Raw genomic sequence first — 576716 nt, 5'->3', positions numbered from 1 at the left:
GACAGATCTTTTGTGCCTCCAGTTACGCAGCACATTCCCTGGGAATCTCTTAAGTACTAGATCTAAACAAAGGCTAATACTGTGACTGAAATACATTTTGAACAGGCAAGGAGTGTAAATAAATACACTATTGTTATAACATGGAAAAATACTTATAAGGTATTAAAATGAAAAACAGCATAATATAAAACTAAAAGCAGCATGAGCACAACCCAAGTTAAACCCGCACAATCACACTCCATCTACAGAAACGGAGACTAGGAGGAAATACTAAAGTAGCAGTGATGGTTGTGTTTGAGAAGGTTGAGACTAGAGGTGACTTTGTTACTGTTTTCTTTCACTTTTCCAAATCTTTAACGAACACATGCTACTCTTTTTTAATGAAACAAACAAGCAAATAGTAACACTTATTGACCACTTGCTGAATGAATAGATGCCACCTAACTCAATTACCCTAAAATTCCATCAAGGTGGAAACTGGGTTTGGGTTGGGCGCACAGGTAAGTACAGCAGGGCAGTGTGGATGGGCACAGGAGATGATTACTGGATTGGAGGAATCCCAGGCTGTGGATTAAATCCTGACTGTGTGTGACCTAGACCAAGCCTGGTTTCCTCAGTCTGTCAAGTGAGAGGTTAGACTAGAATAGTGTTTCCTAATCTTCACTGGGTTACTGACCACTGTAACTCAGGAACCCTTCTCTCCAGGAAAAAAAACAAAAAATGAACAAAAAACCCCATATATGCTCACAGAGCTTTTAAAAACAAGCCAGGAGGTTCATGGATTCTCTAGAGTCACAGACCAGGTTAAGAACAATGATGGGTTAGTATGTTATCTTCTGCAGCTCAGGATCCACTGCCACAGTCAGGTGTATTATAGTCCTACTTTCATTTCCTGTAGCTTTGCTGAGGGCCTGGTCTAGTAGCTACTGCCAAAATATGCCAAGGTCGTAAGTGTTCTGCCCTAACCAATAGCCACCTTCCAAAAGTGTGGCTTAACCCACTCAGCTCCACTCTTCTTTGCAGGTAACAAGGAATTCTGGCACCATACTAAAAAATATCAGACTAAATAGAACACTGGGCTGCTGAAACTGAAGCTCAGCAGAGGGTAACCAAAACACTAACAAAACAAAAAACGAAACTCCTTTTCCAGAGGCATGCCTGCTGAGCCCTGACATTCCAACTGGAAATGCGTTTTAAGAACACGGGTTACCTTGACCGCAGAATTCTCCTATGCTAACAGGTAAGCACAGAGGGGGTTTACAAAGGAACCCACAAAAGGCAGTATTTGATCAGCTACAACTTATCTGCTAATTGATGAGCATTTCTTAAGCAGCCTACTGCATGCACATAACTATCTCGCTCCATTACTTATTTCTATCATCAGAACCCATTCAAAACCAAGAAAATATTTTCCCCAACCCCAGGATTCAAACAGGATGGTCAGTTTTCAATTCTGAATATTCTTATATTAAAAAACAAAACAAAGTTCCATTTCAAATGTCATATACTAGTAAAATTGCTACAAGACAGTACTTTCAACAGGTTGGAGGTAGGGGTATGGCTTCATTCTGTTGTGTCTCAGTCACATCTGGGAGTTTTGCTTACCTAATTGTTTCTGAAATAAGTGTCATCAAAACAGACATGAGTCAGGAATGTGACGTTTCCAGGCGCTCCCATATCAGCCCTTCTTCTGGCATTACTAAGCTTTCTCTCCCTGACTCTCCCACCACCTACCATCAGTCCAGTTCTTTTCCTAGGACCGACACAGGGGTAATCAATCATATATATCCCAAGAAAGTCTTCAGTCTTCAGAGTGTCTCCAGAAGAGAGTACACAGCCTATCTGACCTGGCGTCCTGCCTCCATTTGGGGGATGAGAAAGCATGATGCTCTATGCAGTTATGACCCAGACCAGATTCCAAAAATAATCCTTTCAGCCTCAGAAGAAATCTAAAGCTAAGGCGATCAGTTTAAGTCAGGTTTAAATCCCTTTTGAGTTTTCTGATGGCTTTTTGTTGATGCTGATAACCACAATTTTCCCTCCTGAACTACCATACTACAATGCCCTGAAACTTAAAAAAAAAAAAAGTGGGGGTTAGAAAATGAATTTTTTTCTGTTTTTAAAGATAATGCCACATAATGGGACCTACCAACAGGCCAATGGAAGAATTCCTCTTGCCATTCCATAGGCTACTCCAAAACAAGTTGCTCTAGAACTTTCCCAACTGTGCTAGAAGTTTGGAGTTAGCTAGCAACAAGCCTGAAAATTTGGTTACGTATATAGGTACAAAGCTGGTTCATCAAATCCCTGTTCTGACCCTCAACCCAATGCATTTCAACTAAGGCATCATCTACCTCCTTCTTAACGTTTATCAAACACTTGAATAGGTACTGTCCAGCCACTCCTTGAAGATGGTTCCCTTTTTCAGACACCGGGTTGCTAAACTGCTCAGAAGCCTCTTGGTCCTGGGTTTCATTGCTAGAGCCTTTAGAACTTTCCAAACCCTCCATCTCTCCTTTTTCCTCACTCCTTTCATCCTCCATGGGTTCTAGGTTTTCTTCCAGGGGAAGTGAATCCTGGACTGGGCCATGGCCCTTAATAGGGGCTGACTCGCCTTCCTGTACAGCAGGCCCACACAGGGTACTCTCCCCAGGGCCCCGAGCCAAATCTTGGCTACTGCCAGACTCTTTGGGGGTAAACTTTTTTTCTTCCAAGGCTTGGATGACGTCCTCAGGAGCTCGAGGAACTTCTCTCAATTGTCTCACTCGTTCTCTTTTCTTTCTCCTTAAATGAATCCAGGAGTTTTCTATGGCTGTTAGGAAAAGGCTAACTTCCTCCTTTCCACAGGGAACTCGTTTATGCTGGACCTATTTGGAGAAAAAACAAAATTTTACAGGAAATCACTTTTCTACTCAAAAGTTTTTAAATAAAAGGAAAAGAGCCACACCTGGCTGGTGTGGCTCAGTGGACTGAGTGCCTGGCTTGCGAACCAAAGGGTCACAGGTTTGATTCCCAGTCAGGGCACATGCCTGGGGTGCAAGCCAGGTCCCTGACTGGGGGCGTGAGAGAGGCAACCAGTCGATGTATCTCTCATATCCATGTTTCTCTCCCGCTCTTTCTCCCACTCTTCCCATATCTCTAAAAATACATAAAATCTTAAAAAAGAAAATAAGAAAGAGACTATAAGTACTTCTTTAATGTGTTTAATCAGGTACCTTCAGATCGGTGAGAATTTTTTCAATCCATGTCGTTACAACTACTATGCCTTCCACTGTCTCAGAGCCCAAAGGCGACGCTTTGAGGGATAATTCTTTCATCACAGACTCCAACACTACAAATGTAATGGGTTTCCTTGGCTTCTCTAGTTTTCTTCGTTTACTTGGTGGTGACTGAAAAAAAAAAGAAGGCATGGGAGAAGAGGGGAAAGTTACCCAAATCATTTAATGCTTTCTAATGAACTCAGCTGGGAAAATGTCCATGACTTGTTACCAATCACAGAGCACTCAAAACACAAAGGCCTTTCTTTGCATGTTTGTTTATAATAGTTAACCCTGGAAAATAGGCTTATCACCTCCCCATTTTACAGAAGGGAAAAAACTAAAATACAGAGAGGCTGTGTAACCAGCTCAAGGTCACACGGGTAGTAACTGCGAAGTTAGGATGTGAACTCCAAACCCAGGTTCTTTCTGTCATACCATGCTTCTGGTGTTCTGGTTATCACGTGACAACTCCTCCAATAACTAAATATCCTTATCTACCTGTGATGCCCCAATGGACCTGTGTAATTATTTCCTTCATGGCAACTCAAAGACCCCCGAAGGCACTGCGCTCTTTTCTATAAAGAACTTTGTGGCTTAAAATCTCCAACTCATAGTTTGAGCTTATACTTGTGGAGGCTTGAAAGAAAACAGCTAGTGAGTCGCTGCTGTGAGATCACATGTTAAAAATGACCAGGGTGCCAGGGTCACGTGGGCGGAAGATTAGGACTGCTAGATCTTGCTTCACAGTAGAGCCGCTGGCTTAGCACTGCCCCTCCATTGTGGAGAGGGGGCACCAGAACCAATGGAAATAGTGAATTTGAAAGCTGGTTCCACATAATTCAAAACTGTCATCTTTCTTTCTATTTCAAGCTTGGAAAGTGAATTGGACTCTACCCACTAGAGGGACTCAAGTTCCATTTTATAAACCAAATGACACTGCTGTATATAAAATTTATTTCTTTAAAGTAAAAAGTTTCTAAATATTAAACAAACAAACCCCAAAAAACCTCGGCTAAGAACAGATATATTATGGACACTTTATTTTCAGAGACAGTCTCATACCTGTTGACAAAATTTATCAACACTTTAAAAAAACTGAGATAATTTTAAGGTCATGGTCAAAATGAACAGATGAAGATTATATGAAGAAAGCCTTATAAAGAGAAACACCTAGTTAGCTTTGCAGATATTTTCCTACAAAAACAAGTTCCTGATGAATTGTGTTGCTGTTAACTACAAATCTACCTGGAAAGTGTCAGGTGCAAACACACATACACAGAAAGGTCTAACTATTGGGTGAGGCCTTGTAAGAACTAACCAGCAACCCATACCCCATACATATATACACTAAATAGCCAGCTTAGTCTATGCTAGAAAACTTGATGAGACAAATTGACATTAAGCCAACAGTATTGTTATTACTCGACCACACAGCATAAGAAACATAATTTCTAGTCTACTGAGAGACTAACTATTTTGCACTAAGGAGATTCAGCTGGGGAGTATGAAAGATGGTGGTATATAGGAGGATGGGGCACAAGAATCAGATTCACTAACCAAATAAACAAAATTGAAACAGACTGATGGTTGCCAGAGGGGAGAAGGGTTGGGGACTGAGTAAAAAAGGAGAAGGAATTAGAAGTACAAATTGGTAGTCACAAAATAGTCACAGGGATATAAAGTACAGCATAGAAAATATAGTCAATGATACTGTAATAACTGTGTGGTGCCACGTGGGTACTGGAACTACTGGGGGGAACACTGTGTAAAGCATATGAGTGTCTAACTACTATGCTGCACACCTGAAACTCATACAAAATAACACCGAATGTAAACTGTCATTGAAAAATTAAATTAAAAAATGAAAATAAAAAAATCAGATTCCCCATTATACTTCCCAACATCCATCCAAGGCTGTCACCACAGAGAGGCCACTGTAACAGGGCCTTCCCTGACAGCCCTCCCAGCACACCAAAGGTTATCTTTGGTTATTTACAAAGGGTGAAAGGACAATGCTTTACATCCTTTCTGACAGAGGTGATAATCCTTTGTGCTCACAAATTCCAACCAGCAAAGTGAAGATAGTGCTGCTGTGTTTCTTATTTGTCTTGCTAGAGCCAGCCTGCAATTATCCTCTTTCTCCGAAAGAAAGAATGGACTTATCATCATTTCCTTAAAGGAGAGAACTTAAAGGAGAGAAATGCATACTCACCACACCTAACAAGAGTTCTATCAAGGATCCACTTTCCAAGTTCCAAGGGAGTCAGAAACAACAAGACAGACAATTGTATTGCCTGGTTATCCCTGGACTAAAACGAAACTTCTGTCTCAGATATGGCTTTTTTACCTTGCACTCTGGCCCCAGTTTTCCATACACAATGATAATTGACAAATCTGGATACACACATACACATACATAGTCTTAGGATTATTTTCGTTTTACTCTATTATACGATATAGGCACTCAAGAGATAATTTGTAGTCTCAAAACTCTCAAGCAAAGTTTTTAAATGATTAAAGATTAACTTAATTAAGCCTGGCTTATAGCAATCATTCCTCTGCCTCTCATGTTTGTACTGAAAATTCTTAGTAGGCAGGGCCAGAGTAAAATACAGGAGCAGGTCTTAAGAAATTAATAGTTAAATTCAACCCCACAGGTCCCTGGTAGTAGGTAATTTCATCACCTACCACAACACTAGTAAATAGAAGCTGTCTGTTTTCCCCCAATTGAGATGATCTTACTTTGTTAATATGCTTATAATCTCAAACCATAACTGTTTCATTTTTTTCTTAAGATTTTATTTATTGCTAGAGAGAGGGGAAGGGAGTGAGAAAGAGAGGGAGAGAAACATCAATGTGTGACTGGTTCTCATGCACCCCCCACTGGGGACCTGGTCCACAACCCAGGAATGTGCCCTGACTGAGAATGGAACAGAAGACCCTTTGGTAGGCAGACTGGCACTCAATCCACTGAGCCACACCAGCCAGGGCTCAAACCACACATGTTTTAAATGAAAAGTGCTATACTCAAACCGTCATAATCTAGTTTAGCAGGCAAGATAACATAAATAATTTGTCATTTTAAAATGTAATTTTAAAAAATCAATTATTTACAATGGCTAATTCAGTTTAATGCAAAGGACCGGAAGACAAATTTACAACTGATTTCGCATATTGGACAAAAAACAGTTCTTAAACTTGAAAATATGCTTTAACTAGCAGGGCTGTGTATAAATTTCTTAAATCCTCACTCTTAATTTCTAGATTTCACTGGTGCAATCAGTCAAGAGACTCTAAAATTAGGTGAAACTTGACATGAATCCATACTGCCAAGGCTCTGCTGTTAACCATAGCTAAGGCAACAACTCCCAAAGAAGCCACAAGCTGCACGACAATACTGTGTTCTTCCCCAGTACTGCAAGAGAGGAAGGGAGTCATTCACCACAGGTATGCTGAGCAGGAAGCCACAGCCTCCTTGTTTGGACAAAGTAGCTTCTAGAGTGGTACAGAGGAGAAAGAAGCACGTTTGGCACAGGGATCTTTGCCGCTCTGCTGCACTCTGAAGAGCTACTTCCCCAGGTCCCCCAGGAACAAGCAGAATAGCCTGTGAGCCAGGATTCAGCACAGACGCTCATTTTTTGGAGACACAGAGCCAGCAGGCGGACACTGACACCTGGATGGAATGCAGACAGGAGGTGAGCTGGGAAGGACAGCCAGACTACCTTGCCAACTACGCCGTATTCAGATGTGTACCACCTCTGCTGCCATGAAGTAAATTGAATATTTTGTTGTCTCAGGGTGTTAACTTGTTAACAGTCCAGTGGGTATTTCTATTATCTTAATCAGATGGGTCACTGTTCAGAATGTCCTGATCATTCCCGGTATACGGGTAATAACAGTGAAAAGTAAAACAGCAAAGGGGAAGAAAAATTTATGTAGAACGCTACCTATCTAAAAGGGGGTGGTTATAACTCTGTAGGTGCCTTTCCTTGTATGAAAAAGTAAACAGTAGAGCCCTGACCCGTGTGGCCCAGTTGGTTGGGCACTGTTCCACAAAGCAAAAGGTTGCCAGTCTGATCCCCTATCCGGGTGCATGTCTGGATTGTGGGTTCAGTGGGGGTGTGTACAAGAGGAAACCAGTGGTTGTTTCTCACACTGATGTTTCTCTCCACCTTTCTCCCTCCCTTCCTCTCTCTCTCTTAAAAAAAAAAAAAAAGTGGAAGGATAAATTATAAAATTGTTTAAACAGTAACCCATGGAGCAGTGAGGGATCAGAGTGAAAGACAAGAGAAAGCCAGACTTTTCACTACATCACCTTTTTTAAAGATCTGATATTGAAAACATGTAAATATATTTTGCAGTTACAAAACAAAATTAACACAGAAAGGCATTGTGAGATTGTCCCCAAAGGAAAAAAAAATGAAAAAGAAAAAATTTGCTATTTTCACAAATCTTTTTGTTACTGGTAATGTTGAGACCTGTGGTAACTGTGGGTTAAAACAGACGGCAGTTATATAGTTAGTGACTGGGCTTGCTGACATGGGATTTTTTCAATAGAAGATACAGATGGACAATGGTGATACTAAGTAGAAACTGAATGGAAAGTACAGCCTAAACTGAGAATGTATTTCATCTTTAAAAAGAAAATAAGTCCATCCTGACTGTTGTAGCTCAGTGGGTTGGGCATCATCCCCACAAACTGAAAGGTTGCCGGGATTGTGGGCTGGGTTCCTAGTTGGAGGTGCACGAGAGGCAACCAATCAATGTTTCTCTCCCTCCTTTACCCTCTTTCTAAAAATGAATGAATAAAATCTCAAAAAAAAAAAAAAAAAAAAAGAGAGAGAAGAATTCCTAGCTCTATCCACTGAAAAAGCCTAGAAACAATGACCAACTCAGTATGACCAACCCAGTGCTCAGACAAATACCTCTACATACCATTTCCCACTAAAATAAACTAGAGGCCCTTGGAGAAATGGTTGATTCCAGGTCTGGGACAGAAAAAGATACGAGCCAGGACAACCTGTCACACTACAAAGCAAGGAAGCTACCAAAGACTATAATGGTCACAGTAAGATGACTCCAGAATCAATGTGAGGAAACTCCCGGGGGCCAAAGGTGGACAACCTATGCACCATAAAGATAGCACATGTAATGATTGAAAAATATTCAAAGTGTAGCCCTGGCTGCTGTGGCTCAGTGGATTGAGTGCCAGCCTGAGAACCAAGGGGTTGCCAGTTTGGTTCCCAGTCAGGGCATATGCCTGGGTTGCGGGCCAGGGCCCCAGTGGGGGAGTATATGAGAAGCAACCACACATTGATGTTTTGTCTCCCTCTTTTTCTAAAAAGGAAAAAAAAAAATTCAAAGTGTAAATCCATGAGTTCATAATACTCTAAAAACAAAAACCAAACCACCCTCCTTGGTCACTTTTGGAGGACCAAAAGTGCTAGGGAACTACCAACTCATCATTCTTAAAAATAAAGCAAGATAATCAAGTGTTTATCCTGCCTTTACCAGATGAACTGTTGGGTAACAAAACAATTGCTAAGGGCAAATTTCTCTAACTCTGTCTTTTTTAAAGATTTTATTTATTTTTAGAGAGGGGAAGGGACCCTGAGGGAGGACCGAATCAAACTCAAGCATGTGCCCTGACTGGGAACTGAACCTTCCGCTTTGCAGGAAGATGCCCAACCAATTGAGACACACCGGTCAGGGCAGGTAAGTTTCTCCTTAGAGAAACTTTAGAAAAAGACGCAAGCAAACATTATGTGCCTCCCGAGGGAAGTATACCACATACCTAGAAAGCAGACTTGCCCTTTCATTCCCCAAAATCAAATCTGTATTCAATCAAGTCTCTAGATGTAAACACTAATTTACAGGAAAGACGGTCTGAGGAACACCATGCAAGTGCACTCCGAAAAATATAGATGTAAAAAACTCCATAGGACAAATATCCCGGTTTCTTCAACCAACAAGGGAGGGAGGGAGATAAGGGGGAAGGGAGAGAGGAAGAAAAGGGGAGGGGCACTTATACAGTAAAAGCAACTCAAAGGATATGTCAACCAACTACAGTGTGTACAACTCAAGATCCTAGTTTGACAAACTACAACATCTGATCCTCTACAGAGATGACATGAGGAATTATTGTAAATCATTTCAGTTGTGATTGTGGTTATTTTTTTTAAAGAATCTTTATCTTTAGAGATTAATATGAAAATAGTTATAGATGAAATAACACACTGAGATTTGCTTCAAAATTTCAGGGCAGAAGAAAAGGAGTACATGGGACTACAGATGCAACAAGAATGGGCACCAACCGTCAATAGTGGAGTGGGTGATAGATAAAATGGGTTCAATAAATGGGAGTTCTATCTTTTCATAATTTTGATATTTACCATAATCAAAAGTTTTCTTTGAAAGTTTCTTGAATGTGAAAGGTCAAATGATAAAGCCTTTAGAAAATAATATAGGAGAAAATATTCCTGACCTTGAAATAAGTAAAGACTTTACCTGGCACGCCACCCAGGCATGTGCCCTGATTGCGAATCGAACCAGCGACCCTTTGGTTTGCAGGCCTGCACTACTCAATCCACTGAGCCACACCAGCCAGAGCAGGAAAGATTTTTTTTAAACAAGACACAAAAGCACTAATCACCACAAAGGAAAAGACTGGTACGTTGGGTTAAATTAAAATTATGATTTGCTTTTTATCCAAAGGTGTTGACAAGCTAACACCTGGGAGAAAACATCAGCAACATACAGAGTGGGGCAAAAGTAGGTTTATAGTTGTTCATAAGGAAAATCATATAATAATAAATAAATAATAATAATACAAGAACTGTTTTACGTATTCACAACTATAAACCTACTTTGCACCACCCTGTACTAAAAGGAGGCCTACATCCAGAAAAATACTGAAAATGCCTACACTTCAAATTTTCCATTTTTTACATTATTTGTTATTGTATTTTTCCATTACCATTTATCCCCCCAATACCCTCTTCCACCTCTACCCCTTCCAGCAATCACCACACTGTTGTCCATGTCCATGAGTACTTTCTTTTTTGCTTAATCCCTCCACCCCCACCCCCTCCAGAACAATTCCATTTTTAAAAAATGTAGTAATAAAATAGGCAAGAAATGCAGACACTTGACATAAAGAGAATACCCAAACAATGGATAGGATACCTAAAAAGATGTTAAACTTCATGACCAGCAATTCCACTCCTAGATACATACTGAACTGAAATGTAAAATCATGTACAAGAATGTTCACAGAAACATTATTCGTAACACTTGCACACTGGAAACAACTCAAATGTCCCTAAATAGTAGAACGGATAAATTGTAGTATACTCATAAGATACAGTCATACTGTTTCAAAGGACAAACTCTTCCTCAAACCAATGCAGATAAATCCCACATACATGATTTGTATGCAAGAAACTAGATACTAAAAATCACCAACAGGAGGGAGGGGTTCGTAATTAGAAGTGAGCATGAGAGGAATTTGGGCTACTGGTAAATAAGCCATTAAGATTCAAATTTATAACCAATATGTTTTTATAAAAGCACATACCTTTCCATTTTTAAAAGTTTACAAAATTGTATCTGAACAGAAACAACCAAGGCAATTAAAGCAGTCTAAAGTTGATAAATGAAGAAGTAAAGGTAAAAGTATATATTTTTCTAGAGTGTTGCTATCCAGTAGAACTTTCTGTGATGACAGAAATGTACTGTATCTGTGCTGGCCAATATGGTAGCCTCTAGCAACATGTGACTATTGGAACACTTGAAATGTAGCTAGTGAGACTCAGAAAGTGAATTTCAATTTAATTTTAATTTAAAGAGTCAATGCACTGGTGACCAACATTTTGGACAGCACAGATCAAGAGCTATGGAGGTACCACCACCCTGGTCAGTGTGGCTCAACTGGTTGGAACAACATCCATCCTGTAAACCCAAAGGTCCGGGGGTTTGATTCCTGGTTAGGGCACATACTTATGTTGTAAGCTTGGTCCCCCATTGGGGAGCCTACAAGAGGCAACCAATCAATGTTTCTCTGTTACACTGATGCTTCTCCCCCTACCCCCCACCTAAAAGCAATGTGAAAAAATGTCCTCAGGCGAGGATTTAAAAAGAAAGGGGGCTCTATGGAGGCGCCATGGTAGGAAACAGAACCCACTACTGTATGTTCTTTCTGGGGAGTGTGATGGAACAAAAAGGTCGTGATGGGGCTAACTTACTTATGATAACTTCTGTACTATTTGATGTGTAAATTTCTGTGTGTGTAGAATTACATTTTAATTTTAAGAAAGAAACTACTCGCCCTGGCTGGATGAGTCAGTTGTGGAGTGTCATCCTATACACCAAAGGGTTGTGGGTCTGATTCCCAGTCAGGGCGCGTGCCTGGGTTGTGGGTTTGATCACCGGTTTGGGTGCATATAGAAAGTAACCAACCAATCATGCTTCTCTTTCGCATAGATGTTTTTCTCCCCCCGCAATCCAGCCTCCTTCCTTTTTCTCTAAAATCAATAAAAAAATATATCCTTGGAAGAGGATTAGGAAAAATGAAAAGAAGAAGAAGAAGAAAAAGCCATGTAATAGTCTTAAAAAAATACCTCCCAGCTATTAAAAAAAAAAAAATCAGGGGGGGGAATGCAGACAACTGTACTTGAACCACAATAAAATTAAAAAAAAAACCAAACAAACCCACTTTTAAAGCACAAAGGTATTCTATTTTGAATACTATTCCCAATTAGCTAAGTGGGCTTTGAAAGCAATTTTAACAAAATCCCAAACTCCAAAAGAGAGTTCCCTTAGGAATTAAAAATAATTAGAAACTGAAACCAAAATAAAATGTTTTGATAAACGGCAACAGAACAAATGTAAGACCTACTAACCCAGGAGGGAGTGTTTGGGGTGACTGGTGCCACTGAACCTGAACATCTCAACTTGTAGCTCAATAAAAAATGACAATCCAAACAAACAAACAAAAAAGACGCATCAAACTAGCATTGTAGTTAATTCTGTAAGCTGCATTTTGGGGCCAGAAAGGTAAAAGAAAATAAAAATAGAAATGATTCTATAAATAGAGTTAACCTTTTTTGTGATTTATAAAATTAACCTTATTATTTGTCATACTTTAAAAATAATAATGGAACCACATGATAAATATAGGATACCCTTAGATTGTCAATTTGACTCAATATTAAAATTACTTAATTTCTAAAAATGAAATAAACACATGTGTGGAACAGAATACAAACTTAAAGTGGATTTTAAAAGAGAAAAGTATAGGACACTTCATGGGCATAGCGTGCTTTATCGTCATACTGATGCACAGGGTTTTGTCAGTAACTGTTTTCTGCTGTAGTTGGCACTTCAGTGGAAAAGTCTGAGAATCACTGTCTTGCATCACTTGTTCCTTTATTTTCATTCATTTAACAATTACTATTTGAGGACCAGACATTTATGCTAGGTTGGGGCTACATAGAAGATACAATGATAGGAATATGGACAAAGTACTACAGTGAAGACAGGAGAAGGATCCCCAAAGTCAGTTCGGAAGAGTCAGGACAAGCTTCACAGAAGGTAGTATCTGAACTAACTTGATAGACGAGGAGTCTGATGGTCAGAGAGGACTCTCCTGGCCATTTTTAGTAATCTAGTGACTACTTGGGTATTCTCTTTAGGTCCAAAAAAAGGAATCTCAGCCATAACTCAACATTACTGTAGCATCAAACTGGAAAATGATAATACAATGTATTTTACTGAGCAGTTACTATATAGCAGGCACTGTGTTAAGTATATTTAATCCTCAAAACCCTATGTGGTAGGTGTTATTATTACCCCCCATTTTACAAATAAGGAAACTGAAGCTTAGAGAAGTTAAATAACCTGCTCGACATAAAACTAGGCAGGGGCCAGCTCACAAAAGGCATTTTCTATACACCATGCAATAGTTTTGGTGTTATCCACCGTGCCAGAGTTAAACAAATGACCAATTCAAAGTATATACAAATGACTGAAAAGGATAAGTACAAGTCCACAGATTTCTATGGGCTGAATGGCTAAGGCTTTACGCAGAAATTGGAACTGAGCTGGGTTGCAGTAGAGGGAAGTCTGAGAGAAGGACCAGACAGAGAACAGACTGTGAACAAAGACTTATGATGCCAAAGTCAAAGCTGACTGGGTGCCAATATGGTAGAAAACAGTACAGCCAGAAACAGAGGGAGTGACTAGGATGAAGTCAAAGAGATCTGGAAGACCCAATGAGCCAAACAAGGACACTGGCAGTAGGTAGCCACTCATGAATTTTTTGAGCAGAAAGGTGGGCTAAGGATGAGCCCCAGTGACTCTTACAAGAAAAGAGAGGTTGCTAAGGATGGTCTACACACAAGATGAGGCGGGCCTAATGAGCAGGTTATTACATGGCCACAGTGGAACAAAAGGCAGTACTGTGGAAAGCAGAGTATCAGAGTGACAAAGAGTACAGGCTATGAAATTAGACTAATCTGGTTTCCAACCTGACTTTTTAGAGCCTCAAGTTTACTCACTTAGTAAGTGGAAATAATACCATCTCATTCACTTGACTGTTGCAAGTTTATATGAAATGATAGATAATGTGTGTGAAGTGAACCATTCAAACAAGAAAGACAATATCCAGTTCTCCAAATCTACTAATGTTCTGCTTACAATGCGGCACCTTAGCTGTACTACATCATTCCTTTCCACAGTCAGAAAATAGCACCAACAATAACAACTCCTCCTCCGTGAAGTCACCTCTGACAGCCCAGCCTGAACCGCTGCCTTTTCTCAACTCTCTAACTCTCAACCATTCTGGTCCCTACCATCATTTCAGCACTCACTCATATACAATTTTTCATAAATGTTTCATGTGTTTTTCTCTCCCATAAAACTAATCATCATAAGGGACAGAAAATGGTGTCATTTCCCTGGGATCATCACAATGAAGATCATACTTAATAAGAAAAGTAAATAAAAAGAGGGTCCTTAGCTTTGGTTTTGCTCAATAGCTCAACTCCCTAATCATCACATCTGTTTTATAATGTATAAATTGGTATAGTACTGTTTTTCAAACCATCTTAACGGTGAATCCTTTAAACAAATAAAATCAATACATAACATTGCTAAAAGCAGATAGATCTGGTTAAAATTAGAGTGAGGCCTGAAGTACCACCTTGATGTCTGCCCCCAGCTGTCATCCCCTGGGACATTTACAAGGAATCCCTAATCTATCTGGAACTTGTTTGAAAACCTATGGAGTTCTAAGTACAGCCACTGTCTGGAGACCCCAAACCCTGACACTAACAAGGCGACCTAATTAATTTGACCCCTTCCCTCCCCCCGCTTTCCAATCCCAAAGGCCCTCTAGTAATTACTCTCTAGACAGGGAAGTCCTAGGAAATGCCTTGAATGCAGAGGACAAATTTTTTAAAACCAGAGTTCCTGGGCAAGGCTCACACCAAGACTGTACAACTTGCTGGAGACACATTATTTTTCTTTTTCTTTTAACAAGCATCAAACTTCTGAAAGCAAAGCTAAAATAATGCCTGGAGCAATTAGAAAGAAACTGGGACAAAGAGGCATTCTAAGTGGCTTGTTAAAATTCTGTAAAGAAACAGTCCTTACAAGATGCTTCCCTATATTCATCATCGATCAAAAACGATTGTACAAAAATTCTATCAACACTAAGACTCGACTTTTTGTTGCTAAAATAAATCCAGACAAGAGCAATGGGCTTAGTGTAGGCACTTGAATCAGGAGTGAATTAGAATTTTTCAGCACTCAGCACCAACAGAAAGGAGTCAGTTAGGTCTATGATAAGTAAAAACAGAAGTTGCCATAGTAACCTGCACATTTACCCTAAAAAGGCCAGACTGGGGATGAGAAGCGGGGAAGTAGGTCAATATTTCTGCCTAATGAGCTGTAGTCTTGGCCTCCTCTCCTCATCTAAAGCAGCATCCTCCTTCTTCTCCACCCGCAAAAGTAGCAAGAGGGGGAAAATCGGGTGACAGTCACTCCTTCAAAAAGCAAGGGGTGAGGGGTGGCCCAAGCAGAGGGAAGGAGAACCAAGAGAACAGCCCACTAAAAACCTCATGTGTGCCCTGGGACTACCCCTGGAAAAGCAGTTACTGATCAAGGGCACCAGTGCTAAGAAATTGTTGCTGGGTTACCACAAATCAGAAATTGCCATTTTCCCTGTGGCAGTTTAAGTGCACCTAATGGAACACTTGGGAATGCATTATTAACAGCTTTGTGTTGGGACAGTGATGGGGAGGGATGAGTACTCTGGCATGAAAGAAACCTGAGACTCTTTCAGCAAAAGGCACTCTTTGATGGTTGAAACTATGAAAAGGGCTCCCTAAAAGACAGACAGGGAGGGAGGGAAGCTTAGAAGATTCCTTTTCAAAATAAGCTGATTTTGCTAACACAGAAACATAGTGCTCGTTGATACTTTGATATGAAATAGCTACTAATCCAAGAGTGTGAGGGCAACTCTGGTCTCTGAGATGATGTGAAGAGTGCCAGAGCTCATTATGAGCTCTTCCACCTGCAGTGCCAACAAATGTGGGAAGCAAGTTAAACAGAAAATATTTGGAAACAGGTGCAGTTCCACTTTCCTGCAGCTGTTAGTGTCTGCATAGGAATAACCCAGGGCATTACTAATGATTTTAACAATCTGGTGTGAAAGCTGTAGTATTCTAGAACATGACAGAAAAAGGAGCAAGGTCCAAAAAGCAAAAACATCTTTTTAACCAGTGACTATTTCAAACTCTAACCTTTAGATACCCTGCAGCAGTCACTGTATAGAGAGGGGGGTCTAGGCTTCCACGGGACAGGCCGTTCAAGCTTGACTGTGAAACTTATTCTACTCAGCAGCACACCTAGTTGCAGAGTGTTAGGAAGGACAGGCTCAGTTTCAAATTCAAGCTCATGTACTCAGAAACATCTGCAAATTGTCCCCTTCTACATCTGCATGTGTCTCTTTTCCTCTGCCCTACGAGATAGGGGAAAGAAGCTCATAGACACAGCAATATTTAAGATGACTTTAGAGACAGAGAGCAGCCAAGACCTTTGGAGAGGAGCAGTGAGAATTACCCTATTCTATGCGCAAAGGTCTAGAGACCTGAAGGGTCAGGTACTAGGCCTCCATCAACACTATGGGCAGGAGGAGCACAGATGGAGCAAAGTGTGCCTCAACTTAAGGGGGGAGACTACAGACAACGAGAGTCAATCACTTTTACTAGGGAAATGTGAGAACAAACAGATGCTATTCTATTCTGACTTTTCAGTATACCCCAGAAAATACATTCAGTCTCACCAGTTCGTAAGTCTTTTTCCTTTACATATAGCAGCAGAGAGGACGTTTGGAGAAGTTTGTGGAACAAATCATTTTTTTAAAACGTTCTATTACAAAAAATGTTCAAGCTCAAGCATACACAAAGTAGAGAGAATAGGATAATGATCTATCACCCAGCTTCAAAAACTGATCAATATTCTAGTGCTAATCTTAAGTCAACATAGGGATCATTCTAGTGAAGTGTTCTAAGTGTTACATATCAAAAGCCTGCAAACCCAAATGGCAAATTTCTGTGTACAGCCAGGAGTCCCAGGAGATAGCTACTCTAGGAAAGCAGCAGCGGGCAAAGAAAAACAGACTTCCACTTCACTTCTTGAGGAATGCCCAACAGAATAACTGTACCCACAAAGTGTTTCTACAACTTGTATTATCTGAATTTTTAATTCCTAAAAGATGCATTTCCAATTCATTTATGCTTGCCAAACAAGAATCACTGTGTTGCACCAACTCACGAGAAAGGCCCCCCGTGACCACAGCTAGCCTTCCAGGACTCTGTCTCACAACCACTTTGCACTCTGATGCAAGCTTATGGAGCAAACTTCAAGGATATAGGACAGTACAAATTTAGTTCATTTTTGACCTACTAAAACCCACCACGTGCTAGCATTTGGAGAAACAGAAGCAAGGTCTCTACTTACTGGTACTCTTACATCATCATAAAAACTCCAAGCCAAGGCCCATCTCATTGTCCGCCCTTGACAGAATTCAGTGTAGGTGACTTTAGGAACCTGAAACCAACAAGCACAGCACACCTCATCAAACTGAAGTCATTCTAACAATATGTTTCTGGCTGTTGCCTCTCTCTTTTTATCAGTTAACAAACTACTATCCAAGAACAATTATGCACAGCTGCCTAAAATCAGTGAATAAATTATCTCAACAAAGTTAAGGTTGAGATAATTTATTATCTGTAATAAATTATCCCACTACTATAAAACATTAGAGAGAATTTATAGTTCTGGCTTGATATCCAAATAAATGAAACACCCAAAACACAGATCTTCAAAGAATCTTTGGTAAAATGATTTGAATGTTTTTTTGTTTTCTTTTTCTAAGAAGGAGAGCCACCAAATGGCTAAACACAGCTATGTAGTCTCCCTTTTGTCAGCTTTTATGAAGAAAAAGCTACTTTGTAGTTACTCTAATTTTAACAAAGAGAAGTATGGTAGGGAACATAAGATAAATAGGATGTCAGAGAGAAACCAGCAATCAGAAATCTGACTTCTACCACTGACCCCACATTTGATCTCTTTCTCTGAAAAGTCATCCTGCTCAGGCTTACTCAGGCAGAAACACATATGGGAGGGGCATCGGGAAGGGTGGGGGAAGTATTTATTTGCCACCTGCTTTGCAAAACAGAATCAAGGGGCTGAACCACAGTGGGAAACAAACTATACTGAGGTTTGTTCTGGTTATAGCTGTTCTTTGATAACTAGACACATAATCTAGAACAAGTCTCTTAACTTATGTAGCCCTGAGTTTCTACGATTATAAAGGAGTCAGATGTGAGGTCAGCAGGAGGTAGATACCAACCAAGTTTTTGATTTCTGGTTTCTCTGACATTCTATACATCCTGTTTTGCCACTTTTTCTTTGTTGTAAGTTATTGTCAAAAAGTCTCTTTTAACCCCAAATTACAAAATAAAAAAACAAGCAAAGATTAAAAAACCCACTTATAGATTTGAAGTATAAAGGAAAATTCTATATTCCAACTACCATCAAAAGTAGGGACACAAGAAAAGTGATGACAAAGGCTTACCCCTTGTATACGAAGTTCTTCCTTCAGAGGAGCAAGGCTGCATTTCTTTCCCAGCATACAGCTATACCACCTAGGAATAAAAAAAATCAAACAAGTAAAACACTGTTTACATGGTTACATTTTTAAAAAACTGATTTGACAGAGAGAGAGAGGCAAGGAGAAAGGGGGGGTGGAGAAACAGTAATTTTGTTGTTCCCTTATTTATGCATTCATTGGTTGCCTCTTGTATGTGCCCTGATCAAAGATCAAACGAACAACTTTGGCATAGGAGGCGACACTCCAACCAACTGACCTACTCGGCCAGGGATATGTGGTTACATTTTTAAACTAAGCACTATGCCAGTGAACAAGAACAGAACAGTAGCAAACAAATGCTAACTTAAGTTATAAGTGACAAAAATAAGAATTGTATATAAAGTATTTAGACGAAGAACAAATCTAACCAAGGAAAGTAAGCCCAAAGCAATTTAAAGAAGAAAAATTCACTTAGCCTCGCCAATCTTTCAGGGCTGTTATATATTTGTAAAGAGAGTGAAAGGGTGAGAGGTCTCACCTGTGATGCTCAGAATACAGGCCACTTAGCCTTAGGACAGGAAATAGTTAATAAATAAGAATAAAAACATATATACCTGAAACTAATATAATGTGTGTCAATTATACCTCAACAACAACAACAAACATGTATTGTATAAACACTCCCTCCCCATATTAAACAAAATTATAGCCCTGGCTGGTGTGGCTCAGTGGATTGAGTTCTGGCCTACAAACCAAAGGGTCACCGTTTCAATTCCCAGTCAGGGCACATGCCTGGGTTGTGGGCCAGGTCCCCAGTAGGGGGTGCACGAGAGGCAACCACACATTGATGTTTCTCTCTCTCCTTCTCCCTCCTTTCACCCTCTCTCTAAAAAATAAATAAAATCTTTAAAAAAATTAGAAAGTCTAGTATGAACCTGTATTTTCAGATGCCCTCACCTACAAATAATTTAAGGATATATATTACATTAGAGTTTCAACATGAAATCATTTTCTTCTGTAGTAAATACAAATCCAGAACAGGAAGTGAAGAGAAAATGGAGTGAACTGATTAAAAAATAAAAGAACAGAATTTATGTTTTCCAATTACTCTAAAAGTTTGAGAAGTATAAACATTATACAGGATTTCTCTTTAGCCTATTAAGGATTAACTACTATGGGAATTTCCCTTTCACTATAAACAACTAGGAACTGGACAAAATACATGAAAAACTTTTTTTTTCAGACATGGGACAACTAAGACCTATGATCTCAGAGAGAGTAACAAACAAGGTGAGTCCTACAAATGCCTGAAGGAAATTCCCAAGCTGCAATGCAGGGAAAGAAAACTCACTAATCTTGCTGAGTTGATAAACTAGATACTGTAGTTCTGAGAGGCCAAAGAAGTAAGGATTTAAATAGCAAAATACAAAAGAAGGAGCTGCATAAACAGAATTCCGGGCAACTGCAGAAGAGTTCCCTGGAATACTTTGCAGATCGATTATCCGCACAGGTGAGGCGGAATTCTGTGAGGCCAGGGAAAGTACTCCCAGACAGCAGTAAACTGAATAATTCCTGGAGTCCAGACACTGCTGGGATTAGTTTGTGGTTCCACTAGGGAGAGCAGACAGCCCTTGTTGATAACAGGAATATCTATCTAGTAGAGTTCTGGAAAGCATATTATTTTATAATGGGACTAGAAGCTATTCTGTATGTCCCCTACTGAAGCTTAAAAGCAAGACTTTTAAGGATCAAACTGATCACAAATAAGACAGCATCGGAACAAAATCCAACACTCTTTAAAAGAAACACACTGAATGACAGCATCACAAACGTAAGATCTGCATGTGTAAGATCCAATAAAAAATTACCAGACATTAAAAGAAGCAGGGAAATAACTCACAACCAGGATTTAAAAATCAATCTTGGTCAATTTGAAACAGACCAAGACTTCATTTAGCAAAATACCATTTAGGTTCACCCATGTTGTTGCCAGTGGCAAGACTTCAGTCTTTTTCATGACTGAGTACTATTCCATTATCTTTATCTATCTCTATATAGATGAGTGATTTACGAGCACACCTGCCCACACCACGTTGAGTGTTCAGCAGTTTTTGACCCAAAACACCATGACCCTTGTGCCCCATCTACCTATTCATGCGATCTTGCCTCAAGAGACTTTTTTTGTTTTCCCAGGCAAAAAAAGTCTTCAAAGGGAAACTTTTTGTCACTGTGGAAGAGGTGAAACAAAAAACGGTGGACACATTAATAGGCATCAAAATTGACAAGTTCAAAATCTGTTTTGAGTAGTGGGAAAAAAGTCTCAATAGGTGGATTGCATCAAATGGAGAACTCTGAAGGTGACTAAAGTTTAAGCATGCAAGAATAAATACGCAATTTTTTAAATAAATAAATTCCAGGTTTTGGGGGGTGGGTCCCCCCCCTCCTATGTGCTCTGACCAGGAATCAAACCCACAACCTTCTGGTGAACGGGGACAACGCTCCAACTGAGCCATCTGGCCAGGGTGTACATTACTTTTAAAGAGAAATTACAGATTAAGGAAATATACTATTATATTGCTTTAGAAATAGAGTTTACTAACAAATATTTTGTTTTCATTGTTTGTGGATTCAAGAACAGGTGACTGCCCCTATTGTTGTTTCATCAATCCCCTTTCCCTAGGAATAACTGTTCTACCTAAACCACTTTAAACAAACCTGGGTGAATTTACCTAGAGCACAATCAGTTTCATTTAGTGGTTTTAGAATGTTTGGAAGAAAAATAACATGCTTCCTTTAAGAAGACAGTGTATAAATGGAGAATTAAAAGGAATTTAAAAGCCTTTGGTATGTTAGGAACAAGATGAAGAAAAAAAATTAAGAGCAATTTGCCCTGACTGGTGTGGCTCAGTGTATTGAGCGCTGGCCTGCAAACCAAAAGGTTGCCAGTTTGATTCCCAGAGAGGGTACATGCCTGGGTTGTAGGTCAGGTCCCCTCTTGGGGGCATGGGAGAAGCAGCTGGTTGACGTTTTTTCCCCTCTTTTTCTCCCTCCCTCCCTTCCCCTTTCTCTAAAAATAAATAAAATTTAAAAAAAGAGAGAGCAATTAGTACTCACATAGTAACCTATAAAATAGGTTAATTAACACCTTTCCTTTAAAATTAACATTCCTGAAAAGATTAGATCATAGTCACCAGAAGCCACAGAAATAGCCCAGAAAAGAGACAAAAGAAAGATACTATAAATTCCCTCAGGAGATGAAGAAATGCAAATGTTTAGGTAAGTCAGTCTTGTAATGGTAAAATATGTCATTGGTACTTTATAGAAGCTTGGGAGAGTTCGAGTTTCCTTTAAACCCTTGCTGTAAGGTGAATACTGTATTATGAATCTTTTTAAGATTTAATCTCATCAATATACTTAACTGTTTTTTGCCAAATTATATTTCTTATAGAAAGAAAGCAAAGGTAAACTGGTTGCATTAAAAGTTCCGTGTTAACTTCATTTCTAATAGATCCTAGATACTATCAACAGGCATCCTGTGACAACTAATCAAAATGCAGGTAGAAAAAAATGATGAAAAAGAAGATCCAGTTATCCAAGAGACTTTGAACCCATTACAGTATTTTAATGATTACAGTATTAATAGCCCTCTTCTATTTACAGCATTTAGCAATTCCTCTGAAACAGGAGGTTTCAAGGAAAAGTATTCTGAAATAATTTCAAACATATAGGAGTTGCAAGGTTAGTACAAATGACCCCAGTATACTCTCTATCCAGGTTCACCAATTAACATTTTCCTCCATTTCCTTGCTCTGTGTGTTTTTTTTTTTTCCTAAACCATTTGATACCTAACTAAAGACATCATCATGCCCCTTTAATACTAAATATTTTGTACATTATAAAGATTTTATTTATTTATTTTCAGAGAGAGGGGAGGGAGAAAGAGAGGGAGAGAAACATCAATGTGTGGTTGCCTCTCATGTGTCCCCTGCTGGGGCATCTGGCCTGCAACCCAGGCCTGTGCCCTGACTGGGAACTGAACCAGTGACCCTTTGATTCACAGGCCGGCACTCAATCCACTGAGCCACACCAGCAAGGGTGCTTTTTTACTTTCATGACCTTAATATTTTTTAAGAACTGTCTTACAAAATCCTTCAAGTTGGTTCATTCAAAGCTTCTTCATAGTTCGATTCAAATTATACATTTTGGGCATAAAGAGATGAAAGGTGCTGCTGTGCCCTTCTAGGTGCCTCATTATCAGGAGGTGATCACCTGATTAAGGTGGTATTCCTCCAGGTTTCTCCACTATAAAGCTACCGTATTTCTTGTAATTATAAATAATCTGTGGGGAGATACTTTGAAACTATGTAAATATCCTGTTTCTTTCCAAATTTTCCATTGCTGATTCTTCCACAAATCAATTACTACTACAATGACTGCAAAATGATTTTTCTAACTTTATTATTCCCTCTACATTTAATTAGTTGGCATTGTACTGTAATGAACATTTCCTTTATCTTCCTTATGTATTTCACCGCTTATTTTACTTGGTGATTATAATCCATTATTGTCATTATTCATTCTGAACTCACATTGTCCTATCTTTGGCTTGAGCTGACTCCTATGTTCCTCTGACATTTAATTCCACAAAAGGCATTACACCAATCTTACAGGCTTACCCTTTTACAAAGGCAAGTCAAAGTTCACAGTAGACCTGGACAGTCTTTCAGCTGGGGAATTAACTAAAAGCTCAGTTATAAAATCTACACTTGGCCTGGCTGGTGTGGCTCAGTGGAATGAGTGTGGCCAGCGAACCAAAGGGCTGCCAGTTCGATTCCTAGTCAGGATGAATAAAAAAAGAAAGAAAAAAATGCCACTACAATTGTTCCCTACAACTAACACTTATAACACCACGCAACTATACTAGCACCTAGTTTAAAAACAGAAAGGGAGGGGAAACTCTACAGTAATATAAAATAACCAAGTACTTGTAACATTTCCTTTCATAACCATGGACCTTTGCATTTAAATTTACTGAATTCCTAAAATGATCCTATTTATTATTCATTATTATTATTCATTATATCAAGTATATATTCATTTAGTTCTATTACTACCCTATGAGGTAAATACTGTTATCCCATTCTACCAATGAGAGAACAAAATGTAAAAGATAAGTCATGAATCACATTTCCAAAGCCCAGATTATTAAATTTACTGCCCATCACCAAATATGTGGACTATATCCAAGTTCAAGAAGTATCCACTATCTACCATCTGGCCGGGGGTAGGTATTGAAAAGGAAAAAGCAAAATGAGGGAGACTGAGTGAAACCAATATTAAGGTGGAACTCTGTTAGATACAGAGGTTTAGTTCCTGGAAAAATAGTAATATCATTGCCATAAAGGGTATGAGCTATAGACCTACTAACCAAAGATGAGAGTGGAATTTAGGCCATGAGAAGTTTGATAAAGTGTCCTAATTTATTTAAAAGGTTAAGAGAGTGACTCTTGAAAAAATAAAATGCTAGTTAAGTAAACTCAAATCATAGGCACAAGAAACACCTGCAAATCACTGATAGAAGGGCTGTCTGATAATGTTATATGTCAATTATATCAATTTTTTTTTTAAAGGCTAACTAGAAGTCCAATTGCAGGTGGGGCCCCAGGGGCTACATGGGGTGGTGGGAAGATCCCTGGACCAGAATCAGGAGATATGGGTCCCAAGTCTCTAATCTGTAAACTAAGGCTGTACAACTTTTATCTCCCAAGGGGCTCCCAGCTGCAAAATTCCTTAAGATACAAAAGTGCAGTTGCTACAGCAGAGTTATCTTGAGTGTCATCACTGAGATTAGTCGATTTTTAGAGCTTCAAAACACGCATTTTCCACAGCATTCTAAAATTTGAGAATTGCATAGTGGCATAAACATTACGTTAACCATAAAAATATGCAGGAGGACACAAACAGGTAATACATGTATGTACAAATGGAAGTTGTCATACTACAATATGAAACTGTAAACAATATTTGCAAATAATACTTTCAAGAAGTTCATCTGTCTCACCTTGCTAGAGCAGCATGACTCCTGAACCCTGTTTTTTTTGTTTGTTTGTTTTAATCCTCATCCAAGGAAGTTTATTGATTTTCGAGACAGACATTGATGTGAGAGAGGAGTATCAATCAGTTGCCTCCCAATTGGGCATCAAACCTGCAACCTAGATATGTGCCCCGACCAGGGATCAAACCCACAACCCACTGGTGCATGGGATGATACTCCAATGAATGGAGCCACTGGGCCAGGGCTGAACCGTGGTTTTAAATCATAACTGGGTAAGGGGCCACCAACCTCAAAATAGTCAACTCTAGAGATATAAAAGGCTCTAGCAATTTATCCTTCCTAGCAAATGTATTCCTTTTATTCAATCTGTGGGCTACCACAGAGTCAGGTACAGCAAACTTGGAACATATTGACCGATTTCTCTCCCTTAGACTGGTGTTACTTTACAACTTATTTTTGTAGTTCAAAGGGACTTTGGAAATAATAGAAATTTACTGATTAAAAGCCTCCTGAAAACAACCTTCCCCATTTTCCTGGTTATCACCAGTCCCCTCAAAAGATGACAGGTACTGGAAATGGCCCTGATTACCTCTTTTTATGAGTTTCAGGTTCTTTAAGTTTATTTTACCTACTCAGGCTCTTCTCAGTGCTCAGTATCACTTAAGCCTCTTTTTTCTACATACCTAATGGATCTTTGAATGAATCAATTTAAAGCAGTAATTTATTAACCTCCAGCTTCAACAATGTGTAAATTTTCTATGACAGACCATCCAATAATCCAATTACTTCCCACAAATATTTTTTAAAAACTCATATTTAACAAATCAGGATATTTGATTTTGGAATTGGCTTTTTACTAAAATAAGCAGTTTTAAACACCTATAAATCCAAAAGAAAAAGGAAAAAAGTATACACTATCCAGCAATTCCACTTCTGGGAATATACCCAAAAGAACTAAAAGCAGAGTCTTAAGAGATACTTGCACCCATGTTCACAGCAACATTACCCGTAACAGCCAAAAGGTGGAAGCAACCCAAGTAACCATCAGCAGATGAATGGGATTAAAAAAATGTGGTATATACATACAATGGAATATTATTCAGCCTTAAAAGGAAATTCTGACACAAACACTGTAACATGGATGAACCCTAAGGACATGATGGTAAGTGAAAGAAGCCAGTCACAAAGGGACAAAAACTGTATGATTCCACTTATGTATGGTATCTAGAATGGTCAAATTCATAGAGATAAAAGGCAGAACGGTGACTGTCAGGGGTTGGGGGAAGAGGGGAATGGGAAGTTGTTGTCTAATGGGTACAGAGTTTTAGTTTCCCAAAAAGAAAAGAGTTCTGGAGATCAGCTGTACCATAATATGAATGTGCTTAACATTACCAAACTTTATGCTTTAAAAATGGTTAAGGTGGTAAATTTTGTCATGTATATTTTACCTCAACTTTAAAAAAATCTTCTCTAGCTCTGGCTGGTGTGGCTCAGTGCATTAAGTGCCAGCCTACAAACCAAAGGGTCACCAGTTCCATTCCCAGTGAGGACACATGCCTGGGTTATGGGCCATGTTCCCAGTAGGGGGCGCTAAAGAGGTAACCATACATTGATGTTTCCCTCTCTTTCCCCCTTCCTTCCCCCCTCTCTAAAATAAATAAATAAAAAAAATATTCTCTACGTCTCAAAGCTAAATTCTAGGGTAGAAAACCTTTCAGTTTTGAACTACCACGTTACCCATCATTTCAACAACACTGGGCAGGGTGAGAAGTCAAGTGAGGCAAACAGCTCTTTTTGAGTACCTTATGCTGCTTAATAATAGGTGTGTTGCTAGAAATAATTAGCTTTTAACTTAACTTTCCTCTGGAACTGGTTAGTGATTTCAGTTTCCCTTCATTAAGTTCTTGATAGTTCAATATCCTCACATCTGTCACTGTTTGGGAGACTGATGCCAAGAACACAAATTGCTTTGAGGACTGAGCATCAATTTTATTCTGGTTCACGGGACAGATTTGAACCCATCTATTTTCTAATCAAAAGCCATATTTGAATCAATTTTGTTCCATCACAGTACTGAAATAAAAGTAATACAATCATATGGTATTTTCCTTCTTTCTGTCCATGTAGTACAGATGATTACAGGAAACTCAAATCAATTAAAGGCATGCGCGCAGCCTCACAATCAGGGTCTTGGCGGACTGCAGGACCTGTCTGCTACCTTTCCCATTTTTATCTGTTTGTTTTTTAGATCACTGTGGCACATTTTTATTTTGGAATTACACAGGGGAAAATATTCCCATTTTGTAATAATCAACTTACCTTAATCTTTTTTTCAATTGTAAACTGTCATGGATGATCCTTTTAACAAACTCCAACTCGCCTCCTTCTGCCATGATCTCTGTGATACCCCCTGTATTCACAGAACTAGGTGGTGGCCTTCGAGGGTTTCGAGAGTTCACACCCTGAACGACAACAACAAAAGCCTGGTGAAAATTTACACCTTCAGATCGAGTCTTTGACTGTAATCTAGTTCTAAGTAAGAGTGATGAGACATAATTTTAGTTTCCAAATATCATGCTAGACTTAGGACTTAAAAATCATATAATCATTCCAACATTATACTTTAAAATCTGCATTCATACAAATATTCCTTCCTAGTATCTTTTACCTTCCATCTTTGTGGATAGAAATACAGAAATTTTACCTTTTTATGTACCCACTTCTGTCACTTTTTCTTTATGTTTTCTGTCTTGGTATAATGTACAGTAAATATTTCACCCAAAGATTGTATAAATATTTACTTATGTTTTCCACAAGCACTTTCATGGTTTTACTTTTAAAATTTACTCCATTCCTACCTCATACCACATTTAAAAAAATAACCCAAATGGATCAAAGATCTAAATATAAAAGTTAAAACTATAAAACTCTTAGAAAAAAATGTAACAGTAGATCTTCATGACCTTGGATCAAGCAATGGCTTCTTAAATATGACACCAAAAGCATAAGCAACAACCACCACCAAAAAACCCCCCTAAACTGGACTGCATAAAAATTTAAAACTTTTGTTTGCAAAGGACACCATCAAGAAAGTAACAAGACACTCCACAGAATGGGAGAATATGTTTGCAAATAATCTAATGAGAGGCCTGTATGTATAATACACAAAGAAATTCTTACAACAATAAAAAGAAAAATAACACAATTTTTAAAGGGGCAAAGGATCTGAATAGGCATTTCTGGAAAGAAGATATACAAATGGCCAATAGGCACAGGTAAAGATTTTCAATGCCGTCAGAGAAATGCACATCACAACTAAATGAGGTACTACCTCATCCCCACTAGGACAGCCATAACTAACAAGGATGTGAAGAAACTCAAACTCTAATACACTGCTGGTGGTGGGATGAAAAATGGTGCACACTCTTTGGGAAAGTCTGGCAGTTTCTCAAATAATTAAATATGACCCAGTAATTCTACTCTTCGGTATATACAAGGGGGCACCCAAAACCCACCAGATTTTAGATATAAAAATTGTGTATTTATTTTTACATGTTTAAACTTTGTTCACCTTTAAAGTACTCTCCATTTGATGCAATACACCTATCGAGACTTTTTTCCCCACTGTTTAGAACATTTTTTAAATTATATTTTATTGATTATGCTATTACAGTTGTCTAGATTTTTTCCCCCTTTGCCCCCCTCCACCCAGCACCCCCCACTCCCTCAGGCAATCCCCAAACCACTGTTCATGTCCACGGTCATGCATATAACCGTTCTCCGGTTACTCTACTACTCCACTTCCTATACTGTACTTTACATCCCCATGGCTATTCTGTTAACTACCCATTTGTACTTCTTAATCCCCTCACCTCTTCACGGGGAATACCCTGCCCCTTGTATATGGCAACCTTCTGGTAACTAAACTTCTTTTCTCTTGCTTTTAAGAGTCTCTCTTTATCTTCAACCTTTGGCTTTTTAATAATGATGTGTCTTAGAGTGGGCCTCTTTGCATCCATAATTGGGAGGCTCTGCACTTCCTGGACCTGCATGTCTATTTCCTTCACCAAATTAGGGAAATTCCAAACTGTTTTTTGAACTTACTGATTTTGGTGCCTTTTAGTGCTTCTGCTGTTTTTTGTTTCGCCTCTTCCACATTAGCAAAAATGTTTCCCTTTGAGGACTTTTTTTGTTTTGGGAAACAAAAAAAGTCTGTTGGGGCAAGATCTGGCAAACAGGGAGGGTGGGGTATGAGGGTCATGCTGTTTTTGGTCAAAAACAGATGAACACTCAGCACCATGTGGGCCGGTGCACTCATAAATCACCCATCATGAAATAGGTAAAATGCATTGAAACAGCTTTCAAAAAAAATTCACTGAAGCTGAACACAGCCTCTCATAACAATGCCAACTGGACCACTGAGAGAGATGGGTTCCCAAAACACTCACTAAGTGGGGGAAGCGTGTACTACAAGAGGCCCACCATTCAGAGGATAATTCTGGGTCTTTTTGGGTCCCCCCTTGTATATCCAAAAGAAATGAAAGCATGTCCATACAAACACTTGTACACAAATGCTTACAGCATCATTTTCGTAACAGCCAAAAATGGAAACAACCCAAATGTCCATCAACTAATAAATGGCTAAGTGAAATGTATTATTTCTATACAATAAAAAATTATTTGGCAATAAAAAATGAAGTACCAACAGATGCTACAATATGAATGAACTTTGAATATACATTATGCTTAGTGAAAAAAGTCGGCCAGAAAAGATCACATACTATATGATTCCATTTATATGAAATGTCCAAAACAAGCAAATCCATAGAAATAGTAAGTAAACTGAGACTAATTCGTTTTGGGTTTTTTTTTGGGGGGGTGATAGGGGTGGAAGAGGGGATGATGAAAATGTTCTAAAATTGATTGTGGTGATGGCTGTACAACTATGAATATACTAAAAATAATTAAATTCTACCTTTTAAGTGGGTGTATAATAAAAAGTTATTTAGTTCTGATGCTAGTAATACAGGATGGGGCAAAAGAAGTTTTACAGCGATTCATATGGAAAATAATATAATAATAAATCAATCAAGAATAAATTCTGTGTTTTGGGGACTCACAACTGTAAACCTACGTTTGCCCCAACCTGTATTGTATTTCTTATTTGGATGCTGATTCTGCAGGACTGTTCACTTTAGAAAATCCAGTTTACATTTATGGCATGTACTTTTACGCACATATGTTGTATCTCAATATTGAAAAAAATGTACTCCAGGATATGGCTATTTTAGTTCTATAATTTATCTGCACCAAAGACAAAAAGATTTCTTAAATTGTTTCACTTTATGGTCCAATCTAGAATGTTGGTATTGTTAATAAATTTCTGTCCTCCTCCCTCCTTCCCTCCCCTCCCAAATTTAATCCATCTGGAGTTTATTTTGTTATGAGTTATGTAAATGGTACATTTGGGGTACCTTACTGATTCTAAAAACAATTTATTCTCTCAAAGCTTTAAGTATATACTTCCTTAAGTATACACTCCCTTATTTCCTTCTGATTAACATTACTCACTTTTTATTAACGGAGAATTAACCAGATGAAGGAAAACAGTTTAAATCAGTATTTTATAGTACTGAGGGTTTTAATAGGTTCTTTGTTTTTAATCCAGTGTTACTCTTTCCATATTCATATACATTTTTCATTCGAAGTTGAAAAGACTAAACTGGACATTTGTTTACTATCAAATGATAGGTGGCAGTAAAAACAGTTAACCTCCTCCTTAAGCCAATAAACCCAGTGCAGGAGTACACTGGGACCTCAACTGCTCCAATCAGAAGAAACCTGAGAGTTGAATGGTTTAGGGAAGAAAAGTGCCCTGCTCTCACTCTCTCCCCCTTCTCAAATATTACTCTGCCACAAGTAAACTAGCCTGAGAACAAAACCAAAGAGGGGCTAGGTCAGAGCCAAGAGAAACCTGGAAAACCTGAGCCGCAGCTTTGATACAGCCATGAACCCCTTGATCAAACTGTTCCTGAAGTCAAACTACTGCTGGATTCTCAGCTACGTAAACCAATAAACATCCTTTCTTGTTAAGTCAATCTGAGTTGTGCTTGTGTTTTCATATGCTTGATTACAAAAGCAGCCACATTTAGATTCCAAAACAAAAGCTGTTCTTTGTTCTTATTTTTGCAAACAAGGTAAACTTAGATGAATATTCAATTACTTTAAAGGAGAAGATATTTTACCTTGGCTTCCAACTGATTGGCAAAAAAGGGAGGATTGCACATGCAAAAGTCATAGACTATCTCAGATTCTTCTTTAAGAGCATCCATCAGGAGTGTCTTCTGTGGTACTTTTACCACTAGGAGAAAACATAGGAACTGTTAACTACTATAAATATTGTGGTAGTTTTCAAATATGTCCACAAATTCTTTGACACTAGTCCCTTCAAATACTGGAGCCTGACTTCCCTCTCTTTAAGTGTAGGCTGCATTCACGGATTCGCTTTTATTGAATAGAACATGATGGAAATTAAAGAGTGTCACTTCTGAGGCTAGGCCATAAAAAGTAATATGGCTTCTTGCTTGTCCAATCTCTTGAATTACTTGCTCTAGGAGAAGCCAGCTGACATGCTGTAAGGATGGTCAGGCAGCCCTGAGAAGAGATCCACATGGCAATGAACTAAGGCTTCCTGCCAACAGCCACCTAAGTGAGCCATCTTGGAAGCAAATCTTTTTTAAAGATTTTAATTTATTTTTAGAGAGGGAGGAAGGGAGAGAGAAAGAGAGGGAGAGAAACATTGATCAGTTGCCTCTCGGATGCACCATGACCAGGGACCCAACCTGCTACCAGGCTTGTGCGCTGAACTGGCAACCTCCTGCTTTGCAGGATGACACCAAACCAACTGAGTCACACCAGTCAGGGCGGAAGCAAGTCTTTACCTCTGGTCAATCCTTCAGATGATGGCAAGCCCATGAAAAACTCTGAACCAGAACCACCTAGCTACACCATGCCAAAATTCCCGATTCATTAAAACTATGAGATAATAAATGTTCATTGTTTAAAGCCGCAAGATTTTAGAGTAATTTGTAATACAGAAATGGATAATTTAAAAAATGCATTAACATTATCACTATATCTCCTTACAATCATATGTTTAGCACTAGCAAGAAAAGCCTACTTCTTCCATAAAGAGACTTTTTGGAGTCTCCTTAAAGGAAAAAAACAAAAACAAAACCAAAAACCCAGCCCTTTATATATAAAATAAGCACACACACAAAAAAGTAACTGATTATTAAGGAAATTCAACTATTTGTAACACAGTTTCACGTACTGAAATAAAAAAAACCCAAAACACCCAGATGGTGTATTTTAATCAACAGTCGGGTTTTCTTCCTTTTAAAATCTTGGTGAATAGGTTACTTCATATACTGTTGATCCTCACTCTTTGCAGTACATGAACATTTATTTATGTTCTATCAAGTCATCACAACCACTGAATTAGTGAATACTGAACACTGGCTCTGAGGAGAAATATAAGGTGAGTTAGGTAACTGTAAGCCTCTGGTCCAACATTTTTATCAACCAATTTTTATGCATCTTTCTGTTTAAAGACACTTTATTTAATATACATTGTTGATTAATTAACACAACTCACAGTCAATGGCACTATAGCCCTTGTCTGAAAGAAGCCTATCTAACATATTTTCTCTGTAAGGCATATCATGGCCTTCATATTTAGGAACACTAGGTAGCACTTAAGCACTATATTTAGGGGCCATTTTAAACAGCAAAATCACCAAGAAAAAGCACAGAAGTGAAAAAAAAGTAGCACTAAACAGCCCATGAAAAAGATACTTGATTACACTATAAGAGCTGAAACAAGAAGGCAGAGCATCACTTTGTTGAACTGTATGTAGCTGGGAACATGCACGTTGGGTGACTCTGCCACTCTGCACATGTCTATGGATAACCACAAAAGTACCATGAGTATTTATTTTGGGGTTAAAAAATAACACCAAGTAGGAAAATCCATAAGTACAGAATCCACAAATTATGAGGATCGACTGTATTTACTATATTTCTTTCTGAATTAATTCTGATAACAAAACAGCAAATCCAATTACAATGTACCAGATTTTTTCAATTACCAAAGTTTGTATATTAAAGCAAAAGACAGTAAGATATGTTAAATTAGTAAAACAGGTTAATAAAGAAAGCTTAAAAGGGATATTTGTTCTGTAGAACTAACCTTTTATAAGATCAGATAAGTTATTCTGTTCCACATTTTTCTTTGCATAGTTGAAGCACATATCATCAACTTCTGTTGCAAGGAAATACCAGCCATTTAAGGTACTTCCAAGTAAAGGATAGATACAGGATGCCCCAGTACCTAGTAAAGTGAAAATTCAAATCACACTGCACATAGGTGAAGGACAGGTGAGAATAAAAAGCAAAAACACCATTCTTATCTTCTTAGAATTCTTATAGCCTGGACAGTTTAATACACAAGCTGGTACCTAATTATGTACATACTGTGGCTACTGGGTTCCCTCGTCATTTCATGTGTGTTAGTCTTGCCTCATAATTAGATTCAAATTTCTTAGAGGATACAAATCTTGCTGATCTCTTTTTCTTGTATGTTGTATGTAAAATGAAGTGTGCATAATTGGCTGGTGATCAAGGAATACATGACTGACTAACCGAAAATTGTTAAAAACAATTTAATTTGGCCTCGGCTGGTGTGACTCTGGACTGAGTGCCAGCCTGTGAACCAAAGGGTCGCTAGTTGAATTCCCAGTCAGGGCACATGCCTGGGTTGCAGGCCAGATACGCAGTAGGGGGCGCACGAGAGGCAACCACACATGAACATTTCCCCTTCTTTCTCCCTCCTTTCCCCTCTCTAAAAATAAATAAATAAAATCTTAAAAAAAAAAATTTAACTTGATTTACAAAATGCCTTCATTTTAAATTTCACACAAAACTTGATTTTCTTAAAAGAAATCAATGCTAATTGTTGAAATATCACAGTACTAAATTAGACACCCCATTCCCCAAAAGTAGAAAAAAAAATACATAAGGTGTAACATTTTTATAAGAAACCACTCAATTCCTCACATATCTGTGAGTTGTTACTTGAAGGAAACCATAATTATTTTTTTAAAGCTAAAACTAAAGAGAAAATTCATCTTAGATGTGGAGACATGGAAACACATCTGATCCAGACCCTAAACATCAATCACTGGCTTGCCTCACCAAAATTTCAAGGAAGACATTCAGAGGCAAATGCTCCAGGCAAAGCTCACTCTTTGACAACTAGGGTTTGGTCCTAAATTTGTATGTAGAACCCCTAACCATGGACTGGATGGACTATATACTAATATATACCTCAAATATTGTTTTTACAACCATTGACTAATCTTGGCCGGTAAGACTTTATTTTTTTTTTTAAGAATTTATTTACTAATTTTTAGAGAGGGGAAGGGAGAGAGAAAAAGAGGTGGAGAAACATCAGTGTGTGGTTGCCTCTCACGTATCCCCTAATGGGGATGTGGCCAGCAACCCAGGCGTGTGCCCTGACTGGGAATCAAACCCATGACCCTTTGGCTCGCAGGCCTGCACTCAATCCACTGATCCACACCAGCCAGGGTGGCCAGGAAGACTTTAAAGAGAAGAAAATCCAGTGTTTCTCCCAAGGGCCTAAGTAGTTAGCCCATACCAGTCACTCCAGGCCTGCTTTCCCCGGTCACATCTTGGTGCAGAAGAGTGGAAGCTGGAAGATACTCCTAACCCAGAGGAAATCCAGGTTCATTTTACTGCTTCTGCATTAAGTATTCTGAACAGTCTAGTAAAACACAGGACAACTGATGGCCAGAACTTTTAATTTTTAAGCTCTTTGACAGTCACAGCGACTGTTAACTTTCTATCATGTTTACATCCAGGCCCTGATGGTACTGAATACACACCTCTTTGAGGATGTGTGACACAGTGAGGGAAAGGATGGTAAAGGGTACTCAAGGTCCTCTCAGAGGCCAGTTATTTAGCTACCTGTTAGCCCTTCTGGTAAGCCACAGTCGCTCAGAGTAAGGAATTTCAAGTAGCACTTTCACCTTTGCAGGGAAAAAAAAATTCCAGACCACATCCCAGGCCCTTGATTCTCACATGATTGACTCTCTCTTCATATTTCAATTTTATTTAAAGCAAAACAAACACACACACACGTTTTCTTCAGTTGTCTAATGATAAACATAGGTAAAAGGCCTATCTTAAAAAAAAAAAAAATCCAGTTTCTCAATTCTTAAGACCAAAAGACTTACATTCTAACATCCTAATCCCCTCGGAAAGCTGAACATTTTTAAATGGGGGGGGGGGGGGGGGAGAAGAACTTGTAATGATAAATAAAAATAGAAAGTGTATAATCATAGAATTAGAGCAAACTGATGGGAGTCTGGGGGAAGAATTTATATAAAACCCTAATTAGAATGAATGTGATTTCAGCACCAGTGCCCCTTACGAAGAGCTAAAATCCATTAACCTCCTATATCCCCAAAGTGTTATTCTAGAAGGGTTAGGGCATAATTAAAATAAATTAGTACCAAATAGGCTCTCAAGCTTTTTAAGCTTTCTATAACCCATCAAGCCAATCTTCTGCCATGAACATGAAAGGGCAAAAACTTTTGTTAAACCCCATTATTTTTATATAGTGCTTAGCTTATATGGGGTATTCATATTTTTGAAATGTTGAAAGAATTACATATTTATTAATATCAAACAAATTATTTATTGGATACCTACTATGTGCCAGAACCTTTGTTAGGCCTTGTTAGTAAGCAAAAAAGTAACAGGCTCTGCACTTTGCAACCTAGTGGTAGAAAAAGACATTTAATCAATCAGACTAGTGAATGTGTAGTTAAAAACTAAAAAAAAAAAAAAAAAAAAAAAAAGCCAAGGAAGAAAGATGGTTTTCCAAAGCTCTTAATCAAGGAACTTATGCTGAAAGGTCAGAGAAGGCTTTCCGGATGAAGTAAGGCTTGAGTTTTAACAACTACTATAAATGAGACGCTTTTATAAGGTAAGGGTGGGAAGACCCACATAGAGGGAACTACGTGTACAAAGGCCTAGAGGTATGATGCCTTCACAGAAGAACTAGAGTGCAGAAAAAAGAAGAGAACCACATAAGATGAGGCTTTAGGGAGGCCTAGCCATTAAAGTGGTAAAGAAGTGATCAGATATGGGTTTTCCTTTCTGGAGAATGGAACAGAGAGGCACAGGAGTGGATGACAAGACAGTAGTTGAGAAGCTTATTCTGCAGACCAGGAGAGATGACGGCGACTTGAACTGGGATGGGGGCAGTGGAGATAGAGAAAAGTAGATGATTTAAGAAACATTTGAGAGAAAATCAACAGGAAATGGTGATAGACATTCTCAGTGAGGATAGGGAGAAGTAAATATCAAGGATAACAGGGTAGGATGTGGTGGATTCACTGAGATAAAAAACAAAGGAAGAGAGCCCTGGCTGGTGTGGCTCAGTGGATTGAGCATGGGCCTGTGAAACAAAGGGTTGCCAGTTTGATTCCCAATCAGGGCACAAGGCTGGGTTGCGGACCAGGTCCCCAGTAGGGGGTGCATGAGAGGCAACCACACATTAATGTCTCTCCCTCTCTTTCTCCTTCCCTTCCCCTTTAATTTTTTTTTTTTTAACATTAAAAACAAAACAAAACAAAAAACGAAGAGGACCAAGACTCAAAAGAAAGAATATGAGTCTGGTCTTGGACATCACAAAGTCTAAAATATTTTTGAGGTATTCAAGTTTCTCATGTATATGAGACTAGAAAAGGAATCTGAATTAGAGAAATACATAAATTTGCAGGTTATTTGCATGGAAGTGGAAAACAAAGTCCTAGATGTAGATGAATTTACCTAGTGGTAAAGTGCTAAATAAGAAAGGGGCTAAAGACTGAGCTTTAAGGATTTGATCACCTAATGGCCAGATACAGGAAGGTGAGCCTGAAAAGGGGAGAAGAGAGACTACGAATGAAAGAGGAAAACCCAGAATCTAGTGTCATGGATGCCAATGGAGGAAAGTGTATAAAGGAGAAAGGAGGGGTCAATAATGAATGCTGCTAAAAAGGCCGTGTGTGACAAGGACTGAAAATGCATGCAAATGTCAAAGTTAACATTTACTATCCAAAAATCGTGTTTGTTATTAACTATACTATATTTAAAAATAGAGCCACAAGGCTTTTAATTTTTCTCATAAAGGACTGGTAAAGGGCACAGAATTAAAAAGAAACTTAAATGGTATCAAATAGAAACATCAGCTATGACAAACATATAATGCATTTATAATTGCAAAACACACCCTGGCGTCACTTCATTTTGTGTATCCACTTACTCTTCTAAATGAATCAGATTGGACAGTCTCTCCATTGTAGAAGTTTACAATTACGAGGACATCTTATTTTAACTCAATGACTTTTCTTCACTCTTTAATTTTGGATTAAATACCCTCTGCAAATTCATTCAAGAGGTTCCTGAAAGTATTCAGGCCCACATGATCTTTTATCAAATGGCCATAACTACAAAAACACAATATGGAGACTACGTTACTAATGCTAAATAATTCAGAGTAAAAGTAATGCCCAATATACACAGATACCAACGTGGTAATATGAAAAGCTAAGAAACAAGAGCCTCACTTTCATTTTGCCTCTCGCCCATTTGCTCCCTATTTGGTGCTGACAACCCCTTCTTAAGAGAAATCAGTGGCAGAAAAGTGCTGGTGTAGGAAGTAACAGCAATAATATCGATAGTCAGATCCTTTCACGAATAATCAGAAAAGTTTACAAAGAATTTGACCTCGAAAAAACTATAAAACTTACAATTAGTAAAAAGAAGAATTTAAAACCACATACCTATGTCAATTCCTCTTCGGACAGTACTTTTATCAGAGTCCTGATGACCAATCAGATCTTCTACCCAATGAATATAGTTGAGCCTCAAGGGAACTGTGGGAATTAGTCTCTCCAATGGAATATCAATAGAAAGTCCAAAATCCTCCCTCAGGAGGGTGCAAGTCAGAGCTCTGACTGCTTCAGGGTCTTTAAAATTAAGACTGGGGTGGAGAAAAAGAAGTAAAACTGATTAGTAAGATTTGCTATGCTGTACAAGCTTCATGGCAGCCAGGCAACACCAAATACCCATTTGAATTTCCTAACAGATGACACACAAATAGCCAGGTAGAGTATTCAGCACAGTAGCATCCACACGAGGGTGTTGAACACACTGACAGTGTACAAACGGTACATAAATTTCCATCCCAGACACTGCATTTTCATACAAGAAAGATAGAGGACAGGAGTGTCTCTATGGCATTCCTGCCTTATTGACTCCTTACCTAGCTATGTGACTTAAGACAATTTGAGCATTATTTCCTCAGATGTAAAATGGGGATAACAGTACCAATATCATAGTGCTTCTGAGAGATAATCAGTGAAAAGTACTTAGCATAGTGCCCAGTACACAGTAACTATCTTAGAAATGCTGGCCATTTTTACTATTATCAGTTAACATGATTTAATATTAGCATTCTTTGAAAATTAAACTTGGAAAGAAAGCAGGAAAAATTTTAATAATGAAAATAAGATGTGACACTGAATATAACAAATATTACAGACATCAAATGCAAAATGCGACCATTTTTAGCAGCTTTACTGAGGTATAATTTACATACTATAAAATTCACCTATAGTATACAATTCAGTAGTTTTTAGTATATTCACAGAGTTGTGCAACCATCACCACAATCCAATTTTAGAACACTTCCATCAACCCAAAAAAGAAACCCCGTGCCTATCTGCAAGTCATTCCTCGTTTCTATTCTCGGCTCTAGGCCACCACTAATGTACCTTGTCTCCATAGATCTGCCTTTTGTCAATACTTCATATAAATGAAATCACACAATACGTGTTCTTTTTTCTGGATTTGTTCACTTAGCACAGTGATTTTCAACTTTTTTCATCCATACATAAACCAGTTACTAAAATTCTATGGCACTCCAAAAAATGTATTGGGTTGGCCAAAAAGTTCATTTAGTTTTTTCCGTAAGATGGCTTTAGTAGCACTTAGTTATCTTTATCTTCATTTGAAACAATTTTGTTAGATTATATTGTGATAGCTGTCATATCAGCATGCACTAAAAAAAATGATCAAAATTGGTGAATTTTTGTGCGGCCATTTTAATATTGAAGATGGAAGAAAATACACAACATTTTTGGCACATTATGCTTTATAATTTCAGGAAAGGTAAAAATGCAACTGAAACACACAAAAGATCTGTGCAGTATATGGAGAAGGTGCAGTGACTGATTAAATGTGCCAAAACAGGTTTGAGAAGTTTCTTGGTACTACTGACATTTTGGCCAAATAATCCTTTGCTGTGAGCTGTCTTATGTGTAGGAAGATGTTTAGCAGCATCCTTGGCCTCTACCCACTAGAAGCCAACAGCAGAGATAGCCAACATACTCAAAATATCCAAATCAATAGTTATTGGTGAAAATTAAAATGTCTTTTATTTTATGGAAAAAACTAAATAGACTTTTTGGCCAACCCAGTATTTATTTTTTGCCAATCTGACCAAAAAAAAAAAAAAAATTGGTGTAACTTTGATTTATTCACACTGGACAGCTATTGTTGTGTTGGCTGTTGTCATTTTTTTATTTGACAATCAAAGGGAAAAGAGGTCAGTGCCCCTGACTAAACAGTCAGGTATTGCATGTTTTAAAAATTCTTGTAAGACACCCGTGTGCCAGCTGCGGCAAACCAGTTGAAAATCACTGACTTGGCACAATGTTTATGAGGTTTATACATGGTGTAGCATGTATCAGTACTTCATTCCGTTTTATGGGCAAGTAATATTTCATTGTATGGATAACCACACTGTGGTTTATTAATATACAAATAATCACATTTGTGGTTTGTTTCTCCATTTACCACTTGATGGACATTTGGATTATTCCTACGTTTTGGCTATTGTGAACAATGCTGCTATAAATATTCACATTCAAGTCTTTATATGAATGCGTTTTCATTTCTCTGAGGTAGATGCCTAGGAATGGATCATATAATAAATTTAAATTTAACTTTTTAAGAAACTTGTGCCAATTTAAAATGCTGCTAAAGTGAAAACCTTAAAAAAGAAAACCAATAGATCTTACTTATAAATAAGGCAATGAAAAGAGAACAGAAATAGTCATGGGGATATAAAGAATAGCATAAAATACAGTCAGTAATATTGTACTATGTACAGTTCCAGGTGGGTACTGGAAATTCAGGGGAGGGGGAACACATTGTAATGTATGTGACTGTCTAACCAATACGCTGTACACCTGAAACTAATACAAAATAATATTGAATGTAAACTGTAATTGAAAATTAAAAAAAATAACATTATAAAAGAACTGCCCCATCTTCTTTTCTGTTCCATTTTTAGTCATCAAATGACCAATCATTTTGAAAAACTCAATGCCCTAATGCTTGAGTGCAAAGACAGAAGAATGTTCTAGCAACCTGGTTACCATGGAAACTTCAGATAGGTACCATGGATCCAAGGTCCTCCAATACCTGCAGGAAAAATGTTCTAGTATGGGAGTTCAGAAACCTATTGCAGAATCTAATCTTGGTTCTGCAACTGATTAGCCATGAACTTAAAGTCAATTCAGTTCTTAGACGTCAGTTTCTCCATTTGTAAAATTAAGGGATTGGACACAATAATTTAAGGGTCTTTCCAGGTAAAATTTTACGGCTCTATAAAGAACACTGTGAACTAGTACTAAGGTGGTCATTTAAATATTTATAGAGCAAATTATAGATATGAAACAATAGAAACAGTTACTGAAGATATATATAATAACCACACAACAGTAAACATTTCAATAATCCTCCACTTTGAGCCCATAAAAATTCTTTATTCTTCTACTACATGATATAACGACAAAGTAACACCACTGAATATATATTAAAAATATATAGTGGTTGTTAGATGACATGCCCTACTCTTAGAAAAACACAACTTTAATAATAAAAGAACTTGTGAAAAGAGTGATGATAGGCAGGATTAGATTTCAGGAATATATATTTGTTTATTGTATATACAAAAATTACACTCTATACTTGAATATAACGGTTTCTTGTGACCTTTAAGAATGCTTCAGGGTACTAACTTATAGGGAAAAAATATGAGAGATTAAGAACAAAAGTTTAATATAATCTACAGCAAATAGAAAGAAAATGGCCATAGTGAAATCTAAAGAGATACATTAAGAGCTTACAAGCAATGACACTCTCATAGTAATGAGCAAACCCAGGGTTCCAGAATTTTGTTTCCAAACAGCACGACCCACTAAAAGGAATCAGAGTTCTTTAGATAAATGGCTTTTTTAGGTTTGGAGTCATCAAAGTACAAAATTAGTCTGGAATATTTTCTTATATCAGAGAACAGAACATGCTCAAAGATGAGGACCAGTCAAAGGGACACAGGCCACCCTGAAAGGGCTTCCATTGGCCAAATGTGGAGCAATCTGAATGAAGAGCGCTAGCAAGGGATTATATTTCCCTCTCCCTCTGTTTCTCTCCTTCTCTTTCTCTCTCCCTTACCCTCTCTCTAAAAATAAATTTTTTAAAATATTTAAATAAATAAATAAAAGGGTGAATTTCATAGTATGTGAACTATACCTAAACAAACAAATAAAATGGAAATGAACAAGAAGTTTTTAAAAATCAGAGAAAAGTAGCCCTGGCTGGTGCAGCTCAGTGGATTGAGTGCTGACCTGCAAACTGAAAGGTTACCAGTTTAATTCCCAGTCAGGGCACATGCCTGGGTTGCAGGCCAGGTCTCCCCAGTTGGAGGTGTGAGAGAAGCAACTGATAGATGTATCTCTCATGCACTTTGATGTGTCTCTTCCTCTCTTTCTTCCTCCCTCCCCCCAAAAAACTAAATAAAATCTTTTAAAATATAAAAATAAAAATCAGAGAAAAATAATAAATATGGGAGAGGTAGATAATGGAGACTTCTCATACACAACTGGCGTTGCTGAGTAAGAGAACCAACGGAATAGAACAAAGCAATATTCTAGGATATGGTTCAAGATAATTTCCCCAAAACAAAAGACTCACTGTGTTCCGAGAAAAACTAATGCAGAATTAGCAACAAGAACACATACCTAGAAAAGTTACTAGACTTCCAGTGTTAAGAGAAAACAATTCTTTAGATATCTAAGGCAAAAAGGTTCGATCACCTGTTGTGGGGTGGAAGGGTAGGCAGCAAGGTAAAGAAAGCTGGCTTCAGATGTCCAGCAGGTACAAAGACAAAAGAACAGTGACTTTGGAGCCCTCTGGGGAAAAAAAGGATGTTACTCAACAATTTTATACTCAGCTAAATTATACTTTAATCACAATGACAACAAATTAACATTTTTGAGCATACAAGAACTCAAGGAATACAAAAGTTCTCTTGATCCCTTTGTGAAAAAATTCCCAATGGAAAAAGTTCAACCAATCAAGAGACAGATGAAAAAACTATGGCACAAGGACTAGCAGTGAGCATTGAAACTATTTTAAGCACAGAGCTAAAATTAAAACACCTGTGAACTGTAGCTACAAAATACAATGTAAATGTTTGTCAGCTATGATAATGTACACATAATTAAAATTCAGGAGGGGAAATGGGAAAAGAAAAGGTATTTAATGCATTATTTCCTTATCTTTTATACATGGGGTCAAGATTTCTTCTGGCATTGACAAAAGCAGCAGAGATAAAAGCTGACATTTAAGACTATAAACACTAGAAAAATTAAGAGAATTAATATAATCAGAAAAAAATCATGTGACAAAGAAAAAGGAGGTGAGCCCTAACTGGTGTGGCTCAGTTGTCTGGGTGTTGTCCCGCAGAGCAAAGGGTCATGGGTTCGATTAAGAGTCTGGGCACCCGCCTTGGGTGCAGGTTACGTGTCCCCAATCAGGGCACGCCAACAGGCAACCAATTGATGTATCTCTCCCTCCCTTTCCCTCTCTCTAAAAATATATAAATAGCCCTGGCTGGTGTGGCTCAGTGGACTGAGCACTGGCCTGCAAACCGAAAGGTCACTGGTCTGATTCCCAGTCAGGACACATGCCTAGGCTGCAGGCCAGGTCCTCAGTTGGTGGCAATGTGAGAGGCAACATCTCACACATGGATGTTTCTCTCCCTCTCTTTCTCCCTCCCTTTCCCCCTCTCTAAAAGTAAATAAATAAAATCTTTTAAAAAATTCCCTTGAGAGAAATTCAAATTAAATATATACATATATATATATATATATATATGTAAATAAAAGGGGAGGTGAAAACCAGATCAGTGTAAAGAAAAAAAAGGAAGCAATCAAAACCGCACAACGTAAAACAAGTGTGAATACATGTAAACAGTAAATCCGTAACTCAGATCATAAAGCCAAAACCAACTATGATAGATTATGCTGTAAACAAAAACTATGCCCAAATCAAAACCCACAGATTGAAAACTGACACTTAAGCAACAGTATTCCAGTCAACTTCTTTTAAGTAAAAAAGAAACAGCAGTCATGAACCTTACCATAGATAACCTTACATTTTGAGGGGGAAAAAGGATTAAATGAGATGAAGAAAAACCTGTGTAGGATCAAAAATACAAAATTCTGGAGCAAAGTCAGGAGAATAAAGTGAGTGAGTACATTTAGGTGGGAACTGGTGATGTTTTAAAGACCTATTTCTATAAAACAGTGAAAGTGTATTGTATAAATATATCCTAGCAATAAAGTCTCATTTAAATATATGACGTCTATTTAAAGGGATATTAAGTCTACTCTCAGACATTGGAGGTACAGACACATTAACTCTGTCATTTGTGGGGACTGATAAAAGAGAGTTAACCCATGGGCAAGCAACCATGAACCTATTTTTGCTTCACTCAATCACAGAGCAATTGCCTCAATTTTCAAATTAAAAAAACAAAAAAACAAAAAATTCACACTACCTTTATATTTCTTCCTCATTTAAAAGCAGTACAAACTCAGGTTCAACGAGATAAATAACGCAGCAATAAAAAGGTGTTAAATACAAGAATATTGTATTTTTATTCCTGTGAAAGCTATCAAGCGTGTAAAAAAGGTGAGCCAATTTCATTTCTTCAATGGCACAGCAATGAGTCAATTTTTACACATGGAAAGATGTTTGTATCTGAGTACCGTACTATGGCATTCAAGTAAATTCACATTCTTTATCCTATAACAGTAGCTCAGTCTATTTCTAAACTTCACTGCTAACCATACAAAAACATATATATCCCAATATGTCTATGTTCAATGCCTTAAAATCTGCAATGTAAAATTTTGGAACTTTTGTATTGAAGAACTTAACCTACATCCACTACAAAATAAACTTCAACAATATTCCTTAAGAGCAGTATCTATTGATTTAATTACTGTCCTACTACTTCTGAATGTTATTTTGTACTAGCGTTATTTTTTTAAAAATTTTTTTAAAAGATTTTATATTTATTTACTTAGAGAAAGGGGAAGGGAAGGAGAGAGGGAGAGAAATATTAATGTGTGGTTGCCCCTCATGTGTCCCCAAGTGGGGACCTGGCCCGCAACCCAGGCATGTGCCCTGACTGGGTATCGAACCAGCAACACTTTGGTTTGCAGGCCCGCCCGCGCTCAACCGACTGAGCTACACCAGCCAGGGCTGTACTAGCTTTTAAATAAAATTGTGAAACTTAGGAACTGTAAACTCAAATATGTATAAGGTGCTACTCAAAATTCCAGTGCCTGACAAGATATGGAGCCTTGTGCTAGAATGTAAATCAACACACTGAAGAAAGTCATGCAAAGAAACTGCTGAACTAAATGTGGTGAAGGTCCTTTATCTCTGTAGCTACTAACAAAAAGATTGTGGCCAAGCAGCGTTCAATGACCACACTTTTAGCAACTCTATGTCAAAAGACACCAGAGGACACAAATAACAATTGCAAAGGGTATGGCCACCACTCAGTTCTAGGTAATTAATGTCAAGGGGGTTTGCAGCTCAGTTTTGCCAAATCTCTAAAATTTTCAAATGAACCAGCAACCCATAATTTTATATTAAAATTTCCTGATTCTTAAAATCCACACAGGCAATAAACAACTGTAAGCCTTATACAACGCATAGGCTTATAGGTCGTACCCTCTACTGTAAGGGAATTATAAAAAAGTTGGGGTATCTGGCTACTCCACACTTTTAAAGATGAAATATAAAAATGGTTCACCCTCCTGGCTGGTGTGGCTCAGTGGATTGAGCACTGGTCTGTGGACCAAAGGGTCACCAGTTTGATTCCCAGTCAGGGCACATGCCTCAGCTGCGGGCCAGGTTCCCAGTGTGGGACACACAAGAGGCAACCACACACTGATGTTTCTCTCCTCTTTCTAAAAAAAAAAAATAATAAAAAGTTTCACCCTCTTTAAGCACTATTTTGTTCAACTGAGTTATATGGAATAGGTTAGATTTTTAAGAAGTTGTGATAGCTGGCATTCATTCCTTTATTTACTCAACAGATAGTTATTATGTGTCAACTATGTGCCAGGCATTTTGCAAAATGCTGGAGATACTGCAGTAAGCAAAAACAGATAGAATCTCTCCCTTCACGAAGCAGAGGGTCTGGGCAGAGGATAAGTATCAATCCAAGAATCACTCAAATACATGTAAAATTGTAACTGTGAAGAATGCTATAAAAGGTAGGTACAAGGTGCTATGAAACCTGCATAGTAAGTGGAACTGTCTTAGGAAGGTCAGAGAAGGTTTCCCTGAGGAGGTAGCTGAGCTAAGAAGGAGAGTAGAATAACAATTAACAATGGAAAGAACTAGGGGAAGGAAACATGCACTGCATTCTAGGGTCCCAGGTAAAGAGAATGGCAGGTACAAAGACCCTGAGGCAGGAGAAAATTTATGGGGAATTCCAGGTACTGAGAGGGCCACTGTGTCTAAAATGCAGAGGGCAAGGTAAGCATACATAGCTCAAGATGAGGCTGGAGAGAAAAACGGCCAGATTATGTAGAGCCTAATAATTAGGGTAAATATAAGTTTATCATCTAATCCAGGACTCTATGAAAGTGCAAGTAAAAGCTGTTGCAATCACACCAGAAAATTATAATCTATGTTAAGCATTTAGGTCCGGAATGAAATAAAGTCAGACCAGCAGACCAGCATGGAAGCACGGGCGCCAATTAGGAAACAATTGCTGTATATGAGTTTAGAGGCTGGGTAAAGGTGGCCATGGCAAAAATAGTGGGGGGGGGGAAAAAAAAAAGGAAAGAAAGGAATTAAGAGGTATTTAGGAGGGGAAATTTACAAGATTTGGTGATGGACTGATATGTGAGGTGCAGGAGGATGTACTTCCTATGAGTCTGCACTGTTCAAGAGGCCAGACAGTGCCATTCACTGAACGCAGGGAGTCTGGCAGAGACCCATTTTTGAGGAGCAATGCCATAAATCTGAGCTGCATCTGAGACATTCAAGTGGAGATACTGAGTAAGCAGTGATCTTAGGCTCAGAGCTCAGAAAACCAGTCCTGCAGAGACAAATGTGTAAGTGGTTCCCAAACAAACAAGTGAGGCCCTGGCAAGGAGAGTGCTTAAGGAGAAAACACAAACTGAAAAGAGCTTAACACTGCGCCTTGAAGAATCTTTTAATGGCTGAATATACAATCAATTCAGAGAAATCTACACAAGGAGACAGAAAGGGTGGAAGAAAGAAAGCCAGAAAGTGTGGTGTGGTGCCAAGGAAGCCAAGAGAAGAGGGTGTCCATGAAGGAGAACAGTGTGAGCCAAGTGACCTGCTTCTCAGAAGTCAACTGAGAACCGAAACTGGATTTAGTGACAAGATCACTGACGACCCTTTCAAAAGCTACTCTGGTAGTGGTAGAATTAAAAACGAGAGAAAGATTAAGAATGTGAAAAAAGTAGAGACAGTAAAAACAAACAATTCTTCAGGAGTGGAGCTGTGCAAGGGAGAAGAGAAATGTGGCCATGAAAGCCTGGAGGGGGTTTCATTAACAATGTTTGTAATGGAGAAGTTACACATGTTTAAAACTCAGTGGAAAAATCACAAAGGCCACATACATGAGATTTCTGTCGAGACAAAGCGCATTAGTGATTGCCAGGGGCTGAGGACGAAAAGTGGGGAGTAACTACTTAACAGGTGTGAGGTTCCTTTTGGGGTGATGAAAATGTTCAGGAATTAGCGGTGATGATGTCTGTACATCTTGTAAATATACTACTAAACTGTATACTTTAAAATGGTGATTTTACAGTATGTAAATTATATCTCTTTTTTAAAAAGTCAAAGGGGAGAAGCTGGTAGAGAGGGATTAAATATTTAAGAGGAGTATCAGACCGTGTAAATTTCCTGTGATAAAGAGAATATATGAGAGAAAGTACAGATGGAGTATTTAATTGAACTAGAATATACTACTAATAGTAGTAATAATATTTGGTTGTTGAACACAACCAAAGCCAAACCCGTGGCTTTCAATTGTGTTTTCCACTAACTCATTCCTCTTTACATGTGAGTCTAAAAAACTTTAACACTGCCCTAGCTGGTGTGACTCAGTCGATTGAGTGCCAGCCCATGAACCAAAGGGCTACCAGTTGGATTCCCAGTCAGGACACATACCTGAGTTGCACGCCAGGTCCCCAGTAGGGGGCGCACAAGAGACAACCACATATTGATGTTTCTCTCCCTCTTCCTTCCTCCTCCCTTCCCCTCTGTCTAAAAATAAATAAAATATTTTTTTTAAAAAAACCTTAATATCTCCATGGGTTAAATAAACAATTAGTAATACACAAAAGCAAAGATCCTAGAACAGTGAAAATGATTATTATTGATAATGCTAAATTAACCAAAGAACCCAAAAATCCTACTTGCAAAATATTAATAAACTACCTGGATTATCTCTTAAATACAGATCCCCATGCTAACTAAAGAGCAAACGATAAGAAAAACCTGGTCATCCAAATATCTCTTTACTCTTTCCAAGTACAGTTAAGAGTATTAGCAATTTTCTAGCAAAGCGCAGTGACTTATCCTAAATTCAACGAAACTTAAAAAAAAAAAGAAATCCAACAGTAAGAGAAGCAGTTAAGTAAATTTGTTTTAGTTAACAAAAAATTTAGGAATGACCCAAAAGTAAACAATAGGGAGTAGGGTGAAGAAGCTGTAATACATCCACACAAGAGAATACTCCATAGTCGTTAAAAGGAGTAAGACTGGACTGATCCACATATTCTTGTGTAAAGAGGGTTCCTTGATTAAAAAAAAAAAAAAGCCACAAGTTTGATAAAAGCATATATGTACAAAATGATCACATTCTTGTAAAAAGAAAACAAAAACAAAGCAAAAAAAGACCCTGTATGTATTACACATGCATAGGAAAAACAGTCTGGAAGGCTCTGGCTGGGTCCTTCAGTTGGTTAAGAGCATCGCCCAGAAAAGCCAAGGCTGCAGGTCTGATACTTGGTCAGGGTACATTCAAGAATCAACCAATGAATGCATAAATCAGGGGAACAACAAATCAATGTTTCTCTCTCTCAAATCAATTTTTAAAAAGTCTGGAAGGGTTAGAACCACTTCTGAACATGGAAATGTGTGGAAGATGAGTAGGAGTACAGATTTTCATACTCCTCATATTTTTGTATTATCTGAACACATTTTATATAGTATTACCTTCAAAAGTGTTTTGTAACAATATGAAAAATGTTTATAATTGTCATCAAGTGGTGGTAAAAACAAGATGTATGATTCTACCTCTATCAAAATACAACTGCAAAGCTCTGGCTGGGTGGGTCAGTTGGTTGGGGCATTGTCCTGTACATCAAAAGGTTCCGGGTTCAACTCCTGGTGAGGGCACATACCTAGGTTGCAGTTTCCATCCCCAACTGAGACACATTCAGGAGGCAACCAATCAATATTTCTCTCTCACACTAATGTTTCTCTTTCTCTCCCCCCCAATCAATAAACATATCCTTGGGTGAAGATTAAAAAAAAAAATAGTACTGCAGCTTCAATCATTACACAGCTTCATGAAACACTTGGAGCGAGAGAAATAGCAATATACTGTTTCCTTAGTGTCTTCGGAGTTATTTATAGAAACAGTTCTGTCATTCAAAAAATATATATATGTATTTACTTTGATGGACTAGAGCATACAACTTATTAATAAGGAACCACATCCTAATCACCAAAAAGTATAAGATGCATCAAGCAGAGGCTAGTCTAATTGAAGAAAGTAAGCTGAAAATTCAATGAAGAGTTGATTCTTACATTTTATTAGTAAAACAAGTGTTAATTTTCCTACTTCTAAGAAAAAAAAAACACTAATGTGAGGGTTGGAAATCTTTTTGTAGGACAAAGTCTAGTCGTCCGACTTTACTAGTTAAGTATTTAGGTCACTTTAGCACCCTGGGACATTCAATAATTCTGAGCACAGGCAAGATCTTTTTCATTTTCATTCCTTTTTTCTTTTTTTAGATTTTATTTATTTCTTTTTAGAGAGAGGGGAAGGGAGGGAGAAAAAGAGGAAGAGAAACACTGACAGGTATACCTCTTGCATGCTCCCAATCGGGGCACTGGCCATCAACCCAGGCATGTGCCCTGACTAGGGAATCCAAGCAGGAGACTTCGGTTTGCAGGCCTGCACTCAATCCACTGAGCTACACCAGCCAGGGCTCATTCTCATTTCTGAGATCACAGGAACTAAAATTAGCTCTCACATGGAAATTAGTAATTTATTCCATCAGTCTTGATGTTTGTTTAACACATCCAGCTTCACAAAACAGCCTATTGTCAATAGGCTCCTGTCAGATTTCCCTAAAATGACTCCTGCACTGCTACTGATGAATACAGTATTACCATTATAGATGGTATTTGGAAGGATACATTCTGTTACCCATGGTTAAAATATCAATCATTCTAACACTGATTCTCTAACACAACAAAGGCTGAGGCCTCCCGATTTTACTTCAACATTGGTTTCAATTTATTAGATCTGCACAGAGGTGGTAAAAATGGTACAGCCACAAGGTATCACAAAGCCCTTCAATGCTTGCCTTGCCTCTTCCCAAATGTTTTTTTCCTGAAAAAAAATTTTTTTTTAAGTCACATCAGCCTATCACAAAACAACCATTCTGAACATCACAGCTCACAACCTTTTAGTCCCTTTCTGTGCACAGCATATCAGTGCAGATATTTTGGTTTTAGTTTGAAACAAAATTATCATGTTTTATAATCTCCAACATCCATTCTATAGACTACATGCTATTCCGATGTACAGAACTTCATTCTAAGAACCTACCTACTGGGTATTTAAATTATTTCCAATTTTCCTTGTTATAAATAGCCTTGGGATAAACACCCTCAAATATATATATTTTTCATTTATGTATGCTTTTTAGAACTTTCAAGGTGCAATTCTACCAGCATTTTATCACAGTCACTTAACTACATTTCTGCCACTGATGAACACTGTAATATTTTATCTTTGTTAATTTAGTCCATTTCCCCCCTTTTTTGTGAATTACCCATTTTTATCCTTGACCTTATCTATTAAGGTTTTTTTTTTCTTGTTGTCTTATAAGAGTTCTATTTATAAGGTAGTTAATATTTTGTCATACACTGTACACATTTATATTGTTTCATCACCTTTTACTTTTAGTATTTCCTGGTATGTAAAAGTTTTTACTTCCTATGTAGTTAAATCCATCTTTTTTAAAAAATTAATTCTATCCTTGGAGCATTCTTAGAAAGACCATTCCTACACCCAAAGTTACAGACATTAACCTTTATTTTTTTTCTGGTACTTAAAAAAATAAATATATTGAAATTATTAAACTATCAGGAATTTCTTTCACATCACATGTAGGAAAGAGAATATAACAACACACCCCTCTCATGGCTCTCCCAACTGCATCTATTAAAAATCCATTATTGGGCCCTGGCTGGTGTGGCTGAGTGGATTGAGTATGGGCCTGTGAACCAAAGGGTCACGGGTTCAACTCCCAGTCAGGGCACATGCCTTGGTTGCAGGCCAGATTCCCCAGTAGGGGGTGTGCGAGAGACAACCACATATTGATGTTTCTCTCCCTCTCTTTCTCCCATCCTTCCCCTAAAAATCTAAATTTATCTAAAAATAAATAAATAAAATCTTTTTAAAAAAATTTCTGGCTTTAAAAAAAGAAAAAAAAATCCATTACTATCATTCCCACCCCTAATGACCTGAAATGCTACCCTTATTCTACACTACAGTCTTTACATGGTGGGGTGGTTTTACTTCAGAGTCAAATCCTAAAGTAAGCACATAAAGTAAAAATCCAATATGGTTAAAATTACACTGCAAATTCTCTTTAATCATTCAAAGCCCTGTGACATATTGAAATTCTGAGAAATACAGGAAAGGAAGATTCACCCTCCCACTTTGCACTCCCTCTGGGAGGTACACTATTGAGTACAATGACTGGCAAGAATCACCATCTGATTCAGTGTGCACATGCAAAGGTTCTGCTATTTAGAGAGGGACAAGTGTGTTACCAAAAGCCGTTCTGCGAGGGATAACTGATAGCCCATTCTTGCTCCCAAACTACTATACTAATATTTTAATGACTCTACCTTCACAATATATTTAAATTTCCACCTGGGAAAGTTCATACCCTTATGCATTTCTACCACTCATTCGGAAACACTGTATCACTTTTTCTCCCAAAAACTTTATAAGGATAGTGACTGGGGAAAATCGACATTTTCACTACAGTAAGTCTTCCCTTCAGAAACACACTATGTACCTAGATTGCTCATGTCTTCCCCTGGGCCCCTGATGGTAATTCTTTTATGTTACATAGATCTTCATACATCTTTGCTATTGTCGACAGAATCTTTTTGCAATTATAACTTCCAACTAGTATTTGGAAAACTATCAACTTTTTTTTATTTATTATGTTTTATACTTTTTAGTGTTATAAACCTGAAAAGTTATTTGAAAAAAAAGAATTGCATTCATTTTGTAGGTTAAAAAGTTGATTATATCACCTGGCCAGGTGGCTGGTTCACTCAGGTAGAGCACCCTGCTACACCAAGATTGTGGGTTCGATCCTTGCTCAGGGAACATACAAGAAAACAATGTTTGTCTCTCTCTCTCACTAAAATCAACAAATACATTTAAAAATTTTTTTAAGTCGATTATATAATTTAGACCCTGTAACAGTAGTACTTAACCTTGTTGGGGTCAATAACCCTTTTAAAAGTGAAGTTCTAAATTATAGGTTAAAGCTTTGAACTCCATCTCCCTAAGAAAAAGAACATATACAAAAAAGGTATTTTTATCTAATTCTCTTTGTAGCATTCATGGATCCTCTGGAAGTCTCTTAAGGCCATTGTTCTCTGTTTATTTTTAGTTACAGTATTAACCAAATACTGTTGGGTATTAACCAAAATATTGTTTTAGTTATTAACTAAACAATAGTAATATATATTGAACAATATACTGTTTGGTTAACAGTTAACAGTATTTCTACCCAAGTATTTCTATTTGGGTAGAAATACTAAGAAAAATGTCTCCAAATTACATCAAACACATCAAAAAATATGTTTCTGTTATACGAGTATTTTTCAAAATGCTAAAAGTCTTCATTTTTAAATCTTCAAAGTTATTTATCAATATGAACAGCACCTTTTCCAATTTCAAGTGTTTTTTTGCTTTTTCAGATTTGGAGGGAACTCTCATTTGCCTAGTATATTTCTGCCCATCGTTTTTTCATTTACCTGTAATTTTGTTTTAGGTATGCCATACATAAAGAGCAAATAAATTTTATAGAGAAATTATTCTCATGACTCAACAAATATTTATTTTAAAAATGTCTGCTCAGAAATGTTGTGATAACAGATCTGTTTGGTCTCTCTGGGTTATTATTATTTTTTTTTAATATAAATCTTTAACCTTAAAAATCCTCCGGTTCCTCAAAGTCTAAGCAACCAAGTCCGTTCTACTTGCCTGCTATGAAAGGCTCTTTGTGACTTGTTCTGTTTTCCTTTCAGTCTCATCTTCTTTTATTCCCCAATCCACTGTCCTATATCCACTTTAGTCCCATCTACATGCAGTTCTCCAAACTTACCATGCCTTTCACAAAATTCTGTTCTATGTCCTTGGAATTTTTCTCCCTGCTTCTCTTCATCCTTCAGTATTCATTTCAAAGACCCAGGGCTTTTACTAACAACACCCCTGTATCACCGATATGTCTCTCTTCAGACTTCTATTTTTAATAGCTTACAAAACACTCCACTTGAATATCCCAGACCTCTCTCTCTCTATATGCTGGAAACCGAGAACATCATCTACCCCAAACCAACGCATTTCCCCTTGGACCGTATTTCAGTAAATGGCACTACCACGTAGCCTCTTGCTAATTTGAAATCCAAAGAACCATACTTGGCTCCTACTTCTTAATTTCCAGTATGTCCTGCTAATTCTATCCACGAATTTCTCTCAGATTCATCCAGTGATCTCTATTCCTACTGTCTCTACTTAGTTAAACTACCAATGTATCTAATTTGGATTATTAAAACCATTTTCTACTTACTTCCCTATACCTCCAGCCTTAATTCCCCCTGCTATCCATCTTCCACAATGCTCCTAGAATACACTGACACAATTCTGAACATATTATTCCCCTACTTTAAAATTAGTGGAGCCCTGGCAGGGTGGCTGAGTTGGTTGGAGTGTTGTATGGTACACCAAAAGGTTGTGGGTTTGATTCCCAGTCAGGGGATATGTGGCAGGCAACCAATTGATGTTTCTCCTGGCCCTCCCCCCCAATTCCTCTATCCCTAATGTCAATAAATATATCCACAGGTATGAATTAAAAAAAAAAAAAAAAACCTTCAGTGGATAAGTACAGGGATAGATAACTCTGAAGACACAAGAACTCTCCACACCATGTCCTTAAGATAAATTCCAAACTCCTCACTGGGCCTTAGGAAGTACTGCAAGCATAATCCTCCCCAGCCCCATCTCCTGTCATTTGTCTACCACATCCTAGGCATGTTCAACTTTGCAGTTCTGCTACTATTCAGTGCTCTTTGCCCATGCTGCTCCCTCTGCCTGTAACACTGATCTTTCTACCTAGCTAACTCCTATTCATTCTTCAGAACTCAACCAAGATACCACTTGTGTTTCAAATGATTCTCTAAATCCTGAAGTCAGGGCCAGGTCTTCCTCCTCTGTGATTCCACTGCACACCCCTCAGATTCTACCACATTGAGGCAAACAAGGTTAACTGCTTGTTTATGTGCATACTTCCCCCACTAGTGTGTATACTCCAAAAACGGCAGTGACGATGCCTTTCTTCTTCTTCTTCTTCTGCCTTTCTTTTCCTACTGAAATCTTTAGGCAAAACATATACCAAAAAACTGGCCAGACTCAGGATAAGAAGTGAAAATTAGTTGAAGAAATATCAATAATTTAAGATATGCTGATAATACCATCTTACTGTCAGAAAGTAGCAATGATTTGAAACAACTTCTCATGAAAGTGAAAGAAGTACCAAAGGACTGCACTTGAACATCAAGACAAAAATCAAGACAGAAGAAATATACAACATTAACATTGACAATGAAGGCACTAAATATTAAAGATTTTGCTTACACTGGTTCAGTCATCAATTCAAATGGAGACTGCAGCCAAGAACCAAAGAGAAGGCTGAGACAGCAGAAGGGTGCAAATGGAAGAATTCGGAAAGATCACCAGGAGCAAACATGTGTCACTGGAGAACACCCACGTCCTCGTACTCCCAATTACTATGTACAGATGTGAATGCTGGACAGTGAAGAAGGCTGATAAGGAAAAAAACTGATTCACACGAAATACGGTGTTAGAGGAAAGCTCTAAGGGCCCTGGACCACCAGAACAATGAACAAATGGGTTCTAGAGCAAATTAAGACTGAAACATCGCTGGAGGCAAAAATGACAAAACTGAAGCTACTTTGGGCATATTGTGAGAAAGCAGGGTTCTTTGGAAAAGACAAATACTGCTGAGAAAAATAGAAGGCAGCAGGAAAAGAGGGAGACCAGATATGAGATAGACCGACTCCATAAAAGAAGCCAAAGGAATGAGTCCATGGAGCTGAGCAGGGCTGTTAGGAACAGGACACTATGGACATCACTCATTCACAGGGTCACCAGGAGTGGGAGCCAACTCAATGACATGTAACACATATCTAACATGTCTTTCTTGTTATAATGGTTTTCCCAGAACTTAGCACAAAATAGTTAATCAATAAATACTCAGTAGTACAAGCATTCACAATTGGAGCTGTGCTCAACTTTTTACTGAATGAAGTAGATAAACAAACTTAAAACCATGGTTCTGGGGCATGTGATCTTACCTTTTGGGGATGGAGGTAATGCCACAGATCACTTTGAGAATCCTATGAAAACTAAGGATTATTTCCCAGAAAAATGAATGTAAATATATTCTAGAAACACTTTTATATGATTTCTAAGGTATCTTGATCCTCAGGTGAAGTCCTGCCCTAAGGCCTCTATTTCTAAAGTCATAAGAAGACTGCTAGAAGGAAGGAAGAAGTCAGCCCTATAATTCTGTTATTACTTACCTTCCCTCTTCTCCACAAATCCTGTTCCTCCTTCTCCCCATAGCTAAATTAGCACACCTCTCCCTAGGCAAGCTTAGAACTGCCACCCCTCTGTAATTAGAAATGCAATCAAGCATTTCCTTCTCAAGGGTGTATCGCACACACCTGTTATTCCCATACCATTGTCATGTCGACCATTTCCTGAAGCACGCATACTATTATTTTAATTTTTAAAAAGTCAACTTTTTGCCTTAACTGTAGTAACATTCTAAGTAATAATATCAGTGCAATCAGTTTTGATGTCATAGTTATTATTTTCCTACCTCAAAATAACACTTGAAAAAAGGACTCTAGACCGTCACCAGCCACCAAGTTTTTGAACACAATCCTAAGGTCTCTGCAGTTGCTCTAAGATCTCTGCCAGGTAAGAAATAATTTGGACACTGAGAAGTTTTTTCTATTTTGTTTAAGCCAGAGGAAACTTCAAAATATTTGGTTCAATTCTCTCATTTTATAGATTAAAAAATTGAAGCCCGGAACCCTGCCAGGTGGTTCAGCTGGTTGAAGCGTCATCCCACACACCAAAAGGTTGAGGGTTCCATCCCTGGTTGGGGTATGTATGGGAGGTAGCCGATTGATGTTTCTCGCTCACATCAGTATTTCTCTCCCTTTCTCTCTCTCTCTAAAAAAATCAAAACATATCCTCAGGTGAGGATTAAAAAAAAATCTAAGAGAAAGAAACCCAGAGATGGTGACTTGTTCAAGGTCAGATGAGATGTTTAATGAAATGTCTAGGATTAGCATTCAGGTCTACTATCAGCCCAGTACATTTTCCACTACACTGAATCCATTCAGATTACACTAGAATAACACAGTATCAAGAATTCTTCATCTGTTACCTACCTCACTCTTCCATTCAGATTTATCTGAACATGCTGTTTAAAATCTGGATATTTGGATGCCAGATATGCAAAATCAGGAGGTTTGTCCTTGTATCTATTTCTTGCATGCATTGATTTACTCAGAGCCATCTTTAAAAAGAAAAAAAAAAAGGGAAAATCAGCATATTTGTTTTAAAAAAATCTTAATGAGGAAAAACTGTGGTTGCCAAGTCAACAGTTCCAGCCAACACATCCTTGCCAATCTAGTGAGAAAGTAGAAGTTATATTTTTAAATATATACAACAAATAAGAATATGAAAAGAGCCTCAACATCATCTGTCATTAGAGATATGCAAATCAAAACCACATAAGATATCACTTCTACTCATTAGGATGGCTACTATTAAAATTTTTTTAGAGGAAAATAAATGTTGGAAAGGCTGTGAAGAAATTAGAGCCCTCATGTATTGCAGGTGGAAAACAAAACAGTACAACTACTATGGAAAACGGTTTGGTGATTCTTCAAAAAGTTAAAACAGAATCACCATATGATCCAGTATTTCCACTCCAAAGTATAAGCAAAAGAACTGAACTCAGGGATTCGAACATATATTTGCCTACCAATGTTCCTAGTATCAATATTCACAATAGCCAAAAGGTAGAAACAACACCGAGTATCCACAAACCGATGAATGATAAACAATGTGGTATATACATACAATAAAATATTACTCAACCACAGAAAGGAATGAAGTTCTGATATGTGCTGTAACATGGACAAACCTTAAAAACATCATGCTAAGGAAAATAAGTCACACTCAAAAGGAATACTATATTATACTAATATTGTATAATCCCACTTATATGAGGTACCAAGACTAGGCAAATTCATGCAGGTAATGTACAGGTTACTAGGGATTGGGGGGAGAGAAGAATTATGAGTTATTCTTTAATAGGTACACAGTTTTTGTTTAGGATAAAAAAACCTTCTAGAAAGGGTTAGTGGTGATGCTTGCACAACATTATGAGTATACTTAATGGCAATGAATGTACACTTACAAATGGTTAAAATGGTCAATTTTATGTTAAATATATTTTGCCACAATAAAAAAATGTACACAACATATGACAAATTTTTTTTCTGAACCAAGAAAGAAAATTGGAAACCATTCCTTTAAAAGCATCAAAGTGGTAGAAGGTACTATAATCTATAGACAGAAATATTATAATCAGAGGTTAGTGTTTACAGTGGCCTTGCATGGATTGAATATTTTTAGGGTAACAAAGATCACTGAAGTTTCAAAAAATATGTTCTATTCCAACTTCCTTTATAAATTTCAGTCTGGTCATTCCTAGGGAGCTAAAACAAATATAACATAATTTTGTCTCCTACGAGATTACAAAGAGGGAAAAAAAGTTAATGCACTTATACCAAGAAATAAAAACCAGAAGACAGGCCACTGCAGTGGTTTAGTAAATCTGTAAGTAGTTGGTAAATTAACAATATTTTAGAGCCATGGCCGGTGCGGCTCAGTTGGTTGGGCGTCGTCCCAAATTCCTAGTGAGTTCAATTCCTAGTGAGGACACATGTCTGTCTCCGTTGCAGGTTCGGTCCCCAATCAGGGAGCCTACGAAAATCAACCAATTGTTTCTCTCTCTCTCTCTCTCTCTCTCTCTCCCTCCCTGCCCCTCTCTTTAAACCCTCTATAAAAGCAATTAAAAAAAATGTCTTCAAGTGAGGATCAAAAAGAATTTTTTTTTAGAATACTATGTATCTCTGGGGGAGTAGGTGATTTTTATTTTCTTCATACCATTCTACATTTGCTACTCTTTTTTATAATGAGCATTCATCTAAACAGTATTGTATGAGCCAGAAACCTAGGAATCATTTGATTGCTTTCTCTCTCACAGCCCAAGAAATCAAATTGTGGACTTAGTCTGCTGAATACCTCTCAAATCCATGTATCTTTCCCTATCTCCACCATTATGAGCCCAATACAAGATACCTACACTGCTTTAACAGTCTCTTAACTGGTTTCCGTGAATCCACTTTTATTCTCTCTATTCCTTTTTCCACCTCCGCATATACCCAACTACTCAAAGCATTACTCTTAGGATAAAATTTTAAAACCTGCCCTGGCTGGATAGTTCAGTTGGTTGAAACATCATCATCCCGGCTGCACCAAGGTTGTGGACATATGCAGAAGTCACCCAGTGAATGAATGCATGGACAGGTAGAGCAGCAAGTCAGTGTTTCTCTCTCTAAAATCAATAAATAGAAATGAATTAAGAACCTTACTTCAGCATACAAGTAAGGTCCAGCCTGGTGTGGGCTTGCCTATTGCTCCACTATTAGCTTGTTACACCCCGGCCTCATGTTTCTGTCCCTCCACTCTGGCAATAAGTTAACAGGCCACTCCTTTTACCTGCAACAGCAATTTTCAACCTTTTTCGTCTCATGGCACACATAAACTAATTACTAAAATTCTGCAGCACACCAAGAAATATACTGTTTTTTTTTTCTTCCAATCAGATGGGGAAAAAAAGGTATAATTTTGATTCATTCACACCAGATAGCCATTGTTGCTGGCTGTTGTCGTGTTTTTATTTGACAGTCTAAGGGAAAAGAGGCCAGTGCTGCAGGTACTGCATGTTTTAAACATTCTTTTCTTTTTTTTCTTAGAAAGAGGGGGATGGAGGCAGAAAGCGAGGGACAGAAACATCACCTGGTTGCCTTTCATACATGCCCAACCGGGGACTGAGCCCACAAACCAGGCACATGGCCCTAAACAGGTGCTCTGCCCTGTGTGGCTCAGTTGGTTCAAGTGTCATTCAGTAAGCTGAAAGATCATGGGTTTGGACTGCAGTCAGGTGACATGCCTGCGTTGCAGGTTTGGTCCCTGTTGGGGTGTATAGGAGAGGCAAACTGAGGATGTTTTTTGCCCTCTCCCTCCCTCTACTCTTTCTCTAAAATCAACCAGCATGTCCTTGGATGAGGATTTAAAAAAAACCCACAAAAAACAAAAACACCCCCACCCGAACCCCAGCTATTTGACCCCTATCTACAACTATTAATAAAAAACAAAATCTTGAGACATACCAGCGTGCCTCTTGCACACTGACTGAAAATCACTGGTCTATAATGTTCTTTCCTCCCCTATTCATCTGATGAATTCCTACTCATCCTTACTACCACAGCTCAAGCATCTCTTATTCGGGAATCTTTTCTTCCCTAATCTGCCCAGTTAAGTCCTATCCCCTATTATAAGGTTTCCTAGCAACAAGCACCTTTTGTTCGCAGGCTATGTTAGAAATGTAACTACACAGCAATAAATAACACTCTGTTTCTGAAGGTTTTTTGACAGCTTTCTACACTGGAAATTTAACAACCATTTTCAAAAATAATTGTCTTCACCTTTCCAAATCATATATCCAACTGCCCACTAGACTTCTCACTTGAATGCCTCAAATATTTCATGCACATGTCCAAAATTAAGTAATTTCTACCCACCCCAAAATGGTCCTCATCTATCTTCTCTATTTCACCAAATGACACCACTATCATTCTTGTGGCTCACAACCCAGAAATCTTTAGCATCTTCTCCACCCTACCTCCCCCATTCCAAACACACTATGTCCTGAATATTCTCTATCTGCTAATTATTTCTTGACCCTATCTATTTCTCACCCTCCACAACACATCTCTAGCCCAGATCATTATCATTTCTCTATAGTTCCTGCAATCCACTTTTTACACAGCAGACAAGAATTCCCTCCCCCATCCCACGCAAATCTATCTATTTTTGCTAAATCCCTTCAGTGGCTTCCTGAAGCTATTAGGCTGATAAAGTCCAAAACTATTACTATTAACAATGCATACATAATCTAGGCCTTGTCTATCCCTCCAGCCTCCTTTGTTACCACTTACCCCTTCCAACACTGTACTCCAGACATATTGGTCTTTTCATTTTTCTTCTTTTATTTACTGACAATTTAAAACTATGTTAACTTAGATGCATTAAGAACAATACACAGAGCTCCTAAAGTAAAGCCTGAGATTAACTACCCACTATGACCTGCCCAGTTGGAATTTGTGATCAGACCATCTTGTGTGGTTATTTTTGGTCACTGAGCTTGTCAGGTTTATTATAACACACAGACCCTTTTACGCTCATGTATGCCAGATTCAATTCATTTCCTACATTACTCAACCTTTTTGGTCAGAACAGATACAGAATGAGTCAATAAAGCCACTTCTTTGCTAACCAAGCTCCTCCTATAAGCAATGGGTTCTGAGCCAATCTATGAGATTCCTCAATTTAATTGAATGTCAACTTTAACCTGGCAACAGCATTGTCATTTCCTTCTCTCTAACCTAATCTACTTTTGTCTTCCTGGCTCATTCTACTCTAGCTGCACTGGCCTCCTTGTTTATCAATTCTGGTACATACCTACCTCAGGACTTTTGTATTTACTGGTGGTCTGCATGGATTTCTCTTTCCCTAGAAATACATACATACAAGATACCCTGGCCTTGTTCAGGTCCTCAAATCAAATGTCACCTTCTCACTGATGTCTTTCCTGAGTACCTCTACTTAAAGTGAACACACTCCTGGTCTCCCTTACTAGCTTCAATCTTCTACACGGAACTTACCCATTTGACATTCCATATATTTTACCTTTTTTTTTTTTCAATTTGCCCTGCCAATAAGTTTCATGAGGAAAAACCTCCTGTCTATCTTGTTCACTGTGATTTCCCAGCACCTAAATCAGGGCCTAGGAGAGTAGGCACTTAGTAAGTACTTGTTGACTGAAAACATGATGTGTAACTATTTTCATTGTCCAGACCACTGAAACACAGCACCCTCATTCTTGGTAAACAGTCCCCTACACCTCGACTCTCAAAAAGGTTCTGTCCTAGGGTTGGGGCTTTTTCTTCCGGGTTGCCCAAGTCCGCCCAAAAAGTCAAGTAGGTTTCTCTTGACCCTTAAATAATCTTCAACTACCACTTACCGCGGTCTGAATTCCACTTTCATAACTCCTAATTCCTTATTAACAGATTCCCCCCACTTCACCCCAATCTCCGTTTTTTCCTCGTTGACTTCCCTCATAAATCCGACTTTTTCTTCTAGTCCCGCCAGTCCCGCCACAACCAATTCTCCCTCTCTTCCATTCCTTCCACACCCTCATTTTACCCATTCAGTTTGTCTTCCCACTTCGGTTTCGAATCTCTCTCAACCACCTCAGCCCCTTGGGGTCTTCCCTAGTTCAATACTAGTCTTCGTTCAATTAGTGAATTCCCCGCCCCCCACCCCCACCCCCAGCCCCAGCTGGGTCTCTCTCCCTAAACCCAAAAGTAAGCGCCTCACAGGCCCAAAACCCGGGAATGAGGAACCTAGGTGATACATGGATTAAGTGAACTCGCAACCCGCATGAAAGATCGTAAGTGACTCACCTATGGAGTCCAAATTCCAGCCAAAACAGCAACTTGGAGTGGGCCTCTAACACGAGAATTTTAAGCCACCCGCAGCACGAAGCTCCTAGAAACGCACAACATACGCTCCCAGCGCGCCGCCATCTTGAGCAGCCATCCAGGCTCATGATTGGGCCATCAACACCTCGCGCGATTTGTAGTAGACGCTGGAGAAAGAAGAAACTGTCGCGAGATCTGGAGTTCGCGGTTCCTTCATACAGAAAAAGGGGCGTGGTAGCAAGCGGAGCCTTTTGCGTGAAAACCTACATTAGAACCTGCTAGGTAACTTGTTTTTTACAAATGTAAATTTTTTTTTACAGAGTTGATTTCTCGACCTCACAACAGACTTACTAAATCAGTCTCTGGGGTTGGTCAGAATATATAAGGGGGGACGAGGGGCAGGGGAAAATGCTTTTGGGTTTGAGGGCGGGCAATTAGCGCTTACTGTGCAACTAGTCTCCTGGATATCTCATTTAAACATAGATAAACGGTGAGATAAGAAAGAGTAGTCTGGTTTACAGAGGAAGAACTTAGGGTAGTTTGTTCAAGATCTTACATCCAGACGACATCAAATCCACGTTCTTTGTATTTCTTCACCTGCCTCTTGAGCTGAAAGCGCTGTTAAATGCGTTTCATTTTTCTTTTCAACTCGGTTACATGAACATTTTACCCTCTGTCAAATAGAGTGAGCATTAGTTTCCCCATTTTACAATTGAGATTAAAGGGTAATTACTTGCAAAAGGTATACAACTAGTAACAAAACTAGGACTACAGTCTGTGGATCTTCACCTAGTACCGGTTTCCATTTAAAAAAACAAACAAAAAAAAGATCTTGCCTAGGCCCATGTAATTAATGTGAAAGCTTCTGGCAAACTGAGAATTAGGGAGTAAGGAATGGCGATCTCAGCTTTACGCAGAACTGAGTGTATCAGTAGTCATCCAAGGAAAGTTAAAAGAGGTGGGTTTTTTTTTTTTTATCACCTATTGTGTAATAAACCACTCCAAAATGTATAGTTAAAAACATCCCAGTGTGAGCTGGGATTAGGACCCCCACCCCAAGCCATTCTTCAGTACTTGCTGTTGGTTCAGCTGGAATGATTGGGTCTCTCCTGTAGTCTCAAATCCTCTCCTTCTCCAAGTGACCTTTCCACATAATTTCTCCAGCAGAGTAGCCAGGCTTCTTAGGTGGTGGTTCAGGACTCCCCAAAAGGCAAAAGTGGAAGCTGAAAGGCCTTCTCAAGGCTTAGGCCCAGAACTGGTGCTTCCACCATATTCTATTTGTTAAAGCAAGTCGAAGGACCAGCCCATATTCAAGAAGAGGGGACAATGCCACTTTCTAGTACTAGAAGGTGTGGTTCACTGGGTCTACCATTGTAGCAAATACCACAGAAAGTTTTCTGTATTTAGTTGGTAGTGACTTTGGTGCTGGGTATTTTTACTATATTCAGTGCTTTTTTCTGGAAAGGTAAAAGAGAAAATACCTTTCTGACGAGTAGGGTTGAAAGTAGATTATATTTAAAATGTTGTTGAATTTCTCTGTTAGCTCTAGAGATCCAGCTCTCTTGTGGTACAAACCAGAGAGACCTGTAGCCAGGGAATTTGGGCTTTAATCTTGCCCCCACCACTTACTAACCCTGTGAGTATACAGTGCTTAAACTATTCAAGCCTTGGTTTCCTCAGTATCGCAAAACTGAATAGTAATCTCATAGAGTTGTGAGAATAAATCAGATAAAGCATATAAAATACTTAGCATAGTTTCTGATACACAGTAAGCTGCCACTACTACTATTATTATATTACTATCATTCCTTATAACATCTCTGGTCACTTTCCATTTAAAAAATTATTTCATAAAGATAAAATGTTCATTATAGTAAATTTTAAAAAAATTTAAATAATACAGGAAAGTATGAAAAAGAAAGCAAAATTTATCTAAATCACCACCTAGAGCCAATCATTATTAAATTTTGGTAACCTTATTTCTGGAACTCTATATATTCTTAAGGATATATAACTAAATAATTTTATACAAGTATTATATATTTTTCTACTCAAATACAAGTCTTGGAGATTCTCCTACTTCAATTATATAGTTCTATATAGTTCTTTGTGATGGGTGCATAGCATTATTCCATTGTATGGGCACAACACAATTTTTTCACTAATTTCCCTATTGGTGGACATAAGTTGGCCTGCTCCTAAAACTGTGGTAAAATGATAACTACATCTCCTATAAAATTGTTTACATAAAATGAAAATTGTCTAGAGGCTGCACAAAATAGATTAATAGTATACTCAATATCAGCTTCTTAGGTTTTATCTCCCTGATTTACCCTCAAATCACCAAGAATATAATCTGGTAGGAGAAGTCTGTCCAACTTCCACACACCAGCAAGGAAAAGTATAGGCATCTAATTAGTCAATTACACCTTTGCTTTATGCTGCCCCTTTGTAGTAGGAAACGGACTTTGCACATTGGTAGGTAATGCTGCTAATTCCGAAATGTTGGATAGCTGGTATCAGAACTGCTTTGAGCATCAGCCACTGCAGGGCTGAAATTAACCCCTGAGGGCATCAGTCTGGACTCCCACTGACAGAATTTAATTACTCAAAGACCTTTTTACTCTTCCCTGCCACTGTCCTTTGGCCAAGGCCAGCCAGTCAGCATCCACAGGGCTCTCTAACTTCTTGCTCTTCATTGCTCTTAGAGAGCAATGATTAAGTATCAACTCGTTCTAGCCCAGAAGACCCTGGTCTCCTTATATTAATTTATCCAGCTCCCTCTTGGGAACTAAGTTAATATATTAGAAACCTAATGGCCACCTTAATTTTAACTCAAAAAAGCTATGTCCTAATCCCAGAATAATGACTTTCTCTGCTTACATTCCCATAACAGAGTTATACTCGAGTTATACTTCACACTTAGGACATCATGTTTTTTATTCTTACAAAATAATGCCGAATTTTTTCAAGAACTTGGAAAGTAAGTTTCAAACTATTAATAGCTGATGGAAGAACTAGATCCAACTGTACACCTGACTACCGTCCCTCCTGTTCCAAGTCCCCAAAACAGAAGTTATTAATTAAAAGTAAGTAAATTCCAAATAGTACTGAAAATGCAGAAATAGTGCCATTGACAGACCAAAAAATTTGAAGGTACTCTGAAAAAATAGAATGCAAATAGGAATAACGAGTAAAAGGCCCAGAGGGTTTTAAGTGAACTGCACATGATTTTGAAATTTATCTGAAAAACAAAATGTGCAAGAATAGCTAATAATGTATTTTCACCTGGAAATAATAAAAATTATACCATACATAAATACCATATAGAAAATAAAGCCATTATAAAAACAAAGTTAACTATAGAAGTACTAGAAGAATTTATTAGAAGAAGCATTTGGAGAATGTTTATATACACTTAAAATAGGGAGGCCCTTCTAAAGACACATAACTAAAAAACCATAAAGGAAATGATTGCTAAAGTTGATTATATAAAAATTTTTAAATATACCCTGGCCAGGTGGCTCAGTTGGTTGGAGCATTGTCCTGTACACCAAAAGGTTGAGGGTTCGATCCCTGGTCTGGCCATATACCTAGGTTGCAGGTTTGATCCCTGGTTGGGGTGAGAATGGGAGGCAAGTGATCAAGGTTTCTCTCTCATATTGATGTTTCTCTGTTTCTCTCTCTCTCCCCCCTTCCCTTTCCTCTCTTTCTAAAATCAATAAACATGTCCTCAAGTGAGGATTAAAATTTTTTAAAATTCAATATAAAAAAGATAATACAAATAACAGACAACAAACAGGGAGAAAATATTTGCAATAGACATATAACAAACAAATGGTTAATATCCAAGACATGTTCTGAAACAATGACAAATCAATAAGAAAATAATCCAGTGTTAAAATGAGCAATGGATATGAAGAAGGAACTCATAAAAGAGCATATATAGTTGGCCGATTAATATATATGAAAAAAATGTTCAAACACATAAGTAATCATAGAAAGACGTAGTAAAATAACTATAATGTACCATTGTAATGCATTAGATTAATAAAAATTTAAAAATGTCGATAATATTCAATGATGGCAAAGGTTGGGGTATTGGTTAGCTTTTGCTGTGTAACAAACCAAAACTTGGTAGCCTAAAACGACAGACATTAATTATTACTCAAAATTCTGTGTATTAGCTGGATAGTTATTCTGATCTGGGCTTGTTCATCTGGTCTCTGAAGTTTGTTGGAGGCTACACTGGAGCTTGGGTGGTTCAGGATGACCTTACATGTCTGGCAGTCGGCAAGCTGCTTGGTCTAGGGCAGGGGTGTCAAACTCATTTTCATGGCCACATCAGCCTGTGGTTGCCTTCAAAGGGCCGAACGTAATTTCAACTCCTTAACAGTTAAGGAGTGGTTATATTTATACAGTCCTAAAATTATTTCGGTCCTTTGAAGGCAACTGCGAGGCTGATGTGGCCCCCCGGTGAAAATGAGTTTGACACCCCTGGTCTAGGGTAAGGATCAGCAAACTACTTCCAGTAGGCCAAATCTGGCCACCCCTATTTATCTACATGTTATTTATGGCTGATTTCACAATACAGCAGCAGAGTTCACTAGTTGCAAGAAAGACCATATAGCCCACAAAGCTGAAAATATTTAATTTCTAGCCCCCTACAGAGAATGTTTGCCAATCCCTGATCTAGGGAACCTAGACTGGACATATGTCTCTGCTTCACATTGTTTTGCACCCTCCAGGGGGATAGACTGGGTTTATTCACATTGCAGCAACATTCCAAGAAAATGAGAATGTAAGCTTCAGGACCTCTTAAGGCCTAGGCCAACCTAAATACAAGGATTGGGGAAATGGACTTCACCTCTGAGTGGGAGGAACAGCAAAGAATTTGTGATTAATTGCAGTCCACCATAGCAAATATAAATTGTCTAAAAAAAAAAAGATTTTTTAAATTTACTTTTACAGAGAGGAAGGGGAAGGAGAAAGAGAGGGAGAGAAACATCTACATTATTAGGTTGCCTCTTGCACGCCCTCAACTGGGGGCCTGACCCACAACCCAGACATGTGCCCCAGACATGGGGAATCGAACAGGCAATCTTTTTCAGTTTGCAAGCAGGCGCCCAATCCACTGAGCCACATTAGCCAGAGCCAAATTGCCCTTTTGAAGGCTAATTTAGCAATATGTATTTTAAAATCTAAAATGGCCTATTTTAGAACACCTGTGACAGGAAAAACTGATGACAGTGATTGCTTCAGGAGTAAAGAACTGGTCACTGGGAAACAGGAGTAAGAAGGAGACTTGCATTTCAATGTGATTGATTTAGGAACTTTTGAATTTTGTACTAAGGGTATATTGAAAATAAATAAATGTGTATATATTCTCCCAACCAGCAATTCTATTTTTAAGTCATATCCCAGAGAGACACATGTTTACAGTGAGGTTGAAGTAGGCATATTAATGTTCATTGTTACATTTTTTATAAAAGAAAAATGGAACAACATAAATATCCCTCAGTAAGAGACTAAGTAAATAAATTACGATACCTCACTGTTTTGGAAGGCTATATAGCTGTTAACAATAAATCTGTATCAGCTCTGGCTGGATAGCTCACTTGGTTAGAGCATCATCCCGATACACCACTGTTTCAGGCTCAATCCCCAGTCAGGGCACATACAATGCATAAGTACGTGGAACAACAAATTGATTTCTCTCTCTCTCTCTCTCTCTCCCCCCCTTCCTTTGTCTCTAAAATCAATAAGTAGCCCTGGCTGGTGAGACTGAATGGATTGAGCTCTGGCCTGCAAACCAAAGGGCTGCCTGTTCTACTCCATCAGGGCACGTGCCTGGGTTGCTGGCCAGGTCCCCAGCTGAGGGTATACAAAAGGCAACCAATCAATGTTCTTCTCATACATTCATGTTTCTCTCCTCTTTCTCCTTCCCTTCTCCTCTTTCTGAAAATAAATAAATAGATCTATACCTACAAACATGGAAAATCTCCAATATGGATAAGGTAAAAGGAAATTGTGAAGCAGCAGGTTCAATTTGATATGATTTATATAAAGCAGAAAACCCACCTATTTCAATATAAAAATCTAAACATATAAAAGTAGCCATAGGAAAAGATCTGGAAGGAAAAACCCTAAACTGATAACAGCAGTTACTTAGGGGAAACAGTTGGAATATTAGCGATGGAGCATGAGAGTTTTTAATGTTTTCTTTATAATGATAATGAATTAATACAATTTTATAATTTAAAGTAGACTTAAAATACTAAAAATTAAAAAAGAAAGAAAAGAAAATTAAGTTTGTCAAGAAACCACAGCCTGAAAATTCATGCAGGAAAAGATAATTTGGAAGGGAGACAAAGTTGGATAACATGAGATAAAGATTGAGAAGATATACCCAGAAGCTCCAACTCTATTTAGTACGAGGTCCAGAAGGTGAGAATAGAGTTTGAAAGAATGGAAGAACATTTCCTAAAGCTGAGCAAGATACAAGTCTTCAAATTAAAAGAGTTCACTGTGTACCACACTGAATGAATTTTAAAAGACCCACATCAAGTTAAGTTGTTAGAGTGGTCCCTAATCCATTATGACTAGTGTCTGTATAAGGAGAGGATTTTAGGTCACGGACAATGCAGAGGGACAACCATAAAAGGACACAGCAGGAAGGTACCCGTCTGGGAGCCCAGGAGAGGCCTCAGAAGAAACCAGTTCTGCTGACACGTTGATCTTGGACTTCCAGGCCTCCAGAATTGTGAGGAAATAAATCTTGTTTAAGCTACCTAGTCTGTGGTATTTTGTTGTGGAAGCCCTAGCAAACTAATATAGTTTCCTTAATTATGTTTATTCATAAGGATGTATTTTATACTTTTGATGCTGTTGTAAATGGAATTGCTTTCTTGGTTTCCTTTTTGGATTGTTCATTGTGAGTATGTGGAAATACAACTAATTTTTTGTTGATTTTGCATTCTGCAACTTTGCTGAATTTGTTTATTCTTTTTTTTTTTGGAATCCTTAAATCCTTAGGGTTTTCTGCATATAAGATTATGTCATCTGTGAACAAAGATCACTTTTTTCTTCCTTTCCAATTTCCATGCCTTTTCTTTCTTTTCCTTGCCTAGTTGATGTAGCTAAGACTTCCAGTACTAGGTTGAACAGAAGCGGCATGAGTAGGCACCCTTGTCTTACTGCTCATCTTAAAGGAAAAGCTTTTGGTCTTTCACCATTGAGTATGCCATTTGCTGGGGCTTTTCATATATAGCCTTTATTATGTTGGGGTAGTTTTCTTCTGTTCCTAGTTTGTTGAGTGTTTTTATCAAGAAATGGTGCTAAACTTTGTCAAATATTTTTTTCCACATCAATTGAGATAATCATTTGTTTTTTTCCTTTCATTCGGTTTATGTGGTATATTAATAGATTGAGTTTCATATATTAAACTTTCCTTGCATTCCAAGAGTAGACCCACTTGGTCATGGTATATTTTAATATGGTATTGGATTCAGTTTGCTAGTATTTTGTTGAGGATTAATGTTTTATTTAATTTTGCATTAATGATAATAAGGGATATTGAGGTAGTTTTCTTTTTTAATAGCATCATTGTCTGATTTTTGGTATCAGGATAATCTTGGCTTCATAGAATGAGTGTGGAAGTGTTTCTTCCTCTTCAGTTTTTTGGAACAGTTTGAGGAGGACTGGTGTTCATTCTTTAAATATTCACCATTGTTATATCTATCCTATCTGGAATCTAGCGAGGTATGGACCTTTTCCAAATGGCTAGCTGAATGTTGGAATACTGTTAAAAAAATTTTAATTCTGGTAAAATACACATAACATAAAGTTTACCATCTTAACCATTTTTAACCGTACAGTTCAGTAATGTTAATTTGAACATTGCTGTAAAACAGACCTCCAGAACTTTTTCAACTTGCAAAACTAAAACTTTCTATCAATTAAAAAACAACTTCCTTCTTCCCTTTCCTCCTAGGCCCTGGTAACCAAAGTTCTACTTTGTATCGCTATGAATTTGACTATTTTAGATAGCTTATATAAGTGGGATCATACAGTATTTATCTTTTTGTGACTGGCTTATTTTATTTGAATACCATATTTGACCCATGAGTTTGAATTGTCCTCTTAGTAATTTATGTAGTTCCCATATATACTTAGGTTTATTTCTAGACTTGTTTCATTGATCTGTCTGCCTATTTCTATACATGTACACATGTGTTTTAATTATCATAGTTTTTTATTGTCTAACTCTTCTCCCAAGTTTATGCTTCCAGATAAACTCTGAAACCATTTTATTAAGTTTTCTATAAAAATCCTTTCAGGATTTTTTTGTTGTTATTACATTAAATATACAGGTCAATTCTGAGAGAACCAGCATCTCTACAATATATGCTCTTCCATTTATATTTAATAAGACTTCACTGTGGCCTACAAGACCATTCACAACAGAGCCCCACTAATTTCTCTTTTTTCTTTTTTATTATATTTTATTGATTATGCTATTAGTTGTCCTAATTTTTCCTTCTTTGCCCCCATGCACCCAGCATCCCCCACTCCCTCAGCCAATCCCCACACCATTGTTCATGTCCATGGGTCATGCATATAAATTCTTTGACTTCTCCATTTCCTATACTGTACTTTACACTCCCATGGTTGTTCTGTAACTACCTATTTGTACTTTGTAATCCCCTCACCTCTTCACCCATTCTCTCCCTCTGCCCTCCCATCTTGCAACGGTCAAAATGTTCTCCATGATTTTGTCTCTGTTCTTGTTTGCTTAGTTCATTTTTTAGATTCAATTGTTGATAGATATGTATTTATTGCCATTTTATAGTTCATAGTTTTGTTTAAAGGGAACTGCTTGGGATTCCAGCAGTTTCTCCCACCAACTCAATTCCCTCTGGTTTTTGCAGACAGAAGTTATGGGGACTTATTTTCCTGGTACTAGAACACTGGGTTGGGGTTGTGGTATGGGACTGGGACTCCTCACTCCTGAGATATCCCACCCAAATTTTTATCTACCACACGTGGGTGTGATACCAACCCATTCCACATCTCTGCCTCTCCTACCACGTTGGATGAGTATGGTTTCTTCAATTTCATAGTTGTTAGACTTCCATTCAACTAGATTTCTGATGGTTGTGAGTGATGGTTGTTCTATAATTTAGTTGTAATTTTGATGTGGTTCTGCAAGGAGGTGAGCCATGTATACCTATGCTGACATCTTCACTGAAAGTCCCCACTCATTTCTTCCCATGTTTAGCCACCCTCCAGCCAAACTCACTATAGTCTGGTCCCTGTACATACTTTGTATTCTTTCCTGCTTCTCTCTCTCTCTCTCTCACTCTCTCTGTCTGCTTAAGCTGGTCTGTCTTACTGAAATGGCCTCTTCTCTTCCTTCCCACAATTTCAACTGGTCCATTATCTATACATACTTTATATTCCCTCACAAATTGCCACTTTACTCATATTTCCTGATTCCTTCATCCAGATGTGACTTCTGCCTCCTTTGAAAGTCCATAGTACTTGGAGAAAGAAGGAACTTATACCCTTTGCAACAGCATGGATGGAACTGGAGAGCATTATGCTAAGTGAAATAAGCCAGGCGGTGAGGGACAAATACCATATGATCTCACCTTTAACTGGAACATAATCAACAAGAGAAAAAAGCAAATAAAATATAATCAGAGACATTGAAGTTAAGAACAATCTAACAATAGCCAGAGGGGAGTGGGGAGGGACAGTGGGGGAGAGGGGTTTACAGGAACTACTATAAAGGACACATGGACAAAACCAAGGGGGAGGGTGGAGGTGGGGGAGGGAGGTGGGTTTGGCTGGGGTGGAGTGGAGGGATGGGGAGAAAACGCAGACAACTGTAATTGAATAACAATAAAAATTAAAAAAAAATTTTAAAAAGCCCATAGTACTTGGTTTGTCACTACATTAATGTGCCTACCCCAGTTTGTTCTTTCTTGTTATTTGTGTGCTTCTCTTCTTGGTCTACAATCAACAATTTTGCATTAGAACAATAGGAGTGCACATCAGAATCCAGGGAAAGCTTCTTTTTTATTAATTTTTAAATGTATTTATTGATTTGAGAGAGAGAGAGAGAGAGGGAGGGAGAGAAAGAAACATCAATTTGTTGTTCTACGTATTTATGCATTTATTGGTTGATTCTTGTATGCGCCCTGACCAAGAACCAAGAATCAAATTCTCAACCTTGTTGTATTGGAGCAACAATCTAATCAAATGAGCTACCAGGCCAGGGCCATGGAAAGCATTTTTTAAAAAAATCCACATGATTTGATCCATTCCAGGAAATTATGAGGTTGGACTCTAACATCAGTATTTTGCATGTATATACTTAGTATTCTTTACAGGTATTCTGTGAACTCTAGTTATAAATTACTGTTTTTAGATAAACTTCATGAACTCCTGATTTTATATATATATATATGTATGTATGTATGTATATTGAAGGAGACCAGAGTTTTCCACCCCAAAATATACCTTTTTTTGGATATTGATTATTTTAAGCTGGTTATTTTTAAGAAATAAACAACTCAAGGAAAAACTTTTACACCCCTCCACCCCCACCTTACCTGCCTAAAGAAATTCAGATAGAAAAGGATTGCGTCTTGGCCTTTTGGCTAAGATAAAGTGAAAACATGCTTAATGAAGGTTAACTATCACCTTGGCATAATATGACCAAATATGAACAAATGTTAGACCCCCCCTCTGTGTCCCATTGCTTCTGGGTGGCTGGGCTAGAATTTGCTTACCAAACGTTCACACTTTCTCATCTACCTGTGAAGTGTCTACCTTCCCTTTGAAATCCAAACCATTACCTTGCCCTCTTTCTCCCTGGGTCGACTTTCAATTTGTCCTTGGCCCCCTATTCTTATGGAACCCCCATAGGTATACAAGTAATTAAATTTGGTTCCTGTTAACCTCTCTTATATCAACTTGAGTATTGGACCAGCCATAAGAAGTATAAGGGTCTGGCTGGTATAGCTCAGTGGATTGAGTGCCAGCCAGAAAGCCAAAGGGTCACCAGTTTGATTCCCAGTCAGGGCACATGCCTGGGTTACAGGCCAGGTCCCCAGTAGGGGGCATGTGAGAGGCAACCACACATTGATGTTTTTCTTCCTCTCTTTTTCCCTCCCTTCCCCTCTCTCTAAAAATAAATAAAATCTTTTTAAAAAAGTATAAGGGAAAAGAGGAAACATTTCCCCTCCCCCACAATATATATGACGACTGTCCTACAAAGTTTTGGCTCCCTGAGCTCAAGGCCTGCTGTATCTCTTCCATCATTGTACTCCTCCCCACGTTAAGTGCATAGCTCAGTAAAGGTTTGGTAAGTATACCTGTGTTGCCTCAAACCTGGACTGGCATTAAACGACAGTGTTGCTCTCCCTATTTCAATGTCCTTACAACCACACCACCTAATATTAGCCACTGTCACCAGCCCAGGGCCCTCCCTTTGTACCCTACAGTCCTGCAGTGGGCAAAGGACAAAGCAGGAGAAATGCCAACTGTATGGGCATCTAGAGCTGCAAACCTGATGCAGGAGCTCCAGGAGGCCTGATCCCCAGAAAGCAGGCAAGAATGGGTTCTACACAGTATCTAGCCAGGTTACTCCCTCTGAATCTCAGTTTCCTCACCTGTAGAATGAGAATGACAGCATTAGCCACATTACTTCCCAAGGATAATGTGAGGCTCAGAAGAGAAAAGAGTAATGAGTGTGCTTTGACATTGTCCATCAGTATGTACATGTAAGGGGTTATAGTAACTGCCGGTTCGTAGGTCTGGGCCAGGGCTCCTATCATAGCCCTCCACCTCTGCTTCTGGAGTGCCAAGGGTGAGATCTGGGTCCCAAGAGAGGCAGTTCAGTCACATAGCCATTCATTATGTATTCAACCACCACCACTGAGAGTCTACGAAATGTTAGGCACTGGGGTTACAAGGATGAAAGACCAGCTCTGCCTTCGTGGAGCCCAGAGGTCTGCTGGAGCTCATGAGAGGCACACAGTTTGGATCCTTGGCCTACTGTTTAAAAATGATAAAATGTAACTTTGCAAACAATTCCAGACTAGCAGAGTGAGTAAACTGAGCCCTGTGAATAGGAAGGGTTAGCGGGCAGCCTAGAGTAAGAGGGCTCTAGGGAAGGGGCAGGGCTCAGTCGGGGGAGGTTTCCTGGGGGGCAGGGCCTGGCCACTCTGTACAGTGGAATTCAAAGCCCCTTTGGTTCCTGTGGCCCAACCCCACCCCTGTACGCCTCACTGTCCTGTCCGGGGACCTTCTGCAGGTGTCTAGTACAGAAGTCCCTACAGGCCTTCCTTGAGGGTTGTACTGCATCCTGCTCCTGCCTAGGTCCACCCCGACCGGACCCGACCGGACCTCTGGGTCCTGGCTGAGGCTGCCGACCACTGCCCCAAAATTCTCTGATCGGCGCCAGCCTCCTTTCTGCTGCTCGGTCTTAATCATAAACCCCAGCATATTTGGCCCCAAGGACTCGTCTCCCTGAGACAGGTCTTGGCAGGCAGGTCAGGTGGGTGAGGGGGACTGAGCTCTGATACTCAGCTGGTTGGAGCATCATCCTGTATGCCAAAAGGTTGTGGGTTCAATCCCTGGTCTGGGTGCATATGGGAAGCAACCTGTCAATGTTTCTCACATAGGTTTTTCCTCTCTCTTTCTCTTTCTCTCTTTCTCTCTCCCCTGCCCCTTCCTCTCTCTCTCTAATCAATAAAACATATGCTGGGGTGAGGATTTAAATAAATAAATATAAAGTTAAACACAGAGTTACCATATAACCAGACAATTCCACTCCTAGGAATATAATCAAGAGAATTGAAAACAAGTGTTCAAACAAAAACTTATACAGGAATAGTTCAGCATTATCCACAATAGCCAAAAAATGGAAACATCCCAAGTGTCCATCAACTGGTGAACGGATAAGTAAAATGTATATATCATATAGTGGAATATTATTCAGCCATACAAAGAAATGAAGGATTGATACATGAATGAGTCTTGAAATAATTACTCTAAGTGAAAGAAGCCAGGCACAAAAGGTCACATATTATGTAATTACATTCAGAATAGGTAAATTCATAGAGACAGAAAGTCAATGACTAGTTGGCTAGGGCTAGGGGGAGGGGGTGATGAGGAGTGACTGTTTAATGAGTACAAGGTTTCTTTTGGGGATGATGACAATGTTCTGATGATGGTTGCACAACAACTACTGAATTGTACACTTAAAAATGGTCAAACGGTGGATTTTGTTATGTAACTTTTATCTCAATAAGGAATACCCAATTCGAACTGCCTTAAACAACAAAAGAGATATTTTGAGTTTAAAGTATTACAACACACACACACACTCCAATATGCATTTTTTCCCTCCATTCTTCCCGGACCTAAATCTACTGTGCTTCGAGATCCCGGCACACTGAACCTGCAAGAGGGGTTGAGCTGGACAGGGCATTGTAGTGGTAAATAGATGCCTGAGAGCCAACCAGGGTTACAGCTCTGCCACTAACTTGCTGTAAGACATGCAGAATTCTTAATCTAATTTTTAGTGTCTTCACCACTAAAATGGAGGAATAACAGTTCTTATCGGTATGATGGTGAAGATTAGAAGAGATAACATTTTTTAAAATCCTCACCCATGTTTGAGACATCCATGTGACAGAAACTTTCATCAGTTGCCTCCCATACCCAACCCAACCCACAACCCTTCTGTGTATGGGAAGACACTCCAACCAACTGAACCACCAGGACAGGGTGAGATAACATTTTCAAAGTCCCAGGCACAGTGCCTGGCCCATAATAAACAATCTCACTTAGTGGACTCTTAGTTTAATATTAATATTACACAACCCCTAAACATGAACGTTTCGAAATGATCCTCCTGCTCCCAGAATGAGCGGTGTAAATAAGCATAATGGAGCAGAGCAGGTAGGAGAGGATTTCCGGAAAATGCAATATTATATTTGAGTGCTTACTCAGTAACAGGCCCTGTCCTAAGGCCTTTTCCTATGTACCTGGCCTATAACCCAGGTATGTGCCCTGGCTGGGAATCAAACCAGTGATCCTTTGGTTCCCAGTCTGGGGATTAATCCACTGAACCACACCAGCCAGGGATGCTTGTGTTAGCCTTTTGGTGAGCTCTTTAATCTGGAAACTCAGGCCCCTCAGATCTGGAAAAATTTTCCTGTAGTATTTCCTTTGATAATTTAAAGATGTTTGTTATCAGGGCTCGTTGAATAATCTAAGCCAGCTCCTTTAAAAATACCCAGCAAATGCTTCTGGATGTTTTTGTATTTTGTGTTTCATTGTATTTTTCTGATTATAAAGATAATGCCTACATATTGCAGGAAACTCAAACAAAAGTGGAAACTATAATTTAATATTTTTGTATTTAAATTTTAAAAAATTTGTTTATTTATTTTTTAGAGAGAGGGGAAGGGAGGGAGAAAGAGGGAGAATTTAGCTTTGAAGAATGATGCCCAACCAGTTGAGCCACCCCGGGCTCACCGAATCTTTTTTTTTTTTTTTAACAGTTTTTAAAATTGTTGTTCAAGTACAGTTTTCTGCCTTTTCTCCCCACCCCTCCCCACCACTCCAGCCCTCCCCACCTCCTTCCCCTGTTTCCACCCCCCTCCCCCCGTTATTGTCCATGTGTCCTTTATAATTGTTCCTGTAAACCCTTCACCCTTTTCTCCCATTATCCCCTCCCCTCTCCCCTCTGGTCACTGTCAGCCTGTTCTCAATTTCAATGTCTTTGGTTATATTTTGCTTGTTCATTTGTTTTGTTGAGTAGGTTCCAGTTAAAGGTGAGATCATATGGTATTTGTCTTTCACTGCCTGGCTTATTTCACTTAGCATAATGCTCTCCAGTTCCATCCGTGCTGTCACAAAGGGTATGAGCTCTTTCTTTCTTTTTGCTGTATAGAATTCCATCATGTAAATATACCATAGTTTTTTGATCCATTCATTTACTGGTGGGCACGTAGGTTGCTTCCAGCACTTGGCTATTGTAAATTTGCTGCTATGAACATTGGGATGCATAGGTTTAAAAATCATGATAAATTGCCCTGACTTGTCACTAGTTCCATCCCAGGTCAGAGCACATTCCTGGGTGCGGGTTCAGTCCCTGGTTGGGGTGTGCATGAGAGGCAACCAATCCATGTTTCTCTCTCATATCGATATTTCTCTCCCTTTCTTTCTTTCTCCCTTCCCTTCTCTCTAAAAACCAATAAATAAAATATTTTAATTTTTTTTAATAAAAAGATTCAATGAAAATGGAGATGCAATAATCAAAATATAAAGTCACTTTTAATAGTTGCACAGGATTCCATTGGAAAGATACATCATTATATTAGTTGACCAGAAATCAGTTTCTCTTTACTATAAAAAAAATGCTGGGCTGCACATCTTGTACACACAGATGCTACAATTTCAGTGGTCCTCTTATCCCCGCTGTCCTGGGGAACAGTGGAAGTAGAGGAAGGGTCATGAGAAGGTAGGATTTGACTTGCTCCTTTTGGAGGAGCTGTAGGGAGAGTGTCTGAATGTCCCTGGAGATGACCTTGGCATTACCTCCCATATGGCAGTGCTTAGAGCAGCAGCTCTGAAACCTCAGTGTGCACACAGATCACCTGGGGAACTTGTTGCAGGCTCCAGAGCTGCACCCAGAGAGTCGGATTCGGTCTGAGGAAGAGTCTGAGAATCTGCATTTTTAACAAGCACCCTAGCTGCTTGTCATGTGGGTGGGTACAAAATAGTATTGAATGTAAACTGTGATTGAAAAATAAAAATTAGCCCTGGCTGCTGTGGCTCAGGGGATTGAGTGCTCACCTGCAAACTAAAAGGTGGCTGGTTTGATTCCCAGTCAGGGCACATGTCTGGGTTGTGGGCCAGGTCCCCAATTGGGGGTGTGGGAGAGACAACCTCTTGCACATCAATGTTTCTCTCCCTCTCTTCCTCCCTTCCCCTCTCTTTAAAAGTAAATAAATGAAATCTTTTAAAAAAAGTAAAATAGACTTGGCAGCGGTCACTGAACAGATTGGACTCCTCTCATCCCACACCTCGCTCCACTTCCTCAGCAACCATGTCTGATAAACCTGATATCAGAGACTGAGGCCGAGAAATTCAGTAAGTCAAAATTGAAGAAGACAGAAACTCAAGAGAAGAATCCACTGCCTCCCAAAGAAACGATTGAACAGGAGAAGCAGGCAGGCAAATCATAATGAGGCCCGCACCTCCAATATGCACTGTACACTCCACAAGCATTGCCTTCTTATTTTACTTCTTTTAGCTGTTTAACTTTGTAAGATGCAAAGAGGTAGGGTCAGTTTAAATAACTGTCCTGCCCCTTTTCACACCAGAGAACTACTGACAACGAAGGCCGCACCTTCCTCTCCCAACTGCCTGGCTGGCTGGCAGGGAAGGAAAAGAACTTGCATGTTGGTGAAGGAAGAAGTTCGGTGGGAGGACAGTGAAGTCCAGAGTAAAAACCAAGCTGGTCCAAGGCACCCTGCAGGCTGTAAAATGCAGTTTAATCAGAGTGCCATTTTTTTGTTCAAATTATTTTAACAAATGGAGTGCTCAATTTTTTAATATGCAAATAAAAAGTTTTCAAACCTGCTTTGTTTAACTGGTTCAAGAAGAAGTGGCAATTCTCAGATGAAATCTGTACAAAGGGTCCTGCCTGCCTCATGGTCTCATTAGAGACCGATAAATGACACATATCTGGTGATTTTAGTAAATTCTGTTACACCAAAAAAGTTGGTTTCACCAAAGTTTGTGAAATGCATTATCTAGACTAGCCAACAGTGAGCTCATTTTCTTAGGCTGACAATTACTATGAGCTGTATGAAAAGTTTTAGGTATTTGTAATCATAGGTTTTGATAAGCCAACAAAATTTTTATATGATTAAGATGGCAATATTTAGGGGAAAATTAAATTAAAAATTTTAATTTAAAAATTAAAAAAAATTTAAATCTATTTTCATTCTCTGAAAGGATCCAGTGATCACCTTGGCCGGTGTGGCCCAGTTGATTGGGTGTCATCCTGAAAACCGAAAGTTCTCAGATTTGATTCCTGGTCAAGGCATGTGTCTGGGTTGTGTGTGGGTCCCTGGTCGGGGTGGATTTCAGCACATACTAAAAGGCAACCAGTCAATGTTTCCCTCTCTTTCTCTGCCTCTTTCCCTCTCTCTAAGTCCTCCCTCCCTGCCTTCCTCTCTAAAAAAGCAGCTTAAACAATGTCCTCGTGTGAGAAATAAGTAAATAAATGAAAGGATCCAATGATTCTGATAGTCACATGGAAAGACCTAAACTGTCTACCCCCAAACTATCTAGTCTATCCCTAAACTGTCACGTGCTCCTCTCCCTGGCGCTTCATGTTATTCAGTTATGAATGTGGGTACCTAGAGCTCAGCATGTTCGCTGGGGCATTTAAAATCCATGGGCTCTGGCTGGGAAAGGTGGGCGCCTAATTCAGGGTCCCCAGCAAGATACCCAAGTTAGGGATACTGCTGGAAAGTGGGAGAATAATCCCATTTTGGAGAGGATGTGGTACAACAGGAATTCTGATAGGTGGAACATAAATTGGTCCATCCACTCTGAAAAACAATTTGACCCAATAATTCTACTCCAGGGCATATACCCCAGAGAAGCTCTTATACTTGGGCTCCCGGAAACATAGACACCAAAACAGCAAAAAATTGGAAAGAATCCAAATGCTCTTAGACAAAAGAATGGATAAATTATTTGTGGTATATTCATACAATAAAATACTATACCTAGTACAAATTAATAAACTATATACACACCAGCATGGATGAATTTGAGAAATATGAGTGAAAAAAGTAATTTATAAAATATATTCTTGTTGAATTTAAAAGTAAGCAAAACTAAACAATTTATTGCTTGGGGCTTTATGTGTGGGAAAATATAACGAAAAGCAAAAGATTGTGGGACAAATTCTGAAGAGCCGTCACCACTGGTCAAGGCAGGGTGAGATCTTCGAGCGCAGGCAGTGATGTTCTAGCTCTTACCTGGGGTGGGGTTTACAAGTGTTTGTTTTACTGTGCGTATGACTACATATACACACCATATGTTCTTTTGGCTATATCAAATATTCCAAATGTAAAAAGTAAAGAGAAAGATGATAACTCCTAGCCACTACTGGGGTCTCTCAAGGTTATTTATCCTCTGAACCCCATGTCTCCTCCAATAGGCCTGTAGACCAGGAAGCAAAATGTCAAGCCCAAAGAGGCCAACAGAAGCTTACAAAAATCTGCCCTGGCTGGTGTGGCTTGGTGGATTGAGCGCCGGCCTGGGAACTGAAAGGTTGTGGGTCTGATTCCTGGTCAGGGGACGTGCCTGGGTTGTGGGCCAGGTCCCCAGTTGGGGGTATGTGAGAGGCAACCAATCACATGCTCCTCTTCTGCCCCTTTCCAACCTGTTTCTCGTAGACTGTTTGTGTCACTAAGTAATGGCCTCTTTTCCCAGCCAAGCTGATTGCATATTTAGGTAAGATGCCACTTTTCTCTGACAACAACATATGCTTGGGAACATTGTTTTCTGAACAAGCAAGCCATTCTAGCACCTACTTTTCCTTATCCTAATGCATCATTAGCACTCATTCTTTTTCATCGGCCAGTGTCACATCTGGCAGGGCCTCCAGGCTTCCTTTTGCATCCCTGGTCATGAGTTTCTTTGGCTTCCTTCATGATTGTGAGCTCAGCAGGACGGGAGCTCTCCTAGGCCTTGAATGTTCTCCCTCATGCATGTATATTAATTGAAAGACCACCCAACCTTTAGAAGAGGGGCAGAGCTCCTGAGTGAGGTTGAGCCTTGAACAATATGGTTGAGGATTAGGATTCTAAATAGGTGAGTTCCAATCCCCTCTCCCCCCTGCCTGACTGTGTGGCTTGCATTAGGCCCTTCATTGCCATGGAGCCTATTGGTTTGCCCTAGAGAGAGAGTTGTTTTTTGGGACGTAGATAATGTGCAAGAACCATTAAAGGATGAAAAAGGTGTTAAAGTTCATCTAGTTTCACCCATTTATATTAAAGATGGAACAACTAAGGCTAAAGTGGGAAGGAGACTTGGATAGGCTAGGGATACTTTAGTGGCAGATTCTGGACTAGAACCCAGGTCTCCAGTCTCTCCATCTCTTTGCCTCCCTGTTGTTACTGAGGGGTAGAGGAGAGGGAGGAGGACCTATAGCCACTAGCTTAGCTCTGCCTGAGCTTCATCCAAGAGCAAGACATTGAACCTTAGAAGATGTTGCCTTTGAAACTGCTGACGTTATCTGGGGGAGGGAGAGGCCTGCCTCACCTGTCAGCTGGTCCACTGCACAATCTGGCAAGCTGAGGCCGGAGGCTCTTCTTCCCACACTAGGCCCAGCTATAGAAGGGCGAAGTGAGGGTTCAGGAAATAAAAAAAATCTGGTACCCCTACCTCTCCCTGCAGGGGTTGGGGTACATTGGGGGTAAGAAAGGCCTGAGGAGGGGATGTAGGGATGGGAAAGCAAGCTCTCCATAAGAGTTGAAGGGGAGCAGGGCTAGGTCTCCTCCTCACCCCAAATGGGTATTTAATTTTGGGGATGGAGTTTGCGGACATAGTAGAAAGGAGGAGGAAGAAGCTTTGGCCTGGTTCTTCCTTCAGCCCTTGAGTTGAGCATTTATCTTTGAAATGAAGAAGTAGGAGAAAGTGAGACAGAGGGCTGAGTTGATCCGTGAGGCTGCCATTCTAATGGAGGCAGTGGAGACTGGACTCAGTACAAAGATGTCTGGGGTCCCATTTTTGTCCCCTGGCTGGTGAGGCAGCAAATGGAGAGACCAGAACTGCACATGCCTCTCCCAGCACTGGCACACACAGACTGCCATATGTCAGCCCCCGTCCAAATCATAGCCATTACTCTGGATTCCATCAAAGGCCCCTGAGCAACCTGATTAGAGCTTGTGTTGTTTTGTTTTATTTTTTATTATTATTCAACTCTCATATCTGAGGCTGTCCGTAACACAAAGGGGGGTCTTTGTTCATTTAACTTTACAATAGGCACAGCACGTCCGGGCTAGATCATACAATCTGGGCACAGATGTTTAACCTTTTCCATGCTGTTCATGTTTACAATGCACAGAAATCCTCTCATTGAAGCTGTGCCTTTTAGTGACTAGAGGAGACTTTACAGTGGCCACAAACTTCAGCCCTCAAACTCAGTTGTATGAAAAACAGAACTTAGCTTTTGGGAGGGTTCCAAAGTTTTGCACAGTTTTGAGAGGGCTTTTGTTGGGAGAGGCCACTCAGACCTCAGGCATTTATCCCTACAGGGCACAGTGGCTCTGAGGGCCATTCTCGTTCCCAACTTGGTGGCATGGGACACAGTCCCTGGACGCAGTGAGTAGCCATGCCCTCCGTAGGGACCTGTGCTCCTGCTCTCAGTCTCAGCCCTCTCTGCTCTTTCCTTGTTTCCTTCCTCCAGCCTGGGGAGAAATATTGATGTGTATACAATTATCATGGTATTTTAAAAACAGACACAATATGGTAATGTATGGTTTTTTAATTGAATATGAAGATCTAGTGATGGATCTAATAACTTCATACTTTTGAAGTACTGATAGATGTTAACAATATTTTAACATATCATAACACCCATAATAGGATATGAAAAGAGCTGATTTCTGCTGATGAAAAAGTCCTGGGCACTGTTAATACAACAGTGGTTTATTGCCTACATTCTTAATGGAAGGAAATGCTACATTTTGGATTCAGATTAATGAAAAGAAAAATGCGATTTTTTTCCCCATCCAAGTTCAAGGGCCTAAGTCATAAGAAACCCTGGTCACAGGAAATTCATCTCCCTCAATCCCAATTTCATTAATAGCAGCAACAAATTCTCCCTGAGACTAGCAGCATACGACCTATTATCTGCTTGAATGAAGAAGGAGATAGTGTGTACATAGATTAATATCTAAATAAATTTTTTTATCTCCAATGTGGTTTATTTACTCCTAGTTTACACACAGAATTCACATGCCTGATGATCTCCTTTTTTTTTTTTAACTCACAGAAAAATTGAGGCAGCAGAGTAGAAAAGAGATCTGCAGCTGCTAAGAAAACACATTTATAATTCCTAAAGTGGTTGCAAACAGCTTAACATGTAGGGAGAAAAATTGTTTTAAGGCAGACAAGAATTCACAAATCATAGAAAATTGGAAAGATTTAGTTTGTGCAGGAGCCAATAACTATATTTCGCTTCACTGAGATTACAATAACTAATATTCATCACTATGACCCTATAGTCTGAAGGAAGAACTAAAGAATGTAGGCTTGTTAACTTATACTTAGGAAGAAGTATTGGATGTAACAGACTTAGCACAATCTCCAAGCAAGATGGTTAAAATAAAGTTTTGATGCTTAAAAGGGTAAGTCTGCAGGTTTTGAAATAAGTATTGCACTCATGACCCTATGTTCCCTTATTCCTGAGGTTCTTCTTATAGGACACTTTGAAGTTTCCTATGGTCCCCTGGGAGTACAGGACAGTGGTGGGGGTTACGGGACCATGGGAAGAGGACCTGAGTTCAAATGGCAACCTCCATAGAGAATGATAGAGCATAGAGAACAGGACCCCGGTGACTCCCATTCATCCAATGATGGTCAAGTAGGTCCTAACCCACAGAATTAGGGAATCTTTTCCCATTAAAGCCCAAAGTCCTCAACTTTGCCCCGAGACTAGGGCCTGGCAGAAGGGGAGCCAAGAGAGATATCAAGGGCACACACAAGCTTGGCTGGTCCAAACCTGTCTTTTACAGGTGAGGAAACTGAGGCCCAGAGATGAAGTTAGTGTAAAATTAGCATTGTTTCTTCTTTAAATATTTTGGTAGAATGCAATGATAAAGCTATTTGGGCCTAGAGTTACTTGTAAGTATAGAATGAGCTAGGTTTTCTGTTTGTTCTTGTATTCATTTTGGGAAGTTTTATATTTATATTGAATATTTGCCCATTTCAACAAAATGCAAAAATTATTGGGATGAAGTTGTGTGTAATCAAATTTAAAATATCTGTAGACTCTGTAGTACTATCCCTTTTTTTACTCCCTGATAATGGTTATTTAAACCTTTTCTTTTTTTCTTGATCAGTTGTGCCAAAGTTTTAGCAGTCTCTTCAAAAAAAACAACATTTATCTTTATTAATATTCTCTATTATATGTTTGCTTTCTACTTCCTTAAGTTCTGCTCTTATGTTTTTAAAAAAGATTTTATTTGTTTATTTTTAGAGAGAGAAGAAGAGAGGGAGAAAGAGAGAGAGAGAAACATCAATGTGTGAGAGAAATATCAATCAGTTGCCTCTCGCACACGGCCCAGCCAGGGACCAGGCCACAACCCAGACATGTGCCCTGACCAGGAATAAAACTGGAGACCTTCTGCATTGCTGGACAATGCTCAACCAACTGAGTGACACTGGTCAGGGCTGCTTTTACGTTAATTATTTATTCTTCCATGTTCTTTGGGTTTAATCTGTCATTTAAAAGAATTTCTTGACATGGATGCTTCAAACATTGATTCTTAGCTTTTCTTCTTTTCTGGTATACATATTTAAAATTATAAAGTTTCTTTTAGCACAGTTACATCCCACAAACAACAGACCAAAACTGCAAGTCTTGCAGTTGAAGCATGTGCAGAGGAGAGAACTTTGACATCCAGCTGCACCCAGAAACAAGGTCTTGCCACTCTCCCCCCAGCAGAACAAAAGTCCAGGACATAATTGGAATTTGAACGTCTGAATCCCTTCAAAAGCCAAGGGTCCATATTGTCCAGGAAGATCTGGTGTTGATGCATCTTTACCATAAATGGCCAAGTTCCAAGGGCCTCCAATTAAAACTTGACCAACCAGCACTTCTGCATAATTGTTTCCCCAACCCCCTTAAAATTCCTTAACCTTCTCCAGTGAGCAAGATGGATTTGAGACATTATTAGGTCTCCCATCTTCTCAGTTGGTGCCTTCTTGATCAATAAACTTTCCTTTACTCCAAACTCTGGCATGTTGAGTTTTGGCCTTTTGAAGTGTCGGACTAATGAACAAGGCTGCTGTCTTCATGTCTGACACAGAAGCTTGAAGTCCACAGAGCAGGCAGATGGGAATAGAAAACAGATGAAGTGGAGGAGCACAAAAATAAGCTGGAACTCACAGGCTTGAGCTGGAGCCCATGAGGATTGACTGAAGTCAGTGTCAGTTCCTATGGCCTCTAGAGTTGGTGGTGTGGGTATCCTGCAGAGGCCAGGGCTCTTTGCACAGCTAAACACCCATACCTGGCCCAGAAGTCAGAGAGGCTGAAGGAAGGTTCAAGGGAAGGTGAAGCAGTTACATGCACAGCTGCCACCCCATGTCAATGAGGTGAGGCAGCAGATAATCAACACCATATGTCAGCTACACAATAGCTGCTGCTTCATTTCCACCCTCCAAAGCTCCCACAAAAAACTTGTGGCTCATGCTAACTGGAAACATACAGAAAAGGGAACTCTAGCAAGTGTAATTTAGTCTAGCCAAGCTGAAACATTTCAAAGGCATTATACATCCTATATAGCTCAATAGTTATGAACACCTGACCTAGAATCAGACTTCCCAAGTTTCAATTGCAGTTCCTTTATTTAAATCTGCGAGTCCAGCTGAAACTAATGCAAAATAATATTGAATATAGATTAAAAAAACCCACTATTTGAACCTCCTTTTTAAAAAGTTGTATGTTCAAAAGTATATTACTTAGTCTCCTGTGCTTCAGTTTTCTTGTCTATAAAGTGAAGATGTAACAAGATATGGTACTTACCTTACAAAATTTATGTGAGGTTTAAATGAGATAATATATATTTACTGTTGATATATTATTGATATATATATCAATAAGAGTTGGCCTATTGGAAAAGTTAAATAAGTATTAGTTGTGTGATCTTGGGCAAATCATTTAATTTTTCTGATCTTCAGTTTTTTTCATCTGTGAAGTGGAGATAAATTCCTTGGCCTATTTCAAAGGCATCTACTGAGGATAAAATGAAATAAACCATCTTAAAGTCTTAGTCAAATATGAACAGACATAATGCTGATCATAAGCACCTTTCTTAGCTCCTTCCAGCCTGAGGACTGATACTTACCCAAGTGACTAATCTAAAGTGAGCTCCTCAGTGATTATTCATTAGAAGAGTGGTTGTCCAAATTTACCATATTAATGTAAGATATGAACAGTAGGAAAGGCTGGGTGGAGGGGTATATGGACTTCTCTGTAGTACCTTTGAAATTATTCTTTTCTTTTTTTCCAATATATTTTATCGATTATGCTATTACAGTTGTCCCATCTTTTTCTCTGCTTTATTCCCCTCCACCCTGTATCCCCCTTCCCACTATCATTCCCCCACCTTAGTTCATGTCCATGGGTCATACATATAAGTTTTTGGCTTCTCCATTCCCCATACTATTCTTAACCTCCCCCTGTCTATTTTGTACCTACCATTTATGCTTCTTATTCCCTGTACCTTTTCCCCCATTCTCCCCCTCCCCCTCCCTGCTGATAAGCCTCCATGTGATCTCTATTTCTGTGAATCTGTTCCTGTTCTAGTTGTTTGCTTAGTTCGTTTTTGTTTTTAGGTTCAGTTGTTGATAGTTGTGAGTATGTTGTCATTTTACTGTTCATATTTTTTATCTTCTTTTTCTTAGATAAGTCCCTTTAACATTTCATATAATAAGGACTTGGTGATGATGAACTCCTTTAATTTGACCTTATCTGGGAAGCACTTTATCTGTCCTTCCATTCTGAATGATAGCTTTGCTGGATAGAGTAATCTTGGATGTAGGTCCTTGCCTTTCATGACTTTGAATACTTCTTTCCAGCCCCTTCTTGCCTGCAAGGTTTCTTTTGAGGAATCAGCTGATAGTCTTATGGAAACTCCTTTGTAGGTAACTCTCTCTTTTTCTCTTGCTGCTTTTAAGATTCTCTCTTTATCTTTAGTCTTGGGTAATATAATTATGATGTGCCTTGTGTCTGCTTCCTTGGGTCCAGCTTCTTTGGGACTCTCTGAGCTTCCTGGACTTCCTGGAAGTCTATTTCCTTTGCCAGATTGGGGAAGTTCTCCTTCACTATTTTTTCAAAAATGTTTTCAATTTCTTGCTCTTCCTCTTCTCCTTCTGGCACCCCTAGGATTTGGATGTTGGAACATTTAAAGTCGCCCCGTAGGTTCCTGAGCCTCCCTTCATATTTTTGAATTCTTGCTTCTTCATTCTGTTCTGGTTGGATGTTTATTTCTTCCTTCTGCTCCAAACTGTTGATTTGAGTCCCAGTTTCCTTCCCTTCACTGTTGGTTTCCTGTATTTCACTTTGCATAGCCTTCACTTTTTCCTCTATTTTGTGACTGTACCCAACCATTTCTGTGAGCATCGTTATTACCAGTGTTTTGAACTCTTCATATGATAGGTTGGCTATCTCTTCATTACTTAGTTGCATTTTTTCTGGAGCTTTGATCTGTCCTTTCATTTGGGCCACATTTTTTGTCTCAAGTGCCTGTTACATAGTAAGAGGTGGAGCCTTAGGTATTTGCTATGGAGGGGAAACCCATGTTGCTGTGTTGTGGCACTGTATGTGGGGGAGGGGTCTGAGAGGGAACAATGCTGCTTGCTCAGCTCTCATAGGGCTTTCAGTCACTTACTCTGTTACCCACTAGCAAATTGGGCCCTTCTGGTGCTGATTCCCGAAGAGGGGTGGTCCTGTGTACGTTCCAGGACCCTGTGGGTCTTTCCAGTGAATTCTCTTGTGAGGCTGGGAGTTTCTCCTGCTGCCTTATCCCCCACAGGTTTTTTCAGTCAGAGATTTTGAGGTTTTATTTCTCAGCCCTGGAACCCTAGGTTGAGCGGTCTGTCTCACTCCCCGGTTGTTCCTCCCAGTTTTGCCGCACACATAATTGTGGGACTGTCTGCTCTGCCAGGTGTAGCCTTGCTCACCCCAGTCCCCCAGCCGATGCCTTGCTGTGAGTCCTCTCCACCCCAGCTGCCCGTCTCCATCCCTCCTACCAGTCTGGATGAATGTTTCTTGTTTAACTCCTTGGTTGTCAGACTTCCATACAGTTCGATTTTCTGGAAGTTCTGGTTATTTTTTTGTTTTTAAATTTGTTGTCGTCCTCCTTTTGGTTGTGCGAGGAAACAAAGTGTATCTGTGTATACCTCCATCTTGGCCAGAAGTCCTGAAATTTTTCTATAAATCTAAAACTATTAAAAACAAAAAATTTATTTTTAAAAACTTAATCAATATAAATTAAAATAAAACTTAGAAAAAGAAAATGGTTCTCAAACTTTAGCAGGCATCAGACTCCCCTACAGGGCTTGTTAGAATATCCCTTGCTGGGTCCCAGTCCACAAGCTGTGACTTAGTAAGTCTGGGAATGGGCCAGAGAAGTTGCTTTTCTAATAAGCAATGCTGAGACTGCTGACCTGAGAATCACACTTTGAGAACCACTGACATAAAATTGAAACTATACGAGTTTTCCTGTATTTCTCATGAACAGAGGCTCCCATTCATCATAGCCTATCATTTCGTGGCTCATTCTGTCCATGAGATCACCCAACATTTACTTACCAGGCAGGAAGAAGGAGATAACTGATGACCAGCTCCGTCATTGAGCCGATCAGAGTTAAACAGGGCCTGGAAAAATCCCTTTTACCTTCCTCCCTCTTTTCTCCAACCTCTTCAAAGCTCTAGGCCATGAATCAAGCCATGCTTAAAATAATGCACACACATAAATATTTATATACATAAATTTAATTGTAACGAAAAGTGTGCTCATGAGAAGAATTAAGAAAAACTAAAAAGAAGAAAAAAATTACCCACAGCTTTCCCTTCCAAAGACAACCACTTAATGTTTTTGTACATTTATTTCCCAAATTTTATTTCAACTGTAATTTTTAAATTTTTCTTTTAAACATTGTTGTAATTAAAAAGGACATACATTTTTATATTCTGATTTTCACTTAACAGTACATCATAAACATTTTTATATTATTAGATAGTATTTGTAAACAGTAAATGATTGTATAACACTGCAACTGTTCCCCTCTTATTGGATGCTTCAGTTTTTCCAGTGTTTTCCCTACTGTAAAAGAAGGTTCAGCCCTGACTGCTGTGGCACAGTGGGTTGGGCATCGTGCTGCAAAACAAAAGGTCGCAGGTTCAATTCCTGGTTGGGGCACATGCCTGGGTTGTGGGCCAGGTCCCTGGTTGGGGAGTGCGAGAGGCAGCCAATCAATATTTCTCTCACACATTGATTCCCTCTCCCTCTCTCTCTCTAACTTCCCCTCTCTCTAAAAATAAATAAATAAAATATTTAAAAAAAGGAGATTCAATCTTCACAGTTGCATGAATTCATGTGTGGATAAAATAACTTTCTTTATTTTTCTATAACTGAATACATTTCTTTCTTAAACCCCAGATTTCTAGAAGTAAAAAACATAATCAAGTCCTTCTAGGTAAACTCAGTTATAATCAGAATCTTCCTGCTCTTCCTCTCTGTTGCTGACGGAGTCAATGGAGAGGCGACAACCACCCCTTGAGCTTCCTCTTCGTTGCTTCAGGGTAGCCTCCTGTTCCAGTATAACAGGTGAGTAGTCCCTGTCTGGCTCCTAGAAAGGCAGCAGTGGCAGTGTGAGTGGGAGTTGAGAAGGGTCCCTCCTCTATGCTGGCAATCTGCTGATGTGTAGCCACGTTCTCATCTGTCCATGTGGCATCCTCCTAACTCAGCCAGGAGATTCCCATGCCTCTCACCCCCCAGAGGCTGGGAGAATCTTCTGTTACTTGTCTCAAGCCTAGATATGCCAAGCTGTCATTTCTACTACATAGAATCTGCACCATAAAGGTGGGAGATTTGCCTATGAGGATTGCTGCCTGCCTAGGCCTTTCCTAGGAATCAAGGTCTTTTCAACCCCCAGTTAATTGAATTGGGAGGTTTATTGAACTTCAGATGGGGCCAGGTGCACAGTCCCTGCTGTTTTGTTTTCTCTTCACACTCTCCACCTGTCTTCTCTCTCTAATAAGTTTTATCTTTTTTTTAGAGTAGAGGTGGGGAAAATTGTTTTTGACTATTGTTTGACAAGTTTTTTAAAATTCTTTTTTAAAGATTTTATTTATTTATTTTTAGAGAGAGGGGAAGGGAGGGAGAAAGAGAGGGAGAGAAACATTGGCCCGCAACCTAGGCATGCACCCTGACTGGGAACTGAACCTTCGACCTTTTGATGTGCAGGCCATGGCTCAATCCACTGAGCCACACCAGCCAGGGCTGTTTGACATGTTTTGACAGGTCTCTTCATATGTCATTCACTCTTATACTTGAATACATAGTTTATGAGTTTAAAAACTGAGATTTTGTTGACTTTCTTTTGCGGTTCTATACAAACAACTTCTCCAGGTGGCCTCTAGTCTCACAACCCAAAGGGAGGGGAAAGAACACACTGGTTATCATCCCATTATCCTGCCTCATAACTAATGCTGCAAAAATACTTGGGCACATGTCAACAGTGACCTTTGACAGACAGGGTAGGGCTGACAACCATGTATGAGCCGAGGTCTGATGTCATTAAGGAAGGTGAGGGGAGGTTCTAGAGGCTAGAGAGCATGGTATAAGCAGGTGATTCACCCTATGTACAACCTGGCACTGTCCAAGGAACTAGGAGTAATTGCCTGCCCCTTCTCCTTCAATGGTCAAAGATGGACAAGGCCCAGATACAACGAAGGGTGCCCTTTCTGGTCCACAGGAACAACGATTGTCCAAAACATTTGGCTTCCTCAGTCACAGCCCCTGCACCCCCTAAATCAATCTATCTATCTATTTATCTATCTATCTTCCTATCTATCTGTACCCTTTATGTTTGTATAATTTAGATATTTTCTTTAAACATCTTCCCAGAAGTGGAATTACTGAATCAAAGAATAAAATCTGTAAAATGTTGATGTTAAAGAAGAGATATACAGCCATGGTCTTAATACATAAAGTGCCAAAGCTGTTAACTCAGGATAATCAAGCATCAGAGACACTGGTGGTAGAGAATAAACTGGTACAATCTTTCTGCAGGGAAATTTGTCAGTATGTCAATATGTATAATACACTTTGACCTACCACCTCCACTTTGGGAATTTATCTGAATGAAATAATTGGACAGATGTACAAGGGTATGTATGTGTGCTAAGAGGTTCAAAGAAGCATGATTGTAATGGTTAAAAATAGACATTATTTAAATATCTAGTGATAAAATATTGTTAAATAAAAAATAGTATATCCACATGATCTAATATTATGCAGCCATTTTAAATGATGACAAGAATCAATATTGACATAGAAGAAAAAATATGCAATGGAAAGAGGAAATTAGAAAAAAAGTACACACAGTATTATCTCTTTCAGAATCATATTGTGTGCCCTGGCCAGTGTGGCTCCGTTGGTTGTGTGTTGTCCTGTGAGGAAAAGAGTTGCTGGTTTAATTCTGGGTCTGGGCACATGCCTGGGTTGCAGGTTTGGTCCCTGGTCAGGATGTGTTCGAGAGGCAACCAATTGATATTTCTCTCCCTCTCTTTCTCTCTCTCTCCCCCTCTCTCTAAAAAATGAATAAATAAATTCTTTTTAAAAAATTACATTGTGTACATATGTATAAAAGACCAGGCTCTGACTGGTGTGGCTCAATTGGTTGAGCATCACCCCACAAAGCAAAAGGTCGCCAGTTCAATTCCTGGTCAGGGCACATGCCTGGAATGTGGGTTTGGCCTGTGGACAAGGTGCATATGAGAGGCAACTGATAGATGTTTCTCTCCCTTTCTTTCTCCTCTCCTCTCTCTAAAAATAAATAAAATCTTTTTTTAAAAAAAGACCAGAAGAAAACAGGCCAACATATTAATAGTGGTTATTACTAGGTAGTGGAATTACAGATGCTTTCTCTTTTTTTAGTTATTCTTTTCCATATATATATTTTACTTTTAAAATCAGAGAGGAAATTACTGGAAGGTAGCAGTAGCATATGTAATTAGGCTGTTTGGAATGTTATCTTATATACATTTTAATCTGTTATTCACATGAAGGTCTAGCTGAAATAGATTTCTTGGACTCCTTGCATCTTTTCACTTCACTCATCTCAAGCCTTGCTCTTCCTTGTGCATACCTTCAGAACTCCCCATTCTGTACCTCCTCCCACAAGCCCCTATTCTATTCCCACTAGGCTTCCTTAGTCCACATTCTTTTCAAAAGTGAATCTCGCCCTGTGACACTTCTCTGAAGTGTCTCAGTCTGGAAAATCTCCAAGGGCAATTTCCCTTTACTAACTTTCTTCTTCTTCTTTTTTTTTTAAGTAAGATTTTATTTGTTTATTTTTAGAGAGAGAAGGGAGGGAGAAATAGAGGGAGAGAAACATCAGTGTGTGGTTGCCTCTCGCGCGCTCCCAACTAGGGACCTGGCCCGCAACCCTGGCATGTGCCCTGACTAGGAATCAAACCAGTGACCCATTGGTTCGCAGACAAGGACTCAAGCCACTGAGCCACACCAGCCAGGGCCCGGTACTGACTTTCATTTTATTGAGACTTAGAGGTCACAAGTCCCATGCAGCATGGGGCCTGATGGGTGAGGGTGCCAGCCAAAGTGGCACTTCTGGGGCACTTAATAGATCAAACAAAGTCCACTGCCAAGAAGTCACCTGGGATGGGCAGGTGACGTACCCTGATTAGCTTTGTGGAAAGTCTGGTCTTCAACCCTTGAACTCCAGCCACAGGAGGACTCAGCAGAACTGAAGGTCCTGCTCATTCAGCTGGTCTAGGCCTCAGATGTGCCAGCTCCTTAACCCTGGCCATTAGAAGTGAGAGAGACACTAAGGGCAGGGAAGACTCCCATGAATTCGGGAGGCGGACAAACCTAGCTCCTCCACCCACAGAGGGTGTTCACTTTCCCCGCTGATTTACTTCCCCAGCAGTGGGCTTACGCAGGATCTCACAACTAGAAAGGCCATTAGACACCATCTGCTCCAAGCCTCTCCCTTTAAATCAGAGAGAAGCCACGCTCTTGCTCACTGATGCAGAGTTTATGATGTAGCAAGTACCAGAGCACAGGTTTCCTGGCTCCTGGCTCAGAGCTCTTTAATATAATTCTGTTTATCTTCTTCACAAATGGGGCATTTCAAAAGTAAACTGTTTCATGTATTATGTCATCTTACTCTCAAATCAACACTGACCTGATGTATGACTGTAAACCATCAAAACTGGAAATGAGAAACCAAGGCCCAGAGAGATTGCCCAGGGCCACTTGGCTGTCCAGGTTCAGAGCCAGCCCTCTGGTCTCATTCACAGCTACTTTCATTATAGGTGGTCCAGGCCCTCCACCATATAAGACTAAACACCATGGAAAGCAGGTTTGTGTCTCTAGGCACACTCAGTCACCAGGAACTTCCTAAGCAGGTAGCTATCTCTACCTCTCTTTCCTCCTGCTTTTTAGTTTAGTGTTCTTTTCCACTTCCTGGAGAGATGAGTGACCAGCATCTGTGGATGTTGGTACTGAGGAGTAAAATTCCCAACCTAGAAAGAATAGATTAAGAGAAGGTGAGAGGTAGAGGTAGAATGTGTGTGTGTGTGTGTGTCGTGGAAAAGTTTAGGCTGAGTGTGAAGATGTTATATTGAGACTGGGGTCTAGTGCTTCATTTAATTAAAGGGAAGAACATTTCAAATCAGGGTTGTCTTTTTGGTAGATAGTTTAAAATTCTGAAAGTTACCCACGAATGACTTGCTCATCTGCCTCACACAAGCCAGGCGATTGCCAAGTCTTACAGCAGAAAGTGACGGCGAATCATAGTGTTCTGCCCCCAGGTTCTAAGTTGGTAAGTTCTCAACGGTCCAAGATGAATGGCTGTCCCTTCTGTTACTCATGCCTCCAGGGGGATGATATCCACCTCTTTACATATCCTCTGAGGGATGACACACTGAGCAAGAATAGATGGAGTGTACTAGTTGCCCGGGCTGGGACATGTGCCTTCCCCTGGGACGGGTCTGGGGTCAGCTTAGCCAATGCAGTGGTTGCAAGTGGGAAGAGTGGTTCTCAAAAGGAAAATCAGGGGACTATTATTAGAAAAAGGGGGTTTGGGTAGCAGGGAGGAAAAAATAGCTCTGCGTATAGCAGAGACAGTGATATCCTAGAGGTGACATACTAGAATCTCTGTAAAGGATATGGTCGAATCAGCATTGATTCCAGGGGTCTTCCTGTGCTACAGAGGCTGAAAAGATGAAGCTACATTCCATGCACCTAGGATTCTGGGTGCAGATTAGGTTCTGCAAGATTTGAAAAGTGGAAGTGGGGTAGAGGTTATGCCATATTCTTGAGATGAGATCACCAGTGTGCCATCTCCAGGTTCAAAGATGTTGAGAGGACATTCTGGGGGCAGCAGTGGCAGAATTCCAAATTCCAATGTCCAGGTTGGGCTGGTGACAGCAGCCTCCTGGTCCCAGCATTCTGGTACCTGGATTGTAGCTAGAGCAGCATATCCTGGAACTCAACTTCCTGAAGGTAGAAAAGGGAATGGCTCCCTGGGAGTGTCCTGGGAGTCATTTGTGAAAGCAAGCCTTGAGCCTACTCCTCCCGCCCTTCCAGGGGTTCGATCATCACTTAATCTTTGTGTTGAATTCATTCTGTTTTTAAACACCGGAAGTGATTTTGTTCTCTCACCTGATTCCTGACTGTCCCATCTGTGTGGCATGAAGAAGCACCTGGTGGTTTGATACTGATATGACCTCTCCCCTCCTTGAGAATCACTGATGTAAAAGAAGAATGACATGAAAAGATATTCATGATATACTAAGAAATAAAAGGGAATTACGAAGTTGTAAATTGTCTGATTCTCTGCTCCCTCTCCTCAAGATGTATGAGTCTATCACCCAGATATCTGCCTCGGGAGATTGCCAATATTTCCAGCTTTAGAGAGTCATGCTTTTCTAATTATTCAAACACAAGGATTCTAGCCTCTATTCCACGTACTCTGGTGCCCACCCCCAAATAAGCTCCTACGATTTTTCAAGGGGCTCACTGTTGTAGAGACTACAAAATTTTCAGTCCTTGCTGTTTTCATCATCTTTGTTCTTTGCTGGACAACCTCATTCCTTCCTTTCACCAAAAATGCTGTACTACTAACCTCAAACTTTGTGTGCATCAGACTTCATTAAAGTTGTAAAATACAGAATCACAACACTTTACAGCTTGGATTACAGCTTAAAATTGAACATTAGTTATCAGTACCCTGGATAACCACCTGACATTCCTCCTCCCTAAGACATTGCTTGATGTCCCTGTGCTGCCAACCTTTGCCAGGGCTGCCCACTAGCCTACACTCTGTCTTTGTGCAAATTAGTAAAAGATGCCTGCTCTGAGTGGGACTGATGCAACACCTGCCCCAAAAGAATATGTATGTGGGCAGCTGAAGAGTTTATGCTCCGTCTTAACTGGGCAGCTGCCACTCTGTTCTGGCCAGGCATGGCATATCCGGAATGATGCGAGCCCCAGTTGCCAGGCCTTGCAAAAGGGAGAAAAGAAGCCAGAAGCCTAGATTTTAATTTTGATTTCAATTTCATTTATTGGTAACTAATAGGCAAATCAAAGTATTTAATAGTACTTATTATGTGTCAGGTACTTTCCTAAGTACTTTATAAGTATCAATTATTTTGTCTGTATAACGACTTGTAAAGTTGTTACTATCATTGCCTCCACTTTACAGATGAGAAAACTAAGGCACAGAAATTAAGTTATCCAAAGTCATATGATTAATAAGTTGCAGAGGAGAATTTGAACTCAGGCATCTGGCTCTAGAGACTACTCTTAATCATCATGCTTTACTGCTATGAACTAAATTTGGCCCACGCATTGCAATTTTTGATCTGCATTAGAGACCAGTGCAATCCAAAAGAGCTTTCTGTGATGATAGAAATGTTTCATTCTGTGCTGTCCATTCTCCCCTTCTTTATGAGTAACATAAGTAAGTGTCCACAACCAGGTGTATATATGTTTACCTACAATAACAAACACATTTATCAGCCTTCTTGCAACTAGATGTGGTCATATGGCTAAATTCTGGTATGTAAGTAAAAATGGTATGTACAACATCCAGAAAATGTCTTTAAAGGGAGGAGGTTTGCCCTTTTTTCCTCCTTCTTCTTCTTGCTTGTGGGAATGTGGACATAATGGCTGGAGCCCCAGCTGCTGTATGGGATCGTAGAGCGACTTTGAGAATGAAAGCCATGTGTAATGCAACAAAATTATAGATCAAACCTGAGTTCCAGGCACCAGAGAGCAGCCCAGGACTTCTGAACATGACAGAGAAATGAGCTTTAGTTTTGTTTAAGCACCTGTTATTTGGAGTTTTTCTGTGATTTGCATTTACAACAAGAAGATATGTGGTTTTATCAGCATATATAACATGGAATCTGAACCATACTGGGGGCTCTCTGAGGACGTGAGGCTTGGACTGAGTTAGCCAAGGATGGAGTGGGGTGTAAAATGTTTTCAAGCAAAGGGAAAAAGTCCCTTTGCAGTGGCCCTGAAGTGGAAAGGAGTTTTGCATGTTGAAAGGAAGAGAAGAAAGGCCAGGGTGGCTGGGACAGAAAAAGCAAGGGGAGAAGTGGCAGATCAGAAAGATGACCACATAGGGCCTCAGAAGCTGTTAAGGCTTTTGGTCTTTATCCCAAGAGTAATGGGGAGCAACTGAAGGGATTTCAGTGAGAGGTTACAGGATTAGATTTGCTCTCCCCTTGGTTAATAGTTCCATCCATCTGGAACAGTTACCATTCCCCGATCCCAGAATATTCGTGAGGCCCAGACCAAATATTGTTTGTCTGTGGACAAATTTGGTGTGTTTTTTTTTTTTTACCATTTTATTGCTGTGGTAAAACATGTAACATAAAATTTGCCACTTTAACTGTTTTTAAGTGTAGAATTCAGTGGCTTTAATTACATTCACAATGGTGTGCAACCATTACCACTACCTATTTCCCATTTTTTTCCTTTGTGGATGAACTTTTGCACTTACTAAACCTACAGCTGTGTTGGATTGAACTGTATCATAGCAGCAGTCACTGTGTGTGAATTCCTAGAAAGTGGGCTGTGAACTCTAAGGAACAGTTGACCAAGTCAGAGTCAGCTGGGGCCAGCCTGAGGAATGTCACACCCTGGCCAGCAGGTCCGCCAATCTGTCAGCTGTCACCAGACAGGTCATTTGGTGTGCTTTACTAATAGGAAGAATATATCCCCTGAACTGGAACTGGAGTAGAGACCAGAGTTAACTGATGTCTGATCTCTTTCAGGATCTTAGGAAAACATTCTGACCTAGCCGATCTGTCAGAGAAGGCCAGAAGGAACATAGAGCTGATTTTGTCTGTGTTTCTCAACCTGGGGCAAACAGTTCTTTGGACATAAACAGTGGTGTGTCCAGGACACATGAAGCCACAGGATAGACATGGGGCATCTTCCTGGACCTTTCATCTGACTTGATGGCAAATAACTTGCATGCTTTTATTTTCAAACAAATGTACTTGCATTATGAGACAGAAAGTAATTTATAATGAAGCTTAAGGGTAAAACATGAGCTTTAAAGAAATTACACCTGCTGCCTTGGGCCTCACTCTCAGATTTCCAGGAATATTTGTCCCTTCCCCGAGATGATAGCAGTATTTTGGTATACTGCAGTGATTATGAATAGGCTCTCTAGCCAAATGACCCAGAGTCAGACTCTCACTCTGACATTTGTTAGCTGTGTCGCCTTGGACAAATTATACAACCTAGCTGAGTTTCAGTTTCCTAATCTGTAAGTAAGAAAAATGATTATACCTAACTGAGTTAGTGATGTGTTAAATACTTACAAAATGCTTAGTACATACCAACTAAACACGAAGACTTACTTTTATTGGTGGTAGTAGTAGTATCAGATGGTAAGGTTTCAGACCTTTGGCTCTCTTTTCAAAGTCTTTAAACTTACAATGCTAGCAGTACTATCTGCTGACTCTTAAATATTCAAATGATATAGCAGTAAATATAAAAAATCATGAAAGTTCCTGCTTCCCCTAAATTCCAGTGACCACACCAGAGGTAAATACACAAACAACTGTTGGCTGTGCATCCTTCCGTCCAAACATTTTTTTTTAATCAGTATTTATTAAGCATCATGTACTTTGTACCACTGTGACGTTTTCCTCCTCATTCTTCTGCTCTGCTTTATGGCATTTGGCTGTGATGCTGATCATAGCCTTCTTCCAGTAACTTGTGCTGGGTGGCATCTCTGAGAATAAGTGAAAAAGACTGCGCTCCAGACCCGATGCTGTAAGCAGTAGCCACTCTGTCCACAACCCTTCTCTAGGAAAATTGCTTTGACAAAGGGGCTTTTAAGGAAAAGCTGATGGAACTGAGACACTGACAAACTTCAGGAAAAATGGTTTCAACATTTTTTGTTCTTGTTCTGCTTAACTTTTGGCTTCCATCTTAATTTTGTGACTTCACACTTAATAGTGAAAGGAGGATAGTTGAAGGTTGAAGGCTGATAGAAGCTGCTACGTCTTTCACTTCATTTCTCAATGTTTCCCCCTTCCTTCCCCTCCCTCTCTACCCACTGAGGAGGCAAATTAAGATGGTCTCAAGACTCTCCTCTGCAGCACTTCCTCCAGGCAGCCTTCCTGTGTCCCTGACCCAGTGTGAAACATGTGCCCTCCCACCTCCTAGCACAGTATCCTCTAAATTTTGTTGTAGCTCCAATTGCACTGCATTGTGACGTTAGCTTAGTTGTCTATGTTCTTTACTAAATCAGATCTTCAGCACAGATCATGTGTCTGTTTTCTCTTTAGACCTAGAACCTAATATATGGTCCATAACATTTACTAAATAAATATATATTAAATAGGTGGTAGGAGAACTCATTAGTTTACAAACATGGCTACAAGGATTTTACCCACATTTATGTGCAAGTCCCTTTGCACCTCCCATCAAGGGGTAGGGATTATTCCTTTACTCCTTGGGTCTGGGCTTAGCCAATGAAACATTAGCAAATGTGATGCAAATAGAGGCTTAAATGTGCTTGTACATAAGGGCCGGCCCCCTTTTGTCTGTGGCTGAGATATGAACAAGCCCAAAATAGCCCAACACAAAGCTCAAAAGATAACAAAATATGCCCAACGAGCAGCCTGCCTATGTCCAACTGGCCAATGGCCAGACGAGTGAGTGATGAAGCCCTTTTAGACCATTCAGTCACAGTTTAGACCTCAGATGACTGAAGACAGATGAATGACTCCAGGTTAACACAGGCAGACGAACCACCCAGGCTACACCAACCCAAATTGCTGACCCACAGAATCATGAACAAGGCAGTAATTTTAGGGATGGTTTATAATGCAGCAATGGATAATTGATATGGAAGCTGCTTTATAAATGATAGTTTCTTCAGGCAGTTTCTCTTCCTACCTTACCTTTAGTGTCTGTCTTTTGTTTGTGCCTGTCTAGAATTTATTCACTTTTTTCTTGTAGCAGCAAATAGATATTTTCAGTAGAAAAAAATTCTTAGAGACAAAAATTCTGAATCAAAGAACAGTGGAGATTGGCCCTGGCCAGACAGCTCAGTTGGTTAGAGTGGCACCCTGATACGCCAAGGTTGCGGGTTTGATCCCCTGTCAGGCCTCATACAAGAATCGTCCAATGAATGCATAAATAAGTAGAACAACAAATTGATGTTTCTCTCTTTCACTCTCTCTCTCAGATCAACAAAACCCAAAAATTTAGTAGACATAATGGTTTACTTTCCAGCTTAAAATGTTGATAAGTTCGATAGTGGTAATATTTTCACAAATATATATATATATATATATATATATATATATATATATATATATATATATATATAAAATCATAAAACTTTATTTAAAACAATTTTAAAGCATACATTGTCATTAAAATCTTGATTTTATAACACATAAAACATTTAAAATTATATTTTATTATGTCCCAGTTTTCCCCTCTTTGCCCCTCTATACCCAGCATCATCACACCTTCAGGCCATCCCCACACCATTGTTCATGTCCATGGGTCCTGTGTATAAGCTCTGTGGCTTCTCCATTTCCTATACTGCACTTTACATCCCCATGGCTATGCTGTGACTACCTATTTGTACTTCTCAATCCCCTCACCTCTTTACCCATTCCCCTACATTCCCCTCCCATCTGGCAACCATGATTCTATCTCTGTTCTTCTTGTTTGCTTACTTTGTTTTTTATATTTAGTTGTTGATAGATATGTATTTATTGCTATTTTATTTTTCATAGTTTGATTTTTTTCTTTTTCTTAAATAAGTCCCTTTAACATTTCATATAATAATGGTTTGGTGATGATGAACTCTAGTTTTCTCTTCTCTGGGAAGCTCTTTCTCTGCCATTTGATTCTAAATGATATCTTTGTTGGGTAGAACAATCTTGGCTGTAAGTCTCTGCTTTTCATTCAGTATTTCTTGCCAATCCCTTCTAGCCTGAGAGTTTCTTTTGAGAAATCAGCTGACAGTCTTATGGGAATTCTCTTGTAGGTAACTAACTGCTTTTTCTCTTGCTGCTTTTAAGACTCTTCTTTATATTTACCCTTTGGCTTTTTAATTATGATGTGCCTTGGAGTGGGTCTCTTTGCATCCATCTAGTTTGGGACTCTGTGCTTCCTGGACTTGCATGTCTATTTCCTTCACCAAATTAGGGAAGTTTTCTTTCATTATTTCTTAAAACAGATTTCCAATTTCTTGTTCTTTCTCTTCTCCTTCTGGAACCCCTATGATGCAAATGTTGGATTTCTTGAAGTTGTCCCAGAGGCTGCTTACACTATCCTCATTTTGGGGGATTCCTTTTACTTTTTGTTGTTCTGATTGGTTGTTTTTTTCTTCCTTATGTTCCAAATCATTATTTTGATTCTAGGCTTCATCCATTCTACTGTTGTTCCCTGTAAATTGTTCTTTATTTCAATTAGTGACTCCTTCGTTTCTGACTGGATCTTTTTTATGTTGTTGATGTCCTCACTAGGTTCCTTGAGCATCCTTATAACCAGTGTTTTGAACTCTGCATCTGATAGATTGCTTAGCTCCCTTGTGTTTAGTTCTTTTTCTGGAGTCTTGATCTGTTCCTTCATTTTGGCCATGTTTTTTTGTCTCCTTATTTAGACAGCTTCCCTGTGTTTGTTTCTATGTTTCCCCGTCTTGGTAGCATCACCTAATGTAGTAAGTAGGTAGGTATCCTGAAGGGTCCAGTGGCACAGTCTCCCCTTTCACCCAAGCTGGGTACTTGAGGTGCACCCTTCGTATGGGCTGAAAATTTTATTTAAAAAAAATCTTTTAAAAGCATACATTGTCACTTAAAGCTTTATTTTATGACAAACTAAAAACATTTTTTATTATATCTTATTGATTATGCTGTTAGAGTTGTCCCAAATTTTCTTGTAATTGAGACTTGCTATTGTGAGATCAATGGGAGGGATTTACTCAGGCCAGTCAGCTGTAGGGACTGGCTGTGACCACTGACTACTACCCTCCAACCTCTATGGAGGATCTGCTGTACGGGGGCAGGGTGGTTGTGCTCTGACATGGTCTGTAGCTGCCCACTGGGTGTGCAGACTCTCAGGTTTCCTGGATGGTGCAGGCCAAGGTCAGCCCCCACCTGAGTTTTACCTGGAGCCACCCTGCCTGAGCTATAAAGCAATCTGAGATGGCTGCTACTTGTACTGGGCTGGGAGATTCTCAGGCAAAGTGAAGCTGTGAATCTAGGTTGGCTGCTGCTAGTGCTGAGCCTGGCGCTCCCTATGCCAGCTGTTGCTTGTTTGATGGTATTTAGGAAGTTTTGAAGCATGAGCCAATACCAGCCATTCATATGGAAAAGTAAATTGGGTGGGGCAGAGTCTCAGGGCATCTGCAGGGAGGGTCAAACAGTGTTAGCCATGTGATGGAGTCTCAGATGGCACCAGCTTGCTGGCTCTCTCAGGGGAGAGTTCAGAAAAGGGACAATGGCCTCTGCTTGCCTTGATGTCAGACACTTCAGTTTCTCCCTGTATACCACTGGTGCCTTTCAAGCTGCTACTCCACTGCTGGAGCTCAGAGGGAGTGAGTCTGAGTAGGTGAGTATGTGTGTGGGTTCTTTAAAAGGAACTGCTTGGGGCTCCAGCAGTTTCTTCCACTGACTCTATACATGGTGATTGGGCAGCCAGAAGTTGTGAGGACTTATATTCTTGGCACTGAAACCCTGGACTGGGGGGCTTGGTGTGAGGCTGGGACTCTTTGCTCCCAAGATATCCCTCCTGAATTTTTATTCACCACATGTGAATGTGGGACCAGCCTGTTCTGCATCTGTGTCCCTCCTACCAGTCTGGATGAATGTGGTTTGTTTAATTTCATAGTTGTCAGACTTCCATTCAACTTGATTTCTGACAGTTCTTAGTATAGGTTGTTCTATATTTTAGTTGTAATTTTGATGTGGTTGTGGGAGGAGGTGAGCCATGTCTGCCTACGCTGCCATCTTGACCAGAAGTCCCAAGCATTACATTATTGTTCTCAGCTCATCTTCAGTCATAGGCCGGGGTTTTGTAGGCTTTGTGGATTGTAGTAGTGAAGGAACCCAACAGACTTGCTCAGAATTGGTAAGAAACTGGTCCTGACTCTTCTCACTTCAGGTACAGCCAAATCTTTGTATCAATCAGAAGACTGAATGAACAAGAAAGTTCCAACAGTGGCAGAAGTTTAACTATTGCTGTGATCTGTCTGATCAGATTTCACCTTGGATAGCTTTCTGAGACTTTTCACCTGTGTGTTGTCATCTTTGGCAGTCTTGTCACACTCAATATCAAATTGCTGTTTTTCAAAGACCCCACCACTTTCAATATTATAGATGATGACCACCAGTTTCTGAACTGAATACTTGTATAACCAATCTTTTAGTTGTTCCACCACATTATTTAGGTATTGCATAATCTCAGGATCGGTAGTTACTAGCAAGGTGAATCTGTATTACTGCTGTCCAGTTAAATTCCAGATGGATATATGCCATACTGTTTATCTAATATATAATGCTGCTGATGCCAAATGAGAAGAATTCAGCCATGATTTCAGCTCCCCCAGGAGTGCTGCCCTGCCATTGCCAGGTGCCCACCACAGACATCAACCACAGGGCTCCTCAGCAGTTCCCTGCATCTGGTTTCAAAAGTCTAAACATACAATTTAATACTTTTGCCCTGTCTGGTGTGGTTCAATTGGTTGGAGCATCATCCTGTAATCAAGGGTTTCGGTTCAGTTCCTGGTCAGGGCACATACCTAGGTTGATGGTTCGGTGCCCAGTCCAGGTGCCTATGATCCCCAGACCCAGTGCATGTAGCGAAGGCAACCAACTGATGCTTCTCTCTCTCATTGATGTTTTTCTTTCTCCCTTCCTCCTTCTCTAAAAGCAATGAAAGAATGTCCTCAGATGAGGATAAAAATAAAATAAAATAAAATTTAATACTTTAAGCATGTGACATCTTATTGTATGTCAACTATACCTCAATAAATGGTCAAAAATTTTATAGGAAAAATAAATACAAGCTTGGATTTTACTAATACAGGGCAGTGGTGTGCTGGAACTGGCTTGTCCAGCTTGTGAGAACTGATAGTTAAATTTGAGCAAACAATTGTTAACTGTAGCCATCATTAAAACATAATTTATGCACACTTATAATTAAAACTACTTTTATATATATATAGTAAGATATTATTTATTTATTTTTAGAGAGAAGGGAAGGAAGGGAGAAAGAGAGGGAGAGAAACATCAATGTGCAAGAGAAACATTGATCAGTTGCCTCTTGCACACCCCCAGCTGGGGACCTGGCCTGCAACCCAGGCATGTGCCCTGACTGGGAATTGAACCAGTGAACTTTGGGTTCACAGGCCAGCACTCAATCCACTGAGCCATCAGCCAGGGCTAACCTAATTATAGTTTTTAAAAAGTAATACTCAAAATTCATTGTAAATATATTTTACTCATCTCTGTTTGTGATGTTATTTACATCTGCTATGTATGCATGACAGAAATATCATGTAATGGTGTGCTGCTGCGCCTCTCTTTCCGTCTCCATGTTCTGTGATATTACCTTGGAAGTTTGAGATTGGCCACGATGGGAGTATTTATACCATGGAAGATGGCAAACCCTACAAATCAGGGCTTTTTTGTTTCCCTCACAGAACCAATTGGCAAACATTTGTCAGCATTGTATTATTTAGGAATAACCACAAGAAGAATAAAAAATAGGTGTACCATTTAAATCAACAATAGAGAATTTGGCCTATTCAATACAAGGCACTAAAGGAGAAAAAGGAATGTATGTGATAAACAGAAAACATAATGGCTGTCTAGTTAATCATGCCAATTAAATCTAAATTTTTTTTTGGTCCCTCCTGTTACCCTATTAAAGTCACAGGAAAGAACTAAAACTATGGTAAGCCCCATAGGCCAAAGAGAACAGTAGCAGAGGAAACATATAAGTGATGCCAACTACATTTTGGAAGATGGAAAGAGAATGAATTAGTAATAACTGATTTAGGTGTCAGCTGTCTCTGGTCTGATAAGTCCTCCCGAGAAATAAGGCCACAAGAAGGAAGCAGCAGCATATTCATTCTGAAGAAAAAAGCCTCAGAAGTTGGAAGTATTGAATACCCTCAAGGCGGGAGTGGAGGTTAGAGCTAAGCACAGAAGCATTAGCAGACAGTCTGTATAAAGTAGTTTATTCTCCAAGGCTGCAAATGCAGGTAACTTCTTCTCCCAACAGAAGATGGGAGGTACTCTACCTGGAAAGATTAAAGAAGTTCTGGACTGGGGACACCAGGCATAGCTAAGAGTAGGGCAGAGGTATTGTACTTTACTGAAAAGAGGAAGATCGAGTGGAAGTCTACATACCTTAACAGCCTCCTTCCTTCTCCCTGGTGTCAGGAACATTGACTGCTGAGATTATTACTACTTCCCACCAACTCCCACTCTGGAATTGGAGGGTTTCTCTCTGGAGAAATTGACTACATGGTAGACAAGTTCTACAGATACTGGTATGTGTGGGTCATTCAAACAAACGGTGGGCCCCTCAGCCACGGTGAAGCGACCAGATATCAAGCTCACCTATGCAGAGTTTCTAATCACCTTCCTGTGCCTCACTCAGAAAAATGAATGGATGGATAGGGGTCAGACTTTTGATGTCCCTCGGGTGAAATAGAAACAACGGAGAGAAGAGAACAGGACTTAAAAAAAAAGTATGATTAATATTCCCAGAGTGCTTAGAGAGGCATCAATTTATGAAATAAGAACAGGATGCTTTGTTAAAGGAACATTCAACAAGAAGTACCTCTTTGAAAATAAAAATATATAGACAGAAAAAGTTGGGAGATAAGGTTAAGGGAATCTAAGATATAGAAAGAGAAGAGGGAGGGTGAGAAAAGAGAATTAAGAAAGGGTTGTTTGTTTAGAAGGCCCAAGAACTAAAGAATAGGAATTTTAGCAAATAAGAGAACAGAAAAAATAATTGGGGGGAAAGTATTAAAGCACAAGATAACTCCCCAGAATTAAAGAATGAGTTTTCAAAGGGAGAGAACCTACGAATTATCCAGCATGTTTGTTGCGGAAAGACCCACACCAAGCCAATCTTCATGAAATTTCAGGACACTGGAAGCAACAGAAATCTTAAGTAAAATAAAGCATGTCACACACAAAGAGTCAGGAATCAAAGTCACACTTTGATTTCTCATCATGAATATCAGCTTATATTTATGCCATGTGGTTAATATACAAACACCAAATCATCAATTGTACACCTGAAATAATATAATGTTGCATGTCAATTATACCTAAATAAATAATTTTTAAAAATCTATATAAGAACAAGATGAAAACATATATATACATACATATACATACACACATACATGTATATGTACATGCATATACATATATATGCAGCTAGAAGACAATGGAGAAAAGTCTTCAAAATTCTAAGGAGAAGTTTGTTTCCAACCTAAAAGTCTAGGCAATGTTACCAAGATAGCTGTGTTTGACTACATTCAGAGCAGTTTTAGAGAGAGATTCTGAAGACTTTGAGCAAGTGATAGGTACATAGGAAACCAACCAACCAACAAAGCAAAGTCATTTTTTTAAATATATATTTTTTAATTGTAAAATTGATTTTAGAGAGAGATAGGAAGAGAGAGAGAGAGAGGCATCAATTTGTCATTCCACTTACTTATGCATTTATTGCTTGATGCCTGTCTGTGCCCTCACTGGGGATTGAACCTGCAACCTTGGTGTATTGGCACAGTGCTCTCACCAACAGAGTTACCTGGGCAAGGCAATACTTTTTTTTATTACAGTTGACATACAATATTATATTAGTATATTAGTTTCAGGTGTACAACATAGTGATTACACATTTACATAACTTATGAAGTGATCACCCCAATAAATCTAGTACCCATCTGACACCATACATAGTTATTACAATTCCATAGTTATTGACTACATTCCTTATGTTGTACTTGACATCCCTGTGACTATTTTTATAACTGGCAATTTTCACATCTTAATCCCTTTCTTTTTCACTACCCCTCCAAACCCCCTAATCAAAATGTTCTCTGCATCTATGAGTTTGTTTTATTCATTCATTTTATGTTTTATGTTTATTATATGAGTGAAATCATGTGGTATTTGTCTTTTTCTGTCTGACTTATTTCACTCAGCGTAATGCTCTGTAGGTCCATCCATGTTGCTACAGACGGCAGGGTTTCTTTTGTTTGTTTGTTTGTTTGTTTGGCTAAGTCATATTCCATTGCACATATGTGCCACTTCGTCATGTAGTCATCATCTGACGGACACTTAGCTTTCTTCCATATCTCAGTACGTAATGTTGAAATGATGATAGGGATGCACATGTCTTTTTGAATTAGTGTTTTGAGTTTCTTTATGTAAACATCCAGAAGTGGAATTGCTGGTTCCTTCATTGTTTCTTATTATAGCCTTTGCTTTAAGATTTATTTTGTCTGACACAAGTATTGCTACCCCAGCTTTTTTTTAATTTCCATTTCCATGAAATATATTTTTCCACCCTTTTACTTTTACTGTGTGTGTCTTTCAACCTGAGGTGGATCTCTTATAAGCAGGGCATGTGTGGTTATTGTTTCTTTTATCCATTCAGCCACCTATGTGTTTTGACTGGAGCATTTAATCCATTTACATTTAAAGTAATTTTTGATAGGTATGTAGTTACTGCCATTCTATTATTCATATTTTTATCTTTTCTTCTTCTTAAAGGAGTCACTTTATCATTTCTTGTAATATTGGTTTGGTGGTGATGAATTCTTTTAGCTTTTTCTTGTCTGGGAAAAGCAAGGTCATTTTTAATCCCAGGGAAAACAAAAAGTTGTCAACCCGCCCCCCCCCCCCAAAAAAAAAACCCAGACATACATTCAAGGCATACTATATGGTTTAGCTGTGAACAATTTTACATGGTTATAAGAAGTTAAGCACTGAGTGTCTATTTTTAAAGAGTGTAATAGTAATAAAACTAATACTGGGAGGATGAAGGAGTATGTGTAGGTGAATACATGTCTGCTGCAAAATAGAGAAAAATCCTGTTCTATTGTAAGAAATCAATAGATAATATTTAAAATAGGAATGTTTAAAATGACAGTGTAAGTACCTTGTTTAGAGGTGTGGAGAGAAATACCAGAAGAAAGAGCTAAGACACTAAGTGGCGGGCCCTAAGGAGTGGGGTTTAGGGATGAGAAGGCACAGAGCAGGAGACTGCTGAACTCTGTTATAACTTTATAATTCTATTTTATTTTTAAATGTATGTACTTGTACTACTTTAACAAGTCAATTTCCCCAAAATTTATCTACAAATTAAATGCAATACCATCAGGATTGTTTGGGAAATCCGACAAACTTAATCTTGTTAGAGTAACTAAACGAATTTTGGAAACAAAGAGCAGAGTGGGGAGGGGTGGAGGTGTTACAGAACAGACGGGGGGTTATGATATACTATTACTGAAAGGGCCCCCCCTTTCTCTTTGGGGGTCCCCCCCCCCGACCTACTAGGTTCACCTTGCCCGCCGCCAGAGGAAAGACACCTCTCAATGCCAGAGATTGGTGAAAAGGAAAGGAATTATTTATTTAAAAGTTATACAGATTTAGATTAATGACTTAATATCTCCATTAAAATACTAAAGTCATTTAGAAAACCCACAGACGCACACAGTCCTTCCTTCTCCCTCTGCCATGTCTGGGGTGCTGTGTCTCAGGAAAAGAAGTAGAAGTTCATGATTCAGGCTCCTGGCACCATCAGGTGTGTCGCCACCACAGGGTCCCCACTCTGCCAAAGCCGCATGGTTCTCTCCCTCTTCTGCCCCAAAACTGCGTGGTCCTCTCTCTGGTATGGCTGCTGCACCTGGGTTTAAATCCCAGTACCAGTCTTCCTCTGCAGCCCCATTTCTGACTCCTCCCACAATCAGTTACACCTACCAGCATTCCCGTATTCTTCCATCTTTACTGGGCTGCCATAGTAAGTCTGGGCAGGTGTGACCCCATGGCATGGAGCCAATCCTCTCCAAGCTCTCATGCAGCTGCTGTAACCAGGGGGAGTTGCTTCCCAGTTACATCTTGGGTGGAAGTCACTTCCAATCCCCTGGCTCAAAGCATGGCCACAGCTATTTAACATATCTGTGAAACCAGTTAAAGGTTATAGATATGTTAAATGACCATGCCAGAGGTTAGCTGCACAGCTGTTGCTATACAAAACAGCTCTGAATGGCCCTGCTCCATGTGTCCCATTCCCCAGCTCAGACTTGTGGGGGTAAGGACATCCTATATATATTTTTCTAATATTTCCTGGACACCTTGAGTTCTGGACCCCATTACAAATCCCTATTTGCCCCCCTCCTTGGCTGCACCCTGTTACAGGGGGACTACCTCAGTCAGATTTTATGATATAATATGAAGCCATAGTCATAAAACAAGAATGATGCACTACAGGAATAGATACAGAAACCAAAAGAACAGAATGGAGAGCTCAGAAATGGAGCCATACATCTTTGGGAATTTGATATAAGATGAAATGACATTGTAAGTCAACATGAAGAGGACAAATTATTCAGTAGATAATATCAGGAAAACTGCCTAACTATTTGGAGAAAAATAAAGTATGATTCCTACTACATACTATACACTAATCTGCACTCCAGAGGAATTAAATACCTATATGTAAAAGACAAAGGAATATACACACACAATACAGGAAGCCCATTGGAGAAATGGGCAAAGGCTATCAATAGGTAACTCACAGAAGGGGAAATGGAAATGACTCACTAGCATAAGAAGCAATGTTCAGATTCACAGGTAATGCAAATTAAAACAATGAGATACCATTTTATACCTATCAAAGGGGCATAAATTACAGAATGGAAAATAGCCAGTGACAGTGAGAATTAGAGAAATGAAAATCCTCTTGTATTATTATGGTAGCGCAAACTGGTACAGATGTTTTAGAAAGAAATCTAGCAGAATCGAGGATGTCAAGGATGTCAAGACCCAACAACCAGCAATCTCAATCAGGAGTATGTACTCTGGAGAGTTCTCAGTTCCATAAGGGATCATACAAGGATGTTCACTGCAACTCTGCTGTAGAAATAAGGAGTTGGGGGCATCCTAGTGTCCGTCACTAGTGGATATTTGGGAATATCCTTTATAATGCTCCTCAGCGGTAGAACCTATTGTTACCGAAAGGAACCCATGGTGTGGGGGGAGAGCCCAGATACTGTTACCAAAACAAGCCCCCTCCCCTGGGATCTTTCTGGGCAGGTTTGTCTTGCCCACCACCAGATGTTAGGAATTGTGGCTCTAAATTCCAGAGTTTGGTAAAAAGGAAAGGAACTGTTTATTCAAAAGTTATACAGGTTTAGAGTAATGGGGGAATGTCACCGTTAAAATCCCAAAGATCCTTTAAAATACCCCCCCCACACACAGTCCTGTCTTCCCCCCTTTGCCCAACCAGGGGTACCCACCCAATCTTAGGAAAAAGAAATAGAAGTCCATAGCTCAGCTAGACTCCCGATTCCTCCCAGTAATCCGTGCTCAGCTGGGCAGGTCTCCCAAAGTCCCCAGCACCATCAGCTGTGTCACCGCCACTATCTCCAGTTCTTAATCCAAACCCACATGGCACCTCCTCATGGCACACCAGCAGGAGTCCTTTCACCCCTCTTCTTCCCACATGGTGTCACATTGTCCTTCCTGCATAGTCCTCCATTGTCTCTCATATCTGGTGGTGGCCCACCTTTAGCTTAAATCACAGCCTGGAACCTCCTCCTAACCCCATTTCTGACTCCTCCCATAATCAGCTACACCAGCCAGCACTCCTGTATTTTCAGCCTTTTTTGGCTGCCATAGATAGTCTGGGCAGGCATGGCCCTGTGGCACGGATTGAACCATCTCCAAGCTCTGGTGCAGCAATGGTAAGGGGAACTGCCTCTCAGTTACATAATGGGTCAAAGTTATGCATTACTTTCTGGTTCCATTCAGCCTAGAAGACTAGTCTGCTGTTATTGATATGCAAAATAACGCTCAGTGGCCCTGGTCCTTGTCTCCCTTCCTCCAGCCAGGCCTGGAGGGGGATATCCTATATTCCTGGACACCCCTAGTTCTGGACCCTGTTACAAATCCCCGCTTTGGGGGTCCCTAGGCCCTCCCAGCCTACATACCCTTACACTATGAGCTAGATTTTTACATGCAGCAATATAAATAGGTCATAAAAACAAAGTGTTGAATTTTAAAAAAAGAGACATAAAAAGATCCTTAGACCAATTTATATAAGTTTAAAGCACAGGTGGAAAACAGCAGTATGTATTTTACAGGAATACATACATATCCAAGGGCACAGGTCAAACACATAATGGTGGGTACTTACGAGGGCGTGGGGGAATGAGAATGTAGACCAAGAATAAGGGAGGAGTTAAGATAAGTGAAGGGCCTTACACAGACCATATATGCTATGAGCTGAGGAATCTGATAAACTCAATTCTCAGCAGGCAACGTATCCCCAGCCTCCCCACACACTCCTATTTTTCAGCAAAAATCTCAGTGGAATTTCTTGGGGACTTTGCAGCAAAGTTCTAAAGTTTTTCTGGAAGAATAAATGACGAAGAAAGATCAGAAAACTTTGAAACAGAGGAGAATCTAGGGATGACTTGGCATTCCAGATAATAGAATGTATAAATAATTCAGCAGTCACTAGAACGGTGTGTTACTGGCACACGAATAGACAGAAGAATCAATAGAACAGAAAAAGGCAGAAATAGACCCAAGAACTTAGCAAAAGCTACCAGATGATAAGGGTGGCATTTTGATCAGTGAGGGAAATGCTGGGTTTTACAACAAATGATACTTGAAAAATTGACTAATGAATTTTGGAGGTGGGTAGAAAATATATACAGCAGGAATTAAGATCTCTCAGGGTAAACAGACTTACGGTTTGAATGCCAGTTTGGTCATTGATTAGCTATATAACTACAGGCCAGCTACTTAACCTCCCTAAACCTCATTTCTCCCATATTTATAAACAAGATAGTAAAAGTAACTACCTCATTGGTTGTGAAAACTAAAAAAGATATGTTAAAAAAAAGAACATGGTATATATCACATGAACTATGCCCTAAAGTATTAGCCATTATTATTTCTACCCTATAGCACGTGCAAGGTAATGTGCAAAATGAAAACATAAATGTTCCAGAAAGAAAATAAATTGAGTATTATTATAATCTTGGGGAACAGAAGGACTTTCTAAATATGACCCTAAGGATAGAAAACATGAAGAAAAACAGTTCTGATTGAAAAAACAACAACGAAAAACTTCTTTATGCCAAATCCCACCACAGACAAAGTTAAAAATGGCAAACTGGGGAAAATATGTGCAATACGTGCAACAGACAAACAGTTAATATTGCTTACTGATCAGAAGGGAAAAGATGCATTCAACAGTAGAAAAATGCACCAAGAACATTACTGAATAAACGAATAAGCAAAAAAGTGATTACAAATACATAGAGGGGGAAATGTTCAACCTCCCTAATAAAGAACGCAAATTAGAATGACATCCCATTTATCATATATCAAATCAGCACAGCAGACTTTTATAATATTTAATATACAATAATATAATATTCCTTTTGTGTGTGGCTTATTTCACTTAGCATAATGTATTCAAGGTCTATACATGTTGTAGCAGGTATCAGAATTTTACTTTTTTATGATTGAATGACATTCCATTGCATGTATATACCACATTTTTTTATTCATTCATCTTTTGATTTGATGGACTTTTGGCTGTTGTGAATAATGCTGCTATATCTCTTTGTGTCCCTGCCTTCACTTTTTTTTTAACCCTCACCCTTGCCTCCCAGATGTGCTTGGATGGTGGGGGAGAAGAAGAAGGGGATCGAACCTGCAACCTTTCGGTACTGGACAATGCTCCAACCAACTGAGCCACACCGACCAGGGCCCCTGCTTTCATTCTTTTTGAGTGTATATCTAGGAGTGGAATTGTTGGATCATATGCTAATTCTTTGTTTAACTTTTTGAGGTCCTGCCAAACTGTTCCTTTTTTAAAGTCAGGTTTGTTAAGGAATAATTTACACACAGTAAAATTCACTCTTTAGGTGCACTGTCCTATGACTTTTGTCCAACAGATGCAGTCACGTAACTACCACCACAACCAAGAAACCACCCCAGAAAGTCCCTGCATGCTCTTTGTAGTCCCTTCCTAACTCTTACCCCTAGGCCCTGGCACTGCTGATCTGATTTCTGTTCCCACAGTTCGACTTCTCCAGAATGTCCAATAATGCAATCATTGGAACCTGGCTTCTTTCATTCAACACAATTAATTTGAGATTCATCCATGGCAGTGTATCAATAATTTGCTCCTTGTTATTGCTGGATAGCATTTCACTGTATTCATCCATGCACCAGTTAATGGATATTGGTTTGTTTCCAGTTCTGACAATTATAAATTATGCTGATTAAGCATTTGCATACAGATCTTTGTGCAGACATGTATTTTTATTCATCTGGGTAAATACCTAGGAGTGGGATTTCTGGCTCATACGGTAAATGTATGTTTAACTATTCTAAACTGCCTATTTGTTTTCCAAAGCAGCTGTACATTTTTGCATTCCTACCAACATGCATGAGAGTTCCAGTCATTCTGTATCCTCTATAGCATTTGATATTGTCAATTTGTTTACTTTTATTTTAACCATTTTGATATGTATGTGGTGTGGTATCTCATTATAATTTTAATTTTTCACATACCTAATGGCTAATGATGTTGAACCTTTTTTTCCATATGCTTACTTACCATCTTTTCCTCTTACCTGGTGAAGTATCTGTTCAAATCTTTTCCCCATTCTCAAACTGGGCTGTTTATTTATTATTGAGTGTGAGAGTATATATAGCAGAGAGTATTTGTGTATTGTGTTTATAAGTGTGTCATGCATACACACCAAAATGGAAGATTTTAAAATGCTAATAGTGCTTTAATATTTTTAAAGATTTTATTTATTTATTTTTAAAGAGAGGGGAAGGGAGGGAGAGAGGGAGAGAAACATCAATGTGTGGCTGCCTCCCGTGCACCCCCCACTGGGGACCCACTGACAACCCAGGCATGTGTCCGGACTGCGAGTCGAACCAGATGCCCTCTGGTTCACAGGCTGGCACTTAATTCACTGAGCCACACCAGGCAGGGCTTAATTTTTTTTCTTACTCATATTTAAATATATTTTTTATGTCATCTGGATACAAATCTTTTATCAGATGTGTTTTGCAGTATTTTCTTCCAGTCTGTCTTGTTTTTTCATTTTCTTAACAGTGTCTCTTCAAGAACAGAAGTTTTATATTAATGAGTCTAATTTATCATTTTTTTCTTTTATGGTTCATGCTTATGTGTGTCTTATTTATGAAATTTTTGTCTAACCTTAAGTTTCAAATATTTTCTCCTAAATTTTATTCTAGAAGAGTTATAGTTTGAGGTTTGTATTTAGGTCTATGATTCATTTCAAGTTCATTTCTATACATGGTACATGGCATGGATCATTGTACCACCACAATTTGTTGAAACAAGACTGTTCTTAACTGACATTGTATTGTATAAAATACTTCTTTGTGCCAAAATCTGGTGAAGCATGGGATATACAGGTGACATACTTGTACTATTCTTTATAGTTTAAAAGTACTTTTGATTATATAATATCATTTGACCCACAATCAACCCTGTGAAGTAGCAATAAAAATGATACTCCTCCTATTTTACAGATGAAGAGGCCCAGGTAAGCTGGCACTTGGCCAAGGGACAAAGCTTTCAGTGCTATTGTCAATATATTATTGACCTTCAATAAACATTGAGCTGACTTTTCCAAGATCCAAGTTATTTACATAAATATGTCCAGTACCTAGGATCACTGGAAGTACAAGTCAATACTCACTACTTAATTTTGAACTTACTGGTCTCTGAGAACTGGAAAGGCTGAGAGATTTGGTGCAACTGGCATCCAGGAGGATGGTCATTTGGACTAAACGTGAGAAGTGGTCACATGTCTCAACTCTGCTGTGTGAACTGGCTGTGGACATGCAAACTTTATCCAATAAAAGAGTAATTAGAAATCTTTTCTTTAGACTATTCCTGAGCTTCAACAAGAAAAATTCTATTACTAAATAGTCCCAATAACAAAGCAATAAACTGATTTGGTTTATGTGCTTGGTCATTTCTTCAGCCCATTTGCCACCCCCCTTTCTCTGGGAAGCACACCCACATGTCACACCATTGGAGTGGGCTCTTGGGAGCCATTCTGCTACCACCTGGCTGCCGTCCTGGCCATGGCTGTTTGTAGCAGAAGTGGACATGTTGTCCAGGTTGACGATTAGATTGTTTCTTTGGGGAGTTTAGGATTGGAATGAAACAGACAATCGATCTGCGGTTGACTGGAATTTTAACATGTGAATTGGGAGTTATACAGCAGTCATATTCTGCCTGTCAAGTGGATCAGAGGAGAAAAGAAGCAGATTTGAAGAGAGAAAAGAAATGAAGCAGGGAGGGAGAAGCAGGGACTCAAGGCTGCTTCCCTATTCTTGGTTCCAGACCTTTTCAGTGGCCTTGCTTCATACCTGGCCTGTGGAGCTGTGCAAGCACTTTTCTCTTCTTTAAAACTTGTACCTTCCCTTCCCCCTTTTTAAGCTAGCTCAGGTGAGTTTCTGTTACAACCCAACAGTCCTCACTAATACAATAGAGGTAAATTGACTTATTGTGGCGTAGAAAAACATGGCCTTGAACTGCCTTATGGGGATTTCAAAAGAGAGCTGACTTTTTGGTTCTGTAACTGGGAGGCAAAAATTTCTCCCCTTTCGTTTTTTGTAAAATAAATTGCATGAAAGCTTTAGGTCAGCTGAGTGAACATCAGCTTGGACAATGAGAACAAGGGAGAGTATTGTCCAGGTTAGACTACCATTTCTTTCCAACTGGGAAGGAGCAGGAAGGAAGAAGATGGAGAAAAGAAACTTGGGTGAAAGGGAAGTCAGTGGAGGATGAAAGGATAAGTCTGACATGGACTAGTGCCCAGAAAAATATTACACATTCACATTTGGAGACTCCTTCACTTTTGGATTTAAAAAATACTGATCAACTGCCAAGTATTACTTTGTTAATTAGATAATCTCTGTGAAATTAGCCTTCTGACACATTTCCAGCCATTTCTCTGGAGCAGCCCTGTGAAATTTCAACTCTTTCTTTACAAGCAGAATTAAATACTATGGTCTGTGTTCTCCTCCTCACCCAGTCTGTTTCTTTGCCATTCGCTGTGATGAGCAGAATAAATGATGCACAAAGGCTGGTAGGACAATGGGGCTGATTCATGGTTTGGGAAAACAGGGAATTGTCTCAGAACAAACACTGGCCCTCCTTTTTGCTGGGGGCACTACAGTGTTTAGCTGAAAGCATCTTGTTTGGATTTGTCCAACCGGTGGATAAACATCTAAATGACAGGAGCACTATGGGGTTCACTAGGTCCCTGGGGTGCTTAAAAGAATCCTGAGATATGCTGGCAGACCTTGTGCTCTTTATAAACAGAGAGGTTATTCAAACAGCTGTTAATTTCATTAAGAAGCCTCATTTTAAGGTCCCAGAGCAGGCATTTCTTTTTACTGTCAGGATTATCTCTGAGTTTTATATTTGCATCTACTCCTGGTAGCTTAGCTGAGATGTTAGGTGCTAAGCTTACGTTTGGGTGGGTATTTTGGCTTGGCCTTCAAAAAAGAATTTATCTTTAGAGCAGACTAAATTTGACCAAAATAAATCTGATGGGTAATTTAGGACTAATTATATATATTTTTATTGGGATCATATTGTACATACTATTTTGTGATCTTTTGAATTGAGCGCTATAATATGAGAACACTAATTTGTCACCAAATTTTAACCTACAATATCACTTCTGATGAGTGTGTTGTGTGTAACTATGAATGAACCATCATTAAACCAGTCCCTTGTTAGATACTTAGGTTGTTTTTAATTTTTCATAGCTATAAACCATGCTTCATTAAAAATTGTTGTAGTTAAATCTGCGTGTTTCCTTATTTCCCTAGAAAAATCCTGGGTTTTGATTTCTGGGTCAGAAGAGATGCATATTTTTAATGTTTTTGACTTTTGCTGAGAAACTGCCATCCAGAGTACAATTTATACTTCCTGTAGGTATGAAAGTGCTTTCCTTCACACACACCTGGCTTTTCAATCAAAACTTAATTTTCTTGGTTTCTTAAGTTAATTTTCCTGGTTTTCCCAGGTAAGTGATCATTTAATCTACAAATAATGACTTTTCAGTTTTTGCTTCATTTACCAGATGAGCAAAAGTTGCAAGAACTTATAATATTTCATTGTTGGCGTGACTATGGATAAATGGATGTTATCAAATCCTGTGAGTGTAAATTGGTAAGTATTTTTGAAGGATAATTTGAGAGTATCTGTGACAAATTTTAAATTGCATAACCTTTGACCTAGCTATTTCAATTCTAAAAGACTCCTTTACAGGTGAACAAAGGTATACGAATAAAAGTATTTATTGAAGCACTTTGTTTTAATAGCAAAACAAAATTTAAAACAACTTAAAATTCATCAGTAGAGTATAGTTAACTAAATTATGGTACATTTATGCTATGAAATACTGTGTGGCCATTGAAGAGAACAAAGTAGATCTCTAGTACCAGTGTGGAAATTGGTCTATGCTGGTCTATTTTATAAATTTTAGAAAATGTTTTGCAGGATAATAATATATTACGATCCCAATTTTATTTGTTCAAAATCCAAGCATATATGCTCAGAAATATATATGCCTGAATATACATAGAGTATATATCTGAGTAATATACATAGAGAATATCTCTGAGTAATAAATAGAATTGAGATAATAATGGGAAATACTTCCTTTTTATTTTATATATGTTTAAATATTTTAATAAGCATTTATTCTTTTCAAAAAAAGATTATAGTTCTTTTTAGGGGGGAGGGAAAGGAGAAAGAAAGATTTTTTTTTTTTTTACAGGGAGGTGAGGGGAGGAAGGAAGAGGGAGAGGAACATCGATCTGTTGCCTCACACATGCCCCCAACTGGGCACCTAGCCCACAGCCCAGTCATGTGTCCTTACTGGGAATTGAACCACTGACCTTTCACTTCATAGGCCATTGATCAATCCCCTGAGTCATGCCAGCCAGGTGGCATTTATTCTTCTAAAAATGGGAAAATAATTTGTTTTTTCTTCCATATTTTTAAATATACTTTATTTAGTTTTATTATCTTATTCATTAGCTTAGAATTTTAAAAACAGTTGTAACTAAGATAGCAATAGATGATATCCTTGTCTTGGCCCTGACTTTAATAATAATGTCTTTAATATTTTACAATTAGTATTGGCTTTTGGTTCTTCCCTATCTTTATTTCTTGTCTCTGCCATTTTTCCTGCATGAGGCTCACTTCTAATATTGGCATTTGTATGGACTAGAGTCACAGGGAGCTCTGACATCAACTGACATGGAGAGCACAAGAATACATTTTACTTTTGGCAATATTTAGATGACATAGGGATTCAAAAGTAAATAATGTAAGATGACAGTGTAGGCCGACATGGCTTGCCTCTTCACACAACCACATCAAAATTACAACTAAAATATAGAATAACCATCACTCAGAACCATCAGCAATCAAATTGAGTGGAAGTCTGACAACTATGGAATTAAAGAAACCACCTACGTCCAGATGTGGAATGGGCTGGACCCTCACCCGTGTGTTGTGGATAAAAATTCAGGAGAGTATCTCAGGAGTGAGCAGGCCCCACCCTACACCAGGCCCCAGAGCCCAGGATTCCAGTGCCAGGAAGATATGTTGCCATAACTTCTGCCTGCAAACACCAGCGTGGATTGAGTCGGTGGAAGAAACTGCTGGAGCCCCAAGCAGTTCCTCTTAAAGAACCCACACACATACTCACCTTCTCAGACTCACTCCCTCTGAGCTCCAGAAGTGGGGTAGAAAGGCACCAGTGGTATACAGGGAGAAACTGAAGTGTCTGGCATCAAGGCAAGCAGAGGCCATTGTCGCTTTTCTGAACCCTCCCCTGAGAGAGCCGGCAAGCTGGTGCCATATCTGAGACTCCATCACCTGGCTAACACTGTTTGACCCTCCCTGCAGAGGCCCTGAGACTCTGTCCCACCTAATTTACAGGCCCACCCAAGCTTCTTTTCCATATGAATGGCTGGTATTGGCGCATGCTTCAAAACTTCCTAAATACCATCAAACAAGCAACAGCTGGCATAGTGAGCCCCAGGCTCAGCACTAGCAGCAGCCAGCCTAGATTCACAGCTTCACTTTGCCTGGGAATCTCCCAGCCCAGTAGAAGTAGCAGCCATCTCAGATTGCTTTATAGCTCATGCAACGGGGCCCATAGAGTGGGGCTGACTTTGGCCTGCACCACCCAGGAAACCCAAGAGCCTACACACCCAGTGGGCAGCTACATACCATGCCAGAGAACAACCACCTTGCCCCTGCACAGCAGATCCTCCATGGAGGGCGGAGGGTAGTGGGCAGTGGTCACAGCCAGTTCCTGCAGAGCTAACTGGCCTGGTTAAATCCCTTCCATTGATCTGCTTACAGCAACCAAGTCTAAACTACAAGAGAAGGGTGTACTAAGCCCACACAAAGGGCACACCTCCAGTACCCAGCTTGGGTGACTGCTGAGGCTGTGCCACTGGACCCTATAGGACGCCTATTATATTGGGCCACACTACCAAGACACGGAGTCAAAGCAGCTCTACATAATACACAAAAACAAACACAGGGAGGCTGCCAAAATGAGGAGACAAAGAAACATGGCCAAAATGAAAACTCCAGAAAAAGAGCTAAATGAAATGGAAATAAACAATCTATCAGATGCAGAGCTCAAAACACTGGTTATAAGGATGCTCAAGGAACCTAGTAAGGACCTCAGCAGCATAAAAAAGATCCAGTCAAAAATGAAGGAGTTCACTAATTGAAATAAAGAACAATTTACAGGGAAACAACAGTAGAGTGGTGGAGCTGAGAATCAAATCAATGATATAGAACATAAGGAAGCAAAAAACAACCAATCAAAACAAGAAAAAAAAGGAATCCAAAAAAATGAGGATAGTATAGGCAGCCTCTGGGACAATTTCAAGAGGTGCAATATTTGCATTGTAGGGGTGCTAAAAGGAGAAGAAAACGAGCAAGAAATTGGAAATTTATTTGAAAAAATAATGAAATAAAACTTCCCTAATTTGGTGAAGGAAATAGACATGCAAGTCCAAGAAGCACAGGGAGTCCCGAACTAGATGGATGCAAAGAGGCCCACTCCAAGACACATCATAATTAAAATGCCAAAGGTTAAAAATAAAGAGAAAATATTTTTTTAAACTATATTTTATTATGCTATTACAGTTGTCCCATTCTTTTTTCCCCTTCATTTCCCTCTGTCCTGCACCCCTCCACCCACCAGCATTCCCCTCTTAGTTCATGTCCATGGGTTGTATATATAAGTTCTTTGGCTTCTCCATTTCCCATACTATTCTTAACCTCCTCCTGTCTATTTTGTACCTACCATTTATGCTTCTTTTTCCCTGCACCTTTTCCCCTATTCTCCCCCTTCCTTCTCCCCACTGCTAACCCTCCATGTGATCTCCATTTCTATGATTCTGTTCCTGTTCTAGTTGTTTGCTTAGTTCATTTTTGTTTTTAGGTTCAGTTGTTGATAGTGGTGAGTTTGTTGTCATTTTACAGTTCGTATTTTTGATCATTTTCTTTTTCTTAGATAAGTCCCTTTAACATTTCATATAATAAGGGCTTGGTGATGATGAACTCCTTGAACTTGACCTTATCTGGGAAGCATTTTATCTGTCTTTCTATTCTAAATGATAGCTTTGTTGAATAGAGTAAACTTGGATGTAGGTCCGTGCCTTTCATAACTTGGAATACTTCTTTCCAGCCCCTTCTTGCCTATGAGGTTTCTTTTGAGAAATCAACTGACAGTCTTATGGAAACTCCTTTGTAAGTAACTCTCTCTTTTTCTCTTGCTGCTTTTAAGATTCTCTCCTTCTCTTTAATGGAATTATGATGTGCCTTGTGTGTGCTTCCTTGGACCCAACTTCTGTGGGACTCTCTGAGCTTCCTGGACTTCCTGGAAGTCTATATCCTTTGCCAGATTGGGGAAGTTTTCCTTCATTATTTGTTCAAATACATTTTCCATTTCTTGCTCTTCCTCTTCTCCTTCTGGCACCCCTATGATTTGGATGTTGGAATGTTTAAAGCTGTACCAGTGGTTCCTAAGCCTCTCCGGTTTTTGAATTCTTGTTTCTTCATTTCTTTCAGGTTGAATGTTTACTTCTTCCTTCTGGTCCAAATAGTTGATTTGAGTTCCAGTTTCCTTCCCGTCACTGTTGGTTCCCTATACATTTTCCTTTATTTCACTTTGCATAGCCTTTACTTTTTCCTCTATTTTGGGACCATACTCAACCATTTCTGTGAGCATCCTGATTACCGGTATTTTGAACTCTGCATCTGATAGTTTGGCTATCTCCTCATTGCCTCATTCTTTTTCTGGAGGTTTTAATCTGTTCTTTCATTTGGGCCATATCTCTTTATCTCAACACACCTGTTCCATTGTCAGGGGCAGAGCATTAGGTATTCACCAGGGTGGTGCAACCTACCTTGCTGAGTTGTGGTCCTGTATGCGTGGGAGGGGTCGGAGAGGAAACAATGCCACCTGCTTGGCTCTCAGCTGGCTTTCAGTCACTTCCCCCACTACACACAAGCAAATTGGGCCCCTCTGGTGCTGATTCCAGGTGGGTAGGTTTGTGTACATTCTCTGACCCCATGGGTCTATCCAACAAACTTTCCTGTGAGGCTGGGAGTTTTTCCCGCTGCCACAACTGCCACAGGTTTTTACATCCAGAGGTTCTGAGGCTTTAGTTTCTGCTGCTGGAACCCTGGGTTGTGTTGTCTGTCTCGTTCCCCAGTAGTTCCTCCCAGCTTATCCACACTTAAATGCAAGAGCCACCACCTCACCTGGTCCCGTCTGCACATCCTCTCTGACCTGGCAGCCATCTCCACCCCTCCTACCAGTCTGAATGAATGTTTCTTAACTCCTCAGTTGTTGGACTTCCATACAGTTTGATTTTCTGGCAGTTCTGGTTATTTTTTGTTTTCAAATTTGTTATTGTCCTTCCTTTGGTTGTGTGAGGAGGCAACATGTATCTACCTATGCCTCCATCCTGGCCATAAGTCTAAAGATAGAATGGTAAAAGCATCAAGAGGAAAGAAGCTAGTTACCTGTAGGGGAGTTCCCATAAGACTGTCAGCTGATTTTTCAAAAGAAACTTTGCAGGCTAGAAGGGATTGGCAAGAAATACTCAAAGTCATGAAAAGCAGGGACCTACAGCCAAGATTGCTCTACCCATTTAGAAAAGCTGTCATTTAGAATGTAAATGCAGATAAAGAACTTCCCAGACAAGAAAAAGCTAAAGGAGTTCATCATCACCAAACCATTATTATATGAAATGTTAAAGGGACTTATTTTAGAAAAAGATCAAAACTATGAACAATAAAATGGCAAAAAATGCTAATCTATCAACAGAATGTAAAAAACAAACTGAGCAAACAAGAACAGCAGAGACAGAATCATGGATACAGAGAAGGTTTTGATGGTTGCCAGATGGGAGGGAGGTGTGCAGGAATGGGTGAAGAGGCGAGGGGATTAAGAAGCACAAATAGGTAGTTGCTGGATAGCCATGGGGATGTAAAGTACAATATAGGGAATGGAGTAGCTATACACATGACACGGACATGAACAATCATGGGGGAATTGCCAGAGGGACAGGGGGTTGCTGTGTGGAGGGGGCGCATGGGGTGAAAATCAGGACAACTGTAATAACATAATAAAATATAATTTAAAAAAGAGTAAATAGTGTAAATCTCCTTCCCACAGCAGCCAAAATGCACAAATCTAGGGGGCCCCATTTCATCATAAACCAAGGAGATCATTTCTTATTTTTGTGTGCACAAATAGTCCTCTAATTTTACCACCCATATTAGAGAAACTTTCTTTCTTGGGTTGTTATGAAAGGGTGGGCACATGCATGACCCAAGGTAAGACACTGAAAATCTTCCTTCTGGCAATTTGAATATGGAATTGGAAAATGAACAAAAAAACTATTGGAGTGTGTTCATTCTACCAGTGGTACCACAAAGAGCCTACCATTCGTTGCTTTTCTGAAGCTTCCTAGGGCTGCATGATTTGTATTCTTTCTAAGACCTGATTCCTCACATTTTCCTTAATTCCCCAAGGGACCCCTAATCACGAATAAACTCCTCCTGTTGTTGTTTTTCATTTTCCTTAAATTAGCCAGTCACACTGTGTTCCTTGCCACCAAACAGCCGTGAACACAAAAGTGCAAGTCTATTCGCAATACGTATTTTTTGTTTTTGTTTTGCCACCATGCATACCATATGCATGTTTCTGCAACTTGATTTTTTTCACTTAATTATACATCTTGGAGACTCCTCCATGTCAATACATCTATTGATCTACCTTATCCTTTCAGATATCTTTCTTGATGTGTGTGTGTGTGTGTGCGCATCTTTGGAAACTGGGGTCACTCTACACATACGATATGTTACTTGTTTTTTAAATGTGATATACTATCTTATCATCTTTCTATGCTCATGCATGAATCTAAATGTTACCAGCTGACTCCTATTCCATTTTCTGAATATAATTTAATCTTCCTTAACGGTGGATATTTAGGTTTTTTACAACTATTTTTGATATTATAAAAGTGCGACAATGAACATATTTGTACAGACACATATTTGTGCATTTGTCCAATATTTTTTCTTAGGATAAAGGCCCAGAAATGGCCCTGCTCATTTATTGGTGTATATGTTAAAATTTTTTAAGTAATTATTTTTTATTAAATATATGTGTACATGGTACAAAGTTCAAATAAAAAAAGTAGAATACCATATGGAATTTATACCAGGAATGCAAGTTTGGTTTACCATTCAACACCAATCAATGTAACTCACCTCATTAATAGAATAAAGGAGAAAAATCATATGATCATCTCAATAGATGAAAAAAAGCACTGACAAAATTCAAAGCCATTTATGATTAGAACAAACCTCAGCAAATAGAAAGGGAAGGGAAATTCTTCAATCTGATAGAGGGCATCTAAAACAAACCTTAGCTGACATTGTAGTGAATGGTGAACCACTACCCACTAAGAATGAAAACGAAGGAAGAATGTCTGTTTTTCCCTCTTCTAGACAACATTGTATGGGAAAGTCCTAGCCAGAGTAATAAGGCAAGGCAAAAAAAAAGGCCTTATGATTGGAACAGAAGAAATAAAACTATTGTTATTTGCAGATGACATGACTGTGCATGTAGCAAACTCTGTGGAACATATTCCCAAAAGCCTTACTAGAATTAATAAGTGAATGAAGCTAGGTCACAACACACAAAGTCAATGTACAGAAATTAATTGTATTTCTATATACTAGCAATAAGCAATTGCAAAAACAAATAAAAATAGTGCGTATATAGCATCAAGAAACATTGTCCAGAGGAATAAATCTAATGAAAGATATGTAATATTTTCTAACTGCAAACTACTGACTGAAATTAAAGAAGACAAACAAAGAAATATACCATTTTTATAGATTGGAAGCCAAAAATGAAGATGTCAATTTTATGTATATTTGATGCATCCTCAGTCAAAATTCAGCTAAGTTTTATTTTAAATATGAATCTGCTCTATATAATTCTATGCTGAAAACTTGAAAATCTTGATGAGGAAAGAAAAATATTATTTATTTTTTAAAGTGCCTCAGGGAAAAGATGAAAACCTAAAATACCAATGATCACAACAGCAACTGAAAACATTATCAAAGAACTATTCAAAAAAGTGGTAATATACAGATACCTTCATTAAAAATTCTAACTTTGAAGGAATTGATCATTTCTATGCTATTCTTTTAAGAATATTCACATATAAAAATGTACAAATTGGGTTGTCTTTTTATTGCTGATTTCTAGTTCTTAATATATTATGAATATCCATCCACATACTAAGGTACAACCAGGTAGTAGAATGCTTTTCAGCTTCAGTGGGTGTGAGCTTAGGCACTCTGGGTTTACATTTTTCTAAATATTTGAAAGAAGTCCATGTGAGAAAATGGGTTAGACACAAAGGAAGAAGCACTGCCAAGAGGCTGAAAGAGTGTCTCCTGGAGAAATTCATTTCTCTGGTTCTAGTCCTTCCCTCCTACCCTTTCTATAGTTGGTTATGTGAGCCAATACATTCCTCTTTTTGCCTCAGCTACTTCAATTTGTATTTGTTCCTTGTAACCAGAAGAGTACTAGTACAACGGTTATTAAAAATGATACTGTAAAATCTCTGCTCTGGCTGGTGTGGCTCAGTGGATTGAGTGCTGGGCTGCAAACAAAAGGGTCACCAGTTCTATTCCCAGTCGGAGCACATGCCTGGGTTGCAGGCCAGGTCCCCAGTGGGGGGCAGGAGAGAGGCAACCACACATTGATGTTTCTCTCTCTCTTTCTCCCTCCCTTCCCCTCTGTCTAAAAAGAAATAAACAAATAATCTTTGGGAAAAAAACCCACAAAAAAACAAAAAAAAATGATACTGTAAAATCTCAGGTGATATCTTGACTTCAGCTTCTTGGGAGACTGCAAGCCAGAAGTGCCCAGGCTAACTGCTTTCAAGTTCCGGATTCACATTATTATAAGATAATAATGTTTGTTGTTTTTAAACAATGATGTTGTAGGCCCTGGTCAGGTAGCTCAGTTGGTTAGAGTGTTGCCCCCACATGCTGTGGTTGCCAGTTTGATCCCTGGTCAGGGCACATAGAAGAATCAACCAATGGATGCACAGATAAGCGGAATGACAAATTAATGTCTCTCTCTCACTCTTTCACTCTTCCCCCCTTCCTCTCTCTCTAAAAAAAAACTGCTGAAAGAAATTAAAAAGGACCCAAGTAAATGGAGAGACATTCAGTGTTCATGGATTGAAAGATTTAATTTTTTCTAATGACAATAGTACCCGAAGCAATCTACAAATTCAATACAATTCTTATCAAAATTTTAATGGCATTTTTTGAAGAAAGAGAAAAACCCATCCTGAAATTCATGTGGAATCTTAAGGAACCCCAAGTAGCTGAAAATAGAAGAATGAAGTTGGAGGACTTACACATCTTAATTTTCATACTTACTACAAAGCCTCAGTAGTCAACATCCTGTGCTACTGGCATAGGACAGACATAGAGCAATGGAGCAGAGGGAAGAGCCCAGAAATAAACCTTTGCATATATGGTCAATTGATTTTCAATGTGGTTCCAAAATAATTTGATGAGGAAAGGACAGTCTTTTCAATAAATGGTTTTAGGAAAATTGCAAAAGAATGAAGTTGGAGACTTACCTTATATCATATACAAAAACCAACTCAAAATAGATCAAAGGCTGTTTTGGATTGAGAACTTTTAAGTTATAAATTCAATACCCTTAATACCTATAGGGTTATTTGAATTACCTATTTCATATTGGGTGAACTGGAATTTTGGTTCTTGAGTTACCGGTTAATTTCATGTAAGCTGTCAAATTTATGTGTGTGGAGTCTTTCATATTATTCCCTTATTATCTTTTTGATTTCTGCAAGGTCTGTAGTTGTATCCCCTTTTTCATTCTTGATACAGATAAATTATGTCTTCACTTGCCAGTTAATTTTATGAAACTAGTATTTTCCTGATATTAAAACCAGGAAAGATAGTATACAAAAAAAAAAAAAAAGAAAATTACAGGCCAATATTCCTCATGAATACATACACAAAAATCCTCAACAAAATATGAGCAATTAGAATTCAGCATATAAAAATAATTATATATCATGACCCTAGTGGGATTTATTCCAAGGATGCAAGGCTGTTTCATATGTGAAAATCAATCAGTACAATCTAACATATTAACAGGTTAAAGAAGAAAAATCACACGATCATAACAGTTGCTGTAGAAAAATCATTTTACAAAATCCAGTACCCTTTCATAATTGAAAAAAACTCATAAAAATAGGAATACAGAATGTTCTCAACTTGATAAAAAATACCTGCTAAAACCCTAGGGCTTCACATGGAAAGTATGAATGCTTTCTTCCACTGATTGGAAACAAGATAAAGGGAAACATCAATTTGTTGTCCCACTTACTCATGCATTTATTGGTTGATTCTTGTATGTGCACTAATGGGAATGACAGTGGAGGGGGTTGAACCTGCAACCTTGGCTTGTTGGGATGATGCTCAAACCAACTGAGATACCCAGCCAGAGATACTCTAATCACTTTTACTCAACATAGTGCTGGAAGTGCAACAGGCAAGAAAAAGAAAGAAAAGCCATATAGACTATAAAAGAAAAAATAAAAATGTCCCTATTTCAGATGACATGATTGTCTACACTGAAAATCCCAAGGACTTTCCAAAAAACTATCCTGGAATCAATCAGTGACTTTAGCAAAATTGCAGGATATAAAATAAACATACAAAAATGAGTTGCATTTCTATACATAAGTAATGAAAAAAACATGTGGTCACCAATGTTAAAAATACAATTCATTTCTAGTCACTCAAAAAAACCAGAAAATACTTAGGTATAAATTTAACAAAATGTGTATAGAACCTTAATATACTGAAATCTACAAACTTCTGTTGGAGAAAAGATCTAAAGAAAAGGAGAGACATATGGGGTTCATTAACTGGAAGTCTCAATATAGTAAAGATGTCAATTTGATGTACAGGCTTATTGCAACTAGTATTAAAATCCCACCAAGGTTTTTTTTTTGTAGATATAGACAAGATTTTTTTGGCAATTTATATGGGAAGGCAAAGGAATTAGAAGAGCTAAATCAATGTTAAAAAAGTAGATAAAGGTAGGAGGAATCACTCCTTTTCAATGTTAAGTTTTATCATATAACTACAAGAATCAAGACTGTAGTATTGATGCATTGAAGAGAAGGGACTGGGGTGGGAGAGAAGTAGGTGTGACTGGCTATGAAAGGGCACTAGGAGGGATCCTGTTGATGGAAATGTTTTGTATGTTAGTTGTGTCATTGTCAATATCTCAGTTTGGATATGGTACTATAGTTTTTTTAAAGATTTTACTTATTAATTTTTTTAGAGAGGGGGAAGAGAGGGAGAAAGAGAGGGAGAGAAACATCAATGTGTGTTTGCATCTCATGAGGGTACCACCTGGTCCACAATCCAGACACGTGCCCTGACTAGGAATCGAACCGGCAACCCTTTGGTTCAAAGGCTGGCACTCAATCCACTGAGCCACCCCGGCTGGGCCGGGGAGGCTAAGGTACTATAGTTTTTTTTTAAGATGTTACTATTGGGGTAGAGTGTAAGGATATAAAGAATCTATTATTTCTCACAATCAACTGTATGTCAATCTACAATTATCTCAAAATAAAAAGTTCAACTCAAAAATAAAAAAAGATTGTCCCATCCAAAATACCTATAGTGGCCCTGTGAAAAACACAAGTACAGTGAGCTATTTGGCAACCTTTAAAAGATTCTGCTTTTGAAGATCATTTAGTGGCATGGGAAAATGTTGACTTTTAACCTTCAGTTAAAAGCTGTTAAGATTCAAAACTGCATTTAAACTAAGATCCTGATTTTGTAAAAATAATTATTTATATATAAGCCAAAAATTGAAAGGACGTATATAATTTTTTCCACTGTGGTTATATCTGAGTTATGGAATTAATTGGGATTTTCACTTTTTATTATGTTCTGCATTTTCCAAATTTTTTGCTGTGGTATAAATCATCAATATATGAAACGAATATGTAGTGAGAAGGAAGAAGCAGTCTTACAGATAAGCAGGCTGTGGGTTGTGAGGTAGACGGGCCTTCTGTTTCAAATTATTTCCCATCTCAGCTGTCAATGCTCCCACTAACCTGTTTTCAGTCCTAGTAAATTCACGTGTTTAAAACAAGGCCCAAATTTATGAGGAAGATATTTGGAACAAAATTTTCCATATTTTAAGAATATATGTATGTATCAAAGGTGATTTGGGGGAAATAATATTATTTTGTTTAAGTACTATATACTGAAATCCAGGAGGAAATTATAAATTCTAAGTATGCAGCCATCACTGACTCACTTTTAAAAAAGTATGGAGTTAGTGTTCCAATTTCTTTACATGAAGAAATGAACCTGGTATTTGTGAAAGCTGTCAAAGAGGTACAGTGAGATGATAGCAGTTTTCTCCTATAGGTGTAATAGGGTGGAGGGAGTGTCAGTTGTGCCCCCGGGCTGCTGCTTCAAACAGGGAAGCTCTGTTTATGTTTGCTTGCTTTTCTAAGTTATGTGTGGGCATTCTGTACAATATTTTGTTTGGAAAAAATAAGCTTTGGAGAAAAAGGAAGTCTGAAAACCATGATTTAGGGTATGTCTTGATATAACTTAGCATTAGTGGTTTTCTGGACCATCATTTGGAGATCTGGAATTCAGTCCTTCCTTTCTCTGAGCAGTCAATGCTGGAAGGAGGGACAGTAGAATTAGCAACTGGGAGGGGATAAGAGTATGTTATTGAAGGGAGTAAGGAAAGTTCTCTTTGGAAGACGAAGGTTATTAGTTTATGGTGTCACACAAAACAATATAAGCAGTTCTACTGCATACAGGACAGACTAGCTTCAAGATATTCAAATCCAGTCCAGATGATCTTCCTAGGCTTAGAGCCCAAACATTTCTCCCTTCACCTCTCCACAACCCTCCATCTACCTCCACTCCTCTTTCACATACAAATACTCCTTTTTAGCTGTGCTGGAACCATTTTTTGTTCCCAGAACTTGCCTTCCACATTTTTAACTCCATACATTTGCTCAAACCATTCTTTCTACCTGCATTGCCTTTCCCTCCAACCTGTACTATCCAGTCCAGTAGCTGCTAGCCACAAGGGCTATTAAGTACTTGAAATGTGGCTACCGTGGATTCAGATATGCTATAAGTATAAAATATGTATACATTGGATTTCAAAGAGTATGAAAAAAGATTAAAAAATAAGTTTATCTTTTTAAAATGTGACTACCACAAAATTTCAAATTGTAGTACATTCCTGTTTCATAATATATGTCGATTGGACAGTGCTGCTGTAGATCCAGGAAGTTTTACTGTTATGTATTGACTTTAAGTTGACTCAGCAGTTGTGAATCCAAGTGTTTTAAACAGAAATATACTAACTTCAGTGAATTTTTAGGGAAAGATGTATTTATTAGCAGAATTAAACCACTTCTACTGTTTTTATTTTCTTTTTGATTTTAATTAAATTATCTTCATGGGAATTGTTTTTTCCTCTAATAATTTTACAAAGGGCATTTGACATGTTTATCAGGGGGTTTTGTTTTTGTTTTTCACTTTAGTCCCTTTTTTGTGGTTTCTGTTACTGTGAGTACCCTTTTGTGATCATGATCTTGACTACATGCAATTTTCCTGGGTCAAGTTTTGTAGGTCAAACATTCACTGTGTGAAGTTTCAACCATTGCCACTTATATACAGTACAAATCATTTCTACTAGTAATATTCACTTTAATTGGGTAAAAGACCAGTTGTCCTATTAATTTTTAAACAATAAGAAAATTGTGGGCAAATCTCAAATAAACCAGATAGTTCTATTATCCAAGATTGCTTAATTGTATTGCTTGTCCAATTTCCCCCTAACTTACTGTCACTCAATGTCTTTGCCCAGAGGCAAAGATCTGGGTCAAAATATCCTTTTTTTATATATATTTATTGATTATGCTATTACAGTTGTCCCATTTCCGCCCCTTCATTCAACTCCGTCCTGCCCACCCCCTCCCTCCCACATTCCCCCCCTATAGTTCATGTCCATGGGTCATACTTATAAGTTCTTTGGCTTCTACATTTCCTACACTATTCTTACCCTCCCCCTGTCTATTTTCCACCTATCATTTATGCTATTTATTCTCTGTGCCTTTTCCCCCTCTCTCTCCCCTCCCAATCCCCTATTGATAACCCTCCATGTGATTTCCATTTCTGTGGTTCTGTTTCTGTTCTAGTTGTTTGCTTAGTTTTCTTTTGTTTTGGTTTTAGGTGTGGTTGTTAATAACTGTGAGTTTGCTGTCATTTTTACTGTTCATATTTTTTATCTTCTTTTTCTTAGATAAGTTCCTTTAACATTTCATATAATAATGGCTTGGTGATGATGAACTCCTTTAACTTGACCTTATCTGAGAAGCACTTTATCTTCCCTTCCATTCTAAATGATAGCTTTGCTGCATACAGTAATGTTGGATGTAGGCCCTTGCCTTTCATGACTTGGAATACTTCTTTCCAGCCCCTTCTTGCCTGGAAGGTCTCTTTTGAGAAATCAGCTGACAGTCTTATGGGAACCCCTTTGTAGGTAAATGTGTCCTTTTCTCTTGCTGCTTCTAAGATTCTCTCCTCTTTAATCTTGGGGAATGTAATTATGATGTGCCTTGGTGTGTTCCTCCTTGGGTCTAGCTTCTTTGGGACTCTCTGAGCTTCCTGGACTTCCTGGAAGTCTATTTCCTTTGCCAGATGAGGAAAGTTCTCCTTCATTATTTGTTCAAATAAGTTTTCAATTTTTTGTTCTTCCTCTTCTCCTTCTGGCACCCCTATAATTCAGATGTTGGAACGTTTCAAGATGTCTGGAGGTTCCTAAGCCTCTCCTCATTTTTCCGAATTCTTGGTTTTTCATTCTTTTCTGGTTGGATGTTTCTTTCTTCCTTCTGGTCCACACCATTGATTTGAGTCCCAGTTTCCTTCGCATCACTATTGGTTCCCTGTAAATTTTCCTGTGTTTCTCTTAGCATAGGCTTCATTTTTTCATCTAGTTTTCAAACAAATTCAACCAATTCTGTGAGCGTCTTAATAACCAGTGTATTGAACTGTGCATCCGATAGGTTGGCTATCTCTTCCTCGCTTAGTTGTATTTTTTCTGGAGCTTTGAAGTGTTTGGGCCATTTTTTTTTTTTTTTTTTTGTCTTGGCGCGTGTTACTTAAAGGGGCGGAGCCTTAGGTGTTCCCGGGCAGGGCGGGGTAACGCTGGTCGCTGCGCTGTGACGCTGTACGTGGGGGAGGGGCCGAGAGGGAGCAATGTTGCCCGCTCCACTCTCCACCGGATTTTGTCGCTCCCTCCGCTACCCACAATCAAATTGGGCCCCTCTGGTGCTGGTTCCCGAGTGGGTGGGCTTGTGCACACTCTAGGCCCCTGTGGGTCTCTCCAGCGACCTCTCCTGTGAGGCTGGGAGTCTCTCCTGCTGCCACCCCAACCCCCACGGGCGTTTTCAATCAGAGGTCTGAGGCTTTGTTTCCCCGGGCTGGAGCCATGGGTTAAGCAGTCTGCTTCGCTCCCCACTGTTCATCCCGGTTTATCTTTGCACGAGTGTAGGGCCGCTCTGCCTGCCCCATTCTCCGCCACTCTGAGTCCGGCCCTCTCGGTTTATCTGTGCGCGAATGTGGGGTTGCAGGGTCTGCTACTGGTCTGACTGCCTGCCCCGTTGGTCCCACACTGCCAGTCTCAGTCCCGCCATGGCAACTCGAGTCCTCTCTGCCCTGGCTGCCCATCTCCGCCCCTCCTACTGGTCTGGATGAATGTTTATTTTTTATTTCCTTGGTGTCGGACTTCCTTGCCGTTCGATTTTCTGTCAGTTCTGGTTGTGCAAGGAGGCGCAGTGTGTCTACCTATGCCACCATCTTGGTTCGACTTCCCAAAATATCCTTAAGAAATTATTGTTATTCTTTTAGGTGTAATTATGGTATTGTGATTGTTTTTAAAACTTTTTTTAAAGAGAGATACATACAAAGCTATTAATGAGTGAAATAATGTGCTATGTGGCACACCCTTCAAAATAATGAGAGGGAAATGAGTGGGAATATAGGTGAAACAAGATTAGCCATGAGTTTATAACTGTGAAACCTGATGGTGGGCATATGAGACTTTATTATATCATTCTGTCTACTTTTATATATATTTGAAATTTCCCATATTAAAAAGGTAAAATAATAGAATTGTTATCTGTTAAAAGTCCTTAAGATCAAAGTCAGGGGTCAAAATGTGCTTTTTTTTTTTTTTTGTCCTTACCTTTATCCACGACTGCAAAAATTAAATCCAAACTCCCTGCTATGTTCTCAAGGCCCTGCATTATCTGATTCCTACCTGTCTCTCTGATCTTGTCTCCTGCTACATTTTTCTCTGCTGGGGTTTTCAGGAAGTGGAATATGAATGGTGTCCCTAGACCAGTGCAGTCAAGAGGTCTTCTTCCTCACCATCATTTCACTCCATCTGCCTGGACATTCTTTCATTTCCTGCCTTTGTACTTGTTTCTTAATCTGGAATCCCTTGGCTACTCAAGTCTCAGCTTAAATGTCACTCCTCAGAAATGTCTTCTCTTACCACACTCACTAGGGCAGTCCCTTGTTTTTCTCCACCTCATTACTGTATTGCCTTTACAGCTTTGTCACCTTTTTTTGCCTATCTTCTGCCAGAATATAAACCCCATGAGCTCAGGGATTCTATCTGTTTTGTTCACTAGCACCTAGCACAGGGTCTGGTATATAGAAGGTATTCAATAAATATTTGTTGAATGAATTAATTAAAACTCTAGCCATTTTTAAAGGTCTGCTTTAAATCACTTCCTTCATAAAATCTTCTTTAAGTCCTCTAAATGAGAATTAATGTTTTACTCTACTAGGTGTACAGACACAAAAGGGAAGAAAGTTTGTCTGACCCCTTCACCTGTTCTGCTGTGGTGAAACCCAGAATGCATTTGATACATCTTTTTTGTATTGTTTAAGTTAGCACTTTAAAATTATTTTTCTATATATATTTTAAAGGTTTTAGATTACAAAGTGCTGGTTCTAAATACTACTTCTATGTCCAGCTGAGAGTTTCAATTTTTTAATAGCCTTTAATTTACTTCTATGGCTTCCCAATGCCCATGACACATGTGGATGTCATGATGCTGAGATGAAGAATGACTGGTTTAGTTGGACTTGCCCTCATTGACATGTCCGTGCTTTGGGGAAACGCAGGCACACAAATTGAGCTAACATCTCCTGGAGCGACTCTGTTACCAGTTGGGTCATGGTTCTCTTGCAAATGATACATGTAACTTGTAGGCCTAAAAGCGACCTTCTCACCATTTGCAAATTTCTATCAAATATACACACAGAGCAATGGGTTTGTCTATAAACAGAGGACAGTTTAATTCCCAAAATAATATTTTAACATTTGTGCTCATTGTAAAGAGATTTTTGCTCTGGAGCTACTTTTAGAAGACATTTTGTCCTCTCCCCAATAGCAATATTTTTAGAGTGTTTCTTCCAATTTGCTTATTTGCAGAATTGTTTACAGTAACATTCATTTTACGACAGCAATTGAAACAAATGTTTCCATTTTGAAAATGTCTGCTGGAAAAATAAAGATCTGCAATTCAGATGAATGGGAAGATTGTTAGATTGTTGTAAGTAAAATGGATGTTTATACTTAATTTTTTTTAGAAACATCACCCCAAATATTCATTATTAAATGCTTCCTGGATGGATGTAGTAGGTTCTGTGTAAGGCCTTATGAATTATGATTGACAGTATAGATGTCCTAATTTTCCATTCTCAATAGACAAGTGTTGATTAAGATGGATCTATCACGTTAGCAACTGAAAAGTGCTTGCACAGAACCAGAGCGCATTGCTCCATATCAGATTAAACACGTGACAGTTTTATTTCTGTTCAGAAAAATTATTATCGAGGAAGAAAGTTTTCATACATTCCTCCCAACTGAGTCTACTGGGTTTTGTTTTTTTTTTGAAGGATTGCTATAGAAATATAAACTGATCTCAACTTAGTACCTAATTACATAATAACATATTTTAAAATATTCTAAATACATGAGTCTATGAGCTCAAGGTTCATAGGGGTTAGTGTTACCTACTTGTATTAAATCAGTGTTTATCAATGTGATTCTGATTCCTTTCTGGGCAATTTTGTTGGCTTTTAGAACATTTGTTTTAAAAAATAAAGAACTGATTTACTCAGCTGATTACATATTAAGTAGTGTGATATCAGGCAATAATAAATATTTTAAAAGGCAGAAATGAACCGAAGGTAGATTCTTAGAACAAGAGATGTTAATTTATTTTATGTTTATTGACTGTTACTGGATGAAGCACAGACCAAACCTGTGCCTCATCTTGTTCTCATCTAACTAGAGAATGCCGTAACTGTAAACTTGGAAAAGACCTTCCAAAGATCATTTGACTTTCTTCTCTGCCTCAACGAGGGAGAAAACCCAACCCTTCTAGGCAATTTGCTCATGTTCCTCTTGAACTCCTCCAGGGATAGACAACCTTTCTTGATAAAAGGAAATTTGTTTTGGTATCAAGCTAAGGTAATAGCTACAGGAGTTACCCATGATTCCCCACTAAGGCAAAATATACTTTACATATGCAACATCCCCTCTCTAATTCTCACAAAAGCCTACAAATTAGTTATTTAAGTCTATTTTATAGAGAAGCCCAGGCCAGAGAGAGTCATTTAGCCAAGGTGTTATTCCTGGTTTAGTGGCTGATCCAGGATTCACACCCAAGTTATCTCTTTCATTAACTGAGCTACTTCTTAAAGGCAGTGTATGTATTTATCTACATAAATGGAAGTAATAAAATAAACGAACGTAACCCTAAACTTATGTTTCAGGAAAACTTTCCTTGGACAATGCAAATTAATGTTGAAGTATTCACACTTGATACCTGTTATTAACAGAATATCCTGTACTGAATGATTCAGGACCTCCAATCTGGCCTCTTTGAAATCGAATGTCTCTGTGTGAATAAATTGGCTACAAATCCCCCAGACTTGTCATCAGTATTTCAACCCATAATTTAGCTACACACACACACACACACACACACACACACAGCGCCTTGTAGGGAAAAAGTTCCAGATCTTTCTTTGGGCTTCAGTTTTTAGACTTCCAGAGTTTCAGATGTGTGTGTGACTAAGAAAAAGAATAGCTGAATCACATTTAAAAGCGAATCCTCCCAATTAAAAATCTATCATAAAAGCGAAGACAATTGCACGTTCCATCAGCCTTTCAACCTCAACAACTCTTCTCAATCGAACGCAACCTACTTCCAACCCCCAACCCCAAACTGGGTAATAAACCCGAAGGCTGGAGGTAGAAGAATCGACAGCTTGGCCCAGGCTCGGCTTTATTCTGAAGCCAATCGGGGCCCCGGAATCCAAGGATGCCCACGGGTCCGGCTGTTGGCCGGGGTGGGGAGCGGGATAACGTCGCATATAGGCAAGAGCTGGGCGGGGAGGCGAACAGAGCCGGAGTTCGTGAGGTGCCAGAACAGTCAAACGAGGGTCTAGGGAAAGGGAATCAAGAGACTATTTCCAAGGTTACCGAAGTGTGCAGCGCGCCAGAAGAAGAGCCTAGTGCGCAAACTCGCTCACCGGCTTTTGGGTACCGCCAAGCCGCGCCGCCCGGCCACTCGCCCGCTAAGCAGAAAACAGCAAGCCTCAAGCCGGGCTCAAGCTGGCGCATGCGCTGCAGCCCCTCCTCCGCTCACGGCCCTCTCCCCTCCCTCTTCTCGACGGGTCTGGGGCGGCGGCGGCGGCGGCGCGGTGACGTCAGGGCGTTGGGGCAGCTCCTGTGACAGACGAAGCCGGAGCGGCGGGGCGGCGGCGGAGTCTGGCGGCCGAGATAGCGAGTGAGCTAGCGAACGAGCAGCGACCCCGGAGTCTAGGGATCAAGAAAGAGGAGGGGAGCGCCCGGGCGCGAGCGAGAGAAACCGCGAGCGCCGGGCTTGGGTTCGAGCCCCGGAACGGCTGAGGAGCCCGTCCGCTCCCCTCCCCTCCCCCTCCCCGGGCCCGGGCCCAGCGCGCCATCCTCCCCCTCCCTCCTTCCCTCCCTCCCTCCTTTCTCCCTTCCCTCTCCCTCTCCCCCTCCCCCGCCGGTGGATGGGAGTGAAGGACGGAAGAGGCCCTGCGGAAGCGGCTGTGCAGCGCTCCGGTAAGGCGACAAGGGTCTACGCCCTTTTCTCTGTTTTCTCCACCGCGCTCGGGCGGCTGCGGGCCGAGCCCGGCGGCCTGACGATGTGGCTGCGCCGGTCCCCTCCCTCCCATTCTCCCCTCCCCCTGCCGCCGCCTCCTTCTTCTTCTCTCCTCGCTCTCAAAATGGCGGCCGCGACGGCCGTTGAGTGAGACACCCGAGAGGAGGGGGACCAGGCCGCTGAGGGCGCTGCCCTCACTCTCCTGCTTCCCGGCCCGGGTTCTGGGGTGCCAGGGCGCCGCAGCTCCCCCCGCGGCCCTCCCCGGGAAGGGATCGCCCTCCTCCCTCGGTGACTTAGCAAGAAAAGTATTCCTCGGTAGGAAGGGCGTGGAGAGCAGGTCGCTCTCTGATCTTGGAGAAAGGGTTCGGCCCTCCTTTCCCCGGCCACGGGAAGCGAGCTCGGCTTTCCCCACCCTACCCACTGTTGGCGGCTCGCGGACCGGGCCCAGCCTAGCGCCGCCGCGGCATCCACAGGCCTTCCCGGAGTCCCGTCCCCTGCCTGTCCTTAGGATGGGGTTGACCTGAGGAGGATGGCCAACCCTTCCCTGGCCTTCCTGTGCGGTGGTCCAGCCTTCACATCCTCTAAAAAGAGCGGCCGGGCCCGCCGAACCATCTGCGGCATCCACCCACCAAATGAGGCAGGATTTTTTTTTTCTGCCACTGGCTTCTCGAACGGGAGTTGCCTTTTGACGTTGTAACACTGAGCTTCGAGGCCCTCAGCTATTCCCCTTCATCTAATCTCCCCACTCCTTGAAGAAACGCGGTGCCGCCTTCCTTAGTCTCCCAGGTGAGAAGTGCTTTTGAGGTGGTGGGCAAATTTTAACCCTACCTCTAAGCATACGAGTGGACAGGAGGAGGAGGTTTTTAATATGTGAGATGAGAGAGCGCAAGGTGCCTTGGCTTTGTTATTCTTTCTTCAGTGACTTGGCAAGAAACTCCTTGGGAGGAGGGCAGGAGATTTTCTGTTTGGCTCTGGGTCCAATTTATATCAACCCGTTGGTTGGGAAATTGTGATTTTGAAGAGAAGAATAAGATTTGTGATTCTCAATGGGCGATGTCACGCCAAGGTTCCCCTTCCCCCTTTCCTTAAGAGGCAATCTGGAGGGAGTGAAGATATTACTGATATTCCGACCGCTACTTAAACACACAGTCCTTGAGATTCATAACATTTCAAAGGCTAAACAAAAAATTTGTGCCATTTTTGGTAATTCTATTTTTGATGGAGAGTGGATTGTTTAGTGTGATTTTCATTTTGAGGCTAGGGTGGAGGAGAGTGCTTGGGCCTTTCGTATGTCATCCCTCCCCTTTTGCTACAGAAGTATTTGCTTAAATTTTTATTTATTTTTACAGCAGGGTGTGATTGCTGTGGGGTCTGGTCTCTTAATCAGGACAATTTCCTGCTTGTGTATGTTGGTAGTGACATAATGTTGAACATATAAAAAGCTTTTACTTAAATTTTGATTTGGATCTATGGCATTAGCTAGCTTTTAATCTCATGGGGATCTTTCAGGACACAGTTTTGCAAAAATAATTGGCAGTTGCAAATTGCACTTTTTATTAAAGCAGAAGAGTGATTTGTATTTAGACTGATTTATTTTTTCATATTCTATTATAAATGATCGTTGGTTTGTTCAGAAGGGGGAAATCTAAAACAAATTTGAAGCTTAAAAAAAAGATGAACCCAATATTTCACAAAATATTTCTGTATATATTGATTTTGATAGAGCTAGCCCTGTTTTGGTACCCCTGCGACCCCCTTTTTAAAAATGGGCTAATATTTGTGGATGCTGTGAACAGCCATTGAGCCTGGGTGGAGTAAGAGAGCAGAAGCTGTGAAATGCTAGGTTTAGATTGCCCTTTCATAGCATTTTTTTCTCTTATGTTTTGTAAGGTTATTTGGTGCTAATTGATTCTACTACAAAGGCATCTTTCTATAGTGAATCTTAAAATCTCATGTTTTTAGTTTCCACCTTTTTTGCAGGTGGGTATTGAATTGAGGTAGAAAGCAATGTTCCTGTTCTAAAGCACACTTATTGTCTATATGAATCTGTATATATACGCACACCCACACACGTATACCTGCCCTTCTTAATGTTTTTTATTTTAAGTAAGTGTACATTAATGAATGCCAGAAATTTTTGGCAAGAAAGAGTAGGAATATTGCAGAAATCTAGTAAGAGTACTACAAATATTTTCTTTTACTTTAGTTTACATTAAAACAGTAAAGCTATGATTTAAAAAAAATATCAAAGATGAGTAAAAAGGACAAGATAATTTGTGTTCAAGGCTCTTGTGTTGTCCCTTGAAATGGTTTTTTTGTAAGGTCCTAACATAAGAGAGGGGAGGTTACTTTAATGTTTTGTATCAAGCATTCATATGAATAGACATCTTCAAAAGAATGTTGAATTCATATGGTAACTGTCATTTCGATGAGCCTTATAACTCTCAGTGTGTGTTACATTTTTATGCTTTTGTTATTTTTAATGTGATTAGAAAGTAGAGTTCATATACTAAGGAATGAGTAAGGTTAGGAATGGCAAATCACTGTTATGTGTCTGACATATCCCCATTCCTAGTATTTGTAGCTATAAAATGCACTAAGAGTAGTGATTTTTTATTTTCAGTAGATTATTAGTTGATTGGGAGCTTAAAATAATTTGACTTAAGTAAAAGCTTTAGTTTCAAGTGTGTATCTGTGTATGTTTCTGATAGTTATGGAAGAATCTTCTGCTTAATTTGGAGATCCATTTTTAAAATTCTTCATAATCCTATATTCATGAAACTTTTAATGAGATTGGGATACGTTTCATTTTTTAGTAGAATTACTTGGTATCTTTTTCCAGATAAATAACTCTAGTACACAAGAGATTTGAATGTTTCTGGAACAGAAAAATCAGTATCGTAATTTTTAGTTTTCTAGCTAGAAAAACATCCATGTTTCATAGTCTATACATTTTTCAATGTAAATATTTCCTATGTACTGAATTATATGCATATAAAATATGCAAGAATGTATATCAAATATATATGACTACTTTTTGTTTATATGTAGTTCATTTTAATTCACAACTTATTTTAATAAACAAGCCATGGAAACTGTGGAAGTTGTCACCATTGGGATGGAGATGTCTTAAAAAAACAAACCCAAAACAAAATATTAAGGCAGTCAAACTGAATTTTCCAATTCTTCCCAGTGAGTTCTAAAGCAGTGAATCATGCACTCTTTTGCCAAAGGGACTTGAGACTTGATTTTAAACTGAGCTGGCCATGTCTGCAGTGCTTCTAAAAGGTTATTTTACTTGCCTCTAAGTCTCTTCTGTGAAAATATTTCATAGTGACAGTTAACCTGTTTCATATACATTGAATAAAGAAAAATAGTTAAGTTTGAAGTGGAAATTCTTTGCCACTGTTCTGTTGTCTACAATGCAGCTATAATTGTTTTTTACTTAAAAAAGTTGCTCTATTTAAAATAAAACTCATGGTATACAAGTTGTGGGGAAAAAATACTCTTCTGAAGATGATTAGTTGTAGAGTAAATCCTTGTTACTGAAGGACAAATATTTTGAGAATGTTTCTTCATGAAGAAAGATACTGTATTACATAAGCCTAATATTTAACTGCAGTGAAGGGGTTTTGCTTTGTTTTGGCGTTGTTGCTGGTTTGGTATGACACTTTGGGCTAGTCATTTCAGTGGAACCTTAGTTTAGCTTCTGCCATGGGTATAATCTTTAAACCTGCCATGGCAGTTATAGCCTTAATTGATACTTGTGAAATGTTTTTATACTAATTGGATAGAGACATCCTGAGTGCTCATTATTTTGTTTTACTGTTTTTCTCTTTAAAAGATAGTGGCTCTTGGTTAAAACTTACCTAGTTAGGATTGATATGTGCATTTGCCCAAGGATATTTCTGGAAATGTATCCTCTGAAGTTGTCGTTTAACACTGTCATAAACATTTCCCTAGAGCTTTGTAAATATATGTGGTACTCGTTTTCATTTTTTTCCTGTCAACTACTTTTTGAGGTAGGTTGGTATTTTTATGGATCAGAAAACTCAAACTCAGAATTTCTTTTCTTAAGGTCACATGTTCAGTTAGTAGCTAGAATGAGGTAAATATTACAGGCACTGAACCACTGGATTTTGCCTTGTGTGAGCAAGGAAACACTCTTATTTTTTATGACCATTATGTTTGTTAATTTTTTTCTAAAATGGTGAAAATCAGTGGCATTTATTGCCTGCATTATTTAAATTGACATTTTTTAAACATATATTCTTGTATTAACTATTTTGCCTGCAGAAAGCCTTAAGACATTTAAGTGCCCAGAATGTACCCAACATTGCTTTACAGTAGTAATAAGTAAATAAAGTCTTGTTGCACGCGTATAGTGGTGTACAGGTAGTAAGAATAATTAAATACCAAATTAATATTTAGGTAAACAAAAGTAGTGTTAATAAGTAGATGCTTGTTGCATTTGATTGAATGCAGGGTTATGTGAAAGGAAATGTGCTATTCTCTAGTTCTTTGTAATAGCTAACCTCCAGTGATCTCTTGGGAATTAAGGTGAAGGAGGGAAAAGAGTTTATATTTCCTTTACAGAGACTTTACGTTGTCCCAGAGAACAGCATCACATTTGTGATACAGTTATCAGGGCCACAAAATTCTCAACTATAAGAAGTGAATTAAGCCAACTGGACAGTTGCATTTTATAATTGCTCTTTGCATTTTGATTATTTGCTCTTGAGCTCTTTGGTGTTGACAAGAATTATTGTCAGTTAAGTAAGGCTGTTAAAATTTTTTCTAAGAGGTGGTCTTTTGATAGGAGTGAAAGAGATAAGAATCAAAATTTTTAAGAAATTTAATTTTTGAAGGCATTATACAAAGATTTACGTTTGTTAAGATTTTGTACATTGTTGATTAATCCACTTTTAGTCTGTGGCAAAGATAGAAGGATGTTTAAGGGTGAGACAAAGCCATACATTTACCATCATCAGAGAAAATTAAAGCTGTTGACTAAAACCATTATGAATAGCTTAGATTCTAATCCTAACTACACAACTTACCAACTATATGCCTTGAGGAGAAGCCTCAGTTTCTTTTATCTGTAAATGGATAATTTGGCAGTATCTAACTCATACAGTGGTTACTACTATTGAATGATAAAAGTCCTGTAAATCTTTCAGTAAATGTTTTTTATTGGCTCTGACCAGTGTGGCTTCTTTGGTTGGGCGTCATCTGGCAAAGCCAAAGGTTGCTAGTTCAGTTCCAGGTCAGGGCACATGCCTGGGTTGTGGGTTTGGTCCTGATCTGGCCGTCTACAAGGCACACTTAATCACTGTTTTTCTCTCACATCGGTATTTCTCTCCGTCTTTCTCCTTCCTTTCCTCTCACTCTAAAAAATAAATAAAATCTTTAAAAAAATGTCTTTTTTATTGTTAGAGACTTTTTAAGGGAGATACTATAACATAGTTAAGCTTATGAATATGCATATAAATATAGTTCTTAAACTTTTGAGTATATTTCTTAAGAATTAGTATTGAGGATTTTTTGCCCTTTGGTATCCATTATGTGTATCTGAAACCAGTGATGGCGTCATAGTTTCTTTGTAGGCAATAAGTGCTATGTAAATCAATGCCAAATGGAAAAATTCAGTTTTTTATAAAAATACACTGCAAATAAGCATTTTTTAACTGCGAAGTACAACTTTATTTTAGCAATCAGAAAGTTTTTGTGCTTTCAAGTATTAATTTAATAAGCACATTTTTCCTTTTTTAATGTTTTATATTGGCATAATTTTTGGTTTACAGACAGGCTGTAAAGATAGTGCAGTGTTATAAATACTCTGCACCCAGTTTTCCCCATTGTTCACATCTTATCTTTCTGTGGTACATTTGTCAGTCTTAGTATTTACTATTAGCTAAACTCCAAACTTGTTTTGGAAATCACTAGTTTTTCCAATAATGTCCTCTTTTTATTCTAGATCCAATCCAGGGTACCACATTGCATGTCTCCCGAGTCTCTTCTGGTCTGTGACAGTTTCTGTCTTTTCATTACTACAACAGTCTTGAGCAGTATTGGTCAGGTATCCTGTAAAATGCCCCTAAAGTGGATTTGCCCATTCATTCATTCATTCATTCAGTTATTTATTTATTTATTTATTATGATTCGACTAGGATTATGAACTTTTGGGAAAACTGCCACAGAGATGAACTGTACTTCTCATATGTCAGGGGCTATATGATACCCACAGAACATCACTGGTGGTGTTAACCTTCATCACTTGGTTAATGTAGCGTGTGCCATTTTCTCTATTGTAAAGTTACTATTTTTCCTTTCTCCTACTTTATCCTTTGGTGAATAAAGTTCCATGTCCCAGAGCGGGGAGTGTTTACATACATTGTTTGAAATTCTTTTGTAAGGCTGACTCACCTCCTCTCCCCCTTTTTACTAATACAATTTACATCTTTATTATCAGAAAAATTTCGCTTAGAATTTTAAATATTATTAATTTAAATACCCTCCCCCAAATTTTCTAGTTTTTTAATAGCTTGGAAAATAAAGAACAGAGAAAGTCTGTCTTTTTAAAATTCTCACTCAAGAACGTGCTTTGACTTTTAGAGAGAGGGGCCAGGAGGGAGAGACAGAGGGAGAGAGATGTCAATGTGAGGTAGAAATATTGATCGGTTGCCTTTTCATATGTGTCCCAACCGAGGACTGAACCCACAACCTAGGCGTGTGCCCTGGCCAGAAATTGAACCCATGACCTTTTTGGTTTATGGGACAGTGGTCCAACCAACTAAGCCACTTTGGCCAGGTCTTGGAGAAAGTCTTTGAAGAAGCTTATTTAAGTGAATTTATATCCCTCTAGAAATTAGTCAAAGTGAGTTTAGTGTTGGGATTTTAGAGAAAAGCTCCCTACATTGGGGCTTGTTTAGAGGGAGACTACTGTGATCTGAGAAGCAGATTAAGTAGGGTATCTTACTCATTGGTTCAGATCTAGTATTTGAACATACTTTGTTCTGCTCCTTCCTTCAAAAAGTTTTAGGTACGACAACAGAGAAGACAAAATATTTTGATTGATTAGACTCTTAGACTCTTACTTTAGAAACAGAACTGGTAGACCCATGTCCTGAATGATACTTATTTTACATTAAGGGAAATTTATTATTTGAGAGTAAGATTGAAGAGTACAGTTATTACAGTTCTTGTAGTTGTTTTTTACCTTGCCCTTCCGTTATAATACTTGTATAGAGAATCTCATTGGGTTTCTACTTTTTATTTTAATTTTTTAAAAAGATTTTATTTATTTACTTTTTAGAGAGAGGGGAAGAGAAGGAGAAAGAGAGGGAGAGAATCATTGGTGTGTGAGAGATACATTGATCAGTTGCCTCCCGCACGCCCCCAACTGGGGACCTGGCCCACAACCCAGGAATTTGCCCTGACTGGGAATCGAACTGGTGATCTTTAAGTTCACAGGCTGGAGTTCAATCCAGTGAACCACACCAGCCAGGGCTATTTTTTAATTTATTGGTTTTGAGAGAGAGAGACATCAACTTGTTGTCCCACTTATTTCTGTATTGGTTGGTTGATTTTTGTATGTGCCCTAACCGGAGATCGAACCTATAACCTTGACATGTCAGGATGGTGCTCAAACCAACTGAATTACCCAGCCAGGACAGGGTCTCCACTTTTTAAAAAATTATCTGTTTTTAAAAACTATTAAATGTTTTTGTTTCTCTTCTAAATTTTCATCAATTTTTCTGTGCAGCAAACATTTATTTAGGAATATCCCAAGTATTGAGGATTCAAACATGATTGTCAACTCCTGCCCTCAAAGATCTTAAAGTTTGTAAACACATACTTAATCTACATAAGTAGCATAATAGTACTGTAATAACAATATTTACTTGGTGAGATGAGGGCCCAGAATTTTCAAGGAGGTCTCCACAGAGATGTTGGTTGAACAGTTTTGAAAAAATCTTGTTACATTGGGGTTCTGGCACATTTGTAGAGTCTCATAAGTACGTATTGGTTGATGAGGGAAGTTCCATGTAGTTCAGGGTAGCTAGAGTGATGGGTGAGTATAGAGGAAAGTGAGTGAGTACATTACTCTGATCTGGCATGTAAAACAGGGTAGTACAAGTACATGGACTATCTTCATCACATGTGGATTTTTAACTTGTTAAAAAGTGTAAATTTCTAGTCTCCATCTTAGGCTTACACAGTAGAAGTTCCATTGGGGGTGCACCTAGTATATCTGCATTTTTCATTTCTTGTTATTTGAAATGAGAGAGCAAGGGGTCACTGTTAGAATTGCCATAGAAATGATCCTACTCCAAATATTTACCATGTGTCAATACACATGTCATCAACAACAAAAACTTTCCAAAAAGATTGTTAGTGGCAAAATGGCATCACGTGTTACTAATGGAATTAGACCTCAGGACTTGAGTTGGGCAAAGAAGAATTCAGAGCCAAGGAACTCAAATCAAAGGAGAAAGTTTATTTAGGACAGGGTTGTCAAACTCACTTTCACAGGGGGACGCATCAGCCTCATGGTTGTTTTCAAAGGGCCTGATATAATTTCAGCTCCTTAACAGTTAAGGAGTAGTTACATTTATACAGTCCTAAAGTTACATTCGGCCCTTTGAAGGCAACCACGAGGCTGATGTGGCCCCTGGTGAAAGTGAGTTTGAGACCCCTGGTTTAGGAAGTCACAGAAGTAGAAAGAAGTGAGCCAGCTGGGTTGCATAAGCTCGGGTAACAAGTTACAGGGCAAAAGAAGGGCCTTTGGAGCTTAGGAAAGGCAATAGTAGTGCGTGGGCTTGCTCCATATTTAATAAGCTCCCTAGTTGATTGTTTTTGAGAACCACTGCTTTTGCCCTTTGAGGTGCCAGTGGAGGATTTTAAGTTACGGTGATGTCATTAGATTTCCCTTTTAGAAAGGCACTACTAGCGTTGTGGAAGATGCAACTGTGGAGTGTATGGAAGCAGATAGACCTGTGAGACTATTTAAATGGCACTGCAGGTTGAAAGAATGAATTTGAGAGAGAGGACGTATGTATAAAATTAGTAACCAGTTGGATATGGCAGGGGTCCCCAAACCCCTGGGCCACGGACTGGTGGCCTGGTAGGAATGGGGCTGCACAGAAGGAGGTCAGCGGTGGTGAGCCAAGCTTCATGTGTATTTACAGCTTCTCCCATTGCTCACATCACTGCCTGAGTTCTGCCTCCTGTCAGGTCATTAGATTCTCATAGAAGCATGAATCCTGCTGTTAACTGTGCATGTGAGGGATTAGGTCGTACACTCCTTCTGCCTGATGATCTGATCTGAGATGGAGCTGAGGCGGTGATGCTAGCTAGCATTGGGGAGAGGTTGCAAATACAGATTATCATTAGTAGAGAGGTTTGATTACACAGAGACCATGATAAATCAATTGCTTGCAGACTTATATCAAAACCCTATCAGTGAGGGGCAAGTGACAATTAAGCTGTATCTGGTGGCAGGCTCTAAAGCCACCCCCCACCCCCCAGTCTGTGGAACAATTGTCTTCCACGAAACTGGTCCCTGGTGCCAAAAAGGTTGGGATATGGGAACTGAGGGAGACAAGGAATGAAGAAAGTGAGGAATTGAGATGTGGTTTTTTGTTTGTTTTCTTGTTTGGGCTGTTAAGTAGATGTGGATGTTATGAAGGAACAAGAGTGAGTTGAGAGAGGACCAAACTTGTTAAAAGTTTTTTTGGTTATTGTTTGTATATATTTTAACAGGATAACCATTAGGTGTATTGAAGACATGAGTTCTAAAACATTTGGTGTTTTTTTTGGTGTGTGTGTATTTTTTTTTAAATGCTGTATTTTAAAAAAATCTTTACCCAAGGATATATTTGTTGGTGTGTGTGTGAGAGAGAGACAGACAGACAGACATTGATCAGTTGCCTCCTGCACACACCTCGATTGGGAATTGTACCCCCAACCTGACCGGGAATCAAACCCACAACCTTTTTTGGTGTATGGGATGATGCTTAAATCAGTTGACCCACCCAGCCAGGGTATTTTTGTGTTTTATATGTCCATCAATGTAATAAATAATAGAACATTTTTGTTCATTATTGCTCACTAACCTTGTGAGGAATTTTATAATTCATTCTTTCATTGGAATGTATTCAGTGCACTCTGTTGTAGGAGCTGTCCTGAGTACTAGAAGGTGCTACAGATGGGACAGATAGCAGTAGAATAATAAAGGTCATAAAGCGGGGAGAGGAAAGGCACACAAGGTTCTCAGTGTTACTGGAGTGTGAGCAAAGTGGAGCTTGATTAGAAATGAGAGTTGAAATGTGGGCAGGAACCTAATCAGAGTTTATAAATTGTGTTAAAGCGTGTGGTCTTAAGAAACAGGGAGAAGGCAGCATAGTGTAGTGATTAGAGTCCTGACTGTGAAAGAGCCCTGATGCCTGGATTTAGCTTCCATTTCTGCTGCATAGATAGCTGTGTTATATAACTATATATATGTAAATATATAGAAATATAAAATTGACCCTTGAACAACAGGGGTTTGAGCTGCTTGGATCCATTAATATGTGGGCTTTTTTCAATAAATATTCAATATATAGTCAGCCCTCCATATCGAGGTTTCTCCTCTGCCATTGGGAATCCTCAGGTGTGGAGCGCCAACTATATCCATTGTTCTATGCCATTTTGTATTAGGGACTTGGAGGGTGCTAGAATCAGTCCCCTGGGACAAGGGACAACTGTAGTCGAGTTTTGAGATAGTGAAGAGTTACACATGAATTTTTGAGTGTGTGTGGAGGGTGTCAGCAGCCCTAAACCCTCCTGTTTTTCAGGGGTCAACTTTATAAAGACTAGTAGTTTAAATTCTCATAGGTAGTTGTGAGCAGTAAATGAGCACTTGTAAAACACTTAAAGCAGAGACTACTATATAGTAAGTGCTATATAAATATTAAATAAATAAGGGGCCAGTGAAGGGTTGTTTTTAAGTGGAGAAGTGATATGGTTAGATTGTATTTTGAGTAGATGACTCTGAGAGCTGTTTAGAGAGTAGATGCTAACATTAGGCCAAGACTGGGTTTAGGGAGTCTTAATTGAAATTAGTCCAGGTAAGAGATGATGGTGTAAACTGTGGTAGGTAGTGGTAAGAACAGAATAATTGAACAAATACTGAGAAGGTAAACCTGGCAGGTAAAATTGATTGGATATAGAGGAAAAAAGAAAAGGGTCAAGGTTGACTCCCACATAAAGTATTATTTCTAACATTTAAAAGTGGTATTTTTAAAGTACTTTGGATCTTAGAGTCTTCTGTGCTGGTGATATTTGAGGCTTTGGGGGCATATTGTGATGGGTTTATAAAAATGAAAACAGCCTGTATAGTTTTTAATTTCTCTAAATTTATAGGCCTTTGCTATTTTTTTCCAGTAGGTGGAGATAAATTTTTCTTTCACAATATACTGTTATGCAGGAAAGTCTCATTTAGCCCAAATCCAAAGAGCCAGAAAGCTTGAATAACGATTTTACGTTGTTTTTATATTATATCTTTATGTTAATATTGTAATCATAAATAACATCATGGTAACTGTAAAAATTTGAAGTGACTCCTGACTCATTAAAAAATTAAAAATTGTTAATTCCATTATATCCAGTTTCTCATTTTTATTCATATAATAAATAAGCTTTGATAGCCAGAATATTTCATCACTGCTTCATTCCTTAGATAAATCCTAGCTCCCCTCCCTGTTTCTAGATTTGTCCAATTTTAATTTTTTTGTCTGTTTTACAAAAGTGGGAAGAAAAACTTGGTTGAAATTAGAATTTGCTTGATTTTGAATTTTTCTAGATTTTTAAAAAGATTTTGTTTATTTATTTATTTTTAGAGAGAAGGGAAGGGAGGGAGAAAGAGGGAGAGAAATATCAAGTTGTTGCCTCTCGTCAGACTGGGGACCGAACCCACAACCCAGGCATGTGCCCTGACCCATAATCAAACCTGAAACCTTTCGTTTTGTGGAACATTGCCCAACCAACTGAGCTACCAGTTAGATCTGATTTTTTTCTAGATTCTTAATGAAATAATTAAATGGGTAGGAAATTCAGTGTAGTTATAAAATCTGGGTCCTGGATTATATGGTGTACATTGTATATGATACCTGTCACTTAGGCTTTTGCAGTACCTGCAAATATCCCCACTAAAGAGGATTGGGAAAGATGATATTTAAACTGAACCTTGAATGAATGGGAGTGGACGTGACAGGAAATCTGGAAGGTAGTTTGGTAGAGGGATTGTAGTGTAGGGTACGTATGGATCTGAGCATGAAAAGGTACAGATGAGCCAGACTGATAGAATTTGTAAATTATATTCTATCTAGTTCGTAGGCAATTTGGAAATAAGGCAATTTCAAGCAAAGGTGAGCATTATGATCAGATGTGTACTTTAGATAGTTAACGTGGGAGCCAGTGAGTTATATGAATTGGAGTTTGAAAGTCATTTAGGAGTCTTTTTAAGGAAAGAATGATTAGTACTTAAATTTCAGTAGTGACAGAGTTGTTGGCTGGAGAAAGATTGGTGAGGTAGAATTGTGAATGAGTAGTTTGATGGGGTGAGGGAGATATTAGAAGACATCTCAGATTTGTAGCTTGGATGACTGGGTGGAATTGGGAAACTGGGTATTTCTAGCCATAGTAAAGAACGGGGGAGGAATTAGGTGGGATATTACATAAAGCAATCAGATTAATTTTCCTGAACCACAGTTCTCAAGTCACTTTCTTTTCCTTCTTTTTTCTTTAAAGATTATATTATTTATTTTTTATTGTTAGAGAGGGGGGAAGGAAGGGAGAAAGAGAAGGAGAAAAACATTGAGGTGAGAGAAAAACATGAATCGGTTGCCTCTCATAGGTGCTCTGACTGGGGACCAAACCTGCAACCCAGGCATGTGCCCTGACCCTGGTTCAAACCGGCAACCTTTTGTTTTGTGGGATGATGCCCAGCCAAGTGAGCCACACCTGTCAGGACTCAAGTCACTTTATTGTTAAAAATCTATTGTCAGCTTTTTACTATCTTTAGGGAACTATGTATATGAAAATGCAAAGGGTATGTTAGTCTGATCCTAAATGGCCACTCAAGGACTTACTGTGTCCTGGCTTACATTTTCATCCTTTTTCATATATACCTGCCATGTATACTGTGATTCACCCTTATGAAAATACATTCTGTTCTTGTCTCTCAGTGTTTACTGCTCCCTCTCTTCTCTTCTCTGTGTATCCTCTGGCCTATCCTTTGAATCTGCATACCAGATTCTTTTTCCTGGCAACCTTCCCTAATTTTTTTCACCTGAAAGAAATTTTCTTTTTCTACAAATTGGTAATCTACAAGTTTTTCTTATGTGGCTTGTATAAATTTTTTCCTGATGTATCAAATGAGTTACTGCATTTAAAGAATCTAGAACAGTACTTAGTACACAGTAAATACTCAGTCAATGTTGGTAGATAATTATTGTGACGATGATTAAGGTGATTGATGATAATAGTAATAGTGCAGCCTACCTTTACTTTCTGTGTCTTTGTGATGGCAAAACTGATTTGTTCTCTCTCCTTGGACACTAGGATAACAGTCTTTTACTTTGCTTATGTATGTACCTGGTGCAGAAGGTACTATGCTGTCTTGTAGCTTTCAAAGTGAAATTATCATCTTTACACATCTTCACTATTCCTGAGCTCTATTGAGAGAGGTAAAATGGTAGACAAGCCCTGAACATTGATTATCTTGTTAAGCTTCACCACTGCTGTTTCAGGTAGGTGATAATGTTAGCCCTTTTATAGGGTTGTAGGCTTAGGAAGTTTGAAAATTTGCCCCAAATCACATAATTTGTAAGTGACCAAGGTGATATTTGAACCTCCATGTACATATTCAACTTGCTGTCAGAGGGCCTATCATGGGATTTTTTTTTTCTCTTGTTTTTTTTTTTTTTTAATTTTTATTGTTATTCAATTACAGTTGTATGCCTTTTCTCCCCATCCCTCCACCCCACCCCAGCTGAACCCACCTCCCTCCCCCACCTCCACCCTCCCCCTTGATTTTGTCCATGTGTCCTTTATAGTAGTTCCTGTATTATCATGGTATTTTTAAAAATATATTTTATTGATTATGCTATTACAATTGTCCCATTCCCCCCCCCCACTTTCTACCCTCCTGCCCTGCACACCCCCTCCTACCCACATTCTCCCTTTTTTAGTTTATGCCCATGGGTTGTACATGTAAGTTCTTTGGCTTCTACATTTCCTATAATATTTTTAACCTCCCCCTGTCTATTTTCTACTTACTATTTATGCTACTTATTCTCTGTACCTTTTCCCCCTCTCTCTTCCTCCCAGTCCCCTGCTGATAACCCTCCATGTGATCTCCATTTCTGTGATTCTGTTCCTGTTCTAGTTGTTGGCTTAGTTTGTGGGGTTTTTTTGTTTTGTTTTGTTTTTGTTTTTAGGTTTGGTTGTTAATAGCTGTGAGTTTGTTGTCATTCTCTCATGGGATTTATATTCAGACAGGTTCTTTCCGTTTTTTTCTTTTTTCTTTTAAACATTTTAAAACAGTTTAGCAGCTGACTTGGTCAGTCCTCAGCTTGTGTTACATTCTTTTTGTTACCTTCTTTCCAGTTCCTGTACCTCCACTTCACTCTAACTAGATTGTACCTTCCCTTAGAGGTGGATTACATTTTATTCATGTTTGTTTATTTTAAAACCTTATAGACAGAGCCTAGCATAATAGTCAATGAATGAATGAAAAACGATTTGTGTAGCTTACATCTTGCACTATAATGTAAGTTTCTTATGGGGCGGGACTAAACATTGCTTTTATGTCACATGTAGCTTTCCATAGATGAGGCACATAGGTTAACTATGTGTTGAGTTATATGGCCCACAGATATGTATTGTTTGGTTTGAATACTGGGTACCTGGTACATTCTCAGTAAATAAATTGAATAATTGACACTGAGAATATAGTTACTTCTCAGTTATTTGTTTCATTGGAGGCAGACATTGGTGTGGGTAATAATATAAACTAAGATAATATAAACTCAATAATATAAACTATAAAATTTATAATATAATATAAAGTTCAGGTTTTCCAGTTGGGTTGTCATACAACACCTGGGCAACAAGAGATCTGCCTTTAGGACCAAGATCATATCCTAGAGAAAGCCATCCTCCAAGGGCAACTAGTGAACTGTGTCCCCCCCCTCAAAATTCCACTTTTGCCTAATTGCAATTTAACCATAAAGCTCTTTTTTCAAATAATTCTAATTGCTTCCATCCTAGTCCAAGCCTCTCTCATCTTCTACTTCCAGCTTCCTCCTGATTTAATACCTCATTTGTTATCTCCAAAACAATCACCATGAAATAACCAGTTCTAGAACATTATACCCTTTCTTAAGAACTGCAGTGATTTTTGCCTTTGTTGTAATTCCTTTGGGCTAACTGCATTAGTATTCATCATACCTTATGCTTAAAAAAATACACAGAGAACAATAATATGTCTTCTATTATTGTTTGTATGCTTAGAAATATTAGCAAGCTTTTTTCTTCTTTTAAGGCAATGTATTTGTGTGTGTATGTATATGTGGCTTACTTTTGACTTAAAAAAAATCAGATCTACAGGGCTGTTGGAGCTATGTTTAGCTAATTGTCACTTGAAAATGTAGCATTTGTAAGCAGAAACCAGAAGAGTAGTATGAATAAAGGTCTTTAATTTTTAAAGTTTCACTATAAAGTTAAGATAGTCAATTGGTTTTTCTACAGAATTTTAAAATTGGTGTACTTTTTCTGATATGTTAATGTTTAATCTTTAAAAAAAAACAAAAAACATGACATCAAAACCAGCCCCAAGCAACTGGACTTAGATATTTGCCCATATTTCAGATTCTGATTTTTCTGAATTTTTAAGAAGAGAGGATGAGAATAAAGTTATACATCTTTAGTTCTGAGAATACAATGAATTTTTCTTTTAGTTTTACTGTGATGCCTATAGTAGTCATATAAAAACACTAAATACTGCCCTAGCAGTATCTCGCTCAGTTGTTAGGAGCATCTTCCCGTACACCAGAAGGTTGCAGGTTCCATCCTCAGTTGGGGATGCAACTGAGGATGCATACAGGAGGCAACCAGTTGATGTTTGTCTCTCAACATTGATCTCTCTCTGCACCCCTTTCTCTCTAAAGTCAATAAATATATTGTTGGGTGAGGATTTAAAAAACCAACTAGATACCTATTGTTAATTACCATGATATTTGTTAGAGATACAATGAGGAATAAATTTGTTGCAGTTTTGGAGGATAGTTGTTGAGGAGACAATATCAAGGCAGATCATTACGGTGAAGTGTGAGAAGTGTTAAATATGTGTATGTACAAAAAACTGTGGTATCAGAGGAGGGAGTTGCTCTGTTTGCTTAGTGTTTCATCAGAACTATGTAAAAGCCCTGGTTGGTGTGGCCTAGTGGATTGAGTGCTGGCCTGCGACGACCTGCGAACCAAGAGGTTGCCAGTTCAGTTCCCAGTCAGGGTACATCCCTGGGTTGCCAGGGTACATCCCAGTTGGGGGCAAGTGAGAGGCAACAGATCCCATGTATCTCTTGCACATTGATGTTTGTCTCCCTCCTTCCCTTCCCCTCTCTCTAAAAATTAAACCCCCCCCACAAAACACTACGTAAATAAATTCCTGTTCTGGTATTTATGCTAGCTGCTAAGAACTTTGCTAATGTTGTTAGAATACCATTGGTAAGTATTAGATTGAACCTGTGTAATTGCCATTATTGGCAGTTTTATATGGTTTAACCCCATTATTATTTCAGTATGGCAATTAAAACAAGAAAATGAAACATCATTGATTTCTTTTGCCAATACTGTGTTAACAGTTGGATAATATTTTATTAAAATAAAGCTTTGAATATTAAATAAAGGAAGTCTTACATTCACAACATTGTTGGAACTGTAACTTTCACCTTAGAATAGAAATGTACAGGTTCTAAATAAAAAATTTGTCTAATTCTCATGAACTTTACTATAACTCTACCTCAGTATTCTATTACATGATATCGCAATCTGATTCTTTTTTGAGTGTCTAAGAAACAGATTATTAGATAGGAACATTAAGACAGGTGATATGACTAACCTTTTTGTTGGATACTGATTACCTGTGCCTTTTAAACCTTGATCTAATTCTTTTAAAACACTATGTATAGCCAGCATAACTAAGAAAGTAGTCTAACTCCAATCAAAATCTTAAATTGTTAAATTATAGACAAATATTTTTCTGTAGAAAAATGTTTTAAGAAAAGGTTAGCTTTTGTTTTCTTCATTGGATTATTGTGTACAGAATCTATGTAAGGATAATGGGTAAGATAGTAAAAAATATTTGGAAACATCAAGAGAGATATGTCTGTAATATGAATAGTCATACAGGTTAATAAAATATCTTTTGTGCCATTAGCGACTTTGAGAAACATTTTGTTTTTTGAAACTAATTTTTAAAAATTCTGATTTGCAGAGTATCATGAAGCATACAGTTGGTTTGAAAACAACAGACTTTATTTAATTCTTGAAAATTAGCTAGTCTGAAAAGGTGCTCAATAAATCTTTTCCTTTTTTTTTAGATTTTATTAATTTTATTTTTAGACAGGGGAAGGGAGGGAGAAAGAGAGGCAGAGAAACGTTAATGTGTGGTTGCCACTATTGTGCCCCCTACTGGGGACCTGTCCTGCAACCCAGGCATGTGCCCTGACGGGGAATCAAATTGAAGACCCTTTGATTTTCAGGCTAGCACTCAATCCACTGAGCCACACCTGCCAGAGCCAGTAAATCTTGATTGATAGTAGCTTCTGCCTTGCCTCATTGCTGTATCTGAATATTTGGAATGGGATTTTGAGCTATAAAATGTGCTGTTCAAGCAAGGTAGATAATCTGTTGACCCTCTTTAAATAAAGCATTGTCAAGTGCCAGTTTCTTAAGAGCTAGAGCTATCGGTAATCATCCAATTACTAGTGGCTCTCTTAAATGTCTACTTTACATCTAATGATAAGTAAATCTCGTGATTTCCATTTTTTATGTTAATACTCCTCTACTGTTTGTGTTCTCTTGCACACATCCTTTATTTTCTGGGTTATTTCCCCCTATTACATAAACTCCTAGTTGGCAAAGGCCAACGTATGAAATAGATTATTAATGAAATAATATTTTTTCTTTAAAAAATACAGAACACTTCACAAATTTGTGTGTTATTCTTGCACAAGGGCCATGCTCATCTTTAGAATTCCAGTTTTAGTTTATGTACTGCCAAAGAGAGCACTGAAATAATATTTTATAAAGTTTGTTTTTATAAGTGTGAAACCTGTGTCACCACATTGAAACTTAAAATGAGATTTAAATTAAGTCACTCACCATTCTATTATGAGATTATTTTTAATGTGATATTATTTTTTAATTTTTATTGTTATTCAGTTATTAATGTGATATTATTTTCTTTATCTTTTCTTTTTTACTCTTTCCCTTTCTCTTTCTGTGGTGAGATACTTACCCAGGTAGTAAAACATTGCTGAGAGAGCTGCATTGGTGTGGCAGATAAGAGAATATATTAGGGTATATAGAATGCTAAAGAATTATGCACTCCAAAAAGCATACTGAAGCCTCCGTTTCTATGGCTCAGGCAACACAGATCTGATCTCTAAAATTAATGTCTGGATATTGACGTGCAAATGAGTAAATGAGACTTCTTTGCAATATGTTTGTAATATATACAGGTAGCTTAGAAGGGATTACTGAAGGACTGCCAAAATATTTTTTAAAAATGTTAAGTCTTTTCATTCGTTCTGTTGACTTTAGGAGGATTTCTGAACCCTCTTAAAATGCATGTAATATTTTGTTTGTAAGTGCTTCGTTGAGTGAAAAAATCCAGGCTTTCATCACATTCTCAAAGGAATCCAATGGACTTCAGCCCTCCCCCCTCCAAAAAAAAAAAAAAAATTAAGAACTCCTTAACCAGGTGGTAAGACAGTATTACCTGGTTGATTTGTATGGTTGCTTATATATTGTTAATTGCAAAATACCAAGCTATATCCTTTATTCCATTTGAGAATCATTTTTTTCTGTTGTCATGTGGTATTTTGCAATTACGTGTTAATATATTAAGTTAAAAGGTAACTGGAAAGGTACATTATATTTTCAAGTATGATAACTCAATCACATACTTTCTGATAGCAAAAAAAAATTATATACTAAAGGTAGGAAATTGATAGAGGATGAAATAATCTGAGTTATTAAAAGGAACCTTGGATGTTATCTCCTTTCTAGAAAAGTTAGATAATTATTCAAGGTTATAGAGTTGATGACAGACTTAAGCCCACATTTTCTTCATCTGCATTTAGTACTCATCATACCCATTGTCTTTCTTTACCGTGTATTCTCAATACTTAGCTAGTTGTATAAAACATTATTAACATATAGTTAACAGCAAATTAGGAAGTCTTAAATTTAATCATTCTATCCTCTAACTGTTCTCAGAAAAACTGTTCCCTGAAAGCAGGTTATAGAGACCTGCTTTCTTGATCCCTAGGACTCTCAATTTTCCTTCCGTTTTCACTTCTCTTTGAACCATTATTTCATCTCTCATTATACATTAATCACACTAAACTTTGGAAACCCTCAGCCTAACCCTAGATCTCTAAACCTGCAGCTCTTCTGTGTCTGCAGCCAGACTGTAGCTGCAGACACAATTACAGCTAAATAACTTGCTAAAGAAAAAAAAAAAATCACATCTTTGTACATTGGTACCACTAAAAATTCAGTCTTCCATCTAAAAAATGTTCTTCCTGTTCTATTTGTTCTCCATAGCAGCTATTTCAAGCCTCTTAATGCCTTCTTCCTTTCCCTGCCTATTCAGCAAATGACCTTACTTCCTATTTTCCTGATTATAAAAAACATATTTGCAATCTTCTTTCTAACGTGGTGGAAGAGGTGACCCATCTTTATGTGTTAAGACTTACGTGTGGATTGCATTCCTCCCTCTTTGTCCTTAGCTCCTTGTTTCATAGTTCCTTATGATTAAAACCTATAAACAAAATTAGGGCATAGTGTGATGAACCCTCCATTTAACAGATTTTATTTATTTCTTTTGAGAGGGAGGGGTAGAGAGGGAGAGAAAGAAACATCAGTGTGTGGTTGACTCTTGCATGCCCCCAACTGGGGACCTGATCTGCAACCCAAGCATTTGCCCTGACTGGGAATTGAACCAGCGACCGTTTTGGTTCGCAGGCCTGCACTGAATCCACTGAGCCACACTAGCCAGGGCTAACTGATAACATTTTTTATTATGTATTTCTAAAAGACTTAAAAATAACCACAATACTATTAATACTCTTGAAAAAGTCACAGTTATTCTTTAATATCATCAGATACCCAGTCAGTGTTCAAACCTCTTCAGTTGTTTTTTCACTGGTTCACTTTATGAGTATGTAATTTTTAAAATCCAGATCAAAATAAGATTTGTCAGCTGCAGTTGTTTGATATATCCCTTGTCTCATTTAAATTTCCCTTTCTAACTTTTTCTCTTCTTGGAATTTATTTTAAGAAATTGGGTCATTTATTTTATAGGGCTTTTCACAGTCTGGATATTGCTGGTTATCCCATGGTTTCTTAAGCATATTCTTCTGCCATGTATACCTTTTGCAAATTGATAATTGGAGACAGACATTTGAACAGATTCAGATTTGATTTTTGGCAAAAATACATTATAGGTTTGTGTTGTGTTACTCTGTCATGTCTAGTTGCCTTCGATTGATTACAGGGTGAAAATGGTGATATTAAAATTCTTAATTCATTTCTCCACTTTCCCTGTCTTTTTTGTTTGTTTGTTTGTTTACTTTTAGCATTTAAGCATTTCACTTAGTTGGAATAGAAAGCAACCAGAAAAATGGCTTTTCAACATTTCCATTTCTTCCTAAGATACTTATTTATGGTACCGTCTTTACTTCATCTCCTTGTACTCAGCAGTCTATTTAAATATGGTTTTTGCTATGCTAAACCATGTCCCTACCATTTTACTGAAATCATTCTTATCAAGGTTATCAGTGAGCTCTATACTTAAATACTTAATGGAGCAGACCTATTTAAGACCGTACTTTGCTCAGTGGTTGGATGTCTTTGGATACTGTTGATTGCCTCTCCTTGAAATACTTTCCTCTCTCTTCTGTTTTTACTTTTACCTCTTTAACTGCTTTCCCTCAGCCTCAATTGTTAGATTCGGCTGGTGGTGGTGGGGGTGTGTTTTAATTGTTGGCATTTCTGTGCCTGGCTCTGCTTATGTTGCTCTACACATTCTCCTATGGGTCAGCCTCATCCGTTGTAATGGCTTCAATTGTATCATCTCTGAGCTGGTATCTTCGTTTTTGCAGGTTGGTTCTCTTCAGAGCTGACTTGTTTGTACAACTTCGTACTAGAAATCTCACAGGCATTTTAGAGTTAACATATCTGAAATGGAATGATCTACACTTTCCTCATCCCCTCACACATTTCCTGTTCAATTAAGTTCAGAGCCAGAAATCTCTGGAAGTTGTCTTTGACTCCTTGGCTGACCTTTCTCACTTTCTTGCTGCCATATCTAGTCACCCGCACAAAAATTTTCCCCTTAAATAAGTTAAATTCATCTAATTCTCTTCATTTACTGCTGCTATGCTAGTATGAATCACCATCATCCATCTGTCACCTTCATTACGGCAAGCCTCCTCTCTGGCCTCTTCCTTTCCAGTCTTTCTAGTCTATTCTTCATTATAGAAGTAAGAATGTTTTTCCCTAAAAGCTTATCTAAGGGCTCCCATTGTTCCTAGGACAAATTGTAAAGACCCAAGTGTGTTTGTGATCAAGCTCCCTACTAACCTACTCAGCTTCATCCTGAGTCATCATCCCCTATGTGGTAATACTTGTCACAGTTTTCACACTTTAAATTGACCATTCCTTGGACGACTCTTCCAGTAGACTGCAACTTCTTGAGTGTAAAGACCAAGTTATTTTCCTCATTATATGTGGTGCCTGGCACATACATAGTGTTTTGTAAATGCTTGTTGAATGAATAAGTTAACTTATGCAGTACTCCAACATACATTCAATGATTTGGTTGGTTATTAGATCATCCTTGTATTCCAGTATTGTTATTCTTGTACATTGATTTGCTTTTTTTTGGCGAGAAACAGCCTCTCCATAATTAAATAAGACCTTGCAATGTACATAATATAGTGGATTTTTTTCCTGATTAAAACACAGATTTTTGCCGTGTTTCTTTTTCACTTTGATTTATATGATTAATTCTGTCAGTGGATTGCAATTGTTTCAGTTAATAGAAACCTGTAGACAATTCAGATAGTCACCACCATCAAGTAATCCTTACCCTACTGTGACCTTTGTCAAAGTGTATGAGACCCTAGATGCTTTACTTTGATGATAAGTGAGGCTTACATAAGCAGGAGTTTCTAAATACCAAAGAGGGATGGTTTTCCGAGTTGTCCATTGTGTTTGGTTCTCAATCTCCTATTTATTATTGACAGTCATGTATCTCTGATTTAGACATAGTGGTAGTGATGTTCTTCAGCTATCATTTTGAGCTAGCTGGCCTCCAGGTTGGAAGTGTAGTTAAAGAGCATAAATCCCAGATTATATTTACTAGAATTGCTCAATAGAGAAGGATTTCCATTAAAATGGCAGCTGCTCCTGGGAACATCTGGGCGCTCACTTTTTCATTCAGGGCTCACATTTAAAACCAGGGTTTGCTCTTTCATTTTTCCTGGACTAGCTTATTCATCACTATATCCTCAGTGTCTGGAATAGTGCCTGCTGAGGCATGAAAAGGGTACTAAAGAAATACTTTCTGTCTTCTCTGCCCATGTTTTGTCTTTTGATGTATCGGTGGTCCCACAGGCCCTTCATTAGATGTTAATTTCATTTCATTTGGAGGATGATTTTCTATTTCTTTAACGTGTCCCTTTCAATTTAATTTTGTATGTATCAGTCTGCATTTTAAGTGAGAATATCTCAGATACATTTCCTAAATACAGTAGAAATTCTCTCGTTTTTGTACAATGTCATAGGACTACTTTTTTGTGTGTGTAAAATGGGAGATTTGAAGAATGATTCTTTAAGAAAGCTTGATTTTTTTCTTTTATCTTTTATCTATACCATGATACTTTTTGGATATTGTATAGAAATTGATTTTATAGTGTTGTAAGTGTAAAGAAGGGGCTCTGAAATCTGAAATATTAAGTAACATTGTCTAAAAACTAGGTTAGAGAATTGGCTTACTGTGTGAGTACATAAAATCTAGGGCAGTTCATTCCATGTTTTTTTAAACACATGATTCTGAAGGACACAAAATAAAGTGAAATAACATTAAATTCTTTCTTTTTATTTTTAAGATTGTATTTATTTATTTTTAGAGAGAGGGGAAGGGAGAAAGAGGGAGAGAAGCAGCAAGGTGTAGCTACCTCTTGCATGCCCCCCACTGGGGACCTGGCCTGCAACCCAGGCATGTGCCCTGACTGGGAATTGAACAAGTGACTCTTTGGTTTGCCGGCCAACACTCAATCCACAGAGCCACACCAGCCAGGGCTTACGTTATTTCTTGATTTTTTAAAAAAAGATGTTTATTTATTTTCATAGAGAGGGGAAGGGAGGGAGAAAGAGAGGGAGAGAAACAGCACGCCCCCAGCTGGGGACTTGGCCTGCAACCCTGGCATGTACCGTGACTGGGAATCGAATCAGCCACCTTTTGGTTTGCAGGCCTGCATTTCAAGCCACTGAGCCACACCAGCTGTGGCAAATTATTTCTTGATTAAATGCATTAGTTAAGAGGGCATTCGATTACTAGTTTATTTACATTGTAAATATTGGGTTGACCAAAAAGTCCATATGGTTTTTTCTGTAAAATAAAAGACATGTTTTTATTTTTACTTGGGTAATTTGTATACTTTGAGTATGTTTGATTGATTTGGATATTTTGAGTATGTTGGCTATCTCCTGCTATTGGCTTCTAGTAGGTAGAGGCCAAGGGTGCTGCTAAACATCTTCCAAATGACAGCTCCACAGCAAAGAATTATTTGGATGGCCCCTGGTGGGGAGGGGGATAGCCGAAAAAAAAGAGAATTATTTGGCCAAAATGTCAAAAGTAACCAAGAAACCTCACAGGCCACTTCTGAATGTTTGATCAGTCATAGCACCTTCTCTATACACTGTACAAATCTTTTTTGTTTCAATTGTCTTTTTACCTTTCTTGAAATAACAAAGCATAATACACTGAAATGTTGTATATTTTATTCTATCTTTAATATTTAAATGGCTGCACAAAAATTCACCAATTTTGCCCTGGGTGGTGTGGCTTAGTGGATTGAGCATCAGCCTGTGAACTGCAAGGTTGCTGGTTCAACTCCCAGTCAGGGCACATGCCTGGGTTGTGGGCCTAGTCCCTCATAGGGGGCGGGTGAGAGGCAACCACTTGATGTTTCTCCTACACACTGATGTTTCTCTCCCTTTCTTTCTCCCTCCCTTACCTGCTCTGTGAAAATAAATAATAAAATCTTTTTCAAAAATTTACCAATTTTGATTTTTTTTTTAATGCATGCTGTTATGACAGTTGTCACAATACAATCTAACAATTGTTTTGAATGAAGTTAAAGACAACTAAGCACTACTAGAGCCATCTTATGGAAAAAATGTAACAGGCATTTTAGCCAACCCAATATTAGCTATTCTAAGATTATTGGTGACTAATATTTAATCTTGAAGGTTACTTCAGTTACGGTTGTCAACCTTTTGGCTTGTGGACAGTTTATGAAATGATCTGTCATGCCTATTTCAGTTATACCTTTTTGGTAAATTAGAATTTTTATTTGTTATCTTTAAAGGGAGTATCATAGTCTTCTTAGAGAGGTTATATGTTAATATTTGAAATTTAATAAAATTAGTATCAATATCTCTGTTGGGTGACACGGTAGGGAGAGGGTAAGTTATTTTATTTTTCCAGTTTTTTAGTTTGTGTTTTTTATTTTTTGTTGTTATTGAATTTATCGAGGTGACACTGGTTAATAAAGTTATACAGATTGGGAGTGGGGAAATTAAAAATAGTGTTGTAAACTATTAAAGATAATTTAAAATACATAAAATACTATATATTTTGGTATTGATTTTCAAAGTAGGTTGAAAGATCAGCTAATATTCATATTAGCATCACAGTAAATCTTATCTTTGAAAGTGTGTACTACAGTAATAATTTAGATGTAATTTAAATTCTAAGTGAAAGAAATAATCTTTTCTCTCTTTTTTCTCAGGTGGAATGAATCTTACTTGTTGACTATCTCCTGGTTACTTGTTGAATTCACTTGTGAAAGAATCATCTTCTCCTGTGTGGAAGCCACTTAGTGGCATATTTAATTATAAATCCAGGGATCACAAAGCTTTTTGATTTCCCAAAGGAGGGAACATACCACTATATCAAATAAGCTTGACATTACAGCCAAAATGGTGCTGTCCCAGAGACAACGAGATGAACTGTAAGTTTGGTGTTTTTTTTTTTAATATTCTCTTATAAAGGACAAAGTAGTAAATTAAAATACAGCTTTGGTAGATCTGTTCTCAGATTAAAACTATTGTTAGGAGTATTTAAATATTGATGTGGGCAGTTTGGTCTATTTTAAAACTGGGTCTTACTTTGACATAGCACTGTGTACCCTTGTGACCTTACTGTGTATAAGTTTAAAGCAAAACAAACAAATTGTTTGGGATAAGTTTTATCTTAAGTTTGTCTTAAATATATTATCACGTTCATTTGGAAGATAGGTGCTTCAGAGCACTTCTAAATTATTTTATGTGGATCTATGTATTAGAAAAATGAAAGCTTTTTTGATATTACTGCTAAGGCTTTTCCTTTGCCTTACTGTATTTTTTTATCATCCTTTGGCTGTTAGAAGATTTGAACTTTTATGTAATGGCTAACATAATAGTTAATGTGCAAATGCATTAATTAGATAGGCATGAAAATTATTTAACCACTGCTATTATATAGGATTTTATAGCATTCTATTTTTGTAGGTGAAGAATATAGTGGAAAAAATTTAGCTTTGTATTCTAGTTTTTGAAAATTTCCTGTTTTTTTTTTTTTACAGAAAACTGTATTTAGAAATAATTTAAAATTTCTAGATTTGTAAGATAAGTACAAAGAATATATACATACATTTTATCTAAATTCACCTATTGTGTTAACATTTTGTACCATTTGCTTTATCATTTGCACTCTGTAGCTGTATATACACACAAATATATTTTTCCTAAACCATTTGAAAGTATGTTGCATACATCAAGGACCTTTCTCCCAGATGCTTTTAGTGTGCAGTTCCTAAGAATAAAGATTCTTCTATAAAACCACAGTACAGTTTTCAATTTCAGTAACTTTAATATTGAAACAATACTTTTATTTATAAATCTACCTTTTATATCTCAATTTTGTCAGTTGACCCAGTAATGTCCTTTATGGTAATATTTTAGTCCTCTCTAGTACACCATCCAGTCCAGGAGTAGGTATTGTATTCAGTTGTCGTATGTGTCATTTAATCTGGAACATTCCTAACCTTTCTTTGTCTTTTATGGCATTGACATTTTTGAAACCCCCCTCCCTCTGTAAGAGAATGTTCTCTATTTTGCATTGGTCTGATGTTTCCTCATGATTAGATTCAGTGTGTGCATTCTTGGCCAGAGTACTGCATAAGTAATTTTGTGTTCTTAAGAAACCCATAATGTTCATCCATGCCTCAGTGATGTTGATTGTGATCCTTCAGTGAAGATCCCTGATTTCTCCGCTGTATAGTTACTGTTCCTTCCTTTTTAACAAATAATGGGGGTGACACTTTAAGACCATGCAAACATTCTTATTTTCCACCAATATTTCACCTCGAGCCACGCCCCCCCCCCATGGTTACACAGTAATAGTTTTTCACCACTCTACATTTGCTAATCAGCACTAAGCATTTTACTGTAACCAAGAAAGCTTCTTTTTCTCCATTTTATTTACTTGTCTTTTCATTATTGGTATGAACTCATTGATTCTCATATTTTTATAGCTTCATCATTCACTATGAGTTTTACTGCTTTGGTGTGTGAATTGTTCTAGATTGTCCCATAGGAGACAGTTGGCTTTTATATATACCATTATCATTTTTTATGTGCACTTCCTTACTTTCTGTTATAACAAGATGTTCCAGGCTTATTGTGTACCAATCCTGCCTTAACCCTAGAATCAACATTGCTATAACAAGCCTTGGTTCCCGAAGTGGAGACATCAAGTATTAGACATCAAGATATAAGATGCTAAGTGTACTTATTGCTACTGGGTTGTCTTTGCTTCTGGGCCCTTTAAAGAGACAAAACTAGGAAATATATATATATATATATATATATAAACACATATACAGACACCTGGTATAATACACGTGTACTAAGGTTTCTCAGTCTTGACAGTGTTGACATTTTGGGCTAAGTAAGTCTTTGCTATGGGGGCTGTCCTGTACACTGTTGTTTATTTAGCAACATGCCTGACCTCTAACCCCTAAATGCCATAATTAACAGTGTCTCTGGATGTTGCCACTGTCCTCTGGGGGGCAGAATGTCCAGTTGAGAACTACTGATACATACATACACCCATACTTATTTTAGAAATTATCAGACTACACTGATATTTCTAATTCCACTAGTTTCTTTCTTGTCTTTCCTTCTACGGTATTTGACTCTCTCCTTTTAATACACTGACTCTCGAGTCATTTGTTCAATCTTGTAATACTTCTAAAATAGTTTCAGAATTATGTTCATACCACTTCAAAAAGAAAAAAATCCTGGAAAAGGTTTAGAATTTGTATGCAGTTTTCCACCCATCCATCCTGCCCAAGACAATATATAATCAAATACAGCAAGTCCCCAAATAATGTCATTTGCTTCAGAGGCATCTCATTTCATTACAACATTGATGAAATGCCATAGGAACTTAACTCTTTGTTTTATATCAGTTAGCCTTATGGTAAAATTCATCTCATTATCTGTCATTTCATTAAACCTGTTACTGATGATGTGAAGTGAGACTTTACTGTACTGGGCTTGCAAGTTACTTGACTAGCTTTGTTTTGTTTTGTTTTCCTCTTTGGTTTATATTACTTTAAATAAGTTGGGTTTATCTGTTCTAAGTCAATTCAGATCTTTTTCCTAGATGCCTTGTGTCAGCTGACTTCAAGTCATGCTTTTTACTCTCATTTTCAGATGAATATTTAAACATTATGGCCAAAAATAGAGCTTTTCATTTAGACAAAAATTAACTGAGAAAGGTAGAACCTAATTTTAGTGGCTAAGTTTGTAGAGACTTTTAGATGAGAATTGACTTAATGGTGCTCAAGTAAAGAAAATTTGTCTTAACAGATGTAAATGTAAATTTAGGAAATAAGTGCAGACTCTTCCAGTTCTTAGTAAGGAAATAATGAAGGTTTTTTTCTTATATTTTTGAAAATAATGGAAACAGATAAATTTTGGCACCTAAATTTGCCCTTTTTTAAAAAAGATTTTATTAATTTCTTTTTAGAGAGAGGAAGAGAAACATCAATGCTAAGAGAGAAACATTGACCAATTGCCTCTAGCACACCCCTAACCAGGGACCTGGCATGCAACTGAGCATGTGCCCTGACTGGGAATCGAACCAGCAAACTTTTGTTTTGCAAGGTGACACCCAAACCACCTGTGCCACACTGGTCAGGGCTCAATTTGCCTTTATAACAATTTAGCAGGATTTTTTCCTGTATTTTGAGACCATTTTTACTTTTCAGCTACTGTTGACATACATTATTATATTAGTAATATAATAGTTTCAAGTATACACCCCAGTTATTAGACACTATATAACTTACTAAGTGATTGTCCCGATAAATCTCACACCCGTCTGACACTGTACATAATTATTATAATATTATTGACTATATTCCCTTTGCTGACTTTACATTGCTATGACTATTCTGTAGCAACTAATTTGTACTTCTTAATCCCTTCACCTTTTTCACCCATTCCCCCAATCCCCACCCTTCCCAATCTGGCAACCATCAAAATGTTCTCTGTATTTATGAGTCTGTTTCTGTTCTGCTTGTTCCTTTATTTTATTTTTTGGATTCTGTTATTGATAGATAAGCGTTTATTGCCACTTTATTCTTCATATTTTTTTATCTTTTTCTTCCATATCTTCTTAAAGAAGACCCTTGACGTTTCATACAATACTAGTTTGGTGGTGATGAACTGTTTTAGGTTTTTTTTTGTCTGGGAAGCTCTTTATCTGTCCTTTGACTCTAAATGATAGCTTTGCTGGGCGGAGTAACCTTGGCTACAGGTGTTTGCTTTCTATCACTTTGAGTATTTCTTGCTAACTCCTTCAGCCAGCAAAGTTTCTGTTGAGAAATCAGCTGACAAGTCTTATGGGAGCTCCCTTGTAGGTAACTAGCTGCTTTTCTCTTGGTACTTTTAAAATTCTCTTTTTATCTTTAACCTTTTCTGTTTTTTAAAAATCTTCACCTGAGGATACGTGTATTGATTTGAGAGAGAGAGGAGGGAAGAGAGAGAGAAACATTGATGCGTATGTGCCCTGACTGGGGATTGAACCCACAACATTTTGGTGTAAGGGATAATGCTCCAACCTACTGAGCAACCTGGTCACGGCTAACTTTTTGCATTTTATGATGTGTCTTAGCGTGGGCCTCTTTGGATTCATCTTATTTGGAATTCTGTACCCTTCCTGGGCCTGTATGTCTTTTGCATTAACCAAATGAGGGAAGTTTTCTGTCATCATTTTTTCAAATATGTTTTCACTTTCTTGTGCTCTCTCTCCTCCTACCAGTGCTGCCATGATGAGAATGTTGATGTGCTTGAAGTTGACCCAGTGGCTCCTTACACTATCTTCATTTTTTTTTATGCTTTTTATTTTTTGGTGGTCTGATTGGAGGTTTTAGGCTTCCTTATTGTTCAAATTGCTGATTTAATTCTCAGCTTCACCTACTCTACTCTTGATTCCCTGTAAATTATTCTTTATTTAGAGTTCGTGTATCCTTCATTTTTTAAAGAAGATTTTTAAAATTTATTTTTAGAGAGGGGAATGGCTTTATTTATTTATTTTTAGAGAGGGGAAGGGAGGGAGGGAGAGGGAGAGAAACATCAATGTGTGGTTGTTTCTCATGTGCCCCCCTACTGGGGACTTGGTCTGCAACCCAGGCATGTACCTTAGACTGGGAATTGAACCAGCCACCCTTTAGTTTGCAGACTGGCACTCAGTCCACTGAGCCACACCAGCCAGGGCAGTATCCTTCATTTTTAACTAGTCCTTTTTTAATGCAGTTGAGGTTCTCACTAAATGCATTGATCATCCTTATAACCAGTGCTTTGAACTCTGCATCTGATAGATTGCTTTTCTCCATCTTGTTTAGTTCTTTTTCATGCGTTTTGGTTTTTTTTCTTTTATTTGGGACATGTTTCTCATTTTGGAAGCCTCCCTGTGTTTGTTTCTATGTATTAGGTAGAGCTGCTACATCTGTCTCCCAGGCTTGGTAGAGTGGCCTAATGTAATACGTCTTCTGTAGGATCCAGTGGCACAGCGTCCCTGATCACCCAAGCTGGGCACTCAAGGTGCGCCCCCCATATTTTAGCACTTCTAATAGGTTAGATGGCATTTAACCTATAAAATTCTTTGAGATATTGTTTGGGTAGAAATGAAACAAATTTTTAAATACTTGAAAACGGTAATTTTGAGCAGTGATACTAAATGTGATTCAACTGAACAAATGTATATTTGCCTGCCTTCTGTGTTCTTTCTACTTTTATGTATATAAACTTGAATACTATAAAAAACATTTATGTGGGTATGACAAATATATTTTATAGATAAATTTAAGATTGTAGAAAATAAAATTATTTAGCTTCATGAGTAGTATTAGAGACAAAACCAGTTTTTTGATTTCTAGTTCATTATTCATTGAACAGAATTCTGTTACCAAAAATAATAAGTCAAAATGTAAACATTATCCCCCCACCTCAGTTTCTGAGTCTCACTTCCCAGAGGTGGCCACCATTACCTCTGTATTTTATAATCTTTTCAGATATTTTTCCTATGTTTAAAATTCATGAATTTTTTTTTCTTATGATTTATAAGATAGAATTGTACTTTACAACCTGTTTTTGTCTCCCTTTCTGTGAATTTGGAAATGGTAATATCTGTTGTTAGTTCATCTAATAGTTACTTTTAACAAAGTTTAGACCTTTATTTATCACATTTTATTCCCTTTCCCCCATGAAAGATGAGTAAAGTCTTATTTTTATGTTATCCTGGTTGATAATTGCATTCTGCTTGATTTGTTGCTTATCTGTAATTCTGTTCTGCTATAACTTTCCCATTTTTGCATATTTTTTGTAACAGCTTTGTCGAAGTATGATTGACATACAAAAAGCACTGCACATATTTCATGTGTACAGTTTGATGAGTTTGGACCCCTCTTGTGTTCTGATTTTGATCACTCTGTTGGGTAGATTCTGTCATTACGTACTTTTCTCAAGATGGGCTCATAAATGGACCTCCCTGAGTCTTTGCATGTTAGGGAATAATGCTTTTCTTGCTCCCATAAATGAATAACAAGTACAAAGTTAGGTGACCAATTCTTAGATTACACATTTTTCCCACTTAGATTTATATATATATTAAGGGGAAAAATTGTCACTTAAAATAGGCTAGAAAGAAAAATCTCCAATTCCAAAAAACCAGAAGTCACATAGGCCTTATTACTAACCATAATGAAATAAAAATAAAAATTAATAGCAAAAGGAGAGCTAAGAGAAACCTTGGATATTTGAAAGTGTACTTCTAAAACTGGTGATAGGAGGTCAAAATCAAACTTAGGAAGTTGAAGAAATCAATAATAATGAGAGTTTAAAGAAACCTGTGGATTGTAGCCAACATAGCATACAGAAAATTAGATAGTCTGTAATGAATCTTTTTTAAAAAAACAGATCAGAGATGAACTATATTCAATTCAAAAATAAGAATAACAAGCCCATAGGAAGCAGAGGAAAGGAATTATTAATAAGTAAAAGCAAGAGTTAATAAAATAGAGAATATTAAAAAAGTTTTTAGTTGTAAAAAACTAGCTTTTTAAAAAGACCATAAAATACACAAAACTGATTAATAGAGAGAACATACACAAATGAATAATATAATAACAAGAAAGGCAACATAAAATGAACAGATGTGATTTTTAAATTATGGATATGTTCTGTCTTATTAAATATCATAATATATATGACCTGGGTGATTTTCTAAGGAAAAAAAAAGGTATGATAAAGTTGGTTAAGGAAGAAGTAGCAAATTCGTATAGATCATTAAGTATAAAGGAAATTGTAACATAGTTACAGACTTCAAGTCTAGACAGTTTTCAAGCCTAGACTCTAATTCTTTTGAGTCTTTAAGGACCAGTAAATTCCCAGATTATATTGTCTCTTCCAGAATAGAAAGAGGTGGAAAGTTGGATCTCATTTCATGAGTCTAGAATAACCCTGATAGAAATACTGTGCAAGAGGAAAATAATAAAACATTATAATCTAATTTTTTTAATATGAACTCAGACATAAAGATACTGAATAGTATAACAAATTGAAAAGAATCAACAGTTAGAATTATTGGATGTAGTATGGTTGTCAGAAACAAGATGGCATACAAAATAAATTATTTTTGTTTTTGGATAATGTAGTAGAAAATATGTAGTAGAAAATTTGCTGTGGCTGTGCTTATGGTGAAAAAAGTGAATAAATAGAAAGATTTCAGAACTCCCAAGTTATTAAGCAAATTAAATACAACCCCAGTCAAAATTTAAATAAAGTTTTCTGTGAGTTTGACAATCTTAATTCTAAAATCTGGAAGAGAAAAATAATTGAGAAAAAAATTTTAAGGATTAATAAGAAAGGAACTAATTGTATAGATATTCAGACATTACTGTAAAGCTAGTAAGTAAAATATTGTGGCATAGGCAAGTAGGTTAGGAGACATTAAAGTTCAGAGGCAGGCCCATTTATCTATGGAAATGCAGCATCTGATAAAGATGGCATTTCACATCAATAGGGAAAAGATGTGCTACTTAGCTAATGATGTTAGTACAATGTTGTACTAAATAAACTTGAATACAGATGAAGTGAAAGCCCAAATGTTAAACACAAACAAAATAACAATGTAAAAGTGGTAAAAGAAAAATACTGCCTTTGGCCTTGGCTGGGTAGTTCAGTTGGTTAGAGCATCATCTGGATGTGTCACGCTTGCAGGTTCAATCTCCAGTCGGGGCACATACAAGAATCAACCAGTGAATGCATGAATAAGTGAAAGAACAAACTGATGTTTCCCTCTCTCCCTCTCCCTCTCTCTGTCTCTCTCTCAAATCAATAAATAAAAATTTAAAAGAAAATACTGCCTTTTGGTAGAAAAGGACTTCTTAAAGATATTAAACATGGAAACCAAAATAAAAATTGGTTAATTTGTAGCAGAATATAAAATATCTAAAATATCCATATGAAGAAAAACCTCAAACAAAATTAAAATATAAAGGAGTAAGTGGCTGGGGAAAATATTTGTAACCCATATAACAAAGAAATGGCATTTTGAATAATATAAAGGAGTTTTAAAAATTGCCACAAGCCCTGGCTGGTGTAGCTCAGTTGATTGAGCGTGGGTCTGCACACCAAAAGGTCGCCAGTTCGATTCCCAGTCAGGGCACATGTGTGGGTTGCAGGCCAGGTCCTCAGTTGGGGGAGCATGAGAGGCAACTACACATTGATGTTTCTCTCCCTCTTTCACTCTCCCTTCCCCACTCTCTAAAAATAAATAAAACCTTAAAGAAAAGATTTACTTAAAAAAAATTGCTGCAAATTACTACAACCAGTAGAAGGAGAAAAAGATAGTACTAAGACCATCTGCAAACAAAACAAATAAAAAATTAGCTAATAAATATTAAATAATGTTTAACATCTGTAAACAAAACAATATGTGATTTGTTCTCCAAGCAATATCCAAAGTGAAAAAAATTCCTATGATAGCCTTTGCTAGCAAGGGTGTGGAGAAATGGGTTCTTTCCTGCTGGTGGTGGGAATATGCATTGTTAGATTTTTTTTCCAAGTCAGTTTGATAATATCTTTGTAAAAATATTGGTTTATTTGCTCTAACAGTCCATATTTGTAAAGAACTTTTTTTTAGCATATATGCAAACATTTCTCTAGGAATATTTATGGAAAAGGATGTTTGTTCCATTGTTTTCAGTGGTAAGAAACTGGTAACAACCAAAAACCTACACCCATTCTATGAGATATACTATATAGGAGTTTAAAAATGTGGTATATTTAAGTGTATCTACATGGAAAGAGCTCTAAGACCTATTAAGTGAATTACTCAGGTTGCTAAATAAGATGGTATGATATATTTATATTAAACACCCTCCACAACTGTATTTATATATTTCTTTTGTTGTTGTATCTTATAGTTGCACAGACAGAAGCTTGAAAGGATATACTAAATTGTTAACAGTGGTTGTCTGCAGAGAATGAGATTGAGTAAAGATGGGATAAAGATTTATGACAGTATTGTTTCAGTACTTATAAGGCAAATGTATTTGTTAATAAAAGTAAAACTTTAATGGATTTTTAAAACAAATAAACTGTAGATAATCTTTGACATCGTGGGTTGCAGTGGAGAAATTTTAGGTCAGCCTGGTGTTTCTCCCTGCTTTTTACCGAGGTATTCATTGTAATTTACCTTTATGTTCACCAAACTAGACTTTGGATATTTTTTATTTGAGGAACATTTTCTTTTAATATGTATATTTTGGTCAATTATAGTTGACATGATTTTCTATTCAAGTGGATGGCACAGTGGTTAGACAGTTACATAATTCACAAAGTGATCTCCTGATAAGCCCAGTACCCCCACCTGGCACTATACAGTTACTGCAGTGTTATTGACTGTATTTCCTATTTTTTATCATTGGTTTTTTCATATCATGTCTTTTGGATTCCTTTCATTTTATCTTTTGTTTTGTTTTGTTTTTTGTTTTCTGTTATTTTCTGTTACCTTAGATTTCTTTGAGAGTATAGAGTATTCATCTATAATTTTCCGCTTCTTCCTGGGGTGGTTTTTCCTCTTTAATACATACTTTCTTCTCTGTTATTTGCATTATTGCTTTTCTCCTTTCCTCTTAAAAAAATCTCCTTGGGTCCTGTATTACATCCTTCCTCTTTATTAATATCTTTGAAGATAGCTCTATTTGTGGGAAAGAATAGTTTGAAATTGAGTGTGCTGTCTTATAATACCTTTCTTCCATATTAGTACCGTCGTTTGCCCTAAGACACGTTGCCTTTCAGCATTCCACATCTTCCTCAGCTGAGCCTACTACCTTCCTAAAGGATCTCAAGCCATTTTGGATAATTTATCGTTTATCTCTGTTAGCTAATTCTGACCAGCACATGTAAAGCTGAATTTTCTGTAACTTTCTCTTAAATCCTGTTTTACCTATAGACAGCTTCATTGACTTAAAAATCCCATGTTCCACATATTTGTTCATTCTTCCCTCTCTTCAAACCACTGATCTTTTTTACTGTCTCTACAGTGTTGCCATTTCCAGGAAGTTGGAATCATACTCAGTATGTAGCCTTTTTAGAATGGCTTTTTTCATTTAGCAATATGCATTTAAAATTTCTTCCATGTCTTTTCATGATTGTATTTTTAAGATGTTTTACTTTAATAAACTAACCTTTGCAGTTGAGATATTCAGGTTTTTCTTGTGTGTATATTTGAACATTATATATATTTAGCATTGATTGTTAAGTGGTTCTACCCTGGTGTTTAAAAAAATAAAGATCTGCACTTAACTACTACACTCTTAAAGTTGTATTTGAGAATATACTACAGCAACACATGTTTATGGAGTTGAGCTAGATGTCAGGTAGGGCCTCTGGCACATATACAGATTGTCATCATATTGTGAATAATTATAAAGACAAGTGTAGGACAATATCTTGCATCATGGTAGTATTCTATTACAAATACAGTGGAACCTCAGCTCCTGAACTTAATTCGTTCTGGAAAACTTTTCAAGAAGTGAACTGTTCAAAAACAGATTCTCCTTTGTCACCTGAGAGATGCATGACTGATCATACAGGTGTTGGCATGAAAGGGCTGTCTGATAGAGAATTGAGATCTGAAGTTTTGTTTAACAGCTGAGACAATTTTTCCATGAATAACTTGGCAAGGACCTAATTGTTTGAGAACCAAGGTTTCACTTGTTTTAGCGCTTAAATTTTGGGACACCTCTTGTCTGGCTTTAGGATCTATATAATAGGAATAAGAGCAGTGTTTTGATCTTGTTAGTGATTCAGCTTTCAAACAGGTATTTTCCACTCCTTTTTAAATCTTATGGCTCAATGCTGGCCAGGTAGTTCACTTGGTTAGAGCATCATCCTTATACACTAAGGTTGCGAGTTCGATCCCTGGTCAGGGAACATACAAGAAGCAATCAGTGGATGCACAAATAATTGGGACAACAAACTGATACCTCTCTGTCTCTCTTTAAATGTTATGGCTCTCTTTAATTGAAGAATCCTCTGACACTGTAAGTTGAGCTGTTGGTACTACTTACCTGTATGGTTTAGATTTTTTTTTTTTTAAGATTTTACTTATTTATTTTTAGAGAGAGGGGAAGGGAGGGAGAAACAGAGGGAGAACATCAATGTGTGGTTACCTGTTGAACGCCCCCACCCCCCACTGGGACCTGGCTCACAACCCAGGCACATTCCCTCACGGGGGATTGAACCAGTGACCCTTTGGTTCATAGGCTGGCACTCAATCCACTGAGCCACACCAGCTGGGGCTAAAATTCTTCGTACTGGGGAACAGAAGCAGAATTCATGAATGAATTGGATGCAGGGGCTGAATTGAGACTTAACTGTAATTCATAGTCTCGCAATTTCAGGTTTTTATTTTATATTGACTATAAAAGTAAGTATGTATTTAAACAAACTTCTTAATATACTACTTTTATCTAGCTTAGGTTTTGAGGTTCTGCTATTTTTTAAACTTTAAGAAGTTGATAATCATGGAACCTTTAACCAGATTGCCTATATTATCACTTCACATACAATGATCATTAAAGTTCCAGATTACTGCTTTGAGGCTGTCTGAGTTTTCAAAGGGAGATTAAGATATTCTTAGTTTGTGTTATATTTAATCCTTTTATTCTTTGAGGATTTTTTAATAGACATATTTCACTTAGTACAATGCATTATATTCTGATTATTCCAGGTAACAAGTAATGACATCTTATACTGTAGGAGTACTGGTGTTTTTTCCTCTTTTTAATGCTTGACTTGTCAAAAACAATAAGCCACTAAATAAAAATAAATGCTTTATTTGTGAATATGAACCAAAATCACAAAATTGCTGATTGTCTCAAAAATGTATATCAGCGTTTGTTAACAAGGGTGGAATGTAGGCATTCCTAAAGATAATCAAGATGTTGTCCTCAAGGTCAAAATTGACATTCTCTAGAACTCATACAAAGCCCTTATATTGTGTCACATCACATTTCATTTTATTGAAGGATTTGACCGTATTCTAGAGGATTATATTAGAAGAAAAGACACGTATAGAAGGGAAGGCGGTACCACAAATTCCAATAAGGAAGTTTAGAAATTTATATATGCTAAGTTGCTCCTGTTTCCCATATGAGGTTGAAGGTCAGCTGAAGGCTGGGATGCATTTAGGTATTTGAGAGCAGTGAAAGGGGATGAGGGACAAGTAAATGATTCAGCAGACAGCAGTGGAAAAACCACATATTAATGACTTGATCCATACTAATTCTAAAGATACAAATCCATTATTAGCAGTATTGTAGATTATGGACTATCCTGGTGTTCAATGAAGGCAAGGGACCGTAACCTAATCCTTTTTTATATTCCCTGTTATGAAGCTGGGAACGTAACACCCTCATCTTTTCCCTCTTCCTTGTTTTATAGTGCAAATTTGCTTTACATTTAAGAAATGTAAATGTTTCCATGTTCTTAATACATGATAGTATATTTACTACTCTTACTATTAAACAGCCTGACTTTTCCTTATAGGTTTTTTAGGTATGCAGAATAATATTTTACTGTATTCTAAGTGGATCTCACAGTTAAGTAAATGTCTTATAATTACTGTACACTTTTATTAAAGTAAGAGGAAAGGGGAGAATATGTTTTAGAAGTTGCAGGTTGTACTGAGTAACTGAAACAGAGTCTCTCTCTCTCTGGAGACATTGCTGACCTTTAACTAAAACTACGCCATGGATCATTAACTTGAAACAACATTAATTGGGAGTCTAGCCCAGTTAAAGTCATATAATCATATCTTCACTTATCTTAGTTTTCAGTATGGTTATTTTTAGTAACAAGTCTAAAAAAGTAAAGAAGAAAACATAACTAAGTGGTGTATCAAAACTGAACTGTTCAATGGTAACCTCTGCTTTGTGGTTTTATTACGCAGATTTTTTTTCTTTAAATATGAGAATGAACAACAATAATGCTTTTTTTTTCTTTTTGCTTTAAAAATACAATGTGAAGATTGGACTAGAATATCTTCTTGGCATCAAAGAGACAAGCTTATTACACTTTTTTCCTCCTGACGTATGATATATGGAAAAGGATGAAAAGCAGTAGAAAAGAAGCATCTAATAGAAAACATGGGAAGCATATTAAAGCTTGGACTAAAAATACAATGTGGTATCCTTAGTTGGTAGATAGGGTGTTTTTTTAAAAGATTTAATTTATTTTCAGACAGAGGGGAAGGGAAGAGAAAGAGGGAGAGAAACATCAGTGTGAGGTTGCCTCTTGAGTGCCCCCTACTGGGCACCTGGCCTGCAACCCAGGCATGTGCCCTGACTGAGAATCGAACCAATGACCCTTTGATTCACAGGGCAGCCCTCAGTACACTGAGTCACACTAGCCAGGGTGGTAGATAGGTCTCAGATCTCTGCTGAAGGTAAATGGTAACTGGTAGGTTAGGATACCAGGCATGTGTTCTTTTGCTTAATGGTGAAGATGAAGGTCCACTCACCCTGACTTGTCCAAATTTCATTCTCCTTTTGCTAGGATGGTCTTCTTGTGACCTCTTGCTATGCTAGTCCCCAAACAGGTAGTAGTTGAATCCCGGACTACCCTTTTGAAGTAGGTACCTTCAAGTGTGATGGTGAAGGAAGGTCATTGTCACCCTTTTTAGGGCACATGAGGTTAGAAAGGTATAAGACCTATGGCCAGGAACTCATCACATCTGTGCTCTCCTTTCCCCAAAGACTCAGTTGGCAATTGTCTCATATATAAGACATCGTTACCTGCTTGAGCCTTGGTTGATGTCCTGTGACAACCCTCAGTTGTGTGTCCGTGCTTAAAGTGAATTTTATTCACATCTTCCTCAGGACTATGGAGATCATCTTGGTGTTTATCTAAAATAGGGTAGCCTTTGATGGTGTGAGGATTGTCTTCAGGAACAGGGCACTAAAGATAACAGTATGTTCCTCGTGATGTGAATTTATATACTTGATCCTGCCCGGTCTCTGTTATCTTAATGTGTGCCTGCATAACCCTGCAGGCATCCCTGATTCATGGGGCCACTGCAGCCTTTTAGAACAATACACCTTAACTCCATTGCTTTCCTAATTCCAATATGTAAGGTCAGCCTTTTTCTGTGTGTCTCTTTTAATTGGCCCAGTAAGAAAACATGTTAGTCTGTCAGCTTTTGACTTAACTTTGTTTCTCCTCATATAAACAATGAAATTAAAAGTATTTATAGAATTCTCACATTATTTATTCAATCTTAGGATGCTAGAGTACATAGTTAAAAAAAAAACAAACACTGCTATCATCATTTTGGCTTCAAAAGACCCAAATTTGATTCCCAGCTGCATCACTTGCTACCAAAAAGTCCATTGAATTCTGTGAGCCTGTTTCTTTATCTCTGAAAAACAGATTCTATCTTAGTCTCCTCTAATGCATGTTCTGTGATTCCCTGTGCTTCAATTTAAATTTTAAAGGGATGTTGTGGACACTGAAGTAGTCTGCTTTTATTGATGATGTTACCCAGTCTTTTTTAGAGTTATTTTTTAACTAGCAGTTCATAGCATTTAGAGTAATTTTAAAAAATCTTATCTCCATTTATTCAACTGTGAGTGTGTGTGGGTTGGTAGTGGTGTAGTGTTATGACTGATATTATAGCTACAAAATTGTCCTGGGGAATAAAAGACAATGAACAGAGTGTAGGAAGTCAGATAAATGCTTAAAACCTAATCCTGACATTTTAATAAACTTGGAGTAGTGTGGAAAACAAACACAATCTCATTTGTTATTGTAATATTTTTTAAAAAAAACAGTGATAGAATATTTCCAGTGTGGTGTTACTCCATATGTAAGCTTAAGCTCTGTCTAGTCAGTTCCTGGGTAAAAGTCCTTGATCTCAGTTCTTTGGATTTTAACCATTTTTTCTGATTCTGTAAAAGATTGCTGGTTTTGGTGTACTCAAAATGACCTGTTAACTTCTACATGAATTTTTCCTTTATTCTAGTGATTGGTTACTTTTCTGTCTCTCCTGAGGCTTAATAGATTAATTTAAAGCCTTGAGAGATGATTATAAACTTGTGCCTTGATGTCCATTTGTTTCAAAAGAGATAAGTCTTTCATCTTTAATAAAAAACTGATGAAAATCAACTAAAGGTCAACAACTGAAATTAGTAGCAAACCCTAAAAGCATCTTTTAGGTGGTTAAAACCAAGGGATTATTTAGTTTTACTTCTTCCGTTAAGTGATGGTGGTACTCCTGCATTGGGTCAGTAGTTGGCTTACATACTGAGTGCTGAGGCAGTGAGAGTGATGGTGCCAAAATTATCTGCCCATGGGAACCTGACTTCTGTTTCTTGACTCTTTCAACATCACTAACCTGACATGTGACTAAGAAGTCTTGACTAAATTGTATTTGATATGAAAATAGAATTGACTAGACTCTTCTGGGTCTGGGTGGTAGACTTCATACATTAGTATGTTGTACAACTATCCCTAATGGTATCAGACTTATTTAAAGTCCGATTTATTTGCTGTATCTTTCTATATGTATCTTGCTTTGTGAGGGATTCAGTATTGTGTTCATGATGCCATGTGCTGTCTTTTTCTAAACTCTTATATGTCATAGTGTTATTAACTAAACATTTTGCCTTCATTTTATAGAAAGAAGTCCCATTACTGATATTTAAAAAAAAAATTACGTTATAGGTGACATACGATACTATATTAGTTTCAAGTGTACAGCCCTGTGATTATACATTTATAAAACTTAGGAAGTGATCACACTGATAAATTGAATACCCATCTGACACCATATATACTTACTACAATATTATTGACTATATTCCCTATGCTGTACTTGCATCCCTATGACTGTTCTGTAACTACCATTTTGTACTTCTAAATCTCTTCACTTTTCTCATCCATTTCCTCAAACCCTCTCCCATCTGGCAACTGTCAAAATGTTCTCTTGCCCTGGTTGGTGTGGCTCAGTGGATTGAGTGCCGGCCTGCGAACCAAAGGGCCACCGGTTCAATTCCCAGTCAGGGTACATACCTGGACTGCAGGCCAGGTCCCCAGTAGGGGGCGCGCAAGAGGCAACCACACATTGATGTTTCTCTCCCTTTCTCCCTTCCTTCCCCTCTCTCAAAACAAATAAATAAATGTGTTCTCTGTATTTACAAGTTTGTTTCTGTTCTGTGTGTTCATGTATTTTGTTTTTTAGATTCCACATATAAGTGAAGTCATGTGGCATTTGTCTTTCTCTGACTTATTTCTCTTAGTATAATACCCTCTAGGTGAATCCATGTTGTTGTAGATGGCAAGATTTCATTCTTTTTTGTGGCTGAATCATATTCCATTGTATATATGTACCACTTCTGCTTTATCCATTCATCTGTTGGACACTTAGGTTGCTTCCATATCTTGGCTATTGTAAATAATGCTGCAATAAACATATGGACTTACATGTCTTTTTGATTTAGTGATTTGGGTTTCTTTGTATAAATATACGAAAGTGGAATTGCTGGGTCCTTCTTTGTTTCTTGTTATAGTTTTTGTTTTAAAGACTATTTTGTCTGGTATAAATATTGCTACCCCAGCTTTTTTTGTTTGTTTATTCATTTCCATTTTCATAAAATCTCTTTTTCTATCCCTTTACTTTCTTCTTTTGATCTGAAGTGAGTCTCTTGTAGCCAGCATACGTAAGGGTCTTGTTTTGTTATCCATTCAGCATGCTACCTTATGTCTTCTGATTGGAGCATGTAATGCACAGGTGGCAAACAAGGCCTGTGGGCCGAATCCAGCCTGGCACCTTTTTTCTGCCCTATGGCAGTGCTGAACTCTCATTTAACTGTTAAGGAGTAGTTAGATTTATATAGTCCTAAAATTACATTTGGCCCTTTGAAGGCAACATCGAGGCTGATGTAGTGGCCCCCTGTGAAGATGAGTTTGACACCCCTGAGTTATTTCATTTATATTTAAAGTAATTGTTGATATTATTTATTGCTGTATTATTTTTTATCTTTTTTTTCTTTTTCTTAAAGGAGATCCTTCAACATTTTTTTTGTGATGTTGGTTTGGTACTGATAAGCTCTAGCTTTTTTTTTCCCCTTGTCTGGGAAGCTCTCTTTGTTGATTCTAAATAATAGCCTTGCTGAGTAGAGTAATCTTGATTGTAGGCCCTAGCTTTTAATCACTTTGACTTTCATGCCAATCCCTTCTGGCCTACAAACTTTCTGTTGAGAAATCAGCTGACAGTCTTATGGGAGCTCCCTTGTTGGTACCTCCCCATGTGTCCCTGGTGCCTTTCCATCTGCTGCCCCAGTGCTGGAGCTCAGAGTCTGTCCAAGTCAGTGTGCAGGCCCTTTAATAGGGATTCTTGAGGTACCAGGAGCCCTGATCGACCAGCTACAATTTCTGCTGATTTTTACAGCCAGAAGTTATGGGGACTTCTCTTCCTGGCACTGGAATCCTTGGCTGAGGGTTCTGATGTAGGACTGGGACCCCTTAGGGGTGACCTCTGAACTGAAGATATCCTGCCCTCCCCCCTTTTAAAGATTTTTATTTATTTTTAGAGAGAGGGGAAGGAAGAGAGAAAGAGAGGGAGAGAAACATCAGTGTGTGGTTGCCTCCCATGCCCCGCCCCTTCCCCCGCCCCCCCATACTGGGGACCTGGCCTGCAACCTAGGCATGTGCCCTGACTGGGAATTGAACTGGAGACCCTCTGGTGTGCAGACCCACGCTCAGTCCACTGAGCTGCACCGGCCAGGGTGATATCCTCCCTCTACATGTGGATGTGAGACCAGCCTTTCGAGTCTCGCCCCTTCTTCCAGTCTCCACCAGTCTTGATGTGGCATTTATATTCTTGGTTATAGGACAGGCCTTCTGAATGACGGCTGTTCTGTAATTTAGTTGTAATTTTGATGTGGTTGTAGAGGTTCCAAGTACCACGTTTACCTACGCCATCTTAACTGGAGCTTCCCATTACTGATATTTTCAAAATTCACTGCTTCTTCCCATCTCCAATATTTTGCAGCACTCATTTGAAACCTTATTGTGGAATGGAATGCTGAGGCTTCTTCAAGTCTGAAAATGTACTTGCTAAAGTCAACAGGGACCTTTTAGTAGCCAGATTGCTTGGATACTTTTTAGACTTACTTTGACCTTTCTCAGGTATTTGTCACTGTTACCCATTTTCATTTCTTTGCTGAAACCCTCTTCTCCATTGGTTTGCTGTCATCTCTCTTAATTCCCTTACTAGGCTCCTTCACTCCCTGATAGCTTCTTTTTTTTTTTTTTAATTAATTTTTTATTAAAGTATAGTTGGCATACAACCTGAAGCTTCTTATAGTATTGGTATCTGACAAGTTTTCATTATTTACATTTTAGTCTCCTTTTTTCCTTCTCATTATATTCCCTTTCTGAAGATTGTTTCACCACTTACATAGTTAGAGTCACTACTACCTGTTTGCTAATTTTCCCAAATCGTTTTCTTATGTCAGATTTCTTATGAGCTTCTCATCTTGTATATTCAGTTACCTCTTCTAGCATATAGCATTACTTAAATATCTTTTGGCTACTTTAAGACAAAAGGTTTAAAACTGAGCTATATATATTCTTACCTCTTTTTCTTTTTCCTTTTGTGTTTCCTGTCCAAGTAAATGTTACTATTATCCACTCAAAACTTGGAAATTAACTATTTTCTCCCATCTTTCACATCTAGTCAGTTGCCAAACCCAAAAGCCTAGTAGTTAAAAGTGTGAGTCATTCTTGGTTTCAAGGATTTATATGTAGGGCTTTTTATGAGCAGTGTAAGTCCACTTTGAAAACATTTATGAAGAAATAAAATACGTAGAAATATTAACAATAGAACGATTCTATTTAAAAGAAGGAGGTGCAGAACTCTACCTGCTTAGCCAGTTTCACCCCCACTCAATAAATGTTGATTGGAATTATCTTCCTAAATATTTCACTACTTGCTAGTTTCGTGACCTTAGATAAATCAGTCTGCCAATATACAATACAAGGATGATAGACTTTTCTACCTATTTTAACAGGATGGTTTTAGGGTCTAAAGAAATAGTGAATGTTGTTTTAGGTTGATTTTATTTTATAAAAAGTATAATATACAACTATTTTGAGGTGATGCTTTATGTACATTTGGAATTAATTATGTCTTTCTGGTTGATTGTATTTCTCACACATCTTTTAAAAATATAGATGTTGGGTTAAGCCACAGAATTTGGACATACAGTAAGTACTCACTTAACATCATTGATAGGTTTTGGAACTGAAGAGAACTATTAGTATATAAACGAGCTAAGTTCCTACGGCACTCACCAATGTTATGATGAAATCATGTTATTTGAGGACCTGCTGTATTGCAGAAATTCTAAAAATTGAACACCTAGTCCATGTTAATAAAAGTTACATAACCAAAATGAAAAGCTACCAACTGTTTAGTCAGTAAATGTTAACCCAAGTGTTTGAAAAGTAAAGATTGTAAAGGGATAACAATTATAACTGCTGGTAAGAGTATAAATGGTACAATTCTGGGGAGCAGTTTGACAATAACTATCAGAATGTCCGAAAATGTATACAACTTTTACCTCAGTCTGTTCAGGCTGCTACAACAAAATACCATAACCTCAGTGGCTTATAAATAAGGAAGACTTTTTCCTGACATTTTTAGAGGCTAGGAAGTTCAAGATCAAGGCACTAGAAGATTCTGTGTCTAGTGAGGATCAGTTCCTGGTTTATAGTCTATTAAAAGGATATTAATCCCATTTGTAAGGGCTGCTCTCATGGTCTAATCACCTCCGGAAGGCCCCACCTTTAAATACTATCACACTGGGGATTAGGTTTCAACATAAGAATTTGGGGTGGAAGGGGATAACAAACATTCAGTCTGTAGTATCTTTTGATTCAGATGTAGAGATGTGAAAAGGGCTTTAGCTCTATGAATATTTATTTGCAACATTGTTTAAACTGGTAAAAAATTAGAAACACCATGACCATCTAGCAGTAGATGATTGGGTAAATAAAAGTTGGTACATCTCTGTAATGGAATATTGTTTGAGTGTAACTATGTAACTTGTTTTAACATGGAGTAGGTGTTACATTTTTTAAATTTCTGCAATACAGCAGGTCCTTGAACAACATCTTTTTGTTATAACATTGATGAGATGCTGTAGGAACTTAACAGAATATTTACTGCAAAATTAGCTGATTAAATTACTTGATTAAAAGCCATGCATACACATACATGGTGATTTGAACATATGGGCAAAGATCATGGTATGGGAAGACTATGCTGAAAGAGGTTATTGGTAATGTCAAAGTTTTGGAATTTTTTTTTTAATAAGGAAAACAAAGTGGTCATTTTGCATTTTTCACCTTTCAATAGTTTTACCAGGAAAAGTATCACCATTTGTCTTTTAAAGTCCATTAAGATTATAATCGTTATAATTTGTGCATATGTAATATACACATACCATCTGTTGTATGAGCTTCAGAATTAGAAAGTGTGTGCAAAGTTTCAGGCATTAGGGCTTGATTGACCCTGAAGTAGGAGTGGAACTAAGTAGGAACATTAAATATTTACAAGTACTATATAAGATTTGTTTACTCTTGACATTTTGCCCATTGTTTGCTTGCTGTTGGCTTTTTGGAGTAAAAGAAGAAAATCTAAGAAGTAGATGTTGCTTGTTTCCCATTCTGTGGTGTTTTGGAAGGCCCAAGTAGAACGACTTGGTTGGAATTAAGAAGTAGATTTCAGCTCTGTGTAGAGAGAATACTCCTTAATGAATGAAGTTATCATTAGGAGAGCAGGCCAGAAGGTTGTGATATGAGCAGCACATAGACACAGACTCACAGTAATAGTAAGAACTGACATTTCCTCAACTTCCTTATCCAGGAATGTGATGTTTTTTAACATGCTGTGAATTAAAAAGTAATGTCACCAGTTATATACTACTGGTGGTGTTTTTATTTCCTAAAGCGTTACGTGGGCTGTGGCATTGATATTTACACAAGGAGTCACAGCAGCATTGTTTGTAGTAGTAAAAGCATGTTTCCATAGTGGAATAAAATATACAGGAAAAGGCAGATTTACATCTGATAAAGAATGATTGTTAAAGAGTGAGTGAGTTTATGTGACATTATAAGACATATGTAATGTACTACAGTTTGTTTTAAAAACAAGTATTATCCCTAGAAGGTTATGCAAAGATGGTTGTTAATAGATAGGTTATCTCTTAAAGAAAACATAAAATACCAGTAAAGTGATTGCCTCAGGGATGGAATATTGGGGGTCAGTGGTGGAAAGGACACTTTATTGTGTACCTATACATGTAAAATTTGTTTAACCTTTTGTATATGTTAACTTCTAGATTGTTTTAAAGAAAATCCCACGCAAATGACTGTTTGTATCACAGTGGATTTATGGCTCAAAAAAAACTGAGATAGAGGAATAAGGTTGGCTTAAGAGGTAGATAGCTGATTTTCTCTTTGAAGAAAGAATATAAGGAGAGAATGAAAAGAAATCTGTTAATTCAGCTTCATTTTTTTTGTCATTCTAACTGAAATGTCTTATTCTATAATAGTATACTAACTTGGTATATAGCTTGTGCTCTTTTTCACCCACTCTACTGGTTTAAAGATGTCTATAATATTAAAATACTAATTATATCTTTATCAGAACAAATCTTTGTGCAAATTTCAGTTACTAGCCCTTGAGTGTCTATTAGCATAAGAAGTAGTAAGGAAAGACTAAATGTAAACAAGAACAAAATTAATGATTGCTACTACAAATTGATACCTAATTATATAAGCCATTTCTTGACCTATATAGAGTGCCCACAGTTTGTAAAGTAATCATCACATTAGGAACTTAAAGCTAAAAGCTCAAGAATAATGTAATATATGGATGTTCTATGACAGGGCTAAACGTTTTAGAGGCTTGGTGGGGTCCTTGTTTTGTAAAACACTTCTAATTTTTGGAAGAGAATAGAGTCATGAGATTTTTAATACAATATTACTTCTTCAAAGTAGAAATGAGATTTTGTTTAGCAGTCATTTGAATTTGTTTTCTTTCAGAAATCGAGCGATAGCAGATTATCTTCGTTCAAATGGCTATGAAGAGGCGTATTCAGTTTTTAAAAAGGAAGCGGAATTAGATATGGTATGTTTGACTTTTAAAAATATAAGTGGATTTGCTTAAGTATCAGTAGTTAATAGTCACCTCAGTTATTCACAGATCTTATCATTTGTTATTTACTTGGCACTAAACTTAATTTTCACCCTTTTTTTGGCGTAACAAGATTTTTAGTAATGTTTGGTTAGACTCAAATATCAGTGGTCTGTGTAGCTTGAAATATCGTACTTGAGCCATTTCTTTTTGAACGTTCTCATTTTTTTCCCTCTAGAATGAAGAATTAGATAAGAAATATGCTGGTCTTTTGGAAAAAAAGTGGACATCTGTTATTAGATTACAAAAGAAGGTAACGGTTTTTTCTTTGAAGTTAGTTGTATTTGGGGTGTTCTCAAAAACTTTCTGAAATATTAACATTATTTTTCTGCATGAATTAATAATTATATTTAATCTTTTTTTTTAAAGATGTGTGTGTTTATTTATTTTGGGGGGGGAGAAGGGAAGGAGAAAGAGAGGGAGAGAAACATCTGTGTGTGAGAGATACACGTATTGGTTGCCTCTCACATGTCCCCCAACCGGCAACCTGGCCCCGCAAGCCAGGTGTGTGCCCTGACTGGGAATCAAACCTGCGACCTTGCTTTGCAGGACAATGCCCAACCCACTGAAGCACACGAGTCAGGGCTAATTATATATCATTTTGAAAAGGCAAATAAGAATACATTTCTATTCATTATAAAAAACTTTGACTCAGATCAGTGCTGATGCCTGCTAACTTGTACGATCTGGGTACCGGCTGGATTCAATCTACGTAAACCAGACTTTAGGGAATTCATAGTAAAGAAGTTATTTGTGGTCCTGGCTGGTGTGGCTCAGTGGATTGAGTGCCAGCCTACAAACTAAAAGGTCAGGGCACATGCCTGGGTTGCGGTTCAGGTCCCCAGTAGGGGGTGCACGAGAGGCAACCACACATTGATGTTTCTTTCTCCCTCCTTTCTCCTCTCTCTAAAAATAAACAAATAAAATCTTAAAAAAAAAACCCTTTCTGTAAGAACTTATTTGTGTACTTGTTTGGATGGGAAGAATGCATGGAGTCAATATGATGCTGAGAAAAGAACATTAAAGTGTGCCCTTAAGTCATTTTTATCTCTGAGCTTTTATTTTTATTCATAAAGTGAAGGCAATAAATAATACTCGGGTCCTAAAATTTATACTTCTTGTAGCCAAAGCTAGAATAAATAAATAACATTGTTACAACATGAATTAATGCATAAAGCATTCTATAAAAGTACCTAATACATAGATGTTAAATAAATACTGGCTTTTATTATAAATATTACTGTTATTATTAGCGTGTATAATGTATACTTCCTTTGGGAAGAATTTACTAAGAGTAGCAGACTTACAGGGACCAACACTGGTGCACTGCTGTTCCTCTAAATAGTAGATATAAATTGAAATTTTTCTTTCAGTTAAAGTCATACTCATACTGAATATTTCTCAATTTTCAATTTTATCACACAGTGAAAATTTTGATTATAGATCATTTTTAATAAATGATGAATGCTCTGTAAATTACTGAAATTTTTCAACTATCCTGCATATATATATATATATATACATGTATATACAGATAGATACATACATACATACATACAAAATAAAAGCAGGTTTTTTTAATGTCAAATATGATTTTATTGGAGTCTATCTGTGCACATAACGACATATTCATTCTCCAGGTTATGGAATTAGAATCAAAACTAAATGAAGCAAAAGAAGAATTTACGTCGGGTGGACCTCTTGGTCAGAAACGAGACCCAAAAGAATGGATTCCTCGTCCACCAGAAAAATATGCATTGAGTGGTCATAGGAGTCCAGTCACTCGAGTCATTTTCCACCCCGTATTCAGTGTTATGGTCTCTGCTTCAGAGGATGCTACAATTAAGGTAATTTCCCCCCCCCCCCAAAAAAAAATGAAAGATGTGCAATAAGATAATTTTAGAAAGATTTAAGTTTAATTGGGTGAAACAAATTTTATTATTGAAGACCTAAGAAGAGGGAAAGTAGAGACTCTTTGAAACTCTGTGATTTGTTCTAAACCTTAAAATACAAAATTAGATGGGGTTAGCATTTTTTTAAAAAAACAGAATTAGAATAACATTAGAATAAAATTGTAGTTCCCATATGGCAAGCTGCCAAATAAGTTCACTGATGAATTTGAGAGAATTGGCTAATTTAGTGTTGCACAGTAGGTCTGTCACCTGGTGCTTGAATAATTTTTGTTCTTAAATAATGAATACGTGATAGATGAAAATACAGGATTACAGCACTAGTAATTTAGCTGATCAGTGTATTCTGCAAAAGAATTTCAGTAAAGGATTTATTTAAATTGGACTCTCCTTGATGTATTTAGTATTGGCTTTGATTCCAAACTAAACAGTAGTTCTCTCCCAGGTGTAAGAACAGACGCATATCACTTATAAGTTACGTATTTCATCAGAAAAAAAGGTGGTACTTACAATTCTCTCTGATCCAGACAGTGACAGTTGTATAAACCACCTGCAGAAAGACAAATAAACTACAGTTAAGAGGTTTAGGTAGGTTTCTCTCTTCTAAGGCTTATTTCAGTTTAAGTTATATTTGTAGAGGTTTAAGAAAATGTAGATAGATTGTTAAGATTGTATATATTACACAACATCAGTCTAACATAAAATTCAGGAAATAATTGTGATTATATTTAGCCTGTTCTTCATATTAAACATCGTTTTATGTTCTCCTTATGTGATTTCTTTAGTTTCTTAGCGGCTTCCTTCTATCCTATAGGGTGGCGATCCATGGGGTGGGCTGCAGAGTCATTGGAGGAGAGTCTTAAATTCACATGTGCATCACGTATTTCTGTAGGCTGAGATGATTACATACCTAATACCTTAATTAATATATTGCTGTTTTTCAGTGTATGTAGACATGTATTTAAATTATTGATTTCATGCTAATCTACTGAAAAACTGCCCTTCTATCATGAGGTATAGGGGTAAAGGTAGACATTCTTGAATAGGTTGAAAATCCAGTCTTAACTATTGACTTTGCAGTGGTGGTTGAAAAGCATAAACAAAACTGTAAATGTCTTAAAATATATCTGTGGAGTCAACTTTAAAATATTACAAATGGTACATACTCATTTCCTTTCTCTTAACAGATAATTTTGTGTGTCTTGTTATTTTTTAGAGTGCCAAGGTGTATATTCTTTACATCTGTTTTATAACTGTGAATAAGTTTTCTGTGTTCCTATTATAAAAATAGAGAATAAACATCATTTATCCCATGAGAAAAAAATTAAATGTTACAAATGGAAGTTTTAAAATGATCTATAATCGTACCACATATTCAGCAACTACTCAGTTTCCCTTCTGTTTAGTCTTCATTTAGTGTGTACACATGGTTGGTGGTTTCATTAATAAAAAGCATTTGTATTTAGTTTCATTTCCTTTTTAGACTAAACTTATTCTAGAAACACCATTTTTTTTCCTAATGAATCATGATTTTTAATGAATTAAAACTGACTGTTTTATTTGTATGTGGAGGCTTTATAGAATCTTTACAGATTCTGTGTTCAAGGACTGACTCAGCTGTTTGATAAAATTTTTATTTATTTTTTAAAAGATTTTTATTTATTTACAGAGAGGGGAGAAGGGAGAGAGAAAGGGGGGCGGGGAGAAACATCAGTTGGTTGCCTCTCACACACCCCCAGCTGGCCTGCAACCCAAGCACCTGTCCTGACCAGGAATCAAACATCTACCTTTTGGTCTATGGGACTATGCCCAACCCACTGAGCCACACCAGTCAGGGCCCATTTAATAATTAATGTCATCATGGGCAAATTAAGTTTTTATGCTTCCCTTTCCTTATCTGTGAAATGAAGATAATTAATACTTACCTCAGGGCTTTTGGGAGGATTAAATGAGTTATACAGGGAAACTGCTTAACACAGTGTTGATCAGATACTATAAAGGAGTACTTAGTGTCATCAGTGTTTCGGCACTATTAACATATTTTCCTTTGGATTTTAAGTTTTTAGCCATCTACTAATGTTCTTTTCATTTTTATACATAAAGCCTTTTTCTCATAAATTCCTTCAATATTTTGTGGAAGGAAAAAAATCCTTTCTACTCCCCTTTCATGTTTTCTTTATTCAGTTATGTTAAATTAGGTGATTTCTAAGTGATGGTTGTGGTACAATTACTGTCCAGAAAACTCAAAGGAGAACACATGAGTTTTTTGTAATTTTGTGACTAAGTTGGATAAAGTGATTAAGTTTAAGGCTCAATTCTCTTATTTGTTGGGAAAGAGGATTAAAAATATGTCATAAGATTCTCTTGGAATGAAGTCAAGTATATGTAATGTATATAACAGTATAGTGCCTGGCAGATTTAGACAGATGGTAAGGACTCAAAAAACTGTAGCTAATGTGCCCTGGCTGGTGTGGCTCAGTAGATTGAGTGCCAGAATATGAACCAAAGGGTCGCCATCTAGATTCCCAGTCAGGGCACATGCCTCAGTTGCTGGCCAGGTTCCCAGTAGCGGGTGCCTGAGAGGCAACCACATTGATGCCTCTCTACCTCTCTTTCTCCCTCTCTTTCCCTCTCTCTAAAAATAAATGCATAAAATCTTTAAAGAAAAATAAGATAAAACTGTAGCCAGTATTACAGTTATCAAGACAAAATTAAATTTTTTACTATATTAAATAATTGTTTTGTGCATCTGGTAAATACTGCAGGTTTGTGTTAGTTCGTGAATGGGAATTTCCTTTTAGAGTCATTGATTGACATCATCAACATTTGAACTTTAATATAGGAAAACTGATAGAGGGTAGGTATTTGGAGTAGTTCATGACAGTATTTTTAAATACATGATTTAAATTTTTGAACTATCGTTGGTTGTCATTTAGAATTCTTAAATATTTGTCAAACAAAACTGAAAAAATACATTTAATAAAGCAGATTAAGGATTGCCAACTTTAATATATAAAGAGTTCAAACAAATATGAAAAACAAAGATCTCAATTTAAAAAAAGTACTAGAACATGAACAGATAATTCATAGAAGAAAAATGGCTAATCAACAATAACAGGTTTTGGTCTTACTACTAATAGTGGAAGAAATGCACATTAAAATTACAATATATATCAAATTTGCTAGGATACTTTACTTTTTAAATGAGAATTCCCAGTGGTAATAAGAATTTGATGAAGCAGGCACTCTCATTACTTTGATACAATCTAATGGGAGAACAATTTAGCAGAAAATATGAAGGGCTAGAAAAATTTATACTTTTTGACCCAAATTTTCTTTTTTCTATCACTGTGACCTCAGTATTGCAAAATGAGGACAGTTACTTTTCAGTATTCAGAGATTTTTCACATATATGTTTTCTGTAATAATGAAAAATCTTAGCCAGCAATAGGGATACTTTTAAAAAATAATGCTAAATTTTTAACAGCATGGAAAAATTCTTACTGTAAGAAGCAACAGGAAAACAGGGTAATGAAGTATATGCAATTACTATACTTAAAGGGCATAGAAAAAGATGGAAAAAAACCCCATGCCATTGTTACAGTTACAGATATTTCTTATTTCCTTTATATCAGTACATTATAGTTTTTTTTATCGTGAGCATTTACTACTTTTATAATCACCCAAAAGATAAATATAAAGAAAAGTGAAATTCCTACTAATTCTTGACAATTATAAATTAACTGAAATACCTTGCTTGCTCACCTTTTATGAAGAGATACACAGTTCATTTTCTGGTTATATCTCAGAGAAAACATTTAGTAGTATTTAATGAATACAGGGAAAGGAAATTAACTGAAACTGAAGTGAACTTCAAGATCACCTTACTTATTTTCACTATGTGAAATAGTCGTCTGAACTCTTTAATTGTAAGAATTAAACACTGAGATAACAAAATAAGACAAAGATATTACAAAAGAAATAGGCCAATACAATACCATTTACTATGAACATAGACGCAAGATCCTTAACATATTACAAGCAAATTGAATCCAACAGTTCATTAAAATGTTAATTAATATATGATAACCCAGTAGGGTTTATCCTATAATTCAATATTGGTTCCACATCTGAAAAATACTAAATGTGATATATCAGCAGTGAAACATGGTAGGTTCAGGAAAAACATTTGACAAAATTTCAATATCCATTCATGAGAAAAAGTGAACAAGCTAGGAAGGGAGCTTCTTTAACCTGATAAAATGTAAAGGTATCTGAAAAAACCCACAGTGAACATAATACTTAATTGTTGGAAAACTGAGTGCTTTCCCTGAGATCAGGAACCAGGGCCAGGCAGGATGTCCAGTCTCTTCCACTTATATTCACCTTTGTCCTGGAGTCCCTAGCCAGTGCAGTAAGAACAAAAAGAAATACAAGGCATACAGATTTAAGAGAAAAAAATGAAACTGTCTTTATTTGCAGACATGATCTAGGTAGAAAATCCCAAAGAATCTGCAAAAAAAGCTACTAGAACTACAGATTTAACAGTCAAAGGATACAAGGTCAATATACAAAGTGTAATTATATTTCTGTAAACTAGCGATGAATAATTGAAATTTTAAAATGCCACTGATAGTACAATAGCATCAAGAAACCACAAAATACTTAAGGCCAAATCTAACAAAATTATACAAAATTAACTTCCATGTAGAAGTATCGAACACTGAAGTGGGAAAAAAAAAAACTTTGTTTATATTGGGAGGGGCATGGAAGTTTTCTATTAAATATTTTTATAAGATAGTTTTATTTCTTCCTAGGTTCATTTTTTTATGTCATTATGATCACGTGTAATTTTGTGGTTTTTTAAAAATATAACATTGTATGTTTGTCATAAATTCCTTACAGTTGTAAATTTTCTATCTTAGCCATTCCCCAATGTTGAATATTTAGATCAATTTCCAAGTTTTCAAAATGCATTTTGTAAGTTTCCCTAAATTGGTTGACATATATATCCTGCTATAGATAAGTTTGAACTTACGGGAAGAATGGAATCAATCATTTGATTTTAGAACAGTATAATTGCTGTTGGTTAAAGATTAAACTTCAGACTTGCATTTGACCATCAAAATGTTCTTGAGATCTGTTTCTAATAATATTTACTCTTGATAGCTCATTATATCTGTTCCCTTAGAAAAGTCATCTTTAAAATACGTGACTGTGACTTTGTTTTTACATCAGAATGACATTCTTTTGTTAATTTACTTACTGTTCATGGAGTTATGTCATGTGAACTCTCTTCTTGGCCTTTTAGATATCTGAGCTCTGCTTGTCTAGTAGAATTGAAAATTCCTTACTCCTTTATTTTCCTTTCATTCTATGTATAGCCCTCCACCCTCAAACTTTTTTTGTATTTAAATTTACTTATTTGCATGTCTGTTGCCTGCTATCAGACTGGGAAGGGACTTTGTCTTGTGGCTTTATATACCTAATCACTAGCATAATTAGGTGTATGGTAGATAAGGTGGTACTGGAGGTCCACTTTAATAATTGCACCATCAATTTTCTCTATAGAGGAAAGACCAATTTATACTTGAGGATGTGCTAATTTCTAAGACAGTTACCCTTTGTCACTTTCTCAGTTAATTAGTAAAGTGCCAGACTGGCCTGCTGAGTGCAAATGTGAATCGAGAAAGTGATGGGTTGATAATAACCAATTTTCTGTTCACGTGACAGGTGTGGGATTATGAGACTGGAGATTTTGAACGAACTCTTAAGGGGCATACAGACTCTGTACAGGATATTTCATTTGACCACAGTGGCAAGCTTCTGGCTTCCTGTTCTGCAGATATGACCATTAAACTATGGGATTTTCAGGGCTTTGAATGCATCAGAACCATGCACGGTAAGGAGCAGAGGACAGTATTTTGATATTGATTTCTAATATGGCATTCCAGAGAGAAGAATATTGTTTCTAACAGTGTGCAGGTTCCCTTCACTCAGTTCTTAATTGTCTGTGTCGGTGGAGGACCATATGCTAGATAGTCCATGGATAAGCCACAGTAGTTGAGAGTTGTTTTTGTTATGAAGTTTTAAGTATCTTAGTGGTTTACATAAAGTATTTGTTTTCACAAATACTTTTGGGTAAGAAAAACTGCTAGGACATCTATCTGCGTATCTTTGAGAAAATGCAATTACTGGGTTTCTTCACTTTTCTCAATTTGGAAACCGAAGTTCAGAGAGAGGGGGTATAGTAAAAGCTGGAATCCAGATTTCCTTGCTCACTTTTTAATGTTCCACATATACTGTAGTCACATTGTTAGATGGTTGTCCCAGGTTTTGTCATGGGGACTCTTCTCTGAGGCAGTTTGGCTTTGTGGAAAGAGCTTTGGAATCAGATATCTGGGTTCAAATTCCTACTTGTTTACTTACGGCATTAGGAAATTTTAACCTCTTTCATCTGCAAGATAGAGGTAATAATACCTAAGTCATATGCGTGTTATGAGGATAAAATAACATAATAGGCATACCTTGGAGTTATCAAGGGTTCAAGTCAGGACTACCACAATAAGTAAATGCCACAATGAAGTGAGTCACGAATATTTTCCAGTGCATATAAAAGTCGTGTTTATATTGTACTATAGTTTGTTGGGTGTACAGTAGTAGTATGTGTAAAAAAAGTACATGCCTTAATTTAAAAAATGTTAATATTGCTAAAAAAATTCTTACTATCATCTGTGCTTTCAGTGAGTAATAATCTTGTTGCTGGTGGAGGGTCTTTTCTCTATGTTGATGAAAAAGCAGTATCTGTGAAGTGCAATGTAGCAAAGCTTTTGTATAGCAAAGTGCAATGAAACAGTGGGATGCCTGCTCTTAATTATCTTGGTTTAGTACCTGGCACATAGAAGGTGCTCAGTAAATAAGGGTTTTTGTTTCTTTAAAGGTGATGGGATTTGAGTGTTTGGATTTTATATACATAACACATAGTGTGTTAGTAATAAAACTTTTTTCTAAATAGACTATCCAGTGATGTTAGCACATGAGTAAGCTGTGTGATTGCTTAGTGGGTGTAATTTGAAGGGTGTGTTTTCTTCCCTAAGTAAATGCATTGAAGAAGCTTACCAAGTGAAGGAGTTGTGGTGAATCCTTTTGTAAAATCTGATATGTGTTTTTAAGTAGTCTATATCTTGTTTTTCTAACTTAAGAAGAAAGGAGTTCTTTCCAGCCATTGTATTTTCTTTAAAATAATGTTAGTTTTGAGGACTCTTTGAAGCTTTTTCCTTCAGAGGTAGTTGATTAGGATTATGAATAATGTATATGGAATAATGCATTTTTTACCTCCATGAACATCACCAAGAAAAGATAATTTTCAACCACTATTTTAAATATAGTGGTTGTCTTTCTTACCTAATTTTTTTTAGCTTTGCAGATTTTATTTCTATTTTATATCCTAGAATATCAACAATGGAAAAAATGTGTTTTTTCTAGTGTTCCTACATAAACATTTAGCGTATTAATACAAGGGTGGGCAAAAGTAGATTAATTTACCAACCATCATTACCTAAAAGATAATCATAAGAAGGTATACAAAATAATAAGAAAAGTAATAAATAATAATACAAGAATAAACTCTGTTTTGCATGCTTACAGTTACAAACCTACTTTTGTCTACCCCTGTATATTCAGATGCTGATGATACTGATGCCTTGTGGTCTTAAAACAGTTGTATAGGTTGAAATTTAATCATAAATTGAATTGGCTACTTACTTCATTGTGGATTTTTTTATTGTCACTAGTTCCTTTTTTTGTGTAAAAATTTAAAATTTTCTTTTTTTCCCCCACATTTGTATAAAGCCCAGTATATTTGAAGTTGCTGTATTATTTGAAATCCCATGGTGAAATCAAGTGGTAAAGTGAGGTTTAATCTCTCTCGGTGGTGTATCACTCAGTATGTTGCCGTGTTGTGTGTTTTAGGCCATGACCACAATGTTTCTTCAGTAGCCATCATGCCCAATGGAGATCATATAGTGTCTGCTTCAAGGGATAAAACTATAAAAATGTGGGAAGTGCAAACTGGGTAAGTAGATTTAGTTGCATGTCTACTAAAGCGATTGAACAGAAGTGTGTTCTGAATGTTCCAGTGATTTTGGCTCTCACCCATAATGATCACCATGACAGTTGTATTATACACTTTAAAACCTAAGTTTTGATCTCCAACTATATCCCCAAAAAGAACAGAGAAATTACAAAAGAAACTCGTGTCTTTGGGAGCCATTTTCTGTGTAATGGCTTATTTTTTCTATGGTCTTCTTTTAGGTGATCTCTCTTTGGGTTGAAATAAAATGTAAATAACATTTGTGCAGGTATGCCCCTATTAGGTTTAATTTGATTGTGCTTAGAATTACACAGTTGTGGCACACAACTGTAATTGAATAACAATACAAAATTAAAATTAAAAAAAAAAAGAATTACACAATTGTTAAAATAGAACCTTAACCAACCAGTTTTACTCAGATTAGTAGAGCATGCCTTTTTCCCAACATGGCTAAAAATATTTTTAAGTTTATTGTGTGTGTTAGTTTTGAAAAGATTTTCTCTGTATATTTTACATTCTATATTTTATTGATTTGGTTAGTTCCTTAATGATACTCCCATCAGCTTATTTTAACTGATGTTTGACTTTCCAGCCTGTCCCCATCTTATATTAACCAGGAATGTACATTTATTCTGCTGACTTGCATACAGTTGCACTAACTTGTTGCCATTCTCTTTATTCCAGTACACATAGCAGGTTCTGTATTGCTTCTGGGAAGTGTTTCCAGTGGATTGCCATTCACAGTGTAAATTGTTGCTTATTTTGACAGCTACTGTGTGAAGACATTCACAGGACACAGAGAATGGGTACGTATGGTGCGACCGAATCAGGACGGCACTCTGATAGCCAGCTGTTCCAATGACCAGACTGTACGCGTATGGGTTGTAGCCACAAAGGAATGCAAGGCTGAACTTCGAGAACATGAGCATGTGGTAGAGTGCATTTCCTGGGCTCCAGAAAGCTCATATTCTTCCATCTCTGAAGCAACAGGATCTGAGGTATTGTGATTGTGTGTCATTTCATGATTTTATTGCTGATATCTCAGAATTTTCTGATTCTCAAATTCGGGCCAATTAATGCATTTGAAAATCTGTATTTCACCATTCTGAATCTTGAACTTATTTACTGTTTTCAACTTGCAGATGTGTTTATATTTTTTAACCAGTGACAATTATTGCTGTCAGCTGGCCTGTGATGGTGGTGGGGGTTCTCCTAAAGTAAAAGTGGTCGTTCAAATTTATCAGAAATACTATTGTTTTAAGAGTATACCAGTGCAAAATAAAACTTACGGGAGAGGTTAAAGTTATCTTTAAGAAGAAATCACCTCCTTTAATGAACATAATTATTTATAAAATAATTTTTGGTGGGATGCAGTTTGCTATTTAAATACTTGTTCTAAATGAAGAATACTTCATATGGAGGCCTCTGATACCCTTGATCATTAGAAACACTAAGTCTTGAGTTTTAGTCTATTTCTTCATTATTCTTGTGTTCTTCATGACTTCATTCTTTATGATTAATACTCTAAAAATAAATTATAGAGTATTATCTCTGTGAATAAGTTGTTAGGAGCCAAAATTAACCACTTTTTTAATAGAGACTTTTCTATTATGGATTTTTAAAAATTACATTTTAACAAATGAAGGAGGAGCATCTCCTTTGCCAACTCTCACAGAGTCCCGTGCGCGCGCGCGCCCCCCCCCCCCCCCCCCCCCCCCCCCCCGCAATATTTTTCTAAATGAAGGTTCTGTTGTAATCTATTTTGGCTGGCTGTTTGCATTTTCAGATTCTTTTTACTGCCCTCTGGTGGTAGTTACTTACTATATGTCATAAATTTGATGGCTGAATTAGTTTTTAAATCCTTTTTTAAAAAAAATATTTTTTTAATTTTTAGATGGGGGAAGGGAGGGAGAAAGAGAGGGAGAGAAACATCAATGTGTGGTTGCCTCTCGAGTGCCCCCTGCTGAGGATCTAGCCCACAACCCAGGCATGTGCCCTGACTGGGAATCAGCAGGTGGCCCTTTGGTTCGCAGGCCGGCACTCAGTCCATTGAGCCAAACCAGCCAGGGCAAAATCCTTCTTGATTACAGACACTTGAGCAGCAAGTTTATCATTCTTGGTATTGTAGAAACTCATTCTTAACCCAAAGTGGAGATTTTCTGTTTTTATATTACCTGGGTCCTGGGTGTAGCCTGTGTATGTTAAAAGAAGTTGCCCATTTTGATACAGTGAAACAAGATGAGTAAGTACTGGAGATGTAATGGGCAGTGTACTGGAAATTTGCTAAAGAGCTAGTTCTTAAGTGTCCTCATCACTAAAAAGAGGGAGGTTATGTGAGGTGATAAATGTGTTAATTAGCTAGATTGTAGTGATCGTTTTACAATGTATACGTATTTCAAAACATCAAGTTGTATGCTTAAATAGATAAAATTTTTGTCAAAAATTGCATTTTTATAAAATTAAAAGTACAGATCACTGATAGAAGTAATTTAAAGTTCTTACGTAACTTCTTGCATGGGAAACTTAACTTTTATGTTTTCTGTAGACTAAAAAAAGTGGCAAGCCTGGGCCATTCTTGCTGTCTGGATCCAGGGACAAAACTATCAAGATGTGGGATGTCAGTACTGGCATGTGCCTTATGACTCTTGTAAGTTTGAATAATCTCACTGCTTCTATTGTTATCTGCTTCTGTGTGTATACCTTCTTGGGTTTGATGCCTTGGAATATCTATTTAATCTAAATTCTTCCAGGCTTTAAAATACCTTCTTTATAAAGATAGGTTTTCTTAAACTTTGATCATTCCATTGTTTCAGTGACATGAAAGTTATTCCTAATCAAGGTCATCTCAGGAAGAGATCCTAACCCACTGTATTTTTTAAAGTGATACAGCTTCTGTATAGGAGAGCTTTGTATAGACTCGCTTATTTTTGAAGCTGTTTGCTTCTCTTATTTCATTTTAATATGAATCCTTTATTTACCTGCTTTTTACATGTTCCCGTTTATTTGGTTTATTTTACTATTCTGAAATGAATGGTGCTTGTTTTATGACTTGGAAGTACTTATTTCATTTTAGGGTCACCTAGATTTCAGTATGAGGATATATAACTTGTGGGCATTCTTGTTTGCCTAAGAGATTTCCAAGGGGGTCTGTGGACATTAATCCAGTAGCAGTTTTTGTAATTTGACATTCATGTTTTAGAGATTCTTTAGGTGCTAACTATACTTTGAAGTGATTATCTCTCTGTAGAATATGATAGACACATATGATAGTACCATCAGTAATTGATTAGAAAATTAACTCACCTCTAGTAGTAGTCTGAGCAAAGTTCAGATATACTATATTGCTGTTAAGAATGATGGTTCACATTTAAAATCAGAAAGCATATGCTCTCCTCTTCTGTAACAACACAGGGCACCATCAATTTCCCTGGAGGTTTCTGGCTCCTATTTTTCAGTTGAAGGCAGGTGTGTGTGGGGCGGGGGGTGCTTTTTTCTGCTTTATTGTAGTGTGACCACACGAAATGTGATTTGACTTTTTTTTTTTTTAAGATTTATTTATTTATTTATTTTTAGAGAGAGGGGAAGGGAGGGAGAAAAAGAAGGAAAGGAACATTGATGTGCCAGCAAAACATTGATTGGTTGCCTCTCATACACCCCTAACCCAGGCACGTGCCCCGACTGGGAATGGAACAGGCCACCTTTCCGTTTGTGGTACGACGCCCATCTCACTGAGCCACACTAGTCAGGGCTGATTTGACTTTTGTAGAGACTTCCACATCTAGTGATTGGTGACTTTTATAGGTCACTTTAAAGAACAAAGTTTTGTAAATAAGAGCAAAGGCAGAGTAAACCAAGGCAAAGGATATGTTGCTTTGGTTTTTATTTTTAATTTGCACTATTCAGTATTGTAGCTACTAGGCACATGCAGCTAGCTATGGAGCTCTTGAAATGTGGCTAGTGAGACTGAAGAACTGAATTGTTGATTGTTTTTAATCTTAGTTAGTTTCTATTTAAGTAGCCACATCTGATGGCTACCCCTGTTGTACTGTGCAGTTCTAAACCTCTTGTGTTCCTATGTAGGTGAATATGATAGGTCTTTTTTCCCCCATAAATGTTATACTTTACATATTACTTTGTAGTGAACTTTTAATTTAGAGGTTATATGACACTTGCTCGTCATTAGATACTCAACATTGATTACATGCAGTGCTTTTTTTTTTTTTAAGATTATTTATTTATTTTATTTATAGAGAGGGGGAAAGGAGGGACAAAGGAAGAGAAGATTGATTGGTTGTGTCTTCACACACCCCCAGCTGGGGACTGGTCCTTAACCCAGACGTGCCCTGACTCGTAATTGAACCGGTGACCTTTTGGTTGGCTGGCCATCACTCAATCCACTGAGCCACACCAGCCAGGGCTGATTACATGCAGCGTTTGATGAATGTCGTTGTTCACTAAATCTCTGAGTACCTTCTTAATTATTTCTTAGGCTAAATTGCAAGAAATGGAAATGCTGGGACAGGGCTTAGATGGATGGATGAATAGATATGGAGTGAATGCTTGTATGTCCTTTACCTAGGACCCTGAGTTGTTAACATTTTCTCGTATGTGTTTATGTATATTTTTCTGAACAATTTGAGTTACTTGTAGACTTTATGACAACATGTGTCTCATAAGAACAAGGGTATTCTGCCATCAACCAGAATAAAATTATCACACTCAAGAAATTAACATACTACATAATTTCTCCAGTTATCCCAGTAGTGTTCTTCATAACTTTATTTGCCTCTAACCAGGAGTCAGTCAAGCATTACTCCATTGCATTTACTTGTTAGTTTTGAGTTTTCTTTAATCTGGAATTCCCTAGACTTTTTTTTTTTGTCTGTTTTGGTATTAATGTTTCGGTGCATGCAGTTTAGTGTGCTTCGAGTTATGACTTAATGTTTTCATAGATGTTATTTAAATTTATCTTTTCACTAAGTCACATACTTTTTTGTTTTTAAGGTGGGTCATGATAACTGGGTACGTGGAGTTCTTTTCCATTCTGGGGGGAAATTTATTTTGAGTTGTGCTGATGACAAGACCCTACGTGTATGGGATTATAAGAACAAGCGATGCATGAAGACCCTCAATGCGCATGAACACTTTGTTACCTCCTTGGGTATGTATTAGTTACAAGATTTCTGATCAGTTAGATTTTTGGAGTGCCAGATATAGCAAGTTTTATGTAACCATGTGGACTTTTCTGGGTAAGAAATGATGATGGCTTTTAGGGCAGAATAGAAAAGACAGATTAAAAAGTTTGTAAATCCTTATCATTTGTTTTAAATTCACCTTTCCTTAACTTTCTCTCGCCACTCATCAAGCCTTATAATAAAAAAAAATACTTTCTCCATTGTACAACTTTGGTTTTGGAAAATAGAATTATGAAGAGGATGCTTATTGATGACTCTAATGGATAATTTTTCTCCCCATTAGTTTGTAAGTTTCTCAAAAGAAATCTTACTCAGCATTTTCCCTCTGGCAGGTATATGTGATCATATACTAGAAACTCAGGGAATTCTGTTTACATTTCATAAGCATGCTTACTATCATCTGGACCTGAATCTAGAATTGAAGATAGTGAATATAGTAAGATATGATACACTAGGGAATGATGGATCTAATTATGAAGGTAAAGCCCCAGCAGAATAGGACTGATGCCCACCTCATAGATGGTTATAAGGATTTAACATGAGTATAAAGCATTAGTATGTAGCTTGGAACATAGTAAGTGTTCATTAAATGGATACATTGAGACTACTATCCTTGTTAGATTTGAGTGTTTATTCAGCCTCATTTGGAATGGTGATAGTGGAAGTAGGGGTTTTGGGGGGTTTTTTGAGGTGTTAATACTGGACTTAATCCTTAAGTCTGTTTCCCTAACCTAGCTTGGTATATTCTAAGGGCGGATATGTGGGTGTGTATAGGGAAAAAAATGGGTATTCCTGGCCCTTGGACTTGCTTGTTTTGCAACTTATTAAAAATTGTGTCTGGCTCAACCTGATTTTAAAATAAGCCTTTTCTTTTTCTTTCAGATTTCCATAAGACGGCACCATATGTGGTTACTGGCAGTGTAGATCAAACAGTAAAGGTGTGGGAGTGCCGTTGATTGAGTCTCATTTGGCCCCTCCTCCCTTTTTTCCTCTGGATGCACTCTGATGATACCATGGTTACCCTATTGAGCTCTGTTTAAATAAATATTGTCCTTTCATGTAAATTATTCTGGATGTAGATTGAGCTTATTAAATGTTACACACAAAGTATTCATGCATGGTGAATCCAAATTGTATACTGTAAATTTATATACGTTGTCTAGAAGTACCATAGGGTTTAAAAACCTGGGCTGGCATTGGTCACACCAGGCCTAAGAAGGCAGAAATTGAATAAATTGAACTAGGGCACTAAACTGAATAATTGACAGTGTCATTTTATGTTGGATTATTAATTCCTGTTTTTCTTTCTGCTCTCTGTTGGTGCCTGATTTGATGGCCTCATTTGGGGGAAAGTGGTGGTTATTAGGGCTCTTTTCTGAAATGTGTATCTATGTAACATCACTTAAGTGTGCTTAATAAATCTTCTTCAAGGATGTTAGATAATAAGGCTACAATTCAAAATCTTCTGAACCATCTATGTAATTATTGAGGATTACACATTGGAATTTTTGTCATGACACATTTGCCAAATCAATAGGATACATTTGTTTTGGCAGCCTAGGCTAGTGGTATATTTATGTAAGAAAATGACTGTAAATCTCAAGAAAAATCTCAGCGGCTAATAGCAAATCATTTATTTCATTTGAGTCTTAATGCTTTGTAAGGTTGGGGAAAAAAACACTGTAATACTGTAAGCTTCTATTTTCCACACTAGACACACTTCTAGTTGTATTCTCCATCCTGTTAGACTGTATAGTGATGTGACTTCCAAGTTACAAGTAGAACTTAATCTTCCCATTGAGTGTGTCATGATACAAATCACTATTTGGTTTTGATGGTTTTTAGAGATGTGCAATGTGCATTACATAATGACAGAGAAATACTGAAAAGCTTATGTATGCTCATTTTAAGGGAGTGGGAAAAATATGGCAGTTTGTTTTTCTACGTGAATCTGGTACCAATTTGAACTGTTTAGCTTACACGTTATAAAAAGACAGGGTTTGATGGAGTGTGCATAAAAATGTACTGTTTTTCACCTTTTGTTTATATATAAATGTTTATAAGTATATGGACCTATCTGTTAAGTGGATAAGTCTGTATATGTATATCACACACATACAACCTCTATGTCCTTGGGTCCTGGGTTTTAGAGGAAGTAATAAAACCTACAAATAGGATAAATCTTGCTATGGAATACCATGCTTTAGAATAAACCCTTTTTGATCTTAGTGCTTCTGAAAACTAGGTCTCAGTCTGTGGGAATTTTTCCCACTTAAAGGGAAATCATATCCATTATCCGTCCCCACCCCCAATCTGGCTGTTCAGCATTTTACACATCCCTGATATATTGTATATTGTGATCCAAAGTTACTGCAAGTAGATTTAAGAGAATATTTGTCTATGACTTTGGAAACAATATTCCATTACAGATTATTAATAAATAATTCCATTGCTTAGCTAACCAACAGTTGTTTTTTGTTTGTTTGGGTTTTTTAGGTCATTGGAAAAGTTAACAAATGAAATAACAAAAGACAATTTAACAAAGAAATTTATTCTGAATTTCATTTTATTCATTTGTGTAATATGTGGTTTTTAAAATGTTCCTTTTAGTATTTAATGGAAATTTGGTTTCTGGAAAAGACAAAGGGTTAGAGTTAACGTCCTGTAGCTGCACAGAGAATAGACTGTATATTCGCTAGAAGCAGCTTTATGTCTAGCTTGTGTCTTCTATTTGTTTGCGTGCTTGTTTTTAATTCCTGAGAAACGTCTCTGGAAGGAGAGGTGTTTTGAGAACTGATGGCTATTTTTGAGGACAAAAATGATACCTTAAGCTAATTGCTTAAATACAGTAGAGTAACTTTCAGGACAATACTGCCTCACAACCCTGCTCACCTTGAGAAGCCTTTTTTGTTTCCCCTTAGCTGTTCCGACTGGATTTTTCTACAAAAGCTATGGAAAATATCTTTGTTCTTGTTTGCTGCTATTTCCTGTACTGTTTTAAGAAATATACATAGAAATGGTGCATCTTAACATTTGTTTGTACACGTATAAATGTCTTGTATTTTAATTCATTTTTAGCATGTAGCAACACAAATTGTTTAAGGGTAAGCCACAACATCTAGATATCACTCACAGATATGAACAACAAAGGGAAAAAATGGTACCAATTTAGGGGGAAACAAAGCTGCTGTCCGCTGGGTTTTTTACCCACAGCATACAGTGACTTTTGTTGACAAAGAAGGAGAAACATTATTACTCGGTAAACACAGTTATCCTTACTTGGGAGATTGCCACAGCCTGCTGCTTAGTTGAGTTACCAGACATCCTCCATTTAAGAAGCAGCGAACATTGAATCTCAGGGATGGTCCTCAACTGGATCCAAATGTAAGGAGCCCTGTTTGAATAATGAAGGGGGGGAGTGGTCCATCCACAGTCCAGAATCAGATTTTCAAAGGTTTCCTGCACTGTTGTTTGAAATTGCCCTGTTGATGCCCTTTCTTCCTATTTCCTCTGTTTTCTCTGTCTGCTGTCTAACCCTGTGCCTTGCCTGGGATAAGTACAATGATGAGGTTACTGGTTTGGATTGTAAGTAGAGGAATTTATTAATTGGTTTAGAGGTTCACTGCTGCTTTGTCACTTTCTCAATCAAATTGGCCATTTATTTAAGAAATAAAAAGCTGGTAGAATTGCATCCTCAGATGATTATTGACTTTGTGTGTGTGAAAAGACATTCCAGTGCCACCCTAATACAGCGTGCCCAAGAAGTCCTAGCTGCACTCTTGAAAGTGCAAGCCATGGAAACTGTGGTTTCCACATTGCTTGGACAATAGTTGCTTTTTAACATGGCATCTTGCACTTTAGGAGACCAAGACCGTCCAGTTTTGTCCATGTGCGGTGTGACCAGTGGTGTGCCCAGAGTGCTGCTCTGAAGTCGCTAGTGTTAGCAAGTCATCTGGGCTGCGGGGCGCTTGCTATGGTGTTTGGGAGCGTTGGCTCTAGGTCACCAAGCCCAGTCTCCTTACTGTCAGTGCCCTGCTCTCCTGTTTGCCTCTTTCTGTTTCTGTGTGAACTTCCAGGTAATATCACTCATTAAATAGTTTTTTGTAAATTTATTTAAAGAAAAACTATTTAAAAAGTAAAGGATATTTTGTTTTGTTGACAGTGGTGGCTTGATAATCCTTAAGCAACTGACGTTAAAATTGTTGGATTGAAGGACAAGGCACTTAAAATGGTTACTCTTTCTGTCCAGCTGTATATAAGTCCAATGTGTTAATCTAGATGATGCAAAGAAGAATCTCCTGGTAGAGAAATGACATGTACAAAATTGGTGGAAAAGGTTTTTGGTTTTTTGGGTTATTTCCCAGTGGGGTGGGGGGAGGGCAAGCTGGATTTACAAGTCACGACTGGACTGAACTGGCCTTTTTATCTTTCCACTATATCATGTAAGTAGCTGCTTTCTTGTCCTGCCTATCCTTCAGGCATCCCTAAAGCTCACTCTGAAGATGACAGAGACACAAACTCTTCCGAGTTAGACGTTGATTCTGACACTGACATGAAGGCAAGCATTGATCTCATAGGAACATTGCAGAGGTGGTGATTGGAGGAAACAGTTCCCCAGATTGTAAGAGTTAACTGAGGATATTGACACAATTTTAAAAAATCAGTAAAGGAATGTATATAATATTGCTCTTGTGTTTTACAGTAAGATTTGTTGCTCAGACTGTGTAAAACAAAATTTATTCATGTTTTCTGCATATTAAAAAATCTTATTGTACCAATTGGTAAACTATTAAATGCCTATAAAACTAGATGTGATTTTTTTTTTTTTTTTTTTTTTTGGTCTCCTTGTGCACAGATTTAAAACCTTTGAGTCCTAATAGGAAATGAGACTGTGTTAAGCAGCAGTCTTGGAGTAAGATGCAAATTGGCAGCAGGGCCTTGTTTTTCCTTAAGGGCAGTGTCAGCACTGCCTTTGCCATCTGCTTCCTTCTGTCCCTTGGGAGCTGCAGACTGTTCTCCAAGGACCCTCCCTACTCTCCAGCAGCCCTTTCTGACAGTCTCTACAGCCGAGGCCAGAGAGCTGAAGCCAGGGGTGACTTTAATTACAGCTCCTCTTTTAAGAGATTTGGCCTTCTTGTGGTGGTCAGGGCTTGGGGTAGGGTTTTTTTTTTTTAATTTTTGGTTGAAATGTGCCAGTGTGTTAACCCTTGCCCCAGAAACCCACAGCTTTCTCTGTGCTTTAAATGTGTTGGATGTCCTACTTTTCATCCCCCAAGTACTGCTCAGCTGTAATCCAAAGTGCCTTTAGGACACCCTAGAAGTCTACAGCCAAGTATTTTCATGCATAAAGGACATGTTGAATGATGTGGCTCTCACAAGCCAGTTCTGCCTCCTCCTGAGAATGGCCTCTCCCCCGAAATGGGAAGCTGTGTCAAGGGCAGCAAAGTAATTTGCTTGAGGTTACACTTGCCTGCATTTTGAAGCTTTTCCACTTCCTTGCAGGGCCTCTCTCCCCTAGACTGAAATCCAGATGTGGAGTTCTTGCTTTGTGATCACTGTCCTGACATGAGTGAGCTGCTCAAAATCTGTTGAGTAACTCACTGGTATTAAACACACATCAAGCTTCCTTCCAAGATTTGTGGGTCTGTCCCCGACAATGAATGAGGGTGGGAACATGGAACACTTGATGGGGAAATGGTGTTGCAACCTTGTACATACACCATGTGACAGTTCTGTCCTTGTTTAGTCTTGCATGAACCTTCACTTTCATACAGACAGTTCCCAACTGCTGGTGTACCAGAACACTCAACAAAATTAGTGTGATTCCCAGGCCAGCAGTATCAACATCACCTGGGAACGTGTTAGAAATGCAAGTTCTTGGGCTCCATCTCAAACCTGTATCCAAGCAAATCTATTTTCACAAGCCATCCAGGCAATGCTGATGCGGGCTCAAGTTTGAGAACCACTTGTCTAAATTATTCAGCTAATTTCTTACTGAAGAAGAGATTTGGACCAAAGTCACTGGTACCTAGGGTTTGAACTCACATCTCCCTCCTCTTTTTCGCCATCATTTTGAACACGTGGAGTGTTTTCCTTTGTGAATATTTAGCTGGCCATCATTCCCACTTAGTCACCAATACTCTTTAATTTAAAGTGGAGGTGGAGGTAAATTACCTGGTAGTTGAATGTCAGACACCAACTCACTTCATTCTCAATGTACATCCTTATTCTCACATACTTCCTGCTGGCAGATGTTAGCTCTTTCCTATGGACTAGAAAATGGGCTCACTTGTAAAGTCATACACCAAGGGCTTATTAGAGTGAGCTGGGGTGAACCCAAACACAGTTGTTCTTTGCCTTATCTGGTTCTGCCTGCATAAAGCATCTTACTAGCTATTCTAAGTGTTAGAAGGACCTTATGACATCTTTTAAGCAATTTTTAAACTTAGTAATGCAGGAATGGCCCTCCCATCCCTTAGCACCTCTCTCTCACATTACACCCCACTGCTAAGGCCACTGTGGGATGGCCATCAAGAGTGGGGTGGAGGCTGGGAATGGATAAGCAAAAATTAGGTCATGCAGCTTAGGAAGGCTCCTCAGTCCTTCTACATGAGATGACTTTATCCCCAGGTTTCTTGTGTTTTGAGTGGCCTGCACCTCTCTCTCTCAATCAATAGACTTGCCAACTTATTTGGGGATATTTCACTTTCAGTTGAGGAGGACCACCTGCCCTCTGTGGGTGTCCCGATTGTGCATGCCTTCCTTGGTTTGGTAGTTTAGACTGTTGGTGGTGAGGAAACACGTTATTCTCAGCTTCAGGATATGTGAGAATTCCCCAGTGAAGTCTTAACAGTTCTCAATACTTGTATTTAACAATGACAGTTGGAGGTGCAGGAGTGCAGCCAGATGATACCTTTAAAAATATTTTCAAGTTATAAAAGTACTATGTAAAAAACCCAAACAGAAGTCAATTTACAGTGGAAATTGAAAGGCCAGCGCAGAGGACATGAGGTGCGCTTGAGTGTGTGGTTCACAGCACTTGGACTGAATTTCAGTCCGCACAGACGCTTCCCAGTTCTCACACCAACCCATCTTGTGGATGCCACCACTCACTTTTTTTCTTTTTCAAATTTCAACAAAGTTTATTTAGAAAGTTACAGAGGTAGTGGAAGTGAGCCAGCTGGACTGCGTAGGCTCAAGAAACAAGTTAGGGAAGCAGAAGGGCCCTTGGAGCTTAGGGGAGGTAACAGCAGCACAGGAAAGGCAGGGTGTGCTCCCAGCGAGGGGTGCCCCCACTCACCAGTTTTTAAAAATTGAAGTGTGTCAGCCAAGAAAAGGGAAAGACAAAAGATTCATTTTACACCTAGAGCCTTGTTTCCTTGGTGAAACAGCCCCTTGTCATGTGGGTTGTCAAGGTATCTGACACCACTAATACGCTTAAGGGATCAACCATGAAAAACGGGCCTTCCCAGTACAACAGCAATTAAACCTGATCCATTCTCAACTCCCATCAGCTCTACCAGGTGATGCCCCCAGAAATGCTGTGATGCACGTGACCAATGTTCACAGGATGCGGAGCACAGCCACAAGACTGTAGAGGAAACTGGTGGGGGGTGGGGCGGTGATGAGGAGCACGTGTCAAGGTACCCAAGGCAGTTCTTTGGCAACAGTCGAAAGAAAACCTCAAGGCCAGGGATGTAAAACACATTAGGGTTGGAATTTTTATAGAACGTCAGACACGAACTCCAAGTATTCCAAAGGGCATTCAAGCGCGCCTGAGTCTAAGGACTTGCATGCTAAAGCAGCAGCCACTAGGCGGGCTCTCTCCTCCCCAAACCCCACTTCCACCTCACAGGCACTGCCCCTCCAGCCAGCTCAGGTGGGCTCTCCTCCCCCATCTCATTGGATTACCAGGAGTCTTGCTACACTACCTTAGTGTGGCACGTTAGCCTTCTATTCTAGCATTCCTGGCTTTCCGGGAGTGCTACTCAAGCAAAGGGACAAGGACAGATGCCCAGAGTTCAGTGATCAGAGTGATCCATTGGAGCTAGCACGCCCAGGGCCTGGGCCCTCACCTTGCAGCACCCTTCACTCCAGCCTGTGCCACACAGAGCCCCGCACAGGAGCAATACTCAGCCTCTCCTCGCCTGTAACCCGCAGGTAACATTCACCTCCGCACAGCTCTCATGGGTCTGGTGACTGGCAGCCAGGTAAACCCCAGCCAGGCGTCTGTGACTCCGCTCATCCACATAAATGACATTGAAGCAATAACCTTGAATTTGACTTAATTTATACACCTCCACATGCTTTAACCTTTCACTAATAACCTTTCTGACAACAGCCCTCACAATCAAGAAAGACTGGTACAGAACACACAGGAGAGGCTGGGGCAGTAGGTTTCAAAAACTCACTTTATTCCAATGTGAAATGAAGACGTGATGGTTTAAAAACAAGAAAAAGTTCTTGATCAGCTGTGGGGATGCCTCGATTGCTAGCTCACGCCCACTCCCTTTGAAACAAGGTGTTTGGACAGACCATACCCATAAGCAGCTACCCCCGGGCAGAGGCCTCCCCTGCAACAGCTCCCTCAAGCTCACAAGGGTGGCATCTCCAGGCCCCCCAGGGCTCCAACAGCAGGCACAGAAGCAGCACAGGCAGGCGAGAGAGGGAGCAGCCGGGGCCTGTGGGGGCCACCACCTTCCATGCTGTCCCCACTTGCCACACCAAGAGGTGCTCTCTGTTGAAGGTGCTTGTGTGGCAAGAATGAGGTAGGGGGCCGGGCTCCACAAACAAACGACAATCACTCCTGTACCTGGTAACTTACCCCCAGAATCCATGATTCAAGTCTGGATCCCCCAGGCCCTTGCCCTACCCACTCCCACTGTGCGTTAGGCAGCTCAGGTTAAAATGGTGAGAAGGATACATTCATACTGCAGCCCCCAAGGTATCCCCAGCTTAGGACCAGGGAGCAGGAGGCAGACAGGTGGGGGTTGGGCACAGGGGCCCACCCTGCCTCCCCCCACCCCAAGCACAGCCAGGCCAGACCCAACCACGATTAATAAAGCCACTGCAGCTCTCATCTTGCCACAGAGCTAAAGTGCACCCCCGCTCTCCAGCCCCCTGCCCCAGGGTTGACTCCCCATCCCAGGACACAGGAAAGCTCCCCTTTTTTTGGCTTCAAACCTGGGCTGCAAGCCAGGTTGGGCCCAGGGGTAGTGGCAGCAGAAGCAGCAGCCATGTCAAACATACAAATGACCTGAGAAATTGCATCTGCACGTCACCCATTCGGAACTGACTCGGGCTATGTACAGGTTAGGAAGGACGGATCAAGACGCTAACGGGCATGGACACACTCGCACACACCTGCTTGAGGATGGGGGTGCCTGAGGGGCACCCGCCCCCCAGCTGGGAACTGATGCCCACACACTCCATTCACGTGTCTTCAATTAGGCCTCTGCATCGGTATATTCATTGAACCAGTGCAAAAACATCTCTCGGGGGGGGGGGGGGGGGGCAGGCAGGCCAGGCCAGGGTCCCAGGAGGATGCTGGGGGTGGGGTTGGGGTTGGAAATGCGGAAGAAGAGGGACTTGCTTCCTCTCCCGATCTGCAGGGCGCGCCCCCCTCTCCTGGAGTCTGGATCATTGGGTAACGGGGCAGCTGACTGACTGTCCGTGTCTCTCTCTACCCCTGCAAGCTTAGGGAAGGAGGGTCCTTGGCCCCCTGGGGCTGGGAGGCCGCATCCTCTGGGGCCCCCGCTGGGTCAGGCTCGGTGGCCATGGGCTCTTCAGCCTTATCCCTGTTTTTGCTGGCTTCCTGGAGCTGGTGCCGCCGCGCCACCTCGGCTTTCAGATTCTCCAAGTCTTTTTGGCTGAGTAGAAGGATGGGGGTGAGGGTGGGTGTCAGAGCAGGCCTGCGCCCTCCGTCACCTCACTGGCTTTGCTTAAACTTAAACATGGGATGAGACCAGGCTCTGTGCTTTGTTCAGTGAGAGGCACGCACGGAACAAGTGCTTCCTTCCCTCCCGAGAGCAGAAAAGGCCCCTATGTGCTGGAAAAGTAAGAACTCCAAGCACTTGCTGGAGCCCTGAGTTAAGGCCTGGCTCCCTCTCAGCCTTTACACCCAGCCCAAACCTGCTGTCTCCTGTGCTTGTTCCCACAGCAGATCATGCACAGAAAACGAGAGCCAAAAGGCTGGGCAGCACACGGAAGGGCCGCTATGAACTCCCTAACTGCTGGCTGTCCAAACCCGTGCCCCAACCTGTGGGAGGGAGACAGGACCGAGGGGCTCACAAAGGCAGCACTGTTTGTAAGAGCCACACCAGAGCTCTGGGGGTTGGTTATAAGTCACAGACCTACACTGGGATAGCAGGAAGTCAGAGAAGGAAGGAAGCCACTTTTTACATACTGATCTGGAAGGAGTGCCAAGATACATTAAGTGAAGAAAAAACTACCAATATCTATGTATGTTTGCTACAATTTTGTATAAAAGGAAAAAAAAAAAAAAAAAAAAGGGAAAAAAAAGATTATAGCCCTGGCTGGTGTGGCTCAGCAGATTGAGCTCCGGCCTGCGAACTAAAGGGTCACTGGTTCGATTCCCAGTCAGGGCACATGCCTGGGTTGCAGGCCAGGTCCCCAGTGGGGGGGGGGGGGGGGGCGCGTGAGAGGCAACCACATATTGATGTTTCTCTCCCAATCTTTAAGATACAAAAGATTACAGTTATTTGCTCAATGATGCAGAGTATTTCCATAAGGATCCATCAGGAAGTTCTCATCTGTGGCTGTATTTCCCAATTTTGAGCCATGTCAATATATTAAATGTTTTAAAAACCAAAAAACTAAGGGCCAACTTCCAACTGGGAGTGGGGGACAGGTGGAGGAGGGGCCTCACCTGAGCGGAATGAAGAGGATGCCATTGATGACATTGAGCTGTTCCAAGACACTGGCCATGCTGGGGGCTGTGAACTGAGGGGTGGCAAGAAAGATAAGCCACAGTGTAAGGTCTGGGAGGTTAGGGAGGGGGGCGCCCAGCTCCATCCCAGACACACCTTAAGGGGCGGGATGTTGGCGCTGGGGCCGTTGCGGTAGATCTCGTTCATGGTGCGCTGCAGGGCCACAGCCTGCTGGGTCAGGCACTTGAGGTACTCGGAGCTCTCCTTGGTCTTCTCGTGGTCCTCGCCCAGCTGCCGGGGGTGAGAGCAGCACAGGCAGGAAGGGATCAGGGCTGCCCGCGTGCCCAGACCCAGGGGCAGCCCCCCACCCCCACCCCCCCGATCCCTGCCGCAGCTCACCTGGGTCTTGTAGATGGTGTAGCCTTCTTTCTCGTGCTGTAGGGCTGACCGGAACTCCGCTTTGCTCTCATAGACCCGGGCGACAAGGTGGTGGCTACAGGAAGTGTGGTGCAGGGGCGAAGGAAGGACATGAATAGACAGGGGCAGTGGGGGCCTGATGGGGCGGGTATGGGGGCTAATCTAGACCCTGCTCTGGAATCTACCCGAGAGGAACAAACAAGCCCAGGACTCAGAGAAGGAATGGAAAGTGACAGAAATTTCCTCAGCAGTCAGACCAAAGACAGAGCACTGGGTCCCGTGCCCACGCTCAATCCAAGTGCTTCCTGGGCCCTGTCCCTGTGGCCCTGGCTATTTGGGCCTAGGCCCCCCAGCTCCCTAGCCCAATGCAGCCTCACCTGAGGGCCACTTTGAGGGACTTGGGCCCGTGGTACTTGGTGCTGACAGCCAGCGCATTCTCCAGGAAGCGCAGCGAGAGGTCATACTCCATCACCCCATGCAGCACCAGCCCGATGTTGTTCTGGGGGCAGTCGGGAGGGCCCTGGTCAGCTCCCGCGCCCCTGGGGCTGAGGCTCGCCCCGCCACCCCTCCTCAGCACTCACGTCCAACAATGCCATCTCAGGGTGGTCTTCCCCAAACACGAGCAGCATGAGGTAGCGAGCGCGGTACAGCAGGCTCAGGGCCGTGGACAGCTGGCTGCTGGCGAAGCAGTACAGGGCCAGGTGCATCTGCAGGGGCAGCTGTGTTAGGCCAGAGCGGCCATGGGTTCACCCAGCTGTACAGCCCCCACCCCAACAGCCACTCACATATTCCTGGATGGTGTTGGGGTGCTCGATGCCCATCACTCGCTCACTCATCAGTACAGCCTTCTGTTGGTTACTGAGGGCCTGGAGAGGAGGGGGGCTGTCACCCTGGGGTGGGAGCCACCCTGCACCCAGCCTGCCTGACTCCAGACCCTCGAGTCCCCACAGTAGCTTGGCCTCAGTCCCCTCTGGCTGCACTTTCTGATTTTGCTTTACACAAAGGCAGCAGAGAAGGGGTCAGAGTTCAGCTGTGCGATGGTAGCAGTCTGTGCCCCACTGTGAGACTGCCCCACCCTTTAAAAGTGTGTCTGAAATCTTGTTGCCTCCTAACAAAATCTATGTAAATACACGCATACAAATCTAAAATTGTGCTGAAATTTAAAAACTAAAAGCAAAAGAAACCCGTACGCAAACAAAAGTCTCTATGACTGCAGGCAACCAGGGAGCCTCCTGCAGGCCCCAAACCTGCAACAGCCCCCTAGAGCCGGGGGCCGACCAGCAGGCCACAGACTAGCCAAGGACAACAGCAGGGGCGCTCCAAGCGGCTTCACAGAGTGTTTCCGAGGTACTGGGCACGGTGAGTCTGAGAACTTATCCCCCCAATGGCCCCATGAAGGGAGGCCCAGCCCTCACCCCACTCCATAGCAGCCCCCTGGGATGTCACTACCTAGTGGCGGAGATGGGGGAAGCCCAGGCAGAACAAGGGACTCCTGGGCCCCCTGGTCTCTCCATGTGCCCCTTGCCCCCCCCAACCCTGGGGAAGCAGCCTCTCCAGCCCCTCGGAGACAGAGGCTCCACTTCCTGCTGTGGGGCGGGGGCGGGGGAGACGGGGGAGAGAACGCTGCCCTGGCTCTCTCACTTGCCAGCTCCCAATGCCAGGCCAGGCCCAAGGCCTCTGCTGACACAGCCCCGCGGGTGCTCAAGGCCCACCTCGGCGTAGTCGCCCATGATGTAGTGGAGACGGGCCAGGAGGCGCAGGCAGGCACAGATCTCCACGTGCATGGCTCCATACACGTTGTTGAACAGGTTCAGGGCCTCATTGATGAGCTCGCAGCCCTCCTTCAGGAAGCCTGCAGGGCACCCCCAAGGGTGGCAAAGTCAGGGCCGGGCCAGGGAATCCCCCTCCCCCTGGCCACACCTAGCCACGCACCCTGCTGTACTTTGGCCTGTCCGCTCTGGAAAAAGTGGAAGGCGTCCGAGGCCTTGGGGTTGACGTGCTTGACCACGGGGAAGATGTTCAGCACATCCTCCTCAGTGAAGGCGGGTTTGTGGCGGCTGTCAAAGCTGTACTCCTTTAGTAGGACCTGGGGGATACCCAGAGGCTGCCTCAGCCCCAGGCTCCAATGGCCAGCACCTCCCAACCCGCCACCATGTGTGGAGAGTGAGCGCCCCAACACCGGCCCTGTGGACCTTGTGGGAGCCTGGGCACGGGAGGGACAGTCTGCCCCGTGCCTACCTGGACCCCGGTTTTGAGGGAGATCTCCCGCAGCAGTGTGATCTTCTGCAGGCCATACGTTTCCACAGCCTGGTCCACGGACTCACTGGGGAGAAGTGGCAGATGGGCCTCAGCAGCGCCTCTCTCATCTCTGCCCCTTCTCAACAACTGCCCCTCCACCCGAGTAGAGCCCAGGTGCCTTCTAGGCCACCTGCACCCTCTAGCCAGGACTTAACAACCCTCACCCCCACTTCCCCCAGAGAGCTCCACCACAGGTCTCCTCTCCCCTGGCTCCTGCCTGCCCCGTGGGCTGTCGGAGGTCCCCAGTGCCTGCCATGCCCCTCAAGTACCACTCGAGGCTGAAGTCAAAGTAGTTCTTGGCCTCCTGGCAGATGTTCTTCCACAGCTCCTGGGGGGTCATGACAGCCCAGGCGGTGTTATCTGCCGCTCCTGGAGGCCGGTTTCTCCTCCTCCTGTTCCTCTTCTTAGAGATTAGCTCATCGGCGGGTAGGTGGGCCACAGGGTTGGGGTAGGAGCTCAGGAAGCAGTTCAGGAAGTGACTGATGGCAGCCGAGAGGCCTGAGAGCTCAACTCCCTACGAGGGACGTTTGGACCAAAGTCACGAGGGCCCCTGGGCCCCAACCCAGGGCTCTCCCCTGGGTCCCTATGCTACCCGGCAGGGGAGGAGGCGGTGCTACCTGCAAGTACGTCTTGAAGATGTGCTTGGCAGAGCGGGTGATAAGCTCTCCGATGCCAATTTTCTACAACGATTCAAAGAGGGAAGTTGTGGTCAACCCAGGCCTCTGCCAGGCCCCACCGTTCACAGCCCACCTTGAGCACCACTCACGTAGATGTGGTCCAGCTGGTCTCGCGCCGGGCTCCGGAGCACCAGATCCAGCACCTTGCCCAGGTAGCGCATGTTGATGCCACGCTGGCGCATCACCTCGGACAGTGTGGCCCCGTCCATGGGCAGCACCACGTGGTCTGTGCAGTCCTTCACCTGTAGGCTGCAGCAGGTCAGGGCCCCCGCCCAGGCCCTCTGCCTCCTCCCACCCCAGGTCTCCCTTGGGGAGCTCACACTACCACGAGGCCCATCCAAGGGGAAGCAGGGGACAAAGACTGCAGCTCCCAGTCAGGAAGAGGGAAGGAGACAAAGGAGCAGCAAGGACATGACAATTTGTCCCCCAACCTTCTACACAAGCCAAGGAAACTGGGGGACTTCCAGGCCCACTTGATGGGGAAGCAGGGACGAGGGCACCTCACTGGTGATGAACCAGGAGAGCCCAACAGGCAGCACAGGCTCCCTTCTGACCAAGAGGGCCGGGCAGCCAGCACAGCAGGTTTGGCTCAAAGGGCGGAGAGGGGCGTACCACCTGACCATGGAGCTGTCTTAATAGGGAGCAAGCACCCGGCACCCATGGGGTCTAAGTATAAAGCTTGTGAGGGTGCAGAGGACAGAACCTCTCCCCTTTTCTCCCAGATGCCCCCCACCCCAGCACCTCTATCACACAGGGGCTCAGAGGACCAGCCCCCAGCCCACATGGAGGGCACAAGACAACAGAGCCTATGTCTGCGGCCTCCCTTGGTCTCTCCAGGTCAGTGGTCCCTCTGTACAACCAGGACAAGCACCCTGCCCTGTCCGCCTTGCAAGTCAGCAGGTCTAAGGAAGTCACTCCTGTGAAGGTCCCACAAGCCTCCGAGGTCCAGCCTGTACCAGTGCCCTCTGCGCAGCCCCCTCGGTGCAGCCCCGCCCCTGTGGCCCTGCCCTCACCAAGCCAGGGATTTGGCAGGAGAGCAGGAAGGCAGCAGCATCTTTCAGCAGCTGCTTCTGGTCCCGCACTTCCTCCTGGCAGGACTCAGGAAAGCGAACACCTGCGGGAGGGAGAGCAGAGGCTTGAGCCATGTGAAGAGGTGGAGGTAACAAGACAGATGGCATTGCTTAGGTGGGGGACCAGGCCCACCAGCATCGAGCCCCAAGATGACCCCACAGTGCTCTGCCCGCCCTGCTCTACCACCTGCCTGGTGAGAAGATGTCAGGGTTGAAGCGAACGTCGAAGGCCGTACTGCTGATGGAGCCCACTGCCTTGCACGCATTGCGAATCACCTCCCGGCTCCGTGGGTCTGCTGTGGAGACATGGCCCGCTGGGAGGCAGCCCCATTCCACTATTGGTGGGCCCACTGTCCTAAGTCTCCCCCCAGCTCCTTGCCAAGACGTCCATCTGCCTCTCTTCAACTGGGTCTTGAGCCACCAGTGGCAAGCACCAGCTGCCAGGACAGACCTGGGGCTCCCCCAGCACCCACAGCAGCCCCACCTGTCCCGTCATCTGAGGCGATGGTCTCTGCCAGCTCCTTCACTTTGGCCAGGCCACTGGCACCGCTGCCCTCCTCCTCACTTCCTGCCTCGGGTCCCAGAGGGTCTTCAGACTTGGACTCCAAAGAGGGTGGGCTGCCGTTTTCCAGTGAGGTGGGGGTTTCCACCTTGCTGGCTTTCTGCTGCATCAGCTGCAGGGCTGCTAACTTCATGAAGAGGAGGTACCTAGAGTGCAGCAGACGGGACCAGGACAGAGACAGGGACAAGAAAGGGCTGGCGGCAGCCTCGCTGGCATTCCTGCTGGTTACAAGGCCCAGAGCCTGACCCCAGGTTCCTGGCTGGCCAGGGTTAACAAACGTTGGGACTGGACACCCCGACAGCACAGGCCACATCCTACTCTATGTGCAAACATCGGTGCCCACGTGCACGTGCCAGCCTAGCACCTCTACCAGGGGGCAGCAGGTCCCAGCAAAAAGCGAGATCTTCCCAGATGGGAAGAGGACAACTGGGGTGGGGTGAGGGTCAGGGAGTGGGTCACCAAGCAGGCCAGGGCTCTGAAAATTGACAGGAACCCACTGGTACGGTGAGAAGAAGAACTATTTGTGGGGTGGGACATTTGATGTACCTGATCCTTAGGCACTAAATGCCAACAGCCTCGAAGCCCCATTCCCCCTCCCAGTCCCTGACACTGGAACCTTCAAAAACATCCTTGCAGATTTCTACACGCTCCTTAGGGGGCAGCACTGCTTCGGCTGAGAGCCACGGGTCTGAGCCCGATGTGGGCATGGGCAGGGCTAGAGCTGAGTCTGTAACGCCTGTGGCCAGGGCCAGCTCTTCTCCACTCCCAAAGCTACTCCATCAGGATCAGGCCCAGAAGCACCTTCCAGCAGGGGCAGCCTGGCCATGCTCCTCACCTATGCTCCACGAAGGCGTCCACCAGCTCCTGGCGCAGGCAGCACAGCTTGTGCCGGTGGTTGCGGGGGAAGCCGGCCCGGGTGCACTCCTCGGGCAGCTGCTCACCAGGCACAGGGAGGAAGTTGAGGTCAGGCGGGAAAGTGCGCAGCAGGTCAAGGATGTAGTGGCGCCCGTCGTTTCCGATGATGCCCTTGCACTCCACAGAGGAGCAAAGGTCCACCTCTTCATTGCGGTCATTGAGCACCCGGTGCCTCAGGATCTTGAGGGGCCGGCTCGTGCGTTCCAGCAGCTCCAGGTATCGCGGGTGCGACACCACTGTCTTGCCAAAGTCAATGGAACCATAGATGACACTCTGCTCCTGGTCCCGCTCCAGGATGCCAGGGATGATGGACTGGGCCGTGACACGGTAACCGCGGTAATCCACGACCACCGTTCCCAGCGTGTACAGCCCCTCCACGTCCACCGCATTATACGTGCGCACACCGTTCAGGTCATTGGCAGGTGCCACGTAGGCCGCCACATCCCCGCCGAAGTCCTTGTAGTGGTCGCGGACGTCAAAGCCCAGGCTGAAGAAGATGTTGTTCCAGATGAACATCTGCATCTTGGTCTCCTCGCTGGGGTTGATGGCCATCACGTTGCCATCGATGACCGCCATGGCTCCCCGCGTGGCTGCTGCCGTGAAGTCACTGTGTACCTGGGGGGAAAGGGGCCGAGGCTGGGAGGGCCAGGGAGGCCCCATCCACAAGCACGCCAGCTTTTGTCCCACTTGGCCAAGCTCACCCACATGGCAGAGGCAAGCAGGCTACCTCGGGGACTGAGGGCTCTGGCATCAGCTTCCTTATGTTCGGAAAAGGGCAAGAAAGCTTTTTTTTGAAAAAAAAAAAAAACACATCACTTAGAGAGAAGAGAGCTTAGTGACTAGCAAGCAGTGGAAGGGCTGGAACAGCTTTGGGACCCACCAATTCTGTGCCAGGTGAGCCCACACAGGTCCCCTCTTGGGCCTGTTTTCTCATCTGTAGAGTAGCAGCAACAGACAAGGTGCAGAGAGAGCAGAGGGCAGTGACTGGAGCCCCTGCACAGCCCCTGGCAAAGCCAGCAGCACCCGAAGCACTTAGATCTAACTCTTACCATTGCCATCTCTAGGCTGTAAGATTTTTAACTTAAATTTTTTTTTTGAAAGCACTATTTTTCCCTCAGGTCTCTTATCTTAGCAAAAGTACTAATAACATCACAGTTGGGGATTTGTGCCCAGGCGAGGACCCAATGGTAGTTAGTGAAGGACCGGCTTTCTGCCCTTCACCCACCCACACTGGAGGCAGGTCCCACTCCTGCCCATGGACCCCAGGCTCAGAGAGGCCAGAAAAAGGAGTCAGGGCAGTCTGCCAGGAGGCAGGGGCTAGCAGAACACACTGCAGGGCACCCTGTCAGCCTGTCCCGCTTTCCCGCCTGTCACCACAAAACCAGCCGATGGTGGCAGGCAGGTCTGAGGCTGCCAGTCAGGCATGAGGGGACAGGGGTACCTTGAATATGGCTCTTTCTCGAAGTAGCCGCTCCGGCAGATTCTTGCGGGGCAGTTCCCTCGTGGTCTGTAGCTCCTCGTTCCAGTCCCGGGTCTGCAAAGGGAACAACGGGGAGGGAGACACTGGCTCAGCCCATGCCCCACAACCTGCTCTGGGCAGCCCCTTCCTCCACCTCCCCACAGATGGCCCCAAAGGCTCTCAAGTGAACAAGACAGATGAGCAGACAGAGCTTCCAGGGAGGCACACAGAACCCAACCTGGCACCCACCAGGGGAGGGGAAGGGAGGTGACCAGAGAGGGCAAGGCCAGGCCGCAGGCACCTGTCCAGGAATGTGCTCCTCGTAGCCCAGCCTGGAGGTGTAGGCGTCCTCGGCGCGCACGCAGTCCATGGCATGCTCTGCCTGGGGGGCCGTCCAGCTGTACACCTGGAATGGGGTGGCAATCCTCTCGAACGGGTGGCGCTGGACCCTATGGCACCAGAGGAGGGGAGATGGGGCAGTCCGCCCAGCTCAGAACCCTGCCCTCCCCACAAGCTCCAGTGTCTCCCCGCCCCAGGACCTGCTGCTGGTGGGTCCCACAAAGCGTGCGGGCAGCTCTCCTAGAACTGCTATCTTAGGGCCTGGCTGACAGCTAGCTCCCTGAGGGAGGCTCTGGGGTGCTGGGCACAGCTTCTTAGGGCAGAAACACTCGAGTTCAGCCCTGGCTGCTGAGGCTCAGGAATGAGCGCTGGCCTGTGAACTAAAAGGTCGCCTGTTGGATTCCCAGTCAGAGCACATGCCTGGGTTGTGGGCCAGGTCCCCAGTTGGGGGTGTGTGAGAGGCAACCAATAGAAGTATCTCTCACACATCAATGTTTCTCTCCCTCTCTTTTCTCTTTCCCTTCCCCTCTCTAAAAATAAGTAGATAAAATCTTTTAAAAAAAGGAAAAAAGAAAGAAATGCTAGACTTCGGGCTGGCTGGTTCACCCCACCTCCTGGTGGCACATGAGACAAGGGGCAGAGATGAGGCAGAGGCGCTACCTTTTCTTCTGCAGCGCAGCGAAGTTTTTTTTGAAGGTCGGGCTGATCTGGTTGAGCAGCTCCACCAGGGAATGGCTGAGGAAGCGGGGGCTGGCAGGCTTGGGGTTGAAGTGATACGCTGTAGACCTGCAGAGAGGGTGGTCACTGGGCAGGGCACCCCAAGGGGCTGCCCACAGGCCCAGAAAGGGCTCGCACAAGGACTCACTGGTTCAGGTAAAAGCCCCGCGTGGACGCCGTGATGCTGACTTGCCGGTCCTCGGCTGTGATCACAAACAGGTACATGAGGTCCCCGTGCATCTTGCGGTTCCCAGGGGGTGGGTTCCAGCCACTCATGGTGAGCACTTTCAGGCACTGCAAGGGCTGCAGGAATGGCCCAGCGTGAGTGGATCAGGCCTCCTGGTACGGCGGTTCCAACCCCACCAGAGACCTATTCCCGGCTTTATTCAGGAATCCCACCTTCCAGTCGCGGTTCTGGGGCTGCAGGGGACACAATGGTCGCTCCCGGCTCCCTGGCAGAATGTACTCAGGCGGCGTGCAGTCAATGGGGTCCATCTCCAAGCCCTTCTTCCGCTTCCCGCTGTCTGAGGGACCCGAGGCTGGTGGTCAGCACAGGGCCACCCAGGGGCCACCATTTCCCCACCTAAACTGGCCCCGGGATGCGTGCCTCTGGTCCCACCCCCTACAGGTGAGATAGCCAGGCCCTTGGTGCTTTTGCTGGCCCCTGGCTAACTCGCTCCTGGCCCCTCTGCCCAGTCCTGGCCCCAATGCCTCCTTCACCTCCCAGGTCGCCATCGGTAAAGACGCTGAGGAAGGACAAGGAGTTGCAGTCCACCCCATTGAAGGCATCGGACGGGTCTAGGCTCTTGAGCAGGTCTCGGACATGGCGCACATGGATCCGGGCCTCGCGTACCGTGTACGGCTCTGGTGGGAGGGAATTGGCAGAGTGTTGCCAGGGCTCTGCTCCCTGCAACCACCCACCCGGAGTAGAGAAGTCTGGCATGGTACCACCATGGGTGGTCTTCATTTTTCCAGTGTAGGCTTCCATTTACAAATTCCATTATAAACACATGAGCTGGAGTTCTGGTTTTAACACACACACCTGCCTGCTGGTCAGCAGGGATCCTTGTTTGCAAAGAACCTTTTGCCAAAAGGCACAAGAAATGCCCATGGAAGTGCACACAGGCCCAGGGGAGCCCACACGGCCCCTGCTCTGTTCACGAGTGCCATGGGTGAGCAGGCCTGCCGGAACCGTGTGCTCTGGGCAGCCCTCGCCCAGGGTCGCCCGGAACCTATAAGACCACAATGCTGGGCCCCCAGGGTGTGTTCTGTGAAATGTTAATGAGGGCTCTGGTCAGGGAGGAGAGAGGTTCCATGATCAATCAACTTTGGACACAGTTGGATTACATTTTTTCCACATTTCTTCTTAATAAGCTGCCACCCCTGAAACCTTTGAGCCACTTCTCCCCAGGAGACCCAAGTTCACAGGTTTTGTTTTGCAACCAAACCAGCCTTACCACACCAGCTGATCAGTCCACACTGGGCCTGACTTCCCTACTCAAGGGTTGTGAAAGTTTAACTTCCTTAAGTGATGTAACTTTTTCTCTACAGAATTTCACTGGACCAATTTCAAGCCCCTGCCTGGTATTGTCTGTTTTAAGCCACTCTGATATTTAACCCATGAAGGGGCAAGGTGCGCAGGTGATAGCCTGAGAAGCAGACCCGTGCTCCCATGCTGCCTCTACAAGTCTGCCGCCACCCTGAGCCTCCACATGCTCATCGATGGCCAGCCAGGGTGGCGTGCCACCTGGCCCTGCCTCTCTGTGCCCTCCCTCAGCAGGCAGCCTGACTTCCAGACAAACCTTCCACCACACGTAGTGCTGAGCCCTCCTGCAGCCCCTCAACGCTGCGCAGCTCGGAAAAGTGGTCCAGCATGTTGCCGTCCAGGTGCAGAGAGAAGCAGGTGCGATGACATGTGTCTTCACGGTCCATGAGCACCTGGTGGATCTCCTGTACCATCTCCTGGGGGGATACCTGCCGGAGAGAAGGTCCCAACCACCCTGGTGAGGACACACTTCCCCCAGTCCAACGATGTGGGTTCTTAGAATCAATGCCCCAAATAACCAGTTTCCCACTTTCTGGCTTTTCAGTTCTAGGCCCTGTCCACACACACAAGCCCATGTGCAGCTGTGTGTGCGTGCGCAGTATACACACATCTGCAGGGCAGAGTCTGGCCCCGTTACCCTCAGGCCTAAACTATGAGCCAGGCCTGAGCACAGCAGCAGGAAACATAACAATGGTGGAAAGAAAACAGCAATTTTGCCTTCTCCCTTGCCCAATGTCAAGGTCCCCAGGGCACAAATGGCCTCCCCACTTCAAGAAGAGTTGCTCTGGGACCAAACCTGTGGGTACAGAAGACATAGGAAGGCACTGCCTGGTTCCCCTACGAGTTGCCAGTCTGCACGACCTCTGGGTGGGTTCTCCTCTCCCAATACCGCTCTCCTCTCAGGCAAATGGTAGCAACACAGCCAGAGAAACGCGACCTCCCTGAGTACACAGCAGAGGGCTGGGAGCCCTGGGACCCCAACACCACCCAGACGCTACCATACATTCCCAACAGGGCTGGCAATCCCTGCTGCCAGCTGTCCAATAGCAATGGGACAACGGCCTGAACCTGGACACACACACCCACCAGGCTGGCTGAGTGAGACTGGGCAAGGCAAAGGTAGGTTTCCAGCCTGTGATAAAGGGCCAGGATGAGCAAGGGCAAGGCTTGGCTTTCCACCCTCATCTTCCCAGAGCAGCCTGGACCTTGGGCCCCGCACTTCTCTCCCATCTCACCTGTAGGGAAAAGGGCTCAATCCCTGGGGCCAGGATCTTCACAGAAAAGCCCGTGTCCTGAATGACAATGACTTCCTGTCCAGTGGTCTCCTCTCCCGGCTCCGCCTCATCCAGCCCATTTTCCCGGGGTGGTTCGGTGGGCCCCTCTTCCTTCCTCAGGCTCTCTGGGCAGTCCCCATTCAGTAGCATGACTGCCGGCAGCTCTGTGGGCAACAAGGAAGGAACTCAGTAAGATGGACCTAGTTGGTCAGGTGGGGCATCCACCTCACCCACCAGGGTGGGCACATGCCCTGTAGGATAGCGCCTGCCTATTCCCCAGACTCCTCAGTCCCACCTCAGCCTGGGTACGCAACTTCCACTGCAGGCCACTGCCGGCCACTGCCAGAAGCCTTCCACATCCCAGGCCCGCCCGTCCCCCTCGCTCCTCAGTCTACCAGTCCGGCTTTCAGCTGAGCATAGTGTCCAAAACACTCTTCCCCAGAGTCACCAAAGCCTCCTTTTTTATTTTATTTTTTTTTATGCTCATCCGTGGATTTTTTTCCCCCATTGCTTTTAAAGAGATAGGAAAGGAGAGACAGAAACATAATAAATGCAAGAGAGAAGCATCAGTTGGTTGCCTTGTGTATGCACCTGGACTGGGGATCGAACCCACAACCTGGGTACATGCCCTGACTGGGAATCAAATCCACAACCCCTCAGTTACAGGACAACGCTTCAACCAACTGAGCCACGCCAGTCAGGGCACCAAAGCCACTCTGAGGGCCCAATCCAAGGATCTTCTCTGACCTTAACATGTCCAGTGTCTTGGCAACATCCCTCCCAGCATCACCAAAGACTCATCTTGTCAGCATGGAATTCATCTTCCTCCGCAAACCAGCCCTGCTTAATGAATACCAACACCCCAATCTAGCCACCCAACCTAAACTCCACTGGTCACAGGACTGGGGCTCTGTGGCCATGGCTCTAGTACAGGCCTCTTCCCCTGGTTCAAGAGCACTACTCAGAACCTTCTAATACTCCCTAATACTTCTAATGCTCACAAGGTCCAAGCTTCACAGGCCAGCACCCTTCGGCACCAGCCTTAAGTCCATTTCAGCTCCTACCAGCTCTCCCTGACAAAGAGTAGTTACACCAAACTACTCCAAAGCCTGAGAACAGGCCACACGTCTTCCTTCCCACCTGTGCTTTTGTTTACTCTGCCCCTGATATCACAGAATTCCATGCAGATTCTGGATTCCATCCAGAAACTTCTACTCATTCAACAAGACCTAAACGAAATAAACTCTCCTCTCTAAAGAATCACTGCCTCCCGGTGTCCCCAGAGCCAGGCTCGCCACCTCCGGAGCCTGTTCTGCAGCACTCCGGGTGGCATTCACACCAGCGCTCCATCTTCCTTCTTCCATCTCGCCCAGGCACAAAGGAAGACACTAAGTTAATGAATTAATTACTGTAAACACGTCATTAAGTCTAATATTTGTGGAAAGCACCCAACTCACATGCTTGGGGGGGGGGAGGTGACAAAACCTTCCAACCTTACCCAGGCACTAGGGGGACAAAGGAGAGCCTTGCCACCTGGGGAGAGGGGACCTCCCCGCAGAAACCCTCCAGCAAAACTCAGGCTGCCTGGATGCTCACTTGGCCCACTCCTTCCCACCCAGGGTCTGCCTGGCAGCCAGACTGGCCCCTTGCATGCCTGGGAGCTCCGGACAGGTCAGCTCACCCAGCTCTGACCATACAGCTATCCATACAGCTCATCCCCGTCCTGACCCCACCTCCTCTTCCTCACCCAACTGTTAGCAGTGGGGCTGCGGTGCACTTCCCCAGTGCTGTATGGGCCCTACCCCGACCCACAGAAACGGGGGGCAGGGCCCTTGGGAAAACAGATAAGCCCAGCACAGAAGGGCAAACCAGGGAGGCCACTCCCTCCTCCCTGGGTCCCCTTAACATAGTGATAAACAGGACTGCTAGGAACTCAGATACAGTCCCCTCCTCCTTCCTCCAAATTAGGATGTATGAGGCCCAGATAAGTTCAGAGCCCTGTCCAAGGTCAAGAGACAAGAGTGAACCCTGGATTCCTACACCACCATGCCACCACACTGCCCTCCACCCTGGCCACCATGAACCTTCAGTGACCATCATCATCCCGGTCCCCACCCCCAGCACATCTCTCCAGGCCAGAAGTGAAACTCCCGAGAACCACAAGGATGCACAAGGACCGCTCCTTCCAGGGCGTGCACAGTGCAGCCAGACCCAGGCCCCTAGTAAGTGAGCAGCCAGACCAAGCGGAGAACTTGGCTGACTCTGATGAAGCAGACAGGGACAGAAGGGCAGGGAGAAGGGCGGTGATTGGTTGTTTTCAAAAGGCAGAAAGAGGGATGGCAGAAGATATGAGGCACTTCCCCTAACTGGGTTTCTGAGAAATGCCTTGCAGGCTGGCAAGACCTGGGATGAGAAAAGACACAGGAAAGGGTCCCCACCCAATACAGAGCAGCACCTCTGAAGCCTGAGACCTCACAAGTGGGAAATCAGGGACCCGATCCAGACAGGTGGCCTGCACTCCCTGAGGGTGGGCTGGGGAGGACAGGGAGGAGGGCAGGGAAGACAAGGCAAGGGTGGCCACAGCTCCCACTCCCCTTCTGCAGCCCAGGGAGCCTGCCCAGAAGGCACCTGGCACCCGGTTCCCACCCCAGGGGGGTACCCAATCCCCTATCAGATTTCAAAGGAATCTGGCTGGTCCCAGGGGCTCCACTCCCCAGGACAGCCAGACCTACCCTTCCTCCTTTCTCTAAGGGCCCCTAAAAGTCTCTCTACCACTGCATTAAGGCCAAGTGATCTCCCTACAAGAGGCCGGCCACCTGGCTCACTGCCCCCACAGCCCACCTGGTATGGTCAGCAGCTGACCTCTCCCGGGCTCTGGAGTCTCTTGACCGCCATTGCAGCGAGGCAACCGGCTCTCCAGCTCAGGCCCAGTGCTGTCTGTGTCCCTCATTCCGGCCTCTGCCACTACCCTTGCCCCCATGCAGCTGGTCGGCCCAGGGCTGGAGCTCTGGCTGGCTTCGGGTTTCAGTGGGGCCAGGCCTGCCGGGGCGGCCACTGGAAGGGCACACTCCCCCTGCCTCGAATCCTGCTCAAGGTCGGCCAGAAGGACAGCTGTGGGCCAGGAGGCCCTGGTGGCTCCAGGACTCCAGGTAGACTTGCTACCAGCACTCACACCCGCCTCCCTGTGCCCCCCAGAAAGGGGGTCACTACTAACAAAGCTGTTAGGGGGGCAGGAGAACCCAGAGTTTGGGGTACCTGGGCACCTCAGGATCGAGGGCCCTGGGAACTGGCTGGCAGAGGCAGGGCCCAGCAAGGGGGTCCTCTCCTCAGCCCCAACCCCAGCGGGGGTGGGCAGGACCGCTTCAGCCAGCTGCCGGCAACAGCTGGTGCAGACCCAGACCCAGGCCATGAGGTGGCCACCCCTGTCTACCAGTTGCAGACGCTGAGCACCCTGTCTGCCTCCTGGGTCAAAGGGCTGGCTGGGACCTCTTCATGCTGTCCCCTGCAGGTGACCCTTCCTGAGAAGCCACTGGTTCTGATGGGAGGAGGGATGGGTCCCCAGTCTCCCAGAGAACAACTGCACCCGTGCCCCAGGCCTCCAGCTCCACCAAGAAGCTGGCAGGCTCTGCCTTCCCTTCCCAGCAGCCCCTGCTCTGCCAGGAGAACACCAAGTCTCTCCCCCGGGAGGGAAACAGAACTGGCAGCAAGAAGCCAAAGGCTGTTCAGCTGTGAAGAAGAAACATGTGGAGAAAGAACATGCCCAGCCTCGCCAGGGCGCCTTCCCAGGGCCTCTGACTTGTTGCCACGGCCCAGCCAGCGCCTCTCCGGCATCCATACTAACCAGGGTGGAGGCAGGGAGCCAGGCTCACTCCAGCCCCCTCCCCTCCAGTCCGGTCCTGTCCCAAGTGGCCCTGATGGCCCTGCATGGGCCAGGCCCTCAGCCTCTCCATAGCGCCCACCAAGGGTTCAGCCTGCATTCCCCAGACGTGGTGCTAAGGGCCAGGCCCTGGCAGAGCCCCTCTTGTCCTCCCCTCCTTGCCAAATACACCTTAGCCCTCTGGAGAAGGGAGTGGGGCAGGCGGCTGTCTCTGAGTGGTGGGGACACTCACCTCCATTCAGGGCACCACAAAGCTAATGCTCGTTCCAGGCCCAGCCCACAGCCATTTCCTCCATCAGCTGGGCCAGCCCATCTCACTTGATAAAACTGAGGTTCCAGATAGCTAGTAAGCAAGCTGCCCAAGGTCACAGAGGCAACAGGCAGCCAAGCCAAGTCAAAAACAAAAAGCAAAACAAAACAAAACAATCCCCAGGTCCGTGAGACGCCCAAGCTCCAGCATCTGAGGGCAACTCCCCCAGGGTGCGGCACCCACAGGGACATCCTTCCCCCTCCAGGTTCCAGGACTCTGCCTGGGAGGCAAATCTCTCTCCAGCCATAAGATCTCCCCCCCCCCAAGCTTCTGCACCCCTGGGCCTGCACCCCATCTTCTCATCACAGGGAGCATTCCTGAGTATGTGGGCATTAGGGAAAGAGAAAAAGGTGGTCTTCTGCAGAATGGGAAGGGGTCACCCAAACAGCACTGCATACATACACCCCTAGTCTTCACCAGCCAGATCAGAATGAAGAGATAAAGCACAGCCCTGCCCTGGGCTGGGAGCGCAGGGACCCCATGAACAGCAGAAAGCAGAGGGCAGAAAAGAAACTAGGCCATCTCAGGTGGCCTCTGTGTGCCTTCCCCAGCCTGGCATGGCCTCACTTGGTAGACGGTGCCAGGGCTGGGCCAGGCCCCGCCCCAGCCACGGCTTCCTAGCACGTGAGGCTCCAGCAGGAAGTAAGGCCTCAAAAGACACATCACCCATCCCAGGAGCTCGGGGCTTCAAGGGAAAGAGGTGGGGGCAGGCAAGCAGCCTATGGAAGACCCCAAGGATATGGGCACTTCTCTTCCCTCCTTCCAGTTCCCCCAGGCCAGAAGCAGGTCTGCAGGGCCTGGGGACAGTCCAAGGCTCCTCAAGCTACTCTACTCTGACCTACCAAGAGAAGAGCTGTGGGATCCTGCCAGGGAGCTCCTTTGAGCCCCCAAGCACCTCTCCAGTCTGCCAGCCCCTTCTCAGCTCTGGGCCCCAACTCCAAGGAGCCCTCCCCTAAGCAGAAGGAACTAGACACACCAACTGCGAACTTGAAAAACCTGCCTGTTCTCTTAACCCCTAAAAGCAGTTTTATTCCCAAGAAGGTATAACTCCTCTTCCCCCACCAAAGGCCCTGGTCACCTCCTCAAGGGAACCAGGGAGCCTTCCAAAGCTGGGTCCTGAAGCCAGAAGCCTGGGTAAGAGTCTGTGGTGGGTCTCCATTAATGCTGCCTCCTTCTCCGAATAGTCAGGCAGGCTGGAATTCAAGTCCTACCTATCTATACTAGCTTCCCAGAAACAGAAGGAGCCAATCAGTACTCCACCAATAGTATGTTCCCAGTTTCCCAAGGCGAACAGCTGTGCCTTTTCCCTGATGCAGGTTGTCCCAGACAGAGCCTCTCAGCATGTAGCTGAGGAGTCTCACTCAGACCCTCAGAGGAACCCTCCAACAGACTCCCCCTCCTCAGCCCTCACATCGGTGTATGATCCCAGCCAATGTGCCTGTCCCAGCTTCTTCCGGGATACGCAGAGCAGCCTTGGCATACTGGCCTTGAGCCGGAGATCCAAATACTCTCACAGCCAAATCACTGTGTGACCTTGGGCAAGTCGCTTCATCTCTTCAGGTCTCTTTGCTAGAGGGGAAGTCAGTCAGCCCCTCTTATCTGCCCCTCCATTCAGAGCCACCTGAGGGCAAAGCCTGCAAGGTTGGCGTCATCAGCATCTGTCCTTTAGCCCAAACTCTGCCTTGTCCAGGCAATCAGCAAAGCTGCCACGGTACCCATCCCCATCCCTTACCACAAGGTAAACTGGCTGTGACAAGTGGCAGGGTCAGAGAGCCTACCTGACACTGTTCTCATCCCAACTCACCACCAGAGACTGGGAAAGGAAACGAAGACAAGTCCTCCTGAGGAGAGTTGGGGGGGGAGTGGGAAACGTAGGTAGTTCTGCCCTCCCGCCACTACTCGGGGCAGAAAAGGACCACAGCCAATGCCTGAGGCTCTGAGTAAGCCCTGGAGCTGACAACTGACAGGCTGGGAAGAAGCTTCAACCTCAAAGCTGGACTCTGAGACATGATGGAAGGGAACAGAAGGCCCAGGAGAAGCGGAGAGAAGCAGGCCCCACCAGAGAGAGCGGCGGCCACTCCCAAAGCCAGGGCTACACAGTCCTCATGGGAGAGAGTCTCCACTCCACACTGACGACCTTTGCCTTAAAAGCTGCCATTGTGAGCCGACTCTCTTTTCGCAATAAGGCGGGTTAATGATCAAGTTCTGGCACAAACACCTCTTCCTGCCAAGGAGTTTGGCTTTGGCCCCACACACAGGCAGACCCTCTGGTCTGCCCAGCAAGCCAACCCCTAACCTGGCAGAGAGATCGGAGCCTGAAGACCTGGAGTTAAAGCCTTAACTCTGAGAATAAACCAGAGAAACCCCCTGACAATACTCATCCTAACTAGCGCTCTTCCCACAGACCAAGCCTGGAAGGTCCCAAGTGGAGCCTCGCTTGCAGGGCTGCAGTCGGGCACCGTAACGCTTGGGATCCTGACGTGAAGGAGCAAGTGTCAGTGACCCCAGCCCAGAGGGCTCCCCAGGACCCGGGCACAGAGGGGGTGGGGCCGCCGATTCTATCCATCTACGGCAGCGGCGCACCCCGAAACCGCGTGTGCACGCACGTGTCCCCGCGATCTGGCGCGCGTGTGCCTGCCGCCGCTGCCCTTCCCGGGACCCCACGTGCGAAGCCCCGGCCGGCCGCAGCCGGGGGCGACAGTGAAGGTGACCTTCAGGGTGGGGGCGGCCCGGTGGAAGGCCCAGCGAGATGCAACCCAGACCGGCGCGGAGAGAAGGCGGCGGTTCCCGCGGAACCCCGACCCAGCTCCCCCCTCTCGGCCCGGTACAGCCTACACCGCCAGACTCCCCGCTGCTCCCGGCCCAACTCACCGGCTGAGCCCGGCCGCCCCTTGCCACCAGCCTGTGAGCTAGGCTCCCGGGCGCTGTCGGCCGGGGCGGCCGCCGGCAACTCGTCCGTTTTGATGACCATGGCGGCGGGATCCGGCGTCCGGCTCAACTGTCCGTGCCGCCCGCCGCGCCACTAACCCAAGTGCCCTGCTCTCCGCGGCCGCTGCGGGAAGGACGGAGTCACCGGCCCACGTGGTGCGCGCTGTAACCTTTGACCTCACCGCCGCTCCCCTGCCCCGCCTCCGCGCCCGACCCGGCCCACGGTGGCCCGCGAGGGACAAAACGCGTCGCTCCTGCTTGGCCCGTCACCAATGCGGTGACTTTCCCCGAATGTCTTAAAGGGAACGTACACTGACTCAGAGAAGAGACAGGCTTCGGGCCCCCTGGAAGGGCGGGGCTTCAAGGAGACGTCCAGGCAGTTCCCTCCCAGTAGGGCGGGCACCTTGACCTTGAGTGAAGACTCTTCTAACACTGCCATTGCCAACCATCCCCTCCCCCAAAGGTTCTCTGCTACCAATTGCAAAACTGCCAAGTGACCACGCTGTCTCTAATCTGCGATGTTAGCGTGACCCGAAGCGCCTTCCTCTCCAAACTTGCCTTTTGCCGCCGAAGCGGTGGGGCTGGGATGCCCGGCTTTTTGAGGAGAGGGTGGAGGGCAGCCGAGGGTTTGGTCACTAGAGGCAGGTGGAGAATGGCAATTGGTATTGAAGTGTCAGAAATGGACCACTAAACTTTGTCCTGAGCTACAAAGGGATTCTTCCTGCCAGCGGCCTCGACAGCCCCACCAGATGATTTCTCATTTCCAGACTGGTACAGTCTCCCCATTTTCCAGTGGAGGAAGCAGGGACCAAGGTGGCACAGAGAGCAAGAAGTAGAGCTTGGTCCAACCAAATCCACAGCCTGGACACTAACAGTAGTTCATATTTTCAGATGTTTGAGGCTTGGTGCGGACTAAGATGTGAGGTCAGAGAACGATGCCTAGGTGACATTTACTTGGTCTTGCCAGTGAACTGACGCATTCCAGAAGCAGAGAGTGGGGAGGGTCTTTCATGCACAGGCCCAGGAAACCATTGGGAAGCACTTAAAGCATATTCCTGACATTTTCCAGGATCTAATGGGAAGTGGGGGGCTGAAGCTGCAGAGATGGACTGCGACAGGCCCTAGGGCCTCATAAAAACTGCAAAGAAAGGTGGACTTTGTCCTGGAGTACAGGTGGTGGGAAGGGGAGCTGGTGAAAAGCTTTGAACATTTAAGCAGGAGGAAGAAAAGGGAGAAATGCTCTGGTTGCTTGCTGTGTGGCATGTAAGGCAGACTGAGCTCCACTAGCAAGAGATGAATTAGGACTATTGCACAAGAAGCCTGGAAATAAGAGCAAGACCAAACTGCTGGGTGTTCATAAGAGGCAGGCAGCCAGGGTACTGCACGAACCTAACGCTGGATTTGATTGGAAATCTGCACCCTGCCACCTTTTCTCTTTTTGTAAACCTAAGCAAGTCTCTTGACTTTCACCCTGCTGAATCTCAGGTGCTTCCTCTGTCATAAAAAAAAAAAAAAATCCCTAGCTGCCTAGCCTCACTTAGCTATCGGGAAGAGATGGTGGTAGCTCTTGGAAGAGCTCAGTGCTACAGGAAGATCAGAGATAAACTGGATCCAGTCCCTGCCAGGAAAAGTTTCAATCTGGTGGATGCAGTGAGATGCACACAGCAACTTCATGTACAAGGCTGCAGAATAAAGGCCTTTAGAAAAGGCTGTAACGAATGGGCAGAGGAGGCAGTCTGGGAGGGCTTTTTAGAAGAGGCTGCTCTGAACTGAGCTTTGAAGGGTAAAAAAGATTCTAATGAGCAAGTCAGTGGAATCACATGAGCAGACACAGAAGGAGGGACAATAGGAACTTGTTCATTCATTTAGTTATTTATTTTTAAAAAGCATTTTAATTTTACTTATAATTTTGTAATAAATTCACATGGGTCAAACTTCATGAAGGATAAAATGTTATACGGTGCAATTTCACACCTGCCCCAGCCACCTAGTTTCCTTCCCCACACCACCAAGTTTATCAAGTTTTTAATATTCTTATAGAAATATTCTTTGCATACAAAAGTGTATGCGTGTGGCCCTGGCTGGGCAGCTCAGTTGGTTAGAGCATCATCCCAATACTCCAAGGCTGCAGGTTCCATTCCTGGTCAGGGCACACACAGGAATTGACCAGTGAGTGCATAAAGGAGGGAAACAACAAATCGATGTTTCTCTCTCTCTCTCTCTCGCTCCTTTCGTCCTTCCTCTCTCTCTTTCAAATCAATAAGAAAAGTGTATTTTCATATGCGTGTGTGTGTATATACATGTATGTATATCCCTTGAGTTACACTATGGTTACATACTGTATCTGCACTTCTTCACCCTGATTTGTTTTGTTAAAATTTTTTAATTGATTTTAGAGAGAAAGAAAAAGAGAGAAAGAGAGAGAGAGAGAGAGAGATCAATTTGTTGTTCCACTTATTTATGTATTCATTGATTTTTTTATGTGCCCTGACCAGGGATTGAACCCACAACATTAGCATAAGGGGATGATGCTCTAACCAACTGAGGTACCTGGCCAGGGGTCTACCTTGACTTTTTTTAATTTAATATATTCTGGAGATTGTTCCATATCAGTACACAAAGAGCTTTCTCATTCCATTTTTAAAAGTTTTTAAAAAAGACTTTTTAAATGATTTTATTTATTTATTTTTAGAGAGAGGGAAAGGGAGAGAGAAGACAGGGAGAGAAACATCAGTGTGTGGTTGCCTCTTGTGTGTCCCCAACTGGGGACCTGGCCCGCAACCCAGGCATGTGCCCTGACTGGGAATCGAACCAGCGACTTCTCGATTTGCAGGCTGACACTCAATCCACTGAGCCACACCAGCCCGGGCTTAATCAGTTTCTTGACTGACAGGCACTTAGTTTGTATTCATGAAACTCAAGGAATCTGGAAAATTGTACCAAGTCCAGTGTCGCTGAAATTGAAATGGGAAGCCTCCTCCATGTTGCTAACAGTACTCATAACCAGAAGCACAACAGAGTTTTAACACTGGGGGCAACAGGCTTGGGGATGGGGAGAAAGATACACATAAAAAGTCATCATCTGACCACTTTCTGTATGGGCAGGTGGTCCGACCTCTGATCACATGTTAAACAGGTTGTTTCTTGCTTTCAAGCTGCCTTCATCAATGTATTTTCATAATAGCAACTACTCCCACCACTTTCCCTGACTATTTCTACCATTGCCTATATATTGTGCTATGGTTAAGGTGACTATATAATTTATCATCCAAACCAGGACACTTTTGAGAGTGAAAGTGGCTACTATTAACAATGACATTGAATCAACAGGCACAAACTGAGACTGTCTTGGCCAAACTGGGATGTTTGGTTCTCAAGTGATGAGTCCAGCTGATAGACCCGGGAACTTCCTGAAGACAAGGACCACACCCTCTTTATCTGGGTATCCCCAGCATCTTCTCAGATGTACTATAGGTGTTTAATGCTCATTTGCTGATTGAATGGATGAGCGGGGTGTAGGGAGTGCCAAGCAATCCTTTTGAGGGCTCCACAGGATGCTGAGCTGGGTGGGGGCGCGTTTCTAGCAGCCCAGCCTTTCACCTTTGATCCCCATCGTTATTTATAATTATTGGGCTTTCTGCGCAGATATCCCCTTTGTGTACTGTATGCTTTGACCTTTGAATCCTAAGCTTCAGACCATTTTTATGACACCTGGCTGAGACCCACGAAGCTGAATTCTGGAAAGACACTGGCCTTCTTCCCCTGTCCTCCTTATGGTCAGGGACTGTGAGTGTCCACTGGTCAGCATGGGTACTGGTGACTAAGGGGTCCCAGAAGCCTTAGAACCTGTAACTTGACTTCCATGGGTCCTCTTCCCTTCCCTAGCAGGCTATTGTTACATAGTCCCCATCTGCAGGGCTGCCTGGGTGGTACTCCTGAGCTCCTCAGTTTCCCATCTTTAGGGCCCCTGGGTAAAGATGCTAAGAGGGAGGTTTATCGAGGCTTAGATCTAGCCTACATAATTAGCTTGCTTAAAGCCTCCCACCTCCCTAATTATTGTTATGATGAATGTACATGCTCAGCTGGGCATTCCTATTTCCCTCCACCTTTTCAGAATTCCCAACCATCTGGATAGCGGGAGGGAGCCCCCTACCTCACTGGCCTTACTCTAGGGACCTATAAGGAAGGAAATGCTCTACCTCCCTCACCCCCAAACCTGTGTGGGCAGAGCTGCCAGGAGGGGAGGGGTAAAAATCAGCAAGATGCCCTGGGCCTCAGTCTCCCCATCTGTGCAATGAGGTGGTTGTGTAGATGATCTCTGAGTTATCTGACGCTGACTTCGCACATCTTCACCACACACTGTGATACCGGCTGGGTGCCTCAGAGCACCTCCAGGGGTCTGTGGGGGCACCCGAAGGGCAATCCCTTCTCTCCCTTCCCTGTCTTCTCCCTTTTTAAAAAATTATACATGGGACCCCAAAGTCCTGGGCCAATGCTTATTATCCAGGGCTGGGCCTTCCCTGTTCTAGTTGCCCCAGGAGATAAAAGGCCAAGGACAAGTAGAGGCCTGGGCCTTACTTCCTGGGCTTGCTGCAGGTCTGGTTCCAGCCCATCCTGGGTTCACACCTGATCCCCAGAGGCTGGAGCAAGGAACTGAACTGAGAGCGGACAGGCCTGCCTGCCTGCCTGCTCCACCTGAACACACTGGGTATGTGACTTGAAGTCTAACCCCATCTCTGACTTCTTCACTATGTGACCTTGAGCAAGCGCCTTACCTTTTCTGTATGCCAGCTTCCCTGAGAGAATTGACTGGGGACAGATGTGGAAGCCATCCCATGTCCATGAAGTCAAATTTAGATACCATCGTGCCTATTAAATCCTTCTTAGTCCTGGCAGCTGGACGTGGTCACTGCCTCCCCAGAGCTTTGTGAATATTTTATTCAATGGATTTTATTGTTGGTGTCTTCTTGTTTTTCTTCCACTGATTGTTCTCACAGGACTCTTGAGGTTGGCAGGGTACTAAAACTCAACTCAAAATGGCTTTAAAAAGTGTGTCACAGCATGAGGAAACCAAGAGCAAATTACTAAATGCAATAGGATCCTGGGTAAGATACTGGAACAGAGAGAGGACCCTAGTGCAGAAACTGATGAAATTCAGATAAGGTCTGTGGTTTAGTTGTCGTGTACCAATGTTAACATCTCGGTTTTGATAATTTTACTATGATAAAGTAAGATGTTAATATTAAGAGAAAGTTGGATGAGGGATATATAGGAACTCTGTATTATTATTGCAATTTCCCCCTAATTCTAAAATTATTTAAAATAAAAAGCAGGGAAACACCACAAATTAATGCTGACTATTTCAATACAAAAGTGGGGGAGGGAACTGATTGGTCTATATAACTGAAAATGGCAGGGGTATATGGGCTGCAGGCATAGCTGGATCCAGGTGGCTTAATTCTTAGGAAATGTCTCCATCTCAACTGATTCTGCTTCTTTTGTGTAGCCCTATACTCAGGAAGCCCTATGTTTTGTGGTGGCAAACAGCCTGCCAGACCTCCAGGCTGATATTCTGCCATTTTTGCCTCCCAAGAGTTTGACCTTCTCAATAGATTTGTTCCCTGCTGGGTCCCTAGCTCTTAACTTGGCATGTTGAATGGATGGTTCCAGTAAAAGTTTTGAGATCATCAGACTGAGTCATGAGTCAATCCCATCAGTGTGATTTGCCTGACTTCAGTCGCATGTGGTGTCAAGCCCCCCAACACATGGCCTGAGATGGGAGAAGGGCAGTTGCCCAAAAGGAAGCAATGGGTCCTGTTATCAGAAGGGTTACAGGCAAAACTGGTATGTCCCCTGCAGCCTCAGAGCTGCTGCTTTTTCTCCTGGAGCAGTGATTTTCAACCTTTTTCATCTCACGGCACACATAAGCTAATTCCTAAAATTCTGTGGCACACCAAAAATATATATATTTATGCTGATCTGACAAAAAATAGGTATAATTTTGCCCTGGCTGGTGTGGCTCAGTGGATTGAGTGCCCGCCAGAGAATCAAAGGGTTGCTGGTTTGATTCCCACTCAGGGCACATGCGTGGGTTGCGGGCCAAGTCCCTAGTATGGAATGCGCGAGAAGCAACCACACATTGATGTTTCTCTCCCTCTCTGTCTCCCTCCCTTCCCCCCTCTAAAAATAAATAAATAAAATCTTTAAAAAATAGGTATAATTTTGATTAATTCACATGGGACAGCTATTATTGTGTGGGCTGTTGTCATTTTTTAATTTGACAAACTAAGGAAAAAGAGGTCAGTGCCCCTTACTAAATAGTCAGGTAGTGCATGTTTTCAAAATTCTTGAGGTGCAGTGGTTGAAAATTGCTGCCCCAAAGCCATCCACAACATAGGCCGAGACTGAATGAGCAGGCTGGCGTTCCTGTGGGCGCTGGGTGTGGCGAGCTGCCCAGCCGCAGTCCTGGGGTAGCCGCTGTCAGTGGAGAATAAGAACAGGGCTGCTCCGTGGGGTGCTGGGCTTCTTTCCACTGGATCAGAGGGGGGTGGGTGGGTGTCAGGGAAGGGGACCACCATGGCCAAAGATGCCAGAATACCTGGATTCCTTCCAGGCCAGGACAATGGTCACTTCCAGTCTATCTTTCCCAACCCTGGCCAGGAGCCTCTGACGTAAGGTCTCATTTGTTCACTTGAATTGGGGTAGCATGGAGAGAGGGACAGGGCTGGCCCGAGCATTGGGACATCTTAGATGAGTGCCTTCCTCCCTATGGGAGACATATCCACTGAGTGTACTCTATAGTCTCAGCTTCCAATCTCACCCAACCCACTGGCTGACTCCCCAAACCACTATCTCCTCCATATCCTCCCGGACACCTGTGGGAACAGGGGTGGGGTGCCCACAAAGAGGTCTGGCTTGTGTGTTTTTCAGATATTTTATTAAGAATAAGGCATATGACAATCACCCCTAAAGCAAAGGGCTCTATGTCTGTGGGTGAGTGAATACACTCTGAAAAGCATTGGATTAAAAAGCATAGCCAACGGAGAATTTGGAGCAGGATGCCTCCGCCCTGCCCTGCACGCCTCCCATTCAAGGCTGGCACCTCCACGAGCAAGTGCTTAGAGATCCCTGGCTCTCTGCACTGAGGAGGTGCTCCACGCCCCTAGGCCTCCTTCCTCTCCACAAAGGCGGTCTCAATTCTGCAGCTTATGTGGGGAAGAGCCACCCCTATCAGCCCTGGACTGGTTTCCCAAACTGCAGGCCACTGTGGGTGGGATATGGGGAGGCAGGGGCACAGACCCTCACACTGTATTGCCCACTGGTCCCTACCTGCAGCTCTCCGTCCTGGGTCTGTCCACACTCGGGGTGTGGCTGGAGTTCCAACTAGGGTCCCTGATCATCATGTCAACACGCCCCTTCCCCAATGGGATCTATGCAGCAGAGAAGAGGGACGGAGAAACAGTTCATTCCCTTCTTATCACCTAATAAGCATTCTAAGCTTAGTTTGGGGGGAGTCTTCTTTTGGCAGGGTGGGTCCCCCAGGCTAGGGGAGGGGGAGGACCAGAAGCTGAGGGCAGGCCACTGTCTCCACTCCCATTCTGCTCCCTGAGGGTTTTGTTCCAAACCTGGGGCAGGGCAGAGGGGTGGAAGGGAGTCTCTAGTCCAGGAGAGGGACGGGAAAAGGGAATGTCTGTTAAAATTGGATCCTGTATCTGCCTCAGCTTCTGCCCCAGCTTGCTGAGTGGGGTGGGAAGGGTTGTCTTATTTCCTTTCCCAGGCGGAGAGTTGAGTCAGCCGCCCCAGCACTCAGAGCCTTTCATCTGGGGATCTCCAAGCACCCCACAGACAATGGACTGTCATTACCTCTGGTTGTTGGAAGAGGGACAGGAGTTGGGAGGTTCCAATCGGGGTCACTTAGGGAGAGGCAAGCGGGTCACCTGAGGACCCCGGGGGTGGGGGTTTGGTAGGGATCCTCAGATGGACACCTTGGGTTCAGGAGGGAAGGGGAAGAGGGCTATTGCTATAGAGCTGGGGGGAGGCCAGGTGGGGGTAGCTATGGCTTTTAGTGGGCAGGTGGCTAAAGTACTTCACCATCTCTGTAGAAGAATCAACATAACAAAGTCACCCTGTTCAACCCAAAAGTATGGTTGTAAAGAGGAGGGTTTGGGTGGGCACCTCCAGAAAGGCACTCTTTCCCTCCTTTCCAGTCATCTGGGCCCTTCAAGTGAGTGCAGCCAAGAGAGAGGCCTCCTCACCCAGTCACGCTGTGAAAGGGGGGTGACAGGGTACACTGAGTTACACACACTGGAGGGGAGACACAGAGGACTGAGGCACAACCACAGAGACTGGGGAGGGTAGGGACAGGGGTGGGCAGAGCAAGGACCCTAGGCCACTACTGTGGCCCAAGTTAGACTGGAGAGCACTGTCTGTCCCAAGGGTGCCAACACCTTGGCCTCTGCATCCCAGTGGCTGGACATTTGACCAGGCTGGTTACTGCTCAGCGGTCTCAGCAGTCCTGAGTGTGGCAGGCTGGGGCGGGCACTGTGTGTGTGGGCTGGGCGTGTGCGCCTGGGCTTTGCTTCTGGGCGATTTCCCACTCCCTCTAACATACAGAGTGAGAAAGGGTATGATTGGGGATTTCCTCCTCTTCTTCATGGGGGCTGTGATGGGAGAAGGGCTTATCTCACCTAGAGGTTGGCTCTGTCCTCGTGGACCCCTGGGTGATGCGGAGAATGCTCAGCCTCAGCCAGGGTCGGGACCTGCCAGGATGGGGTGTTTGCGAGTGAGGTAAAGAGAGACAGACCCCTCTCTGCCCCATGCCTGCCCTCTGCAGTCCCTGGAAGACCTCACAGGCACTTAGGACTCAATGCAGGACCTGCAGGACTGACAGAGAAGGATGGCTTGGGGGTGGGGTTTGTCTTTCTTTCTAGGCTGGACTTGGGGTGAGGGCAGAGCTGAACCAGAAACTGCCTTTGGTCCTGACAGCCAAGCAGGGGAGAAAGGCAGTTAGCAGGTGGGACATTCCACTTCCCATTTTGCCGCTCCTCAACCTAGACAGAAGGGCTCTGGCATCCCCCCATTATCAGGTCTGACAGCACCGGGACATCCCTGGAGAGGGCCAGGCTGGGGACTTCCTCCCCAGCAAACTCAAATCTCTATCAATGGTCACTTCCAGGAAGCCAGGCCCTTTCTCCAGCCTCTGGGTGCATCCAGCTAATGAGGAAGCTGGGCAAAATTAACACCAAAACACCAGACTAGGATAACTCCCAGGGTGCCTTCAGACTCCCAGCTACCTCCTGAAGGCAGTTTTTGCCTCTCAGTAGGCCTGAGTGTCCTTCACTTCCCCAGCACGGCTCCCAGTCTAAATTCCTCAGCTGGCATCCTGTGGGGAACTGCGTTGGAGACAGCTCTAGACTAGGCTCGGCCACCAAGCCCACCCGTAATGCTAAGGGTCTGTGGCGCTACCTTCCACAAGTTCAAACTTCCATCAGGCTATACTTTCCCCACCAGAGGCTCTGGGAAGAGGTGTCTTCTAAAGTGTTAGGTGCTCACCTGTAAGGACCTATCAGCGGGGTAGGGCGAGGAGAAGCGGCTCCGAGGAGAAAGGTCCAGCCTCTAGCCCCTGAACCCGAGCCTCTCCTAGGAGGAAGGCTTGGAGGGAACGGCAGCCGTGCGGGGCTGTGGAAGGCCGAGGGGGGCTGGGGTGGGGGTGGGGAGGGGTACAGCTGGAAGGCCTAGGGGTGCTAAGTGCCACTCCGATTCCTTTCCGTAGGCCAGCCCAGCCTTCCCCTTCCTGCCTAACGATTGTCAGTTTTCCTGGGACAGGGCGTGAACCCCGCCCCTCCCCTCCCAGTGGCAGGGTGGGAATCAGTTAACGATCAGTATTGCGAGTCCTCTACCAAAAAGGTGCACTCGCGGAGCCCCGCAGAGGAGCTCCTTCGCGTGAGGGGAGAGCTCAAAGCTTCAGAAACGTTGGGAAATACAAAAGGCGAGGGGCGGTTGGAAGGGGTGGAGGAGCCAGGGCCGCCTCGGTCCGCTGCCTGGAGGAGGAACCGGCTCCCTCGGCCCCCAGGACCTGTCTGCAAGGGTCGGGCTGCATCCCTAGTCGGGCCGGCCTCTCCCACTCCCCGCCGCCCCGCCAGCGCCGCGCCTACTCCGAGGCCCCGGGCGCACAGGGCGAACTGGGCGCAGGCGGTGGGGCGGCTTGGTCCGGGGGCTCCTGGGGTGGCGGCTGGCGCGGGCTGCGGCCGCTGGGCCGTGGGGGCCTCCGGGCGTAGAGGAAGAGCGCGGGGTCGGGCATAGGATCGGTGTCGTCCAAGGCGCAGGCCGCGCGGTCCCAGGAAGCCCAGTCCCGGCCGGGAGGGCCCTTGGCGGCGGCCTCCGTAGCGGGCGGGCGGCGAGCCCGTTGTGCGCGCCGGCGGGGTCGGGGTTCAGCTGCGGCGCCGGGGCCCGGGCGCGGCGTCTGCAGTCTCTGGCGTGCGGCGTGCAGCTGGCAGGAGAGGTAGGCGGCCGCCTCGGTGTGCTTCTGCAGCTCCGTGCCCAGCACGGTAGCGCGGTGGCTGCGACGACGCAGCTCCTCCAGGAAGCGGCGCTCTTCCGCTCGCAGGCTGCAGCGCAGCGCGGAAACGAGCGCCTCGCGTTGCGCCACCTCCCGCCGCAGCTCGGAGTTGGCCGCCGCCCGCTCCGCCAGCTGCGACTCCAGCTCCCGGCACCTGCTCTCTAGCTCCCGCGACGCCGCCTCTGGAAACGGGAGATAGAGAGGTAATGGTGAGGACAGTTCACCCATCTCCCCAACAAAGCCTTGCGACTCCCTAGCTCTCTCACTCCCCACGGGCACATCAGCCTCACTTTTCCCTCCTCAGGCGCTTTGCATCTATCCTACTCTCTGCTTGCCCTCTCCTCTAATTCTTGGGATTTCAGGGGTGTCCAACCGGCAGCCCAGGAGGGTTGTGAATGTGGCCCAACACAAAATCGTAAATTTACTTAAAACATTATGTATTTTTTGTGATAACCTGTGTTGCAACATATTTAACGTGTGGCCCAAGACAACAACTCTTCTTCCAGTGTGGTGCAGAGAGGCCAAAAGGTCGGACACCCCTGGAACCCTCCCTGACCATTTTATTTACCGCACAAATATTTGTTGAGACCTTACCTTGTGCACTGTGTTAGGCCCTGGGGCTATGGTGGATAAGAAAATATTCTTCATGGAGCTTACAGCGGGCGTAGTGGGAAAAGTATAGGGCGTGATTACAAATGCAGGTGAGATCCGTATGTGACATGTGACAGGTACCAATGCCATGACTAAAGGAGAATGTGGCCTAATCAGAGAAGGCTTCCCAGCAGAGGAGCGACTTGGGCTAGGCTCCGAAGGATGAATAAAAGTAGTGAAGAGGGGAGAGGACAGTGCTTGGGACAGAGGGAACAAGTTGTGCAAAAGCCCTGTGGCGGGAGAGACGTGCAAGAGCAAGGGACGGAAAAAACTGGGAGGGTGGGCAGGGAAGGGGAGTGAGTGTGCCGGAACCTTGTCTCATAGAGAGAGAGAGAGTTACTGCATTTTGTACTTTTTTGTTTACTTGTTTGCCTTTGCCCCCGGTACTGGGTTTCAGAACCCAGGATATATACTGGAACCATCCAGACAGCTTTAAAAAAGTGTCCCCGGGCCCTACCAAGGACAGGTTGAATCAGAATCTCTGGGACTGAAAATAGGAAGTGGCGCTTCTTAAATCTTCCCGGATGACCCTAATGGACCCTCAGAGTTGAAGACCCCGCTCCTGGATCGTTAGCTCCATTCCAGCAGGAACAGTGTCCCGAGATTGGCACGTGTGAGTGGGTAAGTGTAGGGACATAGGTAGCTGAAAGGTAGCAAAAGCTAGGTAAAAGGTTGCCCATAGTTGCCGCTTGAAGAAGTGAGCAGAATTCCTTCAAGTCGTTAAGTGTTTAGATCTTTATACACACACACCCAAATCCATCTGTGGGCTCCTAACATTTTCACCTTAAAATTCCAGCTGTCTCGCCCCTAACTCTTGATCTGTAGCTCTTGAACTCTAAGCAGCACATCAGGATGGCAGGGAGTCCAAATCTAAGAAACATTGTTTTGTGGTTCATTCTCAGTGAGGCACTTACAGAATCCCTCCCATGCCAGGTAATGTGTCTTGTACTTTGAGACAACAGGTACCTCGCAGTTCTGGTATGTAGAGATTGTATAATCTGGTGATTAAGATCTCAACAATGCAACCCTTTTTCTTAAAAAAAAAAGTTTTATTTCTGGTAAAAATAACAAAATTTACCACCGTATGTTTTTGAGTGCACAGTTCAGTAGTGTTACGTATACTGACAGTGTTGTACACCAGATCTCTAGCACTTTATCTTGCAAAACCGAAGGCCAGTGGATACACATTATCTTGTGTATCCACTAGCTATCATCTCCCCACCTCACCTGCCATTTTATGGGTGAAGCAATGATTTGTAAAAACAAAAAAATCTTTCAGTGGAATTGTTACACTGGCCAGAAGTCATGCTTTTGCAAAGTAAAGGATTTGCTAATGTGCTCGTGCCTCTTTTCTCTTGTGGGCTTAGTTCCTTGAAGTCAAGGACCTCATATTGTCATTGTGTTGCATCTTGACACTCAGCGTCCTGGAGGATAGGGACACCAGTCATAGGAACCCCTTGTGCCCGGGTGGGAGAGCCTGGTAAGGTAGGTGAGGAATGACTCCAGCCGAGTGGGCCTCCCGGACACCTTCTCCTCCATGTTTTCATTCTCCTCCTTTCTCCAGGAGCATGGATTGGGTACCATGCACGGTGGTGCGGGCTGTTCACCGTATGAGGTCACGCAGCACAATGGGCAGGTGGGGCTACATCCTACACTGTGCTCAACACGCTGAGGAGTGGCTGTCCCCACGTCTGGACTGGGGACAGAGAAAGCTTGGGTCCTACTAAGTGGTGGGGAAAGGTGACCTTTTGGGCCCCCATGACACATCCCCATCAGTCATCCTCCTCTTACCTTGCTGGTGAGATTGGGCCTCCCGCACCTCCAGGTCGTGGGTCAGTTCTGGGGGGAGAAGAGAGAAAAGGAAGTTGTGTGTGTGATGCAGACCCAGGGTCCGGCAGAAGTAACGCCCGCTGGAGAGTGTTGGTAGGGTAATAAATGGGTGTGATAATTTATAGTTTTAATTTGAACATTTCACCTAAAATGTCATATGGTGTGCTTAAGTGTGACAGTGTCATGTTACAGAATTACAGTCTTATGATTTTGCAATCAAAGCTTTTGTTATAAAAAAGGGATGTTATCTGTGCTGGACCCTGTATATGCCAGCACGCACACCAGGGAATCACGGCTCAGGAAAAGCGGCAATAAGGGCCCTTAGAAAGCATCCAGATCAGCCCCCTTACCCACCTTACTACAGCCCAGCGAGGGGAAGAGAGGAAGAAAGGCGCCAAGGCACAGCCAGAGCCTGACCTGCCTGATTCTGAGCCCGGAGATCTTTCCAGTGCAAGCTTTGTGGCCCAGATTTGGGGGGTTAGTTCAACCCTGGTGGAATTGAGGAGCCTGGCTTGCTTTTGGGGCTGGGTGAGTGTTGCTCCTTCTCGGGGGTGATGTACAAATATTTAACATGCCAGCCAATGAGAGTTGGTCTGAAGGACCCTGTACTGCACAGGGCATAGATGCTTTAGTGTTTAATTGGTGGGCCTGGGATGGCTGGAGTGTCCCGGGATGCCTGGGGCCACTGGAGGGGGCTCAGGGTAGAAGCTATGTACCAACAGGATACATGTGTCCCACTGTTTTCACAGCCAGTACTGCTGCGCCAATGTTATTTTCTGAACATCAGCTCTGCCCCTTTCCCAGCTGGGGGTCCTCCAAGCTTCACCACGATAGCGCCACCTGGTGATGAAAAGCCTGCAGGGCTCTTGGCACCATGTGTGTGGCTTCGCACTGGGGGCGCAGGGCAGCCAAGGAGCCTGCCAAGCGTGCTAGTGCCTGAGCAGTTTCCTCCTGGGCACTGGCAGCCAGTCCACACCTCTCTGCCTGCCTGTCTTCTCAGCCCCATTCCTTACAGGCCAGAAAGCCCCGTCCCGCAGACGGTCGAGTTTGCTCACTCCCCCATTCCCCCAACTCCCCCAGGAGCTGGGAAAGGGCACTAGGGAGCTGGGGAGCCCAGCTGCCTGGGTGAGGGCACCTACTCAGGAGCACCTTTGGTACCTGCAGGCGCTCAGTCGGGTGCCCAGAGGGAGAAGGTGTGAACGTGGGGTGGGAGAAGGTAATGCATCTCGGGCACCGCCCCTGCAGCAGCACCTGCAAAGACAGCCTGTGGGCCCTCTGCCAGCCCCTCCTCTCTGCCCTCACCCAGCTCTTCTAGAGACCAGGGTCTTTGCCAAGGTGCCTTCCCAGGGGAGGCCAGCTGTTGCCAGGAGACAGAGAGGTGGGGTACCTGGGGCTTTTGCTGTGACCGGAGCCTGAACCTCCTTCCTAGAGCCCCTGGAGAACACTGATGCCTCTATCCTCAGGGCTTCCTGGGGCCAAGTTAGCCCCTCCTCCAAGGCCCTGCACTGTAGCTCAAGGGAACTTGGAGCAGGTTCAGGGACGTATCCCTGGGACTTTGGCTCTGCCATTAACTCCCTGTGGGCTGGTTTCTCCTGGCCCTTAATCATGGGAGCTGGGGGAGGGGCGATGACTCTCAGCTGGCCCCCACTCTCCCATCCATCAAATCTCTCTGCTCATCTCCTGGTCAGAGTTCTCTCATTTTAGAAGAGCATTCTGTGAGGTCAGATGCACTTGACCTTGGGCCAGCACCTCTCTGAACCGCTTTTTTCTCTTCTGCAAAATGGGGACAGAACTGCTCCTGCCTCATACAGGACTGTTGCTGGGATTAAACAAGAGACAGAAACAGAGGGTTCAGCCCAGGCCTGAGTCAGTGCTGAACACACGGGGGTAGTTCTTGTTGTCATCCAGCTGCCGCACCACCCAGAACACACTCGCCCACCTCCAAGCCCTTCATTCTGAGTCTTCACCTCTTTTCGGCAGCTTCTCCCAGCACCCTGCCCCTTGGCTACAACACCGGCCCCTTCTCTCTCCCATCCCCTTCCTAGCCTCCTGAGCCCCCTTGCATCTCTCTCTGTCTCTCTCTTTTTTAAAATCTCTTTTGTTCTGGCTCTCTTCTCACTCCCCCACCCCTTGCAGGGAGGGTCATGTTCAATCATTTCGGCCCCAAGAGTGGCTGCCCTAGGCCAGCCCAGAGTTATTTTTTAAAAAATTTTACTTTCTATTTTCAGAGAGAAGGGAAGGAAGGGAGAAAGAGAGGAAGAGAAACATTGATGTGTGAAAGATAAATTGATTGGTTGCCTCTCGCACACTCCCATCTGCCCCTATCTGGGGACCTGGCCCGAAACCCAGGGATGCGCCCTGACTGGGAATCAAACCGGCGACCTTTGTCTTTGCAGGCTGGCACTCAATCCGCTGAGCCACGTCAGCCAGTTATTTTTATCTCCTTAATCAATAACGTAGAGACCGCAGGCCCACACCCATCTGAGAAGGACGATGGGGGCTGAGGGCCCTCCGTTCCTATTATACTTTCTTGGGATCCTCACCTGTGTCCTGAATGGAAGGACCCAGGTCTTTAGAATCAGGGCAAAATAAAAAGAAATTAGAGGAAGAGCTATAGGCTCTTAGGGTTAGCTTGCTTCAATTTTCCTTTAATGTTACTGCAGTGAAAAAGTGGCGCCCGGCAGGGGAGAGTCGGCGTGGGCTGGCTCTGCAGCCGTGCAGGCTTTGGGGAGACTGCGGGGAGCCTGGCCTTGGCGATTGGCAGCTGAACCTGCACGTGGAGTGGGAGGAGTCTGTGGGGGCTAAGAGTCAGGACAACCGGATTTTCACACCAAAGTGAGAAGCCAGGCAGGTCGCTCAAACATTCTGGGCCTCAGTTGCCCTCTGGAGAATGGAGAGCCTCCCATGAGGAGAGGTTGGAGAGGCGATAGAAACCTGACTATCTTGGGGAAAGAATGTGTCGAAAACTGCAGAGGCACGCAAGGCTGGAAGTCTGGAGATCTGGGTTCTAATCTTAATTCTGCCGTTAACATATTGTGTGACTCTCTCTCTGGGCCTGAATTTACCTACTTTTACAATGAGGAGGTTGGGCTGTTCCAGCTGAGACGCACTTCGAGTCGCTGGCCTGAAGCCTGCACTGCGAGACTTGGCCTGGGTGAGCCCTTGGGCCAGGGCCAGGGCCAGACCTTGGGGAGGGCCAGGCAGTTGAGGCCTGAGGTCCAACAGGGACATTGGGCCTGGGATTTAGCTTCGGTGCCTTCTTCTGTCCTGCTCACAGACCTAGCTGGTTGCCAAGTCCTTTCCTTCCATCTGCTTCCCACTGGTCCTCCTCCTTCCATGCCCCTTCATCTCTCCTTCGCACCATTTCATCAGCCCGGCCACGAGTCTCCCTGCTTCCCTCTCCCGCCAACTCACCTTCCATACAACTGCCAGGCCGAGTTTCCTAAGGCAGCACGATGCTGCTCAAAAACCTTCTGTGGCTCCCTGCTACCCAAGAAGACAGGCCAAACTTCTTAGCTGTCTTGGTATTTGTTAAGATCTTCCACGATACGGTTCCAGCCATATTTCCAGTCAGTCTCCTTCAAGCTCAGCTTTATCCATCAAATTCAACTTTTCCTAAGCTTTTGGTTTCCTTCCTAAGGATGTTGCCATGCTGTTCCTTTCATTTGTAATGCTTGCTCCACCCCCATTCCTCCCTAACATCTCAGCATGTCTAAATCTTACTCAGCCTGGAGGGAGTGGAAATGCTTCACCGCCCCCCCCCCCCCCCCCCCCCCCCGCCGCCACCGGGGAGCCTGGTCCCCTCCTTCATCACCTGCACCTTGAGCTGGACGTGACCCTGCCAATGCACTCCTGTTGTCGGCCCTGTTTATTTTCCATATATCTTAATATTTTCCCTGTGTGTGTGTCTCCCCACCTAGGTGGAGGGCTTCTTAGGGCTGGGAGGCACTTGATGAACATTGATTAGAAAGAGACAGGAAATTCTCAGGAATGGTCCCCCAGGTTTCCCTCTGCCACCGAACCAAAACCCTTTGCCCTGAAACTCATCCCTCACCTCCCCGAGACTCAGTTTCCTCATTCAGATAATGGGTGATGAACACTCACCTGGCAAGAATGTTGTGAGGCTTGAAAGGCTCATGGTGGACCATCCCCCCACCAGAGACAATGCTTGTGAGGATGACAGTCGCCCCTGCCCCCCTGCCCCCAACCACTCAGCCACCCCTCCTGGCCTCACCTGAGCAGCGTTTCTGCAGCCTCAGGATTTCCAGGTGCAGGTCTCGCAGCAGGGCCATCTGCTCTTTCTTCAGGAAGCTGATGTGGCGTTGCACGCTCTGGATCTGATGCTCTAGGGACACGGTATCCATGGCAACCCAGGCCTGGGCCCCACCTGGGGAGGATGACAAGGTGAACCCACATCTTCTGGGCCCATGTGCCCTGCCCACCCTCAGTTTCCTCACGGTCTCCTCCAGTCTGGGGGCATGTTGCTGCCAGGTAGATGGTTCTGCCGTCGTGGTCATTTCCCCGGTATTTACTCACCAAAGCTTCATGAACAAGTGGGCGTGTTGGCAGGGACGCATAGTTATTCCCATTTAACAGATGAAGAACAAGAGGCCCAGAGAGAAATGGCTTCACTCCCCTGCCCCATGGTCTCTTCTGCTTCTCAGAGAGGAAAACCAGTGGAGCAGCAAAGTCAATAAAGAGAAACAGAGACGGGTTCTATCTAGCCTGTTTCTTAACCAGCTGCGTGACTTTGGGCAAGCCCTCCCCCTCTCTCTGGGCTCTTGGTTTTCTCATGGCCAAACTGAGTCATTCAGTAGAAGAACCCTGAGGTCTCTTCCAGCTCCTCCACCTTGCAAGCATCCCAGCTTAGGGGTGCATCTCGAGGCAGGGCCCCAGCACGGTTCTGAGCATACCCTGTCCCAGTTCAACTCCATTTGAGTGAGCCTCCAGCCAGGGCTCTGGGCTCTTCCAGATCTGAGAATGTTTTACTAACACTGACTTTGTGGGCTGAAGGCAGTGGTAGAGGGGAGGGTGTTAAGGAGACCCATGCAGTGAACCCAAGGTGGAACTTAAGACACTGATGGGAGGTGACATTTGCACCCCTGGATCATGATGATGGCCTGGCCTTTCAGCTCTCTCTCTTCTGGCTCTACCCCTTTCCCATGAGTCTCTCCTGTGGTGATGAGTGTCCTGGAAAAGCAGAGGCAGAGGGCGGTGGAGTCCAAGACCCCTCAAGCCCAGGATCCAGAGCTCATGCCTTCCCTGCCAGGGACTCCCTAAGCTTTTGAAGGACCTGCTCCCACCTGTCCCAGAAATGCCCTGGGCTTCGGAGAGGGAGGCCAGTTGATGGATGGCTCCATTCAGTAAATGGTACCCTCCAGCTGGCTTCCATGTAAGTCTCAGCAAATCCAGATTTTCGTTTGTGGGGTTACACCAAGCAGGTCCACCTGAGACCCTCGATCATAGGCTCCTCTTTCTGGACTCCCTTCCCTCGTGTCCTCCTGACCCCCCTGGGCCAACCAACTAGGCCTTTCTTTTCAGCAGAGGGTAGCCCTTTGGCTGGTAAGAATTGCTACATTTACGGACCATCTGCTTTGTTTAAACAACTTCATACACATTATCTTACTTCTGCCAATCATTCTTTAGTAGGTATGACCACCCCCATTTCACAAACAAACTTAGACTCAGAACTGAAGTGACTTATGCCAGTTCACACGGTCAGCGAGTGGTAGCAGATCCAATTCTCCAACCAAGTCTTTGGAATCCAAAGAAGGTTCCCAATATTTACACTGAGGACAATCTTGGGTTTGAATCCTGGGCCTTCCAGTTACCTGCTGTGTGACTTTGGGCAAGAAGGTTAACCTCTCTGAGTCTTTTCCCCCCTCTGTAAAACGGGGTTACTAATAGTAACGGTGAGGATTAAATAAGATTAAGGACAGTGGAGCACTTATCCCAGGACCTGGCTCAACCAGTCCTACATCCCTTCTCATTTCCATTGAATATGTGGTAGGTTAGTCCCTGTCTTGATCTGCTCCCCTCTTCACCATTCACTCACTCAATGAGTTACTGCCGCCGACTGCTGTGCTGGGTACGGGAAGACTGATGAACAAAACAAAAGCCTTGCTCTCGTGGAGCTAAGGGGAGAGAATCAAACAAACAAAAAATGCATCTCACAAAGAATAATACAAATAAGTTTACAATTCCAATTTGTGACAGGTGCCACAAAAGAAACCTACAGTATAATATGGAAGAATAGAAAGTGGGACCTGTTTTATTTTAATTTTTTGATTTGTTTTAATATTTGATTTTAGAGAGAGGAGAAGGGAGGGAAAATGAGAGGGAGAGAAGCATCGATTGGCAGCCCTCCTTACATGCCCCGACCATGGGCCAAACCCACAACCCAGGCAGGTGCCCTGACCTGGAATCCAACTGGCGACCCTTCACCCTGCCAGACAACACCCAACTAAGCCACACTGGCCAGGGCTACAATGGGACCTATTTTAGATCTAAGGTCGGAGAAGGTCTCTTGGAGGAAGTGATTTTAGGCCGAGACCTCATGGCAGACAGAATTCTAAGAGGATCCCCAGGATTCCCAGCTCCTGGTGGTGATGCCCTCCTACGTTACCCCTCCCCTTGGGTGTGGGTGGGGCCAGGAATATGACAGTTTTCACTCCTGTGATTAGGTTTATGACAGGGGTGCAGAGATTGTGTGGGTGTAATTAAGTTCTCCAATCAGTTGCTTTGAGTTAATCAAAAGGGAGATTATCCCGGGCAGGCCAGTTCAAAGGGCCCTTACTGAAGGAAGAGATCTGAAGCCTGAGAGAGATCCTGCAGGTGGCCTGGCAGAGCTAAACTGCCGTGCTAGGGAGCCTACGGAGGGAGCTGCATGCAAGGACCCGAGAGAGAGGCTCCAGTTTAGTAGCTGGAGGTGGTGCCTGGCTAACAGCGAGCAAGACGGTGGGGCTTCGGTCCCACAACCACAAGGAAGTAAATTCTACCAACAACCTAAGGGATCCTGGAAGTGGATCTCTCCCTAGGTAAGCTTTCAGATGAAGATGCAGCTAGTCTTGATTTCAGCCTTGTGCAGAGGACCCAGGAAAAAGTGCCAGACTCCTGATTCTTGGAGACTGTGAGAAAATACATTTATCTTGTTTTGAGCTACTTAAATTTGTGGTAATTTGTTATATAGCAGCAGGAAAAAAGTAATACAGACTCGAAGGAAGGGCAGCAGTTAGTGAGAAGAGTACTGGGAAGAGCATCCCAAACAGGAACAGCATTTGTGAAGGCCCAGAGGTAGGATAACAATGGTAGCTGACATTTATTGAGTGCCTACTAAGTGCCAAGCCCTATGTGGTAAGTGCTTCACGTGGTCTTTTTGAGAAACAGTGGCACTGCCAACTGCTGATGAAGGTTGATGTGTAAGGTATTGGGAGAGGGTTGCAGGAAGTGAGGTTAGCAAGGAAAGGACCACACAGGGTCTTGTAAACTATGTTAAGAATTTTGGATTAATACTAAAAGAATTGGGAAGTTATTAAAGGATTTTAGGCAGTGAGGGACATGATTTATATTTTTACAAGATCACTGTGGGCCCTGGCTGGTGTAGCTCAGTGGACTGAGTACCAGCCTGCGAACCAAAATGTCACCTGTTCGATTCCCAGTCGGGGTACATGCCTGGGTTGCAGGCCAGGTCTCCAGTAGGGGGCGTGTGAGAGGCAACCACACATTGATGCTTCTCTCCCTCTTTCTCCCTCTCTTCCCCTCTCTCTAAAACTAAATAAATAAAATCTTTTTTAAAAAAAAGATCACCGTGGTTGCCATGGGGAGGGCAGATTAGAGGGAGCAAAGTGGATATGGGGATGCCAAGGAGAATGTAGCAGCGGTCCAGGTGAGAGATGATGGTGGCCTGGACCACTCGATAGAAGGAGAGATGGAGAGGAGTTGAGTTCCAGGTGTGTTCTGGGGGTAGAATTGGCAAGACATGGGGATAGATTGGATTAGGTCAGTGATTCTCAACCTTTTCATTTCAAGGCACACAAACTAATTACTAAAATTCTGCAGCACAGCAAAAAATATATTTTTTGCCACTCTGATAAAAAAAAGTTGTTATAATTTTGATTCATTGACACCGGACAGCAATTGTTATGTTGGCTGTTGTCATTTTTTTTATTTGACAATCTAAAGAAAAAGAGGTCTGTGCCCCTGACTGAATAGTCAGGTAGTACATGTTTTAAAAATTCGTACGGCACACTGGTTGAAAATCGCTGAACTAGGCCATGATGGGAAGGGGGCTGACTAGGAGTTGAACAGTTTTCTGGCTTGGGCAACTCAAGTATGGAGGCACATTTGCTGGACTTTCCCCACTTCCTCCTCTTTCACATTGGACCTCTTCTCTAAGTACTCCTAAGGTGATCTCGTCCTGTGCTCGTAAATTCTATTTATACGTTGCCCCATGAGCTAACTCTCCCCTGAACACTAGACTGACCACCCAGTACATCTGTTTGGATGCCTAATGGGTCCCTCAGACTTGTAAGTCCTAGTGCCCTGTGATCTCTCCTACACATCTGCTCTCGCCTGCAGTTTGCCATCTGGGTGGACGGCCCTGTGATTGGCTTCTTCACTCAGCTGCTCAGGACAAATGATCAGGAGTCATCTTTTAGCCAGCTTTGTACCCATCGGCAAATCCTGTTGGCTCTATCTTCAGAAAACATCCTAAATCCAATCAGTTGACACCATATCCATGGTGTTTCTCTAGTCCCTGTCACTGCTGTCCCTCCACTGCAGTAGTCTCCTAACTGGTTTCTTGCTTCCCCCTGGCCCTTGCTTCCACGCAGCAGCCAGAGTTCCTTTAGCAAATCTGACCGGGTCACCTGTCCCTCACTGAAAACCCTTCAATGGCTTCCTGTCACACTCAGAGCCAAGTCTACAGTTCTCACCACACCTCACACATCATCCCTGGCTGTTTACCCTCGTCTCCTACTGTTCTCCCACTGTTGGCTCCTTCCCAGCCCCTCTGGCCTCCTTGCTGTTTCCTGAACATGCCAAGCACGCCGTTGCCTCAGGGACTTTGTTGTGCTGTCCCCTGTTGCAGGAATGCCCTGTGCCAAGATACCCTCATGGCCCGTCTCTCCCTTCATTCAGGACTCTGTTCAAATGTCACGTAATTAGGGTCCGTCTCTGATTATCCGATTTAACAAAGGCTTCTCTGCCACTCTTCACTCCCTTAATCGGCATTTTCTTCCAGGACTTGACCACCACATGCATATGTTACATTTTTGTTTACTGTCTGTTTCCCCCGCCAGATTGTTGGCAACATAAGATGAAGGACTGTTTTGTTCCCTAGTACCTAAAACAGAATCTGGCAAATAGGAGGTACTCTGTAAATATCTGCAGAGTGCACGAGTGAGGGATTTTGTGGAGCCGGGGAGAACTGATGTGGAAGGGCAGATTTACAGAGAAGGGAAGATACAGCCTGAGACATGTTACGTTTGACGTGCTCAGGAGACCTCAGACAAGGAGAAATAGATGTCAAGTGAGCAGACAGATATACTGGGGCATTACTCGGGAGACACAGGTGAGCTCTGTCTGTGCTCTTGCCTGTCTATGTGGGGATGTGTGTGCCCGTGTGTCTGGGCATGTACCTGAGCCCACGTATGTGTATGCATGTGTGCAGGGGGTGCTGGTCTGTTGAATCTATCTGTCTGCTGTGTGTGCAGCTGGAGGGTGAAGGTGTGTGGGCCGGCAGTGCCTGCGATGAAGAGAGAAAAGTCTGTCCCCAGCTGCTGAAATGCAAATCTTTCGGAAGAGTCAAAGCCCTTTCCACACAGCCCTGGAGACTGGACCCTGGCCACAGTGACAGACTGAGCCAACCAGCTGTTTCCGTGCCTTCCCAGAAGGACCTGAGTATTTGCTTCCAACTAGGCAGGCTGCTCTTCTCCGAGCAGAAATTTGGGTCACAAACGATCTTGGCAAATATTCTTTCTTAGACATTATTGTTTAGTTTGTTTGGGGGAGCGCGGGAGATGGAGTGGGGAAGGGGGAACCAGGGACAGGGCAGATCTCCTGTGTGTGGCTGGGGAGTCATATGTACTTTGGAAGACCCAACCCGGAAAGCATGTCAGGTTTTCACATAGAAATGCAGTCCTAGAATCTCCCGGCTTCAGTACCTCGAGTCTGAGGACAAGGTCCTGGCAAGTAACAGCAGCAGAGGGGTAAGAGCTACCAGGTCCATCTTCTCCCCCTACCCAGCCTCAGATGCCAGAGTCACAGTGAGAAGGGTCCCCACCTCTGTCCACTGCCCTGACTACCTCAGCAACTGCACTGTTTCTGCCGTCCACCTTTGCCCAGTGCTCCTACTTCTGTTTTAATTTTCCAGCCTGACGAAAACATTCATTTTAAAGAACTGTCATCAAGGATAAAAAAGGACCTGTAACACAGGGTTCACAATTTGTAGAGTTAATTCCAAGTACGTATGACACATCTCAGATCTGGGAAAGTTTCAGGAGCATTTGAGGTCTTGCTTCCCTGGAGGTCATCTTTTGGCTCAAATAAATTCAACTCAACTCATTAAAAAAAAAAAAGGAAAGTTACCAATATTTTTCCCCTTGGGGAAGTTGATGAGAGGAGCCTGCTGTGTTCAAGTCCCCAGCTATGGACAAGGTGTCAGGTGCAGGAACACTCTGACCCTGGCACAGTTCTGACTCTCTAAGGCCTGAGCTTCTGATCCCTGGAAAAGACTTCACCTCCTGCTTGTCTCTTTGGAGCTTCCGGGTGCCCACTTTCCTCCCCAGCCATCTGCCCACAACTGACTTGGCAAGTAGGAAATTGTGGTTCTCTCCCCTTGCCACTTCCTATAGTTCTTTGGGTTGGAAGGACCGCAGAAAGTACAGACGCGCAGCACTCATGGGTCTGAAGGGCCTTCAGAATCATCTCAATCAGTGGTTTTCAAACTTGCTCCATAGAGCCCCAGAGTTCTGCAGAGGGGTCTCAGATGTTGCCAAAATGTTTGGGGCAAAGGGCAGGGCTCGAGGCCTTGTTTTAGTTTATTTTATTTTTACCCCTCTTTTATATGATGGGCTTGTGTATACAGATTCACTGGAGAAAAGGCTTCTGCTAACCAAACGTTTGAAAGCCACTTTTATAGTCCAATCTTTCTTTGGGTGGCTAACTATTCCCCTCTCTTAATCTTCTCAGTGTGTCTGAGCCCCTGGAGCCCCGATCTCTCCCTCAGGCAGATGCAGTGGCTGAGAGAGGAACCAGAGCTGAAGGCTCTTGCTTTCTGCTTGCATGGAGTTTGCAATGTCTGTCTCCCCTCACCCCTGACTGTTCTCTTGTCCCAGTTCCTATTTCATTCTTTGTATTTCTTTCCCTATGGGACTGAAAATATTTATTCAGTCAACAAATGTTCTTGCGCTGTTCTGAACACTCAATACCCACATTTTGTTAAAATTATTTAAGTATGCCTTCTTGTTGCAAGGAAAATGTTAAACTTATTTTTATCATTCTAATTGCCAGGGGAGGTATGTTAGACAGGACAGTCAAGGTAATAAATGAATAAATAAATGAGTTAAAATGTTCTTTACTTTTCTTAGTTGTTATTCCTCTTAACTATCTGCCTCTGAGGGCTGGGGTAGGAGGGAAAAGCAGGAACTTGAAAAGTCAGTCTCAGACATGGATGCACAGGTAATACTACTTATCATAATAACAAATGGTACTGTTCTTAGCATTTTCCACAGATGAACTTATTTATCTTCATAATAGCCCTACAGTGAAGGTTCTATTAGTACAGCTATCCACTCCAAAGATGAGGAGACACAGGCTCAGAGGGGGTAAGTAGCTGGCCCAATATACACAACAGGCAGTGCCTGGTAACTTGCAGCCCCACACGCCACTCGCGCTGGCGTTTAAGGCCCTGCACCAGGTTAGCGCAGTCCGAGTTTGCAGGCGATCCCTCCTCTTCGGACTCTACCTCCTGCTGCTCTCAGGCAAACCCTCTTCGTTCCTGTGGACATCCGTCATTTCCTGCTCCCCACCCTATCACTGCCTCCCCAAATGCTTCCCTGACCTTCACCGCACCGACAGACTTTTTTCTGCTGTTCTGTTCCCCACCCATCCCACCATGTATCACGTGTGTGTGTGTGTGTGTGTGTGTGTGTGTGTGTGTGGCTTCTGCTCTAAGCAGGAAGCTTCCTGAGGGCAGGGCTCTGTCTCCGGGAACTCCTTGCATGAAACAGGAGCACAAAGAATGAGTTGAGCGTTACTGGCAATCACCAGGGCAAGTAAGTGTGTGTATTGAAAAATAATTACTCGCCTCATCCCCAAGTCCTTGGGCCTCCTGGGGATTTGCATTGGGAACAAGAAGTCAGCTTTTGACAAATGTCTGAAACTGTGCGTAAGGTGGGGTCCCTTGGCTAGTGGTGGAACCAACATTCTCTAGGGGTCCTCTCCACTCCAGGGCCCCAGGTTATCACCCCCTTCCCCCAATGAACATCCAGGACCCCCAACCTCAGAAGAGCAGAGGATCCAGGAGCAGTGGAGTGGGATGTATGGGGAAACTGGAGCTTCCAACCCCTTCAGTCTTGATGTTCTGCCCTGATTTCGCCTCCAATATGACTCCCAGGGAAGGGGGGGGGCATGGGGAGACTAAGGAGGACGGAGATGAGAGGTACCAGGGAGGACAGGGAAAAGCAGGCAGCAAGAAAGACGTGTGTAGTGGGAGGTGGCAGTGGCTTGACCTCGACTACTCCGGACTCTGCCAGGGCCGGGAAGGGCCGGAGTCTGGGCGGTGGAGGACAACTTCTGCTAGTAGCCTGCGGGTCCCGTCCGCCTTCCGCGCTCTGCTGTGCCCAGCCCCACGCCGGCCCTCCCGGGGAGCCGAAGCTCAGGCCGCGCTGCTCTCACTGGGGCCACCGCGGCGCCCACCCCCCAGGCCCACGGGCCTCCTCACCTTCAGGACCGGAGGGAGCGACAGGCCAGAGGAGCCCTGGGTCCGCGGGCCGGGCTGGGGGAGGAGCTCTCCTTCCCCGCGCTAGCTGCGCCCGGGGTTCCGCAGCGCCCGCCCCGGCTGCCGCGCCATCAGCTGCTCCGAGGCTGCAGGGCCGTGGCGCCGGGGCTCCGGGGGAGCTCCGGGGCGCCGAAGGGGGTCTGGGGCAGCCTCCAGGCGTAAACACCCAGCAACGTGACCGGAACTGGCGAACGAGCCGTAGGGGGGAGCTGAGGGGGCGGGAAAGATAAGGGGGGAGGGGAGGGACCTGGGACTGGCGGGGAGGGACCGTGGGCGGGGCGGGTGGGGGGAAGGGAGGCTGCTGGCGCGCGGTCGGGGGAGGGGAGAGGGAACCCCGGGAGCCCTGGGAGCTGGGTCTAAGGACCCCGGCTGCCCACCGAAACTCTCCGAGCTGGCTTCGACTGGGAGCTGGAAGGGAAACCTGGGGAACCCGCCAGCCACTTGGCGAGCAGGAGCCGGCGTGTGGGTCAGCACCGCGGACAGCGCCCGGGCCGTCAGGCCGCGATCTGCGCGGCGCCTCCGCCAGTCCCCGGCATAGGAACCACAGACGGTGCCCCCACTGTTCAGGGGACAGTTGGGTGGGGGTGAGCTGACCAGGGATTAGGAAGCCTGCCCTGTGCCTAGTTGGCAGCAAAGCTGCCCCAGACCGTTCACTAGCTGTATGACCTTGGGTGAATCTCATTACCTCTCCAGGCCCCAGTTGATAAGACACCTTTCCCTCTATGTGAAGGTCTCAAGAGCCAAGAGATGATACTTTAAAAACTCTAAAGTCCAGATCACTCATGTTGATTTTTTTTCAGTGCACAAGGAAGGCTTCTGAAGCCAGGCTGCTTGGCTTCTAATCCTGACTCTATCAATACCTTCCTTCTTTCTGGGCCTCAGTCTCCTTATCCATAAAATGGGATAACGATGGTTTATGCAACATAAGATCTTTGCATTGTTGTGAGGATTAAATAAATTTATATCTATAAAGTTCTTGAAACAGTGTTGAGTTGTCATTAGGCATTTATGCTCACGATGGCAAGGGACCAGGTGACATTGTGTGAGTGGCTGGTGGCTCACAGCTCCCTCTGGGTAAGTCCTTTCCATCCCACCTTCCAGGGAAAGCACCATCCACTTCGCCGACAGGACCTCTGTGACATTGTCATGAGGTCAGAATGAAAGGGGTTTTTGTACAGTGCGTGCAAATGGGATTGTTATGACCAAGCCCTGTATGTTATTTTCCTTGATCTGTTATCAAGATGAGTCCTGGAGCTCTGGCTTTTCACCACCTGATGCAAAGAATTCCAGATGCCTGTCTGAGGGGTGGCCCTGCCTGTTCGTGGGGGGGGCAGCCTTGCCCCAAGAAGTGCTTCCCGTCAGACATGAGAGGCGTGACTACTAAGGCTGTCCTCAGGACTCTTGCAACGTCTTTGGCTGAAAAACATCCACAGGAGAAATGACAAAAGATGTGCACAAAGCACCCATACAACAACTGCGAGTGATGAGCTGGCAGAGCTGAGAGACAGCCAGGTGAAGGCAGAGCTGGGGAATGAACTCGGGGGTCAGGGAACTTAAGGGCACATCCTTGGAGGAGTTAATCAGTCAGTCAATACACAGAGTAATATCAAACAAGGCTGGTTGCATGGAGTTGTGGGGAGCCCCAGGGACACATTATAAAGTACGGAGATGATGACGATAGTAATCAACATTTATTATGTACTTTCTATGTACCAGGCAATCTTTTAACTACTGTTTAGAAATCATTTTTCTATTTTCAACATTAAACTTGTAACAAAGTCAATGCAAACTTAAGTGTATAAAAAGTATATGAGTACATCTTGCCTCAGACATAACCATTGTTTTGAGCTGAGCACTTTACCCACTTAATCTCATTGAAACTTCAGAGAAATCCTACTGGAAATTTAACACCACCCAGTTTGTAAGTAGTGGGGCCAGGATTCAAATCCCAGTCCAGTCAAAGCCAGAGGTGAGTTTCCTCCTGCTCCTCAGTGGAGAGATGGACCCACTTGTGCAGAAAGTTTTAGGGGGAGGTAAGAGCCTTGAATGCCAGCTAAAAGGGTGAGTTTGGGAAACAGGGAAGGTCTGCAGGCTTCCTCCATCTCTTCATGACAGCTTGGAATACTGACTTTTTGAGTTCTGTCTGGGTAACAACCCTGCATGGGTCAGTGTGCTGGCAGGGAATAGACGGTGCATTTGAAATAGATCACTTGTTTAAAAAAAATGAAGAAACGTAAAAAAAGGATCATTTTGGGGGCAGAGTTTAAGGACAGGGATAGGCAGAGCTGTTATCAACCCTGGGCCTGGAGGGACAACAGAAGTAGTTATTGGACCTGAGAGAGGATGGATTTGGGGGGAGAGCTGTGGCTTTCCCTCAGGGAAGTAACTGATCCACAGGGAGCTGAGGAATCAATAGCCAGACCTCGCTCTCCTCCTGTCTCCCAATTTTCTACAGGTGCCTCCTCCAGTCAATCTCTAGCAGAACCAGAAGTGATGGGAGCCCGTTGACATTGTTTGTATGGGTTGATTTCCCAGGACACGGCCGAGTGGACCAAGGTGAGGAAAGTTTCTGGAGGGACAAGGTATCTGGTGCAACCTTCCTCGCCAGCTTGGGCTCAACTTGCTGCTCTCTCCCGGACTCCAGCATCGATGCTCCGATGCACTGATGCCATCGGTGGCCGCCAAGGCCCCTTCTCGATGCAACAGAGAGGCAGGTGACAGTGTTACCGTGGTAGCCTCTTTTCGTCAGAGATTCTGGTCATGCTGTCCTGGCCTCTCAAGTCTAGCTTGGGCCCCCAGAAGACCACCCAGTCTTGGTTCCTTGGGATTCTGAGGTTAGAGGGATGGTGTGTTGGGGGCTCTGGGACTGGAGAGCCAACCGGAGGTTACTGTGGATAAGCTTCTTAGCCAGTGTACCTTCTGTGTCTGATTTAGACAAAAGGGTCCCTAAAATCTCAGCTCTGACTTTCAGAGTTTCTGATTACTCCTAAACCACTGGTATGGCAACAGGAATGAGCTGTTGTGTGGCGTGTGTGTGTGAGCGTGTGTGCTGGGTCACAGTTTGACCTCAGACACATCCCCTGTGCCTCAACCTCGCCCACATCCTCCTCCATCTACCCATCTAGGGGACAGCTCAGGGGCTCACCTGACAGGCACTGTTGAAGGCAGCACTGCATGTGCCCTAAATCCCTCCGTGTCAGATCACTTTCCATGGTCTTGGGCAACCAACTTCCACAGTCTTTGGTGATCTGCTGTGACTGTGGCTCCCTTTTTTCCTTTATTTTCCCCTTAGCTTTGCCAGGCGTGATGCTCCACATTTTACCTTAAATGCACCACTTTCTGCAGCCAGTTCTTGTTAACATTATGTTTTATTAGAGAAATGTTAGAATTGCTCTTTAGTAAGGCTGAGAAATGCAATAAAAGATATATCTATAATCCTACAGCCCTAATGTGACTAGTATTATTTCTGTGAATTGTTTTCTAACTCACGATGACTTACATAGTTGTTTCCATGGCATAACTATCTGATTTTGTTCACCCACATTGTATCATAACTTTTTTTCATGTTTCTATATAGTCTTCACCATTCTTGCAACCTCTTAAAGATAATTGGATATTTGTGACTGGTTTTTGCCATTTATTGTTTGAAATACATTATTATTTTAAAATACTCTGAAATGTTTCTAATGAAGAAAATGAAGAGTCTGCAATCTCACCATCCAGGTAATATGGATTTATATACATTATTATCCAGGGAATTCTTTAAAATACCTTATGAAATAGGAATGCTGATGCTTAAAAGTTAAACCCTACTCATCCTCCATCCTCAACTTTGCTGCCCACAGTTTTCTGCCATGAACAGATTCTGTGCACACAGGCACGCACACACACAGTTGTTCATTTCTAGGGCGCTGGCTGGATCGCACAGCACCACGGCCTGCTCTGCCTTGTGCTTTTCCCACTTGTATCTTGGAGACCTCCTAAAGACCATTTTGTGTTCTCATCTGCTAATCAATATCTATGTCTTAAAAATTACTTTTTCTCCTTATTTAGTGTAGAAAAATTAGGAATTCTAGACAAGTAAAGATATGAAAACGAAATTGCCCGTTTATACCTCCCAGTCATAACAACTCCCAACATTTTGTAAAGAGCCCCTTTTTCTTGTACACGTAACATCATACATATTTTGGACACCTTACTTTGCAGTCCTCCTTTAACTCAGCAGTGCAGTGTGAACCTCTGTCTGGTGTGCACGGTGCTGTTCTGCGTGTGGGCGGACCCCAGCACGCCCTGTCTGTCTGTCCCCTGTGGTTTAAACGCCCGGTCATTTCTACGTTTTAGTGTTATAGTGACATGATGATCATCCTGGTAGCTGAATTATTTAAAGTGACTTTGATTGTGTTTTTTCTTAGTGCACATGTTTATTTAGAAAAAGTAGACTATATATATAAGAAAAAGAATAAAATAGAAATCACTGTAACTTTATCCACCCGGAGATAAATCACTTTTTTTATATATTCCTGTAGTTCTTCCAGATTTTTCAATGAATATATTAATATGCTAGTTCTGTTCGTTAACATTTTTTTAGTTTGAAATATATATTTTTTAAAAAGTTGAGATATAGTTCCCATATAACGCTATTTGTTTCAAGTGTATAACATAATGGCTCAATACATGTATACACTGTGAAGTGACCACCACAGTAAGTCTAGTCAACACCCATCGCCACACATAGTTAGTTTTTTCTTGTGATCTACTCTCTTAACAACTTTCAAATATACCATATGGTATTATTAACTAGAGTCGCCATGCACCAGGATTGGACCAATTTGTACTTCAGCCTCAGTCAAGGTCAGGAGTGTCCACTTTCCTTCTCTATACAAACCCTGTGTGGGGCAATTAAAAATCAATCAACAGTTCCAAATTTGACAAGTAAAAAAAACCAGTATCACATTTAACTTTTCAAGTGCTTAATTTCTAGCAAGATTGAATTTATAAAGTGTGTGCATTTGCCACTTATATTTCTTTTGTAAATTGTTCATGTCTGCTCATTTCTTTATTGGAGTGTTCATCATTTTTTATTCCTTTACAAGAAAACTTTCAATATTTTAATTTTTACAGGCAAATACACATGTCATAAAACTTACTGTTTTTACTATTTTTAAAATAAATTTATTGGTGAGAGAGAGAGAAACATTGGTTTATCATTCCACTTAGTTATTCATTCATGGGTTGCTTCTTATATGTGCCCTGACTGGGGATCAGACCCACTACCTTGGTGTATTGGAACGATGCCCTTTTTTCAGATGCTGGTAGCCACCATTCTACTTTCTGTCTCTATAAATCTGACTATTGTAGGTACCTTATATGCGTGGAATCATACCTTGTCCTTTTGTGTGTGGCTTCTTTCACTTAGCATAATATCCTCAAGGTTCATCCATGTTGTAGCGTGTGCCAGAATTTCCCTCTGAATAAATTTCCACTGGGTGCTGATACCAGATTTTCTTTATTCACTCATCTGTCTGTGGACACTTGGGTTGCTTCCATCCCTCAGCTATTGTGAATAATGCTGCTACGAACATGGATGTATAAATGCCGACATACATTTTTAGAAACTAGTCTGACATTTGCCTTTTAATTTTGCTTGTTGTGTTTTTGTGATGTAGTAAGGTTAAATATTTTTATTTTTAGTCAATCCATTAATTTCTTCTTTATGGCTTCTGCCTTTGATGTCAAGCTTTAAAAAATCTATCTCCACTTTAATATAATGTCAATACTTACCTATATGGTTTTCTAGTCTTTAATATATGCACGCACTTATATTTATAATTCATCTGAAATATATTTTGTGATGTGAAATAGAGACCTTGCTTCCCTCCCATAAATGGTTAACTAATTGTCCCATTATCATTCCCCCACTAATTGGAAACACAGGACACACACACAGACCTTGGGGGATGATTTTGGCCCTTTTATTCTGTTTTCTTGGTCCCCATGTTAATTATTATCTGGGGGAGGCTTAAAGCAAAGATGCTAAAAACAAAAAGCAAAAAACGGAGGCTCAAAGGCAATTGCTAGCCTCCTGCTAGACACTACACTCAGAGGTTGAAGGCAAGCCGACAATCTCCCTCCTCCCTATCTCCTTCCCGCCTTCCTTTTACAGGATGCCTCTGTGTGGGTCACATTCTTCACGACCCTGTTGCGTTCTGTCGCTTCTTTAGTTGGGACATAGTGGCAAGCCCAGGGGAGGATTCTTAGGGTTTATGCAGTCTTGATTTTTGTTGAACACTGGGGAAGGTACCTACGGATATAATGACAAATGTCATTTGGATTCTCTGCACACTTTCCTGGTTCTCCTGGGGATGGCCCACAGTCCCTAGGTAGAAGGTAAGCCCCCAGGTCTTCATATTGGAGCCATGTTCTTTTTCTCTCCGCATAAGTTTCCTCTTGGAAAGGACGTGTGTTGTCCTTTTATTGGAAGCAGGTGAATTGGAAGGGCAACGTGAAGGCAAACGTTTGTGCTTAAGCAACATTTCTAAAACTCAGCTCCTTCAAACCTGGCTTGCCACGCATGGTCCCATGATGCTGCGGGCCAGGCTGGTCTCTGCTAAGCTGCAGAAGTGAACCGATTCCTGGGGTGAAGTGGGTTGAAGTCTTGGGAAGAGCTAGTCCTAGGGCTGGGCAGTGTGCCTGGCCAATGCCTTTCTGTTTCAATTATTGTAGCCTTAAAATATTTTTAATAATCTGTCGAGCACATTAGTATTTATTTTAAGCATCCAGAGTTTAATTTTTATGCATAACTTTCTTGGTAGGTAGAACAGGTGTCATAGGGAGTAAGGCACAGATGGAGCAAGTAGATCGCCTCTGGTCACGGAGCAAGTCCGGTTTCCCTCCCAGTGGAACTTGGAGAACCTGACTCCTCGCCCAGTGCTCCAAAGGCACCGGCTCTTGTGCGCTGCTCCACGAGTGGGTGAGGGAAGAAGGCGGTGAGGGGACAGGGTGTGGTCCTTCCGGCTGCAGCAGAGCAGCGGGGGGACCCAGCCAGGCTCCAGGGACGCGGCGCGAGGCCCACCGGGGCAGTGGGGAGGAGAGCGCGGCTCGAACACATTGCCGGGGCTCCCGGCGCAGTACCTCGTGCCCGCCCCGCCCCGCCCGCCGGTGCCGGCGCCTCACCTCGGACTGCGAGCGCACCCTCGGCTCCGGTCTGCGGCAGCAGGGACAAGGCGGCCGGCCGGCCAGGCATGGCGGGCCGCGGGGCGCCGGGGGAGAAGCGCTGGCAGCTGGTGCGCTGGTGAGTGGGCGCCGGGGGTCGGGGGCTTGGACGGGCGCGGAAAGGAGCGGGGCCATTGGCCCAAAGTTTCTTTTCGAGCTGAGGCTTCGGGGCCGGGTTTAAGGAGAGGCGCCGGGCTGCCTGTTCGCCACCATCCCGCATCCCCGCGCCCGCTCTTCGGGCTCTCCAGGGAAAGAGGCGCTGGCACCCGGGACCCAGTCCTTGACTTCAAGCTTTGGAGGGACTCGGGTGCTCCTTCTACAAGCTAATCGGCAGGACTTCCCTCCTTTCCTCCCCCTCCCCTCCACTTCTCTTTTCTATTTTTACAGTGGGGGTCCCCTGCCTAAACTCCACTCCTGCTGCTCGGGGTCGGGCCAAGGACTTGGGCCTGGAGAAGGCACAACCGCAGCCCTCGGCTCCCCTGTTGAAGGAGACGCCCTCGTCCACCTAAACAGGGACCCCTGGGGGTGGGCACTTTGGGGATGGGGGCTTGGAGAAGGAGGCCTCAGAGGCGAGGGAAGAGGTTTCACTGTGGGGGTCGGGGAAACTGTGGGGGCTGTTTGCCCCGACCCCCACCGCAGCCCGGCCAGGCTGGGAAATCAGAGTCTGCGGGTGTCGGGTTACGGGACTGCTGGCTGAGAGGTTTCAGACGCATCACGCAGCCCAGTCACCTGGGTTGGGCTCCTGTCCCTGGTGTCCGAATGTCGAGGCTGCATCAGCCAGAGACTTGATCTCTGCTGGGCGGGGCCTAGAATGCAGGACAGTCCGCTCAGCTCACCCCGGCCCTGGGAGGCCTCCAGGCGTCCAAGGAGGAAATCTGGCCCGGACCTCTCCCCATCCCACATCATCCCACCCACACCAGGGCCAGGGGACATCTCTGAAGTAGCGTATCAGATACACGTCACCAGGTACATCTGTAGCCCAAATGCAAATAACAACAGCAACATTATCGGCAATGGAGGCTACCAGGGCTTCCCGAGCACTTCCTACTGCTTCCACCATAATCAGGGGCCAGGCGTCGACCCAGTTACTCTTCACGGTGATACTCAGAGGAAGAAGGTATTAGCTAGCACCCCTGTTTTACAGAAGGGGAAACTGAGGCTCAGAGAAGGAAAGGGTTAGTCAAGGTCACCCAGCAAGCAAGTGGTAGCGTCAGAGTTTGAACCCAGGTCTTGCATAACTGATCTTCTGTTCTGCTGCATCCCACCCAGCCTGGCCACACATCCAAGTTTGCTGTCAGAAAGTCCCAGCATGTCAGAGCAGGAGGGGCCATGGGGTTTGGAGCCTGCCCACCCACCCGCATCCTGGGAGGATTCCAAGGATCAAAGTCCAAATATTCAAAATTATTATTTAGCAGTTGAACCACTCTCCAAATGAAGCCCCAGATGCACAAGTCAGATAAAAGTGGAGATAATCTCTTTGAAGGGCTGGCAGGGAACTGGCAGTTACTTAGTGTCCTCTCCCTGAAAAGGAAGTATCACCCCAGGACCCCAGGACTTCCCAGATGAAACGAAGTTTGCTTAGTTTAATTCCTTCCTTCTTCACCTTCGCCGCTTCACGGAGGAGGACACAGGCGGTTTTAAAGGGACAGAGCTTGGGTTTCTGCTCTGACTCTCTCTCTCTACCCTGGTGCTGCCCAGCTGGGCTGGATCTTGGGGTGGACCTGTTGATGCATGAATCATTGTTAGGGTCTCTAATTATGTTTTGGGTCACCTTTCACCCCCAGGTTAAAGCATATTGCTTTGAGAAGGCCCTGAAGATGTGACTTGAGCAGGGAGGCAGCCTGGCAGGGAGCTCTCCTCAGGGCAAGAAACCCTCTGATCCCCACCGCGTGCTCCCAACAGGGCCAGCTTTGGCCCCTTGTTCCAGGATTTCAGATCGAGTCAGTTTGCTCAACTCAAACTGGCTTAAGAGAAAAAGGGAATTTACTGGTTTATAGAACTGAAAACTCCAGTTCTCTCCATGTTTCAGGCACAACTGCATTCAGATGCTCAAATAATATCACCAAATAATAGTCTGCTCTCTCCCTCTACTTCCTTCTGTTCCTCTTTCATTCCCTTGTGGAGGCAAGGTGGCTGTCGATTGCAGGCAGCTCCCCAGATTAGCGACCTTCAACCATGGTGGAAAGATAGCTTTTCTTCTCAGTGGTTCCAGCCAAAGTCTCAGGATGCCATTTCATTGGCATCATTTGGGTCACATGGACATCCCTGAGCCAATCACTGTGGTCAGGGAGATGGACTGCTTAGATTGGCCAGGCTGGGTCCTGTGCCCACCCATGGAGCTGGGCTGGGGTCAGCTCCATCCAAAACCATAGATCTTCCTGGTGGGAGAGGGTGATGAATGGTGGCTTATTGGGCAACAAAAACAGTCATGAAAACCTTTAATAAGGTTAAAAGATAACAGTATTTCCACATAGTAGGTTAAATGTTAATATGGCAAATGTAAGAAGCACTCTTATAAGTAAATTAAAAAAAAAAATACCTCAGACTGAGTGGCTTAAACAACAGAAATTGATTTTCTCATAGTTCTGGAGGCTGGAAGTCCAAGATCAGGGTGCCAGCATGGTTGGGTTCTGGTGAGAACCAGAGGCAGGTTGAAGTTTTCTCTGAGGTTTTGGAGAATTCAAAAGCAAGATATTAAGCTTTATAATAATAGACTTTGAGGGGGAGAGAGCATTCAAGCTATTAATTAGAAAAAAAAGAGATGACTAGATTCACACCATAAGCTGTGGCAGGGCACACTAGTTTTACAGGAAATGAATTCGTGTGCATAGCTATGAAGCTCCTTGGTATTAAAAGTTCTTCAGCTGTTCAGATTGGCTAACCGTATTCACAGTGCATAAGGCCACTGGCACACCTAAGTGGCCACAGAATATGGGGCAAGACGTCAGCGGTTCTCTCATAAAACAAAATGCTTCATATGCTTTTTAAAAGTGAAAACCCAAGGCAGAACCTTTGCTTAAGGTCTAAGTGTGGTAAATTAGCATGTTTGAATTTGTGGGAGAATTGGGATCTTTTAAAAGACATGTCAATAATCTGTTGAACTGTATGCTTTTAAAAAAAGTAGTGGTTTAAAACAACAGTGAGATACCACTGCACACCTTTGGGATGACCAACTCCTGGAACACTGATGACGCCAGGTGTTGGTGAGAATGGGGAGCAACAGGAAGTCTCTAATATTGTTGGTGGGAACGCAAACTGGTACTATCACTTTGGAAGACAGGTTGATGATTTCTTACAAAACTAAATATACTCTTACCATACGACCCTGCAATTATTTACCCAAGGGAGTTAAAAACTTACATCCACACACACACAAAATGGCACATGGATGTTAACAGAATCTTAATTCATAATTGCCCAGCCTTGGAAGCAACCAAGGCATCCTTCAGGAGGTGAATGGACAAGTAAATTAGTGCATCCAAACAATGGAATATTAATCAGCACTAAAAAGAAATGAGCTCTTAAGCTATAAAAAACATGGAGGACCTTAAATGCGTATCGCTAAGTGAAAAAATGCCAATCTGGAAAACCTATGTGCTGTATGATTCCAACTATATGACGTTCTGGATCAGGCAAAACTAAGAAGACTGAAAAGATCAGGGGTTGCCAGGCTTTTGTGTGGCGGTGGGGGGGAGGGGAGTGTGAGGGGAGAGATGAACAGACAGACCACAGAGGATTTTTAGGGCAGTGAAAATATGCAATTATAATGATGGACACATTAAGAAAACCCCGAAAACAAACAGCAACTCATGTCTACTTGTCCTTCCAGAATAGCCCTCTTCCTTCAGACTCTCCTTCTCTAAAACATTAAATTAGAATCTTATTGGGTTCATCAGTTCAAGACATTAAATCGTATGGTTTTCAGCATTCTTACTGACCCTGAGGCCTGTGCTGAGCCCTGCCCAGTTTCTGATGGTTGGCCTTAGAGTCCGGGACAGGGAGCTGACAGCGACTAGGAGCCAAGGCTGTGTGAGTGGTTCAAACACAGTATAGAGCCCTGGCTCAGTCGGTTAGAGCATTGTCCCATACACCAAGGGCGTGGGTTTGATTCCCAGTCAGGGCATTTACAAAAAGCAACCAATGAGTGCATGAATAAGTGGAACGGCATATTGGTGTTTCTCCTTAATAATAATAATAATTAAACAGTATAGAGTGCTCTGGAAGTTTTTTTTTTAACTGGCTGCACAGTATTCCATTGTAAGTTGGACTGTAATTTCTTCTCTTGGCCTCTATTGATGACCTTTTAGGGCATTTTAAATATTTCGATATTACGAACATTGTTGCAGTGAACATCTCTGAACCTGTTGCATGCAAACATGCAGAGAGATAGTGGTTGGATATGGTCTTCAAAATGACGAGGCAGAGAAAAGGCATGAGCACGTTGTAAAAGATGCTGCCAACCTGATGTCCAAAGAAACTGTTCCATTTTCTGTTATCTCTGATGATGTGTGAGGTGCCACTCTCCGCCAATTTGCTCACACTGGGAATTAACAAACGTAAATCTTGGCCAGTCTCACCAGTGAAAAATGGTCTGTCATTGTTTTAATTTTCATTTAGTTACTTGAAGAAAGTTGCATTTTTTAATGTTTCTTGGTTATTTGTGTTTCTATTTTTGTAAACTACTCATTAATTTCCTTTGCCCTTTTTTCCTTATTGGTTTGCTCATTACATATTTGTTTTATATTCATTTGTGAAAGCTCTTTGTTTATCATGGGAATTAGTCTTTTTCATTTTTATTTTTTTAATTATTATTTTTTAATCCTCACGCGAGGATATGTTTATTGATTTTAGAGGGAGAGAAAGGGAGAGAGGAAGACAGAGAGAGAGAGAGAGAGAGAGAGGGAGGGAGAAACATCATTGTGAGAGCGAGACATTGATGGGCCACCTTCCCTATGTGCTCCCCCGCCCCCGCCCTCATCGGGGATCAAACCCACAACCTTTTGGTTCACCAACCAACTGAGCCACCTGGCCAGGACAGTCTTAAAATTTCTTTTTAGTAAATTTTTTATTTCAGAACAGTTTTAGATTTACAGAACAATGAGATGATAGTACAGAGAGTCCCCTATGCCCCACCCCTGTGTCCCCCTTATTCGCATCCTAGAGTATGGTGCATATGTCACATTAATGAGCCAACAGTGTCATATTGTTAACTGAAGTCCACGGCTTATTCAGATTCCTTAGTTTTTCCCTAATGTCTTTTTTTTTTTTTGGTTCTGGGGTCCTATCTGGATTCTGCAACCCATTTACTTGTCATGCCTCCTGAGTATCCTCTCGGCTGTGACAGTTTCTCAGACTTTCCATGGTTTTGGTGACCTTGCCAGTTTGAGGAGTGCTGGTCCTATTTTGTAGAATGTCCCTTAATTGGAATGTTTTTCTCATAATCAGACTGGAACTATGGGTTTGGGGAAGAGGACCACAGGGAGAGAGTGCCACTTTCATCACATCACATCAAAGGTACATGCTGTCAATCTGACTTGTCACCTTGGCTGAGGTGACACTTTGTCATGTTGACCTTGGTCACCTGGCTGAGGTGTCTGTCAGGCTCCTGGAATTCTTCTGGTGAGAGGTTTGTCCCTTTTCCATCATTCATGTATTTTTCAGTCATTTGTTTCAGTACACACTCATGGATATTTATTTATTTTTTATAACAGCATATATCACACAACTCACCTATTTAAAGTGCAAAATTAAATGGTTCATGGTACATCTGCCAAATCGTGCAACCATTAAAAAAAATCGTACTATCACCGTAATCAATTTTAGAACATTTCATCACCCTCAGAAGAAACCCCATGGCCTTTAGCTGTCCTGCTTCTCCACTGCCTTCCTAACCCCCCTCCCCGCAGCCTGAAGCAACCTCTAATCCACTTTCTGTCTCTATGGATCTGCTAATTCTGGACATTTCCTATCGATGGAATCATAGAGTATGTGGTCTTTTGTGACTGGCTTCTTCCACTTAGCATTACGTTGTCAAGGTTCAGGTTTCAGTGACTGCCTGACCTTCCCCAGTATTCAACCTAAAAAACAGGTGCAGCCTGTGAAGGGCCAGACCTTTCTCTCCATGGCGATGGGTTGCATCCTCCTGGCGGTGTCGCCCAGCCCTACACCTAGGACCTGTCTCTATTACAAGCTCCTGCCCTTCCTTTTCTCTCCTCATTCCCTTCAGTGTGTTCCTGCCAATGCCCAGGACTCTGGACTCCTACTCTCTCAAGGAGAATCTGAGAAGCTGGTTTTTGCTAAAGTTTTAATAGCTGATAATTGGTTTCCAAGGCTGACCTTCTGCTGTATTTAATCTTCAATGTACTGGTCAACAGAATTTCAAGGATGTGGCAGGTTAATAAGGGAAATATTTGGGGATGGGAGGTGTTCTGTTTTTCCTTATATTCAATGTGGTCCAATTCAGCAGATACACTTTGTCAATTAAACTGGACTCATTAATGGAGATAATTTGAGCTTCCCAAGGATGTTATGAGTCGATGATCACTCATTGACTGTTGTGATTTCTATGGAAGGTTGGCTTGGTTGGCCAGAGGGCTTCGTGAGGATGTTGCATTGTTTTCAGAGATGATCAGACATAGTTTCACACTCTAGCAGGGAGACAGGCTCATAAATAACTCACAGGCGAGCAGAGAGCAACGTTGTGAACAAGGTTAAGCAAAGCATCTTGGGAACCTTGGAGCCGACCTGGATTCTGGCTGGGGTTTGGGCTTAGTGGGTTGAGCCACTGGGGTAGGGTCGGCAGGTCTGGGGCAGAGATGGAGGGCGAGCAGTTCAGGTCAGAGCACAGGCTGAGTAAAGGCTCCAAGATAAGAAAAGGCAGAGCACATTTCAAGAAGGGCAGGCAGCCAGGGATGCTGGGGTTTTTCTGTGTCAATGTGGAGGGGTGGCATGTAATGGCGGGATAGTCTGGAAGGGAGCAAAGTGGGGGAGGATGTCTCAGGTGAGCAGTTTGGGTGATACTTGATATGCAGTGGGAGGACACTAACCCTCTGGGTCAGGGGAGGAGCTGGACAAGATGGTTCAGAAGAGGGGCTGGTGCGGAGGAAGGAAAGGATGTGTGTGTGGAGCAGACTGGTCAGGAGAAAACTGGATGCCACGGGCAAAAGGTGCAAGAAAGGCAGGCCTCTGCTGCTTCCTGTGTGAGTGACCTTGGACAAATTCATTTCCTTCCCCTGAGTCTCTTCTTCCTCATCTCCAAAATGGGACCCGCAAGTTCCAAGGAGTGTGATGTGAGGCTTAGAGGAAAGAATTTAGGGAGTGGGTTTGTCTGTCACTGGTGGAGCATGTGAGGCCCGTGGACTGGCGAAGGGCTGGGGAGGATGGTGGGGAGGGAAGGTGACAATGATGACCATGTGGCAAAGAGCATCCCTCACATCATCTCATTTAATCCTTGCAATAACCCTTCAAAGTGGCCATTATTGTTACTCCCATTTGACAGATGAGGAATCTGGGGCTCACAATGGAAAAAGCACTCACCTACAGCTAATATGAGTAAGTGGAACCAGGTCAGGGTGCCTGCAAATAGTGGGGGACAGTCCCTTCCACCTGTCTCTGGGAGGGGGGAGGGGAAGGGTGGCCGGGTGCTGGCTGGGGCGAGGAGGTAGAGGTGGTGCTTGTGTCAGGCTGTTTGCACTCCCCTATTGGCAGGGGTGGGTGGTGGGTGTGGAGGGGGTTTGGGTGGGGATGGTTCCTGAGTGGTCATATTCCTCTCTCAGCCTAGGCACCTGTGGGTGCCTTGTGGGGTCAAGGTCTGTCAGCCTGTGAGTGAGGGGTACCACTGTTTGGTCTTGGCTCTTGCTTGTTTGTCCTCATCTGTAAAATAAAGCTGTTGGACTGATAAGTGACCTGTTTTGTTTTTTTTTTTCCTAATGACCTAAGACTCCATGATCAACAGAGTTCTCAAATTAAAAAAACATTGAAAACATATTATACTCCCATAGTTCAAATTCAAAAAGCATTAAAGCAGTTACAATGCTCCCCAGCCACTCAGTTCTCTTCTTCGGAGGCAGTTGGTGTTATTAGTTGCTCCCATGGAGATGGCAAGAGTGAGTCATTCAAGGCTGAGTCCCGAGGAGCCCAAGGACAGGAAAAGGCGTGGAAACCTCATCAGATAGGATGGCATTAGTCAGGGTGGGCTTCCTGGAGGAGCCTAGTTTTGAGCCAGGTTTTGCGAGAGGAGTGTCAATTTGGGGCAAGAAACAGGCCACAGAGGAGGGTCAATTCTCAAATTAAAATCAGGATGGTCCCCCCAATCCTGTCCTTGCGCAGCCACCTGGAACTTGGGAACAACTTTGTGCCTGTCTCCTCCTCACCCGTGTCCAACCCACCACTGGGTCTAGCCAGCACCACCTCCTTAGCTCACTTGAGAGTCCTCCTATTTCACTCCATCTCCAGCGCTGGCCCCCTTCACAAGCCACCACTGTCCCACCTGACACCTGCAACAGCATCTAACCTGGCTGCCTCGCTCTTTTCCACCCAGCAGCCCGGATGATCTCCCCCAAATGCCCATCAGATCGTGTGAAGGAGAGTGAAGGGAAAGGGGCGGGGCGGATGCTCTGATATGGGAGGCCAGGGGAGCAAGGAAAGCCCTCTCTTCTCCAGCAAGCCTGCCCCCGGGGAACCTCCCGCCCCAGCAAGTAGGCTGAGCCCACGGGGCAGTGTCAGGGCATCTTCACGATTCGTTTGCGTAGCAATTTATGCAGTTTGTAACCACACACACACACACACACACACACACAGAGCAAACGTTTGGAATAGGCGATACCTCTCCTGTGTGAAAAGATTCATTGTTAAAAAGTCACTCTCCTGCACTCTCAGTCACCCAGTCCCCCCTTCTCCCCACCCAGATAACTATATTACCTCTTGTGTCTCTAGAGTTTCGTCTATAAAGATAAGAAACTATGAATTTGTACTTTATTCCTGTCCCCTTTTTGGCATAAATTACACATACTGCTCTTTCTGCATCTGATTTTTTTTTATTATCTTAAGAATGTATCTAGGAGAGCACTGCATGAAGCACACAGGAAGGCTCTCATTGGAAGCATGTGTTGTAAAGCAATGGCTGCTCGCTGCCTTACTATACGGATGCACCTACTGATGGGTCCTGTTCCAGCCTTTCGTTGTTATAAACAACACCACAGATCACCTAGTCCACGTGCTAGAGTCTGTAGATTAATTCTCCAAAAGGGGGTCGTCGGGCTACTGGGAAGTGTGATTGTAACTCAGACAGGCATGGTCCGGTTGTCCCACAGAAGGGTTGTACCGCTGATACTCCCACTGGTAACAAAGGGGCCTCTTTGTAGTGATGTTTGTTCTTGTTGTTCCCACAAAACTGTGAACTCCAGGAGGGCTGGGATTAAGTCTCTGGTTCATCATAATAGGCACCCAGTTAAATGTTGAATTAGTTAATGGAGGCACAGTTCTGCCAGCAGGAGGTGGCCAGTAGGAGAGATCCTTCTGTGTTCACCTTGCCCAGCCCAGCTTCCCCCATCCTTGCTGTAGGCTGTCTGTCTGTCTGGAAGGTGGCTGGGACTCTTGAACTGCTGAAGACCTAACTAAGCCTGATATTTGACCCGTGACCCACCCCTCCTTGTCCTGCTGTAAAACCAAGGAGTCTGGTGTCTCATTACTGTAGGGGACTTGGAGAATGGACTCTTATCTGGTGCTTGAATTCCCCTGCCCACCCTCTGCTTACATACCTCCAGTGACAAAGGACTCACTCCTTCCAAGTGCCTCCTTTCAACTTCAGACGATTAACTTTTAAAAAGCTTTTCCAAAAAAGAGCAGCGATCCCTTCCACCGAGAACGTGCTTTTTTCCAAGGAGCCGCAGTTGTGTGGATGCGGGTATACTTTTTACACGGGGACAAGTACTTCCAGCATTTTTACCTGCACGTTCGGAGACAGTCGGGCGCATCGGTCTTTTCAGCAGAACCTGCCTTAGGCACTTAACCTTTCATGGCTCAGGCACCCCAAGACAAAAAAAAATGACCCAAATGAAAGAACAGCTCAAAGTTCCAGAAAAAATACAACTAAGCGATGAAGAGATAGCCATCCTATCAGATGCACAGTTCAAAACACTGGTTATCAAGATGCTCACAGAATTGGTTGAATCTGTTCGAAAACCAGATGAAAAAATGAAGCCTATGCTAAGAGAAACAAAGGAAAATGTACAGGGAACCAATAGTGATGGGAAGGAAACTGGAACTCAAATCAACGGTGTGGACCAGAAGGAAGAAAGAAACATCCAACTAGAAAAGAATGAAGAAACAAGAATTCAAAAAAAATGAGAAGAGGCTTAGGAACCTCCAGGACATCTTTAAACATTCCAACATCCTCATCATAGGGGTACCAGAAGGAGAAGAGGAAGAGCAACACATTGAAAAGTTATTTGAACAAATAATGAAGGAGAACTTTCCCAATCTGGCAAAGGAAATAGACTTCCAGGAAGTCCAGGAAGCTCAGAGAGTCCCAAAGAAGCTGGACCCAAGGAGGAACACACCAAGACACATCATAATTACATTAGCCAAGATTAAAGATAAGGAGAGAATCTTAAAAGCCACAAGAGACAAGGGGACAGTTACCTACAAAGGAGTTCCCATAGGACTGTCAGCTGCTTTCTTAAAAGAAACTTTGCAGGCAAGAAGGGGCAGGAAAGAAGTATTCCAAGTCATGAAAGGCAAGGACCTACATCCAAGATTACTGTATCCAGCAAAGCTATCATTTAGAATGAAAGGGCAGATAAAGTGCTTCCCAGATAAGGCCAAGTTCAAGGAGTTCATCATCACCAAGCCCTTATTATATGAAATGTTGAAGGGATTTATCTAAGAAAAAGAAGATAAAAAATATGAACAGTAAAAATGACAGCAAACTCACAGTTATTAACAACCACACCTAAAACAAAAACAAAAGCAAACAACTAGAACAGGAAAGAATCACAGAAATGGAGATCACATGGAGGGTTATCAGCAGGGGAGTGAGAGGGGAGAGAGGGGGGAAAGGTACAGGGGGAGGTTAAGAATAGTATAGGAAATGTAGAAGCCAAAGAACTTATCTGTATGACCCATGGACATGAACTACAGGGGGGGAATGTGGGTGGGAGGGGGTATGCAGAGCGGAGGGGAATAGAGGGAGGAAAATGGGGCAACTAATAGCATAATCAATAAAATATATTATTTAAAAAAAAAAGTTTTTCCATCGATTGATACCTGCCCTGTGTCGCTTCCTCCTCTTCAGGGAATTTTCACTGTGGCCCTCTGGAACAAGGTCCTCTGGCAGATGAGCAGGGGGTGTCTGGGACAGGTACCTCACATCCATCTTTTAGCGGCAAGCCAGGCCAGTTCCCCAGAAGAGCTCTGCAGCACTCTGCCTCCCTCCCTCCTCACTCTCTCCTGTCCCACAGGTATGTACAGGAAGGGCGTTTCCGCATCGAGGAGAGGACGCTGACAGCCTTCCAGTGGCTCTACAGCCCACAGCACCATCGCATCCTCAGCCGTGCTGACCTTGAGTCTCCCTCCAGGTAAACTGATCTACAGCTCTAAATCTCACTTTTTGGCCAGACTCCAGGCCCCCACAAGTGGCACTTATGCAGCCACATTGGTCCCTAAAGCCACATTGGGGAACACTTGGCCTCATTCGTGGAGAGGCCTCCCCGGGGTTCTGGAAAGAGTTTGTCCAGCCTAGAATGCACTGAATGATCAGAGGCAGCTCACTGCCTCTGCGTTCTTCTCTGTAAAATGGGTAAGACCATATTTTCCCTTCTATGAAGAAGATCACGAGTCTTGAGTGAAGTGATGCCTGCAGAGATTCCCAAATCCAGGAAATCCACCGATTCCTCTTAAAGTAGGAAAATAGCGGCCAGATTTGCTGGGCAGCCCCTGCTTTGACCTGGGTGGAGGCAGTCCCGCCTTTCCTGTGATGGGCTTGGAGATGAGGGCTTTTCCTGGCCTAGATTCCTGTTCCCAGGCTCCTGCCCACTGTTTTTTTTTTTTTTTTTTAATCCTTACCTGAGGATATGTTTATTGATTTTAGAGAGAGGAAGGGACAGAGAGAGAGACAGAGAGACAGAGAGAAAGAGAAACATTGGTGTGAGAGAGAAACATTGATTGGTTGCTTCCCATAGGTGCCATGACCAGGAATCAAACCCCCAACCTTTTGGTGTATGCTTCAACCAACTGAGCCACCCGGCCAGGGCCCTGCCCACTCCCTGTTCATACTGTGGACAGGTGTGACCAGTGTTAGCGGTCCCTACAGAGATCTCTTGGGTGGCCCTGCAGCCGCCACATCACTTCCCAAGGCTTCGGCCAGACCTGATCCTGGACCTTTCTTACCACTTTCCTCTTCAAACTTCTTTGCATTAGATTCTAAATGAGCAGAACTCTTAAAGCCAAGGACGAACAGGTCTCTCCTCCACGGGTGGTGGAAGGGACGAGGATGGACATGATGTCACTGGGGGTGCACCGTGGCACTGTGGGCTGGTCCACCAGAGAGCAGGGACGGTGCTCGTACTGCGGCTCCCTACACTCGCCGCAGGAATGCAGTGGAGATGTGACGGAAGCCTTCACCTCGCCAGACATCTGCCGGGAATCCCAGTTGCCTGAGAGCAGTGCATCTGCTCCCTGTGATCTCACTGATGATTTCAGAAGGTCCAGGAAGCAGGGAGGTGGGTGGATACTCTGGATCCAGCTCTGACCGAAGAGGAAAAAATCATTAGATGGTGATATGGAGATGACAGGAACCCTGGGAAATGTGACTCAGGCCACCTGAGGACACTTGGTGTTTAGGGAACGGGTGCCCTGGACTCCAGAGGTGGACTTCAAATAATGTAGAGAAAAGACAGGTGTTGGAGCAGAAGTTGTGCGTTCCAGCAATAAATGGTTCTTTTCTTCCCATAAAGCCTTGCAGGTGACACAGGAACGTGAGATGGGAGATGGCATGGCCAGGGAGGTTGACGAGTGAGCTGCCATTGGCCGAGTCCTGCTCAGCATGTCTGTGAGTGGCGTGGTGAGGAAGGATGTGGACAGCATGCTGGTGCCACTGCTGATGGCAGGAGCCGCGCACCATCACGACAGTTGAGATGTCAGAATTGGGACCCACACTGCCCTGGGGGCTAGACTCCATGTCCTGTCAGGTGTAGGAGGTGCCATTTAGCAGGGAGAAGGGAGAAGCCCGTTTTGGCCTCTAATCCTGTCTGCGCCTGGGCAGCAGGGTGAGGGATCAGAGCTGCCTGAGGGGCTCCAGTAGACCAGAAGCTTGGGAATGGCCCCATGACTTAGGTTTCAAGAAAATGCTCGCATGTGGAGCTGCAAGAGCTCAGGGCAGAGTCCAGAGTGAGGGCGGGAAGGACCTGCTATTCTATTCTGAGTCTCAGACTTTCAGCAGAATGTTCCTTTGATTTCCGTTCATTTACTGGTGGATGGTAATTGTACACATTTCCTCTGCTACCACTGTGCCAGATGTTACCCTTGAACAGCTGAGCAGATTGCCTTTTGGGGCCATGGACAAGGCTGCTGAAGGGACTCAGACCGTGGGCTGGCCACTCCATCTCCCTTCTTCCTCCGCCTGCTGTGGGTCAGGCCCCAGGGCTACAGTGCCTTTATTTTCAAGGCAGATAAGGACCTGCCTTTATGGGGCACACTTTCTAGTGGGAGAGGCAGACTGTAGCCACATAGACAAGGACATTGCAGAGCGAACTTTTCAAAGTGCGGAAGAAACTAAAACAGGGCACCAAGATAAAGAATGACCAGTGGGTGTGTGGAACTTTGGGAGAGGTGGAAGTTCTCCCTGAGGAAGTGACATTTGAGCTGAGTCCTGAAGGACATGGGGGCAGGGGGCGGGTAGCCCCGTGGAGAAGGTGCTGGTGAAGGGTGTTGAGTGGATGGAGGGGAAAGGGCTCAGGAGATGGGGTGGAAGAGTATCCCTGCAGGAGGAACAGCTAGTACAAGGCCCTAAGCATATTCTAGAAGCAGAACGCCATTGTGGCCAGAGCAGAGTGAGGCCGGCGGACAGACAGAAGCAAGGCCGACTTGCCGGTGATGAAAGGCAAGGCTTTCTAGCACCGAGAGCTGCCTGAGGACAGCGTAGGTAGCGGCCTGAGGGAGTGAGTGTCCCATCACTGGGGCGTGCACCCCGTATTCAGAGGCCGCCCTCCCTGGAGGTTACGCGGAGGAAGATACTTGGGTATCACAAAGGCTGCCTAGAAGGTTCTTCGTCCCTTCAGCCCCTTCAAGTTCATGAGTATCCTTGGTTTGCACGAGGCTGAGAAGATCTGTGTGGACTGAGTGAATGAAAGCTCCAGGCTGCCAGGTCCAAGGCAGGGGCAGTTTCAGGAGTTCTGGCATCCTTGACGCCTCCCGTTTCCAAGTGCAGACAGCATCGTCCCCCCCCCCGCCCCCCCGCCCCCGTCCCACCCTTTTCAGAGCTGGGGATGGCTCTAGAGTGTCTTCAATAGTCCAGGAACCCACGGATGTGCCTGCACCTCGGTTGTCCACTTGCCTCGGGGCTCTGTCCTCCGTGAACTTCCCTGGGCAGGTGGGCCATTCCCGCCTTTCTCCCTCGGGTCCCTTGGGCGCGCCTGCCGCGGCCGCGCCTTTGTTCCCGAGGAGGCGTTCGGTCGCGGCGCTCAGGATCCGCGGTATCCCCCCTCCCATCCCGGGCGTCCTCATCTGCCCCCGTGCCCGCCCTCCCACTCCCTCCCCGGCAGTTGCGCGGCGGCGGCGCTTGGCGAGCATTGTGGGCACCAGCGAGACCAGGGCCGGCCCTGGGCGGCGGTGTCTCCGGGACTGGAGAGCGGGGTGGGCGCGGCCCGCAGTAAGCCCGGCGGCAGCTGGAGGGACCCAGCCTGGGGCCCGGAGCCGACTTGCGGGCGGCTGGCCCTCCAGGTGTGCAGCAGCTGCAGGCGGGAGCAGCTTGGGGCGTGCTGAGCCGCAGCCGGCTGTGCGCGTGTGCGCGCCGCGGTGACGGGGCACGCGCTGGGCGGGCGGCGAGAGCAGCCCGCCGCGGGGGAGGAGGAGGGGGCCTGGGTCCGGATGGAGACGGTGGACGTCGCTGTGGCTGGCGCACAGGCGGAGACGGCCGCCGCGACTGACTGTTGACATTCCGTCCACATCGCGGAGTGAACCTGGGCGCCAGCGTCGCAGGTCAGTAGGTCCAGGGCTGGGTGCGAATCCCATAGTCAGCTTGGAGCAGGACTCGAGTCCCGGGTGTGACTGAACGTGGGATCGGGGTGTATGTTGTGAGTGTAAATGCATGTGTTTGCAAAGAGAAATCCAGTCCGTAGTGGCGTGTGGGAGCTCCGTGCTGCGATTCCACGCAGCGCTTCCGCGTAACGGGCTGTCTGGGAGGTGGGGTGGCTGCCCTCAGAAATGCACCCCGGCGGGGCATTGCGCACGCACGCCGTGTATGGGGGGAGCGTGCCTGAGTGAAATGTTGCTCAGTCCCCGTCAAAGTCTCTGGCTAGAGAAGCTGACTGAGGTGGACGTCAGAGGTGGGTGTTTACAGGTGGTGGTAGAAGGGAAAAGCCGGGAACCTCCGGAGGTCCCTGTGGCGAGGCTGGGTTGTTTTGTCCCCCACTCTTCCCTGCCCAAAGGTCATAAATGCCACCCCATCTTCTTTCCAACTTGTGCCTGTCACAGGGAGGGGAGCCGGGGGGGGGGTGGGATGCTGACTGAGAGGCCTTCGTGGATCTTGGGGCAGGGCCAGCCTCCAGTCCCATGCTCAGTCCTAGGGAGAGCCTGGGTGGGTGGGTGTGGGGGAGCCAGCTGGGGTGGGGTCCAGGGCAGACCTGTGTTCAGGGGATCTCAGAACTGGGTAGAATCCACTTGTCTTTGCCACCGCCAGACGCTGAATGTCTGTCTGGACCTGGGAGCTGGTAGTGGGAACGTCTTGCTTTCTCCTGTTTTCTGTAGCTCCCTCTGCACCCTTCTTAACAAGCTGAAGGGCATTGACATGCAAGTGGGGTTTGGGCTCCGAATGCTGGGTTCTGCCTCTGAGTGGCCTCCGTCAGAGCAGCTTCACAGGGAATAATGGGGTTGTCCCGGGCTGGGCGCCAGGACTCCCTAGTTCTTTTCCTGCTTTGTGACCCTGGGGCTGCTCCTTTAGCCCCACGGGCCTCAGTTTCCCATTGGGGGGCAGGTCCCCTCCCCCGCTTTTCCTGTGGCAGTGAGGAGTGAACAGAAAGCTCACACAGCCGGGGTTGTGAGGGCGCCAGCCGTGGTCTCCCCGGCAAAGTCCCATCTTTGCAACTTGGGCAGGAGTCCAGGGAGGCTCTGCCCTCTCCTCCAAACCGGCCCTGAGTTTTCTGAGTCCAAAGGTGGGTCAGGGTGGGTGGCTGCTAGAGGTGGCCACTCAGGTTTTAAAAAGCTACTTCAAGTCCCCCCTCCCTTCCAAGATGTTGAGGAGTGGGGGTGGGGTGGGGCTTGGGGGGCTTGGTTGGGTCTGCGATGGGGACCGGAGGTGAAGAGCCACAGAAGTTTCTGGCAGAGGCAGATGCTAAACTTGGGTAGGGCCGGGCTCCATCTAGCTGGGACTGCCGCTCAGCCCAGGGTGGTGAAGCAGTTTGGCGGGAGGTGACCTCAGTTCCAGAGAAGAGGACCCTTCTGCTGCAGGCACCCCTACACCTTCTGCTCCCTCTTTCCCACGACCCTGTCTGGATCAAGTGTGGCTGAACCCCGGTGGTTCAGAATGACTTGAACTTGAGGGGAAGGGACCCCGGCCAGATGGTGGTGGCAGCTGCACGGCACCGTGGTTGAGCATAACGGCTGTTGTCGCTCAGACCTGGGTTTACATCTCAGCGCCTCCCCCACCCCCACGCCCCCGTGCTGTATCTCACCTGTGTTCCCCCAAAGCAGAACCTGAGCGGTAGACTTGGGAAGCAGTCTCAGGGAGTAAGGTGGGGGCGAGAGGTATGGAGGAGAGAGAGGGAAAGCAGCATGGGGACGCATTCATTTTATTATCGCCACCACCCTGTCCCGAGCCGATCTCTCGGGGAGCCTATGGAATGTGTTTCCTGTTGGAGAGAAAAACAGGGGAGCAGTCATCCATTAGCTCTGTCCCTCGATGGAAAAGGCCACCCCCATGGACATGAACTCCCATGAGACTCCAGGCACACACGTGTGGGCCCAAGGGTCCTGTGGGTGCTGCCCCACACTGCGGCTTCAGAGAAGGCCTGGCGTGGCCCTAGACGGAGCTTTGCTGTGTGGCAGCAGAAGCTGTGGCTGGAAGCCTGCAGGGAACGCAGTGGTAGTTGCCGAAGAGGCTGGAGTAAGAGATGGGGCCGAGGGGGTTTGAAATGGCGTGCTGCGGTGTCCAGCATGCTGCATGACCTTGGGCAAATCACCTGATTTCTCTGAACCTCTGTTCCCTTATCTGGGGGTTGTGAGTGTTGAAACAAGATATTTGTTAAATTTTGAACACGATGATGAGTCCCTAGCAAGAGCTCCATGAACATAGCCTTTCTGTATACTCGGGAAGACAACACATTATGGGTGGCTCAGGTACCCGTTTGTTCAAGTGGCGGAGGAGGCTGACTGAGGTGACCACTGAAGGCCTTGCTCCTGCTGATAGCATCTGGGGCTCCAGGCCCAGATAGCTGACCTGGTCAGTTCCTCCTGGGGCTGTGGCCTAGTCTCCCAGGCCCCCTGAAAAGGTCCGTTTAACAGTCTGTGAATTGGAGCTAGCAGTGCCCTGCCCCTGGGCAGGCTCCTCAGACACGCATCTCGCTGGGGTCTGTCCCAGGAGGACATGGAGCCCGGGAGTAGGCCGAAGGGACTAGCAGGCAGCTCGGAAGCAGGTGCTTGAAGGAGGAGTGGAGGAAGGGTGGATGCTGGCGTTTGGAGCTGGCAGATGGCCGTGGGCACTGGTCTGGGCCCCAGTCAGTGGGAGGACAGGGCAGGGGGATGGGACAGAGGGTGAGAGAAGATGGAAGGCAGGAAGGGAGGGGAGAATCGACTGGCGGCGGGTGACCAAGAATGATGGAGGAAACAGGGCTGTGGGGTGGGTTGGGCAGCCTTGGGGCAAGGGGACTAGGGGTGTCTGGGGCGGTGGGGACAGGCTGGGACTGTGGGGGGGTGATGATGGGGTGGCATGAGGGAGGGGAGGCAGTGGCTGAGGATTAGTTGGGGGGTTGCTAGGGCGTAAGCCAGAGTAGACTTCATATTTCAGGGTACAGTACCTGTAAGCCTCCTCATTCTCCTTCTCCCTAATGTGTCTACTTGTCCCCCCAAGGCCACCACCCACTTTGGCAGGGGAAGTGCTGTCTGCAAACACTTAGGTTCTGTTGTGAGAGGTGATTGGAGAAGGTGTGGACGTGTCTCTGCCGAGGCCTGTTGCCATGGTACCACAGTGGCCCTTGTCTCCCTACCCTCTCCCATCTCTGAGCAACGTGCCACCCCCTTGGGGAGAGGTCGCACAGCGGGGAAGGTGTCCAGCTGCCTCTTGCTCCTGCACAGGCGGCTCAGGCTGGCATACAAAGGCCACTGCGTCCATCCTCGGCCTACAGGCAAGATCGCACCTAGGCTAGGAGGTGTGGCAGCCAGTGCGTTTATTGTCGTTTAAAGACTCCTCTTGACCCCTGCAATTTGGGCCTCACTTTGTTCTTAGTAAGTTTAGTAAAAAACAAAAACAGCAATCTACCCATCCCCCCTCTCCCCTTTTCAAGAGGGCATCTTTATGGAGCCAGATGGCATGCTCTTCTTGCCCACACCTCCCTCAGTGCTTTGGTGTTTCTCTAGTGGGAAGTTCTGCCTCGTGTCTGACCTCAGCCTGCCATGCTGCACTTACCCCCCACTGTCTGTCACAACCCTTTGGGGCTTCCCAATAGTCATAAGGGGATTCCTCTCCATCTGCTCAAGATGTGAGGCAGTGCCCTGGCCAGGTAGCTCAGTTGGTTGGAGTGTTGTTCCATACACCAAAATGTTGCAGGTTCAATTCCTGGTCAGGGCACAGACCTAGGTTGCGGGTTTGATCCCTGCTCTGGACATGTACGGGAGGCAAACGATCGATGTTTTTCTCACATCAATGTCTCTCTCTCTCTCCCTTCCTCTCTCTCTAAAATCAATAAAAACATATCCTTGAGTGAGGATTAAAATAATTAAAAACAAAGATGTGGCAGTTGTAGGGGCCTCCCAAGGCAAGGCCTGTGCTCTGGGGGACCTGGCCTGAGACAAGGCTATGCTGAGCACCCCCTACCCCCACTCACGGGTTCTGGACTTGCACCTTGCTCTCAGGGCTGGCTGGTGTCCCACCCTCTTCCTAGGTCAGGTCCAAGGCTGTCAGACTCCTTCCTGGACCCTGCTGGGCATGCTGGCTGGGCCCTGCCAGGTCTGGGTCAGCAGATGGCATCAGGCATGGGCACTGGGGGACCTGCCGATCAGATGACTGGTAGTGAGCAATAGCAGAAGGGAGTGACGGACCGTCAGGCGCAGTGGGGTGTGCCTGTGTGTGCACATCTGTACACCCGTGTCCCTGGAGGACGTGCTGCTGGGCGGCTCTGTGTGGGTCCCTGAGCGTGTCTCTGTGTGCACTGTTGGATGCTCCGGGTTGTTCTTGTTCTTTTCTCTGGGTATGTGTGTTGGCCACCCACCAGGCGCTCTCCAGGGTCCTCGAGGGTGTGCCTGTTTGGTGGCAGGTGCTACTTTAACCCAGAGGGATTTCCTGGCCCCCTAGACACCCTGAGTCTTATGCCCTGCCCAGTTCTACCCTCTCTCCAGGCTTCCTGTCCCTGTCCCCGCTTCTGCCTTGAGGAAGCTGCTTCTTCCCCAGTGGCTGCGTGGGTGCCCACTGCTCTTGGGGCAGGGCATAGGAGGGACAACCAGTCCAACCTCCAGCCGCATCCTTTGAGCTCTGAGCTCAGGGGGCGGGTGGGTGAGCCCTGGGTTGAGGAGATGAGTCAGGATGGCTGCAGGGGTGGGTGGAAGCTGGGCTGTGTGTCAGCATGCTCCAGGAAACGTGCACCCTCCCCCTGCAACCCACTCTCAGAAGCTTGGGCACCAGTGTAGCAGTGCAGTGCGAAGGCTCCCCCACCCCTGCTGTCCATGGCCTCTGCCCCTGGGGCTGGCAGAGCATCTGGCAGGGGCAGAGTGGTCTCTGGGGCTCTGGGCATCCCCCTGGGGGCTGGGCCTCTGCATACTTCCTGTCGCCACAGTCATGGGTATTTATGGGGCTCTTCCTGTGCCAGGCCCTGGACTGCACATGGCATGTGTATTAGCTCACTGGCTCCTCAGAACAATCCTGTGAGATGGGTTCTGAAAGCACCTCCATCCTATGAGGAAGGGGGGGCTCAGAGAGGCTGGGTTACTTCTACAAGGTCACAGAGCTAGTGAGTGAACCCGGGTCTATCCTTGACATTCACTGCTGTTCCCTCCACTCTCTGTCTCTTTTAAATCTTCACTGGAGGATATGTTTGTTGACTTTTAGAAAGAGAGGAAGGGGCAGGGGGAGAGAGAGATTGAGGCCAGAGGGAAACATCGATGTGAGAGCGAAACGCTGATGGGTTGGCTCCCATCCTCGCCCCGACCTTTCGGTGTACAGGACGACGCTCCAGCTGACTGAGCCAGGGCTCTTCCCTCCACTCTTCACAAAGTCGGATCCGTCTCAGCCTTGCATTCTCCCCTTCAGAGAGGCCGTCCCAGCTCCTCCCATCTAAACAGGGCTCCTCGCCCGCCCAGTCCCCTTTGATGATGTCACAATATGGTGAACACCTGTGTAAAGTTATCCCTCTTTTATTCCCCACCTCCCCACCCCCTACATCCCTCAGGGCAGGGATCTGTCTGTCTGGTTCACCAAAATAGCCTCTGCCTCAGCAGAGAGCCTGGAACGCAGTAGGGATGCAACAGACATTTGATGACAGAATGAATGAACACGTGAAGCTGCGTCTGACCCCTCCCCTGCACTGTCCCTCACACGGCAGGGACCACTGCAGAGTGGCAGCACAGGCTCTGCGGCCAGGCGGTTGGATTTAAATTTTGACTCTTCCACTGTTCTGGTATCTAATGCTGCACAATAGCCACATTTGGCCTAAAATGATGGTGACATTTACTCAGCTCAGGAATCCACAACTTGGGCAGGGCTAGGTGGGCCTACGTGTTTCTGCTCGGCCACTGTCATCGGCGGCTCCCAGTCTCGGTGCTGGAGTCGTCTGCGGGCTCAGTCACTCTCGTGTCTGGCGTTTGACACTGGCTGCTGGCTTCAGGCCTCAGTTCGCTGCCACACGGGCCTCTCCCTGGGTTCTTCTGGGAGCTCTCACGGCACAGTGGCTGGTGAAGAAGCAAGAATTCCAAGAAAGAGCCAGGCAGAAGCTACTTTACCTTTTCTTACCTCATGTAGGAATGAGGCGGCACCGCTTCTGCCCTAGTCTGAGGTCCACACAGATCCACACCGCACCTCTGGTTTTTTAATCTTCACCTGAGGATATGTTTTATTGGTTTTAGAGAGAGAGGATGAAGGTGGGGGGAGGGAAAGAGAGAGGGACAGAGAGACATCGATGTGTGAGAGAGAGACATTGGTTGCTTCCTGTATACGCCCCAACCAGGGAATCAAACCCACAACCTAGGTATGTGCCTCGACCAGGGATCAAGCCCACAGCTTTTTGGTGTATGGGATGACACTCCAGCCAACTGAGCCCCCTGGCCAGGGCAACCCCCCACCTCTTAACAGAGGGGTGTCAGTGTCACGTGGTGAGAAGAGCATGTGAGATGGGGGACATATGGTGGGATGGTGTGGCCACTTGGGGAAATGCAATCCACCACAGCTACTTACTAGGAGTGTGACCTTGAGCAAATTACTTAGTCTCTTTGTGCGCCAATTTCCCCATCTCTGAAGTGGGGGACACCATCAGTATGTACCGCATGGGTATTCCTTTAGTAGTGCTCACACTTCCACCCACGGATGCGGCGGCACAGGGGAGGGCTTGGTCCGGGTTTTCACCAAAGGACAGATCCAGCCCCAGTTCCCCACCTGCTCTCATGTCACACAGGAGGTGCCTTATTGTGCAGAGCCCTTTAGGGGGGGCAGTAATGGGGAGAAACGAGGGCACCTTGAGTAGAAAAGACCTTTTGTGTCTCAGCTTACTGTATCATTTGGAATCACCCCTTCTGAGGGACAAGGGACAAGTGTTGATAGAGACCCCATGACGCTGGGGCCCCAGCAGGATTTCTCTGGGCCTGGGTGGGCGGGGCATAGACCCCACCAGAACCCCCGTCTTTATCCAGGGAGATCTGGATAAATGAATCACGAACATGCTGTGTTTGAGCTGCAGGCCTTTTAAAAAATCATGTCTGAGGGATCTCCCTGCCTTTCCTGTGTGCCCCCCACCTGCCTTCGCCCGAGTCACTGTTCGTCTGCCAGAAGTATGACTCCCCAACCCAGGCTGCGAGCGTGGGGGAGGAATCTCAGGGTCTGTTCATCCTGGTTGGGGCTGCTCCTTAGCTGGCATTGGCAGGGGGCCCGGGAAGAATCACGGGTTTGCGCCAGCCCAGCCTGGTGCTGCCTCACGTCTAGCACTGCCCTCTTCGGGGCCTGCCCTGCACTGCACCTCCCCTGTAAGAATGGCAATATGGTTGAAAGCAGGGATTCTGGGTTTCAATTCTGTCACCACCACCTACCAGCTCTGTGACATTGGGTGGGTCTCTTCACTTCTCTGAGGCTCCATTTTCTCTCCAGGAAGAAGGACATGGTTGTGGTAAAGACTAAATGAAATAAAAAGTATAGAATATCTGGGTTATGGGAGGTTCTGATGAAATGACCACAGTTGCTCTTTACAGATGAAACAACTGAGGCAGAGGGAGTTTAAGTGGTTTCCCCACAACTACGTTAAGTGTCACACCCCGAGCTGGAACCCAGGTGTTCTGACACCAAGTGGTTGTTACTCATCTCCTGCAACACAGAGAATTACATCCCTCAACCCCTTTTGCCAGAGGGCAGTGTGTCTGCCATCCTAAGAAATACCAGCAGGAGCACTCCCCCTCTTCCTCTCTGCATTACCAAACTTGCCTGTAGAGGGCGCCGATGTCCACCCTGTGGCCCATCCTGGTGATGGAAGTACTCAGATGAGACTGCAGTGATAGGGGAGGGTTGGAGCTATCTAGTTGCATGCAGGGAAAGTGAAGAGCTGGCTTTGTGGTTGCTTTTAGTAAGAATCCCCTTTAGACAGCAACCAGTGCCCAAGCCTTCCTACAGAATACTCCAGGGCTACCAGTGATAGTGGCAGTATTGCAGTAGACTTCATTCCAGTATTTCTCCCTGGACCAGAATCATCTGGGGAGTTTGTTAAAGATGCAGGTTTCCTGGCCCCACCTCAGGGTAATGGAATCAGAACTGTAGCGGTCACACTAGCTAACACAGCTATAGGTCTGTGCCAGGCCCAGCTCTGAAGGCTTAACATGTATTTACTCATTGACCCCTCCTGCCCCATGAGGTAGGTACTGTTAGCATACCCATTTATAGATGGGGAGTCTGGTGAGGCACAGAGACATTAAGTAACTTGCCTGAGGTCACCCTGCTGGCAAGCAGCAGGGCTGGGGTTTGAGCCCATGCTGTTTAAGACTCAGATGGTTCTCGTGCCCAGTGCATTTTAGAATCACACATTTTTTCCTTTTAATCCTCATCTGAGGACATGTTTATTGATTTTAGAGAGAGGGGAAGGTAGAGAAAGAGGGAGAGAAACAATGTGAGAGAGAAATATCAATCGGTTGCTTCTCATATGTGCCCCAACTGGGGACCGAACCTGCTGCCCAGGCATGTGACTTGTCGATCGAGGATCAAACCCGCCTCCTTTCGGTTTATGGGACAACACGCCAACCTAGTGAGCCACACTGGCCAGGGTAGAGCCACTATTTTAGAACACCAGGCCCACCCCCTTTCTTGTCTCTTTTTGTTTCCTTTTATTTGTCATTTTGAATAGTGTCTGTGGTTGTTTTTAAAAGAAAACTTATAAAATTCAGAAGAGCAGAAAGAAGAAAAAAAAACATGATCCTTAATGTCATGCCTTGAACAATATGGCCCTGAGCGTATTAGCTAGCCTGTTTCATTTCATTCGGAGATTTTCTGTAAGTCCTTCCCCACTACCTATGCTTCCACACCCACTTTGTACTGGCTGAGAGGTGCTCTGTGGTTGGGAGATGCTATCTTTCTTTGACCTGCCCCCTCCTGTTGGGAATGTGGGTGGTCCCCAGTGTTTCATAATTATCACAATAGTGTGGTAGAGACCCTTGAAAGCACAGCTTGGCCCACATCTGTGAATTTTTCCCTGTGGGATGGCATGGAGTTGGAAATGGAATTGCCAGGTCAAAACACATGCATATGAAAATAACCCTTTTGAAGCATACTATACATATGGAGAAGTGCACAGATTATGAGCATTCAGGTTGATGAATTTCCACAAACTTGACACACCCATGTAAAACCACCACTCACATCTGGAAATGGGCCAAGATCTGTATTCTAGGAGCCCCACTGGCATGCATGTAAGGATTCTGTTTTGTATTGCCAAATTTCCTCCAGCAAACTTGTCTATTACTCTCCTTTCTTAAGATTGAAGCACAAGCTTTGCTTAAAAGCAGGATGGATGGCAAAAGCACTTGGAGTCAGACAGTGAGGGAGAGATGCTGGTCCTCCTTTTCTGTGGTGAAACAGGCTTCCCCTTGGGGTAGAAGAGGTGGTCCCAGGACTGCGATCGGGGGTCAGTTTGAGCTCCAAATTGGTTAAGAAGTGTTTAAAGAAATGAGCCTTTGTAGTTTCTTCTCCTCCTCTTCCTCCTCCTCCTCCTTTTGGAGCAAACCATCCATATAATTAATGCTTTTAAAAAATATTTTTATTTATTTATTAACTTAATTTTAGAGAGAGAAGAAAAAGGAGGGAGAAAGAGAGGGAGAGAAACATCAAGATGTGGTTGCCTCCCATGCGCCCCCTACTGGGGGCCTGGACTGCAACCTAGGCATGTGCCCTGACTGGGAATCTAACTGGTGACCCTTTGGTTCGCAGGCTGGCACTCAATCCACTGAGCCACACCAGCCAGGGCATAATTAACACTTTTTAATCTTTAAATTATAACATGTTCATGGTAAAAAACAATTAAGTAGCACAGAAGGACGTAGAGTGAAAAGTCCCTCCCCTCAGGTTTCCAGTTCCAGCCCCATCTTCAGAGGTGACCAGCATCTCGGACCATCGCTTATGTTTCCTTCCAGAAATTGTCTAGGCAAGTATGAGAATTTAGATACTTATCTAAACTCATAGGATTCTACTTTATGAGCTGTTCTATATCTTTTTTCATGAGTTTCTAGGGTATCTTCATGTGGTAACATATATGAATTCTACTTCCCTCTTCAGTGGCTGCGTATGTTCCATTGCACTCGCGTGCTTGTTCCACAGGAGGGTTAAATGGCAGTCGCTCAGGTTACCTTTTTGTACTTTGCTGCTATAAACAGTGATATAGTCAACACCCGTGTGCAGAGATCTTATCACCTTGTATGAGTTAACCTGTGGAATAAGTTTCTAAAAACAAAAATGTTGGTGTGACGTGTACGTGCACTGAAATTTTTGACAGGTGTTGCCGAATGTCTGCACACGAGTGGTGGCGGCACCGGTTTCCTGACAGCTTCTCGCCATTGTCACTTTTTGTAACCTTCACTGGCTGATGGGCAAAAGTGGTACCTTATTGTTACGTAACATTTACAAAATCACGGTGCATTTTGTAGCTTCTTTCGTCCACCGCCGTGCATTGCTAGTAGCCCTGCGGCAGGCCGGCGCTGCCAGACGGGTCGGAGTGCGTTGTGCGACCCCATGTGGGGTCCTGCTCCAGACACCCAGTTTCCACAAGCACTGGTCTTGCAGGGTTTTTTGTTTGTTTGTTTGTTTTGGTCGGCGTCTTGCCTTTTAGAACTTGTGCAGTAAGAAAGTCGGCCTAGCCGTTGAGATAGTGAGCATGGGGAAGCAATCTGTCGTTTTATCTCCATCCCGAGGTGTGAATTCCTAATTTCTGTGGGTTTGCTGGCTTTAAATGCCACTGCCCTGTTTTGCTGGTGATCAGAGTGTCCTTCTCTGCCATTGTCCTCAGTCCTCACCTGGCTTGTAAAGGAAGCAGAGGCTCATCTAGCCTCTCCTTTGAGGAAAGCTCACCTGAAACCTGCCCAAGAGTACAGGACCTGCTCAAGGTGATTCAGGGGTCGAGCTGTGAGGAGAGCCGAGCCCCACCTGGGTGGCACTGGTGCCAACTCACGCTGTCGGGAGTGGGGAGGACCTAGGCCAGATGATAGAGTGTCCGCCTCTCTCGGGGCATCTGTTTCCTGAGTTCCAGTAACTGCCTCAGTCCCCTGCCTGGGAAGGGAGCTTGTCTGTCTCATCTTTCAGCTCCCTCGGGTGGCTGTGAGGACAGAGCTGCCCAAATAGAGGAAATTACACCGTCTTCCCCTTCCCTCCTGCCCCCAAAGGCCCGCAGACACGATGGAGGGGCTCCTGGCAGGGGCCTGGCTGCCTTGCCACCTCTGATCCCAGCCAGCTTTCTTGGCTGTACGTTCCTCTAAAGCCCATAGAGCCAGGTGGGTCTCCTGGAGCTATGCCCTGGGGTTGGGACTCTGGCTGGGACTTGCCCCTTCAGGTGGCACCAGGAACACCCACAGGCCTCCACCAGAGAAGCCAGGGCTTTGTGACTTGGTGGTTCAGAGTAGGTTCCGCGGAAGCGTCGAGGAGCAACCTCGGGGGTGAAGGAGCCCGTCTGGCCAGGTGTTGGGAGGTCTTGGCACTTGCTCTTTGCCACTTCTCTTCCAGTGGCTGAGCTGAACTTTGCCCTTTCAGGGCCTCAGTTCTTCCATCTGTGCATGGGCACTGCGTCCGCTGTGCATTTCTGTAGGTTTCAGAATCAGTGGGGCAGGTCTGACCTGCTGTTGGCACCTGCTGGCGCTGCTCATCGTATAGAACAGTGGCTGAGAACCCGGGCTCGAGCGTCAGACCTAGCTGTGTCACCATTGTGCCAGGTAAATTTTGTCAAGGTCCTTACCCTCTCTGAGCCACAGTGTCCCCCTTTGTAAAATGGGGTAGCAGTGCTAGCATCTCAGAGGGGTTGGGAGATTATAATGAGCTAGGCTATTAGCTTGGGGCTGCTCCACAGTAAACTCCCAGAGACAGGCACTGCCCCTGGCTCCCCTGTTCCCACAGCTTGTCCTCACGTCCACTCTGCCCTCCGGCCTCGCTGAGTCAGCAGAGGTCTGGGAGGAAGCTGGGCTGTGCTGGGCGGGAGGGCCTGGCTCAGAGTGCTTCTCTTTTCTCTTGACTCGCAAGCTCTCCCAGAGATACCGTGGACCCCTTGCCGTCCACTCCACAGAGAAGAGGGTCAGAGCAGGGGTGGCAGGAAGCTGAGCAGGACCGAGGGAGGGGTGGGATCATAACAGGTAGTAATTATAATGGCTCCCATAGCAGTGTGGGAGCCCTGTGCGAAGTGTTTATGCTCGTTTATGACCTTGTGAGGTCCATGGCAGCCACCCTACATTACGCAGGACACGGTGAGTAACCTGCTGGAGGTCATGCGGCTCTAAAGCTTGGGGAACTGAGTGCCGAGGAGAGGAGAGGAGGTCCCAGAGTGGCTCTAACCTCCCTCCAGAATTTACAGAACAAAACTTAAAAGCTGTTTGGGTCTCTCCCTTCTCTCTCCAGGCCCTAACTCTGGGGAGCTAGGAGGGCACGGGCACTTCTGGCTTCTCGAAAGTTTCCAAATTGCAGTGGCCTCAGGGAAGTCCAAGGTGCTGTGAATTCTGTGCCCTTCCCTGACAACGCAGCCAGGCCACTGCCACTCTTCAGCCAGGTGGCTGAGTCCCAAGGCTCGGTGTCTTCTGTGGCTGCCATGCAAGGGACCAGAGCCCCAGGCAGGAGACTCAGGCCTTGGTGGCAGCAGCTGAAGCCTTGCCACACCCCTCCCTGCCTGGTCCCTGGGCCTGGGCCTGCATCCTCCCTGGTGTGCGAGCACTGGATCTCTGTAGACTGGGAGGGCTTCTACAAGAGCGTCTCTCGATTGTGTCTTCCCCTAGAACACACGTGATGGGCACTGTGCATGCATGGTCACATGTGCGTAGAGATAAGATAGGAGTCCAGAAGTGCCCAAGCTTGGTGTAACTGTCACCCTACCTCTTTCTCTCATGCAAAAGCGCATCAAAATACACTCCAATAATGGGCTTTCCATGAATGCTCTCAATTGATAAAAAGGAATGTGATTTGCAAAAGGAACTTTGTTATTAGTAGCCCACGCGGTCCCTGGGTGGAGGCTGAGAGTTGTGTCTGGCTCACCCGGGCGCCTGGGCGTGTGATGCAGTGCTCGGCCTGTGGTCAGTGTCGGCCTCTGCAAGGGAGCTGGCTGAGCCGCTGCTGGGCTGTTTGTTCTCACCCTCCTTCTTTCATGCATCAAGCTTCTTACCTGTCGGGACTTTCTCAGTGGAGAGGGAGAGAAATCCAGCTCCTGCTGGTGTTAGGAACAGAGGGACCCAGGGGTCCGCCCTGGCTTTCAGCACAGCTGGATCCGGCAGCTCAGATGCTGTCCTCAAACCCTGACCTTTCTCACGTTCCCGCCTCCGTCAGTCCTTCCCCCACCTGCCTCCCCTGTGCCCTCCACCCTGTGGTTTAGCAGCCCTCGGGGAGAGAGTGGGGGAGTGTGCTGGGAGTGAGTCCTGCTGGGTCTGCCTAGGTCTCCCGCCCACTCCTGAACCAGTCTCTGGGGCCAGGAGGGTGGATGTCCTGGTTGGCCAGGCCTGGCCAGGTGCCCCCCACACCCCCGGGCGGATGGAGTACAGAGCCGTTTTGCTCATGGAGAGGCAAGTGGCTGTAGGGCAGGCAGGACCCAAGGTGTCCAAGGTGCCTGTTAAGCATCCCCTGGGTGTGGGCGGCAGTGGGGGTGAGAGGTCTGGGTGTAGAGGGAGCTGGGGGTCTGATGCAAGCCCAGAGGGTGAACCACATGATCCTTCCCTTCCTGGTGGGTGGGGTCAGAGGGTGTGGCCTGAGCTGAGAACCACCAGGCTCCTGCTGAGAGGCCAGCTGTCTTGGAGGAAAGGACCCCACACTTGCCACCCACAGCCCTGAACTGGGTCAGGACCCTGAAGCTGCTCCCACAGCCCACAGAGCTCCCCACTGTAGAGGAGTCAAGAAAACAGAAATGTCTGTGCCATTTGTCTGCAATCTGGGGGTGGCCCTCGGGCACCACCGCAAGGATATGACTCCCTGAGTGGCAGTGGGCCCCAAACAGGAAACTGCAGGGAGGGTGGGCCTGGGAGAGAGGCCACTGTGGTAGCCACAGCAGCTTTATTTCCTTTTCCCACTGCCTGGGGGTGGGACATGCCCTAGTCTGCCGCAGCATGTGTGCCATGGCCCTCTGTGGGCTGTTTTAGTAAGCGCCTGCTGTGCACCTGGCGTGGCCAGCACTGGTGCACGCAGAGGTGAGTGCTCGCCTATGGTTGCCGCTGGAAAGAGGAACACACACACGCAGGTGCCACCTCGCACGCACACTGCTGAAGTGTCGCTGCTGACTTCGGTCTAGACTCTCGGGGCTCTGAGCAGTGCAGTCTGCGCCTGTGTCTGGTACACGAGAATGTACATTGTAGGCATGCATGCAGACTGAGTGTGCACCTGGGTTGCACACGTATGTCGATTTGTGTACGCGAGCACATGTGTCTGTGTCCATGTGTGGGCCCGTGTCTGATGGGGAGTTGTATGTGTGTATGAGATGTACGTGCAGGTGTCTGAGGTGTCTGCTAATGTGTACATGAACCTGCATGTGAGTGTGCAGCGCCTGTGCACGTGGGCCACCAATGACACACAGGTGAGCACACACACACATACGTGCACCTGTGAATCCTGTGTGTGGGTGTGTGCACATGTATGTGCCCCTGTGCCACACACGTGCAGGTGTCATTGCATGTGTGGGGCTGGTTTTCCTGGTGTGTGCTGAGCCATGTGGAGCAGGAAGGCAGAGGTCCCATCTTGGGCAGTGGGTGCGAGGGGCCCAGTCTGCAGGACTCCCTGTCTCCCAGCCAGGCCCAGTGTAGGAATCCTCAGCCCTCCTCTGGGTTCTCTGTGGGGCTGAGCTGCCAACTTGGGCTGTGGTGTAATCTGCTGGCAGATCCCCTTCCGGAGCTGCGGGTTCCTCTGGGCGTGGGGAAGCTGCCCTCTTTAACCTCCCCTGCCTGCCTTGGTGCCTCCCAGAACACAGGACACACCTCCTAGCCCTGTGGCCTCACGCACAGGAAGTATAGTTTGGGGGGGCAGGCCTTGGGGGAGGTGCCATGCTGGGCGCCCCGCCCTACATCGATGGCCCGCTGACCCCGCTGCACCGAGGCCCCTTTGCCAACAGCCCCAGGGACATCGCTGGGACCTGGGGCCCTGCAGCCACAACCATGTTTGGCAGGAAGCGCAGCGTGTCTTTTGGGGGCTTCGGATGGTGGGTGACAGGTCGGGGGATGGTTGTAGGGGTGGGGGCGACTTAGGTGTGCAGTCTTGCTAAGCATTGCTGGTGCCTTGGGAAGAGGGAGCTCAGGTTGTGCCTGAACCCTGGGTCAGCGGGGGCACTTTCAGATGCCTGGCTGATGGAGAGGGAGGGTCCTGGCAAGGGCATCAGACACTGTAAGCTTTCCCTCACTGTCCGTTCAGTACAGCCTTCTAGGGAATTCAGAAGGTCAGAGCTGGAGCAGTGTGAGTGTGGCTGTGGGTGATGGGTTGAGTGTGTGTGTCTATTACTTGCTCCCACACATGTGTAGGCACCTCTGCGATGACCGTGCCCATGTGTGTCCGAGATTGTGTGGTGTGCATGCCTACAGCTACTAGTAAGTGGGACTGGGGGGGAGGCGTGGGTCTGGCCGGGTAGGTGTTCCTCTGCGTGTGACCACATGTGCACGCTCTGTTTCTGAGCAGGTGCCAGTCTCTACCTCTGGTCTTCTGTCCCCATGTGTGCTCTTCTCTGTGCAGGTGTGTTGTACTCCTGTCTGTGTCATCTTTGTGACTTGGTGGCAGGAGGAGTCTGTGGCCTGAGGACCTTTGGGGCTGCCTCCTCTCTGCAGGGGGTGAGCTGTGAGAGGAGAGGGCAGACCTGTCCCTAGAGGTCCCTCCCCTCCATCCCCCACCCTGGGCAGCCAGTCCTACCTCTGTCCCAGCCTGAGCCGCAGGGTCTGTGCTACAGTCTCTTGCCTGGCCCCCTGGATCACCTTTTGACACTAAGCTACTGTCTGGGATGAGAAACAAATTTTTTCCTCTCCAGGGGGCCAGAACCCTGGGAGACTGAGGTCAAAGCTTGTCTCTGGTTACCAGCTGCTGACAGCTTCTCCTCAGCTGGGGCACGGGGTCTAGTGGTTTTCATTATCGGTTTCCTTTCAGCTTCTGGGCCTGGGGCGTTGTCAAGTGTAGGTTCACACTTTTGCAGAGAGGGTGGCTGGGGGCTGTCCTGGTGTAGGAGCTGGTGGGCTAATGGGCGGCACAAGAAGCGAGGGAGACAGGGAAGGAGGCACAGGGGGCTGGGAAGAGGCAGGCTCTGTTCCTTTGGATGATTCCTCCATCCCTGTGTATGCAACTTTCCATTTCCCCTTTTCTCCTCTCTGAAAGCACTTTGCCACCCAACCTCTGGTAGGAAGGGCCTCTGGGTGCCCCATATCTGGCGGATGAGACGATGCCAGGAGTGGAACAGTGTGGCCTTGTGCTGGCCTGCTCATGGGCCCTTCCTGACGCTCGGACCTGAGGGTGGGGTTTGGATTCGAGTCACCTAGTCTGCTTCCTGGTTGGGGACAGTGTGTGAGGCTGGGCTGGGATGCATGTAGGGCAGGGCCCAATAGGTGACATGGTGTCCTCTGAGGCCCACCCTTCTGTGGGGGGTGTGGAGCAGAGAAAGGGGGGCTGTGCTTGGCATATTGTACATGCTCGGTAGGTGCTTATGGAATGACTGAGGGGTTTTGTTCACGGCAGGCATGTAGGTGGGGGCTCAGTGAGCTTGAGAGAATGGCAGGGCTTCCTGGAAGCATTGGAGGGTTATGAAGGGGGTCATTTGGGGATGACTGTCAGCTGGCATGGCATATCAGTTGGTTGGGGACTAAATTACAGCTTCCTGGAGCCCCGGTCCACTCCAGGCAGTGAGCAGAAGCTCGTGCGTAGTTATTTTAAATCCCCATTGGATGCCAGGGAGACACAAGGTGACGGGATGGGGAGGAGAGGAAAGGGAGGAGAGGAGGCACCAGGGAGAACCTGGGGACTTTGGACCACAGAAAGGGAAAGGTTCAGTGTCACAGCCACTGCCCTATCTTCTGTCCTCAGCCCGGAGAAGGCCATAGGCTCTGCCCTCCCAGGGCCACACCCCCATGTGGGTGCCCTGTGTGGGACAGGCTGCAGGGCAGGTGTGGATGTGGGCACTCGGGTGGGTTGCTGTGACCCAGAGTGCTGGGGAGTGCCGTGGGGGTGGGGTCAAGAGGGGGCCACACCAGGAGTCTGGGTTCCAGTGCTGACTCCGCCCTGACTCACTGAGGAACTCAGATGGGACACTTCCCCTCTCTGGGTCTCAGTTTCTCCGTGTGTAAGTGGGGGATTTCTGCCTTTTTCACAACACAGGGATGCTGTAAGAATTAAAAGAGATCCCTTGAGAAAATATAAAATGTAAGGGCTTATTGTTCGGGGTTACAATTAGGTTGCTCTGGGTTGCAAATATTGCAGCAGAATGTGAGGCTCTGACTCTTGGGTCCAACCCACCCTCCTCGGGAGGGTGAAATGAGAGAGGAGGAGGGTCTGCATCCCAGAGGGGGTTGGGGCCAATGTGGCCCTCAGGGAGCAGCTGTGGAAGCCCCAAGGATGGGATCCAGGAAGCATGAGGAGAAGAAGCTGGGAGGGCCCCGGGCTGGGAGCCTTGGGGTGTGGGCCATTTTGCTGTTGGGAACTGAATTCCAAAGGTGCTGGGAAACAGATGCTTTGAGGTGTTCAGGGATCCTTATGGGACACCCCAAAGTTGTTCCCAGGTCAAGACTCTTATTTATAATTTAAATTTTGGGAAGTTCGTCAAACTATAGCAAGAGGTTTGGACATTTGACTAAATAGGATCCTAAGTCATTATGAAGCAATACTTAATTATCCATTTAACCAAAGTGGCAGGGAAAGATTTCAAAGAAAATACAGAAGTTTACATAACTGTTAGCAAAACTTAATTCTTCTATTGCGATTCTGTTTTCTTAAATAATCAAGGACCTGATTAAGATGACATAAAACAAATTATTTTGATAAAACAAAAATTTTTGCTCTTTGGGCAGAAAACTTTTTCACGGTATCAGTAGCAGACCAGTAGTCCTTTTAGCAGAGAGAGAAAACCAAACTTTGCTTCAGCTTAGTTTTGATACCTTGCTAACCTGAGTTCACAGTATTCTTTTCAGGTAAAGGACAAAGATTGCTTACTGGGAAATGCAAAGAAAGAACCTCAGGATAGACTGCGGACCTTGAGGAGGGAGGAATTAGCCCCAACTCTATAGTTATTGCAGCAAAGTCTCATGGCAAGTACGCAGTGTGGCTCCTTAGCCTCGAGAAGACTTTTAAATTTCAATCTGGACATTCCTTATGAAAAATTCCAACAAAGCAGATTTTAAAGAGCCTGTGTGGTTGATTACTTATTCTTGCTGGACTTATACAAATAATCAGGCCAAGTTTATTGAAACTAGACTTATTTTGCAAATAATTTAGTTCTATTTGGCTATCTTTGATAAAAATGAGGGACACTTTAGAGAGAAGGTTGTTTCAATAGGAGCTATGATACTCCTTTGTGCATATTAGGTTCTAGTGCTGTTCATTGTCTTTTCAGTTACATTTTTTCCTACCTATAAACTGGACTGGAGCCCGAATTTTTCTAGTTGGCTAAAATATTGTATTTGGCTGTGGCTCTCGCAACTGATATTTTCATCTTTCCAGCCATTGACTTGGAGTCATTGGGAACTAAAACTGCCTGTTTCCCAAGGCTATGCAGCCAAAGTGGGGCAACTTGATGTAGACTTCAGAGAAGTCACCACAGCAGCTCCTCTGGGACAGTCTTCGTTCCTGCTGCAGACAGATCACCGGGGACATCGAACTGCAGACCGGGAGAAGCTGCCAGGCTGCCGCTGCCTGCCTTCACTCCACAGGAAGATGGTTAGAGACAGACATCTAGAAATCTTGACTGCCTGTCTTCAGAACCTCGGAACCGAGATTATAGTCTGCTCTCATCATTAACCTTTGTTTTTTTGTTCCCATAGAAGTGCTTCTTATTAAATACCTGATTGCTTGCAAAAAAAAAATCTGCTGGGAGTTGACTCAGAGTGGACTGAGTGGACTCAGAGTGGGGAAGGATCCCACCTTCCAGCTCAAGGGCCTGGTGCTGACTTGTGATTGCCGGAGCAGCTCCACATTTTCACCACGTGGCTCCTGATACCACTCCCCTACCCCTGCTGGCCCCAGCGGTCAGGTGTAAGGGAGAGGTGCTTGTGGCAGGTCTGAGCTGAATGGACCAAGGTGGCTGAAAGAACTTTTCAGGGTTTCAAGCATCCTGGAGGTGGTAGTGATTTTGGTGGCACTGATGGTGATGCTGACAAAGGGATGGTGGTGACATTGATGGGTGGTAAAACTTGTAGTGACACTGGTGGTGATGGTGACATGGGATTGTGGTGACACTGATGGTGATAGTGACATTGGTGATGGTGACATTGATGGTGGTGGTGACACTGTTAGTGGTGACACTGACAACAGTGGTGACGCTGGTGGTAATTATGACACTGGTGGTGATGGTCATAACGGTGGTAGTAGTGATACTGATGGTAATGGTGACACTGGTGGTGACATTGGTGGTTGTGACCCCTGCACAAGAGGAGACACCAACAGTGGGAATCTTGCCTACCTTTCTGTCTCTGGAGAGAGAGCGGCGCCTCTTTTACCAGCCATAAGGGCTGACATATGCAAAGAGTAAAAATAGAAGCTTGGCAGAGCTGCCTTGTCTTCCAGTGAGGTGCAGGCTGAGGCGGGGGAGCTGGCTGCCAGGACAGTCTGCCGCAAACGTGATCTCCCCTGTTCTGAGCTCCTGGGCCTGACAGACCTCCACCCCCTGCCTGGGCACCCTAGAGCCTGCTGTCAGATTCTGTCCCAGGAGTGAGGTCTGCCTCCTTGGCTAGACCGTCTGCTCACAGAACAGGAGGGTCTTTGGTGCTGGGAGTGCTGGGGGTGCTGGCATCTCTTCAGAGCAGAATCTCTGGGAGTATTGATGTGTTGAATGTCCAGCTGCCAGTGACTGATGAATCTAAGTTTCCCAGTCTTCTCATGGAACGGGGGCAATGAAAGGAGATACATACAAAGTGCTTAAGATCTCCGGGTCTGGAGTCAGATACCTAGATCCAGACTGGGCCAGGGACTTCACCCTTCTGAACCTCAGTTTCCTCATTTCTGAAATGTGGAGAATCCCCCTGACCAGTGTGGCCCAGTTGGTTGGGTGTTGTTCTGCAAAGCGAAAGGCCACCAGTTCAATTCCCGGTCAGGGCACATGCCTGGGTTGTGGGTTGGTCCCCAGCTGGAGCGTGAACAAGAGGCAACTGATTGATTTTTCTCTCTCACATCGATATTTCTCTCCCTCTCTTTCTCCCCTTTTCCTCTCTCTCTAAAAATAAATAAATAAAATCTTAAAAAATAAAATTAAATTAATAAAAGGGGGAGAATAACTGTACCCACCTCATAGGGTTAGCTGTGGCTCCAGCCCTCCCAGAGCTCACTGCCCTCCCTTCCTGGGCTGGAGGAGAACTCCCCCTGGGCAGCAGCTGTCCCCTGCAGCACCCGGTCGTTCTGGTGGTCTGGACTGGCCCAGGGACCTCTCCCCTGCAGATGCTGGTTGGGTGCCTTCAGCCCTGGCACTGACCGTAGCCCTTGCTTTTCTCTTGGCAGGATCGACAAGACCATGCTGGCAAGCCTGAAGGTCAAGTAAGTAGCCACTTCCTGTTATGTAGAGGTCAGAGATGATGGCAGACTAGAGTTCTTCTGGTGCCCCCCGCCCCCGTTTCCCCTTGAAGTTCTGGGAAACATGGGTGGGGCTGTTGTATTTGTCATTCTCCTTCTGGATTGGAGAAGGCTGGATCAGGCTCTTGATTCTTGGGGTAAGTGGGGAAAGCAGATGCTGGGATGGAAGCAGCAGGCACCAGAATGGTGGGAAAGTGGTGTGACTTTTAGGCTACAACTTAGGGGTGTAAGAAAGATAAATATATTTTCTATCTCCTTCATTTTTATATGAAGCCTTAGTCCTATAGGCTGTCTTTCTGATATTCTCACCTACTTAAAAATTGTGCTACATAGTCCTAGGGCATGACAAAACACTCCATATGTGTGCGTGATCAGTAGGTTATTGAGTCATCTGTTACCAGACATATGTCTTGCTGGTCGGCCTGGCCCTGGGCTCTTCCAACAGCAGATTCAGGGACTGGGAATTATCTGCTCGGTTTACCAAGTGTCTTCTTGTCTGTCTGGGAAGCCCTGAGCGGACACACCTCTCTCCTACAACCTCCGGCTTTTCTTCTCTCACCACCCTTCCCTTTCCCCTCTGTAATTTTGGCCAAACAATCTTGTCTGCATCCTGATGTCCTTTCCCTCTTGAACTTAACGGAAGTCAACTTCCATCTGCATCCCTCCTTTGGGCAATGAGTACTGACCAGTTGTCTATGCCAATGGAGTGAATTGAAAATGAGGAAAGTTCTAGGAGAGAAAAATAGCATTGGTCACTAGTTCAAAAATATTATCCTGCCACATGTAAATTAGCTTGTGCATGAAAAATTCCTCCTTCAGAGTTGGCTTCTTCTGCCTCTAACTTCCCCCATCTCAGCCAAAAGGTTGTCCAGGCCAGTCTCCCTCTGCCATACCATTCAGTTACCAGGACTGACTGAATTTCCCCTGGGTACAGGTCACTGGGCAAAACACACCGGTCTTGAGAGTTGGCGTATAAGGCAGTCAAAATAAGAGCCTCCCCACTCTGGTTTGTTTTGCTCAGAAGGGTCAGGGTGGGCAGTTGGCCAGGTAGGGATGGATGGCAAACTGTTCCTGCCCTCAGAGCTTTCAGTCCCTTTGTACAGTTGCTATCAGAGGTGCCATGGGAACAGTCTTGGAGGACTGATAGAAAGAGGTGGCTTCTAAAGCAGCTCTTAGAGACAGGGCAGGACAATGGTCCCACCTGTGCCTGTACATGGGGTGTGCATCAGCACAGCCCACCGTCAGGGGGAATCACGACTGGGCATGGCACTTAACTTCTGTGGGCTTCAGTTTCTATGCTTTTGTCCAGCATGCGCGGCAGTGTTTGGCCTTCCTAGAGCTTCTTATCTGCGTGCTGAACGAGGCATGGAGCAGCGATACCAAGGGGTGTAGAGAGGTGCAAGTCTGCCTTGTGGTGGTGTCTTGGGACATCTTGTTCAGTTTAATATAACGAGGGCCTGTTTGTTTGCACTGGTAAAGAGGGCATATGTAACCTGGAAAGGAACTAGTCACACAATGCAGTGAGGGCTAGGGTCATGGGGCGATGGGTCATGGGGCGATGGTGAGATTTGGGACTGCGGTGGGGTCTTTGGGTGCTCGGGGGACGGTCTGAGGGTGTAGGCCCTGGGGAGAGGGCGCTGAGGTAGTTGTTTGAGACAGTGTGTGGGACCATGTTTCTACTCTATTCAGTTAGGATTCTTTTGATTGCAAGAAACAAAGCCCAGTTTATATGTTAAACAAAAGACAGAGTTTATGGGAAAAATCCCACACTGCCTAAGGGAACCCAAGTTGGGGAGGTGGAGTAGAGCTCAGGAAGGGGAGAGCAGGAAATGGAAACCCATTCCCATTAAAATCCCAGCTGGCTGCTTTGCAGAAGCTGATAAACTGATCCTAAAATTCATTTGGAAATTCAAGGATAATCTTGAAAAAGAAGAATGTGATTTCAAAATTTGCTGCAAAGCTACACAGTACACAAGACAGTTTGGTACCAGCATAAGGATAGACATGCAGATCAATGGAATAGAATTTCAAGTCCAGAAATAAACCCTCGCACTTGTGGCCAGTTGGTTTCCATGAGTGTGCCGTGACGGTTCGATGGGGAGAAATAGTCTCTCAACAAAGCGTGGTGGGATAACGGACAGCACACGCAATCGTATGGAGTCTAACCCCTCCCTCACACCACACACAAAAATTAATGCGAGTGTAAGAGCTAGCTTTAAAAGCTCTCAGAAGACACATAGATAGAAATCTCCGTGACCTTAGATAAGGCAGAGGTTTTTCAGGTGTGACTTCCAAAGCTCAGCAACAACAACAATAACACACTGATAAGTTGAACTTCTTCAAAATAAAAAACCTCTTGTGTTACATAGGACACCACTAAGCAAGTGAGAAGACAACTACAGAATGAGAGAAAATACTTGCATGTAACCTATAGGAACTCGTGTCTAAAAATATAAAGAACTCGTAACCCAATAACACAAAGACGTAGCACAATTAAAAAATGGGCAAAGGGATCTGAGCAGACATTGTCCCAAAGAAGATGCACAGATAGACAACAGGCACATGGAAAGATGTGCAACATCAGTGCCATCAGGGACGCGCACATCAGAGCTCCAGGGAGATGCCGCTTCACTCCCCTCAAATGACTGTAATCAAGGAGACATAATCACAAGGGTTGGTGAGGAAGTGGAGAAATTGGAACCCGCGTACATTCACTGCTGGTGGGAATATAAAACGGTGCAGCTGTTTTGGAAAACAAGAAGACAGTTTCTCAAAAGGTTAAACGTAGAAGTATCACAAGACCAGCAATTCTGTTTTTACATATTTATCCAAGAGAAATGAAAATGGATGTTCATGCAGAAATTTGTACGTGAATGTTCATAGCAGAATTCTTAATAGTGGCCAAAAGTGAAAATCACCCAAATGTGTATCAGCAGGCGAATGGATAAACATAACGTGGCATATCTGTGCAATGGCATCATATTCGGCCATAAACAGGAGTGAGTTACTGGTACGTGTTATAACATAGATGAACCCTGAAGATATTATGCTGAATGAAGGTCAGTCACAGAAAAATACCTGTGTGATTCCATTTACAGAAAATGTCTAGAATAAGCAAATCCACAGTGACAGAGAATAGATTAGCGGTTTCCTAGGGCTGGGGAGGTTGTTGGGGACACAAGGGGAGTGAATGCCAAGGGTTACAGTTTTCTTCTGGGGGTGACGAGAATGTTCTGGAACTAGGTAGTGGTACAATGTTTGCACAACCTTATGACTATACTCAAAACTGTTAAAATGGTGTGATTTGTATGGTATAAGCAAAAAAATCTGTTTGAAAAAAGAAAGAGAATCTGATTGTCCCAGCTTGGGTGAGTCGTGTATCGCTGGGTCACTCAGCTTAGATGGAGGGATGGAGTTTTATGGATAAAATATGGCTGCTGAGGCCACCTCTCTATGTGGGAGGGGTTAGTTCTCAGAGAGGAAAGGTGGATTATGGGCTGGGCAGATACCGTAGGAGGTTTTATTCAGCCATCTCCACTATACTTGGGACGGAAGGGAAGATCCATGCCTGCTCCCCCTTCTCTCCCCTCCCCCACTGGCAGTACCTAATAAGAAATTGTCTCTTGGTGCCCAGGACACGTCTCTGCTCACTGACAGGTCCATGCGGTGGCCAACTGCTCACGCTAGGGCTCTCCCTGGCACTGCGGTGCCTCCTTCTTTCTGCCTCTGCCAGGTGAGACATCTTCCTCTTTGCTAATGCCCCCTTGACTACTCCACTGAGCACCAGATAGCCCTGGGCTGCGGCCCGTGCTCCCAGTGGCCTCCACTCCTTCTGCAAGGACCTGGTGTCCTTGACATGAAGTCAGCTGTGCAGCTCCTGGAGGTGTCGCTGAGCCACACAGCTCTGAAGAAGGGGGTTCCAGCCCCACTGTTACTGAGCACTTGCTATGTGCTAAGTTTTCGTTGCACAGTTCCCCTGAGGTTTCACAACCGCCTCATGAAGCAGCTACCACTGCTCCCCGCAGCTTACAGATTAGAAAGTGGAGGCTCAGAGAGCCCAGGAAACTTGATCACAGTCATCAGTGAGCAAGTCATGGGGTTAGGATTGGAATCCAGGTGGGTTTTTCATGGCTGGCTTAGTCCAGGCTGGAGCTGACTAGTTCTCAGCACCTACCCCGCCCTCCTTTCCGACCTTTTTTTACCTGCTGTATATGGAAACTCTGTGTGACTTGGTCACAGAATGCACCTGCCTCCGCAGCGCTGTGGGTGAGAGGGCCTGTCCCTCTGTGGGAGGCCCGGGTTCAGAGGGGTCTTTGGTGCCTGAATGACGGCACCCTCAGAGGTGGGGGTGCAGAGGGGTGGAGCCCCGCAGGAACACTGGAGAGTGTGGTGGCAGCACAGTCCAGTATGTGCAGGAGGAAGAGCTGGGAGGGTCAGGTCAAACCCCCAGGCTAACAAACGCCCAGATCATCCCCATCTGTAAAATGGGAGGGTTGGGCTAGTGTCTAACCTGCTGTCTTCTAGCTTTGATATTCTAGGAGTTGACCTTGATGACTTGGGTCCTTTTGCATTTCTCTCAGGACCTTGATAATGGTAGGTGCTCACTGTTGAGTAAGCGAGGGCATGCGTGCGCGAATGCCCTTGAGAACAGGGGCTCTGCACCCCTCATCTCTGGCTCCCAAGGATCTGACACCATGGCACATAGCTGGCTCTCCGTCTATATTCGCTGAATGAATCATGGGTCATGTAGTTGGCCCATTACATGCAGGTGGAGGGTTGGAGAGAAAGAGGCAAGGTCAGCAGGTAGGGCTCCCCTTTCTCCAGCCTGCTCTGGGATCAGCTTGGGATAAGGTCCCTGTCTGCAGCAGTTGAGCTGTAGTCAAACTAGATGCCCCCAGGTGAGGGCCCAGGTTGGCAAGACTAGGTGTCTGGGGTTTGCTCAGGGAGCAACATCCAGAAGGTGAGGACCTGGGCTGGGAGCTTCAGGTACTTTCCTCCACCTGCTTTTTGCCGTCCCCAGCTCTTCCTTTCAGGGACCTTGCTTCTTTGCTGAAGAAAGAAATAAGTGTGTGTCTGTCTGTCTACTGCAGAGGCTGGTAAACTGTGCCCCAGCCGACTGAGATGACTGTCACCCAGGGACTAGCCATCATGGGGCGGGGTGAGCATGGGGTCAGTTCAGTGCAGCCTGTCCCTGCTGCTGGGGGCACAGTGTCGTGCACGCCCCCGATGATGGGAAATCTAGAACCTATGGCCTTGTAGAAAAAAGAATCCAACTTTCAGTCATTAGAAATGACATCTCTGAATAGAGGGAAAGCTTGTGATAGAGCCTGGAGGAGACTGTGTCCTCTTATTCCTTCCTCAGGAGAGGGGTGAGGGAGCCTGGCGGAGCCGTCTGCCCAGCAGCGTGGCCGGACAGCATTCAGCTGTCCTGTGGTTTGGCCAGAAGACACTACACAGTCACCCCTCCTCTAGGTTTCAGATTTCACCAGCTAAGAATTCAAAATCCTATTAGAAGTGAGGTGACCACACAGGCAGGAGCAGACACAGTGTGTCTCAGCTTAGCCTCCCTTGGCCCCTGGGGTCCCTGATGGCAGGTGCTGGGGCCATTGCCCATGCAGGATGGGGGTGGGGGCTTGTTGCATCTAGAAGGCTCAAATTTCATGCCCTCCCGTGGTGGTCGTTTCACACTCAGGGCTCCCATTCCCGTTCTATGAGAGTCATGCACAGAATCTGTATGATTACCCTGACGAACATCTGCTTCCCCTGGCACTTGGTGTTGTTAGCAAGGCCACATGCTCTTCTCAGCGGGAGACAGCAGAGTCGGCACCCAGGTATCGGTGCACTGTGTCTCTGCATCCAGCTTTCCAGTCTTCCCCCCGGAAAGCCCGCCCCTCTGCCGTCAACCCCTTGATTCCGACTTAGTGGCTTTTTTCACGTGTTGCTTGCGGGCAGTGATCACCGGTCCACTCCCTCAGCTTCCACCAGGTCTTTGTTTACTGTGGGTTACAAAAATCCTTGTGGCACCTCCAAGACGTTCTAGAACTTTCTTTGGCTGCTCCATCTTACTCAACTCCTCTTTCACATACCTGGGACATCTGCTGAGAGTTTGCTGGGGTTGTTAAGAATGGGGGAACTTGATTTTTGGGGGGGCAATGAGAAGGCTGAATCAGTTCAGCTCCCATTTACTGGGCACTTTCATTCCAAGCCCCGTGGTAGATCCCAGGGGTGGTGGGGAAGCAAAGATGGAAGCACAGTCTCTGCTCTGGAAGCTCGCAGCTCCACAGGGAGACAGACATACAGACAATCGCAATGGAATGTGACAGGTGCTAAAGGAGATGTTCTCCGAGAGGAGGGAGGTGGGCTTCCTGGAGCCACCTCCAAGGGTGAGTGAGGTCAGGCCTTCGAGGAGAGAGGCACGCACCCTGCACTGGGGCAGCAGCCATGCACACAGGCAGGGAGGTGGGCGGGACCTGGGTGCGGTTGTTATTACCCAGCAGAAAACCGGGTGGGAGTCCCGGGAACAGCTGGGCTATGTCTGGGAGTGTAGGGGGGCTGTGTGGAGGGCTGGGCTGGCTTCTGTGGGTGACCGGGGGCTTTTGAAGGGGTTTGAACTGGAGAATGATGTGGCCGGATTGGAGTCTGAGGGCTGCCTGAGTGCCCTTCGCCAACTCATCGGAGCGGTTGGAGGCCGGGGCAGTGGGTGAGGGGCTAGGGTGAGTGGATTGACTGGGGAGCTGTTGGGGCAGTGGACTCCCCAGCTTAGAGCTGATTTGGATCTTGGAGGTGAGGGCAAGGGAGGAGTCAAGGTGAAAACCGTCAGGTTTCCAGGTGAGCCCTGGGTCCCATCTATGGAGACTGAATATACAATCTCTGCTGCCTTTGTGACACTATCCCTTCCTGTGTGGCTGGCTTAGATCCTCACCCTGACGCCTACCTCCTCGCCACCGCCCCCTCCCCCAAAGAAGGGTACAGTGGAGGGGAGCAGCAGCAGCTCAAGGGCTGCAAGAGCATCTCTGTGGCCAGGGACCAGGCCAGGCAGCGCTCTCTCCCTGTCCTGGCAGGCAGAGCTGGGGGTGGTCCTGGGCTCCTGCCCCGACCCTGCTTGGCTCTGGAGTGCCTTTGGCAGGTGAGCTCCAGGTACGTAATGGTTGTCCTTGTAACCAACAGCTGGCCAGGCTGGATGCTCAGGACCCACTTTCAGACATGTTCCAGGTGGGGCCAAGGGGAAAGTCGCTGTTTCTCTCTCAAGTAGCAGGCCCCGGTTCATTGATTTTCTAGGATGGGCCTTGAGCCCGAGTGCGGCGTTGGCAAGTGTAGGCGTGTGTAGGCCTGTGGTGTGTTTGCCTGTGCAGGTGGACATGAGCTTTGAGGGCTCATGTGGGTGACTGTGTGGTGCCTTTTTTTGGCTTTAGTGAGTTCCTATGGTAACCACGAACATGTCTGTTTTGGGATCTGGAGTCGCGGGGCGTGAGTGGCTACAGGGAGAAGCAAGGCGGGTGGGTGCTTAGCTGGCAATTGGGCTGTGGCCTGATTTCATTGCCGGGCACCTGGAGGTACCATTGCCAGACAGCAAGCTCCAAACTCCAGGGACTTGTGTGCTCCTGGCTCGAATCCCAGCCAGTCCCTGACATGCCCAGGAAGCCCTGGTGAGTCCCTGTTCTGATTTCTTAAAGGACAACAGCTCCCTGGGTCTTGACCAGGTCTGGCGGGCATCTGCTGATGGGCAGGCAGGGAGCCAGCTGGCAGCTCGCCAGTAGGTGCTGGGCATAGCCCTGAGATGGGTGTGGGAATGCGGGCAGGAGGGGCTCTGTTTGTCCTGGGGCCCTGTGGGAGTGCCTCCATGTGGCCTGTGCGCTGAATGGTACTTGTTGACCCTGGTGGACAGGGCTGGCTGTGTTACTGTGGGAGACGAAGGTGAGCAGAATGCAGATGGGGCAGCCTGTGGCCTGCCAGCCTGGGGTCAACTACCCCTCACCTCATTCAGCTCCCTGCGTGACAGAGTCCTTGTGGACCCCAGGTCCCTGGCTGTGGAATCTGCTTCTTCACAGGTCTCCCTAAGCCCAGGGCCCTGCTGGGCTCGTCTGTGTGGGAAGACTCAGGGTCCCAGGGGGAAGAGGCCAGCAGGCCTAGCCTAGCTCACGGGAGCTGGATTTGGCCAGGGCTGGGAAGGAGTGCTCCCGCCGGGCTGTGGGGAGAGGCTCTGGCTCCCCACACGTGCATCCTTTGTGCTCCTGTTCACACAGTGGGGACCTCTGGGTGTGTTGGGACCCCTGGTCCCTTTGGGGAGGCTCATGATGGACAGGAACCCAGGCAGCACTCAGAGGTGTCCGGGAGTGTGTGTGGGGGGTGCTGGCTTTTATCCCCTTCCTCCTGCTGGGTCCTCTGGGGCTCTGAGCAGGGAGTGGGGAGAGGAGTGTCAGGAGGGAGTGTAGATAGCCCCCTACCTCTGCCCAGGAGTGAGCTGGTCCATCTGCCTCTGGGGCCCTGGGTAAGGCTGTGCTGGGACCGGAAGGGGGGTTGTGGGGAGAGAGGGACAGCAGGGCTTGCTGGGTCTGGCAAGCCCAGTGGACGTGAGGATGGGCAGCTAGAGGTCATGGGCCTCAACCTCCTTGTGTGCAGATCAGTCCACTGAGAGCCCAGGAGGGGATTTCCTAACTTGAGGTGGCCCCGTGCGAAGGTGCTTGGTGTGGGATCAGGACACAAGAGGTTGGTGCTCGGTCTCGGTGCCCCACCTGGCCCCATCCTGCTCCTCCATTAAGCCCTCCGTCTTCGCAGCTTTGTGGCCGAGGACCTCATCTCTTCTTCTGAAGACGGGCCTGATGTCTGCAGGGATCTGTCAGGCCGGGGTGCCACCCCAGTGAGGGGCCTGGGGGCCTGGGCGAGCAGCATCTGCACTCTGCCCGGACGTTGCCTGTCTCACCGGATCCCCCATTTACAAGGGAAGTGGAAAGTTTGGGGTGCTAGGCTACATCTTGACAATTAACTCAAGAATTAAAAAACAAAGCCGTATGTGTCCTGTCCTGCAGGCCAGATTCAGCCCACGGGGTCCCCAGTGTGCCACCTTGGCTCCGGGGGGTCGTGCTCTCGGTTTCGGCTCCTGTCTCCCCCACGGACACCCCTTCCCGCAGCGGCTGACTGGTCATTTCCTGCTCTGTCCCCAGATTGGACTCACTCTCAATTAACCTGTTCTCTCTTCCACATCCGGTTCTTCCTCTGTCCGTGGGTGGTGATGGGGTTTGGTCCTCTCCCACCCTCCTCCCGGTTCAGGCCCATTATCTCCTGCCCAGATGGTGACAGAGGCTGTCTAATTAACCTCCTCCTCTGGGCTCTGCCAGCTTGGACTAATCCGTCATCCCCAAAGCTGGCTCTGGCTCTGCCCTCCCTGCTCCGAGGAGGCCGGGGCGGCCGTGCGGTTGGCAGACCTCATTAGGGCTGACACCACACAGGCTTGTCCCTCAGGCCCTGGCGGGCGGACGGCCCACTCCCTGTCGGTGGGGGGCTGGGCAGTCTTCAGTGGTGTCAACTCCCTGGTGACTCCTCTTTCTGGCATTAGCACCCACTCACGGTCTTTGGTCCACACCAGGCAGTGCGAACCTCTTGCTCTCCCCCAAGCAGTGACTTCCAGACCTTTCTGCATCTTGCTATCACCCAGGAGGCTTTGTAAAAGTTCTGATGTCCAGACTGCACCCAGTTCCAGGACCAGAAAGCAGACTTTCTGGGGTAGGACCTGGTGTCAGTGCTGTTCAGAGATCCCATCTGCCCATGAGATTAGCTACCTCCCCGCAGTAGTGATAATCAAAACTGTCTCCAGACACTGCTGAGTTCCTGGGGCAAGTGTAAAGCTTCCCCACCCCACTGAGAACTAGTGTTGCAAGCCCAGCCGGGCCCCACCTTGACAGCATTCTCAAACATGCACGGAAGAAAAGTCTACGCACTGTGAACCCTGTCTGAGCAGTCAGTTCATGGGCTTTGGAGTCAGGCAGCCTATGTTTAAATCCTGAGTCTATCAGCTGGGTGACCTGTGGCAAGTTGCTTGACCTCTCTGTGCCTCTGTCCATCTCTAGCCTTTTCTCTCTCTTTTTTTCAAGGTTTTATTTATTTATTTTTAGAGAGAGGGCTAGGGAGGGAGAAAAGGAGTGAGAGAAACATGGGTGCAAGAGATAAACACCAATCAGCTGGCCCCCTGGTGGGGTGACACCCAACCCACTGAGCCACAGCGGCCAGGGCTCTCTCTCTCGCATTCTCTTTCTCTTTCTCTTGTAAGTGTGTCTCCTCTTGACCTCCAGCTCCAGCTAGATGAGGTGACTGCTTTCTGGCACTTTTCAGTCTGGATGTCTTTGCTTATGCTATCCCCCGGCATGAAATGCCTTGACTTCTTCCTCCTCTGCCAGCACCATTGTACACGCACGACCTTCCAGTGCCGGCTTAGCAGCTGTGTCCCCTGTGAACACCTCCTTCCCCATAGGAACCAAGCGCTTTCTCCCTCCTGCTCCTGGAGCAGCTCCAACCTCAGGGGTCCCATCAGCTCTTCCTGCCACATGGTGGTGGTGGTTTCTGCTTGTGACCTCCTCCCCTTGAGGTCAGAGAGTCAGCCGGAGCCTCTCAGGTGCCCAGTCCAGGCTGCAGCTCTGTTTTGTCGTTAGGGGAGGTGGCTGACCACTCCCTGCCTCTGGCTGCGCTGTGCACCAGCAGGTTACCGCAGCGTCACCTTCACCCCACACCCAGCTCCTGCTGAGAGGGTGGAGGGGCGGAAATCCGCGCCTGGCAGGCCACAAAGCCACACAACTGACGTTTGGAGCCCTGCCCTGGATGGGGCGGGGGTGTGTGACATGGCAGCCATTGCCACTTCTTTGTTGTCTTGCCACAAGCAGATGCCATCTGGAATCGAGGACCTCTGGGCTCTAGACTCTCCAGGCCCAGTTCTGGGCCCAGGAACAGGACTCCTGGGGACAGCCCCTGTGCACACCCTGCCACACCCTGTCAGCCAGCTCAACCTAGGCTGGCCTGGTGACTGACCAGCCGGTGGCTGCAGTGCGGACCCAAGCTGGTGACTCGGCTTCCTGAGGTCTGGCTGGGGCCAGGAAGCCTGTGTGTTACCAGGGCCAGAGATGGTACCTCCGAGGCAGCTGGGTTTGCAGCTGGTTGGAAACCAGTGACATTTAAAGCTCTCACTCCCCACAGTAGAGATTCAGTGGTTAGGTTTATGTGGTCTGGGTGACCTTGGGCAAGTTACACAACCTCTCTGAGCCTCCGTTTTTCTGTCTGAGGGTAACAATAGCACCTACACGTAGATTGTTGTGAGGTTTAGAGGAGGGAGTCCAGGTGAAGCGTGGGGCACAGTGCCTGGTACGTAGGACTGGGTAAATGTCACCTGCTGTAATGTTTCTGGTATTAGCAATAATGGTCTTGGGCCGTGTAGACACATGTGACCATGTGACACGGCCACTGGCACACGGGAGTGAAGTGCACCCAGACCCAGGCCTGCTCCTGAGGACAGACGTGTGCAGGTGGTGGTCAGGTCCTAGGCACACCCGTGAACACACGGTCGCTCCAGAAATGTATCAGCGGGGCAGGTGTGTGTATGTACAAGAAGCCTGGATGATAGGGGCTTTTATTTCATTCACACTCTGACGTTATTCCTGGAGTTAGCAGCACCTGGCCTGAGCTCTGGGAGCCCAAGATGCCCCTTGTTTCTATAGCAACCACAATGCAGTAGAAATAGGAGGCAGAGGGAAGAGATGAAAAGGCCTGGGCTGGATGGGAGGGGCGCCCCGGCTGCCTGTTTCTGTGCCCTTGGCTGCGCTGGGGCTCTCCTTCTGTTTGTTTGATTTTTACACTTTTACACTAAGTGATGCGGCAAACCTCTGAGCGCTAATGACTCAGGATTGACATTGTTAACATTCGGTTGCGTTTCCTTCAAACCTTTTAAAAACTTCTGGTAAAATATACATAACATAAAATTTTCTGTTTTAACCATTTTTCATAATGCGCACCATTCAGTGGCATCGAGTGTGTTTGTAACGCTGCACACCTGTCACCACTGCTCATTTCTAGAACTTCTTATTCCTGGGTCTGTCCCCGTTGAACGCCAACTCCCCGGGCAGCCAGCATTCTGCTTTCTGTTTCTGTGAACGCGATGACCCCAGGAGCCTCCGATAAGTGGGATCGTGCAGTATCTGCCCGTTTGTGACCAGCTGGTTTCTCTTGGCATTGTGTCAAGGTTCATCTGTGTTATAGCTTGTGTCAGAATGTCCTTCCTTTTACTTTGTTTTATTTTTAAATCCTCACTTGAGGACATGCTTATTGATTTTAGAGAAAGAGAGAGAGAGAGAAACATCGATGTATTGTCTCCCGTATGCGCACCAACCAGGGATTGAACCCACAACCTAGGCATGTGCCCCGACTGGGGATCAAACCCTCAACCTTTTGGTACACGGGACGACGCTCCAAGCGACTGAGCCACCCGGCCAGGGCAGAGTGCACTTTCTTTTTAAGGCTAAATATTGTTCCACTGCATGGATATGCCGTGTTTGGTTTGTTCATTCCTCTGCGGTGGACAGTTGGTTTGCTTCCACTTCGGCTGCTGTGAACATGAGCACACAGGTACCAGTTCGAGCCCCTGCTTCCTGTCCTTTTGGGTGTCTACCCAGAAGCCGAATTACTGGGTCATAAGGGAATTCTAGGTTTAACTTTTTGAGCTTTGTTTTTAAATGAAAAGAAATAAAACATCATAAATTTAAGTTCCTGCAATCACTCCTTTTTTGGCCCCATTACCCTGTTACCTCTGTAGAGGTGCAGAGGAACTTGGTATGTTTTCTCAGTCTGTGTTCTTAATACTTTCTCATCTACAGAGGTATCTAGAAACACTCTTAGCGGTTGGTGTGCTTTTAAAATCCTCATGCTGCCCTGGCCGGGTGGCTCAGTTGGTTGGCACGTCGTCCCGTGCACCAAAAGGTTGCGGGTTTGATCCCTGGTCAGGGCTTTTATAGGAGGCAACCGATCGATGTTTCTCTCTCATATCAATGTTCCTCTCCCTCTCTCTTTCTCCCTCCCTTCCCCTCTCTAAAATCAACAAATAGCCGTGGCTGGAGGAGCTCAGTGGGTTGAGCATCAGCGGAGAACCGAAAGGCCGCTGGTTTGATTCTCAGTCAGGGCACATGCCTGGGTTGTGGGCCAGGTCCCCAGTTGGGGACGTGCAAGAGGCAACCAGTCAATGTTTCTCTCACAAATCAATGTTTCTCTCCCTCCTTCCCCTTTCTAAAAATAAATAAATAAAATCTTTAAAATCAATAAACATATCCTCAGGTGAGGATTTAAAAAAAAAATTGTGTGCATGGTGTCCTGTTGAATCTGTGTGAGTGTCTTAGTGGTGTTCTGGCGTCAGCCTGGCAGGGTTCATGCCTGGGTTCTTCCACTCACTAGCTGTGAGGTCTCAGGCAGGTTACTTAATTTCTCCATGCCTCAGTTTAGTCATCTGTAAAGCGGGAATACTGGTGAAGCCTGAAACCTTCTCGCAGGGTTACTTTGGAGCTTAGGTAAGCTTGCGTACGTCAGGGGTTCGGAGCAGATGGGGCGGAGAGCGCGCCGCAAGAGATAGTCGGCGCCCTTACAGCTCTGCCTTTGTGCCCCGCTGCTTGGATCTTGGAATCCATCCTAGGTGTTGAGTTCCTACTGTTTAATTGCCATGTATTATGTATACAAACATATCACATTTGATCACATATTTTCCCATTATTCTGTCTCTTGTTGACGGAATCTTAGGTTGTTCCCATTTTCTTAAATTGCAAACAGTGCTGTAGTGTGTCCCCTCCTGTGACCCTGTGCTCATTTGCCTGAGAGGTCACATGAGGAGGGACCAGGAGGGGGGGCTCTTGGGTGGCAGCTCTGCCAGATGCAGCCAGATTGCCCTCAAAGGACACTTGACCATTTTCATTGCTCCCTGGGGTGTGTGAGGGTTCTGCTGGAGTCCTGGTCCTCCTGTCTTCACTGATACTTAGTCTTTACGCTGATTTGACTGACCACAGCACATGCTGTCTTATTTTTTACTCTTGTCAATAACGTAACTCTGAGTAAGCGAATTCAAGTCATAGTGACCTTTGGGAGTCTCTCCCCCCAGGCCCGGGGGATGTGCCTGTTCTCCTTTTCTCTGCGCATATCACCAGCAGTTCCCCATATTGGTGCAGTCTTCTTTCCCCTTTTAAATCATAGCTTTTCACCCTGATTATAAAAACAGTGCATGGTCTCCGTGGAAGACTTAGAAAATACGTACAAATAGTGAGATGAAAAATAAAGACTCACCACCCAAACTATCATCATTTTGATGTTTCTTTATAAGTCTTCTTGCACTTTTTAGTTTCTGCTTAAAATTTATTAGGTAATGACATGTTCAACACCATCAAATATTCTTTAAAAATGTGATTAAAAATATTGCACACCGTCTTATCATTACGATGTCCCATTATTTGTGTACCCACTGCTTTTTAAAAAAAAATAGTAAGGTTGTTTTCAGTTTTAAACTATTAATAAATAATGCTGCAAAAACACCCTTGAATACAAATCTTGGTATTCATCTTTGATTATTCCCTTTGGCTACCAGTAAAGATAAAACATTTTCACACATTTATTTTTAAATGTTTTGGGGAAAATATTTCTTAATGACTCTTGCCTTTTTTTCTGTTGGGATGTTCATATTTTTCTTTTTGATTCATTAGAACTCTGAATCAAAGCTGCGATCCCTTTGTCATCTTTTTATTTCCAAATAATCTTTTTCTTTATCCTTTGCCAATAAAATGGACCTGTTGTTTTGTAGTGTAAAAATCTTAAATTTTAAGGGAGTAAAATCTGTCAGTCTTTTCATTTGTGACTTTTGTTACTTTGATGTTTAGAAAAGTCCTTTTCTGCCCAGGAAGTTGGTGGTTTCCTGCATATTCTTTAATTTTTTGAACAGTTTCATTTCCTTTTCACATTTAGCTGTTTAATCCATTTGGAATTTTTGGTTTGAAGTAAGATGAGAGATGGAATTATCATTTTTAAAAAAGATTTTATTTATTTATTTTGAGAGAGAGAGGAAGGGAGGGAGAAAGAGAGGGAGAGAAACATTGACGAGCGAGAGAAACACTTACTGGTTGCCTATCATACTCCCCTAACTGGGGACCTGGCCCACAACCCAGGCTTGTGCCCTGACTGGGAATCGAACTGGCGACCTTTTGGTCCACAGGCCGGCACTCAATCCACTGTGTGAAATGCTCTTATGCACACTATCTTGACCCTCACCCAGTCCCGGTGAAATATGCACTCTGATTCCTATTTCACAGATGTGGAACATTAGCCTCAGAGAGTTGTGGCAATTGTCCATCTGGGAACTGCCCCAGGTTTATCTGTCTCTAAACCCATGCTTGTGCCCGCAGGACAGAGACACAGAAAGGCCCTGGATAGCTCTTCAGTCACGTGGCACCCCAGCTCTTCTCTCTCTCTCACCAGGTTTGGGGTGTGCAGCATCCTAGAAGCGTGCCTGGGACCCCCTAGCAACTCCAGGGTCCTGGCGTCTCTCCTCTGTGTGGCAGGCGTGCATTGCTCCCTAGCGCCTCCTCTGAGTGAGTTTTGTGTTCAGATGCCCTGGAAGGGGATCCGATGAGCCAGTTGGTCATCACCTGTCAGGGCTCTGTGGAAGTGGCCACGACCCAGGTCAAACCAGCGGGTGTGATAAGTGTCTTGGTTCTTTAACTGACAGGCCCAGAGAGTTGGTCTGTCTGGCTGAGGCATAGCTGGATCCCAGGACTCAAACAGTCCTTCACACCAGTGCTGTCCAATACGCTCATGGGTGTGAACTTAAGTAGAAATTAATTAAAATTAAGTACAATTTAAAATTCCATTCCCCATTCGCTGTAGCTACATTTCAAGTGCTCCATAGTCACATGTGGCTAGTGGCTACTGTGTTGGATAGCACAGATACAGAACATTTTCATCACCAGAGAAAATTCTGGTGGACAGTCCTGGTCAAGATCGAAGGCCAGACACTCCTGGTGATCTTCTAAGGGCCAAACAAGCCCAGAGATGCTTCCTAGTCTGACTGCAGAGACCTTCTAGGTCAGAAGACGTCTGAGCTGCACAAATCCGGCGCCACTAGGTGGCGCTGAGGAGGCAGCCACGAGCAGTATCTGGCAGCTGGGTGCTCACACACAGCAACGTGGGCCTGTGAACAGGGGCAGAGAGAACTGGTGGACATCTGGTTTAAGTGTACGAAGTTGTGGGCTCCGGCTTCTCCTGCATCCACATTGAGACACCCACACTCAGGTACATGCGTTCAGACATGACCCCATACACCCCTGCCACTCAGGGTCACACACAGTCACATCCACTCTCAGAAACACAGTCCCCCAAACAGCACAAGCATGGCCGATGCCACATTCCGTTCTGACAGCAACAAAAATAGCACTGGCTCTGTCACTTACTTCCATCCTCCCAACTGTCCCGTGAAGTGGCTTCCGGTGGTCTTCCCATTTCAAAAAGGAAAAAACCAAGGCTCAGGGTGGGTAAGTGACCTCCTGGCCACATGGCCAGTGTGAGTTGGAGCAGGGTTCTGGTCATGTGGGACCAGGAGGCTGAGTGCAGAGAGGACACGTAAGGCACCTATGCCTGAGGTATTTTGGTCTCCTTCCCTGGGGCCTAAATTTCTTGGAGTGAACTGGGACCCGTTCACTGGTGTGGGCCCAGGAATTTTGTATGTGTCTGAGAAAGAAAAACTTAGGATTATAATTCGGTTAAAAAACCCATCTGTTTCTTGGTGTTTCACAACCCACCCCTATTCAAAGGCAGGTAGTGAGCATGTACTACTGTGTCTGCTATGGAGGGGCCTTGAGCATGAAGAGCAGTGTGGGCTGACTGACTGCAACCTCCCAGGGAGCGGTGCACCCCACACTCCCCTCTGGGTTAGCAGTCCAGAACGCACAGCTCACACACCCATTGGGTCAAGGTCAAAAGAGATGGCTGTGTTCCTCAATGGTTGTGTAATATCTAAAGCAGCTAGAAAGAGTGCAAAGACAATGCTAGAACAATTACCAGTTAAACTGAATGGGGAAACAAGAAAATTAATGGGAAATAGTGTATTTGGTCACAAGTTGTTGACTGAGCAGAAGTAAGGGGGTTTGGCTATGAAGAAAGAGAGGAGGTGGGTGGAGATGCCTGTGTCCATTCTGAAAGGAACATCTGAAATCTTTGAAGGATGCCTCTGTCTAGTGTCCAGTTTCACCTAAAAACTTATCATGCCCTGCCCCATTTATTTGTTTATTTATTATCCTTACTTGAAGACATTTTTTCATTGCTTCAAGGGAGGGAGGGGGTGGGGAGAGAGAGAGAGAGAGAGAGAGAGAGAGAGAGAGCACCGTCAATGTGACAGAGAAACATCCCTGCGAGTGAGAAACATCGATCGGTTGCCTTCTTGTAAGCGCCCCAACCAGGGATCAGACTCATAACCTGGGTACGTGCCCTGACCTAGGATCAAACCCAAGACCTTTCCGTCTGCGGGACGACACTCCAACCAGCTGAGCCTCACTGGCAGGGTGCCCCACCCCTTTTAAACACAGGTTATCGCTAGTGTTTCTCTCACCTCTCAGAGCAGGGCCATTTTGAACTCACAGTTGGGATGGGAGGGAGAGGAAGAGAGAAGACACTTTGCAGATATAACTGGGTCAGAACTGGAATAAAGCAAGGACACAGGATGTTCATCTCTTTGAGCTCCGATGCAAGAGAAATGAAGGTGTTTGTTTAACTAATGAATATTCATTGGGCCCCTACCTTTGCCAGGCACCCTTGCAGGTGTTGGGAATCCTGGCTCTGCCACTCACTACTGTTCCCTGGACAAACCCCTGAACCTCTCTGAGCCACCATCAGGAAAGGGAAGACGATGTGAGTCCTCACCTTGTAGGGATGTTTGAGGGTTACGTGAGCTCACACACGAAACACACTCAGCACAGTCCGCAGTGCTCACTGCGGCCGTTACTGCAGACACTGAGGGTCATGAGGTGGCTCAGGGCCTGGTGCCTGTGCGCAGAGAGCTGAGTCTCTGGAGGAGACAGACATTTAATAGGCAATTCCAGCAGAGATATGGGGTGAGCAGTGAATTCTTCCTGTTGCAATCAGGGAAGGCTTCCTGAGAGAGACTTTTGAAGGCTGGAAAGAAATTTCCTAGGAGGGGAGGGCTGTAGGTGGCATCTCAGCCTCAAGGAATGGCAAGGGCAAAGGCACGGGGTCAGAAAAACGTGTGGAGCTGTTTGGGGAACAGTGAGTCAGGTACTGAGGCAAGCGTGGAGTCTGCTCCGGGAGTCTCGAATGCGGTGCCGAGCAGGCGAGGAGTGCCGCGGGAGAGTGGGGCGGGGACCCTCCGTCTCCAGGGGACTTTGGGAGTTCTGGGGGTGGATTAGGGAGGTGAAGAAACTGTTGCTGCTGAGGAACCCGAAGGTGGGCACGGGGCTGGAGCGGGGGCCGGCCAGGGCTGTGTGAGGGTGGAATCCTCAGATGCGGTGTCTGATCCACGGGGAGCGTGACAGGAGTCCTGTAGAAACTGGCTTTTGTGCCCAGATGTGAAAAGTTGTCATGTGGGTCACTGGGGGGTGCGGGAGGAAAACCCGGTCTGCAGGCGAAGATAATGACTGGCCTTGAACGAGGTGAGTTTGAAGGGCTTGTGGGTTGTCCCTGTGGAGTCTGAAGTTGGATTCTTGAGCTCAGAGGAGCTCAACTGAATGCATATGGAACAATTAATTTATTCACCGGTGCTCATTGCCAATGCCTGTTCCGAGTGCAGGTCATACCGAAGTGGACCACTCAGGCCTGGTGGGGCCTCGTGGCACTTTCTAATGGGGGAGGTAAACAGGAACAGAATGAAGAACCCAGGTGATCTCAGATAATGCCCACTCCTATGAAGGAAACAGACCAGTGAGGTGATGGGGGCAGGGCACTGGCGGCACTTTATGTGGGTGGTCAGGAACAGCCTCTTCATAGAGGTGACATTTGAAAGGATACCTGAAGGAAGAGAAGGAGCTAACCATGAGGCTACAAAGGCCTAGAGGCAGGAACAGGCTTGGTAGGTGTGAAGATGAGGAAGACATACCGGGCAGGAGATGGGATGGGAGGTTGGTGGCACGTCCCAGGTAATGGCAAGATGGGAACATGGACAGTTCTCACATTTGCCGGCAGGTGGCGCTCTTAGCCCAGAATTGCCCGCTCTGGGGCTCTGGGGTTTCTGGATGTGGCCAGGTGGGTGGTGGGAGAGCAGGTGTCTTGACTTGAGATTTGTAACTTGGGGATGTGTGCTCCTGCCCTCTGGAGAGATGGGATCAAGGCACATGGGAGAAGACAAGGTGGCTCCCTCTGCTCAGTCGTTTTGAGTTTCTTTGCTCATCTCCCCTCTAGTGGTGATTCTTCCCTCCCCTGTTACAGGGTATATGCATCTTTCCCCTCTGCTGCTCCGTCTTGCTCTTTCTCAGACTCCGTCCCTTCCCTCTCCCCTTGCTCCCTGGTGCAGCTGCTTCCTGTCTCAAAGATTAATTACTTGCTTTCCTGATGAAGCTCAGATGGAGGTCAGGGTGAGTTAGGGTCAGGAAGATACTGTTTCTTATCTCTGTTGCCTACTCCTTCTTCCTGGGGCTTCTCCCTGAAAGGCCAGTGTTCTAGTAGTGACCCCTCACTCCGTGGCCCCTTGGGTCTGCCACCCAGTGCCACGCCCTGCTCACCTCCAGCCCCTCCTAGCTTCTTGTCATCCCTGACAGTGGGGACTCGGGCTTTAACTGTGAATGCAGAGCTGGACAGCAACGCACATGGCAGGAAACAGCAGAAGAGCTCACTGTAGGGAAAGTTATGAAAGGGTGATTTTTGTTGTCATAGAGAAAGCCTCTCCCCCACCCCACATCTAGGACATGCCTTTGAGTGATTTCTCCGTGGAGACTGAACTGGCCACAGCCTGGTGTCGACCTCCCGGCTGTCACCTGGCAGGGGAAAGGCTGTTGGTTGAGCACACCAGTTAAGAGCTTGGTCTCTTAAATCCTCCTGCCAGGTGGGAAGTCTGCTGTTGCCAGCCATGCTTCCTGTCCTCCCCAGAGTGGCCACAGTGTAGTGTTGGGTACATATTTTTCAAGATATTTAAAAAATATTTTTACATGCATCTTAAGTAACCAGAGATGTCCATACATATAGACTCAGCTCATTCCTTCCCACTGTTATATAGTATCTAGCTTATGAATGTATCCCATCTACTTATCTGTTTCCCGTCTAAATGTTTGTTTCTAGTATTTTTTCACTCTTAAAAAATAGAATGGCACGTAGAATGTGCCTCCATGAACATCCTCATACTTGTCTTGACACATGCGTGCGTCTCTCTAGACTTGAGTAAATCTTAGAAGTGACATTGCTGGGTGATAGGGTAGGTGACTTTTTATTTTAATGACACTGTGAAATTGCCCTCCAGTTTCTACACCCACCACTGGCAGGGTGGACACTTTGCCAGTCTGTTGGGGGAAACATCCTGTCTCTTTGCTGTGATTTCACCTCCCTGGTTTCTCAGCCTCTGGTTTCTGCATCTGTTCCCTGCCTGCACAGCCTCTACCCATTCCAGCGCAGTCCCCTGATGTCAGTGGCCTGCTGCTCTCTGAAGTTCTGCACTCGCCTGGGACCTCGGCAGGGTGGCCTTTTCCCGAGAACATCCTCCGCCTCTCCCTGTGCAGGAGCCCCAGGAGTCCAGAGAGCTGTACTGACTGGAGGGCTGGCCAGTGAGTTGATTATGAGACTGAACGCACTGACTTCTCCAGCCAAGTTCAGAGCGGCTGACCTTGGGTTTTCATCCTTTCACAGTTACTAAGTCACAGGCTCTGCCCTGAGAGTCCCTCGGGGGAAGCCACAGCTTAGAGCCCAGATGCATTTCATTTGCTGGTTGAACGAGAGGCTGATTCTCATTGGGCTAATCCAGGAGTGCTGCCTTCCAATTTCAAACCCAAGGTCAACTTCTAAGGACTTGGTCCCCTGAGAGGCTTAGAACTGGGCAGTTAGGTAGGTAGGGAGTGATCTTGGAGACAGTTTCTGTCACTTAAACCCACCTCCTCAGAAAGGACCTTAAGATAGAAAGGGCCATGTCTTCTAAGCTGCTGCCTTAAGTTCTTAACCCCTTCACTGTGCTGCTCCAGCCACCTAAATGCCCATAGTGCACCTCACGGTGCACATAGATGCTTCAGCCTTCATTTCACAGCCGAGGAAACAGCCTCGGAAAGGGATGTACAGATAGTGAGGACAGATCTGCTCCCGAGCTCGTTCTGCTGACTCTGGCCCAGTGCTGTTTGCACACCAGTCCACTGTGGTGCAGAATGCATGCCTTCACGTGCGTACACACATGCTCACGGCACGTGCGCGCACACACAGAAGCTCACTGCACACACAAACACACACCGCACATGCAAACACACTCACCGCACAGGCACACACTCACTGCACAGGCACACACCTGCTCAGTGCACATGTGAACACATGCTCACCGCACATGTGCACACACGCCCATTGCACAGGTACACACACATACTCATACGTGCAGACTTGAGGGCGCATACAGCCAAGGGTGATGTGTTCTTTCTTTTCAATTTTTTGTTTTGAAAATTACAAAACCTATGCAAAAATGGGAAGAATAATACAATGAGCATCTGTATTCACCCAGATTCTCCACTTAGGAATATTTGCCACAGCCGTTCTCGCTGTTCCCCCGTGCACTGACAGTAAATAGAGAAGGTGCGTTGCAGACATCATGAGACTTCATACCTAAGTACTTCAGCAGGCGCCTGTCGAAATATTTATTTATTTATTTTTAGCAAGAGGGGAAGGGAGGGAGAAAGAAAGGGAGAGAAACATCAATGTGTGGTTGCCTCTTACACGCCCCCAACTGGGGACCTGGCCCACAACCCCAGGCATGTGCCCTGACTGGGAATCGAATCAGCAACCTTCTGGTTCACAGGCCAGCACAGGCTAGCTACGCCAGCCAGGGCTCTTTAGTCTCGTTTTATGTAAGATTTTATTTATTTATTTTTAGAGAGAGGGGAGGGTGGGGAGAAAGAGAGGCAGAGAAACATCGATGCATGGAAAACATTGGTTGGTTGCCTCTTGCATGTGCCCCAGCCGGAGACCAGGCCTGCAACCCAGGCATGTGCCCTGACCAGGAGTCTAACTGGCGACCTTTTGGTTTGCGGGATGACGACCAATCAACTGAGCCAAGTCGGCCAGAGCTCTTTAGACTCTTAGAATACAGAACAGCAGACCTGGCAAAACTGTTGTGTAGAACGCCCCACATTTGGGATTGTGTGAATGGTCCTTTTCTTTTCAGCATTTTCCTCGAATAGCTCTTGATTTTACTGAAGAAAGATGAAATGAGTGACCCACATGCTGCAGCAGAAAGGAAGGGAGAAATCCCTGCTCTATCTGGAGGGTCAGAGTTATGCCACCCTGCCTGCCTCTGGAGCAGGGTCGAGAGGACTGGCCCCGAGCCTGTCGCTCACGGGGTGAGCTGATGCAGCTGAGTCCTTTCAGTGTTGGGGAAGCAGCTCCAGGTGCTCTTCCTGGGAAGCCTTTTCCTAGTCCCCTTTGGGGATGCCCCCTCAGGTGAAAGAGCAAGCGGTATGGCCTTTTGACTCGCCTCAAGTTGCTATTTTGTTCTTTCATGTGTTTTCTAGCCCACTGGGTAGAAATCTGGTGTGTTCATTAACTGGACTATTTGTGACAGAAATCTAACTCAAAAGGGCTTAAGAAATAAAAGACCCCACAAGAAAAAACAAATCCAAGAAAACATTGATTCATTTAACAAATGTGGCTTCAGGAATAGCTGGATCAAGGTGGGTAAGAAAATATCACCAGACAGTGTTTGTCCCGACCTTTTGGCTCTACTTTCCTCTGCATTCACTTCATTCCCATGCAGCTCTCCTCTCATAAGACAGCCACTGACTCTGGAAACCCCAGAAAGAGGAAGCTTCTTTCAGGGTTGCCAACAAAAATTCAGGTGTTCATTCTTTTTGGACTAACTAGGTTTATGTGCCCATCCCTGAAGCAATCACTGTACCCACCCTAGAGCTCAGATGGGTAGGCTGAGAGAGGGACAGTCCCACCTGAACCACAAAACCCAGCAGTCATGTCAGGGTATTCCCCGAGGGAGAATCAAGCTCTGTCAACCAGAAGAAGGGGCCTGAGTACTGAGAAAAGTAGACTCCACCTCGTCCGGTGACAGGCACGGCCAGTCTCTGACTGGGCGAGTCATCTCCGCATGCCCTGGGGTCTCCAGCCCTCTTCATTTTGGATTTTGTGAGAGTGGGGGTCTACGGGGACCATTTGTGTCTGGGTCCCGGCTCTGCTTCTTGGTAGCTGTGTGATCCTCGGCAGAAGAGTTAACCTCTTTGGGTCTCAGTTTACTCATCTAGCAAATGGGAATGCTGTTTACATTCCTTCCTTACAGAGATGTGAGTTTCCGGTGGAGTAATAGGTATGAAGGTGCTTGCAACTGTAAAATGTCGTACTAGGGGTGGTTCTTATTGCCCTGTGAGTGGTTCTTCCACCCTTGGAGCTGCTCCTCCAACAGGTGGGATGGCGACCTACACCAGTCCATGGACCCCTGAGAAAGGGGATGTTGGTTCCTCCACAGGTGACCGTTGAGTGGGGCAGAGCACTCCCACAAGGGGACTGTCTGAGCTCTTGCTCATTCTCTGGGCTTCAGATGAGGAAGGAAAGAAGATGGAAGTACATGGGCTGGCACAGTCATCCCCAAATTGGAACTGGGAAGGTGACGTTACATGGTACAAGGACACCACATTGCCTGACACTGATCACCAGAGAAAAAGCCATTCCCTTCTCAGTTCTCTTTCAATGCTCCTCACAGCCTTAGGGAGCCCATCCTAGTTAGGCGGTCCTATGTCTTCATTACCTCTGTAACAGTGGCTAATAGTCCTTAGTAATAGAGAGAGGGTCCCAGGCTGCGGGCCTCGGGCAAGCAAGTGTCTAGGTAGCTGGAATGTAATATCATTGTTTCATTTTCATTGTATTTACTTTTATTTATTTTTAGACAGAGGGGAAGGGAGGGAGAACAAGAGGGAGAGAAACATCAATGTGTGGTTGCCTTTCACACACCCCCTACTGGGGACCTGGCCCACAACCCAGGCATGTGCCCTGACTGGGCATTGAACCGGTGACCCTGTGGTTTGCAGGCCAGCACTCAACCCACTGAGCCACACCAGCCAGGGCTCATTATATTTCCTTTTACAAAGTAGACAGTTTTTTAGGGAGTTTTAGACCTGTAGAAAAATTGAGACGATAGTAACAGGAAGTTCCCAGGTACCCCGTAACTCAGTTTCCCCTATTAGTAACACCTTGGATTAGTGGTGCATTGGCTGGAACTGATGAGCCAATATTGATATTATTAACTACAGTTTGTGGGGTTTTTAGGTTTTAGTTTCCCCCTAATCGCCTTCTCCTGTTCTAATATCACTTCTGGACACCACACATTTAGTTTTCACATCTCCCTAGGTTTCTCTCGGCCCCGGTAGTTGCTCAGACTTGGCTTGATGTTGGTGACAGTGACAGTTTTGGGGTGTGCTTGTTGGGAGATGAGAGGATGCCTCTCAAGTGGGATTTGTCTGATGTTTCCTCCACGAGTACACGGGGGTTACGGGGCTTGGGGAAGAAGGCCACAGAGGTGAAGTGCCATTGTCAGCACGCAGCATCAACAGCACACGCCATCCGTATGAGTTACCGCTGTCCGTGTGACTTACCGCTGTCCGTGTTGGTGGTGACAGCCTGGCTGGGGCAGTGCTGGCCTAGGTTCTCCACCGTAAAGCCATTCTGTATGCCCCCGGTTCATGCGGTGCTCATTGGAAGGAAGCTATGATGCCCGGCCCACACCCAGGGAATACGGCATTCATTATGTTTAGCTTTACGGTTACCTTATTTCTGGGAAACAGTGATGTCCATTCATGGTATTAACACAAAGTATTTTAAAAAGTAAGTTGATTTGTAGAAAAATCTTAAGTAGCTAAAGGTTAGTGCTGTTCAGCAGGTAAGTAAATTAAGGACGTAAATAAAGCAGACATGTCATTTGCCCTGGCCGGTGTGGCGCACTTGGTTGGAGCACTGTCCCACCATCGAAAGGTGGTGCCCTCCCTGGTCCTGGCACGTGTGATCCCCCGTCCCAGCGCGTGTGGCAGGCAGCCAGTTGATGCTTCTCTCTCACATTGTGTTTCTCCCTCTCCCTTCCTCTCTCTCTGAAAGCAATGAAATCATGTCCTCAGGTGAAGATAAAAAAGTTAAAAAATGGACATTTCAAAAATCATGAGAGCCGTCCTTGAATGGCAGGTGTTAGAGAAACGCTGGAGGCAGTCGATACTGAGAATGGGCTGGGAAAACGCAGAGTCCTCGGGCCCACTTCTGGCTTGTCCCCGAAGTCCCCTTAAGACAGAGAACGGGTAGCAGGTGTATATTCATAGGCAGTGACAGATGTGGCCCCTGGGAAGTTCCAAACAGCCTGGAAGAGCTGTGGCCACCCCAGGGTTGGGCCTGACGACTCCCTGGGCATGACCTTTCCCCTCCCCACCCCCGGCCCCCCCAACCCCAGAGCATTTCTAATGGGCCAGCTTGGGGGCCTGGGGTGGGCAGGCACCTGTGGCAGCGGCCCAGTGCAGATGGCCTCTGAATAGGTCCCTACCAGCTCAAGGTCAGAAAGGTCCTTCACAAATGGTTACTCCACAACCCAGGGGGTCTTAGTATCCCTGTCCTGGTTATAGATGGGGGCAGGGACCTATCTAGGTCAGCTGCTGGTCAGATCCAGCCTGACTCTGGCGTCCATGCTTTAGTAACAGGTAGGGATTGCCCACCCACCCCTGGGAGCAAAATAAGTTACACTCCTTCATTGTTCTCAAAATACTTTAAAAACATCCTCTAGGATTGGCAAGAAATACAGTTGTTTTGGAGTTCGCCCTCCCTAGGGTTGTCTCACAGCTGGGGGTACTTCCGGGTGGGGGTCCCTGAAAGAGACCTTGGAGCTGGAGATGCTGCTTTGCAGTTTCTCCTGGACAGGCTCACAGGGCTGTGCCAGCTTGGTGTGGGGCTTCCTTTAGCCACCCTGTCTGCATGCTGGCCCCTGTGGGAGGGTGGGAGGGTGGGCTTCCATCCTCAGGGCAGGGATGCCTTCCTGCCAACCCAATTCTGTCAAGTCAGGAGCCTGGGAAGGATTTTCTGGAGCCAAGTAAGCTCAGACCCCAGGACATATGATCCTCCTGGGGGCAGGAGGTTCCCTTCCTCCGGCCTTCTTTCTCCCTCTCCACCTCGGTCCTCACTTCCAGCAATGTTTATTGAGGACCCGAGTGTGTCAGATGCCATACTTCTAACACACACGTGGTGTCGGCCCCCAGGAGGTTTACATTCCCCTGGGGCAAACAGACCACAAAGCCCAAGCAAACACAAATCAATAAACAACAAACCAACCCTCCTTACCCCCGCCCCCCAAACTAGAATAGTCGTCATGAAGGAGGCAAACCAAGGGCTAGGTATAGAATAACCAAGGGGAGACTCTCTAGGTGAGTGGTCAAGGAAGGCCTCTCTGGGGAGGGGACATTCTTCAAGGACAGGTCAACAGCTGAGAAAGCAGCTCGGCTAATTTCCCCGTGGGACATTGATTCCCTGTCTGTACTTCTGTCCAGCATCCCACTGCCCTTTGGGGCGGGTGGGCCCAGCACTGTAAGAAAGCATTCTTGTAACTAACACAGGGCTGCTTGAAGGTCACCGCTGGCTGGCCTTGCCTGGACACCTTCTCCATACGTCCTCTGCCATGACAGGCTTGATGGATGGTGTTCACACACAGCCAGCTGCTGAGCCCAGATCCCCATAATCTGGAAACTTCCCTCGTGCATTAAGAAGAAGGAAATAATCGGGAAACTGGTCCTCTGGTTATTGGCTGTGACCCATGCCGCTCCTCCTATCCTGCTTTGTGGCTGTGAGTGAGGGGAGCTGGGCAGGACAGAGAAGGGGTGGAAGAAAAGCGTTTGGAGCCTTAGGCAGTTTCTGAAGCTGCTTTGGGACTTGGGGTTCTGAGTTGCTGGCCCAAAGAGAGCTTACTCAGATTACAACAAGACTTATGCAGGCTGGACAGCTGGAAGAAGTTTCCTGATTGAAGGGGTGGAAAGGCCCCAGAAAGCAGACCTGGTGAAAAGCTTGCAAATTGCAGACACACAGCTGCTCAGCAGGAGGCTCAGAGCTGGGAGCCTGGTGTCCACACGGTAGATAAGCTTTGTGTTGGCCTTGGAGTCTGAAAGGACTTAATGTCAGGGTGGGAAAGAGCCATTAATACATCAATGAGTCCAGTCCATTGTGAAGGAAACTCCGAGTGGCTAAGCAGAAAGGCCTTGATTCCGCCCACCAACAGCGGCAATTTCCTCTGGAAAGGAGTATCCAACCCAGAGTTCTTCAGGGACCCAGAGAAGCAAGAGATTAATTCCCACAAGTGGGGGTGGGGTGGGAGGGGGAGAGAATGGATCAGGAACCAGGTAGATAGGGCTCTAGCTTTTGGATGTTCTGGTTGACTAGGCTTGTGAGTGCTGTGCCCGGCTTGGTCAGACAGACAGACAGACACACACACACACACACACACACACACCCGAGGATGTGGGAAGGAGACCGCGCTGCACTGGCCACTGAAACCAGAGGTCACACCGTGTGTGTCGGGGTGTCAGTAAGCAGTTCATGCACAGCAGCCACTCAGTCTTTCTCAACACTCTTAAAAAATCTTTTAAAGGAGAATATGGAATGTATTAGATATAGCATACAAAATAAAACCCACCCAGAGCTCCCTTTATTCCTACGGGCTATCCCACCCAAAACCTCCTAAAATCATTTCACACCATAAAATGGCTAGCAAAGAAGAAAAAGACGCAAGCTCCCGAAGTGACGGGGGCTCCGCTTGAGGGTGATGCCTGTGTGAGCTGAGCCCACTTGCGGAGGAGCCCGCTGTTGGCTCTGCTACTGCAGCGGGTCAACGCTACAGCCTTGTGGACTGAGGCTGAGGGCAGGGCCCCCTGCGCATGCGACTGGCTGGAGCTGCTGGCCAGGCAGACTGCTTACTGCTTCTCTGCATCCTTCCCGTGCTTCTCTGTCAGATCCTGCTTCTGCTGCCCTAGCGCCTGAGAGAACCCACGCAGGGCGACTTTCAGGCGGAGGGGTTTATCCGGAAAGGTGAGGCGGGACCAGCCGGGCTCCTTACACGTGTGGGACTTGCGCGCCCAGGAAGCGGCGCCTCCTCAAATGTGCGTGGGTCCAGGTACTCCTCCACGCTGATCCGGACACAGCGGCCGGAGCCACGATGCCTCCCACTTGTTAGTGATGGACCCGTGAGCTGCCTGCCCAGAACTCTTGGATGCAGCACACGGATGCAAGTCAGAAGGAAGGATGGAGAGCCAAAGGGTGGTTCTGAGGTTGGGGTCAGAAAGCCCCTGAGCTGCTCCTCGTTTTTGTCAAGCTCCCTTATTTGGTTTCCAGCGAACTGTCACTGTGAGCAAGGACTGCAAACAGCACAGTGAGAAAGGCCACTTAAAGGGGACCTGCCGGGTGTCTTCACAGGCATTCCCATTTACTTAATGACATTGTGCCCCTTTTTACTTGTTTATAAAGCTAATAGGTAGTCCTTACAAATCTGTAAATAGAAGAGAAACACAAAGAACAATAGAAATTGTAGTTCCGGAGAAAATCCCTATGAACTTTTCCCCCCTGCGAACACTTTCCTTCATTTTTCATTATGGGAAATGTCCAGCATGCACAAAACACCAGAGCAGCGTAGCGAACCCCCCCTCCCCGCCCTGCACCCCACCCCTCCGCAAGGACCAACATCCTGTCTCTCGTCTCCTCTGTGCCCCTGCCCCTCCACATCCCATTCTATCATCGCTACTACTGGTAAGTCCAGTTCTTCTCTCAGGCAAAATTTACATTTGCTGAAATGCACAAATGTTAATCATACATTTTGGACAAATGGATGGCATCGCCCTACCCTGATACGGAACATTTCCACCCATTTTTCTAGAAAGCCTCCCCCCCGCCCCCCGAGACTACCATTGTTCTCACTTTTTGTACCTTAGGTGGTCTGTTTTAGAACTTGGTGTAAATAGAATCGTACAGTAAGTATATTTCTCATCCGGCTTCTTTCACTCAGCCTAATGTTTTTGAAATTTAGCCATGTCATTGCAAGCGTCAGTATTTTGTCCCTTTTTATTGCAAAGTGGCAGTCCCCGGTGTGGCCATACCCCCGTTTGTTGATGGGCTGTCTCTTGGATACGTCTACAAATATTTTCCTACAAGTCTGTGTGGCCCATGCAGGCTCACTTAATCCTCCCAAGAACCCTGCAAGGTGGCACTGTGGTCACCCCTGTTTTATAGATGACAAAACTGAGGCTCAGAGAGGTTAAATTTCTAGCCTAAGGCCACACAGGTAGGAGCAGCTGGAGATGGAATACCCGCCTAGGTTGGTCTGACTGAGAGTCTTTTAGTTTTTATTCTCTCACTAGTATCGTTGTACCACAGCTGATGGAGGCCATTAAGCGTAGGGACAAATGGGTCCTCACCTTAATGGCCTGCTAGTGCATAACTGAGTTTTAGCTCACTCATACGGTAGATGGTATTGCTAATAATGGCTCGGAATCACGAGGAACAGGTTACATTAAACCTGTCTTTATAAAGGACAAAAATATAGAGGGCATTTTAGGGAAACATGTAGCCAAGGTCACTGCAATAAAAGCAAGCAAGCAAACAAGCAGAAGTTTTCTACTTAAAACTCTGTTGTCTGGAACTATTGCTTAGGTGTGGTACATCATCCTTCCAGGAAGCCAGGCACGCAGGCGCAGAAGGCGTTACTGGGTATATAAAATAGTGTATCAATAATACATGTATAAGAAACCTCTCCGTGTTTCTGGTAGAGCCACACAGAATGGATTTTTGGAGAGTCTGCTGGTTCTTGCTTTGAAAGATGTTGCTAAGCAATGTTGCTAATATTATGGAAAGACAGTTTCCCTCCCCACTTTTCCAGTCAGCCCCAGAAACCGTAGAGCTGGAAGCGACTTCAGTGGCAGCAGTAGCTGGGGAGGTTTGGGAAGGTTCAGTGAGGTGGGGGCCAGGGGACCCTGGGTATGAGAGGCCTGCTTTTGGTCACCCAGCCCTGCGCCTCATTGGGTCCTGATTCCCTGCAGTGACCCCTGGGCAGCCTCCATGCAAAACTCACTTCTTCATGTTCATCAGAAATTTCTCACTCAGAAAAATCCTTTTGAATATTCCCCCATGGTAAAAATTATAGTCAGGCTGCTTAGATTCATGGATTCAACATTCCATAAATTAACCAAAAAGAAATACTTTAAATACCTTCAGTAACCCAAGAAATACATGGCAAACTCCCTTCTTCCTCCTTCAGCCTGCTGTTTGTAACCCAGCTTCGAACCGACATGCAGGCTCAGGGTACCAAAGCAAACGCAGGCCACAGGCTGGATGCCTGCCATCGAGTGGGGCCTGTGGGTTTCCTCGGGGCATGGCTTCCTTTCCCCAGAGCTCGGAAATGCCACGCAAGTCACCAAGATCTGTTTCCAAAATCTGAGCCAGTTTCTTGCCAGAACTTAGTCCAGTGTGATGTGTGTGGCTCCAGGAGAGCACAGCTGAGCTGTGGTTCCCAGGCTTGGCTGTCAGGCCTCCCAGCCGGGCCTGGCCATGGCCTGTTGTCATCATTGAAGGACCCTGTTGTCATTGAAGGACCCTGTTGTGATGGGATGCACCCCTTGGCGGGTGGTCATGGGCTCTGAGAGAGGAGGCTGGGAGGAGAGTCAACATGTTGGCAAAGACTCCTGTCTCTCTCTCTCCTTCCAAAATAGAAACTGCTTCCCTACCTCAAATGACCTTCTCAGTCTTTCCCTTACCCACCCCCTTCCTGTCTCTCTCTGTCCCTCCCTCCTCTTTCCCTCTCTCCCCTCCCTCTCCTTCTCCCCCTTTCCTTTCTCCTTTCCCTCTTATGGTGGTACTCCAGAAGTGCAACTGTAATATGGCCCGGCAGGGGGCGCTGATGTACCAGCCAAGCACGAAGGGCAGTCTTAACTAGCACAGGTGTGCGTGCTCTGCAGAAGTGAGAGGTGAGGGCGATTTCTGAGTGATTTCTCCCAGTTGGTGTGTGTATGGGTGGGCCTCCAAAGGCATTAGAGAGCCGGGGTGGCAGCCTGACCTGAGCAGGTCTAATGTGTGTTTATAACTCTTGAATTGCTCTAAAGTTTGTGTGATTCATGTATGGCTGCAGGCTCTCTCCCTGCGGAAGGGGAGGGGAAAGGCTTCTGAAGATACCTGGTTTCCTAAAAGGCCCACCCCATGGCTCCAAAGCCCCGCTTGACCCACCTCTACTCCCAATTCATTTTGTGGGGTGGTAGAGGCCCTGGGAGTGAGAGGTGGTGTGGGGCAGGGAGGGAGCACTGGCCCCAGCTCTGTCTGAGACTTAGGCTCCAGCACTGGGGCTGATTCCCGGTTTCACACGAATGTGTCTCCTGGAGCCAGCTCCCAGGCACAGAAGGCCCTTTTCTTCAGGCCCAAGCATGCGTGTCTGCCTGCCTCACCCCACTGGCCCCTTAGGACAAGGCTGTGCAGCTGGGCCCAGTGTTCATGATTAACTTCCCTGTCCCCTCCACCTCCCTCCTAGTCCAGGCACCCTGAGCCTTTGGGTTTCCCCAGATCAGGGCAGAGACCCAGGCTGGCAGCTGCCTGGCACTTTGTTCTCGGGGACTGTGGACTTGGGGGAGGAGGACTCGCTTGGGCCTTTGAAGTCCGGTGATCTGGGACACTGGTGGGGACAAGCTGTGCCCGGTGGATTGGGATCCGGGAGAAGACCTCTTCTCGGGCTACTACAGTCCTCACCGACCTGTGACTCACAGTCCCTATGGCCTGGATGTGCCCAGCCTTCTCGGTCCACCCCAAAGTGACCCATGGACAGTGTTTTTGTTTGGTGGCAAGTGTGTGGCTAACACCTAACACTTGGCTTTTTTTCTTTTTTAATGAAGGTACTTCGGGCTCAGAGCTGTCAGTATTGAGCTAAAATTTAAGATATTTGCACTTGTTTTCATGGTGTGAATAACAAGTGATAATGGAGTTTTCATTTAGGGTAATAACAATGTTTTCTTTTAAAACTAAGTAAGGAATGAGTTGATTTAATTAAATAAAAAGAATGAGTGTGCCCTGGCTGGTGTGGCTCCGTGGGCTGAGCACAGGGTTGGATTCCCAGTCAGGGCACAGGCCTGGTGGGGTTGTGGGCCAGGTCCCCATTCAGGGGTGTGAGAGAGGCAACCGATTGATGTTTCTCTCACACATCAATGTTTCTCTCCCTCCCTTCCCCTCTCTTTAGAAATGAATAAATAAAATCCTAAAAAAAGGGTGATTAAACAACTAAGTTGTATGGTGGGAAGGTGGTATGTGAATGGCCTAGATCTGGGGAACAGTGGTCGGGTCCCATCGAGCAAGCAAGTGGGAATGGGATGGTTTGTGGTTTCGCATGTTGGGCCCTGTTTATTCTGGGCAAGGGTGGTCTTCCATTTTCTCTCCTACCCTGGTCTCTTGTGCAAAGCGGGATACATCCTGATTGTTCAATGAACGCTGGTGGAATGGGCATGTCTAGCATAGATGGCACCACTTCCTCGGCTGTGCATGGGTTCCCTTAGGCTGTGGGGTGTGGGCAGAAGGAAGGGTTCCCCCACCCCCACGAAACCTCTCAGGAATAAGATCAGGTTATGGTTTTCTTGGGACAACCTTATGATTTTAGCCTCACTAGGGCTGGAAACAATTGTGGTTGTAGAGGAGCTGAGAGGGCCTTGGGACCCCAGGACCACAATGAATCAAGTTACCTGCTTGGTGGAAAACTTTTTCACCTCCATCCCACGGTCCTGTTGTCCACTGATACACTTGACCTAAAATATCTCCCAGACAGTGGGGAATGGGTGGGGGCTACCCACACTCCCCCACCTGGGAGGGAGTCAGGTCTTGCCCTGAGACAAGCAGCCTACCCTTGTGTGTGACTAAAATATAGCACTTGCTGGGGCTAGACCTATGGCCAGTGCCCCCAGCGTCCTCCCTGCTGTCTGGCTGAAGCGGCCAGTCACTAACCTGTCAGTTCTGTGTACCGCTGGAGGCAGGACAAGCCCTGGGCTGCCTGTGCTGGGCTCGCCCTCTTCCCCACTGAGGACATTCATTTCCCCATTCTTTTTTCCAGACTGATTCTCAGGTCGCTACTGGTGTAGTCCTGGCAGCTAGTCTAGCTGCAGTCCCAGGGGTGGGGCCTGGGTCACTCACTCTCCGGCTATAAATAGATGTCCATGGCAATATCTGTGATCCCCACCACCCAGGCAGGCTCGGAGGGGCTGAGGCCATTGTTAATGGATGCTTCATAAATAAACCAGGCACATTTGGGCACCAGCCTGGTGCTCCCTCTCCTCCACTCCAACTCCCATGCCAGCAAGAAGCTGTGCCCACAGGAGAGGTGGGGATGAGGCCTCAGGCCCTTGGATTTTTCTGTGGTCCTGGTCTGCATTTTCTGTGCTTGCTTGAACACCAGACTATTAAAAAAAAAAAAAAAAAAGGCAAATTGCCTCAGGGACCTCTTTGGCCCCAACAGGGCTATTGTGAAAGATGGACTAGTTGGTTTGTTTCAATTCCCTCCAGCCCTCTTGCTGATGGTCTTTCCGAGGGGCCTGGAGGGAGAAGCCCTCAGGGTGCTTGGTGAGAGGGGGTTAGACTTCCTGGCAGGAACTGGAAGTGGCGCTTAGGAGTACCCTGAGCCCCCTAGCAGGGACCAGGCCAGGGCCCCTTTCCCCACGAGCTGGCACGCCTTTTGTGAGGATGAAGCTTGCACGCGGTGCGCAAGGGCACGAGAAAACCGGCGAGCGGTCTGTGGGGCGGCCAGCACTAGAGCCCGGATACGCGTGGGGTGGGACGTTTCCCTCTCCCGCCACCTGCGTCTCCCTGGCAACGTGGGACCCGGGGCCAAATTGAAGCCGCGGGGTAAAGGACCGTTGACCTTAGGTTGTGTCTAACTCCTGGTCCAGGAAAATAAATGTTAACCGGGGCACTGACCTCAGCCCACCCAGGCGCCCACGCTGGAGTGAACCACTCTCACCCCACCCCACAATCCCTTCCTGGACTTGGAGAGAGGAGAGAAGTAGCCTACGACTGAGTCAAAACGCCAGGGAGCCTCCGGCGGGGAGGGCAGGCGCTTGGCGCCGGGTGTCCCTCTCACCACCCGGCAGCGTGGGTCTGGGGCGGCGAGGCCCGCGGCGGTGCCCGCGCGCAAAGGCAGTTTCACTTGGACTGAGGACACGCGTTTCCTCTCCGTGCACGTTTTTTCACCCTGTTTTTAAAGACAGTGACAGCATCGGAGAAGTATCCCGGAGGGCCGGGCTGGGAAAGCGCGTCAGCCGCCTTTGCCTGGGGAGGGAGCCCGGCTGGGCCAGTGGGGGCGGAGGACCGGGGGCGCAGAGGCGGGGACGGAGAGGGAGAGGCGAGAGAAGGGCGGGAGCCCAGGCGCGGGGGCAGTGGGCGAACGCGGGCGCCGAGCCCCCGGAGAGCGCCGAGCGCGAGCGGACCGCCTGTCTCCCCGTGCTGGCGGCCGGGCCGCTGGATCCGCTCGCAGCCCGGGCGCCTCGGCCAAGCACGGGGGGCGGGGCCAGGGCGGGCTCCCTGCAAGGGCGGGCGCGTCTGAGCCTGAGCCCCAGAGCCACCCCACCGGGCCGCGCCCCGAGCGAGCCTTAGAAATGCCCGCGCTGGAGGCGCGGGCGCCTGCCGCTCCGCGGGCCCGGAGGAGACGCTGAAGGTCGCCGGGAAGTGAGAGCCCAGTCACCTGACCCCCGGGGCGCACCTAGGCGGGGCGGGATCCATGCGAGGCTGGCGGCCCGGGGCCGGGAGCAAGCGGTGCGGAGCGCGCGGAGCCGGGCCGGCGGGGGCGCGCGGCGGGCGGGCGAGGGCGCGGCCGGGCACCCGCGGCGGCCTCGCCATGTCCCAGCCGGCGGGGAGGATGCATTGCCGAAAGGCGGGGATCCGCGCCGCTGTGGTGCTCATCGGACTCCTGCACAAATCCCGAAAACAGAATAAAGAGAAAAGGTAAAGCCTGGCATTGCTACCTCCCCCTTCCCTCCGCTCTCATGCCAAAATCCTGTTTTCTCTGGGGCCGACTTTTCCAAAAGGGCACTAGGCTCCGAGTTGGATGGGAAATGCCTCTACTCCCGGCGCCGTCGGGGGAGCGAGTTCGGAGCTTGGCCCCGGAGACTGGCTGTTAGGAGAAAGCCCAGGCAGGGCATTGGCTGGGTCGGTGGGCACCTGGAAGGCCCCTTAGGGCTTCATCCTCGGCAGACCGGCACCAAGTCCACCAAGTCCTAAGCCCTCACTCCCGGCATTTGCCTATCGCGGCGCCCTTGCTGGAACCTGCAGCGCGGGTAGCATTGATCCGACCCGGGTAACACAGTCTCCGGCTCAGCCCTAGTGACTCAGTGCGCTGGGGATACCATTTGCTTCTCTGCAACTTGGCTGAACCCGCGAGGTGCCCGCCAGGCCATGATCTGCTTGCTTTGAGTTTGGTTCCTGCAGCCAAGGAGCAAGTTTAGAGGTTACTTCAACCCCTCCCTCCACGCAACCCTCTCACCCTCCCCTCCCCATTCCTCTGTCTTTGGGTTTTTCTGGCTTTAACTCTTCACTTTTCTTGGGGTTACTCTCCTAATAGTTTGCTCCTGGGTATTGAAAGTCGTGCTCCCAGGTTATTTAAGAGAGATAGCTGGACGACCTATGGGATGAGGTGTGGGTTTCCGGTGGGCATAGGAGCTTCTGGGGGCAGCTTTCTGGGTTCCAGCACCCCCAGCTGCAGGCTTGATGTTCACAAGACCCCAGGGAGCTGCCCACACAGGCTGGCATAGCCTCCCTCCCCTGCTTAGGTACAGGAGCCCCTAGCCCCCCAGCAACCAGTGGCATGAGAGCTGGCTGGTCACAGATATGTCTTGTGGAGCTGGGGTAACCTCCCGTGGCCTTGCTGTACCCTAATTTACAGAGTTTTGGAGTGCTCTGCATTAGACAAGGACTAAGGCAAGGACAGAGGAGTCAGAGACACTTGGGTGGTGACTGGTGGCCCTTGGACTTGTCCAGAAGCTGTGTGTGCCTGGGGGGGTGGCAGACAGTGGACTGGAGCACTCAGAGAAGCGGGCATGGGTGGCCCTGTGGTTGTCTCCTACCCCTCCCCTACTGTATCCCTCCTGTGTGCAGTCTCACGCGATGTTTCCCACAGCACAGATGACTCTCCAGTAAAACGACTTCAGGTGATTAAGCATGAAATAACATTGAGTCACTTAGTGAGAAAGTTCTTCCCTTTTCAGTTCTCTATGAATCCTTGTGATTTCTTCAAGGGGAAAGCTTCTGGTTGGTGCTAGTCTTGGCTTTAACACTTTTTAAACACTTGCTTATCTCCCTTTTATAACAAAGAGCAGACCTCTGGCTCAGGGCCTTTAAATGGGGAACAGTGCCTCCTTACAACTTAGGCTGTTCTTGCACTATTTATTTTTAGGATTTCCCCCTAGTTATGCCCAGAGGTGCTGATTTCCCCCTTTGTGGTGGTGGTAGAAAGCATCACCCTAAGTCAAATGTGTTTGTCGCAAGAATGAGTCTCTTTCATAGAAATGGTAGTAATAGTACGAATGGTATCGAAAATGGCAGAAATCCTGCAGGTGACCTAGGAATGGCTGCTGTTGGGGACACACTTGTCAAGCAGAAAAAGCTGCCAGCAAGACTCCGGAGCCCAGTGCTCCAGGTCTGGGCCCCATTCTTCCCTAGACTTTGATTCTTTTCCATTCCCTGCCCTTCAGCTTTTTATCTGCAGAGGTGGGGTGAGCCAGCCAACCCTCTGAAGTCAGGAGGGTACGGGATGGCTGTTCTGAGACTGCCGGGCCCTGCTCTGAGGAATGAGGAGGAGGATGCACTGGAGGCAGAAGGCAGATGCACCGGATCAGCACCTATCTCTGAGTATAGGATGTGTGGTTGGGGGTGGAGAGGTAGGGGGCCGTCCCTGAACTGGGAGCTAGAAGTTCTAGTCCTGAGATGTGATGAATAGATTTCACCTTCCCAAGCCTGAGTTTCTGCATCCACACAAAGGGCTTTGGAGGCTCAGGTGAGATGACAGGGGGAACATGCAGCTGAAGGGTGGAAAGTGCTGCGTGAGGATGGAGGGGTTCCATCAGAGCTGCTTCCATTCTCCTCTCCCTGGGCCTGAGCCTTAGAGGCCAAGTTAGGATGTCTGATGGTGGCAGCCCCGCTAGTAGCCAGGACCAACCAGCCGTGGCTCAGGAAGCAGCCGGGCAGGCATGGCCTGGGTGGGAAGAGCAGCGAGGCACTGGGAAGGGCCTGGACAGGGGACAGGAAGGGATTGGGCTGAGTGAGGATGCCCCAGGCTCATGGCATCTTGTCCTTCCTCCTGGATGCACCGGGCTCTTTCCTGCAATGCAGCAGACGTTGATGACCCTCCCAGCCCTTGCCTTCATCCCGTTCTGCTGCTGCTTCTGTCAGTCTGACAGGTTTGGCCATGGACTTAACCTACCCAAGGAGAGAGTGATTGATTGCGTGTTGATGTTAAATGATCTTTGCTTCCCTTGCTGTAATCTGCAGTTTCTGTTTCTTTAAGCACCTGAAATCAGTTCAGTGCCCACTAGGGACCCTTCCTCTGCTGGCACTGGCCATGGGGGGCTTGGAGCAGGCTGCAGCTGCCAACCTCTCTTAAGCACTCCCCAAACTCCAGGCTGGGTGTGAAGTTTGCTGAGTTCCTCCTTCTTCCCCTCCTGTCCTTGCAGGGTCAGGCCAGACTCAGGCCCCTTCTTCATTTTTCCCAGCAGGCTTGATCATCCATCGATCCTCCCAGTGCCTCTGACTGACAGGCTTGTGCAGATAACACTGTGGGTCAGAAGGGATGACTTGCAGGGATGGCCCCAGTCCTTGCCCTCTTCCTGCTCTCTCCAGGCCACCTAGAAATATTATATGTTGGAGCAGGTAGTGGTGCCAGGGGGGACGGTAATGACACAGGTATCCCGTATGGGCCCAGGACCAGGGCACTCCCAGGCACCGTTGATCCGTAGGTCCGGAGAACTGTGCTCCAGGCTCCGGCCTCAGTTTGCCTCCTGGAGAAGTGGGTGTGGTGTGAATCAGCCTTGGCATGCGGACTCTCCACGGGCCTTGTGGCACAGCCTGGAGGTTCTGCTTCTTTCTTTCCTCCTGGGATGCTGGCACCTGGGATCCTGCCAAAGCAATGGTGTGTTTGAGAGGGGACTGAGTTTGAGCCTGGTTCCGAGGTGGCACCTGAGTAGAGAGCTCCTATGAAGCTTTGTTTTCCGGAGTGTGCTTCCTTATGGACAGGGCAGATCAGACCACAGCACCACATGAGGAATGACAGAAGTGGGTGGTGGGCATGTGGTGCCCTCTGCGGGGGAGGTGGGCACTCGTGGCAGGAAAGACCGAGGTGGGAACACAGTGAAATGTGTATGTTCTGAACGGTGTGGATAAAGTCAGTGTGGCCTCGGGCGTGGCATTCTGGACTGGAGAGAGGTCGGTAGCATAAATGAAAGAGAACTCCGGTTCTTGCTGGTGGGTATTTGGAACAACTGCTGTCACCACGGGGTTTGTGAGGAGGGAAAGATGAATTCATCGATCAGTCAGCAAATCACTAATGGCAGGCCCTGGAGGGCAGAGCAGTGCGTCCGATGAGTCCGACTCCGTCGTGGGGTATCGCGTCCAGTGGCTTTTTCCGGGTAGGTCATCAGAAAAAGCCCATTCCTAGATTTAAAAAAAAAACAAAAACTTTTACTGCAGAAATTTTCAAGTGCACAGAGGAGAGGGAATAGTGTAATACAATACCCAGTTTGAAGTGCATCCCAGACATTATATCATTTTATTCTGAAATATTTCAGTATGCATTTCAAAGATAAAGTTCTTCTAAAAAATATAACACGGCCATTGCCATACACCCTAAATTAACCCTGGTTTCTTACTGTCATATTCAGTGTTCAGATTTCCAGCTGTGTCACAGAAGTTTAATTGGTGCTCTCTCTCTAAGTTTCCTCCCCCAACTCTTTTTTTTTCCCCTTATAATTGTTGAAGTAACTGAGTTGTTTATCTTAGGGAGTTTCCCACAGTCAGGATTTTGTGGATGGTGACTCCTGGTGTCATTTAACATGTTCTGCCGTCCCTTAAGTTACCTTAAATTGGTGTTTAATTTTAGAGGTTCTATCAGAGTCATCGCTCCCACCCACGCCTGTGTTGCTGGAGGTGGTCTAGTTGTCTGTTTTTGTGATGTTGGCAGCTGTTGCTTGTTTTGTCCTTAGGGTTTGAAGGCTGGTGTCAGGGAGGATACTTGCGTTCTCCCACTGGGAGAGCCAGAGACAGCCCTGTGAGCTGGTTGGAGAGGGGGTCTGAGCCGGCTGAGTGTCCAGGAGCCCTGGCCTTGTAGTCCCAGAGTCCCAGGGCTGGAAGGGACACAAGGCGGGAGGTGCTCCACTCTCTGGCCCCAGAACAGATGGCTGCTTGTTCTCTTCCTAGGAGGTGGCTGGGTCCTGCCCTGTGTGGAAGGACCTGTCACTCACCCTCTTTTGTGTGCCATTTGAATGCCACCTGGTTGGCTGTTGTTGCTTTAAAGAACAAACATCTCCCTTTGACCAACTTCCCATTTTTGACCTCACAGAGCATCTGAGGAGGTAGACTCTTAGAGGTGAGGGACACAGTCTATTTGACTCCCTTTGAGCCACTATTTTAGTCCACTGTTTGGTGTCTTTGCTTTTTGTCCCGCTTATCTGTTTTCCTTACGGTGGCCAGAGCGGGGTTTTAAAAATTCAAGTAAGGTCAAGTCTCTCTGCTGCAGGACGCTCAGCATAGGCTTTCCATTGTACTGAACCCCTGCCCGGTTCTCTGACCTTGTCTCCCAGCGCGTCCTCTCACTCCCCACCATCGCTGTACTCCTGAAGCTGCGGAGGCCTTCTTTCTGTTTCTGGAACATGGCAAGCTTGTTCCTGCCCCAGGCCCTTTACACATGCTATTTACAGTGACTTACCTGACTGCTTCCTCATCATTTGGCTTTCAAGTCAAATATCATCTCCTCCAAGAGGGCTGCTCTGACCGTCCAATCTGAGCAGCTCTCTCCAGCCATTATTACCTCCCCCTGATTTCCTTCCAACATGGCACTTATTAACTGGTTTATCTAGCTTACATAGCAAACAATGTATTGACTGTTCTACCCCCTAGAATGTGAGCTTTCTGAGAGCAGAGACTTTGCCTTTTCACTTCTGGGTTCCCGTTGCCCAGAATGGAAAGTGCTCAGTAAATATTTGCTGGATGAATGAATGGGTGCTCACGAGACACACTGACTCCCCAGGTGAGCTGTGCCCACTGCCTGTTACCCCGAGGTAATCATCTTTAATAGTGCAGTGTCCTCTGACATCGGTTTCAAGGTGCCCTTTTCTTGTCTGAGACTGGAGAGATTTTCCCTTCCCTCTCCTTCCTTTCTGGAAGGGATTTTGGAAAGAAATGCAACTGATCACTTGCACGTATGTTGTTCCATTGTTATTCCTCTAGCTCCTTCCCTGCCTCTGTGTGGTTTGGGGACCCATAGATGTGAGGGTCTAGGCTCAGTCCTAACCATCCTGAAGCAGGGCCTGGGCACCTGACTCTGGGTTCCTGGATCTCGGCTCCTCGAGCTGCTGTCAAATAGGCAGAGGCAGAGTCCCATCTTTCGTGCCAAACAGGGACCAGTGCGTGTCTGAATTAGTGAACAGTTGCCATTAGTGAATGAATATACATATCTTTTTTGTAATAATTTTTTTTTTAGATTTATTTATTTTTAGAGAGAGGGGAAGGGAGGGAGAAAGAGAGGGAGAGAGACATCCATGTGTGAGAGAAACATTGATCAGTTGCCTCTCTCATGCCCCCAACTGGGGACCAGGGCTATATATTTTTCTAAATGCAGCTTTGTCTTCCCCTGGCTGGTGTGGCTCAGTGAATTGAGTGCTGGTCTGGGAACAAAAAGGTCTACGGTTCAATTCCAGATCTGGATCGCGGACCAGATCCTCGGTTAGGGGCGTGCGATAGGCAACCGATTGATGTTTCTCTTCCTCTGTTACTCTTTCCCTTCTCCTCTTTCTAAAAATAAATAAATAAAATCTAAAAAAAAATAAATGCAGCTTTATCTCTGTAGAGCCCGTGTGGCGCACAGATGGCTGGTTACCAGGATGTTGCCAAATAGAGGGCTTGCCAGGCCTGCTTGGTTCACCTCTGTGCAAACAGGCTTGCTGCAGGGGCTCAGGGAGTTTCTTAGTCACTCTAAGCAGACGATGCCCCCCACCCCACAAACGGAGTTTCATTGCCCCCCAAATCCATAAAAAGTAAACGAGGCAGGCAAGCTGCTTTCAGGTGGGTAAGTGCTTTATATGTTAATAGCTATTTTAAAAAATGATTTCTGGCAAGTGATACTGATTTCCCATGTATGACAGTTACATAACATTTTTAAAAAGTAAATTTGTTTAAGGCAAAGATTGCGAGTCAGTTTAAAGAAAAGTGTTAAGAAAAGTAATAGGTGGTACGTGGATTTGGGGAAAATTGGGAAGAAGGTGTGTAGATGCTTGTGGTTTAGGAAGCTTGGCTGGCACGAAGGGGGCACATTTCTCACCTGTGAAAATGGACCCGGTAACACTAATGTCCTAGGGTTGTTGGTGAATGGTTGTAACAAGCTAACAGCTTTCGAGGCTTATTCTCTGCTGGGCCCTGTGCTAAGGGTTTGCATGCACATGCGTCTTAATTCTGCCAGTTGTTATCTTTGTTTTCCAGCTGAGGGACAGAAGCTTGAAGGCCGAGGAGTGGGCTGGGGGCAGAATCAGAAGTAGAGGGCCAGATATTTTTAACCTGGTCTGTTGAGCCCCAGGTCATGCCCTGAACTGTTATATTATTCGGATATGCAGTGCCTGGCTTCCGAGAAGCGCTTGACACATGCTGCTGCTTCTGTTTTTATGAATGTATTGAAGTGCAACTTACATAGAGTTAAGTGTGCAAGGAAGGGGACAGCTGGTGCATTTCTATACACGCATCCACCTGGCAGACACCACCCAGCTCAGGACAGAACTCTGCAGCACCCAGCAGGCTCCCTCACGCCTCCCCACAGACCGGCTGCAATCACGGTGGAGTCCGGTCCATCGCCTTGTATCTGGGTGGCACCTGGTAGCCTTGACACCCGTGATAAAGGGAAGAGCATGTCTGGGACTTCTGAGGGGAACGTTCCGGTTCAGCCCCGATGAGGCTGGTGTCAAAGGGTCCACACCAGATTCTAGGGATGAGTGAGCTCGGTTTCACCTTCCCTTCTCCTTCCACACACGCTCAGTGGGAACCTGGAGCCGACGCTGTGTTTGTTCACTGCCCTTGGAGCAAGGGTGGGTTGAAAAATTGTCACTTGCTTTTAAGCTTATCAGTTATGAGCACTCTGTTTTTGTGCAGGCTGGAACTCCAGCCAAGTCCTTCCCAGAGCCTTCGGGGGGTGGGCTGACCCCGCCGGGGCTCCCTGTTAGTCTGCTTCTCCAAAAGCGGGAGCGAGCAGGCCCACTGATTAGAGCTGCCCCCTCTGCTGTCCTTCCCTTCTCCCCTTTTTTCTGTTTCTTTCCTGAGAAGATTTTTACCAACCACATTGAATCACACTGAATGTGAGAGGCAGAATAGGGGCGTTGTGGTTGTCCTAAGTGCTTACAACTCATACTCATAACAGGGCCCTCCCTTCCCCTGCCCAGCAAAGCACAACTCGCACCTGGTTTACGGGACAGACCCCTAGCAGGGGTGGAGGCAGGACCTCCCCTCCCCATTTTCACCATCATGGGCTACAATGCCACACTGTCCTGTCTACAGAGAGTGCGGACAGCAGCACCCCTGGCGCCTGGGAGTTTGCAGTTGGAAATGGGCCCCTGCAGATTCTTCAGATCTTCCTGAAGCTTCTTCTCTGCGCCCGACACCATTCCAGGCCCCAGGGATACAGCAGGGAACAGCCCAGAAACAAAGCCCTGCCCACCCTCCGGAGCTCTGCTAGATCCACATCCAGTGTTTTCCGGTTACACTGATACTTTAAAAGTAAAAGGTTCCATGTTATGAATCTGTATTTCAGTCTTCTGTTGGGAAACCAGAAGCTGTGGCAACACTGACTGGCTTGCCTTGCGGCAGGAGGCGGGTGCCCCCCTGCCCACCTCGGCATCCATACCTGGCCACACCTGTGCCACCTGCCCCGCCCCTGAGGCATCGGATGTACAGTGTGAGAGGCAGGAGTCTTGGGGCTGGGGAGCTCTAGGTGTAACTCACTGAACAGGGAGGCTGGAGGTCAGGCCCCAGCCCCACATGCCCTCTGGGTTTCCTTGGTTAGGGGCAGGTCTGTTGCGACTGGAAACAGGGAGTCTGGGCGTCTGGCTGGGGTCCTTGCAGGATCTGGGGTGTGGAAGGGCCACTGTTAATTTGCCTTTATTTATTTTTAAAAAATATTTTATTTATTTATTTTTTGGAGAAGGGGAAGAGAGTGGAAAAGAGGGGGAGAGAAACATAGACACGCAAGAGATATATCCAGCGTTTGCCTCTCACACTCCCCCAACCAGGGACCTGGCCCCACAACCCAGGCATGTGCCCTGACTGGGAATCGAACTGGCGACTCTTTGGTTTGCAGGCTGGCACTCAATCCACTGAGCCACACCAGCCAGGGCTAATTTGTCTTTAGATGTTCCTCCTTCCACATTCTCCCTAATTACCCACAAATGACAGCAATTATGGGAGGCTGGATATTACAATACAAAAAGTCAGGAATCCCAACTGAAGGGGCAGGGGTGGAACTTTCACTGAGCTCCACTCCTGTACTATACTGGGCTGGCACTTAAACCTCACTTACCTCATTTCATTCTCTGCAGGAGGCTTATTATTGTCCTCTTCATCTTTCAAAGAGGAGGAAGCCGAGATTCAAAAGGGGTGTCATATCCAATGTCATTCAGCTGGTACAGCAGAGCTGGGATTCAAACCCAAATCTGTCTCTTCTTGTTTATCTTGATGCCCGATTTTATGCCTTTTCTCCCGTTGCCTATTCCATGGGGACCCTGGCTGAGTTACTTGACCCCTCTGCCCTTGATGTTCAGTATCTGTGAAGTGGGCTGTCGTGCAGATCCGGAGTATGAAATCTGTACCAGGTGTATGAAAAGCTTCAAAACATTAAGAACCATGGCATCTTAGCATATTCTCATTATTTTTTAAAGAGGGGACTGGATGGGTCTCTTGGGTTCTTTTGGGCACTAGGCCTGAGCTGCAGGGTTGGGGGGGAGACGGTGGAGCCTGGACTGGGGGGAAGGGTCTGCCCTACTGGCCGCACATGAGCTGAAAGGCCTCCCGGCTGTGGTACTCACTAATTAGAACAGAAGTTCCTGCTTCTCAATGAGAATGGGGAGCTCCGGGCTGGGGCCTGGGTTACCCGTGCCATCTGTATTTTAATAGAGCATTTATTTTAATAAGATATCTCATCTGAGATGCACAGGCAGAAACAGTGTGTAAATCAAGAGGTCACAGAAACGGGCTGTGTGAAAACTAGATCCGCAAATGTGCCAGGGAGGACTTTCAGTGTGACAGCAGCGGAGGCCAGTTACCGGTAGCTGAGAAGGTCCCCCAAGGGCACAGCCAATGGTGCAGGCGCTGGCGCGAGTAATGGGAACAGGGACACCTGGCTTCCCCATCTCGGTTCCTCTGGCCTCCCCACCCCCCAGCTTCTGGAAGTGGCCTCTCTTTCTCCTCTATAAATGCAAATGCAGGCAGCAGTTGTGTTCCAAATGCTCCTTCGTGCTGTTTCAATTCGCTCCCGTCAATGTTTGTGGAGTGCCAGATGTGTACCGGGCAGCCGGTGGCGGGGTCCGGGAGGAGAATACGTGCTCTCTGCCCCACGCAGCCTGTGCTCCAGAAGGGGTGACCAGACAGAAGACGGTAGGTACTGGAGAAGAGGGGCCAGGGGCCCTGGATACCAAAGAGAGGAGGGACCACTCAAGGCCCCCCCTTTCCCAAGTCCATCCTGAACGTTTGAGGTAGTCAGACAGGTGACTGCGCTGGGCTTCATCTGGGAGGACAGGCTGGCCCTGCTCAGGATTGGCCCTCAGCCCTGGGGCTGGAGGATGCTTCCCCATCCTCTTCTGTTGATGCTCAGGGGAGCCCAGTTGCCCGTAACCCTGAAAGTCTGGATTTCTTGCTACAGGTTATCGGCCATCCAGACACAAGGCCCTGGCTGAGAGCGGGGCTGGCTCTCGGTGGTCATCCCCTGCTAGAGGCCCGGGCCCCTCAGGGATCTCAGAGGTATGACAGGTAGGGATCCCTGGATAGCAAGAATGTAACTGCAGAAGGGCAGCCTGAAGCCTCAGGGTAAAACCCAGGGAAGCAACACCATACGTGGCCTTGAATGTTTATGGTGTTCAAATTGTGGCCCGCAGTTTCCCTGTCTGTGAAATGGGACTAGGACTAATGGATGATTTTCACTTGTTCTTTAATTGAATCTTTGTGTAAACGGAAATCTTATTCAGCAGTTTCACTCCCAGGAATGTACCCCAAAGAATTGAAAGCAGGGACTTGAACGGGCATCTGCACACCCATGTCCATAGCAGCACGATTCCCAACAGCCCAAAGTGGAAGCAACCCAAGCGCTCCTTGGCAGATGAATGGTTAACCAAAATGTGGTGTGCGTACAATGGGATGTTACTCAGCCATAAAATGGAATAGAATTCTGGTACAACACGGACGAACCTTGAAAACATTGTGCTTACGTGAACTGAGCCAGACATGAAGGACAGATACGGTACGATTCCACGTAAATTAAGGTGCCTAGAATATGTAAAGCAGATAAGAGTTTTTCTCTGGTTGAGCACGGGATGGGCAGGTGGGGATGGCTCTAGCCTGGTCCCCATGAAAAATGAGGTGTTTTTGAAGCCAGAGTACCTTGGATTCCAGGGAAGCCCATGTCCTCCCTAACAGCCCATGTGCTGAAGTTGAAGGTCCCCAAGGCCTCAATCCTGCCCAAATTCACCTCCCCCACCGATCGTCTCGTGCTGCTGGTGAGGTCAGCCTAGGGAGCAGTGCTGGAGGACTGAGCCACCTTGGGTGAGCTCCCCTTTTATGCTGACCTTTTCCTTTCCCGCAGTGTGCCAAGGCCTAATGGGGCTTTTCTAGGAGGCCCAGGGGACTGCGGGTGGGGGGAGAATTTGGTGGGTGGAGATTCCGGAAGCCCTGCGTGGGTTCCAGGAGGAGTGTGTAGAGAAGCCTTGGCTCTGTGCCAATCTGGGGACATAGATGGGAGCCCATGGCCACGTGATGGAGGGCTTGCGTTTAGCGTGGATGCACCAGCGACCTGCCAGCTGTCCCTGGGACGAGCGGCAGCCACCCCAGGGTGCACGGACCATGCAGAGCAGGTTTCAGGGGGAGACATCTCTGTTGTCCTTGACCATGGCCTGGGCTCTGAACCTTCCTCTGAGCACTCTCTGGTCTGCTTCTTGCCAATCTGATTTTTAAAAGACATGTTTATTATATTAAAAAAAATCTGTGTTCCTTGCAGAAAATTTGGAAAACACAGAAAAGTACAAAGACTAAAATAAAAATCATCTGCAATCCCAGATGGGGGATTGCAGAGATAATCATTATTAACATTTAATATATTTTCTTCTGGATTTTTTTCCCTACCCAAATACATACTTTCCCACACAATATATTTACATCTGTTTCTCTATAACAAAATTGGGATTATCTTATATACATACATACACACACACATACACACACAGTGTATTAGTCAGACTCTTGGGGACAAGTGACAGAAGCCCAGGCGAATTAGCCAAATGAAACAGGGGGACCTACTTATTGACTGGCGTGACGCATCTGTGGAGAGGGCCAGGCCTCAGGCACAGCCGGCTCCGGACCGGGAGCAGTCTCTCTTCCTCCCTGTCTGCTCTATCTGCCTCTGTTCCTATTGTCTTCATTGTCTTGGGTCCTCTCTCCCCATGATGTTGCAATCCTGGTTGTACCATTTTAACCCCCTTTTCTCCGGAGAGGGTGAAAAAAGCTCCTTTCCACCAGCTCTTGTGAGAGAGCAAGGAGGAGTTCTGATTGGCCTGGATCACACGCTCATCTCTGTGTGAAGCCCTGTATGGGGTGGGGGTAGGGAACTGGGTTGGCCCAGCCTGAGTCAGGGGCTCATTCTGGTGGCCACTGTAGCGATGGTGACTGCAAGATTCCTTTCCAGTGGGAGAGGACAGATCCCTAAAGTAAAGGTGGGGAGTATTATTACCAGAGGAAGGGGTGAAAGTGAGTTGGGCAGGAAAAAAACACAGACAAAAGCTGCTTTGGTGTTGTGTCCAGCCATGGGGGCCTAGCACAGAGTGTCGGGTGGGCACGTGGGTCCTCATTCTTGTACCAATTTAGTGGGAGATCAGTGGGTCCCGCCCCACAAACAGTACACTCTGGCCACACCTGTCACCATTATGCATACCCCCTCTGACCCAGTGAACCACTTTAGGGAATTTATCGAGCATATATACGTATTTCTACACATGTGGGATGGTGTAGGTCAAGGTCATTCACCGCAATATTATTTGAAATAGCAAAACATTGGATGCAACCAAATGCCTACAACAAAGAACTGGTCACCTACATTATTTCACAGGCATGCCCTGGACTATGTACTATGTTACTAAAGGAAGGGAGGTGAACGTTCTAAGTACTGGAAGAAAATTCTCCCAAGATATTTTGGATAAAGAAAGCTAGGTGCAGAATAGAATGTACAATCTACTATTAAAAAAGGGAAAAAAGGACTCCATCTTTGTGTTGCCTAATATTTGCGATAAGAAGTTGCAGAAGGATGTGTAAAAACCATTTCACGGTCAGCTGGGAACTGGACAGGTTGGGACAAGGATAGGACGAAGCCTGTCACTGTATACCTTCTGATAACTTTTGATTTTTGAAACACACTAATGTATTACTCATTAAAAAAACAACTGATCCATTTCTTTCGGGGGTGATGAAAAAGTTCTGGAATTGGAACTTTGGTGGTGGTTGTACAGCATTAAAAAGTTAGTTTTTCAATTAGTTCACATTTTATACTATTTTGTACTAGTTTCAGGTGTACATCATAGTGGTTAGACAGTCATGTACTTTACGAAGTGTTTCCCCTGCTATTTCTAGTACCCACCCAGCGCCATACAGAGTTATTACAATATTGTTGACTATATTCCCTGTGCTGTACTTCACCTCCCCATGATTATTCTGTAACTACCAATTTGTACTTCTTAATCCCTTCACCTTTTTAAAAAGTATATTTTATTGATTATGCTATTACAGTTGTCCTAATTTTTTCCCCTTTGTCCCCCTCCGCTCGGTAACCCCATCCCCCCAGCAATTGCCTCCCTTAGTTCATGTCCATGGGTCGTGCACATAGGTTCTTTGGCTTCTCCTTTTCCTGCACTGTTCTTACCATCGCCCTGTCTATTTTGTACCTACCAATGAAGCTTCGTAATCCCTGTACCTTTCCCCCGCCTCCCGCCTTCCCCCACCCCACTGACAACCCTCCAAATGATCTCCATACCTATGATTCTGTTCCTGTTCTGGTTGTTTGCTTGGTTTGTTTTTTTTTTTAGGTTCAGTTGTTTAAAATTATGAGTTTGTTGTCATTTTAATGTTCAGAGTTTTGATCTTCTTTTTCTTAAAAAAGTGCCTTTTACATTTCATATAATGGCTTGGTGATGATGAACTCCTTTAGCTTTACCTTGTTGGGGGAAACACTTTATCTGCCCTTCAAATCTGGATGAAAGCTTTGTTGAATAGAGTAATCATGGTTGCAGGTCCTTGCCTTTCATGGCTTTGAATCCTTGCTAGTCCCTTCTTGCCTGCAGTTTCTTTTGAGAAATCAGCTGACAGTCTTATGGGAACTCCTTTGTAGGTAACTCTGCTTTCCTTTTACTGCTTTTAAGATTCTCTCTTTATCCTTAACTTATGGCATTTTAATTATGATGGGTCTTGGTGTGGTTCTCTTTGGGTCCAACTTGTTTGGGATTCTCTGTGCTTCTTGTATTTGTATGTCTATTTCCTTTGCCAAATTAGGAAAGTTTTCTTTCATTATTTTCTCAAATAAGCTTTCAATTTCTTGCTCTTCCTCTTTTCCTTCTGGCATCCCTGTGATTTGGATGTTGGCACTTTTGGAGATGTCCCAGAGTCTTCTTATTCTCTTCTCGTTGCTTTGAATTCTTGTTTCTTCATTCTTTTCTGGTTGATTGTTTATTCCTTCCTTTTGTTCCAGATCGTTTATTTGAACCCTGGTTTCCTTAGCTTCACAGTTGGTTCCCTGTGGATGTTTCTTCATTTCACTTAGTGTAGCCTTCATTTCTTCCCTTATTCTTTTGCTGTATTCGGTGAGTTCTCTGAGCATCCTGATCACCAGTGTTTTGAACTGTGCATCTGATAGGTTGGCTATCTCTGTTTCACTTAGTTCTTTTTCTGGGGTTTTGTTCTTTCATTTGGGCCATGGTTTTTTATTTATTTATTTAATTAATTTATTTTTAGGGAGAGGGGAAGGGAAGGAGAAAGAGAGGGAGAAAAACATCGAGGTGTGGTTGCACTCGTGTGCCCCCTATTGGGGACCTGGCCTGCAACCCAGGCATGTGCCCTGACTAGGAATCGAACCAGCAATGCTTTGGTTTGCAGGCTGGCACTCAATCCACTGAGCCACACCATCCAGGGTTGGGCCCTGTTTTTTTTTTTTTTTTTTTGTCCCCTTGATTTGGCAGTTTCTCTGTGTTTATTTCTGTATATTAGGTACAGCTGCTTTGACTTCCTGCCTTGATGTACCTGTTAAGTTGTATGGGGCGGAGCCTTAGGTATTTGCCAGGGTGGAGCTACCCACTTCATTGCTTTGTGGTCTGTATGTGGGGGAGGGGTCGGAGAGGGGACAATGCCACTGAGGCTTGCTCAGCACTTGCCCTGTTTCCCGTCACTTCAGTGCCTTTGCATATGCGACTGGAGTCCCTTTAGCTGCTGCCCCAGTGGTGGTTCCCAGGATGGGTGGATTTGCATTCATTCCAGGACCTTGTGAGCCCTTTAAATATCCTCTCTCAAGAGACTGGCAGTTTCTTCCTCTGCCCCAACCCCACTGGTTTTTACAGTCAGAAGTTATGAGGCTTTATTTTCCTGGTACTGGAACCCTGGGTTGTGTGATCTGGCCTGGGACTGGGATCGCTCGTTCCCAAGGTATCCATCCTGATTTTTATCTATCACATATGAATGTGGGACTGCCCATTCAGCCAGCTGGTTGCCACCACTGCCTTGCCACCCCTCTACGGTGTCCTCTCTGCCCCAGCTCCCCATCTCTGCCCCTTCTACCGTCTGGATGAATATCTCTTCTTTAAATTCTTGGCTGTCGGACTTCCATACAGTTTGATTTTCTGGCAGTTCTGGGTGTTTTTTGTTTTGAGGTTAGTTGTGATCCTTCTTATGGTTGTGTAAGGAGGTGAAGCATGTCTACCTATGCCTCCATCTTGACCGGAAGTCCTCAAATAGGTTTTAATCCTTTGCTCTCTCTCTTCTGGTAACCCTGTGATACAGATGTTGTTATGCTTGATATTTTCTCAGAGGTCCCTTAAACTATCCTCATTTTTAAAATACTGTTTTCTTTTTTGTTGCTCTGATTGGCTGTTTTTTGCTATCTTGTATTCCAAATTGTTGATTTGATTCTCTGCTTTATCTAGTCCACTGTTGATTCTTTCCAGTATCAACAGTATCTTCATTTCAGATACTCTATTCTTCATCTGAATGTTTTGTTTTTATGGTTTCTATGTCCTTTTTTTGCTCACTGTCTCTTTGTTTAAGTTCTCATTGAGTTCATCCATTCTTCCTCTAACTTCCTTAAGCATTCTTATAACCATTGTTTAAATTTAAAAAAATATCCTTATCTAAAGATATGTTCCTTAATTGATTTTAGAGAGAGAGAAAGGGAGGGAGAGAGAGACATCGATGTCAGAGAGAAACTGATTGGCTGCCTCCTATATGTGCCTCGACTGGGGATTGAACCTGCAACCTAAGTATGTGTCCTGGCGGGGAATTGAACCCACAACCTTTTGGGTTCAGTGCAGTGCTCCAACCAACCGAGCCACACAGCCAGGGCTATAACCATTGTTTTGAACTCTATATCTGGTAGGCTGCATTTCATTTAGTTCTTTTTCTGGGGATTTCTCCTGTTCTTTCATTTGGGGGCACATTCCTCTGTCTTCCTACTTGGCTGACTCTCTGTATTTGCTTTTGTTTATTAGGAAGATCTGCTGTGTCTGTTAGTGTTGGTAGAGTCGCTTTATGCAGTAGGTGTCTTGTGAGGCTCAGTTGGCGAAGTCTCTCTGATCAGCTGAGCTAGGTGCTCCAGGAATGTCCTCTGTGTGGGCTATGTGAGCCCTTCTGTTGTAGTTGAGTCTTGATTGCTATTGGCCCATCCGTGGGTGGTCTTGACCCTGAAGCTGGCTGACTGTGAGGACTGACCAGACCATAGTGTATAAGATGCTATGCAGGGGCTGATCCCACGAAGTGGTATTTGCCGCAGAAGGGTCTGGTGCCTGCCGAGATCTCCTTTTGGGTATGCTGCTTGTGGAGCTAATTAGGTTGTGTTCTGATGTGGTCTGAAGCCTGCCACCAGGTATGTTGGTTTTGGGGCTCTTGGGAGGGACTCAGGTGCAGATCAATGTCGGACACTGTGACCAGCCCTGAGGTACCCGTTTGGAGCTAGAAAGTGATCCACAGTTTGTCTGCCTCTGTTGAGGCTGGGTGTATGTGGGAACGGCCAAGCTGCACACCAAGGGTGTCTTCCCCCAGCACTGAGCCTAAGGCAGGTCAGCAAAAGGCCCAAGGTACCCTTGCCTGCCCGCTGCCTGTTAGGCTCAGTCACTGAAAGAGCCTCTGGCAGTATGCAAGTTCCTTGAGGTGGGTTCTCAGTGAGTCCCCAGGCTGGCGTGAGTAGTGTTCACCAGGTTGATACAGATTCAAACTTGACTCCAGTGCTGGGTCCGAGGCCAGGCAGTAAAAGCCTTAGGATACACCAAATCCAGCTGCAACCTGCCGGGTGCCTGCAGACCTTTGTGGTGGGGCGGGGTCTCCGGGAATCATCAGGGTGAGGCCAGCAGATTTATCAGGGCTGAACAGACTGAAATTTGGCCTTGTGAAGGGAGGGCTCTGCACAGTGCTGGTCGTGTGTGCGAGAGAAAAATGGCACCTGTGCAGAGCTGTACCACTCAGTCTCTCTCCGAGTCTGCTTGGACCTCCTTGAGAGCATTCCAGAAAGTCTGCACTGTGGGCCCAGGCTGATGGTGGGCAGCTGACTCCTCCACAGGGTGTGAGCTCAGCAGGATGGGGCAACAGGAAGTTGGGAGAGGGGGCTAGTGCATTCCCCCAGGCTGCACTATGCTCTATGGAAGGGACTTTCCAACCCACAAAAGATGGCATATGAAGGTAGTGTGGGAGAAGGACTCAGCACAGGGACCCTGGTGGCTGTTGCTTCATCTCTCTCCCTAGAGCCACACAACCCAGCCTTTCCTTGCATGACCCCAGTCTGCTCCGAGCTGCCCGCCCTCATGGGGAGCCCAGGGTGAGTGGTCATATTGAGATTTTTGTCTACTGGCCCTTTAAGAGGACACCTTGGTTTCTAGCAGACTCCTTTCTCTCCCTGGTGGACAGCATCCCTGCTGATTTTCACAGTCAGATGTTATGTGGGCTCTTCTTCCTGGCTGTGGTGCTCTGGTCTGGGAAGCTCAGCATGGGGTTGAGACCCCCACACCCTTCAGGGGGACCTTTACAGCTGAGATATCCCCTCAAATTCTCAACCACTGCACGTGGGTGCAGGGTCAGCCCCTTTTGTATCTCTGTTCTTCCTACCAGTCTCATCAGCGTGGCTTCTGTAAACCCTTGGTTATGAGACTTCTGTGCAGCCAGTCTTCAGTTGGCTATTCAGGTTGATGTTTCTGTGTTTTAGTTGCGACTCCGGTTTGGTTTTGGGGGGAGGTGAGTGTAGGTTCCACCTACTCCACCACTGTCTTGGATCCTTGTACAACACTTTGAATGTGCTTAAAACCACTGAATTTTATACCTTAAAATGGTCAAGATGGTAAATTTTGTTATGTACGTTTACCACAATTTTTAAACAGTGAAAAAAGTTAATAGACACCTCCATCTCCCCCCTCCAAAAAAGTAAAACAAATGGACACAAACATGGTGTGTGAGCCTTGGAGTCAGATGGCCTGGTTTCAAATGCTGGCTTTGCCACATTCTAGCTCTAGGATGGTGGACAAATTACTTAATGTCTTGGAGAATCAGTTTAGTTAAAGTATGGATAATAAAACAACCATGTGTTGAAGATTGAATGGAAGGTAAAGGGTTCAGCATGGAGCCTGGGGTGTCGTGGGCCTCCCTGTGGGTCAGCCGTGGAGGGATATGAGGATTACGAGATGAGGATTATCAGTCTGTTGTCTGCCTCTATGAGTTTTTTGTTCATTTTTTAAATATTCAATATATGAATGAAATTGTGTGGTATTTCTCTCTTTCCATTTGACTTATTTCGCTTAGCACAATACCCTCAAGCTCCATCCATGTTGTTGCAAATGGCAGGATTTCACCTACTTTCGGGCCGAGTAGTATTCCATTGTGTACTATATATGCCACATCTTCTTTATCAAATCTTACCCCCATGGACTCTTACGTTGTTTCCACATCTTGGCTGTCACAAATAATGCTGCAGTGAACATAGGTGCGCATCTATCTTTATTATTTATTTATTTTTAGAGAGGGGGGAGGGAGGGGGAGAGAGAGGGACAGAGATATCGATGTGAGAGAGACATCTATTTGTTGCCTGTCATACACACCCTTTCTGGAGACGGAACCCAAACCTAGGCATGTGCCCCGACCGGGAATCGGACCAGTGACCTTTCTCTTCGCGGGACGAAGCCCTGCTAACTGAACCACACCGGCCAGGGCTGGTGTGCATGTATGTTTTCCAACTAGTGTTTTTGTATTCTTTGGGTGTCAGTGGTTACCAGAGAGGAAGGAGGGAGGGTGAAACGGTTAAATTTATCGAGGTGACATTGGCCAATAAGATTTCAATTGTACTGATGGATAGAAACTAGACTTGGTGGTGAGCATGCTATAGTATATACAAATGTTGAATTACTTCATAATGCTATAAACCAATGTTTTCTCAATTTAGAAAAGATGAGGATTCCCAAGGCTGCCCAAGTCAGGCTCTCTCCCCTCTGGCTGGCTGGGACATTTGCATTTTAATGGAAAGTCTTGAAGACTAAAAACATTCAAGACTCAAAGGAGGAATGGTTGGAATTTCAGAAAAATTTATAACTCCACCTGGGGAAAATGAGGTCTTTACTTTTCTTGGGAAAAGTTAAACTTTTACCTTGTCTTCACCTGTGGCTCTAGATGGTTGCATTGCAGGCATAAGAATGAATGACCTGCTAACAGGATGGGGTGGACTAGGAGGAGAGAGGGGTCCTCATCCAAAGGTTTGAATCTAGAGAAAATGAGACATCCCTTGAAAACAAACAAGCTGTTGACCAGCCAAGAAACCACCCGACCCACCTACCCCAGCTTCCCTCAACCTCATATCCACCTCCAGCCACTGCCCTCTCTGCCCCCCTTTACAGCGGAACTTCTAGAATACTGCCCCAGCTTTGCTCCCCTCCATGCCACAGTGGTGCCTGGTTACCAGATCCAGTGGTTACCTTTTTTACCTGCAGCTTAGAGTCCTTTGACACAGCTTAATACTCCCTCCTTCCTAAAGCACTTTTTTATTTTGCTCATGAAGACTCATCATCACGCCAGCTTTTCCTCCATCTCCTGGCTAGTCCGTCTCCCTCTTACCTCCTCCTTTGATTTCGATGAGTTGTATCTGGTTGCTTCCTCTTCTCTATCTCCCTCAGTGATCTCTGCTTGGCTGTCTGAAAGGCATTCTACAGTGAACTGGTCCCAGGTGGAATTCTTGGGCTCTATTCCCCTCCCCCTCACACTCCCTCCTCAACCCTCCTGTAGTTTTCCCCATCTCAGTTGTTTAAGTCTAAATTCTTAGGGTCATCCTTAACTTCTTTATTTCTTACTGCCTGCATCCAATCCATCAGCAAAGCCTGTTGGCTCGACCTTCATACTGCATCTGGAGTTGGACCACTTCTCACCATCCCCACAACTGTCAATCAAGTCCATTCTGTCTTCACCTCTCATCTGGGTCATTATAACCTTTTAAATAGCCTCCCTGTTGCCACTCTTTGCCTCCTTACAATCTGTCCTCAATACTGCATCTGGAACCATCCTCTGAATCCATAATCACATCTGTGTTCTGCTTACAATCCTCCCTGCCATGGCTTCCCGTTTCCTGCAGGAAAAGACGACGTTCTTACCGTGACCCTAGACCCTACATGATCTGCGCCCTCCCTGTGATTTCTCTGCCTTCAGCTCCTATTCTTTACCTTTTGCTCACTTTGCACCAGCCACACCTTTGCTATTTGTTGCCCAGCTGAGCTGTGCTCCTACGTCAGGACCTTAGCACTTGCAGTTCCTTCTACCTGGAATGCTTTCCCCCCAAGAAACCCACATCACTTGCCTCTTTGCTGCCTTCAGTTCTTCCCTCAAATGTCACTTTCTCATTGAGGTTTTCTCAGATGACCCTCTTTAAATTTGCAACTTTTCTCTATTTTATTTTTCTTCATAGCATTTGTTACTGCTTGATATACCTTTAAATATACCAAGTTTTAATATTATTTTAAAAATATTATTTAAAGTTTTTTATTTAAAATTTTTATATTATCAAGTGTTAACTATCTCTTTTCCCCATTGGAATACAAGCTCCACGAGGATCGGGGTTTTTGTTTGTTTCGTTCCCTGTACCCCCATGGTCTACAACAGTGCCTGGCATGGAGGTGACACTTAGTAAAAATGCCCTGAATGAGTATGTGAAATTCGGTCTTTATAGTGAAGGTGATGGGAGGTCACTGCAAGGCCTTATGTAGGGGGCTCATATGGTCAGATCTGCATTTTGAAGGGTCACTTAGCTCCTGGGGGAGAAGGTACTGGAGTGGGACAAGAGTGGGATTATGGCGATTGGTTAGGAAGATGTCGGGGGGTGGGGGGAGGTGGTTGAGGGGGGTGGGGGTGGAGGGGGGACCTGAGAGAAATGTAGGAGGCGGGGGAAAGCATTGCTGAGTATTAGAGCTGCCCTTCTCACACATGACTGTGCGCACCGGTCACCCGGGCATCTTGTCCAAAGGTGGGGTCCCATGGGCAGGTCTGGGGCAGGCTGCGAATTGCATCTTAAGAGAGCTTCCAGGTGACATCCCTGCTGCTAGGCCACGAACACACCTTGGGGCTGGCTGTCAATCATGAGGCAGGAGGAAGGGCCAGGAGAGCTTGGTGCCTTTAACCGAGGGGCAGGATCTGGGAGGAGGAACAGGGTGGAGGAAACGATGAGGTTACCTTTGGACACACTGAGTTTGAGGTGCGGTATGAGCTCACATGGCGATGTCTAGTTGGCAGGGGAGTCTGAGGCTCAGAGGAGAGGCCTGAGCTGAAGAGAGAAACTGGGGAGCCATCATGGGATGGCAAGTGCAGCTCTGGCATGGGTGGGGCTGAGTGAGGAGAGGTGCATCAAGGGAAGCCCAGGCTTTGAGGGCCGCCTGCCCCTCCGGAAGCTGCATTACTGCCATGACAGAGCCACTGCCAGGACGGGGTGTTTGTTCAGGTCCTCGGCAGGACTTGGGGCAGGTCTTTTCCTCACCAGGCTCACTCAGTGTGGCTATGGCCTTGCAGGTTTGACAGCCTGGAGAGTAGATGGAGGGGAGCAATGGATGGATGTGGGTTGGCATGGTGGCGCCATTGGCCAGGTGAGGGGATGGGGTCATGGTCGCCGTGGGGTGGAGAGAACAGAGTCGGTTTGGGAGGAGGTGAGGACTCAGTGATGCACTGGAGGCCTGTGTGAGGGAGGAGGGGCTTGGGCACCACTTATTCCCATCAGATCCCTAGTGGCTGGCATTGTGAGGGCACGTAGTGAGAGCTTCATGAATGCTCACTGGGTGAATGTCAGATCCTGTTGAGGGGAAGGGGAGGCTTTGCAGCTCTTTAGATTCTAACTGAGGGCCCCTCCTGTGACTGCTCCCTAATAGTGCCCTTGGTCTTAGAGGGGCGGGGTAAGGAGAGGCTTTGGCAGCCCCGCTTCTGAGGGAGGCTGCAGTTACTCAGTGGGAGTATGGTACGGTGGGGGCCTCCTGCTCTGGACCACCTCCTCCAGCCTCTCCATTTCAAGGTCACCATGTGGATGGGACTGGGGAGCTGGGGAGAATGGCATTTGGGTGAGGGTCTGAACCTGGGTGGGGAGGGGGAGAGGGAGGGGGATAGTCAGTACCTCAGGCCTGGGGTAAAAGCACTTCCCGTCTCAGGGTTGTGCTGGGAAGCCTCTGGGGATGCTCAGGGAGCACTCAGAGGTTTCCTCCACTCTGGACATTTCTGGCAGAATTCAGAAGGACCCAGAAAGACCTGGCTCAGCCTTTTGTGTGATTCCACTGCTGTTTCTGCCCCAGGCCTTGGTGCTGGGGCTTCTCCAGCTCATTAACCTTTTAACTGATGGATTTTGGCTTTGATGGGGAGCAAATTGTCTTCGATCTAAAAGCTTCCAAAAGCTTCCATTTTCTCTCTTCTCTCCACCCTGTCTGTCTTTTCTTTCCCTTTTCCTCCTCTGCCCCTCTGCCCCTGTTTTCTCCCCTGTCCTTTCCTTTCTGTAAATCTGTAAAACAAACATATTAAAAAATCTCATTTACCTATTCCATCTGCAGCTGGGAGCAGGATAAAGTGGCTGCCTCCCTTGGGAGCCGGCTTTGAGCTTTGGGCTTCAGTCAGCTCTGTTTCCTGTGCCAAGTGGCTGAGAGTCCCAAGGCACTGCCGTGTGGCCTGCAGCCTCGACAGCCAGGCCTCAGAGGCTCTGACCCAGATAGGCAGGTGGTAGCTCTTGTTCTCTACTTCCGGCTTACCTTTTCATCTGGGGAGGGACCCAGAAAGGACAGGCAGGAGACTGGGGGACTTCACCCAGTCTTTGAGCAATAACAAAGCTAGATAGGCCGTCGAAGTCATCGCTGTCTCTGTGGACCGTGGGCTTCAGGGCAGACTCGACCTCTGCCTCCTCTCCTCTCCCCAGGAAGAGAGCAGGGACTACAGGGCGGGTTTGCTGGAGGCCACATCTGCTCTCAGGCTTGTGTTCCTGGGCTAAGCAAGGCGAGCCATGCAGCAGCATCAGGTGCTACGCCAACAAGATCACTGTCGTGTCCTTTGCTCAGCCAGACAGGAATTTATTGCTCAGCGCTGCTGGAGGTGTGGGGTCGGGGGGATGTAAGGAGCTCAGGCTGTAGTCCCTGGAAGCTTGGAGTTTGCTCTGCAAGTGAGAACCATCCTCATGTGGCAGGACCCAGATTGAGCAGGAAAACTAGGTGCAGTGAACTCCATGCTTTGTGTGGGGTAGAGGGAATGAGTGTTGTAGGAAAGCAGGGTGCGTGTGATCGTGGGCTGCAGCCATCCTTTTATTCATTCTTCATTCATCCACTCCTTCACTTCATTCATAAACGGGAGAGCTTGGATCGAAGATCTTGCATTCACAATTCTCAGGTTTGAATTCTAGTTCCTCTAGCTCTGTTGCCTTTGGCAAATCATTCAGCCTTCCCCAAGCCTCTGCTCACTCACCTACACATAAGATGAAAACATTTCTCCTGGACCTGATCATCTTCGCAAAGCTGTGGTTGGCAGTGAAGATGACAATAAACGTTTTTAGTGCAAATCGTTATATGATATGAGGTCTTAGTCTTGCCGGACACTTTGGAGGGCCCGTGGTGTATGCATGCCACCCTGGGCCCCCGAGCTGCAGGGAGATGGCTGAGGCAGCTCCTGCCTACAGAGCACTAGCAGCCTGGCCTGCAAATAGACACCTTTCTTGGAGAATCTGTCTAGAAGGTTCTCATCATGCTTTCTCTTGGGGCACTGACCCAGTATAGCCACCAGCCTCTTCAATTCATTCAACAAATAGTAACCCGGTGACCACAGGATCCCGGCTATGTGCGGGGGCCACTTGGAGGCCAGCAGAGGGCCCAGGTGCCCCACCAAGTTGTGATGCCGTGCGTGGCTCCTCTCGCAGAAAGGCTTTGTGTCTGGTTGTCCCACCACATCCACTGAGTTCTGAGGCCAGGGCCTCCAGCAGTGCCTATTGATTGGCCGATTTTCTGGCTGGCCTAGGAGTGGCCTCTTTCTGTCCCTGTTTGGTCTGGCCAACTGGGTCAGGAAGTAGATGTGGGAGGGGATGACAGAGGCCCTGGGCAGGGACCCTTAATTCTTCGTGGCCCCAGCTGCCTGCAGAGACTGACTTCATCATGCCTCCTGGGTAGAATAATGCCGTGTCCATGGACAGACCCTTCTAGTGTTATTGACATTGATGCATCATCTTGTCACTTAACTGACCAGGGCAGCTGGAAATGATTCAGCGGGAAGGCTGAAACAGAAGCCTTTTCTGAGCCCTGGTTCCCTCTGGCAGGTGCTACGCCTGCTCCCCTGGGCCTTGTGTACTCTGGTTTGATGGGTTGCATCAGAAGAACAGAAAGCAGATGTGGCAGGGCACCCCACCCCCGCTCCCTGCACCCAGTGCACTCGGCTAGATGCCTCTGGGTTCTCTGCATTTTTTAACCAATGAGTATGCATTAATATTTACAATAAAAATGTAAAAACCAGAAATCGAATGGTGGTGTTTCACTCAGTGTACCCTTTGAAATAATCCAGAATGGGTTATTTGTATTTAAAAGGATATTTTGTAAGCATTTAGCAAATGGAAAAAACTTTGCCTAAAAAAAACAAACCAAAAACAACAATAATAAAAAATGTCACCTCAGGCTCTTTCCCAAGCAGCATTGCTTTTGGACCTCAGGTTGGTCTAGGAGTGCACTCCCAGGCCTTTGAACTTCACTTTTTCCAAAATAAGATTTAATAAATGATGCCAGTGACTCAGCTGCCAGCTCTCAGAGACCAGGCCCACTGGGGGCTGAGGGTGGGGAGTTGGGTTGATGCTGGGGCCCCAAAGCAGGAGTGTGACAGAGAGGAGCCATCCAGAATCTCCCCTCCAGGGCTCCCTAGAGTGCCAGCTTTGACACTTACTTGCTGTGGGACCTTCCACAAGTCATGTAACCTCTCTGAGCCTCGGTTTCTTCATCTGTAAAATGGGAGAATAATTCTGTATCACAGGGTTGTTGAGAAGATTAAATGAAATAAGGCATGTGAAGAGGTTCACATAGTGCTAAATAAGGATTCACTGGTATGATGATGATGAAGGGTCATTCTTTTACCTCTACTATCTGTGTCCAGAGGAGTAGTGCAGGGTCAAGAATAGAATCAGTTACCAGGGAATGATGTGAGTTGAGTAACAGATCAAACTGGTGCAGAATGGATTAACGCCATCTCAGACACTTGAGCAGGGAGTTGAGGTCATTCAGAGCCAACAACTGAGAACAGACCAAATTGCAGTGGCGTTAAGGGCCTGCCTCATACTGCTCTGACTTAGTCCCCTAGCTCTGGGGGTTTATGAGCTCCTCATCTGCTTATTCATTCTTCAGATCATTCGGTGCCAGCCACTGTGCTGGGAGCTGGGCCTGCGGGCAGGGTGCACATTAGGGACCAGCTCATGCAGGCACTCTGTTCTCACTGAGTCAGGACATGGGCCTGGCCAGGGGAGTTGGTTTCTGGTCATCGCTGGAGATCTTGGTTATCCAGGGCTGCTCCCAGCCACTGAGCCCTTTTCCTGAACTTTCCAGCCATAGAATATACTGCAAGGTCATGCTCAGATTCCAATGTTACCCTGGAGGCTCTCACAGTTATCCTCTTCTCCTTTCCCTAATGTCCCCGAGAAAGAAGCTGGTGCTGGGAGGAGGCAAGAGGTTTGATGTCACTGGGTTTGGTTCATCTGCATTGGGTTCCGTAGGCTGGGTTAGTGCTGTTGGTAAGACAAGACTGCAGCCCCTGTTCTTGGGGGCTGAGTCAGCTACCCTTGGACCCCCATGCCCTGGACATTTCTCACCCAGTGCTGCAAGAATGAGGATGGGCCACATGCCCTGTCTCAATACTGGAGAGCAGCTCCAAGTATTTGTCTCTGTAAGGAGTGAAACAGATAGGGAATAACATTATTAATTGAATAGCCCAGACATTATTAATTGAAAAGACCAGACATATTTGCCCTGAAATGCTATGGTCTGAGCCCACAGAGAATGTCATTTAGTTTGAACTAATGATGAAAATCTCTAATCTGGTACGTCACTAAATAATAACTTATTCAGAAGAGTTAAGAGGCAGAGTCTTGGAGTGGTGGGGGGTGCGATGGCTTAGCTGGGAGGCCGGTTGGCTCTGTGATAGGGTGACTCTCAATGCCAACAGGCTGTTGGGTGGTTTCCTAGCATGGATGGCTTCACACACCACTGTGCTGGACACTGTGAGGTGGGGCTCCTTCTCTCCTAGGGCTTACTAGGAATTCAGCCAGGACCTGGGACCACTTAGTAAGCTGTGTGTTCTCCATTTTTTGGTTCGATTCAATAGTCAATGTTTATTTATTATGACTGTGTAAATATTGTTCATTGTTGAGCCCAGGAGGGTGCTAGAAATTAGGTTTTCTTTCTTGTCTTTTATTTTTCCTGGAGTTAATGATTAACACATGTTCTCTCCATTAGCATAGTTTTCTATGTACCTATATTTTTCTATTTTACTATTTTATTTATTCTGTCATAATTCCTTACATTTTTTTTTCTACCCAAAGCTCGCACCCACTGGATAGGTGGTCAGTTCCATTCTTTCCATCAGGAAACCTCACTTTCCGAGTCCTTTCTCCTCTATGGGACTGTTGCTTTTGAACTCAAGAAAGGGTGTGGGGTGTAAGTTTTTTTTGAGCTCTTGCATATTCCAGAAAGTCTTTATTCTATTCTTACACTCAGTTGACAGTTTGCCTGGGTATAAAATGATAGGTTGAAAATAATTTTCTTTCAGAATTTTGAAGGTATTACATCATTGCCTACTAGGTTCTAGAGCTGCTGATGAAAGTCTAATAACATGATGATTTATTTTCCATTGCATACGGTGTGTATTTATAATTTCTCTCCAGAGTTGTTGAGGGTTTCATTTACCCAGGTGTTCTGAAATTTCCTGACAATATTTGGGATGAATCTTTTATCATTCATGTGCTGGGTACTTGGTGGACATAGACTCAGGTCTTTCAGTTCTGGGAAATGTTTTTGTACCGATTCTCTGTTAATGTGCTCCTATTACGGTGAAATAACCACCATTTTATTGGTTGCCTTGGCAACGGATGGATCCTCTCTGCTTTATAATGTCTAAGACCTCATCTCAGGGGCTTGTCTGGAGATGGCTGAGATGCTCAGCTGGGGCTATGTGTCTGGGGCTTTGGCTCTGGCTTGGTTCTTTTCCTCATGACATCTGCTAAAATGTCCAAGATGATTTCCTCACCTGCAGGGACTGGGGTGTGGGAAGTACCTGCGAGTTGGCTGGGTGTCCTTCCATGCAGCCTGTCCATACTGCAGCTGCAGCGTGGCAGTCTTAGGGTTCTTACATGCTGGCTTGCTTTTCCTAGAGCAAACGTTCCTAGAGATTGAGGTGGGAGATTTAAGGGTTTCCTATGACTCAGTCTTAGAAATTAAGTAATGTTATTGTGTCTCATTCTGTTAGTCAAAACTGAGTCACAGGGCCAGTCCAGATTCGAGGCAAGGCGGGTCCAAGGGTATTGATACCAAGAGAAAAGCTTATTGGGAAGCCAACTTGGAGACTAGCTACTGCAACTCCCCTCTCCTCTACTACTTCTTTCCACAAGCTTTATTCATTAGATACTGGATCCTCTGATGTTTTTATCTTTTCTTTTTCATTTTCCATATCTTTGTTTTTTGTTCTTTTTGGGAGACTTCCTCAATTTAGTTTTCCAATCATATTTCTATTTTCTAAGATCTGTCTCTTTCCTGATCATTCCTTTTTTACAAAACACATTTTATTGATTATGCTATTACAGTTGTCCCATTTTTTTTCCCTTTCTTCCCCTTTATGCCCTGTACCCTGCCCCTCTTACCAGCATTCCCCAACCTTAGTTCATGTCCATGGATCGTACATATAAGTTCTTTGGCTTCTCCATTTCCCATACTGTTCTTAACTTCCCTCTGTTTATTTTGTACCTACCATTTATGCTTCTTATTCCCTGCACCTTTCCCCCCATTTCCCCCCTTCCCCCTCCCTGCTGATAACCCTCCATGTGATCTCCATTTCTGTGATTCTGTTCCTATTCTAGTTGTTTGCTTAGTTTATTTTATTATTTTTTTAGGTTCAGTTGTTAATAGTTGTGAGTTTCTTATTATTTTACTGTTCATAGTTTTGATCATTTTCTTTTTCTTAGATAAGTCCCTTTAACGTTTCATATAAGAAGGGCTTGATGATGATGAACTCCTTTAACTTGACCTTATCTGGGAAAGCACTTTATCTGACCTTCCATTCTAAATGAGAGCTTTGCTGGATATAGTAATCTTGGATGTAGGTCCTTGCCTTTCATGACTTGGAATACTTCTTTCCAGCCCCTTCTTGCCTGCAAGGTTTCTTTTGAGAAATCAGATGCTAGTCTTATGGGAACTCCTTTGTAAGTAACTCTCTCCTTTTCTCTTGCTGCTTTTAAGATTCTCTCCTTATCTTTAATCTTGGGTAATGTAATTATGATGTGCCTTGGTGTGTGCTTCCTTGGGTCCAACTCCTTTGGGACTCTGAGCTTCCTGGACTTCCTGGAAGTCTATTTCCTTTGTTGGATTAGGGAAATTCTCCTTCATTATGTTTTCAAATAAGTTTTCATTTTCTTACTCCTCCTCTTCTCCTTCTGGCACCGCTATGATTTGGTTGTTGGAATGTTTAAAGTTGTCCCAGAGATTCCTAAGCCTCTCCTCATTTCTTTGAATTCTTGTTTCTTCATTCTGTTCTAGTTGAATGTTTGTTTCTTCTTTCTGGTCCAAACCATTGATTTGAGTCCTGGTTTCCTTCCCATCACTGTTGGTTCCCTATACATTTTTCTTTATTTCACTTTGCATAGCCTTCATTTTTTCCTCTCTTTTGAGACCATACTCAACCATTTCTGTGAGCATCCTGATTACCAGTGTTTTGAACTCTGCATCTGATAGATTGGCTATCTCTTTATCACTTAGTTCTATTTTTGGAGCTTTGATCTGTTCTTTCATTTCGGCCATATATTTTTTTTTTGTCTTGGTGCGCCTGCTATGTAGTAAGGGGTGGAGGCTTAGGTATTTGCCAGGGCAAGGCAACCCAGGTCTCTGCATTGTGGTGCTATATGTGGGAATGGGGTTGGAGAGGGAACAATGATGCTTGTTCAGTTCTCCACCGGCTTTCAGTCACTTCCTCCAATACCCACAAGCAAATTGGGCCCTTCTGGGCCCAAGTGAGTGGGTTTGTGTATGTTCTAGGACCCTGTGGGTCTCTCCAACAAACTCTCCTGTGAGGCTTGGAGTTTCTCCTGCCTCTTCAACCCCCATAGATTCTTACAGCCAGAGGTTTTGAGGCTTTCTTTTCCCGCACTGGAACCCTGGGTTACGTGTTCTGTTTTGCTCCCCAGTTGTTCCTCCTGTTTTATCTGCATGCAAATGTGGGACTGCCCAGTCCTCCAGCCTCTGCCTTGCTGTGTGTCCTCTCTGCCTCAGTTCCCTGTGTCTGCCCCTCCTACTGGTCTGAATGAACGTTTCTTCTTTAACTCCTTGGTTGTTGGACTTCCATACAGTTCGATTTTCTGGCAGTTCTGGTTGGTTTTTGTTTTTAAATTTGTTGTCGTCCTTCTTTGGTTTTGTGAAGAGGCAAAGTGTATCTACCTACACCTCCATCTTGGCTGGAAGTCTGATCATTTCATTTTCATAGCACTCTCTCTTTGTGTCATGGATACAAATAAACTTATCTGAGTATATTATAGTATTTTTTTAAGTTTCCACTGGTTTCTTGCATTGTCTGTTTACTTCTGGTACTCTTTTTTTTTTAAAGATTTTATTTATTTATTTTTAGAGAGAAGGGAAGGGAGGGGGAAAGAAGGAAGGAAAGATCAATGTGTGGTTGCCTTCTTGTGGCCCTCACTGGGGACCTGGCCTGCAACCCAGGCATGTGCCCTGACCGGGAATCGAACCAGCGACCCCTTGGTTCACAACCCGCACTCAATCCACTGAGCTACACCAGCCAGGGCTACTTCTGGTACTCTTGATGTCTGTCCACCCTTGGCTGTCTCTCTGTGCCGCAGAGCAAGGTACTAGGAAGGGGTTTGGGGGCTCTGTGTACTTGGGCTGGCATACCACCTGGGGGCTTCCATGAAGGGTGATGATTGGGTAGCAAGCTGCCTTTTCCATCGGAGGAACCCAGTTGCTGTCTTTTCTGAGGGATTGTTCAGTTTCTCATGGTGGTGAGCGTTGGAAAGGTCATCTGGCTGGTTAGGGAGTGATGGGGTGGGGGTAGGGGTTTAAAGGCCCAGTGTCTCAAGTGTCTAGCATTCCCCCAGGTCATCCATCCCCATCCACCTTCCAGGTGCGTGTGATCTCTTGTAGGCTGAATTTTTCTTTCCATTACATTTGCTTTTGTCAGTTCACACTTTTCTCTTTATTTAAAAAAGTAACCTATTTTTTTAAGGGGCCTCAGAGACACATAATAAATGCGTATGGTCAGTCTGATATGTTCATCATGGAAGTCTGAACAGGCTCGAGGCTATATCTATTTCTATCCTTATATTTCTATCCATAACCAGATGCACATCCATATTTATATCTCTCTCTCCTAACAAAGTGAGGGGGGAATGCCTTAAAATCATTTTTTATTGTGATATACATGATACATCCAAATCATAAAATAAGCACCCATGTACTTGTTATGCTGGTCAAGAAATACTAACAGGGTGGGACGATGCTGCTCTTCTGTGCTCTTGTGTCTGCGTGGTTTTGTGACTGATTCTGAAGCTGTCTGAGGCCATGACCTTGTGAGCTGGCCGTCTTTGCTCTGACCGTGGTGTAGCTCCCTCAGCTGAGGCCAGGCAGTGCCAAGCAGAACCACTAGCCCTGTGAGGGAACCTGCTCACGCAGCGGTTTCCAAGGGATGCAGTGTGTTAAGGGCTGGAGGAGACGCACACAGTAGGTTAGCGATTTCCTCAGTGCTGGGGAGATGGAGCCTCTTGTGCAATGCGGTGACTTGCCCACCGTGCCCTCCTTGGCACTCCCCCCTTCCCTTGCTTCTGCTTTCCCGTCCCCGCTAAGCCTTCCTGTTCCTTTCTGCCCTACCTATTCTCCCAAGGGGCCTCTCCTCCCGTGGGGCCTCGACCTCCACCTTTGTTCTCCTTACACCTGTCTCTCTGTTCAGGCTTCAGTTCTTTTCAGGTCCCACCTGGGTGTCCCAGGTGCCTTGTAGTGTGTCCAGAATGAATGAGTTACTATCTGCCTCTTGCAAACCCGTTTCTTCTTAGTCTGTATCCTCCTGGTTGAAAGTCTGGTCATTCAATTTTCTGAAATCTTTCCACACGTTGAGCGCTCTCTTCCTCCTTTACCCTCAGGCACCAAGTGCTCTTCAGTTTGCCCCTGAGATGCCTTATGGATCTGACCCTCTCGTTTCATTACTATGGCCATAAGCACGGGGCAGCCCCTCCCATTCATTCCTCCCTCCGCTTCCTGCCCTCCCCGTCCCTCTGTCCCCCTCTCAGCTACAAAAGCCCTGTAGGTCACTGTGAAAAATGACCTACCTTTGAAACCTGCTGCTCCCCTTTGCCCACAAGATAGAGTTCAGCTTGCTTAGTGCCTGCTCCCCAGATTTCAGCCATCCCCAAACCACCTTCACTGTTTCTGTCATGTCTGTGTGCCGCCTCTGTTAATTATAGTTTCCTTCAACGGGCTCAGTTTTTAAAACAAATAAGCTCGTCTTAGAAGACAATGTCGTCACCATAAAAGGAAAATCCGAGTGGCCTTGTCACAAATGGAAGGTCACTGTAAAAGATCAATAAGTGAGTGTTACAGTCAAGACCCCCTCTGGTCACCCCAGCGGGAGGCATGCACCCCACTCTGGGTGAGTGTGGGGTGGGCGCCCCTCTCAAGCGGGCTCCTGTCCTTCCCCGCGGGTCGTGCGCACAGTGGTTGACATCGTGCACTGTGGAGCCAGGCTGCCTGGGTCCAAGCTTTGTTCTACTCCTTTCCAGCTGCAGGAACTGGGGCAAGTTCTGAACCTCAGTTTCCCCATCTGTAAAGTGGTTAGTGATACTTGCTGCAAAATGTTGTCGTATTAAGTGAGATAGGACATGGGGATCATTTCAAACAGTATCTAGGACATGATAAGCCCTGAGGACTGTTTGCTGGTTTTCACTTCTCCTTTCTGAGGGTCTGCCTCTGTCTCCACCACACCAGCACACCAGACGGCCCCAGACGGCCCCTCCCCCTCCCGCCCCCAGGCCTCTGCTGCTGCGCTTTCCCTTTCCCTGCATGTCTAGCTCAGCTGTCACCTCTAGCTCCTCTGTGCACCTGAGCAGATCTCCCAAAGAGACCTGGCCCTCCCTTCCCCACGTGCTCACGGCACTCTGTTCTGTACCTGTTTTAATCCATAATCCACAATTAACGTTGGGGGGAGGGTTTTTTTCACGTGGGGGTGCTGTACCTTCAGGGTGGTTTCTGCATTTTCACGTCTCCTGCCTGCATTGCCTTCTCAGATGCTTGTAACTAACCCAGGGGTCACCGCCCACGCTGGGACACACGCCCACCTTGGTGTCCAGGAACGCAAGCTCAAAGGACACGAGAAGGTGGTGCTCAGTGTCCTCTCTTCATACCCTGCTGTGGCACTCCGCCAGGCGGAGCTGGCTTTGCCATTGTGATGGGAAGGAGCCATGGAACTGGAGTCAGGCATCTCAGGGCTTGAGGACCAACTCTCGAATTTCCTGCCTCTGTGACCCTCAGGCCCACACTGAACCCCTCAGAGTCTCTGCTCACTCATGTGTATAGTATCAGTCAGTTCTAAACGTTGCCAGAAAAGGCTTATTTTTTTAGGAGTGTGGAGATCTGCCTGTCTGTGGGTGTAGGTTGGTCTATCAGCTCTGAGACATGATGCAGAAGGAGGCTCAGTCATCCCCGATGCCGGGCCAGGGCTTGGTCACCCTCTGTATTCTGGCTCCCCTTGGCACCTGCCCTTCCTCCTACCCCCAGCCCAGTTTAGGGATTTACGGTCTTCCAGGGAAGGGCAGTGTAGTCCTCACCCACGACACCCAGAAGTGAAACCAGCACGTGCTCTGAAGCTGCTAGAATGAGCATCACCCAGGCCTCCCTTGGTCCCTCATGCAGCCACATCTTGATGCCCAGGCTGTAGCCTGTAGTGGTCACACCTGGCACACGTCCTGCGCAGCCCTGGCCTCTGCCATCAGTCCACTCCTTCCAGGGCACCCGTAGACTCCTTGGGCCCTCTGCCCCTTCTCTCCCCTCACATGGGGCCCTGGCAGTCCTGCTTTGCTTATAAACCAGCTGTGCTTTCTAATATGTGACCTGCTCACTTCCACACACTGGTGCCCAGGTGACTTGGGAACTGTGCATTTCCTCTGGATTTGCCGCTGTGTTTTCAAGGTTCATCCATGTTGCAGCGTGTATAACTTCTTCCTTCCTTTTTATGGCTGCATAATATTCCGCCACGTGGACAGACCACATTTTCTTTATCCATCCATTGGTTAATGACACTTGGGTTATTTCTACCCTTTGGCTACTGTGAGCAACGTTTTTCATTCCTTTTGGTTTGGTTTTCCTGAGAAGATCTTTGCAGTGGCCAGCTGTCCACAGTTCTACAGTTTGGCTGTTTGGAGAGCAAGAGAAAGCAGAGCTGAGAGTGGTGATCCGCTGGGGACTGGTGTGCTGGGAGGTGCGGGTGCAGACCAGGGCGGTGTGAAGGTTGAGGAGAAGGCTCTGCCAGAGGGAAGGGCTTATACCTGGCCCCAGAGCCGTCGGGTGAGTGGCGGGGATTTTCCCTGTTGATTATTAACTGACGGTTGTGATTCTAAGAGTAGATCCCTGGGGCTAGAACTTCTGCTTAGCTGAGATGCCATAAGTATTTTCAGAGACATTTAAATAGCCCTCGACCCTCGATTCTCTCTCTCTACCTGGAGACTACACGACCATTTTATGAGTTATGATAATAAAAAAGATGATGATAATAATAATGGTAATGGTCTACCTTTGTATAGGACTTTATGTTTTAGTTCACAGACAGAACTTTTAATTCTTTAGAGATTATGACTCCCATCTCTGCAGAGGAAGGACATAGAGAGGTGAGGTGACTTAACCAAGTTCGCACAGAGGGGTAGTGAGTAGAGCTGAGCTGGACCCCAGGGATCTCTTGGTTCTTAGTGTAGGGCACTTTCATAGACATGTGCGATGATCTCAGAGGGTCCGTGGCAGAGCCAGCTCAGGCTGGAGGCAAGGACCCTGGATGCCTACGTGCCAGTAGTGGGGTGCTCCACCCCGGGGCCTGCTGTCCAGTTCCCTACCAACAGCTCCACTTGGCTGAATTACTCCCTTGTTTTTCCACTTCCACTCTAGGCCCCTCGACCATTTCCTCCTGAGATTTGCATTAGGACAAAGCTGGCTAGAACCTCATTTAGCTAAAGCCAATTAGGACCTCTCCTGGCCTCCCTGAGCCCTGCCAGCCCTCCAGGATCCCAGGCTCTGGGGAAGGACGGCCAGAGTAGAGGGCCTTAGTGCCCCATGGCTCTGGGGCAGAGGGATGCTGAGGAGGCAGTGCCTCTGGGACCACTGGAGGCAGGAGGAGGGCTACTGGCCTGTCCACTCACGCCTGCTCCTACCGCCCTTCTCTTAGCTGAGTGAATGATCTTCTGCCTCCCTCCCTCTGCCTCCCTCTGTCCCCCTTTCCCTCTTCTCTGCTCCCATCGCCACCTGTTCCTCACGTGTGTCCCTGTGAGAGTCTGGGCCCTTGGCCCGTAGGGCTGGGTGGGGGCATTTGGCCGGCTTGGTCGTGGGGCAGTTTTCAGTCTCAGCGCCCTGACACATGTCAGGATCGTGGTGGGTTCCTAGAAACGTGCTGTAGAGAGCACTGAGGGTCCCGCCTCCGCTAATGATTTACCTTTTGCTTACAACAACACATCAGGGCAGATTCAAGGTCACCCCTTGACAGAGTTGTGCCATTGTCACCTACTCACGTGCGGCATGTTGGCCTGAGAAAGGGCTGGCATTGCACTGAGCCCTGTAGTTCTTACTGTCTTATCTCAGCCAGTGGCCAGTCCTGGCTGTCCTTGGGAGGGTGGCTCATACTCAAATGTCATTGGTCATGAGGGCTGGGACAGGACAGGGTGGGGCCTGCTGGCCACAGCAGGGAGGTGAGGCAGAAGCAGGGATTCCGTCCTCCTTGTTTTGGTCCTCTAGGGACAATTCCAAGGCTGGATGGAACCTGTGACTTGGGCGGTGTTTCTGTTTCCTAGGGCTGCTGCAACCAAGCGCCACAAATGTAACCGAGTATCACAAACAGGGTGGCTTGAAATAGCAGTATTTATTGTCTTAGTTCTGGAGGCTAGAAGTCGAGAATCAAGATGCCGGCAGGGCCGGGCTCCTTCTGAAGGCTCCAGGGAAGAACGCTTCCTTGTCTTTTGTAGATTTGGCTCCGTCATCACGTAGCGTTCTCCCTGTGTGTCTGTCTTCACATGGCCGCCTTCTCCTCTTGTAAGGAAACCAGTCATGTTGAATTAGGAGGCCGACCTAATGACTGCATCTTAACTTGATTACATCTGCAAAGACCGTGTTGCCAATGAGGTCACATTCACAGGTACTGGAGGTCAGGACTTCAGCGTATATCTGGGGGTGGGGGTGCGTGCAGGATTCAACTCATAACAGGAAGTTAGCTCTTAAATAAGTGTCTTTGGCTCCTAGGATGGGTTGAGAGGAGGGATGGTTCAGCGTGGCTCATTCCCCTCATAGGCGCCACTCCAAGCCATCTCTCTACCCAGTTAGAGCCGATTCTGATTTGTAGCCACGGCCGCCGTGTGCTCTGAGTTCTGATCTTTTGGAGGGCTGCTGTCATGCCCTTGCCCACCCTGGCGTCCCCTCTGGAGTCTCGGACGGAACCCTGGAGCTGCGGTGAGGCTGGGTGCTCGTTCCTGCTCTCGCACCTTCCAGGCTCCAAGCGTCATTTGGGAAATCCTTCTGGTGGGAGATGCCCTGTACTCCCACCTGGCAGTCCTCACCGCTCCCTGGGGGCTGGTCCTGAGAGGTTATTCCAGCGTCCAGGGAGAGCAGGCAGGCTCGGAGGAGAGGGGCTCAGCCCAGGTCAGGTTGGGTATGGGGCCCTTTGTCTGGGACGCAGGGACCTTGGATAAGAATCACATCTGCTCTGGTCTCATGGGAGTGAGCATCTTGTGCCTCATGGGGAGAACCAGACTGTGTATGAGCGTCCTGTGACCACTGATATTAAAACCTGCTGGCATTGCCCTCCCTTAGGGTTTGTGTTATTGGAGACCAAGGGCAGCTACGGGTCAAGTTTGCCCACAATCTGTCTCCAGGGGAGTAGGCCAGAAGTCCTCAGCTCACCCCCAGCAGTCCTAGAGTCTCTGGCTGGGGAGCTTGCTCACCCCTCCCTGCGTGCTTTTTTTTTTTTTTTTTTTAAATCAGACTCCCAGCCCCTCAGGGAGCTGTGTTTGCCCGTCCTCACCTCAGGGGACCATCCTTGATCATTCTTCCTCCCTTCCCTTTCCCCCACCATGGCTCTCAGGGGTACAGGCCCATAGATGGCTGCTTGGGGGAAGGCAGAGGGGCAGGACCCAGCCCTGTCAGGTTCACAGGTGGGGAGGGCCGGAGCAGCCGGGTGGGACCCCGCCATGGAGGGAGGCCGGCAGCTCTCGCTGGGAGCTAGAAGGAACACATTTGTGTGTGTGTGAGCGTGTGTGCACACTTGCCAGGTCTTGACCCTGCTGGTTCCTGAGCTAGTTATAGTCTGGATCGGGGCGGGGAGGAGACCCCTCTCCAGCCATCAGAGTGAGGCCAAGCCCAAGAAGAAAGGAGGAGGAAGGGGCAGCAGAGAGGGGGAATTGGCAGGGTTGAGGTTAATGGGGTCACGTGGGTCCTTTCCAAGCCAGATGTTCACGTAGCCTCATTAGGGTGCTTCCCAGGGAACGGGCGTCAGGGCCCGCAGGGTGGTGTCAGGGTGGACAGTGCCCTATGGCGCCCGGCCTGGTTTCTCTTAGAGTGGGCCTTTCAGGCTGAGGGAGGCCTGGACGGGGTGGCTTGCCCTGGAGAAGCGGGGGGCTGGGCTCTGCAGGGAGTGGGCTTCTCTCATGAACAAGGTTGGGGGGGGCTGTTACTCCCCTTGGTGGTACATGGGCTGGAAAGGAGTACAGAAGCGTTCTCTCGAGTTGGCAGAAGAGGTGCTTTGGTCACTTAAGCGGCACCAGGTATTGGGCTGACTCAGCTGCTTCAGGCTGGGCCTCTGCAGAAGGAAACAGTTACAAAGTTAGGGCTTGGGTGGCTCATCCTGGTCCTCTTAGGCTCTTACTGCTCTTATTCTTGCCTTCCCTCCTGTCCCAGGAGATAACTAGGGCATGTCCAGGACACCAGAGTCCCTCCTCCATCCGGGGACTCCCCCAGGTTCTTCCCAGCTGGCCCTGTTGTGTAACTTGTTCCGAAGCCTTATCCTACTGCAAACATTCTGCCTGGTGCTCACTGCAAACTAGCACTGCCTGGTCACCAGCAAGGGCCAGATGGAAAGTGGGGAGCGTGCAAGAGCAGCGAACTTGTCGCAGTCATGTTGTCATGGTGACGCAACTCTGTTTAGCTGTCTCTCCATGGTCCTAGCCCACATGGACTAAAATAAGTCTTACCTGCAGCTTGTACCCCAGGCAGCCCATCCTTGCAAGGTCTGCTGTCTGGCCTGTGTGTGTGTGTGTGTAGGGACAAAGGGGCCCCAGGGAGGGTGAATTGGAAACGTTTACCCCTTTCCCCTTCTTCTCTCACCCCAGCCCCAGCCCTGGATCTCTTTAGCTCTGTGGTTCTCAGGCTTCCACATGCATCAGAACCACCTGGAGAGATTGTTAAAATACAGATTCCTGGGCCCTGTCACTGGAGAGTCTGGTGTACAACTGAGAATTTGCATTACTTTAAAAAAATTATAAAAGATTTTATTTATTTTTAGAGAGAGGGGAAGGGAGGGAGAAAGAGAGGGAGACAATGGCAATGTGTGGTTGCCTCTTGCACGCCCCCAACTGGGGACCTGGCCCGAAATCCAGGCATGTGCCCTGACTGGGAATCGAACCGGCGACTGTTTGGTTTGCAGGCTGGCACTTGATCCATTGAGCCACACCAGCCAGGGCAGAATTTTCATTTCTCACAGTGCCCAGGTGATGCTGATGCTGCTGGAGCAGGGACCACACTGGAAACAGCCTGACTTTAGATTTTTCTATGTCCCAGCAAAGAAATGCGCCCCGCTCTAGTGTCGGGCAGTATGGGTTAGACTGTCGCCAAGCCCTGCTGCTTTAGAGGAGAGAGGGGGTGGTACAGGTGGGCCCTTACTCACCTCTTCTGTGTTCTGTGGCTCCTTACAGGAAGCAGGAGCTGGCCAACAGCTCAGATGTGACTCTCCCAGACCGGTCGCTGTCCCCTCCTCTCACTGCGCCTCCCACCATGAAGGTAAGAGGCTTAGAGTTGGTAAGCGGGGGAGGCGATGGGCGGGGGGTAAACCTCAAGGCTGCGCTTTACTGTGGCAGCAGGCCCCGCTGTGTCTGTCCCCGTGGGGCCATGGAGGCCAAGGCACCTCTGGAAGCAGCACTCACTTGAGCTCAGCCATGCAGGAGGAGGGTGTGAGTGTGAGATGCAGGGGTGTTAGGGTGCAGTGAGGAAAGAGACCGGGGCTGGGTGGGCTTGGTGAGGTGCTTGGTAGTTAGTGAGAGGCCTTGTGGAGCTGTAGGGTTCCGGAACTAGGGGCCCAGGCAGGAGTCAGTGGGAGAGGCTTAGAAGGCAGCTGCAGGCTAGTAGTGCCTTAAGAGGCTACTGCCCAGAAGGGCTGCCAGGGCCTGGGGGTTGGGACCCTCCTGGCTCTTGAATGGAACGTGCATGCTGGTCTCCCAGCCTCTGACTGGCCTTCTTTGGCAGGCCCTGTCCCCCCAGCCCCTGTGGGACAGTTGCTTTAGAGGTTCCAGGGAGCCAGTAATTCTTTTCCAATTAACACTTTTTTCACAGGTCTCTCTCCTAGGAGAGCACATCTTAGGACCCCAGGCCCAGGCCCCTCTCATTCCTGCCCAGGAGCCGAGGGGGCAGCGCCCTCCCCCCACTGTACCCTTCCCCGTTTACCCTTCAGTCCCCGATGTCGGGATGGCCACACACTCCTGACATGGCCCTCAGGGAGGACTTGGCTCAGGCAGTGTGCCTGCCTGGGCAGCAGTGCCCCTCCCTCCCCTACATTCTGCCAGGTGAGGACTAGCTTTGAAGAGGTCACCTGTCTCCTGAGCCATCTCAGGGGACATTGAGGCCAGCCTCCATCTCTGTCCTGGAGCTCTGCTGTGAGGTGACTCACAGGCGAATAATTAGGGCTTTTCTCTTTTGCTCTGTTGTACCCCCTCTTACCTAACCTAACCTGTTACAAAGTGTTACCCCCTAGGGAAGTAGATAAAAACCATCTTTCCATGATCGTCCTACATTGAATGCTTTCCATGCACAGAGCGGTGTGGTATGCACCGAGGGGTGACACCAGGGAATGGCAGCCAGAGCCTGCACACGTTGGATTAGGATTCAGGAATGGGTGGGGAATAAGCTGACTGAAGACAGATCTGCTCTCCTCCTGGTGGGGTACCCGGGGGTGCCGAAAGCCTTGCTGCCTTCATCAGCCTAGTCACAGTGCTGGCACCTGAGCCAGGTGCTGCGGTGGCTTGTTTGCACCGGGTAGTGCTGAGAAGCATGTTGCCATTGTATGTTTCCGCATGTTGGTCTGCAAAATGGGGTGTGGGATGCTTGTCTCTGTGCTCATGGGTGGTGGGAGTGTGCAGGGAGGACTCTGAGAGTTCCCTGGGGGGAGTCACTGAGTTCTCTTGGCAGTCTTTAAGTACTCACATACTCATTTAATTCGTTCAACACCCAGTATTTATTTGAATATTCTATTAGCCAAGAGTCTTGATTTCAAGTGACAGAAACATAACTCACTTTGGCTTTAGCATCAAAGGGACTTTATCGCCTTTGTAATGGCAAGTATAGACTCCAGGCATGGCTGCATCCATGAAATCTGTCTCTTTCCACCTCTCTTCTGTATTGGTTTCATTCTTTGTCAAACTCTGTCTCTGTGATGACAGGAATGTGACAGCTGCTCCTGCTTGCTAAGTAATTCCAGGGAAGAGTCTCTTTTCCCTGGTAATTCTATCAGAAGTCCCAGGGAGAAGCTCATTGGCCTGTCTTAGGTCACATGTCTATCTCTGAACCAATCATCGAAACCAGAGAGATGGAAGGCCCTGATTGGCCAGACTTGGGTCTCATGTCCACTACCTAAACCCTAACAGCCACGAGTGGGAGAAGGGTGGCTCTTCAAAGGAAAATTGAGGGGTTACTGTGAGAAGAAGAGAAAGTGGATGCAGGCAGGCAAGAACAACAGCTTTTTACTACAAATGCTGATATGCTGAGGGCTGGGGACTTAATGGTGAATAAGATTTCGTGGTGGTCCTGGTTCTGGAGCTCGTAGTCTAGCTCAGGAGATGAGAGTTGAAAAAATAATTTTAAGAAGAAGGGATGAACAGTTCGGTGCGATGACTGTTACAAAGGAGAAGGACAGCATACCTGGGGGCCAATATAAGGTCTGTGGATGGAGAGAGTCAGATAGGGCTTCTTTGGGGGAAATTGATGTTTAAGCTGAACCTGGAGAGCTGAGTAGGACTTAGTTAGGCAAAGGTGTTGTCAGGCCAAGAGACCACTAACACCTGCATGATTTGGGAGCTCCTGAGAAATGCAGAGAGGCCCCGCTCCAGACTGTGGAATCAGAGTCTGCCTTGTACCAGCATTCCCATTCATACACACTGTATAGCTCCAGAAGCACTGCTGGAGGCTCTGACATGCTCTCAGGTGGGACCGAGAGGGTTTCTCCACCAAGAAGGCCAGGACGGCCAGAGCACCCACAGTTAGGGACAAAGAGTCAGACCCTTGGAAGGTTTACTAAAGATTTTGGGCTTTCTTCTAAGGGCAATGGACTCATTGAAGATTTTAGAGGAGTAAGATGATGGGACTTTTGAACAAGCCTCCTTGGCTGTTGTGTGGTGAGTGTGTAGGAAGGAGCCGAGTGGGGCATGGGAGAGGAGTTGAGGGCCCTCCGCAGGAGTCTGGTGAGCAGAGGATGGAGGCTTGACCCTGAAGGCCCTATGAGTCATGTGGAAGTGGTCTGGCTTCAGATTTCCTGGGAGGTGGATGGATGAGATATTTGGGTTTGGGAGAGGTGGGAGGCAAGAGTGGCCCCAGGTCTGGAGCAACTGGTTAAATGTTACAGCTATTCTCTGAGAGGTAGTGACCCAGAAGGGACCATGAGGGCCTGGCTTCTGTGCGCTTTGGCAGTGCAGGTAGGGGCAGGGGGAGCAGGCATCCCCCTTTGGTATTGATTCGCTTGGGAATCACAGAATGTCAGAGAGGTGGATGATCCATTTCCTTTATAGACAAATTGGATGGGAAGTGACTCGCCTAAGGTCCCACTGGAGACACTTGAGTTCCTACTGTAGTCAGCAGATTTAGTTAAATTCAAAGACCCATTTTTGGTAAAGCGCTCTTCCCATCCCACCCCAGCATGCAGGGACAGCCCTTTTTCTAGTTGCTTCTCCCACTGTGGAGGGCCTGCTGGGGGAGTGGCTGGCCTCAGCCTGAGGAGCTTGCTCTACCCCCAGTGCCACTGCCCCTCGCTGCCATGCCTGCTGCAACTGGTCCTCCCCCCCACTCTCCCACCTCTTTGCTGTTTGTGTTTTCAAGGTATTTTTTTTTTCTAATATGAAACTGAGAAAAAGCAACCAAAGAGATGTTGAGCAGATGGGCTGAATGAGAGCCCAGTTCCCAGCCAGAATTCAAGTTGTGTGGATGGTGCCGGCTGGGCTGGGAGAGGGGCTTGGGGCTCTCTCCCTGGGAATGCTGTGGATTGTTTCCAGGCCTGCGTCTTTTATGATCTGGTTTTCCTGCCCAAATGGATCAACAGGCATTTAGGGAGGGCTGGCTTTGTGTGCCCAGCATTGCGCTGGGCCCCATGGGGTCAAACCCAGGCCGCAGTCTGCACCCTTCAAAGAACCTGCTGTCTACAGGGAGCCCTAATGGAGCAGAAGAAACCATATGGCTCAGCATGTGACAAGCTCAAGTGTGTCATGTGGCTGCTTGGTGGGGTGGAGAGGAGTGAGGACAGCTTCATGGGGAGTCTGGTGGGGAGTGGGAAGGGGCCCTAATGGCAAGCAGTGGGGTGGGGCTGACCCCCGTGGGACTGACCATGCGCAAGAACTCTCACGGGCTTCGTGAAGTAAAGGGGCTAGGTCGGACTCTTTGACTGTCCTCCAGCTCACAGTGAGTGTGCAGAGTGTTTCATTGAAGGTGGCAATGCTGGGACTTGATGTGACCTTGATCTGAGTCACCACACTGGCCCCTGGAGCCCCACTTGGCCTGGGCTGGCCAGGTCAGCTGAGAGGTGACCCTTGCTCTGTCTTTCCCATACCGCTTTGTGCAGGTCTGAGGGCCCTGCACAGACCTCCGTTCCAGGAGAGGAAAAGGAGGCCTGGCATTCCTTCTGCGGGGACGGACAGAAGGTCTTGTTCCTACTCTGCTTCCTTGGTCCTTTGTTCTTCACCACTCATGAATGCTTCCAAAATCTTTAGAGGAGAGTCAGGCAGGGGTGCAAGTGTCCAGGTGCCAGGGACTATGACAGAGGTTGGGGGAGACGTCTCTCATTCCTTCTGGTCACAGCTGGGCTGCTCTCCTCTTCCCACCCTCCCCGGCTCACCAGTTGCCCACTGGTCAGGCTCTCTCCCTGGGCGTGGGCTGGGGTTTCCTTTCCAGCTTGTAGCACAGACCCAGGCCCAATGCCATCTCTTCTGTCCACTGTGGGAAGGGTTGAGTGAGGGGTGTCAGCCCCTCTTAGATCTACCAATTTTGTAGGGACAAGGTGAGGAGGCATTTGTGGGAAGGATGTTGGGGAGCCTTCTTGGGCAGGGGCAGGAAGGGCTCAAGGACCCCAGTAAGGAGATTTGATTCCTGATTCCCTGGAAGGGGACATGAGAGGACAAATGTTTGTTCCTCTCATTGCCACCAATGCAGGGGATTTAGCTGGTTCTTTTGTTGACTCTCTGTGGGCCCCGGAAAAGCTGTCTCTGGTCTCCATACAGACCCTATTTATGTCGCCTGTCCTTATGCCACCTCCTCAGGAGCCACTTCCCGGGAGCCCTTTGAAGTCGTAGAGGCCAGTGGACAGGGCAGCCTAAGGCAGTGCAGAAGTGAGGAAGCTTACCTGGTTTGCACCTGTGGGGCTGTGCACTGGAGGTGCCAGGTCCACGGAGATGCCTGTGTGCACACCACCTGCATGGACCCACCCCTCATGCATGTACATCTGTACATGTATATAGTGTCCCTGATTTTGTTCATGTTTTAAGGACAACTAGCCTACACTTCAGGCAAATTATTTTAGGTGTAACCAGATTAAAAAAATTGACATACATTGAAATGCATAAATCTTAACTGTGTACTTTTGTTAAAAGATACCCCCATGTGACTCATACTCTGATTTAGCTCAGATATAGGACACTGCTGCCACCCACATGTCATATATATATATGTGTGTATATATATACACGTGCACATGTCTATGAAGTTCCTTATGTCTCTTCATAGACAGTCCCTCCCAAGCAACCAGAGTTCTGATTTTTTTTCACTGCAAATTAGTTTCGCCTGTCCGGAACTTAATTTAAAAGGAATCATGTTAAAAAAAAAAAAGAAAGAAAGAAATAGAGGCACTTCTGGCCAAGATGCAGGCATAGGTAGATATACTTTGCCTCCTTGCACAACCAAAAAAAGGACAACAGAAAATTTAAAAGCAAAAAACAACCAGAACTGCCAGAAAATCAAACTGTATGGCAGTCCAACAACCAAGGAGTTAAAGAAGAAACATTCATCCAGGTGGGTAGGAGGGGTAGAGATGGGCAGCCAGGGTGGAGCAATCTCCTGGCGAGACAGAGGTTGGAAGACTGGGCAAGGTGGCGGCTGGTGGCCGGTTCCACATTTGCATGCAGATAAACCAGGAGGAACAACTGGAGAACGAGACTGACTTTGCAACCCAGGGTTCCAGTGTGGGGAAATAAAGCCACAAAACCTCTGGCAGTAAAAACCTGTAGGGGTTGTGGCAGCAGGAGAAACTCCCAGCCTCACAGGAGAGTTTGTTGGGAGACCCACACAGTCCTGGAATGCACACAAGCCTACCCACCTGGGAATCATCACCAGAAGGGCCCGATTTGCTTGTGGGTCGTGTAGGAAGTGACTGAAAGCTGGTGGAGAGCTGAGCAAGGGGCATTGTTCCATTTCAGACCCCGCCCCCACATACAGCATCACAATGCAGTGAGATAGGTTGCCCTACCCCTTACAACAAAATAGGCGCACTGATATAAAAAAATATGGCCCAAATGAAAGAACAGATCAAAGCTCCAAAAATAGAACTAAGTGATATAGAGATAGCCAACCTGTCAGATGCAGAGTTCAAAACACTGGTAATCAGGATGCTCACAGAAATGGTTGAGTATGGTCTCAAAAGAGAGGAAGAAGTGAAGGCTATGAAAAGTAAAATAAAGGAAAATGTACAGGGAACCAACAGTGATGGGAAGGAAACCAGGACTCAAATCAATGGTTTGGACCAGAATGAAGAAACAAACATTCAACTAGAACAGAATGAAGAAACAAGAATTCAAAGAAATGAGGAGAGGCTTAGGAATCTCTGGGACAACTTTAAACATTCCAACAACCAAATCATAGCGGTGCCAGAAGGAGAAGAGGGAGAGTAAGAAATTGAAAACTTATTTGAAAACATAATGAAGGAGAACTTCCCTAATCCAACAAAGGAAATAGACTTCCAGGAAGTCCAGGAAGCTCAGAGTCCCAAAGAAGTTGGACCCAAGGAAGCACACACCCAGGCACATCATAATTACATTACCCAAGATTAAAGATAAGGAGAGAATCTTAAAAGCAGCAAGAGAAAAGGAGAGAGTTACTTACAAAGGAGTTCCCATAAGACTAGCATCTGATTTCTCAAAAGAAACCTTGCAGGCAAGAAGGGGCTGGAAAGAAGTATTCCAAGTCATGAAAGGCAAGGACCTACATCCAAGATTACTGTATCCAGCAAAGCTCTCATTTAGAATGGAAGGTCAGATAAAGTGCTTTCCCAGATAATGTCAAGTTAAAGGAGTTCATCATCATCAAGCCCTTCTTATATGAAATGTTAAAGGGACTTATCTAAGAAAAAGAAGATGATCAAAAATATGAACAGTAAAATGACAACTACTCACTACAAAAACTCACTACTATCAACAACTGAACCTAAAAACAAAAACAAAAGCAAACTAAGCAAACAACTAGAACGGGAACAGAATCACAGAAATGGAGATCACATGGAGGGTTATCAGCGGGGAGCAGGAGGGGAGAATGGGGGAAAAGGTACAGGAAATAAGAAGCAGAAATGGTAGGTAGAACATAGACAGGGAGAGGGTAAGAATAGTAGAGGAAATGTAGAAGCCAAAGAATTTATGTGTATGACCCATGGACATGAACTAAGGTGGGGGAATACTGGTGGGAGGTGGGGTGCAGGATGGAGGGGAATAAAGGGGAGAAAAAAAATGGGACCACTGTAATAGCATAATCAGTAAAATATATTTAAAAAAGATATAGAAACCACACTTTTAAATAAATTAAAATAGAAAAATCGAAACTTTATACAGTAAAAAAAAAAAAGGAATCATATAGTGTGTATGGCATTGTGTTCAGCTCAGCAAAAGTTCTGCGGGAGTCGTGCATGCTGCTGAGTATGTGCTTTGTGTGAACCACCACGGTTTGCTTATTCTCCTATTGAGGGATATTTGGGTTGTTTCCAGTTAGGGGCTACAAGACACGACCAAATACTATGAGCATCCTGGCATAGATTTTATTGTTTGTTTTGGGCATGTATTTTTATTTTTCTTAGGTAAATACCAAAAGTGAAATGGCTGGGTCACGTGCTAAGCGAGTGTTTAACTATCAGTATATGAAGAAACCACCAAGCTTTCTGCCAGGTGGTGGTACTGTTTTACATTCCTACCGGGCGGGGCTGTGAGAGTCCTGGCTGCTCCACATCCTCACCAACGTTTGCCATTGTCAGTTTATTTAATTTTAGCCACTTGAGTGGGTGTGGAGGGGTATTTCGCTGTGGTTTTAATTTGCATTTTCTGATGACTAATAATGTTGAACATGTCTTCATGTGCTTGTTGATCATTCTTATGGCTCCTGTTGCCCCTCATCCACCTTGAAAATTGGGGTGGGTGTTTGTCTCCTTGTAGGCATTCTTTACATATTCTGGATACAAGTGTACTTCTTTTCTTCACGGTGTCTTTGATGAGCAGAAGTTTTGGATGATGTCTAATATATGGATTTTTTTTTCATTTTATGTCTATAGACTTCTGTTTCCTTAGAAATCTATTATTATTCCATATCACAAATATTTTCTTCCATGTTTTCTTCTAGAAGCTTTATAATTTTAGCTATAGGTCTAAGCTCCGAGTCCATTTAACTTAATTGTGTATAGCAGGATGCAGGGATGTAGGTCCACTTCTTCCCATGTGGATGTCCAGGTGTTGAAAAGACACTGAGTTGCTTTGATGCTTCAGTCAAGAATCCGCTGGCTGTCTAAGTGCAGCCACGTATTTGTATAGCTGTCTCTCTAGGCTAGGGTGTTTCTCCAGATCAGGGATGGCAAATAGGTGGCACGGGTGCTGTCTCTCCAGCCTTCTGCCCCTATGACAGCTGTTAGTAATTGATCATGGCAGTCTTTCCCATGAGTTCAGACGTGGGTCCGAATCCTCTCCACAGAGCGCTGCAGGCAGCCAGGGCCAGCCACTTGGAGTTGACATTTGAGATGCATCACTTCTGGCATCTCTGATTGGAATTGTCAGAAGAGGTTTGCTCAAGATCCCGCAGCCGGCGAGTGCAGAGCCAGGATCTGGAGTCAGGGCTGTCCGTGCGCCTCTGAAGCCCGTGCTGTCTTATTCACTCCTCCAGACCCCCACTGGAGCATGCTACGTACTCTTCCTGACCTTTAATTTTCTCACCTGTGGAATAGGGACAGTGGCCCCCTAGAGGAATAGGTATGAGGAGTAATGAGGTAATCCATGAAGTAGCTGGTGGAGTGACTATACATAGTAGGTGCTCAATTCAGTGGTTATGACAATAATGACAATTGTGATGATGATGATGATGATGATGATGTGAATGTGGTTCTTGTCCTTGAGAAACAACACTTTTCCTTAGGGAACTGGGAGTCACCAGCACTTGTGAGTCCCTTGCCTGCTCCCATGTAACATTGGGCCCGGGCCTTTGGAGCCAGAGGCCTCGCAGGAGAGCCCAGAGACCTAGGCTTCCAGGCCATCTGGGCCTTACTCCTTCTCTCCTTTGTGTTGGGGAACAAGCCAGCTGGGCTTCCAGAATGCTGTCTCTGGGAACCCTCTTCTCCTCTCCTTTGGTTCTCCAGCCCACCTCCCTTTCCTCCTGATGGGCCACATGGTCTCCCCTCGCCACGGAGACTAATCCAGTTCCTTTGACCTGGATCCGAATCCCTTTGAGGTTCTTTCTCAAGAAGGTGAAGCAATGGTGGCTAGTAGTTAAGAACGCAGTTCCTGGAGCCAGTCTGCCTGGGCTTAAGGCTTTACTGCTTTGTGGCTGTGTAACTTCTCTGCCTCAGTTTCCTCATTTGCAGAACAGAAATATAAGAGGACCTGCCTCATGTGCTTGCAATGGGACTGATTGAAGCGATGTAACTTTGTCATTTAGAACAGAGGCACTTAGCATGTGCAGAAGTGTTCGTTGTTGTTCCTCCAGAGAATAGCAGCACTGAGAGGGAAGGTTTGGTAGGAAGTAGTGCACCGATTTTTCTGCCGTTAATACAGTTTCTTCCCAAGACTCCTTGATTTCCAGCCCTACCAGGTCCCCATGGCTGAGGTGCCTCTGCATGGCCAATGCATAAAGACTGAAGTTGTCTTTTGTGTGGTTGGCCACCTGAGCCCTGTGGATTAGACCCAAAACTGCCTGGGAAGCTTGGATGACAGTGAGGGTGTTGGAGAGAGGCTGAGACAAAGGTCTTGCAATCAACTCAGAGGGACCCCAGGAGGGGCCTTCAGGGAGGGCATGTCCTTCTAGATCGCGTTCCCATGCCCTGTAGTGAGGCTGCCCTGAGCCAATCGTGGCTTACAGTCCATGAGGTCTCCAGGTGACCGGAAGACCCTGCGAGGCTGGTGCCCTCATAAAGGATTTGGGGGTTGGACTGAGTGGAGATCTGGACAGTTCGAGGCTGTGGGGAGTCCCAAGGTTGGCCTGAGAACGTACTGTATGATCTGTTTGTCTCCATCGGAAGTTCCCTTAACTCCTTTTGACTGCGGCTGATGTTAACATGAATCTGTATTTCTAGACGGACACTGACCTTGTGCCCCGATAGAGAACTTGGCGTCCAGACATCTCCTTGGGGCTGTTTCCCATGCTGCTCTGGCCCTAGTTATGCCACCTGCTTCTGAAGGCCTGACCAGCCGCCATCCCCTAACTTAGGCCCTGGCTCCACAACATCCTGCTTGGTCTGGGCCCTGCTTTTCCTGATGGATTGTGGTGGACCTGGGGCGCAGAGGCCTGGGCCTGGCCCTGGGATTGAGTAACCAATGACATGACGTGGTGCAGTTCAGTCATCTGTGAACCTCAGTCTCTTGATTTGTAGGACTGAGCCCACCCTATAGTGTTGCTTTGGGCATTACAGGAGGAAGGAGGTGGGCAAGGGCTTCAGACGTACCAGGCACATACAGGTGTTATACAGGGTCCGACACACATAACACCCCTTTATCAGTACAAAATCATAAGCATGTAATTCTGTAACATAACAGTATCATGCTTGACCACACCATATGACATTTTAGGTGAAATGTTCAAATTAAAACTATAAGTTATTACACCCATATTATTACCCTACCAGCCATACCCGAGCAGGCGCTGCTTCTGCCGGACACTGTGTACTGGTGTGTAATGGGTGCTGGTGGTTGTGATCCTGGGCCGCGGGCTGCATGTTTGTGGGGGGTTCACTGACCATCTCACTCTTCTGTTCTGGGTGACATAGAATACTTCCTCACCGAGACCGGCTCAGGACGGGGTCCGGCCAGATTCTACCTCCACCCTCATGCAGGTGTGGGGTTTCCCTGACTCCCAAGCCCAGTGTATTTGGTGCTTTAGGGGATAGTGGGTGGGGGGCATCTGTGTTCACCCCTGGAGGAATACTGAGCCCCAGTAGTTGCTGCTTGTGCGTCCCCCTCCTGTCGTCTTTTTCCCTTGGGCCCCTGGCCAACTCCCTCCTGAGTGTGGAGATAGAGTTTCAGGCCTTGGGGTGTCTCTTTATTTCCTGGGGCTGCTGAAACAAATGACTACAAACTTGGTCTCCTGAGACAACAGAGGTTTATTCTCTCACAGTGCTGGAGGCTGGAAGTCCAAAACTGGACTGTCGCCAGGGCCCCGCTCCCTCCTTAGGCACTGGATGGGGGGACCCTTGCTTGCGCCTCCAGCGTGTGGTGGCTCTGGCACTCCTTCAGCTCAGAGGCTCCACGCTCTGCCTCTGCCTCTGCATGGCTGTCCCTTCCCCCTGGCTGTCTCTGCTCTGGGTCTCTTATAATAGTTTAGGGTCCACCTGGGTCCACCTGGATCTCATCTCAAGATGCTTAATTATATCTGCAAAGACCCTTTTTCCAAATCAGGTTACATTTGAAGGTTCCTAACAATGGATATATTTTTTTTGGGGGGGACACCATTTAACCCAGGATAGGAGTGGGCTGCCCCCTCTCAGGAGCTCCTAGTGGGAGCTTGGTGAGGCCCAGAAGCTGTGCCAGCACCTTCTTCTCACCCTTGTGTAGTTGGATGCCATTCAAGTGAGACTGCGGTGTGTGTGTGTGTGTGTGTGTGTGTGTGTGTGTGTGTGTGTGATGGGCCAGGGCGTCGCAGGGGCAGAGCTGGGAGGGTCTGGCCCCACACAGCCCCGGCTTGTGTCCTAAGGGGACAGGGTGTGTTCTTCCCGCCCCTGCTGGCACAGGGCCTGGTACAGAAGGTGCCCACAGTTGATGCTGCATAAACACTTAGTGGTGGGTGCTTAATAAATACTCCTAACAGGTGCTTTGTGAATCCTCATTGATGGACACAACCTTGAGAATGTGGCATTGAAGAAAAAGGCCAGCATTTTCTTAGAGAAATTTCAAAACAAAATTATTTTATTTTTATTTACTTTTAGAGAGATGGGAAAGGAGGGAGGAAGAGAGGGAGGGAAACACTGATGTGTGAGAGAAATGCCAATGATTGCTGCACGCCCCCTGCTGGGGACCTGGCCTGCGACCCAGGCATGTGCCCTGACTGGGAATGGAACCAGCGACCCTTTGGTTCGCAGGCCACTGAGCCGCACCAGCCAGGGCTTCTTAGAGAATTTTTGTAAGACTGTTTTTGCAGATGAACAGCAATCCCTCACCTGATTTTTAAAGTGATATATTGCTTATTATAAACATTTAAGCAATTGTAAAGTACAGAGAAAGTAAACAAAAAAACCCCAATAATAATTCTACCCCCCAGACCCATTCATCCTTACTGTTTGCTAAGCGTCCGACATGTTGGCATCGTACACAGACAGAGGTGTCAGGGAGCATTGTCGAGCGGGGTCGCACCGTTTGTGTGCCTTGGTGATAAAAGTAAGTTCCATCTTACTTGCATTTAACCAGTGTTGGTGGCTCAGAAGGAATTGCTGAAGTTTGGGTAAATGCTTCCTTTCTATAAGAGACAGAATTCCTATGAGAGTTCTCTGAAGATGAGGTGAAAGATTAAACAACAACTTTGAAAGTGGAGACGTAGTATTTTTTTGCTTCAACTTTATCCATAGTGGCTGGCTCCCTGATTTGAAATATGAGGCCCAGGTGGTTTTGGAGGTGGGTGGTGCATGTGTGAACAGTGTGTGGCTGCTGCTTTAGGGGCACGCTGCCACACCCTCACCAGGAGGCTGGGCGTAGAATGTTCCAGAATGTTCCAGAATGTTCCAGGGCCTGGGCTCAGTTAAGAGGAAATCAAGCTGAGCTGTGTTGGGGGAGGGAGTTGGTTTTGTTAGCAAATGACATGGGCTGAGCTGCTTTGATTTGGCTGTAGGACCAAGAAGTACTGAAATGTCAGATGAGAACATGATAGCTGGTTGGCTCTCAGGGGGAAGCCAGAAGTGAGGGGTGGGTGAGGCCAGGAGAGGGAAGAAGGGAAAGAATAGGAGGGAGTGGGGAAGAAGGAAGGAGAGGGGATGAGAGAGGTGAGGTGGAGGGGTTGGGTGTGCTTCATCAAGGATCACTAGCTGGTGGCCTGGGCCCAGTTTGTCCCCAGATGCACCTTCTTTGACCGACGTGATATTCAAAATTTCATTTCAATCCTGTGGGGGGAGGGTGTTCTCTCCAACTCCTACTTTGCCTCAGATTCTTCCTGACTCCTGGAGGTGTCTGGGTTTAGGACCTTTGCCTGGTGCCTGCGGCTGTTTCCAGAGCTCTCCTGTCCCAGGGGCTGGCTGTGGTGGGTGGCCTGAGCTCACAGGAGACCAGAATTGCATCTCGCCCCAGAGTGGGGGAGGGGTTAGGATGATGCTGAGCCTCTGGCTGGATTCCCTCACGGCTCCCTGGCCTCACCCTTCCGTGGATGTCCAGATGGTATTCAGGACAACATTTGAGTGTCCCTTTGGGGTGCTTATTCCATGGGGTGCTCATTCCTGGGCTGTGGGAGACAGAAGGTAGCATCTGTGGCTTATTTATTTTCATCTCCTTACGCTCGGTGACCCTTTATCGAACCAGGAAGCTATGATCTCTACTCTTGGAGGGTAGGATGGCTCCTCTGAGAGTGAGTGACCCACAATAGGACATGGTCTCCACGGAGGGCTCCAGCGGTCCCTGCTTGGTTGTGGAGCAGGGCTCACCTGGGTAAGTGCAGAAAGGTGGGAAGTCCAAGCAGGGTGCTCTTCCTGTCACTTCCCCATAAGGGGATGGATCTTGGGGTCTGAGTGCCCTAAAGTTAGTCCCGCCAACCCCAGAACAGTGAAGCAGGAAGTAGGTCAGGAACCGTGGTCAGATTTGAGGAGCAGGAAGGTGGGTCTTCAAAGCCTGGGAGGGTCCAGTGAGTGTCAGGGCTGGGCCTTGTCACCTGGAGAGCAGGGCTGAGCTGGGGATCCAGAGCCTGGGGGCCTGGCAGCTGAGTTGGGAACAAGGAAGCCAGGCCTTGCAGGGCATGAGTCCAGCCTGAGTCATCATGGACAGGCAGTGTTCTGAGTCCCGTTTGCACGATGTGGTCCTTTTCTACCTGGGTGGGCTGCCTTGTTCCTTGCTGCGTGAATCCTGGGCCCAGTGCAGGCAGGGCTTCCTGAAGATTAGTAAAGAGCTTTAAGACAGTTATCCAAAGGTCAACGTAAAGTGCACCCCCGGCTATTAGTACACGCCAGGGCATTTCAGTTCTGGGAACAGGAAAGGTTGCCCAGCCAGAGGCATGGAGCTCGAGTGCCGTGTTCCCTCCTCCCACGAAGTCTTGTTGGACTCGCACCTGTCCGGAGGTCTGCCTGGTTTCTTATGTCTGCTGAAACAGATGCCCACAGACTTAGTGGTTTAAGACATTAGCCTTATCTTACAGTTTCAGAGGTCAGAAATCTGAAGTGGGTCTCACAGGGAGAATACATTTCCTGACCTTTTCCAGCTTCGGGGGGCTGCCTGCATTCCTTGGCTCGTGGCCTCATTCCTCTGATTCGAAGGCAGTAACTGCTGAGTCAGGCCCTCACACTGCTCTCTCTCTGGTTCTCCATCTTCTGCTTCCCATTATAGGACTCTTGTGATTACATGGGCCTGCCTGGATAGTCCAGGCTCCTCCTCTCATCTCAGGATCAGCTGACTAGCAGCCTTAATTCTCCTTTGCTGCCATAAAACCTCACATGTTCACAGGCTCTGAGGATTAGGATGAGAGCTTTGTGGAGGGGGCCATTCTTCAGCCTATGACGAAGTCAGGCCACCTTCATGGTTCAGTGGGAGGGGCTGGGCTTTGTTAGATCCGGGTTCCTCATCTGTGAAATAGGGGTTTTTAAAACCCACTTCCTGTGGACACCCATGGTAAGCCTGTCTTCTGTGGGGTCCCGTGGTTTTGTCACTGATTGTCAGCCTTATTTTATTCCTTTGTGAGCCCATGGCCAATTATCGGATTCCAAAGGTCCTCCTCCGACCATGGGGTTTAAAGCAAAGGCATGCTGCATGTTCCTGAGCTTTTCCACGGAGAAAAGGCCACACAACACCCTCACGGTAAGTCTAGAGCTGAGATTTGGCCTCGGTTTTGTCACCTTTGGTCAGCAACTTGCTGATCCCCTGTCCAGATAGAAAGATAACCCCTCACTGGGGTAAAAATAATGGCACACACGAGCTTTGCCCAACCTGATTTGAAGTTGCCTGGTCTCTTTTTGAAAGGATTTGACATTGACTGCTTCCAGTCACACTTTGTCATCTTCCCGTCTAACCTGAGTCTTTCTTGCTGTAATTTGAGCCTCCTGGCTCTCAGTTTGGCTGGCAGGGAAACAGCAAAGCTGACCACCAGTTCCATAGTGACACTGAATCTCACTGATCTGCTCCTGTCCCGTTCTAACTGTGCCACCAATTCCGTCCCCAGGACCACCTTCTGCTTCTTCCTGTCAGAGTGCACTGTCTGTCTCGTGGGTCCAGGGTCATCGGGGGCCGAGGATGGGAAGGCCCGTGGGAGGGGAGGGAGGCACCTCATTATACTGAGATAACCCTCCCCAGGTGACCTGCCTGGCACAGAAAGTCCCCCTCCTGGCCCCTCAGGTCAGATAGCGTTGCCTGGCTGCGAGGCAGCCGGTGAGGCTCTGGCAGGGAAAGTAAACAGGCACACATGTTTACAATTCAATATTATGGGGTAGGCAAACACCAGCAGGGCCTGCCAGCCCACCGGTAATCTGCAATTCTCCTCGCTCCATGAGTGCGCGGGGCCCTGCACTGAGACCCAGATGGCCTCTTCTGGGAATTGGCCATCAGCTGTTGTGAGGGACTGGGGGGCAGGGGGAGAATTACAGCTTCAGCCTCCATGGGGACTGTCACCATGGTCCCCTGGGCAAGACTCCTGAGACACCCTGAGACTGGCCTGCGCCCCTCCGCTGGTGGAGCTTTGAGGGCACTGGGCTGGTACAGCTCACCCCAGTTTTGTCCTGGCTGCAAAGAGACCTGTGCTGGGGAAGGTGTGTGCCGAATGGGACCCCCAGCACAGGGAATGAGGGAGGCCTAGAATTGGCAATCTGCTGGCCAACCAGGTGTCCTGTGAGGGACTACATCTGACCGGAGGAAAGAATACCTTTCCCAGTTGGTCTACTGGAGAGGTGCCCATTTCAGAGTAATAGAAAGGCACTTTGTGGGCTAGCCTTGGTTCTGCTAAAGGGACACTCATTAAGTTGGGTGAGTCCCAAAGTCCCCATGTGGATGCTGAGTATCATCCCTAGGCAGCCTCATTGGGTCCTGAGGTGGAGCTGGGGTCCTGGCAGCTGTGTGGGGTGGGAAAGCGGGACAGTGCCCTCTTAGCTGAAGGTGCACAAATGGCTGCCTGGGGCATCTCCCGGCACTTGGCGGGGGAGGCGATGGCATGGTGTCTCAGTAAGACCACTCCTGGCAGGGATCATTTGACAGTAATGGCTGGGCCACAGCCGCTGGGGCTGACTCTTTTCCCTGCATGTGCTTCGTGCTCAGGCTTGTTCTTCTCCCCCAACCCTGCAGTGTCCCTCCTTTCCAAAGCTCCTCACTCAAAGGCCCAGCTGGGGTGCCACCTGCCCCATGAAGCCCTCCCTAAACTCCTCCAGCAGGAGTTTGTATTGCTTGTTCTCCTGTGTGAGAACATCTTCCACATCGAAATGCCAGTGAAGTCCTTTCATTCACTTTGCAAATGTGCACTGAATGCCTGCCATGGATTACGGACTGCTTTAGGGCCCGGGGGTACAGCAGACTCGATTCCCGTCCTATGGAGCTTACCCACCCTATGGAGGGAGGTGGGCTGTAGATGTAGGAAAGTCATCAACAACAGCAGCTTCTGAACTTTGCACAACCATGCCGTTTGGCTGCTCATTTTTTCAAGGGTGCTATTTGAGAACATCAGGGTCTGTGGGAAGGAGAAAAGGCTTTCTTTTCCTGGGGGCTCCAGGAAGGCCTCTAGAGGAGGTGATTTTTAGGCTGAGCCCTGAAGGATGGGAGGATTGGCTGTGTGGAGCACTGGGGGTGTGTTTGGATGCCAGAAATGACAAGTGCACTGGCAGCGAGGAAGAAGCTGTACTTTTGAGGAACAGGAAGGAGGCCTGTGTGGCTGGTGTCACGTGTGTGAGGGGAGGTGGCAGAGAGGCCGAGCATGCCGGGCCTGTGGGCCTTGGGTGGGGTTTAGATCTTCATCAGCTCAGTGATGTGGTTTTAGTCTGGCTGCCCTGTGGAGAATGGATCAGCAAAAATGGAAGGAGAGAGGCCAGATTGGAGGCCATTGCTCTAGTCTGGACAAAGAGTGGAGGGGACTTGGACCTGGGAGGTCAGCAGTGGAGATGAACAGAAGTGGATGGGTCCAAGTTATATTGAAGAAGCCCAGACAGCAGATGTGCTGATGGGTTGGGCATGGGAAGTGAGGGAAAGGGAGGAATCTAGGTGTCTAGTCATCGTAGATGGGGCTTGAGCAGTGGATGGGTTTCAGTTCCATTTTTCTGAGATGGAGAAGCCCGCAAATGTTTGGGGAGTAAGATCAGAGCTCTTATTTTAGACACACTGAGTTTGAGTAACTCATGAGGCTGTGAAGTAGAAAAATCAGACACGCATCTGGAGATGCTGATGTGGAGGTCCAAGGAGAGGCCAAGGTTGGGGATATTCTTGTGGGGGAATCAGCATAGCAATGGTATTAAGTCTGGGGGATGGATGGATAGCATGGAGGACAGTGGAGACAGAGCTGAGAGGAGGCCCTCCAGAGGAGGCGGAGCCTAGGAGGAGGGCTGAAGGAGACCCAGGAGAGCAGGGCTGTTAGGGAACTCAGAGGGGGGAACGCTGCAAGGAGGAGGGAGTGGTGCTGAGAGAGGAAGTGGAGGGCAGAAGTCCTTCTTGGATTTGGCGACTCGGAGGTCATTGGTGACTTTGACAAGAGTATTTCAGGGGAGCTGTGGGGCCAGATTGATCGGCTGATGGAGGCAGGAAGATTGGCGCTCAAGAATTCCACAGCACTGACACTGACCCGAGTGGCCAAGTGTAGGAAGACTGACACCCAGCCACTCCGGCTGGGGGCAGGGTCTCCCGTGTGCAAGGCGAGGCTGCCCTCCTGGTGGCCAGGACACCATGACTGCCCTGCCTCGCTAATGAGTGGGCTCCTTTCGCAATCCAGGCGCACTGTTTCCCAGGGCAGGACAGCGGGTTCCAGGTGAAGGTGGTTACCAGGGTGAGAGCCTGGCGGCGCCTCGTAGGTTCAGCCCAATCAGGATGCACCTTCCTTTTCCAGGAGACCTGTCCTGGCCTTTAGGCCTGGAAGAGCAGGGTTCGGATTTCACTCCCTGGTGACCCTTTCAGATTGGTTACTCCCAGGGCTCCCCTTTACCCTTCCCCTTTGGACAGCCATTTGGCCAAAGGAACTCCCAGTTTAGTGAGGGTGGGGCTGTGCCCTGGGGTCAGGGCATCCTACCTCACCTGCTCTGTGGGGCCTGGAAGTGTGTCTGGGACAGTAAGAAGACAGAGCTCTCTTCAGATAGAACTGCTTTGCAGTCACCTGTCTTGGCTCCATTTATCCACGTTGCAGGGGGTGGCGTGGAGCTCCAGCTGTGGGTCTGCACCTTCCTTGTGGCTCACCAGGCCCCCTTGTGGCTGATACAATCAATACCAGACGGTCGGCTGGCAGGGGCAGGAACTAGGGAACTGGTGACCAGTTGCCAGCTGCTGGCTAAGTCAGGTTGCCAGGAGCTGGGGCCCCACCCCAGTGTCTGCTGCTAACCTCACCACTCAGGTGCCCCTGGAGACCTTCTTTGTTCTCCTGTGGCTGGGTCGCACATCCCCAGTGTGACAGGCGCATCTGCTGTTCCAGTACTGCCCAGGGTCCGTGCGAGGCCTGGGAGGCGGCACCAGCCCTCCGAGCCACGCGCCAGCACTGCTTCTAACAAATCTACTGGATGCACAGGTCTCTGGGTGGAAAAGGAAGAGAATTGTGAGAAGGAGGCTGAGGTCTCTCACTTCATCTCCTTTCCCTTTGTGTGCCTCCTTTGCCTCTTTTGAAGAGGGGACCACTGGGCAGGCAAATTGCAAGCAGCAACAGGCCACTACTATTTAGAGCAGGAGGGTGTGCGCCGCTGGGCCCTGGGGGCCCATCAGCCTCCTGGAAGCCTGGACGTGTGTTAGTGAGTGTTGTGTGTGTGTGTGTGTGTGTGTGTGTGTGTGTGTGTGTGTGTGTGTGTGTGGTGAATGTGAATGTTTAGGGAGCTCTCTCCTGTACCACTGGTGTGTTTTGGTTGTTAGTGTGGTGGTGGGTGCTGGGGGACTCTGCATTGGTGTGAATGCATTTGCAGCCAAATGCTCCGCTCTGCCTGAACAGCTGGGCCTGGGATGGGCAGCCCGAGGGCCCTACCCCAAACCTTGTCAGGGCCTGCATTTGCCCCAGAGCCCCATTCATCAACCCCAGTTGGCAACAGGGGGCGGGGCAATCGTGCTATTTGACATATGGTTTATGGGGAAGTGAGCTGTTCAGCGTCAGCGTTCCCACGTGGTGATACATGTATAATTAGGCTGTTGGAGCATGGGGACCGACTGATAGAGTCACGGGGGACCAAAGCATTTATTTAGGTAACCATTAGCGGGAAGATGGGGACAGCAGAGAGCATGTGATGTGCAGGCGTTCCCTTCCTGCAGGTCAGCCCCAAACAAAACGCCCTGCAGCCTTCCTCCTGCTGTCTCCCTGGGGAAGAGAAGGTTGGGGTCTTTCAGGGGCCGCCAGAGCCGGGGTGGGCTGGCATCCCTCAGGGCCGCAGGGAGCACAGGCCCCCAAAGTGACTAGTTTCCTAGGACTTTCTTGCCCATTTGCTCAGCCAAGCCCTGCAGCACAAAACCTGCATTGATTGATTGATTGATTCCGTTCTCAGTCCAGTACACCTGACGAGAACCTGCTATGTGGCCAGCAAGGGACCGGCTCCAGCGAAGTCCCAGTCATCTGTTGTTCTGGATGCCGGAGGCGTTAACCGGAAGAGCCCAGATAACCGAAATTCTGGTTTAGATAATCTCTAAACCTTGCTTTTGTCACAGTGCTGGTGTGGGCATGGTGGGGGTGCGCGGCGCGGGGGAAGCTTTGTTTCCTTCTTCACCTCAGAGCAGAGGCTATGCCGCTGGAGGCAGGAGGGGGCAGGGGCTGGAGCAGCCAAGCGCTGGGCAGTCAGCAGCTGTGGCTGGTCATAGGGTACCCAGTGGTCTGTCTGGGGTGACAGCTCAGCCCCAGTGGAGAGGAAGGCGGAGCAGCCGCCTGCATACCCTGTAATGGGTGCGGAAACTGGGGCATGGAGGTAGGAGGGGCCTGTCGAGAAGGTGTTTTGGTATGTGGCATATAGCTTGGTGTATGGTGCCTCCTACTTTAGAAATAGTGTGAGGTTGCGTCCTTCCATTCACTGAGTTGTCCCCAAAAAGCCCTGGGGGGTGCTGGGGAGTGAGAACGGCGTGGGCCTTTATTTTGGACATCGGTGAACCAAGCTCTGGTCATAGCCGAGTGACTGGCAGCATGAGGACATCCTCTCGAGTGGTTGCTGGGCCTATTCTTGTTCCCTGAGATGATGCTAGACTTCGCCTGGGGCAGGGACACCCCCACAGGCAGGGGGAGATGGCGGGAGCATTGAGCAGGGGAGCAAGGGCGGCTGGGATGGGCACAGGTTCCACCGCTGCTCTGTGATAGTTTCTCTCGAGGGAGCATCTTCAGCCTCTCTTCTCTCACCCAGGCTCAAGTCAAAGCCAGGGTCAGGGGGAGGAGGCCGATTGGTACCAGGGTCCACAGTGTCTGCTCCTAACACTGACCTGGTGGAGGGCGTGGTGGAGAGATGGTGGTGGGGCTCAGAAGGCTTCTGCTGCCCCAGCTACAAGCCCAGAGTCCAGGCTGCTGGGCCTGGCTGCAGTTTCCCCTCTCAGGCAGCCAGCAGGAAGGTGGGCAGGGTGGAGGGGAGGAGAGAAGGGAGAGGGGAGGGTGTGTCCTGGGGCAGTTAACTTGGACTGTGCCCTGGTTTGTGCAGGAACCTTGTCTGGGGAACAAAGACCACCCAGGTGATTGAAGGAAGGTGCTACGCCTCTGACACTCAGCCAGACCCCCACCTGCCAGCGCCAGTGAGGAGAGAGGACAGTTTTGGAGCACATAACAGCATTTCAGGGACGAGGAGGCTCAGAGGGAAGCAGAGATTTCCTGGAGACTAACACTGCCGTTAGCTTCTGTGCTTCAGGACAGCCACACGCGGGGGGCCTGGGCCTCTTGCCTGGGCCATAAGCACAAGCACTGGTGAGACTAAAGCCAAACCGGCCCCTCTGCCCTCTCCTGCCTCCGAGCCTCTGTCTAGGCTGTTGCTCTCCTGAGCGCCTGAACCTCCAGTTCCCCCTGTTGCAGGCCTGTAGGCTTGTTTCAGTAACCTGATGAGATTTACAGAGCTATTTTATGGTTCCCCCACACTGTTTCAGACTTGAAGCCGAGCCCAACTTTGGTGAGGAGACTGGAAGTTTCAGGCCACAAAGGGGACCAGAACCAGAAGCTCTGCCAACTGGTACCCCAAAGCCTGGCTTGCAGAGCCTCCACGGTGTTGACACCGTGATTCCTTAACCAGTGCTGGGCTAGGGACAAGTGTCACGCCCTTGTTCTAAGGAAGGGACAACTTGGAAGCAGGAACCCCAGTTGTTCCATAGAGAGTGGGGCTGGATTGCAATCCCCACAGGGTCTCCTGGCCTCACCCAGGACCACCGATGGTGCCCATTGTCCAAAGTCACCTTCATCCTGTTTGTGCTTCAGGTTGCTCCAGCGCTCTACACTTTATAAAAAACACTTTCGTGAGCTCTTATGGTTCTCACAGCCAGCCTGGAAGAGAAAAATTATTTTCCCACTTCATAGATGAGAAAATTGAGTCTTAGGTAAATGCAGTCCTCCTCTGAGCCAGCTGGTGAGACACGAACTAGAGGCTTGTGATGTCAAGTTCAACGTTCTTTCTACTACCCCAGGAAATAATTACTGAGTACAGATAATTACAGAGTGTCTACTCCTGGTTTTCCTGGCTTGTAATACACTTTCTTCCTTCTCATTGAACATCTCTGAAGTCAGGTTGCATTTCCCTAGTAATTGCTTGCTGTAGTTTGTAATTGGTGTAGTGGTATCTCACATAGTGTGTACCTCACAGTGGATGTCCTTTAAGACTGGATGAAATTTGGTGCGTGAACAACTCGGGTGTGTGCGGACGTAGCTTCTGCCTGCCAGGGGTTTTCAGTCTAGAGGGCAGATCAGCCAGTCCTAGCCTTTGACCCAGCGCAGACTGTCTTGTGCACACAAACCAAGTCAAGTGCGTGGGAACTCGGGCTGAGGGCTTTCAGAAGGACACTGGGGGTGGGTGGGATTTGGGCCCTGAGCATCCTGCTTCATGTGTGTCAGCCAGCCCATCGGAAGGGCAGACCCAGCTCCCACTGGTGTGCTTGTTTGAAACGTTGATGCTGGAAGCGGACTGTTGGCGTCTCTGATGCTGTCTGTTGACCTAGTTCTTTCACTCTCAGCCTCGGCTTCCACAGCCGCAGAGTGGGGAGGGAGGATAGTGGCCACTGCCTCTCAAGTGGTCGTGAGGAGTAGATACAGGAGCACATGCAGCCAAGCACTGAGCTAAGGGCCCGGCCCGCGTAGGGAGAGCTCAATCGGCACCAGTTACTCCCACGTGACATTCCATAACTTCGACAGAGTCGGCAGACCTTTGCTACCAACCACTGTCCTGTGTTAGGTGCATCCACGTTTGTCATCTCATTTCACAGTCAGCAGCACCTGGGAAGGTGAGGAATTGTCATGGTAACTTTACAGATGCCGAGCACAGCCAGATGGGGGCTAGGGGCCGGGCTGGGATTGTGGCCTGTCTGACTCCCAGTCCCACGGTCTTTTCACTGGGGCTCAGCTGCTGCTGAAAAATTACCGGCGAGGAAGGAAACCCTGCTGATCCTGGGGACTCGCTTCAGGCAGCGGACTTTATAATTCAGTTATTGCCATTGGGCGATTTTAATATTGGGTTTTCTGGTGGAGGAGGAGGAGGAGGAGGAGAGGTCTCGTTCTGAGGCAAGGGGCTAATTTGTCAGAGGGGAACTCTGCTCAGACCTTAGCCTTGCTGCACCATCCCCGCCGCCAGTGGGAAGTGGGCAGTTCGCCTCTCCAGACAGCCGTTTGTCTCCCAGGGCCTCGCTCCTTCTTTTGTGCTTGGCTGTCTGCGGGCTCACGTCCCTGGCCTGCGGGCCTGCCTGCCCACGCCCGAGGGCGCCAGTCCCTGGTCCTGCTACCACTGCCGCCAGGGCCCGTGGGCCTCCCCACTGAGTGTCCTTCCTGCCCCCTGAGTTTTACACAGGCAAATGCCATCTTCTCTCCCCACCCTTTCCCCCTGTGCCCTCCATTCTCTCTAACTCATCCTCCTTTTCACCCAGACACTTGGCTCTGCTATTAAGGGGCTGTGTGACCTTAAGCGGGCCACTTCTCCGAGCCTCATTCCCCTCCTCCTCCCCGTCTGGATCCTCATCAGGGTCCGACAGGAAGTACCAGGAAAGCCTTCTGGGCCTGGACACGGACTTCACTTTCCCGCTCTGCTCCTTCCAGCAGGGCTTGACTGTCTTGCACCCTCTGTGTCCTGATCTGCAAAATGGGAGAGTAACCGTCTTCCGGAAAGTCTTCCTTTGCAGCACATGTGTCCCTCCATGTGTCCCTGCAGGCGCTGGCCTACTCCCATTATGGCTCCTCTTTTATTGGGTTGTAATTATTTAGGTCCCTGAACGTCTTAGTGTTAGATGCCAGTCAGTTCCTTCAGTCAGTTATTCATTCAGCAAGTATTTACTGAGTTCCTATGTGCCAGGAGCTGAGGTGACAGGTAAGTGGGGGAAATAGACAAACAAGAAATGACAATGTGAAGAGATTGTACATGATTTGATAGGGCATGTATGGGAATGTAACCTGGGGAGAGAGGTGGAGGCCAGGAAGGCTTCCCAGAGGAGGTGATTTCCAAGCTAAGGCCTACAGGAGTCAACCAAATAAAGGGGAATGGGTAGCAGGAGAGGGCATGAGACTGGTGTTTATTGGGTCCCCAGCTCCAAGCCAGTGCCTGGCCCAGAGCAGGTCAGTAAGTTAGTTTCCCATCTCTTCCCCTCCTCACTGCCTCTGAATGCATTCCTGCACGGAGGCAGGGGCTTGGACCGCAAGGCTTCCTGGGCCCTGGGGCACTGTGGCCAAGCTGGCTGCAGAAGTACTCTGGAAGTGGCGTTCTGGGGGAGCCGGCTGAGGGAGTGGGTGTGGCAGGGTGTGGAGGGGGCTCTGCCAAATGACTCACTGGCTCTGAGCAGGCAGGCAGGTGAGCCAGAGCAGGTGTGGGAGGAGTCAGGGAGGGTGCTGAGGATGCACGAGCCTTATCTTGAGAGAAGGGCTCATTCAGGACATGCCCTCCCCTGGACCGCGTACCCCTTGACTGCATCCCTTCTCCCAATGTGGTCTTTCCTCTCGGAATGTGAAGAGTTGGCAGGGATGTTGCTGGGCTTCTCTGCAGCCATCCTTCTAGCTCACAGCCGCTCCAAGTGTGTGAGACGGCCCAGTTCACATCCTAGAACTCTGTCCCTTCCTTCCTCAACTCCTCTGACCTCCAGTGTCACTTCAAGCCCCCAAGGATGGGCCCATGCCAAGGCCTTCTCTGACTTAATTGAGGTGTGCCCTCCCCGGTGGATGGGGACATTTCCTGACCTCTCTGTTTTCCTGAGATGCTGTTGGGGTTCCTGGAACTTGAGCAGGAGCAGGACGGCGCTGTGTGGAGAGGGAGGGTGGGCTGTGTGCTGTGGCAGGCCGGGCCAGAGGAGGGACAGCAGAGACAAGGTGGGCTTCCCGGGCGGTGTGGCACTTTCTACACTGTCGGGGGCCAAGGTGGGAAAAGCGAGCATGGAGCTGGAGCTGGGAGGGAGCAGTGACAGTCATCACAGTTGCCATTTATGAAGGGTATTTGTGTCTCGCCCTCCACTGGGCACACCACATAACCACGCCCTGTCCTACAGCTACCTTGCAAAGTGGGTCAGGTCTCCCATTTTTCAGGGGTGAAAACTAAGGCTCAGAGGCTGTGTCACCAGCCTGCACAGCTGGTTACCGTGGGTTACAGCTGGGAAGCAGCAGAGCCATCAGTTAAAACCACGTTTGCTGCATGTGAAGCCGGGGCTGTTTTCTGCCATACCACATGGCCTTTTTTTTTTTTTTTTTTTTTGAGAAATTTAAAAATTCCTATGTTTTTCCTTCTGAGTCTGGCATATTGCTCTCATCCCAAAGCTGGAACAGGGCTGAGAGCGTGTGGTGTATTCATTCGTGGTGGAAAGAGCCCCTGAGACCCAGGTGAGCCCTGGGCTGAGCTCAGGGCCTGGCCCCTCAGTCTCCACACTCCACTCCACGTGTCTCCAGTGACCTCTGGGCCCTGAGCCGGAGGTGCTGTGTGAGCCTCCCCAAGCCATTCACTTTGTTGATTTTTAATTTTTCTTGTAGGATGGCCACAGGGCATGAGGAATGCTCTCTTTTATAAAGCACATTAAACAAAATTAAACCAAAGTAATACATGCAATGATTAAAAAACAAAACCCGGCTGTTTGTGAAAGAAACAGCTCGCTGTAGCTCTGTGCCCGGCCCCCCGCCCCAAGCTTCACCTGAAAAGGAGCCAGTTCGTACTCTTGGCTGTTTCTCCGAACCTTTGAGTAGGGTTAGGTCTGTGAGGTTCCCCTGAATGCCTTTAAACATGCAGGCCCCGGCTTTCCTTCTTTTAGTAATTTGTTTTTACTTTCCTTACACGTAGCGCGCCCCCGTTCACAGATGGGAAACTGAGGCCCCAAGCTGGGGGGCCTGCAGTGAGTCCCACAGCACGCGGGCACTGGGTCTTCTCCAGGCCTCGTGCTGTCGCTGCTGTCCTGTGGCCCAGGCCTGCCTCCATCCACATCACAGGCCAGTAGTGTCGGGAACTCATTCAAGATAAGGACGAAGGGCAGGAATAACTTCTGCACCCTCGTTGTCCTCTGCTCCCAAAGGAGTCTCCTCTTACCACCTGCTGGCACAGTGCCTCTTCCCCTGGAGGGACGTTTTGCCTTGTAACATACAACGTGTAGTGACTGCACCAGCCCTGGGCTCCCCAGAAAAACAACGCTGGCCAAGGAGGGGTCAAAGGTCAGGGCTTGTCAATGTGGCATAACCGCTCCGGGCGGACACCCAAATCCTACAGTTCCTTGTTTGATCTTGAGGAAGTTGTTCAACGTCAGCAGCAGCAGCCGCCACACCTACAGTGGTGCTCAGGCAGGCGGCGGGCCCCCAGCTTCAGGGGACAGACGCTGGTGGAAGATGATGGATTTCTTAAAGAACCTTTTGGTGAGTGTCTCGGGCTGTGGAGGAGTGCCTGTCTGGAGGTGAGGGGTGCATGGGGGTGGAGTCAGAGCCCCTCCTGTGTCCCTGGCAGGGAGGCCCTGGCGGCTGTTGGCCTGCCATGGGACATGGAAGCTGCCTGTCACTCAGGGAAGGAGGAACAGACATTAGGTGCAGGGAGCCTGTGTGTGGAGGGGCTGAGGGAGGCTGCGGCACAGAGTCGGGACCAGGGCCTTTCCTCCATGGCCCGGAGAGCCAAGGTGGGGTCCTGGCACAGGACTGGGCCAGGGTCACCTCTGTGCTCCTCTGACAAGGCTTCCTGGTGCTGTGCCAGGGCCTGAGGGGACCTGATGCCAGGTGCAGGCTGTGCTGCAGGTGGGGGTGCCAGGGCCAGAGCGGGAGGGACTCCATAGCTGGGCTTCCTGCCCTCTGGCTGCAAACACTTGGAGCTGGTCAGGCCACCCTGTGGCACCGGCCCCTCTCCCCTTTGTGCCTGGGATGCCTGGTGCCCAGGATGGCCCTGGAAGGAGACCCTGGTCCTGTCTCACAGCCTCAGAGCTGTGTGGTTAGTGTGACAGTTGGAGGTGGTGTGCGTGGCGTTCCTGGCTGGCCTGGAGCGTCAGTGTACGTTTTTGCCAAGCAAGATTGTGCCAGGAGGCTCTGTGGTCCCTTGTTTCAGCTCCCCCAGGCCCTTTGTGCCCCTCCCGGTGAGCATGGGAGCCCAGGCTGGCTGGGCTCGTCCCCATTCATGGACCTGCCTGCCGCAGCCGGCAGTGGGTTCTGTCCTTCCCTTTCTTCCCCACTATGGCTGTGTTGTCCTCCTTTCTCTGGGGGAGCTGAGAATGACAGGTGAGGGGTGAGTGGGGGCATGATTCGGCACTTGTTCGGGGGTTGGACCAAGGAGTCCCCCAATCTCAGGCTGTGTCACCACTGGCTCAAGGCCAGGGGAGATCCTGGTGTCCCTGTCACCAAACAGAAATGGCCTGAGCCCTCTGGACGTTGGCAGGGGTGTGGAGTGGCACACTGGAGGGTTTTGAGCTGGGGACCGATGTCACTTGATTTATCTTTTGTAAAGACCACATGGCTGTTGTATGGGTAGTTGATTAGGGAGGTATTAGTATGGAGGCCGGGAGCCCAGAGCTGGGGCTGCCACATGGTCCCCATGAGGGACAGTGGGAGATGGTGGGGGCAGGGGAGCTGCTGAGAAGGGCTCAGACTTAGGAAGTATGTAGACTTGCAGGTGGGTTGGACGTGGGGAAAGAGGGGTAAAGACCCCTGGGGTTTTGTCTTGAGTGTCAGGGTGGGTGGAGGATGGGGAGACGGGCTGGGGTGGAGGAAGGTGTTTAAGAGAAAAAGTTAGGGAGCGTTCTCTTGGGCTTTGTTAAGTCTGAGATGCCTATCAGAGACGCGTGTGAGATGTGGAGCTGGCGCACTCAGATTGGACTTGAATCTGGCTTCTGCCTTTACTGTGTTCACAGCCAGCAAGTTGCTCTCTACTCCCCCTCCCTGGGCTCTTGGGGGGCTTAAGTATGGGGAGGCATCCGTGAAGTACCTGATTCAGTGCCCAGAGCCTGGCACACCATGGTACCCAACAGAGGATACCTTGGAGCTTCCTAAAACTTTGCCTCTGTCATTCCATTTTTTAGCTCAGGGACATTCAGTGGCTCCCTATTGAAAAGAGTTGAGCTTGGGGCTTGTGTCTTTCAGGCTGATTTGGCTTGTAGATGTATTTCATTGGGTCCATATAGAGATGTTTAGAAACTTGCATCGGTTATCAATGTATAAGAATTGGGAGAGTTCACACTCAAATTTGGATTTCTGGCTTATCTGGAGAAGGTGAAAACCGTTTCTGCCTGCAGCCTGGCCTCAGAGAAGCAGCGGCTCCCCTTTGGAAGGGGCGCGTGCTCTTCCCTTCACCGTTGTTTTGCTGCCCCACTCTTTTCTGTTGTGGTGGCGGTGGTGAAGTGCACAGAACATAAAATTAATCATTTTAAAGTGAACAATTCAGTGGCATCTAGTGCACTGACAATCTGCACAACCATCACCTCTATCTAGTTCAGAAATATTTTTATTCCCTTTCAGTAAAGCCCCGTTAATCAACTGGTCTTCATTCTCCCCTCCTCCCAGCTGCTGGCAACCAGTAATCTGCCTTCTCTCTCCGTGGATTTACCTTTTCAGGGTATTTTATAGAAATGGAATCATCTATACAGGGTGGGGGAAAGTACTGTATTTTCCTGGGCATAATGCACACTTTTTTTTGCCCCAATTTTTGAGGGAAAAATAAGAATGCTCATTATACTTGGGTAGTACTAATTCTATATCTGTATAAATGTTTTTAATTCTTTTGTTTATGCTTATGCATTAAAAATGTAACTTTAGAAAGCAATATCTGTATGCAAAATAACACCCTGGAATATGATAATTGGTTTTGTTTCGAAGTATAAATAAATAAAAAATTGAATTACAAAATTTAAATGAAAGATTTTTTCCTGAAAGTTTGGGCCAAAAATGTGGGTGCTCATTATACACGGCAAAATATGGTAGGTTTGCAGTTGTGAGTATGCGAAGCACAGAGTTGATTCCCGTATCATTATGTATTAACTATTGTATTATTTTCCATGCGAATAACTGTAAACCTACTTTTGCCCCACCCTGTTTATAACCTTTTTGTATCTTTCACTTCAGCATGATTTTTTTTTAAAAGATTTTATTTATTTATTTTTAGAGAGGGGAAGGGAGGGAGAAAGAGAGGGAGAGAATGTCAGTGTGTGGTTGCCTCTCCAGTGTCCCCTACTGGGGACCTGGCCCACAATCCAGGCATGTGCCCTGACTGGGAATCAGACTGGAGACCCTTTGATTTGCAGGCCGGTGCTCAATCCACTGAGCCACACCAGCCAGGGCCAGCGTGGTGTTTCTGAGACCCGTTCACATGTGGCGAGTATCAGGGCTCCATCCTTCTTTATGATTGAATGATACTCCATTTCGTGGCTACGCCGCAGTTTACCCACCTGTTGATGGACTTTCGCTATGTGTCCACCTTTTGGCTGTTGTGCATAGTGCTGCCTCTCAGTGCACAAGTGGACAACATTTCTGTGCAGGTGTTTGTTGGAGTACCAATTTTTGGTTCTTTTGCGTACTTACCTAGAAGTGGAATTGCTGGGTGATGTGGCAACTCTGTGTTAAACTTACTGAGGAACCAAGTTGTTTTCCACGGCAGCTGCCCCATTTTACACTCCCACCAGCAACGCATGGGGATCCCAGTTTTTCCACATTCACAGCAACACCTGTTACAGCACAAATGTTTTAATTTTTGATGAAGTCCAATTTAGTTATTATTGTTGTTTGTTTCCTATGCCGTCATATCTAGGAATCCATTGCCACATCTAAGGTCATGAAGATTTACCCCTATGCTGTCCTCTAAGAGTTTTATACTTTTAGCTCTTAGTGTTAGGTTGTTACTTCATTTTAAGGTACTTTTTGCATATGGTGGGAAGTGTAGGGGTCCAGCTTCATTCTTCTGCACACGGATATCCAGTTTTTCCAGCACCCTTTGTTGTTAGGAGATTTTTGATAATTGTATTAATCTTTTTGCTTGTTATTCCTTCGTTCTTTTATGTTACTTGCCTGGTACCTGTAGTAATTTGCATTTTAGAATCCTGCCTTAGAGATTTAAACATAAGTCTGCCTAATTGTTAAGATGTCTCACAAAAACCCAGCCATCCTTCCATTCTTCCTCATGCTGCTCCGTCTCTGCTCTGGCCTGATTGGTCCCTTCCACACACCACCTGCACACTAAACACAATTAATTCTGTAGGTTAGTGGTCCTCAAAGTGTGGTCCCTGGACCAGGAGTATCGGCACCACCAGAACCTGTGTTTTAACAAGCCCTGTAGGTGATCCTGTTGCATCACCGTTGCCACAGGTATCAGGGCCTTGCAGGCTCCTGGCCCAACTTGATGTCCCTGGAGCAGTGCCTCCGAAGGACTCTGGCTGCAGAGGAGCTATGCTCGGTGGGAGCTGGTGGGAGGGAAGGCTGAGGGAGGGGAAGAGGAGCATGAAGGTGGGATGGGGGAGGGGGGAGAGGCTTGGTTGGAACAGGCCTGTGTCTGAATACAGCTCATCACTGGAGTACCTGTTGGGGATAGGGGTGGCTGTTCAGGCCGAGGGGGACAGTCTGTTCCCAGAGAACAGACAGTGCATGCTAGCAGGGACATAGGCCTGCTCAACCCTGACTCCCAGGCCTAGGACTCAGCCTCTACTCCCTGCTACATCTCTGTCTTGCTGGGCAGAGTATTCATTCATTCATTAAGCAAATGTTTCTTGAGTATCTACTATTTACCATGTGGTTCTAGGCCCAGGGATACAGCAATGAGCAAAATAAGGAAGCCCTGTCTTTGGGACCTTGTGTTCTGATGAACAGCTCCAATCTCTTCTGAGGGCCTGGGCAGCCGGGCCGGTGGCCAGCTGCCCTCATCCTGCTGTCCTGAGGACGCGGTTACGAGTCAGCGCTGGAGCCCGGGGAGCATGGTGTGTGCCGGGTGAGGCAGCCGTGAGACATAACGGATGTGGCTCCCAACGGGGAATGTGTTGTGTCTCGCTTCCTCAACTTTCCAAAACTCTACACAGAACTCTCCGGAAATCCTTTTCTTTCACGATGTCTTCTTTCTCCGTGGGGACGAGAAACTTGCTCTGACCCCCGTTTGCCTCCTCCCCACAGTGCTGTGCAGCCCATACCTCCACCCTATTTTCCTGGGGCTGTGTGGGGTGGGAAACACCTTGTCCTCCACCCTGGTCTGTGTTAGTGTTTCTTGTTGCTGCTGACATGCCTTTGCCCCTCCCTTGTGTGTGTCCTGGAGTCAGGTGGACAGGGCCAGAAGGCCCTCACTGCTGTGTGTGAACGTGTTCTGTGTTGGGTGCCATGCCAGGCTCTGCAGACCGGCTCACATTATCGCGTCGGCACCGTTATCCCTGCTCCAAGGCGCAGTCACTCAGACAACGCTGTGAGCAGTGGGTGTGTGGCACCCCTGGGCAGGAGGTGTCACACATAAACATACCCCCACCTCCAGTAGGGGAGGGGAGGAGCCCAGAGCTAGGGCAGGTTCCCCAGAAGGAACCCAGTGGACAGTGGGTGGGTAGCAGTTGGGTGTCACTTCAATTAAAGTGAGAGAGGAGGAGAGGGGAGTGAGGAGTGAACTGGTGGGGGCCTCCTGGGCTGGGAGCAGCAGGAGGAAAGAACAGGTGGCAGCCCGTCTGCAGGGCATGTCTGTGGGGAGAGCTGCTGTGGACCAGAGGGAGGCAGGCCAGGCAGCGCCTGCCATGGGAAGGGCACAGGGTGGTGAGCGGGGTGGCGGTGGTCCTCCTCTACTGTAACATGGCATTGCTGCCACTTCTTCCCTGTCTGGGCAGGGGGCCAGTGCCAGCCAGAGCAAGTAGGGGCATCGGGAGGATTTCTTAAGACTGGCCTTGCAGTTCCTGTTCACTTCTGCTCCCTCAGGCCTCCTTCAGCATTCTCCCCCTGCCAAGGACTTGCTTTGCCCTTCCCAGGGAAGACCAGGCGGTTTCTATATTGGGGGGTGGGGAGGGTAGGGGTTGAATCTGAACCGAACCCTAGGGCCCAGCCTGCAATTTCCCTGGCTGAGTGCTGTAGCGCTGTGTTAATATTTCACAGCCTATTTGACTGGCTGTTGGAGCAACGCCCATGGGGCGATGCTGGCCGTGGTTCTGATTTGCGTGGCAACAGCTGCGGCTAATAATAAATTAGATAGCTGCGTGGAGGCCGCTACTGATGAGGAGGCCGGATTACATTTCTTTGTAACAATCCAGTACCTGGCTTCTTGATGGAGGGGGATCCCCTTCCTAAAGATGCCCCAGGCAGGGCTTCACTGTGTCCTAAAGGGCCTGTGGGACAAACACCATTGAGTTCAGTGGGCATTTATGGAGTGCCTGCTGTGTGCCCTTTACTGTGGCAGCAATTTCAGGGGGTGTGGACCAGGGTGGGTCTGAGCAGCCGGGCCGCTGTTCCAGGCTGGCCTGAGTCACCCTGCTGCTAGGTGGAGGGGACTTGCTCTTTGCCAAGGCTAGAACTGTCCCCTTGGAATGTTCAGCCAGTTACCGAGGAGTGGAGCCAGCCCCACTGAGGCCCGGCTGCCACCAGCCGGTCCCTGGTCCTGGGCACTGTCCCTGCAGGAATTGGCCATGCAGGGCATCACTCAGGGCTGAGGCCGGATCACAGCTCTTTCCCTTGCATCTCACCCCCTGTGCCAGCCCCGAGGCCCTGGAGCATCTTTGTTCAGGACATGTGATAGGTTGCCCCCCCATGTGCACCCTGATGGGGCAGGGGGGTGAGGTGTGGGTCAAACCTGAAACCTTTTTGGTGTATGGGATGATGCTCTGACCAACCGAGCAACCCAGCCAGGGCTGAGTTATAAGAATTTGTTATATATTCTAGATACAAGCCCCTTATCAGATATATGATTTGCAAATATTTTCTCCTATTCTGTGGGTTGTCTTTTCACTTTCTTAATAGTGGTTATTGAAGTACAAATGTTTTTAATTTTGGCCAAGTCTAATTTATTTATTTTTCTTTTATTGCTTGTGTTTTGGGTATCATATCTAAGAGTCCATGGCCAAATGCAAGGTCACAAAGATTTACTCCTATGTTTTCTTCTGAGAATTTTTAAATTTTACCTCTTAACATGTTCACTTAATTTTTTTATGTGACGTATGTGAGTATCCAGTTTTTGCAGCATAATTTATTGAAAAGACCCTTTTGCACAGTCTTGTCACCCTTGTTGAAAATTGATTGCCTTAAATACATGGATTTATTTCTGGACTCTAACTACTATTCCATTGATCCGTATGTCTATTCTCGTATCAGTATCACACTGTCTTGATTAATTTTGCTTTGTAGTCAGCTTTGAAATTGGGAAGTGTGAGCGCTCCATGTTTGTTCTTCTTTTTCAAACATGGTTGGGTATTCGGGGCCCCACGAGTCTCCATGTCAATTTCAGGACCAGCTTTTCACTTTCTAGAAAGGACCTAGCGGGGTCGCGCTAGAGACCGCACTGGCTCTGTAGGTGTGCTGGACAGTGCACCGCCTTAACCGTACTGGCTCTGATCGTGGCCATGGCAGGCATTTCCATTTATTTAGAACCTGTTTAATTTCTCTCATCCACGTTCTGTACTTCTCAGAGTATGAGTTTCACACTTCTTTTGTTAAATTTACACCCGTGTGTTCCATGCTCTTTGATGCTGTTGTAGTTGTAATTGGGTTGTTCATTAACAGTGTATAAGAATGCAGTTGATTGTTGCACCACGCAGCCTTGCTGAACTCATTGACGTTGGTCCTAAACGGTTTTTTTAGCAAATTCCTTAGGATTTTTCTATATACAAAATCATGTCATCTGTAAATAAAAATAGTTTTGTAGCCCAAAGCGGGTCTGACTGCCTGCTGCTATGAAAGCCAATACTTGGGAGGCAGGTGCTGATGGAAAGTGGTTTATTTTCAGGTGCTGACCACCTGGAAGATGGGGGACTCACATCTCAAAGCCCATCTTCTGGGAAGGTGGGGGACTCACGTCTCAAACCCATCTCCGCCTCTTAGTGCAGGCAGAGGTTTTTATAAGGAGGGAGGGGGTTGAAAAGTTCTCTACGTGCAGACCAGCCCAGTCCTTTCCAGTAAGGCAAGTGGTGGTCTCGTGTGCATCACCCCGGCTTCAGCTCATTGTGGATTCACGTCATTGCGGCTCCACGTCATCCTGACTCCACTGGTGAAGGTCAGCAAAGCTCCCAGAGCTGGGATACCTGAAGGTTGGAATCTGTATCTTTTAAAGTTAGTTCCTAGGATTCCTATACAAACATGCTGATTATCTACAAGGTACATATTAGTCAGAGTCTGCACTTACAGAATCAATTGTCAAAAGAAAGGTGGGTGGGTCACAATTCCCTGTTATAATTTTCCACTATTACAGTTTCACCTTTTCCTTTCCAAATTGGGATGCCTTTCATATAGTTTTCTTGCCTAACTGCTCCGGTTAGAACCTCAAGTGCAATGTTAAATAAAAGTGGGGTAAGTGGATATCCTTGTCTCATTCCTTACTTTACGGACATAGTGTTCAGTCTTTCATTATTAAGTATGATGTTAGCTGTGGGGTTTTTTGTCGGTGTACTTTATCATGTTGTGGAACTTCCCTTCTGTTCCTAGTTTGTTGAGTGTTTTTTTTTTTTTTTAATCAAGGAAGAGTTTTGGATTTTGTCAAAATGCTTTCTCTCTGTCTGTTGAAATGATAATGTGATTTTAATTTTTATTCTATTCTGTGGTATATTACATTCATTGACTTTTGTTTGTTAAACCAACCTTGCATTACTGGGATAAATCCCAGCTGGTTATGACGTATAATTGTTTTTTTATATGTTGCTGGATTCCATTTGCTAGTATTTTGTTGAGATTTTTTGCATCTACATTCATAAGCTGTATTGGTCTGTAGTTTTCTCTTGTAATGGTTTTGGTGTCAGGGTAAACTGGCATCATAGAGTAAGTTGGGAGGTGTTTTCTCTTCTACTTTGGGGAATGTTTGTGAGGAATTAGTATTAACTCTTCTTTAAATAGTAGAGTTCACAGCTGAAACCATCAGGACTGGGCTTTTCTTTGTGGGTCATTTTTTTGATTACTAACTCAATCTCTTTTTAAAAAAATTGTACATCTTTTTAGATTTTCTATTTCTTCCTGAGTCAGTTTTGGTAGTTTTTTATATTGCTAAGAATTGTCCAATTCATTTACCTAATTTATTGACACATAGTCATTCATGGTATTCGTATTTTATTCTAACCAATTTCCTGCAGATTGACATGTAAATTGTTTCAATTTAAAACAAAATTTTTTTTTGTTATTCAATTACAGTTGTGTGCCTTTTCTCCCCATCCCTCCACCCCCCCCAATTTGTTTCAATTTTTTTACTGTTACAGACAATGCCGCAAAGAACATGTTGTTGTACGTGTCTTTGCATACATGTGTAACTGTGTTTATAGTATAGATTCCCAGAAGTGGAATTTCTGGGGCAGAGGTCTGTGTATTTAAAATGTTGATGTTTTTGCCCCCTATCCTCTTTCTACTCATCTTTCTATGCTTACTGGTTTATGTAGGTTCTTTATGCCTAGTAAGCTTAGTCTCTTGGAGACTGGGGTTGGTAGGAACGGCCAGAGCCTGCGGGAAGGACACATTTGGGAGCTGGGTGTTCTGTGGCTGCTTCTGGTCAAGGACGCTTCATGTGGGTGCCCCTCGCTTGTCAGTCCTGTACGTTCACATGTGGGGGTTCCGACCCTGGGACCTGACCAGCTGGTGGGTCAGAGATGCTGTCTCTGACAGGTCAGCATCAGCCCAGGAGGGGTCACATGGAGCTGGCAGGAGGGCAGTGTCTCGCTCCAAGGGTCCCTACCACAGAGGTTCTCTTCTGAGGATTCTGAGGGCAGCAGGGGCTCTAGGTAGCTCTGCCATTGATGCCCGCAGAGGAAGGCATTTGGATGCTCTCCCTCTGCATAAAGAAGTGACAAGGGCATACTTAGTCTTCCTTATCACTGCTTTTTGTTCTTTCCTATTTTTCTGGGGACTGTCTGTTCTGGGCACACTGCACTCACAGCTTACCAGGGCCCAGATGTGGGCAGTGAAGGTGTGGCTGTTACCACAGGGTGAGAAGCGGTGAAACTTCAGAGGGAACCATGGAGCTTCTCACCCCTTCATTCCACTTCCTTTCCCCTCTTTTTGTCCTCCCTGGAGTTTATAAAGGTAGCACCAAAGTCGGTTAAAGATTTGGATTTATGGAGTTTTAAATTTTTAAAATAACCCATCCAGGCTCTGGGAGGCTGCCGCTCAATGGCTTCAGACCTGGCTTCGTGAGCTCAGCACCCGACGGGCAGGCAGAGACCACATTGCAGGGCTCCAGCCCCCGCCGCTGCCCTGGCCAGAGTGGCGCTGCTTTCATTTTATCTACCTGTTCGTCTCTCTATCCATCCTCACCCAGGGGCATGCTTCCATTGACTTTAGAGAGAGGGGGAAGGGGAGAGAGAAACATTGATAAGAGAGAGAAATAGGGACTGGCTGCCTCCTGCGTGCATCCTGACCAGGGGCCGAACCTGCAGCCCTTTGGTGAATGACGCTCCAACCAACTGAGCCCCGCAGCCAGGGCTCGCTGTCTTTATGTATTAGAGAGCTAAGTGAGGTTTCGTATAAGGAGACGGAGGGCTCTGTTGGCCAAGCAGTTGGAAAAGCACCCGTGGTGGACATCTTGGCTCCCCTGCTGGGTTGAAAACATCCCAAACACCATCCTGCTGGAGGCCGGCTGCCAGGCCGGACAGGCGTTTTGGGGAACTTGGATTTTCAGAGGCTCCACGGGCTCCTCTCTTCTGACAGAGAGGAGCGGCTGCTCTGCCTGAGGTTGTTCGCTGGCCCCTGTGTCTTATTTTTGATTTTGTTGTGTGGGGTGTTCTGGCCCTCCAGCTCTGCGACCTTCAATGACCTTCTCTCTTGGTCCCAATATGTTTTGTTTCCGGGGAAACCCCGGGTTAAGTAAGCTTGCAGGCTGTCGGGGAGGTGGCCTTCTCAGCAGGCCCCCGGGCTGACGCCCCATTTTTCTTGTCCTTTTGTGTCTTTCAGTCAGCGGAGTTCTTCGAGATGCTGGAGAAAATGCAGGTGAGCATCCCCAAAGTGGGGGAGCCGAACCCTAGGGTGGGGAGGGCACCACCCCGGCTGAACCCACGGGCAGAACGTGGGGCCTTGCACGGGGAGGCAGAGGAGAAAGGACTCACAGTGCCCGTGGCCTGGACAACCTGAGGCCATTTCTGTGCTGAGTGGCACCGAGGGTCTGGGGCAGCTCCTGCCTGAAGAACCGGGAGAAGAGAAAAAGCAGAACCCCAGCAGAGCAGATGGGTGCTGTCAACCCCACGGTTGTGAGGAGGACTTGAGCAAGGTTCCTAGAATGGGTTGGAAAGAAAGCCTGGAAAAAAAAGCCCCTTCTTGGGAGACTGATCTTGTGTCTGGGAGGCAGAGCTGTGGGTGAGAGGCAGACCTGAGTTCAAATTCTGCATCTAACACCAGCTTGCCGAATTCCTTTCCCTGTCTGAGCCTCTAGCTCCTGTGTGTTGTCTGCTCACAACACTAGTCTCACCTCACTCTGACACCAAATGAGTGGCTGTTTTTCCCCACCCCACGAGACAATTCTGCAACACCAGCCGGGTGTCCCACCATTCCCCTCAACGCTGAGGACACCTTCTACCTGGAGTTAGTGTCCAGTCCCACAGGGTGACGGCTCTGCCCACAGGCTGCCTCCACTTCAGAAGCTGGTCACATGCCCAGGTTGTCACCTGTGCTTCTGACCCACCGGCTATACATTGGAGGTTCCCATGACCCCCCTTCTGCTGTTCAATTAATTCCTAGAGTGGCTCACAGAACTCAGGGAAACAGTTTACTTACTAGATTACTGGTTTATTTTAAATGGATACAACTCAGGAACAGACAGATGGGAGAGATGCAGAGGGTAGGGGTGTGGGAAGGGCTCAGAGCTTCCCTGCCCTCTGAGTGCCCCACTCTCCCCGAGTCTCCACGTGCTCACCAACCCCAGAAACTCTCCTAACCCCATCCTTGTGGGTTTTATGGAGGCTTCATTACTTAGGCACGACTCAGTGGTTGTTTCAACCTCTGGCTTCTCTCCCCTCCCGGAGGTTGGGGGTGGGTGGGACTGAAAGTTCCAGCCCTTTAGTTGTGGTTGGGTCCCCTGAACCTGCTCCCATCCTTAGGAAAGTCTCCAAAGTCACCTCATTAACACAAACTCATGAATAACACTCCTTTCACCTTGATGGCTCGGGAGCAGTTGCAGGAAGGAAGGACAAAAGGCCCGCAATTGTAACAGAAGTGCTGCCAAATGCTCTCATCGCTCTCACTGCTTAGGGAGTTCCCAGGGTTTCAGGGGTCTGTGCCAGGAATGGGATGAAGACCAAAATATGCATTTCTTGTAACAAATCCCAGTATCTATCTTCTGTAAATAAGTAAGAATAAAAGTACCCACTTGTTGCTGGGATGAAGTGAGATGATAATATGTGTAAACACCTGGTAGGCACTGCTTAGAAATCAGTGTTCAGTGTGGATTTGGGGGGCCTTTGTAATTTCTCATCACCAAGGGGTCAGGGCTCACAGGTAAGACCTGGCGATGCCCTAGGGAGTTGGGGGAGAGGACCAGAAGGTTTCACTGACACAGGTAGAAAGAGTGGGAAGAACGCACTGATAATAGCCCATGTATTTTAAGCACTAGTCTGGGGTCAGAGATTGACAGGTGTTATCTCATTTCTTCTTGACAAGGCTCCCAGGAAGTAGGTACATTGTTATTATCATCATCATCCCCATTTCACGAGTGAGGAAACTGAGGCATGGAGATATTAAGTACTCAGGGGCTCATGACTAGTAAGTAGCTTCAGAGCCAGGAGGCTTAGTCGTTATATCGTGCCTTTTACCTGAAGTAGATGCTCCAGGCTCAAGGAAGGAAGATTCTATAGGAATGGTCTCGAAGCTCTAGGAAGTGAGGCAGGTAGGGCGCCCGCTGCCATTCTGAGATGCAGGTGGAGCTCCTGGGGGCTGCTGCTGTGGGAGAGCGAAATCTCCTTAAGGATACGCAAGGGGAGGGACTGTTTCAGGGGAAAATGTTAGTGGTTGTGTCGTTACCATGAGCAGGTTACTAAGATCCTCCTCCGTGCCCAGCAGAGTGCAGACTACAGACTAACTTCATGTGTATCTACAGGCGCGCAGGGAACTTACAGCCAGGGTGTGGAAACAGGCATGGCATGCGCCTTGGCGGCGAGTGGCCAGAAACTGAGGATGATGAAGTGCTCCGTCCCCTGGAGCAAAGCTGGGATTTCTCACCCGCAGCCCATGGAATCGTGGCACTCTGGGAAGCTGGCGGGGGTTTGGCAGCTCACCCTGCCTCCTCCCTGGTTTCTCCACTGCCACCCAACCCTTGCCACCACCACCCTGCCCCCAGTGGACCACCCTGCTTCTCTGTTTGAGCGCGTAATTCAGCCCTGTTGGACCGGCCTTGTGTTATTCTGTTGTTTTGAGGCTGCTCAGCTCGACTTCCTAAGTAGATTGGGAGCCCCTCCAGGGCAGGAGTCTGGTGTTTTGCTCCCTCTGGGTCTTCATGGCTGCTGATAGCCTGGGTGGCTTGCTGATTCCACGTCTGCTGAGGCTGCTGGGAGTTAAATCAGACTTCCCGGTGTTCAGGTCCCTGCTCTGTGACACTGGGCCCCAGTCTTGGAGGGCCCACGGCTCCCAGCTCCTCTGTGTGTAGGGAACTCATACATGGGAACCGGTGGAGACAGAGCCGGTGGCACAGCCCGACTCCATCCTTGCGTGTGGGTGCCCTCCGTCCTCATGCTGCCATTGTGGAGACCGAGCCTTAGCGGTCCAGTGCCCAGGGCGCTCTGTGATTTGTGAGGAGCTGAAGTTGAGGAGTGAAACTCCTGACCCCAGCTCTAGAGTCTAGGAATTCAAAGAAGGGCACAGTCTTTGTGAGGCAACAGGGGCCAAGTGCACCCTTCCCTTCTGGGTTCTGACCCTGACTCTCTAGCTGAGTGACCTCGGTCAAGTCATTGTACCTCTCTGAGCCTCAATTTCTTCATGGCAGGGGGAGGAGAGATAATGACAATACCTATGGGCAAAGGATGACAGACCGAGTAGGGGAGAGGGCCTTGGCCCTGTCATGGGGGAGGGGAGGGGACAGGAGGCCCTTGTTTTCCTGCCCAGGGGCTGTTCCCAGGCTGGAATGACTAATGCAGGACAAACAAAACAGACCTCTGACATCACCCCCTTCCCCATCCACCCAGTTTACCTGCCCGGACAGAGTCTGCTGGCCCACCCAGGTGGCTTTCTCCCTGTGGGGAGAGGAGCACCTGTCCAGTGGGAGGGGCCCTCCCACGCCCACCTGACTAGCACTTTGGGGTGACTCAGCTCAGAGAAGTCCGGAGAAGCCGAGGTCTAGGTCCCCCCGGGGAGCAGGGGCCCTGCTCTCCGCCGGCTACGGGATTTGGTCACGCGATTGGGGGACAGGTGGCCCAGCCTCACATCCAGGCTCTGCCACTCGCTAGCTGTGTGACATTAGGCAAGCAAATTCCTCCCTGGGCCTCGGTTTTCTCATTTGTAGAGAGGTGCTGAGGGCTTCAAAGGAGACGACAGAGGGGTGCGCCGTGGCAAGTTCAAGTCCCCTGTGTTACATGAGTAGGCAGCGACTGCTCCCGCTCTCTCTCTTCCCCGGAGGGGACCTGTTTCTCCCACTTGTTCCACCATCTCATACCCTTGTGGGATTTATAAATTAACATGTAACTGTGGGAACACCGTGTCCTCTCTGCCCACAAAACCCAGTTAAGTCGGAACTTGCCTGCGGGACTGCAGGCCGAGGCCCTGCTCCCCAGCACCGAGTCCTCCTGATGCCTGCCGGGAGCTTGTCTGGTCCGGGCTCCGCATGGAGTGCGGTCCTTGCAGCCATGCATCTGGCAGGTGGGAGGACGGGCACTAGAGCCCTCATTTTGCCATGAAGCTGTAAAGGCTGCAAAAGGCTCAAGGCTATCTAGGGTCACTAATAGCAGGACAGTGGCAGAATGAGGACCATGCCCAGGCCACCTGCCTGCCACCTGTGGCACGTCCCACCGGGGTGGGGTGCAGCTGGTGTGGCATGAGGTCCCGAGTGCTGGCTCTGACCTCCAAAGAGGTGGTTCCCATTCTGCCCCTCACCTCACCCTCTGAGAGTCACGGGAGCTATTTCAGCACCATGATGAGAACACTGCCGACCTGGTGACAATAATAAGTCACAGCTTTTACTATATACCAGTCACTCTTCCAGGGGCTTACTTAACATGTTATCCACATTGATCCTTCACCACTATAGTAGGTGCCATTGTTGTTCCCATTTTACAGATGGGAGCACTGAGCCACAGAGGGGTTTTGTGACTTGCCCAGGGTCATAAGGTCCCAAGTGACAGTGTTGGGATTCGAACCCCGGTGGTCTGGCTGGGTCCATGCTCTTCCCCTCTTGCCCTGCTGCCTCACCTGGGCCGCTGTGAGGTCTGCGTGTGACAAGGTGTGTGATGTGTAAGCGCCCAGCGCATAACAGTCCTTGCTGTTGTTATTACTAACCCCCAGCTAAGGCAGGTGCTTCTAAGGAACTCTGTTTGATCTCTGTTTTGTGGCCCTTGCTTTTCTATGGATCCTCTTTTCCTTGTTTCTGCAGGGGATCAAGCTTGAAGAGCAGAAGCCGGGACCCCCGAAGAACAAGGTGGGCTGGGTGGGGGAGGTGGCAGCCAGGTGGGCCCAGTGAGGGGGCCATGTGAGAGGAAGGCAGGGGGAGCAGCCAGTATGCTGGGGTCCCATCTTATACCATCTAACTCTGATTTTCACCAAGAGCCACTTAAGTGGCCTCAGCTTTGTTGACTAGGGTACAGTGGGCAGCTTCAGAGTAGGCCAGGGTGAGACTTTGGGGGGGGGGCGAAGGGCTGGCTCCTCCACTCCGCTCCTGTGAGCGAACCACACACGGCGTTTAGGGCCCAGGCTCCTGCTCCAGGCTCCAGCAGTGTCAGCTCTCAGCTTCAGGTTCCCTGTCTGAGGCCCAGGGGCGCAGTGGATCACTTGGAGGTCGGCCCCCTTGCCTGGAGGGGGTGCTGGGTGGGACCAGGGCCAGCTTCCTGTGGGAACCTCCTAGGGTGAGAAGCTAGGAGGGTCAGCGCGGGGTGAAGTTCAGCGCCTCCGTGTACTGCATCTTCCTTCCTCTATGTGCTGCATCTTCCGCTGGCTGCTTTGAACTCAGGTTCTGTCAGTTTGGGAATGAACTCACGAGAAGCCCGAGCCCGGAGCTGCCTCTAGGCTGTTCATCCATCTGGTGTTCTTCCCGCTGCTGCTCCCAAAGCCCTAGTGCAGCCTGCCAGGCCCCCCAGCACACCTGCTCCCCAGACCTGGGTGTGCCGATGGAAACAGTGGTCACTCTTCTTGGGCACTGCGGGACTAACGGTGGCATGTTTGTTTGTCTTGTAGGATGACTATATCCCGTATCCTAGCATCGACGAGGTAGGAGGTCCCTGGATCCTGTCTCTGGAGCAGGGTTGGGGGAGCTGATGGTGATGATGGGGTCCCTGCCCTGCCTCATGGGGGAGAGAGCCTTAGGACTGGGACCTGTAGCCTGAAGCCTTGTCCCTGTGTGACTTCAGCTTTTTCTCTGGGGGTACATTGGGAGTGCTGAGGTTGGAGCTCTTGTGGGGCTCATAGGAGGGGTTCATGTGATTGCCTTTGGCCTCATGTATGGGGGTACCCTCCATGGAGAGTCTCAGATGTGGGGGATCCCACCCCCCGGTGCCCCTTCCCTGCCCCTGCAGACCCAGGGCAGGCTGCAGTGCCAGACTCTCCCTTCGCCTCCAGATTGTGGGGAAGGGAGGCCCATACCCCCTGGTCGTCCTGCCCCAGTTTGGGGGCTACTGGATCGAGGACCCAGAGAACGTGGGCACGCCGACCTCCCTGGGCAGCAGCGTCTGCGAGGAGGAAGACGAGGACAGCTTCAGCCCCAGCACCTTTGGCTACAAGCTCGAGTGCAAGAGTGAAGCCAGGGCCTACCGCAGACACTTCCTAGGGCAGGTGAGGCCGAGGGGCCCTGGGTGAAAACAGCACCAGAGGGGGTCTGCATGGGGAGCCCAGTGTCCCTCTCCAGTGCCACCCGCCCCTCTCTGTACCCTCCTGTCCTGTCCCTTCTATGTTGCTACTCTCTGTCCTCCCTGGGGAGGCCTGATTGGCTCTGCTCCTGGGTTTGCAGAAGTCTGGAAGGCGCAGTGTGATGGGTCCTTGTGGGGACCACCCCCAGCAAATGTTCTCGGAGGAGATGGAATGGGTACTGTTTGGGGGCTGAAGGAGGGTGGAAGGAAAAAATATGTTCTCACACCTCAGAGTCTCTGTTTCCGTCTAAACAGTACAAATCTCTCATGCCCTCGTTCAGGCCGCTCCCCCGGGGCTTGTATTGGATGATGTGCTGTGAGCTTCTGATTGCTTAGCAGCAACAGTTACATTTCTTTAAATATATTCTGCCCTTCAGACTTGCCAGGTTCTAGAAGTCCTGAGGGCAGATTCTGGAAGTCTCCAGCCTAAGTCAGCTTTGCTGGGTCTCACAGGGAGGAGGTGGAGTGGGACACTCCACTCCCGCCCCCTGCATTGTTAAAATGTAGACTCCAGGGCCCCTGGCCTGATACAGCAGGTCTGGGTGGACCCCCTGAGCCAGGGGGAGACCCACTGTCCAGAGATCTCCCTGCTCCACGTGGGTGGAGGTGGCAGGGCTCCTCCTAGTTTTATTCTCACAGATAGTCTGAACTGGCAGGGGCTGCTCCCTGGGAGGGCGGAAGTGGACTCAGTGTCTTGTGTGAAGAACTTGAGCTTCAGTCAAGACGGGTGTGGGTTTGAACCCTGGATCTGTCACCTACCAGTAGTGCGACCCTGGATAATTACTTTATCTCCCTGAACATGTTTTCTCCACCTGTGAAGCGGGGGTGGTGGGCCTCTCTCCCCCATGAAGTTCTGGTCTGGGTTTAAGGAGACAGTGGATAACGGGTCCTTAGCCCAGTGCCTGGCACAGACGGCCCGTGGACTTGGTGGTGGGGTCCTCCTCTCTCCCTTCTTCCACCTCTCCCTCCGCATCTGTAGCAGCCACCGCTGTGGGATTCTTCTCTTCCTACGTGCTGTGGGCTTCTCACTCCTGGTGAAGGAGGTGATTTTGGGGGCCATCCCTGGAAGGTCCCCCTCCTCCCTGCTAACACCTGATTTCTATTTCCAGGATCATCTAAACTTTTACTGTACTGGCAGCAGTTTGGGGAACTTGCTCCTGTCCATCAAGTGCGAGGAGGCGGAGGGCATTGAGTACCTTCGGATTATTCTCAGGTGGGGCTGCTGTGCTGTGGAAGCCACACCCCTCATGGCGGACACCCAGAAACACCAGTCTGACCAGTCCTGTCTGGGTGTGCGGGGGAGGGGGGGAACAGACCGGGCAGTGTTGGAGTTGCCAGGCAGGGGGACTGGGTGTTATGCCAGCTGACTGATCCAGGTCTCAAGGTCCCGTAGAACGTATCCTCACCTGCCTGTCTCTGGCGGTAAGGAAGGTGGGGAGAAAAAATAGGGATGGCTCATTATGCGGAGACACAATGCCAAATCATCCTGGGAGAGGGTTTGCCAGAACACTGCATGCGGCGTGCGTCCAGACGGGAAATATAAATCCCAAAGCGTCTGTTTCCCAAGATGGAATGATGGTCACAACAGGTGCGCCGATTCGCAGCTAAGCTGGGGACCTCTCTGAATGATGGCGTCCTCATGGGCAGGAACTGGAACCGGTCTCTGTTTGGCTCGACTCCCTTGTCTTGTAGAACCTCTTTGTACCAGGAGCTGGGATAGGTGCTTGGGCTGTAGTGATGGCTGAGCTGTGGTCCCTCTTCTCTACAGGCTTACGGTCTAGTGGGAGAGGAAAATGGGATTTCAGTATGTGTCACAGGCATTATTTTGGTGCCATGCACAGGATGCTGTGGGAGCACAGGGTCTGTGTGTTATTCCCGCCTGTCCCCGGTGTCAAGGCCGAGTGCCGAGTGCTGTGAACCTGTCCAGCTCCCAGTCTCTATTGGTTGAATCGAATTGGAAGTCCTTGAAGGTATTTGGAAAAGAATATAACATTTTTTTTCTGCCCAAATTTTGAGATAACTATGGGAGGAGAGCGGGACACAGCCCTGCTATGGGAGAGGTGGGGTGGTACCAGGAAGTTGGTAGCACCCATTTGGTCTCGGTTTGCTTTTTATTAAGGAAGGAAGCGATTTAGCTCTGGAATGGCGGCTGTAGGAGGAGCCAGCCCCCATTTTGGGCAGAGCTTCTCCTTTGGTGAGGCCTACAGAATGGGGGTGGAGGGCACGGTGGTGGCCCTGGGCATGTGCCACCTCTTCCCTTGCCTCTTCTTGTCCCAGGACTCATGGGGCCAGGTGGCAGGAAAAAAAAATGATTAAACACAGGCTGAGGAGATCTTCAGAAGCCGAAGGCAGAATGTCATTGCAGGCGTTCTCTGTGCGAACTTGTCGAGAGGAGCAGGAGAAGAAGCACCCAGATGCTTCAGTCAGCTTCTCGGTTTTCTTAGAAGTGCTCGGAGAGATGGAACAGCATGTCTGCTGAAGAGAAAGGGAAATCTGAATATATGGCAAAGGTGGACAAGGCCCATTATGAAAGAGAAATAAAGACTCATATCCCTTCTAAAGGGGAAACAAGGGAGTGGTTCAAGGATCCTGGTGCACCCAAGAGGCCTCCTTCGGCCTTCTTCTTGTTTTGTTCTGAGTGCCGTCCAAAAATCAAAGGACAGCGTCCCGGCCCATCCTCTGGTGATGCTGCGAAACAGCTGGGAGAGATGGGGAGTGACGGCTGCAGGGGCAGCATCCTGGTGAAGGGAAGGTGGCCATGCCGAAGGAGAAACCCGGAAAGGATGTTGCTGCAGACCGAGCTAAAGGAAAGCCTGATGTGGCAAAGGAGGCAGTTGTCAAGGCTGAAATAAGCAGGAAAAAGAAGAAAGAGGAGGAAGGTGAGGAGGAGGAGGAAGAAGATGAAGATGAAGAAGATGATGAATAAGTTGGTTCTAGTGTAGTTTTTTCTTGTCTATAAAGCATTTAACCCCCTGTTCACAACTCACTCCTTTTAAAGAAAAAAATTGACACGTGAGACTGTACGGTTTGTCTTTAAACTGTACAGTGTCTATTTTTGTGTAGTTAATGCATTACTGAGCGCGTCTTCGGAGAGCCCTGTCCTGGTGGTCTTCGCAGTAGCCACAAGCCTTGCCTGGTACGGTAGGGGGGCTGTGCCTTGGCATGGAGGTTCAAAGCAGGCTCTTGTTTGTGCTCAGCATGGATTAGTAATTCATAGAGGATGGTGGTTTTCATCTTCAGTTGTCTCTGATGCTGAAATAATTGCTCTGTTAACTGAATACCAATCTAATGGCAAAAAAGGTTGTGGCTGTTTTGTTGACATTCTGAATGCTTCTAAGTAAATACAGGTTTTTTTTAATGAAAAAAGGAAGCTTTTTTTTTTTTTTTTTTTTTTTTTTTTTTTTTTTACTGAGGTTCACCTGGCTAAAAATCATATTTGCAAGGCAAGGAAGAATTAATTAAACCACTGGAGCCAATTTTCTGAGGGAGCCTTACCTGCACCCTCATGTCCAAACAGGATTTTGAGCTAGGTGAACCTCTGTAAAGAGTTACTTTTTTTCTTAATAAAAATCTGACCCAGGTTGGGTAGGGTTTTTGAGTAAGATAACAGTTAAACGCCAGGATCTGACCCCTTTTTCTCATACTGTATCCTATCGGAAATGCTGCGTCAGGACTGAAAACTAGAGAAAGATGTCAGGAATGTAGTAACATATGGATTTTTTTTTTTTTTTGTAATCTATGAGGCAGTTAGGGCTAAAATGTAGGAATGTTGAAAGTTGAATCCCAGTTCCCCTTTCTGAGAAAGCAGTGTAAAGTGGGAATATAGGAGATTGGAGATTCTGGGGGAGTCCTGTACTCTTCAGAAGTGAGGGAGCACCCTAGAATAGTCAGGGTCTTTCCACGTGGAATCACTTTGGTTGTTTTGAGCCAACAGCGTTTGAAATCATTGCCATGGGGAGACCAAGGGCAAGCTCAAATGTGGCTTTCGCACATAAAAAGCCAGTGGATAGTGTGGCGGAGAGAAGCCATACACCAGCTAGCAAGTTGGACAGTCCCATCATGCACCTGGAGTGATGGCCAAGCCAAAGTGAAAACCAGGCATAAAAAAATGGCCCTGCTTGACCAGACACAGAGAAGGAATTATGCAGAGATGAAACTCCCCTGCTGGTGGTGACTCCTGTCTGAGCTTCTTCCTCATTCCTTGTAGGCTTCTGATTATTTGACTGATGTCTCTTAACAACCAGCTCTTCAGCCTAAAATCTGAGAAGACTATTTAACAGTCTGTATGGGCCACTGAGAGTAGCCCAGAAAAATCTACCCACAATTTGGAAACAAATAACAAACCTGAATAGATTTCTTCCTTTTCAAATTTAAATATAGAGAAGAAGAAGAAGACTCTCACAACTCAGTGAAAGAGAAGATTCTGCATCTAAAAAAGCATAACCTAGCATTTAAAACATAGGGAAATAATCAAGTTTTGAAAAGGATTTACGATAGAAAGTCAGGTAAAATTTAGATACCTAGTAACTTTGTATTTTCAACCAACTTCTGGGAAAAAAACCTACACGAAAGAAAAGACAAAAGATAAAGTAAAGAAACAGAATTAGATGAAAAATTTGCTGGTTAAATGAAGGAAATAGCCCTGACTGGTGTGTCTCAGTTGGTGGGGTGTCGTCCCACAAAGTGAAAGGTCACTGGTTCGATTCCTAGTTAGGGCACGTGCCCGGGGTGCGGGCAGGTCCTGGTCAGGGCGCATGTGAGGGGCAAGTGATCGATGTTTTCTCTCACATCACTGTTTCTCTCCCTTTCTTTCTCCCTCCCTTTCTCTTTCTCAAGAGAGACTAAATAAGATCTTTTTAAAAATTATGGAAATGATAAAAGAAAACTAAACATGGCCAAAAAGAATTTTAAATGGCTTTAGAGGCAGTAAAGAGCAAAATTTAATTTGTGGAAAACCCAGTTAGTAATATTGAGAACATGCTTAAGAGGCTCTCATATAATTCAGAGGAAAACATAACAGCCTTAAAATGATGAGAGAAAAGTCGTAATGACTATGGAGGATGGTGAGCAGGAATTAAATGCGGATAATTGACATTTGTAAGCTGTTCAATACTTAAATCTGCAGATCAAAGGGACTCACTCAGTATCAGACAAAATCAATGTAAGGAAACTAGGAACTGGATATAGTCTGGTGAAAATTTAATATTCTATGGATAGAAAATCATTGGTAGAATGAGAACATTCCAAGTAATAAAAACAAAGAAAACATACACACATAGAAAAAGATAGAATATAAAGGAATCATAAATGAATACAGAGCACCGAAGTCTGAATACATAGATGATGTGTAAAATATAAGTGAGTTGAATTACACCATTAAACAGTAAAGATTATTTTTTGCCTGTTTCCTCTATCTTTATTTTTTTGATTTAATTTTTATTGTATTTTTTCCATTACCATTTAGTCCCCTTATACCCCTCTTCCTAGCAGTCACCGCCCTGTTGTCCCTGTCCATAAGTCCTTTTTCTTTTTTGCTCAGTCCCTGCACTTCCTAACCCCCACCCCCGACTAGCTGTCATCTGCTCTCCATCTATGCGTCTGTCTCTGTTTTGCCTGTTAGTTCAGTTTGTTCATTAGATTCCACATATGAGTAAAATCACATGGTATTTATCTTTCTTTGACTGGCTCATTTCACTTAGCATGATGTGCTCCAGGTCTGTCCATACTATTTAGCAAAGTGTAAGATTTTCTTCTTTTTTACAGCTGAGTAGAATTCCATTCTGTAAATGTCCCACAGTTGTTTTATCCACTCATCTATTGAAACAGTAATGATTCTAAGTTGGGTCATTGCTCTCCCCACCAAAGCCCCCCACAAATCAATCAATTAATCAACCAGTCTATATTTGATTAAAGAAAGTATCTTTAAAAAGAAAAGTGTTGAGAAAAAGTTATAACAATCAAATACAAAAAGAGAGCAGAATTGGCAAAATTAATACGGAAAAATAGATTTTAAGGCAAAAAAGCAATCAGTGAGAAAGGCTGCTGATCACGAAAGATGAAATCCACAATGAAGGTATCTGATGAGCTTTTTATTATTAACTGTACATATTATAACAGTGTATTATATGGTACATAGATATTGTGTATGCACATGTATATAGTATATATGTATATATAGTGTATATATAATGATTAGAATATGGAGAAATTTACAGAATATAACTGTAGTGGTAGATTATAACATAGTTCTTATTACAGATCAATGAGGATGGGAGCGAGAGGATATGGATCATCCCAGTATTATCTGTGTGAATTACATGTGTATATAGATCTTTATTGTAGCTATCTGTACTTAGCCCTCAACCTTCCATCCTGTAATGGAGATTTCTGCCTCCGTGTGCCTGTGGGACGTTTACGTGAGTGTAAGGGGATCAGTGGTTCTGTGGATGTGCTGCATCAGAATCATCTTGGAGCAAAGCAAAGTAACAAACCACCCCAGACTTCAGGCTCCAGCCGTTTAAAAGACAATAAAAGTTAAACATGCACATACATATATCTTTGAATATAAATAGGTAAGATATGTGAAGACAAATAATAATATATATTCCTATTTCCTCCATATTTCTGACATGCTGTGGAACATACTGTTTTGGAACTTGCTTCTCTGAACAATATGTCTAGAGTTCTTCCCATATTGGCACGTGAAGAGCTGCTTAACTCCTTTTACTGCTGCGTAGTATTCCATTACATGGACATGAAGGAATTTATTAGCAGACCCCCTGTTCCTGGCCGCCGTCGGTATTTTAGTAGCACAAATACCGCTGCAATGAATAACCGTGTACAAATGTCAGTCTGTACGGCTTAAAATAAGTGAGTATGGCTGGGTCAAAACATGAATGCATTTGTATTTTAGTAGATATTGTCAAATTGTCTTCAGTAGGGGCTCTATAAATTTGAACTTTACCAGTAATGTATCCAGAGTACTTATTTTCCCAAAGCCTCTCCGACAGAATATTTTGTCAAACACTTGGGATTTTTGCCAATCTGATAGGTGAGAATGGTATTTTCATGTAGTTTAAATTTACAATAATGTTATTGAATTATGTTGGGCAACCCTTCATATATTTAAGGAGCACATGTATTTATTTTCTGTGAACTGTCTGTCCATAAGCCTTGCTTATTTTTAAAATTGGATGGTTAGTCCAAATTTCTATTTTTAAAAATCTTGCAGATAAAAATGGAATTGCCTTTTGACCCAGCAAGTCCACTGCTGGGATTATACCCTAAGAATCCTGAAACACTAATTCAAAAGAACCTATGCACCCCAACGTTCATAGCAACACAATTTACAACAGCCAAGTGCTGGAAACAGCCTAGGTGCCCATCGGTAAATGAGTGGATAAAAAAAACCGTGGCATATTTACACAATGGAACACTACACAGCAGAAAGAAAGAAGGAGCGCCTACCCTTCGCAACAACATTGACGGAACTGGAAAGAATTATGTTAAGAATTCTCTCATGGCTAAGAAGTAAGCCAAGCCGTGAAAGACAAATACTATATGATCTCACTTATAAGTGGAACCTAATTAACAAAACAAACTGGTGAGCAAAATATAGCTGGAGACATTGAAATCGACAACAAACTGACAGTAACCAGAGGGGAGGGGAGAGGGAAATAACGTGGGAAGGAATAGAAAGGGACAGAAATGAACATGGATGAGGAACCCATGGACAGAGCCAAGGGGGGCAGGGATTGAGGGTGGGAGGTGGACATGGGTAGGGCAGGGAAAGTGGTGTGGGAAAATGGAGACAACTGTATTCGAACATCAATAAAAAATGGGAAAAAATTTAAAAAAATGAAAAAAAAACCATCTTGCAGGTAATTCTCGATAGCAGGTAGATTTAAGAACCAGTCTTTTGAGGCACAAAGTAAATCTATATAAATTTCAAAAAGCAGATATTTTGCCAAACATATTTGCTATACTTAGAAGAAAATTAATTGCCTTAAATAGCTTCTTATTAAATATGAAAGAATAATATTTTCAAGTTGGTGGTGGTGTTAGTAGTCTCTCTGTGCCTCAGTTTCTTTGTCTACAAAGTGAATGTGGTAGTTCCCACCTTAAAATTATTGAATGCTTATTATGCGCCAGAGCTTAATACACTGTGGCTACTCAACAGTGGTCGCTGCTATTATTATTGATATTATTACCTAAAGAGAATAAGAGGAAGAAATTAACAAAGATTAAGGCCAACACAAATAAATTAGAAATAAAATGAACACAAAATTTGATAAATCAATCTAGGCTACAGATTTATATATAACGTAGAAAAAGATATTCATTTGGAAGAAAAAAGGTAACTAGTTAGTCAAATATAGATAAACATGATAAAAGACACAAAATTAGGCATTAGAAAAGGCATATAGCCACAGATAGAAGAAGATTAAATAATTGCTAATAGATGTTATATTCAATCTACATTATTATATTGGAAATTTTATTTGAAACAGATGCCTTCCTAGGAAGCCATACTAATTTAATATGAGATTAAAAACCTGACCAGATCAATAACTATGTAAATAAATTGGAAAGTTTCCAAAGAATTCTCTCTCCAAAGGTTTCTAGATCTAAATGGTTTGCAAGTAGTTATTTTAAACTCATAAGGAACAGATTTCATGCTGTTTAAACTGTTCAAGCTAAAAAAAAATTGAAAGCTTCGCAATTAGTTTAACAACATTTGAAAGATCCTCATGAAAAATAGTAGACCATTGAAATGAAAAAAGGAAAAGAGAAAGAAAAATATGGGCCAGCTCTGGCTAGGTGGCTCAGTTGGTTGGAACAGTGTCCTCTACACCAAAAGGGTGCAGTTTTTTGGGAGGCAAAAAACTGGAGGCAAAATACGGGAGGCAGCGAAACGATGTTTCTCTTTCACGTCAATGTCTCTCTCTTTCTTCCTCTGTCTTGAATGAGGATTGGAAAAAGACAAAGAAAAAGTAGGGGCCAGCATTCCTTACGAATGTAGAAGTAAAGATTCTAAATAAAATACCAATTCTAGCAACTCAAATATAAGCAGTCTACTAACAGAATAATTTACTATAACCAAGAAAGAGTTATTTTAGAAGTGCATAAATGGTTAATATTAGGAAATTCATTTATTCATTCAGTGTTTGTTTAACCAAGGCATAATAATGCCTCGTATATGCCAGGCCTTCTCTAGGGATGGGGATGTGCGAGGAATATGCTCTTGTCACCTGGCTGTAGGGAGTCTTCCATCCACATTAGGTGTTCTTATTCCTTGTCCTTACTCATCTTCCGTGGACATGGACTGTTACAGGCTAGTGAGGGTGACCAAAGGCAGATGCTATGGGAGAAATGAGAGAAGTCCCAAAGAGTTTGAATGCGGAGTGTGTGTGTGAGTGTGTGTGAGGTGGAGAGGTCAGGCTGGAAAGGTAAGAAAAGGCTACATCATGCAGGACTGTGTCTAGGAACTTAGATTTTTATCCTGTGAGCAATAGGAGAGCTCCTGAAAGGAGAAGGTCGTGATCAGGTTTGCACTGTGGAGTGAGGATTGGCTGGAGTAAGAAAGACGGCTCGGAGGGAAGGCAAAGCCGGCAGCAAGAACGTGAGTCAGGGGGCTGCTTCGATGGGTCAGGCGATTATCACAGGTGACCCTCCAGGCCATCAGGCTGTATAATGTGAATGGTGTCTCCAGAGCCGTGCTAACCAATAGCCTGGATGGAAATGAACGGAGGAACCCTGCGCTGAGGGTAGAGAAAAACGGGTGGAAAATTACAACACATCCAGGGAAAGCTGACGTTAAGAAAGACAGCCCAAAACATCAACAAGTGAGAGATGGGTCTAATGCTGATTAAAAGTAAATAATTGCACTCTTTTAAAATGACTTAAATATATGTAAGATCCTCAAAAGATAAAGAATAACATCTATAAAAGTGATACTAAATTATGATACAATGAATGAATAAAAATGAATCAAGAATGGATATATATGGGTATAACAAGGAAACAATTGGAGTTATTGGAAATTAAAAAAATAGTTGGTGAAGTGAAAAAAAAATACACGGGATAAAAATCTGGTCTAACATAACCTGTTCAGAGCCAGAGAGTGAATCTGTGCATGGAAGATAGTAGTCTCCCGGATTCCTCAAGAGCACGGCACAGATATAGTGATAAAGTGTATGAAAAAGACTGAGAGGCCCCAGCATGTATCTTCAAGGAGTTCCGGAAGAAAAGAATAGAGAAGCCGGTGGAGAAGAAATATCCAAAGAGAAAACGGCTGAGAATACTTCCGAATTGAAGAAGAAAGCACACGCTGTGGTGCTGAGCAAAATTTTAAAACAAAACAGTACTTCTAGATACATTGAAGAGAAACATTAGAACATCAAAGATAAAAAAGAAAATTTTAAAGCTATCTAAGGATAAGGGCATTATCTCTGAAGTAATGACAGCCAGACTTCTTATCAGCCATGGGACAATTTCTTATCAGCCATGGGACAATGGGACAATATCTTTAAAATGTTGAAAGAAAGAAAGAAAGAAAGAAAGAAAGGAAGAACCCCTTTAACCTAAACTTCTATGCCCAGAAAAACTATTTGCAAAAACAAAATTAAACTGTTTTCAGAGGCATACAAACAAAATGAAGGGAGTGTATCCCTCACAGGCCCTCCCTGAAAGAATTACTAAAGGATGTGCATCAGCCAGAAAAAGAGAAACCAAAGAAGAGATGCAATTAAAAAGTGGCAAGAGATAGGTAAACGATGTTGATAAATTTAATTACTGACTAGAACGAAGTAATTTTGTGTGTGTGCGTTTAAAGACACTTGAACGACATTTATAAACAGAAGTAGGAATGACAGTGAAAAGGGAAGGGTTCGGTAGTATTGTTTACCCTTCCCTCCTCAAGACAGAGAAATCAAGTTTAGAGTTTGTTGGAAAAGTATATAATTATATATATTGGAAGTTATAGAAATACAATCTATAGCAGAGGGATAAAATGTTTTTAAAAAAACTCTACTAAACTGAAGGCAGGAAATTGGAGGAAAAAAAAGAAAAGAAACATGAGGTAATAGAAAACACCAAATAATAAATAATTCCAAATACATTAGTAATCACAATAAGTATAAATTGATTAAAGTAGCCTATGAAATTGTATGACTATCAGATTGGACTAAAACCAAAGCTATATTCTGCTTATTAAAAGACATACCCACAGAAAAATGACGTGAAACTATTTAAGATGAAATGAAAAAAGACATGCTGAGAAAATACCAACCAAGAAAGCTGGTGTAACAATATTACTATCAGACAAAATAGAATTTCAGGAAAGAAGCATTAGTAGGGGTAAAAGGAGCACTCCTTGTAACTTGGGAACACTCCTTCGCCTCTTGATGTTTCCTGCGCGTGGAGGGAACACTTCTGTGTAACACCCCTGGCTTTCTCCACACTCTCTAGTAGGTGAAGTTGGGAGCACGATCTTGGTGTGTCTAGCTGTGTTGCCATCAGGGCTTCCTTCTGCTCCCCTGTACTACGAGTCCCACCTGAACAGATCCCACGAGGGGAGGCTTGCCCCTGTCCAGCACCGCTGGTGACTGGGTGGGTAATTCCGGAATTTAGTTAGAAGGTTCATGTCATCTTCATGTTAACCTGTGTGCTTTCTCTTGGTCTTTAGGAATAACAAAGGAGTTATTTTGACTTCCAACTGCCTTACTCTTAATTTTTTTTTGTTTCTGAATTTGTCCATAACCTGGGCAAGGAAAGATGCCCTTTATAGGACCCCTCCGAGTCCTTAGCCTACCTGATGATAGAGAGCAGTACACCCAGGAGACCCAACAGTCCGGAACTCTTAAGCTGGTACTTAGTAATGGAGTCTGGAGTTTAAATAGGCAAAAACTCTCAGGGATATAAGAAGTAGACAAAGCCTTGGTTATAATGGGATTTCGGTAACATCTCTTGTATACCGATGGACCAAGCAGACAAAGAAATTGTGAGGATGTAGAAGATTTGAACAATACAATTAACAAATCTGATCTGTAACATACTTTTCTGAACTCAACAAAAGAAAAATGTACATTCTTTTCAAGCCCATATAGAACATGAAAATAAAAGTATGTATTAAGTCAATAAACTTCAAATAATATCATACAGATTATGTTCCTTGAATAAAAGAAAATTAAATCAACAAATTAAAATAGTGAAGGAAAAAACATCATACATTTGTAGAATTTAAAAAAACCCTTTAAAATAATTCATGGGCTAATGGGGAAATCTCAAAAGAACTGACAAAATATTTAGAACTAAATGACAACGAAAATACTACTTATCAATGCGTGGGATGCAAAAAGTGGTAGAGGAAGACGTATAGTTTTTTAAAAAAATTGTTTATGCTATTACAGTTGTCCCCATTTTTTCTCCTTTTGCCCACCTCCACTGAGCCTCCCAGTTCCTCAGGCAATCCCCACACTGTGTCTGTGTCCATGGGTCACACATATATGTTCTTTGGCTAATCTTTCACCTTTTTTCAGAAAGATGTATAGTTTTAAATGCATTCATGAAAAAGAAGAAAGATTAAATATGTAAGCACATGGGTCAGGAAGTTAGAAAAAGATTAGAAAAAACCCAAAGTAAACAGAAGGAAGGAAATAAAAAGGACAAGAACAAGCTAGTGAGGTAGAAAGCAAAAATAACAAATAAGAGACAATCAACGAAAGCAAAAGCTATCTATTTGAAAAGGTGAAGAGAGAAACTCCTAGCGAGGGCTGATTAAGGAAAACAGAAAAAATGCAGATGGCATTACAGCAACGAAGGAAAGGATACAACTATGGGTAGAAATGGAGTCCTCAGTGAATTCCAAAACAACTTTGTATCAATACATTTGATGGATAATTTTATAGAAAAATATAAATTACCAAAATTGAGTAGGAAACCTAAATATTCACTGGTAAATAACTGAACTGGTAGTCAGGGTATCCTCCCACACACACACAAAAGGGCAGGCCCAGAGGTTTCACAGGTGAGTTTTAACAAACCTTTAAGGAACAGAAAATCCCCATGGTATACAGACTCTTTCAAAGAAGAGGAACTCCTGGCAATTTTATGAGGCTGGAATAACGCCCTGATACCAAAACCTGACAAGGGAAGTACAAGAAAAAAAAAAAGGCCAGTGTTGCTATTGAACATAGAGGTGAAACTCTAAATAAACTATTAACCAATGGAATTCAGCAGGATATAAAAAAAGTAATACATAAGAAGTGGAGTTCTACCCATGGACTGAAAAGATGTCTCAACAGAAGTATAATTCACCAGGTTTACAGATTAGAAACCCACCATTGTCTTAGCAAATGCAGAAAAGCATTCAGTAAAACCAGCACTTTCATAACGTGCTAAGTGAATCAGGGGTACAGGATAAATTTAGAGTCTTATGGTGAATCCCTTTATAAAACAACTTTTATCACATTTATATTTTGAGTGAATCCAGATTTTCATATATTGGAGTTTCTTTTCATAAAGGCTTAGTTGCATGTGAGAACCCAAATATACCCAGAAGCTGTGCGCAGTTCTTTGGGAGAACACAAAAACCCACAAAGAAACCAAAAAATAATGGTGAACTTGAAGGTGACTCTGCTTTTCCCATAGTTTGATTTTGGGCAACTTCACCAGGCAGGTTCTTTAAGTATCCACCTCCCGTGAGGTACCTGGGTAGGATTGCCTTTTCCGACTGTTTGAGTGTGGTGCCCAATGCATGGGTTGGGTAAAATGAGGCAGATCTGACCTCAGGGAGACATGGAGCAAGTGTCCCTGCCCTGTGGTCTGGCATGATCTCAGCCACTTTCCTCACTGACACCATTTCTTGTGGACACTTCTCTTTTTGCAGGTCCAAAGTGAAGACAGTGCATGAACGGATCCCCTTGGCAGGATTGAGCAAGCTGCCCAGCATCCCTCAGATTGCAAAGGTAAAAGCCGAACCCTGAGAGAAGGTGACTTCCTCCCTTAGCCCAGGGCTGGCCTCTGGGGTGGGTGGGAGTGCAGGCTTCTCCTGGGTGGGCTTTGGCCCTCAACTGCGTGGATGGGGGTGGGGGAGGGCTGTTGGCAGACACCTGTCTTCCTGACACCCTCCCTATCTCATCCTTGTGGCTGAGGCAGCTCAGTATAATCCATGGTCTCTGCCCCCAAGTTCATGGCTAGTTCAGGAGACAAGAGACTTGGAAAGACAGAGCTTGATGTGGAGAGTAGGATTTCAGAGGAGGACCGGGAGGGAGTGGCCAGGGAGCCTTCACAGCAGAGGAGAGTTGTGCTTAGGGATGGCCATGCTGTTGATCCAGATGGAGGATGCCATCTCCCCCACCCTGCCCCCCGCCCCCAGGTCAGGAGCCATTAGCTGGGGAGGGGCCTGTGTCACTGCTCTAGGGAAACCTGGGAACTGAGTCAGCCAAGTGGGATGAGAAGGATGGTCAGCTGAGTTGGGTTGGGCCCACACTTTGGGGGCGGGAATGCTGGGCAGAATTGCGCACAATCCCTTTGGTGATCTCACTTCATCAGGAAAGTAGGTTGACTTTCCTGGCTCCTCAGAGAGCAGCAGCGCCAGGCCTCCTGACCCTGCAGGTCCTGGCCCCCCACGTTCTTTCTCTGGTGGGCAGAGGATCCCAGGTGCTGTCTGGGACACGGCCCCTGAGCTGTGTGTTTCTCTCTCCCTGCCTAGGCTTTCTGTGATGATGCAGTGGGACTGAAATTCAGCCCTGTCCTGTACCCCAAGGTGAGACCTTTGTCCCTCCCCTTACCCTGGGCTCTGCAGCTTGGCATGGATTTGTTCACCAGCAGCTCTGTGGGAAGTTCTCTGCATCTTGGTCTCTGTGATACACCTCATGTCTCTCCCCTCCCTGCCCACCCCTTCACAAACTGGTCCACTGGGAAGCCATCCTCAGCCACACCTGGGTCTCCGGCCTGCCCAAGTCGGTCCCCAGCTGTGTGGAGGTGACAAAGGTATAGTAGCTTCTCCACCTCACTCTGGTCCTATAGCCCTGAGGCCACTGCTGGGGTGGGGAGTGTTCTACCTCTAGCTGGGCGGTTGGGGGCTGTTGCAGACCTGGTCAGCCATCATGGAGGAGGGAGGGGGGCAGAAGGAAGAACTCCACTAAAAAATTAAAGGCCAGACTGCAGCTCCTCATTGCCAATGCTGCACAGCTCTGAGCCCCTGCTCTACCCTTGTTAATGAACTGGCTACTTCTCTATGTTTCCTTGGACTATCCTAATTTTGACCCCAGTTCTGATGTGGGCGTGGGGATGGGGAGAGAAGCAATAATAACAAAACAACAGCCCACTCAAGAACAATTACGGCATGACAGGACTTAAATCACGCACAGACAGTGAGTTGCTTTAGATCTAGACAGAGCCCCCGTGCACCCGCTGTTTCCTCATGCGCCATTGGGGTCTGGAGAGAGGAGATGGGTGCGGAGCTGTGCTTCTGTGCCTACCCTGTGGGCCGGCGCTGCAGTGGCTGAAGCTTGCGGGGGCTGGCCCGGTCCATTCCCTGGGTCCTCTTCTAACAACCAGGAGCCACGAGGTGAAATGTTTGGGGGGAAGAGAGGCCCTATCCTGGCTGGACATCCAGAACCCCCTGGAACAAACACCTTAAATGTTCATGATTTGGGCAAATACATGTTCATGTATTTGTCCCTACACAGTGGCCGAGCTAATGCAGGATCTTCTGCACAGCGCATGCTCCAGACCCCTTCTCCCAGGCACCTCTTTCTAGCCTTCTGAGCATCTGTGGGCACTTACCAGTAATAAGCTGCACTCCACTGAACATTTTCCCTCATCCAGACTACCCTTCTCTTTGTAATTAAAGCTGAATTAGTGAGGTTTAACCACACATTAAAACCTCATCATAAAGGCCTCACTTAACTACAAGTTTGGCAAATTTTATTGTCAAATCATATCCACCGAGAGAACCTAATGACGCTCATTTGCATAGTTCTCTCCATCACTTGGAAAGCCTCCCGCTCTGGTAATGACGGAGGAGCAGCTGTATTTTCACGTTTGCTGCGTTTGAAGGACTCCTCAGTCCGGCTGGGATGTTCATCTGGCTGCGATGCGGTGTGTGTGTGTTTTCAGAATTCACAGAGTTTAGAACGTTCCTTGGCAGGTCTCCGTGGCTGGGTGCCTCTTCCCTGGCAGGGCACCCACTCGGCTCCTTCCACTCATCCCAGGAGGGAGTGGGTGGCTCGCTCCCGGTCGGCCAACAGTGCTCTTCCAGGGGGAGCGGACACGTGTCCGTGTCCATTTCCTCCGGCAGATAAAAGCCTCCCAGACCTAACATGGGCCACCTACTCCGGCCAACAAACAAGTCGTGCCTGCTTTGTTTTTTCCCCTAGTGTAAGAGGAGGTCGGGTCCCTCCTTTTTATTGCAAAGGGTATCACAGTAGCATCCAAATCTCCTCTTTCCCACTGAGCTGGTTCCCCTGTAATCCCTCTGGGGGGTTACATGGATGATGATGATGATGATGGCGGTGGTGATGATGTTAGCTGCTCTGTGCTCTGCACTTTACATGCCTGATCTCACTGAATCTTCACAACTGCACAGTTCCATTTCACAAGTGAGGAAACTGAGGCCCAGAGAAGCTAAGTGGCTCACTTGAAGCTATACAGGTAAAAACATCAGATTCAAAATTAGAGTTTAGTGTTCCTGAGCCTCAGATACCAAGTCTTTGAAGTGCGATAGAACGTTAGGCAGAACCAGTGGTTAGCCCCTCCCCCCATATTGTATTAGGGTGCACTCCTCCGAACAGCGGTCTCCTTTTAGGTCTCTCAGTTATAGAGGAGGCAGATTAAAGTCCAGCAGGAGCAGTGCCGTGTCAAAATCATATTACTGATTATAGGTGGAAATGGAGCTAGTATCTCCCTTGCTTTCCAGATTTGGAGGCCTGGTTTCACAGGTAGGACACTGGGGTGAAGTCAGTTCCCTGAGTCCTGCTGGACTCGTCGTGTGCCCAAGCCTTGGCCGGCATGTCTGGATGGGAAGGGAACAAGTGATGCAGGGGTCCGGCCACTGCTGGAGGTCGCACAGGGGTTGAGGCCTAGCTGAGACCTTTGGAGCTGCATCCTGACCACCTACTTCTGACTTCACCCTTTCTCCTCTCTTACTTGTGTGGGTGTCTCGTGTGAGGTGGGCCCGCTCTCCACTGAAATGGGTGCTTCCCCTTCCATTTCCCTCAAGTTAACAAACAATCTGATTTTTTTCTTCCCACATTCTCCAGGCCTCCCAAATGATTGTGTCCTATGACGAGCATGATGTCAAGAACACATTCAAATTTGGAGTCATTTATCAGAAAGCCAGGCAGGTAAGCGCCACAAATCCATACTGGCCACTGCATCCTCTGGTTCCTTCCTGGGTACTCTGATTTTCTTCCCCAAGCCCAGTACTAGGTTCTTAAATATGCTGATTTCAAGTATGAATTAGACTGGAGGTGGCCGAATTGTCAGGCCATTCCTCACACCGAGGTCTGCAAAGCCTTTAAATGATAATGTAGTTTTCCAAATGGTAAATTCTGATTCTTCCTGGTGGCTACTTTCGCTTATTGTTATCTCTAGGCCGTCCGTCACAAGACAAATCAGGCTGGTTGGAGGGAATGGATTAGCCCAAGCTGCTCTCTCTTTGCCCACAATTCTCCCTGCTGGGAATAGCTTTTTCTCCCCACACTTCAGTAGTGTGGCAGCCAGTGGTGTGCATTTCTTCCCAAATCTGTGTTCAGCGACATCATGTTCGAAGCTTGAATTCAGCCATGGCAGAAGTACTTGCACCCTGGAAATCGGCAAACACCAGGGCTTCTGTCGCCCAGCGTGCAGAGGGGGTTGTTAAAAGTTTACCAGTGCACCACTGCTCCCCCTGCTCCGCCTGTCTCAGCTCTTACACGCTTTGCAGTGAGTTGGATGAATAATGTTTCTCAGTGTGTGAAGTAGTCTGCCAATGAGTGACTTGGACGGGGTTTGGGTGCATAGAAACATTTTAAAGGCTCTAAGAACCCCCAAGGTAAAGAACTCTTTATAACTTTGTTGAATATTTATTAACATCCTGATGAGTAGCCTGTTGAACACACTGATGTTTCCTGAGCTAGGTTTTATGAAAGAAGGTTTCACACTCGTTTCATCTGTGTGTGATCCAGGATCCTAGCATGGTGACTTTGTATAAATGCACTCACAGTTTTCTGTTATGTGAATTAATGAATGAATAAAAGGTTTGGCCCTGCTGATAGTAGGTCGATAGTACGTTTTACTATTATCGGTGGGTTTTTTTTTTTTTTTTTTTTTTTGCATGCCTGTGTCCTTCTTGGGTACCTAATACCTGACTTCCTTGTCTGGAGATATTAGACCACCAGAAACCTGTGTTCACTTAAAAACACTCTAATTAAGTGAAGACTTTAAGAGCTGAAAGACTAGCACTGATAAATCATATAATTTAAGGGAGATTATTCAGGGAGCCGCTATGATTATTTTTACATATTGCATTTTTATTTTGTACAGCTCTGCTAATATAACCCACCTAATTAAAGTTCTCTGCTTGTGAAATTTACCAAAGCAGATCTCATAAGGTGATTATTATCCAATGTTCCAGCAAAGTTATAATTACTGAACATTAACCATCCACCCCTGAGGAGTCTGTGTGCTGTTTATTTATGTACCTGATACTGCTGAGGCAAGGTGGGGGCGTGGAAGGGGATGTCTTGTTTTAAAAAAACTCGGGAGATTGTTGTTTTGTAAATCTAGAGCTGGGGGACATTTGATAGGAGCATCTGTTACATGGAAGCCCTGCACTGGTCTCGGGATATAAGTACGCCCCACCTAAGTCTTCTGTTTGTCCAGCACTGTGCTGCTGAGCATTGAGGGGGACGCGAGTAATGACTAAGACGCCCTCCCTGAGTGCATGGGCAAGCTCAAGGCCAGTACAAAAATAACGATAATGCTAATACCAGGCCAGTGTAAACCTGGAGAGAGCATGAGCTGAATTGTTTTCGCAGCAGAAGATGTACGTTGCCTGGAGGTGGCTGTTCTCCCACACTCTGGCCTCGTGACCTGGGGCACACAGGATGCTGGGCTGGAGTTGGGATGCCTTCCTGGAATGCTACAGAGCTTTTTCTGTGAGGGGATGTATGGTGAAATAGTTTAGACTTCATGGGCTGTACTGTCTCTGTTGCAACCACTCGACCCTGCCTTTGTAGTGCAAAAGCAGCCAAAGACCATATGTAAATGAGTTGGTCTGATTGTGTTCCAATAAAACTTAACGTGTGAAAACAGGCCATAGTTTGCGGACCTGCAAGGGAGCGGGTGTCCCAAACTTCAGACATTCACAAACCGTTCTTAGTCTCTGTATCGTATTGTTGGTTCCACTGTATGGCACGGTTGCAGGTTTTATCACACCTCTACTATAAAGTACTTGATATTTTCTTTAAAAGTTTTTTTTTCAACTTAAATACATTTATTTTTCAAGGAAATTTCATATCAGTACTCTGATTGGAAAATTGGTATTGTTTGCATGAAACAAAGATAATTCTAAACAGAAAGACTATAAAAAAATAAGAGTTACTGAAATCTTACTATTTTCTGTCACCTGTTGAAGGTTTAGAACCTCAGGTCTGCCCTTTTTGTTTTAATGTAGGTGGTGAGGAGGAGTGAAAGCACCACCTGTGGGTGGGAGGCTTTCCCCTGGAAGGGGCTGTGCAGACTGGAGCGTCTGCATCATCTGGAGGAGCTGCTCGCTGCACCTCTGGATGTTTGCAGAGCCCCAGGCTGTGGGCAGACCCAGCCGCTGTGGGCTGAGCCTGTTGATTAGGCAGGGCCACCTGGTGTTATAAGCCTGTCACTATTGGAGAGTGCACTACTCATTTCAGCTTTGCTTTCTATTTAAAAGAAGTACTAAACTTTTAATTTTTAGGTATCTATAGATTTACATGCAGTTGTAAGAAGTAATATAGGGAGAGGTGTGTGCCCTTTACCCAGTTTTCCACACAGGTACCGTCTTCTAAAACTACAGTGCGATGTCCCAGCCAAGCAGTCCACGGATCTCGTTCCGATTTCCCCAGTTTTATATGCACTCATCTGGGGGGTGTGTGTGTATTTTGTGGTATACCGTTTTATCACGTGTTTAGGTTACGCAGTCAAGAAACAAAATTCCATCACCCTTTTCACTTTTGTGTTGCCTTTTTATAACCACGGCCATCTTCCCCTGCCTCTGTGCTCCCTTCGCCCTCCTGTCCTCGACCCTTGGCAGCTACTGATCCGTTCTCGAATGTCTAAAACTTTGTCATTTCAAAAATAATTTCTAAATTGCATCATACAGTATATAAGATTTGGGGATTGGCTTTTTTCCACTCCGTGAAATTCATCCAAGTGCTGGAGAGTATCAGTAATTCATTCCTTTTGAGGGCTGAGTAGTATTCCGCAGGATGGGCGCACCAGAGTCTGTATAACCTTTCCCCACTGGCGGAAAGCTGGGTTGTTTCCAGGTTTTGGCTATTATGAATAACGCTGCTTTGAACATTTGTAGATAGGTTTTTGTGTGAACATAAGTTTTTATTTCTGTGGGATTAATGCCCAGGGGTACAATTGCTGGGCTATATGGTGATCATATGTTCAGTTCTGTAAGAAAGTACCGAACTGTTTTTTAGAGTAGTTCCACTTTACATTCCTACCAGCAAGTTTTGATTGACCTGTGATCCCCACGTCCTTGTCAGTATTTGGTGTTGTTGCTGTTTTTATTTTAGCAATTTTGATATATATGTAACAGTGTCATTATTTTTTATATCTTATTATTTAAATTTGCATTTCTCTAATGGCTAATGATGTTGAACATCTTTTCATGTGCTTATTTGCCATCTGTATACCCTCTTGGGTGAAATGATTGTTTGGGTTTTTTGACTATTTTCTTTCTTTTTTATTAGTATCATAATAGGAACTTTAAAATGCAGATTAATCACAATAGATTCTAATCCTTAAAATAAGCAGAAGAGGATGCTATTTACAACCACAGTCTTCTGTATCTTTCAACACAGAAATATTGTAAGAGAAAGAAACTAGATTTAGATGGCTGACTATTGGCTACTTTCTAATTGCATTATTTTTAACTGTTAGGTTAAAAAATTTATAACAACTTTATTGAGGTATAATTCACATACCATTGTGAATTATATGGTATCTGAGTTACGCCTCAATAAAGCGTGAAGGTCAGTGGCTCGTTGTAGGGTCCCAGAGCTACACAACTGTCACCACTGACTCCAGAGCATTTCTATCACCCGCAAAGAAACTCCGTATTAATTAGCAGTCACTCCCCACCACCAGTCTCTCTAGCTCCTGTTAACCACAAATCGACTTTCTGTCTCTGGATTTTCCTGGTGTGGACATTTCATGTAGATGGAATGATACCATGGGGCCTTTTGTGTCTGGCGTTCTTCACCTAGCATGCTGTTCTCAACGTTCACCCATGTTGTGGCGTGTGTCGGCTCTTCGTTCCTCTTTATGGCTGAAGGATATTCCATTGTGTGGACCTCACATTTTATTCATTCATCAGTTGATGGACATTTCGGTTGTTTCCATCTTGGGGCTTTTGTGAAGAATGCTGTTATTAACATTAGGGTGGACTTATGTTTTTATTTCTCTTGGATATATTCTTTTGAGTGGAATTCTGGGTCTTACGGTCACCCTACGTGCAGGCCTTTCGAGGAACTGCCAGACTTTTCCAAAGTGAGAGCACCGCTTCCATTCCCACCAGCGGCCTGTGTAGATTCTGGTTTTTCTGCACTGGCACTTGTTGCCTGTCTTTTTGATTCTAGCCATTAGTGCGTGTAAGGTGGCATCTCACTGTGGTTTTGGTTACTATTGAGTTTTAAGAGTATTTTAAAATATCTCTTAGATAGGAGTCCTTTGTCAGAATTCCAACTATCAGTTTTTCATTCATGGATTGCTTTTTGGTATCAGGCCTAAGAACTCTTTCCTTCCGCTTTGTTTTTCATATTGACCAGCAGCTTTCATTTGAAGAGAAAGTCCTCATTAATCAGCCCCCCAAATCCAGGTCTGCCTCAGTCCTTCCTCCAGTCAAGGACAGAGCCGCTGGACGGCAATTGTGGTGGGGGGTGGGGAGAAAGAGAGAAAGGGACCAGGAGTCCGGGCACCAACATTCCTTCCTGTGGCACCACCAAGGCTTTTCTGACTCCTGCCCCTGGCCGGTTTCTCTTGCAGACCCTGGAGGAGGAGCTGTTTGGGAACAATGAGGAGAGCCCAGCTTTCAAGGAGTTCTTGCAACTGCTGGGGGACACGATCACCCTGCAGGACTTCAAAGGGTAGGTTTCAGCCAGGTGATGCCTCCGGCCCCATGCATGGGGCCTGGGAGGAAGGGTGAGGGGTGACAGCTGAGTTTCAAGGAGGGTGTATGACAGTTAAGAACACACACACGGAACACGAGATTGTTTCTCAGCAAATGATCAACACTCCCTCCCAAGGAAACCGTGTTCGGGGGTAGGCAGCACGGCAGGGGTATCTGAGAGGCAGTGACGTCTGGCCTTGGGATGCATGGTGAGACTGCTCCACCTCTGCTTTGGCTTCCTCATCATATTTGGCTCAGACTGAGAGTGAAATGAATCCACCTTCCCTATCACTCCCCTGCCAGGCATCCAGGAGGGATGGCCCTGTGCTGTTGGGGGGAAATGACCCATTTTAGATGATACACAAAAAGAAGGGATAATTAAGAGTTGGTAGAAATATAATAACCCCCCTGGCAGGGATGTATGCAACAGTCTGTGGTTCTCCAAGTGGACAGAAAGAATATTAGACCTATTGTTTGGAAAACCCTGGCCTCTGATTTTCCTTGGCAAAGGCAGCATTTGGGAGGGGCCTGCCCACCTGGCCAGACTGCTGTGCTTCATGGCGAGAATAGGACAGAGCCCTCAAACCCCCCACTCCAGCAGCCAGATTCATAGGATCTCCTCACGTGTGTGCAAACACGCAGCTCCGTGCTCATCAGCTGGTAGATGTTCAGTAGTCACTTCCTTCATCTGTGTCCTTCTCTCCTCTTCCTCCACCCTCCTTCCCTTCAAGGTCATCACTGCCGCCTGGAGTCTGTCACACATGGGTTACAACTCCACCTCCACCACCTGTTAGCTCTATGACTTTGGGCAAGTGACTTAACCTCTGCAAGCCTCAGTTTCTTCATCTCTAAAAAGGGAGGTAGAGGTAGCAGTGACCCCACAGGTCGTTGGTGTTAAACTAGATAATGCTTGTGAAGCACTTAAGCTCGTGCTGAGCACAGAGGAAGCACTGGGCGTCGTTATTGTTATTATACCACCTTCCCTCGACTCAGATGCCATCTTTTTGAGATGCATCCCGTTTCACAGGTATTAAAGTATGAAAAAAATGTGTCGTAGAATAGATGAAATAAAGTACATTAAAACCAGGAAGGGCCCTGGCCGGTGAGGCTCAGTTGGTTGGAGCATCGTCCTGTAGCTGAAGGGTTGTGGGTTCAACTCCCGGTCAAGGGTGCATGGCTTGTTGCAGGTTTGATCCCCAGTCCAGGCGTGTATGGGAGGCGGCCAATCAATGCTTCCGTCTCTCTTTTCCCCTCTCTCCCTCTCTTAAAAAAAAAAGGCAATGAAAAAATGACCTTGGGTGAGAATTAAAAAAACCAAAAAAACCAACAACAGGAAGGACTTCAGAGATCATTATCATCCTATCCCTTTATTTTATAGAGAGAGGAAACTGAGGCCTAGGGAGATTGAGTGAAATGTCCAAAGTCATGTGCTGACTTAGGGGCAGGTCTAGAAGCCGGAGCGCCTGACTCCCGGCCCAGCGTGCTTTCTGCCACACCAGGCCGAGCACATTTTCTGGATCGCAGTACAGTGCTTGGGGGGGCTGATGTCTAGGGTCTATTTTATTTCATTTTCTTAGAGGCATCTGCATCCTCCTCTTTGTGCTGAAAAATATGATCCATTGCTAGCAGCCCTATTTGCATGGAGAACGAAGGGGCAGCTCCCAGAAGCCCACCAGGTTCCTAAGTTTCTTTCCTGCCTGTGAGGAGGTAGACAGAGAAGGGACCTCCTAGGACACCTCTGGGGTTGGGTCTCCACATCAGGCACTGGCTGGGCAGAAGTCAAGCATCTATCACCCCTTCAGGCTGATTTTGGATGCTCCTGGGGGGCTGACCACTATCCAATAGGACAGCCGGTTGTCCTGGCTCTGGGCAGAGGACCTGGACATGGCCTTGCAGAGAGCAAAGGCTTGTGCCCAGCCTTGGGGGCCACTGGCATGGGGGACAGACAACATTTGTCCGGGATTGTGGGTGGACGACCTCCCTTCCCACGTGACCCTTGAAATAGAGATTCTGCCTTTGTCTTTTAAATACGGGTTTATGGTGGGACGCCAGGGCTTGTCTGCTCAGAAAAGCAGATCTACCGGCTCTCCCCGCGTCTCATCTCAGCCCTCAGGGCTCCACATCCCCTCCTTCGTTCACCTACCCCCATGTTCTTAGGGCAGGCTGCGCCAGGTTGCTCACTAACCCTCACTCTCTCTCTGTGGCGCTTGCCCTGTTTTTTTACTGACAGTTTCCGAGGAGGCCTGGATGTGACCCACGGACAGACGGGGGTGGAGTCAGTGTACACGATATTTCGGGACAGGGAGATCATGTTTCATGTCTCCACAAAGCTGCCCTTTACCGAGGGAGACACCCAGCAGGTAACCTGGGCCGGGAGGGCTCTGGGAGCCTGGGTCGTGCGAGGTGAAAGCCTGCTTCTGGTCCCTGGGCCAGTCTACCTGAAGGACTGCGCCGCCCCCTTGCCTTCCTCCCTTTCATCACCAAGAGGCCGGTCTGTTCTCCTCCGATCCTGTTCTATCGCGTTATCTCATCTCACCAAGGCTGCGCACCAGCGCTGCTGACCTACGCCAGGACAGCAGGGCTCGCGGTTACGCGGTTATGCGTAAGCTTTGACGGTGGGGAAGCTGCAGCTTGGCGTGCTAAAGAGATTGTTTCCCAGCTGAATGGGGCAGCGCTGCAAGCAGAGCCCAGGTGCCCTGATCACGTGGGATGTGGTGAAGGCACGTGACGGGATGATGGGGGTCTGCAGTTGGTAGCTTGAGGCCAGCCCTGCACTTAGGAGTATGAGATTCTGGGCAAGCCAGTTAACCTTGTGGCCTCATTTTTCTCATCTGCCGAGTGGGGACAGCGCCATGTATGTCAATGTGTTGTTGTGGACATCACTCGTGGTGGCGAATGCGGGGCTCGGTGTGATGCCCGGCTGTGGCAGGCTTCCTGCCTAACTGGCTGTGCACTATCCAGGCCACTAGGTTTGTGCCCTCCTTCCTGCCCCAGTGATGTAAAGCTGGGTCTTCCACGAGCCAGCCCTGACCTCCCAGCTTTTCTCCTCTCCCAGCCTCCTCTCTTACCACATCTGCCCCTGGGCAGGATTCATCCTCTTTACCTCAGTCGGGGAAACCTGGATGAGACCTCTGTTTCCAGGGTTCTCCTGCTCACCCTCGAATGTGCTGCTTCTGACGGCTGCATGTCCCCAGGAAGGGCCTGGCTTTGTTCTTGTCGAGCCCTGAAAGCAGCAGCTGACCCCTGGCTGTGGTACCGTTTGCCCCATCCTGCTCTTTCCCGCTTTTCAGTCTCTAGGAAGATAAGAAGGGAAGGTAGGCCTTTCACCAGATGCTGACCCATCCGTTTCTGATCAGGGAACTGGGGAGGGAGCACAGATGTAATATTGTAAACAGTGCTTGGCTTCTTTGGGAAAAAAGGAAATTGGCAAATGAGACTGTGATTTGGCTCTGAAATAACTACTGAATGTTCTGGAAACAAATGGGAACAGGATTCCCTTTGTATCCAAAGTAGGTTTTCTCTCAGGGTTTCACCTCCAGTCCCATCCCCTCACGGCCCCCTTGCCCCCTGCCCAGCCTGAGGCTGAGGGCTGCTGTCTGCCTGGCTCTCTTTCAGTCTCCCCTGTGTGAAGTGGGAAGTATATCGAGATTGGCTGTTGGCAAGGATTGAGTAAATGTTAATGTCCTCTTCCCAAGAAATGGGATGGTGTGTCTGGAATACGCGAGACCATTTGTGTGAAGCGCACAGCGCCAGGCTCAGTACATAGCAGGTGCGCAGTCAGTGAGAAACTCAAAGTGGAGCGTGGGGCCTGCATGCAGTAGGTACTTAATAAAGGAACAAAAGCATAGATAAGCGCCCAGCCAGGACGTGATGTGCAGAAGGGCTTTGACATTTGAAATCGTGCATGTGAACAGCCCAGCGTGGTCCTGACACTCACTAGGTTCTTGCTGATTGAAATCACCTGTGGAAGTGCCCGGCACAGTTTGGGGCACTGAGTCGGGGTTGGGTTTCTTTCTCCCCCATGACCCCTGCCGGGCCATGTTGCCCGTGTTTCTCTAAGCACGGCTCTTCTCCCCATTGCTATAGAATGATCGGCTCCCTCATCCCTGCTTATCCACATTTCCATCAGGTGTCCCCCTCCATCTCCTCTTCCAGGAAGCTTTCTCAGGTTACCATCAGGCCTCTGACTTTGCCCTCTTCCCGTCCCTCTGTACTCCCCACCCCCAGTGGCAGGCATTTGTGTGCAAGAGGCTTTGTTCCTGTTCTCAGGTACCTTCACCTGTGTTTGGGTTTCTCCTGGATCAATCACAGGCTCTACCAGGACAAAACCTGGGCCTCAACTTTTAACCCTTCTCCCTGAGTCCCGAGTCAGAGCCCTGCATGCTGTAGAGCTCAGTGAGATGCTTGCCAGCCTCTCCCTAACAACTTGGGCAACTCCCCCATTTTTTCCTTTCTTTGATGGCTTCTAAAGATTAAAATAAAAAGCTCCCTGGAGAGTTAGGTCTCCAAGTTCCAGGGTTTATGTATAAAGATAGAATAATGAGGAATTTCCTGTATAGATCTATTCTGCTTTCAGGATGTTCCCAGCTGGCTTATAACAATGGAACACTTTTTGTTTAGCTCCAGAGAAAGAGACACATTGGCAATGACATTGTGGCCATCATCTTCCAAGAAGAAAACACACCGTTTGTCCCAGATATGATTGCCTCCAACTTTTTACATGCCTACATTGTGGTGCAGGCTGAGAGCCCGGGCACGGAGACCCCATCCTACAAGGTAAGAGGACAGTCTTGCTGGAGAAAGCGGTGGCCTAGGCACCTCCCTGCGCTTTATGGATTCAGTGATAGCAGGAAGCACCAGTTCTTGATGGTTCCTTGGGCCATTCTCCACGATGTCACTCCTAGGTTTGGTGTGATTGATTTTCCATGGTTCTCAGGTTTCTGGGCTTTGGGGGCTGGACTCTTGGTGGAGAGCACCCCCCTAGGGTCATCTCATCCATCGGATCCCTCGAGGTTCCACAGCATCCGTCTCAAGGGTCAAGAAGCCCAGATGCTCCTGTTTGGGATCTGGTAATGCCACTTGCTAGAGTGAGGCAGAACCAGGGTGGAGGAAGAAAAGGTAGAGAGGACTGTCCAGGAAGGGAAAGGAAGGAGGCAGGTAACAAAGGAGAGAAAGAAACATTGGTGTTTATGGTGAGAAGCCTGGAGAGCAAGGGCCTGGTAGGCCCTGACCACTGGGTGGCCCCTCTGGTTCAGCTGTTCTGGAATAAACGGTTGATGTTAATTTGGAGACTCCCAAATTAACATCAAACATTAATGCAAAGTACTGTGAGTACTTGGGTGTCAGCCCCCTGACCAATAAGCAGTCTTTCAGAAGGGCTCAAAATCCTCAGGAATGTGGGGAAGCCCATCATCCTCAGGAGCCCTTGCCCTGCCCACCCTGATGGCTGTCACCATCTCTCCCCTCTTCTTCTCCACGAGAAGTAATCCCAGCCTCTTGGGCAACCGTTTCTCTGCATCACAGATAGACCGAAGCAGGGTTCCTAAGGTGGATGTTATATAGTCTTTGAACCCCCTGCAGGTGCATGTCAAGTGTACGTGCTTGTTTGCGTTTTCTAGGGGGAGAGGCTGTAGCTCAGGTTCTCAGAGGGCCGCCTGCTCCCCACAGGGTTAGGGACCACTGTTAGAGGGAGAGGGGGGCCAGCTTGTCATTGCTAATGGGAAACTCTGAGGCCTGAAAACGTTTCCCGTATGATAACGGGCCAGCGATGGTTCTGGGCTTATGAAGCCCTGGCGCTTCATGGCCATCTGTGTGAAGTATCTGTTTGGCTTGAAAATTTTGGGAAGAGGAAATGATGTCATATAATTGTCATATCTGTACAAACTCAGATATATTAAGTGCAAAGTTCATATCAACTTTAAATCCAAGTTTGAGGCTTCAAAAAAAAAAAGAAAACCTCACACCTCTCTCCTGTTTTTATGAAAGAGAGCTGATTTCTTTCCCTGCCCACGTTCATATTCATGTTCCTCTGTCACTGAGCAGTTTTAGCTGAAAAGTTAGAGGAGCATTTCCATGGCATTTTCCTGGAGCATGGTTTGGGCATTTCCTTGAAGGCTACGGGCTCACCTGCTTCGACCAGAGTTGGCATTCACTTCGAACAGCTGATGGATTTGTTGGTGGAAGCATTTCATTCATTCAGTGCCTCCTGTGTGCCAGGGCTGGGACCCATGGAAGTGACATACAGAACCAGCCTGCAGGGAAGAGACAAAAGAGCCAGTGAGTGCAGTTCAGCTACTGGGCCACCCAGGCAGCCAGCTGGTTCTTCCAACAGACAGTAGAGGCAGAGAGCTATTGGTCAGGATCCCCAAAGTAAAGCGGTGTGACGAGGGGCTCCCTGACCCAGTCAGGCAGTCGTGTAGGCATGTGTGGCTTATATACTGGGCCTCTGCCGGCAGAATGGGGCCTCTTGTGCACATTTAGCATTAGCTTTTAGTTTCTGATAGGAAATGGAGCTCAGCCAACTGGCTTCTCCACTTTCCCAAGAGCTTAGCAGTGTGGGGCAATACAGGGAAAGATGAGAGGCTGCCAAATCAGCACCCCACCTCCCGCTTTGATGCTAGAAGTCTTCACCAAGTTTTCTTAGCCACAGCCTATGGTCCAGGTGAAAACACTTTCCTGAGAGGGGGCAAGAAGCAGAGAAGTGGGACCCCCAGGAAGAGCCAGGCTGTCCCTGGGATGTGGGACCTTGGGCTCCACCTGTCAGGAAAACATTGAGGTTAGAGGACAAGACCTGTGAATGGGGACCAGGGAGGCAGGGGCAGGGAGGGAGCCCAGCCTTCCAAGGTCTCCCCAAACCTCTGTTCATCCACAGCCACAGCAGTACCCCCGGTGACCGAGGGGGACCTAGTTAGATCCCTCAGGGGGCCCAGGATGAAACGAGACCTTAGCTGACCCTTGTGGGCTTAGAGGCTATGGAAAAGGAGTGTGAGGGAGGTTTCCCAGGGGCTCGGCAATGCCCCGGGAAGCCCCCACTGGGGAGGACAAACAATTGGAAAGGAAAGGAAAGAAGAGGAGAGGGTGCAGGAAAAGGCCCCAGACCTAGAGTCTTGAGAACCTGGGGGTCCAGTTCTTGGCCTGCCTCTGACTGCTGTGTGCCCTTGGGCCAGTTTCTTCTCCCTCTGGGCTCCTGATTCTATTTGTGTGAAGTGAGGAAGCCAGACTAGACAGCCTCTGAGTTCCTTCCCACCCTGAGATGCTCAGGAGGGGACCAAGGGGGAGTTGAGTGTGTGTGTGTGAGAGAGAGATGGATTAAGACATGGCTTGGGGGAATGCTGCAGTATCCCAGGTATCCTTTATTAGGTATATTGGGTAACAGTGGGCATGGTTGCCCCTTACTAGGTGCTGGCTCCACGCCAGGCACTATGCTAGGCCCTTAAAAACACAGTCTTTTTGCAAACAAAGTATAACCAGAGACATTGAAGTTAAGAACAATTTAACAATAGCCAGGGGGGAGTGGGGTGGGGACAGTGGGAAGAGGGGATTACAGGAACTAGTATAAAGGACACAAGGACAAAATCAAGGGGGAGGGTGGAGGTTGGTGAGGGAGGTGGGTTCAGCTGGGGTGGGGTGGAGGGATGGGGAGAAAAGGCATACAACTGTAATTGAATAACAATAAAAATTAAAAAAAAACATAAAAAAACAAAAAAAACAAAACAAAAAAAACACACAGTCTTTTTGAATCCTCACAAGCTCCTGGCCAGGCACTGGCCTCTCTTTAGCACTGTTTTAGGTAGAGAAATTCAGGACATTGAGTCAGAGAGCTTACATCACTTAAGGTCTGAGGCCACAGAAGTGGTGGAGCTGGTGTCCTTGCAGATCTGCCCATGGTTGTTGTCACTGAGCCCTCAGAGCAGGTGGGAACCTGGCTCCCAAACTTGGGATGCATGAAGTGCCACATCTGATTGTTTTTCAGATACAAATTTGGTCCCCAACCTGCTAGACTGGAAGGAAATTCCAGCTGTGCCCTCACTGGGACTCCCTCCTCTCTCTGTCTGAGGTCACCCTGTCCCTGACCCTGACCCCTGAAGTCCTGCAAAGGTCTCAGGAGTCTTACATGAAGCAGATCAGTGGAGAGGGGCCCTGGCTCTGTCCTCCTTCCCCTCACTGCGTATCCATTGCTTGAGCAGCCTCTGTGGGTGTGTGAGGCTTCCAGGCCATGCTGGGTGTGGGGATCCTGCGAGGTTCCCCGCCTTCTGGTGCCTCCTCATTACTCACATGCCCCCAGCCTCCTTCCGCTTTCCAGCCTCGAGTCTCTTCCCGGGCGATCTGCTGCCTCTCAGCCCTGCTCCAGCCCCTGCTGGGTGGCCTGGGCTGAGTTTAGAAAACAGGAAGGTGGGGCTGTGTCAAGGCAGCTTCTGCTTTCAGCCCAGCAACCCAACCGTCCCCAAGAGGAGGGAACAACAAAGTCTCCACGCTTTGCTGGAAAGGGGTCAGCAGAGGGAACACAATGGGGATAGAAGATGAATGGGGCTGTCACAAGAAAGGATCCTGTCCTCTGCTTGCCTGACGTGGCTGCTGCGGTGGACTTGTCTGTCTGGGACACTTGGTGGATTTAAGAACAGAGATAGAGACACTTCAGTCCGCACTGCCCACTGTGGTGCAGGCCTGAGATGGGGGTGTTGTGGTGGGAAGAGGGAGGGCTGGGCCTGGCCTCTGGCCTTGTCCCAGATGGCAGCCCGTCAGGGGCCTTCCCACCACCCTCTCCCCAGATGCTGGCTCTGTGGGCAGAATTCTTGATGGGTGCCATGGGTGCATGGTGGGTGGGGGCGGGGGCTTCTGTTTGGTTGCTGGAACCAGCCAGAAATCATGGCAGCCAAACCTACCCAGCTTCCTGACTGTGGTCACTGTAGTCTGGGCCCTGTAGACAGCTCGGGCTCAGGCAGAGAGAGCCTTGCACTGGGTATTGACCAACCCTCTCCCTCTCCCTTCCCCTCCACACCCTGGTGGAGCCTTTCCTTGGCCTGGCTCCGAGCTGCCTGCTCACCCGCTCTGGCCGACTCTCAGCATCTGCCCTACTTCACAGGCCAGGCAGCTGGCGGTGTGCCAGGGCTGGGCTCACGTCAGCAGCCGCCCGCCTGGGGAAGGGGGAGAGAGGGTAGAGTCTCCAGAGAGGCCTGCAGCCTCATGGGCTGAGTACGGGTGAAACCAGGGCACCTGCATGCGGGGGGGGGGGGGGGGGGGAGATGGAGGCATGGGGCCTGTCCCGGGCCTGGGGGACCCCACGCAGAACACCTTGGGGCTTTCACTCCATTCATTCATGCCTCCCCAGGCTGTCCAGAGGTGCACACATTCCTCCCCCGACCCCAAGCCTGGAATACCCCTCTGCAGCATGCAGCACACCTCGATGTCCTCCACCCCCAATTCCCAGCCTGGGCCCTGCACTGTTAGTTCAAGCCTCACCCAGACTGACTGCCCCTGTGTGTGGGGTCAGGGCTTCCAAACACTAGTCCGCCCGCTGCGCGGAAGCTCTCAGGCCCATTTAACAGCTGCAGATTCCTGGCTCTGCCTCAGAGCTGCGGATTCAGGAGGCTTGGGGTGGAGCCCATGCAGTTGGCATTTATTTTTTAAACACTCGAAGTGTGGCCAGGTTTGGGAGGCAGTGTCGTGGGGAAGAACCCGAGAGCAGCATCTGGATTCTCTGCTCATCTCTGTGACTAATCACCTGGGTGCTTTGGGGACCACTTCAAGGCTCTGGGTGTCTGTTTTCTGATCAGTGAAACAGGGCTGCTAATTCTCACTGTGCCTTTTCCGGAGGCTGAGCATCCCAACCCACTACGCTCACAAGATAATCCACTTGTATTGTGCTAGAGTTAGGGTCCCAGGCTGCTCCTCAGCCCTGTTTCGTCATCTTGCCAGACCTGCTTCTGGCCTTCAGCAGTGCAGATGGGAGCATGGGGATGGTTCCATGCCATCCAGCCCCACTTTAACTCCATCGTGCTGGCGATGGCTCCCAGGGGTGCAGGGGCAAGGGGGAGGAAGGAGAGGAGGAGATCTGCTGGGGGAGGCGGGGTTCTCCTAGGGCCAGGGCACGGCACATGTGGAGAGCGTTATAGCCCTTGGGTTGGGTGTCTTCCTTCCTCGCCCACACGGAGATCCTGTTTCAGGTCGCAGTCACTGCGCGGGAAGACGTGCCTGCCTTCGGACCGCCTCTGCCCAGCCCCCCTGTTTTCCAGAAGGTAAGATGCTCTCCTGCCTGCTCCTCTAACATCTAAGACTCTGGGTTCCCAATCCTGAATGGCAGTGGTGGGAGTGGGGCCGAGTCTGGGCTGGGAACATTAGCAGGACCTTTATCAGCAGGGGTGGGGATCTCCTTACTTGGGGTCTCTCCTCCCCTCTCCTCCTGCTGCCAGCCTGGCCTTGCACAGAGTCTCCTGTCAGGGTGTTTGAATTTCTGCTGAAAGAAGCATTTTTACACTGTGCTGCAGCCCTGGGAGCCTCCGGCAAAAATTGCCTCCAGTCATGGGAATGGCCCTGTGGGTGTGGAGGGTCGATTTCCTGGGACCAGGGAAGCTGGCTTCCATGCTGGCATCTTAGGCGGGCTTGGCCTGGGCTAGAAATGATCAAGTGTCAGAAGGGACTTTTCAGGGGCTCTTCTGGATCCCCTGTTCTGCCTTCGCATTATGAGGCAAGAGAGTTCTGAGCTTTGGGTCTGTTCCAGGGTCCGGAGTTCAGGGAATTTCTGCTCACGAAGCTCACCAACGCCGAGAATGCTTGCTGCAAATCGGACAAGTTTGCAAAGCTGGAGGTGAGAACATGGGTTCTGATGGTCTTCCCTCTGCCCTCCTGCCAGCTAGCTGCTGCTGGGGCGCTGTTCAAGGTGGGGAGCATTGTCTTTGCCCCTCTAAGTCTTCAGCCTTGTGCTGATACGGTAACTCTTAATTCTTGTGGAAACTGAGTCCAAACTTCAGGTCTAGTCAACCATTCATCAATTGTTACTTGAGCACCTACTGTGTGCTGGGCTCTGTTCTGTCTCTTGGGAGTAAATGAGACTTGGCTTCTGTCCTTAGAGAGCTCACAGGCTGGTGGGAGAAGCCGTTACCAGACAGGTATGAAAAGTTTGCCCGCACTGGGCCTCGATGGAGGCCAGCAGGGGCTGTGACTGCCTTGGCCTATGGGGGACTAGGGTGGGTTCAGGGAAGGCTTCTTAGAGGAGGTGGCCCTTCCACTGCAAAACCTGGACATCTGATGAGCCTTTTGCCAGGAGGGAAGGGGGTGGGGGGTGGTATTCTGGGCATGGGAAACAGCAAGAGCAAAGAATCAGAGCGCATCAGAGCGAGTGCATCAGAGCATGGCTCCGTGAGGGAGCTCCAGAGGGTTTGATGTGGCCTGAGAGAGGGACTCGTGGGGAACGGGTGGGTGGGGACTCAGCTGGAGACGTTGGTTGGGCCATGGGAAGAAGGGTTTTGAGCTAGAGGTCATGGGCCCTGTTAAAGGACTGAGGCAGGAGGGTGATGTTTGATTTGTGTATTAGATGATTACTCTGACAGTGGTGGGGAGGACAGGGTGACCGGGGGAGGGCAGGAAGGGTGGCCAGTCAGAAGCTATTACAGGAGTCCAAGGGACATGGTGTCAACTTACTTACACCAGCCACAGGAGGAAATGATTTGGGGTCCATCAGGAAGACTTGATGGACTTCTGTATAAAGGGTAGGGGGAAGTGGAATTGTGGGGTGGCACTTAGGCCTTCAGCTTGGGCTCTCTGCTGACATGGGGACCATTGGGAGCTGAGCCGTCAGGACCTGCTGATCTGGAGGTGCCTGCAAAGGCCCGGTTGCTAAAAGGGCTAGTTCTTGTCTGGGTGAATGGCGCCCCCTGGAGGTTGTGCGTATTGCTCTGGAGGAACAACAGGGTGCAGAGGAGCAGTGGGCCATTGGGTACACGGATGTGGAACTTGGGGGAGAGATAGGGACTGGGAATCAGCAGGGTAGAGCTGAGAGGGTGGGATGGCCTGGGGAGAAGGAGCAGAGGGAAGAGAGCAGAGGGCTGGGCATGGAGCTGTGGTGTCAAGTTGCAACATTTGTGAGGGTGGAGTCCAGCCTGGCCCTAGGCCCACACCATCACCAAGATGCAGTTGGCCAGAATAGCAGCCCTCAGGCCAGGTGTCTGGAGCCCCCAGGGAGCAGGCACATCTCTGTTCTCAGTGCCAGCTCCACAACTCCACCCTCTTTCATTGCAGGACCGGACGAGGGCCGCCCTCTTGGACAACCTTCACGACGAGCTCCACGCGCGCACACAGGCCATGCTGGGACTGGGCCCAGAAGAGGACAAGTTTGAGAATGGGAGCCACGGGGGATTCCTGGAGTCTTTTAAGGTATAGGCACAAGAGTGGCTGAGGCAGGGAGGGTTGGGACGAAAAGGGAAGCGGTCCAAGGTCCACATGACCCTAACCCAGGGCCTGAGTGCCAGCGAGAGGTGGCAGGACCAGCAGGGGCAGTGCAGGGGTTTGCAGAGGGCAGGGCATCAGGAAGTGTGAGTGGTGGGAGCAGCCAACAGCGTCTGCTGCACCCTCCACATCTCTTCCTGGCTGGGAGGCTGACAAGTAGGGACAGGGAAAGAGTTCGCAGAGAGGAGCCAGTGCAAACCAAGTGCATTTCTGCTTCTATCTGCCTCCCTCTGTGGTCAGGGCGCCTGGGGCAGAATGACAGGAGCAAGGACACAAGTCCTGGGTGTCTTCTGCAGCCAGTATGGGGTACTACAAGGACATTTCCCAGCTGGCAGGGCCCTGGAGGACCTGGCCAGGGCCAGTATGATGGAATTACAGGCAAGTCCAACCTTGTGAACCTTGGAAAGGGAAGAACTTTCTAAGCAGAATGAGCTACTAAAAGAAGTAGTGAGCTCCCCATCACTGGAAGTATTCAAGTGGAGCTGGGACAGCCACTTGCATGGTGGAAAAAAGGCTCACTGTCACGTACTTGCCAAGTGCTTGTTGGTCTAGATAGCACTTACCTCCAGCATCTGATCTGAGCCTGGCTGTCACCCTGCAGTTGGCACAACGGGTCTTGTTATTTCCACTCACATACAAGGGGGCAGGACAAGAGGCATCAGGACTGCTCAAAGCCTTGTGCCTACTTAGAGGTAAAGCCTCGTTTCGAACCCAGGTTTTCTGGTCTGTAGGTCAATGTTCTGCTGAATTGCCCATTGCAGAATGATTTATAAAGCCACCATTCTGGGGACAGCGTGTGGAGGGTTCTGCCTGCCTATGTTAGAATCCCAGCTGTGTGATCCTGGGCACGGTCCTGAACGTCTCGAAGCTTCAGTTTTCTCATCAACGAGGCAGGGATGATAATGGGGCCTCTGTCCTAGGGTAGTTGGGAGGATTCACTGAAATGGCCTGGACGCGGGCATGTGGCCTGGAATAACTAAATGCCCAGGGAATGTGCTTGCTGTCATTATTGTCTTGTAAAGTGAACACTTAACACACATTCTCCCGTCCTCCGTGCCCCGTGGGTAAGGCTATTATAATGGGTATGGTCGTTTTGGCATAATAATTCATGCCCAATTTTACTAGTTATGAGCATGATTTTACATGTGAGGAAACTGAGACTCAAAGAGACACAGTAATTTGTCCCAAGTCACCCAACAGAAACCGGAGTTGAGTCTGTGACTGCTGCATTCCAGAGCCTGTGTTCCTAAGGGCCACATGACAGGGCCTCCGGGCTCCCGACTCAATTAAGATTCCACCCGTGCTAACCTGGCCCGGGCAAGCCTGGGGTCTGTCCCTCGCTGCCAGGCCAGACGCAGAGAGCAGGGCAGGGCCCTGCTGGCCCTGAGGGCCAGCTGCCAGGATTCCTCATGAGGGTGTGGGCAGGAGCCGAGCTGCTTGTCCAGGCTGGTGGGAGATTCCTGGGGCATCTGTTTGTGTCCTGATGGACAGTGGCAGCCAGGGTGAAACAGGAGAAATTGAGAGGTCAAGAGGAAAGGGGGCCAAGGGAGAAGAGGGACAGGGGAGGAGAGAGGGAGCCAGGTCAGCTAGCCCAGCAGGAGGAGGGGTGAAAGTAAGACCAGGTAAATAGGAAAACAGCTGTAGGCTCCGCCCCACATCACAGCAAGCATGTCAAGAGCTCCCGGGTCCCACAGTGAATGTGATTTATATGAGACGTGAGCTGTAGCGGACTGCAGACATCTAAGGAAACATTTGTTGCATTCAGCTTTGCAGGTTTCTTTCTGTATTTTGGAGTTAACAATTGTTTTTTCAGGTTTCCAATATTTTTACAACCTGGAAAAGTTTGTAGGCTGTGGATACTCTGCCCAGGGTGCTCCATGGATAAAACGGCCCAGCAGCTCCCTCCAGTTGTGGGTTGAAAGGGGAGTGACCCGAGGCTATATTCCGCGCCCTGCCTCTGGTCGGACTCCAGCGCTCCGAGAGAGGGAGAGGACCCAGTAATCCAGGCCGTTTTTCTTTTCAACCCTGAACCCTTCCAGCTGTAGGCTGAAGACACCCTCTTCTACATTCTGCTTCCACGCCTGTGTCCGAGGGGGCGCTGTGGGGTGAGGGAGGGGACGCTCTGGGTCCCTCACACAGAGCAAACCTTCAGAGCTCTGCTGGTGGTGCAACTCTTTTCCCCTCCCCGCTGGGGAATCGAGTTCTCTTGCCCCATCCATTCCATCGTTGCCTTCAGGTGTCCCAGGCGGTGGAGGCTGGGGCTGACGGCCTGGGGGATTCCGGTATTTGTGCCGTGCCTGTGGCCGGGCCTGGGGTCAGCCCCGGCTCAGGAAACTCTCTCCAGTTTTGGTATTTCTTCCTAGGCACCTTGGGTGGTGCTGTGGTATCAGAATTATTGACATTGCTCTTGGGGTTTCTTATCTAGACTTCTTGCAAGAAGTGGTGCTTGAAGTGATTCCAGGAAGAAAAGTTGCACGTTTTATCTTCTTCCTGTCCCAGTTCTCATCTCACAGGTGCATGGGAACATCGCTGAGGGTTCCCAGGGCTGAAAGCACTCTCAGCCGTCCATCCCCACCTCTATGACCGCCCTCCCCACCCTGCAGTGCAGGGACCCTTTGCCCCTCTGTGGGAAGCAGCCCCTCACGGCCCCAGCCTGTGCTCCTGCCTCCTCCCACCACTGAGAGTAGCTCTTCTGCCCGTCTGGCTTCCATTCCCCTGGCTGTCCACGTCAGCATTTCTTCGTGAGAAACAGCCTAGTTGGTTTGTGCACACCTGGACCTGCTTCTGAGCAGGTGCTTGGTGGTATTCTCAAGAACCTGCCAGTTCTACACTTTTAAGTTTTGCATTTTTACTTAGTGGGTGATATAAAAAATATGTATTCCAATCATAGAGACTAAACTTCTGCAGTGAAACTCACATTGAAATATGTGAGTAAGTAGGCAGGTTGCACTCGGGTCGGGGGGCGTCTGTGGACATATTCCTGGAGTCTTGCCAGAATATTTTTCTTTATAAGGGATCTGTATGTTACTCACATTGGAAAAATATTGATCTCTAGACTGTTGTTCTCAAATGCCACTCTCAGCCACTGCCAGCTGTTGAAGTTTTTGTTGGTCCCTAATGAAAAGAAAAAGTGATGCTACTTGAGGTCCCAACATAAAGCACGTGTGAGCCACATTTTGAGAAGCCCTGGGCTAGCCCAACCCTCTGTTCAACTCATCGTGCAGCAGGGGCACTAGCGGGCCTAGGAGGTGAAGGTTACCCAGCAGCCTCTGAACTTCGACCACCTAAAGCAGGGAGCTGTTGGGTGAATCTCTCCCAGCCTTTGCAGGCTGTGGAAGTTGATGCGCGGGTCTGCCCTGACCCCTAGCGGCAGGAGAGGAGCACCAGGCTGCAGCTCTCTGGGCAGAGTACCCACAGGAAGGGGTGGCTGTAACAAGGGCCTGTTGGAAAGACGCGGAGGAATATTTCCTTCTCTGGTCGGCCTCCCTCCTTTATTTGTGCTGTTAGTGGGAAAGAAGACCCTGTTTTAGACCTCACAATACTTCCTGATTAGAGGCCGGCAGGAAATTAGCATCTTTCTCTCCCCCGCAGGGGTGTCTGCGAATGTGGCCCAACGCAAAATAGTAAATTTACATAAAACATTATGAGATTTTTTTGTGATTACGTGTCGCAATGTGTTCAATGTGTGGCCCAAGACAACTCTTCTTTCCGTGTCGTGCAGAGGCACCAAAAGGTTGGACACCCTGCTAGGGCTTACCTGGTCCAGGTAGGCGCATGTCCCCCTCGGTGGTCATCCTCGTGCATTGGGTCCCTTGAGTTGAATATGTTAAATTGAAACAACTCATAAAATCCGTTTGTAAGGAAGCGAGGTTTGTGTTGGCCCAGAGGAGATGTGCTCCCTTCAGGACACTAACTGGTCCTCACACCCTGGGGAAATGAGGTGGCTTCAAGCTGACCTGAGAAAGTGACTCCACCCCTCTTTCTCACTCCCCCAGAGGAGCACTTGCACAAGGTGTGCTGCGAGGTGCGCCAAGGGCTGGGAGGCCACGGTGGCTGAGGATGGACAACAGAACCAGAGGTGATTAGCTGGGAGGCGAGCAGACTCTAAGGACAGACAGGGATAGTGGTGTGAAGTGTGGAGTAGGTAGGTCTAAGACGCCAATGTTAGAAATGGTAGGATTTCTGCTCAGTGCACAGAAGACCTTTTCAAGAGCCCGACTCTTCCCCATTGGACAGGAAGCCTTGAAAGCAGTGAGCAGCTCCTGGGACATGCAAGTGGAGAGGACACGAGCAGTGGCCTGGATGTGCAGGGCCGAGTGGGAGGGGGGCCGGGCGGTCCCTGCAGCCCTCCTGGTGCCCTGGCAAAGGCTCTGTGTGCCTGTCTGCTTCTCTCCTGCCCCATCCCCACATCGCTGCCCTTGTCCTCTTCTCCACCTGGTACCTGACTCTTAGGCCCAACATGAGAAGGCTGGTGCGCCAACTCCGCACCAGATGGGACGAGCGACATGTCAGACCACGTCACTGGGTGATTTTGTCCAAGTAGAGCATCATTACTTTAGGGTTTCCGAGTAGCCATCCTCGCTCTCTTTTTCCGTCCCTCAGAGTGGGGAGGAGAGATGACCTTGAGCAAGCAGGTGTCACGCCAGGTATTTGTCATCCTCACACAGGGACTGTTGCTACATCGTACAGATGAGGACACTGTGTCTCAGAGAGGTTCACACACTGTGCTGGGAACAACCAGGATTCAGCCCTACACAACCCTGAATTCCCTGCCAGCCCACTGTCCCCTCAGACCTACCTCACTCACTCAACAGCACCACGGGCACTTGAGGAGGACACTCCTCCTGGCATCAGTTCGTTTTCTTTTGACGGGAGGCTGAAACCCCTTGGTTTCTAGTCACCCCCAGCCCATCAACCAGTGAAGTGTATGTTCGGTCTGGACTCATCTTTGGGTTATTGGGACCCTTTCATCAAGAGCCCAGGGTGCTGGGTTTGGGTCCTCGTACCTTTGGTGTGACCTCGGGCCATCATTTACCTTTCAGGACCTTGCCTATCAGAGTCGGTCCTCTCTGCATCTCAGAGTTGTGGGGTCTCAGTGTGACTATGCACGTGAAGCTCGGCAGACCAGATGCCAGCACCAGGGCTCACTCCGCACGTTTAGTCTTTCCTGGAAAAAGACAGCGAGAACACATCCGAACATAAGTGATTCATGGGCGTGTCACAGTTGATGACGACGGTGGTGACACACACGAGGGCCCCAGGGAATGTATTGAGCTCGATGGGGCACTTGACTCATTTAAGGAAACTGGGTGTTTGCCCAAGGACACCTCAGAGTGGCGCTGTACCTTTCCTGCCCTCGGCTTTCCAGAGGGCCCAGGACTTGGTGATGTTTGGGTGGTGGTGTGAACAGAACTTGCCGGCTCTTTCAACCATGTTGTGGGAGACTGTTGCTAGGAGACCCTCTCCTGTGGTCTAGAAAGAGTTGATGTCCCAGAGGGGGTGTCTCTGGCTCAGAGACAGAGGAGTGGCCAGGCCAGAGGAGTGACAAGGCTGGTGGGCTCCATGCCGCGTTCAAGGGGAACTCGCCTCCGGCACAGGCAGATTTACAAACGGCCCTCCTCCCTTAGCCAGCTTCCCTCCTTGGGGCAGAGAGGCAGGCAGGCTGTGGTGCTTGGCCGTTCCTGAACTTGGAGAATTCGGGACCTGCTGTTTGGGTTGGGGGCAGCGTTCTTGCTGATTTCTTGGGACTGTCTTTCTGTAGGCCAGGCTCTTCCCTCGATGCTTCAGGGGAGGGAAGGGCAACGTCCCCCACGGGACCATCTGTAGCCCGACACGTGGAGCATGCAAGCAGATGCGTGTTTGTTCACGTGTGGGTGTGAGCCAAGTGAGGAGGGGAGCAGCGCCCACACGTTTGTCCCTCTGCATCTGTTTTCTGAAGCTGCGGTTCTGAGAACGCCCTGCCTAAACTGGCTCACACAGCAAGCAAAATCCCTCAGCTCGCCTGACCAGAAGGCCCCAGGTGACTCGTGGCCCAGCGTGGTCACGGCAGGCAGGTCCTTCCCCGTTCCCCTCTGCCGTCCCCATCTATCAGCTTCGCTTTCAGGCTTCATCCCTCACAGCCCAAGGTGGTGGCTGTGGCTCTAAGTACAGACATGTCACATCTCTTTTGGGAAACATTGAGGATATCTTTCCTCAAAGCCCCCAGCGGGTGTCCCCTCATGTTCCACTGGCAAGGACACGGATTACGTGACTGCCATAGACGGTCATGGTTGACTCCTTTGTCCTGCAGAGGAGGAGGGGCCGTTGGACCAGATGGAGGCTCTGCCAGCCAGCAAGGAACAGGACGGGATGGCACTCGTATGCGAGCAACTAATAATATTTGCATCGGAGAGTCCTTGCATGTGGCTCTGAGGCCTGGGGGGCCTTGGAGAGTGAATTAACACAGCGGGAGCACCCCACAGGGCCCGGGCCCTTTAGCACGGCCTACTTTTAGGAATGTCCTGTTTCCCCTGCTGATGTGCACGCTCCTGGGAGGTGGGGCCGTGCCACCCACCCCTCTAACTCCCCTCCTGCAGTTCTCTCAGCATGTGGCATGGTGCTGGGCACACGGGAAGCACGTGACAAATGCTTGTTAGTAACAGTAAGAGTAGCCACATTTATGGAGTACTTAGGGTGTGCTGGGCTCTCTGCTAAGGGCTTTGTATGTATGCATGGTCGCCGGCCCGTATTATTGAGTGACTGAGTGAGTGACCAAAGGGAAGTGATGTGGGGTTTGGGGGTTCCTGGAGAGAAACTTCCCTTCCTAGAACTCTTGTGTCATCTTTGAAGGTCTTCCTACCCAGGAGCATCGTCCTTGTGGTAGGTGGAATCCTCCTCAGCCCCAGCTGAGCTGTGCCTGCCTCACTCTAATCACTCTCCTTGGGTCTGGTTCCAGGGCGACGCAGGAGGCTGCAGGGCAATGTGAGAGCTGCCTCACCCCCCAGGTCTGTCCCTGCCATGGCTCAGCCGTCTTCATTGTAACTGTCCCTCTCGTCCTTGCATGCACAGGGACAAGCCCCCAACTGTCCTGGTTGTCCTTTCCAGGATACTCCCCTTTGTGCCTTGTGCTCTTTGGTGGCCCTAAGTGGGCACAGGGCTCCACGTGCCCTGAGCGGCTCCGGGCCCTCTGAGGGCTCCAGCCTTGCGTCTGAGTGCGCACATCCTGTGTCAGCAGCTGAACCAGGCGCAGGCTCGTGTTGACAGTGTCCTTAGCCCCTGCGAGTGTGGGCTCAAGGCACGGATCAGGAGGATCTCCAGCCACAGGTCACTGAGTTGTGCAAGGCACACTTTGGGGTGACAGCAGAAGGGTCCCCAGTGTTCAAATACAGGATGCCTAGTTTTCTGGAAACAAGAGTCAGGTTGGGGTGAAGGGTGTGGCTGTGTGATGCTGCTTGGAGCACGTCATTTCTGATTGGCAGGTGAGGGAGCTACAGCTTAGAGAGGTAGCTAGACCAGGGCCACACTGGTTGGTGAGCTGTCCCAGCTACTTTCCTCCCTGTAACAACCTTTGTCCACCTTGCAGGGGACCTGGGGCACTGACCGCCCAGCCTCCCCGGCCAGTACCTTCTCTCACCTCTGCCTGCAGAGAGCCGCCCATGCCCAGAGCAGGCAAAAATCCTCTGCAGGCTCCAGGGATTAGGGTGGGGGCTGCTGAGGGAAAGAGGGCGTGTGCGTGGGTATTCACACCCACATGTACACGTGCTGAGGACTGTCTCTGCAGAGCCCCCTGAGAGGGCGGGGAGCTTGGAGGGGTCTTGCTCCTGCTCTCAGGCCCCCACCCCCTTCCATCCCCACAGAGGGCCATCCGTGTGCGCAGCCACTCCATGGAGACCATGGTGAGCAGCCAGAAGAAGCCGCACGGCGGGGGTCTCCCCGGCAGCCTCAGCGGGGGCATCTCCCACAACAGCACGGAGGTCACCAAGACCACCTTCTCAGTGAGTGCCTGCGTGGTCTGGGGTCCCCCGGGGTCGTGGCCCCGGAAGGGTGTGTTCTGTGGCTGGGGCTCGGGACCTGTGGCTGTGAGAGAGGCGTCCGTCCTTTGTTATTATCAAGGATAGTAGTGGCTGCCACTACTTGCTGTGCCCCGGGCACTGAGCTGAGTAATTCGTGGACCCCTGTCCCAGCTGCCTGAGGTAGGAACTGGCATGTTCTGCAGTTCACCGTTGAGCAAGAGGAGGCCCAGAGGGGTTAGGTAACTTGCTATAGGTCACCCGGCTAAGCTGAAGATCTGGGATTTGGATGCAGGTTGCCCAGATCCCAAGTCTTCTCTCTAAATCGCTGTGCGTACAGTTCCAGGAAAAGAGAGCCTGGCCAGTCTGTGGGCTTGGGCCTGGTCAGCTTGCACCAGGAGCTGGCCAGGGGAAGGAACCACAGAGTGCTTTGGATTGGTGTATGTTAGGCTTTTCCTTTTCTTTTCTGTAACAGCAGAATGTACCCACTGTGATACCAGCAATTCCTATTATAAATGGCCTTGTGCAATTCATTTCACTTACCAAATAGTGTTTTCATAGCTATGACCTTGTTCCTCCTAGAAGGCCTGTGAGGTGAGTGGGCAGGGCAATGATCTTCAATCCGTGGAAAAAGCTTCAATCCTGGAAGCTTTTTCCCCTCATCCAGGGTTGCACAGCGCACAAATGGCAAAAGCAGCGGCCTGGTTAGAGGCCCGGTGGGAACTGAAGATGGGCCACGGGCTCCCCCCTCCCCCTTCTCAGTCCCCCCTCCATCAGCTCCCGCACGTGGCAGAAGCAGAGCCACATTCTTGGCAGGCCCCCTCTGCCGTGGGTGTGTGTGGACCTGGCCCTGTCGCTCATGTTCTGTCTTGTTATTGTGACACCCAGCTTGGACCCATTTATTTGCAAGCAGTGGCTAGAGAGTCAGGGGCCCTGGGTCCTTATGCTTGTCCTGCCAGTGATTTGCTCTATGACCATGACCAAATTCCTTGCCCTTCGACTCCACAGCTTCCTCATCAGTAGAGCTAGGGTCACTCCCAGGCTCTCTCTGCTTTTCCCAGTCTGTGACCCCTGCGAATCATCCTGTCCTTCTCAACATGTGGGGTTCTCTTAGGGTAGCCCTGACCCCGGGTTACTCTAAAAATTCTGGTTGTTAGTGGATTGTTACCTGGGGCTAAGAACACGGGAAAACAGGCTGCAAGTGGTGTGAGCCTTGAGTTTCAGCTGCCGTTCCCCGGTCCCAGCCTTCCTGTCTCGCTGTTTCCTGGGGCTTCTCCAGGCCAGCGGTGGGCAGGGTGCAGGGGCCATTTGCAGACCAGAAAGGGGATGCAGGGAAGGAGGTCTGGGTTTGGGGAGCGAGCACTCATTTTGGTGGTTTCATTGGCAGCCTCCAGTGGCGGTGGTGACCGCGAAGAACCAGTCGCGGAGCCCCATCAAGCGGCGGTCAGGGCTCTTCCCCCGTCTGCACACAGGTTCTGAGGGCCAAGGGGACAGCCGGACACGATGGTAACTGCCCAGTGTGGGCTTGGTCAGCTCCCTGGGGAGGGCTTGGTACAGCTTCAGGAGATGGCATCCTTCCAACCCAGCCCCCTCGCCAGGCCCTGTACACCTGCTGTCACTCACCCAGCTCTACCCACGGAGGCAGCCCCGGCAGTCTCCAAACCTGACAGTCACAGTTGTTCTTGTCACATTTCACCCAAGCTAGAAATGTCGCTTAGAGTCTGCTTCCTTCTTCAAAGCTTACTCAAATGTCCTTTTTATGGAAGCCTTCCCTGATTCTGCCACACAGAGTTAATTGAACCTTCCTTTGAACTTCCAGAATGATGTTGTTGTTGTTGTTCTTCTTCTTCCTCTTCCTCCTCCTCCTCCTCCTCCTCCTCCTCTTTCTCTTTCTTCTGCTCGGATAGGAGCTCCAGAAGCTTGTAGCCTCGTGTGGACAGGGAGGCATTTAGGTTGACTCCCAGGGTCTAAGTTGTCTGCCTGTAGCCCTGGAGGTGGCACCAGCCCCGAGCTTGGGCAAGGGGCAGGTTTATGGAGGGGGATGGAGGGCTCTGTTTGGAACCTGTGCTTGTGAGTGAGTCCTCGTGGCCCACTCCATGGAGAAATTCAGAGCTCTGAGTGGTCAGAATCACTGTCTTGAGCTTAGGAGAGAGGCCATGACTGGAGAAGGAGAGGTGGGACTCACTGGCGTGGAGGTGGTGGTTGAGACGGGGCAATGAATACCATCACCCAAGGGTGTGTGTAGAAGGCCTGGGGTCACCAGCACTTAAGGGCAAGTGGAGGAAGGAGAGACAGCCAGTGAAAAAGACAGGCAGGGAAGGAAGGTGGGAGAGGAGGAGGAGAGCCTGGAGAGGGGGCATCTCAGAATCTAGGGAGGAGCCACTCCAGGTGGTAGGGTCAGCAGTATCGGTGTGCAGAGAAATCTAGCCTGGTGGCCCAAGCCCTTGGGTTGACAATGAGTGACCTCATTAGAAGTACATTGAGGCACTTCATGCTTCTAGGATGGTTATAATCAAAAAGACAAATAGTGAGTGCTGGCCAGGATGTAGAGAAATTGGCACCCTCATGCGTTGCTGGTGGGGGTGTAAACTGGTGAGGCTGCTTTGGAAAACAGTCTGGCAGATCCTCAGAGGGGGAAACATGCAGCTACCATATGACCCAGCAATTCCGGTGCGTGGTGTGTACCCAAGGGAAAGAATGCACACGTCTACATCGGAACTAGCACACGGCCGTTTGTAGCAGCGTTATTCATCACAGCCAAAGTGGGAACGAGCCAAATGCCCATCACTCAGTGAATGGATAAATAAAATGCGGTATATCCAAAAAATGGGATATGTCTTCCAGTAAGCAGGAGCAAAGTACTGATTGATACATGCTGTCATGTAGACGAGCCTTTGGACGCTATGCTCAGTGAAAGAAGCCACTGACAACACGACCACACCATGTTGTATGATTCCATTTATGTGAAATATCCAGAAGAGGCAAATCTGCAGAAATAGAAAGCAGACCAGTGGTTGCCAGGGGCCAGGGAGGATTGTGAGTGTGTCTAGGGTTTCTTTTGGGAGGATAGAAATGTTCTAAAATTAGATGGTGGTCGTGGTTGGGAATATACTAAAGAATCGTTGAATTGTACGCTGTAAATGAGGGAATCGTGTGTGGATTGTATTGCCATGAACCTGTTATAAAAGTACTTTAAGGACAGGGCATCTTGTCCCCAACAGAGGGCACAGAGCAACTGTGGGTGGCGGTACGTGGTCATTGTTGAACTGCAGGAGGAGGAAACCTTGGGCACGGGGCTATGAGTAGCCCATTTACCCGAATGTCCTTCCCAGCCCTGAGGGCAGCCTCAGCCCCCCATCCGGGGGGCTCATTCTGTAGTCTGTGTGAAGGGCATGCCCGGAAGTGACACAGCCGTGGCCCTGCCTGCACCCTGAGGGGCGCAAGTGCACTGGGTTGGTTCCTGGCTGTGGTGGTGGACGTCCCAGACCCCACTCCATTCCCTGTGTGGCCTGCTTTTGACCTAGAGCTCTGCCAGCTGGGTGCCCTGCCTGGGTTGGGGGTGGGCTCGGTGGCCTCAGGCCAGGACTCCTGCCCGGTAGCTCTTGACTCTCCTCCAGCAGCTTGCTGTAGCCCCTTGCAAAGCAGAAAACCCCGTTGTCTGCCCCACCTCCCCCTCAGTCTCTGAGGGGGTCTTGGGTGGGAATGGAGGTCCTGGTGGCCGTACTCTGTCAGGGAGTGCTGTGACCTCCACAGGTACCCCCATGGTACTGAGAACTGCTGGGGGCTCTGTCTCGGGCCTGGGCGGGGATGTGGAGGTTGAGGACCAGTCCCCTGACCTCACTCCTCTTCATCCTCATCTCCTCAGTGACAGTGCGTCCAACAACCCCAAGGCTCTGGATGGTGGGCACTCTTCTCAGGAGATAAAGTCTGAGACCTCATCCAATCCCAGCTCTCCAGAAATCTGCCCCAACAAGGAGAAGTAAGAGTACGGGTTGGGGGAGGGTGGCTGGTTTTAGCCCCTTGGAGCCCTGCGGTATGTTTCTGCTCTAGGCATCTCTCGCTCTGCGAACTCCTTGGAACACAAAAGCCAACAGGCAGGGCTATGGGGGGCCACCGGTGGGCAAGCTCAGTCTGTGGGAGGCCTGCCTTGCCCACGGTCCTGGCTTGTGACCAGGGCCTCCTTCCTGTCCCCTGCAGGCCCTTCATAAAGCTGAAGGAGAACGGCCGGGCCAACATCTCCCGCTCCTCCTCCAGCACCAGCAGCTTCAGCAGCACAGCTGGGGAGGGCGAGGCCTTGGAGGAGTGTGACAGCGGGGTAGGTGGGGCCCTGTCCAGCCCTAGGGTGGGAGGTCCCCCTGCCCCCCTGCTTGCTTACCACTCCCCCACCAGGGCGCCCCCTGTGTGCTAAAATAGCTCCTGTGGGCAGAGCCTGTCCAGTCTGGGGATAAAGGGGAAGTATAGAAACAAGCAGTGGCCTGCACGGCCTCTCCACCCTCTGGGAGCAGTGGCTCAGGGCGTCTCCCCGGAGTGACACAGGAGTAGCAGCAGAGGGTCAGAGGCCAGGCTGAGGGGTGTCCCTGCCATGGGGTTCCTGGCTGGAGAGGAGAGGGGTCAGTGCTCCATGGGCGTGGGTCAAGGCTGCTTCCCGGGGGTCGGAGGGGAGCCAGGGTTGGAGGCAGCAGCAGGGAAGAGCATGTCTCAGTGGGGAGTGGAGGGCAGTGGCGGCCTTGGGTTGTTGGACTCGCTCACCCGGTCTCTCTCCCCAGAGCAGCCAGCCGTCCACCACCTCACCCTTCAAGCAGGAGGTGTTTGTCTACAGCCCGTCCCCCAGCAGCGAGAGCCCCAGCCTGGGGACAGCCACCACTCCCATCATCATGAGCCGGAGTCCTACAGGTTGGTGGCATCGGACGGTGGCATCATGTGGTCGGGGTGGGGACTGTGCCTGATCCCTGGCGTGATCCCCAGGCATACTGAACTGGCCAGTTTCTGCCCCAATCCCCGGGGGGTGGCCCAGAGCTCTGCCAGCTCCCTGCATCTGTTCCTCAGCCTTGAGAGGCCCGTGTGCTGTCCTCTCCTCACTCATTGGGGGACTGAAGCTCAGAGCTCAGTGATTTGCTGCAGGAGCTGGGATTGTGGGAGCCAAAAGCTGAGGTTCTTTCCACTAACCTCTCGCCCCACCTCATCACCGACTCAGGGCCCCTCGGTGACAGTGATGGTCCTCAAAATGCACAGATATTAGGTAGAGGGAGTGTTGCAGGTGGAGGGAGCAGCACGTGGAAAGTCCCCGCGAGAGCTGAGAGTCTGTGATCTGGAATCACACGTGGGTCAGTGTGGCTGGAGTTCACCCACATCTTCGGGAAAGATGAGAGGGGACCGTGGTTAGGAGACAAGACTGGGGCTGCCGTGGAGCCCCTGGTGAGGATTTGGACCTTATCCTGCAGGCGGTGGAAGCCACTGAGAAGGCTTAAGTCTTTGAAGGTTCTTAAGTAGAGAGGTACCAGGTGGAGTTGCAAAAGACCATTTTGGTGGCTGCCGCTGGCTCAGTCGACAGGATTGGGGTGAGCAGGTGCAGGGAGGGAGATCAGCAAGGGTCACGGTGAGGGCAGATGGGCCATGGGTCTGTGGGGTGCTGGAGCAATGGCAGAAACGTGGATTCAAGAGATGCCAAGGAGGTAAAGTCTTCTGGGATTAGTAGTGGGGGTTCAGGGAGAGCAAGGAGTCTGGGCCTTTTGGGGTTCTGAGACCTCTGCAGTTGGGCAGAGTAGGAGGAGCCAGGTCTGGGGAGAGGGTGAAGGCTTGGCACCTGGAGGCGTCCTGGTGGGCTTGTGCGGTAGGCAGTACTAGGTGCTGTGGGCAGTCAGAAATCAGAGCCTTGGGCCTGCCCTGTGGGGGCAAGCACAGTGTGGGGGCAAGCACAGGGCTCCGGAGCCTGGGTCCCGATCCTGGGTCTGCCGCCTACTAGCAGTGTGACATTGGACAGGCTACTGAGCCTTTCTGTGCCTCAGTTTCCCCAAGCAAAAAAATGGAGGGAGGGGAAATAGTTTCTGTCTCACGGTAGTGTGAAGATTGAATGAGCTCATGCCTGTAAGAAACCTACAGCTGCTAACCTGCGTGCTTGTGGAATACCAGGATGGAGCTATGCTGCAATCAGGGTCTCAGTAGGGAGTGACCTTGCTCCCCAGGGCGCATCCGGCAGTGTCTGGGCAAAACATCTTTTCTGTGTTCACGACCACAGGAGGGGCTGGCTGCTGCTGGCACCTCTTAGGCAGAGGGAGGGGACGCTGCTCAGCGTCCTACAGTGTACAGTGTAGACCCCACAGTGAAGAACTATCTGGCCCAAAAGTTCAACAGGCCGAGGTGAGGACACTCTGGTCTAAATGAGGGAGACACAGAAGCGGCCCGTGCGGGTGCTCCCTCCGGCCGGGCAGCTGTGGAGCTGGGCTGTCATCCTGGCTGCACAACCCGTGGCCCCCTCTGAGCCTCTGTGTCCTCACCTGTGAAGTGGGGCAGTCACGCAGATTCTCTGGTTTCAGAAAATAAGCCTTAGCTCTCGAAGGAGTGAGGGAAAGAATACGTAACCAAGCTTGGCTCCTACTTGGCATTTTTTAAAAAGATTTTATTTATTTATTTTTAGAGACAGGAAGGGAGGGAGAGAGACATGCCCCAACTGGGGGCCTGGCCTGCAACCCAGGCATGTGCCCTGACTGAGAATTGAACCTGAGACCTTTCAGTTCGCAGGCTGGCTCTCAATCCACTGGGCCACACCAGCCAGGGCCTACTTGGTATTAAATAAATATAAAAATAACCGAGGTTTTGAGTAAAGGGAGGTTCAGAGAGTGTCTGCGACTTACTGAAGGCCAGCCAGGGCAGAAGGGACGGGGAAGGGGCCCAGAAACTCCTACCTGGTGTTTACTGCCTTCACGGCCCTCTCCCCATGTAGCATGTAACCCCGAGGGGTCGCCTTTCACTGCTGGCCCCAGGGAAGTTGTTCCAGGTACCCGCAGGCTCACGCTGGCCCTGCAGAGATCTGGAAACCTGTTTTAGGCTGTTTGGCTGCGTCTGAGGAGAGACAGGGATGAGGGCAGGGAGGTGGCCTGGAAGGGCCTGACATTCTTCCATAATCTCAGACGTCCTAACCATTGGGCATTTCCTACCTGGGCTCCTGGGGCCTTGAGAGGGGGTTGGCAGGTCTCACCTAGAGGTGCTCACGGCACTGGGCGGACCCCTTGATTGAAGCTCCAGGAGTGAGTCGGTGGCCTTCAGGCGCAGGCGCAGTGTGCTGCGAGCTAGGTTCTCTGCCTGGGCCAGGTGTCCACCCCCACCCCGCCCGCCAGGTGTGCCGGCACAAGTTTCACGTCTGGTGCTCCTGCCACCGTCCCCCTCTGCCCAGAGACATCTGTGTATGCTAATTGTAAGTTTCACTGATGTAAAGGGTCCAAAGCACACAATTCATAAATAAATTGACAAGATATACACTATTCTTCACTATAAATACCACAGAGCCAATCGACGCTCACAAAAACACTTTTATTAATCATTTGCCTAACTTTGTATCCATAGCCACCTCAAGGATGCAAGTGACGGACAAGCGTAGTTCTGACGTGAATGGTGATTGGTATAGTTTTTGTCAGCGACGTGAGCAACTTCTTTGCAGAATTAGACAATGGTTTTCAAATGCTGGAAGAATATTTGCTAAGTCTTTTATGCTAGTCACAACACCTTAGACACGACACATTTTTAAATTTAATCTCTATTACTAATATTTTCTGCATTAGTTTCTGAAGGCTATACAGCAAAATAAATTGAGCTGATGAGTAGCTTTCGCTGATCTCAAGCAGCCAGTGTGACGTGGGGTTGGGAGGAACTACCCCATAGCAATAGATGTAAATAACCTTAAAAGAATAGGTAATAGTGAACGGTAGTGAAATAACAAGGAAGTGATGACTTTTGAGTATTTATTACCTTTGATGAATATCATTTAATTATAAGTTTACATAATTAAAAACCGTGTATAACAACCAACTCAAAAAATTTCTAAACGATTTAAAGAGTTGGCCCCTGTGACCTGGTGCAAGTCAGCTAGAGTGTCTGGTGCGGGGAGGAGGCCCCTTTCCTGGCCTCCCTGCCTGGTTCCCTCCGGACAGCCCTCAACAGCCCGTGACCTGCCACAGCCCCGCCCCCTCTTCATGGGCATTTTTTTTTTTTTGAAAGAGGAAGAACCACTTTAATTGATGTAATTTCATAACAATAACATGTTCAATAACGCAGTGTAAAAAGTTGTGAGTGCATGAAGCTTTTTATTTTATTTTTTTAAAAAATATTTTATTGTTTGTGTTATTATAGTTGTCCCAATTTTTCCCCCATTTCCCCCCATGGGCATTCTTCTTTGTCCTAGATGCCAAAAGCAGAAATTCCCCGAGGTCAAACCTGAAATTCCGCTTTGACAAGCTCAGCCACGGGGGCTCCAGTGCGGTAAGGACAGAGGGGCGTGGGGTGGTGGTGGGGGCCCTCCCGCAGCCCACCTGCCAACCTCCTCTAAGAGCCAGCCTCCCTTCCTGGGGAACATCACAGCGGGGGGAGGAAAGCTCTGTTCCGACCTGGGGGTGATGCTGTCAGCCCCACATGGTGCAGGCATCCGCCTGGGGGTCGCCAGCCCCCTCTGCCACACATCCTATGTTAGAGCCGCGCCCTTGGACATTCAGGTGTGAGTTGTGCACTGTTGGCTCCTGGGGCCTCTGGTCCCTTCCCGAGCTCACTGGGGAGTTGGGGCCTGAGTGCATTGAGCTTGCAGTCAGTAGGGATGATGTTGTCTAGTTTTATAAAACTCTTGGATGGATTTCTCTTGAAACAGGGTCACTAATGAGAAAGAGGAGTCCTTCGCCTATCAAAGGTAGGTCAAGTGTTTGTCCTGCTGTGGCCACATGGCTTGGTAACCTGAGAATGGCCCAAGGGACCCTGACAGCTGGGGAGGGTCCAGCATCTCTTCCAAGCCTCTGTGGTGGGGCCCAGGGTGGGGAAGAAGGCAGGTGGCCTCAGGTGTGGTCACAGAGGGCTGTTTGGTAATTTGGGCCAGACCCACTGAGATGGTCTCCCTGCCCCACAGGAGCCTGGTTGAGGGTCAGTAGCTCAGAGCCTGCTTTCCTCTCCTGGAGGGGAAGAGTCCTCTATTTGCCCCCTTGCTCTTCTGCTCTCGGCAGCCTTTCCCTCCTGGTCTTTGACCATGGCTGGGGTGAGGCCCTGCCTGAGTGTCTAGAGATGGCTCAGTGCTGTAAGCGCTATGCAGGCGACGGGGGTGGGGGGGAGGGCCTCTGCTCCCAGCCACAGAGCGGGGAGCATGTTGTTCTCAGCAGATCAGGGCCTGGGTCTAGCTCGCCTCAAGGCCTGAGCTTGTACTGGTGAAGTTAGTAGAGACCCTTCTGAACCCCACCCCGCAGTGGGGCTGCAGGTGTGTGAGCAGCAGTCGGAGCCAAGGGGAGAGGCAGAGCTGGGCCCTTTGTGTACAAATCCGATCTGAGAGAAAAGGAAACAGGAGAGAAAAAGGGAAGGCTGGTGCTCTCCCTAACTCCCAGTTCAGATGCCTGGTTCATGTTATGCCCAGCGTCTCGGCTGTCACAGGCTGGCACCCTCCTGTCCTGGCATGTCCAGTGGGCTACAGCCATGAGCACGTGCCATCTCCCTTCCATCCTTCGCCCAGCATTTATCATCTCCCTCCTTCTTGTCTCCTCCAGGGAAGCCCCGATTCTGTCTCGGAGAAGGCTCCTGTCCTAGCAGTTTGGGGGTGCCATTCACTACTATGACCGTCACAGACCTGTTGCTCCACCGGCCACCTGCCCACCAGTCCAGCTCTCTGCCCCAGTGTCCCGACCTGGCCACAGCCCAGCCCACGCCTTCACCAGAACACCCTGCCAGCACCTCCCCCTCTCTGGACAAAGTCTCCTTCCTCCAGTCTTCCCTTCTCCTGACCACCCCCCGTGCTGTGTATCTGGGTCATTTGTTATCTCATTTTTGTCTGCAGAGGCAAGTGTTGGGCAAGGGGGAACCTGGGTCCTGGGGACTCGGAGACTGGAGAGGCAGAGAGCACGGGGAGGTGGGGAGCACAGGTCCACAGCAGGGCCGGGTCCTGGGCCCGGCAGGCACAGTGAGTGCGATCTTGCTGGTGGAAGGAGCACTTTTCCAGGAGCCCATTTGTAGCCCCTCAAAGACGTCCCGATAGAAACTGGCTCTGTTGCTCTCCCACCGCTGGAGCTCCCAGTATCTGCTTGCTTCTCTGCCAGGAACTTCTCCCCCTCCTGCTGCCATAGGCCCAGGGCTGCCTCTGTCCCTGCTGCTGGCCCATCTTGAGTGCTGGCCCCAGGCGTGTGTGGGAGCGGGTGCCACACCCTTCCTTTTGGCCTGATTTCATGCCGGCTCCTGATGGTAGCTGCTGGGGGAGAAGTCCTGTGTCGGTCATTCCCCTTTGAGCTCGTGTTTTTCCCACGAAGGGGAGGGCAGCCAGGACAGAGGAGGAATCTGGAGAGAGAGCCAGTGAGCGCCTGGGCCTTGGCTGAGGAGAACCTCAGGTGCGAGGGTGAGGCTGGGACTCAGGTCTCGGCTGTCTGTGGAGGTTCATGGAGGGTTACCCCAACCCAGCTCTTAGGTGGAGCAGGAGAGGTGAGGTGAGGATGACTCTGCAGGTGTGGTCAGGCCGACTGTGGGTGTAGAACTTAGGTGACAGGAAGGAGTGGCCTCCTTCTGCATTTCCTGTGGGGACTCAGTGCTGCCTGGGGGGCTCTTTCCTGCGATTGTGCCCTTCGGCTTTGTCGGGGCAGGATTCCCTGCCCTCTTCCCCTTCTCGGCCGACCACCGTGGGCCTGTGGGCAGCTGTCACATTGGAGGCATTCTTGCAACCTGGGCCCCATCTGGGTGCAGTTCAGATACCATCTGCCACCTGCCCCCTCACCCAGAGAGAGCCACCTCCCCACTTCTTACCATCCACCTGAGTCGCAGGTGGTTTCTGCAGACTGGCCCTGGCGGGTTTAAGGCCTGGTGTCCTCCAGGTAAAACTGGAGTCTGAAGAGCAGGCCCTTGGAGGTGCTGCAATTTCAAGGGCACGTGGGGCCTCTGGGACACGGGGCTGCCTGCTGGCTGGGCTCCCACTTTAGTGAGCAGGGGATGAAGGTTTCCAACCAAATGCTTTATTTGCATTGGATCTGGGCTTATTCCCAAAGTCAAGGCATATAAACGTTACCCTTGTTTTTGACCCACGTGACCATTTCCCCACTGCTTTTCCAGTTAGAGCAAAACCTCGATCCTCCGCTGCCCTGCTCCCGTGGACGTGGTGGGGTCCGGTCTGCAGGCTGGTGGACCTCTCCCCTCACATTATTTGGGGAATGTGTTTACTTAAAGTACTAGTCCAGTAGAATTTATTCTAGTTAGAAGGTCAACAAATGTCTGTTTAGATTTTATGACAAATCACCGTGGCAGCACCCACTGCTGGAGCGATGCCCGTGGATGCTGGCAGCATTCTGCTGGCTGGGTTTCTGAAGGAACTTGGAAGGTCAAACTGCATTTCTTTAAAAACAGTTCCAGGGTTCTGGCTTGCTTCTCTGGATAGCTGGTATTTACAGCTTCTCAGTGGTTGTGCTGTATTGTGTCATGGTCTAGGGGCCTTCTGGGGTTTCCAGGTGGCCCCCACTCCATCCTACTGGGGAACCTCATATCCCGCTTTCCCCTGTGCTCCGCCTTGCCCACCACAGCTCCCACCTGCTGGGAGGCCTTCGCTCCTGCCTCCGCCAGTGGCCGGGATGGCTGGGTGTGTCCAGGGAAGCTGAGAGGCTCAGGTTTGCCCTGAGCATCGCAGCGCTGAGAGGGGGCGTCTACCCTCTGTTTGCTAATGGGGATGCTCTGGGAAGGATCTAAACTGTCCCTCCCTCCATGTCCTGCATTACCATCCCTAAAAAGTCCACCCTATGGCTTCCGGAATGTCCATGCCCAGCCCCCCTGAGGTCCCAGGGCTGAGGGGGAAGAGGGGAACCAGGACCTGGCAGGCTCCACTGCCCCGTCGGGACCTGGACGCTGCCTTCCCCACAAGCCCCTGCTTCTGCTCCGGCCCCCAATGTCTTTCCTTTCATTGCTGTGCCCAGTCTTGGGGCTCAGAGATTTGCTGAAGCCTCCTTGTTCCTCGCAGCCCAGCTCATCCCAACGGTGCTTGTGCTGGCGTTTGAGGCATCCTGCGTGTGATGCCTGGACCCGTCTCTGGCCCTGGGAACTGCCTGACTCACAGACGAAACCATGCTTCTCCGGCTCTGTGGGCACCCACGTGCCTCTGCTCAGACGATGCTTAAACGCAGACGCAGAAAGAGCCTGGATAGGTTTCTGTCATGAATGGAAAATGGGGTGGGTCTCTTGAAAAATACTCCGTGGTTCAGCCCTGTCAGTATCATCTTGATGTCCATGCCTTCTGGGGTCCTTGCAGCATCTGACCCAACCATGTCACCTTCCAGATGAGAACCTCAGCTCCAGTGCAGGGAAAAAGAACTTGCTTGAGGTCGCATAAGCAGCTAGTGGCAAAGCTGGGATTAGAACACACAGCCCAGGGCCCTTTCTTTGGCACCACCTACACGGTTGGTTCAACAAGGGCTGCATTTCCTGGGGCCCTGGCTGGGAGGTGTCCACAGTCAGGGGTGCTGGTGGGGCTTCCGACTCTATTCCTTTCATCGGGAGGGATATTGGGTTTTTCGGTGACAGCCCCCGGGTTTGGATGCAGCTTGAGCAAAGAAAGCGAGGAGGGAAGGAGGTTTCAGTGGCTTGTTCCTGGGTGACATCGACTCTTCAACTCTGGTGTGTAAGGGGGTGGAGGCCAGGGCTTAGACGCAGTTGTGCAGCCCCCACTGTCCCCTTTTTCAGTTAAGAAAAGTGTAAATGGGAAGTCTTTGATTCTCCCTGGTCCTTACACAAAGGCGGTAGTAAAAATGTAAACCCGAGCGGCGAGGCGGGACGAGAGCCCGTTTCAGTTTCTTACCCTGTTCATGGTGCCAGCGTGAACACTGCCTTCATCCTTCCACTGGGTGTCAGCGGAGGCGGGTTTGTCGTGGGGGAGTGCGTGGGGGAGTGCGTGGGGTTCCAGCAGAGCTGAGGGCTGCGGGTGGCTCGCAGGCACCTGGCCACGCAGCTGTACTCAGGACTGCTCGGCTCCTCCCCCAGCCTGTGGCTACCCCTTTCTCGAAGGCCAGGGGTGGGGGGCAGTGGAGTTGGCCAAGGATGTCCCCCGCTGGGGGCCGGGTGGGGCATTCTTCTACAAACTCCAATATCTGTTTTACCACTAGCTCCTTGCCCTACCCACCCCATGCCTCCCTCCTTTTAGCTGGGCCATGTGTCCCTTTGGGGGGAAGGAGTCAACCCCCACTAGGGCTAGGGACAGGAGAGCCCTGCCTGGAGCAAGACTGCTGGGGCAGTGGCTCTGTTCTGTGCCTTACCTGCGCTGGGGGGAGGGTGTGTGGCTGGAAGACTGGAATTTAAATGCCGTTGTCTTTGATTCTGTGACATTTCTGCTTGGAAGGGTCAGTCCCCCGTTCCTGCTCCTTAGCATGTGTGCCAACTCTCCCCTGTCATGGCGTTCCCCTTCCACACCGCAGCCCGGGGAAGGCTGACGTGGCAGTGTGCAGAGATCCCTCTGTGTGACAGAACCTTAGAGCTGTAGCTTGGAGATGCTGATCACGTGGTGATGACTTTCCTTCCTTTCCTCTCTGAAGGGAGTGACTCGTAGACCCCGACTGCCTATGTACTGTAAATAGTGTACATTTAATTTATTGCTATGGTAGCACATTGTATTTGTTAATGTATAAAACAAATTCTAAAAGGTTGACAAATGTATATTTTGTTGCTTAAATGTGTCTTTGCAGAAATTGACAATAAATAACATATTTTGTGTCCATCAGTGTTCGGACTTCCTTGCTTGGGGCCCCTCTCCTGAACCTTTGAGTTCACAGCGGTTGAGCACTGGCAGCCCAGCCCACGGGCCATATCGGGCCTGTCAATTTGGTAACTAAAAAGTGGTTGAAAATTTTCCAACTACTTGCTGATGTTTAAAAAAACTGGCCACAATTAAAAGTTTTTTGAAAACCTAGACTTCACAAAAAATCTGAATTTTCTGCTTCTGTTAAAAATCAGATGCTGGGTCCACTCCTTCGCAGTGGCACTCGTTGGGATCTGAGCTCACCGTAGTGCCCACCGGTCCTGTTGCTGCCACCTGGAGCGTCTCAGTCTTTCCTGTCCTCTGCTCGGCCCTGCAGGCTCTGAGTTTGAGGTCCCTGCTGTTCACTGAATGTTTTCAGCTTGGGGTCTCCTTCTTTTTTGCCTGCTTTCTTTCCAAAGTCCCAGTTTGGTGAGCTTGGAAAGAATCTTCAAGGATTCTGTCATGATTAAATGCCCCCCCTCCTATCTTCTTTGACTCCTGAGCGGCCACACGTACCGGAACACTTGGCTTTACCATGTTTGGATGTACAAACTTTACAAAGTTTAGAAGTAATATCTGTATTTATTTTTCCCTTAAGAAATTTGAAAGCAAGAAATGGGATTTTATTTGCTGGGACGTGGTTGTATGGTCTTGGGCAAATTACTTAACTTCTTGGATTTGCATTTCCTGTTATGTATAATTGGGAAAATAATCCACAAAGAAAGCATGAAGATAAAAGTGAATTTATAATTAGAAAAGAGCTTTGAAAGAAAATAAGTGTTATTCAAGCGCCAGAACTTCAATAATAATTGTTATGATAACAATAAGAGCAGCTGACACTTATTGAATGCTTTACCAAGAGCTTAAGTGTTTTACATGCTTAGTTCTGCTGTAACCTGACATTCTAGCCCCTAAAAAGTCACAACGCTAGGCAAAACTGTACACACGGGAAAAATAGGGCTAGGGACATAACGTAACAGTGACACATAAAAGTAAAAATTCATTCACTACTCAGTGAGAATGGTAGCACAGTTTTACATGTGCTGAATAGTGAAGAAGTACATAAATGCTACAATAAATGTGGCGTTTTTTGAAATAGACCAGAAATTTGATTGCAAAAGCGGGTGTGGAAGGGTTGCCATGGGTGAGTTGCTGAGAAGTGGAGTGAGAGGTTTTCCAAACTCGGGAGGACAGCGGCCGCCCCAGATGTGGACGGTGTGGCTCCTCACACGTGGTGCGCCGAGGAAGCTGGTGGGTGTCGGGTGTGGACGTGGAGGTGTTCAGCCGGGTGAGGTTTTCTGCATTCGCTTGGTATTTCACTTGGTGGGAGAGTTGCACACTCAAATGTGCAATTTATATTCTACTCATATTTTCTTCTAATATATCAATTGTGTTGGACCAAATTACCATTTTCAAAACAAGTATTTCCGCAGAAGTGACTGTATTATCTCAGTCATCCAAGTGTGCGTTATTGTCTCTCTTTCATTTAAAGAGTCAGAATCAAGTTTGTTTGGAATCTAAATTGGATGCAGGTTCAGGTGGACATGCTGACCTCAGCAAGAAGATGCAGTTTGGACTGTGGGGCCCCAGGTGCACAGGATGGACCAGGGAGAGTGCGTTCCAGTCCTTCGGTTTCCCTGCCCAGCTTGGAGCCACAGTGCTGGAGCTGCGTCTGTGGTGTCCCGGGCGGCTGCCTTCCTCACACCCACGCCGCTGTGTGGCCCTGCACCCGAGCCCCGGGTGTCAGACTTCCTGTCTCTCGGAGGTTTCGGTTCCCTCTGTTGAGTCCTCATGGCTGCAAGTGAAGCTGCATCTTTTACACAAACACCCACCCATGCCCATCTTCACCTCAGGGGTTGTCTGCTTCCTGGGTTCTAGCCTTCCTCCCAGAAGCTGGGGGATCCCTGATTCCTTGGAGCCTTTGTGGAGGTCGGATGTTTCCCACCTGCGTGGGAAAGTGCTGTAGGAGGTGTGGATGACCTGTCAGCTGGGCCAGTTCCAGTCCCTCTAAACCTTCAGATTCTCAGCAAGCTCACCTTTCAGCTTAGATCTGCGTTCAGATGTCCCCCACTAGATGGGGTGCTCTGTCAAGTTAGGGACGCCTTCAGACTCCGGGAACCTGTTCCCCCCACCTCAGTGTCCGGCAGCGGGCAGCAGTCAGCAGACATCTTGGGACCATTATTCTGCCTACCACCCGGGGAAAGGCTTTCCTGAGAGTGGCTCAGGCCCCGCTCAGTCTTCCCTCCATCTCACTTGCCCAGAGCCTGCCGCCGGTCCGGTCTGGGTAGCTGCCAGTAACAGCACCGCAGCGCAGTGCTCTACCTTCACAGTAGCTATCAGTTACTAGGACAGTGTCATTTTGGTGCAGACTCAGTCCCCTTTGTTTTACCTTCAGTTCACATTCAATTCTGGCACCGCCCACTACCGTCCCCGGGCAGGTTAGCCCGTTGGGCCCAGTGCCTTGTGTGTGGGGAGGACCCCCTCCTTGACCTAATCTCTGAGCCCTCTTTTCAATGAGGTGTCATCTTTGGCCTGTCCTTGGCCTGCCCAGCCCAGTTTTAGCAAAGTATCCTATTAAACTGGTTTATCAAGAATCCTCCCCACTTATCACCTTTGATACCCAGTCAGGTTGCTCTTCCTCCACCCTTGATACCTAACCAAATTCCTTGAAGTAATTTTCCATCCAATCCTTCACCCTGCCTGGTGGCTAGAGATCCCCACTTGTCCCTGTTGTGTTTGGAGTGGAGGCCAATCTCTCTCCCCTGTCGCAACGGTGTTCAGTGAGGTCTTCCTGGCCTGCTGGACTCACCTGGTGCAGATTTTCTTTGACAGGTGGCTGGCGGCCCTCATGCCCAAGCCCCTCCTCCTCCTCTGCACTTCCACACCAGGGCTGGGGTGGGGAAGAGGGAGGCAGAAGAGGTCTCTCATTTTGAGACAGCCCCTGAAAGACCACCATGTTAGCTGGGGTACTCTGAGAGGCAGATGCCAAAGCAGGAATAAGGAATTTATTGGAGGCGAGACCTGTGAGAGGACGTGGGGGTGGAGCTGGAGAAGGCAGGCGGGCTCTCAGACTGTGACGCCTGTCTGCCCAGGTGGCGGATTGCTGGGAGAACCTCGGTGGGAAGGAGGCCCCTTTGATAGCAGTCCGGTTCTAAGAAAAATCCAGCAGGGCTGCTGGGCGGGGTGGGGGTCCCCTTGCCGAAGCCGCCCACCAGAGAAGTCCTGCATATCACAAGAATGAGCCTAAAATTGCTCTGTCGGCCACACCTAAGTCCCTTGGTGAGAGCGGCCAACGGGAAACCTGGCTTGGGTGCAAACAGTGACCGATTTCTAAGGGCAGCAACTGGGGCCATCGGACCACTACGGCCCCTGCAGTCGGAGACCTGAGAGGCACCTTCCCTCGGTCACCGTATGAACTGCCCCGATTTTGTTGTTTGGAATTTCCCTCAATTTCAGAGAGGCCCTCGTTAGTGCAAGGGGAGACCGAAGCCCCCTTTCTCTTGGTTCTCTCTGCCTCTCTGTCTCATTCCAACCCTCTGTTGGTTCCTTTTGCTTGGCGGACATTCAAAGGCTGCTGTCTTGTCACAAGTCCCCTGCCATGAGAGATGGGGCTCAGGCTGGACCCACTTCTGCTGTTCCTCAGCCCCTGTTCTAAGGAATCTACCTTGAAGCTTTTGGTTAAAGGTGTAAACTTCAAGCCCCGCTACCTCCTTGGTATCCATCCCCTCAACTCTCGGATGTTCCCTATCCCAGTCCCCCAGTGGGGCTCGACGTCTGCCGCTCTGTGCCATGGCCTGGCATTGTTTTCTCTTCACCCCATGTCCTCCTCCTCCCTCCTCTAGACCCGAGCAACCACAGGTGGCCTTGCTGGCGTTAAGACGATCGCCATACCGTGACCCACTGGGGATCTGTACCCACAACCGTGTAGGAGTAGAGAGAGTGTCCAATGCCCTCCCCTCCTTCATGGAACCAGCCTTCCTTGTCTACTGCCTGGCGAGTGGGGTGGGGGTGTTGGTTTCATTGCTGGTTCTGATGAAATGGTGGCTCTCTGCAAGCCTGACGGGGCGCCCTGGATGGCTCCTGGGACTCCACCGGGTCCCTGAATTTGAAACGTGAGTTTGGTGGGTTACTGCTGCGGCCTGTTCACACACCTGCCCTCACACACTTCATGGAGTTCACGTGGTGGACACTGCTTGTGGGAGCCAAGGTTGTGCTCCAGAGAGGGGCTCTGAGACGTCGCTGCGACACCTAAGGGCAGTGGTCCAGAGGGGGTGTGCGGTTTCCCTTTATTGAGACAGAGATAACACCTGCTGGAAACATCAGGGTCACCCAGTCTGCAGTCTCGCTCCTATTACAGTCCGCTTGCGCCCAGTGAGAAAGTGGGGCCGGGGAGCGGGGGGAGTAGGGAGGGATGTTGAAGATGCCAGTCCCCCACCTAAGGGGATTGTCACCATCATTATCACACATATGAGAGAAATGTCTGTCCCAGCGCGACACAGGCTCTTGCAGGAAAATGAAAGGGAATCGCCAGAGAGAAGAGAATAGAGAAATATGCACCAAACACAAAGCCTGTGAGGAGTAGTTTAAGATGAGAAAGGATTATGGCTGCGCGGACCACAAGGGCATTCTGTGATCGGAGCACCAGGAGACAAGGTGAGCATTGTGCATGCCACAGAAGGAGTCTGCTGAAAAGGAAAATCAGATACTGAGAGAATCGAAATGAAATTGAAATTAAAACTCGAAATACAGCTGGGTCCTCTTTCTTCAAATCAAAACAAAATGATCAGATGAAAGACATGATGTGAGATTGCGGACCCTCCCCACGGCCCAGGAACAAAGCAGAGCTGCTGGGAGGCGCGGAGGAGAGGCCCCCGGAGTGAAGTGTTCTCGGTTGCTAATGATGTTAAAGGCAAAACAATCTCGTAACTGCTGCAGGTAAAGAATGTGGTTGATGAATTGACTCCATCAAGTGGAATAATAACATGAAACAGCCCACAGAAAAGATCTCATAAAAAAGTGCTGCAGCATAAATGGTTCTGCGTGAAAACATATAAATGAAGGATGAGACAGACACAGCAAGACTTTATTATGGAAATGGGTATTTATGGGAAAGAGGGTAGAAAACTTGCTCAAATTATTGAATCACATGAATTTTACTAATCCCCTGAAAGACATTACATTAGAAAATTTAAACCTAAGACCAACAAGGAAGTCTTTAAAGCCTTGCTGTAAAATGTCCGTTAGGAGGTTTTGCAAGAACTTATCACTGATAAGGAATCGGAGGACAAGTCCCGGGAAAATAGACAACAAGGCCCAGATGAGATCCAGCTACACCATTAGAGTGCAATAGTGAGTAAAATGGAAGAGGATTTTTAACTTTTTTAATTGTAGAATTTTCCACTAACGAAGAAAGTTTCCAAAAACTGGAAAGGTTAACATTCTAGCAGATACAAATAATTGTAAGCTAATACAAGGTCTCCACAATGATAAAATTAGCTAAGATTTTTAATTCAATGACTTATGGACAACTTGTATTGATTAGGGTGGCTTGCTTCAGGGCTTCAAGCCAGCTTGAGCTGACGAAAAAGGAGGTATTTATTAAAAAGAGACAGGAGGGTTTTCTAGAATCAAAGGACAGGGATGCAGCTGAGCCCCTGGAAAGACAGCAAAAGTCCTCAGGCCTTTTGCCTATCTTGCCTCCCCTCTCTGCTTTTCTCTGTATTTCTTTCCTTTCTTTTGGGTGGTTTTCCTTTTCCTTACGGATTTGTGATAACTTTTTGTTTAGCTTTATTCTGGCCGTGAACACCACCAGCTGAGCTGGTCTAGACACCGAGTTTTCTGTCACTGCCTAGACTGGGGAATGGATCTGGTCCTTTAAACGTTTCCGTTGTCAGCTGGCACCACGTTAAGGTTTGCCAGTAGAGGGTGCAAGAGAGACGCTGCAGTAGAAGAGGTTTGTTTTCTGGTTCTGGGCTTGCTCCACTAATTTTTGTAGCACAGGCAGCTCAGGCAGCCCCGGATTCCTGCAGCTTCTTCAGGGTCCAGCTCCTGCAGTGTACGACAGCCAGCAGCACCTAGGGGCCAGCAACCTCTTCTTGAGTCCCATTGGTCAGTAACCTCAGGAATTCACTGGGTGAAACCTGAAATTGGCTCCCAGTACATGGAGGTTAAGGAGAGAATAAAGAAGAACAAACCTCTCCAGGTTGGTAGGTGGCAGTTTTAATAAGCAAGGGGACTTACAAGGTGGGTAGATTTCCACACCAACCTGCCAGAATCTTAAAAGTTACTCTAGAGGCCTTGCCTGGGCTTAGTCATGCATTCAGCCCAGATGGTCTCAACCACACAGTACAGTCTGAAGGCTGGGTCTTTGGGGTGGCTTCTAGTGTGGGGAAGGCAGGAAAACGCCCTGTCCAAGGACAAGGAAGGGGCTGAGGAGGATTGGCCAGATCCAGCTCTAGGGTCAGCTGGAGGTCATGTCCCCTAGATGACCCCCTCCAACACTTGACCCCACTGATCAGCTCTTATAACCTCACACCCCCCTCTTTTGTAACATGTGCTGAGCTCTCAGCAAGGGGTTTTACTAGTGTGGAGGTGCGATCTGTCTGCTTTGGAAGCAGATATCACAGCAACAGTATAGGCACATTCAAGAAAAAAAAACAGATTAAAATAATGATTTCCAACATAAGTAGTAAGGTTTTCAATTAAGAACATCATGATCTGAACTATTGGTTTATTAAGTCCTGAAGTTTGGGGGTCAGATCACGTGGGGTACTCTCTTATGTCTTTATGTGATTTAATAGGGATAATTCATTTGCAGACTTATCAGGTATGAACACAGAGCATCCTGGGTAATGACACAGGTGTCCCCTTGTGAGGCAGTAACAATGTCCCAGGCCTTCTGTTTTGGAGGACGGCTTCTTTCATGAGAGATACTTTGGTGTTCACTAAGGACAGCCTTTGGGGGCTGTCCTGTAAGGCCTGCTGGGTGAATTTAGTAAGGACTTCCGCGTGTGCTGGAATGTCCCCAAGCCAGTGGAAGGAACACGATGGCAGCTGAATGACTCTAACAGTGGAAAGCAGCACATGTCCATCTGGCCTTGAGGAGAGGGAGGCTGGGAGGTGCTGTTACCATGGGGCTGATTCTCCTTTGTGCCCAGGGAAACCAGGATGCAACAGCCCAACCACCCAGGTGGAATCCAAGGCCAAATATATGTATTTAAAAGATTTTATTTATTTACTTTTAGAGAGAGGAGAAGGGAGAGAGAAAGAGAGGGAGAGAAACATCAATCGGTTGCCTCTCACATGTACTCCAACTGGGGACTGAACCCACAACCCAGGCATGTGCCCTGACTGAGAATGGAACCGGTGATGTTCTGCCCTGCAGGATGATGCCCAAACAACTGAACCACATCGGCCGGGGCCAAGGCCAAGTATTTGGGACACATACCCATTGGATCCCATTTGGGGCTACCCCATATATACCTGGGTGGTGTCACCAGTCAGTGTCAAACTAGTTCCTATTCTTGAGTGTGACAGAATGACCACATAGTTCCAATGATATGCCTTCCAAATTTCTGGTACAACTGGGTTGGTTCTGTTTAGAGTGACTTTTCTATTCCCAATGTAGGGTTGCCCAGGAGGCTTGAATGTCCATAACCATCGAGAGCTGTATGAATCTGGCCCCAATCTGAACTTAGTCACTCACGGCTCTATGGTCGTTTTTTTAGGACACTTTGGGTCAGCAGTGTGATGGGCTGCCTGTGTAGTTTGATTGACAGAAACAGTATACCCCTGCCCACTGTTACTGATAATGTGTGTGTCAGAGACCAGGTTTTTGGGTTAGTGTTGTTAATATCAGATGAATTATGAGCACTAGTCCACCCTGGCCAGGTAGCCCAGTTGGTTAGAGTGTGGTCCCGATAGGCCAAGGTTGCAGATTTGATCCCTGGTCAGGGTACATCATTAATGTTTCTCTGTCCTTCTTCCTTCCCCCAACCCTCTAAAATCAATAAATAAAACAATTAGCCATGGCTGGTGTGGCTCAGCAGATTGAGTGCTGGCCTGTGAACCAAAGAGTCACTGGTTCGATTCCCAGTCAGGGCACATGCCTGGGTTTCAGGCCAGGTCTCCAGTAGGGGGTGCATGAGAGGCAACCACACATTGATGTTTGGTTCACAGGCCAACACTCTCCCTGTCTTTCTCCCTCCCTTCCCCTCTCTCTAAAAAAAAAATAAAATCTTTAAAATAACTATTAAAAAAAAAGAGTAATAGTCCTAGCTTGCTCTTTCTCAACGCATTACCTAAGGGCCTTCCAGTCCCCTCTGTGGCAGTGATACCCATAGTGGTGGTCCTGCAGCTGCGCACACATCCGGCGGTTACATCCGGCGGTTGGATGGATTCCTTTGTTGGGAGCAGAAGTGGGCTCACTGTAGAAAGGTATTTCCATCAGGTGTCTACCCTGATACTGGACATCCCAGGAGTAGCAGAAGTCTCTTTTTGGCCCAATCCCTCTACCCCCTCAACCCTGCCCCCCAACTCACTCCCCTGACAGCTGTCAGCCTGCTCGTTCTCTGTGAGTCCATCTCTCTATGAGTATCATATGGTATTTGCTCTCTGACTGCTTATTTCACTTGTCCATCCATGCAGTTGCAAAGGGTAAGATTTCCTTCTTTTTTATGGCCAAGTAGTATTCAAAGATGTAAATGTATCACACCACAGTGAGATATCACCTCACACCTGTAGGAATGGCTGTCATCAATAAATCAATAAATATTAAGTACTGCGAGGATGTAGAGAAAAGAGAACTACTCATGTGCTGTTAGTGGGAATGCAGACTGGTGCAGCCACTGTGGGAAGCAATATGGAATTACCTCTAAAAATTAAAAATGGAACTGCCTTATGACCCAGCAATTCCATTCCTGGGAATTTATCCAAAGAAACCCAAAACAATAATTTGCAAGAATATATGCATCCCTATGTTTATTGCAGTTTTATTTTCAATAACCAAGATTTGGAAGCAGTCCAACTGTCTTATCAGTAGATGAGTGGATAAAAGAGCTGTAGAGAATTTTTATGAGTTTATTTGAGCCAAACTGAAGACAATTGCCAGGAAGCAAAATCTCAATGGATTGAGAAAATGGTCTGGAGAATGGCAGTTTTACCACTTATTTTATACATCAGAACCAAAGAGGAAGGTATAAGGGGGTTCTATGAAATTCATTAGTGATAGATTAGGGAGGTGGGAGAAAGCAAAGTGGGGGAAATTTATGGGATTGGATAAAAAGTAAAGTGAATAGATACATATTCTTAAAAAATATATGGCTTTTAAAAAAAGATTTTATTAATTTTACTTTTTAGACAGAGGAGAAAGGAGGGAGAGAGGGAGAGAAACATCAGTGTATGGTTGCCTCTCATATGCCCCTGTCCTGGGGACCTGGCACCCAACCCAGGCATGTGCCCTGACTGGGAATCAAACTGGTGAACCTGTTGTTTGCAGGCAGGCATTCAATCTACTGAGCCACACCAGCCAGGGGACACAAACTTCTTTTACACTTACCCGTGTAGGATGTTAACAGTCACAATTAACATGATAACAGCTAGGGGACTTGTGGTCTCTGCTCTGATGACCTTGTGCCCTGAAGGGTCTGGGTAGGGGGTGGGGGAGGAAATTACCTTGACATTCCAAAGACAATAGAGAAGCTCAGTGAAGGTAAAGACTGACCTTTGTGAGGGAAGATACCGGCCTTGGACCTGACTTCCTGCCAGGACCTGCTTTTAGTTAGAAAGTTTTGATTTCAGATCATCCTCTGTGGTTACTTCTGGTCTCTGAGTTTGTAAGTCACCGTGCGGGCCTCCCCAGAGCTTGTCAGGGTTATTATGTGGCTCCTCCCCTCTGTTTTTGGTCCACATTCTCCATTTCAAAGGATACCCATTTCACTGAATTATTAAGAAATCTGTGATTCAGGGTGGAGACTTCTCAAATCAGAGTGGGACAGGTGGAGGAAGAATTTATGGTGAGAAACTCGAAGATGAAAATTTCTATCGTGCGCATGCCCAGGAGGGTTTATCGAGCGTGGCAAATGCAGGCTGCAGCACAAAAGGTTCTCAGTTCTTTATCACAGCGGTTGCAACTCCTCATTCGGTTGGGAGACGTGTCGTATTTAGCTACGTAATTGAAGAAATGGGTATGGCAAAAATTCTGGAGAATATAGAAGCGAAAGGTGAAAAGCCTGCCAAACTGTGCACGGGTGCCGAATGCAGAGAACTGAGAGAGGGGACGAGTGGGGAACACTCCCGAAAGGTGGTCTGGTGACAGTCCCTCAGGGTTCCCCGAGGATGCAGGTGTAGATCTCAAAGATGTAGGTGAAATGTCATTAATAATAGAAGATTAAAAAACATTGGAAATACCTTTTTTTTCAAATCCCAGGACTGGAAGACGGCCATTAAAAATATACAAAGGTTTTAAGATGTGCGGAAGGTTCAAAGGCTGTTATTGAGAAAGCAGATAAATTGAAGTTGCAACCTGTAGCTTTAAGCTGCACGCTGAATATTGATTGGTGGGTGTAAATAGAAGGTGTCAAATTGGCAGGGATCGATGGACAGTTGTTTGGAAGCTTTTGAAATAGACCCATCAGATACCAAAGCACTGGACTGTTGAGCTCAAGGATGGCAAAAGGAAAAGAAGATGATCAAGGAAGGAGACTTGACTTGGGCGGTGAACATGCAATACAGTACACAGATGATGTGTTGTAGGATTGTACTTCTGAAACCTATATAATTTATCAACCAGTGTTACCCCAATAAATCAATAAAAAAGAATTCAATCAAGCATTGGCTGATCTTTAAAAAACTCGGGAGACAGGATGGGAAGATAAAGCTATTCAGGCAGAATTGCTGAAAGTGAAAGAAAAGATAAAGCCACAGAAAGATTGGTGTTTCAGGGTTCTTAGGGTACAATCCCAGCAGTGGAATTGCTGGGTCAAAGGGCAGTTGCATTTTTAGTTTTCTGAGGAAATTCCATACTGTTTTCCACAGTGGCCTCACCAGTCTGCATTTCCACCAACAGTGCACTAGGGTTCCCTTTTCTCCGCATCCTCTCCAACATTTGTTTGTTGATTTGTTTATGTTGTAACAATAGCCAGAGGGGAGTGTGGAGGGGATAGTGGGGAGAGGAGTGTATAAGAGCTACTATAAAGGACACAAGGACAAAATCAAGGGGGAGGGTAGAGGTGGGGGAGGGAGGTGGGACTGGCTGGGGTGGGGTGGAGGGATGGGGAGAAAATGCAGACAATTGTAACTGTCTGCAGTTACAATTAAGTAAATAAATTAATTAAAAAAAACCTACAGAAAGATAAAGAGAAAGCAGTGTGTGCAAAAATGGTTGCTTAATAAGGAATTCAGTTTTCCTTAAATATTATGCAATGAAGTCTAAAGGCAATAAGAAAATTTAAGGGGTTTTGTCTGTTGTGAATGATTCTTAATGTGTTCCCTTTGATACTTCAGTTCCCCATTGTTTACAATTTAGGAATACTGATGTGGTTCACTCTTAATAAAAGTGTTACAAAATTAAAGAAACAAGCAAACAAAAACCAAAGAAACATTTTGAGACCTCCAATTAATCTATGATAAAGGAGGCAAGAATATGCAATGGGGAATGACAGTCCCTTCAATAGATGGTGTTGGGCAAACTGGATAGATAGAGACATGCAAAAAAAATGAATCTGGACCACTTTCTTACACCAATACAAAAATAAACTTATATGGGTTAAAGACTTAAATGTAAGACCTAAAGCCATAAAACTCCTAGAAGAAAACATAGATGGTGAACTCTTTTTTTTTTTTTCCGGAATAGCAAAGCAGGATTTATTTTTGGGGGGTATTTATTTATTTATTTCCATTTAAAATCATTTTTATTTTTCAATCACAGCTGACATACAGATTATATTAGTTTTGAATGAACACCCCAGTGCTCAGACACTACCTGACTCACTAAGTGATCGTCCGACAAATCTTGCACCCAGCGGGCACCGTATCCAGTTACTGGAATATCATCGACTATAGTCACTGTGCAGTACTTTACACCCCCACGAGTACTCTGTAACAACCAGTTTGTACTCTTAATCCCTTTGCCTCTTTCACCCACCCCCCAAACACCCCTCCCATGTGGCAACAGTCAAAATGTTCTCTGTATCTATGAGTCTGTTCCTTTTCTGCTGGTAAACATGGCCTTTTAACTGATAAGTTAGGTTCATTTACATTTATTATAATTTTGTCTACTTCCTTCAGTAAACTGTGAGCTCCTTATTCGTGTTTGTAATACAGTTTGAGGCCCCTAATGGACATTCAGTCATTCATCGATTGAAGGATTGAATGAACAACAAATCGATTCATCTCTACCTGTCAAAGTCTAGGCCAAGTGCTGGCTCTGCTGGATCTGTAAAAGATTGCTCTCTTCTTTGAAAGTGCCACAGCCCAGTGACTAACCGTCTCATCAGTTACTATTCACTTTCTAGTCCCTGCATTTTCACAAGGCGTGTAGAGATTGAGTCTCACAATTACCTCCTCTTCTTCTCCTGGCTCCACCACCACCCTTGTTCATGAGTGTGTGTTGATATGTTCGAGAGTTTTGTTTAGAGAGAGGGATGGAGTGGTTGCATGAAAAAGAGATGGGAGGTGAGAAGCCACAGAAGTAAAAGAATGGGCTTCCCAAGAAGCGGTCTGGCATTGTTCAGAGAAAAGTAATGCAGGAGAATCAAGAGAGGCAGTATTGCTTTGGAGCCCAAGGGATAAAAGTCTACCCAGAGCAAAGGAAAGGAATCTTTTTGCTGTTTTTGCCTAGAACACAGGGGCTGTGTCCAGAGGGACTGTGGGTTGGTACTAAAGCAGGGAGTTTGCCTGGCAGCACATCAGGTAAGGGGCGACCTCAGCCAGAGCGTCTTCTGTAAACGGCTTAGTTCAGCAGGCTTCTGAGAGCAGGCACGTGCTCAGAAACATGAGCATGTGGGTGTCAGAGGACACGAGAGATCTCCCTGTGCTCTAAGGGGAGATATCTGCATAAGGCTGGGACTGTGCTCCCGTGGTTGGGCAAGTTGAAAAAAATTTTTTTTTGTCTTTTATTTATTTATTTATTTTTTAAATATATTTATTGATTATGCTATTACAGTTGTCCCATTCCCCCCCCCACTCCACTCCATCCTGCCCACCCCCCTCCCTCCCACATTCCCCCCCCATAGTTCATGTCCATGGGTCATACTTATAAGTTCTTTGGCTTCTACATTTCCTACACTATTTTTACCCTCCCCCTGTCTATTTTCCACCTATCATCTATGCTACTTATTCCAACCCTCATGTTCTAGTTGTTTGCCTAGTTTGCTCTCGTTTTTGTTTTATGTGTGGTCGTTAATAACTGTGAGTTTGCTGTCATTTTACTGTTCCTATTTTTGATCTTCTTTTTCTTAGGTAACTCCCTTTAACATTTCATATAATAAGGGCTTGGTGATGATGAGCTTCTTTAACTTGACCTTATCTGAGAAGCACTTTATCTTCCCTTCCATTCTAAATGATAGCTTTGCTGGATACAGTAATCTTGGATGTAGGTCCTTGCGTTTAATCTTGGGTAATGTAATTATGATGTGCCTTGGTGTGTTCCTCCTTGGGTCCAGCTTCTTTGGGACTCTCTGAGCTTCCTGAACTTCCCGGAAGTCTATTTCCTTTGCCAGATCAGGGAAGTTCTCCATTATTTGTTCAAATAAGTTTTCAATTTTTTGTTCTTCCTCTTCTCCTTCTGGCACCCCTATAATTCGGATGTTGGAACGTTTCAAGGTGTCCTGGAGGTTCCTAAGCCTCTCCTCATTTTTCCAAGTTCTTGTTTCTTCATTCTTTTCTGGTTGAATGTTTGTTTCTTCCTTCTGGTCCATACCATTGATTTGAGTCCCAGTTTCCTTCTCATCACTATTGGTTCCCTGTACATTTTCCTTTGTTTCTCTTAGCATAGGCTTCATTTTTTCATCTGTTTTTCGAACAGATTCAACCAAATCTGTGAGCATATTGATAACCAGTGCTTTGAACTGTGCATCCGATAGGTTGGCTATCTCTTCGTCGCTTAGTTGTATTTTTTCTGGAGCTTTGAAGTGTTCTGTCATTGGGCCATTTTTTTGTCTGTTTGTTTGTCTTGGCGTGTCTGTTACTTTAAGGGGCGGAGCCTTAGGTGTTCACCAGGGCGGGGTAACGCTGGTCGCTGCGCTGTGACGCTGTACGTGGGGGAGGGGCTGAGTGGGAGCAATGGCACCCGCCTCACTCTCCTCCGGATTTCAATCTTTCACTCCGATAACCACAATCAAACTGGGCCACTCTGGTGCTGGTTCCCGAGTAAATGGGCCTGTGCACACTCTAGGCCCCTGTGGGTCTCTCCAACGACCTCTCCTGTGAGGCTGGGAGTCTCTCCTGCTGCCGCCCCAACCCCCAGGGGCGCTTTCAATCAGAGGTTTGAGGCTTTATTTCCCTGAGCTGGATCCCTGGGTTGCTCGGTCTGCTTTGCTGCCCGCTGTTCGTCCGGTTTATCTGTGGGCGAATGTGGTGCCGCAGGGTGCTACCCGCCGCTCTGCCTGCCCCACTCTCCGCCACTCTGAGTCCGGCCCTCTGGGTTTATCTGTGCAAATGTGGGGCTGCAGGGTCTGCTAGTGCTCAGACTGCCTGCGCCATTTGTCCCACACTCCGCCAGTCTCAGTCCCGCCACAGCCACTCGAGTCCTCTCCACCCCGGTGCCCGTCTCCGCCCCTCCTACCGGTCTGGATGTATGTTTATTTTCTATTTCCTTGGTGTTGGTCCCCCTTGCTGTTCGATTCTCTGTCAGTTCTGGTTGTGCGAGGAGGCGCAGTGTGTCTACCTACGCCGCCATCTTGGTTCCTCTTCCCAAGTTGAAAAATTTGATCCTTCAAACTTCTAGTATTAGTGTTAGCGTGACTTTACTTACTGCCAAAGTTGGTGCAGTCTGGGGCACTTTGGGTTATATATGTTCTATTTTTCACCAGAGATATATGAGATCACTCTGAGCTGAAAATAAGCCCTCATCACTCCTGTACCCCATAAGGGAATGCCCTGCACATAGCAGAGGATATTCCCAGTCTTCACTGTAATGTCCTGCCCGAAATTACCCTCATGTGAACCTCTGGAAGGCTTTCCCTAGGAGAAGTCTTCCCAGAGCCCCATGCATGTCCTTGTTCCTCAGGCTGTAGATGAAGGGGTTCATCATGGGAGTGACCACAGCATACATCACTGTAGCCACTGAGTCCTTCATGGAGTAGGTGTGGAGAGGCTTCAGATACACCATGCTAAGTGTCCCATAGAAGAGGGTGACCACAGCCAGATGGGAGGCACAGGTGGAGAAGGCTTTGTACTTCCCAGTGGCTGATGGTATCCGGAAGATGGCACTGACAATTCGAACATAGGACGTGATCATGAACCCAAAGGGTGCGAGGAATATGAGGGATCCTGTGGCAATCAACACGATGTGATTGACTTGGGTGTTGGAACATGCGATCCTCAGCAGGACGTACATCTCACAGAAAATGTAGTGGATCTTCCGAGACCCACAGAAGGTCACCCTGGTCATGAGGAGGGTGAGGATGAGGCCATAGAGAAAAGAGATCACCCAACAGAAAGAGAGGAGCAAAATACACAGCCCAGGGCTCATGGCTGTGACATAGTGGAGGGGGCGGCAGATGGCCACATAGCGGTCATATGCCATTGTGGCCAGGATGAGGTTGTCCAGGGTCACCAAGGAGACCAGGAAGTAGAGCTGTGTCAGACATCCTGTGTAGGAGATGGCTTTGTTCTGGGACTGAAGGTTCACCAGTGTGTTGGGGACTGTGTTGGTGACAAAGAAGAGGTCAGTGAAGGAGAGATTGGCCAGGAAGAAGTACATGGGAGTGTGCAGGCGTGAGTCAGTGCCTATGGCCAGGATGATGAGCACATTTCCCACCACTGTGACCAGATACATGGGCAGGAACATCCAGAACAGGACCCTCTGGTTTTCAGGACTCTCGGAGAGCCCTAGGAGTATGAAGTCTGAGACGCCGCTCTGGTTGCCTCCATGCATTTCCCCAACTGTCTGCAACGTGGGCAGCAACAGACATTTATTTACTAAGTGTACTCAGCTGAATAAATACATTCAGATAAGCAAAATCAACTGTTTTCTTAGCATTACAAAAGTCTTAGACCAAATTTTGTAAACAATTTTAAACATAAGCAACAAACTAATAACAGAGAAATCTTTCTGCAACTTAATCATTCCAGCAACTTCTAATCTGGCATACTCAATATTATAGAAATAATGTCTTTGTCTTATTTATTTATTTATTATTTTAAAAATCTTTACCAAAGGATATGTTATTGATTTTAGAGAGGGAGGAAGAAAGGAGGGAGGGAGGGGAATGGGGAGAAAAACAGGGAGAGAGAGAGAGAGAGAGAGAGAGAGAGAGAGAGAGAGATTGATTGCTTGCCTCCCATATGCGCCCCAACCAGAGATTGAACTGTCATGAAAGGCAAGGACCTACATCCAAGATTACTGTATCCAGCAAAGCTATCATTTAGAATGGAAGGGCAGATAAAGTGCTTCTCAGATAAGGTCAAGTTAAAGGAGTTCATCATCACCAAGCCCTTCTTATATGAAATGTTCAAGGGACTTATCTAAGAAAAAGTACATCAAAACTATGAACAGTAAAATAACAAGAAACTTACAACTATTAACAATTGAACCTAAAAAAACAAAAATGAAAACTAAGCAAACAATTAGAACAGCAACAGAACCACAGAAATGGAGATCACGTGGAGGGTTATCAGCAGGGAGGGGGAGATGGAGGAGGGAGAATGGGAGAAAAAGGTACAGAGAATAAGAAGCATAAATGGTAGGCATGACAAAGACAGGGGGAGGTTGAGAAGAGTATAGGAAATGGAGAAGCCAAAGAACTTATGTGTACGACCCATGGACATGAACTAAGGGGGGCAATGTTGGAGGGAGAGGGGATGCATGGTGGAGGGAGATAAAGGAGAGAAAAAGTTGACAACTGTAATAGCACAATCAATAAAATATAGTTAAAAATGAAATCTTATCACTTTATAATAATCTCGAAGTGCTCAAAGATTAGAATGTTATGGTAGTATACAGATTTTTAAATGATATTTAAAATAGGTGCATATGCACTATAGGAAATGGATATTATGCAATTGGATAGGAGGAAAAAGTAAAAATATTGGAAGGAAGAGAATTATTATTATTTGCTGATAGAATGATATATCTGGTAGACTTAAGACAGTCAACTAAAATGCCATTTCAGTAATGAGGCTATTCACACAATGAATAGATCCAAGAGGAATGGTGCTCCCAGTAAGCTGTAGAGTGCAATGATTAAGAAAGGATCAAGGGATTAAAAAGTACAAATTAGTGTGAGCATACGGAACAGTCACAGAGGTGTAGACGACAGCATAGGTGTACAGTCAATAATATCATGCTACCTACGTATGGGGCCGGGCGGGTAGCTGCAACATCATGGAGGCCACTCTGTAAAGTACATGGCTTTCTAGAGACTGTACCGTACACCTGAAACTAATGCAGCATAGTATTGACTATGAGTAAGTAAAAATTTGAAACAGGGAAAAGTGTGCTGTCAGAATGCTGAGATTCAAGTGTGAGTGCTGCCCCTGATGCACTGTGAAACCTCAGGTGTCCACCTGGGCTCCTTAGACTCCATTTATTCACTTAAAAATTGGGTCAGGTGTGGACAAAATTAAGGGATAAAGTGCTTAACACTAAAAAGTTGCGTGCAGTGAGCACTCAACAAATATTAGCTATTATTATTACAATTATTACATGTAAATAATAGCCAGGAATAATAAGATTAAAATAAAATGTGAAACAGTCCCATCTACATTATTACCAAACAAATCTACACATTAATATGTTAATAAGAATCAGGCAGGATCACCAATTCTCCAGCAAGGCATAAGGGAAAATGTAGTAAGCAGACAGACACTCCAAGATTCCAAAGAGAGATGAAGCATTGCAAAGATGCATGTCCGACTGTTCACCTATTTCCAGTTAATGTTCTCAAGTTTTCTTCTTTAAGAAACAAAAGCTAATCTGAATTTCATCTAAAAATAAGCATGAAAGTAAGCTATGAAAATGTCAAAAGAGTAACAGGGGACCCTGCCTCTGCCAAATATTAAGGACTCTAAAATACTGTGGTACCCACACTGGAGTGAACAGTAATAGAAATAGACAGAAACATCAGAAACAGAGCCAACTCCATGTGGAGTTTAGTGGATTATTGCGAGGCTAGGCAAAAGTTGCATTATGTAGTGAATGGCATTGAAACAACTGCCTAATTATTTGGGGGAACACATAGATCAATTTTTGTATCTCATCAAACACATTTCAAGTTTCCTAAAGATCAAAATAAACTACTGTGATTAGTTTAAATATCTTATAATTTTATGTCAATTGTACCTCAATAAAGCTGAAATAAAAAGGAAATAAAATAACTTGTTTCCCTTTTCTTTTGAAAAGTTAATGAATATGAAATAAAAAATTTAAATCCAAAAAAGGAAATATAAATTATATTAAATTCTACCATGTTGGGATAGATAACCACTGTATATACCTTGGTGTCTTTTTAGTTGAGACTTGAAGGGCAAAAAAAGCCAGTCTTGTCAAGCACTGGGTAGAGAGCATTGCAGAAAGAAAGCTGCCTGTGCAAAGGCCCTGAGGTGGGAAAGTTCTTGTGTTTAAGGAACCAAATGGGCCAGCGTGGCCAGAGTGAAGAGGACACCAGGGAGATGTGAGGTCGTGCGGTAAGCAGAGTGACCAGATCCTGCAAATCGTGTAATGGTTTTCACAGTTTATTCTATGTGCAGTAAAGAGTTGTAAGCAGCATGGTCAATGTAAATGGATTTAAGCAGAAGTAGAGGTATATGTTTAGCAGCTATCTTGCTCTTAGTATTTTATCAGTAAGTACAGCTATTGCATTTTTAATCAAATGCCTTTCAGTTCCTATCAAGATATACTATGTTAATAGCTTTCCTAATGGTGGAACATACTAACATTCCTCGTATAAATTACTGAAATTGATTTTCACATGTTTTATTTAGACTTTTTAGTCATATTTATATATGAGTTTTATTATAGTTTTTTTATGTGTCATCTTTATCATCTTTTTGGTATGATTTGGTTTGCATTAGATTTCATATCAAACAGTATTAATTTATTGTAGATTTCTATTATTTGGAATTTGTTGAAATTTCTTCAATAGCTTAAAATATAAATTTTAAAAGATATTCCATAGAATTATTTTCCCAAGTAAAAATAACTTGTACTACTATTCTGCAGTCTATTGATTAAAAACAAAAACTTCCCAGTGTGAATAATTCAAGCAATATAGAAAAAATTAAAATGTATTTTAGCCATGGCACTTAGTCAAGAAAAATACAAGAAAAACAAATAAAAGTCATCGAGACTGGAAAGGAGAAAGCAAAGCCATTTCTGTTCACAGAGTACATGATCTTGCATATAGAAAACCCTCCTAAACACTGCTATAACTGATAAAGTAATAAAGATTTCAGGATACTAGATCAATACTAAAAAATAAATTATATTTATTTATACTTGCAGTGAACAATTTAAAAATGAAATTAAGAAGAATAAGGCCATTCATGATAACATTCAAAGGAAAAAGATCCCTAGGAACAAATTTAACAGTAGACTTGCAAAATATATATTCTGAAAACCACAAACACTGTTAAAATAAATTCCAGATCTGAATAAACAGAAGAAATCCTATGCATGGATTGCAAGACTTAACATAGTTAAGGCAATAGTCCCCAAAGAGACCTACAAATTCAATGCAGTCCTATCAGAATTCCAGGACTTTTTGTAGAACTTGACAGAAATTGATTCTAAAATTCATATGCAATTGTGAAGGACCCCAAATGCTCCAAATCATCTTGAAAAATAAACACAGATTTGGAGGACTCGACTTCCCAATGTCGAAACTTACTACAAGGCAACAGTAATGAAGACAGTGTGGTGCTGGCACAAACCCAAACAGGTAGCTCAATGGAAGGGAACTGAGAGTTCAGAAATAAACCCACGTGTCTATGGTCAAATGATTTTCGACAGAGGTTGAGATCATTCAGAGGGGGAAAGATATTGTCGACAAATAGTGTTGGGACCCCAGGACAGCCACATGCCAAAGAGGTGGACCCTTATCCATACGGCAGACAAAATTTAACTCAAAATGGATACATGACCTAAATAGAAGAGCTAAAGCTGTAAAACTCTCAGAAAAACAACATAGGCAAATCTTCATGACCGTGGATGTGACACTAACAGCATGAGCAACAAAGAAAAAAAAGTAGATAAGTGGGACTTAATGAAAACCAAAAATGTTTATTCTTCAAATGACACCATTAAGAAAGTAGAGAGAAATCCCACGGAGTGGTAGAGAATATTTGCCAATCATAAATCGGATAAGGGATTTGTACGTAGAATATATAAACAACTCTTATACCTCAATAATAAAAAGAAAAATAACCCAATTAAAAATGGGCAAAGATTCTGAAGACAGTTTTCCAAGGAAGATGCACAAATGGCCAATAGGCTCGTGAGAAGATGTTCGACATTAACCATCGGAGGGAGAAATACAAATAAAGGCCACAGCTAGATGCCCTTTCACCCTCTAGGATGGGTGGAAGAAACAATTCCAACAAGAACAAGCATTTTCAAGAAGTCAGAACCCTCGTGCTGTGTAGCAGGCATGTAAGATAATGCAGCCATGTTGGAAGCAGTCTAGCAGCTCCCCAAAAGACTAAACCACATGGCCCAGCATTTCCACTTCTAGGTATCTCTCAAGAGAAGCGACACGTGTACACATAAAAACTTGTACATAAATGTTATCGTAACATTATAACATCCAAAAGGCGAAACAATCCGTATGTCTCTCTCATGTGCGTGGACAAACAGAAAGCCGTGTGTCCGCACAGTGGAAGATCATTCAGCGATAAAAAGCAATGACGTGCTGACACATGCTACAACATGAATGAATGAATGAACCTTGAAAGCAGTATGCTCAGGGAAAGAAGCCTTCCCAAAAGACCACATACATATTCTACGATTCCATTCATACGGAAGGCTGCAATAGGGAGCTCCAGAGAGACAGAAAGTAGATTGCGGTGGCTTAGGCCTGGGGGGAGGGCAGTAGGCAAAAGGTGACAGCTGAAGAGTGCAGTGATTTTACGGGGGGTGAGGGAAATGTTCTGAAGCTGACAGAGGTGATGGTTGCACTTAGCTGTGGATATACTAGAAACCAGTGAAGGGGACACTTAAGTATGTGAATTGGATGTGATGTGCGAATTACATCTCAGTTAGGTGTCAAAAAAGAAGTCAGCCAAGAAAAAAGTGTATGTGCTGGAGTGGTGGAGAGTAGTTTGGATTACTGCAGAAAATAGGATCAATTATTTGGAACGCCCGTTTTGAAATATCCCTCAGGATGCCAAGGAAAAGAATAGGATAACCCTCAGGAGAGGAAAAGAACAGAAGTAAGGATGACGAATGGTAAGGGAAGCAGTGGAACGTGGTTTTGGAGGACCTGGAAGACCAGGCCGTGGGGAGTCCCATTCCTGTACGGGCAGGATATGTCTTGGAGCAACCCCAGTTTCAGGATTTCTCCTAAACTATAACAGGACAGAAACATAGACATATGGATATATGGGACGTCGATCAGGGCCTTATTAAAAAAAAAGGGAAAAGGAAAAAGAAACCACCTCAGTTCCCACCAGCAGAGATATACGAAAAGTGCACAGCCCACCCAGTTAAAGGCACACGGTGAGGCCATTCTGAATCGGTGTGAATTGCACTCACATGTGCATTCACGGTAATTGTCATGTTAAAATATAATTTCTTCTTACCTAGTAAAATAGAAAAATTACCAATTATGCTTCTGTGATGCTGGTAGGACCCACTCCTCGGTGTCACCGTGAGAAAGGAAGGAGGAAACTCAAGGTAGTCAAGCGCGGCCTGGGCAGCCTCCTTGCTGTACAAGGTGCGCTCTCTAGACTCCAGATCAGACCACATGGCCTCCCTGCAGTAGCTGAGCTCCCCGTTTCCCCCAGAACAGCCCAGTTTGTGGTCAGGCGGTCCCCAGTGGCTCTCCTGCCCCCCTGCTCTTGCACTCTCTCTCTGTCACCCCTGTGGCTTGTATTTTTCCACAAGGTCTCAAAATACTTTGCCTCCATCCTCTGACTGGTGGCTCCTTTTTACCAAATGTACTTTCTCCATTTTGCTTTTCCATTTCCTCCTGGTGACATCAACTCTTGCCCCAGGGGTACCGCTTCAGCCTTTGCCCTATTTTTGATCTTTATATTTTTTAGTGATTGATCCATTCTACATTTTGCTTAAATGTCAGGTCACCTTTCCTCCCCCCACAATCCTGTGAGGGCCTTGAGAGCAGGGGCAATATCATTTTCATTTCAGAATCCCAGGACCCCGCACAGAGCCAGGTGCAGCACAGGGATCAAGAAAGGAGGCTTGAACTGAATGGTATAGAATAGTGGGCATTCCATGCATTCAAGATGAAGGGGTCGAGGAGTCATACACCCAAGAACCTAAATGAATAAGCAATAGTACAGATAAAAATGCAGTTGTTTGGAAAATCAGCCAATGTGCCATGGAAGTGGGGAGCTTGTTCTGAAAATTCAATCAGGAATACGACTGATTTGAAGTAGCAGCGGGATTTCCTAATGCAGAGGTGGGAACTATGACTAACCTAGGAGATGAAAGCATTTTGGAGCTCTCGGTCTTAGGGGAGAGGCCAGCTGGCCCTCAGCGAATGAGTGGATTCGTTATGCCAATGAATGGGGTGGAATTCCCACACATACACTCAGTGTTGGTGATGCAGTGGAAGGAAATTTTGCATCAGAAGTGTGGGACCATGTCCCAGCTTAACACACATAACCATCTTTTGATCGAACAACTACTCTATACTGGATACTTGGTTAGACAATGTGTCTCCTATGTTTTTCCACATGACGGCACCATTTGTTTCTAGTTTTCCCTTTTATAGATGCAGCGATTGAGACCTAGACGGTTAATGGGTTTCCCATTGCTGCTCAACCAGCAGCTCAGGAAGTGTGGATTTGACCTCTCCTTTCTGCCTCTGGGGTCCACACCCTCAATGCTCTACCACACGTGAGACAGGAGTGACGGTGCCACTCACTGTGGGCTTAGAGCGCAGCCGAAATGCTGGATGAGGAAGCACTTCTTCTCCAGCCTGGAAGCCCCGTGTAAATGGGAGATGCTGTTATGGGGATTCCAGAGAAGTCCTATTACTTATCATTCCTTCAAGTTTCTGTCTAATGCTCTCAGGTAGGAAACCCTGCTTTCAGGACAAAGAGGGGTCAGGGGGCCCAGTCTCATCTCCATCCTGGACTTGCTCTGCCTCCCATTCAGATAGAAGCAGCCTCAGCCCACCTGTGTCTGCGGGGAACAAGCCAGAATGTCCGGGTGGAGGCTGCAGCTGGCACCCTGGTGCTATCTACATTAGCTTGAGGGGAGGGAGGAAACGTATTATTACAGACTTCCCACACAAAGGGATATGGGTTGGCCAGGTCAGGAGCTGGAAAATAAAAGAGAGATAGAAAGATGAGACATGCTAGTTCCCCAAAGACTTAAGTACTGTGCCAGTGAAGAGGGCTGGCAGGGGAAGTGAGTCCCCATCACAGACAGTGTTGTGATATGGTGGGCTGACCTGCAGATTCTGAACCAGACAGTGACCACACGGTGGTCCTTTGATATTTGAGCGAAAATGCGAGTAACTCTTAGCATAGGCTTTAAAGACTTTTGTGTGTGTGTGGATATAGCTTCTGTGTTTGTTATTTGTTCTATGGTTCTACACCATGAATGAAGTTATCTATTTCTCTTGGTACTTAAGTGAGCATTTTAACTAAAGAGATCTGCCCAGTGCCACTGAGTGACTTTGACTGGGAGTGCCAAGCTAGGTGCTGGCTTTCTGTTAGCCTAGCGTTGAGAGAAACCAGACATCCTGAAAACCTGAGGCTACCAAAGAGAGGGCTGTTTGCCTCTTAGAAAAAGAGTTGATTGATAAAGGGGAATGGATGGGCTCATTCCAGAGACCACTCCAAGACCCCCAGATAGACCTGAGGATGAAAAAGAGCACCATGTGACTTTTTGAGTTGACCACATCCCTGAGCACACCCAGCCACCACCTCTGTTTCTGCCATGGAAATAAAGTCATCCATCCCCTTAGACCACACCAGAAATTACTTCCTTCCACAGCCTGTTGCCTGGATTCAGGGCCCTCCGGGACATCTGCCTGACAGGAGAGAAGGTAGGAGACAGGTAGGAGGGCTGGCAAGGTCAGAGGACATCCAGAGGAATTGGTACCTCAACCCAGGCTTTTCCCACACTCTGGTGCACATCGGAATCACCTGGAATTCTTTAAAGCAAAAACCTGTCTTTCCTCCCTCCTTCTTGAAATCCTGGTTACTCTCTGAAAACCAAGTCACTTCCAGCAAGCGCTCAGTGATTCCAATGGCACACTTGGGGAAACGCTGCTCTGAGTCTGTAACAGTCAGTGGGGTCTGAACACTTGAGCCTTAGAGACACAAACTCCTGTGAAGTGTGGCTGGGTGGCGGGGGGAAAGAGCATGGGGGCAGAATGGAAGAATGGAAAAGAGTTCCAATTCAGCATTAGACAACTGGCCTTGTCTGTTGCTCCTTAGCTGCATGACCTTGAGGAGGGCCTTCAGTCTCTCTGGGCCTCCTCTCCTCCCCAATGAGGCCTCACTTGCCCGTTTGATAAGGGCGAGACCTGGGGTGTGTGACAGCACTTTGAAAACGACAGAATGTTAAAATGATTGGAGGGCTTCTTGTATTACCTTTAAATAATAAGGAATTAGATGATAGGATGATTTTCAAAGTATATTTGCATGTGAGAGAGTAAATAAAAAAGCAGAGAAGAGGAGAGGAGAAAAGAAAGGGAGAAAGGAGGGAGAACGTTAGAACTGTCCAGACCTTACCCACTGCCCTGTGCTGGTCTCAGAGTTCCCTGGTTCTGCTGCCTCCACTTTCACCATATAAAGGATGACATTTTGATCAGGATAGAAAGGACCGAGACATTGCTGCCTGAATAGGACTTGAGACTCATCCTTTTGGCTAGGGGTGGGAAGCAGGCTAGGTGGTACCTAGATAATCAGTCCTTAAAAATGGAGACAGAAGGTAAGGCTGTTTATGCACTGATGAGGATGGGCAATCTGAGAGCTGCTGGTTGGATCCCAAGCTCATAAACAAAAAGGGTGTATTGGGACCATATCAGGCCTGTTTATCTGCTTTGGAGAGGCCTTGTGGGAGTTTGGTAGGGGGACTCCCAAGACAGCTTTTTGAAATGAACCTGGATAATTGCTCCAATGTTAATACCTGTAAGCAAAATTCTTGAGAAATGAGTCTTGTTTACAGGGAGTAAACCACATTGGGCAGTGATACTAAAAGATGCCCTAGAAGTTATAATAAGCCAGAAGTAATGAAGACTTCTCATACAGTGCAGCCTGGCCTTGAGTCATCAGAGGTCTGGGAAATCTCAAGCACTAAACTTGGGCTAAGATGATGCCCAGATTGGTAGTGACTCCAAATACTAAGTGAAAGAGATTTTCTTTCTTTCTTTTTTTTTTTTTGACATTTAATTAATTTTAATTACAGATTTTTTTAAATTGTTATTGTTATTCAAGGAGATTTTCTTAATCCTCACTTGAGGATATGTCCATTGACTTTAAAGAGAGAGAGAGGAAGGGTGGGGGGAGAGAGACAAGAGAGAGACAGAGGGATACATAGATGTCAGAGAAAGACTTCAACTGGCTTCCCCCTACCTGTGTCCTGCCTGGGGCCAAACTCGAAACCCAGGCATGTGCCCTGACCGGGAGTTGAACCTGCAAACTTTTTGGTGCATGGGATGACTCTCCAACCAACTGAGCTACCAGGCCATGGCCGTGAAAGGGATTTTAAAAAATCACATTTGGAGGACATAACAACTTAGACCTCAAATTATTTCTTTTAATCATATTTTCAATACACTATCCAAAGATAAACAGACATATAAGGAAATGAGATTCCAAAAGCAAGAACCAATAGCTGTAGGCACACAGGGACTTTAGATAGTACAATAATTAGATATAGAGTAGAAACAATGATGCTTATCATATTTTAGGATATAGAACCAAGTGTGAAAATTTTAGCAGGATTCTTCACAAACTGAACAGTCACAGGTCACCAGATAGACACATTCCCAGCCCTGCAAAGATCTCTCATGTTCTTTTCTAGATAGTGCTCCTGCAAGGGCACTCATTCCCCTGGCTCCTACTAGCATCCCTTAGTTTTACCCATTTTTGTACTTTATTTAAACAGTACCTTTTTTTAAAAAATTTTTATTGTTATTCATTTACAGTTGTATGCCTTTTCTCCCCATCCCTCCACCCCACCCCAGTCGAACCTACCTCCCTCCCCCTTCCCCCCTCCCCCTTGATTTTGTCCATGTGTCCTTTATAGTAGTTCCTGTAATCCCCTCTCCTCACTGTCCCCTCCCCACTCCCCCCTGCCCATTGTTAGATTGTTCTTAACTTCAATGTCTCTGGTTATATTTTGTTTGCTTTTTTCTTCTGTTGATTATGTTCCAGTTAAAGGTGAGATCATATTGTATTTGTCCCTCACCGCCTGGTTTATTTCACTTAGCATAATGCTCTCCAGTTTCATCCATGCTGTTGCAAAGGGTATAAGCTCCTTCTTTCTCTCTGCTGCATAGAATTCCATTGTGTAAATGTACCATAGTTTTTGGATCCACTCATTTGCTGATGGGCACTTAGGTTGCTTCCAGTACTTGGCTATTGTAAATTGTGCTCCTATGAACATTGGGGTGCATAGGTTCTTTTGAATTGGTGTTTCAGGGTTCTTAGGGTATAATCCCAGCAGTGGAATTACTGGGTCAAAGGGCAGTTCCATTTTTAGTTTTCTGAGGAAATTCCATACTGTTTTCCACAGTGGCCTCACCAGTCTGCATTCCCACCAACAGTGCACTAGGATTCCCTTTTCTCCGCATCCTCTCCACCATTGGTTTGTCGATTTGTTTATATTGGCCATTCTGACCGGTGTGAGATGGTACCTCATTGTGGTTGTAATTTGCATCTCTCTGATGGCTAGTGATGCTGAGCATCTTTTCATATGTCTCTGGGCCCTCTGTATGTCTTCCTTGGAGAAGTGTCTGTTCAAGTCCTTTGCCCATTTTTAATTGGGTTGTTTGGAGCACTTTTTTTTTTGATCAATTCCTTTGATAATACTATAGTGTGGCTCAGAATCAAGTGCTAATGCATAGGTACTCTGCATCTCCAAAAACTGGTAGTTCATACACTTTAGCTTGGTGGCCCGGTAAGAGCCGGGACCCACGATGCAGTGATCCATGCCCCACACACCATGGCTGCTGTGGCCCCGACAGCGCTAAACCCGGATACCTGGCCGAGCTGCAGTTTGAATCCCATTTAAACAGTACCTTTTATACTCGTTTTTGTCTGCTTCTTTCACTCACTGTTATATGCGTGACGTTCATCTATATTGTTGTGCGTGCTGGTAGATTGTTCATTTTATTGCTGTGTAGTGTTCTGTTGTGTGAATATCCCATCAAAACCTATTATACCATGGAGGGGCACGCTCAGTTTCCATTGGCTGTTATGAAGAGTGCGGCTACATGTCGCTCTTGGGCATCTATCTGTAGGAGGGGAATTGCTGACAGAAGAGAGTGCTGAACGGTTTCCCATAGTACTTACAACAATTTAGCTGTTCTGTAGCAGTGTAGGAGAGTTCCAGTGTCTCTGTATTTTTAACGTGTTTTGATTTTTTAAAAAATCCTTTTCATGTGAACTTTTTGATGGATGTGTCATGATATCTCATTATGGTTTTAATTTTCATTTCCATGATGACTAATGAAGTTAAGCACCTTTTCATATGGTTATTCTTCACGGGTATATTCTCTTGTGAACATTATTTGAGTCCTGTGCCCAGTTTGCTATTGGATTATCTTTTTCATGCCAATTTGTTGGAATTCTTTATGCATTTTGTTATGAGTCCTTTGTCAGGTGTACGTAGTAAGAATATCTTCCCCAATTTTGTTGGTTGACCTTCATTCAATTAATGGTGGGTGTTGAGAAACACATTTTAATTTTAAAATAGTGTGGTTTATCAATTTTCATTTTATAATTATTGCTTTTTGTATTTTGTTTAAGAATCTTTGCCCATATTCTCATCTATTTTCCTTTAAGGGATATATTGTTTAATCTTTCACATTTAGATCTGCTGTCAATTGAGAATTCATTTTTGTATCAGGTGGGGGAGAGATAAAGATACATTTTTCTCCTCAGGTATGGATATCCAATGGATTCAGTCCCACTTATGGGGAAGACCATCCTTCCCGCTGTGTTGCCCTGTGAGTCACTAGTGGGGTGACTGTGTAGGTGTGATTGTTTCTGAATTCTTCATTCATCTGACAGTTTGTGGTGCTTGCATCAATGCTCCACTTTGTCCGTGATAATTTTTATTTTACGTGTAACACCCCATTTAATGTTAAAAATTTGTGTTGTTTTGTGGCAGCCTAAAGCGACAAATTCTCTAATATATCCACTTTGAGACTTGTTGTCATTCCCTTGATTAAGGTCACCATCGTCTCTCACCTTGGGGGGCTGAAATGCCTTCTCAAGGATTTCTCTGCCTTTTTGATGGTCAATGCCAGTGCACTCTCCTCACTTTCATCAGAACTAAATTCCTAAAACTTAACTGTGAGTATAGAGTTGTCTTTTTAAAACCTTTTGGAGAATTTTTGCTTACGTTGAAGGTGATGTACTTCACCACATCACAAAGGCCTTGCATGAGGAGACTTCTGCCTGACTCTCTTGCCCCATCCCTTGCTTTCTCTTTAATTACACAATATGCTACAGCCATGCTGAAATTTGTTTATGCCATGTTTTTCTTAAACTCTTAAAATCTTTGCATATATATGTTGCGTACTTTGCTCAAAACACCATTTTACTTTCCATTTATCCTTTTCATCCAGTTACCTCATAGAGATCCAAGATACATTTGTCAAATCTGGGTGGGAGAGCTTAGCAAAGTCATTCTTAAGGAGTAGCAATTGTGCTGTGTTTAAGGACTGGGATCAGATTCCAAAATTAAGTGAGGAGGGGTGTGTTAAAATAACTCACATTACTTTTCTTAATGTAGTAGGGATAAATTATGGGATTACATGATTGAATAAATTGACCAATAAATAATGTCTCTTCCCCTGTTTTTGGAATAATATCTATGGAGAAATAATTGAACTGCACAGAATGATAGGTTATCAGTCTGACACATGTCCTAAGTCAAATGTTTTAGGAGTAAAAATAATGAGGGAGTCAGAGAAGGAAGAGCCCTTCAGGGCTCTGGAACCCAGGGAAGCATCCCTGGTGGGACTAAGGCAAGAGGTTGCTCTCTCTGATGCCTGTTCTCCTGCCCAAAGGATGGCTAGTCATTAAGAAGCTCCTTCCCTACTCCTCCTAGGGGATTTGTCCCAGAGAGACCTTGGGGTTCACTTTGTTTGTTATTAATGGGTTTTTCCAAGACCTAGGTTGTGCTGGGACTCAGTGTCCTCCAGGCCCAGAAAGGCAGAATGAAAGAAGCAAGAAGGGATGGTGTAACGGCTCAGGTGATGACTGTAGAGGCTGGAACTCCATGTGCCTATAATGAATACAAAACAGTGAAGGGTCCTCGGCCAAAGCCCAGAAATTACATATGTTCAGACACACTCGGTCAGCTAGGCTCGAGTGCACGTGCCTTAGGCTCCTCCCTACTTCCGGGCCAGATCACTGAGGCTCTGTGGTGTGACTTTCGGGATTGTCCTTCAGGCAGCGTAAAATCCAAGCAACTGCTCAACGTTCTAGTGTCTGCTTAGTGTCTACCGCACCCAATTTTTTTATTTAAAGTAGGATTCATATGTATATCATAACAGAGTCCTCTATATATTTCAAGGAATTCTCAAAAAGAGATTTCAAGTTTATGGTAGTTTGGAGGTAGGCAGGGACAAGTCAGTGCTGTCATTTTAAAGCTGCAGAAAGCCACGTGTACGGACATGAAAAGAGTAGGTAGGCTCACATGCGTCCTCAATGGCAGATTTTATAAGTGCTGTCTGACTGATTTCAGCTCCATAGTCAGACGTTTTACACAGGGATGACTCCTACCGGTTCCCAGACAGTATCATTCCTGAGGAGTCAGAGACAGAGGCTTCTTCCCACTAACACATAGCAACACAGTCCTCTTTCTCTGTCCACATGTGGAAACACATTCATTTGCCGGGTTTGGCTCCCACGATCCTGGTGAATATCCCGCAATAAGCATGCTGTCCTGTCTCTTCAGGGTTAGAAGATGTTTCCTTAACCTGAAATCTTCCCTCTTAATTTTCTTTTGTTTTGTCAACCTGAGTCACCCTCTGGGAAAGGTGTCAGCAGGAGACCAGGAACTATATATATCCAAGATATTGTGGGATGAATTTTAAGGAAAAAATCATAGCACTGTTGTCTGGATAGTGTTAAGCCATGTGACAGGGTAGCTTGAGATAGGGTAGTATTCTGATCTTCAGGGAAATTCTGGCCAGTCTGCAAGGCAGTATCTGGAAATCGGAAAAAAGATTTAGGTAAGGATCTTGATTTGGAAAGGTTCAGTGTCAGTGGATGTCTTTGCACAAACATTTTTATATTTAGGGTCACTTTTCTGGAGATAGATGGAGAATTCTGGTATTCCAATGTAGTCATTACATTTTTCAGTGTTATATTGCACTGTATTTCACTAACCTCATTTTTTGCTCTTCATTTACTCTATCAATATTGAGAAAGATGAACTAATGTGTTCATATAACATATAATGTCATTTTATTGACATATAATTGGAAGTACATGAACCTTTTTGAAGAATTCATCCTTAAACTGCATAATTTTATGTATGTAGACATGTCATTACTTTCCCTTTCTGTAAACTTATTTTGGCTATGGCATAAACCTGTTTTGCATGATTCTTTGCAAAATTAAGTTTTTAAAGACACAGTTTCTTTTAAGGGGGTAAGTCAATTATATGATGTATTTGTGCAATTATTTGTGAATGCCTTTGCAGGATATAGATTCAGAGTGTTAACATGTTAACATGTTTTGCCACATCAAACCAAAGTCCACATTATCTATCTATCTATCTAAATATATAATCTTTATTATAGTTTTCTATTACCATTTTGTCCCCTTACACTTCCCTCCCCTCAGCAATCACCACCCTGTTGTCCATATCCATAAGACCTTTTTCTTTTTTGCTCAATCCCTCCAAACCTACCCCTGCAACTAGCTGTTATCTGCTCTCCATCTATGCGTCTGCCTCTGTTTTGCTTGTTAGTTCAGTTTGTTCATTAGATTCCACATATGAGTGAAATCATATGGTATTTGTCTTTCTCTGACTGGCTTATTTCACTTAGTATAATGTGCTCTATCCATCCTGTCTCTAAGGGTAAAATTTTCTTCTTTTTTATAGCTGAGTAGAATTCCACTGTGTAATGTCCCATAGTTGTTTTATCCACTCATCTATTGATGGCCACTTGGACTGCTTCCATATCTTGGTGATTGCCAATAATGTTGCAATGAACATAGAGGGGTGCTCACGTTCTTTTGAATTAGCGTTTTGGGTTCCTTTGGATATATTCGCAGAAGTGGGACTGCTGGGTCAAAAGGCAGATCCATTTCTAATTTTTTGCAGTATCTCCATACTGCTTTCCACAGTGGCAGCACCAGTCTGCATTCCCACTAACAATGCAAAAGGGTTCCCTTTTCTCCACATCCTCACCAGCACTTGTTGTTTGTTGATTTATTGATGACAGCCATGCTGACAGGTGTGAGATGATATCTCATTGTGGTTTTTATTTGCATCTCTCTGATGATTAGTGATGTTGAGCATCTTTTCATACGTCTATTGGCCATTTCTATGTCCTCTTTGGCGAAGGGTCTGTTCAGGTCCTTTCACCATTTTTTAATTGGGTTGTTTGTTTTTTTTGGTGTTGAGTTTTGTAAGTACTTTATAAATTTTGGATATTAACCCCTTATCAGATGTATTGGCAAATATGTTCTCCCATTCTCTGGGTTGTCTTTTTATTTTGTTGATGATTTCCTTTGCTATGAAAAAATGTTTTAGTTTGATGAAGTCCCATTTATTTACTTTTTCTTTTGTTTCCCTTGCCTGGGGAGATATATCCAATAAAAAATTTCTATGAGCAATGCCTGAGATTTTGCTGCCTATGTTTTCTTCTAGGATTTTTATGGTTTCAGGTCTAACATTTAAGTTTTTCATTCATTTTGAATTTATTCTTGTGTGTAGTATAAGAAGGTGGTCTAGTTTCATTTTCTGCACTTATGTGTCCAATTTGCCCAACACCATTTATTGAACAAACTATCTTGAGCCCATTGTATGTGCTTGCTTCCTCTGTCAAATATTAATTGACTATAAAGGTGTGGGTTTATTTCTGGGCTCTCCGTTCTGTTCCACTGATCTATGTGTCTATTTTTATGTCAATACCAGACTGTTTTGATTACTTTGGCCTTGTCGTATAGTTTGATATTAGGTAGCATGATTCCTCCAACTTTGTTCTTCTTTTTCAGGATCACTGTTGCTATGTGGGAAGGCCACATATTTAACCAAATATTCACAAGTGATGAGTATTTAAAAATTGTTGCATGATATGAGTAACTCATTTTCTTTAAACATGTCCAAAACCTTTTTGTCCCATGCCTGACCTCCATGGAGTACTGAAAGCCACATCATGCATATCCAAGCGATGAGGCAGAGGTGGAATGACTGTTTCAATTCCTGGGAACATATCTGGTTCATGATATTAATCACTACTTTATGATGAGTTATATTTTTAGCTTTTTAGCATTAAAAATATTACTATATATGAAAGTACATTTGGTGTTCATGCAAAATATTGCCACTTCAGATTTAATTAAAATTTTTTTTTATTGTTATTCAATTCCAGTTGTCTTCATTTTATCCCCATTCCTCCACCCCACCCCAGCTGAACCCACCTCCCTCCCCTGCCTCCACCCTCCCCCTTGATTTTGTCCATGTGTTGTTTATAGTAGTTCCTATAAACCCCTCTCATTGTCCCCTCCCTACTGTCCCCTCCCCACTCCCCCCTGGCTATTGTTAGATTGTTCTTTTTTTTTTAAATTTTTATTGTTATTCAATTACAGTTGTATGCCTTTTCTCCCCATCCCTCCACCCCACCCCAGGTGAACCCACCTCCCTCCCCCACCTCCACCCTCCCCCTTGGTTTTGTCCATGTGTCCTTTATAGTAGTTCCTGTAATCCCCTCTTCCCACTGTTCCCCCCCCCCCCCCCGCCCTGGCTATTGTTAGATTGTTCTTAATTCAATGTCTCTGGTTATATTTTGTTTGCTTTTTTCTTCTGCTGATTATGTTCCAGTTAAAGGTGAGATCATATGGTATTTGCCCTTCACCACCTGGCTTATTTCACTTAGCATAATGCTCTCCAGTTCCATCAATGCTGTCTGGGTATAAGCTCCTTCTTTCTCTCTGCTGTGTAGAATTCCATTGTGTAAATAGTTTTTTGATCCACTCACTTGCTGATGGGCATTTAGGTTGCTTCCAGTACTTGACTATTGTAAATTGTGCTCCTATGAACATTGGGGAGCATAGGTTCTTTTGGATTGGTGTTTCAGGGCTCTTAGGGTATAATCCCAGCAGTGGAATTGCTGGGTCAAAAGGTGGTTCCATTTTTAGTTTTCTGAGGAAATTCCATACTATTTTCCACAGAGGCCTCACCAGTCTGCATTCCCACCAACAATGTACTAGGGTTCCCTTTTCTCCGCATCCTCTCCAACATTTGTTTGTTGATTTGTTTATGTTGGCCACTCTGACTGGTATGAGATGGTACCTTATTGTGGTTTTAATTTGCATCTCTCTGATGGCTAGTGATGCTGAGCATCTTTTCATATATCTCTGGGACCTTAGATGCAGAGCCCTCTTAAAGGAGTAGTATGCAAAATTTCATTTGCAGCCACTCACTCTCGACTCTGGTGGAGGAAGGGTGGAAAGGATGAGAGTTGTGTAAGGAGAGACTAGAATTTGTGGTTCTGGGAGAGAGCTGAAGGGACACTGACCAGCACCTCTGTGCTGAGTCCTTCTCCCATACCATAGGTGCCACCTTTCTTGGGTGGAGCATTCCCCTCCATATGGCATCAACCTGGGGGAATGTAATAGCTTTACCCTGCTGAGGAGTCAGCTGCCTGGGCTGGGGTGTTAAAGACTCTAGGGGGTGTCAGTGATTGAGTTGCATGGCTCTGAGGTGAAGGCCATTCCCCCTATGCTACCCCAAGCCTGACTGGTACCTCCCCTTTATGAGAAATTCACTAGCTCCATCCTCCAGATACCTGGCAGCCCACTGTGCTGACCTTAGATTCTCCAGGAGGTCCAGGCAGAATCCGGGATAGATTGAATTGTGTGTTTCTAGGATGTGGGCCACTTTTTCCTTACATGCCCAATTACTACAGAGCCCTCCCTTTTGGGCCATGCAGCCAAATCTTGGTCTCTCTGGGCCTGATAATCACTGCTGGCTGGCCTTATCCTGATGACTCCTGGAGACCCTGCCATACCACAAAGGTCTGCAGGCACCTGGAAGGTAGCAGCTAGCCTTGGTGCATTCTGAGACTTTGGCTGAGTGGCCTCAGACCCAATAGTAACACTAAATTTTAACCTATACCAAACTGGTGAGCACCACTCACCCCTGCCTGCTGTCTCACTGAGAACTTATCTTAGGCAACTCAAGTACTGCTGGAGGCTCTCTCAGTGATTGAGCACTAGCAGGTGGAGGTGGATCTCTGGATGCCTTGGGCCTTTTGCTGACTTGCCCCGAGGCTCAGTGCTGGTAGAAGCAAGCCTTGTGCACAACTTGTTTTTTCCCATGTACACCCAAGCCCAGCAGATGCAGCCACAAACTGTGGATTGATTTGTAGCCCCAAACATGTTGCCCAGGTTCAGCCATGGTTTGTGTCTGGCATTTATTTGCACCAAGACCAAATGCTCAGTGAAGAGCTTCAGACAATATCAGAGCAAGATCCAATTAGTTTCACAAGCAACACCTCCAAAGGGAGGTGAATTCTACTTCATGTGGTCAGCACCTGCACAGTAGCCCATGCACTGTGGTCAGGATTGGCCCTCAGAGTCAGCTAGGCTGATGGTTGACCTAACCCTCGTAAACATTTATGCACCCAACATAGGAACACCTAAATAGATAAGGTAAGTCTTGATGGGCATAGAGATAGATTTTGAGAGTAATACAGTCAGAGTAGGGGATTTTAATGAGATCAATGGATAAATTTTCTAGATAGAAAATCAACAAGGAAACAGCAACCTTAAATAACATACTAGATCAGATCAATTTAATTGATATCTTCAGAGCATTTCACCCACAAGCAGCATAATATACATTCTTTTCGAGTGCACATGGAACATTTTCTATGATAGACCACATGTTAGAATACAAAACAAGTCTCATTAAATTTAAGAAGATTGAAATCACATCAAGCATCATCTCTGACTATGATGGTATATGAAACTAGAAATCAATCACAAGAAAAACACTGAAAAACACACAAATGCATGGAGGCTGACTAACATGTGGTTGAACAATGAATGGGTTAACAATGAGATCGAAGAAGAAGTCAAAAGATACCTTGAAACAAATGAAAATGAAAACACAACATCCCAAATGTATGGGACACAGCAAAAGCAGTCCTAATGGAGAAATTCACAGCATTGAAGGCCTACCTCAAGAAACAAGAAAAATCTCAAATAAACAATCTAACGTTATATTTAAAGAAAGTAAAAAAAAAAAAACAACAACAAACAAAGCCCAAAGTGAGTAAAGAAATAATAAAGATCACAGCAGAAAAAAACAAAATAGTCTAAAAAAAGACTATATAAAAGATCAATGAAAATAAGAGCTGGTTCTTTAGGAAGACAAGATCGATAAATCTTTAATTAGACTCATCAAGAAAAAAAGAGAACTAGTTAAATAAAATCAGAAATAAAAGAGAAGCAACAACTGACATCACAGAAATACAAAAAAAATTTTAAGGAAATATTATGAACAATTATATGCCAACAAATTGGACAATCCGGAAGAAATGGATAAATTCCTAGAAATATACAATCTCCCAAAACTGAATCAACAAGAAACACAAAATCTGAACAGACCAATTGTAACAAATGAAATTGAAGCAATAATAAAAAAAAGTACCAACAAACAAAAGTCTTGGACTGGATGGCTTCACAGGTGAATTTTACCAAACATTCTAAGAAGATCTAACATCTATCCTTCTTAAACTATTCCAAAAAGTTTGAAAGGCAGGAAGACTCCCAAGGTTATTTTATGAGACCAGCATCATTCTCATTTTAAAAGCAGATAAAGACACTACAATGAAAGAAAATTATAGGCCAATGTTCATGATGAACATTGATACTAAATTTCTCAACAAACTATTAGCGAACCAAGCCCAATAATATGTTAAAACAATAATACACCATGATCAAGCAGGATTTATTTCTGAGATGCAAGTTTGGTACAATATCTGCAAATCAATCAAAGGGTTATACCACATAAACTAAATGAATGATGAAATCATATGATCATATCAATAGATGAAACAAAAGTGTTTGGTAAAATCCAGCACCCATTTATGATAAAAACTCTCAGCAACGTAGAAATAGAGGGAACATATCTCAACACAATAAATTCCATGTATGACAAGTGCACAACTAACATCATACTCAATTGGGAAAAAACTGAAAGCATTTTCCCTAAGATCAGGACCAAAACAGAGATGTACTTTTCACCACTCTTATCCAACATAGTATTGAAAGTCCTAGCCAAACAGACAAGAAGAAGAAATAAAAGACATCCAAATTGGAAAGGTGGAAGTAAAATGGGGTAAAGACAGTCTATTCAATAAATGGTGTTGAGAAAATTAGACAGATATGTGCCAATGAATGAAATTAGACAGCCTTCTTAGGCCATATACAAGAAACTCAAAATGGATTAAGGACTTAAATGTAAGACTCAATACCAAAAAATTTTAGAAGAAAATGTAAGTGGTAAAATCTTGGACATTTCTTGTACAATATTTTTTGTGATATGTCCCCTTGGACAAGGAAAACAAAATAAAACAAATGGGACCACATAAATCTAAAAAGATTTTGCACAGCAAAGGAAATCATCAACAAAATGAAAAGACAACCCACTGAATGAGAGAACATATTTGTCAATGATACATCTGATAAAGGGTCGATATCTAAAATTTATAAAGAACATGTACAACTCAACACCCCAAAACAAATAATAAATTGGCAAAGGATCTGAATAGACACTTCTCCAAAGAGGACATACAGATGGCCAATAAACACATGAAAAGATGTTCAATGTTACTAATTATCAGAGAAATGCACTAAAACCACACCTATCAGAATGTTGGCAAGGATGTGGAGAAACCAGAACCCTTGTGCGCTGTTGGTGGGAATGCAGTCTGGTGCAACTGCTGTGGAAAACAGTATGGAGAGTCCTAAAAAATTTTTAAAAATGGAACTGCTTTTTGACACATTGATTCCACATATCCGAAGAATCCTGAAACACCAATTTGGAAGAATATATGCACCCTTATGTTTATTGAGGCACTATTATTATAGCTAAAATTTGGAAGCAGTTCAAGTGCCCATCAGTATATGAGCAGATAAAAAAAGACGTGGTACATTTTACACAATGGAATACTACTAGGCTGTAAAAAAGAGGGAAGTCTTATCTTTTGGGACAGCACGGATGGCCATGAGAACATTATGCTAAGTGAAATAAGCCAGTCAGAGAAAGACAAATACCATATGATTTCACTTATATGTGGAATCTAATGAACAAAATAAACTAACAAATAAAATAGAAACAGAGTTCTATATATATCTCCAGATACAGATACGGAGATACAGAGTTCTCTCTGTATCTCCTAGATACAGAGAACAGACTGACAGATATGAGAGGGGAGAGGGGTTTGGGGGCTGGGTGAGATAGGAGAAGGGATTAAGCAAAAACAAACAAACAAACAAACAAAGTTACAGGTGCAGACAACAGCACAGTGATTGCCATTGGGAAAGGGGGTTGGGGGAGGTAGAAGAGGGTAAAGGGGGATAAATGGTGATGGAAGGAGACTTGATTTGGGGTAACCAACACACAACACAGAAGATGTATTATAGAATTGTGGACTTGAAGCCTATATAATTTTATTAACCAATGTCACTCCAATAAATTCAATAAAATTAAAAATAAAACAAGTTTGACATTACTGCCAATACTTCTTGAGTGGAGTTTATAGTCATATTTACTAAGTGTAGCTAACATTAAAATGTCTAATATTCCTTCCAACAGAAGCATAATTAATATCTTACATTTGTGCTTATTAGGAGAATCTGATCCAAAATTTCTTTGGAAGGATTAAAATTTTTATCAACATCACAAATAACTATGCTGAATTGAGTGGTATTATTTACGTTTTTTTCCTCATGTGACAACAAACACATGAACTCTGGTTTCTGTTGGAAGCACATAATTTTTGCTAACCCCAAAGACCTTTATTTATATTCTCAAAATCTCTAAAAATTGTGATGATTAATTATTTCACTTAATACAACAGTTCACCATAATATTACTTTATATTTTATAATGATATTGAAAAATAAACTGTGTAAAACTTTCCTCTTATTTTCTGTTTGTTAAATTTTTCATGATATAACTTTTCTCTGCACTGAACATTGTAAAAGGCGAAAGATTTATACGATCTGAAGAGAAACCAGAGTATTACACTGAACATTGTAAGATTTGTTTAGTGTAAAATAATTTTACATTACAAGCAAAGTACACCGGTGGTACACTTTGCTTGTTAATTAAAACATGTTGGAATACTGTATATTTCCAGAAAGAAACATTCTTTCCCACCTTTTCCTGAAAAGCATAATTGTTTTTATTTTTCCATTTTATGTATATACATGAGTCCACTGAATATTCTTTTTTAAAAAAATTTTTTTATATTGTTATTCAATTACAGTTGTATGCCTTTTCTCCCCATCCCTCCACCCCACCCCAGCTAAATATTCTTTTGAGAAAAATAATAGCAAAAGGGCAATGACAAATGCTAGCGACTGTGGTGAATGGGAGAATTTATGCCCCGAACCAGGGGTCAAGTTGCTAATCAGCCAGAAGTTCGCTCCCCTGTGGGGATGTGTGCCCATACCACAGCATTGCTCAGATATCTGGTCCCATGTCCAATCTCCATCAGCACAGATGGCAACAATCTTGTGCATCCAATTTCCCAAGCAAAACCTTGGATGACAGGTTTAATTCTTGGGAGCACATTTTGTTATATAATTGGATTAAATTATAATCATTAAACCATACATTTGGATTTTTAGAATAATCTTTTCATTTTTAGTATTCACAGCAATTAATATCAAAGTTAATCCTCTTCAGGCCAAATAAAACATGACTGCATACAGGATGCAGCCTTTGACAAAACTGCCCTTCATCCTGGGCAAGAAGGAAGGGCCTCCCCCCCACACCGGACACCTGTTCCACTTTGGCACTATTGACATCTTGGGCTGGATAATTCTCTGTTGTGAGGAGCTGTCCCGGGCACTATAGGACTTCTAATAACATCTCTGGCCTCCACCCCCTTCATGCCAGTAGCATACCCTCTCATTCCACCTGTGACAGTGTCTACTTTGCCAAATGGCCTTGAATAGGGAGGGGGGCATAGTAACCCCCAGTTGAGAGCCACTGATCAGAGAGCTCTTGCAGACCACAAACATTGGTGCCTCTTTCACTGGGGATCTGGAGCTCAGCTCTGGCACAGTATGATTCACAACTGGAGATGCCATTCTTGCAACTGACAGCATTCAGTCTCTGGGAAAGACTTAATCACTTTGTTTGCCCAAGATCTCTGAAACAAAAGGCAACTACATCTTAATGTTGTGAAGTCCAGTGGAATATGCCTCTGCAGATGTCGGTGATAAACATGGCTTACAGTGCGGAGAGGGTTGGAGCAGCGGATGCTCTTAGGTAAGTGAAAGGACAAATGAAAAAACTCGTCAAATTCTCCCTGTCATTTGGCTTGTACACAGTATGTGTACATGAGTATTCATGTATGAATGAAGTGTTTCTTAAAGTCTGAGCATCCTTGTTTGTCCCAGTTCAGTATGCATAACAGTTGTATGGTGCCATTGAGAAACATTTAAAAATATTAAATAATTTATATTATTCTATACAGTATTACTGTATTTAATGTAAGATGTATGAGATATGATTCTGACAGTTTACATTGGCAACTGGATAATGCTATATTTGAATGCTATATTTGAAAACAGTTTTATTTTTGTAATAATATGTAACAAAATTTAATTAAAACTTAAGAAATTAGAAAAACTCAACTTTAATTTCAGTAAAAATGTTATATTCATACTTATAATTTTAATTTGTTTTTAAAACAGTCAATATTTTGAAAAACTTTGAAATCATGAAAAATAATTGTAACTTTTCTATGTTTCTATTTACTTTACATTTTAAAAAAATTATATTTTCTTAATTATGCTATTACAGTTTTTCTGATTTTTCCCCTTTGTGCCCCTCCACCCAGCACCCCCTACTCCCTCAGGCAATCCCTCCACCATTGTTCATGTCCGTGGGTCATGCATATAAGTTCTTTGGCTACTCCATGTCCTATACTGTACTTTATATCCCCATTGTCTATTCTGAAATTACCTATTTGTACTTCTTAATCCCCTCACTTCTTCACCCATTCTCCCCCTCCCCTCTCTCATCTGGCAACCTTCCATAACTAACTTCTTTTCTTTTGTTTTCCTGAGTCTCTCTTTATCTTTAACCTTTGGCCTTTTAATAATGATGTGTCTTGGAGTGGGCCTCTTTGTATCCACCATAATTGGGACTCTCTGTGCTTCCTGGACTTGCATGCCTATTTCCATCACCAAATTAGGGAAGTTTTCTTTCACTATTTTTCCAGATAGATTTCCAATTTCTTGTACTTTCTCTTCTCCTTCTGGCACCCCTATGAGGCAAATGTTGGACTTCTTAAAGTTGTCACAGAGTCTGTTTATACTATTCCTCATATTTTTTGGATTCTTTTTTCTTCTTGTTGTTCTGCATGGTTGCTTTTTGCTTCCTTATGTTCCAAATCATTGTTTTGATTCTTGGCTTTATCCTCTCTGCTGTTGTTTCCCTGTAAATTATTCTTTATTTCAATCAGTGTATCCTTCATTTCTGACTGGGTCTTTTTTATGCTGCTGAGTTCCTCACCAAGTTCCTTGAGCATTCTTATAACCAGTGTTTTGAACTCTGTATCTAATAGATTGCTTATCTCTATGTTGTTTAGCTCTATTTCTGGAGTTTTGATCTGTCCGTTCATTTGGGCCATGTGTCTTTGTCTCTTTGTTTTGGCAGCCTCCCTGTATTTGTTTCTATGTATTAGGTAGAGCTGCTTTGACTCCGTATCTTGGTTGTGTGGTCTAATGTAGTAGGTGTTCTGTAGGGTCCAGTGGTATAGCCTCCCCTATCACCCAAGCTGGGTACTTGAGGTATGCCCTCTGTGTGGCTGAGTATACCCTCCTCTTGTTGTTGAGACTTGGTTGCTGTTGGCAGATCAATGGGAGGGATTTACCCAGACCATTCAGCTGCAAGGACTGACTGTGACCTCTGACCCCCAACCTTCATCCTCTGTGGAGCATCAGATGTGAAGGGGCAGGCTGGTAGTGCTCCGATGTGGTCTGTAGCTGTCCACTGGGTACGTTGGCCCTAGGGTTTCCCAGGTGGTACAGGCCAGGGTCAGCCCCCACCTGCGTTTTGCCCAGGGCCACCCTTCCTGAGCTGTAAAGCAATCTGAGATGGCTGCTACTTGTGCTGGGCTTGGAGATGCCCAGGTGAAGCCAAGCTATGAATCTAATCTGGCTGCTGCTAGGGCTCACTGAAGCCAGCTGTTGCTTTTTGATAGGATTTAGGAGCCAAGACAAGCCATTCATATGGAAAAGCAGCTTGGGTGGACCTGTAAGTTGGGTGGGGTAGAGTCTCTGTGTATCTCTAAGATGGGTCACACAGTGTTAGCCAGGTTGAGGGAGCCTCAGATATGATACTGGCCTAGTGGCTTTGTGGGGGTAGGGTTCAACAAAGGGACAATAGCCTCTGCTCACCCTGAAGTGAGACACTTCAGTTTCTCCCAGTATGCCACTGGTTCCCTTCAAGCTGCCACCCCGGTGCTGGAGCTCACAGGGAGTGAGTCTGAGTAGGTGAGTCTGTGTGGGGGTTCCCCAAGAGGAACTGCTTAGGGCTCCAGCAGTCTCCTCCACCGACTCAATCCCCGCTGGTTTTCACAGCCAGAAGTTGTGGGGACTTATCTTCCTGGCACTGGAATCCTGGGCTGGGGTCCTGGTGTGGTTTGGGACTCCTTGCTCCTGAGATATCCCTCTGAAGTTTTACCCTTGTGGGTGTGGGGCCAGCACATTTCATGTCCATGCCCCTCCTACCAGTCTGGATGGATGTGGTTTCTTCAATTCCGTAGTGGACAGACTTCCACTCAATTAAACTTCTGACATTCCTGAGTGATGGTTGTTCTGTATTTTAGTTGTAATTTTGATGCAGTTGTGCGAAGAGGAGAGCCATGTCTGCCTATATCGCCATCTAGTGTATAATTCCCCTTTACACTTTTAATGAACTCTCATACTTGAACGCAATGACATTTTATTTAATTTTCAAAAACCACTTTTTTGAGATGTGCTTGACATATAAGAAGCTATACATATTTAATGTATACAATTTGATGAGTTTGAGGATAAGTATATAGCCATGAAACCACTATAGACACATCCATGGACAAGGATTTTACCCTGAACAAAGCCATAGGCATAACAATCACCTCCTAGTTTCCTCCTGCCCACCACCACCATCATCATAATCATTATTATTGTTATTAATGCTTCACATACAATCTCCTTTTTTGAAAATTTTAAGTGTTAAACACAGTGTTGTTAGCTACAAGTACTATGCTACATAGTAGATCTCCAGAAATTATTTACTTTGCACGACTAAAACCTTGTGCCCTTTGGACACCACTTCTCCATCTCCCTATGCTCCGTCCTCTGTAACCACCCTTCTAGTCTCTGCTTCTGCGAGTTTAACTGTTTTACACTCCACATGTAAGTGCAATTATACTGTATTTGCCTTTCTGTGTTGGCGTATTTAACTTGGCAGCATGTTCTTCAAGCCATCCATGTTGTTGCAAATGGCAAAATTCCTTCTTTTCTAAGGGTCAGTAATATTCCATTATAGGTACACATCATATTTTCTTCATTCATCTGTGGATGGACATCTGGGTTGTTTCTATATTTTTTTATATTGTAAATAGTGCTGCAGTGACCATAGGAGTGAGGTGTCACTTCCTGATCCTGACTTCAATTGCTTTGAGTATGTACAGAAGTGAGATTGCTGAATCATAAGGCAGTTCTATTTTTAATATTTTTAGGAACCTCCATAGTGTTTTCTGTAATGGCCTTGCCGGTTTACATTCCCACCAATGGTGTAAAAGCTTTCCCTTTTCTCTACATTCTTGCCAACACTTATCTTTGGTTTTTGATAATAGGTGTTCTTACAGGTGTGAGGTGATAGCTCATTGTGGCTTTATTTGCATTTCCTGGTGATTAGTGATGTTGAGCATCTTTTTATGTACTTGCTGGCCATTTGTATGTCCTCTTTGGAGAAATGCCTATTCAGGTCCCATTTTCTAATTGGGTTACTTTTTTTTTTTGTGCTACTGAGTTATAGGAATTTCTTTTGTACTTTGGATATTAATCCTTTATCAGATATAAGGTTTGTAGATAAAAGGCATAGGTTGACTTTTCATTTTAACAATGGTTTCTTTTGTTACATAGAAGTTTTTTATTTTGATGTAATTCCACTTTTTTTTCTTGTGTTTTTGGTGCCATAGCCAAGAAATCATTGCCAAGACCAATGTCAAGGAGCCTTTTCCCTATGTTTTCTTAGAATTTTATGGTTTGAAGTCTTATGTTTAAATATTTATTCATTTTAAGTTGATTTTTAATATAGTAAGATATAGTTAAATTTTAATTTTTTTGGTATGTAGATATCCAGTTTATCCTAATATAAAAAATTGAAGAGACTATCTTTCCCCCATTTTGTATTCTTGGTTCTTTGTCAAAGAGTAGTTAGTTGATCATATATGTATAGATTTATTTCTGGGGTCTCTATTCTGTTACATAGGTCTGTGTGTCTGTTTTTATGTCCATACTATATTATTTTGATTACTGTAGCTTTATAATGTAATCTGAAATCAGGATGTGTGGTTCCTCTAGCTTTGTTTTTGCTCCAGATTGCTTTAACTATTCAGGGTCTTCTGTGGTTCCATATGAATTTTAGGATTGTTTTTTCTGTTTCTATTTTTATAAAAGTGTCTATTGGAATTTAAAAAAATTAAATGACTATATTTTCAGCAGTTTTAAATCCACAGCAGAATTAGGGAAAGGTACAGAGATTTCCCATATACCCCTGGGCTCTCTATACATGCATAATATCTCCCATTATCAACATCCTCAACCAGAGTGGTATAGTTGTTGCAAGTGATAAGCTTATATTGTCACATCATTATAACTCACAGCCTGTAATTTACATTACAGTCCATTTGATGACATGCACATTATATGGGTTTGGACAATGTATAATGACATGTATCCATCATTATGGCATCATATAGAATATTTTCACTGCTCTAAAAATCTTCTGTGTTCCACCCCCTCCCTACTCTCTCCAAACTCCTTGAAACTACTGGTATTTTTACTGTCTCTATAGTTTGCCTTTTCCAGAATGTTGTATAGTTGGAATCACACAGTGTGTAGACTTTTTGGATTGGTTTCTTTCAGTTAGTTGAAGTTCTTCCATGTCATTTTATGAATAACAGTCATTTCTTTTCTGTGCTGAATAACATTCCATTGTCTGGATGTGCCACCGTTTATATACTCATTCACCAGAAGGACACTTCGGTTGCTCCCATGTTTGGCAATTATGGACTCAGCTGTTATAAAATATCTGTTTGCCGGTTTTTGTTTGGACTCAAGTTTTCAGCTCCTTTGAGGAAACACCCAGGAGCATGATTGCTGGGTCATATGGTAAAAATATATTAGTTTTGTACAAAACCACAAACTTTCTTCCAAAGTGGCTATACCATTTTGCTTTCTCACCAGCAATGAATGAGATTTCTTCTTGCTCCAAATCCTCACCAGCATTTAGGGTTTTCAGCGTTGTAGGTTTTGGCCACTCTAATAGGTATATAGTGGTATCTTGTTTTAATTTGCATTACCCTGGTGACATATTATGTGAGCATCTTTTCATATATATATTTGCCATCTGCATATCCTCCTTGGTGAGCTGTCTGTTATGGTCTTTGGCCCACTTTTAAATTGGCTTGTTTTTTTAATTTTATTTTTTATTGCTGTGCAATTACAGTTGTCTCCTTCCACTCCCCATTACTTGTTGAGTTTTAAGTTTCATCTGTATATTTTAGATAACAGTCCTTTATCAGATGTGTCTTTTGTAAATATTTTCTCCCAGTCTGTGGCTTGTCTTCTCTCTTTCGGTATTTCCTTTCGTGGAGCAGAAGTTTTTAATTTTAATGAAATTGAGCTTATCAATGATTTTTTTCCTGGATTATGCTTTTGATGATATATCTAGAAAGTTATCACCCAAGGTCATCTAGATTTATTTTATTTTATTTTTTTCCAATGGAAATCCAATTTTTAATAATATTCCCTTATACAATCAGTTTATCAAGTTGTATCACATTTGGCCAGGGTGTAGGGATAGAGAGGATGGAAACCATTTATAGGTCATATTGAAACAGTTGTGACTGTCCCAGAAGATTATTACAGATTCGCCAGTTGTCACTCTAGCAGTGGAAACAACTTTGTTCCCCAACAGTTTTTCTGACTGTGGGAAGGGCTTCTATAAAATAGAGACATAAATAAGTTACAGACTTTATCATTCTACCCAAGCTTTCCCTCCTGGCAACATTAATGATTTGAGTCTGAAAGCTGCCAAAGTGTGTGTGTGTGTGTGTGTGTGTTTTAAAGAAAATAGCTTTCAGTGGGGTTTGTGACTACCTGTAAGGGAATTTATAAAAAAGTTGTGAGATGAGGCAGAATTTGTAGCTTAAGGTAGTATATTATTTTGGGTAAAATTTTAATTTTAGTTTATTTTCTGGACTTCTCTTAGAAGTGAGTTTTTAAAAAAATATATATCTATGCAAAATTTTATGTGTTTGTGTATTTTTCTGGAGAGAGGGTCCAGTTTCTTCATGACCCACAATTTAAAATACACTGGCTTAGATTATAGAGATTATAGAGATTAAAAACTACCAATTATTACTCTTGTCAACATGTTAAGGTCAGTGTGGTACAGAACTTTCAAGACAGAACAGAATAATCTGTTTTAATTTTTACACAATTGCCACCATTTAATAATATAAAAACAGTGATCATATTGATCAGGGGTTATAAAGCTGAAGCTTTTAGAAAAGCCATTTCATAAGGATAGAGCATACCCTGAGTTATTTTAACTGCGATTCTTGGTGTTTAAGTCAATTGTTATGAAACTAAACTTTGGATAGTCCTGACTTAATTGCTTCTAGAATTTATAAGTTATTCCAAATAGCAGAATCTTAGTTTGACTTGTCCATAAAGTCCTCCTTTTACTTTGTATTTAACAGTTCTTTTCAACTTGGATATCAAAGGACAGGAACTACGTTTATAAAACCACTTGCTATTCAAAACATTTCCTTTATTCCCAGTGATTTGGGAATGCAAAAGGCTGGGTGTGTCCCTTTCTCTATGACTGACTACTGTAGCCACAGCGAAAGCTTCTGGTACCGTATTTTGACAGAAAGTGCTCAGTTTCTCCTTCTCCCCACAAATCACATCCTAAATCTGCCCAGCACTCAATAATAATCTCCTTTAAATAACAGTCTGTCTTTCTTTCCAAGAGCATGATGCTCCTCATCTTATCTGATCATGAAGAACAGTTTTATAGTCATTTGGATGAAATTGTTTTTTTTACCAGCCTACAACATGGGCTCTCTAAACTGGTAAATGCTACTTGTTAGATAGGAAAATTCTGCCAAGATGAGAGTGTAACCCAGGTCTGGTACTCTTGGCTTTCAGACCATAATTGAAATGAAACTTTATATATAGGTATATATATATTTCCACATACATATGGCCTCTTAACTATAGTAGAGGCAAAACAATAGGGTTCACTAATAGAATAGTTCACTTCAATTGTCTCACTTTTAGCAAAACAAATATATTTTGAGTTTCATTCTACCTACTGAGAATACCCAAACAGCATGCCAGGTTGACAAGCCTTATAAAGCATTTTAAATTTAGAAAGTCGAAATTTCAATGTGTATTAAATCCATGGCCATTTCTGCTTCTGCTGAAGATTTTCATTGGTTCAGCTTCAGTTCTCTGCATGAGCTTCAGGGTCACAAAAGGCTCAAGGCTAAAAATATTCACTTTGCTCATCCTGTTGGGTCCACTTGCTCCACAGGATTGAAGACATAGCCATGTATAGAAATAAAGAGCATAGGAACCCCTTTGCAGCTTATAAATTAGTTGCTAGCCTGTATATTTTGTACATGGGGAAAGGTATAAACTTGTGTCCCGCAACATTGTTTGCTTCTTTTTTCTAGTCTGAGAGGTAAAATTTAGGTTGAAAATCCACAGTTGAAAGAAACCTTCCTAAGCAATCCCATTCCCTTCAAAGTGGGCAAGTAATGGTCAAGTCTGGTCAAGGAAGGGTTCTGAGCCTGTAGAGGTGAGTTCAGAAGACTGGTCTCCCTGGCCCATAAGGGCAGCTCTTTTTAGTAAGCAGTGCACCAACTGCTGCCATCACTTGGCATCAGCCCTCCAGTTATAAGTAATATAAGGTCAACAAACCACCAAACCCCAAGTCCTCCCAGCATCAATAGCTTCCCTAATGCTGTGCCAATGTGTCCCAGACAGAAACAATCTACTCCAAAACATTCCAGGAAGAAAGAGTAGAGTAGAGTGGTTGTGAAGGAGTGTCTGGTATACTTTATACAAGGTTCATCCTCTCATGGGGAGGGTCCAGGACTGGCACCCTCAATTCCATCCAGGGCCCAGCACTGGACTGACGTGTGTTTCACATCACTGTAGGCCAGACCACTGAACTTGAGACACCATAACCAAGTTCCTGACGTGTGGTTGCATTTCCAACATGATCCACTGGAGCTTCACATTCAATGAATTCATCAGGCCAGGCAACCACCCCGCTCCATGTATGTTCCCAGCCCCAGTGGCCTAGACCAGGCCTCCTCAACCACAAACCCTGGAGGGCACCCTAGGTTTTCTCATGTTATCTTGTAGGTGTTTTATAGTTTTGCACTTAATGTTTATATTTGTAATACATTTTCAATTAATTTTTGTGAAGGACATAAGGTCTTTGTCTAGATTCCTTTTTTTTTTTTTACATGTGAACATCCCAGTTGTTCTAGAACCATTTGTTAAAAAGACTCTCTTTGCTTCATTGTATTACCTTTGTTTCTTTGTTAAAGATTAGTTGACCATATTTATGTGGGTCCATTTCTGGGCTCTGTGTCCTATTTCATTAACATTTTTGTCCATTCTTTCTCCAATACGACAGTTTGATCACAGTAACTTTATAGTAAGTCTTTTTTTTCAATCCTCACCCAAGGGCATGCTTATTGATTTTAGAGAGAAGGGAAGTGGGGGGAGAGGGAGAAGGAGAGAAACATTCATGTGAGAGAGGAACATTGGTTGGTTGCCTCCTGTACATGCTCCAACCAGGTAGGGACCAAACCTGCAACCTAGACATATTCCCTTACTGGAACTGAACCTGCAACATTTTGTTTTATGGGATGATGCTCCAACCAACTGAGCTACAGTGACCAGGGCTGTGGTAAGTCTTGGAGTTGCATAGGGTCAACTTTTTTTTTCCTGTTTCAATATTGTGTTGACTCTTTTGAGTCTTCTACCTCACTCAATAAACATTAGAATATTTGTTTAATTAAAAAATTTTAAAAGATTTTATTTATTTTTTAGAGAGAGGGGAAAGGAGGCAGAAAGAGAGGTTGCCCCTCACCTGGCCCCAACTGGCAACCTGGCCTACAACCCAGGCATGTTCCCTGACTGGAAATCAAACCAGTGACCCTTCAGTTTGCAGGCCAGTGCTCAAACCACATATAAATATTAGAGTCTGTTTATTGCTATCCAAAAAATAACTTGCTGGGATTTTAATTGGGATTACATTTAATTGATAGGTCAAATTTGGAAAAACTGAGATCTTGACAATATTGAGTATTCCTATATATTAACATGGCTGTGATATTGTGATTTTTAATATATTTGTATATATACGTATATATGTGATCTCCCTCCCATTTCTGGCATAGAGCTCCTAAAACTTTTAGAGTTTCCTAAGTGATAAGAGTGTAATGGTGTCTTGATATTCATTACAAATCCCTTTTAACCAGACCTGAGTTTATGTTAATGAGGTGATCTTTGGAAAGCATGTAAGGTTGGGGCTTATTTCCAGGGGAACCAGCCAACCAACGAAACTTTGGAGAGGGGTGAGGAGATGGATGCTGAATTAATCACTAATGACCAATAATTTAATAATTATTCCTATGTAATGAAGTCTGTATAAAACTCAAAAGCCCGGGGATCAGAGAGCTCCTGGGTTGGTGACACATAGAGGCTTGGAGAGAGAGGTATGCCCAGGGAAGGCATGGAAGCTCCATGCTCTTTCTCATGCACCTTGCTCTATGCATCTTTTCCATCTGGCTGTTCCTGAGTTATATCTTTTTATAACAAACTGGTAATATACTAAGTAAAATGGTTCTCTAAGTTCTGTAAGCCACTCTAGAAAATTAATTGAACCCCTGGAGGGGATTGTTGGAAACTTTGATCCATAGCTAGTCTTTCAGAAGCATAGATGACAACCTGGACTTGTGATTTGTGTCTGAAGTGGAGTCTTGTAGGACTGAGCCCTTAACCTATGGGATCTGATATTAACTCCAGGTAGATAATATCAGAATTGAGTTTAATTGTAGGCCACCCAGTTGATGTCAGAGAATTGTTTGGTGGTGTGGAAAAAAACATACACGTCTGAATTGGTGTCAGAATCGTAGAACCTAAGTAGAGATTGGGTTTCACAATTACCTTCTCCCATCCTATTATTGCCTCCACTATCATGCCTGCTCATGAGCATGTGTTGATATGCTTGAAAGTTCTTTTTAGAAGAAATGAAGAAGAGATGAAGAAGAGGAGCCACAGAAGTAAAGGATAGGATGGACATCCCAAAGATAAAGTCTGACTTCAGTCAGAGAAAAGGAATGCAGGAAAAAGGCAAGAGAGATAATATTTTGAAGACCAAAGGACAAAAATCTTCCCAGAACAAAGAAGAGATATTTCTTGCTTTTCTGCCTGAACATCAGGGCTGTGTCCAGAGGGACTTTGGGTCAGAAGTGAAGCAGTGGGAGTGGGGCCCAAGAGAGCATTAGGAAGGGGGAAACTTCACTCAGCGATTCTGCAGTGGGAGTAGCACAAGATGTCTTTTATAAATGGCTTGCTGTCAACCATCCCCTTAGAATAGTTCAGACTTTAGAAAAGTATGAGAGGTGTGTGTGGCTAAAGAACATGAGAGACCCACTAGGACATAACTGGATACGTGTCAGTAAGACTGGGACCGTGGTCCTGTGTCAGGCCAGTTGAAGGCTTTAATCCTGCAAACTTCTAGCATTAGCGTTCTGTGACCTTATTTATTGCCAGGGCTGATGATGTCTGAGGGGCACTGGGTTACTATATAAGTATTTTCTTCATCACATATATTGAACTCATTCTAAGGAGGAGCTCTGTCCTAATCACTCCTGTATCCCCCATAGGATAATGCTTTGTACACGGTGGAAGAAATTCTTAGTCTTTGCTTTAATGCCTTGTTCAAAATTACCCTCATGTGAACCTCTGGAAGGCTTTCCCTAGGAGAAGTCTTCCCAGAGCCCCATGCATGTCCTTGTTCCTCAGGCTGTAGATGAAGGGGTTCATCATGGGAGTGACCACAGCATACATTACTGTGGCCACTGAGTCCTTCATGGAGTAGGTGTTGAGGGGCTTCAGATATACCATACAAAGTGTCCCATAGAAGAGGGTGACCACAGCCAGATGGGAGGCACAGGTGGAGAAGGCTTTGTACTTGCTAGAGGCTGATGGTATTTGGAAGATGGCACTGACAATTCGGACATAGGACATGATCATGAACCCAAAGGGTGCGAGGAATATGAGGGATCCTGTGGCAATCAACACAATGTGATTGACTTGGGTGTTGGAACATGCGATCCTCAGCAGGACGTACATCTCACAGAAAATGTAGTGGATCTTCCGAGACCCACAGAAGGTCACCCTGGTCATGAGGAGGGTGTGGATGAGGCCATAGAGGACAGAGATCACCCAACATAAGGTGAGGAACAAAATACAGAGCCCAGGGCTCATGACTGTGGTGTAGTGAAGGGGGCGGCAGATGGCCACATAGCGGTCATATGCCATTGTGGCCAGGATGAGGTTGTCCAGGGCCACCAAGGAGACCAGGAAGTAGAGCTGTGTCAGACATCCTGTGTAGGAGATGGCTCTGTTCTGGGACTGAAGGTTCACCAGTGTGTTGGGGACTGTGTTGGTGACAAAGAAGAGGTCAGTGAAGGAGAGATTGGCCAGGAAGAAGTACATGGGAGTGTGCAGGCGTGAGTCAGTGCCTATGGCCAGGATGATGAGTGAATTTCCCACCACTGTGACCAGATACATGGGCAGGAACATCCAGAACAGGACCCTCTGGTCTTCAGGACTCTCGGAGAGCCCCAGGAGTATGAAGTCTGAGACGCCGCTCTGGTTGCCTCCATGCATTTCCCACCTTTCTGCAATATCAGCACCAACAGACATTTACTATATACCCTCAATCAAATAAGAACATTCAAATAATTAAAACCAATTGTTTTTGAGCATTAAAAATATCTTAAGCTAGATTTTACTTTTTTTTTTGCATAAGAAACAATGTGATAATAAACACAGAAACAGTACATCGACAACCTTTATGTAATTTAATAATTCCAGCCATATCTAATCTGGCATACTAAATATAATAGGAATAACATCAACTGTATTATTTTATATAATATCATCTTATAACTCTCTTAGAAGTGCTTAAAGATTAGTATGTTATATTATAATATTGTACACACTTACATGATATTTAAAACAGATGTATGCAGTATAAGAAACTGGTGTTATACAATTGGACAAAGGGGAAAATTAAAAATATTGAAAAGAAAATGGAAAAATTATCATCATTTGCTGATAGGATGATCTATTTGGGAAACCTAAAACAATCAGCTGAAATGTGGTTAGAAATAAAAAGAAAGGTCAGAACACTTGAAAAGAAGTCTGGGCTCTGACACTTTCTAGCTGTGAAAACTTAGGCAAGTTATAAGTTCTTTGACTCCATTTCTTAATGTGAAAAAATGGGTGAAACTGAGAATAAAATTAAATAATAAAGTGCTTAATACAAGGAGCTAACCTTCAGTGAGTACCCAAGAAATATTCATTATTGTTATTAGTAGTAAACAATAATCAGGTATAATAAGATTAAAATATGATGTTCAACAGTTCCATTCACATTATCAACAAAGAACACTATGCATTAAGATGTTAATGAGAATCAGACAGGGTCTTCAAATTCTTCAGAGTCATAAAGTAAAATCTTAATAAACTGATAGATATACTAAGATTCCAGATAGGAAGATGAACTATTGCAAAGGTACATATTCTACCAAATTAATGTAAAATTTAACTTATCCAAAATCATAATTCTAATAGGGTTTTTAAGAAAACAAAGCTCATCTACATTTAATCTAAAAATAAGCATGAGGACTTCTGGTCAAGATGGCAGAGCAGGTAAACACTGTGCTCTCCTCCTCCCGCAACCACATCAAAATTACAGGTAAATTATGGAACAACCACACTTGAGAACCATCTGAAGACTAGCTGAACAGAACTTATATACTTAAGGATATAAAAAGAAGCCACATTGAGGTGGGCAGGAGGGGTGAAATGGGCTGGTCTCACATCCATGTGTGGTGGTTAAGAGTTTGAAGAGATATCCTGGCTGCAGAGGTCCCCCCTGAGGAGCAAGGGGTCCCAGCCCCACATCAGGTTACCCAAACCTGGAGCACCAGTGCTGGGCAGATAAGTCTCTACAACTTCTGGCTGTGAAAATCAGCAGGGACTCAGTCTGGGTGACACAAAGGGCTACTGAAAACATAGGCATCCTTTAAAGGGCCTGAGCACAGCCTCACTTGCCTTAAGTTCAGGAAAAGGGACAGCAGCATGAAAGCACCAGGGTAATATGGGGAGGAGCTGAATTGTTTGGCTTCAGGGTAAGGGCTGTAAGGGCAGCCCCTCTGGGACTAAAGTGTCATCAGGTGCCATTGTTCCTTTGTTGAACCTCCCCCTGACACAGACCCTAGATGCAGGCAGAAATGCTAGTAGGTGCCACTGTTCCTTTTTTTGAGCCCTTGCCTCACCCAGCCAGCAGCACACAGGCCTACACCAAATCTTAGTCTCCATTCACTTGGCTAACATTGCTCTTCACCTACCATGATGATTCTCTGGGACTTCATCCCAGCCAATTCACCTGCCAGGCCTGAACCTCTTTCACATGATAATCCACACAGGCAGCTGCTCTGGGCTCATGCTATGGACTATCCTAAAAATCTCCAAAAGGTCCCCAAACAAGCAGCAGCTGGCCTCTTGTCCCCAAGCCAGGCACTAGTGGTGGTTGGCCTCTATTCACAGCATACCCACTCCCAGGTATCTCCAAGACCAGCACAGGCAGCTACCAACCACAGGTCACTTTGTAGCTCCTATGAAGACACAGGCAGTGGTAGACTTTGGCCTGTACCAAGAGGCCCCAGAACCAAAACACCTGGGCTTCAGAGCATACCAGAGCACCACCCAACGAGCAGCACAAATGACATACCCAAAAGGTGGATTCAGCAGGCACCAAAGCCCCACTAAAGTGAGCCTGGCTCTGTGGGCTTAGCTCCCACACAACAGCTTGTATGTTGTAGTCATAGCCAGTTCTCATAGCCAGTCAGCCACAGGTACAAACCCACCCACTGATGTGCCAACAACAATCAAAACTCAACTCAAACAAAACAGCACACACAACACACACAAAGGGCACCCCTGGGATGCTAGCTCAGGTAGATAGGGAGACAGTGCCACTGGGTCTAGCAGGAAACCTACCACATAAGACCACCCTGCCAAGACTGGGAGACATAGAAACTCTACCTAATACATAGAAACAAACACAGGGAGGCAGCCCAAATGAGGAGACAAAGAGACATGTCCCAAATGAAAGGACAGAACAAAACCCCAGAAAGAGAACTAAGCAAAATGGAGACAAACAATCTACCAGATGCAGAGTTCAAAACACTGGTTATAAGGAACTGGTCAAGGAACTGAGGGGAAGAATAGATTATCTCAGTGAGAACTTCAACAAAGAGATAGGAAATATAAAAAAGAAGATAGAAACAAAAAAGAACCAGTCATAAATGAGGAGGAATAATAACTGAAATGAAGAATACATTACAGGGAATCAACAGTGGATTAGATGAAGCAGAGGAATAAATCAGTGACTTGGAAGACAAGGTAGCAGAAAACACCCAATCAGAGCAGCAAAAAGAAAAAAAGAATCCAAGAAATGAGGTTAGTTTAAGCAATCTCTGGGACCACATCAAGCACATCAACATTCACATCATAGGGCTACCAGAAGGAAAAGAGAGATCAAGGGATTGAAAACCTATTTGAAGAAATAATGATTGAAAACTTCTCTAACCTGCTAAAGGAAATAGACATGTAAGTCCAGGAAGCAGAGAGAGTTTAAAATAAGATGAACTCAAAAGAGGCACATGCCAAGACACATCATAATTGAAATGCCAAAGGTTAAAGACAAAGAGAGAATCTTAACTTCAGCAAGAGAAAAACAGTTAGGTACATACAAAGAAGCCCCCATAAGACTGTCAGCTGATTTCTCAACAGAAAATTTACAGGCCAGAGGGATTGGTATGAAATAATTCAAGTGATGAAAAGCAAGGACCTGCAACCAAGATCCCTCTACCCAGCAAGGCTATCATTTAGAATAGAAGGAAGAGCTCCCAAGACAAGAAAAAGCTGGAGTTTATCACTACCAAAACAGTATTACAAGAAATGTTAAAGGGGCTTATTTAAGAGGAAGGAGAAACAAATGAAAAATATGAATAAGAAAATACTAAAAGAAAAGAGTTTTCTCTGATGAAGGCAAATACATAATAAAAACAGTGAATCACCCAACAGTAGCTAGTACAAAGGTTAAAAGGCAAAAGTAGAGTAGTGTGTAACACTACAGTAACTTAAGAGAGAGACACACACAAACATATAGAAAAGAAGTAAATAATGACAAAAACATAAATGTGGAAGGGGTGAGTGAAAATGCTAATGATTATATTGTAGAATGTGTTCAAACTAAAGTGACCATCAACTTAAAATAGACAGCTACAAACCTAGCTTGGTATATGTGAAGTGCATCTGCCTGGCAGGAGAGAAGGCAGGAGACAGGTAAGAGGGCTGGGCAACTCCAGAGGACATCCAGAGGATTTGGTTCCTCTGCTTTCTAGGCCTCAAGTCAGGCATCTCTCTCATTTTATTGCACATTAAAATCACCTGGGATGCTTTAAAACAAAAAGCCTTTTATTGATTATGTTCCAGTTAAAGGTGAGATCATATGGTATTTGTCCCTCACCGCCTGGCTTATTTCACTTAGCATAATGCTCTCCAGTTCCATCCATGCCACTGCAAAGGGTATAAGCTCCTTTTTTCTCTCTGCTAGAGACATTGAAATTAAGAAGATTGTAACAATAGCCAGAGGGGAGTGGGGAGGGAATAGTGGGGAGAGGGGTCTATAGGAGCTACTATAAAGGACACAGGGACAAAATCAAGGGGGAGGGTAGAGGTCAGGGAGGGAGGTGGGACTGGCTGGGGTGGGGTGGAGGGATGGGGAGAAAATGCAGACAATTGTAACTGAATAAAAATAAATAAATTAATTAAAAAATAAAACAAAAAGCCTTTGTTCTTGTCCCCTTATGTCCTTCCTTCAGTATTGAGAGCCAAGTTTTTTTGTTTTTTAATCACCTGGAGATTCTGACTGTACACTTTGGGAAACACTGTTCCTAGCTTGTAGGAGTCAGGAAGTTCTGAACATTTGTGTGGTCAGTTGTCTTTAATTCACTCTGCAGTGTGGCTGGGTGGAGAGGGGAAAGAGCGTGGGGCGGCGTGGAAAAGGGCTCTAAACTCAGCATTGGACAACTTTCCTTTCATATCTCCTGGGTTGCTCTCTAGCTGCATGACCTTGAGGAGGGCACACAATCTCCTTGAGCCTCCTCATCCTACCCATTCATCTTTCTTGAAAGTTTGAGAATCACACACAATACTGTTTGACAGCAGTTTGAAGACAATATAATGTTAGATTGTTCTTAACTTCAATGTCTCTGGTTATATTTTGCTTTTTTCTTTTGTTGATTATGTTCCAGTTAAAGATGAGATCATATGGTATTTGTCCCTCACCATCTGGCTTATTTCACTTAGCATAATGCTCCACTGAAGTTAAGAACAATGTAACAATAGCCAGAGGTGAGGGGGGAAGGGATAGTGGGGAGAAGGGTTTTCAGGAACTACTATAAAGGACACATGGACAAAACCAAGGGGGAGGGTGGAAGCAGGGGAGGGAGGTGGGTTTGGCTGGGGTGGGATAGAGGGGTGGGGAGAAAATGCAGACAACTGTAATTGAACAACAATAAAATAATTTAAAAATTGAAAAAAGGCACAAATAATACAGTCAATAATACAATCAAAACTACATAAATATTTTTCATTTATCATTAAAAAAAGAAAACTATAGAATGAAAAAAAAGATTGGAGGGATTGTTATATTACTGTTAAAAGCTAAGAAGGTAGATTATCTGAAGATACTCAAAGTATATGTTTTTGTGAGATAGAGAAAATGGAGAAGAGAGAAGATAAGAAAAGGGGGGAGGAAGAAAGAGGGGAGAGAGAGAGAGAGGGGTGCAGGAGGGGAGAGGAGAATGTCTGAGATGTCCAGACCTTACCCCCTCTGTCTGTGCTGGTCTCAAAGTTGCCTCGTTCTGCTGCTTTCACTTTCTTTCTGTACAGGATGAAAATTTGTCAGGACGTAAGGGATTGTAAGGTGTTGTTTCTGAATGGGATTTGGTGATTCATCCTATTGGCTGAAGCTGGGAAGGAGGAATTACTTGCTGGATCTTCAGTGCCTGCATGAAAGGAGGAGCATGTAAGGCTGTGGACACTCTGACAATCCTTGGGAATCTGAGAACTAACCCCTTGATACCAGGTTCCTGAGGAAAGGGACTGAGCTGGAGCCACATCAGGCCCATTTGTCAGTTTTGAAGAGGCGTTGGGGACAACAATCCCAAGATGGCTTGTTGAGATGAACCTGGATAATTGCTCCAGTATTAGTATCTGTAAGCAAAAGCCTTGGGAAATGAGTTGTTTATGAGGAGTAAACCAATTCCACATTGGGCAGCAATCCTAAAGGGCACCCTAGGAGTAAGAATAAGCCATAATTAAAGAAGACCTCCTGGCTTGGAGTCTTTGGAAGACTGGAAAAATCTCAAGCACTATATTTGGATTAGGATGATTTCAGATTGCTAGTAAACCTGAGTACTAAGGAAAAGCAATGGAAAAACATAATATTTGGAGGGGAATAGTGTCATCTTAGACCTCCAATTATTTCTCTTAATAGTTTTTTAAACACAATATTCAGCCCAAACCCAGAGAAGCAAATATGTATAGGAAATAGGGTTCTAAAAGCAAGAACAACAGATGAAAGCATAACACAGGGACTCCAGCTAATACAATAATCAGACATAGATGGAAAAACAATCATGTTTACAAGGGTTTTTGAGATAGAGCCAAGCCAGAAAATTTTGACCAGACTCTTTACAAACTAAACAAACAAGAGTAACCAGCAGCCAGATGAACACATTCCCAGCCCTGCAAAGATCTCTCATGTTCTTTTCTAGATAGTATTCCTACAAGGGCACTCACTCCCCTGACTCCTACTAGCGTCCATTAGTTTTGCTCATTTTTGTACTTTATTTAAACAGTACCTTTTATACTCTCTTGTTTGCTCCTTTCACTCACTGTTATATACGTGACATTCATCTATACTGTTGTGCGTGCTGGTAGATTGTTCATTTTATTGCTGTGTAGTGTTCTGTTGTGTGAATATCCCATCAAAACCTATTCTACCATGGAGGGGCATGCTCAGTTTCCATCGGCTGTTATGAACAGTGTGGCTACATGTCGCTCTTGGGCATCTATCTGTAGGAGGGGAATTACTGGGTAACAGGGCAGGTCTATGTCTAGTTTTTGTAGATAATGCTAAACAATCTTTTCATAATAATTTTGAAGGTGTTTATATGCATAAAGATTAATATCTAATTATTTCCATAAAAGATGTACTTGTCCAACACCTAGCATTTTATAAGAATTCCAGGTGCTCCACATTCTTACCATGATTTGGTATTTTTCCATTCTTTTCATTTGAGCTTTTTATTGGGTGTATAGATAGTAAAATCTTATTGTGGTTTTACTTTTCATTTCCATGATGACAAACGAACCAAACATCTTTTCATATGGTTATCCTCCATAAGTATATCCTCTTAAATAATATACCATTAACTGCTTACCCCATTTTTTTATTGTGTTGTCTGTCTTTTTCACGTTGATTTATACTAATTCTTTATATATCCTGGTTATGAGTGCTTTGTCAGATGAATGTATAAATATCTTCTTCAACTTTTGGGGTTGACCTTCATTCAATTAACAGTATGTTCAGAAACATATTTTAATTTTAGTGCAGTCCAGTATATTAATTTTCATTTTATAGTTTGTGCTTTTAAAGTCTCATTTAATAATCTTCGCTAAATCTTTGCCAATATTCTCCTATAAAAGATACATTGTTTTTAATTTCTTTTTCTTTTTTTTAAAGATTTTATTTACTTTTAGAGAGAAGGGAAGAGAGAGAAAGAGAAGGAGAGAAACATCAATGTGTGGTTGACGTTTCTCACGCACCCCCTACTGGGGACCTGGCCTGCAACTCAGCCATGTGCCCTGACTGGGAATTGAACTGGTGTCCCTTTGATTCACAGGCCGGAGCTCAATCCACTGAGCTATACCAGCCAGGGCAAAAGATACATTGTTTTATCTTTCACATTTAAATGTACTGTCAATCTAGAATCGATTTTGGTGTCAGGTGAGGGATAGATTAAGATATATTTTTCTCCCCAAAGCATGGATATCCAACTGACCCAACCCCACTTACTGAAAAGACCACCCTTTCCCCACTGCATTGCCATATGAATTTTACCATTGCTCAGGTGACTGTGTATATGTGAATCTATTCCATTTGTCAGTTTGTCTATCCTTGAGTCAATACTCCACTCATTAATTACTGTATTTTCTAATAGGATTGATATATAGTTAAATCCTTTGTTTTTTTCTCATTTAGTATTTCTTTGTCTATTGTTGGCTGAATTTTCATATAAATTTTATTGTAAGCTTGCCAATTTCCTCAAAAAGACCTACTGGGATTTTGATTTATACTGTATTGAAATTAGATTAATTTGAGGGTCTCATTATTAATCTTTGTAATAATGAGACTGCTAAATCATGAAACTGGTCTATTTTTCCAATGTTCCTTTAAAATTATCTCAGTAACATTGTGTAGTCTTCAGTAGAGTTCTTTCACATCTTTTGCTGATTTATCCTTAAGTATTTGATGCTTTTAAATTTTATGGTAATTATATCCTAAGAACCCCAAAACACCAATCCAAAAGAACCTATGCACCCCACTGTTCATAGCAGCACAATTTACAATAACTAAGTGCTGGAAGCAACCTAAGTGTCCATCAGTAAATGAATGGATCAAAAAACTATGGTACCTTTACATGATGAAATACTACACAGCAGAAAGAAAGAAGGAGCTCCTATCCTTGGCAACAGAATGAATGGAACTGGAGAGCATTATGCTAAGTGAAATAAGACAGGCAGTGAGGGACAAATATCATACGATCTCACCTTTAAGTGGAACCTAACCAACAAAACAAACAAGCAAGCAAAATATAACCAGAGACATTGAAATTAAGAACAATCTGACAGTAACCAGAAGGGAAGTGGGAGGGAATAAAAGGGTGAAAGGGGGGAAGGGTTTCAGGAACAACTATAAAGGACACATGGACAAAACCAAGGGGGGAGGAAGCAGCGGGGAGAGGTGGAGATGGCTGGAGTTGTGGGGAGTGGTAGGGGGTGAATGCAGACAACTGTACTTGAACAATAAAATAATTAAAAAAATAAAATGCTATGGTAATTGATGACATTTTTTTAAAAAAAATATATTTATTGATTATGCTATTACAGTTGTCCCATTTCCCCCCCCACTCCACTCCATCCTGCCCACCCCCCTCCCTCCCACATTCCCCCCCTATAGTTCATGTCCATGGGTCATACTTATAAGTTCTTTGGCTTCTACATTTCCTACACTATTTTTACCCTCCCCCTGTCTATTTTCCACCTATCATCTATGCTACTTATTCTCTGTACCTTTACCCCCCTCTCCCCCTCCCACTCCCTTATTGACAACCCTCATGTTCTAGTTGTTTCCCTAGTTTGCTCTCGTTTTTGTTTTATGTGTGGTCGTTAATAACTGTGAGTTTGCTGTCATTTTTACTGTTCCTATTTTTGATCTTTTTCTTAGGTAACTCCCTTTAACATTTCATATAATAAGGGCTTGGTGATGATGAGCCTCTTCAACTTGACCGTATCTGAGAAGCACTTTATCCTCCCTTCCATTCTAAATGATAGCTTTGCTGGATACAGTAATCTTGGACGTAGGTCCTTGCGTTTAATCTTGGGTAATGTAATTATGATGTGTCTTGTTGTGTTCCTCCTTGGGTCCAGCTTCTTTGGGACTCTCTGAGCTTCCTGGACTTCCCGGAAGTCTATTTCCTTTGCCAGATCGGGGAAGTTCTCCATTATTTGTTCAAATAAGTTTTCAATTTTTTGTTCTTCCTCTTCTCCTTCTGGCACCCCTATAATTCGGATGTTGGAACGTTTCAAGGTGTCCTGGAGGTTCCTAAGCCTCTCCTCATTTTTCCAAGTTCTTGTTTCTTCATTCTTTTCTGGTTGAATGTTTGTTTCTTCCTTCTGGTCCATACCATTGATTTGAGTCCCAGTTTCCTTCTCATCACTATTGGTTCCCTGAACATTTTCCTTTGTTTCTCTTAGCATAGGCTTCATTTTTTCATCTGTTTTTCGAATAGATTCAACCAAGTCTGTGAGCATATTGATAACCAGTGCTTTGAACTGTGCATCCGATAGGTTGGCTATCTCTTCGTTGCTTAGTTGTATTTTTTCTGGAGCTTTGAAGTGTTCTGTCATTTGGGCCATTTTTTTTGTTTGTTTGTCTTGGCGCGTCTGTTACTTTAAGGGGCGGAGCCTTAGGTGTTCACCAGGGCTGGGTAATGCTGGTCGCTGCGCAGTGATGCTGTATGTGGGGGTGGGGCCGAGAGGGAGCAATGGCACCCGCTTCACTCTCCTCTGGATTTCAGTCTTTCACTCCGCTACCCACAGTCAAACTGGGCCCCTCTGGTGCTGGTTCCCGAGTAAGTGGGCCTGTGCACACTCTAGGCCCCTGTGGGTCTCTCCAACAACCTCTCCTGTGAGGCTGGGAGTCTCTCCTGCGGCCCCAACCCCCAGGGGCGCTTTCAATCAGAGGTTTGAGGCTTTATTTCCCCGAGCTGGAGCCCTGGGTTGCGCAGCAGTCTGCTTCTCTGCCCGCCGTTCGTCCGGTTTATCTGTGGGCGAATGTGGTGCCGCAATGTGCTATCCGCCACTCTGCCTGCCCCACTCTCCGCCACTCTGAGTCCGGCCCTCTGGGTTTATCTGTGCAAATGTGGGACCGCAGGGTCTGCTAGTGCTCGGACTGCCTGCGCCATTTGTCCCACACTCCGCCAGTCTCAGTCCTGCCACAGCCACGCGAGTCCTCTCCACCCCAGTGCCGTCTCCGCCCCTCCTACCGGTCTGGATGAATGATTATTTTCTGTTTCCTTGGTGTTGGTCCCCCTTGCTGTTCGATTCTCTGTTGGTTCTGGTTGTGCGAGGAGGCGCAGTGTGTCTACCTACGCCGCCATCTTGGTTCCAATTGATGACATTTTAAAGATTTTGTTTTTTACTTGTTTGCTACTCATATGTAGTAATACAATTGATTTTTGCTTATTGATCTTGTATTTGGTGATCTTATTAGGGACACCAATAATTACATTTGTTTGTAGATTCTTTTGTATTTTTTATGTTTGTACTTAGGTTTTTGAACTGTGACATTTTTTCTTACTTTCCAATCCTTATGGTTTTGTTTTTTTTTTAAATTTCTTTTTCTCATCTTTTCTTGTCAAAAGGCTGAATGTAATTTCAACTCCTTAACAGTTAAGGAGTAGTTACATTTGTACAGTCCTAAAATTATTTCAGCCCTTTGAAGGCAACCGTGAGGCTGATGTGGCCCCTGGTGAAAATGAATTTGACGCCCCTGACTTAGAGCATTAACTAGGTTTTCAGTATAACATTGAAAAAAATGTGGTGATAAATGACTCTTGTTTCCTCACTGATCTTTAAGGAAAGCTTTAAATATTTCACAATTGTGTATGTTTCCTTCGAATTAGGGGGTCAACAAACTACACTTTGGGAGTCAAATCTAATTGCCATTTGTTTTTGTAAATAAATTTGATTGGAACACAGCCTGGTCCATTCATTTACACATGATTGCTTTTATGCTACAATGACAGTTATGCAAATGTTTATTTATTTACTTGCATGTGGACTTTTTCTTTTTTTATTTTGTTCAAATACACATAACATTTACCATCTTAATGATTTTTTTTAAATATATTTATTGATTATGCTATTACAGTTGTCCCATTCCCCCCCCACTCCACTCCATCCTGCCCACCCCCCTCCCTCCCACGTTCCCCCCCCATAGTTCATGTCCATGGGTCATACTTATAAGTTCTTTGGCTTCTACATTTCCTACACTATTTTTACCCTCCCCCTGTCTATTTTCCACCTATCATCTATGCTATTTATTCTCTGTACCTTTACCCCCCTCTCCCCCTCTCCCCCTCCCACTCCCTTATTGACAACCCTCATGTTCTAGTTGTTTGCCTAGTTTGCTCTCGTTTTTGTTTTATGTGTGGTCGTTAATAACTGTGAGTTTGCTGTCATTTTTACTGTTCCTATTTTTGATCTTCTTTTTCTTAGGTAACTCCCTTTAACATTTCATATAATAAGGGCTTGGTGATGATGAGCCTCTTCAACTTGACCGTATCTGAGAAGCACTTTATCCTCCCTTCCATTCTAAATGATAGCTTTGCTGGATACAGTAATCTTGGACGTAGGTCCTTGCGTTTAATCTTGGGTAATGTAATTATGATGTGTCTTGTTGTGTTCCTCCTTGGGTCCAGCTTCTTTGGGACTCTCTGAGCTTCCTGGACTTCCCGGAAGTCTATTTCCTTTGCCAGATCGGGGAAGTTCTCCATTATTTGTTCAAATAAGTTTTCAATTTTTTGTTCTTCCTCTTCTCCTTCTGGCACCCCTATAATTCGGATGTTGGAACGTTTTAAGGTGTCCTGGAGGTTCCTAAGCCTCTCCTCATTTTTCCAAGTTCTTGTTTCTTCATTCTTTTCTGGTTGGATGTTTGTTTCTTCCTTCTGGTCCAGACAATTGATTTGAGTCCCAGTTTCCTTCTCATCACTATTGGTTCCCTGTACATTTTCCTTTGTTTCTCTTAGCATAGGCTTCATTTTTTCATCTGTTTTTCGAATAGATTCAACCAAGTCTGTGAGCATATTGATAACCAGTGCTTTGAACTGTGCATCCGATAGGTTGGCTATCTCTTCGTCGCTTAGTTGTATTTTTTCTGGAGCTTTGAAGTGTTCTGTCATTTGGGCCATTTTTTTTGTTTGTCTTGGCGCCTCTGTTACTTTAAGGGGCGGAGCCTTAGGTGTTCACCAGGGCTGGGTAATGCTGGTCGCTGCGCAGTGATGCTGTATGTGGGGGCGGGGCCGAGAGGGAGCAATGGCGCCCGCTTCACTCTCCTCCGGATTTCAGTCTTTCACTCCGCTACCCACAATCAAACTGGGCCCCTCTGGTGCTGGTTCCCGAGTAAGTGGGCCTGTGCACACTCTAGGCCCCTGTGGGTCTCTCCAACAACCTCTCCTGTGAGGCTGGGAGTCTCTCCTGCGGCCCCAACCCCCAGGGGCGCTTTCAATCAGAGGTTTGAGGCTTTATTTCCCTGAGCTGGGGCCCTGGGTTGCGCAGTGGTCTGCTTCTCTGCCCGCCGTTCGTCCGGTTTATCTGTGGGCGAATGTGGTGCCGCAAGGTGCTACCTGCCACTCTGCCTGCCCCACTCTCCGCCACTCTGAGTCCGGCCCTCTGGGTTTATCTGTGCAAATGTGGGACTGCAGGTTCTGCTAGTGCTTGGACTGCCTGCGCCATTTGTCCCACACTCCGCCAGTCTCAGTCCTGCCACAGCCACGCGAGTCCTCTCCACCCCAGTGCCGTCTCCGCCCCTCCTACCGGTCTGGATGAATGATTATTTTCTGTTTCCTTGGTGTTGGTCCCCCTTGCTGTTCGATTCTCTGTCAGTTCTGGTTGTGCGAGGAGGCGCAGTGTGTCTACCTACGCCGCCATCTTGGTTCTCTCCATCTTAATGATTTTTAAGTGCACACTTTCGAGGTATTAAATACAGTCACATTGTTGTGCAGCCATGGCCACCATCACCACCTGTAACCCCTTTCCTCTTTGAAATCTGAAACTCTATGTTAAACAGTAACTCCCCATCCTCCCCTCCCTCAAGCCCCTGGTAACTACCATTATACTTTCTGACTTTATGATTTCAGGTACTCTAAGCACCTCATATAAGTGGAATCATGCAGTATTTATCTTTTTGTGACTGGCTTATTTTACTTAGCATATAGGATAATGTCCTCAAAGTTAGTCCATGTTGTAGAATATTGCAGAATTTACTTTCTTTAAAAGTAAAAAAAGGTTGTATAATAACCCATTGTATGAATAAACCACACTTTGGCAATCCTTTCATTGGTTGATTGACACTTGGGTTGCTTCCATGTTCTAGTTATTGTGAATAATTCCATGAACATAGGTATACGAATATTGCTTTAAGACCCTGATTTCAATTCCTTTCGGTATATACCCAGATGTGGCATTGCTATGTCATATTTTAATTCTATTTTTAATTTTTTGAGAAATTTCCACACTGTTTTCCACAGTGGCTATACCTTTTAAATTCTCAACAGTGCACAGGCTTCCAGTTTCTTCATATCTCTACCCATACTTGTTGCTTTCTGTTTTGTTTTTTTTTTATAATAGGCATCCCAATGAGAGTGAGGTGGTATCTCATTGTAGCTTGATTTGCATTTCCCTAATGATTAGCGATGTTGAACATCTTTTCGTGTGCTTATTGGTCATTTGTGTGTCTTTGAACAAATGTTTTCTGCCCACTTTTGAATCAGGTTGTTTGTTTTTGTTGTGGAATGTTAGGCATTCTCTCTATGTTCTGGATATTATTCCCTTATTAGAGAAATGATCTAAAATATTTTCTCCTTTTAGTTTTATCTTTTTGTATTTACTGTAGTCTTTTTCTCTGTTGTGACTATGAGGCTTGACTAAAACTTGATGTAGGTATAATGTGTCTTTTAAGCTGATAAAATATAACTTCAACCATATGCAACGACTCTCACTTTTACTCCCTCCCCACACTTTGTTATTGATGTCAGAATTTACTTCTTTTTAAATGATGTAACCACTGACAAGTTTTTGTCGTTATACTTAACACTTTTGTCTTTTAATTTTTATACTATGGTTATATGTGACTTTGTATCACCATTACAGTATTATTTTATTTGGTATGTTTTTACATATTTAACTTTAACAGTGAGATTTATAGTTTATATACTTTGGAGTACTGTTTAGTATCATTATTTTTAACTTGAACTCCTTAAGCACTTCTTGAAAGGCAGGTCTAGTGGTGATTAACTTCCTCAGCTTTTGTTTGCCTGGGAAAGACTTTATTGATCCTTTCTTTTTTTTAAGCCTCACCTGACAATATGTTTATTGACTTGAGAAAGAGAAAGAGGGATTGATGTGAGCAGGAAACGTTCATCGATTGCCTCCAGTATGCACCCCAACCAAAGACTGAACACAAAACCTAGGTATGTGCACTGCCTGGGAATTGAACTTCGGGTGTATGGGACAATGCTCCAACCAACTGAGCCACCTGGCCAGGTGATCCTTCCTTTTTGAAAGAAAGTTTTGCTGGAAATAATGTTCTTGGCTGACAATATTTTTTCTTTCAGCACTTTAAATTAAATGTATCATCTTACTCTTCTCTGGCCTGTTCAGTGACTTCTGAGAAATCATCCGATAGTCCTGCATCCTTTGTATGTGATGTATTACTTTTATCTTGCTGCTTTCAAAATGAGCTCATTGCCTTTGACTTTGTGGTATTATTATAATATGTCTTTGTGTAGATCTCTTTAGGTTGAAACTATTTGGGATATTTGGGATTCATAAATTTTGAAGTCCAGTTCCCTTTCCAGATTTGGGAAGTTTTCAACTATGATTTCTTTAAGTATAGTCATGCATCACTTAACAATGGAGGTATGTTCCAAGAAATATATCATTAGGCAATTTCATTTGTGTGAACACCACAGAGTGCACTTACAGAAACCTATGGGGTACAGCCTACTACACACCTAGGCTCTACGGTCTAGGCTGTTTCTCCTGGGCTACAAACGTACAGCATATCACTCTGCTGAATACTGTAGGCAATTGAACATCATGGTAAGTCTTTGTGTACCTAAACATAATAAACATAGAAAAGGTGCAATAAAAATATGGTATAAAAGACTTAAAAAACCAGGAACTACTATAAAGGATACATGGACAAAACCAAGGGGAAGGGTAGAGGTGGGGGAGGGAGGTGGGTTCAGCTGGGGTGGGGTGGAGGGATGGGGAGAAAAGGCATACAACTGTAATTGAATAACAATAAAAAGTAAAAAAAAAAAAGACTTAAAAAATGGTACACCTGGGTAGGGCACTTACCATCAACAGAGCTTGTGGGACTGAAGTTTTTCTGGGTGAGTCAGTGAGCGAGTGAGAAGAGCATGTGAGCATCCAGGACATTAGTGTCCACTACTGTAGACTTTATAAACACTGTAAATATAGGTTACACTAAATCTATAAAAAATATTTTTCAGCTCCATATAATCTTATGGGACTACCATCATATACATGGTCTGTTGTTGAGATGACTGCAAGCTTTCTCTTCTCTTCTTTTTCTCTTTCTTTTTCCTTTGGGACTTCATGATGAGTGTATTCTTTTACTGCTGTCTTGTAAGTCTCATATGCTTTCTTTAGTATTTTTAATCCTTTCTTTTTATTTCTCTGCCTCGGTCATTTCAAAGAACCTATCTTGGCATTCACTGATTCTTTCTTCTGCTTCATCAACTTATCAGTTGAAGCTGATGTTTTTAGTTCATCCATTGAATTCTTCAGCTCTAATTTTTAAAATCTCTTTTTAATGGTTTTTATTTTTTGTTAAACTTCTCCTTTTGTTCATGTATTATTTCTAGATTTTGTTTTGTGTTCTCTACAGCTCAGTGAACTTATTTAAGAATGTCATTTTGAATTTTTGTCAGGCAGTTTGTTTGTCTCCATTTCTTTAGAGTTGAGGTTAGAGTTTTATATTGCTCCTTTGTTGGTGACATAGTTCCCTGATTTTCTGTGATCCTGGTAGCTTTTCATTGTGTGTGTGCATGTGAGGAAACACAGTAGAAGACAACTTGTATTCTTTTCAGGCTGATTGTGTCAGGGAAGCTCCTCAGCAGTCTCCCGGGCAAATGATTCTGCATGGGCCACTTGGCAGTATAAGGGTGGCTCTGGTGCTGGAGTCTGTGAGCGGGTAGGTCCAGGGCTGGTGTTCACTGGTCGGGAGGCATGGTGCTGGGCAATGTGGGCTGGTGAGCACAGTGCTAGGGCTTGCAGGCCAGTGAGTATCACGCTGGGGTCCATAAGTAGGTAGGTCTGTTGCCAGAGTATGCAGATGGGCAAGACTGTTTCCATGGACCATGGGTTTGTAGGCTTGCTGCCAGGCTCTGTGGGTGGGCCTACCCCCAGGGGCGGCAGGCCTTCTGTTGAGTACTTACCCCTGCATCTTTTCTATTGTTCCCAGCTACCTCTAGGCAATCAGGCCATGCCTATTTTTCACCCTTAAAAAAGAAGGAAATTCTGCTAGTTGTGACAACATGGATGAATGTGGAGGATATTATCCTAAGTAAAATAAGCCAGACTGTGTGATCTTATTTATATGTGGGATCTAAGAAAGTTAAATTCACAGAAGCAGGGAGTAGCATGATGGTTACCAGGGCAGGGAGGTGAGGGAAACAGAGAGATATTGGTGAAAAGGTTTCAAAATTCCAGCTTACTTGTAAGATAAAGAAGTTCTAGGATCTAATGTGTGGCATGAGGACTGCAGTTAGTAACACTGTGCTGAAAACTGGTAACTTGCCAAGAGAATAGATTTCACATGCCCGCACCAGAGGGAAGAAAAGGTAATTATGTGAGATTGATATGTGAATCAACTTGCCTGTGGTGATGATTTTACTTTGCCCATAACTATTTATTATCATGTTTTACACCTTAAATACACATAATTTTTATGAAAAAGAAACAATGGTTCTTCAAATTTGAGATGAGGATACCATATGCTTCATTTACAAATGTCTCTATTTTTAAATCCTCTGGTGAGTATGTAATAATAATATAGAAAATTTGTTGTAACCATGATGATGGAAATAATTTTCACTTTTCAATGCTCATGGGAAAACGATCATCTTACCAATAATTATTTTGTGTTATTATATATTTATTAAGTACATATAGTAAAATGCTAGTAAAGTGAATAACAAAATGAAACAGTTGATGCAACCTTGGGGAGACAGTTGCATTTTGTAAGTATTTGGCAGTATAGAACATGAGCTTTAAACTATCCATAAGTACATGTGACATATGTATTTTTAAGAATGTAGGCTAGGAGAACAAATCATGTAAAAAGTAATGGTTGCTGGAATGGTTATTTTTGATATTCAATAATTTGAAGTAATCCTCAGGCAGTACTGTCGGGCAATCTCGACAAAACTACGAAGTAAGGGCGTCTCGGCACATCTCAGAAAGTACAGTTATGACAAATGTGCAAACTGGGTCATTACAGGGACATTCATATATAAAGTATAAATTCTGTTTAAGGTAAAAGTAAAACTAAAATGATCGGTGAATATCAATTTAAATAATGAAAGATGCATATGGGATGGTGCAAACCTGTGTATTTTAAGTGAAGTGCGTAATTGTTACTGTAAATTTCAGTATCCAGTAACTTCCCAGCACATGCATCCTGCTAAGTGAACGACCCGACATTAAGCCCCACCATGTTCTCCAAAAGAATGATTTAAGCACAGGATCCCTTCTGGTTTCCCAGTGCAGGAACAGGCAATCCCTTATCAGCAGTTTTGAGAGTGAATTCACATTATCTGCTGCTGCTCAGCTTTAGTTTTAACAAGGACTACTGCTACAACAGCTAACATTTGTTGAAGGTATATTACATACTAGGAATAAACCATTTACATGCTTACGTGCATATTGAAATCATCACACAGAATGTTTTACATATTTTACTCAAACTCTACTTCCTGACGACATGGTAAAGTAGTTTATACTTGCTTTGAAAGGTGAAGTAATTTCCCAGGATCATACAGCTTACCAGTGGAAAGCCAAGACTGAACTTGCTTCAGTCTTACTCTAGAGCCAGTGCTGTCTACTGCTTTGCTACACTACTTGTTATTGTCAGAAGGAGAGTGTGAGCTTCCTTTAAGGTAAATAGGGAGCAGGTGAGCTAGCAATCAACTGCTGCCTTCCACTGGTGAGATATTATCTGCAGCAATCACAATCTATGTCACTGTAGCATGCAACCAGATTCTTAAAAGGGAAGTGGGCAAGAATGAAAATAGTTCTCAGTAGTAGCCTTTTATTTTCTTACTGAATGTAATTGGTCGTGGTATACCTTTCCCCCAACTTTTACTGAGTCATCTTTCCAACAACTACTGCTGATGTAGCTTTTTGGTAACCATCAATAATAATCAGTGCATTATGAAAATATTGGCCTGAGTTGATCTTGGGAGGCATATAGGACAGAGTGGGTTAACTGTGGACATATAAGTTGTGAACTGGTGATGGTGGACCCGAACGATAGGAAGAACACTTTGAACTTTATTCTGCCAGCAGTAGAGAGCTACTGGGGTCTTCTAATAGGATGGGAGTCATGGTGATGTAAGCAACCATATTCTTTGGAGATCAGTCTGATTGTGATGTGCAGAATAGGTGGAATGGGGAGAGACTGGGGACTGGAGATCTTCTAGGAGGGGTTGTCAATCACTCAGGTAAGCAATTATGAAGTATCCATAAAGCCATTCTTTCCTGGCCCCTAACTGTATGATTATAGTCATGCCTGTGGTGTGTAGAACATGTTAAGAGGCCCAGTCATTATGCCAAGTGGTAACTATTGGGGCAGCAAAGATAAAATTGACTTGGAAAAGTTTTCCTAAAAGTAAAAATGAAATTTAAGATGTGATGGGGTTCTCAGATGGTTGGTAAAATATGGCAGCAGGGAAATGGAAGTACTCCATCAAATCCTTCCCAGTCCTAGCTTCTGTTCTTTCAGCACGGGGGTAGCACACATGGGGAGTCCCAGTGTGAAAGTCACTGCTGGCACAGCCCCAGGTCATCCAGGTCACAGTGATGGGGGGAGAGAGTTATCTTTCCCTGGAGTTTATTCTCAGCCACGTACAACAGCACAACCAGATGTTCCTGGTGGGTATGAGCTGTCTGACCCCTGTGGTTTCAAAAGTTTTCAAGCACATCTTTTATTACATTATTTACCAGGATAGCTATGACTTTAAAATATTATAGTTTTAAGAACTTTAGCTAAAGATATTGATGTGAAAATGGGTTTGTTCTGATGCACCCTTATAGCTTAGATATGAAAATTTCAAGTTCAGATCACAGGTCCTAGAAGTAGGTTTCCACTTACTCTCCTTTAATTACTGCTTACTTGTGGGGAGTACACCTGAAGGGAGACCCCCATATTGGATGTGAAGTCATTACCACCGAGGGGAATAAATTTTCCTCACCCAAATTAGCTTTCTCAGGGAAGACTTGATGTCTCTGTTCCTCAAGCTGTAGATGAAGGGGTTCAGCATTGGGGTTACTGCTGTGTACATCACTGATGCAACTGCACCATTTGGTGCTGAGGGAGTTGAGGGGGGACTGAAGTAAACACAAGAGGAAGACCCGAAGAATAGAAAGACCACAGAGAGATGAGAGTTGCAGGTAGAAAGGGCTTTCTGCTTCCCCTCAGTGGAGGGGATCTTCTGGATTGTTGAGAAAATGTATGCGTAAGAGATAATCAGGGAAAGCACAAACACCAGGACCATGAGACCTCCGATGCTGAAGATCACCAGCTCAATGATGAAGGGGTCTGTGCAGGACAGTCTCAGAAGGAGGTTGATGTCACAAAAAAAATGTGGGATCTCCTGCTCTTCACAGAAGGACAGGTTGTTTGTCAACAGTGTGTGCAGGAGGGAGTAGAGGCCACTCATGATCCAGGATGCAGACACTAGGGGGACATAAAGCCCAGGGCTCATGACCATGGTGTAATGGAGTGGGTGGCATATGGCCACATAGCGGTCATAGGCCATGACTGCTAAGAGCAATGCCTCCAGTGTCCCAAACAGTATAAAAAAATACAGTTGTGATAGACACCCTGCATATGAGATGACCTGATTCTGGATCCATATGTTTGCCAGCATGTTGGGGACTGTGGTGGACACAAGACCGGTGTCAGTAAGGGAGAGGTCGGCCAGGAAGAAGTACATAGGTGTGTGGAGTCGAGCATCAGTGATGACAGCCAGAATGATGAGGAGGTTTCCTGCCACTGTGATCAGGTACATGGAGAGGAACAGCCCAAAGAGGAGCTCCTGTTGCTCTGCCTGCTCTGAGAGCCCCAGGAGGAAAAATTCAGACACGCTGGTCAGGTTTTCCCATCCCATTTATCTGTAAGCAGAAAGTGGGGATAATTGAATGAGGTTGACAAGCCCTGGATTGTGAACTCTGACACTTATGCAACATGCTAATATTGATCTTCTTGTATGAGGTGGAATCATATGAAATATACAAAATTTAACTGCTTGGGAACTATAAAAGTGGCGGTTTCATGTAGTTCAGTGGAATATTTGCAAGTGGTTGTGCTTGGTGCCATGGGAAACCAAAGATTTGTTTTTAATGGGAGAGCGTTTCTTTTTTAAAACTTATTATTTAAGCATCAACCTAATGCCCACATTTCAGGGGTGGGCTGGAGGTGTTTGTTGGCATAATTCTTGTGGTATTCATGTGGACCTGATGACATTAATCCATCCTAAGACTCTGCCCATCTTATTTCTTGGGCTGAAATAGTCTTCCCTCTCTCATTCATCCATCTAGCTAAACTTGAAATGTTAGTTTAGATGCTACTTCTTCTAGGAAGCCTTCTCTGACTTATCCTCTTACAACAAACTAAGGTTCATGCCCCTCATGCCCATGTGCCTTCCCCATCACAGCAGGTGTCCCTCTGGATGGTGACTATTGACTTACTTTTCCGTGTCCTCCACACTCTCACTGGTGTGAGCACCTTGAGAGTAGGCAGAGAAAGTGCATGTCTTACTCGTCTATGAAATGTAGCATTAGCCATGAGCCCGGTACAACACAGATACCTAGAGAGTGTCCAGCATGTGAATAAATAAACCCCATGAAATAGAAAGAAGAGACAGTAAAGTTGGGTAGAGGTAACATTGCACATTGGAAACAGCCTGAATCTTTTTGTTAGTAGGTTCATACGTATCTTTGATTTAATGGAGTCGTGGCCATAGGAATATGTAGAAAACATAGTTACAGAGACATAAAGATGTCAAACAAAGCAAACGCACTCTTTCTAGGTGAAATTCTGGGAATGGAACAGTGTTTCAGCTGAGGAATTGACCCACAGAATCAGTCTCCCACCCTGTGCTACATGTTTCCCTCCAAAGTAAAATATGTCCTATGAATCTGTCAGCCCAAGTTGCAGCCACTGAAATGACCACTCCCCACATGGCAATGGCATCTTTGTCCTATTTGCTCACTGACCACAGATATCTCTCACCAAACTGTCTTCCTTTTGTCTGTGGGTATCCCAGGACATGTTGCATGCTGCTCCCTCTCATTAAAATCTTCACCAGAAGTAGTTCTGGCCAAGATGGAGGCATAGGTAGAAACCCTTCGCTTCCTTGCATAACGAAAAGGAGAAAAACAACCCATCTAAAATCAAGAAAGCACTAGAATTGCCAGAAAACCAAACTGCATGGAACTGCAGCAACCACAGAATTAAAGAAACAAACAGAACAACCAGATCTGTATGGAAGCAGAGGGGAGAAACCACACTGAGGCAGTGGACCACGGGGGCAGGGCTGGCTGCAGCGAGGTGGGAGGCTGTGTGGGAGGGGCTGACTTAAGGGGAAACTGAGACTCAGAGGTGGCTGCGTACTAGAGTGGTTGCTGTGGTGGGACAAACTCCCGATCTCACACTACAGAGTTCGTTGAAAAGTGTGCCAGAGAAGAGCAGGGGAGCTGCATTGTTCCCTCTCTGGCCCCTCCCCCACCGGCAGCACTGCAGTGCAGCAAGGAGGTTTGCCCTTCATGGGCGAATACCTAAGGCCTTGCCCCCTTTACAACTTATCAGGAACCACTGGCAACAAAATAGGGACAAAGTGAAAGAACAGAGCTGAACCTCAGAAAGAGAGCTAAGTGAAGAGGATATAGCCAACCTACCTGGTGGAGAATTTAAAGCCCTGGTAATGAAAATGCTCACAGAACTGATTGAGCTTGGTTGAAAAATGAAAGAACAAATGAAAGATACCCAAAGTAAAATAAAGCAAAATATTCAGGCAACCAACAGTGACAGGAAGGAAACCAGGACTCAAAGCAACAATTTGGAAGAAAAGGAAGAAATAAACATCTAACTGGAACAGAATGAAGAAATAGGAATGCAAAGAAATGAAGAGAGGCTGAGGGATCTCTGGGGAAACCTGAAATGTTCCAATATCCGAATTATAGGGGTGCCAGAAGGAGAAGAGGAAGAGCGAAAAATTGAAAACTTCTTTGAACAAATAATGAAGGAAAACTTCCCCAATCTGGCAAAGCAAAAAGACTCTCAGGAATTCCAGGCAGCCCAGAGAGTCTCAAAGAAGTTGGACCCAAGGAGGAACACACCAAGGCACATCATAATTACATTACCCAAGATTAAAGAAAAAGAGATAATCTTAAAAGCAGCGAAAGGAAAGAGTTACCTACAAAGGAATTTCCATAAGAATATGAGCTGATTTCTCAAAAGAAACCTTACGGGCAAGAAGGGGCTGGAAAAAAGTAGTTGAAGTCATGAAAGGCAGGGACCTACGTCCAAGAATACTCTATCTAGCAAAGATATTATTTAAAATGGAAGGGCAGATAAAGTGCTTCTCAGATAAGGTCAAGTTAAAGGAGTTCATCATCACCAAGCCGTTAATATATGAAATGTTAAAGGGACTTATCTTAGAAAAGGAAGATCAAAAATATGAACAGTAAAATGACAATAAACTCACAATTATCAACAAATAAACCTAAAATAATAAAAGAAAGATAAACAATGAAAACAAAAACTAAGTAAACAACTAGAACAGGAACAGAATCAGAGAAATGGACATCACATGGAGCGTTTTCAGTAGGGAAGGGGAGGGGAAGAATAGTGGGGAAAATGTACAGGGCAGAAGAAGCATAATTAGTAGGCATTAAGTAGACAGGGAGAGGTAAAAAGTTGCATAGGAAATGAGGACTCAGAGAATTTATATGTACAACCTATGGACATGAACTAAGGCCAGGATCCTGGAGAGTTGGAGCTGCAGGGTAGAGGGGGTATAATGAGGGAAAATTGGGAAAACTGTAATAGCATAATCAATAAAATATAGTTTAAAAAATCTTCACCAAAGGCAAATACAGGAAGCCCAGAAACAGAGCACAATGCCCATCAGGTTTTGGTCTGCTGAAGGCAGCATTGCCAAATGGTAGGAAAAGGGAGAGGGATTGAACAAATGGTGCTGGGACCAGCTAGTTCACTCTTGGTGGAAAATTAATTTAGACTCATACCTCACAGTGTTTGCTGAATGAATTTCAGGTAAGTGAAGCATTATATCTACAGATATAATGGTAAAGTGACCAGAAGAAAATAAAGCACAATAGTTATTTGATATCAGGACAAGGGTGGCCTTTTAATTAAAAAGAATGGAAGGAATAAAAATGGAAAAGAAAGTTGGTTTCATGAAATTAAATTAAAACTATCCCCTTTTAATGGGAAGATCACACACAAAGTAAAAAAAAAAAAGCAAGCCAAAAAGTGGAAAGCTGATTTTAACATTCATTATAGAAAGAATTAAGATTCTTAAAGGAGTGATTAATAATTGTAAGTAAATTATTGATTAATTAACAACTTAATAATAATAAGTAAAGAACATTAGCCCCAATACAAAAATGGATGATCACTAACCCTAAGTCACATCCTGCATGGGCAGAACTGGATGTAGTCTCAGTCATTTAGTTCCAAGGCCCAGGCTCTCCACCCTCCACATGATCTCCATTACCCCATACCTTGTCTGCTAGTAGCTCAAATCCCCAAGATCACCCACTTGTGTGCAACTGGCCCAAATATGATTATAATAGGTGGTGCCTCCCACATGTTCTCACAAGGGTCTCCATACTACTCAGTCCTGTTTATTAGACTTTGTATTCTCAATACCCCACAGAACTAGCTCTAGCTGTAGTGGATGGATTAGTGGGGTTCAGTACATGTCTGCATTGGTTAACCTCTCCCCATGGCCCTTATGAATACAATCACTTCTGTAGTTTCCTGGCCTCATTAGCTGTTGCCTTTTCCACTGCCCAAAGCTGGCCCTCAACTCTCCCTCACTCAGGGAATAAGGTATATTGACTAAAGTAGATCAAAAGGCTTCAGAATCTCCACTCTCCTCAAACTTGTCTCTTGACCACTTCTGGCTCAGCAGACACAGAAACCTCAGCCCTCATTCTCCCACCAGCTTTCCTCTTAGCTCCCTGAGTCACAGACTAGAGACCTCATGTCCTCCTTTCTTTCTCCTTTCGCTACAGTTTTGTCCCAACTTTTAGGCCATGTTTCGCATTATGAATACAAAGTACTTTATCAACACATCAAACTCATTCAGTGCAGTGTCCTTCTTTTTCCTATGGGGGCAGGGGGAATTTTCCAGGCTTGTTATAAACTATAACTCCTACCACTCAAAACAAATTTGTCCTTATGTTTTAGATCAGCTGTGTGCTGTTTTAACACATACACTTTCTGTGGTCAATCATAATTTTTGGTGAACTTCACTTGGATGCTTCCTAGACTCAGGTTCAATTTGAAAATGGAAATGAAATTTAGAGGACCTGTGTTTCCCACTGATGAGGGAAGAAACATCCAGAGGAAAGAAGTGAAAGTTACCAGGGTAAAAACAGAAGGAAGAAGGTGTGGTGGGGAATGGAGTGATCAGGAATTCCCATATTTGGGAATATTTGTTCCTATTCCTATTCCCATACTTGTTCCAAACATAAACATTTTAATCCCACCTCCCAAACTAATATATATTTTGTTGATTTGTATGTTTGTTTAAAAATAGTGAAAGAACATATATGCAGGACCCATGGACATGGACAATGGTGTAGTGATGGCCTAATGTGGGGGGACAAGAGGCTGGGTGGAGGTGGACAAATGGGGAAAAAGTGGGGACAACTGTGGTAGCATTAACAATAAAAAATTTTAAGAGTATACAGGAAGCCAGTAACAGTGATTACTTGTTGGAAGTGTGGCGATTGGATGGATGAGACACGGGAGAGGGAGGGGGATTTTCATGTGTAGTTTTCAGTACATTTTTTCTCACATTGTGTTTTTTTAAAATGTAGGTTGGTATATACCGTCTTATACTGTTTATATTAGTTTTAGGTGTACCATATAGTGAGAAGTTTCGCCTGTGTGAATATACTACTTATTGAAAAATAGATTTAAAATGTACAAAATAAAAGACAATGCAGAATAAAGCAGCCTCTCTCTTCTGGAGATGCCATAAATAGCAGAGAAAATGGTTGCAGCCACATGCTTTTAATCTCTTAATGCAGTGTGAGGCCATGAGTGTGCTGTTCATGTTTTGTGCATCTGTGTGAGTGCATGTGTGTCTCCTGCAAAGGATGGAGGTTGAAAGGAATCATTGTGGAATTACTTGAAGAGAAGCCACTGTTGATTCCTGTGCTCTGTTCTCCTGATAGCACGTGTCTCTCACTGTCTGTAAGATTTTATGGACATGGGCCTCTGCCTCTTTTGGTCACTCAAGAAGCACAGTATTATCATTGTTGGCACAGGACTATTTGTGAAAGATAGGCTCCCAGTTGACCATAGGGTAGGATGAGCAAAGGAAAAAGAGGGAGAAAAAGAAGCAAAATGGAGTCATGTATCCTAGTCCTTACCTGGTTGATCTTGCCAGTTGCTGAGGGTGTTACTGGCAGGCTTCTGTCTACTTCATACACACCTCTCTGGCCTTGGATGGCCAGAAGAAGGTGATGGGAACTCTATTTAAAAGCACCAAAAGGAAATATGCTTCACACTCTGAATGTGTTGAATAATGACTCTTGCCATCACTGCACCTGTCCAGTTTTCTTTTTTTGCCTCATAGTATTCGACGACTTCTTATTTTTGTCCATTCTGAGAAAAAAAGGATAAGAGCTCTGGGTTAAGATTGTGATCATGCCAGTATATGTCAATCTGTGAAGCTACATTCACAGAACATGAAGCAGAGCCGAATAACAGTGAGGTGGATCCCTTTTCTATGTACATCAGAATATGCTGCCAGTGTCTGTCTGCCTCTTTTTCTTCCTCATACAATCCATGAGAAAGGCATTCTTGTAATTTCATTAACGTCCATGGAATGAAAATTCTGCTATTCTTAGCTGCAGGTTGGGTCATTCTTAAGATCTGTTAAATCAAAGATAATTAATTCTGTGATGTATGCAAAACCCAAGAGGACTGAGAGCACAGTGTGGTGTCCCTGGTGTGAGCTGGTCCAAGTGAGGCTAATGAGTTAGGGACCTGTGACACTTCTGTGGTCCCAGCGGGATGCTAGCAGTTCATTCACCAGAAAAGCAGCTAAGTTGCTTTGGTTGGTTCTTTTAGCCTTGTGATATCTTCCAGGGACTTTTCAGGAAGGCACAGATAGAGGCCTGCAGCACATGAAAAGGGCCACATAAAGTGAGCCACTGTTGGCTCAAAGAGTACCTTACCATCTTGTCCTCTTCTTGACATAATAATCCTAGTCCAGGTTGAAGCTTTGTTGGTACATCCCCACCAATACTAGATGTAGCATTTCTGGTCTGGAGAGATCAGGAGTAGGTTCGGGGCATTCCTTGTCATGGCAGGTGCCAGCAGGCTGAATCTTGTCCTTGCAGGTGTTTCATGGTCAGATCTATGGGGCAGGTGAAAGCTAAAAGACACCCAGCAAATGAAATCTCTTTCTAAATCCTGGAGAAATGATCGCATAATTGCCCTTCTGCTCCCAGTTCATCTAATCAAGGACACAGGGAATAAAGAAGCACGGATTGTGGGACCCACTGACTTAGGAATGTGAGTTATTCTTGGGTCTCCTTGGGACAGTGGCCACTTCCTTGTGTGTTCTAGAAGTGCTGCCATGATAAACCCTTATACAGTAATCTAAAGGTTTAAATATATTATTCCATTTTATTCAACACAATAACCACATAATTCTATGCCATAAGAAGTCTGGTTTAATCTTTTTTATGCCATGAGCAAAAGGAAAAGAGTGAACTGGTCCTATAAGAAGAACATGTGTCATGACTTGGAACATTGGTGTTGGATACTCAGAAATCACTCTCCAAAGTGGATTGGCAACTGGAACACCTGAATGGACAGAAATTGGGAAGGGAGTTATGCAGATGTTGGAATGAGAAAAATGATCTGTGCTGAGTCCATTCTATATCACTTCCTCTTTTCTTAGAATCTGGAGAAATAAAACCTAAAGAGAGCTCAAATTCCATCATGTTTCCACAGTTTGACCATACCAGCCTCCCCAAAGGCCCGTTATCTTTTTTTTTTTTTTTCAGTCCTGTATCTGGAGAGGTATAGCATGGTGACAAAAGATCATAAGGTATCTAAAGACTGGAGTCAGGTAGCTGGGATTGAATTCTAGCCGTGTGAACCTGTGTAAGTTTCCTAAGTTCTTCCAGCCCAAGTTTCCTCACTTTAATGACCCCTGAATCACTTGTGCATGAAATGGCGTCCAGATAAGAATAAAGAATTAAACTGAGACTTGAGTGATTGCCACAAAGAAAGAGTTTTTAGTTAGATTTCAGCCAAGTTTAGTGCCTGCTGAAATGAACAAGTATACCAACAAAATCCCAACATTTTTTTTGAAAAATAAAACAAAATAGAAAGTTTCCATAATATAATATTCACAATGTCTGGGAATCAGTGAAAATAACTAGACATATAAAGAAACTGGAATGCAAGAGCCATTCTCAAGACAAAAGGAGATTTATTTTATTATTTTTCTTTTCTTTTTCCCTTTTTTCATTGTTGTTCAAGTACAGAGAGCACCCCTCAGCACTTCCCCCCCACTGCAGCCATCCCCACCACTGACCTCTGATCCCACCCCCTCTTGGTTCTGTCCATGTGTCTTTATAGTTGTCCTGAAACCCTTCCCTCCACCACTCTTTTTTCCCCTCCCACCTCCATTCTGGTGCTGTGAGATTGTTCTTAACTTCCATGTCTCTGATAATATATCTATATATATTTTAGTTTCCACTTTTTATTTTATTATTTTATTTTATTAAATACTTTTGAATTTTATTGTTGTTCAAGTACAGTTTTCTGCCTTTCCCCCCAGCCCCTCCCCACCACCCCAGCTTCCCACTTCCCTCCCCTGTTTCCACCCTGCCTTGTTTTTGTCCATGAGTCCTTTATACTTGGTCCTGTAAACCCTTCACCCTTTCCCCCCATATTATCCTCTCCCCTCTCCCCTCTGGTAACTGTCAGGTTGTTCTTAATTTTAATGTCTCTGGTTATATTTTGCTTGATTGGTTTTTTTGTTGATTAGGTTCCACTTAAAGGTGAGATCATATGATATTTGTCCCTCACCACCTGGCTTATCTCACTTAGCATAATGCTCTCCAGGTCTATCCATGCTGTCACAAATGGTAGGAGCTCCTTCTTTCTTCCTGCTGCCTTCATAAAAAGGGTTTGGGAGTTTTCCATCTTCTTTGGATTTTCTGGAATAGTCTGTGAAGGATAGAGGTTAGCTCTTCCTTAAATGCTTTGTAGAATTCTTCTGTGAAACCATCCTGTCCAGGGCTTTTGCGTGTTGGGATTTTTTTGCTTACTGCTTCAATTTCATCTTCTCAGGACCATTCAGGCTTTCTGTTTCTTCTCCATTCAGTTTTGGAAGATTTTATATTTCTAGAAATTTGTCCATTTCACCTAGGTTTTTAAATTTCTTGGCATATAGTTCTATCTCTTCATAGGAATTTCTTACAATCCTTTGTATTTCTGTGGTATCAGTTGTAATCTCTCCTCTTTCATTTCAGATTGTTATTATTTGGGTCCTCTCTCTCTCTCTCTCTTTTTTTTCATGAGTTTGCTTAAAGGCTTATCAATTTTGTTTATCTTTTCAGAGAACCAGCTCCTGTATTTATTGATCCTTTCAATTATTCTTTTAGTCTCTCTGTCATTTAATTTTGCTTTGATCTTGGTTATTTCCTTCCTTCTATTTGTTCTGGCCTGTCTTTGTTGTTGTTCCTCCAGTTCTTGTAGGTGTACATTTAGGTTGTTTATTTGAAATGTTTCTATCTTTTTTATGTAGGTTGTATTGCTATAAATTTCCCTCTCAGGACTGCCTTCTCTGTGTCCCATAAGTTTTCGGTTGTTGTGTGTTCATTTTCATGTGTTTCCAGAAACTTTTTGATTTCTTCCTTGATCCCATTCTTGACCCATATATTTTTTAACAGCATGCTATTCAATCTTCATGAGTTTGAGTGTTTTTCAGTTTTTTCTTGATTTTGGTTTCTAGTTTCAGTCCTTTGTCATCAGAGAAAATGCTTGATGTGATTTCAATTTTCTTGAATTTGTTGAGGTTTGTTTTGTGTCCCATCATGTGGTCCAAGTTTGAAAATGTTCCAGGTGCAATTGAAAAGAATGTGTATTTTGCTTCTTTGGGGTGAAAAGTTCTATATATATCAATTAAGTCCATTTAATCTAGGACATTGTTCAATGCTGCAATATCTTTGTTGATATTTTGTTTGGAAGCCTATCCATTTTGACAGTGGGTTGTTAAAATCCCCTGCTATAATTGTGTTGCTGTCTATATCTTTCTTGAAGTCTTGTAAGATTTCCTCTCTATATTTGGGTGCTCCTATGTTGGGTGGGTATATATTTGTAATGTTTATGTCTTTTTTTATGTATGCATATGTTTATTCGTGTACATTTAAAAAAATTTATTGTTATTCAATTAGAGTTGTATGCCTTTTCTCCCCATCCCTCCACCCCACCCCAGCTGAACCCACCTCCCTCCCCCACCTCCACCCTCCCCCTTGATTTTGTCTATGTGTCCTTTATAGTAGTTCCTGTAATCCCCTCTCCTCACTGTCCCCTCCCCACTCCCCCCTGGCTATTGTTAGATTGTTTATGTCTTCTTGATGGATTCTTCCCTTGAATATTATGAAGTGTCCTTCTGGGTCTCTTTTTATGGCCCTTGTTTTGAAGTCTATTTTGTGTGATATGGGTATTGGTATCCTGTGTTTTTTCCCTGTCCATTTGCTTGGAATGTTTTTATTCCAACCCTCCACTTTCTGTTTGTGTAGGTCTTTTGTTCTGAGGTGGGTCTCTTGTAGGCAGCATATATGTGGGTCATGTTTTCTTATTCATTCAGCTACTGTATGTCTTTTGATTGGAGCATTAAAGCCATTTACATTTAAGGTTATTATGGATAGGTACTTATTCATTGACATTTTACTCCCTTTGTACCCTTGTTCTTTTCTCTCTCACTGTTTTTCTTCCTCTTCTTAAAGCAGATACTTTAGCATCTCTTGCAGAGCTGATTTGGAGGAGGTGTATTCTTTGAGGCTTCTTTTGTCTGGGAAACTCCTTATTTCGCCTGCCATTTTAATTGAGAGCCTTGTTGAGTAGAGTGGTATCGGTTGCAGGCCTTTATTTTCCATTACTTGGAATATTTCTTGCCAATCCCTTCTGGCTTGGAGTATTTCCCTTGAGAAGTCAGCTGCTGGCCTTGTTGGTGCTCCCTTGTATGTTACTTCTTGTTTCTCCTTTGCTGCCTTTAAGATTCTCTCTTTTCTTGGAATTTTGCCATTTTAATTATTATGTAAGACAAAAGACATTTAATGGAGACCAACCATAAAGTGACCCAGATATTAAAATTACCAGAGAAAGGGTTTAAAATGGTAAGGTGATGTCTTCTAGGTTTTGAAGTTGAGCTGCTAAAAGAAAAATAAGTTTGAGCTTTTAATGAAAATGATGCAATTCTGCTGCTGGGATTATACCTTAAGAATCCTGAAACACCAATCCAAAAGAACCTATGCACCCCAATGTTCATAGCAGCACAATTTACAATAGCCAAGTACTGGAAGCAACCTAAGTGCCTATCAGCAAATGAGTGGATGAAAAAACCATGGTACATTTACACAATGAAATTCTATGCAGCAGAGAGAAAGAAGGAGCTTATACCCTTTGCAATGGCATGGATGGAACTGGAGAGCATTATGCTAAGTGAAATAAGCCAGGCGGTGAGGGACAAATACCATATGATCTCACCTTTAACTGGAACATAATCAACAAAAGAAAAAAGCAAACAAAATATAACCAGAGACGTTGAAATTAAGAACATTGTAACAATAGCCACAGTGGGAAGGGGATAGTGGGGAGAGGGGTCTATAGGAGCTACTATAAAGGACACAAGGACAAAATCAAGGGGGAGGGTAGAGGTGGGGGAGGGAGGTGGGACTCGCTGGGGTGGGGGAATGGGGAGAAAATGCAGACAATTGTAACAGAATAAAAATAAATAAATAAATTAAAAAAGAAAAAAAGAAAAAAAAAGAAAAGCTAGTTCCTCTTGGCCATGTTTTAAAGGAGATATCCAAGTAAATAGAAGAATGAGAGATGTGAACTGTTGGAGTAACATGAACAGAGCATGGATCTGAGAGAGGAGTTGATAGGCAAAGTTATGGAAATAGATGAAATCATGTAGAATTATGAGCCTGAAACCTGAGACTCTTCTAGAAGGACTGAATTTTGATTCAGAATGAGGATTCTAGTGGGGGAACTAAGACACTTGAACAATCTAGAATTGATATCAAGCTATATGTTTGTCTCCTTTATGGATTAGCTGAAGAGCACAGCAGAGTGTATTGTTATAGTAATTTAGAGTGGGCATGCAATTGAACTGTAATACATCAATTACATGATATAAAAGATGAATGTTAAAATATATGCACATGAAATATAAAATACAAATAAGAAAGAAGGTTTATTGTATTTATTTTTATATGTTTGAAATATTATATTGGTATAATAATGAGTTTTTAAAAATATTAAAATTAAGGGGAAAATGATGGTCTTCCAGAGTAATCAGTAAAATTGCTCTGGACTTCAGGTATCACCCTTGACACTCTTACCTCTCCCTCATCCATAACCACCCAATAGCTCAGTAACTTCCCTGAAGGAAGTCTATTCAATACCCTGGAAAAAGGATAATAAATAGTGCAGTATAAGATAACAAATACTATAGTACTAAATAGATTTCAAAATGTATAAGAGATTTAACAGAATAAAAGCTTATGCCTAATCAACTATGTAACAGTGTCTGTGGGGACCCTGTGTGGGGGTGGATCCTTTCACCACAGGGCTCCGGCACCCCGTTCGGCCTCCAGGCCAGTTCCATCCAGCTCACACAAGGGAAAAATGAGTGTGGAGAAAGCCCACATTCTATTGTTTCTCTTTTCACATTCCCTTGGCCTCTAGACCCTTTATCTGTATGTTCACTGTTTGTTTAGATTGCTGTAAACTCTTTGGAGCTCTTTAGTTCTTTACAGCTGCCCAATTAAACTCCTGCTCTCACTACCCCTTCCTTCTCCCTTACTTCTCTCTCTCTATCCAGTCTTACTTCAAGACAAAGTGTTGTCATTGTTCCATGCAGAGAGCTTTTATCAACTATCATCTATCTATCTATCTATCTATCTATCTATCTATCTGTCTGTCTGTCTGTCTATCTATCTATCAATCATCTATCTATCTATCTACCTACCTACCTATCTATATCTATCTATCATCTATCTATCATCATCTATCATCCATCTTCCTATTATCCATCTGAATAATATCATAAATGCCTTTAGACCAGTGGTCCCCAAACTTTTTTCACCAGGGACCATTTTCAAGGGAGACAAGTTTTCCACCAACTGGGATGGGAGGATGGTTTTGGGATGATTCAAACACATTACATTCAAGCTGACTTCCTCCTGTTGGCCCAATTCCTAACAGGCCCGGACTGTTATTGGTCCACGGCCTAGCTGGTGGGGACCCCTGCCCTAAACACACCATGCAGCCCATTAGGTTTAGTTTAGTTTTTAGTAATAACTTACATCTAACTACACTTTTTCCTTAGCTGCACTGTCCTAACTTGCCCTGCTTGAATTTCTTTTTATTCTGAATCCTATGCTCTTCTTGCCTTGACTTTGCTCTTCATGCATTTTTTCATTTATAACTATTCTAAGAAAATTTGTTTTCTTGGTTACTTTAGCTGTTTCTAACCTTATAAAAGGGTATCCATAACAATCTTGTGGGATTTACATTTTAAAATACCACTATTATGTTGCTAAGATTCAGTCAAATTGCCACATGTCTCTGTGGGCCATTCAGGAAAAGAGATTTCTCCTCTGGCTGGAGCACTCACCCAATTACCAAGGATATCACGTGGCTGAGACCCAGTGTAGGGGCAAGAGGGCCCATGTCTAATGTTATATCTGGGATGACTTTTGTATCCCTTCCCCAACAGCAGTGGTTGATGGCAACCACAGCACCCGCTCCCGAAAGGAGAAGCACTATTGGGGACTCAGGTCCCACCTCAGGAATAAAAGTTTGGGTCACCTCAGCAGGAGAAGCCCAAGTGGCAGCTGTCCAGCAGCTCCCCTCAGAGCATCAGATAGGTGGTCATTCCTCTTCTGAGCTCCTAGATTCTGGTACCACCACCTTTCCCTTTTGTAATCAGGGGAGGTACCTCCTCTCTGCAGTTAGTTAATTCTGGGTTGCCTTGGTATCCATCTTTTCCATCCTTTAGTCTCTTTCAGGACACATCTATGTATCTACTTCCCTGTTTTGTATCTTCTTGTTTTAAACATACCAGATGTGACTTCTGTTTCTTGAATGGACCTTCACTGACCCAAACAGACCTATTGGCTATTTAATCTTTTCCAGACTTGGTCAACCTCTGGTCATTGGTACAGGAAGTAATTTATTTATTTATTTATTTATTTTTTTATTGTTATGCAATTACAGTTGTATGCCTTTTCTCCCCATCCCTCTACCCCACCCCAGGTGAACCCACCTCCCTCCCCCCTCTCCACCCTCCCCCTTGGTTTTGTCCATGTGTCCTTTATAGTAGTTCCTGTAATACCCTCTTCCCACTATCCCCGCCCCCACCCCCCACCCCCGCCCTGGCTATTGTTAGATTGTTCTTAACTTCAATGTCTCTGGTTATATTTTGTTTGCTTTTTTCTTCTATTGCTTATGGTACAGGAAGTAATTTAAATGATACTGTCAAAATTACTCCAGGACAGCATGTTTGACAGAAACAAAGGGACAGGGTTGAGACAATGACTTTACATATAAGAGCAATGATTTTTATTTTCATTTAAAGGTATAAACATACATATAGATTCTTACAATTACTGTAAGCAATACAGTAGGGGAGGTCAACTTCCTGTGTTGAAATTAAAACAGAGCTATAACGTCAGATTGACAAAGCAGTTTGCTGGTATGAAGTTCTAAGAATTTACACACTCAGTTTTTCTTTTATAGCATCCTCTTGGCACTTAATGTTTTACTACGGAAAATATTTGAAATATCTCAAACTATTTGGCTCTTTTGAGTTTAACCACAATAGGAAACTAGCTTTGTTGCATTCATATTTAAACATAATATTGCAGGATTCATTTATTAATTTAATACAAATGCATGAAATAGTTACTATATGAGGGGAGACCCCCCAAAATGCGGAATTATCTTCTGGAGGGTGGGCCCTTTGTAGTACAGGCTTCCCCCACTAGGTGAGTGTTCTAGGAACCCATCTGTGTCAGTGTAGCAGTTGCGAGAAACTGTGTTCGGCCCCAGTGTGTTTTTTTGAAGAGTCCTTCACCACGTTTGTCCATTTCCTTATGGGTGATTTACAAGTGCAGCTGCCCATACCACACTGCAGGATTTTGACACAAACCCCCAAATGTCATGACCCCTGTGCCTCACCCTTCCTATACACCTGATCTCTCCCTGAGCAACATTTTTTGTTTGTTTCCCTGGAAGAAAATGTCCTCAAGGAAATATACTTTGCTGCTGTGTAAGCAATGAGAGAAACACATGGCAGAAGCACTAGAAAGCATCAGAACCAACGAGTTCAAGAATGTTCTGAGTAGTGGAAAAAACCATCTAGATAAATTCCATTTTTGGGGTCCACCCTCATATGTTAGCCCCAAGTGCTGAAGCTACAGCAGAACAAAACAGATCTGCAGTCTTCACATTCTCATGGGGAGAGACAGACCACACATTTATGTAACATTTTCAATAGCCAACTTTGGAACTTCCTTCCATGCTTTGGTCATGCATTCACCACAGATTCATATGCAGTTGCAATCAAATCCTTTTTGGTTGAAAAGAAGAAAATTGGGATAGTTCTCATCCTTGGTATTTTAGAGTCTCAGAGCATTAAAAGGTGAATAACATCATATTTAATATTCATGGAAAATTCTTGGCAATGTGAGTTATCTGTAGAAGATAATAATTTTATGTTTTTACTGGTAGTTAAAAATACTAGATAATAAAACAACTTGCACACTCTTCTAAGATACATTCAATGCATCTCTTCAAAGTGTTATTCTCTTTGAGAGAATGATGTTTAAGGGTAATCATTTATATTTTATTAACATTTTAAAAAGTTTTATAATTTTCTCATGAACAGAGTCAAATCATAGTTAGTGGAGTTCCTCAGTGGGTATTTACTGACCTACTGGGTTAACCACCTCTGTTTTGGGGACTATCACCTACATAGTCAGTGCCAGTCACCCAGCAGAAAAGCCTCACTATGCCTGGGCCAATCTGAGGAAACATGGTCACATCACTTTTAATACTTCCCCTTTTCTTCACTTATTATTTGACACCTGAATTTTTGACATTGTAGCTCTATTTCATTTTATAATTAATCAAATCAGCACTTTATTATATTAATTGCATGAGAATAATTATTACTTTAAAATGCTATAACTATTGATGAGTACCATTTTAGTAAGATTTTAGGGAAAGTATTATGCTCTTTAGAAACAGTCTAGTTTAATCCACAATAGAGCATGAAGAAAAGTATCTCCCTAGGTCAGCTTATTTAGAGATTTTATGGATGGGTAAATAATGTCTGGTATGATTCTATCTGATCATTATCACATTACATTTCAGAGACTGATATTTTCATTTGTTCATCCCACTTTCCAGCAGGAGTTATTGGATACACTTCATATGACCAAAATTATGAAAGGTACAGTGATGTGTTAAGACCTGCCCTCAGAAGATGATAAGCCTAGTGGAGATGATTAACCGTCATACTTTGATGAAAATGGACATTTGATTAGTGATTTATATCCTTCAAATAACAAAGTCTTTTACTCACATCCTGTGACAGTGGCGGGCAGAGATTATTTTCATAAATGTGGATGTGGAAGTGGAGCTTCAGACCTTTTCCACTTCTTCTGAGAGTCAGTACAAGAGCTGAGACATGAACCCATATCCTGCGCTGCCACTCTGCTGAAGGACAACAACGTGGACAAAGTGACAATTTCAATAAGACTAATCACAAGCTGTTACCAATACCTGAGAGAAGTAATTTTTAGGTGGAAAGAGCAGATGTGAGTTCTTGAAAGGGGAGGACATTAGGGGAACGGCTTCCCAAGTGCATTAAAATGGTGTCTGCTGTCTCCAATGTATGAACTCCCGATGCTTACACGGAGATTCTCTTGCTGAAGAGTTTGCCCAGGGCAGCCTTCATGTCCTGATTTCTAAGACTATAGATGAAAGGATTTAACATTGGGGTCACTGCGATGTACATCACAGTTATCACAGCATCGTTTAGGCTGTACCTGGTCAGAGGGCGGAAGTACGTGCCCATGACTGTCCCATAATACAAAGAAACAACTGTGAGGTGGGAGCCACAGGTAGAGAAGGCTCTGAGCACACCCTTGGTGGATGGGACACAGAAGACTGTGGAGAAGGCCCGAACATAGGAGATGATGATGCACAGCAGTGGCACAGAGAAAACGGCAACCCCGAGGTACATCATCTTCACATTAAAGTGGGTGTCAGAACAGGACAGCTTGAGCAAAGGGGTAATGTCACAGTAGAAATTGGCCACTTCCTGGTTGCCGCAGAAGGACAGACTAGCTGTGAGCAGAGTGTGGGGGAGGGCATTGATGTTTCCAACCACCCAAGACCCAGCAACTAGCAGGACACAAGTTCGTGGGCTCATAATTGTTGTGTAATGAAGTGGGCGGCCGATGGCCACTGCGCGGTCATATGCCATTGCAGCCAGGATATAGCTATCTGTGTTACCCAAGGCAATCATGAAATACATCTGTGTTAGACAGCCCCCAAAGGAGATGGCTTTGGTCCCCATGAGGTGGTTGGCTAGCATCTTAGGGATGGTTACAGAAGAAAAGAAGATGTCAACCAAGGAGAGGTTAGCAAGGAGAAAATACATGGGGTTGTGAAGGCGAATGTCACAGTGAATGGCCAAGATGATGAGCAGGTTTCCAATCAGTGTGATGGGGTAAATGAAGAGGAAGAGGATGAAGAAGAAATCTTCCTGTTCCTGCTGCCTGCTGACTCCCAGGAGGATAAACTCCAGGACAGAGGACCTGTTGTCTTCTCTCATGGCTCTTTTATTTAGAAAGGGGAGAGGAATCCAGAGTTACTAGTGATTTTACTGTGTGTCATGGTTTTCTTTATCCACCAGTTTTGGCTTATATGACAAGTCATCTCTACAGGTGAGTTTACTACGTCTGGAGAGAGCCAACACTTTGGGGAAGTATCCTTGTTGATCAGTGGGTCTAATTCACAGTTAGCCCTGGACACTCATGTCTAAGACACAAATAATCTTTGAGTCAGAAGTGCCTGTCTTCCCCCAATCCAGTACCATCACACAAACACCTGGGATTTAATCAATTAACAAGCACTTCATTTTCATATTGCATGCACAGGACTTTGTTAGGCTCATGGAAAAATAAAATCTATGTGAAAAATGCATTTTATTTATCTTTTTATTCAACCTGTAAGGCATAGTCTGTGTTCTCAGGGACCTTACAACTTAGTGGAAAAGCCAGAATCAAGTGCTAATTTTATTACACATTATTTGGAAATGATAGCATTTTCGAATTTTTGACAAAATACCTCAGTGTAAAAGGTGTGTTAGTACAAGGACCAGCTTGGAAATTAAGAATTGTTCCAATGACCAAAGTCATAGTGTTTCCACAGCCCAGGAAGTAACAGGTATCTACACTGACACTGAAAGACTATAAATCACAAAGACCATTGGGCTGAAGTCTTAGCAAAAACAAGCCTAGTGAATTTCCTCCCTATGATTCCCATTTTCAAATAAGACTTTCACCTCCTCCTTGATAAGTTTTACCTCTTTGGAACTGTCTAATATAGAGCACTGCAAAACTTTTGTCTTCGGTGTTCTCTTTTCTTTCTTTATTATTTCTTTTGGGGGCTCATCCAACTCAATAGCCACTTCCAGGACTGCAGAGTAAATCTCAGGTCTGTATCTGTAGACTCGATTCTGTATTTTCTGTATTTCTATGTTCAGCCACCCTGTCAACAAGTCTGTCCAGAGCCCCTACTTTGCACATCCAACCTAAGCAGTTTGCAAGTTCTTTTTTTTAAGGAGTGCAACCATACTTTGTTTATTTTAATCACCCCCATGCAGTTTGTTGTGAAACATATTTCATTTTATGAACAAATAAGTTTCCACTCAATATTTCTAGAGTTAAGTCAAGGTTTATTGCTTTGGTTTCCCACATGTGGGATGCTCACAGGCACACACACCCAGTTTAATCTTCACTTGAACATCTGACCTTGTTGATTCTTCATTTAAAAGAATTCTTACATAAGTTAACTTTTCTACCTATTGTCTCAGAGCTTCAGCTTAGATAATCACCATTTTGTACCTGAAATATTGTAATGTTTCCTTAACTTCTTGACTATAGATTCTGCCCTTTTGGTCCACTTGTACTCTGAGGCATACTAATAATGTCCAAAAGTACTAGCTACTCATCCAAACCCACTTTGTTCTCTTCTCTCTGGATGTATAATCGGACTAGATTTCCCAGGCTTCCTTGCACTGAGGTGTGGTCATGTGCCTACGTTGTAGCCTACCAGTTTCGTTCATGTGTTTTATTTCTGGGCTTCCTGTGAGCTAGACAGAACTGGCCCAGAGGCTGAACAGGGTAGTGGAGTCACATGGTGAAATGAGCTGGTGCCCCTAGATCTCCACATCCAGCAGAGCCACCCAACACCAAGGATACCTGCTGGCACTGTTACATAGGAGAGACATAAATTTTATTCTGTTTAAAATATCACACATTTTCAGATCTATTTATACTGCAGTATTTACTATCCTGCATTCATTGTTATCCTTTTTTTAAGGTATCCTGAATAATTCACTAATTTTTCCAAAGACAATTCTACTCAATAAATAATTCAATATGTAATTGATTCAGTCACGGTTTCTCAGTATATCCTATAGTGCTTGTGTGAATTATTTGCCAAGCACAGGGGATACAGATCTAATTATTTTTCTCCAAATATGATATCCTTTCCTGTCTCTGAAGCTAAAAGTATTTAGACTTCTTTCTTAAAGTGCCTTTCCTTATCCTTGCACAGAATCATAGTATCTTAGGGTTGAGAACGTTCAATAAACCAAAATGGCTTGGACATTATGCTTAGTTCATTTGGTGTGGAAGTGTACTATTTTAGAGGTGTGATTCTTGGCAATATAGCAGACTAAGCTGATCCTGTTCCAATTTAAACACATAGAAATTCTAGATACACTTTAAAAATAATAAAATACATATAGCGAAACCTAAAAGTAAGAAGTGGGAAGACAATTGTAAGACAGAGATGGTGATGCTGTGGACCCTTGAGATTTCCAACTATGAACAAGGCCCTACAGACAGGGGTCTGGTTTGTAACTTCCCTTTGGTTCAAGAGATGTGGCCCCAGACCTGTATGAAGTAGAGAGCTAATTTGAGTCTTCTGTGTAAAACAGGTGAAGTCTTGCTCTCTTTATGAAATAACACTAGAATTTTTTGGTATGTTAGAATTGGAAAGGAAAGAACAAGAGAATAATGCGACTGTCTACAAAGAAAGTCCAAGAAAATCTAAATCAATCATGAATTCACAAGGGAATCTCTAGAACTATCAGAAAGTTTCTCTGATACTGATCAATATTTCAAACAGTCAACACTGTTCTTATACTTAAATAATAACAAATTAGAAAATACAATGTTTAAAAAAACTCCTCATTCACAATGGCAATAGAAAATATTGAGGAATCTAGAAATAATTCTAACAAAAGAGGTCCAGCTGGTTTCAAAAATTATAAAGCTGTTCTGAAGGACAAAAAAAGAATACCTAAAACAATGAAGAGGTAAGCAATGTTAATGGTGAGACTCAGGGTGGTAAAATTGTCAGTCTCCTCCAAATAATCTATGAATTTGATGTAATCCCAATCAATAGGTTTCTTTTAAACCTGGAATTTAGCATGCAAAGAATGAGGAAACATAACAAGCTAAAACAATGTGAAGATAGAGAACAAGGAGAAAGAAATGGTCTCATTATGATTTACTAAGGTAATTCAAACAGCAGAGTAGTACGGATGTCAGAAATGAAGAATATACCTATTCACAGACTAAAATGTTCAGACACAGATCAAGCATTTATCAGCTGAGGGTATATGACAGGGGATGGTTAGAAATGAGCAGGGAAAGGATGGAGTGACCATAGTAAACAGTGTTGGGACAATGGGATACCCATGTATGAGAAATAATCCCTAAAGGATAATTGTGAAAAGCAAAGCTTCAAACAATTTAGAGGAGCATACCATAAACATATCAAATCAACACATTGTACTCCTTAAACATATACAATGTTATTTGTCAATTATATCTCCACAACACTGAAAAAATTTTAGAGGAAAATATGTTTATGATATCAGGAAAGCAATTAATTACTTAAACCAGCATAAAGCACACAAAATATAAGAAAAATGTCTTACATTTTGAATATTTTAAATTCAAAACATTTGTATGAGAAAGACACTGTAAAGGCAGGGGAAAGACAAATCAAAGGCTGGAAAGAAGTGCTTGCTACTCAGGTAATCAATTAAGTACTAGTATTCAGAATACACAGGAATCTCACACACTGATAAGAAGAGGGCCAAAAATGCAGCAGGAAATAATGGGGAAAAGTTAGAATAGACAAGTCATAGGAGAGGAAAAGGGCATGGCTGCTAAATGAAAGAAAAGATGTTAAATTAAAACAAAATTTAATAAGGAATAGTGGAGAAAACACACAAAACGGGAAATAAGCCTGGAAAAGAAGTTTGTGGTTGTTTTGCAAAATTTTTAGTTTGAGCTTGATTCCTAACATACTAACAATTAGTATAGCAGGTATAAATTCAACTACCCATGTTTTGGTGACAGAAATAAGCAACTTTTTATTTAATGCAAACATAAGTATTTGGATGTATGAAATGACTGATGAATAAAGCAACATTTGGTAGATGATCTGGTGCAAGGACAACCACAAGTTGATTTTAAAAAGAGTTAATAAATGTAAGAATAAGCTGCACCCAGTGAGAAGTGGTTGGTGTAATCCATGTGAGAAGTGAAAACACGGGGAACCAGAACAGAGAAGTTTCTGGGCACAAGGACTTCACAATCCACAGTGCTAGGGGCTAAGGTGTGATCACGGGAGAGACGACTTCTGTTGCAACATTGAGGAGAAAATTAACTGGAATTAACTGGAATTAACCAGAGTTCCAGGCAATGGTGAGCCACTGAAATCCTTCCTCCTGGAAAGTGTTTCTGCTCTGAGTGTGACAGGGTCCAGGACGATTTTTCAGGGACACAGAGGCCAAATACTTCCCCTTGACACCGTGGGAAACAGACAAAATCAAAGAAATGTCATCCGAGTGCTTTGACCCATCAGTGCTTTGATAACAAGATAAAGATAATTTTCTGAAGGGTCCTGTTAGCGTGTACTGTTGAATGTGGGAGTGGGAGGAGCAGGTGGGTTTGCAGCTCCTCTCTAAGACCAACAGGCTTATACTAGTGCACACCCACAAGCACACATGCACACACACACACCATTTCTACAGGAGGTGGAGAGCTCAGGACTGAGATCACCAGATCAAAACTACCCCTTCCTCAATCTGTTCTTATGCATAAGGGTCTCAAAATAACCACTGTCCATTGTCAGAAGGGGAGGTCTCTCTCTCTCTCTGTCCACACCCCACCCCTCTTCTCTCTCGGTTTTGTCTGTGCAATCTGGAGACCTTGGGTTCTGGAACCAAGGTCTGAGTCCTAGTGTTGCCAGTCCTTCTTGGTGTGGCCTTAGGCAATTCAGTTCACCATTTCTTTCATCTGTTAAAATGACAAAATAACTCAAAGTAATTCTACTTACCTCTTCGGGGTTTGTGAGGGTTAAAGGAGATAATGTATATGTAGTTGCCGGCTACCTGTCCCTTGATGTCATTGTCTTAGAGACTTTGTTCTTCAGGTCCCAGAGCCCCTGCTGGGGGAGTCAGCTCAGATGGTGTCAGAAACAGTCCTGATCCTGCCTCTACTTCTCTTCTCCAAATGGGAAGTTTACAGCCAGCTGTCTAGCACCTGGTAGCATTCCTCTTGGGTGGCAGGCATGCTGGAGAAGATTCCAGTAGCAGGCTTGTAGCATGGGTCCTTTGATCCTATGGCAAAGGAGATAAGATTATGATGGTTTGGAAAGAGGAACCCCACGTTTCCCAACCCCACAGTTGGGGTGGAGCACAAGGGGTGGAAGAGCTGTCCTGGACAAAGCCTGCCCGTGTGGATTCCAGTTTCCTCCTCAAGGAACCGGGGTGGTCACAGCATAGAGGAAATTTGGAATTGTTCACCAGGTTATAAAGCCTCCTGAACTGTGACTCCCACAAGTCTTTCCACTGGCCATGGAGTAATTGTTGAAACTCATTACTCACACCTATAGCTGTCCCAGGGGGCACACAGTGGTTCTCAAGAGTAATAGTTTCCAGAGTTGTCTTCTAGAAGGAAGTATGGCAAGAGGGTTTCTTTTTTTTTAAATTTTTATTGTTATTCAATTAGAGTTGTATGCCTCTTCTCCCCATCCCTCCACCCACCCCAGATGAACCCACCTCCCTCCCCCACCTCCACCCTCTCCCTTGATTTTGTCCATGTGTCCTTTATAGTAGTTCCTGTAATCCCCTCTTCCCACTGTCCCCTCCCCACTCCCCCCTGGCTATTGTTAGATTGTTCTTAACTTCAATGTCTCTGGTTATATTTTGTTTGCTTTTTTCTTCTATTGCTTATGTTCCAGTTAAAGGTGATATCATATGGTATTTGTCCCTCACCGCCTGGCTTATTTCACTTAGCATAATGCTCTCCAGTTCCATCCATGCTGTTGCAAAGGGAATAAACTCCTTCTTTCTCTCTGCTGCGTAGAATTCCATTGTGGGGCAAAGGACTTGAACTGACACTTCTCCAAGGAATACATACAGAGGGCCCAAAGACATATGAAAAGATGCTCAGCATCACTAGCCATCAGGGAGATGCAAATTAAAACCACAATGAGGTACCATCTCACACCAGTCAGAGTGGCCAACATAAACAAATCCACAAACAAATGTTGGAGAGGATGCGGAGAAAAGGGAACCCTAGTGCACTGTTGGTGGGAATGCAGACTGGTGAGGCCACTGTGGAAAACAGTATGGACTTTCCTCAGAAAACTAAAAATGGAACTGCCCTTTGACCCAGCACTTCCGCTGCTGGGATTATACCCTAAGAACCCTGAAACACCAATCCAAAAGAACCTGTGCACCCCAATGTTCATAGGAGCACAATTTACAATAGCCAAGTACTGGAAGCAACCGAAGTGCCCATCAGCAAACGAGTGGGTCCAAGAGGGTTTCTGAGGTAGTGTGTCTCCAGGGTTCAAGCTGCTGGCTGACCCATTCTAGCCTCTTTGCTGGAATGTGGGACCCTCTCCTCTGCTGTTCAGTACAAACTGGAACTACCCCATGGGATACAATGTCTGTGGTACAATTTTGCTCCTGGTCATAATTGAGCCTTCACTGAAGCCTTTGTAGTAGGGTTAAGTGTCAGGATTCTTCCTGACATGTTTAGCCCATGAATGTCTTGGGACACCTCATCTACAGATCCCCGCAACTGATCCATAGGCACCCCCAGAACTCATCCACTTTCCAGTGGCCAACTCCCTGCATGCCACCCTGTGAAAGGTGAGTCTGAACCCTTGCAAATGGCTTGTGAGCGTGTGCAGAAAGCCTGCCCAACTTTGCAAGTTTGGGAGAAAGCACACATTTTAGGGCATTGCATGGGTAAAACAAAGTGGAGACTGTCAGTATCTGCTTTGACTTTGCAGGATTGAGATAAAGCATGCAATCTTAAGAAGTCACTCCCCACAGGGAACAAGAATCATGGAGTGGGTATGTCCATAGAAAAGGTCCAAGAGAGCTTTTGAGTTGCTAGTGGACTGATTGATGAATGTATTCCTCTCTCAAAGCCTGTCAGTAAAAACTGGAGAAAGTGACTCCTTTTTCAAATGTGAAGACAGCAACTCAAAAATTCAAGAACACAAAAATGAAGGAAGCATGTTGCCACAAAAGGAATGCGATAATTTTCAAGTGACTGACCCCAGAGAAATGTAGATCTAGGCATTGCCTGATAAAGAATTCAAAATAATTATTTCAAGACACCCAGCAAGCTACAATAGAAAATAGATAAAAAACCACAAAATCAGGAACACAAAATATATGAACAGAACAAGTTCAACAGACATAGAAACCATAAAAAAGAATGAAGCAAATAATGGAGCTCAAGAATACTAAGACTGAAATGAAAAGTTCACTAGACATTTAACAGATGCTACAGGGAGTTCTTCAAGCTGAAACAAAGGATGTTAATTTGTAACATGAGAGAACCAAGATGGAGGCGTAGGTAGACACACTGCGCCTCCTCGCACAACCAGAACTGACAGAAAATTGAATCGCTAGGAAATCCAACACCAAGGAGATTAAAAAGAAACATTCATCCAGACCGGTAGGAGGGGCGGAGGCGGGGCAGCCAAGCAGAGAGGACTTGCGTTGCCATGGCGGGACTGAGACTGGTGGAGTGTGGGACAAACAGGGCAGGCAGTCTGACCACTAGCAGACCCTGCAGCCCTACATTCGCGCACAGAGAAACTGAGAGGACCGGACTCAGAGTGGCAGAGAATGGGGCAGGCAGTGTGGCAGGTAGCAGCCCGCAGCCCCACATTCACACATAGATAAACCAGGACTAACGGCGGGGAGCGAAGCAGACCACGCCACCCAGGGCTCCAGTGCCAGGAAATAAAGCCTCATACCTGTGATTGAAAACACCCATGGGGTTGGGGTGGCAGCAGGAGCACCTCCCAGCCTCACAGGAGAGGTCGTTGGAGAGACCCACAGGGGCCTAGAGCATGAACAAGCCCACCCACTCGGGAACCAGCACCAGAGGGGCCCAATTTGATTGTGGGTAGTGGAGGGAGTGACTAAAATCCACTGGAGAGTGGAGCAAGCGCCCTTGCTCTCTCTCGGCCCCTCCCCCACATACAGCATCACAGTGCAGTGACCACATTACCCACCCCGGGGAACACCTAAAGCTCCGCCCCTTTACGGAACAGATGCGCCAAGACAAACAAACAAACAAAATGGCCCAAATAACAGAACACTTCAAAGCTCCAGAAATAATTCAACTATGCAGCAAACAGATAGTCAACCTAGCAGATGCACAGTTCAAAACACTGGTAATAAGGATGCTCACGGAATTGGTTGAATTTGGTCGAAAACTAGATGAAAAAATGAAGGCTATGGTAAGAGAAACAAAGGAAAATATACAGGGAACCAATAGTGATGTGAAGGAAACTGGGACTCAAATCAATGGTATGGACCAGAAGGAAGAAAGAAACATCCAACCAGAAAAGAATGAAGAAACAAGAATTCAGAAAAATGAGGAGAGGCTTAGGAACCTCCAGGACATCTTGAAATGTTCCAACATCCGAATTGTAGGGGTGCCAGAAGGAGAAGAGGAAGAACAAAAAATTGAAAACTTATTTGAACAAATAATGAAGGAGAACTTCCCCAATCTGGCAAAGGAAAGGGACTTCCAGGAAGTCCAGGAAGCTCGGAGAGTCCCAAAGAAGCTGGACCCAAGGAGGAACACACCAAGGCACATCATAATTACATTAGCCAAGATGAAAGAGAAGGAGAGAATCTTAGAAGCAGCAAGAAATAAGGACACGGTTACCTACAAAGGAGTTCCCATAAGACTGTCAGCTGATTTCTCCAAAGAGACCTTACAGGTGAGAAAGGACTGGCAAGAAGTATTTGAAGTCATGAAAGGCAAGGACCTACATCCAAGATTACTGCATCCAGCAAAGCTATCATTTAGAATGGAAGGGCAGATAAAGTGCTTCTCAGATAAGGTCAAGTTAAAGGAGTTCATCATCACCAAGCCCTTATTATATGAAATGTTAAAGGGACTTATCTAAGAAAAAGAAGATAAAAAATATGAACAGTAAGAATGACAGCAAACTCAGTTATTAACAACCACACCTAAAACAAAAACAAAAGCAAACTAAGCAAACAACTAGAACAGAAACAGAACCACAGAAATGGAGATCACATGGAGGGTTATCAATAGGGGTGCAGGAGGGGGAGAGTGGGGGGAGAGGTACAGAGAATAAGTAGCATAAATGATAGGTGGAAAATAGACAGGGGGAGGGTAAGAATAGTGTAGGAAATGTAGAAGCCAAAGAACTTATAAGTATGACCCATGGACATGAACTATAGGGAGGGAATGTGGGAGGGATGGGGTGGACAGGACGGAGTGAAGTGAGGAGGGGTATGGGACAACTGTAATAGCATAATCAATAAATATATTAAAAAAATTTGTAACATGAAAACGTGAAAGTATAAACCTGGTGAAGATAGGTATAGGGACAAATTCAGAACACTCTAATTTTGTTAATAGCTGTGTGTGTGAAACATTTTAATTCTAGTATAATGTTTAAAAGACAAAGGTATTAAAATGAGTATAGCTACAGTAATTTGTTACTGAATGAATGACATAAAGACATGGTAATTGTGACATAAACTCTCAATTGCTGGGTGGGGGACAAAGTGTAGTGTTTTTGTATGCAATCAAAGTTAAGCTATTAGCTTAAACTAAACTGTAATAACTATAAAACTTATGTAAGCTTCATGACAACTGCAAAGCAAACTCAAAACACAGAAGAGAAAAATAACGGAATCAAAGCATACCTCTGCAAAAATAACCATCAAATCACAAAGGAAGACAGTAAAAATGAAAGAAAAGAGCAAAGGAACTACTGAACATCCAAAAAAAAAAAAAAAAAAGAAAAGAAAAGAACTAAATGAGTATAATCCTTACCTATCCATTACTTTACATACAATGAATTAAATGCTCTTGTGAAAACAGCATAAGCTAGTCAATTCTATTGTATTTAACACCTGTGTTTGCTGACAGATGGTCACTGACATATCAGGGTGATCACATTGTAAGGTGTATAAATGTAGGATCACTATGTTGTACACCTGAAGCTAATATAATGTTCCATGCCAACTCTAATGTAATAATAATTACAAAGACAGAGTGGCTGAATGGGTAAAAAATAAACCAAGACCCAACAATATGCTCCCTACAAGAGACTGACTTCAACCTTAAGGACATACATCAGCTCACAGTGAAGGGATGAAAAAAAAACTTCATGGAAATGAAACCCAAAAGAGCAGGGGTTCAACATATACAAATCAATAAGAGTCATACACCACATGAATAGAATGAAAGAAAATTCATGTGGTCATCTCCACGTATGCAGAAAAAGCACTTGGCAAAATAGAACAGTATTTTCCCTAATATTTAACCAGCCATGCATTCTTGTAACAATCCCCATGTGGTGAAGGTAGAGTGCCCTTTTAATGTTTTACTGGTGCCCGCTTAAATTTTTCTGGGAATTTTTACATCAATACTCACAAGTGAGACTCCTTTGTGGTTTTATTTCTGTGAAATATTTATCAAGCCTTAAAATCAACAGTATAATTGCTTTATAAATTATTTTGAAAGTTTTTCTTTTCTGTCTATAATTTGAGCAACTGTCCTCAGAGGACACCTGGTTTTCGCCTTCTTTTCAGGATAGGGAAAGCATGGTTTTAGAGAAAAAATCCTGTTTCTTCTACTTTGGTTTCTGCCAAAGCCCATGGCCCAGTGACACATCCCTTAACCATTTCCATGACCTCCTGGGAAACCAGAGACAGGGACAGAGTCTGCCAGCTGTGATTTCTGTTCCTGTCATTTCCTCCTCGTGAAGTTCCTTGGCACTCTCTTTGGTGGGACTGGGTACATTTGGGGGGGCCACATGATGATGATGAATGGAAGCTGAGACTAGAAGTCATCAGTTCATTTTCCCACTTTACAGTTGATAACTTTTTGTGGGAGCCCATGTTTCCCACCTCTGTCCTGTAACTTGACTATTTCATGGCTGGAGAGTCCTCTCTGCCTCTCAAAATTCTGGCCATGTCTGCCACCAGTGTGCACATTCTGACTGACTTAGACATCATCACTCCTTCCTTTATGTCTCTTCCATGGGCCCACTGTCAAGTCAGGAGAGTGCAGTTGGTATGAGGGAAACTGAGCTCAAATCCTCACCTACTTTCTAATGAAAGAGATCGAATAAGTCCCTTCATCTTTTGGGGATTTGGTTTCCTCATCTGTACCAGAGGGCTATTATTATCTCTATTACAAGTCTATTCTGAAAATTTAAAAAGACAGTAATACATATGATAGAATAAAATACACATGCACATGTGTATATATGACATTTAAAGAAATACTTTCTCTGGAACCATATGGCACATTTTGAGCTATGTGGCACTTGGCACTTTTCCTTTGTGTTGACTATTGTTGCACTTATTTTTTATTTATTTAATTTATTTAATTAAAAAATGATCTCAATTACAGTTTACATTCAATATTGTTTTGTATTAGTTTCAGGTGTACAGCACAGTGGACAGACACTCATATACGTTACAAAGTGGTGGCCCCAGTATGCCCAGCACCCACCTGGCGCCGTACATAGTTATTACAACATTACTGACTGTATTCCCTATGCTGTACTTTACGTCCCCGTGACTATTCTGCAACTACAAATCTGTACTTCTTAGTCACGTCACTTGTTCATTTAGCCTGTCACACGCTCCTCCCCTCTGGCAGCCATCAGTCTGTTCTCTACGTCTATGAGTCTGTTTATTGTTTCATTAAAAAACAAACTAGTATTTGCGTGCATACACAGCAGTAGTATGACAATACACCGAAAGTATCCTGGGCCACGTGCTTCTACTGACAGAAAACTAAGAGAGACTCATAGGTTGATTTGCATGGTCATCGAGTTGAGTTTGTATAAGTTTCTTTCTTCCCCAATTGGAATTTTCATTCTCCACTATGACCCCCTTTCTTGAAATTTAGTCATTATATCAGAGTCTTTTACATGATTTCATCTATTTCTGAACTGTATCAAATCCAGTCTGACTTACGCTCTGCTAAGTTTTTAAATCCTCACCTGAGGATGTATTTATTTATATTAGAGACAGAGGAAGGGAAAGAGAGAGAGAAAGAAACATCAATGTGAGAAACATTGATCACTTGTCTCCTGTATGCACCCTGACTGAGGATGGAACCCACAACATTGGTATGTGCCCTGACCAGGAATCGAACCCACAACCTTTTTTTGGTGTGTAGGATGACACTCCAACCAACTGAGCCACCAGGACAGGACTACTCTGCTGATTTTGCTGCAAAGTTTCATATCTTCCTTGGACAATTTATTGAATACTTCCATTAGAGCATCCCACAAGACCCTTTTAAAATTGGTCCAAAACGGAACTATTTTCTCTTAAATTATTCTCTTCTTACTAATTTCAAGAAAGACATCCTTTATTATCCTAAAAATTACCACATTCTAGTACTTCTATTTCCACATTAGTTTGCATCCAGATTCTTTGTCTATGTCTTCACTCTTGCACTCCAGATTGCTCTGAGATGCCTAATTAAACTCCTCGTCTCACAATCCCTGCTCTTCCCTTACTGCTCTCTCTCCTACCTACCGCTTCTTAAAGAAAAGCTCTCATCTTTGTTTTGTGCAGACCTCTCTCTTTCTTTCTTTCTTTCTTTCTTTCTTTCTTTCTTTCTTTCTTTCTTTCTTTCTTTCTTTCTTTCTTTCTTTCTTTCTTTCTTTCTTCCTTTCTCTCTTTCTTTTTTTTACAGATTAACAGGGTTCTCTCTATTTACATATCTAACATCTACTTATTTATTTATCCATAATGGGAAATATTATAAACATCATTGATCCACTACCCCACCTTAAAATCAAGACTTGAGTAACGACCTACATGGTGCTGCACTTCCATTACCTTGAGTCTCCCCCTTGAACATCCTCTCATCCTGAATTCTGTACTGATGATTTGATTTTGTTTTTAACGTACTTTTATTGCATCCACATTATTCCCACAAAGTGATTTTCTTGGTTTTTTTACTTGCTTCTAATCTTGTGGAAAATTTATTGGTGAAAATAAATTGTTTGAAAATTTATTTTCAAACATATATATTTTCAGCACACATTATTATGATAAGAGCAACCAAATTATAGTATGACTCAACCAAATTACCATGCACCATTCAGAAAATAAAAGATTTCCTATTGGCAGCAGTGACTGATCCCAATTGGATGGACGTTGTGTTGATATTACACAAAGGGGTGTCAGGAGGACTGCGTGTATAAGGATGCCTGGGATTCATTTGTATTTCTGTGCCCAGAAGTAAAGATGAATAGAAACTACATCAACAACAACAGTGACAAAAACAGTACTATGTGGTCTCCCCTTTTCTGAACTCCATGGTTGTAGTTATGCCACCTTTTCTCTTTAGTTCCCCTAGTCCCAGTGAAAGTAAGTTCTTCCCAAAGTTAATAACTGTTAAGTTACATCAGTATTCATCTTTTATCACCTTCAGTTGCTTTCAGAATACACCTATGCATCTAATTTTCTGTGTTAAGTCCTCTTTTTTAAAAAATATATTTATTGATTATGCTATTACAGTTGTCCCATTTCCCCCCCACTCCACTCCATATTGCCCACCCCCCTCCCTCCCACATTCCCCCCCTATAGTTCATGTCCATAGGTCATACTTATAAGTTCTTTGGCTTCTACATTTCCTACACTATTTTTACCCTCCCCCTGTCTATTTTCCACCTATCATCTATGCTACTTATTCTCTGTACCTTTCCCCCCCTCCCCCTCCCACTCCCTTAATGACAACCCTCATGTTCTAGTTGTTTGCCTAATTTGCTCTCATTTTTCTTTTATGTTTGGCCGTTAATAACTGTGAGTTTGCTGTCATTTTTACTGTTCCTATTTTTTATCTTCTTTTTCTTAGGTAACTCCCTTTAACATTTCATATAATAAGGGCTTGGTGATGATGAACTTCTTTAACTTGACCTTATCTGAGAAGCACTTTATCTTCCCTTCCATTCTAAGTGATAGCTTTGCTGGATACAGTAATCTTGGATGTAGGTCCTTGCGTTTAATCTTGGGTAATGTAATTATGATGTGCCTTGGCGTGTTCCTCCTTGGGTCCAGCTTCTTTGGGAATCTCTGAGCTTCCTGGACTTCCCGGAAGTCTATTTCCTTTGCCAGATTAGGGAAGTTCTCCTTCATTATTTGTTCAAATAAGTTTTCAATTTTTTGTTCTTCCTCTTCTCCTTCTGGCACCCCTATAATTCGGATGTTGGAACGTTTCAAGGTGTCCGGGAGGTTCATAAGCCTCTCCTCATTTTTCCAAGTTCTTGTTTCTTCATTCTTTTCTGGTTGGATGTTTGCTTCTTCCTTCTGGTCCACACCATTGATTTGAGTCCCAGTTTCCTTCTCATCACTATTGGTTCCCTCTACATTTTCCTTTGTTTCTGTTAGCATAGGCTTCATTTTTTCATCTGTTTTTCGAATAGATTCAACCAAGTCTGTGAGCATATTGATAACCAGTGCTTTGAACTGTGCATCCGATAGGTTGGCTATCTCTTCCTCGCTTAGTTGTATTTTTTCTGGAGCTTTGAAGTGTTCTGTCATTTGGGCCTTTTTTTTTTTTTTTTTTTGTCTTGGCGCGTCTGTTACTTTAAGGGGCGGAGCCTTAGGTGTTCACCAGGGTGGGGTAATGCTGGTCGCAGCGCTGTGACGCTGTACGTGGGGGAGGGGCCGAGTGGGAGCAATGGCGCCTGCCTCACTCTCCTCCGGCTTTCAATCTTTCACTCCACTACCCACAATCAAACTGGGCCACTCTGGTGCTGGTTCCCGAGTAAGTGGGCCTGTGCACACTCTAGGCCCCTGTGGGTCTCTCCAACGACCTCTCCCGCGAGGCTGGGAGTCTCTCCTGCTGCCACCCCAACCCCCACGGGCGTTTTCAATCAGAGGTTTGAGGCTTTATTTCCCTGAGCTGGAGCCCTGGGTTACACGGGCTGCTTTGCTCCCCGCCGTTCGTCCGGTTTATCTGTGGGCGAATGTGGTGCCGCAGGGTGCTACCCGATGCTCTGCCTGCCCCGTTCTCCGCCACTCTGAGTCTGGCCCTCTGGGTTTATCTGTGCAAATGTGGGGCCGCAAGGTCTGCTAGTGCTCAGACTGCATGCGCCATTTGTCCCACACTCCGCCAGTCTCAGTCCCGTCACAGCCACACGAGTCCTCTCCACCCTGGTGCCCGTCTCCACCCCTCCTACCAGTCTGGATGAATGTTTATTTTCTATTTCCTTGGTGTTGGTCCCCC

General features: G+C 44.9%; 9 protein-coding genes, 1 non-coding gene and 3 pseudogenes across 31 annotated transcripts in view; 5 read left to right on the top strand and 8 right to left on the bottom strand.

Annotated features, from left to right (window-relative positions):
- The window catches only part of METTL16 (methyltransferase 16, RNA N6-adenosine), a 66111-nt gene extending 4488 nt beyond the window's left edge, over window positions 1-61623 (bottom strand). Inside the window, exons 1-10 of one of the 2 annotated variants that reach the window (XM_024564684.4) lie at window positions 61484-61623; window positions 56051-56178; window positions 37387-37586; window positions 32724-32864; window positions 30718-30833; window positions 26792-26934; window positions 18403-18472; window positions 17283-17372; window positions 3216-3389; window positions 1-2867 (exon numbers count right to left, since the gene is read on the bottom strand). The exon at window positions 1-2867 is cut by the window's left edge and continues 4445 nt beyond it. In XM_024564684.4, coding sequence (XP_024420452.2) covers window positions 2244-2867; window positions 3216-3389; window positions 17283-17372; window positions 18403-18472; window positions 26792-26934; window positions 30718-30833; window positions 32724-32864; window positions 37387-37586; window positions 56051-56178 — 1686 coding nt within the window. In that variant the 5' untranslated portion in view covers window positions 61484-61623 and the 3' untranslated portion in view covers window positions 1-2243. The remainder of the gene's footprint in view (window positions 2868-3215; window positions 3390-17282; window positions 17373-18402; window positions 18473-26791; window positions 26935-30717; window positions 30834-32723; window positions 32865-37386; window positions 37587-56050; window positions 56179-61483) is intronic. The other variant, XM_045198977.3, reaches the window with a different exon arrangement.
- A 16010-nt stretch (window positions 61624-77633) lies between these two features.
- Window positions 77634-77772, top strand: LOC112308831 (thymosin beta-4-like; annotated as a pseudogene).
- A 58132-nt stretch (window positions 77773-135904) lies between these two features.
- PAFAH1B1 (platelet activating factor acetylhydrolase 1b regulatory subunit 1) lies at window positions 135905-204282 on the top strand. The gene is made up of 11 exons (XM_024565228.4): window positions 135905-136285; window positions 161681-161902; window positions 184125-184209; window positions 184454-184528; window positions 185916-186122; window positions 191919-192087; window positions 194157-194259; window positions 195047-195275; window positions 196823-196924; window positions 199282-199438; window positions 200355-204282. The coding sequence occupies exons 2-11, from the start codon at window positions 161871-161873 to the stop codon at window positions 200426-200428; spliced, it is 1233 nt and encodes a 410-aa protein (XP_024420996.1). The 5' UTR covers window positions 135905-136285; window positions 161681-161870; the 3' UTR covers window positions 200429-204282.
- LOC112308978 (U6 spliceosomal RNA) lies at window positions 154561-154662 on the bottom strand. Its single transcript, XR_002975187.1, has one exon. It is a non-coding gene; the product is annotated as a U6 spliceosomal RNA (small nuclear RNA).
- Window positions 204283-207865: 3583 nt separating the features above from the next.
- CLUH (clustered mitochondria homolog) lies at window positions 207866-228918 on the bottom strand. 5 transcript variants are annotated; one of them, XM_053911036.1, is made up of 26 exons: window positions 228694-228918; window positions 221597-221799; window positions 220618-220789; window positions 219536-219679; window positions 219215-219339; window positions 218964-219118; window positions 218759-218884; window positions 218061-218208; window positions 217742-217834; window positions 216221-216915; window positions 215308-215531; window positions 215015-215119; window positions 214767-214867; window positions 213843-213995; window positions 213694-213756; window positions 213346-213590; window positions 213017-213101; window positions 212711-212864; window positions 212491-212630; window positions 211564-211644; window positions 211360-211485; window positions 211156-211277; window positions 210761-210854; window positions 210518-210652; window positions 210361-210434; window positions 207866-209341 (listed from the first exon to the last, which is right to left on the bottom strand). In XM_053911036.1, exons 1-26 carry the CDS (start codon window positions 228791-228793, stop codon window positions 209155-209157), a joined length of 4050 nt encoding a protein of 1349 aa, XP_053767011.1. In that variant the 5' UTR covers window positions 228794-228918; the 3' UTR covers window positions 207866-209154. The 5 variants fall into 5 exon arrangements, with proteins under 5 accessions (XP_053767011.1, XP_053767012.1, XP_053767013.1 ...); XM_053911037.1 differs by having other exon boundaries at window positions 215015-215116; XM_053911038.1 differs by lacking the exon at window positions 228694-228918 and adding an exon at window positions 225745-225763.
- A 6763-nt stretch (window positions 228919-235681) lies between these two features.
- On the bottom strand, window positions 235682-254831 carry CCDC92B (coiled-coil domain containing 92B). Of its 2 annotated transcripts, XR_011650373.1 has the most exons (5): window positions 254733-254831; window positions 246024-246176; window positions 241751-241798; window positions 238303-239490; window positions 235682-237509 (listed from the first exon to the last, which is right to left on the bottom strand). XR_011650373.1 is itself a non-coding variant. In XM_053911989.2 (4 exons), the coding sequence occupies exons 2-4, from the start codon at window positions 246151-246153 to the stop codon at window positions 238901-238903; spliced, it is 768 nt and encodes a 255-aa protein (XP_053767964.1). In that variant the 5' UTR covers window positions 246154-246176; window positions 254733-254831; the 3' UTR covers window positions 235682-238900. The 2 variants fall into 2 exon arrangements, 1 of the variants encoding a protein (XP_053767964.1); XM_053911989.2 differs by having other exon boundaries at window positions 235682-239490.
- Window positions 254832-262015: 7184 nt separating this feature from the next.
- Window positions 262016-471503, top strand: RAP1GAP2 (RAP1 GTPase activating protein 2). Of its 14 annotated transcripts, XM_053911455.1 has the most exons (26): window positions 262016-262080; window positions 273461-273577; window positions 297940-297975; window positions 371771-371855; window positions 408720-408755; window positions 413335-413379; window positions 414132-414164; window positions 414513-414725; window positions 415909-416012; window positions 428688-428766; window positions 429513-429566; window positions 432067-432150; window positions 437039-437139; window positions 439393-439522; window positions 441783-441938; window positions 447326-447397; window positions 447880-447966; window positions 449397-449531; window positions 457439-457576; window positions 458979-459097; window positions 461457-461570; window positions 461789-461906; window positions 462358-462484; window positions 465987-466063; window positions 466443-466481; window positions 467320-471503. In XM_053911455.1, the coding sequence occupies exons 1-25, from the start codon at window positions 262031-262033 to the stop codon at window positions 466449-466451; spliced, it is 2319 nt and encodes a 772-aa protein (XP_053767430.1). In that variant the 5' UTR covers window positions 262016-262030; the 3' UTR covers window positions 466452-466481; window positions 467320-471503. The 14 variants fall into 14 exon arrangements, 13 of the variants coding, with proteins under 13 accessions (XP_053767430.1, XP_053767432.1, XP_045054925.2 ...); XM_053911457.1 differs by lacking the exon at window positions 413335-413379; XM_045198990.3 differs by lacking the exons at window positions 262016-262080; window positions 273461-273577 and adding an exon at window positions 277152-277196.
- LOC112308425 (high mobility group protein B1 pseudogene) lies at window positions 416019-418185 on the top strand (annotated as a pseudogene).
- Window positions 471504-480164: 8661 nt separating the features above from the next.
- Window positions 480165-483885, top strand: LOC112308706 (peptidyl-prolyl cis-trans isomerase D-like; annotated as a pseudogene).
- A 2473-nt stretch (window positions 483886-486358) lies between these two features.
- LOC112308838 (olfactory receptor 1D2) lies at window positions 486359-496828 on the bottom strand. Of its 2 annotated transcripts, none has more exons than XM_045199087.3 (2): window positions 496611-496828; window positions 486359-487632 (listed from the first exon to the last, which is right to left on the bottom strand). In XM_045199087.3, the coding sequence occupies exons 1-2, from the start codon at window positions 496665-496667 to the stop codon at window positions 486679-486681; spliced, it is 1011 nt and encodes a 336-aa protein (XP_045055022.2). In that variant the 5' UTR covers window positions 496668-496828; the 3' UTR covers window positions 486359-486678. The 2 variants fall into 2 exon arrangements, with proteins under 2 accessions (XP_045055022.2, XP_024420887.2); XM_024565119.4 differs by lacking the exon at window positions 496611-496828 and adding an exon at window positions 493482-493764.
- A 25898-nt stretch (window positions 496829-522726) lies between these two features.
- LOC112308857 (olfactory receptor 1D2) lies at window positions 522727-529205 on the bottom strand. Its single transcript, XM_024565142.3, has 2 exons — window positions 529038-529205; window positions 522727-523756 (listed from the first exon to the last, which is right to left on the bottom strand). The coding sequence occupies exon 2, from the start codon at window positions 523743-523745 to the stop codon at window positions 522804-522806; it is 942 nt and encodes a 313-aa protein (XP_024420910.2). The 5' UTR covers window positions 523746-523756; window positions 529038-529205; the 3' UTR covers window positions 522727-522803.
- A 12283-nt stretch (window positions 529206-541488) lies between these two features.
- OR1G1 (olfactory receptor family 1 subfamily G member 1) lies at window positions 541489-550172 on the bottom strand. The gene is made up of 2 exons (XM_053911383.1): window positions 549726-550172; window positions 541489-544208 (listed from the first exon to the last, which is right to left on the bottom strand). The coding sequence occupies exon 2, from the start codon at window positions 544202-544204 to the stop codon at window positions 543257-543259; it is 948 nt and encodes a 315-aa protein (XP_053767358.1). The 5' UTR covers window positions 544205-544208; window positions 549726-550172; the 3' UTR covers window positions 541489-543256.
- Window positions 550173-558244: 8072 nt separating this feature from the next.
- Window positions 558245-566703, bottom strand: LOC128779324 (olfactory receptor 1A1). 2 transcript variants are annotated; one of them, XR_008425223.2, is made up of 3 exons: window positions 566269-566703; window positions 560201-561461; window positions 558245-559308 (listed from the first exon to the last, which is right to left on the bottom strand). XR_008425223.2 is itself a non-coding variant. In XM_053912080.2 (2 exons), the coding sequence occupies exon 2, from the start codon at window positions 561455-561457 to the stop codon at window positions 560528-560530; it is 930 nt and encodes a 309-aa protein (XP_053768055.1). In that variant the 5' UTR covers window positions 561458-561461; window positions 566269-566703; the 3' UTR covers window positions 558245-560527. The 2 variants fall into 2 exon arrangements, 1 of the variants encoding a protein (XP_053768055.1); XM_053912080.2 differs by having other exon boundaries at window positions 558245-561461.
- Window positions 566704-576716: the final 10013 nt, after the last annotated feature.

Source organism: Desmodus rotundus, chromosome 9 (assembly GCF_022682495.2).
Source record: "Desmodus rotundus isolate HL8 chromosome 9, HLdesRot8A.1, whole genome shotgun sequence".
Classification (NCBI taxonomy): domain Eukaryota; kingdom Metazoa; phylum Chordata; class Mammalia; order Chiroptera; family Phyllostomidae; genus Desmodus; species Desmodus rotundus.
The sequence above is the reverse complement of the archived record's forward strand: the minus strand, read 5'-3'. Positions and strand labels throughout refer to the sequence as shown.

Excerpts from the sequence above, each read along its gene's own strand:
- LOC112308857 (XM_024565142.3), bottom strand. The coding sequence starts at position 523,745 with ATGCATGGAGGCAACCAGAGCGGCGTCTCAGACTTCATACTCCTGGGG.
- PAFAH1B1 (XM_024565228.4), top strand. The coding sequence starts at position 161,871 with ATGGTGCTGTCCCAGAGACAACGAGATGAACT. Across the intron at positions 192,088-194,156 it reads ATGCATCAGAACCATGCACG|GCCATGACCACAATGTTTCT; the intron begins GTAAGGAGCAGA and ends TGTGTGTTTTAG. Across the intron at positions 194,260-195,046 it reads ATGTGGGAAGTGCAAACTGG|CTACTGTGTGAAGACATTCA; the intron begins GTAAGTAGATTT and ends TTATTTTGACAG.
- CLUH (XM_024565046.4), bottom strand. The coding sequence starts at position 224,615 with ATGGGGGCAAGGGTAGTGGCAGAGGCCGGAATGAGGGACACAGACAGC. Across the intron at positions 221,800-224,476 it reads TCAGCTGCTGACCATACCAG|AGCTGCCGGCAGTCATGCTA; the intron begins GTGGGCTGTGGG and ends TGTTGCCCACAG. Across the intron at positions 211,278-211,359 it reads CTGAGATGGCATTGTTGGAC|AACAACATCGGGCTGGTGCT; the intron begins GTGAGTGCTGAG and ends GACTGCCCCCAG.
- RAP1GAP2 (XM_053911454.2), top strand. The coding sequence starts at position 332,939 with ATGCGAGGCTGGCGGCCCGGGGCCGGGAGCAAGCGGTGCGGAGCGCGC. Across the intron at positions 432,151-437,038 it reads TTTATCAGAAAGCCAGGCAG|ACCCTGGAGGAGGAGCTGTT; the intron begins GTAAGCGCCACA and ends TTTCTCTTGCAG. Across the intron at positions 437,140-439,392 it reads ACCCTGCAGGACTTCAAAGG|TTTCCGAGGAGGCCTGGATG; the intron begins GTAGGTTTCAGC and ends TTTTACTGACAG.
- LOC112308838 (XM_045199087.3), bottom strand. The coding sequence starts at position 496,667 with ATGGTGAAAGTGGAGGCAGCAGAACCAGGGAACTCTGAGACCAGCACA. Across the intron at positions 487,633-496,610 it reads AGACCAGCACAGGGCAGTGG|ACAGTTGGGGAAATGCATGG; the intron begins GTAAGGTCTGGA and ends CCCACGTTGCAG.
- OR1G1 (XM_053911383.1), bottom strand. The coding sequence starts at position 544,204 with ATGGGATGGGAAAACCTGACCAGCGTGTCTGAATTTTTCCTCCTGGGG.
- LOC128779324 (XM_053912080.2), bottom strand. The coding sequence starts at position 561,457 with ATGAGAGAAGACAACAGGTCCTCTGTCCTGGAGTTTATCCTCCTGGGA.
- CCDC92B (XM_053911989.2), bottom strand. The coding sequence starts at position 246,153 with ATGGATACCGTGTCCCTAGAGCATCAGATCCAGAGCGTGCAACGCCAC. Across the intron at positions 241,799-246,023 it reads GCTGCAGAAACGCTGCTCAG|AACTGACCCACGACCTGGAG; the intron begins GTGAGGCCAGGA and ends TTCTCCCCCCAG. Across the intron at positions 239,491-241,750 it reads GGCCCAATCTCACCAGCAAG|AGGCGGCGTCGCGGGAGCTA; the intron begins GTAAGAGGAGGA and ends TCCCGTTTCCAG.